This window comes from Nyctereutes procyonoides, unplaced genomic scaffold, assembly GCF_905146905.1.
Source record: "Nyctereutes procyonoides isolate TBG_1078 unplaced genomic scaffold, NYPRO_anot_genome, whole genome shotgun sequence".
Lineage (NCBI taxonomy): Eukaryota > Metazoa > Chordata > Mammalia > Carnivora > Canidae > Nyctereutes > Nyctereutes procyonoides.
Genome location: NW_026575049.1, coordinates 6,675,986 through 7,252,701, shown reverse-complemented (window position 1 = coordinate 7,252,701; position 576,716 = coordinate 6,675,986). Strand labels below are relative to the sequence as shown.

General features: G+C 40.3%; 7 protein-coding genes, 3 long non-coding RNA genes, 1 other non-coding gene and 1 pseudogene across 17 annotated transcripts in view; 3 read left to right on the top strand and 9 right to left on the bottom strand.

The window, feature by feature from the left end:
- Positions 1 to 34,563, bottom strand: part of TBK1 (TANK binding kinase 1) — a 40,421-nt gene extending 5,858 nt beyond the window's left edge. The window contains exons 1-13 of one of the 3 annotated variants that reach the window (XM_055328741.1): positions 34,458 to 34,563; positions 32,038 to 32,152; positions 26,791 to 26,931; positions 22,558 to 22,687; positions 19,378 to 19,559; positions 14,984 to 15,144; positions 11,820 to 11,930; positions 9,365 to 9,544; positions 5,723 to 5,919; positions 4,886 to 4,944; positions 4,358 to 4,449; positions 1,057 to 1,158; positions 196 to 274 (exon numbers count right to left, since the gene is read on the bottom strand). In XM_055328741.1, coding sequence (XP_055184716.1) covers positions 196 to 274; positions 1,057 to 1,158; positions 4,358 to 4,449; positions 4,886 to 4,944; positions 5,723 to 5,919; positions 9,365 to 9,544; positions 11,820 to 11,930; positions 14,984 to 15,144; positions 19,378 to 19,559; positions 22,558 to 22,687; positions 26,791 to 26,931; positions 32,038 to 32,124 — 1,521 coding nt within the window. In that variant the 5' untranslated portion in view covers positions 32,125 to 32,152; positions 34,458 to 34,563. Of the gene's footprint in view, positions 1 to 195; positions 275 to 1,056; positions 1,159 to 4,357; positions 4,450 to 4,885; positions 4,945 to 5,722; positions 5,920 to 9,364; positions 9,545 to 11,819; positions 11,931 to 14,983; positions 15,145 to 19,377; positions 19,560 to 20,388; positions 20,752 to 22,557; positions 22,688 to 26,790; positions 26,932 to 28,229; positions 28,385 to 32,037; positions 32,153 to 34,457 lie in introns of those variants that run through there. The other 2 variants (XM_055328742.1, XM_055328743.1) reach the window with 2 other exon arrangements.
- Positions 34,564 to 37,674: 3,111 nt separating this feature from the next.
- Positions 37,675 to 80,885, bottom strand: XPOT (exportin for tRNA). 3 transcript variants are annotated; one of them, XM_055327964.1, is made up of 25 exons: positions 80,516 to 80,885; positions 77,009 to 77,142; positions 71,979 to 72,061; positions 70,189 to 70,245; positions 68,841 to 68,910; positions 67,842 to 68,060; positions 65,383 to 65,567; positions 65,117 to 65,285; positions 63,489 to 63,725; positions 61,179 to 61,217; positions 60,986 to 61,048; positions 59,930 to 60,054; positions 58,913 to 59,057; positions 58,643 to 58,762; positions 57,970 to 58,064; positions 57,046 to 57,115; positions 53,823 to 54,061; positions 52,616 to 52,901; positions 50,903 to 51,092; positions 48,744 to 48,860; positions 48,451 to 48,566; positions 47,512 to 47,559; positions 43,404 to 43,475; positions 41,045 to 41,101; positions 37,675 to 38,283 (listed from the first exon to the last, which is right to left on the bottom strand). In XM_055327964.1, exons 2-25 carry the CDS (start codon positions 77,066 to 77,068, stop codon positions 38,257 to 38,259), a joined length of 2,889 nt encoding a protein of 962 aa, XP_055183939.1. In that variant the 5' UTR covers positions 77,069 to 77,142; positions 80,516 to 80,885; the 3' UTR covers positions 37,675 to 38,256. The 3 variants fall into 3 exon arrangements, with proteins under 3 accessions (XP_055183939.1, XP_055183940.1, XP_055183941.1); XM_055327965.1 differs by lacking the exon at positions 80,516 to 80,885 and adding an exon at positions 79,816 to 80,031; XM_055327966.1 differs by lacking the exon at positions 37,675 to 38,283 and adding an exon at positions 40,095 to 40,189.
- Positions 80,886 to 83,887: 3,002 nt separating this feature from the next.
- Positions 83,888 to 87,653, bottom strand: LOC129511608 (uncharacterized). Its single transcript, XR_008664870.1, has 2 exons — positions 87,431 to 87,653; positions 83,888 to 84,286 (listed from the first exon to the last, which is right to left on the bottom strand). It is a non-coding gene; the product is annotated as an uncharacterized LOC129511608 (long non-coding RNA).
- An 872-nt stretch (positions 87,654 to 88,525) lies between these two features.
- Positions 88,526 to 177,126, top strand: CUNH12orf56 (chromosome unknown C12orf56 homolog). The gene is made up of 13 exons (XM_055328439.1): positions 88,526 to 88,784; positions 118,409 to 118,571; positions 128,589 to 128,661; positions 143,507 to 143,915; positions 148,393 to 148,466; positions 155,402 to 155,546; positions 160,296 to 160,402; positions 161,106 to 161,195; positions 167,473 to 167,596; positions 169,232 to 169,306; positions 169,637 to 169,711; positions 173,892 to 174,070; positions 176,127 to 177,126. Exons 1-13 carry the CDS (start codon positions 88,533 to 88,535, stop codon positions 176,251 to 176,253), a joined length of 1,893 nt encoding a protein of 630 aa, XP_055184414.1. The 5' UTR covers positions 88,526 to 88,532; the 3' UTR covers positions 176,254 to 177,126.
- Positions 165,497 to 204,522, bottom strand: LOC129511606 (uncharacterized). 2 transcript variants are annotated; one of them, XR_008664868.1, is made up of 4 exons: positions 203,948 to 204,522; positions 185,540 to 185,690; positions 180,661 to 180,711; positions 165,497 to 171,380 (listed from the first exon to the last, which is right to left on the bottom strand). It is a non-coding gene; the product is annotated as an uncharacterized LOC129511606 (long non-coding RNA). The 2 variants fall into 2 exon arrangements; XR_008664869.1 differs by having other exon boundaries at positions 165,497 to 171,361.
- Positions 197,177 to 197,300, bottom strand: LOC129512233 (small nucleolar RNA SNORA42/SNORA80 family). Its single transcript, XR_008664976.1, has one exon. It is a non-coding gene; the product is annotated as a small nucleolar RNA SNORA42/SNORA80 family (small nucleolar RNA).
- Positions 204,523 to 204,594: 72 nt separating the features above from the next.
- On the top strand, positions 204,595 to 222,237 carry KICS2 (KICSTOR subunit 2). Its single transcript, XM_055328966.1, has 3 exons — positions 204,595 to 204,969; positions 210,982 to 211,267; positions 220,991 to 222,237. The coding sequence occupies exons 1-3, from the start codon at positions 204,735 to 204,737 to the stop codon at positions 221,805 to 221,807; spliced, it is 1,338 nt and encodes a 445-aa protein (XP_055184941.1). The 5' UTR covers positions 204,595 to 204,734; the 3' UTR covers positions 221,808 to 222,237.
- A 33,344-nt stretch (positions 222,238 to 255,581) lies between these two features.
- Positions 255,582 to 520,626, bottom strand: SRGAP1 (SLIT-ROBO Rho GTPase activating protein 1). Of its 2 annotated transcripts, none has more exons than XM_055328681.1 (22): positions 520,434 to 520,626; positions 390,433 to 390,628; positions 385,773 to 385,935; positions 361,721 to 361,783; positions 339,314 to 339,496; positions 338,684 to 338,812; positions 325,002 to 325,223; positions 322,884 to 322,985; positions 311,075 to 311,272; positions 310,105 to 310,189; positions 302,036 to 302,063; positions 298,034 to 298,136; positions 294,353 to 294,413; positions 293,973 to 294,050; positions 291,824 to 291,958; positions 281,581 to 281,686; positions 277,962 to 278,186; positions 275,509 to 275,588; positions 266,978 to 267,158; positions 265,544 to 265,678; positions 265,069 to 265,408; positions 255,582 to 260,997 (listed from the first exon to the last, which is right to left on the bottom strand). In XM_055328681.1, exons 1-22 carry the CDS (start codon positions 520,501 to 520,503, stop codon positions 260,620 to 260,622), a joined length of 3,261 nt encoding a protein of 1,086 aa, XP_055184656.1. In that variant the 5' UTR covers positions 520,504 to 520,626; the 3' UTR covers positions 255,582 to 260,619. The 2 variants fall into 2 exon arrangements, with proteins under 2 accessions (XP_055184656.1, XP_055184657.1); XM_055328682.1 differs by lacking the exon at positions 298,034 to 298,136 and adding an exon at positions 297,492 to 297,525.
- On the top strand, positions 272,675 to 273,109 carry LOC129511734 (60S ribosomal protein L26-like; annotated as a pseudogene).
- Positions 520,627 to 529,304: 8,678 nt separating the features above from the next.
- On the bottom strand, positions 529,305 to 533,737 carry LOC129511735 (uncharacterized). Its single transcript, XR_008664896.1, has 3 exons — positions 533,489 to 533,737; positions 531,639 to 531,738; positions 529,305 to 529,420 (listed from the first exon to the last, which is right to left on the bottom strand). It is a non-coding gene; the product is annotated as an uncharacterized LOC129511735 (long non-coding RNA).
- Positions 533,738 to 548,726: 14,989 nt separating this feature from the next.
- Positions 548,727 to 573,109, bottom strand: RXYLT1 (ribitol xylosyltransferase 1). The gene is made up of 7 exons (XM_055327826.1): positions 572,813 to 573,109; positions 571,885 to 572,040; positions 567,188 to 567,290; positions 555,928 to 556,242; positions 553,362 to 553,532; positions 549,115 to 549,528; positions 548,727 to 548,868 (listed from the first exon to the last, which is right to left on the bottom strand). Exons 1-7 carry the CDS (start codon positions 572,979 to 572,981, stop codon positions 548,805 to 548,807), a joined length of 1,392 nt encoding a protein of 463 aa, XP_055183801.1. The 5' UTR covers positions 572,982 to 573,109; the 3' UTR covers positions 548,727 to 548,804.
- Positions 559,126 to 559,444, bottom strand: LOC129511535 (protein S100-A11-like). The gene is given in 2 exon segments (XM_055328329.1): positions 559,126 to 559,305; positions 559,307 to 559,444. Coding segments are annotated over 2 exon segments (318 nt in total).
- Positions 573,110 to 576,716: the final 3,607 nt, after the last annotated feature.

Below are 576,716 nucleotides of genomic sequence, written 5' to 3'. Positions count from 1 at the left end.
AAGCAGGCTCCATGTAGGGAGCCCGACATGGGACTCGATCCCGGGTCTCCAGGATCACGCCATGGAATGAAGGTGGCGCTAATCGCTGAACCACCGGGGCTACCCAATACTTTATCTCATAGAATTGATGTGAAAGTCAAGTAGGAGAACCATTAGCATAGTTCCAATGACAGTCATAATTTTGTAAATACTTACTCTCAACAATTTGGTGTGTATGTCTGAAATTTCACCTAACTCTGCTGCTTCTAGGTTGATCTTCATCAACTTTTCATATCTGTATGCAAACAAGTACGAAAAAATTCAATGAGCATTATGAATATATAGATTTTAAAAGATGTTTTATAAATTATGTTATTATAATTATTTAGAATACTGAATGCAAAGACTACTAAAGTAACAGATCCCAAGAAAACCTGATGTCTCTATAAAGAAAGAATTTTATACACTTCTACTAATAAATTTTAATGTATGATAACATAAAAAAGACAATTATTAAGTCTTATGCCAGCAGAACAGTCAAAATACTAGATTGTGGAATGGCAGTCAATAGTACATACTAATTTCATTAATTGTATTTCCTCTACAGTATAAATAACACCGCCTAGGAACAGGGAAGTCTAAAATATTCTGTTTCAAAAAATAGTCTCAGGGATAATATTAATTAATAAATAATAGTAAACTAAAAGTAAACCCCAAATTCTATAAACACTACCAAAATACAGTTCTAGAATGTTTTCCTACTTCCTTCGTTGACTGCAGTTTTTATATTTTCCCTATTCAGAGTGTCTACCTTGCAAGGTTAAAAAATGAGATATTTCTATGTCAAGATTGCCTTTTCCTTTGCAAAGGGAAGGAGAAAATGCCACCAAATGTTCATTTCTTACTGAGACAACTAAGTATTTTTGTCTTTGTGAGGAATTAACTTAATCTAAGACTATATCTTAATACTACAAACACTTGCATGGCAACTATATTATGCCAAGGATAGCTAAATAAATGAAAGAGAAATGGGACAATATTTATCATTTTAACCACTTTATTAAGTAATCTACTTACACTTTCACAGTTTTTTCAATGTTTCTGATGCAGAAATCCAGTGTGATCACAACTTCTGTCTTTTTGTGAACAGTTTCATTATAATCATCTTTAACTAATTCTCTAAAAAATAATAATATTCTCATTAGATTATCTAAAGAATGATTTCCTTCCTTCCTTCCTTCCTTCCTTCCTTCCTTCCTTCCTTCCTTCCTTCCTTCCTTCCTTCCCCCTCCCTCCCTCCCTCCCTCCTTTCCTTCCTCTCTCTCTCTCTCTTTCATGAGAGACACAGAGAGAGGCAGAGACACAGGCAGAGGGAGAAGCAGGCTCCCTGTGGGGAGCCCGATGTGCAACTTGATCTCAGGACCCCGGGATCACGACCTGAGCCAAAGGCAGATGCTCAACCACTGAGCCGCCTAGGTGCCCCAGATTTGTTTGCTTTAAAGAATGATTTGTTTTCTCTTGTCTATCACTAATTACACTGTGTTACTACTGTTTAGACAAATTTATTAACAATCTTGTTATATTATGAAAGCTAATTCATTTTTTCCCCCTTGGGATTAATCTTGCCAATTCACTTTTTATTACTGAAAGCATCGCTCTGACCCCTATACTTATCTAGGGCACAGACCATTAATGATTACTTAGTAGGTTAACAGTTTGGAAATCTAAGGCATTAAAAAATTGAATTAAGGTAAAAAAAATTAAATTAAGGAATGAAATTAATCTATAATCACATGAATACCTAAATATAAATAGCATTTACACCAGGAGAGTTAATTTTTACTATTCATAGTAGATTATGACTCTGAAGAAGCAGGATAACATAGTATGTAATAAAACTGGAAGGCTTTTGGTCTACATTAAGGGCCAACAAACTAAATTTGTTCTTGTGAAGAATAATATTTATAATTTCAAAGGTTGTAAAAAAACAGAAGAAACCTTATGTGGCCCACAAAGTCTAAAATACTTATTAACTGAAAAAGCTTGCCAACAGTGATCTACATAAAAACTATTAAAAAAAAAAACCCTCAAAACAAAACAAAACAAAAAAAGCGAAAAACTATCTTCTCATGACTTATGAAATGAAAAGTTAGGACATAAAGGGAGTAAAAGCTTTTTGGAGTAGTGACTGTGGTAGATAGCAAGAGCAAGAGAACATGAGAGCTGTTAGTAACAATACCACAAAAGTAAGAGTTTACTTTTCCAGAAAGTGTTTAGTAAAAATGAGAGGCTCCTCAATGGACAGAGAAGAGCACAGGCTTACAAAGTGGATATGTGAACACAAGAAACTCCATCAACCTATGGACTAAACATAAAAATGAGAGGGGGGGAAAAGTGTCATCATTCTTTTTTCTTCTTAAAGAGCCAGAACGAGTATGATGAGATGCTTCATGCATGTTTGTGCAAGAAGGGAAGGGTAGGCATGAGGCAGATAAAAATAAGCTGTTATAAGCATTAAAGCCAAAGAACACTGTAAACCCAGAGAACATGAGGCCATTACTACGTGTACATAAAATTCAAAAGCCTCAAATGATGTATAGAAACTGGAGATGTGATGTTCAAGGGAGACCATTTATTCTCTGCTTCTATCAGATGAGAGAGAACATCTACAAATCGAGAGATCAAACAATCAAACAAAAAACCAAAAAGGGCAAGTCATATTTATCCACAAAACATTTCTTATGGTTGGTTACTTTCAGGGAAGAAACTTACTAGACTAGTAACTTAACTACTACTAGATGATTTTAACTGGATGATCAATATTCTGACTTAGAATAAGTTATTCAGTAAAAACACGCTTTTATTGCTTGTCAAAGTAAGTGTGTACTTCACTGTATAATTTCATTTCTATGAAAAGTCTAGAATAGGCAAATCTATATAGATATTTGTCATTGCCTGGGGCTAGGAGGTTACAGGGGAAATGGAAAGTGACTGCTAATGGATACAGGGTTTCTTTTTTTGTTGTTGTTTGTGGGTACAGGGTTTCTATTTGGGGTGACAAAAATACAATGAGTGGTGACAGCTGCACAACTCTGTGAATGTACTAGAAATCACTGAATTATACACCTAAGAATGGGTGAATTAAACAGTATGTGAATTATAGCTCAAAAATGCTGTTACAAAAATAAAGTTGAGTGTATACTTCGTTTGGGAAAAAGGCAAGAAACAGGAAGATTCTGAGGATATAAACTTTAGAACAAGTACAGATTGTACTGCATTATAACAACTCCAAAGTGGGGATGCCTGGGTGGCTCAGCTGGTTAAGTGTCTACTTTGGCTCAGGTCATGGTCCTGGGGTCCCAGGATTAAGTCCTGAGTTGGGCTCCCTGCCCAGCAGGGAGTTTGCTTCTCCCTCTCCCTCTCGCCTGTGCTCTCTCTTTCTTTCAGCTAAATAAATAAAATCTTAAAAGAAAAAAAAAAAAAAAGCCAGGGTGCCTGGGTGGCTCAGTGGGGAGCCTGCCTCTCTCTCTGCCTCTGCCATTCCTTCTGCTTGTGTGCACATGCTCTCTTTCAAATAAATAAATAAAATTTTAACAACAACAAAACCTAAAGCCTACCAAGATAGTGAAATGACAGCCAAGTATGGGCCCTGGAAAAAGATTTCATTTATGACATTGTAGAGTGTGGCATAAATTTTAAAATTCAGATAGTATTTGTCCTACCTGTCTCACAAGTTTATAGTAGGAATCAAATGAAAACATAGTTGCTAAATGTTTTATAAACTAAATGTGAAACAAATGTATTATAATAAAATCTAAGGGACACTTGGCTGGCTTTGCTGGTGGAACATGTGACTCTTGATCTCGGGGTTGTGAGTTCCAGCCCCATGTTGGGTGCGAAATTAGTTAAAACTAAAGTCCTTGGGGATCCCTGGGTGACCCGGGATTGAGTCCTACATCAGGCTCCCTGCATGGAGCCTGCTTCTCCCTCTGCCTGTGTCTCTGCCCCCCCGCCCTCTCTCTCTCTCTGAATGAATAAATAAATAAAATCTTTAAAAACAAAACAGAACAAAAACAAAAAGAAACAAAAAAACCCCAAGCACCTGACCTTACCTAAAGAATTGAAGTGTCAATGATAAGTTACCACTTATTTTCAAATTTCGTTTTTTTTTTTTTTTTTTAAAGATTTTATTTATTTATTCATGAGATACACAGAGAGAGGCAGAGACACAGGCAGAGGGAGAAGCAGGCTCCATGCAGGGAGCCTGATGTGGGGCTCGATCCCGGGACCCCAGGACCACACCCTGGGCCAAAGGCAGGCACTAAACTTCTGAGCCACCCAGGGATCCCCTATTTTCAAATTTCAATTTATTACTTACATCAACCATCGTATCCCCTTTCGCATTAATTCCTGATAAAGCTGCAAAGTACTGGCAATTTTACAGGCATAACACACAACTCCTGTTATTGCCTAATGAAGAAACACAAAATGTGAATATTTGGTGCTAATTGTGGTACAGGGTAAGAAAAGCTTCTACATAACAATTTTCAAGCTTATATATTTTTATCAGGTTATTTAAAAAACACAAACTACCAATTTCTAAAAGCTATAGACAGATACAATAAATATTTCATTATTAACATGATAATGTTAAACATGCACTGCCTCTAGAGAGAAAATTTTTTCTCTAGGAGAGAGATTCAAGATTTAGGAGTTCAAGATTTAGGAATTCAAAGAAGGACGAGAACACAAAATAATTTGCAATGGATAACCATTTAAATGAATAATTTCCTAAATTATATAGGCATATGTAGAGATAATACATTTTACTGTTTCTACTATTGATAATTTTAATTCAGATGTTTACACAGTAATTTTGTTCATAGTAATTTAATTAAATACTAACCTTAGCCATGCTAGCATCCCCATCTAAATCGTAACGTGGATGAACTTTAGGGAGGGAAACTGAAGTAATAAAATAAAATAATAAAATAATTAAAATCAGAAATAAAATATTTTGAATAAATTATTAGAGCCTCTATGTAGCAATTTTAAAAAAATTAAATATTAACCTCTAGATTACCTCTAAATTAAACATTAGTAGCAAAACTCTAACATTCTTCTCCAGGTTAAAAAAAAAATCACTTAAAAAAACATAAATAAATCACTTTAAACAATTAATGCCCATTCCTTAACAACAAAGTTCCCTGAAATATTTCTAAAGAAGTTCTGTTTTTTTCTTAAATATATTCCAACACAATAAGTTTAATGCTTCTCTTTAAATCAAATCCCAAAGATCCAAATAGAAAAGTAAAATCTGGGTAATCTTTTTTTCACCAGTAGGATTAATAATTTGATTCCAAATGTAGATCTAATTTTTCTTAGACTCCAAAGCCTGGCAAAGTATCCTATTCATACTGGATACAATAAATATTTGCTCATATTTATGATACAAAAGGTTGAGTGTGAATAAATACTAAAAGCAGAGAGCTACAGTAAAACATGCATGACAAACTATTTTTATCATTTTACCATTTTTTGAAACTATTCAAAGTCAAATTCTGTAGCCTATAAAGCTTTTCACTTTTATTACTAGTCTAATTCAACTAATTCACAAAATTTTAATGTTTATGAAAATTCTACATTACTATCATCAATAAACTTTATGAAAATGCCAATTATTTTTATAGGTCATCTTTTTTTTTTAATGACTAGCAAGATCGCCAGGAAAATCCCAACTTACTTTTTTCATATATCAATCCTATGGTACTCAGAGGTTCCTGACTTACTACAAAGATGGGATTTTCCTCAGTAGTTTTAGGGAAATGCTGTGCCAGTCTTCCAGGTTCTATGATTAAACGTCGCCCTTCATATATAAGTTCTTGGTTTGAAGAAATAATTTTGGTTTGCTTATACACCAGTTCATGAAATACAGTAGCACTGTGTGAGAAAAATTCAAAAGGACAACACAATTGAGATTAAACATAAAAAAATTTTTGGGCTGAGTACAACAACATTCATTTCTATGTGATACTTCAGATCATGGCCAGGCTATAGAAACACTGTTGATGTGGTACTAAAATGTCTATTAAACTGAAAATTCCACATAACCTGTCTAGACAGCAATCAATTCTAAAATACTCTTTTAAAAGTAATTAATTAAATTAATTAATTAATTAATTAACGATAGTCATACAGAGAGAGAGAGAGAGAGAGGTAGAGACACAGGCAGAGGGAGAAGCAGGCTCCATGCACCGGGAGCCCGACGTGGGACTCGATCCCGGGTCTCCAGGGTTGCGCCCTGGGCCAAAGGCAGGCGCCAAACTGCTGCGCCACCCAGGGATCCCCTAATTCTAAAATACTTTTATGTCTGAATACCCATGCTGGATATGTGTAAGACACAGAATTCTATTTTTTTTTTTTAAGATTTTATTTATCCATGAGAGACACACACAGAGAGAGAGGCAGAGACACAGAGGGAGAAGCAGGCTCCTCACAGGGAGCCCAACGTGGGACTCGATCCCCAAACTCTGGGATCACCACCTGGGCTGAAGGGAGACGCTCAACCACTGAGCCACTCAGGCGTCCCACGATAGAGGATTCTTAATGTTTAATAACAGGGAGTCAACATAGCAGAGCACTTCAAGCATGGACTCTGGATCAGACTACTTTGGTTCAAATTCCAGTTCTATTTACTTGCTGAGTTATCAAGCTACTTAACTCCTCTGTGCTAGTTTTCTCATCTATAAAATGCAAGCGGTATCACCCACCTCACAGAACCATGGTGAGGATTAAATGCCTTAAACAGCTGAGAACCGTCTCTGAGACATGACTGTAAAATATTTGTTAAATGAATAAAACAAGATTTTTTTCAAAATGATGTTTTGGGGAAAAAGGTAGGTTCTCCCCGAATAGACCTATGCAATCAAAGAGACATATCAGCAGCAATGCTGTGATTTGGCTCAGGCTTAGGTGGGCTTTTGATGTTCAGATGTACTCTTAAAATGAAATAGTGGCTAGTACCTAACTATGGTTCACTTTGTTTTTTTAAAAGATTTTATTTATTTGAGAGAGAGAGAGAGAGAGAGAGAGAGAGAGAGTGCATGAGTGGGAAGCGGAGTAGAGGAAAAGGGACAAGCAGACTCCCTGCTGAGCTCAGAGCCCAATGTGGGGTGGGGCTTGATCCCAGGACCCTGAGACCATGACCTGAGCCGAAATCATGAGTTGGTGACTGAGCCACCCAGGCATTCCCCTATGATACATATTTACTTAGGCTATTATATAACAAGACAAAGACAAAAAAATATATTTGATATGTCATATTAATATTATTTTATTATATTGCTATATATTTAAGTTTATAATACTAATAGTATATTATACATGGTACATATTACAATCTAAAATATTTTATCTAATTGATTTTATTCCTTAATTAATTGCCAGTAAAGGTCTCTTTTTGAGTTTTATGAGACATCAAAACTGCTATTTGAATCTTGTCAAAACAGACACTAAGGCTTATAGAATGGGTGTAATGTTTTTTCCTCTTCATTTTATTTTTTATTTATTTATTTATTTTTTAAATTTTCATTTATTTATGATAGTCACACACAGAGAGAGAGAGAGAGAGGCAGAGACATAGGCAGAGGGAGAAGCAGGCTTCATGCACCGGGATCCCGACGTGGGATTCGATCCCGGGTCTCCAGGATCGTGCCCTGGGCCAAAGGCAGGCGCTAAACTGCTGCGCCACCCAGGGATCCCTCCTCTTCATTTTAAAAAACACTGAGACCACTGTAGATTCGCATGCAGTTGAAAGAAATAATACAGAAACACTATATACCCTTTGTCCAGTTTTCCCCAATGGTAACATCTTGCATATAATATAGTATACTACAACCAGGATATTGATACTGATATAATACACCTATGATATTCAGATTTCCCTAGTTTTACATGTAGGTGTGTGATACTTAGTTCCGTTCACTTCTTTTTTTAATTTTTTTTAAGATTTTAATTTATTTATTCATGAGAGGCAGAGACAGAGCCCGAGACTCGGGCAGAGGGAGAAGCAGGCTCCCTGCAGGGAGCCCGACGCAAAACTTGATCCCAGGACCCCAGAATCACGACCCGATCCAAAGGCAGACGCTCAACCACTGAGCCACCCAGGCGTCCCAGTTACATGCAGTTCTAACACATAGGCAGATTAAACAAAAATAATATAGGTATAATGTGTTTTTGTTTAGTTAACACAAATGATTATTTCATTAGCACTTAATAAGGATTTTATGCCACGTATGCAAATAATAACCATACTAACTATATTTAAGACTTATGCTTTAGGGGCAGCCTGGGTGGCTCAGTGGTTTAGCGGTGCCTTCAGCGTAGGGCGTGACCCTGGAGACCCAGCATCAGGTCCCACGTCAGGCTTCCGGCATGGAGCCTGCTTCTCTCTCTGCCTGTGTCTCTGCCTATTTGTTTCTCGAATAAATAAATAAACTCTTAAAAAAAAAAAGACTTATGCTTTAAATTTTTTTAAGATTGAGGAGAGAGAGAGCATGCAAGAGCAGGGAGAAGGAACAAAGGGACAAGCAGACTCTCCACTGAGAAAGGAGCCTGATGTGGGGCTTGATCCCAGGACCCTGGGACCATGACCCGAGCTGAAGGCAGATATTCAACTAACTGAGACACGCAGGTGCCCTGTTTTATTATTTTTTAAATGACAGGGCAGTGCCAACAAAACAAAACAGGCAGCTTTCTTTTTTTAAAAAATAAGCTTTACAACAAAATGGGGTTTGAGCTGAGGACCCAGAGATTAAGAGTTGCATGCTGGGCAGCCCAGTGGCGCAGCGGTTTAGCGCCGCCTGCAGCCCAGGGTTTGATCCTGGGGACCCTGGATCGAGTCCCACATAGGGCTCCCTGTGTGGAGCCTGCTTCTCCCTCTGCCTGTGCCTCTGCCCCTCTCTCTCTCTGTGTCTCTATGAATAAATAAAAAAAAAAAAAAAAAAAAAGAGTTGCATGCTCTACTGACTGAGCCAGTCAGGCAACCCTGACAGGGCAGTACTCTTAATAAAACCCAGCCCATTTATTGGTAGATGTTATTTGTGGTTATGTGATTATGTAAGAGAGAAGGCATAGAAAAAAGAATTGTCTTGCAAAACTTGCAGTTTAAAGAACTAATTTACCCATAAATTTTATGTAGAAAATTAATCCTTTTACTCCAAAAATAAGAGAAAAAGAACTTATTAAGCACTGAAACGTAATTTCCTAAGTGGGAAGTGGGTGTCTTTGAAGAAGCTGAGACATCTTTTCCATTTCCTCTATTAATTTAGGAAGATAATTATAGAACACATTATGATATAGGATGAAAACATAAAGAGGTACTTACGTATTATAGCCATGAATATAAATCTTATGAGCTGTCATTTGTTGCAGTGAAAAAACATGAATTATCATTCGATGAAGTATATCACTAGTTTCTGCAAAAAACTGGTCAAAACCCCAACACTTTTCCTGATCTGCCTCCAGGATGTTTGCAAGAACAGGGGTAAGTAGAACTTGAAGACCCCTAAAATAGTATTGAAAAAGTTACTTGAAGAGTGAATGTTGTATTTTGTCTAGGTACAAGAATCATAATATTTACCAACAAATCAAAGGAACTGCTACAACTTAGATTGATCTAAAATTTTAAAATATCTGCCAACTTTTCAGAAATTCAGGTAACTTAGCTTAAGATCACTTCTCAATCAGGGGTTATGGTATTTTTATGTTACCTTATCTTTTACTGATTATTTCCTTTGATTTGCTCCTTCTCAAATTTTCTTACTTTTCCAAACACATTCTAATGTTATATATATCCATGGCCATCCAGGCAAGATCAATGGATTAGAACCAGGCAGTCACGATGATAAGATAATGGTTGAATTTCAGGATCTTTAATGTCCTTTTAATATAGCTCTCTAATATATAATTTTAATGTTGAATTTATATGCCTTTTGTAGTTTTCTTTACTTCTTTAGAAAGTAAAATTAATATAATTATCCAGCAATCAATTAGTGCCAACTCAACTAGAGATAATCTTTGACTAATAAGCTTAAATTTAAGGGGGAGTGGGTGGGGAGATAGGGTAACTGAGTGATGGATATTAAGGAGAGTATGTGATGTAATAAGCACTGGGTATGATATAAGACTGATGAATCATGGACCTCTACCTCTGAAACCAATTAATACATTATATGTTAATTAACTGAATTCAAATAAAATTTTTAGAAAAAGCTTAAATTTAAAAAAAATTTAAAAAAAGAATGGAAAGGCCTTTATTTTTTCTCATGCTTTCACTGAATTATATAATATACTCAGACTCTCAATTAGCAATTTCAAATAGTTAAAAAAAAGTATATATATATATATATTTAAATGTAGGCTCAATGCTTAGTGTAGAGCCCAACATGGGGCATGAACTCAAAATTCTGAGATCAAGACCTGAACTGAAATCAAGAGTCGGGCGCTTAACTGACTGAGCCACCCAGGTGTCCCTAAACTATATATTGACTATGGTAACAGACACTGGAACAATTCTTTGGTGTGGTTATCATCATTAGTTGGAGGTGGTAGCATGCAAGTCAGTTAAATGAGAATCAACCCAGAAATCTTTGCTACGGGTCTTAGACTGAGCTTTCAAAGCATTGAGAATGTAAGTCTGTGAATGGCAGCAGCTACCTTGTGGCTACCAGCAAAAAGCCTGACCCAGAGTAAAGACAAATCAGAGAAAAGCAGATCTAATGATCTGAAGAGACCAGGTCTTAACGCAACAGTCTGAGTCTAAGGATTCAGCTTGGCTTTGAGTCACATACACATGTGAACTTTCAATGAGAAGGGTCAATCTATATCCTTTTTCACCTACACACTAAGTTATTAGGTCTTTCTCACTTGTTACACAGTTTTGGCTAATACATATAATGATGGTTATCTTTTTTTTTTTTTGCAGTTGTTTTCATTGCTAATTTGTATTAAAGTATTTATAAAAATAAGTTTAAAATATCTTTTGAATTTATTTATAGAAAGAAATTTTGCATTGAAAAAGTACCCACAAATTATAATAGATGTTAAGCTAGTAAATCATAACCTATGTTACCTGTGGATTACACAACTGCCACACTCAGGAAAAATGGAAGTTAATTTAGTAATCAGAAATTCCAAATATTGCTAAGTGTCTTGGCTTTATTTCCAGAGTAAAATCTAAAATAATTTACTCTTTACTTTTAATTTCCTTCTCCTTAAATTTTTCTTTGAGGTAACAGAATTCATGTCTGATAATATAATTTTTTTGAGTTCTGGTTGCTAAGTTAAAGAAGACCCATCTGAACATTTGAGATGCTGAAAAAAGTAGTAGAAAATGATTAATTCTCCCCTTTTCAATAATATGAAGACTTTTTTAAAATGAGGATATTACTAAACTTATTGAGTGTTCTTTAGAACTCTAGTTATTCCCATCTGTACCACTATTTGTGGTCTGTCAATATGGATGGTCACTACAGAAGATGCCAAGGTCCTAAGCTGGATCTCTACTCAGGACAGAATTCTAAGACTAGTGATTAGCAATTTCAAAAATGTTTGTCCTCTGTCCTAATAGAGATCTGACAAAACTATTTATATAGATCAGAATCAATCTTTATAGTGCCACAAGGCCAAAGATGACAAATCAAAGCACATCTAAAACATAGTAACATCTTACAAACCCCCCCTGAAAACCCAAATCAAACTATACTTAAGTATTTGTGATTTTAGTCAATAAAGATTTCAAACACTGAAGTGTAGAACAGAACTGGATACACCATACTGACCGAGAAAGACTACAAGAAACAGGCATGTCTCTACTCCAGTCGATTGGCCCATTTTCTGCTTTCTGTACTCCAGATATTGCACCAGAAGGCTTTCCAGTAATTATTTTATACCTTGGGAGGAATAAATGCAGAATAAAATAAGCAGTTCATTATTGCATGGTGTATCAATGGGCTTTGCAAAAATATTTCCTCAGTTGCACCTACAATTATCTACTAGACGAAACTTTGTGATTGATGTTCACAGGATCCATAAAACAATCAAAATACTTTGAATCTGACTGACTGAAGTAGAATAGTGTGGTTGTACGATTATTTTATATATGCCATAATTAATTTTCATTGGGATCTCAGAGTGACATATAACAGCATCTTGATGTTGACAACAAAAATATTAATTTTCCATCTGAAAAAATCGAGCAAACACAAAAAAGTTATGTTACAGATGTTTCTAGGCCATAAAAATTCATTTTACCCATATTATCCAAAGGCAGTCAACTAGACTATGAAATTACTGCAGGATGAACAATAGCATTCTTTTTTTTTTTTAAGAAAACAACAGTATACATAGTACAGTATCAGAAAGATTTTTTGAAAATCAAAAAAATACACAGACATACAGGAATAGGGGGTGTGTACCAACATTAAAAGCCAAATTTAACTGGATCCTTGAGGTAGGTGATAAAAAAAAAAAAAGAGGTGGAGAAAGGGCTGGAGGGGAAAGCAAAGGAATACCATAAAGATGTAGCAAGTCAATGAGAGAGAGTCCATGAAACCTGGCAGGTTTCAACACTTTCCTAAACAAAACCTGAGAGCGGGAGAAAAATAAGGGTTCCATGCCTTCAGAAATACTTTCATCCAGATGAAAATGTAAAACATAATACAGCAGTCTTACATAAGTTTATAGATATTATTTCTGGCATGACTTTTTGTTCGTTTGTTTAATGTCTACAGAAATGTGCTCTGAGCAAATCAATATATTCTCTAAGAAGCAGAAGACACTAGTACCACTGATTTTGACCACCTGCTGCTTTCTCAGGAGAGGCAGCCAGGAGTTCGGTTTTAACATTTTTCACAGAAGAAGGAATTTAATGTGAAAAGTAAGTTGCATTCACATGGGAAAAGATCTGACTATGGAGAAGTAAGTAGAGATATGACATTAATGCAAGAAAGAAGTGGTGAACAGAATGAGTGGCACAATTCTTAAAATTTCTGGAAAAGCTTTACTCATTTTGATAAGATCCATATATAAATACACTGATGACATGAAATGAGATACCAAGGAACAACACTGCTATAACGTGATGAATGCATCCTTCAATAGTAAAACAGTCCATTACTATCTCAAGCACCTCTGAACATTATCAGTGTTCATGAAAAGCTGTGCATATAAAGAAATAAATTCTTCTAATGGGGTTTCTGTGCACATGAGGACAAAAATTATCATTTTGTCACGTTTCCTTTATTAGGGAACATCATGCTTTTATTTAAGCCATTTTTAGGGCAGCAAAAAATGCTGCAAAATCTTTAAAATATATGTATGACTATAAAAACATGATTAACTGTTAGGCACAATTTAGGTTTAAGGAGAAAAACACAAACTGACTCTCAGCCTTCATTAATGAAAAGATTTTTATAAAAGAGGCACTGCTGTAAAGCAGGCTCAAAATGACATTATACCAAGACCATTAGTACAGTAATGGATGAGTCTTCTTTGCATGAATATTCAGACTGTCCTTGCTGAAAACATTCAGATATACAGGTTTTAGCAAGAGTCACTGTATCAATTGGTTCTACCTCCTCAAATCAACAAACATATTGAAAAATATTCTCCTTCAATTTCCAGAAGTGAGATTAAAGACTATATTCTTATAGTTGTGACTATTTAAATCATGTCTGCTTACAAAAGGCAGGTAAAATGCAAAGGTCTGAGAGAAATATTAAGATCTAATGAATGATTGGACACACTGGGCTGCAGTGAGTTACTGTCCCAGAACATTCTCTAAACAGCATTTATAACCTTACAGCTTTTTTTTTTTTTAATTTTTTTTTATTTATGATAGGCACACAGTGAGAGAGAGAGAGAGGCAGAGACACAGGCAGAGGGAGAAGCAGGCTCCATGCACCAGGAGCCCAACGTGGGATTCGATCCCGGGTCTCCAGGATCGCGCCCTGGGCCAAAGGCAGGCGCTAAACCGCTGCGCCACCCAGGGATCCCAACCTTACAGCTTTATGTGTACACAGATTGGCCCTTTCTCATGAAGCAGGGTCATTCACTAATTTTTCTTACAATAAAAAGACATGTGGTCAGTGTAGAGATGTTTATAAAAAATTTCACATCTAGAATTCCATTTCTCTTTCCTCCTTTATTTGGTGTACCAACAGTGATTTTATACAAGGTAACTATTTCCCAATAATTATGGCAGTACCTAAAAGTATAATGTACTACTAAAGTACATTTTTAGCCTTTGGACTGAAACCACGACACTAGAAAAAAAATTATTAAATGTTATATATGTATATTAAATGTTATTTCTGAAATGGTAAAAGAAATCAGATCAGGGTAAAAATCTTTTTTTTTTAAACTTAGAAAAAAATTATTCATTCATTCGAGACACAGAGAGAGAGAGAGAGAGGCAGAGACACAGGCAGAGGGAAAAAACAGGTTCCATGCAGGGAGCCCGACATGGGACTTGATTTCGGTCTCTAGGATCACACCCCGGGCTGAAGGGGGTGCTAAACTGCTAAAGCCAACTGGGGACCCCCCCCCCCGCCTTTTTAAAAAATTTTATTTCTCTTAAATCTGGTAATGGTTCTAGTACCTCACAGAGTTATTCTTTTTTTTCAGTTATATAAAGGAAAAACATCCCGATTAGTACACATAGAGAAATAAACAGTGTGTTGAAATCGAATCCAGAAGTATATTTTTAATAATGGACCAAAGAATGATGCCATTTACACTTTGTATATAAAATACTTAAACACAATATGAAAAATTATGCCTTTATAAGGTTGCATTCTTATTCAAAACAAAATAGCATGAAATACCAGAAATGATGGCTAAAAGCAATTTTCATTAGTGTACATCCCTAATGCATGATGAAACAAAATAATACGGAAATACATTTTAAAAAGTATTTCTAATTTCAGATGGAGAAACCACTTACATCACTTCCTTATTTCTACGTGGCCCTTCAAATGGTCTAAATGGCAGTGATCCAGTAGCTGCATGGTAAAATGTTACCCCAATGCTCCAAAGATCAACTGTTGCTCCATATTTCTTCTGATGATCTTTTCTTAGTACTGCTCTCTCATACATATCAGGATGCTTAAAAAAAAGGATGAAGAAACTAACTTGTATTCCATGGTAATACATTACACACAAATGGATGTTCAAAAACACCTACAAATTCCGTCATATTTTCCAAATAATTTTACTTCCCCAATCTGAAAAGACTATTTCTTTTTCTTTCTTTCTTTCTTTTTTTTGATTTGTGAGAGAGAATGAGCACAAGCAGGTGGAATGGCAGCAGAGGGAGAAATAGACTTCCCCCTGAGCAAGGAGCCTGATGTGGGCCTTGATCCCAGGATTCTGGGATTATGACCTGAGCTGAAGGCAGATGTTTAACTGACTGAACCACCCAGGCATTCCTGAAAAGAGTATTCTACGTTTTTTTTTTTTTTCTTTTACTCAAACCTCCAATACCATCCTTCCTTTGATTCTCAATTTTGAAACCTCACTTCATACTTCAATGAGGAAATGGAAGCAATCAGAGATCAATTCTCCCTTATGCCTTTTATCAAATACCAACCTACCTGAATCCATGTCCGGACTCCAGGCCTACTTTCCAGTTATGATGGAACTGCTCCTATCAAGGGTTAACTTTTCCATCTGTGCTGTGGAACCTACCTTATCGTTTCAACAATTCCAGCAATTATCCCTTTTAATTTTTAAGTTTTATTTATTTATTTAAGGGAGTACACAAGCAGGGGGAGTGGCAGAGGGAGAGGGAGAAGCAAGCTTCCCACTGAGCAGGGAGCCCTGTGCAGGCCTTGATCCCAGGACCCTGGGACCATGACCCAAGCCAAAGGCAGATGCCCAACCATGTGAGCCACCCACGTGCCCTAACACTTTTAGGTTTCAATTTCCCCCACTGAATCATTTCTTTCAGTTTACATACATGCTTTAAGATCTCCCGTCTCCCTCCCTCCCTTCCTTTTTTAAAGAAGATGGGGCGGGAGGGGGAGTATAAGAGAGAATCTTAAGCAGGCTCCACACCCAGTGCAGAGACCAGGGCTCCATCTCGTGACTCTGATATCATGACCTGAGCCAAAATCAAGAGCTGGATGCTTAACTGACTGAGCCATCCAGGCATCCCTAAGATCTCCCATTTAAAAAAAAAACAAACCTAAATTGACTCCACAACCCTTTGAGTTATGACCCAATTCTCTGCTTCTCATCATAGCAAAACTTCTTAAAATAGCTGTTCACCTGATAACTGCCTCATTTCCTCATCTCCCATTTAGACCTACGGCATTAAATATTATCTATATACTTTAACTCCCAAAACTATTTCCTGCCCTGACCTCCAGATTCATATATTCTACTATTTTTTTAAAGGCTTTTATTTATTTATTCAGGCAGATGTGTGTGTGTGTGTATATGTGTGTGTATATATGTGTGTATATACATGTGCGTATATATATGTGTGTGTGTGAGTGTGTGTATATATATGTGTGTGTGTATGTATGTATGTATATATATAGGGGTGGGGGGAGACAGAGACACAGGCAGAGGGAGAAGCAGGCTCCATGCAGGGAGCCCGACGTGGGACTCGATCCCAGGTCTCCAGGATCAGGCCCTTGGGCTGAAGGCAGCGCTAAACTGCTGAGCCAACTGGGCTGCCCATACTATTTTCTTTAATGACTAAAAAGTAGCTCAAACTTCATCATATCTAAAAGAGACTTTTGGTCTTCATTCTCAGCTGGTTTCCTTCTAATCTTTATCCTCTAGGAAAGAAGTACCATCATTTATCTAGTTGCTTATACCCCAAACCTAACAGGCAGCCTTGATTCCTTTTTCTCATCCCTCACATGCAATCCATCAGAGCAAGTCATATGGACTCTGAGATAAAAATCAAATTTTTTAGAATTATTTCAGAGGGTTAACTGGGGATGTAGCAACAACCCAGCCAAATAGCTAATCTGATGTTAAACACATGACTTTAAGCCCTGGAGACACTATACTAGAGTTCTGGAGTACAGATACATCTCATAGGACATGGCGTAGGAGCTTAAAGGTCCAGACAGAGATTCTGATGGACATTTAGTTCTGCAGAATACAACCAGGAGTCATACATGCTTAGCCTCCTGACATATGCCTTTATAAAAGTTATGCATTAGAACTTTAAGATTCTTGAAAGATAAAGCTATAAGTGTGTACTCTGGACCAAAGTAGAATCATCATCCAAATCAAAACAAATGCCTTAAAAACAAAACAAAACAAAACAAAACAAAACAAAACAAAACAAAAGCCTTATGACACTGTGGTATGTGGCTGTGGCCCAAGGACTGGGAACCAATGCAGATAACACTACTACTAGGAGGGTGCTTCTAAATGATGCAATCCATGAATCTGACTCCCAAAGGGTCACAATCCCTGGAGACAGTGTGTGTGTGTGTATGTTTGTGTGTGTGTAATGGGGGGGGTAGGGAGGTGGAAGGGTAGGGGTGGGGGAAATTGGGAAATACATTGTAATGAGAAACCAAAAGACGTGATAAACATGAGGGGTTTGAAGTGACTGTCAAAACATACGCCTACCAGACATATGGGGTCTATGCAGTTTTGCTGGTTTTGTGGTATAGCACAGAAACTACTGTCCTTAGAAGTGCTGGTCAGACCTTTGACCAGTAGGTAGTACTTAGTGTAGAAATGGTGCTGTGAACAGAGTACCTGGATATGCCCGATATCCTCTAGCACACGAGGGTGGCACGCTGGGAAGAGGAGATACAATGATTCTAGAAAGAGATGAAGGGGGAATCTCCTCAAAAGGTGCAATAATACATTTCCTAACTGGTAGAATTCCCCACAGAGTGACTGACTGATGATCCTGGCTTAATACATGCTGGTTAGACATACCTGTGCTCACTGGCTCTCTCCTGAATGTGCTTCTTGTTTGTATAGAGCCTGGGTCTACACATATGGCATAGGAACATAAGGATAAAGCTACTGTAAAGCTCTCAGTGTATATTATTCAGATATCCATCATATTAAAAATGGTGAAGAAAGAATACTGAAGTTTTCTTTGGACTTCCACAAATAAAGGGAAGGAAGATTTGAGATCTGGTCTGGGAATTCCAAAATGAGAAAAATATTCACTTTAACATAAATACTTCTAGATTGCTGAGCTTCAGGTTATTAACTCTTTTTATAACTTTTGGTATACTGTATTTGAAAAGAGGACTGGGCATAGTCTGAAATAGGAAAGAGATTAGAGTAAAATTTCAACCTGTAGTACAGCATGAACTCTGGGGAGTTAATTTAATGTTCAGTTCTTTCCATTTTAAAAGTCTGTTAAGAGGCAAAAGCTAAACTCATACAACTCAATACCAAACCCCACAAATAATCTGATTAATAAATGGGCAGAGGACCTGAAAAGACATTTTTCTGAAGAAGACAAACAGATGGCCAACAGGAAAAGATGCTCAACGTGACTCATCATCAGGGAAATGTAAATCAAAACCATGAAATATCACCTCACACCAGTCAGAATGGCTAGTATAAAGAGACAAGAAATGACAAGTGTAGGCAAGGATGTGGAGAAAAGGGAATCCTCGGGCACCATTGTTGGGAATGTAAACTCGTGTAGCCACTGTGTTGAAATAGTACGGGGATTCTTTGAAAAATTAAATATACTCTTTAAAAAAAGATTTTACTTATTTATATTAAAGAGAGAGAGAGAGAGAGAACAAAAGAATATACGCAGGGGGAAGGGCTGAGGGAGAAGCAGACTCCGTTGAGCACAGAGACTGACACGGTGCTCGATCCCAGCACCCCGGGATCATGACCTGGGTCGAAGGCAGACCCTTAACCGAGTGAGCCACCCAGACACCCCAGCTTTTTCTTTTAATATAGATCTATAGCATTAGTAAAATTAACTTATGAGTGTTATCAAACAAGAATCTTTTTTTTTTTTTAAGATTTTATTTATTTATTCATAGGGACAAAGAGAGAGAGGCAGAGACACAGGCAGAGGAGAAGCAGGCATCATACAGAGAGAGCCTGATGTGGGACTCGATCCAGGGTCTCCAGGATCACGCCCTGGGCTGCAGGCGGCGCTAAACCGCTGCGCCATCAGGGCTGCCCCCAAACAAGAATCTTTTACCAGAAAAATAACAGCATCCTTAGATACCAATATCTAATTCCCTCATTACATACCATATAATAAGAATAAAAGTTTTATCTTTGTCATAAAAGTTACATTTTATAGTGAACTAGTTGAGCAGTTACCCATATTTACAGCATATTCAGCTTTAAATAAGTTAGTGATACATGACTTACCAAATATTCTTCTGTGCCATACAGAGAAACAAACTGTTCATCATCTTCTAATTCTCTAGCTGCGCCAAAATCTGTGAGCTTGTACACAGACTGTCCATCTTCCCCAATAACACGCATGATATTTCCTGGTTTGATGTCACGGTGTACTATGCCGTTTTCTCGGAGATGATTCATTCCACCCACTTAATAAAACAAAAGAAATCATAATGTAGGCATTTATGCATATATGTGTGAACATCAAATTCATTGATATCATTCACTCATATTCATTCAATATGTTTTTCCATAAGTTGGTCTAAAGTCATTTTTGCCAAAGAAGGAATAGATGGTATTTTACATTTTATATCTCATGTCTGAGTAAGAGTAAGGATCAATATGGTCTAAGGAAGAATCTAATCTCTCTTAATTAAATACTATTAGGAAAAAAGGAACAAAATGGTCTTAAGCATATGACTTCCTGAATTACTTTTGGTTATATATAGGAAGGTAATCTGCCTAAACTTAAGGATAATGGTTTCTGAGAAAGATATCAAATTTTCACCATAATTTCATATTTCTTTAGCTTGGGAAAAAATTCCGTTAAGAAAGTAAACTGGACTCAATACATAAAACAGTAAAAAATAGAGGCAGTGTCAGATTGGCTTCTGTAAGAATATACTTCTTGTAAGTTTAAAGCTGTTCTTCAAAGGCCATTTCCCCTTTTTTTAAGGATAAAGATGGCTATGTTAGTGAAATTCAGCTGTTTGGCTGACTGGCAGTGCCACTGAATGCTAGTTTGAAACATTTGACAGCTGACAGGTGAATGTCCAAATATAACATGAAAATCAGTTTAGGGGCATCACATTCAATTATGGAAACTCAGGGCTACTGGTATTCTTAGGAAGTCATAGATTATTTATAACTTCTACTTGGTTAAACAGGCTGTAGCATATATTGCTTCTCTCTCATCTTATCCTTGCCTAAAGGGTCTCCACACTGCTTCTAGTGTCAAGTTTAAGAATTCCCACTAACCTTATGCCTTCTTTATCACTGGACTTTTCCCATTCCTCAAATACTGATTCACTCCTCGTCAAGAAGATATTATTCCCTTTGGGTGCCATATTCTTTTTTTTTTTTTAAATAGCTTTGAGATAAAATTCACGCATCATAAAATTCAGCCTTTTAAAGTATACAATTGAGTAGTTTTTAGAAGAGTCAAAGTGTACAACCATCACCACTATTTTCAGAACATTTTCATTATGCCAAAAAGAAACCCCATACCCATTAGCAGTCACTCAAGTCTGCCATCCCCTCTAGCCCCTGGCAACCACTAATCTGCTCTCTGTTTCCATGGATTGGCCTATCCCAGGCATTTCTTTCTTTTTCTTTTTTCTTTCTTTCTTTTTTTTTTTTTTTTTAAGATTTTACTTATTCATGAAAGACACAGAGAGAGGCAGAGACCAAGAGGGAGAAGCAAGCTCTATGCCGGGAGCCCGATGAAGGACTCAATCCCTGGACCGGGATCACACCCTGAGCCGAAGGCAGATGCTCAACCACTGAGCTACCCAAGTGTCCCATCCTGGGCATTTCCTATAAATGAGATCATAAATACTGTGACCTTTTGTGTCTGGTTTCCTTCACTTAGCATAATTTTTCAAGGTGCATCCATGAGATAGCATGTATCAGTACTTTTTCTTTTTTTTTAAAGTAAGCTCTAGGCCCCATATGGGACTTGAACTCACGACCCAAAGACCAAGAGTGGTATGTTCTACTGACTGAGCCAGCCAGGCGCCCCATTTTTTTTTTTCATGAAAGAGTAATATGTCATTGCATGGATATTTTGCTTATTTACCAGTTGATGGACACTTGGGCTATTTCCATTTTTTGGGTATTATGCATACTGGTGTACAAGTTTTTGTGTGCATATGTTTTTAGTTCTTTTAGGTAAATACTTAGGAATAGAACTGCTAAGTCATATGGTAATTCTATGTTTAATCTTTTGAGGAACTACTAGACTGTTGTCCAAAGTGGCTGTACCTTTGTACAGTCCCACCAGCTATATGAGGGGTCCAACTTCTTCACATTCTTGCTAAACCTGTTTTTGTCTTTTTAAAATTTTATTTATTTGAGAGAGAAAGAGAGAGAGAGCGAGAGTGTGTATGTGTGTGCGTGAGCACAAGGAGGGGAAGAGGTGGACGGAGAGGATCTCAAGCAGGCTCCCTGCTAAGCACAGAGCCCAAAGCAGGGCTCAATCTCATGGCCCTGAGATCATGACGTAAGCCCAAACCAGAAGTCGGATATTCAACTGACTGGGCCACCCAGATGCCCGTTTTGTCTTTTTGATTTGGCCATGCTAGTACGTATGAAGTGCTATCATTTTGTGGTTTTGATTTGCATTTCCCTAATGACCAACAGCCCTGAGCATCTTTTTATGTGTTGTTGGCCATGTATGTGTATCTTCTTCTTTTTTTTTTAAAGATTTATTTATTTATTCAAGATAGACATAGAGAGAGAGAGAGAGAGGGGGGGGGGGCGCAGAGACACAGGAGGAGGGAGAAGCAGGCTCCAAGCCGGGAGCCCAACGTGGGACTCGATCCCGGGACTCCAGGATCGCGCCCTGGGCCAAAGGCAGGCGCTAAACCGCTGAGCCACCCAGGGATCCCCCTATGTCTATCTTCTTTAAAGAAATCATTATCAAATCTTTTGCCTACTTTATTTTTTCCTTTTGCCCATTTTTAAATTGGCTCATTTGTATTTTGACTGTTGTCAGGATAAAAATTCCTTATTAGATATATGATTTACAAATATTTTCTCTCACTCTATGGCCTGTCTTTTCACTTACTTGATATTATCCTCTGAAACATAAAGGTTTTTAATGTTGATGAAATCCAATTTACCTATTTTTTCTTTTTGTACCTATGCTCTTGATGTCATATCTAAGAAAGTATTGCAAAAAAGGTCTTTGGTTTTGAATATAAAAAGAATGTCTTATCTTTAAAAATTCTTATGTCATTAGGGGCACGTGGGTGGCTTAGTCAGTTAAGGGTCCGACTCTTAATTACAACTTGGGTCTTGATATCAGGGTAGTGAGTTTAAGCTCCGTGATGGGCTCCATGGTGGGTGTGAAGCCCATAAAAAATTTTTTTTAATGTCATTAAATTGTGTATGCATATATCTATAAAATCATATAAACAAACATACCCACATCTCGCAAAACAATTAAGAATTCAGACTCTGGCAGTCCATAGGCATTAGATGGCTCTTCTAAAACAGTATATAAACTTCCACATGGACAAAATTCCATAATAAGTACTTTATGTCTTGTTGTTGTCTGGAAAAAAAAATCACTAATTGGGACTCAATATAAAAAATAAGTTTTTATCATTTGCTAGTACTTACCTGATTTCACTTAAATGCAGAATCTACTACAATGATGAAGGCACTGTGAACTGCTTTACCTGGGATTTGTTAAATATTTACAATCAGTAAATATTTAACATGTAACAATTAACATCTTTTCCCCCCTCCTTTTTAACAATTAACATCTTCTAAATATACAACACATGTAACAATTAACATCTAAACTCCTATTGGATTTGTTTTTTTTTTTAAGATTTTATTCATTCATTCATTCATTCATTCATTCATTCATTCATGAGAGGCACAGAGAGAGGCAAAGACACAGGCAGAGGGAGAAGCAAGCTTCATACAAGGAGCCTGAAAAACAACAACAACAACAACAACAAAAAACCAAGGAGCCTGATGTGGGACTTGATCCCAGGACCCCGGGTGACACCCCGAGCCAAAGGCAGACTCTCATCCACTGAGCCTCCCAGGAACCCCTGGATTTGTTTTTGAAGACAATCAAACCACAATGAAAGTTGCCTAATCTGAATTAGAAAATCACTGTTACACTATTATAATGGTTGTTTAAAAATTATCTTAACCTTCAAATACATAATAATACATTTAGGACATTAATCTTCTAACAAATCTTTTAAAACACCTGAAATTCTTCTCATGACAAGTGCTTTTACTTCAGGGAATGCAGTGCTAGTCTTAGAAACAAATAGATGGCCGTTGTAGTCCCTAACAACGTTCTAGTCTATCCATCTGCATTTGAGCTACTGATTTGTTTTAAACCTTTTAATGTACCACTGACTATAAGATACACCATCAATTTAAGAACAGCTTTAGAGGGAAAAAGAAATAACCACCAAATTACATATATATACTGATTATAAGATATATGCCCATTTCAGGATCTTGAAAATGTGATTATGGAGTGTTAAAATCCTGCATTCATCTCCAATTTTTCATCCTTTCCTTTATAATTTTTTCTACATATCCCCAAAACAGTTTTATAAAATATTTTGTATTTCTCTACTATTAGTTATAAGAAGAGATAAATAACTTTAAAAGACTTTCTAAATAATCAAATAATATGTTGACTGTTGAAAATTTGGGAAATACTCATAATTCCATCACCCAGAGAGAATTATGCTAGTATTTTGGTGCATTTCCTTTCAGTCTTTTTCCTATATATCAAATCACATTATAGATACATAACACTATTTGTACATAATACCGTATTTTCCAGATCATACCGCGTATCTAGTCTTAATCCTGTTTTTCTCCCATAACATTACACACAAGCACGTTCCCAGGTGATTAAAACTTTGGTAAATCTCTCTTTTCATTACTGCTTAACTATTGTGTAACAAAGAATAAATTTTATCCTATAAGGTAAAGCATTTGTCTGTCCGCGGCTACTAAGAGGTGGTCACTAAGCATCTGAGTATCTTGTCTGCTAGAAGTCTTTCTTTCAATGAGGGCTTTGGCCATGTAACAGTTTAATGATGTGACTTTACAACAGGGGTTTTAGGATGTACGCGTCTATCTCAATTTCCAGAGGAAATTGAGACTAAAGGTATTGACCTGAACCTCTGGAAAGGGCTAAACACTAAAGGCAGGCAGTATGTGATTAAGTCCCAATAAAAACTCTGGACACCAAAGGCTCAAGTGAGTTTCTGAGGCTAGTGACTTTCAGTGCATACTGTCATGCATCATTATGTATCTACGAGGACAAGCAAGATTAATGTTTGGAATCCTCCTATATAGTGTCCTATGAATTTCTTCCTTTGGTTTTAATTTTTTAAAGATTTATCTATCTATCTATTTATTTATTTATGAATGATAGACACACACAGAGAGAGAGAGAGAGAGAGAGAGATAAAGTCAGAGACACAGGGGGAGGGAGAAGCAGGCTCCATGCTGGGAGCCTGACGTGGGACTCGATCCCGGGACTCCAGGATCGCGCCCTGGGCCAGAGGCAGGCGCTAAACCGCTAAGCCACCCAGGGATCCCCTTCCTTTGGTTTTAATTTGTATCTTTTGCTATATAATAAAACCGTAACTGTGAGCATAGTGCTTTCCTGAGTTCTAAGAGTCATACAACATTCTATTTTTAAGATTTTATTTATTTATTTGAGGGAGAGAGAGAGAGAGCGAACATGAGTGGGGGGAGGAGCAGAAGGAAGGGACAAGCAGACCCCCTGCTGAGCTTAGAGCCTGACATGGCTGGATCCCAAGGCCGTAGGATTATGATCTGAGCCTAAACCAAGAGTCGGATACTTAACTGACTGAGCCACCCAGGTGCCCTGAGTCATTCAACATTCTAACAAATTGTCAAATCTGGGAGTAGTCATGAGGAGCCCCCAATTTTTTTTTTTTAAAGATTTTATTTATTCATGAGAGACAGAGAGAGAGAGAGAGAGGCAGAGACACAGGCAGAGGGAGAAGCAGGCTCCATGCAGGGAGCCTGATGTGGGACTCAATCCCAGGACTCCAGGATCACGCCCTGGGCTGAAGGCGGCACTAAACCACTGGGCCACCAGGGCTGCTCTGTTTTTTTTTTTTTTTTTTTAAGATTGTATTTATTTATTCATGAGAGACATTGAGAGAGAGGCAGAGACAGGCAGAGGGAGAAGCAGGTTCCATGCAGGGAGCCCAAGGTGGGACTCGATCCCGGGACCCCAGGATCACGCCCTGGGCCAAAGGTAGGGGCCAAACCCTTGAGCCACCCAGGGATCCCTGAGGAGCTCCAAATTTGTAGCCAGCTGGTCTGAAGTGATGGTAGCCCTAGGAAACTCATTCAGCTAGTGTCTGAATGAGTGGAGTCCTGTGGGGACTGTTCTCTTTGACTATGTAGTATGGCGTCAAACTCTTCGGTCATTGGTGTCCGAAGTGTTGAACAGGGGATCCCTGGGTGGCTCAGCGGTTCAGCGCCTGCCTTTGGCCCAGGGTGTGATCCTGGAGTCCCGGGATCAAGTCCCACGTCAGGCTCCCGGCATGGAGCCTGCTTCTCCCTCTGCCTGTGTCTCTGCACCCCCCCCCCTCTCTATGTCTATCATAAATAAATAAATAAATAAATCTGAAAAAAAAGAAGTCTTGAACAAACTTGGCAGTCTGGAGGGCTACACTCTTAACCTTGAGCACAACAAACTGCATAACTATCCATCACATATTCTTTTTTTTTTTCCATCACATATTCTAACTTATTTTACCACTCTTTATTATAAATAGGGCAGTAATGAACATCTTTGTGCATAAAACTGTTATTTACATTTCTGATTAGTTCCTAAGAAGTACTCGCTAAAAATGAAATCAGTATAAGGAATACAAACTGCCAAACTATTATTCAAAATGTATGATTTTATTGATTACTCATATCTAAAGGGATTAAACTAAATTTCTATTTCCATTACTTCTAGAGAATTTTCCTAATGACATTCTTATTTTCACTGTTTCTCCCTAAAGTCAATTCTATCTTTTACATACTATATTAACATATATAGTATATACTTTATATACTGTATTGATTTCTGGATTCTTCTTTTATAAAGCCTTCTTTGTATTGTTTGATTTGCTCCTTTTATAATTATGTCAATTTAACTTCACCTAGTTTTTGGTTTTAGTAAAAATACTGATAACCATATTCTTTTCTTTTTTTTAAAAAAAAGATTTATTTATTTATTCAGAGAGAGAGAGAGAGAGAGAGAGAGGCAGAGACACACAGGCAGAGGGAGAAGCAGGCTCCATGCAAGGAGCCCGATGTGGGACTTGATCCCGGGTCTCCAGGATCACACCCCAGGCTGTAGGCGGCGCTAAACAGCTGCGCCACCGGGACTGCCCTGATAACCATATTCTTTACTCTTAGTTCTTATACTACTTTTTTGGATTCCATGATACTTCATTTCCATTGTTTTATCTCTTCAAGAACCTTTGATGACAGAGTGTTTGGTTATATGAGCTCTCATTTTCACCATTTAAAAAACTCATTGTTTATAAAACAATTTTTTATATTAGGTCATACCTCCTGGATTGCAATAACTACAACAAATAGGACAAGATTACCTAAAACTTGATTACTTACCTCCTCTTCAATAGCAAATAATTTGACAATATTTTTGTGATTGAGTTTTTTTAACACTTCAAATTCTCTCATTTGAACATCCACTGGACGAAGGAAGCTTATGTTATTAAACACTTTGATAGCAAATAAGTCACCAGTTTTCTAAAAAAAAAAAAAAAGAGAGAGAGAGAGAGAAAGGTCTTATTTATTTATAATATTATAATGAAGAATAAAAAAATACTACTAGAATTAGCTGTAACAATTTATCTGTCTTATAGAACACCCAAATATTTTTCAGCATAGGTAATTGTAGTAGGGCTCTTGATTTCCTTTTAAAGTTAAAAGCATGCAACTCTTGATCTCAGGGCCGTGAGTTCAAGTCCCACATTGGGCCTACAGCCTACTTAAAAATAAGTAAATAAAAGTTAAAAAAAAGAAAAGAAAAGAAAAGAAAAGCTTCCACTATGATACCTGAGGCAAAGACAGGCATTTATATATAAGAAGATAAGAACTCAAAAAAAAAAAAAAAAAGAACTCTAATAATACCAGATGTGAGAGTATATTTTATTTTTATTGTATTTTTTTTGAGAGTATATTTTAGATAAGAAAGTCAGATAAGAAACTCAGAAGGGTTTCTCCAGGGCCTAATAATTTAAAAACTAAACAAAACAGCAAAAGAGAGATTGAAAACAATATTCCATATATGAAATTTCACTAAGAAACTCAAGGTAATGAAATTAACTGTTAAGAAACACTCGAGAGCACCCGGGTGGTGCGGTTTCAGCTCACAATGTCATGGGTCCTGGAACTGAGCCCTGCATCAGGCTCTACGCCTGGTGGGGAATCTGCCTGAAAGATCTTCTCCCTCTGCCCTCCCCCCTGCATGAGTGTGCTTTCTCTCTTAAATAAATCGAAATCTTAAAAAAAAAAAGAGACTCCCTAGCAGCAATACTGTATGTGTAGATGTGTTATGTGGAAGTAGGAGCTGAATTCAAGTAGCCTATCCTCCTTGGATTGCATCACTGCTGCCTTGAAGATCTTTCTGACTTCATCTAGATGACTAGGGCAGATTGTTTCTTTTCCTTTTTTTTTTTTTTTGTTTTTTGTTTTAAGAATTTATTTATTACACAGAGAGAGAGGCAGAGACACAGGCAGAGGGAGAAGCAGGCTCCCTGCAAGGAGTCCAAATGTGGAACTCAATTCCAGGACCCCGGGATCATGATCTGAGCCAAAAGCAGATGCTCAACCACTGAGCCACCTGGGTGCCCCAGGTTGTTTCTTTATAGAGTTTTCTCTTAGAGAATCAAAGATATTTCCTTTTCTCTCTGGATGTAGCTACAGCACCCCACTCTTACTCTCTCATGGAATACTGAAATAGATTACACAGAAAATTACAATGCACAGCGGTAGCTGGGACTCTTAGAAGTAGAAATATATGCTGAATTTCAGGTAAACGTTACCTTCTTATGTTCTTCATATTAACTTTACTTTAAGGCTCTCTTCCAGACCCTCCCATCTCCTTCCAATCATTCTAATCCGCAAGCCTCTCCTTGGTGGTCAGTCCAGATTCTTTGAGTTTAATCTTACTTTTCCCACAATCCAAGGTTGAACTTCCCTGGAGCAAGTGGAAAGATCATTTCCTCTTTGACTTTGGGGATCAAGCACCACCTGCCTAAAGATATTTCATGGCTGCCTGTCAGGATCTCTGTGCTGTGCCTGCTTTGATGCCCCTTCCAAAGCTTTCCGTACAGATTCACCACTTATAGCCATGATTACCTCAGAAGCTCACAATCTTTTTCTCACTTCAGAAACCTCATGATCTTTTTTTTCTTAAAACCATTTAACTGCTTCACAACATCTTGTCAAGATCACTACTTGGAGACCACCACCTATGTGATGTGATCACACTTCCCTCACTCTTGCCCACCACCCATTTTTAGACAATATGAAAATAGAGTAACAACCGAACCACAGTTAAACTACATTGTTTTTCCATTTGTTTAACTGGTATAAGAACACTGCCAGATGTATACCACCAAGATTTTTCTTGAAGATACTTGTTTCCAACCTAGTCTAAAATTAGGAGATTCCTAACAGAGGAGAAACTGGAAAATAAGACAATGTTGCAAAGTGCCCAATGCCATCAAGGCTAGTATTTTGTAAACTTTTGAGTCTATATCATACCTTGAGATCACTGGCATATGTATGGGAATGTACTGTTCTCCCTTTTTCAACTGCACAGTCACTGTCCCTAAGTCAAAGCATAGATAAGTAATACTTAGAGGATCTATGTGCATATATATAGTCGACCCTTGAACAATGTGAGGGTTAGGGGTGCTGACCCTCCGTGCAGTCAAAAATCCACATTTAACTTAGACTTTCCAAAAACTTAACTACTAATAACCCATTGTTGACTAGAAGCCTTACTGGGAACATAAACAATCAATGTAAATTCTGTATGTTACATGCACTCCTACAATAAAGTAAGCCAGAAAATAAAATTTTATTTATTTATTTATTTATTTATTTATTTATTTATTTATTTATTTATTTATTTATTTATTTATTTATTTATTTATTCATTATTCATTCATTCATTCATTCATTCATAGAGCCAGAGACAGACAGAGAGAGAGGCAGAGACACAGGCAGAGGGAGAAGCAGGCACCACACAGAGAGCCTGACATGGGACTCGATCCCGGGTCTCCAGGATCACACCCTGGGCTGCAGGCAGCGAAAATAAAATGTTATTAAGAAACATTTGGGGGCAGCCCCTGTGGCTCAGCGGTTTAGTGCTGCCTTCAGCCCTGATCCTGGAGACCCGGGATTGAGTCCCATGTCAGGCTCCCTGCATGGAGCCTGCTTCTCCCTCTGCCTGTGTCTCTGCCTCTCTCTCTGTGTCTCTTGTGAATAAATAAATAAAATCTTTTTTTTTTTTTTTTTTTAAAAGAAAGAAACATTTGGGTAGCTCAGCTGGTTAAGTGAGCTCAGGTCATGATTCTAGGTTCCTGGGATTGAGTCCCGAATTGGGCCCCCTGTTCAGCAAGGAGTCTGCTTCTACTTCTCCCTCTCCCTCTGCCCCTGCTTCTCTTCTCTCACTTGTGCTCTCTCTCAGATAAATAAAATCTCAAAAAAAAAAAAAGTACTCATAAGGAAAATACATTTACAGTACTATACTGTATTTATTGAAAAAAAATCACATGTAAGTAGACCCGTACAGTTCAAACCCATGTTCTTCAAGAGCCCAATGTATAAATACAGGCAGATCAAATATCCTTCCTACAGTTCTCTTCCCTTTAACTTCACCATGGTCATCACACACATACACATTCATCAGATAAACTAGTAACTAAAAACAACTCAGTGAGAGACAGCTGAAGGAGATAAAATACTTTGAATAACCAGTAGTAAATTTGGAAATTGGGTCATTCTAGGCAATAATATAAAAATAATATAAAAAGGTTTAACTAATACCATGGTTAAAAATCCTTAGTTATTAAGGGCAAGTAAGATTTTTGTGGGTATAGTCCTAAACCTTTGAAACTGATGTTACCGAGAACAAACATGGTTTCTCAAAATACATCCCTGGGAAGAATATTAGGGCCTGAATACTAAACTGACTCTTCACAGTCTTTTAGTAAATTCCTATGACTCTCAAATCCCTATTTTAGGCTTTCTGACTATATTGAATAAAATACACTGTTTCCTTTGAAGAAGAACTTTAGCTTATCTTAGGGTAGTCCAATATGTCCTCATTCATTCATTCATTCATTCATTCCACAAACATCTACAGAATGCATACTATATATGGGAACTTAAATGAAGGACACCGAGTATCTAAGGAAAGAGGACCAGAATATATGGTCCACCCAATTTCTGTCACTGTTGACCACCTATCAAGCCATCAGTTTCCAACTTACATCCCTTCCAATGCCAACCTTGCTACTAAACCCAAAACTCTTTGTGGGAAGGAACTGCACATTCACTAAATCGATCACAGTGCCTGTCACATACCAAGTGATTATTAAAGTTAAGTTAATTTGGGTCACAGGAAGACAGTCAGATAGGGTCTCAATGTTAAATCCTGTGTCATCATCCATTTTTTTCTCTTCTTGGGATAGAGTACAAAACAAAAATTTCTAGGACAGGAATATCCAAAGTGACCACAATGGATTTGATAAAGGACCCAGAGACCATAACAAACTGAATCAAGGAACTAGAACCTGTGGACAATTCTGGAATCAGAGGGAAAAAGGCTAAAAGCCATATCACACTTCTGATTCATTCTCTATGAACCAGAGGCTGTTTACAGTCCTCATTTCTCTCCAGAGGAAACAGCCCCTCCCTTCTGAGTGCTTATCTTCTGGTTTCCGACAAAACTGATTGGTAATCACAAGGCTACCGGAAAACACACGAAGGAAAACATGAAGAAACTCCTCCTTACTAAAATATTTTAAACTCTTGTTTCTCAAAATAAGAATTTAAAAGGCTCTGAACATCATTAAGCTCAAAACAAATGCACAGTGTGAAAAATTAGTGGATTATTTGCATTATAAAAGAATGTTTTTAGTCCATTATTTTTCCAGCTTACTTTCCAGAATAGGAACTTTAATGACCTTAAATTTCATTTTAAATTATTTTAATTGTCTTTATTTTCATCCTCCAGTATAGAATCTGACAGAAAACCTTTTTGGTTCTTGAAGTGCCTGCGAGATTAGCCCTTTTATTCTATTCTCATGTCCATTAACAAGTTCTGTTTACCTCATACCGTTTAAGAGTGGGCTCCTTGCTGATAATCTCATTTTAGTGCAATCTACCCTGCAGGATGCTGTTTACTGGGACACGTAGCTGTAGTACCGTACCGCCTATCAGAATCCTGTGGCTTGACCTCAAACTGTACCTCTGCCTTCCCATACTTCTCCCTTGTGTGTAGCCCACCTCAGTGCACTGCCAGCTTCTCTGCTAGTGAGATCGCTCGCTACCATAGAAGGACCAGGTTGGGGAAAGAAATCAAAAGGTACAACACTAATTTTCCTAGTCTCTTTTTTAACCAATCCCCTTTTTTTCTCCACTCCCAACACATAATCTGTGTTACCACTGGGTAAGTATCACTATCTCTGACACAAGCTATACTTTAACCACAAAAACAGGAACTCTCTTTAAACAGTATAACCAGAAACATTCTGTCTCATGTTTTAGGACAAGTGTGCTTCTCAGAAGAGTACATATACAGTAATAAAAAGCCTTCACAGTTTTCTCTGAACCAACCTTATGCCTTCCACGAAAGACATTTGCAGTAGCTCCTTGGCCTAAAATATCAGATAAAAGCCACAGATGATTTGAAGTGCTCTGCATCTCGGCTTAGTCAGGAGATCTTGTTACGCTAAGAGAGAAGAAAAAATTTGCATGTTTTAAGGGAATAATACATTTAAGGAACAAACATGAGCTATTTTTAGTCTCCAGGAAGATCACCACTTATTGTTAAACTGAAGTGTACAGTCTCACATAAAAATCAGTTTCCAACAATCTTGAAGGCTAAAATGCTGTGTGGGCTCTGAAAAAAAACATTAACCAATGACATCTTATATATTTGCTTTAACTCACTTATCAGAGCTGCAGAAATGTTTATGTCCCTTCTAATTTTATCTCAGAGAGAGTGATACTGGCCACTTAACTCCTTCAAATGTTCTGGAAGATTAATCAATGATGAATTATTATTATTACTTTTTAATTTTATTTATTTGTTCATGAGAGACACAGAGAGAGGCAGAGACACAACACAGGCAGAGGGAGAAGCAGGCTCCATGCAGGGAGCCCGACGCAGGACTTGATCCCGGGTCTCCAGGATCATGCCCCCAGCCGAAGGCAGACGCTCAACAACTGAGCCACCCAGGCATCCCCTCAATGATGAATTATAAAGGTGTTTTAATGTAACCATGTAAAACGTAACAGAAATATAGAAAATACCTTGTTTCTTTAAGGGCAGGGCTACACTAATGAAAACAACTGTTGCCACTGCAGAACATTTCCAGGAGGTAAAATTTCACCAGCACATAGCCTCACAATCATAAAAGAAAAGTGAAACATTTTTTTGTTCCTTAAAGGTTACCAACTCTCCTGGAATTAATTTGAGGATAATGTTCCCAACTTCCAAGTCCATAAAAAATACACATATTAAGTGTTTATTACTGAGTCTTAAAAAACAAGGAAAGGAGGCTATGTAGTATTAAGTAAAATCTCTGTAACCTCTGTTTGATTTTGCTGTAAACCTAAAATTGCTCTAAGAAATAAAGTTGAGGGGATCCCTGGGTGGCTCAGCGGTTCGGGCGTGATCCTGGAGTCCCGGGACGGAGTCCTGCGTCAGGCTCTTGCCATGGGGCCTGCTTCTCCTTCTGCCTGTGTCTTTGCCTCTCTCTCTGTCTCTATCATGAAAAAATAAATAAAACCTTAAAAAAAAAAAAAAAAAAGCAATAAAGTTGATTTAAGGAAAAAAAAAAAGCATCACCCCTACCTAGCCTTCTCCTTTAACACAGAAAAGCTATTATGACTATCAGGATATTAAAAATACTTGAGCTCCACGTTGGAATAAAAATCAGCGTGAACTGTAGCCTCGCCACACCCCTTCAACTGCTGTAGTATCAGATGAGAACAGATCTTCATATTCCTTTGTAGTCAGTCCATCAGAGGAGAGTGGGGTGTTCAGTGATGAATTAATTGGTGACTACCCATATTCCAGGAAGGCTTAGGGACATCATGAATGGCCCATTTGCAACAGGGTCGCATATTAAGACATCTAATCTTACCGCCCGTCTAATTTAGATAAGGAAATGTCACACGCAGCAATGTGGTGGCAATAAGCAAGAAAAAGGAGATGCGCTGTTTCACAAGTAAGGCAGACACACATACGCTGGTGGAGGGAACCGGGGGGGGCGGAGGGGGACTTCCTCAACTGTATTCTCAGATATTTTTCAGGAACGAAAAAACCTGCCCCAAGTCCTGGCGCCGAGATAACTGTAAAATGCAAAAATGGTGTCATTCGTAGCCTTGTCCCGGGTCATGAGTGGCAGAGAGAGACACCTGTGTCGGCCAAGGTGCGTGCTGCCTGCAGGGGATGCGCGCGCAGTCTCGCGACGACCGGGAAGGCCCGCGGGAGCCGCGGCGGGGCGGTGACTCAGCGGGTCCGCGAGGGGTCGCGGCGGGGCGCCCACTGCCGCAGCTCGCACGGGCCGCAGGGCCGGGCCGCGGGGTCGGGGCCCGCGCTGGCGGCCGCTCCGCGCCAGGGCGGCAGCAGCCGGCCTCGGGTCAGGCAGCGGCCGGGTGAGTCGCGGCGCGGCGGGGCTGCCCCACACCCGGGCGCGGGCCCGCATCGCCGCGCGGCTTCAGCTTCCGGGCAGGCCCCCCGCCCGCCCCCCGGCCCGGCCCCGGGCCCCCCGTCCACGCTCGCAGGCGCGGGGGCAGAGCGGCCCGCCTCGAGGAGGCCGAGGCCCGTCCGTCGCCGCCGCGCGCCGACCCGGGGATGCGGACCCGCCAGGGTCCCGAGGCGCTCGGCCCCGCTCGCCGCCCCGCCCCGCCCCCGCCCTGACTCAGCATCCCGGTTCCCGGCCGGGGGCGGGGGCGCTCGGGCCCTGCCGCCCCCGCTGCCCCGGCCCCGCGCCGCTCGGCCCCTCCGCCCGCGCCGCCCCACTCACCGCGCCGGCCCGGACCGTCGCAGCACCTCCGACGGGCTCCCGCGGCCTCCCGGAGCCTCGGGGCACTTCCGGCTTCGCGAGCCCTGGCCGGGGGCCACGTGACCGACGGCCGGCGCGCGCCGCTGCGCCTGCGCACACCCGCCGGACCGGCCGCGGCCTCGGCGGCGCACACGAGGCGGGAGCGCTGGTGCGGCCGCTGCCTTCCCGGGGCTCGCGGCGGGCGGGGCGGGCGGGGCCACGGGGGGGCGGGGGAGGGGTGGAGGGGAGGGAGGCCGGGGGAGGGGGCTCCGGGAGGGCGGGGGGTCCCGGGGCAGGGGGCAAGGGTGCGAGGGGAGGGGGCGGGGGAGGGAGGCCGGGCGAGGGGGTGGGACGTGCTCGGGGATGGGGGCGGGGGCAGGGGCAGGCCGGCGGGGGGAGGCCGCGGGGGAGGCGCGGGGTGGGGCGGGGAGTGGAGGCCGAGGGGGTGGCGCCCGGAGTCCGACCCGGGCCTCACCGCTCAAAGGGTGAAGCGGGCAGCCGCGCAGTCAGCACTTTGCGACTCCAGACCTGATTCCCAGAACTGCGATCCCGCCGCGTCGCACAGGCCCCGCCCCCCCGCCCCGCCCGCGGACGCCCCGAGAGCCGCCCCGAGAGCCGCAGGTGCGCGGAGCGCTGGGGCGCGTCCCAGTCTGCAGGGAGGCCTCTGTGACTGTTGCAAGGACTGCGGCTTAGGATGATCCACACGTGAAATTCTTCATGTGAATAGGCTCAATTTATTTTTATGCACCCTTTTTTTTTTGGGGGGGGGCGTTGTGCGGTAGGCGAAGGCCTCAGAAGCGGATGTGGACTGCCTTCCCGGCTCTGCCGTCTGTTGGGCTGGGGCGATCCTGGAGACCTGGACTACTCAGGGTCCTGAAATCCTCGCGGCTGTTCCTTCGGGTGACGCCTCCTGCCCGCGGACTGCGCTGCGGCCTTTCTGCACAGATGGGGAGGTCAGAGACTCCTGCGGGTTCACGGCTACACTTCTGAGCTGGAAGAGGAGGAGTTCTCAGTAGAGGACGAGAACAGGAAACCATGGCAGACGGGTTAAGAACAGACCTGGGGGTGCAGTCCCAACTCTCCCCACCAAGTACCGACTCCAGGCGGCCTTCTTCCCCCCACGTCTGTTCCCCTCCTGTGCACAGTGGCGGTAACAAAAGCCCACAGTAGTAATGCGTTGGAACAAAAGGAAGTCACTTTATTAGACTTTTAAACAATGTTTAAGTACTGGAACCACTGTAACAACGAATCTATTTATACTGTTTACAATTCCAGTTTCAGTTTTCCTGTATGTAATGCCAAGAATGAGATCTGCCCAGGTTCCTTTACAACAGGAAGACCTACAGCTCAAAAGTTTTATGGGAGAAAATGTCATTAGCTGAGCCAAAGGCCTTGACTCACGTATTTACCACGTAAGAGATGCACACTGAAATACCACAGGTATTTTCTTAAAGGTAGAGCTGCTTGTGAATCAAGGAACAATCAAGACTTTAAATAAACTTAGGCACAGTAGACCAGGCATCATAAAACCCTTGTTGGTGTTCCATAGTCAAGTCACACAAATCCCCGTCTTTGACCTCCATGGCCGCAACTGTCAAGAGTCACTCTTGAGACAGTTATTCGGGTGCTTGTTGTTGGGAAACTAAATACAGTACAAATAAGGTTATTCATGATGAAGCAGGGGTTCCTAATTGCTATGGTCCTCCCTAAATAAAGCGCTCCGGGTAACTTCAGAGAAAGATGGGAATTATGCGTGACTACAGGGCATGGAAGTTTATTTACTACTGCAGACTCTTTAATTTCCGTGTCATTTTCTCTTGGCTCTGAACATACACGAATCTTTTGAAAGGCCTCAAAAAGCCAGGCAAAAAGGAGCTGTCACCTTTACATCTATGGAACTGTATTTTGTAGTGATCATAGCTACTATGAAGCCTTCGTGGGCAGGTACGGTAATAAGCTCTTCAGGCTTAAATTCTTAGTTGTGAGGTAGCTACCATTATTTCGCCCATATTACAGATGTGGAAACTGCCGCATGAAGAAGTCATTTAACTTGCTTAAGCTTCTTAAGACCAGTAACAGGCAGAAATGTTATTTGAACCCACTGAACCTGCAACCTGTTTTAGCTCTAAGCACTATGCTGTGACTTGTTAGTATACTCTGAAAAGTTAATGCGATTGCACGAGATGTAATGATCTTTCCCAATGAAACGTTTATGAAACACTCAAGCTTTCACATACCTATTTTTACTATTTTATTTATTTATTTAGAGTACTCACAAGTGAGCAGGGACGGGGGGGGGGGGTGAGGGAGAGAATCTTAAGCAGGCTCCACGCTCAGCATGAGCCCAATGTGGGACTTGATTCTGAGATCATGAACTGAGCTGGTATTAAAAGTAGGGACACTTGACTGAGCCCCCCGGGTGTCCCCCCTCCACATTTTTTTTTGAGTTAGAATTTATTCTTTTTAAAGTAAGCACTAGGGGCACCCAGGTGGCTCAGTGGTTAAGCAACTGCCTTCGCTCAGGGCATGATCCTGGAGACCCAGGATCAAGTCCCATGTCCCTGCATGGAGCCTGCTGCTCCCTCTGCCTGTGTCTCTGCCTCTCTGTCATGAATAAATAAAATCTTTAAAAAAAAATTAGAATAGTTTTAGGGAGTTTATAGACCACTGAAGCCCATTATGAAAACTTTAGGGGAACCATGTGGGCCAAGGGTTAAAAAAAAAAACCCTCCCCTAAAATCTTGAGCTTTTAGAATTTAAACTTAAATGACTGTAATAGTAATCCTGCTGCTCAGTTTATTCCTCCTCTTAATTTTCTAAAACTAGTTAGTGATACTATTATTTTTCTTCTTGTTTTCTTGCATTGTCATGAATAAAAATGGGGGGAAATACTTCTAGTAAACAAAAGCCCACCTACTTGTAAGCAACATCAACACATAGATACAGTGTCCTAAGTAACTCCAATAAAAGAGGGAAAAAATGGATTTTAAATTCTATGAATAGATTGAAACAGCCTTTCTTTCTTTTTTTTTTTTAACATTTTAAAAAGAATCTAAGAGAACTAAGTTGTATGTAACCTTTTGGGAGCATAAATCAATCATCTATAAGCTTATATGTGCAATTCTTTAAATGGGAAATCAGGAAGACATGAGAACAGAAGATTAAAGTATTTATAATAATAATTCCAAAAAAGACTTGATGGATTTCGCTACATAAAATTTATTTTTATTTTTTTATAAAAAGTGTATAACACTGGTACCTACTCTTAAATCAGTTAATTTATGAAACCATTCTCTTGTAGAACACACATTGGCATCGAAACAGTTTAAAGAAACGTAATGGCTATCTACAAAAAAATTATTTTGATTTGTTGTATTCCCCCCATATTTTAAGACTGCACACATAAAGGAAAATTAAAATTTTCAAACATTTTATATTTAGCAATTAAAAAAAAAGTACGCTGTTTTCCTGCTATGGTCTTTATAAAGGTTGTAATGTTTCAAGTAAAAAAGAAAAAAAAAGTACTAGGATGACCATGCTGTATCTTTTAACAGCATTTTTCTATAGAACAATTTGAACTGGCATGCAAGCAACTTCTCTTGTTGTCACATACCTGTATTCAGAGAAAATTACACCCATTTTACAGAAAAATCCCAATACATATACTGCGATAAGCTTAAAGCAATGTTAAAAAGACCAGTGTGAATGGCACACAAAAACTGCTTCTTTATAAATTAACTGGAATTCCTGATCAGAAAGTAGGCACAGGGAGATCCAGTCCTTAGGGCTTTGCTCTCTGGAAGAATACCTGTAAATAAAGTACAATCAGCACTGAGGTCAGAAGATATCACCTTTCCCCAGAAGCATGACTCCAAGTCAGTAAGTGCTAGTCACTCTTTTGTAAAATACAATCAATATTTAGAACATTTCACATATTTCATAAATCCACACCTGGCACAAGAACTTTCTTTTCTGGACAATTTGAGAAAGTCTAGAGATACGTTGACATTAGTTGGGCAACTAGTGAAAATACGGTATTAAGTCTAACGCGATGAGAATTCAAGTGGTCAGAGGAAAACACGCTCTTTACCTTTCGATGACTGACATGCTGTCAAAGCTAATACTGGGAAATTAAATATTGAGGAAGAAACAAATCAAAGCTAAAGATAGCAGCTGTTATCCCTTAAGGAATTTACTAATATTTTTATCATAAAAAAATACTTGCAATTCAACATTTGAGACTATGAATGAATAGGCTAGAGTTTATGCTGGTGACTGGCCCAGTGTTGCCCACTACCTTCCACAGTTAGGTACATGGTTTTGTTTTTGTTTTTTTTTTTTTTTTTTTGTGTGTGTGTGTGTGTGTGTGTGTGTGTGTGTGTGTGTTTTAATAAAGATTTTATTTGTAAGTAATCTCTGCACCCAGTGTGGGGCATGAACTCATATCCTGAGATGAAGCCAGCCAGGTGCCCCTGTAGTTAGGTGCGTGTTAAGAGAGCACTCAAAAGACTACTGGTAGGCAGTAACTCACTCGGGACCATATTCATCACTGTACCCTTAGTGCCTACGAGATCAGACGCTCAGTTAACAACCTATTGACTAAGTGAAGAGAAGAAAGATCACTGTGTGAGCAAAACGAAGCCTTACAAAGAGGCTCTGCTTGAGGTAAGCCTCAGAGTGGGTAGGATTCCTAAAGGAGGAAGGCTGCTAATAAAGCAGAATTTTGGAAGAACAGCAAGAATAGCAAAGACTGTTCCTGCAAGAGAAACCAGAAAGGCGGTCTGAGATCAGAATATGAAAAACAACAAAAATTCTGAATGAACCTATTTTTATTTGATGGTATAGGTTTATGAAGAGTATAAGGGGAATGAATTTCAGAGGACTGTTCAGGGTTTTCAAACAGCTCAGCCGGGCCCCAAGGGAAGGGGTATCAGTGTGAAAGGACACAAATCCACACCGGAGTAGCAGCAGTGGAGATAGAGAGGAGGCTGACAGTGACGAGGAGAGAATCTGCAAGATCTAGGGATCCACTCCACGTAAGGAGAGTAGGCACGAAAGAGGGAACCTCACTTCTCCCACCAAGAACAGTGCTCTCCTGGAGATAATGCTCACACTGAAAAGCTGGGATCCGGAGGAAGACTTATTTATAAATGCAACTGGATGAATTACTATGTTTGGAGCACAAGCCTGCTACACTGGATCTGCGGTTACAGACACCTTTAAGAGAGTTACAGTTTCTGTGAGTCCTTTCACCCAGTTTAGTCACAGTTATTTAACAGATGTTACCTCCGAAGGCGCTTTGCTTCTTATAGGGAAACGGGAGTGGGGAGGGTTCCTAATGATAAAGCATAATTCCCAATATTCTTCTCACAAACTCCTATTGGTTTAAGCTGACAAATGATTACTAGGGAAAAAACTGACAAGGGAAGATGTTATAGAACCAAAGTCAAAGGATGACACACATTTCCTCGGCAAAGGCCGAGACTTAGGAAATTACTGAATGCCTCGGACAAAAGGACCAGGCAGTCTTTCGTTAAGTCACCTGCTACCAATATATTTAGCATAGTGTTTTGTCCTCAAATTTGTTGAATGAAGGTAATAAAAACAAAGAGCAGTTGCTCATTTTGTCACACTGTAACTTTATTTTCAGATGGAGGTCTTTTGTAGGCAGGAAGAGTAACTCATATGGATATTTGCAGCAGTTAGTACAGTACCTGTTACATAAAAAGCCATCACAGATTAATGAATGACTGACTACCTGGGTGAGAGCAAGACAGCTGTACCTCATGGGTTGTAAATTGTAAATAAGAATACCAAATACACATCTGATGCTTCTTGCCAACTTGGAGAGTTTTTTAAAAAATTAAAAAATTCACCCAATTAGGGGGCGCCTGAGTAGCTTAGTCAGTTAAGTATCTGATTCTTGGTTTTGGCTCAGGTCTTAGGGTTGTGAGACAGCCCGCATCGGACTCCATACTTAGCGCAGAGTCGGCTGCAGATTCTTTGCCCTTTTTTCCTCTCCCTCTACTCCATCCCTGCGTGCCCTCTCTCAAAATCTTTAAAAGAAAAAATTCACTCAATTTATGAATGTAAAAAGAGCCCTGATTGCCGAATCTGAGCATTCTTTCTGTCCATTTTGTAATTCAAAAGTTTCAAAAATAGATATAGCCAAGTAACTTGTACTTCTCTTTTTATATTTTTAGTTTTCTTTCAAGTCAATATGGGCACATGTTCTTAAACATTATTTGTCTCAGTCCTGTAGTTCCTATTTAATTACACCACAAACTGTAAAAGGAAACTGACATTTTCATAATATGTTCAAGCATGCATAGTGTGCTTAGGTCACTTTTTATGATCTTTTCTAAGAACTCAGTTGAAAGTGACTTTATACAAGATTCTGAAGTCGAACTAAAACTATAGATTTTTAGAAGCAGGTTTTAGAAGACATTCCAAAATAAGTAATAATTGGTAAGATTACAGTATGACACAGGATCTACAATAAGTATCCTCTCTAGGCTCTAAAATATTACCCAACTGTAAGAAGATATATAAGGTTTCCAAATACCTACCTTTAAGTAATTTTTAAAAACTTTAGCATCAGGCTGCTGAAGCGCTTGACAAAACTCCTGGGGGGGGGGGGGGACAGGAGGAAAGAAGGAGAATGAATCAAAAGTATTAAATTCACGGTAATTCAAATCCAGTTTTCTTTCTAAAATTGTGATTTAAAAAAGATACATAACTATTTTAACCATCAGTTCTATATGTACAGTACATCAGCATTAACTATATGCATACTATTGTGCAACAGATCTCTAGAACTTTTTATCTTGTAAAGCTACCTCCCAAACCCTTGCCACCACCATTCTACTTCTGTTCCTAAGAGCTGGACTACTTTAGATACTTCATATAAGTGGAATTATGCAGTATTTATAGAATCTTTGTGACCGGGTTACTTAATTTAGCATAATGCCCTCAAGGTTCATTCATGTTGTATGTAGCATGTGACAGGATGTCCTTTAAGGCAGAATAATATTCCACTGTGTGTATATACCGCATTTTACTTCTCCTTCAACTGTCAAAAGGCATTTAAGTTGCTTCAAATCTACAGTAGTATGATAACTTATTAAAGTGAACCAGAACAGTTCCTCATCAAAAAAGGTTCTATGGCTTTTTCACATGTAACACTTGCCAGATATAGGCTTTTGACACTTTTGAGAACTTGGCTCTCCTAGACAAAGTTGACTCACGCCTGAGAAGGGGAGAGGGGTAAAAACTACCCTGCTCAGGCTGTATTCATCTTGGAAGAGTGGTAACTGAGCAGAGCCTGAGCCTGACCAAAAGAAAATGAGGTTAGTCTAATAGAATTCTGTAAACACTGTTGGCAGAGGCATATGAAAAAGGGAAAATTGGGGATGCTTATTTTTTATGATCAAATTATCAGCTAGAGATATAATTTTGTTTTACTTAGCAATCTGGTATATTTCTATTTTTGATGGGCATTAAGGTCATGTGAGTAATTAGTAATTTACCTTTTTTATTAAAACATTACCTTACTTACGTAACAAATTATAGCTGAGAAAATTAATACCTCTAAAGATAAAGATGCTGGGTCATGAAAAAAAGAGATCATAAAACTCATTAAAAATGACATCACTCTTATCCAAGATAAAGCCTGTTTTTCACTTGATTTTTTCAATGTCTTTCATAAAATAGCATCATAACAACTTTTTAAAAATACTGTTGGTGAAGAAACAAATCCTAGCAGCTACTGAAGAGGTTTGTAATAAAAATTTAGATACCTCAATTACATCTATGTGCTACTGGACAAGTCTGGATAACTCAACTCATGCCAAGAAAATCACTAAATGCCATTAAAAAAAATCACTTTGCAATTTTTAATATTTTTTTATTTAAAGATTTTATTTTATTTATTCATGAGAGACACAGAGAGAAGCAGAGACACAGGCAGAGGGAGAAGCAGGCTCCATGCAGGGAGCCACCCAGGTGTCCCTCACTGTGCAAATTTGATAAAAATTTAAGATCACTTTCCAGATACTTCACAATAGTTTCAGATTTAAAAAAATAAGCATTGATAAGCTTGGCATATGTAAAATGAATGATTAGCACAAATCTTCACAATAGGTTGGTGAGTTGTGGGGCCCTTTGGCAGTCTGGGAGAGCCTACTGGACTCTCTAGAATGTTTTTTTACAATTTATAATACATGGGATTACAAAGGAAACTAACTATAATGACTTATGGTTATCGGGACACCTGAGGTGGCTCAGCGGTTGAGCATCTGCCTTCGGCTCAGGGCGTGATCCTGGAGTCCCAGGATTGAGTCCCACATCGGGCTCCTTGCGGGAAGGGAAGCCTGCTTCTCCTTCTGCCTGTGTCTCTGCACCCCCTGCCCCATGTCTCTCATGAATAAATAAGTAAAATCTTCCCCCGAAAAATGACTTATGGTTATCAAAAACATGTGGTAGAGTAGTAAGATTTACTGACTCAGATAACAAGGTCCAGTGATATATCTTAATAATTCATAATTTCAATATTTTGAAATATAGTTTGTGAGACCCCTGGAACAACTAATAAAACACAAGAACACTTCTGATTTCCACTGGTGACAACGTCACAGGCAATGCGAATGCTACTATGTTTCGTGATTTATCACCTACACAATGGTAGGAAATTAAACTTTTGAAAAAAAAAGTAAAAAAATAAACTTTTGGTTAAAGGTTAGTGAAAATGAAAATACCATTTTCTCCCATTCAATTTCATATACCCCTGAAGTTTGAACTCCTGTTATCTTATATATAGTAAAACATCAAGTTGAATGCAGTTTTACTTTCTTGACTCAAAATTAAGATGAACTACAAGTCATATTTCTTTAACTAAAATTAAGAGAAATATCTACTCTGAGCTTTTACCTGAATTATTTCTGGAGCTACTTGTAAGGAAGGCAGGTATTCTTGTTGAAGATACTGAACACATTCTGGGCCCTGGAAATTAAAAGATAATTATAACTGAATCATTTTCTTAATATTAATAATGCATAAAAAGAGATTAGAATGACACACGTACACTTCAAACAGTATGGTATTGTGATTAAGAATATTGTTTGGAGCCAGACTGCTGTGGTTTAAGGCCTGACTTTGGCAAATTTCTGGTAACTTGAGCACGTTACTTAGCCTGAGCCTCGGTTTCCCCATCTGAAAAATGGGAGTTATTTTGAGGAGTGGATGAGTTAAGAAATATAAAACTTTTAGAATAGTGCGGAGCATGCACTACATGTTAACCTTATTAGCATTATATAGTGAAGATTAAACAAATGTTCTAAATCAAGGAAGTAACAATGCCAGAGTCTTCAAAGCACTGAAAGAAGACAGCAAACAGAGGTGCTCCTGTTCAATCTACCACCGGGTGGATTATATGGTTCTGTGGGTGCATGAGGGGAAACCTTTGGGCAAGGGTAGGGTTGTAACCATCCTGAGAAACTAAAATACAAGTGAGGATGAACAGAATGATATGTTAAGAGATAATAGCAATACAAGTACACCTCCCTTTTTCCTGTTCAGCCATCAGGGAACAGGAATTAAGCAGCCAAATGAGGAAATCAAGACAGAAAGATGAGGTGATTCGCCAGTCTGCTGTTGATTACATCTGTACTAAAAAGCAGGCCACCTGATTTCTAAAACCCAGGTTTTTCTCTGGGTTTTCTCTACCATCTTCCTAAAAATGACAATAGTGCTGTTTTTTTTTTTTTTTTTTTTTTTGGGTAAACTTAGTGGAGGGAAGGCGGAAGAATTCTACAAATGAATCCCAAACCCCTATCCCTTCACAGAAGCTACAAAGGAACTTAGGATACAATCTGAAAATGGTTTTCCTATAGCAACGTGTTTGAAAGGGTGACCTCTGCGCGCTCACACACACACAAGGTATTCTCACTTTCAAACCTCAATCTGATTTAAAGATTTTAATATGTTGATAACTCCAAACCTAGTCTAACTGGAAGTAATAGTTGTGAAATCACAAAAGAAAAAAACCCATCTCTCCTCAATGCACTTCTCCCCACCTTAACACTTGAATTTCCTGTTTAATATATATATTTTTAAAAAGATTTTATTTATTTATTTATTTATTTATTTATTTATTTATTTATTTATTTATTTATTAGAGACACAGAGAGAGAAGCGGAGACACAGGAAGAGGGAGAAGGCTCCCCATGGGGACCCCAAAGTGGGACTTGATCCCAGGACCCCAGGATCACAACCTGAGCCAAAGGCAAACGCTCAACTGCTGAGCCACCCAGGTGCTCCTGTTTAATATACTTCTGAATCAAAGAATTTTTTTATGTTTCTTTCTCTACACTGACTCCTAGTCCTCTAACTCACTGGACCTATGGCATAATTTAATGACCTTTCAAAGGAAAGCTATTCCTAATTCAGAGAAGCTAACAATGCTTTTTTTTTTTTTTTGTGAAAGTTTCTCAAGATTGCTTCTACATTCCTTTCTCACCTTTTTTTTTGCTGCATTTTGCTGCAAAATCCAAGTTATTTATTTATTTAAAGTATAACTTCTCACCTTTCCCTCTCTCTTTTTTTAAAAGATTTATCTATTTATTTATTTATTCATGATAGAGAGAGAGAGAGAGACAGAGAGAGGCAGAACACAGGCAGAGGGAGAAGCAGGCCCCATGCCAGGAGCCTGACGTGGGACTCGATCCCAGGATTCCAGGATCATGCCCTGGGCGCCAAACGGCTGAGCCACCCAGGGATCCCTCTCTCTCTCTTTTTTAAAGTAAGCCCAATGCCCAACATGGAGCTTAAACTGACGATCGCAAGATCAAGAGCCACATGCACTTACCAACTAAGCCAGCCAGGCACCCCTCTCTGTGACTTTCTAGCATTCTCTCTTTTGACTCTTCTCTTAGCATTCATACCTCTGGTTCTACTTCTAGCTTTTTCTTGACTCTTGCTTTAGCCAGATTTCTTTGTATCCTGGTCTTAGAAATTCTCATTCATTCCTACCACTTTACCTTGTGCACTCGAAAATCAGTATTTAGTTCTAACTGCTTCAGAGCCATATTCCAAAGCTCTCTGAACATGCTTCCAAGCTATCTCAAATTACAACCCTAGTGCCTATGGACTTCTCAACTTTTCATACATATATAACACAGGGCTACCTACCTAATCCTATTTTACTTTCTAGCTATTAATTTTATCTCCATACTTTAGCTAAACAGGTATTTCTATTATTTTCTATCAAATCCACAAGGCAATGTCTGCTCTGTCTTCATATACCTGCTTAACTTTGCCAGAATGACAGCTCCCCCTCTTGTCAGTCCAATCAATCTACATGTGTCCTGAGGCCTATCAAAAAAACAAAACAGGGCAGCCCCAGTGGCTCCACAGTTTAGCGCCACCTTCAGTCCAGGGCGTGATCCTGGAGACCCAGGATCGAGGCCCACGTCAGGCTCCCTGTATGGAGCCTGCTTCTCCCTCTGCCTGTGTCTCTGCCTCTTTCTTTGTCTCTCATTAATAAATAAATAAATAAAATCTTTAAAAAAACAAAACAAAACAAAAAAAATCTTTAAAAAAACAAAAACAAAACCACTTCTTTCCTATGGCTTTCTTTGATTACTGTGATAGGCAAAATTGCTTGTTCACCTTTAGTCTCACAATATTACACTTATATAGATGTATTAATTTATCCCTATTCAAGTACTTAACTGAGAGTTATTTATATATTTTCTTTCCTGATTCCAAGTCCTAAAAATATTGGGAGACTTTTAAACTTAATTCATGTTTATATAGCTCCTCTGTTGCCCCCGCAGTCTACACATACTCTTCATCCTAGCATAGTAGGCATAGAAAATGCTGCAGAAATGAAAATCCTTCAAACCTGTATTAGAAGAATCAAAAACTCAAGTTCAAATGAGGGAGTGGACTGAATGGAGACGGGTGAATATTTTTATGAGGGGTGGGGGGGCTGCTATGTGGGAATGTCCAGTCCTGTGATGGCATTCTAGCTTTGAGCGAAGTTGGAGATCGGAGTTTTTATTTTTACAAAAAGGACCTGATTTTTTATTTTTAAAATTCTATTATTAAGTAAGCTCCATGACCAAAGTGGGGCTCAAACTCACAATCCTGAAATCAAGAGTTGCATAATCCACTGATAGAGCTAGCCAGGTGGCCTAGTACCTGATTTTTAAATGCTGGCAATCAGGGGCACCCAGGTGGCTCAGTGGTTGAGCATCTGCCTTTGGCTCAGGTCATGACCCTGGGGTCCTGGGATCAAGCGCCACATCGGGTTCCCTGCACGGGGCCTGCTTCTCCCTCTGCCTATGTCTCTGCCTCTATGTATCTCATGGATAAATAAATAAAATCTTAAGAAAAAGTTAACAATCAGTTCATGTTATTAAAGAATACTGTACAAGGCAAACAACTCACCAGCTGGATTCAGCCCAGATTCACTTACAATTTTACAAATGATTAGATTGACAAGAAGAACAAAATATTCTAAAGTTGTGAAGCACTCTAACCATTTGCAATACTAAGACTGAGAAACCCAGCTGTGAAGAGCCAACTAAGTCATGAAATGTGGATCTTTTTATGATTTTTCACATTGTCAAACCAAAACAGACATACATTATGAACTTCCTATAATCCAAAACATAAAGGGCAATAATAGATACTACTATTTGCATTCAACTCCTTCCTCATTCAAAAAAAAAGGACTCAACTTTTTCAAAAGATATAGCAACAAGTCAAACACGATTAAAACCACTAACAAGGGATCCCTGGGTGGCACAGCGGTTTGGCGCCTGCCTTTGGCCCAGGGCGCGATCCTGGAGACACGGGATCGAATCCCACATCGGGCTCCCGGTGCATGGAGCCTGCATCTCCCTCTGCCTGTGTCTCTGCCTCTCTCTCTCTCTCTGTGTGTGACTATCATAAAAAAATTAAAAACAAAACAAAACCACTAACAAATCTACATGTAAGACTAAAGTGCAGGGGCATGGAGCGCAAAGCTTACCCGTTTGAGATGAATTGTTTTCAAAGTCACTGCACACTCAGATAAAGCCTATGGAAAAACAAGCGTGAGAATTTTAGTACACTTCATTTTTGGTTACTGATCCCACTCTTATTTCCGTGGCCACTGCTTATTAACAATTACTGCCAAACAAGGACAGAGGAAGGACAGTGACAGGTCTATACAAGGACAGAGGAAGGACAGTGACAGGTCTATGAAATAAGTGGGTTGGTAGAAAAAGGAAAAAATTTAAAAACGCTGTCTTACTGCAGAAATATGAAATTATAAGGCTTTTACTAGGCTTTGGGGAAATGAGTAGAGGGCAGTGCTTGACAGGAGTATTCTGAAAATGAGATCTAGGGAAACTATCATCCAAGCAAGAGAAAGTTACTCTTAATGGTTAGGAAAAAGCCATTAAGCACCAAAGTTTATAATGAAAATAGTAGAAAACTAGTAACTCAAATCAAGTTGTAAAGAGTGTTTGTATCATGTACCCTTTTCATGGTCCTAAAAAAGAGGAGTTGGAGGCTGTTAAAGGAGCTGGATTTTATAAATTTTAATATCAGGATTCAGTGAGAATCCACAAAAGGTCCAGAAGGTATCATCAATCTTTTAAAAATGAATCCCAATGTGAAATTAATTAAAAGAAAAATAGGGATCCCTGTGTGGCTCAAAGGTTGAGCATCTGCCTTCGGCTCAGGGCGTGACCCTGGGATCAAGTCCTGCATTGGGCTCCCTGCATGGAGCCTGCTTCTCCCTCTGCCTGTGTCTCTACCTCTCTCTCTGTCTGTCATGAATAAGTAAATAAAATCTTAAAAAAAAAAAAAGAAAAAAAGAAAAATAACGGCAATGAGACTAACATGGTCAATCTGGCCTTAAAGAAACTGTGAGTTAGAATACACACGATGTACACAAGATAAACAAAGATTCCTGGGTGCTTACCAACACTGTTTGTGCATCAGCCAGATCAAAGGTTTGTTTTAAAGGTGCTAGGAAACACGCGGGGACAATGTGCTTATAAACAAAATCAGCAAATCCCACTGGTCCATCTTTACCTCCTGTCAAGACAATTCAAATTTTCATCTTGTATATAAAAAAAGGCAATTAGTTATCATCAGGGGAAGTCAACTCCGAGCTCCTGTCTACGTTAGAGCTAGGGTTCCATTTTTCCTTTCTAAGGGTCTTAGGAAACAGGTTGGAATCAAGTTTTTTTTTATGTTTTTAAATCTTCTTACCCCACAGTTCTACCAACTTGGAAAGGATGATAAAACATGTTTTCTGTGCAATCGGATCTGGATATTCGACTGCTCCTTGGATAACAGTAACCAACACTCGTTCTACATTCTCTGCACCTGAAGAGAAATAACAATTTGAATTTAAAGATTTGAGAGAGTGCATGCGTGTGAGCACATGCGAGGGAGAGAGCATGTGAGGGAGAGAGCATGTGAGTGGGGGAAGGGGCAGAGGGAGAGAATCTTCCAGGAGACCCCTGCTGAGCCAGGAGCCCAATATGGATCTCACAATCCTGAGATCATGACCTGTGCCAAAACCAAGAGTCTGACAATCAGCTGCACCACCCAGGCACCCTGAATTTAAATTTAATAAGACCTAGAAAGGCAACCCAAAGGCAACTCATTTCATGATTTTTAATTTTTATTTTTGGATAATTTAATTAACCTGTATTTTTAAATTCTTTTATTACTATTTTTAATTTAGATTTTAGGTAGTTAACATACAGTGGAATGTTTCTGGAGTAGAATTCAGTGATTTATCACTTACATACAACACCCAGTGCTCATACCAACAAGTGCCCTCCTTAATACCCAACACTCATCTAGCGCATCCCCCACCCAACTCCCACCATCAACCATGTTTCTTCTCTATCATTGAGTCTCTTACAGCTTCTTTTTTTTCTTTTCCTGCTTCCCGTATGTTCATCTGTTTTCTTTCTTAAATTCCGCATGAGTGAGATCATATAGTATTTGTCTTTCTTCTTATTTAGTATATTTCACTTAGTATAACATATTGTAGCTCCATCCATGTTGTTGCAAACAGCAAGATTTCATTCTTTTTGATGGGTAACTAATCTTCTTTATCCATTCATCAGTTGATGTACATTTGGGCTCTTTCCATAGTTTGGCTACTGTTGTAATGCTGCTATAAATATCACGGTGCATGAATCCTTTTGGTAAATACCTGCTAGTGCAATTTCTGGATCATAGGGTAGTTCTGTTTTTGAATTTTTGAGGAACCTCCATACTGTTTTTTCTAGAGTGGCTGTGCCAGTCTGCATTCCACTAATAGTGCAAGAGGGTTCCCTTTTCTCCACATTCCTGCCAACACGTTTCTTGTGTTAATTTTAGCCATTCTGACAGGTGTGCAGGTGTGAGATGATATCTCAGCTAGTTTTGATTTGCATTTCCCTGATGATGAGTGATGTTGAGCATCTTTTCATGTGTCTGTTAGCCATCTGGATAGTCCTTTTTATTTATTTATTTTTTTTAAAAAAAGATTTTATTTATTTATTCATGAGAGACACACGGAGAGAGAGGCAGAGACACAGGCAGAGAGAGAAGCAGGCCCCGAGCAGGGAGCCTGATGCGGGACTCGATCCGGGGACTCCAGGATCATGACCTGAACCAAAGGCAGACGCCCAACCACAGAGCCACCTGGGCTTCCCATGGATAGTCCTTTTTAGAACTAGAAGTGTTTCTTCATGTCTTCTGCCTATTTCTTAATTTGGCTATTTGTTTTTTTGGGGGGTTGAGTTTGATAAGTTCTTGTAGATTTTGAATACTAATCCTTTATCACTTATGTCATTTGAAAATATCCTTCCGTTCCATAGGCTTTTAGTTTTGTTGTTTCCTTTGCTTTGCAGCTTTTTATCTTGATGAAGTCCCAAGAGTTCATTTTTGCTTTTGTTTCCCCTGCCTGTGGTGACAGATCTAGTTAAAGAAGTTGCTGCGCCAGAGGTCAAAGAGGTTGCTGTCTGTGTTCTCTGTGTCCTTTAACACTATTTGTTGAAGATACTCTTTTCCATTGGATATTCTTTCCCGCTTTATTGAAGATTAGTCAACCATAGAATCGAGGATCCATTTCTGGGTTCTCTATTTTGTTCTCAACTGTCAGGTCAATGCTGGTAAGCTGCCACCGTGCTATTTATACCACTAAAGAATCAATTAAAGAATACTGTCCTGGGAAAATGGGAACTAAATACAAATTAATTTTAAGACCCTCTACATGAAATGGATTCCCACCTTGATAATGATGAACTGCCAACCCAGGGAGAAATATACAACCACTTTAAAAGTATGATATTTACTTCAACTAGCTCTTGCTCATATTGACATACAACTGTGACAAGGCCTCAAGCAGATAATCTCAGCACCCCCACCTTGATTTGCTATGACTTCACTCATTCCACTGCCTGTGACTGTTTGCAGGAAAGCAAAGTAACTCCTTCGCAACATTTGCTTCTCTAAAGCAGCAGACTGGTCATTTTCTTCTGCTGGTCGGAGCAATACCTCAAAAATTGCATGAAGGAGAGGCATGAACATTTGTTGTAAAAATGGAGATACCTGTATCTGAAGATAAAAAACAAGTATTACTACTTCTGAAAGGTGAAGGATAATTATTAATATGAAACTAAGAAAAACATGCTTCACATAAAGCCTTTATCCAGAGTTTCTTATTTATTTATTTATTTATTTATTTATTTATTTATTTATTTATTTATTTATTTATTTATTTATTTATGATAGTCACAGAGAGATAGAGAGAGACAGAGACACAGGCAGAGGGAGGAGGGAGAAGCAGGCTCCATGCACCGGGAGCCCGACGTGGGACTCGATCCCGGGTCTCCAGGATCGCACCCTGGGCCAAAGGCAGGCGCAAACCGCTGCGTCACCCAGGGATCCCCTATCCAGAGTTTCTATTAAGGATATATATTTACATAATTCTGTTGGCAAATATCAATGTCAGGACAAAAATCTACATTAAGGATATACGGTATTGAAATCTTCAAAATTGTTAAGTTCAATTCATTTCCTATAGTTCAAGATTCAGGTTAAAATAACAGGGATTCTGGGGCACCTGGGTGGCTGAGTCGGTTAAGCATCAGCTCAGGTCATGATCTCAGATTCCTGGGATCAAGCCCAGCATTGGGATCCTGCTTCTCCCTCTCCCTTTATCCCTCCCCCCAGCTTGTGTTCTCTTTCTCAAATATATAAAATCTTAAAAAAAAAAAAAGGGATTCAGATATATTTCACAATTGAATATTACCATAAAATATTTTCTAATTTAAATTATCAAGAATTTGCTACATTATACTGCTAAATTATAAGTAGAATTTATATGATTGGGCTCTCAAGGCCTTACATGCCGTGAGGTAAATTGCTTAACTTCTCTGTCTCAATTTCTTTTTTTTAAATTTTATTTGAGAGGGAAAGAGTGAGCAAGAGCAGGGTGAGAGGCAGAGGGAGAAGTGGATTCCCCCCCGCCCTGAGCAGGGAGCCTGACGTGGGGATTGATCCTAGGACCCCGGGATCATGACCTGAGCCAAAAGCAGATGCTTAACCAACTGTGCCACCTAGACGCCCCTCAATTTCTTCATCTATAAAATAGAATAGTTATCTTTAGGAGGATCGAATGAATTAATATACAAAAGAAAGCTTAAGACAGATTTTGAACACAGAAAGCACTATGTGTTAACCATTTTTATTAGCCAGCTTATACTTGACTTAAATTTCCTTGTACAATAAAACTGACTTTAATACACTGAATTAATTTCAAACTCCTGCCTGGGCACTCAAAGTTACAAGTTCTTATTTACTGCTAGACATTTTAGTACTCAATGTTGTTTTCATTTGCTTCTCTAAATAGTAGATTGTTTTCTTCTGTACAGAGGTAAGGTTTTTATTAAAGCATCCATTAAATATGGCCTATGTGTCAGGCAGTGTGCTAGACACTGGAGAGGACTATGGTCCATGCCCTCAAGTGACTTACATTAAAAAAACAAACCAAGGGGCAAATGCCAAAATGTATCTGAAGATAAATATATCTAATTTAAAAGTCAGGAGAGTCTCTGGGCCCTGAATGTCTGAGGTACCTTAAATTTGGCTGTAATCTGGTTGATAAGAGGAATGAACTCCTGGAGGTCTTTTGCTTCACAATCTTTGAGCATGTGTTCAGAGGCAGATGGGATGAATGGAAGAACTTCTTCCTCTAGGCAAATAATCATGCGATGAAGGAAAGTACGAACTCCACTTCTGAGAATATCCTTTTGCAAGGGACAACTGAGGGCTGGCAAGAATGTCTGTAAACAGTCCAGATAAACTTCGGAACAGCCACACTGTTTCACAGTCTGCTTGTTGCTGAAAGCTTTGCTGGTTCGGCTATATAAGCAAAATCAGACAACTAGTTTTAACTTTATTCTTTAAAAGTTTTACAGAGTAATAAAAAATAACGCACAAAAAATTAAACAATTGACAAAACTAAGAAGCCAATTACTTATTTTCTATGTCATGACTACTTCCATCTTTAGCTAATATGGTTGTTATACTATTGCTTCCAGTTACCATTCCAGAAAGGGTTCAAATTAAATGAATGAGAGGTAATTAATACAATTCTAGTAAGAATCCACCTAAATGTTTTACTAAAATCCTACTGATAAAATATACAGAAAAGAAAAAAAATCCACTTACTATGACTGGGCTGTCTGTACTAGACAATCTGCAAACTACTGATTTAAATTTAGAAAACAATCTTTAGAATCAAGTTATTTATACAACCTAACATTAGCTTTTGCACTGAAGTATTCTAAAGAGCAACTTCTCTGTGTAGAATCAGCAGTCACTACAACTTTCATATTGTTATTGTTTGCCAATAAAATGTACGGGCAGGGAGAAAGAAAAGGCAGCTTAGGTGGTCTTCAGGACACAAGGCAAGAGCTAAAAAGAAGCCTCAAGATTTTGTCAGTGCCAAGACTGATCCAAAATGGCCCAATAAGTCACTGGTACATAAACTCTTCAGCTAATCCCCCTAAATACATGATCAATTTATATTAAAGAAGTCAGAAGAATTAAGGATTTAAATACTGGTCAAAACCAGAAATGCAGAATATTACGTGATCTATTCCCTTCTTCAGCTAAATCTTCTAATTCACTGAGTTTAGAGAAGAAAGGTTTAGATAATTCTCTGGACAATCCAGTTTTCAAAACATAGATGTGTTTCCCCAATTCTAAAAAGATCCAAGTAAATGGTTCTGTGTGTATACACTCACTTTACAATTTTAATTTAATTATAATCACACTCACCTGGCAAATCCAACAGCATGGTTGAGACAGTCTGCTAGTGATGCCTGTCTTTCTTCATCTTGTGCCAGCATCAATTTTTCTAATAGAATTTTAAACTTCTCCATTAGTGGAGTTAACAGATTTCTCATTAATGCTTGTTTCCGTTCAGCTGGATATTCACTATTAACAATCAGCACTCCGGCTGTCTCATAAATAAACAGTTGATCATCGCTGCTCAACAAAGACTGGTAACCATTCTCCTAGAAAGAAATTTAGTCCTATTGGTGTTTATCATTGTTTATTTATTTACTTTTAAAGATTATTTATTTATTCATGATAGAGAGGCAGAGACAGAGAGAGAGGCAGAGACACAGGCAGAAGGAGAAGCAGGCTCCATGCCGGGAGCCCGACACGGGACTTGATCCTGGGACTCCAGGATCGCGCCCTGGACCAAAGGCAGGGGCCAAAGGCAGGTGCCAAACCGCTGAGCCACCCAGGGATCCCCTTTATCATTGTTTAGTTCCTCTCATTTAAGCACAGTTAATGCAACAAGCACAGGAGATGTAATCTATCACATAAACGCATTATTAAAAAGCAGATCAAGTACTTAAAAAAAAATTTTCTCCCAGCACCATATAATGGAAAGAAAACTGAATTTGAGGTCTAAGGGTCACAGGTCTAATACCCCCCTTTTTAAAGATTTTATTTATTTACTTCTAGAGACAGAGAGAGAGAGAGAGTCAGAGACACAGGCTGAGAGAGAAGCAGGCCCCATGCAGGAAGCCCAACGTGGGACTCAATCCCGGGTTCCCGGAATCACGCCCTGGACTGAAGGTGGAGCTAAACCGCTGAGCCACCGGGCTGCCTAATCCTCCCCTTGATAAAACTTTGCGAATTGTCATAGAAGATAATTATTAGTTAGCCTTCTGACTTGTTCTCTTTTTGTAAAAATCTTATTTGTAAAAACTGTTACAAGGCTAAAAATGATATGTACAAAGGTGCACTGAACATTAGTATAAAGGCCATATAGGTTAATATTTTAAAGAGCTTAAGTACTGAGTAGCAATAAAAACCACACAATAATACATATACAGCAGTTGTTACTTTAAAACATTTGAAAATAAGACTGCAAATCAGAGAAATAGTTCTCATTCAAGCACAAGTAAATATCCCATATACTTAATTCTTGTTAATGAATTTTATTATATTTTACATTTATATATAATTTTTTTTAGAGAGAATCTTAAGCAGGCTCCACACTTAGCGTGGAACCCAACATGGGGCTTGATCTCAAGACTCTTGAGATCATGACCTAAGCTGAAATCAAGAGTTGGATGCTTAACTGACTGAGCCACCCAGGTGCCCCTATTTTTTACATTTATGCATCCAGAGAGGTCAAGAGGGTGAAAATATCAGGTGTGGCCTCTAGATACAATACTAAAGCTCCTTGTAAAAAATTACATAAAAATCTAGACTTAAAACATAAATTATGTGATTTTATAATAAAAGAATACCTCATCTTAGGGGCACCTAGGTGGCTCAGTCAGTTGAACATCAGACTCTTGATTTCAGCTCAGGTCATGATTTCAGGGTTGTGGGATTGGGCCCCACAGGAGGCTCTGCACTTGGCAAGGAGTCTGCTGGACATTCTCTCCCTCTTCCTCTGCCCCTCCCCCAACTCATATTCTAAAATAAATAAATCTTAAAGAAAAAAAAAACACCTCATCTATTAAAAGAAGCATGTCCCTATGTAAAAGTCGCTAAAGCATTTAAGTACCACTGGGACTAACCACTGCTGCAGGAGCTGAGAACTCAAAGATAAACTATATAAGGTACTTTAAAAATGGATATTCATTACCCTATTAAGCAGACAACATCAGGTAAAAGCAATTTGAACAAAGCCTTTTATATAGTAAAAAGGGATTACGGGTATAAGCCCCTGTTTATATTAATGGTACAAAAACATGAACTACTTAATATCTATAAGATAATATAACTTAATAGGATTTCTAAGTTGGCTCCATGCCCAGTGTAGAGCCCATTACGGGGCTTGAGCTCACAACCCTGAGATCAAGACCTGAGCTGAAAATCAAGAGTCAACTGCTTAACTGACTGAGCCACCCAGCTACCTCAGAACTTTCTGAATGCCTAACTCTCATTGGTCAGTGTGAACTGCTACAGAAAATTTGGCCTTAATTAGGTGAAGTTTAATACTGAGGTTTTTGTACTGTACAAAGATAATTTTACTACAGAAGTCATTAGTAATTCTTCATGCAGTAAAATTATATAACTACTATACTCTAAATACTGATATTTACTTCAAAGAATAAAAGTATTTTTATGTTTAACACTTTTTTTTTTTTTAAAGATTTTATTTATTTATTCAAGAGAGACACAGAGAGAGAGAGGCAGAGACACAGGCAGAGGGAGAAGCAGGTTCCATGCAGGCAGCCCAACATGGGTCTCCACGATCACACCCTGGGCTGCAGGTGGCACTAAACCGCTGCGCCACCGGGGCTGCCCTATGTTTAACACTTCTAAGTGGCTACTTCAGTAGTAACTTTTATCAAAATGAAAAAAATACGTAGAAGTTAAAACACACTTACAAAGCATCTCACTTAAATCTTTCTTACGAAATGAACACCAAAATAGCAATCAGCATTTAAACTTTTTTATCCAAAGCGTCAAATTATCCCCAAAAAGTCAATCTAATGGTCGCAGTCACTTAGAACAGCTAATATGATCATATACTAAACAGGAAATAATTTATAAATTGAATTTTTCTTTCTCCATAAAATACTTCAACATTTAAGAGAAAGCCGATCATATCCCACTCTGCCAAATTTATCATTTGATTATGATTCCTTTTCATTTTTATTAATATTTTTAAAAATTTACTTATTTGAGATTAGGGGGAGGAGCAGAGGGAGAGAGAAACTCTGCACTAAGTACAGAGCCTGACCCTGAGATCGAGCCCTGAGCCAAAACCGAGAGTTAGATGCTTAATCAACTGCACCACCTAGGTGCCCCTCTGTTTTTATTAATTCTATTGATATGTTTTGCTTACTAATCTCAACAGTATTTTGGTAACCAGAACTAACCCTTGTATATAAGCCCCCATCCCTGCCACTGCCAACCCCATTAGGAAAACTGTCCACGAGGCACAAGCCTTAAAGACTAAAGGCATGTGTGGCCATCAATGATACTTGGGTAAAATCTGTAATTTGGAAAGACAGATACTTACAGGTGGAGAAAGCTCTAGTAAATCTTGTATTCTATTCAGAATATCTTCAATGAAAGGATTCATTTGTTTACTGAATAAAGGCAAAAAAGGAGAAATCACAATTATGTAAACAACTGTGCTCAAAATACAAAATTCCTTTTTAAAAAGGGTAGGAACAAAAAAAATTCTATTCTAAGCTAATCAGATGTGATCATTAAGACAAGCTAGAATTTTTAAAAATTACAAACTTTTTTTTAAGGTCTTATTTATTTATTCATAAGTGACATACAGAGAGGCAGAGACATAGGAAGAGGGAGAAGCAGGCTTCCCATGGGGATCCCGATGCGGGACTTGATCCCGGGATCTGGGATCACACCCTAAGCTGGAGGCAAATGCTCAACTGCTGAGTAACCAACGCATTCCCCAAAATTACAAACTTATAAACCTAAGAAAAAGTAGTTTTCATACCAAGAAAATGGTACTAATAAGAAACAATACGAAACAGAAAGGTTAAAAATTTTCCTTTTTTTTTTTTTTTAGGTTAAAAAATTTTCCATGAAATATATTCTCTAGAATTTCAAAGAAGCCATACAGTAATCTATAACAATAAAACTGTTGGCTAAATACATAACTAATGTCATTGGTGATATGTGTTATATATAAAAATACATATAACTGCAAATAAATATATATACATACAAAAAATATATATAACTGCAAAAAGTATATGTCATGCAAACAAATCTCTTTGCAGTGATCAACCTGGCTACTGAATAGAAGAGGTCATAACATTATGATACTAAAAAAGAAAACCTGATTAAAAGAAATAAACCTAAAACAAATAGAATCAAATCTACCATAGGCTTTTAGAAAATTAACTTCTAGGTCTTATTTAGCAATCTTAAAAACAAAAAGTAAACATAACAGCTGATATTTAATACTTACTTCAGAGATTTGACAAATCTGGAAAACAGGTAAGCAGTTCTGCTCCGTACTTTTGCACTAGAATGTCGCAGACCTCTATGATCTAAGAAAGCCATCTAAAGAAAGAGACACCTTTACTATTTCTTTTTTTTTTTTTTAAATTTTATTTATTTATTTATTTATGATAGTCACAGAGGGAGAGAGAGAGAGGCGCAGAGACATAGGCAGAGGGAGAAGCAGGCTCCATGCACCGGGAGCCCGACGTGGGATTCGATCCTGGGTCTCTAGGATGGCACCCTGGGCCAAAGGCAGGCGCCAAACGGCTGCGCCACCCAGGGATCCCACCTTTACTATTTCTGCACTTATTTTAAGTTTTTGTTGCCATTGTCACAATACATTTTTGTTCCCATCAAATTTTACTTCTTAGCTCCTAGAAGGCAGGAACCAGGTATACATAGCAAGTAATCCTGGAGGGCACCAATAGGCCCTTGAGGACTTGTTTTAGGTGACTGATTAAGCCAGAAACTGTTCATTTTAAAGAAACAGAAGAGGGGACAGTTCCAGGATATTTAGAGTTTCTGAGAGCTTTTGGCTCTGGGAAAAGTTATAAAGAAGGAATACCATCTGCTCAATAGCTAAAGTACATGGGAACCCACCCCCCCCGCCCAGAAATTGAGAATAAATGAATACTTACTAGTACACATGGAATGTGCTGAGGTTCAACTGTGAAAAACTTTTCATATCTAACAACAGTTTCGAAGAACTCCAATGTCACAGATGTATGCTGATAGGAACTAACTCCTGATGTTACCAACTGGAGCAGGAAAAAGTTAAGAAATCTGTCCTTATTCATCGTAACATCAAAATGCCCCAGTGTTAACAGATGCTAACTTAAGGAACTCCCACTAGTTCACAGTGAAAACAGAAAATCATGTTCAAAATAAATTATCTGTAGTATACTTACAGTTCGCATCATATCCTGCAAAGCACTAGCTTTTGAAACATCACCTGAGAAGTGAGCACCATGAGATACTGGAAGAGCTTCTGCCAACATATACAGCAATCTTATTGCTACTTCAACTTCCATAAAACGTGTGGTCTGCCAATTCCTACCAAGACCGAGTACATACATGAGATCTGAATATAAACATTTTATGCAACACCAACAAAAGCCTCTTTAATTAGTATTTATTTTTTTTCATGAGAGACACAGAGAGACAGAGGCAGAGACACAGGCAGAGGGAGAGAAGCAGGCTCCCTGCAGGGAGCCCGATGCAGGACTCGATCCTGGACCCCGGGATCATGACCTGAGTCGAAGGATCTACAGCTGAGCCACTCAGGCGTCTCAAAAGCCTAATTATGAAGAAGTCATAGCAATTCCTTAATTTCAACAGAAGACAAAACTTACATCACAAAAGTAAAAAATAACTGGTGCAGTCCATTTCATTGTTTACATTTCAAAGAGCAGTGTTTCCCCACAAGGATAATGATAAACAGAGACGACAATGACATGGATGAAGTTATAGTGTATTATGCTAAGGGGGATAAGCCAGAGAACAAATACTCTATCACTTCACTCATATGTAGAATTTAAGAAACAAAACAGATGAACAAAGGGGAAAAAAGAGACAAACAAAAAGAATCTAAACAATAAAGAACAGAGGGTTACCATAGGGGAGGTAGATGTGGGGGATGAGTAGGGGATGGGTACTAAAGAATATACTTATCATGATGAGCAATAAATAATGTACAGACCTATTAAATCACTATAATGTGTACCTGAAACTAATGTAACACTGTATGTTAACTACACTGCAATTAAAAAAACAGGTAAATGGAGACAAGTGCATTGCTTCAGAGATACACATAAAATCTTAATAAGTAACAAAAATTAGTAAGTTATGTGAATAATTTATTGTAGATGATCATCAAGGAAAAAGGGAAAGGCGCAGACTTGTCACAAAAACAGTAATAAACTTACTGTAGTGTAGAGCTAAAAACTCTGCGAACAGAAGCCAGCAGTAACTCTGGTGAAACTTGAGCAAGCCTGTCCAACAATAACTTCAGTTGTTTTCTATATTCTACAAACATGGCTTCATCTTCACCCTAAGATATATTTAAAAATTTTTATTTTAAAACTTAAAAGCCTGAAAATTCACATAAATGGTTGGTTCTCATACAGTATTATGCATTTATAAATTTAGTATGTACCTTTTCTCTCCTCACAAATAAGCATTTCTGAACACAACCCTAGACCTCAAAAGCCTGGAGCCAAAAACAGTGTATGTAGGAGGTTAAATTAAGGACAAGAATCTGAAACCAAATGGGTTCATGCTGCGCTTAATGAGAACTTCACCACCTTATTTGTACTCCTTGTATCTTGTAATACCATATGAATGGAAATATCTGTAACAAGCCTGGCTCTTTGTAAGTATGTCATGTGTTATCATCACCATTATCTTTTCACAGTCCAAAGTTTTTGATGCCTCAGGTGGGGAATTGAACACTTAGCACATTGCAAAATAGTATAAGCCATGCTTGAGTTGATAGGAAGCACTTGATGATCGTTGTATTTGATGGTAAACTGACTCACTGGCAACCGTGGACAAGACTTGTAACTACAACAGGTCCAGAGAGTTAAATGACTCATTCCTACTCTCCCACAGATACTTATGATCTGAGGTCCACTGACCAGGCCTCAACTCATCACTCTTATTAAATGTAAACTGCAATATGATCACCAATGATATTGTCAATATTTTACAAGTTCAATGCCACAAAATGTTTTTTAAAAAAGTGACAAAATACCAAAAAGGTATTTTTTGAAGATATTATGAAGGATTATAAGGCTTCTATTAATTCACCTAAGGCTGAAGTCAATCGTAACCAAGAGTGACTGTTAAAATACTTCCTGTTTTAAAGGACTCTAACAATCAAAACTTAAAATGTTAATTTGAGGTAAGTAAATAACGAATTAAAACTGGTTTCCCCCCAGTGTAAAATTCTTTTTCTTTTTTTCCCACTGTAAAATTCTTACCTCATTTTCAAAGTTATATTCTTCATCATAAGTCAGTTTTTTCATAACAGCCAACATGATTGCCTAAAATTAAGAATAAAATGTTTTGTGTCAGTTTCCTTTAACTTGATATACTTTGAAATTAACTTGTATTTCAAGACAGACTGCAAATACATATTCTAGTATTGGTTTATAAGAAGCAAAAAAGAATTACCTCCACATTAGCTTTTTGCTGATCCGAGAGCACTGGAAGCTGTTAAAAAGTAAGAAATAATTTATTAGGTTTCCTAAAGTTATACTCCCTTATCACAATATTTTTTTAAAAAATTTATCTTAAATTTTATTTATTCATGAGAGACAGAGAGTCAGAGACACAGGCAGAGGGAGAAGCAGGCTCCCTGTAGGGAGCCCGCGGGACTCAATCTCAGGTGCCCCACCCCTCTGCCTTTTTAAAAATGATTTTATTTTGGGCCCCTGGATGGCTTAGTTGGTTGAGCGTCTGCCTTCGGCTCAGGTCGTGATCCTGAAGTCCTGGGATTGAGCCCTGAGTCTGAGCTCTGAGTCCTGCTTCCCCTCTCCCTCTGCTCCTCTCCCTGCTTGTGCTATCTCAAATAAATAGAATAAAATCTTTGAAAATACATAAATATTTTTAAAAATTTATTTGAGAGAGAGCATGAAGGGTGGGGGAGGGAGAGGGACAAGCAGACTTCCTACAGAGTAGGGAGCCTGACAAGGAGTTTCATCCTAAGACCCCAGGATCATGACCTGAGCCGACGATGGCAGACACAACTAAGTGAGCCACCCAGGTGCCCCTCAAAATATTTTTCTAATCAATTAAGATATTTTAAAACATGCACACAACTTTCGTGGAGGGCAGTTTGGCAGTACTTTTTTTTTTTTTTTTAATTTATGATAGTCACAGAGAGAGAGAGAGAGAGAGAGGCAGAGACACAGGCAGAGGGAGAAGCAGGTTCCATGCACCAGGAGCCCGATGTAGGATTCGATCCCTGGTCTCCAGGATCGCGCCCTGGGCCAAAGGCAGGCGCCAAACCGCTGCGCCACCCAGGGATCCCTTTTTTTTTTTTTTTAAAGATTTTTTTATTTATTCATTCATGAGAGAGACAGAGACAGAGAGAGAGAGAGAAAGCAGAGACATAGGCAGAGGGAGAAGCAGGCTCCATGCAGGGAGCCTGACGTAGGACTCGACCCTGGGTCTCCAGGATCACGCCCTGGGCCGAAGGCAGGGACTAAACCGCTGAGCCACCCAGGGATCCCTGACAGTACCTTTCTATATTTCAAATGCACCTAACCTAAGATCTAGCAATTCCATTTCTACTAAACAATCTGACATATAGATGAATTTCAACTTTAAGGATATTTATAATGAATTTAGCAAAGAAGTCTACAGGATAGTAAAGTATGGTCTTCCCTTGTTTTCAAATAAGGCAAAAAAGCTAGAAGTCTGTTAAGAGATACACAGCCTAATTACCAGGAGTCATTTTAACTTTCTTCATTATCTTTCCTATTAGCTAAAAAGTTCCTTAAGGTATGTATGCAGACATACATTACATTTATAACAATAATACAGGAAGTAATATTTTAAGCTTGACTTGATTTAACCAATCAAATGTAACTGAAATAGGAATTGTTTTCTCACCTAATGACATAATGAGAAATTACTAATTTTTAAAAGGCTATCAGCCATTATACGGAGACTATTATGGTCTACATTTTAAGTTCTTATTGGAAGCAACTGTCTAAGAGAAAACTTAATTGTAAAAAAGTGTTCATTAGAAATAATGCATATATAATTAAAATATGAATGATGTTTAACAAAATTACTGTATTTAAAAACAAACACAAAGGTGCTTGGTCAGTCCGTTAAGTGTCCAACTCTTGATCTCAGCTCAGGTCTTGATCTCAGGGTTGTGAGTTCAAGGCCTGCATTAGGCTCCACACCAAGCATGGAACCTACTTAATAACAAAAGAAAAAAAAAGGAAAGGAAAAAAAAAAAAAACAACAGATTTAAAATGAAAAAAATGGCCTAAACCTGTGGCAATAATTCAAAGCTTGTTAAAGTCTAGTGAATTGAAGTTGGAGGGGGTAGGAAGACAGAGATACATTAATATATAACAGTAAATATCATTAGCTAATAGAATTATGTGTATTTTCTTCTTTTCAAGTTCATGTATTTTCCACTTCTCTATGGCTTGTCCATATTATCTACTGGGCAAAAAAGATTAAAGCAAGGACTTACCTGTTTCTTTCTTTCTTTCTTTCTTTCTTTCTTTCTTTCTTTCTTTCTTTCTTTCTTTCTTTCTTTCTTTTTTTCTTTTTTTTTAAGATTTTATTTATTTATTCATAGACACACATGGGTAGGGGGTGGGGAGAGAGAGAGAGGCAGAGGGAGAAGCAGGCCCCATGCAGGGAGCCCGACGTGGGACTCGATCCCGGGTCTCCAGGATCACACCCCATGCTGCAGGGGGTGCTAAACCGCTGCGCCACCGGGGCTGCCCGACTTACCTGTTTCAGAATATGAAGATAATCATAACAAAATCCAATAATGTTAGAAGAGATGTCATCATCCTCATGAATTAGTAGCTGCAGCATCAGAGCCACTTTTGTTTCAATAGCTTGTAGTGCCTCTTGAGCATTCTTGATATCCCCATTCTTAATTAATTTAGTCCAACTAACTATCAATGACTGTCCCATTCCATTTACCAGTTTAGAAAATCTGGCTAGAAAGTCAACATCTTCTTCCTATTAAGCAATCAAAAGAGACCTCAATTTAGAAACACCCACATAAAAAAAAGAAAAAGAAAAAACGCCCACTTAAGAATAAGAAGAGAAAACTCTAAACTTTAGTATGAATCAAGAGCCAATTATAAGATTCAATTTTAAACTAACATCAGACATTTAACCATTCTACTGTCTTGACTAAACAATTTTTAGAATTTCAGTTCAATTATTATTAACCATTTGTACTCTTTCAACCAACTCTTTTTAATGGTTATAGGCCTATAGACACTGCCAATTTTATAAAAGCTTGAAGGGATTTGTGGTTTTAAAAATCTTCTATCTAAACTGCTCAAGTTAGTAAACATGCTGTAATGATGTCATATATTACAGTATGTGTAATAACTTCTAGCAGTCCTTTCTGAAACTATTTGAGTCCTAACTATGTTGCAAAGACATAGAGCTGCTATTATAACTACCTGCCTAAGGTCATACTAGTGAGACTGTTTATTAGTTACCCTTATGATACTCTCCTACAGACAGAGATGTTACCTTCATCATTTTAGGACTTTTACCATAGACTAAACAGGACAATTATCAGCAATGTGGGAAAATGCTACTGTTCTTCTGCATTACTGACGTATCACCAAAACAAATATTTCTTAAATTTTTTATCACTGTCACAGGTAAATAAAAATCTTCAAATTCTGTTTCTAAATTACTTACCACACTCAGAGCCTTCAGCTTATTGGAGCTAAACTCCCAACAGCTCAAATGAATAACAAAAGTATGGTGAAAATGTAACAATAACTAAGTCTAGTTTTGGTCAAAATGCACTGCCAGGTACACAGTATAGTATCTTGCTACTTAAAAGTATAGACCAGTAGTCTGTAATCAAATTCAAGTTTGTGAGAAATGCAGAACTGCAGGTATCATCCCAGATCTTTTTTTTTTTTTTGGCTTTGTTTTAAAGATTTATTTATTTATACATGAGAGACACAGAGAGAGAGAGGCAGACACACAGGCAGAGGGAGAAGCAGGCTCCATGCAGGGAGCCCGATGTGGGACTTGATCCCAGGATGCTGGGATCATGCCCTGAGCTCAACGCAGATGCTCAACTGCTGAGCCACCCAGGCGTCCCTCATCCCAGATCTTCAGGTCTAGAACTGGTATAATCTACTGTCCCAGGCAAATGCTACAGGTACATTATGGCTTTCTGGTTACAGTGTTTCTTTACGGTCTCAAGGAGAGTTTACACATAAAAAAAAAAAAAGAAGAAGAAAGGAAACAGATAGCATATTTAAATTAGTGCCTATCCTACTTTCTTCTAACAATTTTTATTTTATTTTATTTTATTTTATTTTATTTTATTTTCTTCTAACAATTTTTAAAACTTCATACATAAATTTACTGACCTGGTCAATGCTGAAAAATCCAGCAGACTGTAAGACTTGACACAAAGATTCTACTAATTTCATTTTATCAACAGGATCCATTCCTTTATTTACAATTTCAAATAAACAGTCACATGCTTCTTCCCGTAGAACTTCTATTGACATATGACCTAGCAGCATATTTATAAACCTGGCAATAGGAGAAAAAAATTGTTGTATTTCCAAACTCATGAGTTTTACATACTGTATTTTGTAGGTTTATATCTTTAAAATATAGGTATACTTACCTATCATTGGCTATAAGGGATAAGTCTATCCAAGAGACATAAGCCCCAACTACTTCAAGGCACTGACATGTCACTTCTGAATTAGTATACTGATAATTTTGTAAAATTTGGTACCATGATTCCACCAAGTTTGGAATGCACTGCTCCCTCATGGTATCTTTTATTAGAGTATTCCTACGAGCCTCCTAAAAAACAAAACAAAACACCTCACGCACAAAGTAGATTACTACACAAAATAATTTCTGACATCTGAATAGCTGCATACAGTAATTTCCTCACAATTAAACTTCCAGACTTAACACATTCCCTGCCACTATTTCCTAAACTTCCAGACTTGTAACACATTCCCTGCCACTATTTCCTACTTATCAATTCTAAAATCATATCCTATGATTCTTTTAATTTCCTTTTTCCATTATATTCCTCAAAGGCAGATTTAATTTCTTCTTAAACGGGGGATCCCTGGGTGGCGCAGCGGTTTGGCGCCTGCCTTTGGCCCAGGGCGCGATCCTGGAGACCAGGGATCGAATCCCACATCGGGCTCCTGGTGCATGGAGCCTGCTTCTCCCTCTGCCTGTGTCTCTGCCTCTCTCTCTCTCTCTCTGTGACTATCATAAATAAATAAAAATTAAAAAAAAATATAGGCAGAGGTGATTCCAGGGACTGCCAGTCGGATCCCAGTATGTTCCCCTGAACTGTCCACCTCTTTCCTTTAAAAAAAAAAATAAAAAAAAATAATTTCTTCTTAAACACAAACTACAAATAAGCATTTACTTAGAAATCTAAAGCATATGATAAAAGGGACTTCTCAATATTATGCAAACATAAACTACTTAAAGGAATGGAAATTTGTTTTTAATTAAATGAAATATATATATATATTAAGATTTTATTTATTTATGAGAGACAGATTGAGAGGTAGAGACACAGGCAGAGGTAGAAGCAGGCTTCCTGTCAGGAGCCTGATGTGGGACTCGATCCCAGGACCCTGGGATAATGCCCTGAGCCGAAGGCAGACGCTCAACCACTGAGCCACCCAGACATCCCTATTTTTTCGATTCTGAACAAAGATTTTAAGTAATCTCTATGCCCAATGTGGGGCTCAAACTCACAACCCCGAAATCAAGAGTCACATGTTCCACCGAGTGAGCCACCCAGGTGCCCCAAGAATGGTAATTATTATTATTATCGTTATTTTTAGAGAGAGTGGGAGGATGGGGAAGGACAGAAGAAAAGGGAAAAGGAGAGAATTTTTTTTTTTAAAGATTTTATTTATTTGAGAGAAAGGGAGCATGAGTGCATGTGCTTGTAGGGAGAGGGGCAAAGGGACAGGGAAAGGCAGGAGCCCACCATGAGGCTGATCCCTGGACCTGGGGATCATAACCTGAACTGAAGGCAGACACTTAACCGACTGAGCCCCACACAGGTGCCCCAGAAATGGCAATAATTTAAATGTATGATAAAAACCTTTCAAGTTATAAGTACGTCTGACATACAAAGACCTTAAATTATTATACACATCTGAATCAAGCAATTTCTTTTTTTATTTTCTCTCTCTTTTAAAAGATTTTAGTTATTTATTCATGAGAGACAGAGAGAGAGAGAAGCAGAGACCTAGGCAGAGGGAGAAGCAGGCTCCATGCAGGGAGCCCGATGTGGGACTCGATCCCAGGACCCCAGGATCACACCCCAAACCAAAGGCAGATGCTGAAACCGCTGAGCCACCAGGGCATCCCTCACTCTCTTTTTTGAATCAAGCAACTTCTGTTGTCTTCTTGAAGAATAAGGAAAAAGTTATATTGGATTATGCACAGAGAAAGACTAAGGTGACAGGTTTTATGACTGAGAATACAGAATAAACTAGCAGATTCATAAGCAATGATTCCTCCTCACTAACCATCTAGTAGTAAATACAGACAACATTTCTCCAGAAATTCATAAAACAACCAATTTGTGCATTTTATTGGAGAAAGTGCTTGCATAGTTAAAAAGAAAATCTAAAGTTATACTTTAATTTCAACATACACCCGGGGGGGGGGGGGAGACCCAGATCAAGTCCTCTGTAGACAAAATTCAAAATGTTGGGTGAATTTAGGGGTGCCTGGCTAGTTCAGTCGGTAGAACACATAACTTGATCTCAGAATCATGAGTTCAAGCCCCATGTTGGGTGTGGAGCCTGTTTGGGGAAAAAAAAAAGTTGGCGAATTTAGAATTAATTTGAAGGTGCCTGGGCTGGCTCAGTTGGAAGAGCATGTGACTCTTTTTTTTCTTTTTTTGAGCATGCGACTCTTGATCAAGGGGCTGTGAGTTTGAGCCCCATACTGGGTGGAAAGATAACTAAACGTAAAGTAAATAAATTTGTCTCTAAAAAAAGAAACTTCCTGCTTTTTTTTATTATGTGCTCATCCTCTCCTACAAAATCTACATTAAAAACTAATGATTATTGGGAAATTACTTGCCTCTGATGTATGCACCACATCACGATCCACCAACTCTGAATCAATAGCCATGAGGATTCGGAGGTACAAATCTACTCCCCTTGGATTTAGGTCTACTACTGAGAGAATGTCAAAAAAAAACTTGGGCCATCTAGTGAGATATTCTGTAACAAAAAGCAAGGCGAAGACTTGGGCTGCTTTATTTCGTATAAAGGTCTTCTCTGGTTGAGGATTCAGCATCTGACAAACAGAAAAATTGCCCATGAAATTAAATGTAAATTGCAAAGTCTCAAACAGATTGTTTTCCTACTTATTATCAATAAGCAAAAACTCACCAAACCTCGACAGTTTAGATTAGCTTTGCAACAAATATGCTTGAAAATTACCAAGGTATTTAAGTGACTACCCAGATGGAAAACAAAGGTGCTATGTTTACTTCTCATTCTTACACTTTTAAAGTTTCATGTGCAGAATTTTACTAGTTTTTGGTTCTACTAGTTAAATTGTGTTTTTTTTTTTTTTTTTTTTTTTTTAGCTGTTTGCTTTAGGAAAAATAACTCTAACTACATAACTGCTTTATATGTTAAGATTAGTTAAAATTAACAAAAAAGAACATAATGTGAATAAAGAACTCCAGTGGTTCCCTTGTAAAAGGCTCTTTGTGAAGAGGCTGTCCAGGAGAGCTCCCCTTTAGAAGCGAAAAAAAAAAATTTTTTTTTTCCTTGTTAAATAGTTACAATACCAAATCAAACCAAACCAAAAAAAACCCATTTTAAAACCAAAGTTTCAACAATGTGTCATGGAAAGCATGACAGTCTCAGTCATTAATATAATTTAAAATTATCACTAAGTTTTTATATACCCATAATCTTTGAAACCAGCACTTTCTAAAAAAAAGCTATGGGATCAAAGGGAGTATAAACGATCAACATTTCTGAGGGAAAGTTCTAAACTCTTGCAAAACTAAAAATTTAAATATCTAAAAATTTGAGGTACTGAACATAATTATTACTATTTTACCTGAGCTTGAAGCCAAGATATGAGCGTCTCCCTAATTAGTTGCTGTTGAACAGTAGTTAGTTCTGAATATCTGTTCAAAATAGAGAAGAAAAATAATAATGGCTATATTTGGTGTCTGTGATTTATTTTTTTTTTTTAATTTTTTTTTATTTATTTACGATAGTCATACAGAGAGAGAGAGAGAGGCAGAGACATAGGCAGAGGGAGAAGCAGGCTCCATGCACCGGGAGCCCGATGTGGGATTCGATCCCGGGTCTCCAGGATCGCGCCCTGGGCCAAAGGCAGGCGCCAAACCGCTGCGCCACCCAGGGATCCCGGTGTCTGTGATTTAAAAAGTAACAGCCTCACATATTTGAAAGGGAAAATTTGTGTAATACTCAATTATTTAAAACTTCCTAAAATAAACTGATAATGCTTCTCATCACAGCTTTATTTTATTTTAATCTTTATTTATTCATGAGAGACAGAGGCAGAGGCAGAAACACAGGCAGAGGGAGAAGCAGGCTCCATGCAGGGAGCCCGATGTGGGATTCGATCCCCAGACCCGGAATCACGCCCTGAGCTGAAGGCAGACACTCAACCACTGAGCCACCCAGGCGTCCCTCATCACGGCTTTAAAGAAAAGATAGGGGTCGGCCTGGTAGACAGTGTAACACGATCACTGATCTTACTTTGATTTGTGGTCCAGGTCATGTTAAAACAAAATGGCAGCTGTGGAATTTCTCAAATGGAAATATGTCTATATTTTGAGGATGTCGCTTACAGAGACAAGGAGGCAAACGGAGAGTCCTCTGAGCAGTGATTCACTATTTCCACTTCATTAAGGCAGGGGACTCGAATGGCCATGCTGCCACTAACCTTTAACAGTTGTCATGTAGAAACAGGTCTGGTGTTGCTAGATTTTCTTTTTCCAGAGAAGTACGAAATCTAATTTTTTCTGTGAAATGTCTGGATTTTTAATATGTAACCATTTAGCTCAGTAATTTTAAAACACTTTAGGATAAATCAGAAACATACTTATAAACTGGGTATGTTTTATATACACTTTTTCTTTTTTAAGATTTTATTTATTTATTCATGAGAGACACAGAGAGAGAGATTGGCAGAGACACAGGCAGAGGGAAAAGCAGGCTCCATGCAGGGAGCCCGATGTGGGACTTGATCATGGGACCCTGGGGTCCCGCCAAAAAAGGCAGTTGCTAAACCACCGAGCCACCCAGGGATCCCCAGTTTTACACACTTTCAATTTACAGTTTGTATTATGATTTTTCCCAAAGAGAGAAAAACTAATTTAAAAAATGACTTCTCCCCACAAATTTCAGAGTCAAAACAGTGAGAAAAGCCTTACTTGTATTTAACTTGATGTTCTAGTACTTGAAAGCAGAAAAACTTTATGTGATCATCACTGAAAAAGAAAAAAGGAAAATCAGATAAGCAGAATATAATTTAGAGAAAACAAAAGTAAAGTATGAGTACTAGTAAAATACAGTTGAAAAGTTTCTCAAATAAGACCTTTGGCTTACGTTCTATTCATCATCAGTCTCTAAATGTTTAGAACTTACATATTATACCATTCTCAATAGTTTCATTAAATCTGACAAGCAAAAAAAGAAAAAAAGAAAAAAAAAGAAAAAACTTAAGTGCACCTAAGGATACTGCTTTGAAAACCAGGAATTCCCCTAAATTGTAGATGTTCGGATTAACTGGAACAACTTCTACACTTTATGATAGAAAGGCGAGGTGTAAAATGACAAATGGTCACACAGCCAGAGACTGAGTCAAATCAGAGATGGTAAGTGAAGTCTTATCTAAAATTCAACCCTAGACAGATCCATTGCAGTCAAATCCAAAACAGGCAGGGTCACTTGGACTGGTAGTTCAGCCTTAAATCAGATCTCTCAATTATCTACTCTCAAGTCTCCCCAGGGGTGATGCAGAGTTGCAGTAAACCAGCTACAATCTCTGACAAAATCTCTTTAGTGAACAACAATCTGCTCATCTAAAATAGTCGGTTTGGGCCAGGCTTAGTCATGGAAGAATCTGTCACATATAAAACTAACTGGTCAATATAAGAATAGATAATATTTTAACTTAGACTATATGAATTAACTAAACAAAATAATTTCACACACAAGAAGATAAAACTTAATCTTTCAAAATTTTAAGTTTCTTAGCACCTCTTCTAAGACCTTAGGGTTTCTATTCTTATCATGGTTGACACTGAAACCTTAAATGAACTACACAAAACTCATGTTTTCCACTTAAATATAAACTTCAGGAATACTTCAATTAAAAGTCAGATCTAAAAAAATAAAAAGCTAGATCTTATTTTAATTCCTGTTAACCTACAGTGTTTTATATTAGTTCCAGGCATACAATATAATGATTCAGCACTTCCATACATCATCCTGTGCTCAACACGAGTGCCCTCCTTTATCCCCATCATGTATTTAACCCCTTCCCACCCACCTCCTCCCTGGTAACCATCAGTTTGTTCTCTATAATTAAGAGTCTGTTTCTTGATTTGTCTCTCTTATTTTTTCACTTTGCTCATGTTTTGAGTATATTAAAAAATTTTCAAAAAGGAAAAAACCTAGTGCATATTTGATATGGGCTAGATAACCTGAACACTTGTGAGAGGTGGGGAAAAATAACTAAAAATCGAGGAATCTGTGCTAATTGCTCCTCAATCCCTTAGAGACACAAAGTGGAAATTGTAGAGGATGGATTATGAGTGTGATTAATGTTAAGAAGGATGAAGTGAATGCAGGACTTTGGTCCAATATTAAAAAACTGGCAAATGAATGTTTTTATACTTTAAATTAAAATAAAAACTTAAGATTTGTACAGTTCATGATTTCCTCCTTTGCCAACTTTTTAGAAAACCAACTATCACTTGCCACCATAAGAAGATTCCACATGAGATCTGCTGTCAGGTACCCAACATAAGGCAGAGTATAGTTTTACTGAAAAATCAATCCCAGAATGGCCAAATTTCTAGTTTATATTTTTCCCATTTCTACCCTGAATGGTTTTCCAAAACACAAGCCATAAAATGGCTTTATGAAAACACTTTCCAAATACAGGTCTCACAGAAATTTAAATTCCTGTAAGCCATGTAAATTTTGTTTTAATTACCTGTATGTCCTCTGGGCTAGAGCTTCTGCACACACTTGCCAGGCATCTGGGGAAATCTTTAACTGCTCAAAATAGGCCAGGGCCTGTAAGATTGCAAAGCCAAAAATGCATTTGGAACAGTCAATCTCAATGCCCTACTGATATTAAAATGTTCTAGGAATAGCAAACCAATACTAATCAGTCAATCTGAAGAAAAATAGCTAAAACATTGAATTCTGGCTTCTGAGTAAGTGCAACTAGTGATCATTCCCAGAAAAAAGTTAAGTAAAAAACAAATTCTCTCAGTTAGATACTCAAACCTGTTTCCCTTACAGCAAAGGAGACAACACAAAAATGCCATGCAGACCTCAACGGGTTATTGTGAGAATGAAGACAAAAACTACTGAAGTATTTTGTCAAGTACTATGCTACTGAGGTATATGCAATTATAAAACGATACATAAACGGCACTTTTCCTATATAGTTGTAAATATGTTATGAAAGAGGAAGTTACAAAATTAGTGTCCATGGGGTGCCTGGCTATCTCAGTAGGTGGAGTGTGTTGACTCTTGATCTCAGGGATGTGAATTCAAACTCTATGATGGGTGTAGAGATTATTTAAAAATATAATCTTTAGGGACACCTGGCTGGCTCAGTCAGTGGAGCATGAGACTCTTGACCTCTGGGTTGTGAGTTCGAGCTCCATGCTGAGTGTAGAAATGACTTAAAAATTAAAAAAAAAATCTTTAAAAAAAAAACAGGGGTGCCTGGCTCAGTGAAGCATCCAACTCTTGATTTCAGCTTAGGTCTTGATCTCAGGGTTGTGAGTTCAAACCCCACATTGGGCTCTACATTGGGCGTGGAGCCTACCTTTTTTTTTTTTTAAGATTGTATTTATTCATGAGAGACAGAGAGAGGCAGAGACACAGGCAGAGCGAGAAGCAGGCTCCATGCGGGGAGCCCAGTGTGGGACTCGATCCCAGGACCCCAGGATCACAACCTAAGCCAAAGGCAGACACTCAACCACTGAGCCACCCAGGTGACCCTGAAGCCAACTTTAAAAAATTAATTAAGGGGCACCTGGGTGGCTCAGGCTATGATCCCAGGGTCCTGGGATAGAGACCCATGACTGGCTCTCTGCTCAGCAGAGGGTCTGCTTCTCCTTCTCCATCAGTCACCCCCCCATCGCCGCCCCCCCCCGCTCATGTGCACTCTCCAGCATGTCCTCTCTCTGATAAAGAAAATCTTTTAAAAATTTTTAATTAAAAGTAAATAAAACAAAACAAAAAATATAAAAATAAAATGTTAAGAAGTAAAAAACAAAAAATCAAAATTAGACTCCAAATGCATGATATGAATTTTGGAAAACCAGAAATAATTGAAAAGCTTTAGGAAATGTTTCTCATTTCTCTGTTCATGAATTCAGAGCTTTGTTATAAGAGTAAGTATAGTCTAGAAAGGATGCAGCATCAAGTCCATGTGCTCTTTATCAGAATGTTGGGGAAATGGGAATGACTTCTGTCACTCTTTTCCATTAGCATGTTGCAGCTGGCATCAATGACAATGGAAAAACGGTAACCCTAACAACCTGTGAAAAGTATCTCAGTCCAGAAAATTACACAAAGATAGTGCTAGATAATTTTAAAGTAACTGATGTATTGATCAAGGACTGAAATGATGTAGAAAAAACGTTAAGAAATAGAAGAACCTAATTTTTTTTTTTAAGGGTGGGTGGGAAGGGACAGAGGAAGGAATCCCAAGCGGGCTCCACTCCCAGCAGAGCCTGATGTGGGGCTCCGTCTCACAACCCTGAGATCACCTGAGCTGAAACAGAGTTGGACGCTTAACCGACTGAGCCACCCAGGTGTCCCTTAGAAAAACCTAATTTTAATTAATAAATATTTTTTAAAATTGCGGTTTGTGGGACACCTGGGTAGCTCAGTTGGTTAAGTGTCTGCCTTCAGCTCAGATCATGATCCCAGCGTTCTGGGATCAAGCCCTGCATCATGCTCCTTGCTCATCAGGGAGTCTGCTTCTCCCTTTCCCTCTCCTTCTGGCTTGTGCTCTCTTTCTAATAAATAAAATCTTAAAATAAAAAAAAAACCCAACAAAACAAAAACAACTATGGTTTGTACCCCTGTAGTGATGAAATCAATTGTATAGGTCTTTATCAGCAATCAAAAAATGACAAACAGGGAGGCCTGGGTGGCTCAGCGGTTTAGCGCTGCCTTCGGCCCAGGGCATGATCCTGCTTCTCCCTCTCCCTGTGTCTCTGCCTCTCTCTCTCTCTCTGTATGTCTCTCATGAATAAATAAATAAAATCTTAAAAAACAAAAACAAATGACAAACAGTATCAGAGTGCACTGTTCATAATAAAAATAACCATTTTGTATAAACTGTTTTCAAGTTGTATATATATACATATATAAAAAATACTTAGTTATACACGTCTATACACACACAATGAAATGTAAAATTTTTTCCTTTAGGTTGAAGATTTTAAAAGAAAAGGAAAAAAGCTCTATTATAGTTGTATGACTGAGGGAATGGGTTTTCCTATGTGGTCTCACTGGCTGCTCCCACTGATGGAGAACCAAGTAAATCAAGGTAAGCAGATGAAGACAACCAAATACTATCTTAAGTATAAATGGCTATCTTTCGAAATTAAGAACAGAAGAAACTAGGCTGCTGCAAAGAACCTAATTCAGTTGTCTAACAATACTCCATGAAACTTAGGGTTTCCTTTAGGAACATTTATGGTCTCATTTAAGGAGATGGTGGAAGTCAATCATGTATGTTGCATTACCATCTAATACCTCACTTGCCATAAAAGGGGGGAGGAAAAGACGGGGGCGGATGTGATTCAGTTGTTAGAATTATCACTGACATACCATTTTCTTTAAATAATAGCAAGTTTTAATCAAAGACAGTGATTCCATTAAAAAAGTGAAAATAACTTAAAAGTTTTCAGTTTTTAACTAAAGTCTTTACACTCTGAATGTGTGCATTAATAGTATTTTTTTTTTAAATTTATTTATTCATTCAGAGAGAGCAAAGAGAGAGGCAGATACACAAGCAGAGGGAGAAGCAGGTTCCACGCAGGAAGCCCGATGTGGGACTCGATCCCAGGTCTCCAGGATCACACCCTAGGCTGCTGGCGGCGCTAAACCGCTGCGCCACGGGGGCTGCCCAGTATTTTTTATTTTTAAAGATTCATTTATTTGAAAGAGAGAGAGAGTACATGAGCGAGTGCGGGGAGAAGGTAGGGAGCCGACGGAGAGAAGACAGAGAATCTCAAGCAGACTCTCAGCTGAGTGCAGAGCCCCAATATGGGGCTTGATCTCATGACAATGAGATCATGACCTGAACCAAAAGCAAGAGTCAGATGCTCAATCAAATGAGCCACCCAGACACCCCATTTACTAGCATTTTTAAGTGAAATTTTATGGCAATCAGGAAGAAGTCAAAGCTTTTATCGCCTTTTCTTCTCTTTCATACCTTTTGTCTAATGCTCTACTGCCTCTAAGTGGCAATAGTCACACTTCAGCTACTGTTCCTGTAAAAAAATAGGACTATAGCTGGACAACTGAGAATTGGGGTTGGCAGTTATCTTACAATCAAACTGGATTAGTGTTCCACTACTCTTGATTTCCAACATGAGAACTATCAGAATTCACTTTCCTTAAGATTCCTTCTTTTTTTATCCTAATTAATTCTGTTATTCAGGTTGGCTTAATGGGTATCAAATTAAGCCTGAATTTGGATGCTTAATATAGGTCTGTAATGGGTAGAACTCATTTTTACTGATAAAAAGCATAACTTTATAAAAAGACTTGTGACAATGCATTGTGTTTACTTTCCTGAAAATTACTGCACATTTAAAAAATTGTTGCATTTTAATCTGTTGTATTTAATAAAAAACAAATGATTTCCAAAAAGGATCATTAGTGGAAAAAACAAAACAAACAAAACAAAAAGGCTATCTAATAACCAAACAAACAGTAAAGGGCTTTTAGTTACAGACAAGTATTACCAAGGTAAAGATCTACCATAGATAGTTTGACTATATAATTAAGGCTTTGAAGGTAGGTAGCTTAAACTCCTACTTCTCTGTCTACACACAGAAAACATGGATTTTAAATGTCTTTTGATGTCCTAACTAGTTTGTTAGTTATCTGTAACTAGATTATTTAAATCTAAATTCCTGTTATTTCCCTTTATTATATAGATGACTGGTTACTTATTTAACAGCAGAGGCATGGAAGCATGTTAGAAACTACTTGAGATTTTTTTTACTTAATTCTCCTTAAAAGCACAACAAAAACGAACAATATTTAGTGAGACTGTTACCCTTATTCAGCTCATTTATAAAAATATCCTTTGCTATGAGAAGTAGAAAGAGAAAATGCCTCTCCTTCCACTTACCCTATACTTCGAAACACCCACGTCTTTAAAAAAAAAACTCAATTATAGGCTTATTCTTTAAATTCTTCTGTCATTCACCTGTAGTCACGATTACAGGTACAGCCTACATTATGTTTGTTTATATTTGCCCAAATATCCTAGCACCTCATAATGGATTCCTTGTCATCTAATCATTTTATGTAACCTAAAATATGGCATATCATATCTACTAATTTACATGTCTGCCTGGACTAAATAACAAGGACGCTAAATACCACTAACGTGAAGGCTAAATAACTTGTCCAGACCAAGCCAGGCCATGGAAAGATAAAGTATGCACGTCTGCCACCATGGAAAGTTCCTCAAGCAATCCTTCTCACTGTAACTTTTAAATAATTAGAAATAATGATTGATGTGACATAAAGAGCTGCCTTGAATTACATGAGATTTTAATACCTTTGTTGAGCCAACTAAAAAGACCATAAATCACAATACTTATAGTTTCTGTATTCAGAATATATTCAAGTACCTCAAATCTGTCTGTTCATTTCTACTCAAATGAAACCTTTATCATATGTACTTTGTAAAGTCCTCGAATGTAAATCTGTAATGATTTTTAAAGAAATGATTAAAATGACTTTACTTACCCTTTGTCTGAAGTCTGAATCAGCATTTGGATTTAGCCCTAAAAGAGCCTGTTCATCCATCCCTGCCACTAGTCTTGGAGTTTTCTGATTACAATAGGTGTGCCCTCTGATCCCACAGAAGAATCCACAAACATCTGCACACACACACACACACAAAAAAAAGGTGACAGAAAGCAATACTTGGTAAACAAAACTGATGCATATCCAGAATATCCTAGGTAGGTAACATTATGCAAGGAAGTTTAAATGTTGAAAGAACCTCTTTTGAAACTATCCAAAATTACAACTAAAGGAGCCTAAGTCTCAGAAGAATGGACCTACTAAATACTCCACAAATTTTATTCAAGATCATCAATATAGAAATTCTTTTCTACTTTAAACAGAAGCATCTAATTTATGCAGTGTAATTATCCCCAGTACTTAAAAGTGCAATCATGCAACTATACTAAAAAATGACAAATCTAGATCTTATTATACTAATTTACCTACTTCTATTTATCAATATCACAAACCTTTAGGAAAAAAAAAAAAAAACAACACCTTGGAATGGCTGACTAAACAGTGTTCAATATCCTTACTGGAGTGTCTAAAGTACAAGATAAGTCAAATCAAAGAGGAAGTAGAACAGTGAAAAACCAGTCATTTAACTTTTAAACAACAGACTCTCTGGACAATTTTAGAAATGTATTTCAAAAAATACTTTTCATAGTAGCTATAAAAACTGATAAATCACTAGTTAATATTGAATATTAGCTAGAGCTAATTTAAGAACATTCTTTTAGTCTTTGGAAGGAATGTACTTTTGCATGGTATAGGGTCTAACATTCTCAAAAAAGAACATGATTTAAGCCCCAAAAGGCAACTTGGTTTTTGACAGAATGTATAGATGAGGGAACAAGGAACAAATTCTAAATGATGTGAAAAATCAAATTCATCCTCCCAATACCAATGGGGTAGGGAGACCATCCTACTACTTCCATCAAAAAGCTGTAGGGCTTTTACCTGCCTTGGTGTTAATTATCATACAGCAAAGAGAAAATTAGAGCCTAAATCAGAGCCTAAAATCAGAGAAATCAGAGGGTGAGGGTGCACAGCCTTTTTGGAATGGTGAGGCCAGTATCTGATCCAGGTTAGAGTACCCCAGCTACAATATGCTTTTCTGTCTTCCCCTGGGCCTGCCTGAAACAAATGCTAAGTCAGGTTATGTGCTGAGAGCCCTTAGAGAGAAAAGCTCAACCCTTTCCCTTATGATTTCTATCATACTTGCAGACTACAGCAAGGCAGTGTACGTAGCTCCCCACTGCCCTCAGGATTAAGATCCAAACTCTTTTGAAGGACTCCTCACTCCTCGGCACCACAACCCAGCCAGGTCAGTGGTATTCTGACTTTCATCTTTGCACTCACTGCTCTTTTCTTGTTACTTGGTTAACTCCTGCCTGTCCTTCAAAATTCAGCTTAGGGGTCACCTCTTTCAAGAACACTTCTTTGACCCCTATTGTTCAAGTCTCCCAAACTGGATTAAACGCCCCTTGTTAAGTGCTGATATGTTGTCACTGCCTGCTTACAAGTTTCCTCTCAAAAATCTTAAAAGGAAAGGGATACCTTAAATATCTGTCATTATGCCCTTAGGACATAGAACATAGGCTTTGGGTTTGCACTCTAATTTAGTCGTTTTTAAACTGGGGCCACATGGACAAATAGGAAATGTGGGAGAGAGAGCCCTTTCTATGAACTGGAAAAGAGAATGTGTATCTCATAAAGTTGTAATTCAATGAGACAAGGTATATAAGGGATGTCTGGCACACAGTGGGTCCTTAATAGATCATAATTTAGAGCTAGTCTCGTCGGGGGTGGGACCTACTTGGAGCAGTCTAGATTTACCATCTAATACTATTAAATGGGCATTTGAACAGATGGGAAAACACACAAAAAAAGGCAGTGATCTTCCTCCTCTATCCCTGTCAAAAATCGACAAGAAGATCTAACGATTCCCTGGAAAAAATGTAAACACAAAAAAAGAAAATGTGAGTTTCTGTGAATCCCAGATTAAAAGGTCCTCTAAAAGATTCCCTGAAATGAAAGGAAAAAACTGCTTAAGTGTGGTCGAGTCCCTTTAATCAAGCAAAAAAACACAGCACTGGCCTTAAAAAAAAAAAAAAAAAAAAAAAAAAAAACAACCCGGCTAGTCAATAACCTAAGGAAACATAAACCTGTTAACAGTTGTCAGTACAGGGATCCCTGGGTGGCGCAGCGGTTTGGCGCCTGCCTTTGGCTCAGGGCGCGATCCTGGAGACCCGGGATCGAATCCCACATCGGGCTCCCGGTGCATGGAGCCTGCTTCTCCCTCTGCCTATGTCTCTGCCTCTCTCTCTCTCTCTCTGTGACTATCGTAAATAAATAAAAAATTAAAAAAAAAAAAAACAAACAGTTGTCAGCACATAAAGAATCCCCCATAGAGAGGGAACTTGCATAATGATCCATATGCAGGGGCGCCTAACCATAAAACGGTTAAGTACCCACATGTGTGCAAACAACTGGTGAGTGACAACCGGTGCAAAAAGGTGACCGGTCCCTGGTCCCCCGGTGAGAGGCCGCGCACCAATAGGTGAGGTGCTGGCGGGGCACAGAGGTGCAGGCTCAGACCTCTGTTACAATGCGATAAACCCTTCACCTATCCTGTTCCCGGGCAAGGGGAGCACCACCCTGAAAACAGCCCCAGCTTTGCTTTGATCGCCATCAAATTAAAAAAAAAAAAAAAAGAAAAGAAAAAAAAAAAAATGAAGCCATCTGGGGAAATCCCTCCACACCTACTAAAGACTGTTCAGAGACCGGGGCTGACTTTCCAGTCTTGTTAGCACCACGCTGACAAGTCGCTTTGGTAAAACGTAACTTCCCCCCGGTAACAACTAATTAGCACTTTTCAAAAAAAAAAAAAAAGTGCTCGTGTCTTCTGGTTCCAGGGAAACGTCACGCGTGTCGAATCCTGCAGAACGGCGAGGAAGGGAAGAGAAGAAATGGCGTGTCTGTGCTGGCAAATTACTGCCCAGAAATAACACTTTTCTCCCCCCCCTTCTTTTTTGTCCTGGGGCGGGGGGGTGGGGGGGGTGAGCGAGTTTGAGGTCCCTGCAGTGGGAGCCGGTGGGACGCGCCGCTCTCGTGCCAAACGCTGCGGGGCCACGCGCGAGGCCGACCCCACAGCCCTCGCCGCGTCCCTCCCCGAAAGGGAGCCTCGTGGCAGCTCGGGTGATGAAACACCGGGCAACGGCGGGCGCATCGGGGCGCGCTCCGCCGCCACCGCGTCCGCCCAGCGTCGGGGGCAGCGCCCCGAGGCCGCCGGCCCGCACCCCTCCCCCTCGGGCCCGCACCCCTCCCCGGCGGGGGCTCCCCGGCCCCGCACCCCCCCGTCCCTCACCCCCCCCCGTCCGCGGCCCGCGCCCCGCGCCCCCCCTCCACCCCCCGGGCCCGCGCGCCCGGCCAGCTCCCCGGCAGCCCCGGGCCCCGAGTCACCTTCCCTACGGCTCCATCCCGCCTCCCCGCCCGCACTCCCGAGCGCTGGCCAGCGGAGCGCGGAGAGCGGCCCTCGTCCCGGTCGCCGTCGTCCTCCGCCGCGGCCGGAGCCCGAGCTGCCGGGGCCGCGCGCCCCTCCGCGTCCGCCGGCGCCTTGTCTTGCGTGGCGCCCGGCCGGCAGGCGAGCCAGCAGGCGGGCGGGGTCGGCGCCCCAGGAAGGGAAAGAGCGCGAGGTCCCGGCTAACGCCGCCGCCGCCGCCGCCGCCTCCGCCGCCGCTGAGTCAGCGCGAAGCGCGCTCCCCGCGTCGGCGCCGCGCGGGCCAGCAGCCCCAGCAGCCTCATGGAGAGCGGGGACCGCGGCCCGCGGACCCCGGCCGGACGCCTACAACTCCCGGCGTGCAACGGGCGGCGGGGGCGCTTCCCGGCGCCCCGCGGGGCCTGCGGTGCATGCCGGGACGGGGCGCCGGGCGCCAGCCCCTCCCCCGCCGCCGGGTCTCGCGGGGGGCGTGGCCGCGGGGGGCCGCGAGAACGGCGCGGCCGGGGCCCGGCTGGGGCGCTGCGGGCCGCGCGGGGTCGGTGGCTCGTGGCTCCGCCGTGGGTCCGCGTGCCTAGCGCCCCGCAGGCTTCGCACGCGCCGTCCTGGGTGAAAAGGCGAGAGCGTCGCCAGGGCGTCCTGCTCGGGGGACTCCCTGCAGCCGCGACCTCGTGGCCCGCCCGCCGCCCGGGCTGCGGCCGCCCGCGTGTGCGCCCCGCGCCCGCCCACCTGCTGCACCAGCTGCCCCACTCGCCCGACGGGGCAACCGCGGGCCTGACCTCGGAGGGCTCCCGCGCGCGCTGCGCTGGGGACTCGCGTTTGCACGCAGGGAGCTCAGGATTTAGTTGCGTTGACTCCTCGCAGCTCACTGCGGATTAGGTTGCAGTCACGCAGGCCGCAGTGACAAACGGGTCTTGGCAGGGGGAGTCCGGAGGACAGGCAGGATCAAGTGAAGGTAACCACTGTGCAGCGACTTGCGCTCGGCGACCCCGTGCAAGGCGCTGCACCGCCCGCTTCACACGGTGTTTCCCATCACTTCTGCATCACGTCTGTGACTGAAATGCCAGGCGAGGGGCAGCCCCGGTGGCCCAGCGGTTGAGCGCCCGCCTTCAGCCCAGGGCATGACCCTGGAGACCCAGGATCGAGCCCCACGTAGGCCTCCCTGCATGGAGCCTGCTTCTCCCTCCGCCTGGGTCTCTGCCTCTCTCTCAAGTAAGCTCTACACCCAATGTGGGGCTTGAACTAATGACCCTGAGACCAAGAGTTGCATGCTCTACTGACCGGGTCAGCCAGGCACCTCAAGCATCAAACGTTTCTTGACCCCAAATAACATATTACCCCAAAGCGCATACTTTATTATAATTCTGAGCAAAAAATTGCAAATTTCTTAGCAGTACTTTACCAGCAGCACAATTTTCACAAATACTGTCAAGGGCCAGGGCCACACAGCCACTCTGGCCCACCACACTGTGCAGTAGCCCTGCACCCCAGAAGCCCTTACACATATGGTAGTTTGCTTCCTATTTACTGCTCAGCTGTACTCCACAAAATGACTTCACCTCTTCTCTTCAGTTAGTGACTGAACCTAGTGTAACCAGGGCAGCCAGGGTGGCTCAGCGGCTTAGCGCTGCCTTAAGCCCAGGGCCTGATCCTGGAGACCTGGGATCCAGTCCCACATCGGGCTCCCTGCATGGAGCCTGCTTCTCCCTCGCCCTGTCTCTGCCTCTCTCTTGCTCTGTGTCTCTCATGAATACGTAAATAAAATCTTAAAAAAAAAAAATCGAAATGCCAGGCAAGGATTCCTGTCCTATTTCAGTGTATCTCCGGAGTGTAGCACACAGGACAGTGCCAGCCTGTAGTTAATTACGACTCAATGAATAGATGATTGCCCGGATTGGTTCTTACATTACCTGTGTTGGTCAGCTATGAACTATGGAGACCCAATGTTAGTCCTAGTCTGAGTGGCTCCAAAATCTTCAATCTATGTATGTTCCATTTACCTTGTATCGACAGCCTATCTAGGAGCATTGGCCCTCTATGGTAGTTCAAATATCTAGGATTTCTAGAATCTTTCAATTTTGAAAACTCACATTATTCTTTTAAAAACATTTTATTTGGGGATCCCCGGGTGGCTTAACCGTTGAGCATCTGCCTTCGGCCCAGGGCGTGATCCTGGAGACCTGGGATCGAGTCTCACCTCAGGCTCCCTGCAGGGAGCCTGCTTCTCCCTCTGCCTGTGTGTGTCTCTGCCTCTCTCTCTCTGTCTCTCATGAATGAATAAATACATAAATAAAATATTAAAAAAATAAAAATTAAAAACATTATTTGAGACAGGGAGAGAACACAGAAGGAGAGTGAGACAGAGAAACAGACTCCCCACTGAGCAGGGAGCCTGATGTGGGACTTGAACCCAGGACCCTGAGCTCATGAAGGCAGACACTTAACCAACAGAGCCACCCAGACTCCTCAAAAGCTCATATTATTTTGAACAAGAGGCACTTGGTGGAATCCAACTAAAGAGGACCTGAAATTTGGCCACCTTATAGTCCGGCTTTCTCATCATAGACTAACATAAATGCCAGCTATCAAAATGTTGATAAATAACACTGTCATTATTTTAATTTAAAGCATATTTACTTGGACATGGCAATGTTTTTATGTATTTTTTTAATTTTTATTTATGATAGTCACAGAGAGAGAGAGAGAGGCAGAGACACAGGCAGAGGGAGAAGCAGGCTCCATGCACCGGGAGCCCGACGTGGGATTTGATCCCAGGTCTCCAGGATCGCGCCCTGGGCCAAAGGCAGGCACCAAACCGCTGCGCCACCCAGGGATCCCTGTTTTTATGTATTAATTACCAACATTTTGGAGCATTTATTACGTGCCAGAAACAGCTTTAAGTGTTCATATGTTAATCCTCACAATTCTATGAGGTAGGTACTATCATTATCCCTATTTTATAGATAAAGAAACTGAAGTACAAAGAAGATAGCAGAGCTGGGATTCAAACCCACTTCATATGTACTGGAAGGTTGTTATTTCTAGATAGTGAGATTACAGATGATTTTTTTTTTCTTCCTTGTACATTTTTGGACACTAAAAAAATCCTCCACAACGTGATGTGTTGAGCACTGGGTATTATATGCATCACTGGACTCTACCCCTGAAACTAATAATATACAATATGTTAACTAATGGAATTTAATTTTTAATTTTTAATTTTTATTTTTTAATTTTTAAAAGTAACAAATAAAAAGGCAAAAAAAAATCCTCCAGTGATCATGTAGTATTTTCATAATCAGAAAAACATTAAAAATAAAACTCAAAACTGACTCTAATAAAAGGAAAAAAATGGTTTTATTCACTCTTTGAGCATTTTTTTTTCTTTGAGCATGTATTGAATGCTATGTCCCTTATTCAACTAGGTTTATTTAATCATTTCTTTGATGTTGCTTTTTTTATTCAACCTCTTATGTCATGAATATATTTTAACGTGTTTTTGTTTTGTGTTAAATTTGTGTGGTTGTCTTACCCATGAGTCAACTCTTGAAGACTGGAAATAAATCTTATCTTGATTCTGTTTATAGGGTAGTGATTTCTCAGTGAGTACTTGAATCAAAAATAATGTAACTGAGCTGCTAACCACTGAGTTCTGTGTCAACTTCTCTTCTTCATCTGGATGTTTGTTAAGCCCAGTGCCACTGTCACCAAAAGCTCATTCACCCAAGATGGGTTTCCTGGCAGAGAAAGAAGTTGGAAAATAGGTCAGATAAGCTGTCTTTACTGGTCCTAGTCCAATCATTGGTTTCTTTTAGAGGAAGTGAATGTGAAGCAGGAAGCCTGAGGCAGAATAGAGCATTGAAGCATTATTTAGTAAAGGAAAAAGTTTTTTTTTTAAATTTTTAATCCAAAAGACTGTATATATAGTCCCTTAGGTTTCATTATAATGACATCTCTCCTTCATGTCAGCTGACTGCTAATGTTAATAGTTATTTAAATGGTCAGTATTCATTGATACTGAATAGAAATAAATACCAAAAGATTCCTAAATCAGACATCTTTTAAAAATTCAGGTTCTATTTACCTACTACAGATTTCAAGTTTCTTTCTATGCATACCGTCTTGAGTTTCAAACTGGGAGACAGGAACACTTGGGATCCTTAGATTGAAGTATATTTCTGGTTTGAAATCCTTACAGGGTTCTTATGACCCATGATCACTTATCCACCAAAAACGTAATTTAAAAAAATGCCATTTCTTTTGTCTGTGTGTATATATGTAGATTAGGTTTTTGTCTTGAGCTTTAATCTAAAATATAAAAAGGCTAGCATCCAACAGAGAAGAATTTGATATTACTTTTTTATATGCGGAACCTGGTGGAAATCACCAGGAAAATCACCAGGAAATCACACACTTACTCAATTTATTTTTAAAATACTTAGTGTTTACTCGGTTCCTGGTACCTGTCATAAAGTACTTCAGAAACATTGTTTTTTTTTTCCAGAAATAGTTTTTTTTTTCAGAAATATTGTTAATCCTCACAATAACTCTTTGTGGAGTTGGTACTTTTACCCCATTTCACATATGGAAAAATTAAATTAAGGCCCTAAGAAAGTAACTTGTCCAAGATCATTTAGCTACTGAATGTGAGAACTGAAATTTGAACCCAGGTCATCTGGCTTTATGGTCCTGTGCTGCCCTTTTATTTTTTATTTTATTTTTTTAAAGATTACGTATTTATTAATGAGAGACACACAGAGAGAGGCCAAGAGATAGGCGGGCAGAGGGAGAAGCAGGCTCCCTGCAGGGAGTCTGATATGGGACTCGATCCCAGGATCCTGGGATCAAACTTGGAGCCGAAGGCAGATGCTCAACCACTGAGCCACCCGGGTGCTGCTGTGCTGCCCTTTTAAACTAGCTGTATTGACTATCCCTCAACCTAAGGCTACTCTGTTCTGGTGAAAGTTCTGGTTAAGGAGAGTGACTTGGGGATTAGTTCTGGGTGCATAATGTTCCATTACTTTTGATAGTTTCAACAAGATACGTCTATTAGTGCTTGATTGCATAGGAACTGTACTAAGTGCTTCTTGATTTTAGATGGACTTTGACGTTAAAGAGTAATTGCCTATCTTGGAGGTATTTAATTATCCATATAAAGCTTATCAAAAGATAAGAAAATACAAATCATGAATACATGTCTATTCATAATTCATAATTCACTGCACATGATCATCATATCAACTTACTGGTTGGGCAGGCAAGTATCGGAAGTTTCATTTTATAGATGGTGAAACTGAAGTCCAAAAAGGTTAAGACACTTTCCAGAAAGCTCACAGATAGTGAGCAACAGGGTTTGCACTGTAATCCAGTTCTCCTGACTCCAAATCCCGTGATCTTTCCCCACTAATAATGTCCTTTCCTGAGATCTGAACTTTGTTATTACTGTGGCAACAATACAGAACATTAAGTGCCTAGAAACCATGACACTGCCTTTTCTGTGTGCCACAAACTTAAAAGTTAACTGAGGTCACCTTTACCATCAATCCTTTTGTCAAATTCCCTTCTTCATGTGCTTCATTTTAATGTTTATTAAGTCTAGTGCCCTTGTCACCAAAAGCTTACAAATGACGGGTTTCTTGGCAGATAGGTCAGGTATACTGTCTTTTCTACTCCCAGTGAAGTTATTTTAGTCCTGAGTATGAAGCAAAAGCCTGAAGGACACTAAACAGCAGCTTGGAGTGAGGCTTTTTGCCCTACCTGGGCTTCACATTTCATTTCCAATGTAGTCCCTTGCTTCTGAGCGGCTCTTGTGAAGCAGGTATTTGGCAAAGGTGAAAGGCCTTTACCCTTGGTTGGTTTGAGGCAACAAACTGTTTAGAGTAGTTTAGGTATGAAATAGTCTTTATTTTAGAGGAAACAGTCATGCCTCTGGGCTCCCTTCTTATCCACCTATGAAGTTATGAGGAGTCAGACAGATGTCTAATCAGATTCTAAGAAACTTGGAATGCTAGGTCATTTAAGATTTTGTCAGCAGGTGGCACTTATCTCCTTAGTCACTAAATACAATCTCTCCGATAAAAGAAATAATTTTCCTTTGCTGCTATTGAGTTCCTCAGATTTGTTTAGCCACCCAAACATTTCTCCCCAGCTTCTTTCTGCACTGACTTACTTTACAATATCTATTTATGTATTTTAACCTTTTATACTTTTTCCATGAAAGATTTGAAGTTATTTACACCATACAGTAAATAATAGCAAAATAAGGAGAATATGAACTGCAATAAAGAATATACAATTTGGGGATCCCTGGGTGGCGCAGTGGTTTAGTGCCTGCCTTTGGCCCAGGGCGCGATCCTGGAGACCTGGGATCGAATCCCACGTCAGGCTCCCGGTGCATGGAGCCTGCTTCTCCCTCTGCCTATGTCTCTGCCTCTCTCTCTCTCTCTCTCTGTGTGTGTGTGACTATCATAAATATATATATATATATATATATATATATATATATATATATACACACACACACACAATTTGGGGGCAGCCCAGGTAGCTCAGTTAGCCTGATCCTGGAGACCTGGGATCGAGTCCTACATCAGGCTCCCTGTAGGGAGCCTCTCTCTGTGTCTCTCATGAATAAATAAATAAAAATCTTAAAAAAATATATACAATTTGATTGAGTTTTGGGTAGCTGGACAAAATACAAACAGGTACCATTTCTTTGGGTGAATGGGTAGGGAGAGAGGATGACTTTTCTAGAATTTGAAATTATAATGAAAGTTGCTACCTATGGTTATTAGAGACAAGTTTCTGCTTTGTGTGCCCTTCTCATCAATTCAATCTCATTTATAATAAGTGATTCCCTATCTGTAAAAACGAAGCCATACTTGTACTGTCCTGCAGCTTCAAGGGTGACAATTAGCATTCCTCCACCGTTGGTCTTCAGCTTTTCAAGATGTGGGCCTCATCCCTTCGTGGATCCTACATAGACAGCGAACTGCCGGTCCACAGGACTTGGTCCTAAGCCTTGGGAACACACGCACACCCATTAAGTTTGGGCCTGCCAAATCAGTAAGATTTACTTAATAAGATTTCCGAGAGAGAGAGAGAGAGAGAGAGAGAGAGAGAGAGAGAGAGAGAGCGCTTTCAATTAGCTGGAGAGAAAAGACCTACGTTTACACTAATGACTAGAGGACTGTTACCAGGCAATGTAATACACTGTGTGATTGGTCTTCATAGGATTCTAGGGCTGTTCTACGCATGTAAGAATACACCAGTAACTTTCATCTCGTTTCTAACAGACAAGCAGCTTGCAATTGTGGATTCTGTACATGGCCTGGGTGGAGCGCCCCTGAATGTCCGCCTGGCAGCCCACGGCCGCTGGAGGATGATTTCCTCGAGGGACCAGCGTGCTGGCCCGTCCGCCGCCGTCTGAGGTTGGCACGGGTGGGGGCGGCGGCTCCAGGGACCCCTCCATCCCCCGACCCAGGAACCCCCCACCCACCCCCATCCTCCCCATCCCCCACCCATCTCCCATTGCCCCACTCCATCCCCCCACCCCCATCCTTCTATCCCTCCCATCTCCCCATCCCCCATCCCCCCATCTCCTCACCCCCATCCCTCCATCCCCCCACCTCCCCACTCCCCCAGTCCCTCCATCCTTCCACCCCCATCCCCCCTTTCCTCTATCTTTCCCATCTCTCCATCCCCCTACCTCCCCATCCCCCATCCCCCACCTTCCCATCCCCCCACCCCTCCATCCCCCCAGCTCCCCACCGCCCCAATCCCTCCATCCCCCCCGCCCTCCATTCCCCATCCCTCCATCCCCCACCTCGCCATCCCCCATCCCCCCAACCCTCCAACTTCCCCATCCCCCCATCCTCCATCTCCCCATCCCTCCCATCCCTCCCATCCCTCCCATCCCTCTATCCTCCCAATCTCTCCATCCCTCCATCCCCCCTCCCCGGGGTCCCCCGCCGCGCCCCGCTCATGGCCGGCCCCGCGAGGTCGGGCTTCCCCGCGCGCGCGCACAGCCGCCTGGACGCCTTCCTGCGGAGGCACCTGCCGCCCGAGGTCTACGACGCGGTCCGCGCCTGCGAGCGGTGCCTGGTGGGGTCGGACGCCGAGAGGCTCAGCCTCCAGTACGTGGTGCTCAGCGACCGGCTCATCTACCTGGCGGAGAGCCCGCCCCGGGGCCTCCGGCGAGCCGCGGCGCTGCGGGACGTCCTGGCCATCGAGCTGGTGAGGCGCGGGGGCGGGCTGGGGACGACGGCCTTCGGGGTCCCGGTTCCAGCCGTCCGCAGGCGGGAGGGGGAGGAGGAGCCGCCCTCCCCCCCTGCACCCCTCCCCGCCTGCCGCGCTTCCTTCACTTACCCGAGGTCCAGCAGCCCCGGGACAACTGTGGCCTCAGGATGCGCTCCGAGCATCAGGTGTACCGCTCACCCCTTGGCACCCCCCACCCCCCGGAGTGCTACAGGGTTGAGAACACAGCCCTCCATCAAGTGTATGCTTTAAAGGCATTTTTTCGTTCATTAAGCACCTAGCCTGTGGCAGCCACTTGTTCTAGACGCTGAGGATCAAAAGTAGGGGCCCCTTCCTAGAAGCTGCTGTGGGAGACACAAAAAGCCAAAACCAATGCAAATCAATGCAGTGTGCTAAGTACTATTATGCCTTCTTTACTCCTTAATCAGCAGCGCTTAGAGCAGGTTAGGGGCTCAATATGAATAAGTGAGTGAATGAACGAATGAATGAGACAAGCTCAGGAAGCCTGGCAATCTCAGGCAGGTCACTTGATCCAACCTAGACTTCAGAACTTCTTCAAGAAGATACAGTCTGGCACAGATACTCCTTGTCCCGGTTTTTAGTGTGCTGCTACTGTATCCTTGCCCTTCATAAATACATTTACCTTATAAACCAGCAACAGATTGGAAGCAGTCTCCTCTCTAATTACTATTTTTCCCCCTTGGCTCCCTTTGTCTGAGCAACTCTCCAGGTGTGCTCTTTTTTCCACTGGGGACAGGTGTCTAGCCTTGTACCCAACACCTCCTCCTCCCCCCCTCCAGTCTGCATCCCCCACGGGAGAAGTTGGCAAGACTCTGTAGGGCTGTTTTGCCAAGACCAGCATAGATTGTTTGCAACACATCTGCAAGAAAAGGATAAAATTTAGTGAAAACAATGCCTTTCTTTCCTTCTTAAAATACCTCTGTGGGCTAGTATCACTACGCAAAGTTTTTTTTTTTTAATTTTTTTTTTTATTTATTTATGATAGTCACAGAGAGATAGAGAGAGGCAGAGACACAGGCAGAGGGAGAAGCAGGCTCCATGCACCGGGAGCCCGACGTGGGATTCGATCCCGGGTCTCCAGGATCACGCCCTGGGCCAAAGGCAAGCGCCAAACCGCTGCGCCACCCAGGGATCCCAAAGTTGTTTGTTTTTGATTAAAAGTTGGAGGCAAGGGGCACCTGGGTGGCTCAGCGGTTGGGCACCTGCCTTTGGCTCAGGTCATGATCCCGGACCCGGGATCGAGTTCCGCATGGGGGGTCCCTGCATGGAGCCTGCTTCTCCCTCTGCCTGTGTCTCTGCCTCTCTCTCTCTCTTTCTCTCTGTGTCTCTAATGAATAAATAAATCTTTAAAGAAAAAAAGTTGGAAGCAAAACTGCCTTTTTCTCACTTCCACTATTTTCATTCTCTTGAACTAAAAAAAATTAATTTCCTTTATCAAATGCTTTTTAAAACATTAGATACTCAGCTTTTTCTGTCTGCAGTGTTAACATTTATCGTTTTGACAAAACGTAATGATTTTAGGATATTGCTACTCTCTCCAACAAGACACAGTATATGTATTCCAATAGTTGTTATATATCTTTCTTTTTGAGCTGTCAGAAACTGAAAAGTACAGTAAAGTTTCCTAGGCCTCCAAGCCAAGAATCCTCCCAAAAGGCGTACCAATTCATTTGGTCATCCTTTATGTACAACATTTACCTTTCAGGCATATAGGAGAATGTGCAAAGGTGCTGAACAAAACTAAGATTTCAGCATTGTTGATAGATTGAATGTCCACTGTGCACAATATATTTTAACTCTGGCTAAAGTTGTGGTAGGCAGAGTAATGGCCCCCAACAGATATCCCTGGAACCTATGAATATGTTACTTTACATGGCAAAGAGGAACTAAAGTTCCAGATGCAATTAAGTTCCAGCTAATCAACTGGCTTTAAAATAGGGAAATTAAAAAAAAAAAACAAGAACAAAACAAAACAAAAAAACCAAAGTGTCCAATAAACAAAGAAACCCCTGCCCCCCCCAAAAAAAGAAAGAAAAAAAAGAAAGAAATAAGCTAAAATAAATAAATAGATAAAATAGCACGATTATTTTGCATCATGGGGCGGGGGGGCAATGTAACCGCAAAATCCTCAAAAAGTGGAAAAGGGAGGCAGAGTGCTGCACACAAGAGACTACTGGTTCTGAAGGTGGAAAGGGCCCAGAAGCCAAGGGATGTAGGTAGGCAGCTTCTAGCAGCTGGAAAAGGCAAGAGCCTGCAGAAGGAATGCAGTCCTTCTGACAGCTTGATGTTAACCCAGTGAGGACCATGTGGACTTCTGACCTCCAGAAAGATGAGAGAATAAATTTGTGTCTAATGCCACAGATTATGTGGTAATAAGTTACAACAGCAAATAAATGCAGAAGCGTTTCCTATCAATTTTGTTTACTTATTTATTGAAAGGGAGAGAGTGGGTGTGGGGAGTAGGGGTGTAGGGGAGGGGGAGAGGGAGAGAGAAAGAATCTCAAGCAGAGGACACAGGGCTCAATCCCCGGGCATTAAGATCACAGCCTGAGCTGAAACCAAGAGTCTGAAGCTTAACCAACAGAGCCACCCAGGTGCTCCAATGATTACTCATTTTAAAAAACATTAATAGCATGGGATTGAACCTCGCATAGGGCTCCCCACTCAGCAGGGAGTCTGCTTGAGATTCTTTCCCTTTGCTCTACCCCCTCAAATAAAGAAATATTTTAGTGACTCCTGGGTGGCTCAATGGTTGAACATCTGCCTTCCTTCGGCTCAGGCCCTGATCTCAGGGTCCTGGGACTGAGTCCTCCATTGAGCTCCCCAAATGGAGCTTGCTTCTCTCTCTGCCTATGTCTCTGCCTCTCTCTGTGTGTCTCTCATTGAATAAATAAATAAATAAATATTTTTTTAAAAAAAGAAATCTTTTTAAAAAATTGGTAATCATTTTTAAAAAATAGTGTTTCAGTGAGAAATAAATATAATCATGCCAAGTACAAATGCCTTAGCCAATTCTTTTTCTAAGGTTCAAAAAAATTTTTTTAGGGTTATTTATTTATTTATTCATGAGAGACAGAGAGAGAATGGGGCAGAGACACAGGCAGAGGGAAAAGGAGGCTCCATGAAGGGAACCTGACGTGGGACTCAATCCTGGGTCTTCAGGATCACGCCCTGGGCCGAAGGCAGCACTAAACCACTAGGCCACCCAGGCTGCCCTTTTTCTAAGGTTTTATAAAATAACCCAGGGTTAGTGCAGTTCAGTGGTTTGTATAGCTGTACAGGGTATGTGAAATAGGGGTATCAGAATTGCTGGTAAGGTACTAGGTATAGTGCTAATTAATAACCACAGGTGTAGTTGACTAACCGTCCCTCTGTGAACATCAAGTCCTTACTTAATACCACAATGTGGAGAATTTTCTTGATTTCTGTGTTATATAAGTTGTTTTTTATCCATATCAACTTAGTCACTTCAATGACATGATTTCAGTGCCAGGCAGCTTTGTTTTTTAGAACCGGTTCCTCCTTCCTTTAAAGATAAACTGTTTACTCTCCATTTTTTTTTTCTTAAGGGTGCTGTCCTCTTTCTGAGGCTAACTCTTTAGACACCCTTTTCCATTCTCAAAGGTTTTCTCATTTCACTGCACACATTAGTCTCGTTATTTATCTTTCAGTTGGTTCAGGTTCCCATCCTGCCTTTGTTCTAGCTGTCACAGTAATAAAGCCCTTAAGCAAAACAGTCCTTCATACCTCTGGGCCCTAGCCCTCCTGGCTCCATGACACCTCTTGCAACTACACTTCAGAATATAATTTGCAAATATACAGATAAAATTCCATTCTCTCCCCTCAGGAAAAAAAAAAATTGAAGGTAACAGCAACAAAAAGTTAGACCAGAACTTGGATTGGATACAAATGAGATTTCCCTTCCAGCAAAAGTGAGCTTAAAGTGCACTGGGAGATCTCTATAGCTGTTTGATATGGTTCATCTCCTAAAAGGAGTTTCTAAGGTTGCTTGAGCAGAACTTTTATAAAAAGGCTGACATTTTCTTTAAAAGCTACTTTTTTTTTAAAGATTTATTTATGTATTTATTCATGAGAGACAGAGGCAGAGACACAGGCAGAGGGTGAAGCAGGCTCCATGCAGGGACTCGATCCTGAGTCTCCAGGATCATACTCTGTGCTGAAGGCAGGTGCTCAACCACTGAGCCACCCAGGGATCCCTAAAAGTTACTTTTGGAAGAATGCTCTCAAGTTCTGCTCTTGTTGTGGGCATCAAAACATTTCTTTAAACTCTTCTAAGATTAAATACATATTTTTTTAAGTGAGAAGCAACTATTCAAAAGTGAATTTTCTATGAATTCACTCTCCTTCACTGCCATCCCATCACCTATAGAGGAAAAAAAAATCCAGTAGCCTTCACTTCTAACTTCTTGCTTGTCTTTGTTCTTTTTACCACGCCTCCCAGCGAATATGGGCTCTCCAGCCATCCCAGCTCCATGTGGCTTCCTGAACAAGCAACAAATGCACCTTTTACAGCCTGGCCTGTTGCTTCGGGTGAACATTTCCTCCTCCTTCAAAGTTGTTCAAATCCTCATATTTCTAATTCTCTCTTCCTCTCCTCCTTCCCTTTCTCTCTCTTTTTAAAGATTTTATTTATTTTTGTTAAATTTGTTTCATGACAAACACACAGAGAGAGGCAGAGACATAGGCAGAGGGAGAAGCAGGCTCCCTGCAGGGAGCCCGATGTGGGACTCCATCCGGGTCTCCAGGGTCACACCCTGGGCTGAAGGCGGTGCTGAACCGCTGAGCCACCCAGGCTGCCCATCTTTTTCCTCTTAAAACATGTAAAAATAGGAGTCCCTGGCTGGCTCAGTCAGTACAACATGTCACTCTTGATCTTGGGGTTGTGAATTTGAGCCCCATGACAGGCAAAGGGTTTGCTTAAAAAAAATGTAAAAACAGGGACACCTGAGTGGCTTTAAAAAAAAATATAAAAACATCTTGGCTTGAACAGAAACACGTCATAAACTGTGTGCTGATGGGGTCATAATAGTTTGCCAACTGATCCCCGCTTTCCCCACTTCAGTTTTCAGAGCCAACATGTTTCCAGGCGAAGCCCGTCATTCTTTCTCAGAGTTGTTTTCCCTTGGCTAGACCATGAGGCAGGACCTTTGGTCTGCTTGTTCGTTGCTGTATCTCTGGTTCCTAGAACACTGATTGGCACAGATGAGATGGTCGATAAATATTTGTTAAATTTTCAACATAATCTCTTTCTAAATTTATTATCTGCTATATACACTGGGTATTTAATAATACACTTTTTAATAAGATATTTTTATTCAGCTTTTGCTTTCTACCTGTGTAGACTTCGTTTAATTATTTACCTTCTAGTCTGTGCCTTCATTTCTCATCTGTAAAATGGAGAGAATAGCACCTTCCTTAGAGTTTTTGGGAGGATTAAATTCATTAATAAATGTAACACACTTAAAACTACTTGGCACATGGTAAGAGCTACATACATGTTATTATTGATAGTTTTTATTCACATACATTAAGTCTACTAAGGCTCACTGTGAATTTGTAATATACTTATTACGTTCTCTTTTCATATTACGGCACTTGAATTTAGGATATTTAATAAATTTGTAAAGAAAATATAACTGTTTTTTGAGCACTGATAATAGCTGTTTTAAATACATTATTTCATTTATTCTTGAAAATCTGCTTAGTAGGTTTGTCAAGTTTAATATGTTAAAAAACAGAATTCCTGATCTCCACCTGCAAATCTGCTCCTTCCTTAGCTTTCCTTATTTTATTTTATTTTTTAAAATTTTTAATTTATTTATGATAGTCACAGAGAGAGAGAGAGAGGCAGAGACATAGGCAGAGGGAGAAGCAGGCTCCATGCACCGGGAGTCCGATGTGGGATTCGATCCTGGGTCTCCAGGATCGCGCCCTGGGCCAAAGGCAGGCGCCAAACCGCTGCGCCACCCAGGGATCCCAGCTTTCCTTATTTTAGGAAATAATATCATCTTCCATCAGCCTTAATTTTCTCACTTCTTACATCCAACAATCAGCATACCCCCTTGATTTGTGTAGAGGAGGAAAAAGTTTTCCTTGACCCTCTCAAGGTCCCTGGCTGGGTCTGAAAATTAAACTGACAAAGACAGATTAACAGGAGAAAAGCATACACATTTATTTAATATAAATTTTACATGACATGGAAGCCTTTATAAGGAAATGAAGACCTGAAGAAGCAGGTAAATCTGTGTGTGTTTAATATTAGGTTTGATGAAGAATAGAGTCATGGAAAAATGGGATAGTACAAAAAAGGGAGCATGACTAAGGATAATAAACTAGGAAAAACTAGCAAGGGCTATTTGGATTCCTCTCACTGTTCTTGTCTTGGGCACAGGGAAGGCACCTCTTCCATGGGGGTCTTATGACCTGTTTCAAGGGAGCAGGTGTGGTTAAAGGTCAGAGAGAGTTTCCTGCATCTGCTATTTCCTCAATTTTTTCAGCTTAAAATATTCAGTATACCAAGGTGCTATATTTTGGGGGAGGGTTCTGAACCTTGACACTTCTCATCCAAAATATATCCAGCCATGACCTTTCTTACTCCTTTTACTTATGTGCTTATCCAATCCCTTATCTAGACTATTGAAATTGCCTCTAAACTCATTCCTCTCCATCTAGCAGTTGGGATGATCTTTTTTTTTTTTTTTAATTTTTTGATTGATTGATTTATTCATGAGAGACACACACACAGAGAGAGAGAGAGACAGACAGAGAGAGGCAGAGACACAGGCAGAGGGAGAAACAGGCCCCATGCAGGGAGCCTGATGTGGGACTTGATCCCAGGACTTTGGGATCACACCTTGGGCTGAAGGCAGGGGCTAAACTGCTGAGCCACCCGGGCTGCCCTGGGATGACCTTTCTAAACATAAATTATAAATTTAGTTATGTCACTGTTCTGTTTCAAGATCTCCATTAGCTTCCAAACTCCTCAGTGTCTGTAAGAGCCTCCATGATAACCCCTTTATCTCTGACTTACCTTCCACTCTTTCCTGAGCTCTTTATGCTCTTCTTTCCTGCCTCAGGGCCTTTGGACTTGCCATTCTATCTGGAACACTCTTCCTCCAGATCTTCAGAGGGTTGATTCCTTCTTGTCAGTCACATTCCAAATTCAGAATCACATCTGCAGGGATGCCTCACATGACCACCCAGTCTAATGTACCATTCCTCTGTCACACTTGTCACATCTGTTAGTGTCAAAGCACTTATCACTATCAGCATATAAGATTAATCTGTTTAATGACTTTTTATTGTTTCTCTCCCATAGTAAATGTAAGCTCCATGAGAGCTTGTCTGTCTTATTCATCCCTGAGTCACTGTGCGTCATATTGCCTGACACAGAGGAGATGGTCAATAACTATTTGTCAATTGGAAGAATGAATACATGAATAAACGGATGCTCAGACACATCATGTAGTTCACTTCTTGGAGGGAGAGATCCTCTTTCCTTGTTCCAAGTGTTGAGGCTCCCTGGAGACTTGACAACTCATCATATAGGCAGTTAGCGGAGGAGCCAGAGTAAATTCTCACAGGTCTTTTGATGCTCAGGTTCAGTGTTTTTCATGCTTCCTTTGTGCTTGTGTGAGATGATCCCTGTGTTGTTTACTTGAGTCCTGCATTTTGGTGTTAAGAGTTATGTAAGATGAAACCATATTATGGATGCTGCTTTTCTTTTCTAGCATTTCTTTTTTCTATTTTGATTCATTTGTAGTCTTTCAAAACTCTCACTGTGGAAGGAAGAAAGGTGGTAATCTTTTGGTTTCTTAATGGTTTGCATAGAATAGTTTGGATATTGTATTCGAGTTTTGAGAAAGTCTGCAAGGGCCTGTGTTTTTGTCAGTTTGATTCACTGATGTACCCCCAGTGCCCAGAATGACAGTGTATTGGTCAAGATAGCCTAGGTCAAGCTGCACTAACAAACAACCCCAAAGTCTTAAGGCTTTAACACAACATAAAGTCTGTCCCATTCAAGTTACTTGTCGATTGTGGATTAGCAAGAGGCTCTGCTCATCTTAGTCACAAGATATGTGATAATTAGTCACACATCTTAGTATTAGGGACTGCATCTCAGCACATGCCTGCTTAATCAGCATGGCAGAAGGAAGTTAACCTGGCAAATTAGGTACTGATTTTTTTTTTTTAAAAGTGGGCTTCACGCCCAGCAGAGCCCAGCAGGGCTTAAAATCACAACCCTGAGATCAAGACCTGAACTAAGATCAAGAGTTGGACACTTAACTGACTGAGCCACCCAGGGACCCCAATTATGTACTGATTTTTAAGGTTCTATCCAGAAGTGACAATCACTTCTCACATTTCATTAGCCAGAGTCAGGCACATGGCCTATGCCTAAGTTAAAAGAGGGAGGAAAGGGGTGCCTAGGTAGCTCAGTCAGATAAGTGTCTGCCTTCAGCTCAGGTCACCATCCCAGAGTCTTGGGATTGAGCCTCAGGTCCCGCTCCCTGCTGATCAGGGAGCCTGCTTCTCCCTCTCCCTCTCCCCATACCCTCCCCTTGTTTGTTCTTGCTCTCCTGCACTCTCTCTCAAATGAACAAATAAGATCTTAAAAATAAAGGGGGGACAGCAAATATGATTTTACCATATATGCATCCCACATGTCTCCAAGAGATAAAAGGAATATTTGTGAACAGCTCTAATGTCTACTGCAAATTACTGAGTGCTTACTATATGCCACTCAGCCTCTGTTCTAAGTACTTAACTAGGGACAACTTCTTTATCCTTAAAACAACCCTAGATAATATTGTTAGCTCAGCTTTACAGATAAAGAATCTGAGAATAGATGTAATAAATAGATGTATGGAGAACTTAAGCAGCTTGTTATTGATTTATTGACTCTCTATTCTTCATCAAACCTAATATTAAACACAACTTGCGCAAGTCATCCTCTAAGTGGCCAGAACCAGAATTTGAACGCTAGTAGTCTGGCTTCAGAGTCAATACTTTGACTCTCTAGATATAGCTGCCTCAGTCACAGCAGGTCATTAAAAAAAAAAAAATCATTGACTGAATATCTGGAAGAGTCTAAGCTTTTTGAAAATAGAAACTTCATCTTACATTTTGCATGTCTCAATTTTGCATTTTGTTTTTTTGTTTGTTTGTTTTTTTAAAATATTTTATTTATTTACTAATGAGATACAGAAAGACAGAGAGAGAGAGAGAGGCAGAGACACAGGCAGAGGGAGAAGCAGGCTCCATGCAGGGAGCCCGACGCCGGGCCTCCAGGATCACGCTCCTGGCGTGAAGGTGGCGCTAAACTGCTGAGCCGCCCCAGCTACCCATCAATTTTGCATTTTGTAGAACTCAGAGAATCCATGATGTATTGAACTGGATAAATTAGAAACTAGATAATCCACTGCTAAAAGCTTAGGGTGTTTTTATTCCTGAAATTAAAGCCAATAGAAAAAATCTGAACCAAGACTAAAGGATAAGATAAATATAGAATTGTTCACAAAATACAGAAGACAAGGAGTAACTCAGTCAGTTCGGTATCTGACTCTTGATTTCAGTTCAGTTCATGGTCTCAGGGTCCTGAGAGAGAGTCCTGCATCAGACTCTGTGCTCAACAGGGAGACTCCTTGTTCTTCTCCCTATGCCCCTTCCCTTGCTCGTGCTCTCTGTCTCAAATAAATAAACTTAAAAAGATAGAAAACAAGAAATAAGGAGTGTCAATTATACTTCAATTAAAAAGTGAAAAATAAGTGATATCCCTTTATATTTAAAAGTAGTATTTTGGGGCAACCCAGGTGGCTCAGCAGTTTAGCGCCACCTTCACGCCAGGAGCGTGATCCTGGAGGCCCGGCGTCGGGCTCCCTGCATGGAGCCTGCTTCTCCCTCTGCCTGTGTCTCTGCCTCTCTCTGCCTCTCTCATGAATAAATAAATAAAATCTTTAAAAATAAAAGTATTTTGATAAAAGTAAGAAGTCAGTACCAGTTGCAAATACAAATATGTCAAAAATGTAGGCACATTCATGAGTGATATATTATTCATAGGAGTAGTCAAAGAACTTAGAGATATTTTCAGATAAAGCCTGATTCATTTGCGATAACAGAAAAGAACATTCTCTTCTCACCCAACATGCCCCTTGCTGCCACCATCAGAGACAAATACCATGCTGGGTAGGCCATGAATCTGGCTCAGTATTGCATTACTGAGGTTCTTATGAGAACCTTAATTCTTATGAGAGGCCATTAATTGTAATTGATATCTATTGGGGATGTACTATGTGCCAGCCTTGTGTCAAATACTTTGTCTCATTTAATCTTATTAACTCTCGAAGGAAGGGGAATGCTGTCTTTTTTTTTTTTAACATGACAAAACTGAGACAGCGAAGGGGAAATGCTTGCACAAGGTCATATTCAGAAAATATCAGAGCTGGAAAATAAACTCAGGGCTTTTGACCTTATAGCCAGCAATCTTTAACCACCATGCACATAGTAACAACTGATCTTCTACTAATTCCTGGTTTCCAAATTCCAAATTCCAAATTTCTTTATTAGTTTTTAGGTTTTTGCAATAGACAGGACATGGTTACCTCACAGTATGCAGATTACATGGTTTCCTGGGCGCTGGCTGTCAGGAAGGAAAGAGTGACATTATAACTAAAACACCTTTTTCACTCCCCATACCACTTCTCTGTACTCAAGATTGTTGCCCTTCAGCACTCAGACTGGTGTCATTGCTGTTTCTGATGATGTTCAAGGACAGGCTTGGTTTGGAAAAGCACAGAAGGGAGGTAGCATCCTTTTCACAGGGCCAAACCTTAAGAGCTTCTTTTCTCTTAGTTTTTCTTAGCTGTGGCTCTTGTCCCAGAGGCAATGAGGCAATGTCCCAGAGGTTATTTTTCAAGGCTAACGCTAAAATAGACTAGGGAGTCTCCAGTATTATGGGGGCAGTATTCAATTTTCCAAACTGGTAATTCTTTTTTGAATATGTAGGTGGATCATTCTTGCCAGCAATATTCACAGATTCCAAAAAGAAAGACCTCATCTACTCAGACTTCCTTAGGGATTGGTACACAAAGGCCAGGTAGAGTATAATGGGGGAAAAAAAAACACCTGGTGGAGGCCACAATGAGTTTTTTAATTATGACAGTGGAAGGATTTGCCAAATGCTAACTGTAAAAATAGCTTCTACTTAGGAATAAGCTTATGTACTGTGTGACATAGGTAACTGCTAATGTGGTTTAATTTGAGGGAAAGCCATTCAAGAAATCTCCATATATTAATTAGCTATCTCATCAGTAGCTTGAATCCTTTGGATTTACCACTGGTCCTCCTTCAGATTTGTTCTGAAATAGTCTTGGAACAGGTAATTCATTAAATCAAAATTTGAGTGAATTAATTTATTACTTGTTTTCCTCTCTTTGTTGGAGACAGGAGACTTAGAGCGTACTATCAGAGAGGAAGTTAAGTCCAGAAAGAACTGTGGAAGTCGAAAAATATTTCATGATTTAGCTCCTTGGGGGCCTTACTTCTACAACCTAATGTCCCACTAAGTAAAATGATCTCCAAACTGCGCACCAGTATGTGATGTCTGCCTTCAGTTTTTTCCCTTTTGATTTTTCCTGTGTTTTATGTTTTTTTTCTTTCTACACTGTACAGTTCTATTGAATGGATGTTAGGTTTTATATGGCACATTCTACCAATGTTTTGAATTATCAGGGACTACAAATATATAAGGGAATAAAAAGTGGTACCTGCTTTTGAGTAACTTCCTTGAGGAATGCAAGCAGATGGGAAAGAAGAAAAACAGTCATAAGCAGGTAAGTATAATGAAATGTGAGAATAGATGTAATAAATAGAATATTGTGGGAACCCAAAAGAGGAAGTGACATACTCTTTTTTTGGCAGGGGGAGGGGTGCCAGGGTGGCAGGAACAAACATGTAAAGGTTCACCAAAGAAGTAACCTGAGCTTGGCTTTGAAGGAAGAATAGAAGTTTCTGGGCATAATAGAGGGCAAGTGTATTCCAAAAGGAGAGAATAGCATGTGCTTGATCAGCTTTCTACAATATGTATAAACCCAAATCAGTGGAACTAAGTAGCGCCCTGTTTTAGTGAAAACCACATAGCTTTTCTGTTTCCAGCTGTCTTTCACAGGTAGTTTGTTCAAACTAGTATCCAGCCAAGAAGCATACGTTGAATTTGGTTGCCATCTCTCTTTTGTGAACTTCCTTAGGGAAAATTCCTTTTTTCTTTTTTTAAGATTTTAAGTAATCCCTGCACCCAAAGTGGAGCTTGAACCCACAACCCCAAGATCAACAGTCGCATGCTCTACCCACTGAGCCAGCTACGTGCCCCTCTAGTAAAATTTTTCTTGCATTGAGTCGTATTTTGTCTCACGGTACTATCATCCTTTCAGCTCTCTTTTGGTTACTGTTTGCATGAGATGTCTTTTCCATTCCTTTACTTTCAAACTATGTTTTTTAATCTAAAGTGAGTCTTGGGCACCTGGTGGCTCAGCGGTTGACCACCTGCCTTTGGCTCAGGTTGTGATCCCCGGGTCCTGGGTTTGAGTCCCACATCAGGCTCCCTGCGAGGAGCCTACTTCTCCCTCTGCCTGTGTCTTTGCCTCTCTCTCTGTATCTCTCATGAATAAATAAATAAAATCTTAAAAAAAAGTAGGTCTCTTGTAATAAAGTGAATCATTAGTTAAATCAAAAATCTTTCAATCCCTGACATTAATTAGAATGTTTAATCCATTTACAGTATTATAATTACTACTAAGGTAGAATTTACATCTGTCATATTGCTATTTATTTTCACATGCCTTTTTCCCCCTATTCCCCATTATTGCCTTCCTTTGTGTCAAATAGATACTTTCTAGTATGCACTTTGAATTCTCTTGTGATTTCTTTTACTATGTGTTTTGGAATTTTTAAATTATTGTTTGCTCTGGGGATTACAATTAACATCCTACTTTGTAACAATGTAGTTCAGATGATTACAAACCTAATTGCCATAGTATACTAAAAAGATAAGTCTACTCCCTCCCTGCTCCTTTGTGCTATTGTTATCATACACATTACAGTTTCTACATTATGTGCCCATCAACACAGATTTATAATTATAGCTTTATGCAAGTGTCTTTTAAACTGGGTAGGAGAAAAAAATGAATTACAGAAAAACATACATTTAACTGTCTTTTATTTTTACCTGTGTAGTTATCCTTATCAGTGTTCTGTTTCTCCGTGCAGGTGTTAAGTTACTGTCTGGTTTCCTTTTTTTCAGCTTGAAGAACTCCATTTAGTATTTCTTTCTTTCTTTTTAAGATTTTATTTATTTATTTGACAGAGAGAGAGAGAGAGAGAGCGAGCAAGAGAGCACAAGCAAGGAGGGGTGGCAGGCAGAGGGAGAAGGAGAAGTAGGCTTCCCAGTGAGCAGGGAGCTCCACCTGGGGCTCCATCCCAGGACCTGGGATCATGACCTGAGCCGAAGGCAGATGCTTAACTGCCACCCAGGTGCCCACTATATTTAGTATTTTTGGTACGCTGATAGTACTAGTGCCTTTTACAAAGTATAGGTTCTTTGGGATATAGATGCTGAATTCTTCATAAGGAATGTTCTTAACAAAACACATACATAATTACATATTTACATAAATACACTCTCCTCCAAAACAGGACTCTGCAGCTGCTCTTTGGCTGCATCTTTGCAAAGCAGCCCATCTGGTTTTTCCCGATCATGTAAATATATTTCCTGAAATACAGTTTTTGGCAAAGTTAAGTTTTACTTTTTTTTTTTTTTTTTTTTTTAGTAATCTATACCCAACGTGAGGCTCAAACTCAGGGCCCTGAGATTAAGAGTTCATGCTCTTCTAATTGAGGCAGCCAATATTAAGGTTTAATATTATAAAGTTATAATATAGTTTTGTATTAAAAATATATTTTATATAATTTTTTATATTTTATATACAAATATATAAAAATATTTTTATATAAATATAATTTTTATATAAATATATATAATATATTAAAATATATATACTGTTCAGGCTGAAAGAGACCTTAAACAGATTCCACATTTTACAAATGAGGAAATCGAAGCCAAAAGAGATTAAGTAACTTGGCCAAAATCATACTGCTAGTTAATAGGGAAAGCCCCATTCGAAATGAGATTTTCTGATTGTTAATTCATATTGTTTCTCCAACATTCCAAATTTCTGTCAGGATGCTAACTATGATTATCTAGTTTGGTCATGATATACTTAACAATTAGGGCACAAAATAATGAATTGGTCCGTAAGAATTTAATTAGAATAATTTATACTAAAAAAAAGAATAATTTATACTAATTAGATTGGTGTCTGCCTGATGGCTTTCCTTTAAGACATGTTAGTACCTTCCAGTCATAAATCTGGCTTTTAAGTGATTTTAATCCTGATCTTTGTACGCTATTTTACAATGAATTCTTTTTTTTTTTTTTTTTTTTTTTTGCTTTCTTAGTCTGAGATTCCCTTTCATGTTTTAATCCCTCTTTGATGTCAGGCTTTTGATAGGAACTCTGTAAGTGGACAATTCACCAGAATGCGTAAAAAATGAGAGCCACATGGGCAAAATGGGTCAATTCAGTAATTAGGAAATTTAGAATTTTTGAGGGTTGTGTGACATTTGTTATGACAGGAATCATGTTTGAGTAGTAGAAATCCTTCTTAAGTTTCATGGTGAGAATACAAAAATCCACCTCATGGTAATATTGTCTTATCTCACAATGGAAACAATTTTATTTTTTGACCCACAGTTTGGTTTCTTGATATATGCATGTTTCATACTTTGTGTGTCATTTTCTATAAGTTAAGAGCACAAGCATCATTTTGAATCTGGCCTGCCACCTATTAGCAGTAGGTACCTCTAGCAGGTCCCTTAATTCTCTGAGCCTTAAATTCCTTGAATTCCTTGTAAGCAGGAATACTTTTACCAACATTCGGGTTGTATGAGGATTCAGTGAGATAATATGTATAAAGCACTTAAAAGGACACATAGTAAGTGCTCAATAAATGTTACCTTTTATTTTTGTTCTATGTGATACTGTTTGAAGATTGAATCCTTCCTCTTCCCCATCCTAACTCTGGAGAGGATCTAGCCACAGGATCAGAATCCTTATGAACTTTTGAAAAAGAAGAATGGAAAGGTGGCTTGGCCCTCTCTGACTTAGCCTGGGGAAAAGGCAAAACTGCAGTGCTCAAAGGAGGCAAAACCAGTGGTCTAAGCAGCCAATGACCTTATGCCTGTGTCAGATTGTCCTATTGTGTAGGGGGTCCCCAAAACTACCCTCATGCTTGATGATTCACTAGAAGGACTCACAGGATCCAAATGGTTGATTATAAGGAGACAATACAGATTATATTCAACAAAAGGAAAAGATGCATGAGATAAAATCCAGGAGAACCTAAGTGCACACTTCCAGGTGTCCTCCCACAGTGGAGTGTCATGGATGTACTTATTTCCCCAGCAACGTGTTACAACATATGCAAAGTATTACCAAGTTCACCTGAGCCTTGGTGTCCAGAGTTTATATTGGAGACAGTCACGTATGCAAATAAAGCGTATATGAGCGATTTCAGCTACTCAGACTCCAGCCCTCCTTCCACCTCCTTACTCTCACCCCCAGAAAAACAGGTGTTTATCACACATTACATTGTCAGAATAAATATATCTGCTTAAATGGTACAGCATGGCCCCAGGTCTCAGAAAGACCCACTTGTATTAGGCTGTTGGAACATTACAAGGCTCATTGGTTATCTCCTTAGATCAGGCAAGGGCTACTCCTGAAGATAGGCCTTTCTTTGGTGGTACAAGGTATGGGCAACCCAGACCTGTTGAGGTAATCCTTTTTCTGCACACCTTACCTACCTTTTTAACTTCATAGATGGAGAAAAGGTACACCTAGCTGATGAGCCAGTATGATACTGTTTTTTTTTTTTTAAGATTTTCCCGCAGGCCCAAATTTTACAGTTGGTGTACCACACGGCTCCAAACTACCAATAATGGTGGTTATACAGTAGACACCTTTCTCAGAGGCAGAGAAAGTCAGGTCAGGCATTAGAAAGTGCTACAATTTATGAATGGTCTTATAATTTTTTATAATTTTGACTGGGTGGAAGAACTTAGGAGGCCATCTGCAAATAACTCTAACTTGCCAGCCTTAGTTTCTAATGAGAAAACATAAGCTAAAGGTATCACTTATATTAGTGGAGGTGTATAAGTATAGCACTGGATGCAACTGTATTTAAAAGAGGTGATTTATGGGGATCGCTGGGTGGCTCAGCGGTGTAGCGCCTGCCTTTGGCCCGGGGTGTGATCCTGTATGTTGTGCCCAAGATTGCGAATCCGAGAAACCACCAAGGAGCCGACACTGATGCAAGCATATGAGGGTTTATTAGAAAGCTCGAGCCTGGGTCCAAGTATACCCGACACAGCGACACAGCGGAGCAGGGACTTGGACCCCAAAGTGGGTTACAGCTGGGTTTTTTATAGGCTGGTCTAGGGGGTTTTCAGAAGGGGTGGAGGAATTTCTCAAGTTCTGTTTACATTCTGATATGGGGCTTAAGGGCATTGAGCTCTGTTCTCATTCTAATGTGGGACTTTCTACCACAGGTGTGGGCTCTGTTGTCTTTCTGATATGGGATTCTCTGCTGAGGGCAATTCTGAGCTCTGCTGTCCTTCTGATATGGGATTCTCTGCCAAGGACATTGAGGACATTCTGCAGTTTTTCCCGTAAAGTTCAGCTCTTATTCACAGGGGCCTAAGATGGCTGTACTTGTGTTAATGCTAAACTTTAGGTGGGATGGCCTTAATTTTTCTCGGCCTCCACACTGTAGTCCTGGGATTGAGTCCGGGCTCCCTGCAGGGAGCCTGCTTCTCCCTCTGCCTGTGTCTCTGCCAATCTCTCTCTCTGTGTGTGTGTCTCTCATGAATAAATAAATATAATCTTTAAAAAATGAAAGGTGGTTTATTAAATATATGTAAATAGTTTGATTTAATTGTTATATAAGACTTTGTTATGTCTGCAAGTCATAGAAAAAAGTTGTCCTGTGTCCTGATTTGGAGTTCTAAAGTTATTTTCACATACATATTCAGAAATTATTATCTGTGCTTCAAGGTATCTGGGTAAAAGCACTTCTTTCAACTTATGTCCTAAAAAGATAAATTCAATGCTATATGACACAACGAACAATCTTATTTCTAACCTGTATATTCATTTACAAAATAAAATTTAACTCATTATTCAGTTTATTTTAAGCTATTTAAAAATTTTAAGCTTATTTTAAGACATAAAGTTAGAACATTCTAATTTTCTTTTAAACTCTAGGGCAGCCCTGGTGGCTCAGCGGTTTAGCACCGCCTTCGGCCGGGGCGTGACCCTGGAGACCTGGGATCGAGTCCCGTGTCGGGTGTGGAGCCTGCTTCTCCCTCTGCCTGTGTCTCTGCCTCTCTCTCTCTCTCTCTCTCTCTGTGTCTCTGATGAATGAATGAATGAATGAATGAATGAATAATAAATAAATAAATAAAATCTTTAAAAAATAAAAAATAAACTCTACCCCTGGGGTGCCTGGGTGGCTCAGTCGGTTAAGTGTCTAACTCTTGATTTCAGCTCAGTTTGTGATCTTGGGGTCATGGGATCAACCTGTGTTGGGCTCCATGCTTAGCAGGGAGTCTGCTTAGGATTCTCTCTCTCCCTCTGCCCCTCCCCATCTCCGTAAAATAAAATAAATGAGTACATGTTTAAGAAAAAAAAAAGTAAATTCTACCCCCATCATGGGGTTTGAACTCACACACCCCGAGATCAAGAGTCACATGCTCTACCGACTGAGCCCACCAGGTACCTCTGGTTAGAAGATTTTAAACAAAGTAATTCTGACGGAGCATTACATCATCCGTCTTCCTTCTGTATGTCTGTCTATCTATCTATCTATCTATCTATCTATCTATCTATCTATCTATCTATCTATCTATCTATCTTCATGCTTTGGGGTAAATTGGAAACTCTGGCTTTTGAATTTCCTAATGATGTCTCTGGAGTAAATGCAAAAATGTTCTTTTCAGATAACACTATGCCTAAAATAAATTGCTAGCACAGGATTGAGTTCAGCTGTGTCCCATTTAACAACTTTTCTTCATTCAGGCACTGACAGCATATTGTTTGGACCAAATCTCTTTGCCTGACAGGGGAGAAGCTTCCCAGTCAGAAAACTTTTTTATCTCCCATGGATGTGTAAATTAGCTTTGCTTAGCTCCTGGGTGGTCCTCTCACGCTTCACAAACATGCTGTGGTCTTTACAAATGATTTTTATTATTATTTTTTTTAATTTTCAATGCAAAAAAGAGAATGAGAGTCTAACACCTTATAATTCAAGTCCAAGTTGAATTAAATGTTTTTGTAAGAGTTTGTTCTATCTACAATAGTCATAGTCTTTGCAACTAAGATTATGATCATTAGATGAACCAATAAGAGAATGCGGGAAGTGGAAAGTGATAGATCATTTTGACCCTACTGCTGTTCAGAGTTCCATTTATCCGACATCATCCACCCCTTTACAGACAACAGATGTGTCCCCTTGGCTGTGTGGCTGCCATCAGCAACAGAGGCCTCGTCACTATAGTAGTATGCATGGAAATGCCTTTTTAAAAGTCACTTTAAAAGTGGGCGCCGAGGTGGTTCAGACAGTTAAGTGTCTGACCCTTGAGCTCATCTCAAGGTGTTGATCTCAGGGTCATGAGTTTGAGCCCTGAGTTGGGCTTCATGGTGAGTGTGGTGCCTCCTTAAAAAAAAAAAAAAGGGGATCCCTGAGTGGCCCAGTGGTTTGGTGCCTGCCTTCGGCCCAGGGCGTGATCCTGGAGTCCTGGGATCGAGTCCCACGTCAGGCTCCCTACATGGAGCCTGCTTCTCCCTCTGCCTGTGTCTCTGCCTCTCTCTCTGTGTGTGTGTCTGTCATGAATAAATAAATAAAATCTTTAAAAAAAAAAACCATATTGCCGTAAACAGACTGTCTTCATGTGTCATACTAGATGTTGTCCTTATTGCTCACCCCCCTTTAGTTCTTTGGTGACAAATTTCCAGAGAAGAATGGACACATATGTGTTTTATGACTATGAGATGCTAGGGCTACCAGATGAAATATTTTTAAAAATCAGTAAAACAACTGTCTTTATCATAGCATGTAGATGATTCTTAGAATTAAAATGGATAAAAATAAAAATAAATTATGTACTTATAATCTGTTAAAAACAAGATTTAAAAACAAGCCCCAAATGGATACTTGACCTAATTACATTTTTGGCTCTTGCAGAATGGACTCTTAAACCAGTCAATCAGGAATCTCCTGGCTCCGTTGGTTAAGGGTCTGAGTCCTGATTTCAGCTCGGGTCGTAAAACCCAGCCCTGAGTTGGGCTCCATGCTCAGGGGGGAGTCTGTTTGACAGTCTCTCCCTCTGTCCTTCCTGCTTGCTTTCTCTAAATAAATAAATAAAATATTTAAAAAAAAAAAAAGGGAATCTCCTAATCAGCACTCGTTAGGTAATCTGCCTGGTAAACCCCTACAATCCCCTAAAGGAACTTTGCAATAACCTGCTTTTTTGCCAAGGGTAACTTCCTTGTTCCCTCCCTACTGCTTAAAAGTCTTTCATTTTGTACAGCTCCTTGGAGCTCCTTTCTATCTGCTAGATTGGATGCTGCCGGATTTGAATAGATTTGTGCCCAAATAGACTCTTAAAAATTTTAATATGCCTCGGTTTATCTTTGAACAAATCTCACCACCCAGAGATAACCACAGTTAACCACACGGTAAGAAAATTTGGTGTACGACATTCCAAATTGTGTTCTATGCATTAACACACATGGAACCATATTCCACATATTGTTCTATAATCTGTTATTTTTACTTTGCAGCATGTTATGGATACTTTCTGTGCCAATAAATACAGTAAAAGTTTATATGAATGCTTTACATGAATGAATGCCTCCACAGTGTATTTAAAGAAGGTATTATGTTCTTGAATGACAAAACTAACCAAATTCAGTGATTATAGTGACTAAAAAAAGAGGTCTGGCTCTACTTCAGTCTCAGATAAAGGAATTAGCATAATTCGCTGAAACACTGACATAATAATGAATCCAGCTGCTTGATTACTGTTTGGATTACAGCCCTGTTTTTTTTTTTTTTTAGTGTGTGTGGTTTTGGGTGTGTGTGCATGTTTTTTTGTTTTTTGTTTTTGTTTTTGTTTTTACTTTTTAAACTTTATTTTAAGTAGGCTCTATGCCCAGTGGGGCTCAAATTCATGACCCCAAGATCAAAAGTCATATGTCTACAGACTAAGCCAGCCAGGTGCAGCTCCAGCCCTGCTTTAGAAGAAAGACTTCTATTTCTCCCTGACAAAATTCCCACCTCTTACCACTAGTTAGGGCTGTGGTCTTAAATCTTAGTTGTTTTTATAAAATTGGCCTTGGAAACCAACTGCCTTGTCTTAGAGTTCTAGTTCCACCATTTATTAGTTTTGTAAACTTAACTCCTTCTGAGCCTTAGTTTTCTCATTGCAAAGTGGGGTTAAAAATAACCACCTTATAGATGTGTTACAAATATTATATATTTACCATGTTCCATAAACTGTGTAATTATTAGGCAAATTATTATAGGTACTTTGTCTCCTCCCCAAACTGCTTATAAGCAATTTGAGGCAGAAATATTTGCATACTTATTTATACTCATTCAGTCTCTACTTGAAGCATAATTTTTACCAGGTTAATATTAAGTACACTTGGAACCACAGCCAGTTAGACCAAAGTCTTAAGGGACACTCTAGAGACTCCAGAAGGACTGGAAAGCTCACTGTAAAAGAGGAAACCATAAAGGAAATATGAAACATAGGTGAATATTTACCCAATTTCAGGGTGTAGAGGATATTTCTAAGCATAAAGGGAAGAAATAGAAAGGACAAAAGTTGACAGATTTACCACTTAGAAATTTTAAGTTTCTTTTTGTTTTGAAAAGTGCACAAAAGAGTTTTCTATGAATTACAGCAGTATAATATAACCTCAAAGACAATGAAAGGCATAGATAACCTGCATGGGTTAGCTGAACTGAATACCTACTAATCTCCTTCCCCATTTCAAAGTCTCTCACAGTTTTCCTCTCCCATGTCACCATCATAATGATCTCAAAGAAAAGATCACTAAATCACAAAATAAAACTCTCTTTAGGTTGGCCTTGTTATTTACATAGGTGCAGCAAGAGTGTTAATTTACCAGATAGGCCTCCTTAAAATTCTTTGCAAAAACTTCTGTCTGAAAGTTTTCATGAATGTCAGGTTTGACTTTTATTTTATTTTTATTTTTTTCAGGTTTGACTTTTAAAAGCCTCTTTTGCTTTCCCTAGGCTAGGAAATCAGGCACAAGAAACTCTCTCCACCAGATTTCTCCTGTAGTACCTATCAATTTGAGTGAATTTTGAGGTCCTGAAAATTTCTTAATTGCCTTGCCTGCCAGGAAGTCATCTTCCTAATAATTGTAAGCCTGAGTCCCTGGGCTAGTTTTCCTGGGAGGGCTTTGTAAGCACTGGCTCCATAAATACACCAAACCTTTGGCCATACCTGGTTAAATGAATAGATTCTCTCTCTCTCTCTCTCTTCAAGATTTATTTACTTTGAGAGAAAGAGAGAGAGAGAGAGAGAGAGAGAGAGAGAGAGAGAGAGAGAGAAAGCATGCACAAGAGTGCAGGGGGAAGAGCAGAGGGAGAGGGGGAGAAAGAGTCCCAAGTAGACTCCCCAGTGAGCAGAGCCTGATGCTGGGCTCAATGCCATGACCCTGAGATCAGGACCTGAGCTGAAATCAAGAGTCAGATGCTTAATCAACTGAGCAACCCAGGTGCCCCAAATGAATATCCTTCTTAAAAATGACACTTCACATAAGGCCTTGGATATATAATTAATGTGTACGATTATATGCTGGTAAAAGGAAGTCAGATCTTTACTGAATCTAGTAAGAGTTTCTGAATTCTGGGGGAACCAGTGAAAATCAGATATTTAAACATTTTTGGTTTATGAGAGAAGAATCTACTAAATTGTTATGGGTTACACACTGGTTATAATTTAAGAAGGAAGATAAAAAGCTTCCTCCTATATCTAGAAAATAGAACATTAGAACATCAATAATATTCTAAGCAAAAAACCACAATAAAATTTATCTGGTTTCATTTAGTCCTATAAAGTTAAGTCTTACTCTGGTACATATTGGGTTAGGAGTCTCATGAAGCCAACTGCTTCTTGACTTAATGGAATCCTGGAAATCCTAACTCAGTCCACCGGTGTGGTCTGAGAGTTGTCTAAGTAATGTTAGCTCAGCTCTGAAGTGTTAATAGTTTGAAGAGCCTGTCTCAATCCTTTTTCCAGGTGGCTCTGCTCTGAGACTGTCCTTTGTTGAGGACACAAAGTCAGGACACAAACTCTGACTTTTAGCTTATAGCAGAAACTTCAAGCAAGCACCACAATAAAACAAAAACTATCTGTAGAAGACAGAGACTTCAAATGACTGATTTATTATTTAGAACTTTCAAATATGAAAATATGAAATATGAAAGGTCTGATGAAGTTTCATATTAAAACTAGGCAAATGACATATAAAACATGTCCTATAGCATGCAACACAAAGATAATAAAGCCATTACAAAAAATCAGACAAAATGTCTCTAAGGATAGTGACAAAGCCTATTTTTAAAGACATGAATAAAAGTTACATCTGATTTGTAAAAATAAATGAACATAATTTTTACATGGAGAAAGTCTTTAACATAATAATACTGAAATACAATATATATAGTCACTACATATGTATATATGTATAAACTATGCCAAGATTAAGACAACTTTAAAAAAATTATTTCCTTGACAGTAAGAGAGAGCATGAGCACACAGTGGGGATGGGCAGAGAGAGGGAGAGAAAGTCCTAAGCAGACTCCACACTGAGCGTGGAGCCTGACTCCAGGCTTGATCTCAGAACCCTGAGATTAGGACCTGAGCCAAAACCAAGAGTCGGATGCTTAACCAGCCATGCTACCCAGGCGCCCCAGATTATATAACAACTTTAAACACAGACTAGCCAGTAAAGAGATTCAGTAAGTCTGAAGTAGGGCCCAGATAATCTGTGTTTTTTACAAACTGCACAGATAAGATTAACATAATTCCTCACTAAAAATGTACTGATCTAGAAGATGATAAATTCAAATTAAAAGCAAGGCTGGGCTAAGTTAACATTCTGTATAGTATCTGAAATTATGACCAATAATACTAGATGGCTATTGTCTAATACAATCAGGCAAAACCACCACTAAGAATAGAATTAAAAAAAAAATCATGGATGGGGAGGGCATTGAGAAATCTCCAAAGACTTCTCATAAAAACACAGTTTCCTGAAATATTTATACTATTTTACTTTAAAAAAAAAAGGTAAGTAGACTAAATGTACCTAATTATTTCAGGCACTTCTCTTTTTGTAAGGGGAAAGAACAAGTCTTTATGATGTTTTTTTCAGAGGTCTTCTGAGAAACCTCAAAGATACATTAGGTATAAAAGATATTCCTGAAAGTTACCTATCTACTGATCAATCTATCTATCTAGGTATTTGTAGTAGGATCTAATTTGGGCAAAGCAAAAATCAAGAGGTTATTAGAGGAGATTTGGACACTTGGTTAAGAAAGGATCATGGGTAACAAAAACTTGGAAAACAAAACCTGGTTATCTAGTCAGAGTGATTATAAACCACTTAAAAAATAGATATAGAAAGCAATCTCTTTCTTAAAAAGAATCTCATGGGATACCTGGGTGGCTCAGCCGTTGAGCATCTGCCTTCGGTTCAGGGCATGATCCTGGAGTCCCAGGATTGAGTCCCAATCAGGCTCCATGCATGGAGCCTGCTTCTCCCTCTGCCTGTGCCTCTGCCTCTCTCTCATTGTGTCTCTCATGAATAAATAAATAAATAAAATAAAATCTTTGGAAAAAAAATCCTTTAAAAAAAAAAGAATCTCTTTCACTAACATGGCACCTTTGTAAAGGAGCACATTCATTAACATGATCAAAAGATACAGTCTTTCTATACAAAAAAGAAGTAAAAATATATATACTTAAAATTATGCTTGCATAGCCAATGTTTCAGTATTTCCTTACTTAAAAATTATATTGCTATCTAATGATTATCCATTGAATAATTCAATTTAGTATCTGTGCAAGGTTTTAAGTTACTTAAAGATCTTGGAAATTACCTTCAATCAATCTTCAATTAAAGTTTAAATAAAAACTTGTCAGAATGATTCCATTTCCTTAAGCATAAATTTACATTTTTAATGGTTTTTAACATTATGTAGGAGTAATGTTTTGCTTGTTTGATTAGCAAATCTATATACATTTAGGAAAATCAAATTCCAGTAGAATAAAATACAGTTTTTTAAAAAAGATTTATTTATTTATTTATTTATTCATTCATTCATTCATTCATTCATTCATTCATTCATTCAGAGAGAGAGAGAGAGAGGCAGAGACACAGGCAGAGGGAGAAGCAGGCCCCATGCAGGGAGCCCGTCCTGGGACTCGATCCCAGGTCTCCAGGATCACGCCCTGGGCTGAAGGCGGCGCTAAACCGCTGTGCCACCAGGGCTGACCTAAAATACAGTTTTTAATGTAATACTAATAAATCTAAGAAGATATAGCTGTTTTTATTAAATCAGAATTATTAAACGAGTCTTATTTGCCAAACACATACTTTAATACATAAACTTACAGTCTTGAGACTTTTGTCTGTTTTTGTAAGAATAATTTTCTTAGGTATAGCACATTTAAAGTATTAGATGTTGGGGCACCTGACTGGCTCGGCCAGTGGAGTGTGCAAGTCTTAATCTCAGGGTTGTCAGTCTGAGCCCCACGATGGGTATAGAAATTACTTAAAAACAAAATCTTGGTACGCCTGGGTGGCTCAGGGTGTGATCCTGGATCTGGGGATTGAGTCCCACATTGGGCTCCCTGCTGGGAGCCTGCTTCTCCCTCTGCCTGTGTCTCTGGCTCTCTGTGTCTCTCATGAATAAATAAGTAAAATCTTAAAAAAAAAGAAAAACTTAAAAAAGTACTAGATGTGAAATTTCCTTATTTTGGGGGAATTATAGAAACATTTTTTCTTATAAAAGTGTTTATCTTTACTAGTCCTCAAAACAGAGCTCCTTAGTCTTTATAATTAATTTATTAATACCTCTTAGAAATATGAAAATATCCACTAATATAAGAGATAAAGGCTTTTCTAAATTACAGAAATCTAGATGGAGAGCAGATAGCTTCAGAGCAGTAAACACAGAAATATACAATCTCACTGGGTCAGATATCCAACAATCGTTCTCGTTATCAAAGGGTGGTAATCGGTGGCCTTCCACTTGTGTTAGTATGAACTGGAATAATTTGCACCAGTTTTCTACAACTTACAGTGTTTTCTTTTGAAAGACGATAGGGCTCAAACTTACAACCCCAAGATCAAGAGTCACATGCTCTACCAACTGAGCCAGCCAGGGACCCCTACAACTTAAAGGGTTTTGAAGATTGATTGATTGATTGATCGATTTGAGAAAGAGAGAGAGACAGAGAGTGTGCTCAAGTGGGGAGAGAGGCAGAGGGACAGTATCTCAAGCAGACCCCTGGCTGAACACAGAGCCCCACGTGGGGTTCGAGCTCAGAACCCTGAGTTCTTGACTTGAGCAGAAATCAAGAGTTGGTCACTTAACTGACTGAGCTACCCAGGTGTCCCCATGTACAGTGTTTTAAAACAGTTCAAAGACAATAAATGATGGTGAATACCTAGATCAACTTTTTTTGCCCATTTCAAAGTCTTTCATAATTTTTCCTGACAAAGGCAAGGGTTAGTAGAGTTAGAGAAAACAAACAAAAACCTTAGCCATATGTGAAATAGGAGTCTAACTTACCAGCGTATCTTTGCAGGTATCAAATAGCTTAAGATGTTTCTGAAGAGTCTGTTCAGAATAGGATCTTTTACTAACTATGAATTTTTATTACTAACAAAAGCACGTCCTTTGAAGCCCTGTACTGAGCTATACTTCATTAGCTTGGCTTGAATTACTTAATATATTTGAAAATAATTTTAAAAATTACATTTGAGTAGATCCAGATATCTTTTCACTAATTTATCCCCTGAATCAGATTTTTAAATTATTATTATTATTTCTGAAAAGAGAAGGATGAAAGTAGATGATCATAGGAAATATTTTTATTCAAATTCTAAGTAACTTTGCAAAAAAGCTTATAGAGTTATTCCTCCTCATGCTTGGATTAAAGGTTTAAATATGCCTCTGGTGATTCTCTGGCTTTACTCTTGGCTGTTCAGTCAGATGCTACTGCTGCTGTCATGAGAAGGGAAGTAGACTGTTAAAGATCTCAAAACACTAAGGACTGGGGCGCCTAAGTCAGTTAAGCGTCTGACTCTTGGTCTCAGCTCAGGTCTTGATCTTGGGGTTGTGAGTTCAAGCCCCAGGTTGGGCTCCATGCTGGGTGTGGAGCCTACTTAAAAAAAAAAGAAATCCTAAGTATTTATTGAGACCCTTTTCCTTTCTAATCACAAATAGAAAACACAGCACTTTGGAGAGAAGAGATAGTTATTTAGGAACAGAAAACTTCTAATAATTCAAACCTAGATGTTTGTCTTCACAGAATCTTTGTATACTTTTCCCCCCCAAATGGATATTATCTATTGCAAAGAAAAATTATAATTAATTATAAATTTTTGAGATTTTTTTTAAAAATCCATTTTTAAAAATTTATTTTTAAATTTGTTTTTTTATTTTTTAAAACATATTTTAAATTCAATTTGCCAACATAGAGTATATCACCCAGTGCTCATCCCATCAAGTGCCCTCCTTTCCTTAGTGCCCGTCATCCAGTTACCCCACCCAACCACCCACCTCCCCATCTGCAACCCTTTGTTTTCCAGAGTTAGGGGTCTCTAATGGTTTGTCTTTCCTCTCTAATTTTCCCCACTCAGTTTCTTCTCCCTTCTCTTACGGTCCCTTTCACTATTTCTTATATTCCATTTATGAATGAAACCATGTAATTCTTGTCTTTCTGATTGATTTATTTCACTCAGCATAATACCCTCCAGTTCCATACGTCGAAGCAAATGGGGGGTATTTGTCGTTTCTAATGGCTGAGTAATATTCCATTGTATATATGGACTACATCTTTTTTATCCATTCATCTGTCGAAGGACATTGTGGCTCCTTCCACAGTTTGGCTATTGTGGACATTGCTCTGTGAACATTGGGATGCAGGTCCCAGCATTTCACTACATCAGTATCTTTGGGGTAAATACCCAGTAGTACAATTGCTGAGTCATAGGGTACCTCTATTTTTAACTTCTTGAGGAATCTCCACACTGTTTTCCAGAGTGGCTGCACCAGCTTGCATTCCCCCCAACAGTGCAAGAGGGCTCCCCTTTCTCCACATCCTCACTAACATCTGTTATTTCCTGTCTTGTTAATTTTAGCCATTCCCACTGGTGTAAAGTGGTATCTCATCGTGGTTTTGATTTGTATTTTCCTGATACGAGGTGATGTGGACCATTTTCTCATGTGCTTGTTGGCCATGTGTAGGTCTTCTTTGGAGAAATGTCTGTTCATCTTTTCTGTCCATTTCATGATTGGATTGTTTCTTTGCTGTTGAGTTTAATAAGTTCTTCATAGATCTTGGATACTAGCCCTTTCTCTGATATGTCATTTGCAAGTATCTTCTCCCATTCTGTAGGTTGCCTTTTAGTTTTGTTGACTGTTTCTTTTGCTGTCCAGAAGCTTTTTATCTTGATTAAGTCCCAATAGTTCATTTTTGTTTTTATTTCCCTCGCCTTCATAGATGTGTCTTGCAAGAAGTTGCTGTGGCCAAGTTCAAAAAGGGTGTTGCCTGTGTTCTCCTCTAGGATTTTGACAGATTCTTGTCTCACATTTAGATCTTTCAACCATTTTGAGTTTACCTTTGTGTATGGTGTAAGAGAATGGTCCAGTTTCACTCTTCTGCATGTAGCTGTCCAATTTTCCCAACACCATTTATTGAGGAGACTGTCTTTTTTCCATTGGATATTCTTGCTTTGTTGAAGGTGAGTTGATCATAGAATTAAGGGTCCATTTCTGGGTTCTCTATTCTGTTCCCATGATCCATGTGTCTGATTTTGTGCCAGTACCACACTGTCTTGATGATCACAGCTTTGTAACACAGCTTGAAGTTACGCATTGTGATGCCCTCAGCTTTGGTTTTCTTTTTCAACATTCCTCTGGCTATTTGGGGTCTTTCCTGGTTCCATACAAATTTTAGGATTATTTGTTCCAACTCTGTGAAGAAAGTCCATGGTATTTTAATAGGGATTGCACTGAATGTGTAAATTGCCCTGGGTAGCATAGACATTTTCACAATATTTATTCTTCCGATCCATGAACATGGAATGTTTTTTCCATCTCTTTGTGTCTTCCTCGATTTCTTTTATAAGTGTTCTGTGGTTTTTAGAATATAGATCCTTTACCCTCTTGCTTAGATTTATTCCTAGGTATCCTATGGTTTTGGGTGCAGTTGTAAATGGGATTGATTCCTTAATTTCTCTTTATTCAGTCTCATTGTTAGGATGTAGAAATGCCACTGATTTCTGTGCATTGATTTTGCATCCTGCCACATTGCTAAATTGCTATATGAGTTTTAACAATTTTGGGGTGAAGTCTTTTGGGTTTTCTATATACAGTATATCATCTGCAAAGAGGGAAAAATCCAATTTTTTAAAGATTTTATTTATTTGAGAAAGAGTGAGTGAGTGAGCGAGTGAGGGAGGAGAGAGGCAGAGGGAGAGGAAGAAACAGGGTCCCCACTGAGTGCAGAGCCCCTCTGTAGGGCTCAATCTGGGGACTCCAGGATCATGATCTCAGTCAAAAGCAGATGATTAATGGACTGACCCACCCACAGCCCCTAAAAAAATCTATTTTCAAAATGAAATGGGGAGGGATATATTTTAACAAAAACACTGTTACTATTTATTTAGCAATCCCATAGTGTAAATCGCTTCTTGGGTTCTGTTGCTAAGTGCATTTTTAGTAAAGACTAAAACAAATAGAGGAAGAACTGAGACACCTGACAAGAAGAGGAAAGATTTCCTAGGGAAAAAAAATAAAAAGAATGCAGTTTAGGGACACCTGGGTGGCTCTGCGATTGAGCATCTGTCTTCAGTTCTGGGAGTGATCCCTGGGTCCTGGGGATCGAGTCCTGCATTGGGCTCCCTGCATGGAGTCTGCTTCTCCCTCTGCCTGTGTCTCTGCTTCTCTCTCTCTCTGTGTCTCTCATGAATAAATAAATAAAATCTTTAAAAAAAAAAGAGAGAGAGAGAATGCAGTTTAAACTTGCCCTAAGCTTTACGGGATTTATTATCACAGGATAGATAAACAGTTGTATTTGTCCTCAATCAGCTCTATCATAATTTTTTTTTCCAGATTGATGATTACCCACAGTTTTTGAGTACACCAGATAGAGAAACCAACCAACATATTCGTATCATCCATTCTTCAACTGTTTTGAAAAAAGAGTGTGAAAAACCAAAAGGCATCAAGAAATTCTCATTTCCATTTCATCATGCCAGTTCTGACAACAAAAAAGGTATGTAATATATTTCTTAACATGACACAAGATGCATTTCTTTGAGACAAAAAAGAATGTTCTTTTTCTCTGCAGCTTTACTGAGATATGATTGACAAATAAAAATTATATATAAGGTGATATTTTGATCTATGTATATACTGTGAAATGATTACCACAATCAGGCTAATCATCTCACATAGTTATCATTCTGTGTGAGTGATGAGAACACTTAAAATCTATTTTCTTTGCAAGTTTCAAGTATACGTTCCATTATTGTTAACTATAGTCACCATGCTGTGCATTTTGGTCTCCAGACCTTATTTCACTTATACCTTAGACCTTAGACCTTATTCCTTCTCTTATACCTTAGACCTTATTTCTCTTATATACTCTCTTATTTCTCTTATTTCATCTACCTTTTGACCAACATTTACCTTTTTCCCCTAACCTCTAGCCTCGTAAACTACCATTTTACTATTTGTTACTACGAGTTTGCCTTTTTTGGTTTCCATGAACTGAGATTTTGTAGTATTTGTCTTTTGTATCTGCTTTATTTTACTTAGCATGATTGATGTCTTCCAGGTTCATCTAGATTGTCCCAAATGCAGGCTTTTGTATTTTTTAGATTTTACTATTTATATTTTAAAGTAATCCCTACACCCAGTGTGGGGCTCAAACTCATGACCCCAAGATCAAGAGTCAGATTTTCTACTGACTGAGCCAGCCAGGTATCACAGGATTTTATTTTCTTTTTCTTTTTTTCTTTTCTTTTTTTTCTTTCTTTCTTTTTCTTTCTTTCCTCTTTCTTTTCTTTCTTGTTTCTTTGTTCTTTCTTTCTTTTCTTTCTTTCTTTTTCTTTCATCGTTATTTATTTGAAAGAGAGAGAAAGAGTATGCGAGTGGTGGGTGGGGGGCGGGTAGAGACTGAGGGAGAGAGAATCCTCAACAGACTCCTCACTGAATGCAGAGCCAGACTTGGAGCTTGATCCCAGGACCCTGAGATCATGACCTGAGCCTAAATCAAGAGCTGGATGCTCATCTGACTGAACCACCCAGGCGTTTCAGATTTTCCTTTTTTTAAAGGCTAAATATGGGGCACCTGGGTGGCTCAGTTAAGCATCTGCCTTCAGCTTGGGTCATGATCTTGGGGTCCTGGAATTGAGCCCTGTCAGGCTCCCTGCTCGGTGGGGAGTCTGCTTCTCCCTCTGACCTTTCCCTTGCTCGTGCTCTCTCTCTCTCTCAAAAATAAATAAATAAAAATTTAAAAAATAAAATAAAGGCTAAATAATATTAGATTGTGTGTGCATGCATGTGTGTACACACATACACCGCCCCCCAACACATACACACATTTTATTTATCCATTCACGTATTGCTGGACACTTAGGTTACTGTAAATAATGCTATGAAGAGGGCAGTATGTAAGACATCTCAGGTATCTGAGATAGTGATTTTATTTCCTTCAGATATAAACCCAGAAATGGGAATGCTGGATCATATGGTAGTCCTATTTTAGTTTTTTGAGGAACCTCCGTACTGTTTTCCATGATAGCTTTACCAGTCTACATACCCACCAACAGTGCACAAGGAGGGGTTCCCTTTTCTCCACATCCTCACCAATATTTGCTATCTTTTGGCTTTTTGAGGATAGCCATCCTAAGAGTTGGGAGGTGGTATCTCATTCTGTGTATGTTTTTTTTAAGGTTTTATTTATTTATTCATGAGAGACACACAGAGGCAGAGGGAGAAGCAGGCTCTTCACAGGGAGCCCGATGCAGACTTGACCCCTGGGACCCCTGTATCGTGACCTGAGCCAAATGCAAATGCTCAACCACTGAGCCAGCCAGGCATCTCTCATTATGGTTTTGATTTGTAATTCCATGATTAGTGAGCTGATCCATCCATTATCAGCAGCATAGTGCCTGGGCGCAGTCTGCTATACATGAGGATATGTAGGAAAAAAAGGAAGGAAAGAAAAGAAAGGAAAGGAAGAAAGGGAGAGAAGAGGTAGAAGAAAGAAAAAGAGAGAAATGTGTTCACTAAATATTGGTTTAAAAATAAAGAACGAGTTAGAATCTGGATTCCATTTGGTCAGTTGTTTAATTTTAATACCCTTATTAACAACCACAAATTTTAATTAAAAACCTGATCAAGAAGTACAGGGGATAGGGATCCCTGGGTGGCGCAGTGGTTTGGCGCCTGCCTTTGGCCCAGGGCGCGATCCTGGAAACCCAGGATCGAATCCCACGTCGGGCTCCCGGTGCATGGAGCCTGCTTCTCCCTCTGCCTGTGTCTCTGCCTCTCTCTCTCTCTCTGTGTGACTATCATAAATAAATAAAAATTAAAAAAAAAAAAGAAGTACAGGGGATAACCAGGATGATTGTGAAGTTGGCTTTAGGAAAACTCCTGATAGTCATCTCTGTGAATCTTGGGCTCCCACAAGCAAGGGAAGCCACAAGGTTCTTCCCTGATAATTATGGTTTATTATGGCTATTAACAGTATTCACTCTTCATTCAAAAATATTTGTTGGGAACCTGTTCACCTAAGAACTATGATTCATACTTATATAAAAAGATGAAAAGCCATCTTTAATTTTGTTTTTAGGGAGCTCAGCATCTGATGCAGATGATTTTCCCATTGTGCACAAGGAGATCTAGAAAATCCACAGTGGGGTGGGGAAAAAGGGGGAGGATGAGGAATCAGGGCTCCTGGTACTTATCAGCTCAACCAGAGCTTCCTTGCTTTTATGGTTCACATTTTGGGCTTTACTTAAATGTTTCTAGTGAATAAGTTTTAAAAATTCAAGGACAAATTTTTAAAAATAGAATATATAGTTGAGCAGTACACTATTTCATGGTCTTATTTTATATATGTATATGAAATGTGTACATATCTAAAGGAGCCTTTTAAGGTATCAATCCCTATAACTGGGAGTTGGTAAAAAGCAGAGAAAAAGAGCATGGGCTATGGACTAGCTAAGCCCACATCTGAATCCTGGCTCCCACCTTTCCCAGCTGTGTGGCTGTCTACAAGTCACAGTCTCTGTGAGCCTCCATTTCTTTGACTCTATTGCCAGCTTCACAGAGTTGTTGTAGTACATGAAATAATGTGGGCAAGGCTGGACACATAGCAGGAAAGCATCAGCTGTTGAGATCGCATCCTTAGCATAGAAGAAGAGCAGAATAAGATCCAACAGGGCTCCTGGATAGGCCCTTACACTTCTGGCCTCTAGCCAGGGTAGCTAGACCAGCCCATTCCACTCAATTCACTAGACTTCACTCCAAGTCTGACTCAGAGCTCTTAGAGTATTGATCTCACAAAGTGTGAGAAAACTATCCAGTGTTTGTATGGACAAGCAACTCTCCACACTGACACTCTATGGCATGGCGACTGTTTGTAGAAGTTGTAATCAGACTTATGAAATCCCTGGTCGCTCACCAGGTCTCCTGTGACACTAATTAGGGTACCTAACTGGCGTTGGTTGCCTTAAATGCATATTTATCCTTGTCCACATGCATAATTAGTCTTGGCTTTTTTCCCCCCTCACCAAGTCTAAGAAGATAGAAACACACATTAAAGAAGCTAATTACGGGTAGAAGTTTTATGAAATTTAAATTCCTAGAAACTTTGCAAATGATGTTAAAAGCAGCGAAGATGCTTTAAAAAAAAAAACTTATCTTGTGTTCATGCACATGGCTATTCGTAGAATTATACCTCTCCTCCACTCCTCCTTCTTCACTTTCATCTCTGAAGGTTCCATGTGATATGTTTGTGCAGGGAGTTTTGAAAACACAAAACTGCCACTGTCACAAGGGATCATACACAGCACACAAAAGACAATAAAAAACGTCCCCCTTTCCAGCATGCCAATGGTAATGTGCTCTGATTCCTGTTCTCCACCAAGCTGCTTGTTCCCTGGGTGAGGTATTGCTGTATACCCAGGATCCCTGTGGTTCACCTCCCAGTCTGTAATATGTGGTCCCTAAGCAAGAGAAAGGTTCAAACCTGTCTGACCAACTACTTGACAACAGTCATTACTAGAGTCTTTAGTGTTAATAATGATGACATCATGCCTAGAGAAGTAGCACACATTAACTGCTCAGCATTTAAATAAAGATAATTATTAGAATTACTCCAAACCTCTTGGGTGAAAGCCTAGGGAATATTTGTGTCATGTGGCAAAGAAGCTCACACTCAAATCAACTGGATTATCCTAACAAAGGAAGCTCAAAAGTGCAAATCGTTTGTAGCAAAAATACTTAGTTTCATCGTCACGTTGTCAACAGGATTCCTAATTAGGCCTTACTTTTCTGGAGATATATAGAAAAAGAGGCTTTTCTCTACAGTATATACACGTGTCCTTCTATGGGTCAGAGGTAGAACTTCAGATTGTACTTTTTATATGTAGATGAAAGAGGACTGTATTAAACTCTAAAGGAACAATGCCAACAGGAGCAGAGGGACACTGGTGAACTGTGTTAGCTGCTAAAGCTCTAGAATGAATTGAGTTACTAGCTCCTTAGTTTCAGGTACATTCTTCAACAGCACTATCCAGTAGAACTTTCGCAATGAGGGAGCTGTTCTGTATGTCGTCTAAATATGTCTAATGCAGTAGCCAATAGCCATCTGTGACCACTGAACACTTGACTGTGACTAGTATTACTAACTGCATTTTAATTTAATAGTCACAGGTGTCTAGTAGCTAAAGAACTGGTCACTGCAGCTCTAGATGCATAGAAAAGACTAATGGCTTTAGTGGCATATTTTGAAACACTGGCATAACATGAAGTAGACTGATCCTCAAATCAGAATGAAACATAGTAATCTGATGACACATAAACTGAACTAGATTTCATATAAATGTAAATATATAAGATTTCATTTTATACCTAAATTCCACATCTTTTCTGAAATCATTGAGGCAGTAGAAAACTAAAACAAGGGGCAGCTGGGTGGCTCAGTGGTTGAGCATCTGCTGTCAGCTCAGGGCGTGATCCTGGGGTCCTGGGATGGAGTCCCACATCGGGCTCCCCATGGGGGGCCTGCTTCTCCCTCTGCCAGTATCTCTGCCTCTCTCTGTGTGTCTCTCATGAATAAATAAATAAAAATCTTTATTAAAAAAAAAGAAAAAAAAAGGAAAAAAAAAGAAAGAAAAAATTAAAAAAAAAGAAAACTAAAACAAGGGACTGATGAATCTCTCAGATTTAGTGGTTAATTTTTACCTAGGCTTGGCAGTCTTCCCCATAGGAATAGGATTTTGACAAATATAATCAGACCTCTTGCAGTTAAAGCACTGCATTTTTTTGGGTAGTGTCCTTTCTAAAAATGTTCCTGACCAGCACTACTGAACATGCCATCAGATATCCATCGCGCTAAATGGTGGAAGGATTTCATACCTAAGCTACTGAAGACTGTAAACTGCTGTGTGCACACTAGATAACATCGGCAGAAAACTCTATCATCTATTTGTATTCAGACTCTCTTGTCATTATGGCCCTAAACCTGCCAGGCCCTGGCTATTGGCATCTAGGAGGCCAGACCCTCCCACCCGATGTAGAAACAGAGATCAAGTTGTGCTTCATTTCTCAGTGGAGGTCATAGATGATCCTAAGATTCTCCATACCATTGTTACAAATGACATTTAAAGCTAACATAAAGAGGGGCAGGGGCATTGACAGTAGAGTTGTTTTCTGTCATAAACTTTTAATGGCTTCACACAAAAAAGAGAAACTTCAAGGCTGAGGGGCACTCAGGGTTAGGTGGCTCAGTCGGTTGAGCATCTGCCTTCAGCTCAAGTCATGATCTCAGAGTCCTGGGATGGAGCCCCCCATTGGGGTCCCTGCTCAGTGAGGAGTCTGCTTGTCTCCCTCTCCCTCTGCCTGCTGTTCCCCCTGCTTGTGCTCTCTCTCTCTCTGTCAAATAAATAAATAAAATCTTAAAAAAAAAAAGTTCATGGTTGGTTAGTGAACTTGGATGAAATCAGGTTTAAGAGACAACTTCGGTGGATTGTGTAGGCAATACCAGCTTCCCAAACAGAAAAGCCTCAGTGATTTCCTTCCCCCTTCCAGGATGCCTACAGTGCTGTGCTCCATTTCTTTCCAGCTCTCCTCTAAAATGCTTGTTCCCTGACGAAGTATTGCTGTATACCCTGGACCCCTGTGGTTCACCTCCCAAACAGTCTGTAATATGTGGTCCTGAAGCAAGAGGCTCAAGCCGTCCAACCTCTGTGCCACATGTGCTAATATGTTCTACTTAATTCCAGCAATGATCAAGGGCATTATTTGTATCACCATTAGTACCCACACTTGTGAAATGCCTACTATTAGAAGTGTCTATGATGACTGAGGTCTTAAGCTTATGTAACTAGTAGAGGTTTTTTGTTTTTTGTTTTTTTTACTTACAAGCAGAAAAAACTGACTCTGCCTACCTTAATGCCAAAGAGAATCTATTGAAAGATTTTGGAGTCTCTTAGGGAATCAAGAGGTGAACAGAAGAAACCCAAGAGTGTAAGACCAGAAACCCAGCGGCCTGTTCCTGGGCTTGAACAACCTGTGAGGGACCTTCTTCTCAGTGTAGCCAGTTTCAAAGACCCCTAGCTCTGCCTCTCATGTCCAAATGTCCTAAGTCTAGAAGGACATTGATCAGCCCAACTTGGATGACACAAAGCCCACTTCCAGGCCAGCCAGCTATGGCTAGGACAGGGGTGGATCCAGATTTTTTTGAGGACCAAAACTCATACAGTTTGCAGAGCCTTTTTTAAAAAAGAGTCAAGACACCTAATACAATTGATGTGGAAATGTTAGGGTTGGAGCAAATGGTCAAGAAAGAATTCTTGAGGGGGGAGGGAAAAAAAAAAGAATTCTTGAGACGCTTCGGTGCAAAAAGGTGTTTTTTTTTTTTTTTTTTTTTTTTTAAGCACAGGGACAGGACCCATGGGGCAGAAGAGCTGCCCTGGGGTTGTGATGGGTGACTGAATGTATACCTTCAAGTAGGGAGGGCATTAGGGATAGCAGGAGTCTCTAAGAAGACCCTTCAGATGTATATTGGTGGGTCCTATGCTTTGGGGATGATTGCCAACATATGTCTTGGGGGATGGAGATAAAGGAAGTTTCCAAAGGAATTTTTATATGTTAAAGGAGAATTACAGGATCCTGCGGGGGGGGGGGGTGTCAGGCTAAGATTGCCTTTTGCCCTTAAAAAAGTATTGACATCAAGTCCACTGAGTCCCTAGAGGACTTGTCAATGGGCTGTATGTAGGCAGTAAGGAAATTTAATTTTTTCTTTTGTCTTCATGTCCCACATCAAAAAGACTGCAGCACTTCCAAGAAATATGGGCAGAAGGAATCACAAACATAAAGTGCCTATGGATACTCCCAAGAGAGGAAGTGAGACAGAAAGAAAACTCAAGTGGGAAGGGCCTGTGGTCTTGAATGACTGTGGCTGAAATGTCTTCCTTCTACATATTTTATAAAAACATTTGACCATGTGCACATGTTGTTAAGGCCTCTCCTACGACTTTGGAAGGAATGCATATAAGTGAGGGGCACTGGAGCTGAATCATCATTATTTTTACTGGAAAGAGCAATCTTTTTTTTTTTTTTTTTTTAAAGATGGGGGACTCTAGGGGACACCTGGATGGCTCAGCCGTTGAGCGTCTGCCTTTGGCTCAGGTCATGATCCTGGGGTCCTGAGATCGAGTCCCGCATTGGGCTCTGCTTCTCCCTCTACCTATGTCTCTGCCTCTCTCTCTGTTTCTCTCATGAATGACTAAATAAAATCTTAAAAAAAAGTATGGGGCACCCATACTGTAGAAGATGCCAGCTCCTCATAGAAGGTAAGGCACTGGAAAGATAAAATGACAGTTATCTCCTGCAGTTGCAGTCTCCTACTTTTTTGTTTTTTGCTTTTAGATTTTATTTTTAAGTAAACTCTACACCCAACGTGGGGGTCAAACTCACACTCCCAAGATCAAACGCCAAAGAGAATCTATTGAAGGATCTTGGAGTCTCTTAGGGAATTAAGGTCCCTAGGTCTCTCACATGCTCTACGGACAGATCCAGTCAGGCACCTCTCAGTTTCCTACTTTTTATCAGGCTTTTTGCCTCAAGTCCCTAGGTGATCCCCAAATCTGATGAACTCTGCTGGACTTCAAGGGGGCTGTGTGGACTACTCCTTCAGTCTAGACCAGAGCAAGCCAGAATGGCCCTCAGCCTCCAGCCATCTTTTTTTTTTTTTTTTGCCATCTTTTTATTGACCCCCTCCAGGATCACCTTCAGCTCACTGAGGTGAGAGGATTCTTTCTTCTAAGCATGGAGGTGCCTTGGGCTCCTCTCAGACCCACAGGAGTGAAAGAGAATTACGCAGAGGAGTTCAAAAAGGAAAGGGGGGGAGGTCAAACTCTGTGAAAGCACACTTAAGATTTTTAATTCATTTTGTGTATATTTTACCTTAAAAGAAAAAAACTGGGATGCCTGGGTGGCTCAGCGGTTGAGCTTCTACCTTTGGCTCAGGGCGTGATCCTGGGGTCTGGGATAGAGTCCCGCATTGGGCTCCCCGCAGGGAGCCTGTTCTCCCTCTGCCTGTGTCTCTGCCTCTCTCTCTGTGTCTCTCATAAATAAAATCTTAGAAAAAAAAAAAAGGAAAAAGAAACTGGAAAAATCAAAAGGGAGGGAGGTGGAAAGGGAAGCAAGCAACCCAAGAAAGAAAGCAGCTGACAGAACCAGGGAAATCCCTACAAGGAATTATCTGTGGAAGCAGGGCTTTCTCTCTTTTCCTCCCTGGCTCTGGGTATTGCTTAGGCATCACTAAGCATGACTCCAACCCTTCTGCAGCGATGGGGAGGTGGTGCCACAGGGAACACTGAGCTTCCACTGGAGCTCAGAATGTGAGGATAATACTGACCTCTTGGAGTAGCTTATGGAAATGTAAGTTTGGTTCCTGCTCAGAATACTTATTAGATACTATTATTATTTGTCCCTCCAAATAAACAAAATACACTTACATAGTTGGAAGGACATGACAGTTTTCTTGATGTAAGTTATGATTGGCTCTTTGATTTTCATTTTTTTCTAGGATTTTATTTATTCATTTGATGAAGGGGGGGCAGGGGAAAGTACAAGCAGGAGGAGTGGGAGAGGAAGCAGATTCTCCACAGAGCAGGGAGCCCGATGTGAGGCTCCATCCCAGGACACTGGGATCATGACCTGATCCAAAGCCAGATGCTTAACTGACTGAGCCACCTAGGAGCCACTGATTTTTACTTTAAACTAATGTTTATTGCATAACTACTCTATCAGGTACCCATGAGTCCTTTTTATATACGTTACCTTATTTTCATTCACAGAATTACCATCTTCATTATTATAAATTAAAATACTAAGTCCAGAGTGATAAAACAACTGGTAAAACGCTTGTAAATTGTAAAGTAACTTTTTACAAGAGTCTGAAGTTACACACATGTTTTAACATCAAAGCCAAGGTTCGTTTTGTTCCGTCATGCTGCCCAGTTTATAATTTGGGACTTGCAAGTTTTATGTTTTGGGTTTTTTTTTTTTAGAGGGAAGTGGGGGAGGAGCAGAAGGAAAGGGCAAGAATCTTAGGCTTCAAACCCAGCGTGGATCCTGATGTGGGGCTCCATCTCACAACCCTGAGATAATGACCTGAGCCGAAATCAAGAATCAGACATGTAACCAACTGAGCCACCCAGGCGTCCCAGGACTTGCAAGTTTTTGTGAGGATTTATGAACAGCCATCAAATCACTACATGTAACTGTAACTTCTTCACAAACTCAATCAAATTATGTAATTAAGGGACGCCTCGGTGGCTCAGCGGTTGAGCATCTGCCTTTGGCTCAGGGCGTGATCCTGGAGGTCCAGGACTAAGTCCCACATCGGGCTCCCTGCATGGAGCCTGCTTCTCCCTCTGCCTGTGTCTCTGCCTCTCTCCCTGTGTCTCTCATGAAAAAATAAATAAAATCTTTTAAAAAAATTATGTAATTAATTATCAAATGACTTTTTTTCTTTTCCTTTTTTTAGTCAAAGAAGAGATTAATGGCCCTGTCTTTTGGAGTGGCAAAGAGCCCAGAAATTTGAATGAATCCTCTCTCAGGTGAGATTTTGTTCAGAGTATGTTTTTAACTTGCTGACCAAAACTTATTTTATACTTCACTTTGCTCGTTTTAATGCTTTTTCTCTACTGATGGCTTTGGACCGAGTTTTGTCTATTTCATATATACAATAATGAAGAAGATATTTTAGGAGAACTTTCTTCTAAATTCAAATCTAGTTAGTTTAAATAGTAAAATACAATATTTCTCAGGTCAATGGAATCTGTAGATTTCACAACATAAATAACTGATTAAAGTTAAATTAAAAAATATTTATTGAGGGGATCCCTAGGTGGCTTGGCGGTTTGGCGCCTGCCTTTGGCCCAAGGCGCGATCCTGGAGTCCCGGGATCGAGTCCCGCGTCGGGCTCCTGGCATGGAGCCTGCTTCTTCTCCCTCCTCCTGTGTCTCTGCCTCTCTTTCTCTCTATGTCTATCATAAATAAATAAATAAATAAATAAATAAATAAATAAATAAATAAATAAATAAATCTTTTAAAAAAATTATTGAGGTCTTGTTCTGTGTAGGGCACTGTACAAGGCACTGTAAAAAAACAGGAAAATGAGTAAGGCATAGTTCTGTCCTTGAGAAGCTGATGTATATTTACACAAACAGAGCTAATACAGAGTACATATGCTAAGTGTCATCAGTGAATTTGACCAAATTGTCAAAGAGATTTTTTAAAGAGGGGAAAGGTCATATTCAGTTTTGGGGGGAAATCAGGATACCAGAATGACAGCTGGTGAAAAAAACTGTGTATGGAGATGGAGATATTGCAGCTGGAAGGGATAATAAAAACTAAGATGGGGCGCCTGGGTGGCTCACTCGGTTAAGCATCTACCTTCAGCTCAGGTCATGATCCTGGGATCTTAGGATTGAGTCCCACATCAGGCTCCCTGCTCCATTACAGATTCTGTTTCTCCCTCCCCCTCTGACTCCCTCTCTCTAGCCCTTTCCCCTGCTTAGGCTCTTGCTTGCTTGATCTCTCTCTTTCAAATGAATACATTTAAAAAAATCTTTAAAAAACCCACAACCAAACCTAAGACAGAGGCAGGAAAAACTGCAATATGTATTAGAAAAGGTAAGCAGTCCATAGTGATTTAAAAATAGAACAGAGGGGCGGGCACTTGGCTTGTTCAGTCAGTAAATCATGCAACTCTTGATCTTGGGGTTTTGAGTTCAAGCCTCACTTTGGGCATTGAGCTTACATAAAAAAATAAAAAAAATAACTTAAGAAATAAAGAGAGAACAGGAATACCAGTTATATGGTTAGAAAGTAAAACTGGGCCCCTGCTTTAGAGACTCTTAAGAGTCCAGGTAAAGACTTTACACATCATTTTGTAGGTTATGGGGAAACTATTGACAAATAATCAGCTGTGCTTCAAATGGATTGAAGCAAGGAGAAACCAGAGATTGGTGGGAAATAATGAGAATCTCAATTGGGCAAATGTAAAGAAGAAGGGATGGATGGAAGAGATATTTCAGAGGCAAAATCTATAAGCCTGGCAACTGAACATGAGAGAAATGGGAGAGAAACCACTGTGCTTTCAAGCTGGGGTTACTGCAAGGTGATGCCTTTCAGGGAAATAAGGATGACCAGAAAAAAAAAAAAAAAAAAAAAAGGATGACCAGAGGGATTCAAACACAAGTCCTGGTTTAGACAGGGTAAGCTTGAGGAGCTTGAGGTCCTAGTAGGCCTCAGTTCGTGAGGTTCTCTAGCAGTTAAAATTTCAGTTTGGGGGGCACACAAGTGGCTCAGGGGTTGAGCATCTGCCTGTGGCTCAGGGCGTGATCCTGGGGTCCTGGGATTGAGTCCCACATCAGGCTCCCCGCAGGAAGCCTGCCTCTCTCTCTGCCTCTCTCATGAATAAATAAATAAAATCTTTAAAAAGAAATTCAGTCGGGAAGGCAGAAGTCTGGGTGTAAATTTAAAAAGGAGTTTCCTAGGGTGCCTGGGTGGCTCAGTTGGTTAAGCGGCTCTCTTCAGGTCATTATCTCAGGGTCCTGGGATTGAGTCCCATGTTGGACTCCCTCCCACCCAGGAGTCTGCTTCTCCCTCCATCCTTCCCCCTGTTCATTCTTTCTCTTTCTCTTCTCAAATAAGTAAGTAAAGACATTAAAAAATGAAATAAAATAAAAAGGAGTTTCCTGGGACGCCAGGCTGGCTCAGTCAGTAGAACATGCAACTCTTGATCTTGGGGTTTTGAATTCAAGCCCCACGTTGGGGATAGAGCTTACTTTAAAGGAAACAAAAATTATAGATAGATAGATAGATAGATAGATAGATAGATAGATAGATAGGAGTTTTCTAAGCTGCATAACCTGAGGTACGGTTCTATTATACACCTTAACTGTCTAGACATTAGAAGGAGGAGGGGAACACAGGATCCGAAGAGCTGCAAGTCAGGGGGAATACAGGCATGGGGAAAATGAATGTGAGTTGGAGACCTGAAAGATAGCTCATGGCATGGAGGGAATATCCAAGTTAGGAAAGCACTGCAAAATGCTATAAAGGAAAAGTGAACTCCTAATTGGGGAGCACCCACAAACCTGTGCTGTTCCACACAATGCATTAACTTAGGTTGTTGGGGGAGGGGTCCCACTGCACTTTTTCTCACTCTAACCTTCTCTCACTGAACAAGATGACCTACAAAATCTCTTCTGAATCTGCATTTCATTATTTTAACTTCCTTTCTCACACACAAACAAATGAATTTGGCTTAGGAAGATGATAGCTAGCTAGCTAGCTAGCTAGCTAGGAGACTTAATACTAAGAACACATCGTCATTATTTACTTTATAGAATTTTAACTTTACAACCAACTATTCTGGACAAGAATATTGGTGGAAACGTGGCTACAGTAATAGTACACTATTATTCTCTTAAAGGTACAGTAATAGTACACTATTATTCTCTTAAAGGTTTTGAAGTTTAAGGAGTAAACTTTTAAAAATGACCTCTGGGGAGCCTGGCTGGCTCAGCTGGAAGAGCATGCAGCTCTTGATCTCTGGGTTGTGAGTTCAAGCCCCACACTGGATGTAGAGATTGCTTAAAAAATAAAATTTTAAAAAAGATGATAATAAAAAAATTGAGGGGCGCCTGGGTGGTTCAGTCAGTTAGGCAGCTGACTTTGGCTCAGGTCACGATCTTAGGGTCCGGGGATCGAGCCCCAACCCCCATCCCTGCAGACTACCTTCTCTCCCTCTCCCCTCCCCATGCTTGCTCACTCTCTCTCAAATAAAATCTTTTAAAAATAGTTAAATAAAAAATGAAATTAAGAAAATAATCTCTGTGGTCCTGTCAGTGTTCTCAAGGCTTTGGAAATTTTGATTATATTTGAAGCTTGTAGCATCAGGAAAAGTTAACTGGCTAAGACAGGATGGAGCAATAAGTGTCCTGTTTTGCATTGCAAACCGCAGCTCTGAAAGCACTCTGAGACCCCTTTGTAGTGCTGGGAGTGGGGGAGGGACCAACAGCCAGTCCTGCTGAATTCCCTCCACCAGGGCTTCTCAGCGGGGTGCTACCGGCATTGGGGGGGGGGTGGAGGGACCACTTGTGGGACTGGAGAGTCCCTGGCTCTTTTCCACTAAATGCCTGTAACACTCCTCATTTATTGTGGGAATGAAAAAAGCCCACCAGCACACATTTCCACGGGAACCATCTCCACTAATTGCATTTGGCAACACAAGTTTGTTTGTATTTCCCCATCCCATGTTCTTTCTCCCCTCTCTCTGCAATCCTCTCTCTCATCTTTCCTCCTCTCCCTATGAAATTCTGTGCTTGGGTTTTTATTGACCCCACAGTGGGTTAAGGTAATAATAATAAAACAACTTTAAAATGGTTCCCGCTTTGGTGGGATTTCCATCCTAATCAGCATGGAAGCCAGAAGCTCAAGGAAAGAAGCTCTATTAGAATTTCATTTTACTGAGGTACAACTGACAACACAGTATACAGTTTGATACATTTTGTCCAATGTATACACCCAGGAAAGCATCACCATAATCATTATCTATTATTTCCTCTGTACTACCTATGGTTTGGAAACTTCTTCAAAGGCAGTAAGCTGGGGCAGGTGTTAGGTCTCACCTTGTTTGTTTCCCACCTCTCCGAGATGACTGTCTTATATTGTCCGATATCCAGTGTCTTAAAAGCGGTTTTTATTTTTTATTTTTTACCTTTTTCCAGTTTTTTTTTTTTTTTTTCAGGTGAGAGGGTGTATCTAGTCCCTATCACTCCATCCTGGCCTGAAACAGGAAAAGAAAAACAACTGGTAGAATTTTAATCTTTACACTAGTATATATGGAAGGGAATTTGGATTGGTTTCAAATCCTTCCTAGAGCCAGTGATAGTTCCAGAATTTTCACAAAAGAGATTCTATAAAAGAGGGCAGCAAAAGCGGGGGGGGGGGGGTCGTTAGGAAACTCTTTTTTCCTTTGGTTGGCACAAACTGTTTTATGTGGTATATGTATTTATTTTTGGTGGCTTACTGAGGGTGGGAAGCTATTGAAGATCTTAGGGAATGAGGGGCAGCAAAGCCCGCTCTCCCCTTAGCCTCTGGGAGTCTGCTGTTTTAGGCCAATGTGACTTACCAAACTCCAGTTCCAGACTATAATAATGAAGACCCCGTGAATCTCAGAAGGACCCAACTAGACCTATGCTCATGACTACAAGAAGATAAAAATACACACTTTTAGAAAAAAAAAAAAATCTCAACAAAGTGAAATATCCCAAACAAGATTAGAGAGTCCGTTCAGTAGCAGGGCTCATATCCCCAAGCACTCCCACTGTTGGAGGTCAGACTGGTTATGGGGCTTGAACCTGCTTGTCAGGAAGCCAGAATCTGGGACACTCATTGCTGCTTCCTATTGAGTGGTTACTGCCTTGAGATGAGTACAACCTCTTAAGGTACGTGCTGGCTAGACTGTGTGAGGAGATAGCCCAAAGCAGGGTTTGGGAATAGAGCTCACCTGGAATACAGAACATATCCATGTTTTTTTTCAAGTCTGGCCTCATGTTAGGATCTCTCAAGAGTTCATGGAAAGTTCAGACTTCTGGACTCCACCTCAGACTCCCTAAGCTGTAGGGCTAGGACTCAGAAGTCTGTTTTTGGTGGCTCCCTAGATGAGCTAGCTACCCATGTTCAGGAAATCTTGGGCTAAGCAGTCAATCGACTCCTGGATTATTGAGATTCCTGACTTCTACAACCATAATATATCTATAATCCATCAACTGTTCTCTGCTTTCACTGTCAGTCCTCTAGTGGTGAGCAACTGTCACCTCTCACCTGGGTTTGCAACACCTCTTAACTGCTCTCTCCATCTCTACTCTTGGTATCTGCTGTGGTAAGAATGTTTGTGTCCCTCCCAAATTCCCATGTTGAAATCCAAACCCCCAAAAGTGATGGTAATTCGGAGGTGAACCTTCAGGAGGTGCTTTAATCTTGGGGGTGGAGACAAATCTCATTTTTGAGATTAGTGCTCTTAGAAAAGAGACTCCAAAGAGCTCACTAGCCCATCCACCATGTAAAGGCATAATAGGAAGGAAGTGCCTAGGAGCCAGGGAGAGGGTCCATACCATACGGTGACCACACTAGCATCCTGATCTTGGACTTTCTAGCCTCGAAAACTGTGAGCAATACATTTTCTGGTTGTTGTTGTTGTTTTTAAGATTTTATTTATTTATTCATGAGAGACACGGGGGTGGGGGGAGAGGCAGAGACACAGGCAGAGGGAGAAGCAGGCTCCATGCAGGGAGCCCGACGTGGGACTCAATCCCCGGATTCTAGGATCACACCCTGGGCCAAAGGCAGGTGCTAAACCGCTGAGCAACCCAGGGATCCCCCCCATTTTTTTTTATAAGCCACCCAGTCTGTGGCCAGACTGCTTTGATAGCAGCCCAAACAAGCCAACACACTGCCTCTCCACCCCTATCTGAATCCATTTCTCACCTTGAAATGATCTTTTCCAAAGCATTTTTTTTTTTTGCTTAAAACATTTCAATAGTACCCCATTGCCTAGAAAATAAAACTTTTTACACATCTAGACGGCCCTGGAAGACCTGACCTCTGCTTATGTCTCCAGCTTCATCTCAAGTCATGTCACCCCTTGTTCACCACACTGGGTAGAACACCTCAAGCTTTTTCCACCTCAGGGCCTTTACACTTCCTTTCTCCCCTAACACTGCTTTTTACATGGCTCATCTTTCTTATCCTTCAGGTCTTAGCTTGAAATGTCCACATCTCAGACTGGTCTTGCCTGATCACCTGTCTGAAGTATCTGACCCTCCAAAAGACACACCTAGGTTGTCTCAGAGTTCTCTGTTTATGTCGTACTTTCATAAACAGTTATTACATCTCTATAGCTTATTGTCTGTGTTCCCACTAGAATGTAAGCCTCACAAGGGCAGGGACTGAGATACTCTTTGCACATGGATATATTTCTAGTGCTTGGCCTAGTGCCTGGCACAGGCTGCTTAATAGTTGTTGAATGATTAATCATGTTCTTTATAACCTAGCCTGGCTTGTATTATATAGGCTTGGGGAAGCATGATTTGACCTAAATCCATGCCATAAGAAAGCATGCTTTTACAGGGTTGATGCACTTCCAATGTTGCCCTTAAGTGCTGTGACTTATTAGTTCTGGGAGGAGGAGTCTCTGCTGTCGCAGGACACTAAGTGAAATTGCTAACACGGCCCTCATAACTAGAAGTGGTGAGGGAAAAGCAATACCACTAGTAGCCATCCACATGCTCTCAGACTCAATTTTCTTCATTTCACATTTGGGCGTATTAATGTCCACTAGACCACTCAGATATTCTCATTGTTTTCTTCCAATGTAGAAAAATAAAAGAGGTTTCTAAATAATGCTTGCAGTAGTTGTTTTAGGTTCCTGTGGAGGTCAGAACTTTGTTAGAAGTAAAAGAAGTCCAACGTAGGTTAAAAAGGGGAATGTATTGGAATAACTGGGCCCACTCATGTCATTCAACACTCATTCAACAGATATATACAGAAATAGACATAAATACAGACACAAATGTGGATCTACCTACCTACCTGTTTAATCTGGCACACTTTAATTGCTGGGCTCTGTATTCAGTTTTAGATATTCAACACTGAGTGAAATCAGCAAAAGATAGAAGCCCAACAGTAGAATGCAGGAATGGTAAGAATGAAGTTAAGATTGAGGCAGAGCTAGAAATGGGGATTTAAGTGGGCATAGGACTTTGTATCCTCTGATATTGATGGATCAGGCTCATTTTTTCTCACTGAATACCATATCTTTTCTTTTTTTAAAAAAGATTTTATTTATTTGATAGAGAGAAAAAGAGCACACGCATGAATGGGGGGAAGGGGCAGAAGGAGAGGGAGAAGCAGACCCTCATCCAGCAGGGAGCCCAACGTGGGGCTCGATCCCAGGACCCCAGGATCATAACCTGAGCTGAAGGTAGACGCTCAACGACTGAGCCACCCAGACACCCCAATACCATGGGGCAACAAACAAGGTTACCATCTGTCTTAAATTCACATTACAACTCCCACCCCCAGACAAAGGTTAATTCTCACACTTTCTTGCATTGAATTTAAAAATCCTGGGAAGGTCTCTGATGCCGTGGTTTGAATAAATCACTCACTGATGAAAAATATCCACCATAGCCAGAAAGTCAGAGTCTTTAAAAACACAGCAGCTTCTGTGTATTCCATGTGTGGAGGGAAGGAGTGGTTTCCAAAGAAAGGGGGTGAGGAGGGAATCAGGTCTACTATCCATCCCATAGTTTTCTAACACTATCCTCTCCTTAATTAAACACATGAGTCAAAAGCGTAAACAAAAGGCAGGCTAGGACAGAACACAGTAATTAGAGGACTAAAGAATGTTATCATGTGCAGAGCTTTGAAACACCTCTGAGGTGTAAAGTTTTAGGCCTAATTATGAGAAGCTGCAGGTCATGAGAAGGATGCGGTTATCTTGGGACATCAGACTTACATAAGTATGATTACTTTTCAGGGTAATAGTAAACAACAGGTCTTTTGACACCTAAGGGACAGAAAACCGACTAGTGATCTCTGATAATGAGATTCAGTATTTAGGTTTCTCTGTCCTTCGTGTAGCTCTTCATTAGGGTATAGTTCCAGGTTCTCATCTGCATTTTACAGGAGAAAACCCAAGTAGATATTTCAAGTAGAAATAGAGTATTGTGACCTACTTAAGAGTTTCCTAAACCGTCAGGGGGAAAAAAAAGGCTGCCTATTGCTTGAGAGTGTAAAGAAGCAGAGAAGAAGGCTGAGATCAATAGAACACTTTTACAGTGTTGGTACAGAGGAAGATTTATATAAATTTAATTGAGTTCACCTTGAATAATCCATGAGGAAAAGAAACAGTGATAATGTTCTGCCCTCAGTCCAGGTCTGCCAGGCTCGGTACCCACCAGGGTGGATTCTGATCTGACTTTACATTTATTTGTAGCCTCCACCGATATCTGGCTAGTAAAAATTTAAAAGTAGAATTTCTAACCACAACACATGGCAAGTAGGAGGATGAGCTTTTGTAGAGACTGAGCAGTTTAATAAATGGAAGTAGAGCTGACAATCCTAATGAAACGAGAATGTGCTGTGCTTAGCTGTCACCATTAGCAAAGTAGAAGGGAGGGGAAACCAAGAATGCGTACCTTATATTTTTCTCGAAAGAGGAGCACTTCTGGATAGAAAAGAGAAAAAGGGAGCTGTGCTATTTCTCTCCATGTAGCACATAAGCATGCAGGCTCTGTGGCCACACTGGCTGATTCTGCATCCTGATTCTGCCTTGGGCTCTTTAACCTTCCCAGGCTTCGCTCCCCAGGGGTAGGATGAAGCTCATGATAGCACCTTTCTCAGAGGGATGATATGTGAGGGCTCAATCATGCACATGTAAAGTGCTTAAACTCTGTGTGGCACTTAGTCCCTACTAAAACTTAGCTCTTTTGTTATTGTTGATTATCAGTAAGTCAGCCACTGAGCAATAATTTATTTGGCATCCTCAGAATCCCCGATGAAGACTTAGGACAGAATAACTTTCCTCTTTTTAACACTAATGACACTACTGTATTTAAAAAATACAAATGCTATTGTGCAATAACTTGGCATGAGGTAGCATCTAGATTTTCTTTTTTATTATTAATGTTCTTTTTAAAAAGATTTTATTTATTTATTCATGGAAGACAGAGAGAGGCAGAGACATAGGCAGAGGGAGAAGTAGGCTCCCTGCGGGGAGCCCGATGCAGGACTCGATCCCAGGGCCCTGGGACCATGACCTGAGCCCAAGACAGATGCTCAACCACTGAGTGACCCAGGCGCCACTTAATATTAATTTTCTAAGAATTTCTTGCAAAATAGGTTGTTACAGTTGTATTAGAGGACCAGTCCTGTGTTTATGTAAATATACTATATATGTAAGTACATGAGTCCAGAACATTTAGAAACTCAAGAGAGGGACGCCTGGGTGGCTCAGTAGGTGAAGCGTCTGCCTTTGGCTCAGGTCATGATCTCAGGGTCTGGGGATCAAGCCCTGTGTCAGGCTCTCTGCTCAGTGGGGAGTCTGCTTCACCCTCTCCCTTTGCCTCTCCCCCCAGCCCTGCTTGTGCGCTCTCTCTCTTAAATAAATAAATAACATCTTAAATAGATGCAGAAAAAAGACTCAAGAGAAAGGATTCAAGGCCTCTAAAAACTATTTTTTTTAAACTATCTTTATAAGTCTATGTCTTCATCATTCTCAAAACTGGCTCTGAAAACATTACATATATATACTCTTGTATACATAATTTGCTCATAGTTTATCATTATTAACATTTCCTGCTCAATTATACACTTATAAAAATATAAAAATACATTTATTGAGCATCGGGGTAGAATCAATATTCATTCTTCTCCTGCGTCACTCTCTTCGTCTTTCTTTTCCTTCCTCCTTTCTCCCTTCATGGACCTGTCTGAAAATTTCCCTGGGATCGATATTCAGTAGCTGAACTGCTTTGTTCATCCTATCTATGAATCTGCTTGTTGGTTTTAGATATTAAAAATATCTCCTTCCATTTTGTCAGCTATCGATTAGCTTTTACTGAAGAGAATTTTAAGTTTGATGTAATAAAATTAATTAAGGTTTTGATTCTGGTCAAGATGGAGTAAGTACACATCACCCCACCTCTCTCACTCTGAATGCAAGTAAAAATCTTTTTTTTTTCTGCAAGTAAAAATCTTGAAGAGAATGCATATAGCAGTTGACTGCCTGATTTTTTAAAAAAAATTCTCCATAGCACTTAAACAGGATTCAGAGTTAAAAACAGCCATAGGTTTTTCTGTAAAATATACTTTAGCTGAACACATGTATTTTGACATGTACTGTCATTTGGTTCTTAGTATCTCTTAGTTTCCTTTATTATTTTCAGCAGGTTGATTATGATGCATCTGGTGTGGAATTCTTTGAGTTTATCTTTTGGGGATTCACTGAGTTTCTTGAATCTGTAAGTTTTTCTTTTGCCAAATTTGGATAGTTTTTGGCCATTAGTCCTTCAAATATTTTTTTGCACTCCACTTTGCCTCCTTTCTTTCTGGGACTCTAAAGACATGAATATTAGACCTTTCATATTGTCAAACAGTCCCTTGAAATTCTGTTCATGTTTTTCTTCAATCTTTACTTTCTGTGTTGTTCAGATCGGATAACATCTGTTCATCTATCTTCAAATTCAATGACTTTTTCTTCTGTCATTTCCATACTGTTTACTGAGATCATTCAGTGAATTTTTAAATTTTTGGTTGTCGTAGTGTATTTTTCTTCCTAAAAGTTCCATGTGGTATTTTTTTATATCTTCTGAATTGGAATGTATTCTTTATTTTTCATTTTATTTCATTTTTAAGTATGCTCCACACCCAAAGTGGGGCCTGAACTCACAACTCTGAGATCAAGAGTCGCATGCCCAACTGCTGAGCCACCCAGGAGTCCCCATCTGTTTTTTTTTTTTTTTTAAAGATTTTATTTATTTGAGGGAGACAGAGATAGTGAGAGAGAGCATGAGTGGGGAGGAGAGGGAGAAGCAGCTTCCCCACCAAGCAGGGAGCCTGCTGCAGGGCTCAGTCCCAGGACCCTGGGATCATGACCTGAACCCAAGGCAGACACTCACCTACTGAGCTACCCAGGCGCCCCTGAACATCTATTTCAATGTGATAGGTTTCTAAGCTCTTTGTGAAAACTAAACTCTCCATTTCATATTCATTTAACTTCTTTCTTATCCTTTTTAAGAATTTCTTAAATACTAAGTTTTTCTAATTTACCACTTTTCTTCATTTCTTGTTAGAGTATCAATATGCTAGCATGCATGTACTTTTCATTCTTAGCTGAACTTGCACCTTACAGATTTTTGTGAAGCTGTTTCTTCCATTTTGCCTGTTGCTTTTTTGACTGTGACCTGAACATTTTTAGCCTCAAGGAGTTTATCTGTCTTTGATGCAGAGGGGGAAAAAAAAAGAAAAAGTGATTTGTACATACTTTTGATTTTGGAGTTCTCTTTCCTACTTCCCTCATCTCTTCCTCCAATGTGGCTGGGCTCTCCCTAGAGATACACAACTCATTTGAAAAACTCTTGACTTTTAGCAACTTAGTTCTGTAAATATGAAGTTGACATGTATGCAAATTTGAGTTTCTAGAACTCTTGCTTAGTAACAAACTACTCTTTAATCAGACTCTACTGATTACTCTACTCTTTAATAAAGATGGGTATTACTGAATTTCAAATAAAGAATACAGTTTAATTTTATGAGTTGCTTGCTGAACTGGTGAAGCTATGATTTCCATGGTATTTTCATTTATGCTGCCAAAAAGGCAATCCTTTTTAGAAATCCTTTTTATCTCTCCAAAATAATAGATTTTTCATATAATTGAATCAATAATAGTCACTTCAAGTGAGATTTTCTGTAACTACCTGAAACCATTTTGCTGAGCTTTTATATGAAACACAGATTGTGCCTAAAATGAACATTTTAATATAATTTTATAACATTATGTAGCCCAATCTACATACTGGTTATTTAACGCTCTTCAATTTCCATAGAAAAATATTTAAAATATGTGATTGGAAGGAATAAAGAAAAATCATCTCTTTAAAAAGAGGACTGGAGTATGTATCATCCATGTCTGAGCTGGACATATTCATTTACCTGAAAATACTTAGTGTGAGCATCTTACATTATTTTTTTTAAGATTTTATTTATTTATTCATGAGAGATAGGCAGAGGGAGACGCAGACACCCCACAGGAAGCCTGATGCGGCACTCAATCCCAGGATCCCGGGATCCCAGGATTATACCCTGAGCCAAAGGCAGATGTTCAACCACTGAGCCACCCAGGCATCCCAAGCATCTTATATTCTTAGACACTTGATAATACTATTACATAGTACTAGAATCCTATAAAAAAATAGGGTAAGATAATTACTGAGCAGCATACTGGGTTGTGAGTTACACAGTAATTTGTTAAGTTGTGTGTTTAAAATCTGGCCACACCATGTGTTAATCCACAGGGCAAGAAGGGTGCAGGAAGGAAGGGGTGCTCTTATGCTTTCCTTTCCAGATCAAATTTTGGGACCACGATGCCAGTGTGCATATCCTAAAGCCTGAGGGTTTGGCAAGGGGTGGCTGTTTAAGGGGGATGGAACCTGGATGAGCAAACTGGGGTAGCCACTTGATGTGTGTGTGTGTGCACACATGCACCTGCAACATTGAGGGGAGGGGGCTGAGGGTCAGAACTCAACTCAGTTCACACTACTGTAGATATACTGAGTGAATTTTATACTTGTTTAAAATTAATGTAAGGACTAATAAAAACAAAGTGGCTTTCTGCTTTCAAGAAGATTCTAATCTCATAAGGGAGATAACATATTTTCCTATAAAATAATAAACTAGCAATCCAAGGCATTATAGGATAATATTAAAAGGTAGCACCTGTTGAGTGTTTTCAGTGCTACATACACATTGCATGTGTTTTCTTATTTAATCCTCCAGAAACTTTTTGAGATTGATGCTATTATTGGTTCCTATTTTTAAAAAGATTTTATTTATTTATTTGAGAGAGAGGGAGAGAGGTCAAACTGGGGTAGGGGCAAAGGGAGACAGAGAAGCAGATTCCCCACTGGGCAGGGAGCCTGGACTCAGGGCTTGATCCCAGTATCCTGGGATCATCATCTGACACAAAGGCAGATGCTTAATTGACTGAGCCACCCAGGTGCCCACTGCCCGAGTGCCCCTTAACGCGGTTTCTTTCTTTCTTTCCTTTCTCTCTCTTTCTTTCTTTTCTTTTCTTTCTTTCTTTCTTTCTTTCTTTCTTTCTTTCTTTCTTCTCTCTTTCTTTCTTTTTTAAGATATTTATTTATTTATTTATTTATTTATTTATTTATTTATTTATTTTTGTTTTTAACAGCTTTATTTCTAATAGCCAAAAACTGAAATCTCAAATGTTTATTTAAATTATGGTATATCCGCTTAGTGGGCTACCATTTAGCAATTAACAAAGAAATCAGTGATACACGCAGGGATGAGTCTCCAAATAATTACGATGAGTGAAAGAAGACAAAAAAGTATTCACGTGGTAGGATTCCACTTTTAGGTAATTACAGAAAATTCAAACTAACCTACAGTGACAAAGCTGATCAGTGATGGCTGGGGCTGAGAAGAGTACAGAGGGATTCTAGAGAGCACCGGAAAGCTGGGGGGCGGGCCGAGAGGAGGGCGACTCGCCATCCTGATTAGAGCGCTTCAGGTCATTTAACCTTTGGGATTTTTATTTATTTATTCATGAGAGACACACACATAGAGAGGCAGAGACACAGGCAGAGGGAGAAGCAGGCTCCATGCAAAGAGCCCGATGTAGGACTCGATCCCGGATCTCCAGGATCATGCCCTGGTCTGAAGGCAAGTGCTAAACCGCTGAGCCACCCAGGCTGCCCCCCTTATTGGTTTCTATTTTAAAATTAGGAGATTGAAGCTTGGGTCAACCAAAGTCACATAACCACTGAGTGGCAGAGCCAAGATTGGAACTTGGCTCTCATCAGACCCTGTAACTTCTTAGCCTCTACCACTTGCAGCAGAGAGAAATGGTCAGGGTGAGGTGGAGAGCTGGGAAGGTGAGGGGAGAACACAGGACTGACTCTGAAAAGTGTGCTGATGCTATTGGAATGACACTAGAAAAATGAGAGGAGTGTTAGCAAGATGTGAACCAAAGAAAACACCATTAAAAAAAAACTCACTTCATATCTCCATATGAATAGTCTTTTCTTTACAAGGTCCATTTGAAAAATGCACAGTGAAAGAAGAGTCAGGTTTCAAATGCAGAATGAAAAGTTCTTTCATTAGAAATACTGGGGTTCTGTGGAGGACAAGCACAATACTTCGGATACAGAAAGTGCTTTAGATGACACTGGGTACAGTTTTCTTTCTTTTTTTTCTTTTTTAAAGATTTTATTTATTTATTCATGGGGGGGGGGCAGAAGGAGAACCAGGCTCCATGCAGGGAGGCCGATGTGGGACTCCATCCTGGGACTCCAGGATCACGCCTTGGGCTGAAGGCAGGCGCTTAACCGCTGGGCCACCTAAGCTGTCTACAGTTTTATTTCTGAAAGCAGGAAAGTATAAAGAGGAATTGTACTGTATGTCCACTAGGTCAGTGGGTAAGCAAGTGAGATTAAATCACTCCCTTCTCTTACTAAGCATTCCTTTTATGTGAAGACATGTATTTACTTTCAGAGTCTTAAACTGCTGCAGTTGGGTCACTGGATTCTCTTTGTTCCTTTCTTTAAAGTCTGAATATTATGTTTAATGCTAAATTCTACCTGACAGATGCCACCAGGCGAGCAGCACACCATCCAAGGACTCAACCTTCTGTGCCCCTTCAGACCTCGGGAAGCTGTCTCTTCATGGCCCAAGTGCCTTCCGACCCTTACCTACCCCCTCCAGGAGGAGCTGTCCATCCACAGCAGCCCCTGGAAGGGCTGTCAGCTTGCCATCTTGCACAACCAACACAAAAGAACCCAAGGGACTTCCAGATCACAGAGGTTCTCTGAGTGAAATCCCTTTCAAGTGCAATGAGAACGGAAATGAGTTTTACTTAGGAAATTCCTCGCTGGCCTCCCCTTTACAGAACAAGCCGAACCTAGAGCAGAAGGCTTCAGAACTTCATTTGTATGTTATTTCCACAACCTCATCAATATTTCTGCACTTAAAAAGTTCATGGAACAATTATATTATAGTAAGTGCACTCATAAATTAACTTTGGCTGCAGTGATTTTATTTTTTCAGATTTATTTATTTATTTTAGAGAAAGAGAGTGAGAGCATTTTGAGGGTGGGGGGTGCGTTGGGGAGGGAAGGAAGGGCAGAGGGAGAAAGAGAATCCTGAAGCTGGCCAGGAGCCAGGAGCCAGAGGATTGACCTGAGCCCAAACCAAGAGTTGGCTGCTTAGCCAGCTGCGCCCTCCCTATGCCCCTGGCTGGAGTATTCTTTTTTAAAGCAAACATGTCTTTTCTGCTTTCCAAAATTTCCATTTTGAAAATTTAGCCTTGAAATGTAATAATATGAAAGACAAGTAAGGATTTGATTTTATTCAGGCTATTGCAAGAAGGAAAATGCTCATTATTAAGGAGTGTCTTAAAGAAAAGGAGATGGACCAGGGTTTTTCTAGAGATGGGTAAATAAGGAAGCCTCCTGGGAATTATGGAAAAGAATGGAGATATTATCTTGGAATATTTGTGAGGAGGGTGGTCTTTTTCAGTTGGCTGGCGTGATTTCTCAACCATTCCTGCTTTCAGAGAGCAAGGAGCTCAGATAAAGTTCAACATTGTCAATATGTCTCTATTTCTTTTTTTTTTTATGTCTCTATTTCTTAGCTGCACTATTGAAAGTAGGTTAATGGGAATCATTGCTATAGGAGCAGATAATTTTATAGAGATTACCTAGTCTAAGTACCTTATTCTATAAATGAAGAAACTGAATATGTTAGGTGATTTACTCAAGATTATATAGTGGGTTTAAGGGCAGAGTCAGAACTCTCATTTAGGGATCTTTTTATTATACCAGGATGAGTTTCAAAGTAAGTAACTTATTACCTGAATAACATGATCCTTTTCAATTATCTTCAATGATGTATAATTTTTATCACTGATCTATCACTAACATTATTATGTTAATAATGTTAAGAAATATGAAAGGCTCTTTCACTCAGAAGAAGCTCAGGAAGCAGGAGGTTTCATATATGTCTAAAAATTGACAGATTTCAAGACAACTCTTTTTTTTTCTCATGGCACAGTTCAAAATGATTAATATTTAAATGTCAAATGTTCAAAATTCCTCCTTAAATTTTTATTTTTATTTTTTTTTAAGATTTTAGGTAATCTCTACACCCAGTGTGGGGCTTGAATTTGCAACCCCAAGATCAAGAGTCATATGCTCTACCAACTGAGCCAGCTAGGTGCTCCTAAATTTTTAAACTGCTTTTTCCAAATTAAGAATGTAAACAAATCATAGAGGGGAAACCCTGGTCCATTAAAAGGAGGCCACATATGTTCTAATAGAAAAATCAAAAACTTAATCTATTTAAATATTTCAAAATGACTTTATATGTTTCCCTGACTTGACTAACTCCTGGTTTTAGTACTACTTTTATTTTTTATTCTTTTTTAATATGGTGGTTAAGGGTTATTGGTGTAATGATAGTGAATGAAAAAGATGAATTGCAACATGTTTATTTTCATTTATTTTAAACAATTATTATTTTTTTAATTTAAATTTTAAGTTGTTAATGTACAGTGCAATGTTGGGTTTCTGGAATAGTAGAATTCAGTGATTTGTTGCCAGTGCTTATCATATAAGTGTAGTGATACTCTTTAATTCTGCAGGAGAGGCATGGTTGGGGTAAGTCAGATAGGCAAAATCATAGCCCTTCTGATAATAAAAGCAATAACAATAACTGACATGTATTAACAGTTAGGATCTGTTTTGATGGTTTCCGTATATTAACTCACTTAATCTGCACAACAACCCCAGGAGGTAGGACTGTTACTCTCATTTCATAGATGAGGAAATTAAGGCACCAAGAAATTAGATATATGCAAGATTGCACAACTAGAATGGAGCTGAGGTTTGAATCTAGATAGTCTGATTTTTTTCCACTGAAATAAACCTGGGTGGATGGGAGTTATCTTTGAATTGGTAGATACTATCATTAAAAAATGCTGTTCTGGGGGGCACCTGGGTGGCTCAGTTGGTTGAGCATCTGCCTTTGGCTCAGGTCATGATCCCAGGGTCCTGGGATGGAGCTTAGCGAGGAGTCTCTTTTCCCTCTCTAACTGCCCCTCCCTGTCCTTCTGTCTCACAAACAAGTAAATAAATAAAATCTTTAAAAAAATTAACATTCTGGGGTGCCTTGGTGGCTCAGTTCATTAAGCATCCAACTCTTGATTTTGGCTCAGGTCCTGATCTCAGGTTGTGAGACTGAGCCCCCCTGTTGGGCTCTGGGCTAGGCATGAAGCCTGCTTAAGATTCTCTCTCTTTTCCTCTCCCCTCCTCCACCTTAAAAAATAATAATGTTCTATCCCTTGAATGATGGAAAATGGATAAGCAGATATTTCATACATAAATGATGAATCAGGTTTGCATTTGAAATTCTCATAAAAATAAGATATTATTCAATAAAAACATTTTAGAATTTGTGACTTTTTTGTGACACTAATTCTATCATCATGTTGATCACTTTGGCCATTCTTGCTGATGCCTTCGTAAGTTTTAGGAAATTAAAAAAAAATCATCTCCTGAAGGTAGGTCAGATTTATCTTGGCTGACTGATCTCTTGTACTTTGAGATCCAGAATGATCATTCACATTGAAGTAAGGAAATGTTACTGGGAAAAAGGAATGGGCATCTTAACTCTCTCTATATTTTCAGGTAAACCTAAACCAACCAGTGAGAGATTAGCACTCACTTTGATTTTAAGGGTTTCCAAAGAGCCAAGTCTCCTTCAGAACTCATTTTATCTCTAACTTTTATCAACAGTAATTAAATCTGAATTCTTTAGTATCTCAAATTCTACAAAACTAATATGTGGCAATTTTTTGCCCTTCACATATTGTGAAGATAGGTACTAGAAAGCTAAATAACCAAGGAGTACCCCCAAATTAAAATTCTAGATTTAAAGTAAACATAAACATTTTTTTTTAAGTAGGTTCACATGAGGCTGAGGGGGCACCTGGGTGGCTCAGTGATTGAGCATCTGCCTTTGGCTCAGGTCATGATGCTGGGGTCCTGGGTTTGAGTCCCACACTGGGCTCACCATGAGGAGCCTGCTTCTCTCTCTGCTTATGTCTCTGCCTGTCTCTGTGTGCCTCTCATGAATAAATAAATAAAAGTCCTAAAAAAAAAAGACTTGAGCTGAGAGCAAGAGTTGGATGCTTAACTGACTGAGCCACCCAGGACCCCAGTAAATATAAATATTTAGAGAGGGGGGAAAAAGACAGCTTTTTTAAAACTAAAAGCAATGACAAAAGCAGTCAGAACAAGGACGTCTGGCTGGCTCAGTTGGTAAAGCAGGCAACTCTTGATCTCGGGGTCATGAATTCAAGCCCCGTGCTGAGTATAGAGCTTACTTTAAAAAGCAAAAATAGGGGTGCCTGTGTGGCTCAGCCGGTTAACCTTACAACTCTTGATATCAGCTTAGGTCTTGATCTCAGGGTTGTGAGTTCAAGCCCCATGATGAGCTCCAGCAATGAGCCTACTTAAAGAAACAGATTGTAAAAAACAAAAATAGTGAGGAAAAGCACATACTTTCCCCCTGCCCACCCACCCACCATCCTGCTCTGATATTAAGGAATAAGACAGAGCTAAGTTTGTTTGGAGTTGTAAATCAGCAACATTTCAGAAATTCTTTCTGACCTCTTAGGCCACAACATAAAAAAAAAAGATTATTTAGGGAACTTGCTGAACACTATCAACTCATTATTTTGGGGACCTAGAATGAATGAAAAAAGGAAACACTAAAGATCTAAGGAAAAAATAACCTTATTAATAGGAGAATAGTTAACAAAACTTTTGTATAATCTCTATTACGGAATACTAGGTAATCATTAAAAAGATAAAAGTAAACCTATATACAGAGACATGGAAACTGCCCGTCTATCATATATTAAGTAAGGAAAAAAATTCCAGATTCATATATGTGATGTAATTTAGGTAGTATTAAATATGTATTATAAAACATGTCACCTAATATGTATATATATTATAGATGTATGTTATAATTAATATGGTTTTATATGCCTAAAAGGATATAAACTGAGCTGATAATAATATAGTAAGGTACTTTGTTGTTATTGTTATTTTTAATTCCAGTATAAGTAATATACAGTATCATATTAGTTTCGGGTGTATAAGTGAGGTACTTTGACTAGTGGGATGGAGGGGAAGGGAGAGACAGAGAACTTTTATCTTTTAGTTTAGGCATTTTTGTACTGTTTGATTTTGATAGATGATTTTATTTTATAATGAGCGAATGTCATGTTTAACACTTTTTAAAAACTATATAAGGAAAAGAAATGCCCTGTGGTATTATTTACATAAACAAATCGCATATATAGAAGGGATTAAAGAATGGATACATGGTATTCACTAAAAACAGGAGAAATTGATTTTCAGTAAACAAAAACTTTAACTTATTCCTGCTTTCCCTCCCTCTTTTAGAAAGCTACTCTTTTACAAGATCCCCTATACGTTAGTGAGCTCGGTTCTGCACCTGGAAGTCAGAAGCCATATAGGTAAGGAGCGATGACATGCCAGAGCCACATGGGGGCTGTTCTCTCCTCTTGTCTCTCATAACTCCATGTGTTGCTGCCCATCACATTTATACCTCTGCTGCAACTCTCTGCCCTGAATTTTAGGTCTGCAAACATAACTACCCACTGGACATCACCTCTTATAGGTCTTACAAGAACCTTCAAGTCAGCATATTCAAAACAGAACTCAGCATCTTCCTTCTGTGACCTGACCTTCCTCTTGTGTTTCCTAACACGGGGCCTGCTGTCCTTGTCCCCACGTCACCTAAGCCAGAGTCCTGGATGTCATCTTTACCTCCTCTCTTGCTTCATAACCTCCCCTGCTCCCTCTCCCCCCACATCCAGTCAATCACTGTGGGATTCATTTTTCTTCTCTAATGTATCTGGATAACATCTACTTCTTTCCACTGTCACATGCTCAGTCCAATTACCTTTGTTCTGAGCTCCTGTAGGATTTTCCTAGCTGGCCTCTGCCTCCACTCTTGACCCTGTCTAAACCATTCTCTATAACAACAAAGAAATCTTTTGGAAGCACAAATCTGATCATGTAACTCCCTGCTTTAAAGCCTCTGAATGGCTCCCCATTGCCCTCAGGAGGTCTAAACTCTACAACAGCTATAAAGATACTCCTGATGTCTATTTTCTTTTCTTTAAAAATTTTTATTTATTTATGATAGTCACACACACACACACACACACACACAGAGAGAGAGAGAGAGAGAGAGAGGCAGAGACACAGGTGAAAGGAGAAGCAGGCTCCATGCACTGGGAGCCCGACGTGGGATTCGATCCTGGGTCTCCAGGATCGCGCCCTGGGCCAAAGGCAGGCGCTAAACCGCTGCGCCACCCAGGGATCCCCTGATGTCTATTTTCATTTCTCCATCTTCAACTGTTGTGTCCCCTCATCTCCTGCCCTATGCTCCTGATCCAAATGATCTTGCAGTTCTCAGAAAGTGCACTTTTTGTTTTGTTTTTTTCCTCTATTCTGAAGCCTATTCTCTACTCTTCTTCTTCATGAATGACTTCAGCTTGTCAAGTCTTAGCTTACTATCCCTTTCCCTAAAAATTGTTCTCAAAACTGCATTAAGAGGGGCCCCCTCTGGGTCGCCTGGGTGGCTCAATGGTTGAGCATCTGCCTTTGGCTCAGGGTGTGATGCCAGAGTTCCAGGATCGAGTCCCATGTCGGGCTCCCTGTGGGAGCCTGCTTCTTTCTCTCTCTCTCTCTCTCTCTCTCTCTCTCTCTCTCTCTCTCTCTCCCTCTCATTAATAAATAAATAGAATCTTAAAAAAAAAAAAAGAGGGCCCCTTCACAACATCCTGTGCTTACCATCTTGTAGCTTTTAACAGTCTGTCTTGGGCAGCCCCGGTGGCGCAGCGGTTTAGCGCCGCCTGCAGCCCGGGGTGTGATCCTGGAGACCCGGGATCGAGTCCCACATCGGGCTCCCTGCATGGAGCCTGCTTCTCCCTCTGCCTGTGTCTCTGCCTCTCTCTCTCTCTCTGTGTGTGTGTCTCTATGAATAAATAAAAAATAAAAAAAAAGTTTAAATAAAAAACAGTCTGTCTTATGATTGCTTGTTTGATTATGTGCTGCCCTATTATACACTATGCTCCTTAAGGGCCGGGACTGTACCTTGGTCACTGGCACATAGTAGGCTGCCTTTATAGAATGAATGAATAAATTATTAAAACAATTAAACTTGAATCTGACTTAAAAGTGTGGGTATGTTAGCCTTGAAAATGAAGTCATGTCTTGTGTGACAACATGGATGAACCTTAAAGAAATTATGCCAAGTGAAATAAGCCAGACATAAAAGGACAAATATTGTATAATTCCACTTATAAGAGGTACTGAGAATAGGCAAATTCATAGAAACAGAAAATAAAGCAGAGGTTACTAGAGGCTGAGAGGAGAGGGGAATGGGGACCTACTGTTAATCAGATACAGTTTCTGTTTGGGAAGAAGAAAAAGTTCTGGAAATGGATAGTAGTGATGGTTGCACAACATTGTGAATGAACTTAATACCACTGAGTTGTATACCTAAAAATGGTTACAATGGTAAATTTTATATTATGTATATTTTCTTTCGATTTTAAAACAGGAGTGTGTGTGTGTGTGTGTGTGTGTGTGTAAGTAAGGGAATAGATAACACAAGACTGGCAAAATGTTAAAGATTTTTGGATGTAGGTGGTATATACATGAGATTTATTTTCAATTTTTTCCATTTTTGTGTATGTTTAAAAAATTCCTTAATAAAAAATTTTAAAGACTTAAGAGACATAATAAGCAAATATAATAAGTATCTTATTTATATTTTGTTTTTGTTTCTAGATTTCATTTATTTATTTGACAGAGAGAGAAAGAGAGAGAGAGCACGCATGAGCAGGGGAAGGGGCAGAGGGAGAGGGAGAAGCAGGCTCTCTGCTGAGCAGGGAGGCCAACGCAGGGCTTAAGTCCAGGATCCCAAGACCATGAGCTGAGTGGGAAGGCAGATGCTTAACTGGCTAAGCCACCCAGGCACCCTAATCTTGACTTTAAAAGACAAAAGTAAAAAAGACATTTAAAATTTTTTTTTATTTTATTTATGATAGTCACAGAGAGACAGAGAGAGAGAGAGAGAGAGAGAGAGAGAGAGAGAGAGAGAGGCAGAGACATAGGCAGAGGGAGAAGCAGGCTCCATGCACCGGGAGCCCGACGTGGGATTCGATCCCGGTCTCCAGGATCGCGCCCTGGGCCAAAGGCAGGCGCCAAACCGCCGCGCCACCCAGGGATCCCAAAAAAGACATTTTTAAGACAATAGAGGATATTTAAGTATGGATGGGATATTAGCCAATACCAGAGAAGTATTGATAATTTTATTGGATGTAATAATGATCATTTTATAAGAAAATGTTTGAGATATGTTCTGAGGTATGTAGGGGTTAAATAACAATGTGATTTCTTTTTTCTTAAAGATGGTAATATAAATAGCTTAGAATTTCTACATATATTAAAGAAATACTTTCTATATGTTTTCATGTTTACTCTAAAAAGTTTCAGTTTTAACTTTAGTGCTTATTTAAAGTGATTTTTAAACTAACTGGATAATAAAATAGGCTTTAACTTTGTATATGTGTGTGACTTGAAATTTATCCTTAGAGGTCAGAAAGGAGAGTTCTACTCAGGGAACTAGCTTGACTCAAGTTCAACTAGCTTCTACTCAAGTTCTACTAGCTTGACTCAGGGAAAGCATATTTCTTGCATAGTTAATTCCTGAAGGCAACATATTTAAGATGCAGTGATTTAAAATGCACTGCAAGGAATGCAGTAATATGTACAAGATATACAAGACAAGTCTGTGCCCGCAAGGGACCTTCAGTTTGTTTGTTTGTTTATTTACTTATTTATTTTCTTTTGGGGGGGACCTTCAGTTTAAAAGGAGTAAATACTCTTTGGGTTTTCAAATTAGAAGTCTGTCACCAATGTGAGTTCTGTAACCTCACATGCATGGATAGGGACCACTGTGATCATATACACAATGCTTCTGAGATAACATATGATAAGCCTTTTCCAGCTGTAAAGCATTATATGAATGTATTATTTATATAAAATACCCAGAAAAATGAAAAATACTGGAAAAATAGAGCTTATCATTAGATCCAGAATCCTTCTTTCCACACTATTTGGGTGAATTTATGTTTCCTAGCTGATGAGAATATAAAATATCCATTAAAAATAACGTAAAACTTCCCCTTATTCCGAAATCGAATTATAAATGGAGTCTTCTGGCACTATATTTTTTATTATTTAAATTAGCCAAATAAAGTTTATCATCTATGTAAAAATATTCTCTGAATAGTCAAAGAAACTGCAACTGTATATGACTTCCGTATAGAAATAAAGACTTTTTAAAAAAGATTTTATTTATTTATTCATGAGAGACACAGAGAGAGGCAGAGACACAGGCAGAGGGAGAAGCAGGCTCCATGCAGGGATCCTGATGTAGGACTCGATCCCGGATCTCCAGGATCACGCCCTGGTTAGAAGACAGGCGCTAAACCACTGAGCCACTGATCCTGAAATATAGACTCTTGAATCTAACTTGTATTTTTGATGTATGTGAGACCTCAACTTATGTGTGAATTGATTTTTATTTTTTTAGAGGATTCATTTATTTGAAAGAGAGAAAGAGAGAGAGAGGGAGAACACAAAGGGAGAGGGAGAAGCAGACTCTCCCCACTGAGCAGAGAGCCCAATACAAGGCTCTGTCCCAGTACCCCAAGACTATTCCCCGAGCCAAAGGCAGATGCTCAACTGACTAAGCCACCCAGGAGCCCCTAAATTGATTTTTAGTATAAAGAGATTAGTGTATTTTTTTCTTATGAAATTTTTTAAAAATTTATTTTAAAATTTTATTTTTAGGTTTTTTTTTAAAGTATTTATTTATTTATTCATGAGAGACACAGAGGCAGAGATACAGGCAAAGGGAGAAGCAGGCTTCCTGCAGGGAGCCTGATGCAAGACTCAGTCCCAGGACCCCAGAATCACGACCTGAGCCCAAGGTAGATGCTCAAGCATGGAGTCACCTAGGTGCTCCTTTAATTTATTTTTAATTTAAAAAAAAAAGATTTTATTTGAGAGAGAGAGCGAGCAGATGCAAGAGCAGAGGGAAGGGCAGAGGAAGGGCCAGAGCCCAGGCTCTTGCTGAGCTTGGAGCTTACCTCTGGGCTCCATCCCAGGACCCTGAGACCATGATCCAGGCCAAAGTCAGATGCTTAACTGCCTGAGCCACCCAGGTACTTGTTTTAGTCTTCTTGAAAGAAAAGTTTGGTATTATAGTCTATTATCACAGGTGCCAAGAGATAAAAAATTGTTTCTATATGGATTGCAGCAAATTGCTGATTAATAGGAAAAATAGGAAAGTCAGTTTGAAGGTAAATCTGCTGGTATTCTTTCTCAGCTTGTGCTTTCCTAAGCTCATCAGTTTCTGAAAACTACATTTCTGCTATTTTTGGAGTTCTCAGAGAATAGAGGAATTTTATAGTTATTGTTTAAGTGAAATGGGAATGTAATTAGAAGTGGATGTATAGGGATGTGGGATCTCAAAGCTCATTCCTATTTTATTTAGAAGCTATTTATTAAATACTGTGCGCTACACACATACTAAAGTATCAAAACAACGGATTAGGTACTATCATCCTCTCCATTTTACAGCTGAGGAAATTGAGGCACAGATAGACTAGGTAACTTGCCCATGGTAATTACTCAGCTGAATAGAGGCAGATCTAGAACTCTATAGCCTGTCTGATCCCCATGTTTAATAATCATGTTTCTCTGCCTCTGTGACTGTATCATTGAATTCTTAATGATCATTTCTCTTCCAGGGTCTCCAGTAGAAAAGAGACTCTTTTTCAGGAAGTCTTAATGTTTTTGTTAATAAGAGAGGCTCATTGATTGGATAGAGGAGAACATCTTAGATTTTTTTAGATTAAGGGGGAGGTAGTGGGCAAGAGCCAAGATTCCAGATACTAGTATTGGGATAAATGGTCAGTATCAAGGTTTATGGAGTACGTAGCAAGAATATTTTTAATTCAAGTTGGAAATTCTAGGAAGTTTCCATCAACCTACACAAAACATGAAATATCTCTCCTATCATTACTTCACACCCTTCTTTTCTTTCTATTTTTTTAACGTAGGCTCCATGCCTAATGTGGGGCTTGAACTCATGACTCTGAGATCAAGAATCACACACTCTATCAACTGAGACAGCCAGGCGCCCCTGCACCCTGCTTACAGGTTACTTAACATTTCTAATATCCTATAAATGCAACAGTAATTCCCAGCTCTGCCCCCTTAGAAGGACTGAATGAGCCAGTCCATGAAAAGTATGCAGGACAAACACACAAATCACGACAATGGGGCAAAAGAGGATTAGCGTGATATATAAGAAGTGTGGAAAAAGTGCTACAGTAGAGGTTCCCCATTCATGGAGGAATTAGGGAAAGCTTTAAGGGGAAAGTATTTCTCTTTTCAGCAAAGCTAGCTTTTCCTGAATTGTGGAACACACACGGGTCAGTGAGAAGGGATGAATACATTTGGTACTCTAACATGGCAGGAAATAACTTTGAATTCCATAGTGGAAAAGTAATTCCTTTTCCAACTAGTCCAATCTCATTAGGGAGAACCTCTCAGCTTGGTGCCAAAAGTGGCAGGTCTCTAACACACGCTCAGCTGCCTTTTTGTCAAAGAGAGAGCAGGCCTCAGGCTTAGAATGTGGTGCAACTCAGAATTGTGTTGCTTCCATGCCATTTTTATAGTTATCTGCTATTTATGGCACATGATACTGGTTCCCGGGGCACCTGGGTGGCTCAGTTGGTTAAGTGTCTGACTCTTGGTTTCAGCTCAGGTCACATGATCTCAGGGTCCCCTGGGATCACTGGTCAGCTCCAGTTGACTTGAGACTCTCTCCCTCTCCATTTGCCTCTCCTCACTGCTTGTGTGTATGCTTGCTCTCTCTCTCTTAAGTAAAATCTTAGATAAATAAACTACTCTATGCACACACAAAAAGTGAGTTAAAGAAAAAATATTAAGCAAATAGTATTACATATGGTCCCTGCAGTATGGTAAATGGTATGTGAACAAACTCTGAGCTAGGCTATGAAAGAGGGACAAGTTTCCTAGAGACACTGGGAGAATTCCTGATATGGTGGATACAGCTTGAGTAAAGGGGCATGAGGGAAAATATGTCTGGAGAGTAATAAACAGTTCAATCTGGGGAAAGCAAGGTTCATTACTAATGAGTAGTAAAGCTAGAAGCACAAAACTATATTAAAATTCCATTAGTAACAAAGTTTTACGAACTTGTCAAAATCATTGATATTTCTCAACTGCTATTTCTTATCATTTTTTTACATGGAAGTTTTTTCTTGTGTTTCTGTAGATCTGAGGAGAAAATTAAGCACTTCAGTCAACTTAAATCTGAACTTTTTCTTAAAGACAATACTTTGCAGAAGATACTTTGTTTAATTATGGAACTCAAAGTAGCAGCCCAGAAAAACTTCATTCTAAAACGACTGTTCTGGAAAGTAGGTGGTCTGTTTTATTTTTAATCTTTGAAACTTGTTCCACCTGTTTACCAAATGCAGCATAATCAGGCATAAAGTAAAATACAAATAAATGTCTTGTATTCAGAGGCTGTATTTTATTTTAGAGAGAGAGGGCATGAGTAGAGTGGGAGTGTGCAGAGGGAGAGGGAGAGAATCCATTAGCAGATTCCATGCTGAGCGTGAAGCCAGAAGTCAAAATCAAAAGTCAGACTCTCAAAACAAAACAAAACAAAACAAAACAAAAAAAAGTCAGACTCAAAAGACTGAGCCACCAAGGCACCCTGACGGAAGATATATTTTAAAATGTTGACTAAATTTAATGCAATCATGACTCAGTACTTGAAATGTTGTGATGTAATCAATAACGTGTATGTGTGTGTTGGAGGGGAGGTGAGCAAAGAGGAGAATGGTAGCAAAAAGATAGTACCTTACATGAGTTGGGTTTCAAGTCAGAGAGAGATGATTGGAGGGGAAGCTTCTGGCATACAAGATGTATAAGTACAGTGAGATGAAAAAATAGATTTCAAGAAGATTTAGCTTCAGGTATCCCTACAATAAAAATAAAATGGAAAAAAATATTTTTGAGTGTAGGACTGTTATTTTTAAAAAGGTGATTCTTGGGGAGTCAAAGCAACCTAGCTCTCTTACTCAGCAAGTTACAGACTTACTCTGTAAGACTATGTAGTTTCAGGTGAAGGTGAAGGTATTCAGAAGCCCCAGTGAGTACTGGTGTGGAGCTTCGGGGGAGCTCATGATGATGGCTATGCATTGTATCCTAATTCTGGCCAGTGGTCTCACGGATGGCAACATTTTATTGAGCAGCTGTAAAGTGCACAGGTTCCTCAAACATACAAGACAGTCCTGGCCACTTCTTAGGATTCTAAGTGCTTCACATGTAGGATGACCAACTATCTGGGTTTGCCCAGACTTGGGTGGCCAACTGTCCCAGTTTCACTAGGACTAAGGAAATTTGCAGGATATGGGACTATCAGTAGAAAAACTAGGACCATCCCAAGTAAACTGGGATGGTGGAGCACCCTAATTAGACGGCATATTAGCTACATAGAATAGTATATTAAATGTCCCATAACACTGAGACAGGTAACGATGATGTTGTGCTACATAGCCTAAAAATGGAAATGGAGTTCATGTGGAAAGACTAAGGAAATTGGTATTATACCCCACCCACATATTCTTCTCCGGTCCATCCCACACTTGGTATCAGTTTAATCTGTAACTGATTGTGTGACCTTGCTGGCTTTCCCTACTAAGTACAAACTCTTTGGGTTTAGCATTTAAGGCTCTCCACCAATGACCTCTGTCACAGATTCCAAATCTGGACTGGCATAGCCTTTATTTTAGCAAGGTGGTTTTTCAGGAAGGGGCCAACATCTACATAGGGCAGGCACAGGATGAACTAATCCAGCTGTAGATGCTTCCAGGGAAGGCACCGTCCTCAAGGCTGAGAGTGATCCCTACATCGTATACAAAATGAAAGATCAGGGCATTCTAGCATGTGGGTGGATTTCACCCAATTGTCTGCACAAACCTTTGGTACCAGGAAGATCTGATTGTTTAGTTTGGCAATAGGGCCTTCATGGAATGTGGGGTTGAGAAGGTGACCAGGATATAAAGGTTGTCAAGAGTAAATCCAGTAGCAGAGAGAAGATTGGCAAGGGACTTAGCACAGGGCCCAGAGAAGTCTACTTAGACAAATGGGACACAATCAGGGGGATGGATTTAAAACAGGTGGTGAGGTAGGAGCACTGAGATACCTCCTACAGGTTAGACTAGGAAGAAGGGTGTTAGTGTTGAATACCAGAGTGTTGGTCTGGAGGCCATTTAAGCGTCTCCAATCTTAAAACGGGCCTGGTGCAAGTAGCCTTGGCTGTGGAGCAAAAGAAAGATGTAGAGAAAGAGAATGAAGCTAGACCTAACCACTCAACCCCACACACTTCATCGTTTTCACCTCTTTCCTCAAGAAGCTCCAGCCACGTGGATGACTCGAACACCGTGTCCTTTCCAGCCCCTCATTGTTTTCCACTGCTGTTCCCTATCTCTAGGCTATTCCTTCTTCCATTTTCTCCTGTTAAAATCCTACCCATTCATCATGGCTCACCTAAAATACTGTTCATTTTTTAAAAATTAAGATTGTATTTATTTTTTTGAGAGAGGCAGAGAGAGCAATAGAGATAGCAAGAAAGAGCATGAGCAGGGAGGAAAGGGAGAAGCAGACTCCCCGCTGAGCAGGGAGCCCGATGCAGGACTCGATCCCAGGACCCTGAATCATGACCTGAGCCAAAGGTAGATGCTCAACCACTGAGCCACCCAGGCTTCCCTATCTTAACCATTTTTAAATATATGGTCCAATGGTATTAAGACGGTACATTATATTGTTGTGCACCCATCTCCAGAACTCTTTTCATCTTGCAAAACTGAAACTATACTCATTAAATAATAACTCCCCATTCACCTCTTCCCCCAGCCCCTGGCAATACCATTCTTCTTTCTTTTTTTTTTTTTTAAATTTTTTTATTTTTATTTTATTTATTTATGATAGGCACACAGTGAGAGAGAGAGAGAGGCAGAGACACAGGCAGAGGGAGAAGCAGGCTCCATGCACCGGGAGCCTGATGTGGGACTCGATCCCGGGTCTCCAGGATCGCGCCCTGGGCCAAAGGCAGGTGTTAAACCGCTGCGCCACCCAGGGATCCCCCCATTCTTCTTTCTGCTTCTATGAGTTTAACTTCTCTAAATATCTCATGTAAGTGGGATCACCCAGTGATTTTTATTACTGGCTTATTTCACTTAGCATGTCTTCCAGATTCATCAATGTTGTAGCATGTGCCAAAATTTGCTTTCTTTTTAAGGCTGAATAATATTCCATTGTATGTATATACCACATTTTGCTTATCCCATTCTCCACTGATGGATACTTGCATTGCTTCCACATTTAAGCTATTGTGGATATTACCATTATGAATATGGGTGTGTAAATATGAGACCTTGCTTTCAGTTCTTTTGGCAGTGTACCCAGAAGTGGGATTGCTGAATCATATGGTAATTTTCCTATTTTTTGAGGAACCACTATGCTGTTTTCCACAGTGGCCGTACCATCGTACATCCCCACCAACAGTGCATACAGGTTCTAGTTTTCTCACATCCTGTCAACACTTGTTTTCTCATTTTTTGTAGTTTTGACTTGCCTTTCCCTAATGATTAGTGATGTTGAGTATTTTGTCATGTGCTTATTGGCATATGTACATCTTCTTTGGAGAAATTACTGGGATATAACTTACATATAATAAAATGTACTCACTTTTAGGGTTCGGTTTAAAGAGTTCTGGCAAACATATATACCTATAGAACCATCACCCCCATCAAGATTTAGAATCCTTCTATCACCCTAAAGAGCTACCTCAGACTCTTTGGCAGGCCGTTTCCTCCCATCCCTGGCCCCAGGCAATTTTTGTGCTTTCTGTCACTGTAGATTAGTTTTACCCGTCCTAGAATTCCACTTACCCAGAACTGTACACCATGTACTCTTTTGTGTTGGCTTCTTTTGGCATAATAGTTTCGAGATTTCTCCATGTTGTTGCAGTTTGGTGGAAGATATTTTACGAGTGGGAGATCACCATAGTAACTAATAAATTTATTAAGCACTTATGATGAGCTGAGCATCATTCAGGCTTTACAAATGCTATCTTATTTAACCCCATCAGGTGACATTAACTCCATTTTAGACATAAATTGAGTCACAGAGCATGTAAGTAATTTGCCAGATATCATATAGCTAATGAGTGGAGAGCTTGGATGTGAACTCAAAGAGCCTGGCACCAGGGTTAGTGTATAAAGCCACCACACTGTGCTTATTTACCAGGAGCCTGGATAAACGGCAGCTCTTCTGAGAGGGCCTGAATATCCTGCTCCTTCTCCTCTCTCCACTTGCCATCCTTACCCTCTTCTCCAGCCATATCACTTATGTAAAGGTACACAGAATACCTCTCTAAACAAAGAGTTTAATTTGTGACTAGTAAACAAAAGTCCTGGGGAAAAAATGAATAAGAGAGGAAAAGAAAAAAGGCGCAATTACATATTTCTCATTAGTACCAACTTGCCTGATTTCATGGGCCAGTGCTTATTTCATGCTCGATTTATCTCATGAGACTGCACAGAAACACGGAAAAAATGCTTCCTGCACTCTTAAGTTAGTGTTTAGTTTGTCATCAGAGATGGCAATCTACATTACCACTGTATTAAGAGAATTATTAGTATCATTCTTCACCATCTTCATTAGGCCATACCAGTACTGTGCATTTGCTTTTAGGTTAGCAAACATTTTAAAAAGTGTTTTTCTAGCCATTATTCATTGTATCCTCACAAAGGCCAAGCAAGGTACTTTGGAAAGCCAGGAGTTATAGTAGACTCCATTTAACATAGGATTCCCAGGTAACTGAATGACAATGCCTTGACAGTAGAACCTGCCCTATAAGGTATCTCTCTGCCTCACCCACCCTGGCTTTAGCTCTCGCTCTGTTCACCAGGACAGTGGTCTCCTGGATGTAAGTAAAAGTGTTTTCAATTTGGGTTATGCTAATAGTAATGAGAGATACTATAATTCAGTTTATCCCCAGACAATAAATAATTTATTCATATTTTTATTACGTAAAGATAGAGTTTTACCAACTGATACCTAATTACCATCTTCTTTCCTGCTTGCTTTCACAGACCAGTGATCTTTTCTATTTCCTAGTGAATAAACTTCATGAATACTTGCCAGAGTCCAAGGATAAGAGCACACTTCAAAATAAGAGCCAAAGGGCTGATGAGCTGGTGTAAGTACTAACTGGATAATCATAGATTTTTCTTCCCCTAGGGTGTTAAAGATAAATGGAAGGCAGTGGACAAAATATATATTGTATTAATGATTAATGGTGCTGCAAGTTTTGCTTCACATAGATTTTTAAAAATAGCATTCATTTTGTTCTACTTTTGGGGGGAAGGGAAAGGGAGAGCTGAAATCTGGAGTCAGATACTTAATCGACTGAGCCACCCAGGCACCCCTGTTCTACTTTTTAAAGAAAGGCTATGTAAGAAACTAGTAATATTCGTTGTTCCGAAAGGGAACAAAAATGGGTGTCTGAAGGAAAGACACCTTTCACTGTATTCCCTTTTTTATCTTTGAAATTTTGAGCCAAATATTACCTACTTGAAAAAGATAAAGTTATTAAAAATAATTTTAAAATAGTGTCTGATTATCAAAAAAATTAAGGACAAAAAACAATATGAAAATGACTTCTAATCCTGACATTCAGCTATTAACTAATTCATTCAACAAATATTGTTGAGTGTTTACTACGTAGCTATCACAGTGTAGGCAGGCACTCGACGTTGACAATTTAATATACAGAATTTCCTTCCCATATATTTTTGTATATAGGTATCTGAGAACAATTCTATCAAGGATTACTAATTTTGTGAGATTCTGAACTTGTAATGCAATCATGCCACTTCCATGCTTTTTTCTTTGTTTTCTAGAGCATGCATTGAAATTATACAGACTCTGGGACTGATGTTCAGAGAAACAGAAACTGAGTCATCGCGCCTGAACACATTGGCAGCTAAGAAGTAAGGTCTTCTAGAAGAAGACATTGGGACCTTGTAGTTGCAACCCAAGACTACTCTATTGAGTGTCTTCCAAAACTCATAGCTCTCTTACTTCTCTGTTCAATCCCCTTGGAGATATCTTAAACTCTTTCTCTCCACTTCTTTCTGGATGAGCAGATTGATTGGCACATAGGGAGTTCTGTCTCTCTGGATTTTTAAGGGCACAAAGATCTTCTTAGCATGTTATCTTCTGTCATTGGTGAACTTGAAAAGCACCAAATGCCCCGTTAAGACATTGAAAGCCAGGGTTCTCTACTAGAATTTTACAGAGTACCCTTATACCCACATAACAGAAAGTTTACATTGCAAAGGCAGGAATTATAGTAGTTTCATTTAATATATAATTGTGTGACTTTGAAGTGAATGCTAGTGGGGGGTTTATCAACATATAAAGTAAGCTGCTATAATAAAGATATGCTAAAATATATGGCCTACAGAAGATAGAAATTTACATCTTTTTTACATATTTGTCCAGAGTAGATAGCCACGCTTTCTTCCACAAAATCAGCCAGAGACTGGGATCCCTGGGTGGCGCAGCGGTTTAGTGCCTGCCTTTGGCCCAGGGCGCGATCCTGGAGACCCAGGATCAAATCCCACGTCGGGCTCCCAGTGCATGGAGCCTGCTTCTCCCTCTGCCTGTGTCTCTGCCTCTCTCTCTCTCTCTCTGTGACTATCATAAATACATAAAAAAAATTTAAAAAAAAAATCAGCCAGAGACCTAGGTTCCTTCCCTTTTGTTGCTCTGACATCTTTTACTATGCTATCCCTTCCCCATGGTTGAAGCAGACTGACCTTTGTGACTTCATTAAATCCTGTGGGATGCAGGAAGAGAAGGAGAAGGAAGCAAATTTCCTTTTTAAGAGAGGCATATAAGACTTTTCTGCTCATATTCCTTTGATGAGAACTTTAGGCATATGCCCATATATAGCTGCAAGAGAAGTTAAATGTGTCTGTAGTTGCATGGTTCTATACCTAGCTAAACTTTGGATGGTGATAGGAACACCTGTTACTAAAAGGAAGAATGAAAGAATGTATAGTAGGAGGACAATAGCATTCTTTGCCACAGGAAGTATGTGTTTGCATATTTTACATGACCTTTTTATATGATTTATGGACTATGAATTACATCCTGGGCCAGTGTTCTGACTATAATCTTAATCCCCACCCCCCCACCAACTGTTTATCTAAATTTTCTGTATTAGGGGCACCTGGCTGGCTCAATTAAGCAGCTGCCTTCAGGTCATGTCACGATCCCAGGATTCTGGGACTAAGCCCCGTGTTGGGCTCCCTGCTCACAGGAGAGCCCGCTTCTCTCTTTCTCTCTGTTGCTCCCCCTACTTGTGCTCTCTCTCTTTCTGTCAAATAAATAAATAAAATCTTTAAAAAAAGAAAATAAATTTTCTGCATTAAAGGTGGAAGGAAAATGAAGGCCATAGGCTCTAAAACATTTGAGCTAGGGAGAAGAATAAGAACTTTTAGTAATGTTTGTCCTGGCTTTTTATTAGATAACTTTACAAGTGAATTTCAATGATAATTGCTATGTGCCAGGGACTATGGGCATACTATGCTATATACCAGGAGGGTCAGACATTTCTATAAAGGGCCACAAACATTTTTGACTTTTCAGGCCATATAGTCTCTGTTGCAGCTACTCAACTTTGCCACTGCAGCATAAAAACAGTCACAGACAATTTATAAATCAATGGGAACAGCTCTGTTCCAACAAAGATTTATTTATAAAAAAGGACTCTGGGCTATTTGGCCTACAGGCCATAGTTTGTTGACCTCTGCTTTACAGCAAACAAGGAAGATACGCTCTATTATTTTCTCTGAATACTTTTTTCTTTTTTAAATATTTTATTTTTTTAAAGTAATCTCAACACTCAGAGTGGGGTTTGAACTTATAACCCTGCAATCAAGAGTTGCATGCTCTACCGACTGAGCCAATCAGATGCCTCCTCTGCATACTTCTTTATGCTATTTCCTCAATCTCCACAACAGAAATTCAAGATTACTTCTTATATTTCTATCTTACTATACTGAATTAATGCTGAATCATATTACCCTTTTTGTCTACCATTAAGTCCCTACCTCTCTCTATCTGAGCTGAGAAACCACCATTCTTACTAAACTCTGCTGTTTTAATTATTCTGTCTTAACTTGGTTTGGCCACAACAGCTCTACGATAGCCTCTTTCCTTCCTGATATGACTAGCTCTTTTCATATATTTCAATGCATATGTTATATTGCTGTAACAGAGTCTGGGTGTAATATATTCAGCCAATTTTGATATGCATAGTGTCCAGTCATGTTACCCGTAGCCTTAACTAGCACAGTTAATGTCTAATATAACTGCATTAGTCTTCTATTACCCTGTAACAAATTACTACAAACTCAGGGGCTTAAAACAATACAAATTGTTTATCCCACAGTTTCTGTGGATCAGGCAATCTGGGCATAGCTCAGCTGGATCATCTTGCTCTGGTTTTCACAAATGGTGGTCAAGGTGTCGACTGGGTTTGCGTCTCATCTGAGGCTTGAGGGTCATCTTCCAAGCTCATTTGGGTTTTTTTTGGCAGAATTAATTTCTTCATAGCTATAAACTCATGATAGCCTGCTTTTTGGCAGGAGACTATCTCTGAGCTCAGAAAAGGCCTAAGCATTCTTTGAAGAGCTCAATTGGATAATCAGGCTCACCCAGGATAATCTCCCTTTGATTAACTCAAAAGTCAACAAATTAGGAACGTTAATTATATATGCAACATCTCCTTACCTTTCTCATCTAACATAACATGATCACGAAAGTAATAGCCTCATATATTCACAGGTCCTGCTCATACTTAAAGGAAAGGGATTATATAGGGTATATATACCAGGGGGCAAAAATCTTGGGGCCATATTAGAATTCTGCATATCAAAATAACAAAGACCAAGTTATGAGACCATGAGTTTGCCTTTCAAAGTCTCTATATATTAGAAAATATTTTGCAATGCATTCAAAATTCTCCCATTGGAAATGACAATCTAAACAATGAAAGTATCAAAACTGTTGACACTATTTTTTAAGGCTGTGATGTCAATCCTATAGTAAGTCTTTTATTTTGGGGATGAAACTACCATTTTGATTAAAATTTCTTCTATCTGTTATTGACCCAGTGGATTTTAAATAGTGTTGGCAGAAGGAGTAGATTTAAAATTAAATTCCATGTGAGCAAATAAAAAAGCATTTAATCACTTCAGCATTTCCCTCTTTTTTCATAAGTAGAGATTTTATTAGCTCAGCTCAGTTCATTGTGTTCTTCCTGAAATGTGCCATAAACCCATTCATATTTTAATACTCATATGGTTGAATTCATGTATCATCACAGCAAGTGTCCCAGAATTTGAGAGTTCCTTCCCTTAACTCTGGATTATATGATAACTCTGCAAAGAAGCTGTTGCTGAAAATAAAGGACCTTAATTAAATAGAACAGTAGTAAAAATGCAATGTCATTTCAAACTTAGTATCAGGAAAAGCTTCTTAATGGAATGTTTTTGTTGATTTTGGAAGGGTCTTTTAAAGTGAGATTGGCTATTTTAAAGTAGCCTGAATAAAACATTAACAAATATCCTGTAGGACATATCCTGCTTTTTTGAGAAGTGTGATGACATGATTCTTCTTTTGCAGATATGAGAACTGACTTGCTTTTTCAGTTGGAGAAAGGAAGGGATTTTATTTTTTATTTATTTATTTATTTATTTTTATATAAATTTTTTTAAATTTTTATTTATTTATGATAGTCACAGAGAGAGAGAGAGAGGCGCAGAGACATAGGCAGAGGGAGAAGCAGGCTCCATGCACCGGGAGCCCGATGTGGGATTTGATCCTGGGTCTCCAGGATCGCGCCCTGGGCCAAAGGCAGGCGCCAAACCGCTGCGCCACCCAGGGATCCCTATTTATTTTTTTTTAATTTTTTTAAATTTTTATTTATTTATGATAGTCACATAGAATGAGAGAGAGGGGCAGAGACACAGGCAGAGGGAGAAGCAGGCTCCATGCACCGGGAGTCCAACGTGGGACTCGATCCCGGGTCGCCAGGATCGCGCCCTGGGCCAAAGGCAGGCACTAAACCACTGCGCCACCCAGGGATCCCAGGGATTTTATTTTTATTAAAATTTTGGTTAATCATGAGCTTTAAAAAAATTTTATTTATTTATTTATTTATTTATTTAATCATGAACTTCTAATCATGGTAATGATTTAAGTGATTGTAAAAAGATTAGGAAGTCTCAATTATTACTAAATAGGGATTGTTTGTAGTTTCTTTTATTCCATTATGAAGAGAATGCTAATGGTTATAGAGGATTTATATATAGTCCTATCTATAAATTCTTTTACTATTCCCATCTGTCAAAGCTACTCTGATACTATCTTTGGTTAGGCAACGGATTTTCCTAGTGGTCCGCCTTCAGCTCCTTTACAACTATACATAGATTGCATGACAAATATGAAGATGGTGTTGCCAAACCCTATTCCTCAGGATCCTTAATTTGGAGTGTGATTTTTTTCTCTTTATTTTCAAGTAAATAGGGTATATTATTCAAACATATAGTAACAATTTATTTTTTTATAGTAACAATTTAAATGAGTTATTAGTGTAGGTTAATGGGTAGTACACTGGTTTTGAAAGCAAAAGACTTAAAGTAATATTAGTTTTATTAACTAATAGCTAGTAGTCTTCAGTGGAACAGAAAACCTCTCAAATGCTTTGTTAAAAAAAGAGTTCCATTCTCTTTTTTTTTTTCTTTTTTGCACTGCTGTTGAGAATATAAATTGGTGCGACCACTCTGGAAAACAGTATGGAGGTTCTTCAAAAAACTAAAAATATAAGTACCATATCCAGTAATTCTATTTCTGGATAGTCATCCAAAGAAAATAAAAACACTAATCTAAAAAATTATATGCAGTCCTATGTTTACTGCAACATTATTTACAATAGCCAAGATATGGAAGCCACCTAAATATCCACTGATAGATGAATGGATAAAAAAGATATTGTGTATATGCACAATAGAATATTACTTAGCTATAACATAGAATAAAATCTTGCTATTTGTGACAATATGGATGGGCTTAGAGGGTATTATCCTAAGAGAAGTAAGTCAAAGACAAATACCATATGATTTCACTTATATGTGGAATCTAAAAAACAAAGCAAAAAAATAACAACAAAAGGAGAAACTGACTCATAAATACGGAGAACAAACAAGTGATTGCCCAATGGCAGGGGGATGAGGGGATGGGAAAAAAAGGTAAAAGGGGATTAAGAGGTACAAATTTCCATATAAAATAAGAAAGTCATGGGGATGAAAAGTATGGGATAGGGAATATAGTTAATCATGTAATAGCTTTCTATGGTGACAGATGGTAACTATACTTACCATGGTAAGCATTTGATAATGCATATAATTGTTGAATCACTATCTTATACACCTGAAACTAGTATGTCAACTATATTTCAATTAAAAAATTTTAAAAAGCATTTTAGGAAATGCTTCATACAAAAGTTTCTTTGTCCTGGAGATATACAGTGCATGCGAGCATATTAAAGCTTCTGAGAAGTCTAATAGTATAGATATCTCATGAATTTGGTTTAACTAAGTATTTCCTGTTTCTCTTTCAATCACAATCTATTTTGACTATAATACTGCCTGGAATTAGTAGCCCATAAAAAGCCCTTTGGGGGAAAAAAGAGCCCTTTGGAAAATACAGCTATAATTGAAATCACCCAAATTTCCCTGAAGTCCAGACTTACCAAGCTTTCTAAGCTATGTGAACTTGTAGAGGTATACTTGCTTTGAGGGGTGCCTGGTTGGCTCAGTCTGTTAAATGACTGACTCTTGATTTTGGCTCATGATTTCAGGGTCATGAGATTGAGCCCCTTGTCAGGCTATGTGCTGGGTGTGGGGCTTGCTTAAGATTCTTTCTGTCCCTCTGCCCCTCCCACTCCTGCTCTCACGCTTTCACACACTTTCTTAAAAAAAACAAAAAACTTGCTTTGAGTCAGAAGATCAAGAAATCGTATTTTTCACTTAAATGTCTTATCACTACTTAGTTAATTGCATGTCCAGGAATTCAAAAGTTCAGTCAAGAATAGTTTGCAGTGGTTTATACTTGTAAGTATTATTCAATGTCTGCAAACTTGGCTTTATTGTTTTCAAACTTTATTCATTAATTGCCTTTTATTTATTTTTTTAGGGGAATATTGTTTAATCTTCTGGTAATTTTAATTAGTGAACCTCAGATTCCAAAATCTTATCCTGTGTTTGATATCCAGTTGGTGGCTGATTCAACTTTAGTTGAGATGTCTTTTGATGCTGAGGTGAGATGAGAATTTTGCGGTAGACTAAATACAACATATAAGGGTACCCTGGCTTCCTGTTTTCTAATGTGGACCATGACATTGTAGAATACAGAAATATAATTAAATCAAAGAGGAAATTTTGCCATTAACCTCAAAACTTAGATACCCATTATCAATATTAATACATCCATTTTAGGTACACCTGGGTGGCTCAGTGGTTGAGTGTCTCCCGGACTCTTGGGATCAATTCCTGCATTGGGCTCCTTGTGTGGAGCCTGCTTCTCCCTCTGCCCATGTCTCTGCCTCTCTCTCTCTCTGTCTCTCATGAATAAATAAAATCTTTAATACTAATAATATATCCATTTTATATGTTTTAAACTATGAATACTAAGGAAAATGATTAGTATTCAGTATGCATTAAATAAATCTGTTTATGTCTCTATACAAAATATTTATGTGTATGTAATTCTACATTAGGAGTCTAATAGTAAAAAACACTGTCTTTAAGAGATTTTAGGGTTAACTCTCTTGCTTTAGTTTACCATCCCTTTTATGTATCTAAGTAGTGCAAACTCAGTGAGAATTATTTTTTTTCCTAAGGTTTTACTAATACATTAGAAATATCAGACTACCAAAAAAGCACATATTCTGAGAATAAATCAGCTTATTAGTTTATTTTGAGCAGAACAACACAGAATTCTTTTAAAGGATAGGATATGATTAAATAGTTCTTTTTTAAAATTTTTTGATTAAATACTTCTTAAACATACAATTAGCATTATGTTTTAGAAAACTCTTAAATTTATGCATTCATTTAATAATATTTATTGTAACTCTATTATGAGCTAAACAGTATGGTAGGCAGTGGGGTCCAAACAAGAAGCAAAACAGACACAACCTCTGCCCTCATCGGTTTATAGTTTGGTTAGAGAGACAGGTCTTAATTAAACATAAAATGAAGATGAGAATATAATAGAATATTATAGATATTCACAAATATAATATTCATACATATGAATATTAGAGAAATATAGAAAAATTCATATTCATTCTGGTTGAGATGTTAATTAAACATAACACAAATATTCATATGTATGAATGGGCTAGAAGACATTGAGACCAGAAGACAGCCTCACTAACTGGAGTTCTTGAGAGAGACAGAGAGACAGAGAGAAAGAGAGAAAGAGAGAGAGAGAGAAGAAAATCTCTAAGCCCTATATTTACCCATGTTACAGAGGCAGTTGTAGTTCACGTTAGGCATAAGGCTAAATTAAATTTCCCAGAGAATTGCCCACCTTAAATTCTAGGGAGCATATTTCAATACTCTTGAAAGGATGTACATTTCTTGATCTGAATGATTTTGTAAATCAGTTTTTTTGTGCTTTTTTTGTGCAAATCAGTATTCTATGAGCCATTGTATCTTTTTTCCCTGACCCACTTTCTTAGACATTATTCAATGTGTAGTCTTTTTATGAAAGCCGTTTTTGGGTTTTTTTTTTTTAGAACGATTGAATCAAATAGAACAGGAAAACTGACCACACTCATTATATTTTCAGTTAACCAAAAATTCTTTTATAAGTACCTAAAGGTAAACAGAAGAAATGACTATTTTTTTTGGCCCTAACAATGATATCTTATTATTTAAAATTCTAGTTACAGAAGCTTATTGTGGAATATACAGATACAGCTACGGCACTTTTATATGAGATACTTCTTGTCTTTCAGCAGGTATAATATATATTTTATTATACATATTATACTGTGTGATTTTTTTATATATAACATGACTATTACATATCTATGATAATATATATGATTAATAATATACATTTACTATACTTGTATTAGAGATGATCTCCAAAATTGGCTGACTTAAATGATACTACATTTGCTCTTAAGTACTCGTCCAGTTTTCCTAAATACTGAATTACTTTTAATTTTTTCTAAATACTGATGATAAAGATTTCATTAATTAAGATAAATTGTATTTGAGAATGAATATCCTTTCATGCACAACTTGAACTTCATGAACATAACTTATTTCCTTGAGTCTTTTAGGGAAATCTTGGATTGGGATCAACAAAGTTTGCTATTAGCTGGATGATGTCCTTCCTACAAAGTCATCCTTCCATAGTAAGTACCAAGAAGCAAAAACAAAACCACCACTCACAGCTAAATAAACAGGTGCTCTTCTGCTTAATAAAACACAAATTTTCTCTATAAGGAGTCACATTTATAAAACAGAAGCAAAAGGTAAATCTGATCATTTTATTATTTAGTTTAAAAAAAGCATTTTGATATTTGGGGCCTGAGTGCTTAAGGTACTGAAATGAAAATTAAAAAAAATTTACTTATCTATATATCTACCTATCATCTATCTATCTATGTATCTGCCTATCATCTATTTATTTTGAGAGAGAGAAGAGCATTAGCAGGGGAAGGGGGGAGAGAGAGGGAGAGACAGAGAGAGAAAGAGAGAGAGAGAGAGAGAGAGAGAATCTTAGGGAAGCTCCATACTTAGTACAGAGCCTGACGCAGTGCTCAGTCTCATGTCCCTAAGATCACCACATAAGTTGAAATCAAGAGTCAGATGCTTAACCTACTGAGCCACCCAGGTACCCCCTGAAATGATATCTTAAATGTGATCCTTATTTCATGAAAAACCCTAAAATACATTCTGTAGGAAACAGAATATATTAAAATATTGGCTGTATAAGTAAGTGAAAAAATGAACATTTGTCTTTTTTTAAAAAAAAAGATTTATTTATTTATTTATTTATTTATTTATTTATTTATTTGAGAGGAAGAGAGAATGCAAGAGAATGAGTGAGAATGAGCAGGGGGCAGGGGCAGAGGAGAGGAAGAGATTCCTCAAGCAGAGTCCCCACTAAGCAGGGAGCCCTGAAGATGTGGGGTTGAATCACAGGATCCTGAGATCATGACCTGAGCTGAAATCAACTGCAGGCTGCTTAACCGACTGAGCGACCCAGGCGCCCCCTGAACATTTATCTTAAACAGGGAGTATGGATTGGGGAGTATGAATTAACACTTGGGATCATCGGAGCTCTCTGTCCTGGCAACTGCCATCCTAGTCCATAGTACCACTGTCTCCCTTCTTGACATTACAATCACGTCTACATGGTCTGTCCCTATCTTGCCACCAGACCAAAGGGCTTAAAAAAAATCTGATTATGTCATGCCTTGCTTTAAATCTCTCATAAAAAAGAGATGGCCTACATGGCTCATCTAGTCCCTCACTTTCCCAGCTATGTAACCCAACACCTCCAACTCCATTGCGGACTTTTACCAGTCCTTCTGTCTGTCTGAAATGCTTTTCCCTCCTTTTTCTACATTAACTCCTACTAATCCTAATCTTCAGTGCCCCTTCCTGAGACAGGGTAGGGGGATGATATTCTCACCTCTGACTAGATCACATTCCCCATTATTGGCACACATAGTCATAGCTTAGTGTCTTCCTCCTTCCCTCCATAGGACTTGTTACTGTTGCATTTTGCATTTGTTGGTGTTACTATTCAGTTCTTTTCTGTGGCAGCCATTAGTGCCATATATATTCTGGTTCTCCCTCGTTCCAGGCACATGGTAGGATTGTACTTCACTCCTCACTTGAAATTAGGTCTCTGTTCTTGCTTTCATCAACAGAATGTGAGCATAAGCAGCCTGTGTCACTTCTTGCCAGAAGGTTTTAGAGCAAGTGCATGCTTCTCTGCATCCTCTTGTCCTCCTGGTAGGGTAAGTGACAGCATTTCATACAGTCCTGAGTGACTACAATGAAGAGAACACCCTGTCAACCCATAAAGGACAAACAATGTGAGCAAGTAGTAAACCTTTGTTGTGTTAAGCAAAGCATCAACATTTTGTGAAGTTTGTTACCACAGTAATAACCTAGTCAGTCAAGACTGACACAGTATTGGGATGCCTGGGTGGCTCAGTGGTTAAGTGCCTGCCATCAACTCAGGGCGTGATCCTGGAGTCCCAGGATCGAGTCCCATGTCGGGCTCCCTGCATGGAGCCTGCTTCTCCCTCTGCCTATGTCTCTGCCTCTCTCTATCTGTGTCTCTTAGGAATAAATAAATAAAATCTTAAAAAAAGAAAAAAAGATCGACACAATTATCATTCTCCCCCAACGGATTCTAAGTGCCATGAATGTGGAAGCTATGCCTGTTATGGTAGGCAGATACTCAATAAAATATCTGCTGAATTAATTCCCTAAAAGTTTTATTCCTTAATGTCTTCTCATCTCCCCAAACTTAATTTTCCTTTATTCATTCATGTATTCATGCATTTGATCAAAATACATTTAATTGGAGATCTCTTCAAAAAGTAGTAAACCAAATTAAATTTTCATTGCTAATGGAGGATTTGATATAATATGTTCTCTTTCCATATACAAACATGCCTCTGTTGACCATCAGTGGTTACCTACTTTGGGGTATTTTCTATAGTTATACTAAATATGGCAGGTCCTTGTGACATATGTTTACAAAAATCTGGCTAGGGCCAGAGGGTACACAGTCAGCTGCCATATACAGAGACTGAGCCCATGGATGTGGCTTCTTTAGCAGCACGCAGAGGTTAACTAGTCTCTGGCCCGCTTCAAGGAGTATCATAAAGTTCTAGACATTCATAGCAACAGAAGCTTGTATGTGCAAGATGCAAGGCCCTTACTTTTTTCTGTGCAGTGGTTGCAGACCCTATCATCTGAAGTCTGGGGGTACTAAGGACTCCAAGCCACAGGGAAGTTTCTTTATCAACTTATAGGGTTGGTTCACCAAAGGAATTGAGTTGAGTATGAAGCCAGTCTGTGACCATAAAGTACACTAGGATGAAAAAAAGGTGGCAAAAGGACCACTAGTGTTGTGGAAAGCTTCAGTATTAACTCAGTTCTAGAGTATGGGTAGAAACAGGCCATTTGAGAGAAATATGCAAGCAAGAAAACTGTTGTGATCATTGAATCCACCTGCATGTTAGTCTGCTCTGGCTGATTCTTCTTTTACTTGGTTAGAACAAGATGCAGAAGAAGTTAAAATTTAATTCCCAAATGGTCATTGCTTTGTTCTACTGCTCCAGACTCTCCAACCTCAATCAGTGTTTGCCTGACACAGTATTTAGTCAGTATGTGTAAACAGATCTGGATTGGGGAAAATCCACTCCAAACCACCTGTCCTACTTAGGAAGGGCCAGTAGCAACATCAACAGAGAAGGCAACACATTTATTAATACTAATTTAATGGGCATGCAAAGGGACCTTCTGGTTAGAGCTTGAAAGGACACTAGAGCTCCCTTCTGGTTCTTTTTTTTTTTTTTTTTTTTTTTTTTTTAGGTTAAAACACCAAATTCCCTTCTGTTTTTATGGTAGCCTACATTTATGGATAGTTTGAAAATGTGCCCCCCCTTAAAAAAAAAAAAAGACTGGTGGAATCCATTGTTCTTAGTTTTTGTTATTTGGTTCTGTTTTTTGTGTTTTCTAAAGTAATCTCTACACTCAGTGTGGGGTTTTGAACTCACAACCCCAAGATCAAGAGTCACATGCGCTACCAACTGAGCCAGCCAGAAACCCCTTGGTTCTTTTGTTAATGACTTTTGTGTGTGAGAAGCAGCAACTCAGTAACATCACATTATTGCTACTGTTTCCATTTTAATTTCCTCCTCAGAAATGATAGCAGACATACTCTTGATGAAAACCCCAGTTAACAGTGGTATCAACATCACTTGCTTGTGTCAAGCCTGGTTTTCTTTGCTTTCTCACGTACTGTCTCTCAAGGTGATGTCTGAGGAACAAAGCCATTAGAATTGTTCATGGTAAATATGGAGGTGGGCTCAGGATTCCGCATGTTTATTGAGCTGCCCAGGTGATCTTTATGCATACTCAATTTTGAGAGCCACCGCCTTGGAGGAACCCTCTTGGAAAGTCACAGGATGTTTATCTCTGTGGGTCATTTGTTCTTTGCAGTAGAAGAGAAAAGAAATCATCTTCCCTCCTGGAGGAGGCCATAGACCTTTCCAAGCTCCCCTTCTATCCCCCACTCCTGCTTCCCATGTTCTCCATTTACAATGGAATCAAATCTCCTTGACAGTCAGAATTCGTGCTGATTCTGCTTAGAGGGGGGTGAATGGTAAACCCAATCGGCCTATGGTCTGGTGCTCTCTGAGTACCATTTCAGTGAGAAATAGTGCAAGAGTATTGGTTTAAGGATGGGGAGGACTTCAGCCTAGATTTAGTGAAGCCCCAGCTGAAATAGGTGCGTTATGGGTGGCATGTGGCCTACATATAACTGCTTTTTTTCCTGTGTAGATCACTTTCGTGGACAGTATTGTGAAACAAATGGTAAAAGGGCTTTCAGCTTCATTTCAGTTGCTAAGTCCCAGCCAAGCAGTTCTGTTGTATCAGCAATTTTACATCCTCAAGAGCTGCCTGCAGTACAGCAAGACTTTAGCTGAGTATATTAGGAATGAGTACAGAGAAGAATTCAGGTAAGAGACGTCTGAATCTAATCAGCAGCAAAAGCCACTCATTTCTGATTCTCATGCAGAACTGCAGCGTGGCCCAGTATTTAGAAGATGAAGTGAAGACGGGCGATTCTGTTTTTGTTTTTAATAATATTTCACTTTGATCCGCGGTAAGGTAGGGTTTGGGCGAGTTCTAAGAACCACTGCCATTTGAAGTGTATTCCCAGGCTAGAAAAGACTAATGAAACATCAAACTTCCTTTGAAGAACTGTTTCTCACTGTCTTTGTTGCAGCCAGCACCTCACAGAGGCTAGTAATGATTTTAACATGCTGTGAGTAATCAAGAGTTACAAACCCTACCGAAGGGGATGATGAATTAGGGATTGTGAATTTAACTGAAGCACTGGGGAAAAAAGAAAAAGAAAAGCAATTGATAAAAGGAGAAACAATTAATGAATGTGGTTATTATTTTTTGTTTCCTTCACCCCCTCTCTTACTCTGGAACAAAACAGTAAGGAAGAGCAGTAACAAGCACTGGTTTCATCAGCCAGCTTGTTCTGCACCTCAGGGGTTCCTGCTTCTATTTATAGGCTGGCGGCGGCTCAGCTCCGCATTAGCACCTATCAAGGAAAAAAACCCAGCTTGCGTCTGACTTAAGATGAAAAGGGTACAGCAGGCATTGCTTTGCCACCAGTTTGGGCACAGACATAAAAGAATGTGGAGGCATACATTATGGCCTTAGACTGGCTCTTTAAAAAATTTCAGCCCAATTTGTGGACTCTGTCTTTCCTCCATGTGGTTGGTTTTACACCATCGGTTCCACTCTGGCTTCTATAAAAGGGTTTTGTTTGGCCTGCTCTGAATTGGTCCACACAACCTAATTTTTTCCTCAGTTTTTTTTTTAACGTAAAATTCATATAGCACGAAATTCACTATTTTAAAGTGTGCAGTTCTGTCACTTGTAATCCATTTCACAATGTTGTGCAACCACTACCACCATCTAATTGCAGAACATTTTCATCACCCCCAAAGAAACCTGGTACCCATTAAGCAGTCACATGCCATGCTCCCCTCCCCCCAGCCCCTGGCAACCACTAATCCACTTCTCTCTCTGTGGATTTGCCTATTCTGGACATTTCACATTAATGGAATCATACAATACATGGCCTTCTGTGTCTGGCTCCTTTCACTTAGCATCACGTTTTCAAGGTGCGTGCATGTTGTGGCATGTATCACATGAACCAATTTTTAAATATTAGTTATGCACATTTAAAAATCAGAACAACTGCCAAAATGGTGTCAGAGTCCTGCATGACGATAGTTGGCAGGAGCTCACTAGCAGCTGCCTCTATGTACTCAGTGTGCCACAGCCTCCTCCCTATTCATACCTGACCTTCTTCCTAGTGGATTACCTGTGGGCATTTAGGTTTGTGATCCTTGTTTTAAAATCCCGATTTTCAGTCTGCGTGCATTAGAATCACTGGAGTAACTATGAAAAAAAAAATACTGATACCCAGGTCTCACCTGGAGCACCTTTGTTCAGTTCATCGGTGGTGGGGCCTGGGTACTGAGGTTTAAAATACTCACCAGGTGATTCTAATGTGAGAGCCTATCTCCTAAGCTGTCGGGGGAGGGCTTAAGGTTTTCTCATTTTTGTTTCTTCCCCTGGCCTTTCCCAAATTTTTACTAAGGCCATGGGGATGAGCCCTACCCTTCACAACTTGACTCTTTCATTTCAACTTCCTGTGTATTACCCAAGCAAACAAGAATCAGGAGCCTCAGCCCATGCGGTGGTGGGGACAGTCCTGGCTTCCCTATTAATGTCTTGATAACGGATACATTATTAATGAAATTCACTTCCTTTGCTGTAGGAAAGTGTCTCAAAGAGCTGAAAGGCTCACATAACAGAGATCTCCTAGGTCACCCAACCTAGAGATCAGATGACTGAAAATACTAGCTGTATCCTGTGGCTTAGATCCCCATATCCAACAGCCCTATGCCAGTGAGTGTCTATAAACTGATGTGACCAATGTTAAATTCTTGTTTTTAAAGCTATTTTGTTTCTTTTTATGATTTGCAGGTACTTTATTCACATGCCAGCCTTGGAAAAAAGGCTCCCATTGTGGTACCCTCTTACCCAACCTACCATTCAACTTTTTCATGAAGTTCTGAAATTAGTTGAACAGAAACAATGTGTGAAATATTAGTCTAAAATGTTAACCAGGAGTCAACCTAGTATTTATGAGTCAACTTGTTTCATTTGTTTAATATCTAGCTATCTAGCTATCCCTGTGTCTTATAAACAGACTTTATTTGAATGTTCTAACAATATCTGTAAGAGAAGTCCTTAAAGTTTTTTTATCCATGAAAAAGAAACTTTACATACACTGACATATGTAAAGTGGTGCTAAAAATGAGCATTTCTCTAAAAATAAGTTTCGAAAAAAAAAAAAAACTACAAAGGGAACAGAAGCCCATGGAAAGCAAATGTATAAAGTGTAACCTGATGAGTTTTGCTGGTGTAACAATGGTAAGTGGTATGAGGCCACTGTAATGTCCAAAGATAAACTGTAGGGAGTAGAATTTTTTTTTTTTAAAGATTCTATTTCTTCATGAGAGAGGCAGACACAGGCAGAGGGAGAAGCAGGCTCTCCGTGGGAGCCTGATGCGTGACCAGGATCCCAGGACCCCAGGACTACAACTTGAGTGGAAGGCAGATGCTCAACCACTGCCACCCTGGCATCCCAGGGATAGAAATTACAGAGTGATCACTAGAGAAATGCTGAGCAAGAAGTAGTTGCCCTTTTTTTCCACCTGTCAAAATTATAGTGAAATAAGTATTCATAGGAGAATGAGCAGAACACAGGCATAGGTATAAGAAAGGTCAGATCTTCATTTATTATGAGGAAGGAAGCTTGGACTTTCTTCAACACAATTAAGTACATTCTAGTGCTCAGTTTCAGGCACCTGTGGACTGGTGCAAGCAGTCTCAGTGATAGAGAAATTGTAAGCAGTTATGGCTCTCCCAACAATCAAAAAAAAAAAGTCTTCACTCTATTTTATGGCAATAAACTAATCCAACAAAAACTTCACTTTGGTGTCACTGTGAGCTATTGAATTTGGGCTAAGAACTTAGAAAGTGGGTCCTCTATTTGATTAGCATGACTTGAAGGAGGAGGAGAGAAAAACCCAAAGAAAGAGCTCCCAAACCAGATGCACTCATACTGGAGAGAGGATTAAATTCACTTATGACATTTTATTACTGGTTGTGGCTGAGCCATTAACCAGCTACTGGACCTCAAACAGCCTACTCTGCTCTGTGGAAGGGTGGGACGAGATGTTCTGCAAGCTCTTGTCCAGCTCTAACATGCTCTACCTGTGACCAGACACTTCTTAATGCTCTGTGGTGGGGGAGTGCATTCCTCTGCTATCCTGGCTCAGTGGGTGATTTCACATGGATTCCAAATAATCCTGCTTTCTTCAGACCAAACATTTCTGTTTCAGCTCTCACCCCAAAAAGTGTCCAAGCCTTCTCCACTATCACCCATCAAGGACTACAAGTCTTCTAGTAGTTTCCAATGTGGGGGAGAGATGGGGGGAGTAGAATGGTGTTTATGAATGTCCTGGGCTGTCAGATGAGGGACTGCTCCCAGGAGATGGTCAATCAGAAGCATATGAAAAGAATCTTGGGATAAAGGCAACAATACTTCAAACTGCACTAATGATGGACAGTGGGGTGACCACTGATGAATGGTGGAACCTACGGAATGACAAGAGGGTCAAGTCTCTGCCTCAGCTTCTAAACAGTGCCCTGGCTCTGGGCTAGTAGCAGTGCCAGCTCCAGAGAGGGCATGGGCTTCCTCTCACATGCCTTAGGTGCGTGATGCCTCTTCTCTCCCACTGTTTTCTTTTCTCTGAGACCATACTTTATCTAATCTGTGGGAGCAAAAGCTCTGTCAGAATGCATCTGAATCTTTCCACGCAGGGTTACATTACTGGCATTCTTGAAAGCTAATGCTTGAAGATTTGTCATCTTGATTTTTTTTTAAAGATTTTATTTATTTATTCATGAGAGATGCACAAACAAGCAGAAACACAGGAGAGGAAAAAGCAGGCTCCATGCAGGGAGGCTGATGCAGGACTTAATCCCAGGACTCTAGGATCACGCCCTGAGCAGATGCTTAACCACTGAGCCACCCAGGCGTCCCCATCTTGATTTTCTTATGGCATTTGTCTATTTGTTTGCAGTGTGGGAGGGGAACCCTAAAATTAACACTTTAAAGGGTTATCCTGCTACAGTTCTTTCCTACTCTTTTTTACAGCGTTGCCAAACCCAAGAAAATCACTAAATAACCCGTCTCTCTTAGTGATCAGACACAACTGATTTTTTTTAAAGATTTTATTTATTCACGATAGACACACAAACACACACACACACACACACACACAGAGAGAGAGAGAGAGAGAGAGAGAGAGAGAGAGAGAGAGAGAGAGGCAGAGACACAGGCAGAGGGAGAAGCAGGCTCCATGAAGGGAGCCCGACGTGGGACTCGATCCCAGGACTCCAGCATCACGCCCTGAGCCAAAGGCAGCACTAAACTGCTGAGCCACCCAGGGATCCCTGACACATCTGATTGACTAAGTATTGACTTCAACTACAAAATAGTTACTTTTAGGAAATTTAACTGTGGAAAAATTTTGAATATGAAAATTACATATACTTTTTTTATAAGAACAAAGTATCACCAAAATAGGAAGCACATATAGCTAGTTTTCAGGATGGGCTGAAGATTCCAGACTCCTTGACCATTTTTATAATATATAAGCATTGCCATTTACCATCTGCACTAAAAGTAAACTCATGGTAATAAGCTCTACCAAGATATATATATATATATATATATATATATATATATATATATATACATACATATATATAATATATACATATCTCTTCCAATTATAGCTGTCCAAACCTCCAGCACCTACTGCAACAGTGACCCCTTGACCCCTACAGTCCTTTCTCTGGGGTGAGAGTGATCTTTTGAACAAGAAAATCAATATATTTATAATTTAAAACATTCCCATTACCCTGGATGAGATCCAAAGTCCTTACCATGGCTTTCAGGGCCCTTCATGACCTAGCCTCTATTTCCATGACCTAAGCCAATCATTCTCCTCACTTACTACACCCCAAACACAATGGCCTTTGTGGCGTTCCTTTGAATCCCCAAATTCCTGGAAACTTGCACTAGCAAATGCCTTCCCGAAGATCTTCAAGTGTCACTTCAAAGAGGGCTTCTTTGATCATTCCAAAGCAGCCTCCCACCCACGGACATCACATTATAGTGCATTTGTTTACCTGGTTATTCTTTGCAATGTAAGAACTTAAGAATGTAAGCTCCATGAGGGTCTGGCCTTGGTTTGTCTTTTCAATACTGAAACTAACACCAGGCGTACTGCCTGGCACAGTGTTGCTTGTGCCCTGAGTGAAGGAAGGGACTCAGGGAATGGTAGGAGTCCAGAGGGAGGAGCACCAGCTCCAGTTGTCACTTCACAGCAAACTCATGAGAGACCTGAGTAAGGCCTATATAAGAACCACTTGGCAAATCCACAGAATTGTGAGATATAATAAAGGACTGGGTTTCTCCACACTTTTTAGGTATAACTGACAGTACTCTAAGTTATTTATAAGTGTACCATGTGACGATGTCATCTGCCTATACATTACAAAAAGATTTCCCCCCATCCATCTGCTACTATATTCACCTTTTGGTGAATATTAAAAAAAATTTATTTATTTAATCATGAGAGCTCCAGAGAGAGACTAAGAGACACAGGCAGAGGAGAAGCAGGCTCCGTGCAGGGAGCCCGACGTGGGACTTGATCCCAGGTCTCTAGGATCACACCCTGGGCTGAAGGCAGCGCTAAACCCCTGAGCCATCCGGGCTGCCTGAAATTTTTGTTTGTTTGTTTGCTTTGTGAGAACATTTAAGTTCTACTTTCCTAGCAAGTTTCAATTACATAATAGGGTATTATCAACTATAGTCACCATGTTTTACATTAGATTTTCAAACCTTCTTCATTTTAAAACTGAAAGCTGTACCCTTGAAAGTACAGAGGTAGCAACCTCTCCCTATTTCCCCTGCACCCTAGCCACTGGTAACTACTTTTTACTCTGTTTCTATGAGCTCAACTTTTTTTTGTGTTGTTTTTAAATAAAAGGTTGTTTCAAGTTTCTACGTTTTAGATTTTTTAAATTTATTTTTTCAAACCCAAAGTATTTTATTCTTGTATTTATTTGAGAGAGAGAGCATGCATAAGCAGGAGGAACAGCAGAGGCCTAGGGAGAATCAGGCTCCTCACGGAGCAGGGAGCCCGGTGAGGGCTTGGATCATGACCCGAACCGAAGGTAGCTGCTTAACCAAATGAGCCACCCACACGCTCCCAGAAACATTATTTTCAAATGGGATACATGATGCAGAGAAAAATTTAAATATAAATATTTAGGTGGTATTAGGTACCCTACCCAATCTCACAAATCTTCAGTTGTTATGAATTAATCTAACCCTTGCCATTTTACCAAAGTTCAACAGAAAAATAATGAAGCTTACCTTCACAGGAAAGACTCTATTTATCTTTCCAATATTTCCTGTTTTCTTTTCCTACAAGAATGATAGAGAAAAAAAAATTCATATCACAGTGTGATGCTGTTGGTGTGTATAAAAAAAACCCTCGATAGCACTTTTTTTCCTGGCCAGCTTCTAAGTTTCTCCTGCTCTCCAGGGTGATTTATTAAATTGCAGTAGATACAGGTGCCTGGCTGGCTCAGGTGGCTCAGTCAGTGTCTGCCTTCGGCTCAAGTCTCTGGAGTGCAGGGATTGAAGCCCTTGTCAGGCTTCCAGCTCAGCGGGGAGACTGCTTTTCCCTCTCCCTCTGACTGCCACTCCCCCTCTTGTGCTTTCTCTCTGGGTCAGATAAATAAAATCTTAAAAAAAAAAAAAGAAAAGCAATAGATAAATGAAACAATCAAAAATATTTTCATTTATTTTAAATAAAATTATACATTTGCAATGTCAGGGTAATTCCAAATTAATTAATTCGCCACCGTCAGGACTCAGCTGAAGTGTTTCACTTGTCTGTATGTTCTTGCTATTTTTCCTACTTAGTTAAAATCATATAAATTTCCCCTTTTGTCACTATAAATGGATTCAATAATACTCCAAAGAGTTCTTCTAATCCCTTTAAAAGAGGATTACTATCTGTCCAGACACAGCAGAGTCCACTTCGCCACTGTCCCTTACCAGGGAGGGGCCCTCGGATTCTCACGTAAGTGCTGATGGTATGATATGTACCAGGTAGATCCAGACTATGTCTTCCCTCCACCCTTCCTCTTCCAGCCAGCGCCTAGAAGGGCCTGGTGAGGAAAGGTTTTCAAGCATGGAGGAGACAAGGTGTTTGAAGGTTTATTGGTTAGATACCAGAGATTTCTGGGTTTGGGGAAACCTTGAGTCAAAGAAATTCCTTTTCTTTCCATTTTGTTCTAGTCTGCTTTTCCCTTCTTGTTGCCTTCTACTTGGAAGGTGACTCTGACCCTGAGGAAGTAAGAGGGGCTCTGGGTAAAAGAAGGCAAAAGGCAAAAAGGCAAAAGAAAAGGAAGCAGGATTATATGCCCCAAGATTCTTGAAAGAGGCAAAGAGGACCTCTAAGTGTCCTTCTAGGTGGCCCACTCCTCTGAAGGCTCCAGGAGGGGTGTGGGGTTTCAGAGTGGAAGTTATGCCCATAAGCAAAGACGTTGGAATTGACCAAAGTATTAAATCACTTCAGTCCTCTTTTGACTCCTGAAAATGATGGGGACAGGGTAATGGTGGCATTGGCAGTGACTGAGGATATGGTGATCTGTTTGGTCAGTGAGGAAGGCAGTGGAGGACGGAGGAGATTGTAGATCAAGTGACACAGGGCCACTGTGGGTTTCTGTGGGATATCCTGCAAGAACCGCCATTGTGTATTACATTGTTTCTACAGGGAAATTATTCTGTCTGCTGTACAGCTGACCTACAAGCCAATGTGAAAGGGACACATTTATAAAGGTAGTATTTTACTTCTGTTAGCAACTATAACCACCAGAGGGCATAATAGGGTTAGGAAGACAAAGAAAGAAAAAAAAAAAAAAAGAAAGAAAAGCAAAACTTTGCACTTAGCAGGAGAATTGACTCAAACTTTTAAAATTCCCGTGGACCTTCAAAATTAAATTTTTTTTGTTGTCACACTTCTTTAATATGTACTAACGTAAACCTAGCTGTAAGAAAACTTCTTATGCTTATTAACGCAAATTTATGATTGAAAATTTTATAAAATTAAATACAAATTACTATCATTAATGTAACATATGCTGTTTTGCTGAACCTCCATCTCCTCTTGCAAAATGCATACGGTAAAATGTACAACATAGCCTCTTGAGTTCTGTATCCTTTTTTTTTTTTTTTGAGATTTTATTTATTTATTGATGAGAGACACAGAGGGAGGTAGAGACATAGGAAGAGAGAGAAGCAGGCTCCATGCAGGGAGCCTGATGTGGGACTCAATCCCAGGACCCCGGGAACACAACCTGAGCCAAAGGCAGACGCTCAACCAACTGAGCCCCCCAGGTACCCCAAGTTCAGTATCCTATCATGTTTCACTCTTCTCTTTCAGAATTACTACAGGTCATTCTTTACAGGCCATGCTATCCTTTACTTGGCTTGGCTTGAACATTTCCCTACCTGTAAGTGAAGCCTGCTTCTGTTCTCTTTTTTGGCCAGGGACAATGAGAGTTTTTCCACTTAGGGGACAAACAATGGATCAGTATAAACAATGCAAACACAGGCATCTCACTAAAATGAAAACAAAATGTTAAATTCTCTAAGAAACCCTAAAGACTTTCCAGTGGAAAATTAGTCTCCAATGTGAAAGGGTCTCCTGTAGAGGTTAAGCAACTGTTTCAAGTATAGTGACTTAACATCATGGTTTCCCTGGGTGATTTATGCCTTTTTCTTCCCAGTACCCCCTATTTCATTTATAAAAGTGTCCTGGTTATAAGCTAGTCCTGGCAAGGAGTTTTAAAATCAGCAAAGACCTGTGCCTTCGTAGGAATTAGGAAACAAAGATGTTAAAGCCATATATAGAAGCTTCAAAGGTTTCCCCCAGAGGCTCATCTAGTCCAGTATTGGGGGTTAAACCAAACTTCAGACATATTTTATCTCCTTTTATGACTCAGAGGCCTTAGGGGTCCCCACTGCTCCCCACTCTTCCAAAATACCACCTCAAAAAGCAGGCAATAAGAAAGGGAATAAAGTGAAAGATTTTATCACAATTAGGTTCCTCTGATATCTGAGAGCATATAAGGTCATTTGAGGGTAGAAGGAGCGAAACTTCTGAAAGAGTCACTTTTGCTCAGAAACGTTGGAGGATAGGACAGGAGTTTTGAAACTCTATGACATAATTTGGCTAACATCGTGCATTGGGTTTTACAAAGTGATTCCTCATTGCCAAGTCTCAAGACTAAATTCAGTTGCCAATGTGACTTCAGATGGTTTAGTGTTAACAATAATGAAAAGATGCCACAAAATAGTGAATTTTAAGGAGACCAAGAAATATTTCTCTAAAACATAAAGTATGCTGAGCCTAAGAGACAGTGTGTGTGTAGTGGACCAGATCCAAGAACTAAAGTGATCCACAAACTGAAATTTGTTGAGATTGGTCTGTTGAAGTGATGCTGATGAGAACATCCTGGCAAGCTGGAGTCCTCATTCCTTCAGAACGGGACTATCACTAGCATTATTTCATACTTCATCAAGCCCCAACTGGGGCAACGTCTCATAATGGACAGGAAAAGGAGAGGGGGAAAAAGCACCATCTGTCCCTAGCACATGTGCCAGGGACAATCAATGTGGGCAAAATCTCGAGTGGTCTGTGAAAGGTTTAGGAGGTTCCACATAATTTTCAAGGATCTCATCCCAGAGAGAAATCAATTCAATTCAATAAGCATCTTTTCTGAGTTAGTTTGGTACAATAATAAATAAAATTGGGTCCCTGTTCTAACAAGCTAACTTTTCTAAGCTAAATGGTTTGAGTACAATCTTCAAAATTTTTGCTATATCATCTGTATTTTTATCTACTAGTTTTCTAACATTATTATTTACTGAATAATTTTCTACTATATCTACCTGCTTTAGCCATGTCCTGAAGGACATTTGGGAAACCATGCAGTTGATGTTCTAGATATAGATTTTTAAATTCTTGTGTGTACATATATTTCTAATGTACACTTTTAAATATACAGTTTTTAAATTTTTATGTCTTTTTCTTAGAATACCTAAAATAACCTTTGCGCCCCACTATGAGAACGCCAATAGTAAGGAATACTCAAAATATTTCACAAGGGCAGAATAGGTCAGGTGACAGGGACACAAAAAAATTGTTATAGGAAATCATAGGAAGAAGAACTTAATTTTGATGAGGTGCATCAAAGAGGCCTATTTAGAAGATTTTGCATTTGAGGAGGTTTTAAAGATATCTAACTCTGTAATAATTTTTAACAGTACAGAACATGGAAAATGGTAAGATCTGACAAAGCTCGGTGGTTGATGAGTGCAGATACTCCTATATTATTCTCTTTACTTCTCTGTAGGCTTGAAACATCTCACAATAACAGTAATAAAGTGTATCTAGAATTTGGAGAAGAGAAAAGCATTCCACATAGAAGAGAAAGTATAAATGAAAGCACAGAATTCCGGGGGCACCTGGGTGGCTCAGCTGGATAAGAGTCAGACTTTTGGTCTCAGTTCAGGTCTTGATCTCAGGGTCATGAGTTCAAGCCCCATGTTGGTCTACACTGGGCATGGAGAGGGAGGAAGGGAGGAAGGAAGGAACAGAGGGAGGGAGGAAGGGAGCGAGGGAGGAATCCTGAAATTCGGGCTGGGTGATCTAGTTCTATCAAAGCTGAGTGTTGGGATACTCAAGTGGCTCAGTTGGTTGAGCCTCCGACTCTCGGTTTTGGCTCAGGTCATGATCTTGGGGTCATGAGGAGACCGGAGTTGGGCTCCTAGCTTGGCAGGCAGTCTGCTTGTCTTCTCCCCCTGCCCCTTCCCTGGTCATGCATACTTGTGCTTTCTCTCTCAAATAAATAAATAAATCTTAAAAAAAAGAAAAAGAAAGAAAGAAAGAAAAGAAAGGAGAAAGAAAGAAAGAGAGAGAGAGAGAGAGAGAGAGAGAGAGAGAAAGAAAGAAAGAAAGAAAGAAAGAAAGAAAGAAAGAAAGAAAGAGTGAGTGCTATAAGATGCTGTCATATCATGGTCCTAAGAGAGTTTGTGGGTGTGGGAGACTCTCAGACGATTCTGATAAACAGTATAATATCAGAGCAGCAGATCAGGAATAGAATTCTGGGAGAAATTTGTAAGATGGGGAGAGCCCAGATTTTGAAAGATCTTATAATAATGATTCAGGGGACAATACCTGATTTGTTTCCTCTCATTTTGCCAGCTTGCATTCTATTTTTACTAAGGAAAAAAAAATCCAGGGCTCCTGGCTGATTCAATCAGTAGAGCATGTGACTCTTGATCTCAGGTTGTGAGCTTCTGAACCCAATACTGGGTGGGGAGCCTACCTGAAAGAGAGAGAGAGAAAATTCATTCCCACTGGGCATATTTCCTCCTTCCTACCCCAGAGCCTCTGGTCTCATCCAACTATACTGAAGACCAGGGGTTGGTAAACTCTCCCTGTAAATGGTCAGATAGTAAATATTTTAGGCTTTGCAGGCCGTACAGCCACTGTTGTAATGACTTAATTCCATTGTAGTGAGAAAAGCAGCCATAGACAATACATAATGAGATATGGACAACACAATTTTATTGATAGAGACTGAAATTTAAATTTTAGATTATTTATAGATACTGTAATTTAAATTTCAGATAATTTTCAGGTATTATGAAATATTTTTCTCAACATTTAAAATCCATTTTTAGTTTTTAGACTATATAAAAAATTGGCATCAGATTAGAGAAATGCAAAACAAAACCACAATGAGATACCTTTTCTCACCCCCTAGATGACTTTATAAAAAAGGTAACAGCAATTCTTGGCAAAATTGGAACCCTCACACTTTACTGGTGAGAATACAAAATGTCACAGTAGCTGTGGAAAACAGCCTGGCAGTTCCTTAAGAGGTTAAACATAGAGTTATCCTATGATCCAGCAATTCCACCCCTAGCTGTATACACAAGGGAAATGAAAACATATATTCACACAAAATATCATAACAAACGTTTATGGTAGCATTACTCATAACCAAAATGTGAAAACGGCCATATAATGAATTATTTGGCAATAAAAAGAAACGAGGTATCAATGTGCTACAACATGGCTAAGTCCTGAAAACATGCTAAGTAAAAGAAATCAGTCGTAGAAGACCACACTTTTCTTTGCACATATTTTTTTAATTTCTGCTTTCATCCATATGCAATTAAAATCTGTAAACAAATTCTTCAATCCATTATAAAGCATATCTTTTCCAATCATTCCTATATCACATGTTGCTACTCGAGTGGCTTGTCCATTGTCTGAAGATGATTGTTCCTCATTACATCACTGACCATAGCCTGGGGAAATAGGTCCTGCAAATATGATGCTCAGGCAGTAATAAATGGACATACGGTGGCATATGCTGACACCTCAGCATCAGGAAGGCTGCTGTGATGATAGCCAGCCTCTGGATCCTGGAGTTGGAAGGCCTTTGAACAAACACTTGGTTCAATTCCTTCTTTTTCAGTGAGGAAGCCCAGGGAGAGGAACTGACCTCACACATGGTATGATTTCATTTACAAGAAATGTCAGAATGGGCAAATCTATACGGAAAAAACTAGATTAGTGATTAATTACATTTGGAGGAGTGATTGCTCATGGGTGTTAGATTTTCTGGTGTGATAAAAATGTCACAAAATTAACTGGTGATGGTAGCACAACTCAGTAAATAGACTAAAAACTAATGAAATGTATACTTTAAAAGGGGGAATTGTATGATATGTGACTGATATCTCAATAAAGCTGTTAAAGAATAAATAGTAACAGGCTACAGGCTAGTTGGTCCTTGCCAGCCTCTACTGTAGATACCAGATAAACTGGTTCCTCTCAGAAGTTTACTAGTGGATTCAGCTATGTAAACTTGGAAAATTCAATTGAAAAGAGCTGGAAGAGGACTGTGGTCAGATGGGCCTTTGTTGTTGGGACTTGCTGGTGAGGAGGTCTAGATGTCATACAGATGTGTGATGTAAGCAACGATAAACTCCCGTTGACCTGGTGGTTTGTAATTAAAGCCAGGAACTCAGCCCATATGCTCAGATACACCCAGATCCATGTTTCCAGTAGTGGGTTCCTGCATGGACACCAGGCTGTGAAGATCTTCATCAGTCCCAGCCAAGTTCCCTAGGGAAGCAATCATTTTGTCTCTCTTCTTTTAGACCAGCTGGCTAGTTAGCTGAAATTCCTCAATCTAAATTTTTCTTCTTACTTAAAAGAATTTTTTTTTTTTTTAAATAAGAGGGGAACTTGGCTGGCTCAGTCGGTGGAGCATGTGACTTTTGATGGTGGGGTTGTGAGTACAAGCCCCACGTTGGGTGCAGAGATTACTTAAAAATAACATCTTTAAAAAAATTTAAAAATATATAAAATGAAACAAAAACTGGGGAAAGCTTGATTGGAGGAGCACTTATTGTAGGAATGACGCTTTTAAGAGCCTAGGAAAGTTGTAATCCAGGAAAGTACCTATGCACTGGTCAGAATAAAGACTGTCCCAAATTTTGTGAAGGACAATCTTCTACACTTCTTTGTATCTTTTGTCTTAAATTCTTAGAATCTCCCAAATCTTCTTCAGGAAGGCTAAAAATTTTAGGAAATAAAGCACATAGCAGAGTTTCTGCTTTCAAGAGGGAAGTATCTCAAATGACTTCCAGACTCAATTTTGGGATAATCTGTGCTCCATTTCCTCTCTCTTTATGCCTTGCAGGTGGTGATAGATAATTTAAAAAAAGAATTGGAAGAGAATCTTTGGTTTTATCATTATGTGTCAAGAAGAGGTCATCTGTAGAAAGAAGCATTTAATATTATGCAGAAAGCACAGCCCCAAGAGTCTTTATGAAGACCTTTGTCTCATACCCAAATGGATGAATAAATGGAACTGACACCTTTCAATAATGTAGACAAGGAAGGAAGGAATGATCAGTGAAGAATTTAATGGTGTATACATACTTAAGGAAAAATACTCAGAAGATTAGGAAATTTAATGATGCTAATGATGTCACTAAAAGAACCAAACAAGGTCCATGATCATTTAAAACACAAAAGCTTCAAATCAAATGCTTCAATCTCCTAAGAATTAACTAGAAAGGATATGTTGACAAAGATACATTTCCTTTTTTTTTTTTTTAAGATTTTATTTACTTATTCATGAGAGACACAGAGTAAGGCAGAGAGAGAGGCAGAGACAGGAGGAGCAGGCTCCATGCAAGGAGCCCGATATTAGACTCGATCCCGGGACTCCAGGATCACGCCCTGAGCTGCAGGCAGATGCTCAACCACTGAGCCACCCAGCGTCCCGACAAAGATACATTTTCAATCTAGTTCTGGAGCTCAAATAATGTTAATATATGAGAATGACATTTTTATTTTATTCAGAAAAATGATAAAAAATGTTTGCTGGAGTTCATAGTACAGCATTAGTAAAACTGATTAAATTATTTCAGCAATTTGTTCTTGAGTATCAACTATGTGCTAATCACTGTAAAGAATAAGACCCAGTGCCCATCTTCAAGAAGCTTACTATATAGCAAGAGGAATCAGTTCACCACAGAAATAAATACAACAAAAGGTGGTTGATAATAAATGACCAGGAGATTCAAAGATTTGTGAATTACAGGGAGAAAAGGCTTTTCTCTTTTTGAAGTAATTGGTAAAATTTTCATGAAGTGGCATTTGAGATGAGAAACAGCAACATTTTCATAGTCTAGGATATGAGAGAAGAGCATTCTAGGCAGTAGTACGGCAACCACAAACGTACAGAAGTGGGAAAGCAGGAGAGGTTTCTGGAAAATGGAACAGCTGTTTTACCAGAGTGTAAACTACTATATATATATATATATACACACATTATATACACACTATATACATATATATATGAAATATAATTGGAAAAGCAGGTAGGAGTCACACTATGAAGAGGTTTTCATTCATTCACTCATTCATTCATTCATTCAACTTTCACTGAGCACCTGTGCCTAGCACTGCGCTAAACACACTGGCAAAAAAATCGAGAGGAGACTTAAATGCTATAACTACATCAGTTGTGTATTCGTTGACTTTCAAACTAGGGCCCTAACCATTCCTTTAATAAAATGAAGTCCCATTATTTGTCTGCTCCCCAAATTTCATACGGAGTTAGTCCAGTTTATCAACAGTGGTGATCTGAATCTATGTAAATAAACAGAAACGCCTTTTTCCGTCTCACAGGGGTTCAAGAGTAATGTGAGGAAAAATGAAACACATTTGCAACCAATTATACTTTCAAGTTACACTCTAGTTTCAAGGACTGAGGTAAAATTCCTTAGCAGTTTTAGAAGGATTTAACCTGTTTCTCTCTGGGAATAGTGAAAAGCTGCAGCTGTTCCAGAGGAGGCTGGTCCTGCTCAGTCTGTCCCAGAGAGGGCAATGGCATTATGGTTACCACGCCTCTGTGGCTGACCCACCAAACTCGTCAAATGTGGGCTTTATCAACAGAAAGCTACTGCTAAAGAATTCCAGAGACAAATTCTTGCAGCTGATTTCTGTCTTGAACATGATTAGAATATCAATCAGTAAACTGAAGGCGGCACACTTTGAAGATCTGTTGAAACTGTAGGAACTCAGATTTTATTTTTTAAAATGATTTTATTTATTTGAAAGAGAGTGAGAGAGAGAAATCTTGAGTGGGAGAAGGGCAGAAGGAGCAGCAGACCACCGCCTCCACCAGCAGGGATCCCGATGCAGGGATTGATCCCCTGGGATCATGACCTGAGCTGAGGGCAGATGCTTAACCAACTGAGCCCCCAGGTGTCCCAGAACTCATATTTTAAAGTAGCAAACATGGGTTTGCTATTAAAATAAAGAGGGTGTGTCTATAGTTACAAATTTTTAAAAGAAAACGTGAAATAAAAAAACATTAAGAGTAAAAATGGAACTGAAATGGAGAGCAATTATACAGATGACAATTGAAATGTAGGAATGTATTAGAGAAAAGGCTATAGTAAAAGATTATCATTAATTCAAGGGACCATAATGAGGAGACTTCCCAGGCTGCATGTGAATTGGCTATAAGGTGAGGTTAGGGGCTTAAAAGCCTTCTTGGTTTGAAGCCAGAATCGGTGGAGCTCCTTGTCCTCAGGGTAGTCACCCAGGTCTAATATTAAACACTGCAGGAACTGCTGCCAAAGTTGTGTTTGTACCAGGAAACAGTGCTGCATGCAAGTCCTACACGAAGCTCCCAGACTTGAATGCCCTCAACGCTTCTACCCACACTCCCATGTTAGCCTTCCAATACTACAGTATCTGAGAATACCTAATCACCGTCCTTTCATCCTCTCCACCTGAAATCTATGTTGGGCCAGCGAAATCAAGAGAATGGCCTAATTTTGATCCCCCAGACAAATGCAGGAGCCATTGTAAAATCAAATTTCTGCCAGTCGACACTCTCTATAGATTGGAAAGGAAGACATAGGAGAGACACTCATTTAATTCAGCCAATCAGTGTATATGTTTGAGTGCCTAATATATTCCTAGCATTGTACTTGATGCTATTAGGGAGAGAAGTGTCAGAGGCTAATAGTCAGGAATACAGGACCAGCACAATTAAATAAGAAGGTACAAGGCAGAACACGATTAGCAGTTCTCTCTCCCCTTTTTATGTACTTTGCTAAGAAGGCGCCCTTGTCGAACTGTCTTGCTACCATGGTGACAGTTACTAAGAAATGCACAGATCCACTTATGAATGGGTTACAAAGTTCTATTTGTTGTTATTATTGTTTTAAAAATGGAGTTTCTCCAGTCAGATGAATGGTTCTTAACGGTGGTCTCCAATTTTCTCTATGGATTCTCTATATTCAGGTCTTTCAAGTCTATAGTCATTTCTTGAAGAAAACTGAACCGAAAGCAAGTGGACCCATCTGTGCTGACCCTGCACAGTTCAAGAGTTTTCCCCTGCTTTGGATCAGGCTTTAAGCTTTCATGCATTGTTTGGAATGACCTCAAGTGTCCCAGGCTTCTAAGTTCATCCAATCTTTTCATCTATAGGTATATTCCCCAAGGAATATATTCCTTTTGATCACGTCTTACTGGTCGTTCCTGTCTTCTCTGTGTCCCATTTCATCCTACCTGTGACCACTGCCCCCTCCTCATTTATTCTCCAAGCACCATTATATACAAGTGGTTGTTTATGACAGACTTTTCAAGAAAGCCTGTGAATAACAGAGGACATAATACAGCATAGGACAGGAAACAGAATTATCTAAAAGTTGTTTGGCCGTTTTCAACAAAGGGAATTTCTCATTGTGGTTTTCTTCTCAGGGCCTGCTTGCTGCCATTTTGTTCAGACTTCCTTCTTCATCTCTTTCCTTCAGGAGCTCTTCAGGTCCAATCTCTGAAATTCTATTATTCGAAGCAGTGTAATTCTCATTGTCGAACCTCCTCCCATATGAACTGACCACCTCCCAAAAGGCCAACATTTTCTTTTTTTGCTTCTCAAACAAAAGCTCCATTTGCCGAAGAGGTGAATTTTGCCATTCCCCTAAAATGTAAAATAGCAGCTAAAAATAACTATTCTAAAAGTTATTTACTATCGGGGCACCTGGGTGGCTCAGTAGTTGAGCATGTGCCTTTGGCTCAGGTCATAGGAGTAGACGCTTAGGCAGTGACCACAACTTTGCTTTAAAGGTAAGAATCTTATCTCTGACCACAGAAAAGTTTCCAAAAGTGCTGAGTACGGCTATCTCTCTCTCTCTCTCTTTTTTTTTTTTTTGAATACGGCTATCTCTGAGGCAGCCCTAAGTTACATTCGAATGTCACCTCCAAAGGAAGGTAACATCCAACAATAAGTACAGCTTCTTGTGAAGATGGATATTTCCCCTTGGACAGATTTCAATTAACATTATCTCCATATACACTTCCATGAGGCTGTTATGTTCTAGGCTGAGCACTGGACTAAGTACCGGGAAGATGTGAGAAAACAATAAAACAAAATCAAGATGCTACAGAAACTTCAGAATTCAGGGTAAGAAAAGTTTTACTACACAGAATAATTATGGAATGAAAAACAAAGTAGAATTGGTTCAGAGTTCTGGAATTTTAGAACTAGAAGTATTTTTAAAATCATTCACTGATTTGCAGAAATGAAAACTGGAGCTCAGAAGCGTTAGTAGTTTGCCTGAAGTCACACAGTGAATCAGTGGGAGAGCCCACAGACATGGAGAGGTTTGTCTACCTTACCACAGGTAACAATTATTAAGCATCAATTCTATGCAAGGAAATATATTGTTTAAGACAACACATGTAAAATGCCTCGCACAGAGGTGCCTGGGTGGCTCAGTCGGTTGAGTGTCCAAATCCTGATTTCAGCTCAGGTCATGATCTCCAGGTTGTGGTACTGAGCCTTGTGTTGAGTTCCAAGCTCAGTGGGATGTCTGCTTGAGATTCTTTCCCTTTGCTCCTCCCTTGACTCACACTTGCTCGCTCTAAAAATAAATAAATAAAAATTTAAACTGCCTGGCACAATGCCTAGAACCATCAGCTGTCACTGTTATCACAACCATCATCACCACCATCATCATCATCATGGCTAAGAGTACAGACTTTCATATTTGCCAGACCCTGAGGGGAGTCCCAGCTCTGCCACTTGGTCTAACTGTAGATAACCTACTTACCTTGCCTAAGCCTCAGTTTCTTCCTCTATAAAATGGGAATAAAAATAGTGTCTCCCAAATAGGACAGTTGTGAGGATTATACATACACTCACTTGAGTGTATATACTTAAATACGTATGATGAAACTGTAAAAAGCATTAGCGGTTCCATGTATTTACCAATCTATATAAGTATAGAGTCAAATAAGAATACACATGGGACACTTGGGTGGCTCAGTGGTTGAGCATCTGCCTTTGGCTCAGGGTGTGATCCCAGGGTCCTGGGATGGAGTCCCGCATCTGGCTCCCTGCATGGAGCCTGCTTCTCCTTCTGCCTATGTCTCTGCCTCTCTCTCCATGTCTCTCATGAATAAATAAATAAAATCTTTAAAAAAAATAAGAATACACACAAATACAGCATTGGTGGAATTTCTCTTTGCTTAGCCTAAATGAAAGCCAGAAAGTTAACGTTTACTGAGCTTTTACTATATACAGATACTAGCACACAAGAATATGGAACAATAAAAACAGAAGAGATACTATTTGAGGTGTTACAGTATAGTAACCATCACTCTCAACAAATACACACCAATTACACAATAACGAATAAGACTGAGTTTGGACTTTCAAGGAGCTTGCAATCTACTGGAGAAAGAAACCAGGATCTTATGGTATGGAGCGGTACACACATGGCAGAGCTAGAGCTTAGAGCTATGGGAGCTCACAAAAGGGCATCCTATCTAGTGCTAGTGGAGGGAACGAAGGGAGTGTCAGAGAAGGTTCCTCAATAATAGAATAAGGAGTTGGCCAAGGATAAGAAGTGTTGGAAAGAGCCTACAGCTACAAACCAGCTGGGGTGGGTGCTCTGAACTGGCTCTCAGCATCCACTCCAGACCTCTAGTGTGTTTTCTTTTTATAGAGAAATTTATTTATTTATTTATTCAAGGACACACACACACAAAGGCAGAGGCACAGGCAGAGGGAGAAGCAGGCTCCATGCAGGGAGCCAGATGTTGGACTCGATCCCGGGTCTCCAAGATCACACCCTGGGCTGAAGGCAGTGCTAAACCGCTGAGACACTGGGGCTGCCCTCTAGTGTGTTTTCTGACCCTGCAGGGGCTAAAGAAGGAAAAACTACATTTCCCCACCTCTCTGCAGCTAGAGTTCTGCTTTTGCCAATTAGAAGCACTTGAAAGGTGAATGCAAAGCTGGAGTCACCTATTTTATTTCTGATGCAAACTCACTGTAGACCCATCCGGCTTTTCTGCAGCATTATTTCAGTGTCTAGGTACTAACTTCATGGATGTTGAGAGGTAGTCACAGTGGTGGCAGTGCTTTCTAGTCCTTGGCTCACAGCTACAGTGGCATGTCTTTGAATTCCGCAGTACCAATGGAGTCCACTGATGGGCACCTTTCTGATTATTGCAGAGGTAGCAGCTCCTCCAGTAGGCCGCAACAGCAGTCCTAGGAATCATTTCTGGAGATGCCCTGAAGGACCCAATAACCCTTTCCAATGATTTGCTCAGCTCCTCATTCCCTGTATTAAATCCCCCTTTGCTTAAAATGATGTGAGTGGTTCCTACTTCTTGCACCTAACACAGCAACAAAATATAAAAATGCAAAATGGGCCATGAATAATATAATTTATGGGGGTTAGTAATGTCTTCTGTAATGGACCAAGACAGTATTTTAAGCATAGTGGGTCACTAACGATCTTCACCTCTCCTTCCTCCCCCCTCCTCAGTGCTAAATATATTCATTGCTATGCAGCAATCTTCGGAACATTTTCATTTTGAAAAACTGAAACTCTACACTTCTTAAATAGTAATTCCCCATTCCCTCTCCACTTCCCCTCCTCTCCTGGCCCCTGGCAACCTGTTTGTAAATTTGACTACTCTAGACACCTCACGTAAGTGGAATCATATGGTGGCTTTTTTTTTTTTTTTTTTGTGATTTTGCTAGCTCATTTCACCTAGCATAATGTCCTCAAAATCCATGTTGTAGCATGTGACAGGATTTCCTTCCTTCCTTTGTAAAGCGGAATAATATCCCATTGTATGGATATGACACGTTTTGTTTATCCATTCCTCTGTTTATGAACATTTGGGTTGCTCCCCCCTCCTGGCTATTATGAATAGTGCTGTTACAAACATGGGCATATAAGTATCTCTTCAAGATCTTGTTTTCAATTCTTTTGGATATACACTCAGGAATGGGATTGCTGGGTCATACGGTAATGCTAATTTTTAACTTTTTTAGGAACCACACTGTTTTCCAAAACAGCTGTTCCTACCAATGGTGCAAAAGGGTTCCAATTTGTCCACATCCTTGTTAACACTTGTTATTTTCTGGTTCTTTTGATAGTAGCTATCCTAATGAGTATGAGGTGACCTTTCACTGTGGTTTTGATTTGTACTTCCCTAATGATTAGTGACATCATTTCATATGAGCATCATTTCATATGCTTGTTGGCAATTTGTATATCTTCTTTGTCCATTTTGAAATTGGGATATAAAGGGCACCAGGCTAGCTCAGTTGGTAAAGTATGTGACTCGAGGGATCCCTGGGTGGCGCAGGGGTTTGGCGCCTGCCTTTGGCCCAGGGCGCGATCCTGGAGACCCGGGATCGAATCCCACGTCGGGCTCCCGGTGTATGGAGCCTGCTTCTCCCTCTGTCTGTGTCTCTGCCTCTCTCTCTCTCTCTCTCTCTCTGTGTGACTATCATAAATAATAAATAAAACTTAAAAAAAATATTTATAAAAAAAAAAAAAGTATGTGACTCGATCTCAAAGGTCATGAATTCAAGCCCCACGTTGGGTGTGGAACAATACCTAAAATTTAAAAAAAAAATAAAAAAGAAAAAAATAAAATTGAGATATATATTTTCTGTTGCTGTGCTGTAGGACTTTTTAATATAATGTTGATATTATACCCTTATCAGATATATGACTTCCTTAAGATTTTTTTTTTTTTTCACTCTGTTGCTTACGCCAGTTCAGTTTTAGTCTGCACATGAAGGGCAGTATAGTCTGGAGCAACTTGCAAGCAGTCTGGGCGGACTTGAAGCTATCTTCCACCCCAAAAGACACTACTGGAAATGAGCCAGAACATCTTTAACTTGCAACACTTCAGGTCCTAGATACACTGATTCACTACAATGTCAAAAAGCATCCTCATGCCTTTACTTTGAACCAGAATGAGCCAAGCTAAGGTTTCTGGGGCTGCAGAATGAGAAACAGCCTCAAGACTGCATGAGTAAGTGGGAGTCATGGAAATAGACTCACCAGATTCAGGTTTTGCATTGTCAAGTGCCTGCCACTAGAAAGCTGAAATCAAACACAATCTCAGTATCTATTTTGCATTTAACAGTGCTCTTTTTACTCCAAATGATAGTTCAGTTCAGCTTCTTTGATTCTCCAGGCTTATTCTGAGAAGATAAAATATCCTAATTCTAGAGATATTAATGATTTCCAAATATATGGAGTTAATTTATGACAGCCTAAAATGTACCCCAGTTCACACAATACTTGCTCCAAAAAACCTTGCTGATTCTGTATTAATGGACGTGAACACCATGGCAGAGTGCATTTGCTGAAATATCCTATTTGAAGAGATAAGTTTCTGATGTATAAAAAGTCTATTTTCTCTTCCAACTACTGTTGTGTTTTGGAAACATTTAGGAAGCCTAATGTATGTTATTTTTCTGGTCCCCACAAGGAAAAAAAGTGGGAAGGTTAAGAACGGAGCCGCATATAGTCAAGAAGAAGAAATGTTGTAAATGCAGGGTCGTAATTCTCTTCCTCCCTGATTTTTATGTTGTTTTTGTTCAAGTATTTACCCACAATGTTCATTACTGCATTACCTCTAATCATGCATGTCAGGAACAATGACATTTATAAATGATTTTAGCTGTAAATAACAGAAAATCCAAATACAAGGAGGTTAAAAAAAGTTATTTCTCATCATAACAAGAAATCCAGAGATAGGTCATTGCTGGCTTTGGTGTTTAAATGTTGAATTTTCTCAAGGTCAAAGGCCCTGAATTTTCTTGATTTTTCCTTCTGGATGCAAGATGGCTACTACAGCTCTAGACATCTCACTGCTCACAAAGCAGAAAGGATAGGCAAGAAAATGTTACCAGTTTTGGCTGTCCTACCTTATTTATTTATTTTTTTCCACTGTGCGACCCGCTTCAGTGCCTGCAGCCTATGGCACAGAGGCTGGGGAATGGTTCGGGGCCATGGTTTCCTCTGGCATGGGACACTATGAGAGGCCCAGGGGGACGAGCCTGTGTCCCACCTTATTTGGAAGGTGGCAATACAGTATGTCTCCTTTCCTGCAACATCCCCCTCAACCTCAGTAATCTTCAGCTTATTTCCTTTCCTGATGGTTGGGATGCTACAAGTCCTAGGTCTAAGTAAGATGAGGAAGACAAAATATATAGGAATATTTGGTTTCCCTAACCTATAGCAGGCAAGCAGGAGGAAAATTGGAAATGGGTGTTGGCCTGCTGAGTTCTAGGGTCTGCCACAGTGAAAATCAGGAAACAACAAAATGTCTGAGAATAACGGAGTATGATATGCCATATGAATTCCAAGTGGCTGTTAAAAAAAATTGTGGTACACAGGGGCACCTGGCAGGCTCAGTTGGAAGAGCTTGTGATTCCTGATCTTGGGGTCCTGTTCGAGCCCCATGTTGTATTGGATCTAAATAAAACTCAAAAAAAATGGTGGGGTATCCCTGGGTGGTGCAGCGGTTTAGCGCCTGCCTTTGGCCCAGGGCGCGATCCTGGAGACCCAGGATCGAATCCCACGTTGGGCTCCCGGTGCATGGAGCCTGCTTCTCCCTCTGCCTGTGTCTCTGCCTCTCTCTCTCTCTCTGTGTGCCTATCATAAAAAAAAAAAAAATGGTGGTACAGAAGAATACTTAGGTGCATGCAAAGTTATTCATAAAATGTTATCAACCAAAAAATTAACATGTAAAACAATAGATAAGAAAACATCAAATTTGTTGAGGTAAAAAAGTTTGGAAAGATTTTTAAAATTCAGACATATGCAAAAAATTAAAAAACTGGAACTCATATTCTGACAATGTTGACTTAGGCTGGGTTTTCTAGGAAACAGACTGCGAGGCAGTGATTTGCATGCAGGTGGTTTACTCAACAGTGTTCTCAGGAACAGCACCTATGAGGGAGGCAGGATTAGGCAGGGGAAGGTAAACTGCAGGGCACTTGCCACAGAGGCTTTAACTGGTCCTATGGGGATTTCTAAAGTTGAATGTCCCAGATTGTTACGATTGATGAACTGTGCCTTGTATCTCCACAACTACCATTGGATTTGAGCTGCCCCAAGGGAGTGAATATAACCTAGCATGAGGCAGTTTCCTTCACAGAAGGCAGTTTTGGAGAGAAATCCAACTGTGAGTCATCAGCAGCCAACACTCCTGGAAGCTGTATCTTGGAATCTGGGCAGCACACTACAGTATCCACTAGAAATGTCAACAACAATTATCTTTGGGTTTGGGGATTAAGGTTGGTTTTCTCTCTCTTTTTTATATTTTCCAGATTTTCTACAACTAACACAGAATTGTCTTAAGGATTAAATGAGTTAATTCACATGAAACACTTAGCACAATTCTTGAAACATATTAAATATTCAATAAATTTATAATTTATTTAGAAACACACATAAAACATTAGAAAGAGAAAGCATAAATATGAATATTGTCAAGAAGAAAATATGAAATAGGATTAAAATAATAATAGACCTTGCCACTCATTTTGGCTTATTTTGTTTTATCCATGAGATTCTTATGATATTGCTTCTTTCCAGCATTGTCTCATTGAACTTTTTATAATGATGAAAACTTTGGTATAGTGCCATCCAGTATGGTAGCCACTAGCCATGGGTGGCTACTGAGCAATTGAAATGTGGCTAATGCAAATGAAGAAGCAAATTCCAAATTTTATTTGGTTTCAATTCATTTAAACGTAAATAGCCACATATCGCTAGTGGTTACCAAATACTGGACAATGCACCTCTATGCCAATACTAATACTAATCAATGGTTAATTAGAGAACAGATCTAAAATATTCTTTCTTTCTTTAAGCTTAGTTTCTCAACTCATCATCCTGTATAATCTCCTAATCTTGATTTTCAAAATCATATATTTAGATGTGTAGAAAGACAAAATGGGAAGAGTTAAGTATAACAAAAAGTGGCATGTATTTTTTTACGTGTCAACTGGGGCTTTTTTGGTCAGATTTTTATTTTTTAAGACATCATTTTTTAAAGTAATCTCTCCACCCAATGTGGGGCTTGAACTCACAACCCTGAGATCAAGTGTTGCATGCTCTTCCAACTGAGATAGCCAGGTGCCTCTGGCCAGATTTTTATTTACATATAACACGGAAGGTGGTTTAGTTGAAAGTTAGGTGCTAAACAGCTGTATAATGTATCACTAATTGTCCGGTATGTTTTAGTAAATAATCTGAAAAGAAAATGAAGGAGATTGTTTCCTATCAAATATCTGGTTCCTCTTGGTAAACTAAAAAAGACTTCTCACTGAAATCATACCTTTCAACCGTACTGTCAATATAGTGATGGAGATACCTACAGCAACAACTTGAAAATGCCTAAATAACAATGTGGAAGTCTCTTACCTCTCAGGTGGGAGGGATATGGATGGGGAGGAGTCACTAATAGCAGCTATGATCGAGGAAGGAAAGAGACACAGATCTTGGTTTGCATCCCAGCCCTGTCAGTTACTGTGTGTACTTTGGACACATTACTTAATTATTCCACAATCAGAGGGTGATAACTACACCTTTCAAGGTTTGTTGGAAGATTAGCGATATGTAAAGCACCTGGCACATAAGTGCTAAATCAATGAGTTTTATTATTATGCCAATATTTTGTCAAGAAAATAGAACAGTACAAGGGAAGTGAGACCAAATAATATAAAACCTGGGTAATAATTAACTGACATAATCATTAAGTTGTAAGGTTATTTCTGGTATATGTTACTGTTATGTCTATTGACCACATAAAATTTAGTCCACTGTATATCAAATAAATGACAAGAATAGATGAATGAATGATCACCTTGCCCTGTTCTCAATGTTCCTTTGCCCCCAAAATGGGTTGTTATCACTAAAATGGTGGGTTTTTTTAAACAAGATTTTATTTATTTGATAGACAGGGCGAGCACAAGCAGGGGGGAGCAGCAGGCAGAGGGAGAAGCAGGCTCCCCACCGAGCAGGGAGCCGGCTACAGGGCTCAGTCCCAGGACTCTGGGATCATGACCTGAGCCGAGTGGGCACTTAACCGACTGAGTCCCCCAGGCACCCCACTACAATGGTTTTGTCACTGGTACCATCACTAGGGAAATTTTCAAAGAAGCTGTAAAGAGCAGTATCAAATCAATAGTCTTAGAATTGTTTCTCAAGACTTAATAGGAGAGATCATGGCTGAAATTAAAATACAATTTTTTTTAAAGATTTTATTTATCTATTCATGAGAGACAGAGAGAAAGAGAGAGAGAGAGAGAGAAAGAGAGAGAGAGAGAGAGAGAGAGAGAGAGAGAGGCAGAGACATAGGCAGAGGGAAAAGCAGGCTCCATGCAGGGAGCTCGATGTGGGACTTGATCCCGGGTCTCCAGGATCAGACCCTGGGCTGAAAGGCAGTGCTAAACTGCTGAGTCACCCGGGCTGCCCTACAATTCTTTAATAAGATTTTATTTTTAAGTAAGTTCTACACCTGATGGGGGCCTCCAATTTAGAACTGAGATCAAGAGTCACAGTGCTTTTCTGACTGAGCCAGCCAGGCTCCCCAAGAAACAACTTCTTGAGCAATATTATAAAGGAACATGTAAAGGCTTCTATCCTTAGACATTTTTAAGACAGACAATTCTCCAGCTGAAAATGTCATCTTCGTCTGTGGTAGCCAGCCTCCAGGACAGGCTCTACTGATCCTTACTTTCTAGCACATGGCCTTCATTACTCTCCTGCCCAAATTCAATCAAGGCTGGCTCTGAATATGGCTGAGGTGATGTGTGAGTTCTAAGGCTGTGTCATAAAAGGCACTGCAGCTTCTGCTTTGGTCTTTCAGATTGATCACTTGCTCCAGAATAAGCCAGTTGCCATGCTGTGCGAACACTCAAGCTGTCCTGTGGGAAAGCCCATGTGGCCAACAGGCTAAGCCAACCTGCCAGACTTGTGAGAGAACCAAACACCTTGGAAGTGGATTCTCCAGCTCCAAGTAAGTCTTCAGATGACCACAGTCCTAGCCTACATCTGACTGCACCCTTAGGAGACTGAAACAGAAAAGCCCAGTTGAACCCCTCCTGAATTCCTAACTCAGAAACTATGAGAGATAATACATGACTTTTATTGATTTAAGCCACTAAGTTTGTTTTTATAATTTTTTTTTTAAGTAACCTCTATGCCCAACATTGGGGCTCAAACTCAAGACACTGAGATGAAGAGTCACAGGTTCCACCAATTGAGCCAGCCAGGTGTCCCAAATACTTTTTTTTAAACGATCTTCTTTATTTATTTGAGGGGGAGGGGCAGAAGAGAAACTGATCCCCCCCCCCCCCCCCCCCCCGCCCGCTCCCTGCTGAGCACGGAGCCAGCCACAAGGCTCCATCCCAGGACCCTGAGATCATGATGTGAGCTGAAGGCTGATGCTTAATCAACCGAGCCACCCAGGTGTCCCCCAAATAAGTTTTTTTTAAAGTAAACTCTACCCCTACATGGGGCTTGAACTCACCACCCCAAGATCAAAAGTTGCATGCTCTACCAACTGAGCCAGCCTAGTGCCCTTGGTGTGTGTTGTGAGGTTATTTGATATGCAGCAAAAGATAGCTAACTATCAATAACAAACATTTATTACTACGTACAAGGTATCCTACTTATAGAGTTAATGACGTCAACCTGCTATAACATTAAAGTTATAAAGGACAAGTTTCTGTGAACTATCATATGGTTCTGTCTATATCTTTTCCTATAAAATGCTTATGAGACAAGAAGAATTATCCAATCAAATATTTAACGAACATCCACTAAGTTCAAAATACTATTCTAGTTGCTCTGTTGATTAAAAGGTATGGTGATGTTAGTGATAATAACAATAGTAAAAATAATGAGACACTATTAATACTTATTAAGCATGTACTTGTCTTAGTGTTCTAGACACTGTACACATACCCTCATACATTGCCAAACGTTTTCCAGAAAGGTCATACAGTTACACTCCCATCTGCAATGTTTAAGAACAAACTCACCGCACATTTATCAGCACTTAAGAAAAAGTTTTCGGGGATCCCTGGGTGGCGCAGTGGTTTAGCGCCTGCCTTTGGCCCAGGGCGCGATCCTGGAGACCAGAGATCGAATCCCACATCGGGCTCCCGGTGCATGGAGCCTGCTTCTCCCTCTGCCTATGTCTCTGCCTCTGTGTGTGTGTGTGACTATCATAAATAAATAAAAATTAAAAAAAAATAGTTTTCGGGATCCCTTGGTGACTCAGCGGTTTAGCACCACCTTCAGCCCAGGGTGTGATCCTGGAGTCCCAGGATTGGGTCCCACATCAGGCTCCCTGCATGGAGCCTGCTTCTCCCTCTGCCTGTGTCTCTACCTCTGTGTGTGTGTGTCTCTAATGAATAAATAAATAAAATCTTTAAAAAAAAAGTTTTCAAAAACACCTGATAGGTGAAAAATACAAGTTTAATCTACATTTCTATGATTACTAGATCTTAAAATGTTAAACACATTAAAGTTCTAACCTACGTTACAATGTTGACTTCATGTTTTCTTGACATTTTTACAGTCAAGTCAACCTCTTCCTTTGTAATTTCTTCTCTTTTATAATTAAAAAGCCCTTTCCTATCCCTAGATCAATTAAATTTTCACTTGCATTTGTTTTCCAGTTTGCTGATGGTTCCGTTTTTTACATAGGTAGTTACTTTTTGTGGCAGGACATGGAAGTTGTTTTTCTCCCATAGTCATGTCTCCTTCATTATCAATAAAGTTTTTCTCCCCCCCCCCCCCCGACTTAAGATGCCACCTTCATTACCTCAGTAAACCTTGTGTTAATTACTTGGGTATGTTTTTGAGCTTCATAACTCTTTCAGTTGGTTTTGGTGTTAGTACTATACTTTTTTTTTTTTAAAGATTTATTTGTGAGAGAGAGAGCTGGGGGGGGCAGAAGGAGACGGAAAAGGGGGGAGGGGGAGGGAGAAAGGGAGAAGGGGAGGTGGAGGTGGGGAGAGAGAGAATCTACAGCAGACTCCATGCTGAGCATGGAGTCCAAAGTGAGACTCGATCTCAAGACCCTGAGATCATAACCTGAGCCAAAAATGAAGAACTGGATGCTTAGTCAACTGAGCCACCCAGGTGCTCCTGTACACTCTTAAAAATTACTGACTTCTACTTATTCATTAAAAACCGTCACATTCTCCTCCTGGAGGCCTCCCTGCCTCTTCCAAAAAGATATGAATGCTGACTCCTTTTTCACCTTCCTAACGCCTAAAATCCTGCCTTGTATCACAGTTAATAGGGTCGAGCTTATCCAATTATATTCTTGAAAACAGGGAACACGTGTACTATATAGGCATTAAAATCAAATGACTGGATTTGCATTAAAAGGCAGCGATGGCAAAACAGATATAGTTTGACCAAAAAAAAAGAAAAAAAAAGAAAAGTAAAGGAGAATGGACAGTCCCCTCATTTCAACAAATATCGACGCGCTATCCATTAGGAGGAGGTCATCAAGGTGAGCGAGGCCTAGACCCCGCCGCAGGGAGTTGGTTCACCCCTCGGGGCCACGGGGCGTGTGAAGAAGACACGTGATGAAATGGTGCCAGTGGCGCCAGAGACTCAAGCACGAGGCAGGAGGAAGGAAACACCTGCGCAGGTGATGGGCGGGGTTTCAGAGCAGGGGACGTACCTGGGAGCTGCGTTTGGGGCGGTTCTTAGACGTCAGAGGCGTCCAAAGGATCTGGCCCGCACAGTGCATCGACTCCGAAGCTGTGACACAGGCTGGCGTCGCTCATCCTCCCGCGGGGTTCGGGAGGCCGCCCCCGAAGCTCTGGGTAGCACGCGCCAGCTGGAGAGCTCGGCCCGGACGCTGTCTCCGCAGCGGAGCCTGAGACACCCGGCCCGGGAGGCAGGTGCGAGCTGACGCCAGGTGCGTCACCGGGTGAAGACCTGACACGGGAGAGGAGGTTCAAACCTTCACCGGGCGCAGGTGCTTCGCGCCGTCAGCCGTCGGTTCAGGAGCTCCGAGGACCGACAGTTCCGCTCCCCAGAGGCCCAGAGCACGCCCAGGCCGGAGGTCAGCGCACGGCCGCTGGCGTCATGCAGGCGTGACGTCACCAGCACTGACGCAGCCTCACGGGGCGGGGCCTCCCGGGTCACCTCGGGACGCCGTGGGGCCCGCGGAGCGGCGAGTCGTCCTTCCTGGGTGCTGCCCCGAGGGTCGGACTAGTGGGCGCGGCGGGAACTGAGGCGACGCGGGCCGGGCCGCGGCGTCCCGCCTTCCTCGGCGCTCACGGCGTGGGGGGGGAGGGGGAGGGGGAGGGGAGGGGCCTCCTCGCTCAGGCCCGGCCGCGCGCCCCCGAGCCCGGCGCTCGCCCGGCCGCGCGCACGCACGCACGCCGGCGCGCACGTTCCCCGGGAACCCGGAAGTGCGAGGCAGCGGAGAGCCACGTGGGTGGAGCGGGGTCGCAGCTCGCATGGGGGAGTCTATCCCGCTGGCCGCCCCGGTCCCGGTGGAACAGGCGGTGCTGGAGACGTTCTTCTCTCACCTGGGCATCTTCTCTTACGACAAGGCCAAGGACAATGTGGACAAGGAGCGAGAGGCCAACAAGAGCGCGGGGGGCAGCTGGCTGTCGCTGCTGGCGGCCCTGGCCCACCTGGCCGCGGCCGAGAAGGTCTATCACAGCCTCACCTACCTGGGGCAGAAACTAGGTACCTCCGCCCCGCCCCCCGTGCCCTTTGAGGAGGAAGGAAAGGGGGTTGGCTCCCTGCCTCGCCGCGGCCTCCCGCTCCTCTCGGCGCTCCCGGCTCACCTCCCGGCGACCCCTTCCCTCCCCCGGCTCCCGCAGGCCCCGCCCACCGGCCTCCGCTGCCGCCGGGGCTGCGGCTCCCACCGAGGGGTGTCTCGGTGCGTGCCCATTGCACGGATTGGTGCCCTCAGTGAGAAGTTAAGCAGCCTGCCCGCTGACACTGTGGCCAGAGGAGCAGACCTGGGCAATGCGACCTAGTTAGAACCAATGAACACCTTTGCAGCCCGGCCTCCTAAAGCCGAGGCCCCTGAGAGTTACGGATGGCGTCCTTACTTACCCCTCCTTCTTAGGCTGTCAATAAATAATTTAAAGCATGAGGAAATAAGCGAGTACCGGACAGGAAAGGCAAGAAACGTGCCTGACACTAGCAAGAGGGCACTTGGGGGAAGATGGTAAACACTCTTATCATTGCATCATCATGAATCTTGGCCCCTGGAAGTGAGATGAAAGAGCGGATTCAGCCGATTTTCACTAGCTGAAACGGTATGAGTAGATCAGAAGGAAATAAAATAATGAGGAAGCCAAGGGCTGTGCATATAAAATATCACTACTTATCATGGCCACCAGTGCCTATTACAGATCCTGGAGCTTTCAAAGGGGTGTTAGTATTTTGGCCTGTTTTTAGACGTTTCAGTTATCAGAAGCACAGGGGCTGGTATGAATGGAGGACACATCTATGAAATAGGAATAGAAAGATAAAAGTTGAGTGCAGATTCCATTTTGATTTTAACCCCCAGTTTCCTTCTATTGCCTGAAGGTGGCCACGTCCCTATGGCCAGGGGATGATGATCAGTAATCCCACGGGGGGGGGGGGGGGGGGGGGGAGGGGTGCAGGGCTTTCTGAGGTCTTAACCTGTGCCTTGGCTGTTCAGATAATACCTTGTTGTGTAGTATGTTGACTTACTGGCAAAAGTGCTCAGTTAGATTCACCCTGTGCATTTTTTCCCCACCCCCTTTTTGCAGTGGCACTTCTCACAAATTTGCAATTGCTGTTGCAGTGTCATTGTTACCCTTTCTGTAGATCGGCAAATTGTCTACGCGCACCTGTGTGGGTAGGTGACAGATCTCAAACCAGAATACCTGCCTTTGAACTGTCAGATTGTGTTTTTATCCATATGATTTGTAAAAAGTTGTTGTCCGTATTATGATTTAAGCATATACTTTGTGTATACAGTTGGCCCTTGAATAAGAGGGGTGTGAACTGCATTGGTCCACTAATACACGGATTTTTTTTTTCGATAAATACAGTGCAGTAAATATTTTTCTCATCCTTTATGATTTTCCTAACATTTTCTTTTTCTCTAGCTTACCTTATTATAAGAATACAACATAGAATACATATAACCTATGAAATACGTGTTAACCTACTACTGTTTATGTTATCAGTAAGGCCTCTAGTCAACCATAAGCTATTAGTAATTAAATTTTTGGGAAGTCAAAAGTTAATACCCAGATTTTTGGCTATGTGTGTGTGTGGGGGGATCAGCTCCCCAGCAACCCCTCTCCTACCCCTGACGCTGTTCAGGGGTCAACTGTATTTGGAAGTGGGGAAGATTCTGGCCATAAAATTGAAGGTGGGTAATTTTCTGGCAGTTTTAGTTGTTTTTAGATTCTCTCACCTCATGAAGAATGGTGACTGACCCCTCAGGGCCATGATTCTTAATTTGTTTAAGCTCATCTGTGAGATTTTGATGAAGCCCATGCACTTACATGGAATATATATGTGTAATACAATTTTGCATATAATCTGAGAGGTTTCCATTCAGTCGGATTTCCTAAAGCCTAGTCATGGACCCCAGTTTAAAAATCTGCTATTCTAGTTTCAGTTGTATGTGTCTGGTTTTAGGTAAACAGCACTGGCTGCCCTGTGTGTTAAGAGCAGGTGTAAAATTATCAGGGTCTTAGCCTTGGGTTCTGTGAAATGGCCCTTGTCACGTAAAGTGATTAGTTCTGTCTGCATGGACCCCCTGCTTGCATGGATGAGCCTGAAGGCTGCACCGTGAAATTCAACCGGGAGCAGTTGACACTCTGAAACATGCCCAGGCATGGTTCAGGCTCCCAGTGATCTGTCACTTCTGAGTGAATGTTCTGAGAATGGCACGTTTAACTTTAACGCCTCATTAACTTCTTCAATGTATAGTAAACGTAGGTTCCAAATTTTAAATTTTTAAATTTGCAGCTATCTTACAGTGTTTTGATACTGGAATGTTTGTGATATCAGCAGGCTTACCATATGATTCTGTGATTATTAGGTCGGCTCTATTTTCTTAATTAAACCCTTGGGGAAAAAGTTTTGTGTTGACACTGAAGACATTCCCATGTTCTTCACATCCTTTGGTAATTAGAATGTATGATATTTTTTTTAAAAACAAAACAAAATGTTTTATGTGTATCTTTAAACATTTAAAAAAACATGATCCAAACACGTGAGTCTTTCTGACCTCACTCTTGTGACTGATGTTTATCAGAGACCTTGGCAGTGAATCCTGATTATAGATGCATGTGTGGGCAAACACTTTAGGCAAAGGATGGACCTGACAGGGAGCCTTCTGTTCCTGTACTGGCTCAGTTCTGAACAACTCTGGGTGGAGCCCTTACCTTGGAGCTTTCTCTTTGCTTTGAGAAGAGACTATACCTGTTTGGGGAAGGATCACGGATAAAAATATGCCATCTCAATGCCTTTGGAGGACTTTAGGCCATACATCTCTCCCTTTTGTTTCGTTACTGGAGAGTTTCCTCAACCTCTGGTTGCTAGAATTTAGCACGGTAGGAAATGACTTTAACTTGAGAACCAACATTTACAAACTATCATTAACAAAACATTGTGGAATAAAATACTCAATTAGACGTTTCACATACTCCTTTAATACACTTGTTACTTGAAATTTTATCCTGTGGGGTGGACTGTTGAAATCTTGAAAAATAGTGAAGATACAATACAAAGAGCCTTCTGGAAATAGTTCAACATAATCCTATTTTGTGAGTTCAAAAAATTGAAAAGAGGAAGATGTCTGGTGTCCCTGCTTCCTTGTTTCCCAGTAATGAAGGAAGACCAGTCCCCTCTGGATATTCCTAACCAGGGTAGTCAATATGTAGGATTGTGCTCCTGAGAGCTCTGAGAAAAGAGACCAGTTTAAAAGAAATGCGTTGGTGGTCTCTCCCTTCCTTATAGTGTCCCTTGACATGGTTTCACATACTGGTGACTGATGATTATTGATAAGCTTTTCAGGATACTCTTTGCATCCGTGTGGTGTTTCCACTCCCTCAGAGAGGGTAATCTGATGAAGGAAGTTCTTTTTCACTCAGAGTTAAAACTCACTAAGGCCACCCTGTTAAGGGGTAAGTACGCAGTTGAGAGTCACCTCACTAGCTTTCAAATAGGTAGCTATTCTTGTTTACATTATATGAAGCTCCCAATTTACTATAGAGTTTTAGAAGCCCAATTAGGTAGTATTCAGGGTCTTCTTATGTCCATTACAAATGGAAGGGGACTAGTGTTATGCAACATGCACTTTGCTCCAGGCACATTATATACCAGATGTGATTTCATGTTGTCTTCTTGGCTCTATTACTTGTTTCGTGTTAAAAACCACAGCTAAGGTTCAAAGTAGCCAAGTCATTGGCATATCACACAGAGTATACATTCGGAAGCTGGAATTGGGGCTAAGTCTGTCAGACTTCCAGAGCTTTTAGTTTTTTTTTTGTTTTGTTTTGTTAAGATTTTATTGTTAAGTAATCTGTACACCCAATGTGAGGCCTGAACTCACAACCCTGAGATCAAGAGTTGCACACTCCCCTGACTGAGCCATCTAGGCACCCCATAGATTTTGCATGGTACTCTTGTTACCTACTTAACCTAAGAAATTTTTTCTCCTAAACTTGGTCACAGAGGTCTATTTATTCCATACTGTCCCTTCACAAAATCTGCAGGATTAGACTAATATAGGCAGGGAAGGAGGGCAAACCCTTCAGGGTACAGTCGTGTGCGGGATGTTAGTGCTGGGGTCAATCCAACTGTACCACATGGTTTTTGCTATTAGGAGAGGAAATGATTTGAATGTTACTTTGTCTAGGCAGTATACTGAAGAAAACATTCCACAAACTATTAATTTGATTACTTTTACAACTATTAACTACAACTACAAACCTAGAAGGTTGGTCACTTAATAACGTATTCCACAAACTATTAATGCTTAAAAATAAGTTATAAGTGACCAACCTTCTAGGTTTGCCCAGGGTCAGGGGGCTTCCCAGGGCGTGGGACTAAGGGCTTTCTGAGAAGCCAGACTTTAAGAACCAACTGTGAAAATCGTGGATAACCTTGGACACGCTGGTCACAGTAGTAGGAAAGGATGTAAGATTCATTTCTTGAAATATAAACTGGGTAGTGAAGTAGAAACAACATTGTGAAATGTTTCATTTGTCAAAGGGATGTTTTACAAAATGCCTCGATAAATAATTTTCACTCTTAATTGACATGTATAAAAGTAGTAAGTTTATTCATTAAAGCATTCTGTGTATAGCAATAGAAAATGTAAACTGTCATCCATCTCTGAGGTTTTTATATATTTCTAAGAATTACTGTTTTAAAGCTGCACTGTTTCTTTTCATTCTCTTAATATCTTGCCTGTGACCCTTTCTCTAGTGCAGAATTGGTTAAGAAAACATCTACAAAGCTGGCTCTATAATTATTAGAACTAGAGTTGATCATGTGTTAATACCGAGTAAGGAAATGATCTATGCCACTTGATCCCTATTAACTGCTGAAAGGGATGTATTTTGTCTTTTTTTTTTAAATTAAGTAGCTCCATGCCTAGTGTAGGGGTTGAACTCAAGACCCTGAGATAAGAGTCACACGCTCTACCAGCTGAGCCAGCCAGGCACCCCTGGTCTTTTTTTTTTTTTTTTCCCCGATTTGGAACTCCTGAGTTACAGCAATAGTTATTTATAATTACTTCCTGCACTTAATCACTCACAATGTGGTGCTTATTTTGTTATAATCTATTGTATAAACCTTATCAAGAGTTCCAAAGATTTCTGGGTGCCTGACTGGCTCAGTTGGAGGAGCATGTAACTCTTGATCTCAGGGTCATGAGTTCAAGCCCCGCATTGGGTGTAGAACTTACTTAAAAAAAAAAAAAAAGTACTAAAGATTTCCTTTTTTTCCCTTGCGATCCCCAGATTCTGTGTTCTTGTGTAAGGGAGATACATGTATTTTCCATTTTCTGGTATAGCTTAAAAGATTCAAAGGAAAATTCAGCCCTGATGCAGAAATAAAATTTTCTGATTTATCAGGAATAACAGTGTTTTCCAGTTGGGTATTCTCTTTTGTTTTAAATACGTGTATGTGGAAGGAGGGCTATTTGGATTCAGGTTGATGTCACCTGCTAGGTTAATTCTCCTCTGAAATAAATGTGAATCCTCATTGAATTGGTTTGGGGGAGAATTGGTATATGGGTAAAGAAATCATACATCTGTTACTACACTGAGGAGGTGCACCAGGCATTCATTTCTTATTCTTCAATGAAATTATGAATCACAAAATATTTAAATTCCAATCATAGGAGTCAGAGAATATGGTAGGTGATAACTCACTGAGCTCAGCAGACTCCTTTCCTTTTGGTTTTTCTTTTTTTAAAAGATTTTATGCATTTACTTATTTGAGAGAGAGGGAGCAAGAGAGAGAGAAAGAGAGAGAACAAGCCAGGGGAGAGGGAGAAGCAGACTCCTCGCTGAACAGGGAGCCCAGACAGGGGGCTGGATCCCAGACTCTGGGATCATGACCTGAGCCAAAGGCAGGTGCTTAACTCACTGAGCCACCCAGGCGCCCTTCCTTTCCTTTTGGGTGCTGGGAGGTGTTCTCTCCTAGTTTCTCTTCCTTACTTGTCATTTGCTAATGTCATTTGCCTCCCAGGGGGCCAGTCCTTCTTCAGCAGGAAAGATTCTATCCGTACCATCTATACTTCCCTGCACAATGAGCTGAAGAAGGTGGTGACTGGCCGCGGTGCCCTCGGGGGGAACGCCCCCCACGTGGAAGAACTACTTTCCCACCTGTCGGAGCAGCTGTGCTTCTTCGTGCAAGCCCGGATGGAGATCGCAGACTTCTATGAGAAGATGTACACCCTCAGCCCACAGAAGTTCATCAATGCTGAGGAGCTCGTTGGCCTTTTGGACACCATCCTCAAGAAATACAGCTCCAGGTGAGTGTAGGTGAGGAGGTGAGGAGGGAAGGAGGGAAAGAGGGAGGGATGGCCAGAGCAGCCTCTCACTCCCACACACACTAGCTCCTTCCCCACATTCTTTTTTTTTTTTTTTTTTTAAGATTTTATTTATTTCTTCCTAAGAAACACAGAGAGAGGCAGAGAAGCAGGCTCCCTGCAGGGAACCTGATGCAGGACTCGATCCCAGGACCCCAGGATCATGACCTGAGCCAAAGGCAGATGCTCAACCACTGAGCCACCAGGGTGCCCCACTTCCCCACACTCTTATGAGGAAAATCTATGATGAAATAACTGAAATAGAGAAATAGCTATTTTACATCTTATACATATTAACGAATGGGTATACATTAGGTACCTCCTTTGAGGTTCATTAACACCACGCTGGGTGGATACTTCCCTAAGCAATAACCAAGGGCCAAGAATGAAGTAATCCTTAAAAGATGTATTATAACTGATTTTGCTGCTTCAAAAAGAGTTCACACAGCGAGAACTGTATATAAACTAATGTGATTTTTTTTTTTACAAACTATTATTCAAATAAATGTCCCTTACAAAGTAATCACCTTGATGAGTTATCCACTTATTCCTCTGATGTAACTAACCATTACTTAACATGTGTTGGAAACTCCTTTATAATTGCTTTCTATGCTATTCTATGCCTGTGGCATAGTTTTGGTTTTGTTTTAAACTTTCTTAGGGGACACAGGCATCTGTGATTTTGAGGAGGGCATACTTAAATTTTTTTTGATAGTCAAAAAGCTATTTGTAGCCAATTTAATTTTTTTTTTTTAAAAAAAGATGATCAGCTGGAAAACTTCTATTTGAAGGAAATTGCTACTTTCATTTATGAGCCTGCCTGTAATGTATTGCTCACTTCCTGAGCCAAAAAACAATACCAAAGGATTTTGAGAAGCATTAGGTGTTATTGTTCGGCTGTAGAAAGGAATGAGGTATTGATATATGCCCACAGTCTCCATGAACCTTGAATAATTATGCTACATGAAAGAAACCAGTCAGAAAAGATCACATGTTGTATCCTTCCAGTTATAGGAAATGTCCAGAATAGGCAAAGTCATAAACACAGAATGTAGATTACAGATGACGGACACAGAAAATGGTTGGGGTGAAGGTGAGAATGGGGAGTGACTTCTAATGGGTACAGGATTCCTTTTGGGGGGGGGTCATGAGACTGTTCTAAAATTAGTGGTGATGGTTGCACAACTCTACTAAAACTACTGAATTCTATACCTTTTATAAAAGAGTATACATTATGTATGTGAATTACCTAGTAAAGCTATTATTAAAAAAGAAATAAACAGGGACTCCTGGGTGGCTCGGTTAAGCAATTGCCTTTAGCTCAGGTCATGATCCCAGGGTCCTGGGCTCGAGTCCTGTGTCTTGAGCCCTCCATTGGGATCCCTGCCCAGCCAGAAGCCTGCTTTTCCCTCTCCCTCTGCCACTCCACTTGCTTATGCTCTCTTGCTCTGTCAAATATATAAATAAAATCTTTTTTAAAAAAGAAAAAGATTTTAAAAAGAAATAAAGCTGTGCAGTGAACATGCAAACATCCTTCCCTTTGACTCATATTGTTAAAATGTTGCCATGTTTGCTTTATCTCTCTGTTTAGATAATTTTATTACCCCTCCCACATTGTTTGGAAGTCATATGGGAACATCATAACACTTCACCCCCAAATACTCAGATTGTATCTTCTAAGAACTATACAAAACTGTAACATAGTTTTCTCACTTAGGAAATTTAGCACTGATTTTTTTCTATCATCAGCAGTAAGTAGTCCATATTCAGATTTCCCCAGTTGTATCCAAAATGTCCTCTTACTATTTTTTATTGTCCTGTATTTTTTGTTTTTATGATATATTCTAAATTTTTGTTTCATCTATTTTTAGTAGGTAATACATTAATACAGCTCAAAATTTATAAAGCACAAAAGAATACATAGTGAAAAGTGCCCCTGTTCTTTATCTACTTAATTCCCTTCCTAAGAGACAATGAATGTTGTTAGCGAGTTCTTCCTATCATTCTTGAGAGACAGTCTCTGCATATAAATATACACATTTTCATTTTATAAACAAATTTTACATGGTAACAGATTTTCTATGTTTGGAACTTTTATTTCTTCCTCAAACCTCAGTTGGATTTTTTTTTAATAACATAATTTTTTGAAATCCAAAAACAAAAGTACAGTTTGAGATCTAATTCTCAAAGGGAAGAGATCTCACGTGGTGATTCCCAAATGTTAATGTGAAAGTGGTTTGCTGAACCATTTGCAAAGCTTAAGAAAAGGAACCATACCTGCCCCCTGCCCTTGCCCTGCCCTTCTTCCTCAAGAGGGTAAGTAAGATTTAGTGATTCTCAGTTGGGTGCCCAGAAACTTCTATGTTTTAAAAGTTTCCTGTGATATTGAAAATAGTCTACATGAAAAAATTGTTTGGATAAATGAAAGAGAGGTGCCAACAGTGGAATATACTAGGTACTGAACCTTAACTGTGTGTGTGTATGTGTGTTTCATATGAATGATTATTACTATTTAGCTATTTTTATTTGATTAGATTTGTGATCTATCATCTTTTACCTTCTTTGGAACATCCTATTTCCCAGATCTTTGAGAATTCCTTCCATTTCCCTCAAAAGCCCAGCTTTCATTCTTGAAGCTCTTTAGGACAGAGTGGTTACTCTTGGAATCTGATAGAGACAGGATACCGGGCGGGGTATCACCTAGGTCAAGGTGTTTTCATCTTTCTCCATCTTTCACTAGTGCTGCCTTTATCTAATTAATTACTGATTACACATCCAAGCCTGAAAATTATCTCAATTGGAAACTTGAGGTTAACTTAAACAACATAAATTCCTTAGTTAACAAGTTCTGAAAAGTTGAAATTCTGTACAATATGTTGATTTTGGAGGGGGAAGTGGAATTATGTTAGGTGAAAATTAACATACTTTGCCTTTTGCCAGGATAATATTCTTTTTTTTCTGTAGACCTTTTTTTTTCTCTTCTTCTTTTTTTCTTTTCTGTAGACCTTTTGATTTGGTATCTGTGCTATATACCAAACGTTTCTTTCATGGTTCCAGTGTTCTAGAGAAGTAATTAATATTTTGGTATTCTATTGTATTGAGAGAGTTAACCCTTCTCGCAAAGGACCCAAGTTTATCTTTCAGGAAATGTTTATTTGCCCCAATATATCTGATCCATGTCAGAGCACTTCTAAAATAGCATGTGAATCTTTTATCTTTCAAATGATGAAATGCTTTTGTATTAAAAAAATTAACATGCATGATGTATAACATGGAGTCTAACTTGTGGACATGATTTGAGATGCAGATTCTGTGTGAGTTATTGCAAGGTCCAGTCTGCTTTCAGAGAAGAAGGGGAAGCACGTTTTGTTTTTTTTCTTTGGAAGCCAGTTGTGGTTAGAGTAGAGTAGTGTTGGGACTCCTGGGTGGCTCAGCGTTTGGGCGTCTGCCTTCGGCCCAGAGTGTGGTCCTGGAGTTCCGGGATCGAGTTCCGCACCGGGCTTCCTGCATGGAGCCTGCTTCTCCCTCTGCCCATGTCTCTGCCTCTCTGTGTCTCTCATGAATAAATAAATAAAATCTTTAAAGAAAAGAAAAAGAGTAGAATAGTGCTAAAGGTTTCCCTTTCTGGCAAACTTATTACCTTATTAAACAAATGTAAATTATTGCTTAAGAACCACAGTCATTGTGGTGCTGCATTTCAAATTGAATAATTAACATTAATCATATTAGTTTTTATTGTGTACCCTGAGGAGAAAAAATATGAGTTTAGCTCATACAGGAATAGGATGTCTACTATTCCTTGAATACTTTTGAGGAGAGGAGGAACTTGGGTTTTTTTTATCTCCCCCTCCCCCCCAGGGAAGCATCTTTGGAACATTTTTTGGTTCTGTAAAATTCATTCTGAATTTACTTACCCAACTCTTATACAGTGGGCATAAAAGAAGATTCTGGTTAATTTTTCTGTTTCATAGTTAAACAAACCTGGAAGATGGATTATAAATGCAAAAATTTACTCTCCTAAGTCAAGAGTATAATTTTAAGAAATAATTATTTTAAGGAAGTAAGAAATTATGCATTCTAGACAGTTTTTAAAAATCCCACTGGTGGGGGCACATTGGTGGCATAGTCGGTTAAACGTCTGACTCTTGGTTTTGACTATAACAATCCTGTTGTGGGATCAAGCCCCGAGTCAGGTTCCGTGCTCAGCATGAGTCTGCTTAAGACTCTCTTTCTCTTTCTCCCTCTGCCCCTCCTCCCTGTGTGCACCACTCTCTCCGATAAATAAGTTAATCTTAAAAAAAATCCTTGATATGACAGTAATATATCATTAAGTGACATATCCTTTAACCATGATTTTACAGCTAGATTTTAAAGAATTTTTTTTTTTTAAGATTTTACTTTTAAGTAATCTGTACACCAAAGTAAGGCTCATACTTACAGTCCTGAGACCAAGAGTCGCATTCTCCACTGACTGAGCCAGCCAGGCGCCCCAAAGAACATTTTTAAAAATTGAGTCACATAAAGTTCCTGTTGGCATTTTAGGGAGCACAGTTTTTTGATCTGAATGCTTCAGAAGACAGGATTCTCACCAAGGGCAGAACTGTGATTTCTTTAGGCCTCATGTCCCTTTCCCTTCAGAAAAAGATTTGTGATGATAAGTGAAATTAACAGGTAGTTGTGTCTGTATCATTCAACAAGGTGAATTTTCACCCATGGAAAATTTCATAAGTAAAACCGACAATAGTGCCATTTCTGTCGGACACCTTCTGCTCTAGGCATTCAGCATGTCTAGATCTTAACAGTAAGGGCTGAAGGCCTTCTGTTATCTTGCCCCAGCTTATCTTTCCAAATTCATCTAAGGCCCATCAAATGCCTTAAATTGCACCCAAACTCTTAGTAGAAGAGAAGCTTTGAAGAGAAATCTTTAAGGATTTTAAGCAGAAGCCAAAAAATCCATAATCTAATGTGTTCCCCATAACTATTTGCCATTTCCTACCTTGGCTCATTATTTGTTTTGCCTAGAATGTCCTTGAATTCGGAGAGAAGGAAAAAGATGTTTTTCTTCTATACTTCTACATTCTCAGCAGAGGGCCCTTTAACAAGAGACAAATTAACAAGAGAATAACATACCAGTGTATTTAATGTAAGTTTTGTGTGTCAGGGGAGCCTTCATAAAATAATGAAGACCCAAAGAAGCTGTTAAACCTGTGTTTTCGTGGTAGGTTTTGTTAAAAAACAAAACTGAGCCGAGTACATTTGAAGAGTTGTGGGAAAATGTGCTAGGATGAAAAAGGGTATGAGCTAAGGGGGAAGCCGCAAGGCCTGTTCTTTCAGATTCCTCTCTGTGTCCCATTCCTTTGGAGATAAGGATGCTCCTTTCCTTAGAGTAGAGGGAAGGCACCTCTCGCTTGAGGGTTTTATGACCTGCTTTAGGAGAGGGTTAGGAAATCTTTGCTGCACATGTTTCTTAAATGTATTCATAAATTAGTCAGTATACCAAGATGCCATATTTTGGGGTAGTATGTTCTGAAGCCTATCATATTGTCATATCATCTATCAGTTGCTCTTGCCACAATCATTCTGTATAACAGACCACCCTAAAATTCACACGCATAGACTTGCAGGTCTCCTGGAAGCCGACCTGACAGGCTTGGCTTAGCTGGATAGCTCTGCTTACCACTGTTCTCACTGGGCTTGGCTTATTACTATGAGCTTTGGGTTTGGTCTGCTCCACACGTATGTGTTCATTCTGAGCCCAAAGTGAGTGGGGAGCCAGCTACGCAGTGGCTATTACCCAAGTGCAAAAGAATAAGCCCAACCAAGCTCATTTTAAGCATCAGATCTGCTAACATCCCTTTGACCAGAGCAAGTCATATGACTCAGTCCATAGTCCAGGGACGAGAAAGTATACTCTACCTCTGGTGGGAAGACCTGCAGAGTCACCTGGTAGAGGGTGTGGATTCAGAGGTGATTAAGAATGGGGCCAGAAATGTAAGCCCTCACCAAGTTTCATGGCTCAATTCAAATTCAGTCTCCCTTAAGGGCTGCATAATCGTTCAACCAAAAGAAGTTGCTCCTTTTTCTAAAATCTTACTAAAATGAGAAGTATTTTGTACTTCTCATAAGAGATGTGTTACTTCTTACTTGTATCCATTATAAATACCTCTTTCTACCATGGGAAATCTCTATAAGGCAAACCTTTGGCTAATGCATCTATCTTCAGTGTATTTATATTTAAAAATTAGTGAAAACTTTAAGATTTTTTTTTATTGTGTTAAAATATACATAACATAAAATTTACCATTTTTAAGTGTATAGTTTATGGCATTTAGTACATTCACATTGTGCTAGAGATTTATTTTTCATTGTTTTTATCTGACTTCTCACATACTTGGGACCTGGATACTTCTTTTGGAAGGAACTCCTTGATGTGGATTTGTGAAGGAGAGAATTGTCTCTCTCTCTCTCTCTCTGCCCCCCCCCCCCGCACTCCTCTCTTTTTTGATTTCTTTTAGAGCAGATGTTCTCTGTAAATTGTTGTCAACTTATTCCATATTTGGACTCTCATGCTTTTCAAGCCATAGTTGAGGTGTGTATTTTTGGATTACAACCAATTTAACAGATCCCCCTATAGTGTGAGTTGTAAGTGGGTATGAGGCACAGAGCAGAATGGAAATGGGAAAATGATACATCATAATGCTAATCTCAAACTCTTGGCAGAATAACATTAACATGATTTTTTAGTTCTTAAGGATGAAAAATAGCTTCAGCATTCACATTCACCCTAATAAATGTTGAACATTTAAACACTTTTAAGATATGTTTATGAAGAGCCTGTTCAGAATTCTTTCTGAAGATCTGTACAGAGAATTCATGTTCTTTCAAGGAGAATGTTAGATATAAATGATGATTTCCAGTGAAGCAGGAAAAATAACTTAGAGTATTATTATTTGTGGTAGAATTTTCTTCAATCTCATAACGTTTTCCTGTAATTAAGTCTTACTGTGTTCAAATTCCTTGGGAAATTTTATTGATACCCATCATTATAGAATCTTGTGGCCCTTTATGGCCATTAAGCGTTAAAGGGCTTAAAGGCTAAGGAGGTAGCATTTTGTACAATTCAAAGATTTTTGAGATGTGGTGAAGTTGTGTGTGTACATGTGTATTAGATTTCTTAATGCCTAATTCAAAGCATGCAATGTTTGAAGAGTCCAAATTAATTAAGCACATAAGCTAGAGGATTTGAAATCTAGTTTATTGTTCTGATTCTTTTTTTTTTTTAAGACTTATTTATTTATTTTAGAGAGACGGAGAGCTCTGGAGACAATGAGTAGGGAGAGACATAGAGGGAGAGAATCTTCACGCAGACTCCTTGTTGGGCTTGGAATCTTTTATGGGGCTCCATCCCACAACCCATAAGATCATGACCTGAGCCAAAATCAAGAGTCAGATGCTTATTGACTGAGCCACCCAGGCACCCCTATCTTTCGATTCTTTGAATGTATTATTAGGCTGAGACCCTCCACCTATGTTTTAGCTTCCCTCTCTCGAAGCTAATTGAAGGTAAAATGCTGGTAATAGGAAAAAATTTGTCATGTGAGTAACTATATCCTTATCACATGATAATGAGTTTCTATCTTATAATATCCAGCTTAGTATGGGCTCTTTAATGTTTAATAATCCCTCTAATTCATGTTTAAGTGAATTTTTAAACTCTGGCTATACTTGTGATGATCTTTTTTCTTAACCTTTTCATTGATAACCAGCATTTTCCTCTTCGGCTGGGGCTGAAACAGCTGTATGAGAAGCTTCTGTCTTGTTGACAGTGAAGCAATTAACTTGGGTCCAGGCCTGTAAATCATCTCCCATGGTTCCTGAGGCATAAGATATGATCGGTAAATGCTAGATCTTGCCCACATATTTAAAATGGTCACTTGCAGATGCTTTGGGCCTTTGGGAAGAGTATAAGGGCTTGTTGTTGGCTCCTTGAGAAGGAAGGTGCACTAGGCCAGGCAGATACTGAAACACTCCCCCACCCCCACCCCTGGAGAATTTCTCAGAAGAACCCTGAGCAAGAAAGCTCTAAGAGGTCCATACAGGGAGGACTCTCCTTAACCATTGTTACAGAATTTGATCTAGATCACAAACAACAGAATCAAGGAGGCAGAGAGTAGGATTCAAGTCTTAACCTAGTTGGTTACCATGTATACCGAACCTCTCCTGAATCTCTAGTATGTGCCATATGTTCTAGAGATAAAGGAGTGAAGGAAGTAGGCAACTCTCACTTCTCAGGGAGGAGCTCAGGGCAAAGGTGACCATAGGTCCCAGTTTGTCTGACAAATTATGTGATGAAGCTACTCAAGTGGGAGACAGGTATTAAGAAACTAGAGGATGTAATTGGGGTCACCTGACCTAGTCTGGAGATGAACAGAGGAGATGTTTTTAAGGAAATGAGTCTGAAGAGGAGATCTGAAGCATCAGAAGATGTTCTCACTTGACTCAGGGTCTTTGCATGTGGCCTTTCCCCTCTTCTCCCTGGAAGGAGGTATTCCCACATCCTCTCCCCCCCTACTACCCAATATTACTGTTACCGGTGAATTAGAAAAAATGTTTTACAAATAGCAGGTTAACAATCCATGAGTCATAAAGTTAATTTAGTGAGTAGTAATCCAATTTAAAACATAAATGTTGAAATGTTAGGTATTTGTTATTTAGATACCATTTTGTTTTTAACTGTGATGAAATATGAAGGAAATTTGGGAACTAGGATTGAATATGGCTTATCTTATGGAGTTACCATAATACCTTATGGAGTTCCTATGAATATTAAGTTTACATGTATTATATACGTGTTTTAGTGACTTTTTTTTTTTAAACTCTAGCTCTTTAGGACCACATTCTGAAAAAAAGGATGCTGTGTTTTGATTATGTTAGTTATACAATTCCCAGAATAAATAAAATAGGCCAGGAAAAAAAGGACAGCTAATTTAATTTCTTTGTATTTGTTTTTTTTATTTGTTTTTTATTATTTTTTAATTTTTTTAAATTTCTTTGTATTTGAAAGGAAGGCAGCCACTACTCTCATCTTTTGTTTAAATATCAGGCTATGTGGGGCACCCGGGTGGCTCAGTGGTTGAGTGTCTGCCTTTAGCTCAGGTCATGATCCTGGGGTCCTGGGATCGAGTCTCGCATGGGGCTCCCCACATGGAGCCTGCTTTTCCCTCTGCCTATGTCTCTGCCTCTCTGTGTGTGTCTCGTGAATAAATGTATAAAATTTTAAAAATCAGGCTATTTCCACAGGAGAATATGCTGACATCATTCTGAGATGGTGAAGTTATGTCAGGATAACTTTTGATTGATTTATTTTTGTTATTTATTTACTTATTTTTTAAGCGGGCTCCACATCCACAGCATGGAGCTGAATGTGGGACTTGAGCTCACAACCCTGAAATCGAGACCTGAACTGAGATCAAGATTTGGATGCTGTTCAGGTGTCCAAGAACAATTTTTTAAAAGAATCAACATGGAGCTCTTCAGTTTTTCCTCCTACTGCCCCCAAATGGAGTAAGATTTGCCTGGCCACCATGGTGTGCTGTTTTGAGGATGGAAAATGTCACTTTGGAGTAACACTTCTACTTATTTCTCTTCATTCCCCTTCCCTTCTAGATTTCACCACCCCATCCTCAGTCCTTTGGAAGGCAGTTTCCAGCTGGAGGTGGACGTCCTGAGCCATCTCCTGAAGGCCCAGGCCCAGGTCTCCGAGTGGAAGTTCCTCCCGTCTCTGGTGAACTTGCACAGTGCTCACACCAAGCTGCAGACTTGGGGCCAGATCTTTGAAAAGCAGCGGGAGACCAAGAAACATCTGTTCGGAGGGCAGTCTCAGAAGGCCGTTCAGCCCCCACACCTTTTCCTCTGGCTGATGAAACTCAAAAACATGCTTCTTGCCAAGTTTAGCTTTTACTTTCACGAGGCGCTGAGCCGACAAACGACTGCTTCAGAAATGAAAACGTTGACTGCCAAAGCCAACCCAGACTTTTTTGGGAAGATTTCTAGCTTCATCCGCAAGTATGATGCTGCCAATGTGTCCTTAATCTTTGACAACCGAGGTTCCGAGAGCTTTCAGGGTCATGGCTATCACCACCCCCATTCCTACAGAGAGGCCCCTAAGGGTGTGGACCAGTATCCAGCCGTGGTGTCCCTACCCAGCGACAGGCCCGTCATGCACTGGCCCAATGTCATTATGATCATGACAGACCGCATGTCCGAACTGAACAGCTTGGAGAAGGTGGTCCACTTCTATGATGACAAAGTTCAGAGCACCTACTTCCTAACCCGCCCAGAACCTCACTTTACCATTGTCGTCATTTTTGAATCAAAGAAATCTGAAAGAGACTCCCACTTTATTTCCTTCCTCAATGAGCTCTCACTTGCCCTTAAGAACCCCAAAGTTTTTGCAAGTCTGAAGCCTGGCTCCAAAGGCTAGCAGGTGATTTGTGTGAAAGGTTTTCAAGACTGGAAAGTGTGTTCCTAATTGCTCTAATGATCTACTGTGGTCTGTGATTAGAGTTTCCATCCATTCATGCTTCTTTCAGAGCTAAATTAAAGACAAATCTTCCCTAATTGTGTCGCACACTTTATAAGCAATTAAGGCCAATTGAATCAAGTATCCAAAGAGTAATCTAGGAAGTGATCATGGCTACTGTGTATCTCCATGGTACAGCAGAGTTCTTTCAGTATTTTCTCCCATTTTCCTTTATTTCCTATAGACAGAATATTGATTGGCCTTTGGTTTGTCTTTCCACATGTTTTATATTGTTCTAAACTTTGTTTTAATGCAGTTCCACATGCCTTCTCCTCTCCCCTTCCAGGACCAGTAACTGAGATAAGAGATTAAATGGCCTTTTCAGAATCAAGGACTGTATGTTTTCTATCTCATAAATTAGCAAATTAACATGAAAGGAGTTTTAGGATTCTCATCAACAAATTAGTATTTTGGATGCCAAAATCAGTCTTGGTGAGAAATTTCTGTCAGTTATTAAAATCAAGGGTGAATCAGAGTGGTCATGTAACATCAGTTTTAACAGTTTAGAAAACTCCCGTGAATACTTTAGTAGTCATGGGTTCTTCTGGGGTGATCTACACACCTAACTACGTTTGTTTTTACCCTTATGAAGGTGAATTTTTCACTCTGTTTGAAAATTAGTATAAGCTCTTATGTGGGGTTTCTTCACTCCTCGGCATAGTATCTACTTGGCTTTCTGTTTATCACCTTTCTGCTGAAATGTATGTTCATGTTTGGCTCCACTCCCCGCTTATTCTTAGGCCAAAAAAGCATGTAGCCTTCGTTTTTCGGCCACTTTTCAACATTCATGCGACTTAGCCTGCGTTTATAACCTCAAAAGGTTGGTCTCGATACCTTGTACTTGCTAAAAATCAGTTGTGCATTCAGAAGACCTCTTCGTAGCTGAGTAATCAAATCAGTACTTAATTTAAGCACATCTGAATTTGGGTTTCATGCCTGTCTCTTCCAAATTACTTTTAGAAGCAGTGATACATCTTAACACCTGCTGCCTTAACACCCTCCTTCAGTCGTGTTCACGGGGAAGTAGATGGACCTGTGAAGGCCTAATGGGCTGTGGAGAACGTCACTCCTTGGTTATTGACTCAGAATGAAAATGAGCCACAAAGAGTCATTGAGTTTTGTTACTATTTGATAGTTCCTTCAATGCTTGTATCTGACGTAATGATCAGATCGGTCCAGTTTGGTCCAGTTTCTCATGATTGCATGGAGCCATGGTTTTCCTGGGCCACAGCCGGCAAGCTGACAGTGGGCAGAGCCGTTCCCAGCCTGTGCCAGGAGGCCTGCCTGCTTCAGGCGGGACCACCTGCTGGAAAGGACCTACTGGTCTTTTTTCTATTTCTTTCTTTCTTCCCCTCCCCCCTTTTTAAAAAATAAAAGTCCTATAAGTAAAAAGCCAGTTTGCTTAAAATAGGTAGTGATTTACTTCTACATTTTATTCACTCAGGTTCTATACAAATCTGAATATTGAACTTACATAAAAAATTGAAAACAACTAGAACTAGAAAGTCCACAATCATTTTTCTTCCCTTTTGTGTTTTACCCAAGAAGCCGAAAAAATATCCCTTGGTGTTTATGTATTTTTCCTAGATAAAACCACCATTAGCCTTAATGTTTGGTCTCCCATGTACCGAAAAGAAATTTGCTTCAGTGGAACAGGGAGAAGAGTGTAAATAAAACTTACATATAATATTTATGTAATCAGTCCTTGTCTACATATTTAAAAAGGTATATTTATTTTTAAGCATATTTTGGTTCAAGCCAAGAAACGAAGTGATTCTACTCTAAGATTTGTCCTCTAAAGTAATTGATGAAATGGATCTGTAAAGTCTGTCTTGCTAACTGGAAGATTAAATTTGCATATTTTCTGTAGACTGTTTACTTTGAAATTGTTTCTAAACCACAACTTGGTCAGTTTTTCTGTGTAGCTAGGGGCGTGGTCAACACTCACTGAGTTTGCTGCCAACAAGGCCATCAAGGAGTGTCCACTTTAGGATGCTGTTTGGACACAGGCTGGACGTTCACAACTTTGCCCTCAGGGGTCCAACCTTGTATGTGATGACATCATGTCAAGAAGTGTGTGAAAATACAGTCGTTCCCCCCTTACCTGCCATTGTGCTTACCTGGGTTATCCACGGGCACTGCAGTGTGGAAGCTGGAAGCCGGGGCTTCTCCTACGAATCATCAGGGGGTCAGTCGTAGTGTGTTGCTACATCCCAATGCCTGCATCATTCACATTACTTTATCTCGCTGCACCAGCATTGTGTCATCTCACGTCATCCCAAGAAGGGTGAGTATGGCTCAATAAGCTATTTTGAGAGAGAGAGAAAGACCACATTCATATAACTTGGATTACAGAACATTGTTGTAATTGTTCTATTTTATTATTAGTTACTATTAATTTCTTACTGTGCCTAATTTATAAATTAAACTTTGTCATCAAAGTATGTATGTATAGGAAAAACCATAGTATATACGGAGAGCTGGGTACTATGTGCAGTTTCAGGCACCTGTTTGGTGTTTTAAACACTCGAGGGTAAGAGGGGCCTACTGTATAGCTTAATTCTTAACTGGCCAATAACCTTTATGTTATTTCTTTGTGCATTTGGACATATTGTAGGAAATTTACTTACAGGAAAGAAAATAGCTGGTAACTCATTGCACTCCTACAGAGTCATTCACAGGGTCTTTAAAAATATGTGTCTACTCTTTGATCCAGCACCAAACTTGTTTTTTTTTTTTTTTTTTGGCTCGTCAGCCTCTGAGCTTGACTTTCTTATCTGTGAAATGGGGATAAGGAAATATGGCCTGCTTTTTATCAGAGGATATGTAAGAATGGAATGACATCATGCATGTAAGAAAGGCTTTGAAAGCTTATTTGGGCTTGAAAACTGTATAAATAAAAGATAGATGATTCTTTCCTTAAACTCAGCACTTCTCTTGTTCTCGTCTTTCTCTTCAGATCTGTGGCATAAACGTGTGCTTAGTCACTCTGAACAGTATAGTTGAGAAGAGGAGGCAGATAAATTCCTAATCAACTCACCCTCCCTTCCCTCTCTCCTTATTTTAGAATCCTCATGGTTCTTTATTCCTAAATTTTTGTGGTTGGTTGATAGCATCACTTTAGTCTATATTCTTACAGACCCATAGACATTTTAAATTTTTCTTTCTTGCTTATCAGCCAGATTATCACTATGCAGTTTCCTGCTTTATCTCCATTACTACTACTCCTTGCTTCAAAGTGCATTTTGCCTGGTATTTTTGTGATCCAGTCTGCTTATGCTTACTGTTCACATGGTACATCTTTGCCTATCCTCTCACTATTTGTATCTTTAAAGTGTCTATGGTTAAGAATTAAAGAGAGAAGACTGATTAAAAAGCAATAACCACCTCTGTGTGCTGCAATCTGACCATCTCTGCCTTGGGATTGAAGTGTTTAGTTTGTCACATTTCATACCTGTGAAGTTTTTACAATCAGGACTTTACTGATAGTATCTTTAAGCCATCACTGAATATGCTTTTCTATCTTTTTTTCCTTTTATATTAGAAGTTAGATGAAGAGGTTTGATCAGATTTCTCCCCCCACCCTTTTTTTTTTTTTTTTTTTGTAGTGACTTGTGTATTTTATTGGGAGGCAGCTAATATCTGGCATTACCTAGGTCAGTTACGGTACTGAAGGTTACAGAATAGTGATGGTCTAATATGTCATTCCTTTTTCATTTATTAGATGGGATGTTTTTATGGGGAGAAACTTTATTTGGCTACCTTAAAAGTTCATATAGGAATGGCTGGATAAATGCTTGATGCTTTTTCCAGTTTTCTTTTTTTTTTAACATTTTATTTTTAAGTAATCTCTACACCCAACATAGGGCCTGACCTCAAACCCCAAAATCAAGAGTTGCATAGTCCACCGACTGAACCAACCAGGTGCCCCTGTTTTTATTTATTTTTTTTTAAGTAAGCTCTATGCTCAATGGGGGCTCAAACTCATAACCCTGAGATCAAGAGTCACATGTTCTATCCACTGAGCCAGCGAGGCATCCCTCTTACCAGTTTTTAAAACAATGAGTTAGGGGGCTCCTGCCTGGCTCAATCAGTGGAGCATGCAACTCAATCTCCGGGTTATGAGTTTAAGCCCCACACTGGGTGTAGAGATTACTTAAAAATAATATTTTTAAAAAAATAATAAAATAATGAATTAGAATGAGCTTTTATATACATGAGAAATGTATATGAGTATTTCTGCCTTCTGCTTCTTAGGTTTAACCCCAAATTTGAAACAAGGCAGCCATTTTTCCCCTTACTACAAGACACTTTTATGTAAATGTTATGATCTTCCTTTATTTCTTTCTCATGGTTACTTTTCTTCTCTCTTAATTACTACTGATTATTTTCCTCTGCTTTTCTCCTTCCTTCCTTCATTCCCCACCCCACTCCCACCCCCCTTTCTAGTTTCTAGTATCTTCCTCATCAATTCTACTGAGTCACCTTCCCCCCCTACCTCAGGGAGCCACCACATACTCCAGTGGGCTCTGACCCAGCTTTGGAAAGCCATACTCGAAAGTATTCATTTTGGTTATTTTTTACAACTCATTAGTCTTTTTCAGGCAGTGACAAAGGAAGATGTAGATGGGAAATATTCAGTATTGACACTGATGGGTGACCCCTGTTAGGCCCAGCCACTTCATGAGCACACAAGACTTAGCCAACTACAGCCAAGGAGTGCTATGTGTATCTAGTAGGTTATTTGGGATTATTTTTTGATGTGACAATTATATGTCAGTACAGGACACCCCTTGACCCCAAGGCTATCCTGGTCTCAGTCACACCAGGGTAGGTCAGTGTTAGAGCAGTCCCTAAGGAAGAAACAGAGGATATGAATGGCTGCTTTCTAGTTTCCAACATTAGTTCCTGTAACAATTATTAAGCACCAACCATGCTAAGGATGGTGATACAGCAGTTGGCCGTGACAAACACGGGCCTTGGCTTGTGCGGGTAGTGAGGTGAGCTGGCTCCTGCCTCCCCGACAGGTGGTCCCCAGGAGCTGGAGAGATTAAATGGGAAGGCCATGAATAGTCTTCAAAACTGTTTTTCTTGCATACCTTCTTCCCAGTTTTGAAAAGCCATGATACCTTGATTTTTTTTTTAATCTGAAGTCATCATCATCATATGTAAATAGTCTCAAAAGATTTATCTTACCATATATTGTAGATATTGACATTTAAAATGAAAATGCTGGGCAGCCTGGTGGCTCAGCGGTTTAGCGGCACCTTCAGCCCAGGGCATGATCCTGGAGACCCTGGATCGAGTCCCACTTCAGGCTCCCTGCATGGAGCTGCTCCTCCCTCTGCCTGTATCTCTCCCTCCCTCTCCCTCCCTCCCTCCCTCTCTCTCTCTCTCTCTCTGTGTGTCTCTCATGAATAAATAAAATCTTTTAAAAAAATAAAATGAAAATGCCAATTGTTTTCAATGTGTCCAGTGAAATCTGGATACCATAGAGACTTCATCACAACCATTTTCCCTATTCAAAGATATCTTAACAAGCTTTGTAATATTATACTGTTCTTTTCTTTAAACTCCATTCTATGTCTCCCATAGAATTTTACCTAAATATGAATTTTATTTTCTCAAAAGTATTACTGGTCACCCTATTAAATACTATCTCAGCATATTACATGTATAAATATTCTTTCTGTTACCATGGAGCTCTAAGAGTTTAATGAGCAAATGACATATATATTAGAAACTTTATTTGGACCATCTCTTTCAGTGAAATGAGTATGTGTTTATGATGACCTGGCTGAAGAAACGGATTATCTAGACGTTCCTTTGTTAGGTGGGCAGAGATTTTCACAGCCTATAGTTATACCCCATGTTGAGAAATGTTCAAGGTCTGAGGATTTTACAAGTTAGCCCGCCACAGTTTCATGGATGCTGGCAGAAGATGGGAGATAATTACTCACAGCAGTAGCAAGAGCCAGAATATGACCACTTCTGCATGTTCCCCGAGCCCCAGTTTCCTCAGGGTCAGTGTTGGATGGGCCCAGATGGATGCCGGCTCATGCCATAGACTGCATTTCAGGAGAAGAATTCTGATCCCAGGAAACCCAAATCTTACAACGGTCAGTAAGCGTGCCTTTCATTTGCTCGAGTGAAACATTATTATTCTGGATGGTGTATTAGTTTCCTAGGGCTGCTATAATAAAGTGCCACTAGTTGGGTGGCATAAAACAACAGAAACTCATCATCTCTAAGTTCTGAAGTCTAATAAAAGTGTGAAATCGAGGTGTTGGCAGAGGGATCTTCCCTCTGAAACCTGTAGGGGAATCTCCTGCCTTCCTAGCTTCTAGTGATCCCTGGCCATTTTGGTGTTCCTTGGTTTACAACTGCACATCTCCAGCCTCTGTTTTGTTGTCACATGGCGTACCCTCCCTCTCTGTCTTCACATGGCTGTCTTCTTATAAGGACACCAGTCATATTGGACTAGGGGCCACCCTACTCCAGCATGACCTTATCTTAACTAATGCAATGACAATATTTCCAAAGTCCCATCCTGAGGTCCTGAGAGTTAGGACATCAGCATCTTTTGGTGAAGAGGAGACATAATTCAACAGTAACCATGTGTGCACTTTGCTCTCAAAGGGAGACACTGTGTCCCAAGGATGCTCACAAGGACACAAACATCCCTGAAAGTCTGAATTAAAGACAGTGCCTCACTCTCAAGACCTGCAGAAACATGAAACACACACAGAAAACTGACTCCTAATGTAAACTTATGGGGGAGAAGGGCAGTTATTAAAGAAGACAGAAGTAGGTCAGCCCAGGTGGCTCAGCGGTTTAGGGCCACCTTCAGCCCAGGGTGTGATCCTGGAGACCTGGGATCAAGTCCCATGTCAGGCTCCCTGCATGGAGCCTGCTCCTCCCTCTGCCTGTGTCTCTGTCTCTCTCTGTCTCTCTATCGCTCATGAATAAATAAATAGAATCTTTAAAGAAATAGAGAAGTAGCTTAATTCCACTAAAGGCTCCTTCAGAGACTCATTTTGGGAAAGAGTTCATAGGGAAGTTGAGGAGCTGAAATTGATTTCCTAATGATGATCTCTATTGCATATCTTGAGAAATAATCACTACTACACCCTGGGTAGTAGACTCCTAGTCCAAAGATCACTATTATAAAAGATTTGGAAGAGTGCTTGGGTGGTAGTGGCTCAGTCAGTAAAACGTTGACTCTTGATTTGGGGTCAGGTCGTGACGTCAGGTCTGTGGGATCAAGCCCTGTATTAGGTTCTGTGGCGCAGCAGGGAGTCTGCTCGAGATTCTCTCCCTCACCCTACTTGCATGTGTGCTCTCTGTCTCCAAAATAAATATATCTTTTTAAAAAAGAGATTTGGAGGTGTGTCTGGGTTGCCAGATCCAGTACAGCCTGAAGTATTTTTTTTCCCAACTTGAAGTATTCTTGGTGTTACAATATCCCTTCCATTTTCTTAAACTGTCAGAGAAGGCTTTCCTAAAGGTTGCAGTTAGGCTGAGAAGTGTCATCAGAATTAAAAGAAGGGTCTCTACCTTTGCTTGAGTAGAGGCAGAAGAGGAGTAGGCAATAGTAGCTGGAGGGAGACCGCGTCCGGGAATGGCAGGAGGTGGTTTGCAGCAGAGCGATGGACAGCCTGTGCATAGAGAGCATGGACTGGTGAGGAGACAGACACCTGGGGTGGCATCCCGACTTTCAGAAATTGTGAGGAGAGGGATTGCCAAGATCCTGGGATTTCAGCAGTTAAGCATGATGAGGAGTTAAACTTTTCTTAAAATGGGAATTAATAAATACGTGTGACCTCAGTTTACACACTCCCATTGTCAAAGTCTGGACACACCAGTTAAACTTTGTGATCAAACTGTATATGACTAAGTTGATGTGGAATCATACAATTCTACAGTAAATCATTAATGCAGACCGAGTGTCTTATTTCCATATTTTTAACAACTGCTTTCAATAACAAGGCCACTTTCTGAGACTCGTATTTGTACCCATCTGGCTTAGCAAGCACAGTTGTCCTTGGACAGCTGGAGAAGGTGATTCTTTATGTATTTTTTAATGTTATTTTTCGTTTTAAACCAGCACGAATCTCCAGGAGCAATATCATTTCATCAAAGCTGAGCCTCTGTAATTCTGTGTATGTTTTAGAAGGATGATGATATTGAGGAAAAGAAGAGAACTTTCTTGTCTGTCCTCAAGGAATTAACTCCAATGACGTTAACTCTACAGCAGCTAAAGAATATCTAGTTTCAACAAATTGTATAGATTTGTCAAACTTTACCCACAAGTGAGAATTGTAACAATATTGGAAAATTGTCGACCACTTAGATGCTGATAAAATTCTTCTTGGGGGAAAGTATAAATGATTGGTAGAAATGCTTTGAGAAGGTGCCTGGTGTAGAATTGGTCTGGCTACCTCCAGGATTTTCCTTTCACTTCCCTGGAGGAAGAATTGGGGGGTGGGGAGTGGGGGAGGAAGGCTGGCGGGGTAAAATGGAGAAAGGAGCCCGGAGGCGCTCCCCGGCCCATGGAATTAGACCCTTGGATGGACCACTGCAGAGCTGGCCAAAAACGCCTGAGAGGAGGGCTTTCAGGGGGCTGGTGGAGAGGCTGCAGGGTAAACGTCTCCCTTCTTCCCTATGAAATCTTTAGCAACTTTTGTAGATTTTTTTTTTTGAGGGGTGGGGAAGGACTTCAAAGGAGGGAAAAGGAGAGTGGACATCTAAGTTACATGTTAGCAAGGGCGATATTTTCTTTCATGCCCCTTCTGTCCCTGAAGTTATAGTAAGAAAGGAACAGTGAGGGGGCGCCTGGGGGGCGCAGGGAGTTAAGTGACTTGATTTCGGCTCAGGTCATGATCTCTGGGTGGTAAGACAGAGCCCCTGGTTGGGCTCCACGCTCAGTGTGGAGTCCGCTTGGGATTCCCTCTCCCTGCTCTTTCTCTCTCTCAAATACATAAACAAATCTTAAAAAAAAAAGAAAAAGAAAAAAGAAACAGTGACTAGTCCTTTCATTATCAACAAAGATCTCTTGAATCGTAAATCTGATCAGGGCTTGCCGCCTCATCAGATGGTGGGTAACTTACATTTATCATGCATATATCGATTATATTGGAAGGTATTAATGGAAATGCAAAATATAATCAGTCTTCTATTATTTTCCAGCTCTACTGAGGTAGATTTGGCAAATATACATGTATTAAGCTTACTTGGAAACCACTTTCCACATACTACCCAACAAAGGGAATTAGTCTTAATGGGAAAAAAAAACAGCTATTTTCAAGGCTTTTCTTTCCTTATTCCAATCTGTAGGCATACCTGTTAAATTTCCTAATATCTTGGCCTCTTCTGTTTATTTATTATCACTTATTATAATATATCACATTGAAAGTATTGTTTGTCTTAATTATCTGGAATTAATGAATATTTAGCAAGTGGCGGGCAGCCCAGGGGCTCAGCGGTTTGGCGCCACCTTCAGCCCAGGGCCTGATCCTGGAGACCCAGGATCGGGTCCCACATCAGGCTCCCTGCAGGGAGCCTGCTCCTCCCTCTGCCTGTGTCTCTGCCTCTCTCTCTCTCTCTCTCTGTCTCTCATGAATAAATAAAATCTTAAAAAAGAAAAAGCAAGTGGCAAAAACACACTATTAGAGCCATTATGCAACAACATGAATGGAGCTAGAGAGTATTATCCTAATGGAAATAAGTCCGAGAAAGACAAATACCCTGTGATTTCACTCATATGTGGAATTTAAACAACGAAATAGGTGAACATAGGGGAGGAAAAGGGAGAGGCAAACCATAAAGCCAACTCTTAACTATAGAGAACAAACTGAAGGGTGCTGGAGGGGAGAGGGTGGGTGATGAGCTAAGTGGGCAATGGGCATTAAGGAACACACTTGTGATGAGCACTGGGTGTTGCATGGAAGTGATGAATCTCTAAATTCTGCTCCTAAGACTAAAAACCAACCAACCAACCAACCAACCAAAACAAAATAACAACTTTCTTTCAACTTAAAAAAAAAAAGCACTCTTAGAAAATGTCGTAGTTTCCCAACAATGTTATTGACATTTTGATCTTGCTTTATTTTGGTTTTGGAGCTGGGAGATGTGTCTTAAAATTTTTTGGACCCCTTTGGGGCCTGACCTCTCTAAGACGCTTTATGAGAAGTGGCATAATTGCGAAATCTTCCACCTGGCCTGGCGAAGCTCGAGAGGGAAGTATCTGGAACCGGCCAGTAGAGGGTAGTAGGGAAGCAACAGGGGCCTCCTGAACTGTGGCTTCCTTTCCCTGAGGGCACAGTTAGTGCAGTTTGGCTTCTTGGGACAGCCAGGAGCTGAGCAGTGGGGGAGTTGCTGTAAAAATGACCATGTTTAGTATTAAAAGTTGGGGTATTCATGACTGTCCTTGTAGAGACAGGTATGCAGACAAGATTTGGTTCCAGAGATGAGTCTCTACTGTCATGTCCATTGAATTTTAACCAAGAAATTCCAAACTCTGTCCTCATCCGATGACTGTGCGGTGAGCTTCTACTGACTCAGAACCATTCACGAGTCACTGGGCTCTCACTGCTGCTTCGTTAGAGACTTTTTTGGTTTGTTCTGAGACTCGTGCCTCCTCCCAAAATGATCAGACAAGAGGGCTTACCGTGCTTAGAGTGTTTAGGATGGTGAACAGAGAGCGCACTTAACAATTTTGGAGGGGAAAGAGGGTCACATGCCCTTTGAATTTGTACAGAAAATACTTCCTCCCACAGAAATGCCCGTGACTACAAGCAAAAGTCACTTCCATCATTTCAAGGGTTCACGGAGACCCCCGTGTGTCCACATACCCCAGGATAAAAATCTCTGTTTGGGAAAAGCTCTTGCTGAAATCCAAATGAGCTATTCAGGAGTTGCAATGAAGTCTTGGAGGTTAGGGCCATGCCAGAAATTAGTACTGAGTGTCTTCACCTAGACATCCCGCAGGCTACTCAGTACTTGCTTTGCCCAAACTTGCTCACCCCTGGCACCTCTGATTCTTTTCTTGGTATGATTCTTATTCCGGTGACCCTCAGAACTTCAAAGTCACCTCTGATTCCTCTCTCTCCTGCTCATTGTCAGTCTTATTGAACTCCTTTATGTTTTCATTCTCAAACCTCTTCACTGCTTCTATTAATCAAGCCAGGATTAGAAATTTCATCTCTCACCTTCTGTTTCTTTGTATTCTGGTCCATCCTTCTGACTTTTGCTCGGCTATTATTTTATTTTCAACGATTTTATTTATTTGAGAGAGGAGGTGGAGGGGCAGAGAGAATTTTTTTTAAGATTTTATTTATTTATTCATGAGAGACACAGAGAAAGAGGCAGAGACACAGGCAGAGGGAGAAGCAGGCTCCCTTCAGGGAGCCCAATGGGGGACTTAATCCCAGGACCCCCGGGATCACACCCTGAGCCAAAGCAGACGCTCAACCGCGGAGCCATCCAGGCATCCCTATTTTGATTTTAAAAGTTCTGACAAAGTAGATCACATCCTGGGCTCTCCAGCAAAATTTCAGAAAGACCTCCATTGGCCCATGGTAATGACATAGTATATGGCCTCATCTAGGTCACGGTAAAAATAAGAATGTTGTTTAAGTCAGTGCTGCGGGGGTGGGTCTGATTTTCTGCAAAGGCTTCAGTGTACTTTCTGGAGGGACCATTAAAGACAGGGTGAACCCACTGGGGCCTTTACTACAGTTCTCTATACCTGGTCAAACCACATAAAATCAAATCAGCCTAAGAGGAGACGCAGAGTTGGTTAAGTGTTGAGTTGCAGGATTCAGATTTCACCCCCGGACTGTTTAATTTTTCACATGGTCTCTCCTTTTCTTCCCCTTTTCCTCCTCCTCAACCTTCCTCTGTTCCTCTTCCCTTCCTTTCTCTTCCCCGTTTTAAACCAATGACTAGGATAGTGATCACGTAGGTGGGAGGTTGATCTACAGGGGCTTGTACAGTTCCTCCCAAATGGAAAAGTCAGATTCTATGAAACAGATGCCCAAAAGGCATTCCCCCTTACAAGGAAGAAACTGTGTTTGTGTATTGTTGGTTCCTATGCTTCAAATCTCATTTGTTTGGCATCGACTCTGCCTTTGTGAAGAAGAATCCTGTTTTAAGAACTCAGCCCAGGGGTGCTGTGTCTACCTGGCCGTGCTTGTGGGAATTAGGAAAGCTTACTCTCTCACAGTCAAGTAATAGATATAAAGGGAAGATAGTACTTATTAATAGCAATTTGATAAATATTTACATGTAGTACTTTTTAGTTCTAAATGGCTTTGAGAGGGACGTCTGGGTGGCTCAGTGGTTGAGCGGCTGCCTTTGGCTCAGGGCATGATCCTGGGGTCCTGGGATCGAGTCCCACGTCAGGCTCCCCACAGGGAGCCTGCTTCTCCCTCTGCCTCTCTGTGTCTCTCATGAATAAATATATAAAATCTTTTAAAAAATGGCTTTGAGAAGACCGAATGCAGCCTGTTAACAAAGTCATTTTGCCTGTATTATTCTTTATCTTGGGTCAGAGGGTATCCCTTGGATAGTCAACTCTGTTCTTGCCAGGTTGAAGGGCTCATTTCAGGAATTACTGATTTTTTTTCCCCCTTCGAGGCACAGTCTTAAACACTTTACTCATCGTTTGTGGGTTACATCTGTCCTCTTGGTGCTAGCTCTACATCAATTTCTATTCTCATGTATATGTTTAAAATGAATTATCCTCCTATTGTGGCCACACAGGAAAGTACTATTACTAAATTCTTTCCTAGGAGGGAGAAACTAAAGTGTTCTGAAAGGCTTAAAACAGATCTGAGAGTCAATCCCTGATCCTCAGGGTGGCAGGATGCCTGGTAATCAGCAGCTCCCGACCCTTGCTTTGCTGAGAAGGAGCACTACGATGGTAGCTAGGCTTCTTGAGTGTTGGTTACGTATCATGCAAAGTGCTTCAGAGGCTTTATCTAACCTACCAATCGTCATATGTGATAGCAAATGAAGGAATCCCATTTTTCAGGTGAGGAAACTGAGGCATGGTGTAGTTAATTAACTTGCCTAAAGTTACACAGCTCGTATGGAAAAAAAGCAGGGGCTGGAATCTGCCTTTATCTGATCCTTCTCACTTTATTTCATTTTAAGTAAGCTCTACACCCTATGTAGGGCTTGAACTCACAACCCCGCATCAAGAGTCACATGCTCTACTGACCGAGCCAGGCAGGTGCTCCCAGAACAGTAGTCCAGCTCACAGACATGGGGCAGGGAGGTAATCTGGCCTTGGGGAGGTTTACCATTTGAAGTCCTCAGCTCAGCGAGGTACAGATGTTCAGTTGGAGGTGGCCCTGTGTAGGCACCTCTCTTTGGTCACTTTTTTTTAAGATTGATTGATTATAGATATATATATATATATATATAGAGAGAGAGAGAGAGGGGGGCAAAGACACAGGAGGAGGGAGAAGCAGGCTCCATGCCAGGAGCCCGACGTGGGACTCCATCCCGGGACTCCAGGATCACGCCCTGGGCCAAAGGCAGGTGCTAAACTGCTGAGCCACCCAGGGATCCCCTCTTTGGTCATTTTCTGAATATTCTAGATGAATTTGTAGAATGCTGCATGTATGACTAGACTGTAAGGATCGAGTGGCCAGGCCTCACAGCTCTTTTTGCCTCGTGCCAGGCACAGAGACAAGGCTCGAGAACCGTTTGTTGAGCTGAAATCCTCTTTTTTCCCTAATCCCCAACCAAACCAAATTCCCTTTATTGTAATCCCTGACCCAAACCAGAAGAATTGTTTTCCATGCATAGATTAAAGTAAAATTCTATTAATTAGGAGTGTAGTCTTATTCAGTACTTGGTTTACTGATCTAAGGATTTATTTTTTAATACATTTATTTTAATTTACCTCCTGTAGTTTGAGTCTTGTCAGGGGTGTGCCCCACCCCGTGCCCCCTGCCCCACTTGCATCTCATGCAGCTCTTCCCTGGGACACCTCAGCTGTTTCCTGCATCTCGATGGCCCTTCCTTACCCCACACTGTCTGTCACCCCCCTGTACCTTCATCCTCACCATCAGCACTTCCTCTGGAAGCTTTAGCCCCTTTTCTGCCCGGCCTTGCTCAGTCTCCTTTGGCTGTGGGCTCTTCGATTCTCATCCTACTGTGCCCTGATTTCTCTTATAAGTGACGGCCATCCATCTCCTTCTCTGTTCTTTCAACTTCCCGAGGCCAGAGGCCAAGGTTCGTTTATACCCAGTGGCTGGGGTATAACATGCACCATGGCGGTGCCTGGGAACGCTGGAGGTTGGGCCCCTCCCACCATAATTTCCATCATCCCACACAAAAGAATTCTGTGTTTGGATGCAGACACTTGCCATTTCCCAGCCTTAGGGAAAATGTGAATGTAAGCTCCACAAGGGCAGGGCTCGTTGCCTTCTCACTTAGGCATCTCAAGCACCTGGAAGAGCATCTGCCAGCTGGCAGGGGCTCTAAAATATCTGTCGAGTTAATAGAGGCATCTTAAGAAACCTGTATTTTCATTGCTCTGGGATGTTCAGTTGTGCATGCTCTGCAAACCCAGTTAGGAGACAAGTCCCCTCCCTCCCTTCCCCAACACCTTTGCTCTTTCGAGCCCTCACCTTTGGAAGCTTTGGTGCTGCCCACGCGTGGGTCTCAATATATCTCTTATGAGACTCCAGGGCTGGAAAACGTCAAGGACGTTTCCTGTCAGTACACATGTGGGAACAGCACGGTCCACCTGCCCAGAGAAGGTAAGGCTGGGAGTGGAACGGATTTCCCAAGGCAACTCTGCTTCCAGGAGCGTGCCAGGAATGGTTTATGAATACATAAGCAGTCTGCTTCGAGCAACTACCAAGCAAGACTATCACCTGGAAAATGTTTTTCTTTCCAAAGCTCCACAGACTTTTTGAAAGGACAGCATTAAAAAAAAAAAAAAAAAAAAAAAAAAAAAAAACACACACACACAAAAAAAACCAAACCACAACCTATCTTTTCATTGAGAATCCCAGTTCAGACGGGATCCCTGGGTGGCACAGTGGTTTAGCGCCTGCCTTTGGCCTAGGGCGCGATCCTGGAGATCCGGGATCGAATCCCACGTCGGGCTCCCGGTGCATGGAGCCTGCTTCTCCCTCTGCCTGTGTCTCTGTTTCTCTCTCTGTGTGTGTGACTGTCATAAATAAATGAAAAAATTAAAAAAAAAAAAAAAGAGAATCCCAGTTCAGAGACTCCTGGGTGGTTCAGTGGTGGAGTGTCTGCCTTTGGCTTAGGTCATGACCCTGGGATCCCTGCAGGGAGCCTGCTTCTCCCTCTGCCTGTGTCTCTGCCTCTCTCTGTGTCTCTCTCATGAATCAATAAATAAAACCTTAGAAAAAAGTGAGAGAGAGAGAGAGAGAGAGAATCCTAGTTCAGGTAGGTATATAAATGAGAGCATTGACACATGCACAGATCTGTTCCTCCCTCTGTCACTCCACAGGAGGGCCACTCCTCACCCTCAGCATTTCCTCCCAGGTCAGCTCGTCAGGGGCCTCCTCAGAGAAGGCAGCTTGTTGTCATCAGTGGCCAACATCTGGTGGTAGACGTGGCTAGCGTGCCTTGTGATTGTAACACAGAGGGGATGTCATAATTAAAGTGCAAGGCATGGTGAAGGGTGTGGCTGTGAGTTATTACCACAGTTCTGGAAAATTAGAAAATAAATGGCCTCCAATTTATCACTGACATGTGGGAGGATAATGGTTATATGCTTCTTGAAATCGTTGGGCTCCAAAAACAATATTTGGTTTAGGGAGACAGTGCGGAAGGCGAGAAATAGGTCACTGTGATCCCAGAGTGGCCTGTCAGCCTTGTTGTGCAGCTCCTCATGGCCTCCGTTGGTCACCCAATCAGAGAGCTTGTCTTTAGACTAATGCTATTCAACTGGTTGCTATGGCAATGATGGAGTACTGGTTGTCATGGTGATGAAATGGAAATTTGGGGGACCAATTTCTTTAGAGGAGGTGGATTCATTAAGCCCTGTCTTTCCCTTCTTTCCTTAAAACTTGACCATACTGCAGAGCACTTTTAAAGGGGGTACAACTTCAAACTCTGCATACATTTCGGGATTTATATTATCTTTTCTTATTCTTAGATCACACAGCTTAAATCTTTTCAACTCTGTGATGAGAATAGACACTCTTCCCACCCCCACCCCTAGGTCTTTTATGGCTCATGTTAAAGAATGACATTGCAGAAGCTACGTTTCTTTTTATCACTCTAAGAGGGTTTCTGCCAAACTCCATTGAATTCCTCCAAAGTTATTCTGAAATAACTATGAAATTGTATGAAATGGTATGAAATGGTATAAGGTCAGAATAAATTTAATGGATTGTAAACGATAAAGGATACTTTTTCCCCCCTAGCCTCACTGAGGTATAATTGACATAAAAAATGTATGTATTTAAGGCGAACAGTGTGATGATTTGTTATGTCTCTCCATTGTGAAATGATTACCACAATCAAGCTAATTAACACATCCATCACCTCACATAGTTATTTTTGGTCTGTGTGTGGTGAGAACACTTAAGATCTACTCTCTTAGCAAATTTCAAAAAAATGTAATACATTATTAGTAACTATAATCATCATTCTGTACATTAAGACACCCAGAACTTACTCATAATTGAAAAATGTACACCCTTGGACCAACCTCTCCCCATTCCCCCACTCCCCGGCAACTACCATTGTAACCTCTGTTTCTGACTCTGACCTTTGTAGGTTGCGTAAAATATGAAGGAGACTTACCAATTCAAGCCAATCGCCTACTCCTCATTGACGTGGTTATTAGAATCACACTTTGGATCCTTTGGAGAGGCAGCCGAAAGCCTGGCTCTTTTTTCTCTCCTGGTGCTGACAGAGTTTCAGTCCTCTTTGCTTGAGTCCACTGTGTGGGATCATCAATGGGAAATAGATGTTGTTCTTATGTTACATAGATGTGATTGACCTTTTTCTTGAAAGCTCCCAAGGAACCAATTTAGATGCTTATTTTGGATTTCTGGAAAAGAAAGGGTAGTAATTTTAATGATTTGGCCTCGATTGGGGCTCATTAGAGAATTTAGAGAAAAATATATTGGAACACATCTGAACTCACGGACCTTTTCCATTCTTCTGAGATTACTTTGGAGTATGAACATGAACTCTGTGGAAAGGCTTTTTGGTGCATCTTTGGGGGGGAGGGTCTATTTTTATTTGAGTTTGCTACTATAAAAGTTTTGCATATTATTCATGACAGTGATTCTTAAACTCTGTTGTGCAGGAAAATCCCTGGGCAAGTGTGTAAAATGCAGGTTGCTGGACCCTATTCCCATTGACATACAACAACATCAGTTTCAGATGTAGAACATAATAATTCAATATTTGTATATGTTGCAAAATGATAATGCTTACCACAATAAGTCTTCCAGACCTATTGATTCAGATTTTTTTGGGTGGACCGTAGAAATTTGTATTTCCACAGTTATCCAATCTTCAGGCAGTCTGTGGCCTAAATGACCATCAACTAGCTGCAGTGGGAAGAAAACTCCTCTCGGGTGAAGAATGTGGAGGGAACCATCCTTCCCTTGTTGTTGCCCCCGTCCACCCAGGAAGGTGAGAGAACCGGTTAATCCAGCCTGCGGAGAGCACTTGAGCTTTCATGAACACCCACAGGACTCCTTCCTCCAGATAATGGACTAAAGTGGTGCCTTTATGTCTTCCTGTAGTGGACATTGCTGGTGATACTTTTTTCCCCTGCTAGATTTGTTACTTATAGGTTGATTGGAAGCCCTAAACACACCAAGGCTGCCCAACAAAGATGAGTGGTTTTCACCTTATTAATTGTCTCTTACTTCCTGCTGGAGCCTTCCAGCATGGTGTCATACAGCCACCATTGGCTTCACTTCTGTTGTCCAAAGCCATCTGCCATAGATTTTGAAGGCAAAGGAGGCTATTTTGATAAAACCCGAGGAGATTATTTAGGTCACAGATTCATCTTCTATAACAGAGGCCAAAATAATAGTACTCTAGTCAGATAGGATCTTCCTACCTTGTTTCTCTGTTATCCTCAATACATGGCTTCCATATTATGATCTAAGATCCATCTTCCTTCCTTCCTTCCTTCCTTCCTTCCTTCCTTCCTTCCTTCCTTCCTCCCTCCCTCCCTCCCTCCCTCCCTCCCTTTCCCCCTCCCTCCCTCCCTCCCTTTCCCTTCCTCCCCCTTTCCTTCTTTCCTTTTCTCTTCTTGCAAGTGGCAGTTTGGGGAAGGGGTCATAAGTATGGTCTGTGAGGTCTGGGCTCAGGGACAGGAGTGAGGCAAGTGTCCTCACCTAGCCACTGTGGCATTACCCTCAGTGGATTCATAGCTAGATGGCCATCAGGCCTAATTCTCTGGACCTCTGGAGGTTCTCCAAGTTAACAATTTAGTCTTTAAAATAATTTCACTTTTGGGATGCCTGGGTGGCTCAGTGGTTGAGCGTCTGCCTTTGGCTCAGGTCATGATCCTGGGGCCCACAGATTGAGTCCTGCATTGGGCTCCCCGCAGGGAGCCTGCTTCTACCTCTGCCTGTGTCTGTCATGAATAAACAAATAAAATCTTTAAAAAAGAAAAGAAAAAATTCCACTTTTGCTTAGGTTACCAGGGCGATTTTCTTTTCTTGTGATCATGAACTGTGGTACTCTTTGCGCTCTGCACAGACATACTGATCATGGAAGAACCTTAAAGCGGGCGGGGGGGGGGGTGTCAAGGCCCAAAGTGACAGCCAAATTTCAAGGGAGATCCAGAACCCATTTTGGCAGCCCCAGAGGAGTCAGTCCCAAGATTCATTCCATCCCTCCCCTTGGTAATAGCATCACTTCCTCAACTGAGGAGCCAGAATTTTTCCTTCAGGTGAACTCCCTCCAGCACCAAATGAAGCCCATTTCCTTTGGATCTTTAGAAATGGAATATGCTCACCATGTTTAAGGTAACTTTAATGGAGTTTCCAGCTATCAGCATCCAAAATCTTATTCATAGCATCTTTTTCTTTTTTTACATTCCTTTATTTTTTAAAATATTTTATTTATTTATTCATGAGAGACACAGAAAGAGGCAGAGACACAGGCAGAGGGAGAAGCAGGCTCCATGCAGGGAACTCGACATGGGACTCGATCCCGGGACTCCAGGATCATGCCCTGGGCTGAAGGCAGACGAGGCATCCCTCCTTTTTCTGTACATAAGTATGAAAGTGTTTACTGGAGGGATGACGCCTGGGTGGCTCAGTGGTTAAGCGTCTGCCTCCCACTCAGGGCATGACCCTGGGGTTCTGGGATTGAGTCTTGCATCAGGCTCCCCATGGAGGAGGAACCTGCTTCTGCCTCTGCCTGTGTCTCTCATAAATAAATAAATAAAATCTTTTTTGGACAAGCGTTTACTGGAAGAGAAAAGAATTTCTCATGTTCTATTCTTTTCTCTTGCAAAGAAAAATACAGCATCAACATTAGCTTTAATTAGAGTACCATTATGGCCCATATAGAATAGAGGTCCTCCTGAAAATCACAGGCTTGGCAGAGACTTTCAGAAATCATTAATGTCATTTCTCTATTCCTGGATTTTTGGATTTGGATTATGTAGGAGTGCCTGGGTGGCTCTGTCAGTTAAAGTGGCTGCTTTTGGCTCAGGTCATGATCCCAGCATCAGGCTCCCTGCTCAGCAGGGACCTACTGTTTATGCTCTTTCTCTCTCAAATAAATAAATAAAATCTTAAAAAATAAAGTAGATTATGTAAGTAACAAGAAGGAGGGGGGTACAAGAGAAACCTAGAAGCAAATTAGGAATTGGAGACTGCCAAGAAGGGTCCAAAGCCTTTTGTTAGATTGATCAAACATCTGTTGGTTCTTTTTTTTTTTTTTTTACATCTGTTGGTTCTCTAACCTCAATGGCATCCTATCTCTTCCCTCCATATATTAAAATAATACTTTAATTCTTTTAATGTAAAATTAGTAAATTTGTTGTCACTACTAAAAACAAAACAATCACCTATAATCTCACTACTGAAGATAATGATTGTTTTGGGTTTTTTGAATTTTTTATTTATTTTTATTTTATTAAGATAATCACTGTTAATAATTTGGTGTCTGGAGTGCCTGGGTGGCTCAGCTGGTTGAGCATCTGCCTTCAGTGTAGGCTGTGACCCTGGGGTCCTGGGATCAGGCTCCCTGCTCAGCGAGGAGTCTGCTTCTCCCTCTGCCCCTCATCCTGCTCATGCTCTCTCTCTCTCTCTCTCTCTAATGAATAAATAAATCTTTAAAAAATTAATTTAGTGTCTCTATTAATCCAAAATCTTGCTAGTGACAGAAACCCAGTGCAAACTGCCTTGAGTTTTAAAAAAAGGAAACATATTGGCTTACAAAGCTGGTAAATCCAACACTGTATTTCATTTTAGGCTCACCTGCATTCAAGGGCTCACACAATGTCAGCAAAATTTGGTTCCTCCGTCACTTTTTATTTCTCTCCTGATGTCTGTTTTCTCTGTGTTGACATCATTCTCAGGCAGGCAGGATGGCGGTGATGGCTGCTCACAGTTCCAGGCCTACATCCTATTGACTTAGCCTCCTCAGGGAAAAGAGAAAAATGATTTTCCAAAAGTCAAACAGTAGTCCCAGGACTGATCCTCTTTTGGCCCAGTTTTGGCCATATACCTACCCTCGAGTCATTTAATCTTGTGAGAGGGGCAGGATTAGGTACTGCACCATTTTCACTTTCAGCTTGTTACACAGACCCCCTCGCACCCCTTCCTCGAATCTTCCATCCCCCTTAGAAGGACATCCAGACTCCTCAGTGTGTTCTGAGGGCTCTCCATCAGCTTTGGCTTGCTTTCCTGCTTCAGGTTCTACCCTCTTTTCTTTCTCACCCTGCTACTCAAGCTGGCTTCCTGCTGGTTCCCCATTTCATTTGTACGTCTGCAAATCTCCCTCTTTCAGCCTCATCTCACAGAAGTACGAAGTACAATCAACCTCTGAGCCTTTGAGATGTTTCTTTAGTGCATATGAGTTTCCCAGCTTAGGAGTCAACTGTCCCCAGATGCTAGATGAGATGCTTTTTATCTTCTATCTTCCAAAACTGTGTTACTGTGTTACCTCCCTTACTCTCTTTAACCCTTGACTATGTCTTTTTGTGTGTGTGTGTGTGTGTGTGTGTGTGAATTTCAGGTTTTTTTTTTTTTTAAGATTTTATTTATTTGACAGAGAGAACATGAGTGGGGGCAGAGGGAGAGGGAGGGGGAGAAGCAGGCTCCCTGTTGAGCATGGAACTCGATGTGGGGCTCCATCCCAGGACCTGAGATCATGACCTGAGCTGAAGGCAGATGCTTAACCCACTGAGCCACCCGGGTGCCTGTGTCCTTTTTAATTTCTTAATAAAAATGCCCTGGGGCACCTGGCTGGCTCAGTCAGTAAAGCGTGCCACTCTTGATCTCAGGGTCATGAGTTTGAACCCCACCTTGGGTGTGGAGCCTACTTAAAAAAAAATGTCCTTTATTAGAGAGGTCTTAGGAGGCAGCAGAGGTAAATGTCTGTGTTCAAATCACCATCTTCAAACAGAGGCTTCTCCTTGAGGCTCTTAAATTCCCTTCTGCTTAAATTAGCCAGAGTTGGCTTCTATTGCTTGCATTTACACGTATTCAGAAAGAACAGTCTTCCTAATAAAGGTAAAAAGAATTGTTCTTGAGGGTAAACAGAACCATGAATGGTGTTTTCTTAAATTCATTTATTTGTAATCTCAAGGCCTAACGTGGGGCTCAAACTCACAACCCTGAGATCAAGAGTCACATGCTCCAACGACTGAGCCAGCCAGGTGCCCAAAACCCCGAATGTTAAGGAGGTGAGTAATAGTCTAGACCAAATTACTATTAAAGATAATTTCCCAGGGAGAATTTCCCAAATTCTTCAGACCACAACCGTTGCAAAATGGCACCTAGTGACACCAAAGGGATGTGAACATCACATTTGCCACCTCAAGAGAAGATGGCTTAGAAGAGACCCAGCCAGATCTTTGGGATCTAAATAGTGGGAGAAAGTGTCTCGTTTTCTTCTTGGAGGGATTTTAGTTTTTCTTATTTTAACAGCAACATTTAAGGAAAAAGAAAATCAAGATGCTCAGAAAGAAGGAAAACTTGCTTACCGTGGTGTGAAAACACACAAGCACAAATTCTGACTGAATACACCAAAACAAGTAAAATTACCATTCATAACAGTTCATAAATTTGCACTTAGAAAAAAGAAAGGTTCTTCTGTAGCTTGTTTAGAATGGGAGTTTGTTAATGGAGAAAAAGCAGTGAGCTTTATGGCCAGGGAACCAAGTGTCCCAGGGATGAAGGTGAGCGAGAGCGGGTTCGGATGTATCTGCTTATGAAAAATATCACACGGGCTCTGGGAATAATTTATACTAAGTAGAGAAAAATTTCAAAATAGGAATTCAAATGTAGGCCAAGTGCTGGTCATGAGTTTAAGAAGCCAACCGGAGTTGAGAAATAGATGTAGAATGAAGCTATGGGGGGAGCAGGGAGGTTCCTGGCAAGGCGGGACGAGGGGGAAACCTCCCCTAAGACAAGACCCGGGAACTTCAGGACACGGAAATATTGACCATGGTAGAGAGAGAAGCGGGGCTCTGATGAAGCCCCCCGCCCCCGCATGGTGGGGTTCACCCCCTTATTCAGTCTTCCAGTTTGACTGCCTGGGTCCCAACCCCCAACCACCAGGTGCAGCAGAATCTGCAGAAGTTCATCTATTCCCTCTCAGGTGCTCCCTCCTGCGGCTGCATGGAATTCCCCCTGGCTCCCCGTACTCAGGGGATGCAGAAGTCGTCGGGCCCCCCCAGCCTCGACACCCCCAGGCCCCGGCTGCTGGGTCATCGCTGGCCCCCAAGGCCCCGCGCAGGCAAAGTCCTGCGAGCAGAGCGGTGGGTGCTGGGGCCGCAGTGGCCACATCTGGAGGGGACAGTGCCACGGCAAGCAAACCAGGTCTGTGCTGGCAGGTGACAAAGAGGTCCCAACGGTGGCCCCGAGCGAGGAAACAAGCACTTCAGTAAAAACAGATGCGAGGGCAGCCTGGGTGGCTCAGCGGTTTAGAGCCTGCCTTTGGGTGTGATCCTGGAGACCCGGGTTCGAGTCTTGTGTCGGGCTCCCTGCATGGGGCCTGCTTCTCCCTCTGCCTAGGTCTCTGCCCACCCCTCTCTCGTGGATAAATAAATAAAATCTTTATTTAAAAAAAAAAAAAAAACAGATGCTGAAGGCAAGGAACACGGTGCAGTACATACCCCATAGGTGCAGCTGGGCCTGGTGGGCGTAGGAAGGGCCTTTCCCCTCGGCATTCGTGGGCTGGCGATTCTCTGCCAACCTGTCCACCGGCAGGACAGAAGAAATTACTGTCTCTTTTCTCTCTTTTCCAGCTTCTAAGGAAAGGCCTAGAGTGGACTTGAAACCGCAGGTTACTGTAAACCGTGCAAACTGTTAATGTGTGACTCTCTCGTTTGTCCCCTTGTCATCACAGCACCGGTATGGGAAACTAGCGGAAGAGCGGGGGCTGCTCAGGTCAAGGAGAAGTTCCACGAGCTGGAGAGCCCCTGTCGGCTTCCGGAGTTGAGGAATCCAGTCCCAGGGAATGAGTAACACAAACGGTGACGTCAGGTGTCCACACGCTCATCCTGGTTCTAGGCCTCCCTGATTGACAGGCATCCTCCCCCCCCTTTTTTTTAAGATTTTATTCATTTATTCATGAAAGACACACACACACAGAGGCAGAGACACAGGCAGAGGGAGAAGCAGGCTCCATGCAAGGAGCCCGACGTGGGACTCGATCCGGTGACTCCAGGATCAGGCCCTGGGCTGAAGGCGGGTGCCAAGCCGCTGAGCCCCCCGGGCTGCCCGCACCCTCTCCCTTTTGTGGCCTTCAGGCTCACACAGGGCGCATCTGTAGGGCGACTTAGGTCTCCAGGCCTCACCGAAGCTGGCTTGTCTTTAATGAATTCCCTGCGTATTGACAGTTTTCCCAGATGTTTGCTGCAAAAAGGCTTTTAGGGTGGATGTTTACATTGCACTTAAGAATTCAGTCAGCTCAGGATCCCTGGGTGGCGCAGTGGTTTGGCGCCTGCCTTTGGCCCAGGGCGCGATCCTGGAGACCCGGGATCGAATCCCACGTCGGGCTCCTGGTGCATGGAGCCTGCTTCTCCCTCTGCCTGTGTCTCTGCCTCTCTCTCTCTCTGTGACTATCATAAATAAATAATAAAAAAATTTTAAAAAAAAAAAAGAATTCGGTCGGCTCTGATAAACAAGACACACCGTTAGGGACTTTTTTTTTTTGAAAAAAAAAAAAAAGTGCAGGCAGTAATCTAAAATGGACACACCTCGCGTCACCTCTGCACTCCAGCCCCTCTGAGGACTCGCCATCCCCATGCCACTCGGGATAAAATCCAAACTTCCAGCCTGCGTCCACGCGGCCCGGTTCCTGCTTCGCCTGCCAACCTGCCTGGTGGCCCAGAGCAAGTTTTGCCGCCCCCTTGCCAGGCTCAGCTCCTGTCGCCTCCAACCTGGACCCGGATTGCTCCTTTCTGCGATTCGGGTCGCTGCTCACAGGCGAGCTCTGCCGAGAAGCAGCCCCAACAACCTGCGGATTTAAAGACCCTGGTTCCAGGCCCGAGGGAACAGACCCGAGTGACAGACACGCATTCCCCTCACCCAGGGCAGCCACCCCCGGAGGTCAGCCTGCGGGTTCAGGCCCGCCTGGGAAGTGGCCAAAGCGTAGAGTCCTCCGTTGCCAGGTTATTGGGAACAACAACAGCCTGCAGACTCCCTACATTGTCCTCGAGGACCATCCATAAAGTAATGAACATTAAATAAATTTAAATAAATTATAAATAAATAAATTGTAGAACATTCACAGATTGGGCTACTTTCTTAACTTTGCAGCTGTAAAGGTGAAGGAGGAAGATCTCCAAGTCCTGAGAGGGGAAACTCTCCAAGATATGCAATCAGGTAAAAAAAAAAAAAAAAAAAAAAAAAGCAAAGTGCAAAACAGCACGGGTGGCATGCGACCATTTGTGTAAGGAGCAGCTAAAATAAGAATACTTCAGGCTTGTATGTGCCTGTTTATATTAAAAAAAAAAAAAAAAAAAAGAACGGCCGAAAAAAAAAAAAACACACAAAAGTGTTTAGACAGGTTACCTAGGCTGGTGACCGGGGAGACACAGGGCAGGGATGGGAAGGAGCCATTCGCTGAATACCTTCTAACACGTTCTCGTGTCTGATTCATGTTGCTGTCTTGCCTTTTCTTTCTTTTTTTTTTTAAAGATTTTAAAATATTATTTATTTATTCAGGAGACACACACACACACGGGGTGGGGGGAGGGAGAGGGAGAGGGAGGGAGAGGGAGAGGGAGAGGGAGAGGGAGAGAGAGAGAGAGAGAGAGAGAGAGAGAGAGAGAGAGAGGCAGAGACACAGGCAGAGGGAGAAGCAGGCTCCATGCAGGGATCCCGATGTGGGACTCGATCCCGGAACTCCAGGATCACTCCTTGGGCTGAGGGCAGATGCTCAACCACTGAGCCCCCCGGGCTGCCCTGTCTTGCCTTTTCTAAATTAAGTACATCTTAAATGTTTATATTTTGCGATAAAGTGAAACAGCACTTCCCCGGCCCCCTTTCTTCTATTATCTTGCTGTATTTTCTTCACACGGCGTTTACTACCACGTAACGGGGTATAAAACATGTAACATAGGAGACCAAATCAAAGGATTTCATTAAAAGCTTTAAATGCCTCACTTTCCTCTAGTGGCATATAGACTCTGGATATTAGGAGAATGATTTATGAGGAGGCTTTTAGGGAAGAGTGTGGGTGTGCTGGGAGGACCCCTCGAAGGAGAAGATTGGGGGTGCCTGGTGCTCACTTCCACCTTAGTGAGAAGGGCATCGATGGGCATCCCACCCCCAACTTTGACATACATCCCCTGCAGTGGAGGGACACAGGTGTGTGGGTGGGTGTGTGTGGAGTCTGACTTCCCTCGTGAGACCTCCAGGTAAGGTGCGGATGGAGGAGGGGACGGAGAAGGGGCCATCTGCTCTTCCCGGGTCTGCAGGGCAGGGGGTGCGTGCAGTGGGCCAAGCTGAGTCAGGGTCACCTTAGGCCTTGGTTGGTCCAAGGATCGCCTGGAGGTGAGAACGGGACCCAGAGGGCCTGAGCTGGATTCCTGCCTGCCGAGGAAGCAGTAAGCAAACTGCGATGGGCTGGGAGGCTCCGGGTGCTCACCACAGTACCCCCGGGGAGAGAGTCCGTGTGCAGCCCTGGCTTAAGCACAGAGCCGGTGGAGGCAGGTGGTGCTGCTCTGGTAAGAACCTTCCTGCCCCCTTTCCTCGCCCTTCTGGCTCTTTCCCTTCTAGGTCTTGGCCTCCCCTCGGCCGCAGACCCAGCTGGGAGTGGGGAGAATGTTCATTCAAAGTAACTGTGAAGTTTACCTGGTTCACATGGGAGCAAACACTAGCCATGACCGAACTAAGGCTGGGTCTATAACCTAGAGGGGTCCTAAGGACTTTCAGCGCCTGGTAAGGGCCAGAGTGAGAAGCATGCCAGAGACAGAGCGGGGCAGGGGGCAGGGGCCTCTCCTCGTCGGGGGCATCATGAGAAGAGGTGACCCCAGTGAGGTGAGAAGACAAAGCACCCAGACATCTCAGCAAGTCCTACGAGCTTCTGGGCCCGATGACTTTCCTTCAGGTAGTGCCACAGCCTCCCAGGCCCCCTCCTCGGCTCACCGCACTCCACCGAAGCTCTGCAGGTTGGGGTGCTCCAGGGCCTGACTCTGGGCTCTCGTCCTTCCTCTGTTGCTAGATCTCCTCCAGGCTCAGACCTTTAAATACCAAACTAACTCATCTGCCCTGAGTCAGGCCCGATTACCTCCCAGATGTCTCCACTTGGAAGCCCCACTGCCCTCTTAAGTCAGCCCAAAGCCGAATTCTTGGCTGCACGCCTCTTGTTGACCTCTTCCTCCCCACCCACCAGCCCCCCAACCCTGGTTTGTCCTACGTAAATGCCAGTACTGTCCAGCCAGTTGCTTGAAAACCAAAACCCGGGAGTCATTCTTGCTTCTTTCCTTTTCTCTATCCCCATATCCAATTTATCTGTAAATTCTGTTGCTTTAACTCTAAAATTAACTCCCAATCCATCCCTTCTCTACGAGTCTGGTCCAAGCCACCCTCATCTCTCACTGTTGCTTTTTTTTTAAGATTTTATTTATTTATTCACAAGAGACACACAGAGAGAGGCAGAGACACAGGTAGAGGGAGAAACAGGTGCCCTGCAGGGAGCCCGATGCGGAACTCGATCCCGGGACCCCAGGGTCATGCCCTGGGCCGAAGGCAGATGCCCAACCACTGAGCCCCCCAGGTGCCCTCACTGTTGCTTCTGAACAGTGGTCTCCTACCTCACTCTTGCCATTCCCTCCCTGCATCCCCACAGCCAAGTGCTCCTTGGAGCATCTAGAGTGGTCTTTTCTTCTTATTGTAAAAAACACGTAACATAAAATTCACCGCCATGCCATTTTTGCACGTACACAGGGGTAGCATGAAGCATCTGCACGTTGTCATGCAACAGGTCTCTACCTAGTTTTGCATCTTGCAAAACCGAAGCCCTCTCCCCACTGAGCGTCTCCCCAGCAGACCCCCCACCACTCTACTTTCTAAGTCTGACTACGCTACACACCTCACATAGGTGGCCTTGTGCAGTATTTGTCTTTTTGTAACTGGCTTATTTCACTTAGCAGGACGTCCTCAAGATCCACGTTGTAGCTTGTAACAGGACTTCCCCCCCCTTGCTCTGTGAGGCTGAACGTATGTGCCGCATCATCTTTATCCGTCTGCTTGCTGATTGACATTTCGACTGCTTTCGTGGCTGTTGTGCATAATACTGCGATACCAGGAGTACACGAACAGCTCTTCACAATGCTGTTATCAATTCTTTTGGATACATACCCAAAAGTGGGATTGCTGGATCATATAGTTCTTTATTTATTTTTAAGATTTTATTTACTTATTTGAAAAAGAGAGAGAGCACAAGGAGGGGGAGCGGCAGAGGGAGAGGGAGAAGCTGAGCAGGGAGCCTGACGTGGGGCTCGATCTCACCACTCTGAGATGGTGACCTGAACCGAAGGCAGAAGCTGAGCCAACTGAGCCACCTGGGTGCCCCTGGATCATACAGTTTCATTTTTATTTTTATTTTTAAAAAAGATTCTATTTATTTATTCATGGGAGACACACAGAGAGAGGCAGAGACACAGGCAGAGGGAGAAGCAGGCTCTATGCAGGGAGCCTGATGCGGGACTTGATCCCGGGATTCCAGGATCATGAACTGAGCCAAAGGCGGACGCTCAACCACTGAGCCACCCAGGTGCCCCAGTAGTTTTATTTTTAGTTTTCTGAGGCCCTTCCAGACGGTTTTCCACAGCGGCTGTATCATTTTATTCCTTCCAACAGTTCCCTCCCCCCCCTTTCTTTCCTCGGCCGTCCTAACGGGTGTGCGGTGATCCCGCCTTGGGGTTTGGTGGAGCGATCTTTTAAAAGCAGGAGTGATGTTGCGCTCCAGCTTAGGTCCTTCCAATGGCTCTCCTCGACCTTCAAGTGCCATCTAACTACCCTTCTTACTTTGGCCTCCATGGTCCTCCAAACTCTGGCCTCTGTCCACACTCAACCCCCTAACTGCCCTGAGCGTGGCCGACGTGCAGGGCATTTGCACGAACAGGTCCTCCCGCCTGCCAAATGCTTCTCTCTTTTCACGTGGCTGCTTTCTTCCCTAAGTTCAGAACTTTGCTCGGGTTCACCACCTTCGTGGTGACTTCCAAGCTGTCCCCTCCCAGGCCCTCTAAGTCCTACTGGCCTTTTCTGTTTCACCTTGGCTCTCTGGAGCAGGTGTTAGTACCAGAAGTTACTTTGCTGAAATAGTTGTGGGCCTGTTTGTGCAGTGCTTGTTATCTCACCGGCAAGCCTACACGTCTTGTCCACGGTCCTTCCCTGAGGAGAGGGCCTGATGGGAGGCAAGTGAAGCCCACGGGAAGCCTGGAGGAGAAAGCAAGGCAGGCCCACCCAGAGGTTTGGGGTACGCTTCATGGACGACCTAACCTTTTCACTGGGTTTTCAAGGATAAATGTTACTTGGAAGGCAGATATCCGAGTAACATAGGGGACACCTGAGGCTGACAAATGGCCTGGCGGGTTCAGGGAAAGGTGACCGGCTTGGGCTGAAAGCAAAGGTTCCTGAGACGGGGTGGCGGGCAGGAGGGCTGAGATGGCAGGTAATGAATCCATTTCAGTTTCACTGATTTGCTATTTAGTTAGCAACGTGTTAGGTGAGAAGGTACAAAGATGGAGAAGACAAAATTCCAGGCCTGCAGTGGGGAGGCACGTATGGCTTTTGAGCAACAGCAGGACCAGGCCAGAATGCAGCAGGGCCACAGGCCCCAGGGCCAGGCAGGTTGGAATGAAATCCTGGCCCCACCGGTGGAGAGCTCTGTGACACAGCAAGTTCTTTCTTTTTTTTTTTTATTAAGGATTTTATTTAGTTATTTTTGTATTTAGAGAGAGTATGAGTGGTGGGGAGGGGCAGAGAAGGTGAGAGAGACTCTCAAAAAAACTCTACACTGAGTCTAGAGCCCAATGCAGGGCTCGATCTCACGACCCCAAGCTCATGACCAGAGCCAAAACCGAGAGTCCCATGCTTAACCAGCTGAGCCACCCAGGTGCCCCCAGCAAGATCTTAACCCCTCTTGGCTTAATTTTCTTTCCTGTAAGGATGATAACCCCTATAGCCCTTTCTCTTGGCTCTCTCGTGGGGATTAATTTAGTATCTGTAGGATGGTGTCTGGTACTCAATACGTGTTAGTTACTATTAACACGTTTAAGGGCAGCCCTTAACCGTGGGTTAGCGGTTGAGCATCTGCCTTCAGCCCAGGGCATGACCCTGGAGACCGGGGATCGAGTCCCACGTCGGGCTCCCTGCATGGAGCCTGCTTCTCCCTCTGCCTGTGTCTCTGCCTCTCTCTCTCTGGGTCTCTTGTGAATAAATAAATAAAAAATCTTAAACACGTTTAAGACAATGTTGAGGGGTGCCTGGCTGGCTCAGTCAGTAGAGCATGCGACTCTTGATCTTGGGGTCATGAGTTTGAGCCTCATGTTGGGGGCAGATTATACTTAAAATTAAAAAAATATATATTAAAAAAGAAAACAATGCCTGGTACCTAGTAAAGTTTTGTTTGACGATTGTCAGTTTTATGTTTCGTTTTTTTTTTAAATTTTTTTATTTTTATTTTTATTTTATGATAGTCACAGAGAGAGAGAGAGAGGCAGAGACACAGGCAGAGGGAGAAGCAGGCTCCATGCACTGGGAGCCCGACATGGGATTCAATCCCGGGTCTCCAGGATCGCGCCCTGGGCCAAAGGCAGGCGCCAAACCGCTGCGCCACCCAAGGACCCCTGTTTCGTTTTGTTTTGAAGGAAGCTGATTAATTAGCATGAGTGTAGAGCATTGGTGCAAAGGGGAGACAAGGGACCCAAGAAACGTGCGCAGGAGGCTACTGCATAGTTGAAGCAGAAAGGAGAGGAGCAAAGAATGAGGTTAAAGCAGAGGCAGGGGTGCAGAATATGTTTTGGAATTAAAGAGAGTGGTTTTAGTTTTTAAGGTCTGTTGAATGTAACGTGCCTAAGAAAAGTCTGTCTGCTGATGTTCAGCTGAAACCACAGTGCGACATCTGACACTTAGGACAAAGACGTGAGAAACACAGGGAGATTTCCTCTCTGGAAGTGTGGGTGTGCCTGTAACTAAGACTGCCGAGAATTTCAATTGAACCTATCATTTACCCATTACATTGGCAAAGGGAAAAAAATGACAAGATTTTACACTTGTATTGTGTATCCTTTCACAGTAGTATAAATGTGGGCAATCTTTCTGGCAGTATTTATCATGAGCCTTAGAGATGCTTATACCCCCTGAATCAGTTCCTTCGCCTCTTGGAGTCAATGCTAAATTAATGATCCAAAATGCAATAATTGTGCATGGCGCTACTCACTACATCATATTCAACCGAAGAAATGAAACCTGCAAATAGGCTCACTCAATGATAAGAAAATGATTAAATAAATTACGATATGTTCATATACTAGAATATTATGTAGCCATTGAGAAAAATCACATTCATTGACACTTCTAATGGGAACTGGTGTGGGGGAGAAAACCAACCAGGATACACAATTATATATAGAATATGAATTTAACTGTGCTAAAAATAAGCATAGTTTAAGATTAGAATATACGAAAATGTCACTGTGGATTATTTGTTTGGGAAACTGAGGTACGGCTGATGATTTGATGAAACTGAGTTTGAATTAGGACCAGATGATCGATTTTGTCTTATTTAAAATTTCCTTCCCTCTTCAAATGCATCTGCTAATATTCAGTTACTTATGCAATAATAATCTTTGGCTCGCAGATAGTACCTTCTATGACAAATTCTGATCATACTGCTTTTTATGGGTGCAGCCCATCAAAGGCCTAGAACCCCAAATCTCATTTTCAAGTTAGTTAACATCGCACCGTTGTATGATCATCCACTCTCATTTAGATGGACATGATTTTTACACAAGAAATTTCCCTGGTATGTCAAAGACAAAAGATTAACACAATGCATCGTTGTTGGGAGGGTAATTCATCAATAGTCCTCACTTTAGCCGCACACCCAAGCAGCAAAAAGAAAGCCATTCCCCCCCAGGAGCATACCTGGTAGAGAGCTGATGAATATGAAGAACGGACCCACCAGAATTGGGCTGCAAATATCCTAGAGCTGGAGATGTCTTGGATCACATCATAACTTTCTTCAAGATAATGCTGAACAAAGCATGTTGTTACCGGACTCCAGGAGGAGTGCTCACTTGAGCACTTTCTCGCTCTTTCTCTTTCTCTCACACACATTTTGATATCTAGCCCAGTCCCAGCTCTCCAGCTTCTTTTGCTGATCTTGATAAAATGACTGTTTTGCTTTTAATTACAAAAGGCAGGTTTTCTATCCACTATGTAGAAACAAATAAAAGGCTACTGAAGAATAAGGAACCTCACTAGGATCATTTCAATGGTATATTGACTATTTTCCAAAACTGAAATGGAGGCATGTGGCCAGTCGAATGGAATCTGCCAATGGAATTTGCCATTGTTTTTGGCTTTCCAGGACCTTTTTGGGTCCTTTCCGGGAACAATCCTATGGTCTGACTTGCTCATTCATTCCTGTGGGGCAGCCTCTAAATCCAACTCTAGTCCTAAAATGGGTCTACCTGTTTTCAGGTACGCCTATTGGTCAATAGTTTGGTTCAACATCATTCCATCGTGGTTTGGGAAAATATTTCCTTTAACAGGTGGGCTTTCTTCCCATTCATTTGTCCACATTTAAAGATCTCTGCATACAATCCCCAAAGTTTAATCAGGAAATAGAAAACAAACACCAAGCATATTCATATAACAAAATTCTATACACCAGTCAAAATGGAAGAAACTAGTTACGTGTAACACATGGGTGACTCTCACAAACACAAATTTCAATAGAAGGAGCCAGACACAAAATCTACATGGTAGAAGGTCCTTCAAAGAAAGTTCGAACTACAGGCAAAGCCAAACCATGGTGTTATTCATGAGGATATGAACTTTGGAGAGGCACAAGCCTAGCCTCTGGGATGTGGATACCGGCTGTCTCTTGATCTGGGTGGTGAATACATTACAGTATTACTTTGTGAAAACTTTTTTTTTTAATTTTTTTTTTTATTTATGATAGTCACACAGTGAGAGAGAGAGAGGCAGAGACACAGGCAGAGGGAGAAGCAGGCTCCATGCACCGGGAGCCCGACGTGGGATTCGATCCCGGGTCTCCAGGATCGCGCCCTGGGCCAAAGGCAAGCACCAAACCGCTGCGCCACTCAGGGATCCCTGTGAAAACTCTTAAACTAATAATTTGTGCACTTTCCTGTTTGTATTTTATACTCCAATAAACAGTTTTTTCCCTTGATTTATGTGTCATTAAAAAAAATCCATATCTCTTATCAATATTCAATCCAGCACATTGCTGGTAGACTTACAAAACTATTTATTAGGTATTGATAGACCTCAAGAGTTGGGTTTTTTTTTTTTAATGTTTGAAGAAAAAAATATCAATACATGGGGAACTCTAAACTTGGTCTTGTACTAAGGACTGCATTTCAGTGTCTTCAAATGGATCCAAAGATCAGCTTGAGAGGGTTTACTTTGCTAAAGAAGCCTTTTCAAAGACTTCACTCCGGGGGGAGTTTAGGAGGCTTGCTTGCCCTGTCCCAATCAATCCCCTTTCCTTCCTACACAGGGGGTTTCCAGATCATCCTCTGAAAAACTCTGGCTTCATGATCAAGGCCCCGGGCCTGAGGTCTCATTTTCGAGGTCACAAATAAAAATGCAAGTGAGAGAAAAACATGAAGGGGGGGAAAAAGTATTTTCCCACCATCTAATGCAGCTCAGCTTCCCGGGGGGTGGCATGGGGAGGAGGGGGTTAGCAGTGATCAGGAAAAGAAAGGGCAGGGGATGAAAATCGTCCCCAGAGAGTCACAGGGAATCGAAGACAAAGGCAGCCAGAACTATCTTATTTATTATAAAGATACACGGTGAAGAACAGACCCGACTGTATACCGAAGCCCGGAATGGTACATGCCAAATGTACAGTACTATACATAAAAGTGCATTGTCACAACAGGTTAACAAAAACGTTTTTCTTCCAGAACTGTAAAAGCCTCCCCCCCTTATCTCTGCCCCCGGCGGCCCAGGGCCCACCTGTTCCCAGAGGCAGCACCGAGCACAGGCGCCGAGGGCCGGAGCCAGGGAGGGGCGACGCGGGGACACTGCGGGTGGGAAAGGCACGGTCACGGCTACCAGCGAGACGACACAGTCTGAGGACCCACGGGGACGCAGGGCGGACGCTACGGAGCACCGAGGCTTGGGGAGGCAGGGAGCACCTGGAGGACGCTTCCACCCCGGAGGGGGGCAGGTGCAGGGGCAGGTGTGGGGGCGGGGGCAGGTGCGGGTGCAAGGGCAGGTGCGGGTGCAGGGGGAGGTGCAGGGGCAGGTGCGGGGGCAGGGGCAGGGACAGCTTCAGGTGCGGGGGCAGGTGCGGGGGGAAGTGTAGGGGTAGGTGCAGGGGCAGGTGCGCGGGCAGGACGAGGCGACAGGGCAAAGCAAGGCTAAAACTCCTCTAAAATAGAAAGGCACTTTCACATGTACATACTACAGATGTACATCGACACGATTAGGTGACAGTCACAAGCAGGAAGCTACCAGCACTGTGAGCAAACCGACAGAAAAAGGACAATACTGATTTATCACGTGGGCAGGAGTCCCCCTCGAGTCCGTAGGTAATAGCAGTCTCTCCTGTTACACAGCCACTTACTATACTTGGAACACCTAACACAACCATCACACTACACACTGGACTTGGATGAACGCTCTACCGGGGGCATTCACAGACGCACGGCTTCTAGATCTCCTTGCACTAAACAGTTTCTAAGGTAAGCATTATGGAACCCAGTACAATTATTTAAACATACAAAAGTCCCTATGTAATTCAAGATACAGGTACCCATCTCGATCATACCACATGGACTATTGGTGGTGGTGGTTGTAGTTTTTCTTTTTTCTTTCTTTCTTTTTTTGTTTTTAAAGAAAGTACACTAGGGGAAGTGAAAGCTCGATTTCCAGTTTGTCTTACTGATCCGAACGGAGGAGGGGTGCCAGTCACCCTGCACCACGCCTGACGCCCCGGCCCAGCTTGGAGGTTGGGTTTGCAGCTCAGGGGACAGTCTGGGGTGGAAGCTCCACTGTGCACCCGGCTGAGCCTTTACATCTAAGTTCTTTCGCCAGCTCCACCGTCAGTGGCGGGGTAACTCAGGGCAGGACTCGGTCCCCAGTGCTCTTCCTGCATCCGTGGTCTCTCACTACTGTGGTCGGGAATAGAATGAACAGGATCCCAAATCTGACGTCTTCTCTAAATCCTCAACAGACTTCTGGGCTCTTTATTTAAATTCCAGTTAGGTAACACACAGTGTGGGCTCTTTAAGTTTAAATTTTAGAGGCTGTAACGATGATATTAAAGTTTCTTCATTTTGTAGACCCCGTGTCGCTCCCAAAGCCGAGGAGACCACTACCCTTCCCACTTGTATCTTTTCCTTAATTAAATTATAAACCCATTTTTGGGAATGGCAAAAAGTACAAAGAAAACTCTTGACCGATACCATGTGATTTACTCTCTGGTGGCTCTTCACGCTCACTGCAGTAGATTAAGCGGGACTCTGCTGTAAATTATTCCATGGATGGCTCAATGAGCACCAAAGTCAGATGACATTGTGTGAAAAAGTGCAAAACTGTTGAACGAAAGCGTTGACCCTGAACATGGATCCAGAACTCTGCAAAGGGCCATTTGACTGGTTCAAATAATCTACAGAACACTCGTCAGAAATTCAGCATCTTTCTCTCCCTCCTAACGATCCTCTCCCAACACCCCTGACCCAAACCAAAAGGCCAACGCGGTAAGCCTACTTCCGTGAGCTCTGTGGAATGGACCCGAGCAGTTCTAGCAGCTGTGAGCCTATATTCTGGTGGAAGTGGAATCTGGTAATCTCCGTAGAGCCATCCTTTGCCCACCATCAAAATGACCCCCTTCCCAAACTGTGCATGAAAAACAGTATGATCCTTGAAACTAGGGGCAGAGCATCTCAGGATTCTTTCCTTTCCCCCCATCCCTTTGTACCTTTCCTCCCCCCACGGTGTGCTGCACCTGTGGCCGTAGAGAAGGGCATGTGGCCACGTATGGGGTGAGGCCTCTCAGCTTCAGAAGCTTTTAATGAGCTTACAGGGTGTTACTCTGGACCCTTTGTGAAGCAGCCACCTCGTCTTATCCCTGGAATCTGAAGACTCTTACTAAAACAAATTAAGAATAGGTGAGCCTTATTCAGTATGAGGTCACACCCTTCCTTGGGGATTGGGGGGAAAAAAAAAGAGAGAAAAAAAAAAAAAAAGAAAGGCAGTTCTCAGGGTGTCAACAGGGGCATAGGGAGAAAACAGAGAGACATGTAAGGGAGTGATGCGAGAACATTAGAAGTTTCCTGCTAGAAGGCACAGCCTCTGAGGCTCTGAGGCTCTGGAGCAGCATGTCCTCTGCTACCTAAGGGAGCAGAGTCCTAATTTGGTGGTTGGAAAGGCAACCCTCATGTCATCAGAAGTGTAAACACTGAAGAGAGGAGGCACTGGGCAGGATCACCAGGGAGAAGTCTGAAGACAGGAACTTGCAGGAGTAAGATCGGAGTGAAAGCTTGTGAAAGACACCTCCTCTCCCCATACTAAATTCAACATGCCTCGCCCTTTGGATGCCCTCTGTTCACATCTCACTCTTCTATCAAAGATGGAAAATAGTTTTAGAGAAATCCTTTTTATTTCAGTTTCTAAAAGATTTAAGGTCTCCCCTCCCTCCTCCTCCACTGATTTCCACTTTCATTCCCTGCTTCTGTGTCCCCATATAGCAATAGAGTTCTTCTGGAAAGAACTGAGAGGTTGTTTAGGAAGGTTTCAATTTCCTAGGAATCTGGGAAGATTGTTTAAAAGGCTTAGTGCTACTCAGAGCTCAATCCTGGCTGAGTCTCCCTGGTGTCTCAAGTTGCTGGAGGACCACTAAAGCTCAAGAGAAATGGTGAGGGGCTGGACAAGATGCTGAGCCGGGCATTGTTTTCAAAATGGGCAAAGAGGATATTGAAGAAAAATCAAAGATTTAAAAGCTTACCATACCTGGAAATACTTTGGGAGAAACCCCTCCACCCCGCCCCAAAACACAACTCTCCATTCAGTCCATTTGTGAAATTAGTGGCTGGCTAGCAACCACAAGTGTGACTTTGAAAGGTAACTCTATCTCATTAATTTAATCTCTGTCTGCATTAGAATGATTAGACTGGCAAATTGAGGGAGAGATCACAGTAATGATCTTGATTTTTAGGACAGATCCTCCTTTCCTGCAGGAGGCATTCACCAGTGGGTTAACAGGTTCAAGTCCATACTATGTCGCTCTTAGGTGGGCAGGCAAACGGCTGCCACTTGGAATCCAAACCTAGAAGGGAATCAATGGTGGTCGAGAGGGGTTAGTCGGGGTCATCCATTTCTTCTTTAAAAAAAAAAAAGTTTCTTCATCAGTAGGTTCAGTGAGAGAGTAGACAGGATGACATCAGCTGCTGCTGGTAGGAGAGGTGATTTGTACCTAAGTAAAAACAACTGAATTCGGAGCAACCTTTTTAAGACAGAGGGGAAACAGAAAATTGTCTTTGTGCCAGGAGGCTGGAGAAAGAGGGTCCCTCATGGGGCTCACCGAACTATCTGAGCTATGTAGAGACCATGTGAAAAAAAAAAAAAAAGAAAAAGAAAAAAGAAATCTGGGTTCCAGGGTGCCATATCGGAAGGAAATCACCCTGGAACCATGAGGTGACCCTCCCACTTCGGCCAGCGTGGCTCATACTCCAGTACCATAGCCAGGTCTGGGTTGGCTCAGAGAGACCTACGGAGAGCACAGCTGGGGCTTCAACTTAGGTTCCGCAGGCCTCTGTAGGGTGGTAAAAGGGACCAAAGTCATTTAGCCAGAAGGGAAGGTTGAGTGAACCAAGGCTTGTGTGCCGCTTGCATTCCCCATTTCCAGGGGGGCGATCACAGAGGTTTAGGGGAGCTCGAAGTATTTTCTAGGCAGTTAGGAACAGCAGATCGCTGAAGGAGTCTGTGGAGCAGCAGGGTAACCAGGAAGTCTTTAAAATTAGACTGTTCTAGTCCTTCGTGAATGCAGGGGATGGGCTTGGAAATCTTCCAGGGCCTGGTCAGGCTTGTGAAAGGAGTCACACCAATGGCTCTGGAGGATTCTCTCTCTCTCTCTCTCTCTCTCTCCTTACCTAGGTTCAGTTCAGGCAGTAACTGTTGAGGTTCTGACCTCTTCCTCTGAGCTTTTAGTCCGGACCCAGGGAAACGACTCTTAGGAAAGAGGCAACCATCCAACTCATTCAGGCGGTGGGCCGCAAGTCCCACTGGGAACGTCCCACTGTGACAACTGCAAGTCTTAGGGTGAGCGGGACCTGGGCAGGGGTGCTCACTGTCAGCCACCACACAACGCCGACAGCACCTTTCAGCCATTACCCCCACGTGGCACAGACCAACACTGGTTCTACTCCAAGGCCTGGAACTCCAGATTCTTGTGCCTTCGGATCCAGACATTTCGGACTCACCCAGGCTACACTAAGCCTGAAACGCCATACAACGCAGAGAGCAGAGCGGTGTTGCCTTCATTACGAATGGTGCAGCATTGGATTTTCAAGTAAATCTAAGTGTTTCTATTGTCTTTAAAATGACATATGTCCAGTTATTAAAAAAAAAAGAAAAAAAATTACAAAATACAAATGCCCGTGTTAATTTAGCTAGTCTCAGACATTACATTCGAGAACATAGAAAAGCCGAAAATCTCCAGTTATAAGCACAAAACTAAGGAAAGTTATGGATCACTGACTTTTGTCACTAATCCATATATATATATATATATATATATCTTTTTTTTTTTCAAATCACCTCCCCATATGACCTGGCCCGGTTGGTCTTTACATTGTGCAAGACTTGTCTGTTGGACCTTGGGAAGGTGGGGCAGGTCCCACGGTAGGGTTTGTTTTTGGGAGAACGGCCGGTTTGGGCCGCAGCGCTGGGGGTTTCAGCTGCACACCCATTCGGGGCGCCACCAGAGGCTTGAAAGTACTCATTGTGTCACTGGAGGAGCTCGTGCTACGTCGAATCTGAGGCTCCGAGCTCCTGAGGGCAACGTTGTGCAAGGGGCTGAGAGATTCTGTGGAGGTGGCGGGGGTGGGCGCGTTCTTCACTTGTTCTAGGGTATCCAGCACCACGTCGGGGGCGTGCTTGGCTGTGCTCTGTCTCTCCAGTTCTCGGAGTTCATTCAAAGCAGTGTTCATCGTCTCCTCAATATCCTGTTGAAAAACAACCGGAGGGGGAGACCCAAGAGGCCCAGGGTTAGGACTGAGGCATAGAAACCCATGCACTTGGTTTCAAAGCAGACAGGCCAGCACAGGCACCACCGTTCCCACCTCACGCTCTGTGGAGTTATCAGCACGGCGCCACCTCACACAATTTACTTCGACTCTGGATGCTGAGGAGACCAAGACCCAGCGTGCGTGGAGTCGTACCTCAAACGTCTGCCATGCTAAGGGTGCCAGGCAGGCTTCTCGTGATTTCTACCTTACATGCTGACTTACCGTCCAGGAATCTCTTTCAACTTAACGGTAAAAGGTAGCTTCACTTTAGACACTGCAATGATTTCTCAAGAAATACATGGAGCTGGGAACGAAGAGCAGGCTTCTTTCACTCATTTAACAAATAATTTTGAGCACTTGCTATGTACCTGACTGACTCCCAGCAGTTCTTCAAAATTCAGTTTTAGCCTTTCTTTCCCTGAGGCCCCTGTCCAGGGGATCTTGGTGGAAGTGGTGCTGCCTCATAGAGGGCATTTTGGTAATATGCTGTGTATTTTTTTTTAAAAGTGTATTTATTGGGGATCCCTGGGTGGTTCAGCGGTTTAGCGCCTGCCTTTGGCCCAGGGTCGGGTTCCCGGCATGGAGCCTGCTTCTCCCTCCTCCTGTGTCTCTGCCTCTTCTCTCTTTCTATGTCTATCATAAACAAATAAGTAAATGAATCTTTAAAAAAAAAAGAAAAAAAAGTGTATTTATTTATTTGAGAGAGACGCGAGTGTGCCAACCTGAGTTGGGGGAGGAGGAGAGGGAGAGGATTCTCAAGCAGATTCCCCACAAAGCGCAAGCAATGCTGGGCTTGATCTCATCACCCATGAGATCATGACCTGAGCTGAAATCAAGTGGGTCACTCAACCAACCGAGCCACCCAGGCGCCCTATGTGTATTTTTAAACACCACAACAATGGGGTGGCATTATTGGCATTTGGTGAGCAGGGGTCACACATACTTGATATGTTTCAGTATCCTGGATAGTTTACCTGCAATGACTTGTCCCGCATCTTGTTCAACTTCTGAAATGTCCTTCAGACACTTACGTAGGTGAAAATCCTGTTTATAATAACCTGAGTCCAGACCCTAACTCTGTCTTATATCAATATGCATTTTTAATTGTTGTATTTATGATAATCATATATGTAGGTGAAAGTGTCTTACTAGTTTGTCTTCTGGTGTACTCAAGCATTAACCAAAGTACATTTGTTTTAATATTTATTTCTTTGCAATTTTTTATATTTATATGCTTTATATGTCTTTTCAAATTAGGTATATCATCTACCAATTTATTTCACACAGTGAAGGGGGATTACAAAATATATATTTTAAAAAGGTAGTGTGTGCTCCATTGATGGATAGATAAGCAAAATGTGGTATATACACCAATGGGTTATTATTCAGCCTTGAAGAGGAAGGAAATCTTGCCACGTGCTACAATATGGATAAACCTTGAGGACACTAAATGAAATAAGGGGCCAGATATGGAAAGACATGGAAAGACAAATACCATATGATTCCGTTTATGTGAGGAAGTCACACTCACAGAACAGAGAGTAGAATGGGGGTGGCCAGGGGCTCGGGCTAGGGGACGGGAGAAAGAGGAGTTGTTCTTCAGAGGGCATAGGGTTTTAGTTTTGCAATTTGAAAAAGTGCTGGTTTCAGTTTTGCAATTTGAAAAACTGTTTGACAAAGTGTGAATATACTTTACTGAACCGTACAATGAAAAACGGTTAAGATGGTAAATTTTACCTTCTGTGTTTTTACCATACGCACAAACACCAAAAGTGGAGTATTGTGTGAGACAGGCGGAGTGAAGAACCACTGCCCTGGTCTGACTGACTTGCCTCTTGTCTACACTCCCAGGGCTTCTTTCGCTCACCTGGAGCATAAGCCTCATGGCACTGCATAATGTACCCGATTTCCATATCTGCCTCCCTCACAAGATTATAAGCACCTTCAGAAAGCAGCTGGCTATTGATTTAACTTTGCTTCTATGAAGCCTGGCATAGGACCTGGTGCCAGGAAGCACTCAATAAAGGTTTGCTAAATAAGTAAACCAAGATACAATGGTCACATATGGATACTGTCCATTTTTTTTTTAAACAACCCATCAGGGACTCCACTGATTTGTTTAATAAGAGAATGTGCGTGTTTTTTGTATGAACACCATGATGGCAGGCTTACTTGTCCTCATGGGAAAATCTGAAGATGAGAGATGGAAAGATAAATAAAGGACGCAGCTGGAAGCTGTTTTGTGAGGATGACATCACTTTTCAAGTGATTATTTTCGCATGTGATTTCTATTTGATGCTAAACATACGGATTTTTTTTTTTTTTTAAATTTTAACAAGTATTTGCCCCAGAGACATTGAGCAGAGCCTGGTTTATCTGTTGAGTTTTTGTTTTTATGATATACAATTAAAAGATTTCCTGGGGCGCCTGGGTGGTTCAGCTGGTTGAGCATCTGACTCTTGATCTCAGCTCAGGTCTTGATCTCAGGGTCGTGAATTCAAGCCCAGCATGGAGCCTACTTCAAAAAAAAAAAAAAAAAAAAAAAAAGGATTTCCTGGTTCTAGAAGCAAAAGGGTTAAACAGACCTTGTTATGCCTTCCTTCCTACTCCCAAGCTCCTAATTCCCTATCTTTCTAACCTAAATCCTGTTTCACCTGCTCATTATAAGCAGTGATGTTACAGATTTCTCAAATTGTTAAATTCAGCTGTAATCAAATATCACTGGTTCTATATAGGTCTCCAAGGACCCTGTATAGTACATCAAATAGTGAAAACCATAAGGTCAAGTCTTCGTGATTTTTGCTGAGAAACTGCTGTACATTTAAAATTGGTTTAATTTTTTAAAAAACACATGGAGCCCCTCACAATCTAATTTACATCCAAAATTTTCTTTAGTTAGGACACTGGTAATAGCTTGGAAATTTGTCACATCAGTGCAGGTCTCCTTGGGCACTCTTTATTAAACATAATCCATCCTTAGTAGTTCCTCATGTTTGTTCCATTTATTTCTCATTCTCGTTTTTGATTGACTTAGTTCGTTTTTAAGCTTCAGGTGCTGGAAGATGCTTTAGACTAAAATGGCAAACCCCGAATCCAGTCACCTCTTTTGTCATTGGTGATACCCTTATTTTCTGATGGCCTATGCTAGGGGGAAAAACACTAGGGGAAAACTGGCAGAGTGATGGAAAAATCCATTAATCAATCTTGTTTTACCTTTATTTTGTCAATTTTAATCATTAGGAAAAACTATAAAGTCCTCTGCACTATGTGTTGGGAAGTAAAGAGCGACATCGGACTCAGACCTGCCGTACTTCCAAGGGCTAGCCATGATCTATGTCTCCTACTATTCACGAACTAATCCAGCATTTCTCCTAAGCTGAAAGGGTCATGTTTCACATACACTAACATTTATCTGCTTTGGGCTCCCTATTCTTTGTATTAATTTGTCTAGTTTATTATCTTTAGCATGCTTTCAGGACCTGATAGGGCCAGTCCTCCCTCATTATTATTCTTTTTCAGATTTTTCCTGGCTATTTAGCAGTGATGTGTTTGAATGCCCTGGGTCCTACATTTCTGGCATGTCTCTGTTTAAATCAACACAAACCTTATCACTTGGGTCCTTCCAGTAACAAATGGTTCTTCTTTTTCTTTCCTTTTTTTTTTTTTTAAATTTATTCATGAGAGACACACACACACACACAGAGGCAGAGACACAGGCAGAAGGAGAAGCAGGCTCCCTGCAGGGAGCCTGATGCCAGACTCGATCCCAGGACCCCGGGATCACACCCTGAGCTGAAGGCAGATGCTCAACCATTGAGCCACCCAGGTGGCCCACAAATGGTTCATCTAAAGAGATCCTTAGTCAGGCCTTAAAGAATGAGGTAATTTCTTTTCTGTTTTCTTTAGTTGCTTCTCTACAAAAACCATGACTACGAACAGTAAGTCTGCATACCTCCTTCATCACACCCCAGGTACGTAGCACGTGCCATCCCATGACATGCATCCTACCTGAGCGATTGTCTCTGGGTCCAATGGCTTATGGTCATTGAAGCCTGTGTATTGGCCTGACGATGTGGACCTTCTAATAGGAGGACTGTCGATCTTCTTGAGGGAGTCATGCCGGCTGATATTGGTCAGGCTACCATGGCCTGGCCGGCGCCTCCTCTCAGGACTATCATTGTTGAGGCCACGGTTCTGCAGCAGGCCCCGGGGGTGACTGCTCAGGCTTGGGGACCCCAGGTCAACTGAGGAGTTGGAAAGAGCATGCGGGGGGTGCAAGGGGCAATGGCCATCACTGGTCCTGCCAGGACGCCTTACTGGAGGGGGCGGCTCTCCTCTTTTTCTTTGTCTAGACATACACAAAAAGAGAGAGAAAACGGGATTTTATCATCCTGGGTAATACGACAAAGCTGCGGGTTCTGTGGCTCCTAAAAGCCCTGGGAAAAGTGGGGGTTCAGGGATCTGATTATCAGACTCCACCTACCTGGCTAAATAGCCGTCAGAGTGACGGTCTGTTGGGGAATTCATGTCCTTGGATGAAGACTTGTCCTCAGTGACTGGCCCACTGCTGGCCTCACTGTCAGCTTTTTGGCTCAGAGTATCTGAAAATGTATCATCCCTGAAACACAGGGGATCAAGAGTGAGGGTCTTTTGCTAGATGAATGGGAACAAAATAAGTGATGGCATTTACAAATAGAAGTCTTTCCCTTATCAATGACTTTTTCCGTAAGAAAAGTAATACAATTTCATTGCAGGTCAAGTGGAAGATTCAGATATACTAAAAAGGGCAAATTCACAATCACTCAATATGACATAACAACCAGACACAACCGCTGCTGGAATTTTAGAAAATATCCCTCACAACTTTTTATCTATGCCTGGGTAAATGTGTAGGATGTCTGCATGTATGGGTATGGTATTTATACTATAGCTACCTATATGTTTATGTAGTTGAGATATATGTGACTGTATGTTTGTATAAACACACATAATATTTCTTGGATTCTGAGATATACATTTTAACATTCTTTTTTCTTTTTCTAAAATTTTGGCTGAATCATTTCATTGCTGTATACAGTTTATATAGTATATTTCTCTTTTCCTTGAAAAATTGCTCTGAAATTCGTGCTGCACTGTGAAATATTATATTCATAACATAGGGATTATGCTGTGCATATTATTTTCTTTCATTTAATATATATTATGACCATCTTCTCATCTCTTTAAATTTTTTTTTATTTGTTTAAAACAGATTTTATTTATTTATTCATGAGAGACAGAGAGAGACAGGCAGAGACACAGGCAGAGGGAGAAGCAGGCTTCCTGTGGGGAGCCTGATGTGGGACTCGATCCCGGGATCACCACCTGAGCCAAAGGTAGATGCTCAACCACAGAGCCACCCAGGTGCCCCAGATATTTTTAAATTACAGCAATATTAAAAAAAAAAAAAGAATCCTGAAGATGATTCTCTTTAGATATTAAGTCAGTATCCTTCCTCTGGGGAATCTGGAATTGAAATGGTAGTCAGACAGCAAGAGATGAGCATCACTGGTTTTAGGACTAGCAGCACTACTATAGCTCTTAGAGCTAATCTCCACATGGGTTACTTTTCTAAGACTTGTCCTCAGTGACTGGCCCACTGCTGGCCTCACTGTCAGCAGCTTCAAAGGGCATTTCTCACTAGCTCTTGCTCTACATCTCCTGGTGGAGTTCGGGAAATGAAAGCCTGCTGGCCTCGAAGTACCCTATTAGCAAAGACCCAATAGCAAGGTGAAGGACTGGGCCTGGCCCAGCCCAGCCCAGCGGTTTTGGCCCTGCAATCCCTTCCACTCTTCTGGAAAGACCAAGGTCCATTTAAGCCTAGTGGCTGGAGTCTTCTGGTGGGAGCTCTCTGGCGATGGGAGCGGGCACTACTCACATATCCTGCACCACTATGTACTGGTGTGGCACGAGCCCATCGATGCCATTGTGCCTGCCTTCCCACCAGTCCTCAGACGCGCGGTGATAGAGCAGCAGGGAGGCACCCTTCTTGAAGGACAGTTCTCTGGCAGATCGCCCGACGTAGTCAAACTTGGCTATCGCTTCTATCGGCTCACATTCTACAAAGAACACACCAGAAGACGGTGAGGGAGAGAGTTGTGACGTAAGCACGAAACACTATGACAAAGTTCTCTAGGAGGCCTCAGAAATAGACAATAGACAAGGCCATTTCTATATCCAGAGCGAACAAGGTAGTAAGCAAATCATCAATGCAGGACAAGATCAGGCTTTGTTAAAAGAGATACAGAAAAACATTCTCTTGCTGTCATCAGTTTTTCAGGCCAAGAAAAATGGAACACTGGATCTTAATTTCCACAGCCTCTTACCAGAGATAGAATGACAGTCTAATAAAAAATATTTAAACTTTGCAACATGATATATGAGATCTTTCCTTAGGTTGTAATATCCTTCATAATAACTCCAATATTATTTTGACAATGATTGATGTTCCCTTGTAACATATTAATAACCATGGATAACATGGAAAAAAATCACTATCCCTGAACACTAGGAAGTTTATGCTTTATCTGCTTAAAGAAAAATCAAGGTTACAAAACCCAGTATATTAAATACTGTTTGAGTACATTTAATTTCTTCATGTACTTTTCTGGCACTATCAAATCTTCCAACTACCACCAACAGTCAAGATAATTTTGTTTTCTCCAGTATCAGTAGTAAATTCTAGTTACCTATGAAACAAGCCTAACTTAGACTGCCCTGTACTCAAAAGACCAGATTCAAATGCTATATTATCCAGAGATCAAAAGATATTCAAGGGGATGTGGTGAGTGAAAAAAACCAATCTCAAAAGGCTATAAAATCATGCCATTTATATAGCATGCTTGAAATGACACAATAGTCAAGATGGAGAACAGATTAGTAGTTGCCAGAGGTTGGGAAGAAATGGCCATGGCTACAAAGGAGGAGTACGAGGGACCCTGGTGATACAACTGTATGTGTCTGCACACACAGAAGAGTGCATGTAAAACTGGTGAAATGTGAATATGGCGGATGGGTTGTGTCCATGTCAATTTCCTGACCGTGATGCAGTTAAATAAGATTTTACCATGGAGGGTCGCTGGGATCTCTCTGGAGTATTTCTTACAACTGCATGGGAACCCAAGATGATTGCAAAATAAAAATAACAATAATAAAAAAGATATTAAACTGTGGGCCTAAAATTGGAATTTCAGCCCTGATCTAATTCTGATCACAAAGGTTGAGGGCAAACAAGAGGACAAACTATACAAAACAACTACAAGGGATACTTTTTGTGATTCAGCTTATTGCAAAAAGTCCTTCAGTTTTGGGCCTTAGGATCTTTCCTTCCGTCTCCCCCCGTCCCCCCCATCTTCACCCCTGCTATCTACAACGGAGGAGTAAACGTCTAATCAGTAACAAATAAAAAGGGCCAATACAAGTGCTAAATGTTCAGAGAAATGTATCTATGCAATGAGCAATACCTCATTTGCTAGAAACTGAGCATGCATTAGTTTCTGAATACTCTAGCATATATACACACCTAAGAGATTAAAACCTGTCTGCCAAATATTTTCTCATGAAATTGTCTTCTATTTTGCCTGATAATGAAGCACCACATTTAAAATAGTTTATTTTCCCCCAAAGATTCCTGAGATATGTTTAACATCTTATATGGAATAATGGCATAAGAAACCACTGGATAACCAGCTAAGTTTTCTTTCTCACTTGATAAAGCTTAGGGATTACCTTATATGAAGGGCCTGGGTGAATTTCAGCTATACATTTAAAATAAAGACAAAAAAGCTGCCCTATCTTTTTGCTAGTGGATAATGATTTTTTTAAAAGATTTATTTACTTATTTATTAGAGAGAGAGAGAGAGAGAGAGAGAGAGAGGCAGAGAAACAGGCAGAGGGAGAAGCAGCCTCCATGCAGGGAGCCCAACATGGGACTCGATCCCGGGACTCTGGGATCATGCCCTGGGCCGAAGGCAGGTGCTCAATCACTGAGCCACCCGGGTGTCCTGTGGATAATGTTTAAGGGGAATAATTATTTCATATGACAAAATCACAATACTATAATCTACATGTAGTATACTTCTTAGCAAAGTAGGTGTAAAAATAAATTTTAAAACAATAGTTTAAGTCCTTTAACAATTGACTATAGCTTTCAGATCATATGTTAGCACTCTAGTATTCCCCCTAAAATTGTATATTTAATTTTAAAAGATTTATTTGACAGAGAGAAAGACCATGTGGGGGAGGGGGAAGAGAATCTCAAGCAGACACTGCACTGAGGGTGGAGCCCATGCGGGGCTTGATTCCATGACCCTGACATCATGACCTGAGCTGAAACCAAGAGTTGGCACTTAACTGACTGTGCCATCCAGGTGCCCCTAAAATAATATTTTTTATTAAAACAATATGAATAGCAGCTTTATTAAATATGTATAAATATGCTTCATAGAGGAGGGACTATAACTTTATATTCAAAGAGCTGACTTTATAGCTTGTTTTAAAATTGCAGATAAAAATAAAGTCCTGGTTGATCAGAGATGACAGATGCCAATTTTTTATAACCCTAGTTCTCCTTGGGGAAAGAAATAAACATGTTCCTGGTACAGGGGACATGAATAAACATATCCATCGGAAGGAAAGAAGACATGCCCATTTGTTAAAAAGACATGTAATTTGCAAATTCCTATGTGAACATGCCCATGTAATTTGAATTTCATTTTACTGAAAAAAAAAATGGAAAGATACCAGCTCATAACATAATGGGTAGTCTATGTACTCGTCAAAGGGAAATGAAGAAAGAACCATTACTATTCTTTAGACATTAATAATTAGACATTCAGTCATACATTGTCAATGCTGGCCAAGGGCTATTTAAGACTATTTAACAGATACACATGTATTTTATCATAATTTCATAATCATGCACTCTATGCTTGTTATCTCTGTTTATCTGTTGAAACAACTAGCAACAGGAATATCAGACTCTGCTTATTTAATTCAAATGTGGGGAGATTACGAAAGAATGACCCGAAGAATAAGAGTACATTTTTATTGGTAATTCTATATCAACTAGTAAGTCTGAGCAATTTCATTATTTTGACTCTTTCTATTCCTATGGGAGTCATTTCGCAGTCAAGTATCAATCAATAAGCTACTTATACACATCTTAGTCTCCTATTGCAGAGCAAGTCAATCTTTGGGCACTGTGACGCACCATATCCTTTCCTATAGTTATATGGTCTTTTAAGGTCATGCAGAGTCTCTGTAGAATGTCGCTGCCATCAATAACAGTAAGAATGAACATGATAATTTCATTTTCCTGCATGGCTATTATAACTCTGTGCAAAGGGGAAAAAGAATTCAATACAGCTGATTTTCTGACTGTCCAGTGCTAGCAAGTCTTGCATTTCCATGTCTTGTCATCTCATATAAAATGCTAGTCTATCGCATTTTCTCTTTGGGACCTTGCCGTTCCTGACACTTCCCCTCCTAGATCTGTTACCCACTGCCCTTGCAGATGATGGTTTTGTTCTATGAGCCTCTCTTTCAGAAACAAAAGCTACCCTTGTCTAGTGATAGTATGTCAGAGAAAGGAAAATACAATACCTGGATATCACAAGGATAATCAATAATCTTGTTAATTTAGCTACAGAATTTTAGAGGTTGGCTGTGCGCAAGGGTATCTGTCCTTTGTAGGCAATGCTTTTCTTTCCAGCAAAATCAGGTGAACATGGTTAAAATGTTATCGAGAACACACAGAGCCCTTCAGTGAAACTTCTCTTTTGTAGTCAAGAGGTAAGAACAACAAACAGATGGCAGACTGATGTTTGGGAGAGAGATGGCTGGGGCTTTGTCTTAGCTTTCCCGACCACTTGGGAAAGCAAGGAAACAGACATGACATCAGTGAGAAAGGAATAAATCATATGGAGAAACGACTCGAGACAAAAGGGATCGTGGCAAGGGTAGGGCCCAAAGACTTTCAAAAGCAACATCACAGAAGTAGAAGCTCTCACTGTAAAGAGTTTCTTCTAAATGAAGTTCTGAAAATATCAATTCATCTTACTTTTGAAAACATAAAGAAACTTTTTTGGGGGGGTCAGATGTAACTTTTCAATATATAATCAAATAAGGAAGTTAAAATGCAATGCATGCTGAAGTGAAACAATTAATTTTTTTTTTTTTTTAGAGCCGAGGGTGGGCATTAGACATTCTGATTACCGCCTCACTGAAATCAATAAAATATCCTGGATTTAAAAATATCTTTGTAATTACATTAATAAGCTACCATGACAGTAAGGAATATTAAAGACAAAAAACTCAATGAAAGTGGGAACCCAGTGAGGTAAAGAGAATACTAGAAAATGTGAGTCAGAGTTTTCCCTTGAGGGCATTTTCCCTGCCTGGTTAACTTAAGCTTTTATTCTGGACAAAAAAAACTAAGGGTCTGCTCAGTGTAGAGAATGTAAGCCCCCCATAAAGGATCACACTCTCAGTGTCACAGTGAGCTTCTAGTTCTAGAAATCTTCCTCCCTCCTAGCCCTCTATACTTCTCCATACATCACCCCTGCTCCCTTCTGGATTTAAAAATAGAACCTATCTCAAACCTTGGAACAAATCATCTCCAAGAATCCCAACCACATTCCAGTCCTCAGGTAGGTTTTGCAGTTTAAAATCACACTGCCTGGGTGGCCTGGAAGACCGCAAGCTAAAAATTCAGTATGGTCCCAAGTTGGTTGGTTGTGCCCCAGGCAGAAGTAGATGAAAAGCCTTTCTGGAGGAACTTGCCTTCAACTGAGTCTACAGGAATTCCACACAGTTCTAAGGAATATATAAATAGTTTATAAAACACGCTGGAAGATAAGACTCAATGATCAAGAACCCACCCTCCAAAAAAAAAAAAAAAATCCAGGAAGACTGTAGATATTAGAATGATCAGAATCACACTTCGAAAAAATGGAAAGGATCAGTCTGAGTTAAAAGCAAAAGACTGGGGCAGCCCGGATGGCTCAGCGGTTTAGCGCCTGCCTTCGGCCCAGGGTGTGATCCTGGAGACCCGGGATCGAGTCCTGCATCAGGCTCTGCCTCTGTCTCTGCCTCTCTCTGCTCTCTCTCTCTCTCTCTCTCTCTCTCTCTGTGTCTGACATGAATAAATAAAATCTTAAAAAAAAAAAAGCAAAAGACTGTAAAAAATGATTAAGCAGCTGAAATTGTCGAAAAAAATTATAAATATAAAACTCACTGGATGGGTTTAAAACAGATTAGTCATAGCTAAAGAGAGAATAAAAGGATCAAGTATACAGCTAAAGAGGTATTAAGAAAAATTGGCAGCTTTATATGTTCATATATTAAAAAAGTGTTGGGGCGCCTGGCACAGTTGGTTGGGAGTCCAACTCTTGCTTTCGGCTCAAGTGTGATCTCAGGGTCGTGAGATCAAGACCCGCGTGGCATTCTGTGCTTAGTGCGGAGTCTGCTTAAGACTCCCTCTACCCACCCCCAGGTTGCTCACTCTCTCAAATAAATGAATCTTAAAAAAAAAAAAAAGTGTCAAACGGCTATCACTGAAGTGCCACTGGCTAAAATGAAGTTTAATCCTTTTGTGAGTTCTGACTGGGGCAAGAACCATAAAAGGCATTTCAATGCACCCTCTCAGATTCACAGGAAGATTATGTCATCCCGTTTCCAAAGAGCTGAGACTGAAGCGCAACGTTTGATCCATGCACATCCAAAAGGATGATGACGTACAAGTTGTATGAGGATACTACAAAGGTCAGCAAACTGGCAAAGTAGTCCAGGTTACAAGAAGAAAAATATCATCTTCTTTGAATGAGTACAAGCAAGAGAGGGAAATGGCACAACTCTCCACGTGGGCATTGACCCTGGCAAAATGGTTGTTACAAGACAAAAATTGGACAAAGGCTGCAAAAAGATCCTTGAACGTAAAGTCAAATCTTGCCAAGTAGGAAAGGAAAGGAGCAAACAGAAGGAAGCAACAACTGAGAAGATGCAGGAATAAAGTAATCTTACATATGACTTCAAACAAAAACTGTCAAAAAGAAAAAAAAAGTGATGAAAAGTAATGTTAAAGATTAAACTTGTTAAAAAAAAGATTAAACTTGTTAGAAAAAGAAAAAAGATCTCTAGAGAGAAAAGTATAAAAGTTTATTGAGAGACATTAAATTTCTAAAATATGTCTGTGGACTGGAGGACTAAATATCATAAAAACATCAATTCTCTCCATGTTAATATATGTCAATTAGTGCAACTGCAATCACAACCCCAACAGGTGTTTAGTTTTTTTGTTTTAAGAACTTGAAAAACAGTCTAAAATTCATGTGAAGTTGCAAAAGATCAAGACTTCTTAAGGAGAGCAAAGTCAGAGATCTTGATCTACCAAATATTAAGATTTATTAAAAGGTATCAAAATTAAGACAGGAGGGATAGACAAGTAGACCAGTGGAAAAGCAGAGAGCCCAAAAAGAGACTTGTGCAAAGAGGACGAGTCGTTTATGCAGAGCTTTGGAGAAAGGACAGTTAATGCCGGGACAACTGTGCATCCATATGGAGAAAAAGGAATGGATTCCCAACCTCATGCCACACCTCCAAAGAATTTCCTGGTACAATAAAGACCTACGTGTGAAACAGAAAACCCGAACGCATTTAAAATAGAATATGGGGGAATTATCTTCATATCTTCATTCAGCACAGAAGGATTTCTTAAAGGAGACACAAAGTGAAACAACCATGAGGGAAAAGATTGAGTAACTTCAACTCCTTTAAACGCTCCTTGTTCAGCAAAAGACATATTAAACACATGAAAGACAAATTACAGGGCACAAGATATTTGCAAAACACACACACAATAAAAGACCTGCTCTAGACCCACCAAGAACTCTTATAAATACAAAAAAAAAAAAAAAAAGCCAAATAGCCAAATCAAACTAAACCAAGCAAAAAAAGCGCAGAGAAATGAATAGTGGATGAATGGGCCCTAACAGAAATTTCACACACACACACACACACACACACACACAAAGAAGAAATCGAAGCACATAAAAGTTAGTGTATCCATATGAACTATATATATATATTATTTTGGAACCATATTTTTTATTTTCTGTATTCTGACATCTGGGGCCTTGCTGCTGCCAGAGGGACTGGCCCTCCCAAGGTTCACCAAATCCTACTGAGAATGTAAACAACTCTGTTTGTGTGTTTCAAATACAAACCAACCAATTTAGAGCCTACACTGCAACCATCTCCTCTGGGTTACTAGCCACCTGCTCTAATCACCTGAGCCAGGTAGCAGACAACCAGAGGCAGCCCCTCTGTCCCAGAGCCTGCTGAAATTATTCAAACTAGCCAACCTGAAACCTGCTTACCCTGCCTTGCCTGTTCCTTCCAGCAGAAACCACAGCAAAGACTCCTGCCCCATTGCTCCTTCCACCTCTGCCTCCTGACCCACCTTGGTGCTTTCTGTTTGGCTACCTCTCGCGTGATGTACCCTTTTCTCTTGGGTACTGTTTGTTACAAAGTATTTTTTTACTGGCAATCATCTCCTGATCTGTTGTCCTTACTACACACCAAATTTTCTATTAATACTCTATATTGTAAAATAACATCATCAGTAACCAGAGGAATGCAAATTGAAATCACAAGATACCAGGATGCATGGTAATATTAGCAAAGACGACAGTATCTTATAAAATTAAGTGTCGATGAATACGTCCGACTGGATGGCTGATACACTGCTGGTGGGGCTGGGTATCATCACAACTATTTTCAAAAATAGTCTGGCTCTATCTAGTGAAGTTGAAAACAGGCTTACTCCTTGGTGCGTATATCCTAGAGAAACTCCTGTACACTCGCAGGACTGCAGAAGCATACATGTTGAAAATATTCATTACAACTCTGTTTTTAATGGCAAAAAAATAGAAAATACCTCACATATTCATCAATAATAAAATAAGTACACCCAGGAAAAAATAAAATAAATACAATGGAATATTATACAGTGGTAAAGTAAGTGATTATAATTGCGTGCAAAAATGTGGGTGAATCTCGGGAACATAATATTGAGTAGAAAAAAATCATGAGAAGTATATACAGTATGATTCCATTTACAGAAAGTTCAAGAAAATAAAAAATGAAACAATAAACCATTTAAAAAACACAAACATATCGCCGTTACCCCTCAGGGAGCAGGGAAGGCAATGGTAACAGGGAAGGCAAAGGTAGCGATGTTCTTTTTCTTCAACGTGGTAGTGGTTTGTGGTATTCATTGTAATAGTATTCTTCATACTTTACCCATATTTTCTAAATATTCTTTTGTATCCTACTGTATCCTTAATATAAATAATTCTAAAAAATGGATATTAAGGTTAGTTTTATAATGATATGGGCACAAGGGCATACCATCTTCGCTGGTGTGGGGCTCTGTACCAGCGTCCTGATCCACTTCCTCCAATGTACCGTGCTCACTGTACGGGCTGTCACTGCGAAATGGAAAGAGAAATTCTTATAAAGTCAAAGGAAGAACTTAAAAAATGAACAACTGCTACTGCAAGTGAAAAGTAAGACTTCGGAATGGCAAAAAGTGGCTGGAAAGCCTTTCCATGAAATGCCGGAGGCTCCGAGGATTATCTGGTCCTGTGGGAAGGCAGGTCCCTTCATCTTTGACACAGATAATTCGTACCCACAGGAATTAAAATTGGTTGAATTTTAGGGGAATACGACTATTGCCCTATGGATACACCAGTTTCTGCAAATTCATTTCAACACACCTTACTGCATATGAATTGATGGCTCTTGGATTTCTGCTTTGAATTGGCTGCAGCATCTTTCTCTTTTCTTGACACATGTTCATTGTAGATTTGAGAGAGTCATGATTTTATTCTTTCTAAAAACTTACCTTTTAATACAATCACACTCCTCAAACATATGCCGGTAAATGGCGTGCATCTGTCACAAATACAAACCTGACATTGCTGTAAAGCCCATTTATATTGCTGGTGTTGGGGAGAAGGGTAACTACTTTATCACGGACTTTCTGTTTAAAATGAACGATGCCAAAAAAATAAAAAATAAAATAAATAAAATAAAATGACCGATGCCCGTAGAGGATGCTATGCATGGGTGAAGGACGTAATCAAGCACATGTTACAGACTCCAAGACTCTCTATTATGGGGTCTGTCTGTAAAAAAGTAGTGACCACAAAAGTCTTAGGATCCAATGTATCAGACAATATTGACCAGACCTCCACATGTTGCTCTTTGATAAAAGGAACAAGACAACAGAACTTACTGATACAGCCCTGAATATTGGCCTTGCAATCAATACAACGATGAAAATAAAATTATGCATCTCAGCAGCGCTGAGTTTTATTCACTTCTCTTCCTAGAGCCAAGCTCACTCAGTACCTTGCACACACTAAGTGCTCGAGTAGATACTTCTGAATTCAGGTGTCAAATTTCTGGATGCACCATAGAACTGGGATCTATCATGCTTTGTTGTTTACATTTAGAAAGGAGTGCTTCTGGAAATAGTCAACTTCAGTTTGTAGTAGGGGCTCCAGGAAGCAAAGCTACTTTTATTGCAGGTGGCTTCTTAGAAGCAGGAATTCAGAGATCACATAGTGAGCACAAACATGTTAGGGTTCCCTGCCTTTGGGATTATTCAAATGACTGTACCACCCCCATATTCACACTTCATCGGGGACTACACGGCCATATTAAACACTTTTTAATCCAATGGCATAATTAATAATAAATTAGTTAAAATAAAAATATATATTTTAAGGATTTATTTATTCATGAGAGACAGAGAGAGAGGCAGAGACACAGGTAGAGGGAGAAGCAGGATCCTCACAGGGAGCCTGATGTGGGACATGATCCCAGGACCTCGGGATCACACCATGAGCCAAAAGTAGGTGTTCAACCGCTGAGCCACCCAGGTGTCCCAAATTAAATAAAATAAATTTGCTTAAGATGACCAGCACTACTATCATTGGTTAGGATAATACTAATTAGTAAGAATGGATATTATTAAGAATGAAAACATATTTGGTTAACAGGGCTCCTTTATAATGATAAATCTGGAGTATTTTTATTTTTTAGAAAAGAGTTTATTTATTTATTTTAGAGAGAGAGAGAGAGAGACAGAGATAGCGACTGAGAGAGCACAAGTGGGGAGGACAGGGAGAAGCAGGCTCCACACAGAGCAGGGACCCCAGGATCATGACCTGAGCTGAAGCCAGATGCTTAAGTGACTGAGCCCCTCGGGTGCCCCTGAAATTCTTTATATAGAGCCCAAACTATTTCAGAATGAAAAATGCAATCTGTCAGTTCAATCAGTTATCTTTGCCTGATAAAACAGTAAAATTAATGCAGCTCCATATAATACGTTTTGAAACCGTTATTCTCTACAGATGATACAGTAGGGTGGATCCATTTAAAAAGGTATCATTCAGGATCCCTGGGTGGCGCAGCGGTTTGGCGCCTGCCTTTGGCCCAAGGCGCGATCCTGGAGACCCGGGATCGAATCCCATGTCGGGCTCCTGGTGCATGGAGCCTGCTTCTCCCTCTGCCTGTGTCTCTGCCTCTCTCTCTCTCTCTCTGTGACTATCATACAAAAAAAAAAAAAGGTATCATTCTCAGGGAAAAGGGAGGGATGAATAGAAATTTCCACAATAAGAGGCCAGTGCTGTCATGCATCTTAGTATTGTAATTTATCTCAAGTGTTCCTGCTTCTTCTTTTTAAAAATTGGAATCTTTGGCAACTTCCAGTCAATTCTTTTTCTTAATTAAATCGATATCTGTTCTTTCATAATTTTCCCAGGGGTGTGAAAAACTAAAATTCCCGGACTTACCAATAATCGTCTCCAGCCATACATTTCTCATAAATAGGGCCATCCAGCTCTTTAGCATCTGGGAAAATAGTTTCATGGTGGATGATTATGGTTTTGACAATTTCATTCACATGAGCCTGGCAAGACACTTGATCCTGTATTTCTGGGACGGGCATCAACGTGGGACCAAAACAAATGGCCAGGTTATAAGGGTCCATCATGTTCTCATCACTGTACTGTGAAAGGCTACGAAGGAAAAGAAAAGGGTTACAAAAGAACAGGAGAGAAAAAAAGAAAATTGATGTTTTAGATAAGAAACTTTATATTCTGAAAATAGGGATCCAAAGCATTTTGTTTGGTTTTTATCATCAGAATAAGATAATGTTCAATCTCTTTTAAGTTGCCTCAGCAAATTACAAAGAAAATAAAGCAACTTCTAACTTTTCAGCTAGGAAGAACTAAAAGGGGAATATAAATCCTCCTTGCTTAATTAAGTGGCATTTTTCAAAGCCAGAACAGAGCTTAAGATAATTTTGATTACAACGGAGACCAGGATCAAGTAAATGAGTTTTGTTCACAAACACTATGGTGAGGCTCTAAATGCCATTCCAGTAGATGCGGGAAGGGCAGTAGTGAGCTCCATAAAGCCTTGTGGATATCTTTAAAGTGTCCTCCCACCTACTCAAAAACATCTCAGATTTCAGTTCTCCCTTATAAATCTTGAGGAAAGCCTAGAGGAAAACAAAGCACCTTTTCTTTGTGACCCCTGAAAGCAAGCAAACAACTCTGGGCTTTATAATCTGCTTTGGGGGAAGACTACCAGAACTACCCAACAGTCAATGTCAAAAAAGATGTCGTGGCAACGACAAAACTCCCATTCCTCGTAGAGCTGGCAGGCTACAGACTTGGGGGGAAATTTCTGGTTGTCTAGTCCTAATTTGTAAATTCAGGCCAGCAGATATTTGTGAGATATTTTCTACAAGTGACTCAAAATAAGGCAGCTCTTTATTGCTCTGCCTGGAACATGTGCAAAAGGTGCTGTTCTAGGGAGAAGCCAGAGACATGATCTTTCCAAGAATCAAATGTCAATTGTGGAAGGAAATGTGAAATCCAGGTGAACAGATGACAAATGGAAGAAGAAGAAAAAAAAAAGACTCAGTGACATTTGTGGGATGGTGACAGACACAAAGAAAAGGAAATACCACATGACCTGATCCTTTACCCATTTTGGGAAATAAGATAGCCTAGAAAGCAGAAAACACAAAAGGGTAATTTCCTCAGCTAACATATGTCTTTTCCTTCTGCCATTTCTCAAGCATACGCTCTTTAAAGAGGTTCAGAGTAAAGGCAACGATCATGTTACAGATCATCTGGAAAATGGATGCACGGAGGAGAAGTGAGACTCAGAATAAGAACGGCCTAATTTTCAAAAGACACATGTGAGCTCAGTGGGGAGAGTCACAGTTAATCTTTCTGGATCTTAAATTTAGTGCTGGCTTGAAGAGCAAAATCTTGTTATAAAAATGTTATATAACCATGTTTCGATTTTACAATTAAGGGACAGGAGGCTTTCTCTGTTCTAATTCCTGTCCCAAGCATCCCACCCTAGAGGTTGGGGCTGGTTTCTGCACGAAGGCAGGTGCAGCGAGCCCCAGGGGGCATCTCTGGGCAGAAATGCTGGAAGCAATGCCAGCCGGCTGACTGGTGGCATGTCGTTTGCTCTTTTGTTGAGATACGTGGCAAGTTAGATTCAGGTTGTGAGAACTTTCTTGATGCCCAGTCTGCCTTCCTAGGCTATTGTGGTTTATTGGTTCGAAGTGGGTTTTGCTCAGGTGTGCCAGGAAAATTTGGTGAGGACAGCATGTAGAGGGCCCGGGGGGAACTTGAGGCACTCCACACTGGGGAAGGGGGGCACGTGCAAGGAAAGGTGAAGATGGCAAGTCTCTGGATTTTTTTTTTTTCATTTGAGGATTTAATCCTAATGAGGGAATAAGATCAAAACAACAACAACAACAACAACAACAATAACAAAACTCAACCCAAGTCACTAACTAGGGAGGGATCATGAGCACCTGTGCTCCAAGAACTTCATCTTCAGCGAGGCAGGTCAAATGCAACAGAGAAATTCAGATTCCAGGCTACTTTTCCCTATTTCCAGCCCCATTATGGCAAGAGGGGTGTGCACATGAGCCGAGTGCCTTGCCTGGGATTTGCCATGAACTCTGCAGCTCAGGCCCCCAGCCCACAGTCCCAATGGCTCTGGTTCATGGGGCTCTCTCGAATTTCTGTCTTATGGGTCTTCCAGAATTTGGAACTGATGGCAGCTTGGTCAGAAGTGATCCCACCTTGCTTTTTGGTTTCTGAGCTGTCAAGAACCCCTCTGGCTGGCTGAAATCCATGTCTGCTGATGCAACAGATACAACAGACATAAGGATCCCCTTCATGTTCGCCAGCAAGGGGCAGAGCTCCTCAGGGGACACCTCTGGATAGAGCTGGCCCCACAGCAACTCCTCTGTGATGTGTGGCTGCCCGAGCTCAGGCCACTGCTCAGCAGCTCGCTGGAGCTTCGGAGCCCTCCCGCTCGCCGCCCAGGTCAGCAAGCCTGCATGTTTTTAAAACCCCTTGGTCAATGAGGCTCCATCTCTCTAGATCCTGTTTCTAGTGGTGATTTCTATACAAACGGGTTCCTACTGTCATTCGTGCATATTTTAGGTCTCTGCAAGCATCTCCCCATTGGATGATACCTGGTTTCTGGGGTCAGCCTCGGTGGGTATGATTTCAGTAAAAGTCAGCAGGACTGTAGTAAGTCCCCAAGGCTTGTGAGAACTCTAAACCTCCAAAAAGAAAAAAAAATAGAGAAGAGAAAAATATCCTAATTTGGGGAAGGGAGAACCCAAACCATGTCAGAAGGAAAAGGCACTGTCCCCGAGCTTACTCTTCCTAGATTCTTTTATTTCCAAGGACTTAGCTAGATCCTTAAATTAGCAAGGGGACCCTTAGCTAGGACTTGGGGAAGGTGTTCGTATAGTGGGGCCCATTTTTATTACAAGGAAGTCAAACAAATGAAAAGTCAAGGTGCTTAAATTAAAAGTTTCCTTGAAAATAATGCAGTGATTTTTTTAAGGTTTCTGTTACATCGATGCTGAGCCTTTTATAAATATCTTCTTCTCGACAACGTCTCATTATATTGAGTTTGCAGAAGTTCTTTTTTGGATCCGCATATAATTCGCATCTATAGTTCCCCTCCTTCCTTGATTTCCACATGAAGAATCACAGAAATTTTCTGCAGTGAGCAGGCGGTTTACATCATTTTGACAAAAATGTTCATGACATTAGCTTTGGGTGGAAGTTGGAAAAACACATATTTCACTGTCAAATGTTCTTTTTGGTGATATTTGTATATTTTTGCATGTATGGCCACAGTTTCTGCATCTTTCAGCTATCACACAAGGACCTTGATCTGCTGGAAGAAAAACACAGCTCCAGTCTATATTCAATCATCTTCTCCTCGACTCTGCTGACAAATGGGACCCAATGGCCATTTTGTAGAATCCAAGAACAAAGACAGAATTCAGAGCAGTGCAAATGGAAGTGCGGGACAGGCATTTGGGCAGAGTATTAGAGTATTAGGGGTACTTACTGATTGAGGAAGGCAAAGAGGTACCTCATCACTATCAGGACGGACCTGGGCAAGGTCAGGAGGAGTTTGCGGATGTGAAGCGCCCTCTCATAGAGATTATCTATTCCTGCGGACAGAAGAGAACATGGTCAGGACTGTTTCACTTGCCACATTTAAAGCAGAACACTGGGTGTTGGTTATGATCTCAGCTCGGGTCTTGATCTCAGGGGTCGTGAGTTCAGGCTCCGCGTTGGGCTCCGTGCTGGGCATGGAGCCTAGAGAACACTGGGGACCAAATTTCATATCTGACCATAAGCAAGCCCCTGGTGAGATGCAGTTGTAACCAAAAACAGTGAATAAAAAAACCCAAAACCAAAACAAAGCAGTGAATAAGTGATCAGCTTGGCTATAATACCACTTCTGAGAGCATCTTCTCTGACCCATCACTTTTCTCTGACTGCCATGGTCTTGAGCAACTTAGCGTCTTCTAGGTTTAGAAATCATTTTTTTCACTTGCTGCTCTTCCTGGATTTTGCATCTGACATGGTTTCAACTCGTTTCAAAAGCTGCATGTCACCCAAAGTAGTTTTGGGGCACATCTCCCCTATGATTCATTGATTCCTCCTCTATTTATTTGTGTGTTCCTATGATTCAGGCCACATACCAGGTTTTGAACCTCTCCATCCTCAAAACTATCATAGTGTTTTATTGATATGACTTTTTACTTTGTATTATGTTATTTCATCAAATTTTAAACACACATTTTAGGAGAGCCTACTAGGTTTCAAGTACTGAGTTAGGCATTAGAAATACGTTTGCGACTTGGTTCCTGCTCTCACAGAACTCATACCCTGGTGTTTACAGTTATTTACTTCCTTCTCCTGTCTTCCCTGTCGGAGAGTGAGCTCGCTGAAGACAGGGGTACCTGGGACTTCCCAGTATTATTTTATACCTCTTTCCTAGCAATACAAATTGTCCAAAGCTTCTAAACACAAAAGTGCCTGTGAACAGCAGCCAAAAAAGTTAGTACTAATACTCCATTATTTGCACAGTGGTCTGTATTTTACAATACATTTTCCTATTTGCTGTCCAATTTAACGCAGATAACAATACTGTGGGGTAGGCAGGGCATGCAATGTCATCGCCATTTAATGGATTAGGAAGACGAGAATGGTAAGCAGCTTACCCCGTTACTTGGCTGGATGGGTAGAGCTAGGACTAAGATCTATTCTGTTTAAGCTGGTTGTCTTTCTTGGATTTCAAAGTACTTTATCAAGTAAAATAGATTTTTTAAAAAAGATTTTATTTTTAAGCAATCTCTATGCCCATGGTGGAGCTTGAACCCATAAACCCAAGATCAAAACCTGCATGCTCCAACTGAGCCAGCCAGGCACCCCCTTTATAAAGCACAACTTTGAAGATGTCCAGTAAGGATACGTTTGGGAAAAATATTTCTTTTTCAATTTATTTATTATTTTTCTTTAATTAAGTAGGTTCCATGCCTAACACGGGGCTAGAACTCATGACCTCAAGATCAAGTGTTGCATGCTCTGAGTGAGCCAGTCAGGCACTCCTGGGAAAAAATTTTCAAAGAATATTTCAGAAACATTTCTGAAGCTTAATCTAATTTCATATTACTACATTTGCTCTTAATTGCTCTTGAGATATTCAAATATCCTACTTGAAAATCTCAGGCTGCCTGCTACCCCCCACCCCCCAGGACTTCATTTCTGACACAACAGCCAACTGATTCTCTTTCTACTTCTCAGTTTTCTGACCCTTTCTGACCTATAAATGTAGTCAGCCTTCAAGGATCTCTGCTTGTTCTCTTCAATGGCAAGCACATCTGGTCTCAAGCTTAGGACCATCCCTTCTAGGAAGGTGGTATTTTCGCTTCATTTTTCATTTTTGCGTAGAACAGAAGTTCTGTTGCTTCTACCCCTGGATATCTCGCTGCTAATTTTGTAATCGAAGTCTATTATTTTTAACTTGGACCACGATAATACTTTCCTAATTCAGTTTCCCATTCCAATTCCTCTTAAACCAGTGGTTCTCAGCCTTGACTTGAAATGACTTATGACTCATTCTTAAAAGTAAATATTGAGATTTACTAGCATCTATTCTCTGGTCCTTAAAAAACTATGTGCATAAATGACTTTCTATTTATGCCTCACACCAAACAGTTGCAAGGTTTAATATATTTATGCAAATTATAAATTGCAGTGACGAACTGTTCCATTAATGGTCTCCTGACTGGCAATAACTTCTACTCTTTTCTAGCCACAAATAGATCCATATAAGGGTTAGGATTAAAAACAAAATAACAATAAAGCTTCTGTCATTGTTTACTGAGGACGTGGACTGTTTCAGAAGTGAAGTCTACTGATTCTCCAGGCTAATCCTCAGTATAAGGTTAAGGTCAACTGTCAGGGAGAAGGCTTTAGCAACTTCAGCCTAATCTGGGGGTCTTAGAGAAAAAAAGGAAAGAATATGAAAGGAACTACTCTTCATATATTACTGATCTTTAATCTTTGTCAAATCCCAGAGTGGACAAGCCATTTTCAGGCTAGAAGAAGACACAGGCATTACACCCAAGAGGTTTAATTTAAGATCCTCTTGTTTCTATCTCTCAGTTCTAAAGTGAGTTCCCCCTACCCCTTAAAAGTAGTTTCAGACTTTCATTTAAACATAATTGGTGGTGGGGGGTGGTGGGGAGGCACCTGGGTGGCTCAGTGGTTGAGCATCTGCCTTCGGCTCAGGTCGTGATCCTGGGGTCCTGGGATCGAGTCCCACATCGGACTCCCTGCAGGGTGCCTGCTTCTCCCTCTGCCTGTGTCTCTCATGAATAAATTTTAAAAAATCTTAAAAAAAAACCCAACAAAACCCTGGGGGAGCAGGTATTTATTTATTTGTTTGGAGGTTACTTTTCTTTTAACTAATTGATTTTTTAAAAGTTTTTTATTTAAATTCCAGTTGGTTGACATACAGTGTAGTTTTAGTTCCAGGTGTACAATACCGTGATTCAACACTTCCACAGAACAGGTATCGATATACCAATTTCACAGCAGCATTATTTGTGACAGCCAAGAGGCAGAAATAACCCAAACAATCACTGATGGATGAGTGGATAAACAAATGAGGTGTATATATATATATATATATATACACCCACCCCCCAAGGAACCTTATTCAGCCTTAAAAAAGAAATGAAATTCTCATACAATCTGGATGAATCTTGAAGACAACCTAAGTAAAATAAGCAAGCCACAAGAAGACAAATACTGTTTGATTCCAATTACACAAGGTATCTAGAGTAGTCAAGGTCATAGAGGCAGAAAGCAGCACAGTGGTTGTCAGGGGTTAGGGGGAGTTGCTTTCTGGGCGTAGAGCTTCAGTTTGGGAGGATGAAAAAGTTGTAGAGATGGGCGGTGGTGGTGATTACACAACAGTGTGAATGTATTTAATGCCACTGAACTGTACACTTAAAAATGGATAGGATGATAAGCTTTATGTTCTATAAATTTTACCACAATTTAAAAAGAATTGGGAGAGGAAGGCATCATGAGACGTAAATGAAAGATTTCAGGAGAGAAAGGCAACAAGAATGTACAAAAAATGACACCAAAAGGACTAGATGAAATTATGGGAGGCTGGTATACAGTCTCTGCAACCACCGTAAACATAAATCAAAGCAAAACAGAACTGCTGGCTTTCCTGAACTAGTAGCAAATCCATCTGTCCCGAAGGCCTCAGAGCATGGTGGCTGTGGGCAGGACTCAGGTATTACCTGGCTGCTTGCTCAACAGGCCTGCAGCGTACATCCTACAGGAGCCCTGCTCTGGTACTAATGACTCATGTACTCTCCGGAGTCCAGTTAGCAGGTGGAAATTTATGGTTGCTCCATAGGCTCTGATTAATGTGCCTTCCCAGCTGCCTCTGAGTGTGGCAATTCATAGTCTTTCAAATTTTATGCCACGTGAAAAGATGCATCTTTTCTTCCTCGCAGAAAAGTTGTCAGTAAGGAAAAATCAGTATTTCATCTGAATTTCTTTTAAGCTGGCCCTTGTTTCCACATTCCAGGATCTCATGTAATTAGGGAAAAGTGAAATTCATCCAATCTTGGTCACATGCTCCAAGCTCCCTAGGCTTGTTCATGTTTTTTTTTCCCAGCCCTGCCAGGTTCCCAGGTCAGCATCCCAACTTCACAGCACGGGGCTCTGATGGCTCCGTGTGAACGTGTGTGAAATATTCACTGCATAAACACAAGTTACTTCAGAAAATGGCAAAAAACACAAATGGCCATTACACTCTGGAAATGCCAGTTCCTCTATTTGGCACTATTTGCAAAAGTATTTGTCAGAAAACAAATAATAAATCACCGGATGCAAATTCATCCTCAAGTATGACAGCAGGGAAGGAAATGAATGGCCACATTTAGAGATGGTTTATTTAAGGGCAGCCACACAATATTTCTGAGCTGCAAAGCTGAATGGGCAGCGTTCAAGGTGAGTTTGCTAGTCCCAGGTCATTTTTAGGTTCACTGTTAGGTTCTAACAACGTCAAGGTCTTAATCAGTTGTGTGCATCAATAGCATATGTGTGTGAATGAAAAGGGAAAGAGAAAAACCAAGAGATGTCCTAGTACATTTAGAAGAATCTTGGCTTAGCCTCGATATGAGAATTACCAGCTGCTCATCTAAGTAGGAAATGAAATGCTTGCAAATCTTTCTAATAATCATTAATAGATTGAGTTCTGTGAATTTAGGAATTATTGTTATTTTTTAAGGTATAACAATGACATCATGGCTATGTTGTATAAAAAAAAAAAGAATCCTTATCTTCCAGAGATTTGTATATGCAGAGGAAGTGTTAGAATGTCAGGGAGATGATGGAAGGGATAGAAATGGGATAATTTTGTCCAAGAAATGAAAATTGTTAAAGTTAGGTGATTGTTTATACTGGGGTTCTTTACAATTTTTTGTATCTTTTTTACAGATGTTTGAAATTATGTATAATAAAAGAGTCAAACAGAAGGTTGATTATGAACAGAATGGACAGTACAGTTCTACTTTGGTTGTTAAAAAAAATTGTGTGTGCGCATGAACATAAAAAGAGCAGAAGGACATGCAACAAAATGTCTATACACCACTGATTCTCTTTGAGGATGGGGGATCGTATTTTGTTCTACGTGCATCTGTGTATTTTTCAAGTATTCTCCAAGACCACATGTTGGTACTGTGATAGGTAAAAGGCCCTCCTAAAAAAAAGTTTCCTTGTGCTCAAGTAGTCATCTAGATAGTAACACAAAATGTAAAATGAAGTGCAAATGTGTCATCTGGGCTCAGCCCTGAGGCAGCCAGGAAAGATCACGAATTGCTTGATTAGCTCATCTAGGGCAAGTCTTTTGGACTTCCGCCCCAGGGAATCTCAAAGCCATGGCATATGTATATTCTAGAAGCTGCCTAGAATACGTGGGCTTAGTCTGGAGCAGTTACAAAACTATTCACAAAGTGGATGGTTTACAAACAAACAAACAAAAACAAACAAAAAACCCAACCAAACACAAACAATTTTCGGGTGAGAAACTACCAAGTTTGTCACTTCAAATTTATATTGCACTGGAGTCATCCAGGTCTTTATCCAGATAAGTTTTGTTTTTGAGAGAGAGTGAGCGAGAGCGTGCTAATACCCATTTTCTTTTACTACATATATTTGCAAGCTTCCAGAGACTATAGTATTTTGGGACATAAATAAAATGTCCCACATTAATAACTTATCACTTAAAAAAAAATCTTTCCCAAATGCTCCAAAAATAAGTAAGCAAAAAGTAGTGGTAACCAGAGACCTATGTAAACTTTTTTACATAAAAAAAAGATTTTAGAGAGAGGGAGAGGAGTCCCATAGAGCCCACTGGGGAGGGGGGCTCGATATCACGACCTGAGATCATGACCTGAGCCCAAATCAAGAGTTGGATGTTTGGCCTTTGCCAACTGAGCCCCTCAGGAACTTCAGAGACCTACATAAACTCTTAAAAAAGATGCAAAGGGAAGATTTTTCTATACAAAGTAAATATCACATGATATTTGCTTAATAGGAAAAATCAATCCAATTATGACAATGCTAAGAGAAGATGACATGGATAAAAACAATCAACTCATGTGAGATCTCTCTCTCTCCTAGAGTTTCTAAATCTTTGTGCTTCTATTACATACTAACTTAGACTGCATTTATTTGTAAATATCTGCACTCCCTTATTCTTTTTTAAACCTTCTGAATGCAAAAATCAAGTCTTTGAATCCCTAGAAAGTTTTGCAGATCGTAGGCAATTAACCAATGGTTCAAATGATCAAAAATCCTAACATCGATGAGAAGACATAAGGATGAATAACATATTATACCATTCTCAAAGAATTTAATGAAAATCCAGAAAAAACATGGTACATCCAGGTCACACTGGTATGAGAAAATGCTTAGAGATCAATACTCAATAATGGCTAGAAATCCCCTCCTTTTTAAGAGATTAGATGTTGGAAGAAAAGGCGTCATTAGATACAGTGTCACTCTTTATGTGTTATTGAAAAACATCCTATTCTGCAAAACTATGCACTAAAATATAACAGGACTTATGGGGAAAAGTAGGGTTGGGGTAGACAGCTCAACACTATGCAACTCTGTATCTACAGCACTAACCAAAACAGGGACAATACTACTTAACTTACCAGCACAGGTAAATGTCTGATTAGCATCCTTAGCAGGCTTAAGCCCTGGACACCTGCTTCTCTGAGATGCAGGTCTTGGGATAGAGACTATTTTCATAAAAATTAATCCGAGGATTATTTTTTTTTAATTTTTAAAAAATATTTTATTTACTTGAGAGAGAGAGAGACAGAGACAGAGACAGCGACAGAGGAGCTCAAGCACAGAGGAGAGGGAGAAGTAGGCTCCCCACCGACCAGGGAGCCTGATGCAGGGCTTGATTCCTGGACCCCGGGATCATAACCTGAGCCGAAGGCAGATGCTTAACCAACTGAGCCCCCCAGGCGCCCCTAACCTGAAGATGATTAATCCATTGTTTTTCATCAATCTACTGTTTTATTCATTCATTCATTCATTCATTCATTCATTCATTCTCTAATCAATCTACTGTTTTAATACAGTGGGGATGTCTTTGCAACTTCTTCACTTGCACACGTAAGACACTGCATGAAAAGAAAGATATTTCCATAGATTTTCCATTTTCTTCCCCAACGATCCTTATATTTCGCTAAGCCTGACTCTTCCACTGTGAGACAGCTTGACTTCAATTGTTACGAAACACTTTATGGGCTGGGAAAAATCATGCTGGAACCACCACAACGATGCTTCTGGGTTATACTAGCATCATTTCTAAATGCATGCGAGGTAATTATGTCAAGGATCAGACAGACTGGTAAGTGGCTAACCGAGGTGCTGGCATAGATGACCTCAGATCATAGTGGGGGTAGTCATAACAGTTGCCATGATGATAGCTAGCAACATTTATTGGGGTTTACCGTGTGCCAGGCACAATGCTGCACTTTATATGAATCATCTCGTTTATTCTTCACACAGACTTTATGAAATAGGTAAAACAACAGATAATTCAGTAAGATTAAGTATCAATCTCTGCCCAAGGTTACCAAGTTACCAAGTGGTGAAGCTAGCATTTGAACCCTGATCTTTCCGACTCTATGGTTCAGATATTAACAACCACAAGGAAATAATATTTCTTGGTCAGTGAAAGTATGAAGTCCTTCTACAATACAGACAAGGCAGTCCAAGGTGCTTTATCCTACTGGTACATGTGAGCAGAAACGCTGATAGGATGTATGTACCTAGAAAACCACTAAGTACCGTACAGTGCCTTATTATTTTTCCAGATTAAAGCTTTCTGGCTAGGAGGTAAGGAAAATCTCTTGGACAAGGCCAAAGGAGAATTCCAGAAGCATGACACCTCCTTTTCTGTTCTTTCCAGCTGGGTCACAGGCCTGCTGTGATGACTCAGGCTGTGTAAGGGCCTTGGAATGGACACCACAGGCACACTTCTGAATCCAACACAAAACATCAGGCTGTGTGGGATGGGGGTAGGGGGAATAACGACCGGGGAACTCAGTCCAGCGAGAGCCAGGATTTTAGGCATGAATTCCACCAAAGGAATTTTGGTGAAGACAATTGACAACAATGAATTTGGTACTTAGCACGTACCTGGAATTCACCCTGCGGAGTATTAAGGGCTGCAAAATTGAATAATCTATTAAGACCTCACAGGCCTTGGAGTTCACTGGAGGCATTTCATGGAATATACTCTTTGCCAGGCACTCTTCTTGGCCCTTTACAGGTATTAATACTCATTAAATGCTCACAGCCCTGTGATATATACGGTCTGCTATGCTCCCTACCTGACAGCTGATGGAACTACATGCAGAGAGGGTAAGAAACCTGCCGAAGGTCATAGAGCTGGGGAGCAATCTGGAGAAACCTGCCGAAGGTCATAGAGCTGGGGAGCAATCTGGACCTAGGCTATTGGAGCCCAAAGCCTGCATTTGGAGCCTCTTTCCTGAATTCTCTCCCTAGCAGAGGGGGAAGGGGTTAAACACCGTCAATGTGGGACATTAAGAAAAATGATGGACCTACGCACACAGTGGAATGTCAGTAGAGGAGAGAGTGGCTGGCTCTGCTGGGGTGGCGGGGAGGATGGCAGGCTAGGAGGAGTGCCAGGTCAGGAAAGCCTTCCCAGCAGATGCCAAACAGCTACCAGAGACAGCGGACCAAAGAGAGTGGGCAAAGGCACACAGGTAGGCGATGGCCTGGCATGCCTGCTGTTTGCTACTGCTGATATATAAACAGGGAAAGGGTGGCAGGAGAGGCGTGCACGCGAGTAGGAAGAGATCAGATAGAGGAAGAATTCGATTCTATGAGCTGGTCATACCCAGGTTGTGCCTTCAGGTGGGAAATCCTGCAATAGGTCTTAAAAAGGGGGGGTGGGTGGGAGTGACGTAACCCAATCTGCCCTGTCGGATCCAGGGGCAGGGTGAAGGATGGAATGGTCCGGAGGACGGGTGGTGGCAAAAGATGACACAACCCAGAAGCAGGGACGGAGTCCACCGAGGAGACAGTTAGCAGCAGCCCCAGGGAGGAGCCGCAGCGCTGGTGATGGCAATGGGCAAGGAAGCGCAAGCTGGAAGGATTTTTGAGGTCAGTAGGACTTGGGGATTAGAGGGTAAACTGGTTGGGAAGTGGGGGGTGGGTGAGGTTTCTTCCTCAGAGGCACTTGGTCCTTCTTTCTTTCTTTCTTTCTTTCTTTTTTTTAAACATTTATTTATTTATTCATGAGAGACACAGAGAGGCAGAGACACAGGCAGAGGGAGAAGCAGGCTCCTTGCGGGGAGCCTGACACGGGACTCGATCTCAGGACCCCGGGGTCACGCCCTGAGCCAAAGACAGACAGACGCTCAACCGCTGAGCCACCCAGGTGCCCTCGATCCGTATTCTTACTGTCCTTGCTATGTGATCTGAGTCAGCTCTAGGCTCCTGCCTGGGAACTGAGACTAAGAAGGGCATGGCATTTTGGGAGGAATGGAACTCCATGTGGTTAATACCTAATTCCCGGGATTATTACTTTCACCTTCTGTCCTATAGTGTCAGAAGCCTCCCTGAATAAACCAGCATGCTCTATCTGCTGCTGCTCATCATCATCAGTGTCATGGGATGTCCTGCATTAGTCTCAGAGCAGCTCTGCCTATTGGCTGCGGATGCCCGTGGACAGGTAATTACCACCTGGCATCCCTGCACCGTACTAATGACCATTTATGTCATTTTACCTTAGTTCTGGACATAACCAGATGGAAAAATTACTCCAGTCCAAAGACTGGCAAAGAAAGAGAAGAGCCAAAAGCCAAAAAAGAAGTCACATTCCATGCTTACAACTTCCTCTTCTCCCTTAGCAGGTTGGCACCTGCCTTTCTGCTCTATTCCAACCACTAAGTGGGAAGCTCTTGGGCTCTATGGAGCTTGTGATGTTCAGGAGTGAAACCCACTCAGTTGAGGGAGAGGCCACAGCTGGGAGGATGACTCATGTTGGATCCAGAAAGAAAACAAATGGTCTCAAAAATTTGGTGGTAATGGGGTAATGGTTAGGGGGAGGTTATGTGAAGAGGGGTCACTGCCTTTTCCAGGAAATTGGTTAGTGAAACAGTTTTGGTGGGGAAAGACTTAAAAAAAAAAAAAAAAGAAAGAAATCCACTTACTGATACAAGAAATCAGATCATTAAATCTTTCCTTAGGAAAGAGGGGGTTTTCCAGCCCACGGAAATAGAGCTTCAGAACGCCAGCAACTGAGTTAATATCATGGTTACTCTGGTCATCAGCCAAGGGGTTTTCACCTACAAAAAAAAAAAAATTAGTTACGTGCACAGTGCTTTCTCTTTTTTTCTCTGAACAAAAATATGTTTCTATACTCACACCCATTTCTATATATACATGTATCTTTTAATTATACTTTATGAAAGATTATATGGTACTAAAATTAAAATAATTGGTTTAGATATCCCAACCCATGATTAACCTAAAAATAGTTTGCTGAAATAAAGCTTTTTAAATATCTTATGTTACCAAAGAATCCCTTATGAGTTACTCAAATCTTAAAATAAAATATTGTGGGACTTAAAGTTAAAATCTAATCTTAGCTTGATATGAATTCAAATACTACATTCTGTATTTTATCCTACTGGGAAAAATATAAAATATAGTTACAATATCAGAAATATTATAGGATGCATCTAATGATGAATACCTACAATTGAACAAATGTTTCCCGCAATGACACAATGGTGTTCATGGCACATATGAAAGCTGCATTCAGCAGTGTAAGATTTGGGAATCAGACAGAGGAATTTGAAAATGTACCCTTAATAGTACCAGGGATTTGTTTTTTTTTTTTTTTAAAGATTTTATTTATTTACTCATGATAGAGAGAGAGAGAGAGAGGCAGAGACACAGGCAGAGGGAGAAGCAGGCTCCATGCAGGGAGCCCGACGTGGGATTCAATCCTGGATCTCTAGGATCGTGCCCTGGGCCAAAGGCAGGCACTAAACTGCTGGGCCACCCAGGGATCCCCAGTACCAGGGATTTGTATAAAAGGTAGAAATTTAAAAAATATATCACAGAGATGAAATTATATTATTCTTTATGGTAAGCAGTTTTAAAATGTACATAATTGGCATGGCTATTCCACTCCCCTCAGAATTAAATTGAGATTAAAATTCTTTTTTTTGAGATTAAAATTAAGAAGTTAAAAAACATTTCTTAAGCTCAACATAATATGCAGCCTTAATGAAATCAAACTCCAATTTTTAATCACAGGTCTGTTCCAAGGTTCATAAAAAACTGTACATTTCAAACTATTTTTTTTGGCCTCTTAGGCAGCTTATTTTCAGGGACTTGTGATTCCTTTTTCTCCACTTTCTTTGGCAGATCACTGAACACAAATTCACCAAAATATCCCCCCCCCCCCCCCACTGGGAGAATGCCTCACCCAAAGAGATCAGAAACAAATAACAAATACTAGGGGAGTTTCCAAGGAAAAATAATGAAGCAGTTTGCTTGCGGGGACTGGCACAGGAAACCGATGCTTTATATATTTCAAATTATGCTGAATATGGTTCCTATAAGAGACGTGGACCGCTTAGCTGCTGAGAGGGCAGGCTACTCTGCTCTACACATCATTTTCAGTCAGAGAACTTGGAACAGGAAAACAATCTGGCTCCAAGTTTACCACTTCTACCAAGGTTTCAAACTTTCAAGGGCTCCCTGCCAAGGGAAAAGGGGCAGAGAGAGAGAAGCTTGCCTTGCCTCCATGCCATGATGCCCCTCACTCTGCATGCTTGGCTTGACTTCCAAGCCGAGGAAGGAAGGTGCAGACGTAGCCAGAAGTGGACATGACAGAAATCATTACAATCGAGGTGCATTAATTAAGCCATCCCCACAGAGTCAGGCATTTTCACTGATTATACCTAATCCTTACACCAATCCTGGAATTCCACAGATGATGAAACTGAAGCCCAAACAGAAGAGGAGCAACTTGACTGAAATCAAATGATCAGTAACTGGAAGAGTGATCTGATTCTGGGTCTGCCTAACACTAAAGTGTTTTGCTAGTTATAATGTGCGAAGTAACAGTGCAGTAGGATTTATTTGATAGCCAATTACAAAGAGAGTAAGGCACCAACTAAGGTCAGGGGGAAGGAGTCTGGGGGTGGTATTAAGAGGAAGGAAAACATTCCTGACGTGCAGCTGGGATGAGTCACTTCCAATATATGGAATGAGTATGCCACTTTAATGTAGAGCAGATGATGCCTTTTTGACATGGTTTGCTTATGGGTACGGACATGCAGTTACCTCTCTCAAATGAATTTTTAATATCATTGACTTCCACCTGGGAACCAGACACTCTGAAAATCCCCTGATGCTGAAGACCTAAAGAGAACAGAAGATGGAGAGGTTGAGAAATCCCATCACAACCTCTAGGTCCCCCTTTTCCCAATAACCAAACGTTAAATGAAAAGACACATTTACTGAAGTGACCCTAAGGATTTTTTTTTTTTTAAGTAAGAATTTCAGGGGCACCTGGCTGGCTCAGTCAGTGGAGCATGTGACTCTGGATCTCAGCGTTGTGAGTTCAAGCCCCACGTTGGGTGTAGCAATTACATAAATCAATCAATCAATCCTTTTAAAAAACCCCCAAAAAAAAAAGAAGAATTCCATAGTTTATGCCTTACCATAGAGATTGATGAACCGAATACAGCTTTCCACAATGAGAGGGATAATCTGTCCCGAGTCCTGGGTAAAGAGATGGAAACCAGTCAACCACAAAAGAGAGGCATAAATCACACATAATAATAAAGTTCACAGTTTAACCCTAATTGAAGAGTACTTTTTTACTCTTTTAGATGATCATTTCCAAATACTTCCCCCTCTAAAATGTTCCACTAAGGCCAAAAATAAAAATTATATTTAACCAAAGGTATATTTCAGTTCTGGAGCAAACCAAATTAAATACGATTAAGGCAATTCTGTTTCAGTCTCCTCTGTTATGTCTAAAGATGTCAAAGCTAATTCATCTCTTTTACTTATTTTTAGGCTCATGTATCAAAGTGAACACATGAATCACTCCTTTTATTAAGGGTTATTTATACAAGTAATTAATGTAATGGACCTATAGAGAACTCTGTGTATTCCAACCACAGCACCTTAGGGCTGACTGGCTGTACTGGTCACTAAACCCAACCTTTCAGACATCTCGGGATCCTCTCTGTGACATCCCTGAGAGCACGCCATCTGGATGATAACTGTTATAAAACAAACTTACATGCTTCCAGATGCATGATATGAAGACTGCTTTATAGATGATTATAATGTGTTATATATCCATTTGGTTTGCATCAGAACTTACTCATCCTTATAGATTTTTCATCATTTTTAGGCTTATGAAAAAACTGCACAAATGCACATCCCATTAGATCTTGTTTCCTGAGGAAGGGGCAGTTTTTTGGCCTCTTTCCCCACATCTTGTAATATAGTCAGTGCACTCTACTGAACAAATGTGAATTCTGGAAATGTTTTAAAACATGTATAGGATGACAGATGAGATGAAGGAGCTGCTGAAGTCACAGTTAAATATGTATCAATGCCATGCACTCCATGTAGTTAAAGAAGGTTACTGACTATGGAGTTATTGTTCATGTACTTTTAGAGACTCTGCTCTTTCAGGAATTAGATCTTTACAGGAAACATGGAGGTTCAAAATGAATTAGCAGACATCAGGTACTAATTCATGAGGAATTTTATTCTGAAACACAAGAAGAATTTGGTTGCTTTAATATATTAGAACAATTCAGAATCCACTAACCTTTCCACTTAAGTAACAGGGGAAGGACTGGGAATAATGCAGCTGAGCCATTAAAACTCTTTACTATTCCTAGAATGGCTAATACACTTGTGAGGAATAGTTTTATTTTAGGTTTTAAGACCATCTAATCAGTGTGTAAACCAGTTAATGCTTCAATCACTTCTGGAGACTGTATTAAGCTTCTCTAATTAGCTAATTTGTTTTAGGGATGTACATTTTATTAATTTCTTAGAGAAGGTCCTTAAGAATAAAAACTCTTTAGTGTGGACTAGTTAGCTCAAGAAGAGCAATGTAATTACATCGACACTTACTGAGTATGTGAGGGGATTTTTCTTTAAGATACAAGTGTGTTTTAGGGGAAGTAACTCTTACACGAACAATTCACTTAACACTGTAATCTAAAAGAGCAACAAATATTTAAATGTAAGTGATAAAAGGAGAATATTAGTTCGCACTTCTGCTAAGAACTTAGTATTAAAACAAAAAGAAAGAATAAAATGTTATTAAAAGAAAAATGTTTGCACTAAGAGAGTTCTAAATAAAAATGTCTTAAGTTTGGACATTATTTAAACAAATCTTTTCGTATTTACATTTACTCAGGTAATTGCCAATCGTTTGCTTACCATCAGTATTTTATTCAGATACAATGAATTTTGTGGTCAAAAAAGGAATAAGTGTGTGTGTGTGTGTGTGTGTGTGTGTGTGTGTGTGTGTTCTGATTTCATTTCATGGATGCCAGATGCTGTGGTGGAAAATATTTTATCAGAAGTGAAACAATGGGCTGTGCTCCACGTACCATTCAAATCTATCCCTTTGTGCCTCAGTTTCCCCACAGGAAAAAGGAAAGCTGATTTGCTCTTGCTGTCTCACAGTGATTTGTGGGGACCTCAACTGATGGAGCACTTTTCAGAAGCACAGGGATCTCGAGATCCACTGTTTCACTGCTATAACCCAAGATTCTCTAATATGCCATCTGGGACGTGCAAGAGCTTACCTAAGTGAATTGCCCATGATAACTGGTTTACTCCTTCTTTAGCACCTAAATTTGGTTTCCATTAACTGTTCTTAATGAAAAAATATTTTAAAAATGTGAGCTATCCTAGCATCTTAAGCAGTCACCCTCGTACCGTGTTATCAAATATAACAGAATCATACACTTGTTTCTTTGAGCTTTTCTATATCCTTTCTCTGCCAGGCCATCAGCTGCACATCTCTGCTCTCATCTTATCTTTATCTTCCCTTCTCTCCATCTAATTTGCCCCTGCTTATAAGCCTTGGGCTGGGAAACTAATCAAATTTGACAATAATTTTATATTAAATTAGAGCCAATAAGACTCTTTGGAGGCTTACAGCAGTGGGTTTGTGATTGCAATTTAGACTGTCCGGTGGCTTTCAATCTCTGTGTGTGTGCAAGCATATGTGTATCTATCTATCTGTCCTTGCCACATGCGCGCACACACATTTTTACCCATTAGTGCACATATTTGACAAGATCTCCCTTTAAAGACATGAAGACATCTGTAGCATATTAAGGGAGGTTGCTAATGATGTGGTTTCCTACATAAATTTACTCTTCAGAAACACTGGAGTCCGTGACATAAAATGTTAGCCACGAAAGAGAAAGCTCTTCTCTTTTTTGTATAATTTATACGAGGGTCCATAATCTGGTACTAACGTGCATTTGGTATTGAATATCGACTTGCCTTAACAAAAGCCTTCGACTCAAACTTGGTACAACTGCCAAATACGTAAGGCAAAAACTAAGTGTTTATCCACTTTTACTAGAAATGACAATTCCTCTTAAGTCAGTGTTTGATTTCTATAATTCCTTTCTATACTGAGAGAGGAATCTATAAATAGTAAAACCTATTTTTAAACCTAATTTCCAACTGCAAACATTTTTCTTTCAAAGACCTCAAAACATCTAATTAAAGCCAAGCATGATTATGATTTGAAAATGATACCAGGAGCAAAAGAGGCTGTGCCCTTGCCTCCCTGTAGCACTATACCTGATGTCTCGCGTGTGAGTTCCTTCGTCCTCGGCTAGAAGCATTATCAGAAATACAGGATGAAAAAGAAGACAGAGTAAACACAGCAGAGATACAAGATACAGACCACAGGGTCTTACAATTTATCCAATATAATGAATTCCTAAAGTCATGGGAAATCCAAACTCTTGCTGTGCTTCAGAGCTACCCTAACAATATACTTTAACAATTTTGTGCCATCTAATTTGCATGAGTAAAAACAGAGTATTTTATCAGGTAGCTCTTTTCCTTTTTGCACAAATTATGGCCCCACCCATTTTTTAAGAAAGGAAGAGGGCCTTCTCTTTTGCCAGCATAATACCCACATTTATTTTCTCTACTGAAGGCGCTCAAACCAAATATTCTTTCCTCTCTGACTTCAGGAAATATTATATTGATTTTCTGGGAAAGCAAAGAGCCCCAGGACAGACTTGGACATAATGACCTGCCTCCTTTTATGAGAGGCTGAGACCATTATAGTAAGAAGCATGGAGATCAGCCACTCAGATGGCTGGTGCCAGTACCTTGACGAATGTTTCCAAATCCCCATTAAACAACTTAGCATTATACTGTGAGCGGGGTCTGGACTTCCTGTGTTTCTGGGGCTTAGGGGGAACATTTGGAGGCCTAAGGGAAGGGAATATAATTACTGAGCACGGCAGAAATCAAACAATAAATTAAACACCCATAGGTCACATCAAAATCAAACAAACAGGAATTCTTGTGTTCCCTCTCCACCCCCACCCATGGGGGAAAATAGTCCTTCCCCCCTTTCCCATTTATTTACTTTCACCTATGTAATCAAAAACTATACAAACCATGCATTCAGACTACCCTTTTCTTGCATGCTGTATATGACATTTGTTTGCTAGTTTGTTTAAAAATGGGATATCTGGCCAAGTGTTACAAACTCGACTTGCTTATGAGTCACACAGAAAACCCAATGAGTCATAAAAATCAGGGCTCTTGATAAATCCCAATATGAGAAATTAAATATAACATTTTTAGTTACAACATAATTCTTCACTGCAAATAACATCTCATCCGTTCAATATTCCTCAGATACGACTGGGGCTTTAGTTTATGCAAAAGTGACTACTGGTGGGGTCACAAGCGAAATATGAGTTTGGGGTTTCGGTGTTTTCTTGGGGAGGGGGTGGATACAGGCTCATTTGAATTATTATTTCTTTATAACAAACTATCTCATCGCTTAAATATTTAGAGCATTAGGAGGCACCCCTTTATTCTGTTCTGGATTCTCCATCTCCAGTCTGCTTGCTTCGAGGCCTAAGCTAGTCTCTCTAACGGATGTGTATCAGGTGCACCTCACACTCTATTGAGACCCTGCATCATCTTGCTCTGTCATGGAGAGAGGGAGCCTTTCTGGCCTCTTTCTTTAGAGCACAGAAGGCCAGAAGCACCTGACTCAGCTTCTACAACTGTGCTGACTAGAACACGTGGAAGAGTCCCAGGACTGCTCTCCAGACAGTCATATTTTAACTTCTTAATTGGAAGGCTTATATGAGGGTATACCTCACACCTGGAAATTAGGCAAAGCCCTTCATTACGCTGCAGACTGTCTAGGAAGAATTACCTTTCCAGTTCACTGAAGCTTACGGAGGCTAGGTGAGCAACAAAATCCCAAGAGTATGAGGAAGCCGGACTAGATTCATAAGATACTATCAATATATTCTTAGGCTATCAAGGGAGGCAGAGGAGCAAACCTGCTCGCCTTCCACCGGTAAATTCTAAGACTCAACTAGCTGGTGGGCTTACAGGGCTAACAGGGTGTGCAGCAAGTGGTACCTGAAGCCCCACGTGCTTGAGAGGTTAAGAGGAGTTTTCTCAAGTGTCTAGACGTGAATATGGAAACTTCTACCGGGGGCATGTCATGTCCGGCCACTGCTGAAGTTTCTGAAATCTCTTCTAGACCCTGGATTCTGTGCTATTCACAGAGGAAAGGATCTTGTGGGCATAAGAACCAAGACAGTCACCCACCAAAGGGTTTAACTGCACTTGCTTGATTTCAGCCACTCTTTTCATTATTTTATAAGTGATTTTTAAAGATTTTAAAATTTAATTTATTTATGGGGGGAGGGAAGAGAGGGCCGAGGGAGAGGCAAAGAGAGCCTCAAGCAGACTCCGCCCTCAGCGCAGAGCCCAACGATGGTCTCAATCTCGTGACCTTGAGCTGAAACCAAGCATCAATGCCCAACTGAATGCACTACCCAGGTGCCCTTTGTTATTTTACAAGTGTTTTAAAATGTAGACTTTATTTTTATTCAGGTATGGTGAGGCCAACAGATCAGAAGCAACTGCCATTGCAGTTTGTTACCCACACCTCCAAGGGGAGGGGGCATGGAACTACATGGGGGAGGGGTACACCCGAGGTCAGTTGGGGAGGCAGAGGGAGTGCAGGCAATGCTGTGTTTTCCACTGGAAGGAATGAACAAGGGAGGGTAAGCAGGTTTAGGATTGGCTAAATTGAATTGGTGGGCTCTGGGAATAGGGACTGATTCTAGTTGTCTGGTACTGGGCTTTGTGGTGATCAGGGAAGGGGGAGAGTGACCTTGAATGTGAAAGCCTAAAGGGTGTGGTTGGGGGGGGTAGGGTCTGGATTGGATGGTTCACACACAAAAAGGCATACTTGAGCACTGGACCTTCACTATTTCAATGAATTGACTAACCTTGGGAGTGACAGTCCCCTCCAAGATCAGCAAAGCCCCAAGATCTCAAAGCATCCAACACAGAAATTAGAAAAAAAAAAAAAGTTATGACAAGGCCCAGCAGAGCTGCACACTTGCTGACACCTGGAGCCGTTGGCAAAGCTAAGGGGTAAGAACACAGACTCTGCTCATTTGGTCACCGATTCATGGGACAAGGAAATCCTGTAGTGGAGCCAAAGCCCCCTAGGAGGGCTAGATCATTGTTCCTGTGTGACTCAGACGAGCAGAATACCCCCGGTTGGGGCAACGGAAGATATATCTCTTGAGTTGTCTACCATAGGCCTGCAAGTTGCCTCTCCTGACTATTCTAAAGTAGGAGGCAGATGTGAAGACGGTCGTTGGGAAAGAAACCTGACATGAAAACAAACTGCCGAGTGCTTATCAAAGTACTTTCTGCGGCAGAGGTGGCTTATCAGGTGCCTGATGGCTCTGGCTTTACCATGTACACATCCAGTGAACAGAACCGGGGCCATGCCATTCAACACTTGGGTTGTGTGACACGTTCTGGTTTGGTGTCTCCCATAGGACTTCTGGATAATCTGGCCTCCTGTGTAGGACCCCATGTGGAGGAGAGGAAGCACGAGTCGGGTCAACATGAGTATCTAGTCTTTTAGCAATGACAGTTCTTACTGCAGATTAATATATTTGTATTCCTCCCTTTTTAACACAAATCCTTTTTTGAAGTGCCTGACATTATAATACACAGACAACAGGTTAACCACTCGATAGCACAAAGAGATAATATGTATGAAAAAAAAGCTTCATAAACTGCATATTATGCAGAATATTCCTCTTTGTCATGCACATGAGGTAGGAAAAAAAAAACACCTCAGTATTTTTGTAACATTTAGACAAGTCACCAGGTGTATCTTTCTAGTTGATTCACCAAGAAGAGAGGCTTCCTTTTGTATAAACTGCCCAGCAGAAACATTATAGAGCCTTGAAAATCAACTTGCCAATTATTACAACACACACACACACACACACGCACACACACACCAGTGTTCTACATGCCTCTCACCTCAAAGAGAACTCTGCTTCATGAGTGTAAAGTCTAGCTAGGTTAATTAGAATAATTTCTGGCTGTTACAGAAATGCTGGCACAAAAAAAAAAAAAAGAAGAAAAAAAAAGAAATGCTGGCACAGAAAAATAAAAGTTGCAAACTTTTTTCCAACTTAAATCAGAATCTAATCTGCTTCCAAAAAGGCTTTTCTTTCTCAGCAGTAAGTAGCTTCAAAATCCCTTTATGAATGGAAAAAGGAAAAAAAAAAAAAAAAAAAGAAAGAAAGAAAGAAAGAAAAAATTGCAAGATGGCTGTAATATTAAAAGTTAAATCTTTAATGTAAACCCAAATGGGGTAAGAAGCTAAAATCCTGAGGGTTCGATATATTTCTATGTTTTATGGAAAAGTAGGAGCAGAAAGTTACTGATCATGCTTTCTATTTGCTAACATAGCAGATGTGCACATAATGTTGCTTCTTAATTAAATTATCAAATCAGACTATTCCTAGGAACTGAAAGTGTTTTGGATCAGATAAACCAAGCCCATTCAATTTAGGTCTTCCTTAAGCAGTCTACTCATTAAAGAGCTTTATAATTACACTGGGAAATGCTCAGATCTCCCAGAGCAAATCTGGTTTGGTGAGAACCCCAAACATTTCACGTTACTATGTTTTGTCGAGTCAAAATGATCTTCCGTGTTAACAAAACACGTTCATTCTCACAGCACTGAACAGATGCTTGTCATTAAAGAAAAAAAAAAGAGAGACACAATGAATTACAATAAAATATTTTCCTACCTTGTAGTCATATATTCAGCTCTATGACCTGTGGGGGAAAAAAGATTAAAATAAGTAAAAGGAATGGAATCAGTGGGATGTGTATTTGGTAATTTTTTTGTATCACCCATCCCTTATTTTAAGATGCTGAGTTTATAATAACTTACAAATTGTATGGTGGAAAGCATGAGGATAGCATAAGATGACAGACAAATAATTCAAAGTAAACATTTCATAAAATCTATGCCTAAAGTTCAATAAATCCTATAGATAGGAGAAACATGTTTCACTTGGCAATTTGAGGCGGGATATTTATTTGTTACTCAGAACACATGAAATAGTTGCTTAATCTTAACTGTTAGGTTAACAAGGAAATACAGATAAAACACATCTGAAGTTTGAACGTTAGTTATTTCCTGTCTTGATTGATACCCGGGGAGGAGAAGGTGGTCAAATAGGGTTGGGAAAACTCTATTTCCAGAGTTTGAAATAGAGTTTGAAATAGAGTTGGAAAACTCTACTTCCTTTATATTAAGTTCGTGTTCTTTCTATAATATATGGTCAGGTGAGAAGTTGCATTTTATAATCAGAATGATGCGGGATCCCTGGGTGGCGCAGCGGTTTGGCGCCTGCCTTTGGCCCAGGGCGCGATCCTGGAGACCCGGGATCGCATCCCACGTCAGGCTCCCGGTTCATGGAGCCTGCTTCTCCCTCTGCCTGTGTCTCTGCCTCTCTCTCTCTCTCTATGTGTGTGACTATAATAAATAAATAAATAAAATAAAAAAAATTTATAATCAGAATGATGCTGGCAGAAATTAAGTACAAGGACATTAAAGTATGCTACATTCTACAGCCTGTAAGCTAATAGCCTTCCAGAGTTCCCTGTCACTTAAAACATGAGTTTTTTGATTTATATATATATAAATATATAAACCCAAGTTTTATGGGTTTATATATTTATATATTTGTTATATATTTATATTTTATACATAATAAATATTATGTTATATATATTTATATTTTATATTTAATAAATAGTATATATACTATATAACATATATAGTGTATATACATATACATATTATATACTATATACGTAATATATAACATATATGTAATATATATGTAATATATGTAATGTACTATATTATATATATTATTGTATATATTATATATAAAATATAAATATATATAACATATAAAATATATATAAATATATATAAATATATAAATTTTTTGGGCTTCTTGACTTGTTTTATTTTTTCATTTTTTTATTATCATTTTTTTTCTTGACTTGTTTTAAACATCGGCTCTGTATTTTCATAGTGCACCTACAATCTGTGCTAATTCCAAGTGTGAATGTGTCTGTAGTTGCTGTTTGCTCTTTCTCACACTTAGGGTGGAGCTGTGGAAGGGGTGCAGAAGAGTGAACCATTCCACCAGTTTGTTTGCAAAATGATGATCGTGGTCCTGAAACAGCCTGAAGTTCAGTGGCAGAGAAGGGTCCCAGTGCAGTACCAACAGGTCCGCCCAGCCCATCCTATCATAATGCAGTGATTCAGATTCCTGGGGTGAGGCCAGTGTAACAACTGTGGAGAAAACTGGCTTATTGGACATGGTGAATGAACACTCCCAGGCAACAGAGTCTTTTACTCTATTATTTGCTTTTGAAGAACAAAGGATTTGACTAATATTCTGTTTATTGAATGGGGGATGATAGTTAATATTAAAGAATACCTTCCTCAACCCAGACTCAGGCCACTAGAATCAGTTCTGGGCCATGACTTGGAGAGGGGGTGGGAAGAAAGGAGAGGAATCTGTTTCCCCATGGCCCCCACCCCCTGCTACCCAGTTCTATCTGTCATTTAACTCTAGCTCCCTTCCTTCTGCTGGCCTTTTGCTATTTTGGGGGATGAGAAAAAGGAGAAGGTGGACAGAGAACTCCAGAATAATCTGTAGCTATTCATAAGCGGGAGAGACGATCTACTATAAAGTGGCATCTTCTGGGATACCCTTCAGCAGGAAGCTGGCTGTACAGGGTAGACAGGGCTGGAGATTAAGATTTGAGAGTTACCACCATCTGGGTTGTTCTGGGGCACAAGACCTAGCTGAGATTACACAGGGTAAGTTGGGAGAATAAGCAAAAGGTTGACTTTAGTATCATAGAAAAGTGACGCAAAATGTATTACTAACAACAATAAAAATAGCAATGATGTCCAATACTTATTAAGACACCGTTCTAAGTACTTTCTATACATCAGCTCATAATTTTCACAAAACCTTATGAAGCAGGTACTGTTATTTTTGTTTTATGGAAGAGAATGAGCATATAGGAAGCAAGTGATTTACTCAAGGTCATGCTGTTAGTATATGTGTCTGGCCCTAGGGTCAAGGTTTACTTTTTCCCCCCATACATATCTGAATCTTTAAAATTTTTTTTTAATTTAAATTCAGGTTAGTTAACATATGGTGCAAATATTGGTTTCAGGAGTAAAATTTAGTGACTAATCATTTACAACTAACACCTAGTGCTCATCCCAACAAGTGCCCTCCTTGATGTCCATCACCCATTTAGCCCATTCCTGCCCACCTCCCATCCAGCAACCCTCAGTTTGTTCTCTATAGTTAAGAGTCTCTTATGGTTTGTCTCCCTCTGTTTTTATCTTATTTTTCCTTCCCTTGCCCTGTATTTATCTGTTTCTTCAATTCCACATATAAGTGAAATTATATGGTATTTGTCTTATTTTGCTTAGCATAATACCTTCTAGGTCCATCCACATTGTTGCAAGTGGCAGGTTTTCATTCTTTTTTGGTGGCTGAGTAATATTTCATTGCATATATATATATACCACATCTTTTTTTACTCATTCATTAGTTGGTGGACATACGGGCTCCTTCCATAATTTGGCTATTGCTGATAATGCTGCCATAAACACTGGGGTGCATGTGCCTCTTTGAATCAACATTTTTGTATCCTTTGGGTAAATCCAGTAGTTCAATTGCTGGGTCATTGGGCAGTTCTATATTTTTAACTTTTTGAGGAACCTCTACACTGTTTTCCAGAGTGGCTGCACCAGTTTGTATTCCCACCAATAGTGCAGAAGGGTTCCCCTTTCTCTGCATCCTGGCCATTCTGACTGGTGTGAGGTGGTATCTCATTGGGGTTCTGATTTGTATTTCCCCAATGATGGGTGATGTTGAGCATTTTTTTTCCTTGTGTCTATTAGCCATTTATATGTCTTCTTTGGAGAAATGTCTGTTCATGTCTTCTGCCCATTTCTTAACTGGATTATTTATTTTTGGGATTTTTTTTCTAATTTATTTATTCATGAGAGACACACACAGGAAGGCAGAGACACAGGCAGAGGGAGAAGCAGGCTCCGTGCAGGGAGCCTGATGTAGGACTCAGTCCCAGGACCTTGGGATCATGACCTGAGCTGAGGCAGGTCCAAGTGTCCCTGGGGTGTTGATTTTGATGAGTTCTTTATGGGTTCTGGATACTAGCCCTTTATCTGATATGTCATTTGCAAATATCTTCTCCCAATCCATGGGGTTGCCTTTTAGTTTTGTTGATTACTTCCTTCAGTGTACCGAAGCTTTTTATCTTGATGAAGTCCCAATAGTTCATTTTTACTTTTGTTTCCCTTGCTTCTGGAGATGTGTCCAGCAAGAAGCTGCTGTGGCCAGGGTCAAAGAGGTTGCAGCCTGCATTGTCCTCTGGGATTTTCATTGTTTCCTGTCTTACATTTAGGTCTTTCATGCATTTTGAATTTATTTTTGTGTATGGTGTAAGAAAGTGGTCCAGTTTCATTCTTCTGCATGTGGCTGTCCAATTTAATAACTCCTTACAAATGAAATGTTTTATATAACCTTGAAATTCAGCTACTTTTGTTAAAATATCCCAAGCAAAGAGCCTCTAGATTTAGAAAAAGATCATATACTAAATGGCTTAAAATCATTTTGCTCCATCCATCCATGGTTAATAGTATGGAATAAAAAATTAAAAACCTATAAAAGATACATTTTGATTAATGAACCAAGAGCAAGCTTCACAAGAACAATCATTCATAGTGTAACTGCCACCAGCACATCCATTGTTTTGTTCAGCTAATAGTACTGAGTGCGCCTCAACTGATGAATGAGGTTTTATTTTTTAATCAGTATCATCATTAATAGATCAATAACACACAAGCTTAGAAGATTCTGCTTCCCAGAGAAATGTGAAAGCTTCCAGTGGTTTGAGGATTAGATTTCAATCACTTTCTTTGGAAGGCTATTTAATTATTAAAGACAACAATTTCTTCCTTTACTGCCACCCCCCCCCCAACACACACACACAATATAAGCCATTTGGAGGCAAAAAATGACCCATGACCCAGGATTATCTTGTTCTTGCTACAAACACCTACTTTGACTACTCCGATCATTTCACCTGAGAATTCAGAAGTGGATTATTTTTCACACTCAAATGTATTTTATCACCACAGACTAAAAGGGAAAACCAAAACAGTTTGGTGGCAATTTGAGATTTAAAAAATCCCAACTAGATGAAATATTTAAAATGTGCACAGCTCAAACCGAACGGAGGCACCCAGAATTGGATCCCTTGTGAATGTCCGATAAGGACTCCTGGCATTCCTTTACGGTCCTTTTTCTTCCTTAAGAATACACTGCTTTTCTAAAAAACATAATTATTCACAATCAGCTTCTCTTTTCCAAGTATGTTTGTACTTCTACTCAAAGGCAGACAATGGATTGAATGAGGATAATCCATTTAATTCCTTTGTCAGAAACCTTATGCCCAGGTCTAGAAACAATCTAACATGGGACTCGGCTTCTAGTGTCAGATTTTCTGTATTTAGCGAAAATGGCACTGATATTTACACACCCCCTCTTAACTCCAACATTGCACACAAAGGGGCCAGTGTGAACACGAGAGCTCATTATTAAAAGAAAAAGAAACAATTTCAGTGCCTCAGGTTTACGGATGTATATCTCATGTACTGGGTTGATGTAACGTCTCCAAATTGAAAACAAATGACATCACAAAAGGATTTAATGGCGTTGCTGAAGGATGATGAAGAAGGTGGTGACTTTGGTCTTAACAGCCCATTATGTGTTTCTTTGTATTTCAACAGTTTTCAAAGATTTGGAATTCTGAATTTTGACAGTGCACCTTTAAGAGTCCAATAGTTGCTTCACAATGTTGTAAATCAAAGGACTTACTGGGCCTCTGGTAGGCTGCCAAAAGCAGGCAGTAAGGCAGGCCAAACACATGTCTGTAGTTACAGTTTCAGCTGTGTACGATCAACTGCTAAATCCCTGGGTTAGGCTCTATTTGTTTTACTACAAAGGCAGTTTTTGCAGCAGTGAGTCTAGTCTATTTCAGAGATATGATTTCTGTATGAAAAGCCAGGACTGTCCCCAAACACACCATCTAATCCTCTGCTACTAACCTGATTTCCCCAAACCCAAACTTGGATTCCTTCATCAGGACTCGCCATTGGATCATCTCACTGTGGGACAGGCACCATTAACTCTCCTCGTCTCCATTGGTAAAAACCTATTACCTCGAACAGGGCTTGCATGGAAAGCTAGGGGCTCACATGGTGGAGCTGAAAGGTGGGGCAAGCTCAGCCTTTCTCTGGGCAAAGCTGCCAGGATTAAGCCTGGGCAGTGACCAACATGCAGTGTGCTGCCAAGCCCATGTGTGGGGTGGGGCCAAGGGGCACAGAGGCCTGCAACAAGAGGGCGAAGGCTAGGGTGTCTGATGCCATCGGATGAGGACCACCAAGTTCCTGAGTCAATCCAATCTGGTGAAGGCCTGGTGCACCTGAACACAGCTTGTGTCACTAAGATACTGGAACCCATTGAGAGAAACTCCAAGTTAAAGAAATCTGGGCTCAGAGTTCACAAGGTACGATACAGCTTTGCACAGCACAGGGGCTAACGATGGGGTCTGGCAAAAGGATTCAGTAAGTTGGCTAAAATACAGCCCTATCCAATAATGGCATGAAAAATAATAGGAACTGCTGGGGCTTTCTCTCCAGGAGGCATTAGGGAATCTATGTAGAATGAGCATCATAAAAGTTTCAGATTGTGACCCCAAGCGAATTAACACATGTGTCTACACACATGCCAAGAATGAATTCACCCACTACTTCATTCCCTCCAGCTCACGATTTCTAAAGTGGGATGCCGTCCTGCAGGGAAGATGCCTGTAAGCATCCATCCACACTTAGTGATAATTTATGCTTTGGGACCGGCCACTGACCTTGGGGGCATCGCTGAAATATCAGGCCTTTTGTGGCAGGTGGAAAAAACGATCTTATATGATACTATGGAGGAAAAAAGAAAAAAATTGGGACAGGATTGCTACGATAAGACAACTATTCAAAGAAGAAAAAAGAAAAAAATAAGGAAAAGAGCTTCTTAAAAAAAGTTGCAACCTCCGTTATAGAAGAGCTGAGAGCCTTGTACAGGGTACATTCATGTACCCTTCACTGAGATTTCCTAACTGTTAACATTTTGCCACATTGGCCTTATTTCCTTCTCCCCCCCTCCCGCCCCCACCGCTTCTGTATCTTTTCTCCTGAATCATTTGAAAGTAACTGGCAGAGGTTATGATACTGAGCAAATATTTCTTACGAATTAAAAAAAAAAGATTAAGAATCTTCTCCTTCATAATCATAACACCACTGTCATGTCTTAGAAAATTAACATTAATTCAATAACGTCACTTAATATACAGTCTGTCTACATTTGAATTTCCCTAATTGTCCTTAAAATGTCTTTTGTAACTTTTGTGTTTTTGAATCAGCAAGTTTGCTAATTCGAATTTTTTTGAATTTGCTTTTTTTGCAAATTCAAAGCTTAATGAAAGTTCACATGTTTTGTTTGGTTATTTTATTTTTGAAGACAACTTTCTAGTAGTTTAAATATTAATTTTTTTCTAAGTGAAATCAGCCTTTTATCTTAGAATCTGGCATCCTAACTGAAATACATGGAGCCTTAGGTCATGATGACCTTTCTCCAAGTGCTCATTCCCTGAGGATAGTGTGTCCTTTGGAGGAAACCAGGAGATAAGGGGATGAAAAAACCATCTTCTCAGTAGGAAGGTTCTAGAATGGTAGGGGGCAAGAGTTTAGGTCAAAGAGCAGCAATCTCTTTTTGGCCTGAGTTACACACCTCAGTCTTCTCATTTCCCACTCCCAGCCATATTCTCTTTCACTTTCTATAACTTCTGGCAAGATCTAGTGTGAATAAAGGATGAAGTTACAGCCTATGAGGCCCTTAAAAAAGGGACTTTGCTTGTATTTATTTTTTCCTTTTAAATTTCAAGAAGATGAAAGGAGAAACAGTAATATTGACACAGTCCCTTTTGCCTATAAGCCTTTTTTTCTCCATTAGTTTTCTCATTTGTAAAAATGGGGAAGGTGATAGCCCAGTTCAATAAATAGTTCAGAATGATGCCTAGTCCAGAGAAAGCCCTATAGAAGTGGCAGCTATTCTTGTTTTTGTTATTATTATTATTATTAGCTATAATAGTTTACTTCATTAGATTATTTCTCAAGTAAAATCAGTGTGTAAGTAAGGGGAAAAAAAAAAAAATCTCCCCAACTGGTCTAACTGGTTTCTAGGAGTCCAGGAAGGCATCAGATGAGAGAGCAAACAGTGGCCCCTGCTAAAACAAATGGGGCGGAGCTGGAAGGGTGGACGAGTCCCAGAGGGTAAGGACGAAGAGGCTGGGTGGTCAGCAGGTGGGAGCAGGTGCAGCTCTGCCCAGTTTTCTACCATCAGAGGCACCAGGTGTTAGGAGCACTGGGCTGGGCAGAGCGTTCCGCAGGAGCGCTGTGTTGGCTTTGCAGCCCTCCTTAGATTTCACTATCCCTCAAGGTTAGCACCAAGCTTACAAAGAAAACAATTATAGGGAAAACTGGATTATTACGGTGACAGCAAAAGCCCAGTCTAAACAGGCAGTGCCCTCTGCTTCTTAAAACACAAATCCACAACGCGCATTCTTTGCAGAATTAGCTACATGACACAACACGTAACCCATGTCACCTCCCCGTCTAGTTCCAGCAACTGACCTTCTCCAAGGGTCCTCTGCAATAAGTCATGTTTGGCTTGGAGTTTTGTGATGAGATTACTGCCTTCCAAATATTCTCTGAGTTTCTGCAAAAGGAAAGATTCATTCTTATTTTAAAGATTTTATTTATTTATTCACAAGAGACGCAGAGAGAGAGGCAGAGGCACAGGCAGAGGGAGAAGCAGGCTCCCTGTGGGGAGCCCGATGTGGGACTCGATCCCGGGACCCCAGGATCATGACTTGAGCTGAAGGCAGATGCTCAACCACTGAGCCACCCAGGGGCCCCAAGATTCACTCCTAAGTTAAAAAATATATATATTTCATGTCAAGGCACTTCCCACGGGATATCTAAACTCCAGCCAATTTTCTCTGCTGGAGCCTAGGATCCTGCTCCTTTGAGTGCAGTCTGATGCCATCACCTGGGAGCCCAGCGGGGATGCAGACTCGCAGGTGCCTCCTTCCCCAGACCTATGGAAATCAGAACCTGCATGTTAACAAGCTCTCCTGGTGATGTGTATGTGTGTTAACATTTAAAAGTAGTTTCAGAGCAGTCTTCTTTAAATCTGTGTAATCGGCATCATCTGAGGAATTTTTTAAAAAAGTACTAACTCCTAAATCCTATCCAGAGCAACAGAATTGGGAACTCCAAGGGCAGATAGGAGTTCATACTCTGTAATTTTTTAAAAAATGATTTTACTTATTTATTCATGAGAGACACAGAGGTGGGGGGGCAGAGACACAGGCAGAGGGAGAAGCAGGCTCCATGCAGGGACCCCGACATGGGACTCGATCCCAGGACCCCGGGGCCATGACTTGAATCGAAGGCAGATGCTCAACCACTGAGCCTTCCAGGGGTCCCAGGAGTCCACATTTTAATAAAGAACCCCAGTTGATTCCAATCCAACTCTAGCAGCTGTGTTTGGGGAGCCCAGAACCGAGCCCCAAGAGTGCATGGGAAGCAGTACACTCACCATGAAGTAGAACTGCTCTGTCTCCTGCTGGTTTGCTCTCCTCTTGGCGATGCTGGGCTTACTCAGGTAGGTCTCCGAGACAGTGGATTTCACAGACTCTGTGGACCGGCTGTGCTGGAAGCATTCAGAGACATCGTAGTCCTCGATGGTGACCATATCCTGTATGGTCTGCAAGGTGGCTTCGGTCGTTTTCTTAACCTGGGGACAGGAACACATTTCTCATGTTACTACCTAATTTCATGAATCCCACACTTGGTGAGAATCTACTCAGTCAGGCAGAGATGAAGACACAGGCCCTGCCCCAGGAGAGGAGAGAGGGACGGGTACACAACACTGTGACTGCCAATGTACAGAGGCTCTCTTCAAAATCATCCTGTGTATTTGAATCCTTACAAATCTCATGTATCACCGGGTGCTCTCTCAATGACATCTTTTAAAGTAATCTTTTAAAATCAAGAGTGAATAAAATAAAAAAAATAAAATCAAGAGTGAAACCACACACACAAAATACACACGCCACACACCATAAACGCATTGCTTCTTGATCACACTGAACACACTTATGTGACCACCACTCAGATCAACAAAAATAGCGCATTACGAATATCCTCCTGCTTCTCCCAATGACCACACCTCTTCCTCCTGCCCAAAGGTAGCCCTTATCCTGATTTCTAACGTCATACATCAGTTCTAGCCTTTTTTGTACGTCATATACATGGAATCCTAGAGCGTGTATGATTTTTGTCTTGCTTCTGTTGTTTGACTTTATGTAGTAAGATTTATTCATTTCTTGGGAGTATAGGATTTCATTGCTGAATGCTGAATATTCATTATAGGAACACATCGTAATTCATCCCCTTTTCTGTTGATAGATGACTTACTTCTAGTTTTGGGCCACTATGACTGCTATGACTCCACGTCTAGCATACCAGAGCAGAATTGCTTATACGGTTCACCCAACTGTTTTCCAGAATTATTGTTCTGATTTGTATTTGCACCAGCGCAATAAGAAGAGATCCTGTTACTCCACATCAAGAGTTGGCATTATCAGTTTTTAAAAATGTAAACCATTGTGTTGGGTGTATAGTGGTATCTTATTGTGGTTTTATTTATTTATTTATTTATTTATTTATTTATTTATTTATTTATTTATTTATTTTTTAAAATATTATTTATTTATTCATGATAGAGAGAGAGAGAGGCAGAGACACAGGCAGAGGGAGAAGCAGGCCCCATGCTGGGAGCCTGACACAGGACCTGATCCTGGGACCCCAGGACCACACCCTGGGCCAAAGGCAGGCACTAAACCGCTGAGCCACCCAGGGATACCCCCTTATTGTGGTTTTATTTTTTATTTATTTATTTATTTTATTGTGGTTTTATTTTTTATTTATTTATTTTATTGTGGTTTTAATATGCATTTCTTTGATGCCTGAGATTGAGCTTATTATAATATGTTTAAGATAATTTGGATTTCCTTTCTTGCAAATGCTTTGTTCAAATCTCTTGCTCAATTTTCTACTGGTTTATAAGTATTCTTCTTACTTATTTGTAGATACAGTTAGGAATTTTCTGTTAGTTTTATGTGTTGCAAGTATCTTTTCCCATTCTGCTCCAGCTTGTCACTTTAGTATCTAGATGAACTGTCTCTAATTTTAATGTAATCAATTTACCGATCCCTTCCTTTATGATTAGTACTTTTTGTGTCCTACTTAAGAAATATTTTCCTATCTCAGAGCCATAAAGATATTCTTCTATTATCTTCTAGGAACTTTTTAATTTATCGTCTACATTTATCTTGCACAATTAGGCCACATACTACCTTTGCTTATCAAAGTCTAGTGTAAATCGATAGCTTTATCCTTTTCCCGAGGTACAGAATTTAGAGCATCTTAACTTCATTCACTTCTCCTTATTTATATGCTGTTTTTATAATGTATTATAACAGAATACATATGTAAGTATTAACATATTTAAATACACCAGTTATTATAGTCAATATTCATTCAGCTTTATCCATATATTACGTTATTTGACCTCCTTTCCTTATATTGTTAAGACTAATTCTCTGCCTTTAGAAATTCCTTTTAGCATGAGTCTGCTGGTGGTGAACTCTGCTTTTTATTGACTTGAAAATGTCTTTTATTTCACTTTCATTTATGAAAGTTATTTCTTCCTGGTTGGCAGTTTATTTTCTTTCAATACACTGAACACTATTTTCTTGCTTCTGTGTTCCTGTTGAATCAGAAGTTTTCTATGAGTCTATTGCTACTTTGCTTCCTTCTCCAGCTGCTTTCTACATTTTTAAAAAATTTTACTTATTTGAGAGAGAGAGACCGCACAAGCAGGGAGAAGGGACTGAGGGTGAGGGAGAAGCAGACTCCCTGCTGAGCAGGAAGCCTGATGCAGGCTGATCCCGGGACCTCAGGATCATGACCTGAGTTGATGGCAGATGCTCAATCAGGTGCCCCTAAAGTTTTCTGCAGTTTTACATGATGTGTGTATGTAAGGATTTTAAAAATATATTTTACCTGGATGTTTTTGGACTTCTTGAATTGTGTGATATTTTTCATAAACTCTGGTAAATTCTTAGCTTTTATCTCTGCAAATATTGTCTCCTTTTCTATTGCTTTCCTTTCTGGGAATTTAATTACTATGCTACACATCACTGTGTTCTCCATATCTCCTACCCTTCTATTTGTCTTTTCTTTGTTTTTGTTTTATTTTTAAGACTTCAATTTATTTATTTGAAAGATAGAGAGGGGCGCCAGAGCATCTCAGATGGTGAAGCATCTGCCTTCAGCTCAGGTCATGATCTGCGGGTCCTGGGATCAAGCCTCAAGTTGGGCTCCCTGCTCAGCTAGAAGTCTGCTTCTCCTTCTGCCTCTGCCCCTCCCCTGCTTGTGCTCTCTCTCAAATAAATAAATACATAGAATATATTTTTTTTTAAAGAGAGAGAGTGTGCATGCATGAATATGAGCATGAGTTGGAGGGGAAGAGCAGAGGGAGAGGGACAAACAGACTCCCCGCTGAGCGGGGAGCCCAACTTGAGGCTTGATCCCAGGACACTGAGATCATGATGTGAGTCGAAGTCAGACACTTCACTGACTGAGCCACCCAAACACCCCCCTCTGCATTTTCTATCCTTTTGTTTTTCCACACTGCATTTTGATGATTTTCTTCTGATTTGTCCTCCACTTTGATAATTCACTCTTCAGCTGTGTCGAATCGGATATTAAAACCGTCCACCAATTTATTAACTTGGGGCACTGTAGTTCTCACTTTTAGGATCCCTTTGTGGTACATTTTCAAACCTGTTACTTCATTGTTTATGAAATACAAGCTTGGCTTTTATCTCCTCGAACACTGTTAAGTAGTTCTTTTATAGTTCATTTCTGACAATCTCAATATTTGGAACTCCTGTGGGTATTTCTCTGTGATCTGATGTCTGTTTGCTGGATGTTTTGGTAGAGTTATTTGAAGTCTAGAGTGAGACTACTGTCCTCTATAAAGAATGTCTCTTTATTTTTCCAAGCTAATCAGGGCACTAATGGTTCAGAATCACTGGATTTACTTTTGTTCAAAATATTTGATGCTCTTCCTTTTGGGAACATATGGTTCTGTGCCATGGACTTCAGGCTTGGCCAGACACCTTGTTCAGGACAGTGAAATGTGAAATAATCAGCTGAGTGACTCAGTCCACTATTATAAGAAGTAGAAATAAAATCAATTACTCTTTTCTTTTAATTAACAAAATACTATTTAGGGAAGAAGTAATGGCAATCAATGTTAGTTCCCATGCTTAAGGAGATCACATGATAAAGTAAAACAAAAACACAAAGAAATTCAACAGACTTAGTCATTATTGCTGGGGATATCTGCACAATGCATATGGAAAAAAGCATGTTAAAGGTTATTTTAAAATAAACAATACTCTAAGTGGTTACTTTAAGGTAGTCATGATTACATAATTTATAGACTGAATGAAAAGACTCATCACCCCAGAGGTGACATCAGCAAGACAGCAAAATAGGAGGCTCCCCTTCATATTCCTGCCCCATTGCAACAATAATCTGGTGGCCATCCAGGGGCGAAAGTGTATTTGTGGGAGCTCTGGGATCCAGGTAAGAACTGATAAAACCTTGGTAAAGCCCAGGACTGAGGAGGACCAATTTGAGAAAGTAGGTCTGGGCCCAGGTGGGAGGCTTGCCAATGGTGGTCCTGGCTACTGTCCCAGAAACAGCCGTGTCCCCCTGGGGACTGTTACTGTCCTTGTTTGGCTTTGGTCCTATCACCAGAACTACCTGCCAATGGCCCCAGAAGGAGGGACGTGTACTTGAGCCTCCTAGCTGTGCACTGTGTAGCAGCCTGTGATGTAGTTCCAGACCCTCTCAGCCCTAGTCATGGAGCAGCCCTACCAGCCCAGTGGCTTGCTAGAAGGCATGTTTCTCAGAAGCCAGGCCTGCTGACCTCAGTTTATCACCTGACTCTAGTTGGGAGACCCATCTGTCTGTGCTCCTGCAGGCAGGCCTGCATGCCTTGGTTCTGGCTATGCATCCCAAAGTGGACCTGGGTCTTGGTGCCAGCTGCTCCGGCTGGGGTACAGAGCCAGTCCTACCGGTTAGGAACCCCTTTAGGACACTGGTGGGTGTCACACCCATTCAGGCACCTCATAACAGACACACTACCTGTGGACCAACTGCGGGCCCTGAGGTGGACCATCCTCCCAGCACCAGACTTCCTGTTGTAGGTTTTGGAGGCAGTACCATTTGCCCAGGGACCAGAGAGGATCCACACCCAGCAGGTCCCCTGGTAACAGGCCCACTGACCGTGGACCGAGCAGGAGCCGTGTGGTTCCTGTCATTGTCAATGACACTGTTTTTTTCCTCCTTTACTCCACTTTCTTCTCGGAAGCAAGAGCGTCATGGTTAAATCTGGAATTGTCAGGAAGAATAAAGGATGTGACAGGAAACACCAGACACGGTGGCTGGGACTACATATCACCCCATGGGATGTTCTCGACGAAGAATAACACCAGCTTCCGACACACAAGTCATGTTAATAAGCCACAAGGAGGGAATATAATGAGGCAAATACGAAGCAGCTAATAGGAGGCCTGTAATGACGCCCCATTAGCAGCAGGAAAACACAGTTAGCTTCGGTAGGAGAGGCTGAACGGGTGACAAGGAATTATGGAAAACCCAAAGAATGTACCGCCCTGGAGGGGTGTGCAGGTGGCCTGGCCTCTGAGATGAGAATCAAAGTGAATGACACAGAGGAGGTGACTTTCACGGGCTCCCAGAGACTGGCTCTTCTGCCTTTTAACTCAAAGGACGTTACAATCGTTGTTGTGTCTTCTCTAAACACCTGCAGTAGATTCCCAGAGCTGCCAGAACAAAGTACCACACGCTGGGTGTTCGTGTGCCACCAGTTATTGTCCTATAGGTCTGGCTGCTGCAGGTCTGGGAGCAAGGTGTGGGCAGGGTCGGTCCCCTCCTAGGGCCACGAGGGAAGACCTGTTCTAGGCCTGCCTCCTTAGCTTGCAGATGATCAGCTTCTGGGGCTCTTCACGCGGCCTTCTCTGCTTCTGTGTGCAAATTTTCTCTTTTTACAAGGACACTGATGACACTGGATTAAGGCCCACCCTGATGGCCTCGCTTTAATTACCTGCAGTGAAGACTCTTGTCTTTAGATAAAGTCATATGCTGAAGTACTGGGGGTTGGTACTTCAACACAGAAGTTTTGGAGGAACACAATCCGACGTCTAACATACACGCTATTTTATGACACTATGCCTTGCACATGACACAGGCCTCATCATCCTTTAAGACTCATCAATCCAGGGACGCCTGGGTGGTTCAGCGGTTAAGCGTCTGCCTTTGGCTCAGGGTGTGATTCCGGAGTCCCGGGATCGAGTCCCATGTCAGGTTCCTTGCATGGAGCCTGTTTCTCCCTCTGCCTATGTCTCTGACTCTCTCTCTGTGTCTCTCATGAATAAATAAAATCTTAAAAAAAAAAAAAAAAGACTCATCAATCCATCTGTGAAGATGACCCCCAGCTCCACCTTCCCTCCACCACCTATCTACTTACTTCCTGCCACGACTGACCTTGGATGCGTTTCAATGACAGCACTGTATTGTTTCAGATGTGTTAAAAATTACCAGAAAGAAAGCAGACACACATGCACGCACGCACACACACACACGGAGACTGGATTAATGCCACAGAAATTTACTGCTGGCAGAGGAAGGCAGGAACAGAGGCAGAGCATCTTGCCATGGCCCGTCGTTCCTGGTGCAGATGCCAGTGACCTTGGCTGTGCTGGGGAATGAGGAGAATGAAGCCAGATCCGTTTCTCACAGCACCTACCACACTGTTGGGAGGGCTCTGCTGTCCACGTACGGGGGAGCAACTTGAGGTTGGAGATCGCTTATTAAGCTTTGTAGCTCTAGTTAAATTAGCACAGTGCCTGGGCCACAGTGGCTTATCCAAAAGGTTCAATGAATGAATGGTAGAGGTTGAAGTCCTCCTCCTTTCAAATCCACAGATGTCAAGGAAACATTCAGCACACAGCAACAGCGGGAGCCTTCACAGCTGACAGCCACCCTACCCTGACTTTGCCATTCCACCCAGGGTGCCTTATCCCGTGGCTCACTTTTAAATCCTTTCTAGAAACTCTCCTCGCTCTGCTTGGGATTCTTCTGGATCATGTTTCTTCTTTCGGGGAGTTAAAGTTTATTTGAAACTACACACACACACACACACACACACACACACCACATACATGGCTTCTAAAAATAAGTGTTTAAAAAAAAAAGTGTGTTTTCGTGAGAGACATTTGATCCTTGTTTTCAAGGATCATGGCCAAGATAGTGCTATCATTTGACGGATAAATGGCATCTATCTTTTACTTAGGCTTCTACTGTTAACCTCATCAATAGAAGCTTGGAGGCAATAAGAAATACCTAAATAAGAAAGAAAACAACTTAGATAAGCAAAAATAAAGTTAAAGCTACAGAGAAGATTAAAAATAGTAATTATGATTAGGTAATTACCAAGCTCCACATCTTATACCAAGTCTTAGAAGAATCTGACAATAGCCCCAAAGGGTTTGATCATGGATTTTCATGACTTGGCACTGTGCTGCAGTCAGTGGTTTTATGGGACGTTTTGGGGGGATATGGGACTGTTCCACCCTAGGTAGGCAGTATAACCAAAATCTCTCTTATTTTCCTCAATCACCCAGGCCATGAAAATTGTTTCAAATGTTTACATAAAATCTTGTTCATTATGGTTGAAAATACCCTGGGTAAGGAATCTATTTTTGGAATAGTCTTTGAGTTACTCCCTAGTAAACTGTCGGTGAAAGATTTTAAGTAAAGTGAGGAAAATTTATATGGGGCTGTCAGTTCATTAAGCAGTGTTGCAAATTAACTGAGGAATCACAGGCTTCTCTCTTTTCCATTCCCTTTGGGGGGATAAATCTATAACTTAAGAGAAACTCACTTTATAAATGACACATAAGTCATGGCTCAGAAGTGACTCGCTTATGGAAACTCTATTTTCTGGCCCAAACATTGGGACAGATGGTCTGAAAATGGGGGCAAACTTCTTAAAATGAAGGCTGTACTAAAAATATGAAAAGCATAATGACTCTACTCATACAATTCCTTCTCCTTCTCTTGAGCCGTGTCTAGATGAAAGGGCGGAAAGAGGAACTCTAAGAAAAGGGAACTGCAGACTATGGGGAATCAATCCAGAGCTAGCTTGGAAAGAAAGAAGCAAAGGGAATGACTCCCAAGCTAAAATCTGTAGCTTTAGCCTGTAACAAAGGTTAAAAGTGAACTTGAAGAAATAAAGGTTAAAAGTCAACTTGAAGAATGTGTGCAAAACCGTGTGACATTAGATTGAAAGACGTCTAGAGACTATTTACAGTGAGAAAGGTATAAATGATTATTTAGATGTAGGTTGCTTTGAAAGTGTGGTCTTTAAGTACTAATTTTTTTGTTTTGTTTTTTAAAGTACTAATGTTTTGAATAAAAAAGTTACACTTCTAAGGAAAAAGAAAACAAAGAAATAGCAATAGAGCTGTGTGGGCAGGAGGCTCTGCTCTATTCTATGTGTACAACCCAGAGGGGGCACTAATAAATATTTGTTGGCTGGACAACAGGGGGTTGAAATCATTACACTGAGGTACCGTACCAGTGATAGCGCGCAGCGTAATGACATGGAAAGCTCATTTTAAAAGGCCTAATAGGCAAAGGTAAAGTTGTGAGGAGACAACAATCCATTATTAATCTGTATCCACCCCGAATTCAATGACGCCCTTCTCAAAGCTCCACTCCGCTTTTGCTATGTGTGAGTATTCTGAGGCCACTTCACAAACGCTTACTGCTCTCTTTGTTCTTTTTTTTTTTAAATTTTTATTTATTTTATGATAGTCACACAGAGAGAGAGAAAGAGGCAGAGACATAGGCAGAGGGAGAAGCAGGCTCCATGCACCGGGAGCCCGACGTGGGATTCGATCCGGGGTCTCCAGAATCGCGCCCTGGGCCAAAGGCAGGCGCCAAACCACTGTGCCACCCAGGGATCCCTGCTCTCTTTGTTCTAAGGCCAGGCCTGAAAACTTAAATATCTTTGAGGGCCAAGGAAGTAATGAAAATGAGGCGAGTGGGCTGAGTGGGGAGCATGGCAAACGGGAAGCACATGCTCTGAGTCTAAGGGGAGCATCGCAGCTCAAGCTAGTTATCGTCCTGCAGAAACGCAGGCCTAGTATGGATCAGACTTTGTAGCTGTTTAGAAACCGGGCACAGGTATTTTTAATCAAGGCTTCTAATTGTTAAATGCCAGCAACTAATTTTTAAAAATCAAGTGCTGTAGAGCAAACAGAATTTGTCCACAGCCTGTAAGCTCTTAGCATGGAAATTCCCTTCTAAAAAGGCTTCCTACAGTTTTAAACAGCATCCATTATTTGTAGTTAAGAACTGGTGAAAAGGTTCATGTTCTATTTAGCTGCACTGTCCGTGTTTTTGTAAACGTGGATGAAATTCTCTTCCAACTTTTATCTTTTCACTGGGCAGTCATAATTATTATTAGTTAACTGAACTCGTTCCAGTGAATTTTGGACCCTGTGTGTATCTGTTTGTGCAGAGGCAGGGAATTATACTTGTTTCTTGACTTGTGTGTTCTGGCTTGAGAGCAATGTGTCAATTTTTGGACCTCTGTCAGTGGAGGATGGGGAGGCAAATTCCCTATTTATCATAGAGAAAACGCTATAAATGACTCCAAATCAGCAATGATTGCTATTTTGTTCCCAAGTTATGGCTCTTATTTTCTACATTATATAAATGACTTGTTACAGCCTGGCTCTCGTGCAACCCAGATGCTAACTGTGACATTCATCTCTGTACTCCCCACACCTGACAAAATATGTGGAACGTAGAAGTTGATGAACAAATATTTATTGTACTGAAATGAACTGACTCATAGTGTCAAAACCCCTTAAACGGGCTCTCAAAGTCTTTTGTCATCTGACTTTAGCTCCACCTTTGGCTTATCCTCAAGGAGAACCTGGATGATGACCAAATTGCTCTGGGAAACCAAGGTTTTTCCAGGGCATTTTGAAATGCATTGAAACATCTTTTCCTCCTTCTTTATCAGTGGAAATCTACCGAGTGTCAAAAATCCAATTTAAATCTTCCTTTCATTGGGAATCCCATTCTGGGATAGTGAGTATGTTCCATTTCCAATAGATGATAAACCACTAGTCAGGCTCATTGGAAATATCAGGACAGTCTAACTCATTTGTTTCTTTTTTTCTTTTTTCATTTGTTTCTATGATAAATGCTCTTAACCCTCAGAAAGCATTACTTACCATTATTAGTTTATAAGGACCCCGTGCTTCTCTACATCATGCCCAAATAAGCGTACTCAGAGGCCCGCAGGGGCCAGACAGGCAACAGAAATGGTATAGTCCAATGTAAAAAAATTGGGAGCCGAAGGACTATGGCAAAGTGGAATTCAGATGCCCCAGCTCTTCCCTTCATGAGGCAATGCAGGGTCACAGTCGTCAGACTCACTCGTTTTTAATAGGCCAAAAGTGTGGGAGCCAAACAAAACAGGTCTGTGGGCTGCCAGTTTTGACCTTGTGTATAACACATTATTTTCCTAGAGTTTAGAGCCTGTTTCCAAGTAAAACAGCAGGAGGATACACATGCACAAAAAAATTGGAAGTCACTAGACGTACAAACTGTAGATCTATTAGGATCCAGTAAACTGCATTAGGCAAGTGTTTTGTGATGCCTTGCCAAAACCATAAGCTCTAAAACACCTCAAGAAGAGCAATAGCTTTCCTTTGGAAAGGCTCATTTGTGGGACTTGACACAGCAACTGAAGCCTGAATCACACGGTTGCATCTTAAATACGCACGTGTGAATAAGGGGTGGTTTGGTTCTGCTAGAAAGAATGGAAGCCAGAAAGCTGCAGTGGATTTTGACCAGACTCTACTGGTCTAGAAACACACCACTGTTTCTTAGTAGAACCAAATACGTGGGTACATAGTTCATAACATCTCAGTGGGATTAATATGGGAGCTGTCAGTCAAAGGGGCCTATGCATGAGCACAACATCTAAGCTAATCAGTGCAAGAATCCCATTTCTTGCACATAACGGCTGGTCTGGAAATATGCATGGTTTAAGTCAGGCCAATAAAGGATCCTAGTTCAGGGATAAGGACACTGAGATGGGGTGAGATGGCAAGCTATAGGGACCACATAGTTTGGGATATCCCGATAGGAGGGAAAACAACCACCAACACACATGAAGATACAGCTTCAAAGTGACGGAGAGTCTTCTCATAGTATCATCGGAATACAGACCCCAACATGCCGAGGCTATGCAAACACTGACCAGTAAGTAAACCTCCTAACCTAACTTTGATTTGGGTTCCTGTAAATGCTAACCGAGAGCCTTAGAAATATCTGTGGTTCGGGATCCCTGGGTGGCGGAGTGGTTTAGCGCCTGCCTTTGGCCCAGGGCGCGATCCTGGAGACCCGGGATCGAATCCCACGTCGGGTTCCCAGTGCATGGAGCCTGCTTATCCCTCTGCCTGTGTCTCTGCCTCTCTCTCTCTCTCTATGTGACTATCATAAATAAAAAAAATTAAAAAAAAAAGAAATATCTGTGGTTCATATTTAAGGAGAACATGGATCCAATTAAATTAATTTCAGAAACAGGCTGCTAAACTGTGTGACTGCTTTCTGGCCTAACATATATTTATAGTTCACCTTTTATGTTCTATCCACCTAAAGCTGCTAATATCAGCAAATAAACAATTTCCTATTCTCATTCAAGTACTATTTTAAAATATGATTTCTGTACTAACTGTATTAGTAATGCCATGCTTAGTACCAGAACTCTAAAGGATACAAAAAAGCAAAGAAAAGTACTAATTGCAAAAGTCAGGATTAAATGAACATGTTGGTCAAGTTTTACTTCCACACTGCTGTATATTCTTGGACGCATACGTTGCCCTTGATCATTTAGGGGAAACGGTTTCAGTAAGAATTACAAATTTAGAAATTAAAACGTGTGTCTACATGTGTATGCAGTGAATCCCTGGTAGAGGACTCCTCTCTGGCCGACTACAGAATCTTTGCATTTACCTCTTACCAGGAGTATTTTAGGAACCATGATTGAGCTGAAAATGCATGATGGAGAGATTGCATTTGGAATGTTAAACACGCCTAGGTCATGCGAAAACGTCTTCCAGCGCACATGAGATTTCTTGTGGGGCAGAAAGCAAGCTCACCTCCTCATTCTCAATTTTGAGCGTGGCCAGCCGGGACTGCAGCTGCTGGTACCTGAGCATGAGCTCCGCCTGGACTGGCTGCTGAGCGCTGACCTGACACACCTGGTGGGGAAACAGAAATCGCAGTCACGCCACGGCCCTCCAGCCATCTCCAGGGTCATGGCTCTCCCACTTAACTGCTGCCTGAGTCACGCTGATCACCCTCCACATCCCAATTCCATATTTATTTTTAATAGCCGCCTCAAAACTTCAGGTTTCAATCCGGACTTGCTCCCTAAGTGGCAAGAGGAGAGGGTGCAGCTGCGTGGCCCGGATACGACGACGGGGAAGGCAGCAGCTGCAGGCAGCTTGGCTCTAAGGACGGGGCAGTGGCTGCATAGGGAGCTTGGATGCTGACCTCTCGCTTGTGGAATTCTGTATGACCATGGGGCAGGGGACAGAGTGCAAAGGATGACCCCAGGGAAGCACGCAGGCAGAAGCAGGGTGGGCAGCAGAGCCCACTGGCCGCAGTCGGACGAGCGACCCTGGTAGGTCACTAACCATCCACTTCCCTATCTGTAGAGCGGGGACACTAAGAGTTCCTATGCCATGGGGTCATTGTGGGAATGAAATAAGTTAATGTACATAAAGCATTTAGCATACTGCCTGGCACAAAGTAAAGATTCTGAAAATGTGACTATTAGCGTCTTTTAACCATTGCTTGCTTCACTAATATCAGCCAGGTCACATCCTTCACCATGAATGTGAAGAGGCCATGCCTTGTAATCTGCAGCAGAAACTCATTTTGGCTATTATGATCTCACTCATTGGTTAAGGTCAAAATTAGAGCCTTTGAATTATATTCTATTTAGGTCCACTGAAATTGCACCAGAAAAAAACAAAGTTTCTTTTCATTTTCCTTCTCAAGAGATGCTCTTGGCAGATGGGCGTTTCAACTCTTATGGAGTCTCCAAAACATCAGAGATGACTGCCCTCCCGCAGAACTGGTTGTAAGAAAAGGGCAAGCGACTCATTTTTTTAAAAAAATAATAATAGTTCCAAAAAAAGAAAAAAAGCAAAACTACAAACCCAGTTGAAGTCACTTATCTGTGATATTTTATCATTCTATGTTTGACATATCCATAACTGAAAAATTATAACAGTAATCATTTGGTTTTGGAAACATGACTCTGGGTGGGATAAGCCACTCGCCTGTCAAATTCATGTGCCATTGGCATAAAAACTGCTTACCATTTCTAATTGAGTAATTTACTCTATCAGATGAAGCAAACATAAAATTGGGTTAGAAATGCACAGGCACACACGTATTTTATAAATCCTAACACTAGGTGTCTCAGAAAAAAAATACATTAAAGGAATCTGTCATCGCTATTATATCTATTTTTAAAAACATGCTGTCACCACAATAAGCTAAACTTGAGTTTTTAATCTATGAGTGTTGTTTTGCACAGCTGGAACACCAAGTGCTATACTACAGCATGCTCATTAATTGGTTATTCTTGTTTTCCCAGCCAGAGACAATAAAATATACCACTGCAACTCATACACAGCTCAGATGGACTTTTTTCCTTGGGTAAAACAGGATACAAAGCTAAATTTCTAAGATACATCATTTCTAATGCTCATTTTACCAGTCTGAAAACAACTTGAGTCTTAAAAAAATGTGTTGCATTTCCCGACCTCCCCGCCCCATTCTCCTGTCATTTACAATTATTTTTCTTTATGGGGATCTTTAAAGGAAGATTACAAGAAGCCTTCAGATAGATTCTATTGGGCCAGCAGAGGGTCTCTCTTTGAATTTAAATCTGAATGTCTAGAGGTGGAGTAAGAACTATCCTGAGACAGTGTAGTGCTTACAACCGAGTTTGTGCAAAGGTTTGGCCTTTGCAGGCATTTGAGTACTGGACCCTTGGCTTTAAGAGGCAGTTATGGCTTGGGGGCAGTGGATGGGGCAGGGGAAGGCGGTAGTGGGGCTGATCCTAGGATATAACTAGCAAAGATCTCATACAAAGGCAGGAGAGAAAACACAACTGGGAGTTCTGACAACTTTTAGTTCTGGAGAGTAACTAATGTAAGTGAAAAGACAACTCGTTAGTTTTAAAACAAAGAATTACTGACCTCATCACCCATGTGAGACTGAAACTCAAACTTCATTGGTGGACAGAATGCAGCAGGGTACATCTCCATAAATCTCTGTTTATCACTCCTGGGCTCCAAGTTATCAACTGCATTCTCAATAATGTCTAAGCCTTCATGTCTGGAAGTTTCAAGATTATACTCTGCAGAGAGATATGTTCTCAGGGCTCTGTTCAGACTTGCATGGTAGCCAAGATCACAGCACTTAAAAAAAAAAAGAGTACCATACATAAAAATTAATTCAAAATGGATCAAAGACCTACATGTGACAGTTACAACTATAAAATTCTTAGAAGAAGAAAACACAGGAGTAAACCTTCATGACCTTGCATTAGCCATTGGTTTCTTGGGTATGGCATCAAAAGCACAAGCAACAAAAGAAAAAATAAACTGGATTTCGTCAAATTTGAAGGCTTTTGTGCTTCTAGGGTACGATTAAGTAAAGTAAAAAAGATAACCCACAGAACAGGAAATTTTTTTTTACAAATCACATATCTTATTTTAAAAATTTGTACCTAGAATACATAAAGAAATCTTACAACTCAATAATGAAAAGACAAATAGGCCAACTAAGAAATGAGCAATGGGACAGGACATTCCTCAAAAAACATATCAAATGGTCAGTAAGTACAGAAAAAGATGCTCAACATCATTAGTCATCAGGGAAATGCAAATTAAAACAGTGAGATACCACTTCACACCCATTAGTATGGTTATAATAAAAAAGATAACAGGCATTAGGGAGGACGTAGAGAAATTGGAATCTTTCATATACTGCTGATGGGAATATAAAATATTGTAGTCTCTGGAAAAATCTGGTAGTTCAAAAAAGAGTAAAACACAGAGTTAATATATGACTTGGCAGTTCCATTCCTAATAATATACACAAGAAAAGTAAAAAATGTTCACCAAAAAACCTTGTACGTGAATGTTTATACCAGCACTATTAATAATAGCTGAAAAGTGGAAACAATCTAAATGTCCAACTAATAAATAAACAAAATGAAATATTACCCAATCCTAACAAAGAAGTACTGATACATGTGCTACAACATGTAGGATCAACCTTGAAACATTAAGTGAAAGAAATCAGCCATAAGAAACCACACCTTGTAGGATTCCATTTATATGAAATGTCTAGAATAGGCAAATCTATAGAGATAGAAGGTAGATTAGTGGCTGCGCCAGGGGATGGAGGAACTAGGGAGTGGTGCCGAAGGGGTGCAGAATTTCTTTCTGGAGTAATGAAAATAATCTGTAATGGACTGTGGTGATGGCTACATAACTTTGACTATACTAAAAGACAACTGTAGATTTTTAATGAATGAACAATTGGTGTATGAGTAATATCTCAAAAAAGATGTTAAAAAATAAAAGCAGAAAAACCAAAAAAATAGGCTTTAAATTTGTTCATGCTTACTGGTACTATGATTTTTTAAAATCCTTGTAGGATGCAAACATACTAACTGTAGTATTTTGGATTTGTATAATTTACTGATGACTCAATAATTATCCGTACTCTTTTAGAGGTGAGAAGAACTGGTTTGAATCTGCCAAAAAAAAGTTCAGGAATGTCTTCTTTCTTATCTCTAGAATAAAATTCATAAATAAGAAATGACTGCCAAAGTTCTTTTACTGGAGATAGAATTTTGGGATTCTTAAATCTTCATTACCTTTAATTTGTATGTGCATCTATTTTATTTCATGTTGCATTTTAAGAGAATATAATTGAAAAATATAACTATGGATATTGGTCAGTTATAAATTACTGAAAGAATTTTAAATTTGTACTTGGAAGCAATATAGATCTCTTAAAGAAGAAGTGGTTTGTAAAGGTACAAAACCAGGTCATCCCTATATTGTTCTACTGCAATTCAATCAATTCAATTTAATTCAATTCAACCCACTAATTGGCCATCTATTAGGTGCCTGGAAATTTGCTAGGCTCCAGGAATATGAAGACTGGAATGTAGTAAACCATAATTTCCATTCTCAAGGAATTTAAATATAAGTTGTTTATTATTGTGCTACTAAGAGAGTAGAAGAGAGGCACAAAGGAAGTGACCTCTGTACAAAGGATGCATCCATCAGGATATGAACCATCAGATCGACCTTTATGAAGGCACAGATTCAATCACTGACCTAGCCTTAGAAATGTCAACATATTTAATTCTATTCTTACCCTCCAATTTCAGAATTATTAAATTTGGGATTTTTCTATAGGGATAATCTAAAATCTTGCTACTCAAAGTGTGGTTGGTCTGTAGACTATCCGTATTACCTAGAGCTTGCTAGAAATGCAGTATCTTGGGCCCCAGCCCTGACGAATTGAATATGAAGTTTTAAAAAAAAATCCACGGGTGATTTATATGCACATTAAAGCTTGAGAAGCACCACACTAAACCATTGATTACAAAAAGGTTCTATAACCCCCTGTCCACTGGGAGTGCTATTTCTCCAAGTGGGCAAGAGAATCAACCTCAGTAAATATTATTTGATTTTAAAAAAGCAGGAAGAAGCGGCCATATCACAATTACAAATACAAGCAAAATACAATTGTGAAATATGGCAGGCTCATCTTTGGTACATTTTCAGTGGAATCAGCTGCACTCAAATATAGAGAATAATTTTCAGTTAATTAAAAAATTCTAGTCTCAGATGCGCAAAGTCCTCTTTTATTTATTATTTTTAATTTTTTTTGCAAAGTCCTCTTTTATTTCTTTTGCTGCTCAAAATCCTTAACTGTCCTGTGTAGCCATTTTACACATCAGAGGGACCGAAAAATTATCCTTTCAGTAATACCTCATTTCGTGCAAACATGAATTGGTAAAGGAAATGGCCTAATTTCTTTGAAATGTATTTGTGCTTCAAAACACCCCACTATTCTGAAAGAAGACAGATTCAGCTTGATTATAATGAAGCAGATCACATAAGCTGCTTTATTTTATGAGTACTGATCCCAATGGGAGTTAATAGAAAATTGATACTGAGGAAAGAAACAATCTAGAGAAAAGCCCCCCGCCCCCAACTGAGTCTCTTTTCAGCTTACAAAGGAAGAAAGAGAAGAACAACAAAAGAAAAAGAGGAAGGGAAAAAAAAAAAAAAGACACTCAGCCCCAACTACCTAATTGAAGTAGAATTCTGAAAATACATACCAAGTTTTTTTTTTTTTTTTTTTTTTATTCCCAGACTGAAACAGTTTGCTCCTCAAATTTCAAAGAGTTGCTTCTTTGGGGAGTAAATGTCAAAATTACAAAAGTACTGTGCACGCTTTCACACCCAGGGCACCCAGGTGGATTTGGTGGGCATGGAGCTAGTGAGATAGCCCTGCTTTCACTGGTGGTTTCCTAATAGGCTGGGGAGAAATATGCATGTGGCTTTGTACCCAATCCAGAGGCCCCCCCAGGTGTCTTCTGGTCTTCGAATGCTATACCTCACTTGGAGGTCTCTGTGATGAGCCTGATGGACAATTTCCTTCTCTGATCCCTACAGAGCTTATCAGTCTGTAGAGTCACTTAATTAGCATGATTCTCTTACTTCTGATATGCAATGTTTTCTACGCTCTAGGTTTTTCAAGCATCCTGGACTTTAAAAGAAACAAGAATAAAATTTTTATTCAAGGTCTCCTGAGGCAGCAAGGCCAGTCACACAATCATCTTTTTTTTCCTAAACTGGATGCTAAAATGACACTGAGTATGTTAAAATTCACGGTACTTGGTTAAAAGGCCTAAAGTAATTCTATGGAGTTTATGAATTATTAATGACAATATGAAAAACCAGCTTCTGCACAAAGAGTTGAGTTATAACCCAAGTGCCTTTAATGATGAAAATACATTTAAAAAAATCAGTAAGATATTTTATGAAAACAAAACAGTGCTATTCTGATGGCTAAAAAACTGCATGGATCCATAAAATTATGGATTAAAACTGGGGAAGGAAAAAGTGTTGGAAGTAGAAGAGTATTTTTTGATTTTGCTTTGTTTTTAAATATTCTAATAGCTGCCAAGATATATATCCCACTAGGTATTATTAGTCTAAATCACCACAGTAAGGGTTACAAATAGTATCAAAAATAAAGATGAAATTCAGGTTTTGAGGACTGTAACAAGTACTTCATCTTGTTCCAAAGGCTGAAAGGTGGGCTGAAATATCCTTGGTGGTTATACGATCACGTATAATTGGATCACGGCTACGCAGGAAGAGAATTTTTTGTTTATATGTTTGCAAAATGACATAAGAAGCCCTATTAGGTACAAATCTGGTCCTAGGGGGGAGTAAAGGTAATGGAATTCCAATGGAAGCAAGTCCCACATACATGTTTTCAGAACTGTTTTAGCCAATGTCACTTCAGGGCAGCCCTGGAAGTGGCAGGAGGGCAGCCCCAAGCTCCTATGTGACTGCAGAATTAAGCAGTTGTCATGAGAATGCAGAGGGAAGGAACTCTTCTGCGTAAGTATTCCATCTTAACGTCGTCATTCCTGCCTCCATCTGAGAGGTTTCACGATCTATTGTCCTGGCTTCTACCACTGGCTTTTAATTAATAAGCTTTTGGCTCTGACCATTCCAGAGTCACGGATATCACGTAAAGACTTGGTCTACCCCTTACTTTAAGTCTTTCTACAATAGTGCAACCCAAGCAAACCATTGCAAAGCCCCTTTCACATAACCATGGGTAGGCTTTCCAAGCACCAGAAGTAGTAAGTTCTCAGCTTTTACATTAGATGTCAATGAAGAAAGCTGACTTCTTCTGAATAAACTGTCTTTGTCCCTTACTATTTTCCTCTCTAGCTATTCAGTACTTCACCTCAGAAACCACAAACTTGTTTTGTGCAAGATGGGCATCTCATGGGACTGAACTGGATGCTTAAAATTCTACAGGCAACGTTTACACACCTGCTCTCATGTCTGAGTTCCTGATGGTCCGTAAAGAGCTGACAATTTAATTCTCACTGCTGCTTTAATAACCACAGCCAAACATTTAGCAAAACTTGTTTTGAGTTTCTTTTGTGTAACAAAAAGGTCAAAATGGTACATCAGAATGGATACAAAATAGGCAACAGGAGGAGAACGGAGGTTGCATATGCCTGAGCCAAAGAGTAGGACCAATAATCATTTGGGGCCTAACCCAGCTTCCACTCCCATGGGCAATCATTTCTCTCAGAGGAGCTGCCACCAGATGCATTTTTCCCCAGGCCAAATCTCTGTAACTACCCTGAATCCAATCACAAAGGAGGAAGGCGAACAAAGCAAGCCCAAACAAACACGTCTGGCTGGTAATACTATGGCGAAGATAGAAAAATAGGCAGTGCTGAGGTTGGGGGGTGGGGGGGAGGAGAAGGGTCTTGCTCTTTTACATAGGGCAGCTGAGTGCAACATGAATGAAAATGAGTCTGTCTTGGAAAACTCTGGAAGAGGGCTCTAGACAAAAAGAAAGGGCCCAGGCAAGAGAAAGCTTACTGGGTCTGGGGAACAGAAAGGCCGATGTACCCAAAGCATGGTAACTAAGGAGGAAGCTGAAGATGTCGATGCTGAGTGGCAGGTGGGCACCAGTTCACAAAGGTCTTGGTGAAGAGTTTAGATTTTATCCTAAAGACGATGGGAGGCCACTAGAGAGTTTTAAATAGGGATCGACAGGTCTACTTTATCTTTTTTAATACACTGGCTTCTTGGGAAGAGAATGGATTACTGAGTAGAAGGTCCTAGTGAAAGTTGAGTGACATCTTAGAAAGCTAAGTGTAGGCAGGAGATGAAGAGCTTGTGTAGGAGCCAGTGCAAGCAGCAAGGAACAGCCAGGCTTGGGATATTTAGGAGGTGCAGGTGACAGATCCACTGATGCATTTATATGTGGGAAATCAGAGAATTGGATTTTTGGTTTGCACAATGGGGTGGAAAGGTGTGCCACTTACTGAGGTGTAAAAAACGGCTAAGGAAAAGCTACATGTGTGGAGAATGAGGATGATGATATGGGCAAATGGGTATAAAGAGTTGAGTGTATGACATGTTTAAGATGCCCATTAGACATCTGGTTGGAGATGTCCAGTGCGGAGTTGCATACGAATCTGAAGTCCTGGAAAATGATCAAGGCTGGTGATAAAAATCTAGGAACCATCATATGGTATTTAAGGCAAGGGACCTGGAGGTAGAAAGCCATGGATCATGCCTTAGGTAACTTTCAATATTCAGAGGTCCAGCCAAGATGGAACAACGAGTGCTGGAGACTTAGGGCAGCCTATGCTGCAGGTAGAAAATGGATATGTGCAGTTTCTTTTAACAAAAGATGCCCATGGCATCTCCACTGGAAGGAACATTTATTTGTTTGTTTATTTATTATTTTTTAAAAAAGATTCTATTTTATTAGAGAGCAGAGAAGTGGAGAGAGGCAGAGGTAGAGGGAGAAGTAGACTCCCTGCTGAGCAAAGAGCTGGACACGGGGCTCTATCCCAGGACCCTGAGATCATGACCTGAGGCAAAGGCAGACACTTAACCAAATGAGCCACCCAGGTGCTCCTGGAAGGAACTTTTAAAACCATGTACTTCAGTCACTCAACTCATTTCGGCTTTTAAATACCCCTTCAATCACAAAGGGATAAAAACACACATAAATCAGTTTACATGATAACTACACTATTCTAACCCATTTACCATGATCTCTCTATCATTTTCCTAATAAGAGTTCAGGCCTAATGGGGGCTGCAGTATTACAATTTGGCAGGTTTTCATGAATAAATCTAAATACCATTATGTATGGGGATAAGTCAAACTAATTAAGAAAAATCTGAACTCTGAATAAGTTGCTTTTTAATTAAACACGTGTGTCTAGAGACAAAAGGATAAGGCTAAAAGCTTTAGGACAGCTGATTACTTAGACATGATAAAGTCAACACAGCATGCAGTATATGATGTAATCTAATTTCAATTTCATTCTGTATAAATGGCTAATAAAATACATGACAGATATCTTTACCAAGAAAATTAGCTGCAGTAAGGGATTATTTTGTTGCAGCATTCCACAACAGTTACAAAGATTTATCCTTCAAACTCCAAAGTGTCCTGCAAACTCTTACAGGAAGTAACAGGAAACTGTGAAACTCTACTAAAAGAATTACAAATACTTTATTATCACCAGATAGATGCTCTGGGACAAAGCACCCATGGAATTCTGCTGTGGAGGACTTTGTTTCTCTGCCTTTTGAGGTGGGTAGGTGTGGAACTGGACTGAGAGAGGCTACATTATCAGTTGTTTGAAGAATTCCAGATATACAGAATGCTGAATTTGATTGCAGATCTAGGATTATGGGAAATAAGACCTGTACTGTCCTCTTAGCAAATCATAATCACTTGAAAATCTCAGCATTCAACTACAAATATTTGTTGCCTGCATGATCTTTCTTCTGGGTTGTAATGTTTGTAATGCATCCTGATTCTAAAGAAAATTACAGTATTTTATTTATTTTAAATATTTTATTTATTTATGAGAGAGAGAGAGAGAGAGAGAGAGAGAGAGAGAGAAGGGGGGGGCAGAGACACAGGCAGAGGGAGAAGCAGGTTCCACGTAGGGAGCCCGACATGGGACTCGATCCCGGGTCTCCAGGATCAGGCCCTGAGCTGAAGGCGGCGCTAAACCACTGAGTCACCCTGGCTGCCCTAGTTACAGTCTTTAAAAGATGCCCCTGTTGAAGGAGATACTAATGATTACAAATGCGAAACCTATTATTTATAAAACTACAATCTGTTTTCCTTTATAATCATACCTTTATTTTCCCAAACCAATGAAATTTCCTTTGGCCAATATCTACAATGTATTTCTTATATTTGTATTTATTCTTTTTTTTTAAAAAAGATTTATTTATTTGAGAGAGCGAGAGAACAAGAGTGTGTATGAGTAGGGGGAGGGGCAGAGGGAGAGGGGGAGAGAGAATCTCAAGCAGACTCTCCTGTGAGTGTGGAACTGACTTGGGGCTGGGTCCCACAACCTGGAGACCACGACTAAGCTGACCAAGCTGAAATCAAGACTCTCGACACAACTGATGGAGTCACCCAGGCGCCCTAAATTTGTATTTATTCTTCAAGTGACAAAATAAACATCTGTTTTTGGTGTGAAATTAACTTTTCCTTCCACTTCCCACCTGATTTCGAACTATGAGGTTGTTACTCTACAAACTAAAATTTATCTAGGACTTTCTTTTACATTATTAATTTGTACTCTGAAAAAGCATTTTGCTGACTGAAGTAAATTATAGCTCAGACTTGATTCAAAATTAGTATATTTCCAATTTAATAGGATCTAAATTCAACAAGTTTCAGCATGTCCTTAGTTTATTGCTAGGGGCAAAAACTTAACTCTATGATGGAGTCATCAGGGTCACATCACCCCAAGCCAGTGATCAATTTTAGCATCTCTAGTGGTGGGTTAAATAGATGTTGTTACAGGGGATCCCTGGGTGGCGCAGCGGTTTGGCGCCTGCCTTTGGCCCAGGGCGCGATCCTGGAGACCCGGGATCGAATCCCACGTCGGGCTCCCGGTGCATGGAGCCTGCTTCTCCCTCTGCCTGTGTCTCTAACTCTCTCTTTCTCTCTCTGTGACTATCATAAATAAATAAAAATTTAAAAAAAAAATAGATGTTGTTACATATCTACATAAGACACAGCAATATCACCTATGGTGTAATCTGTTGCAAAGTACTTAATTTGAAGTCATCAAGCCTTTATATAAGTTTCACTTTGTAGGAATTATAGGGAACAGATAAACAGGCTAACTGACACCATAAAGAATAGAGACAAATCCAAAAGCTGAGATGTTCTGAGGAACGACTGTCCACGTCTCCTCAACAAGAGGCTTTGTTAGATTTAAAAAGAAGAAAGAAAGAAAGAAAGAAAGAAAGAAAGAAAGAAAGAAAGAAAGAAAGAAAGGAAAGAAGGAAGGAAGGAAGGAAGGAAGGAAGGAAGAAAGAAAGAAAGAAAGAAAGAAAGAAAGAAAGAAAGAAAGAAAGAAAGAAAGAAAGAAAGAAGACTAATGGAACACATCACCTAGATGCAATGTGTGATCCTAAATTTGGTCTAGTCTAGACACACCAGTGGTGAAATGTTTCTTTGGGGTCATAAACAGGAATATGACGTGGCTATTAGAAGAGTTAAAATTTTTCTGAAATAGAAAGATGGGGATCAATGATTGAAAAAAGTAGGTTAAGAATCTGTATATAATATGGTTTCATACTCTGCTAGCATATATATACACAAATATATCTATATATCTACCTAGACACAAAAAATGTCTACATGATGGTAAGAATGTGATTGTTTATTTTTGCTTATAATTCTTTTTCTAATTTTCTACAACCTACGTGTACTCATACTGTAATAATAAAAGACCAGTTTTAAAATACAGATGCTAGGGGCACTTGAGTGGTTCAATCAGTTAAGCATCTGCCCTGGGCTCAGGTCATGATCATTTTCTACGGAAAATTTGTATGACTGTTTTATTTATACCAACAGACTCATTCATCATGGTCCATCACAGGAAATGTAGGAGATAGATTATTGATCCAAGAAGAAACGAAGGCAAACTGGATGTGTATTAAAGAAGGTCTCAATTTGAATTCTTATTTATGTTGCTTTGACTCAGTCAAGATACATTTAGTATCTTCCATGTCATTTCACAAATAAAATGTTAAGCATTAAAAATGTTGTCTTGGGATGCTTTCGTGGCTTAGCAGTTAAGCGCCTGCCTTCCGCCCAGGGCATGATCCTGGGATCTCAGGATCGAATCCCACATCAGGCTCCCTGCATGGAGCCTGCTTCTCTCTCTGCCTGTGTCTCTGCCTCTCTCTCTGTCTCTCATGAATAAATAAACAAAATTTAAAAAAAAAAAAACATTGTCTTGACTTTTTCTCATTAGAGATATAACAACTCTTCCAATAATTATTAGATAGCTCACTATTAAAGCAATTCTGCTAAATAAGCTCACAGAGCATAAAGGATTCTAGATACCTTTGCATGATAATCAGTGTTTCTTTTTCACCAGGTAGGGTCAAGCTTAATGGTTTTTAGGATCACCACTATATATGCAAATTGCATTCCTACAAAATAAGCAGCCATTTTAGAAGGTACACATCCACCCTCTGACTCCCTTAACAGTTAAGTCAATGAAAGCATAATTTTCACAAAGAAAGGATTCAATTTCAATTGGATATGACAACTCCCTTCTTTTAAAATTAATAATGAGGGATCCCTGGGTGGCGCAGTGGTTTGGCGCCTGCCTTTGGCCCAGGGCGCGATCCTGGAGACCCGGGATCGAATCCCACATCGGGCTCCCGGTGCATGGAGCTTGCTTCTCCCTCTGCCTGTGTCTCTGCCTCTCTCTCTCTCTCTCTCTCTCTCTCTCTCTCTCTGACTATCATAAATAAAAAAAATAATAAATTAAAAAAAATAAAATTAATAATGAAGTTGTATTCTTTGAGAATTACTCAACATTTTAAATTTAAGGCTGATCTTTTAAAAGTCCATCCTTTCTTAAAATTCAAAGTTACTTAATGTATTTAACCATGACGTATCTACATCAGACTTAGATTTGGAGGTCAAAAAGTCTGAGTATGAAGCCTACCAACTTCCCTAGCTGTGTGACCTTTGACAAGCTATTTAACTTAAAATAAGCCTCGGTTCTTTAATCTATAAAGCACAGAAAATAGTATTTACCTCACATGGTTTGTGATTATTTGATGAGGTTATGCTTAGAAACGTGCCCATCACATAGTAAGAGCTCAATAAATACCCATGACAATGATGATGACTCTCTTGAAAGGTTAATCCCGTCCTATAAGTGCCAATAGTATTGAGAATGTTATTGTCCTCTCCACACAGTCTACCTGAGTGTAACAGAACTTACCGCTCCCTGCCCTTTGACACATGTCTCCCTACGGTCCCCATCTCAGTTAAAGGCACCAGTGCTAACCCAGTTACTCAGGACCTGAATTGAGGCGTCTCTTTATCCTTCTTTTCACTTTACAATCATGTTAAATTCCTTCAATATATTTTGAATCCAACCAACCACTTCTCACAGGTCTATTGCAACCACCCCAGTCCAAGCCAGCACTATCTCTAGCCTGGAAAATTGCAAAAGACTGCAGATACAGCTCACTGTTTTCATTCTCATCCCCTCCTTCAGTCTGTTTCCACTCAGATGCCAGAAGGAGTCTTGAAAGGGTAAACATGTGATGTCACTTCCCTGAGTAAAACCCTCCAGCGGCTTTCCACCACACTTAGAACACAATCTAACCCCTTTCCCTGTCCAAAAAGACCCTAAGTAATTGGGCTTCTGCCCACATTCTCTTCCAGAACCTTCCTCTTCACTTACTCTGCTCTGGCCACACTGGCCTCCTCTTTGCTATTTCCTGAGCATCTTGAGCCAAACATGCCACCGCCTCTGTCTTGCCAGTCCTTCTGTATGAGGGATTCCTTCCCCACTATGCCATGTGGCGCCCAGCTCATTTCTCTGCTCAAATATCAGACTTTTCCTGAATACCATCAAAAGAAGCACTCCGATAGTGGTTTTATTTTTATTTATAGCATTCTCACTGTGTGTGTGTATACGTAAATATGTTTATGAGCTGACGTCCCAATTAGTACATAAACTCTCTAAGACAGGAACTTTGTTTTGTGCATTGCTGGATCCCCATGGTTAAGAATAGTGCTTAGTACCTTGCAGGTGTTACAAAAAAATACTTCTCACTACATGGAAACTTCCTTGTGTTAAATTGGCTTGGTAGTCTAGCCAAGTACTCCAAAAATAAGCCCCAAACCAAAAAATAAACATGTAGAGTAGTTACAAAGAATTAGTTCCATATTCCATAAACTTCACAGAATCTCTATAAATTTGAAGTTTGAAGACAGGGGTCATAAAATTGTTCCTTTTTATTCAGAAAATCTAGCAGTCTAGCAGAAAAAGTTCCCTTCCATTTCATCAGAGTGCTAAAAGAAAATTAACTACTTCATTAAAATACTTATAAAAAAGGAAGAGAAAAAAGTTTTCCCTGGTTTTATTTTTAAGGGTTCTGTGTAAAGAAATTATGATAGTATGGAATAAAACTGTTTTTAGACTCCAAGAAAAGGCACATCAGAGTGTTAATAAACTAAAAAATCACGTCCTTACTTAACAGTTCTTTTGCAAAAGTCCCAAACTATGTCTCTAAAACAGTTAAATCCATGAGACTTTAATTCAGCATAAAATAAAGTTGCTTTAATGTACTGCATACCTAAATTACGATACTATGAGCCACAGGCAAAAAAAATTTATTGTATCTGTAAACTGCTGAATTTAATCAATACAGGGCAGCACATGAATAAATTTCCAGCAGATAATTCTCTGAACCTCTATCACTTCATCTGTGTTTTTCTTACAAGACATTGCTTTTTTTTTTAATTTGCAGCAATGAATGTTTTTGGACTGGGATTTCTGCTGTCTTTGTCACCTATGTAGTCTCCTACAATTGGAGGTTTTCTAAATGAAAGAACAATGAAAGGGTTAAAGCTGGGAAGTCATAGCAGGGATATACTTGAAGAGATCTTTTTTTTTTTTAAAAAAGATTTTTATATATTTGAGAGCAAGTGAGTATTGCACAAGCAGGGGGGTAGGGTGGGAGCAGGATGGGGATGTGGGGTGAGGCAAAGGGAGAGGAAGAGGCAGGCTGAGCAGGGAGCCTGATGCAGGGCTTGATCCCAGGGCCCTGAGAACATGACCTGAGCTGAAGGCAGATGCTTAACTGACTGAGCCACCCAAGTGCCCCTATACTTAGAAAGTTCAAAATGAGCCAAATTACTGCTTTTGATAGCATATCCTCAGACAGAAAAGTACAGCATTAGATAAATTTATGAATGTGGTTTAAGTCCACTCTACTTCGCTTATATTATTTACCACAACTAGGAGCAAAGCTATCATGTGTGTAGTCATCTGCTTACCATCTGTCTTTTCCACTTTACATTCCTGAAGGTAAGATCTGTATATACTTGGGGGTGGGGGGATAGGTGAAATAGATGATGGGGATTAAGGAGGGCACTTGTGATGAGCACAGGGTGATGTACAGAACTGCTGGATCACTATATTATTCTCGTGAAACTCATATAACACTGTTATGTTAACTAATTGGAATTAAAATAAAAACTTAAAAAAATTGCATATGCTTCTCACAGCCTCAGCACCTCACAATAGTTTTTGAATCAGTTAGGCCTGTGCCGTAGCATAATTTAAAAATGACTGGTTGCCCTTCCTAGCTAGTTTACCAGGCCTTCATAGCTTTGCAGAACCTAATAATTTGCTTTTCACTGGTTTTAGGATGCACTTTTTCACGTGCATCTTACAATCAATATTGTCTTAGAATCATGTATAGTTTAATTGACAGTATTTTTTCCTTCTAAGTATTACAAAAAATAACATTGGTTTGAGAAATGATGGTGTTTTAGAATCAATGAAATATAGTTACTGCTATTTATATCTTACTATGGAAAAATTTATGGGTGCCTGGATGGCTCAGTTGGAAGAGTGAGTGACTCTTGATCTCCGGGTCTTTAGTTCAAGCCCTGAGCTGGGTGTAGAGATCACTAAAAACAAAAGTAAGTATAGTTAAATAAAACATAAAAACTATATGGAAAATATAAAAATTTCAAGTACTTACGTCAATTAAATCTGAAAGATCATGAATATAATACTTGAAAACTGAGGCATTGGTTGCTTCGAGGGTTAGGAGATATTCATTCCGTGCCTTAATCGATTTTAGCTTATTTTCTGAATACTTTGCTTGTCTCTGGAAATGAAGATGACCCAGGTATTGGGAAAGACAACAAAGCCATTTAGTCAGAGAAATATATGAGACTTTCTACTCATCCAGACAATGTATTCCACATATGCCCATGACCTTGCAAGTCCTCTGAGAAAAGTACATTTTGAATCTAATTTAAATAACTCAAAGTGCTCAACAATGTATTTGGGCTTCAGGCCCAACTGCAAGGAAACCTCTTTGTTAATATTCAAGATTTTCACATGGTATATTGATAGTACTTGGCATTCAGCACTCAAAGATGTCCAGCTGTTAGTACATGGTTTTTATGTTTCTTTTTAAATTTATTTTATTTTTTCATTTTTATTTTTTTGGTTTTTATGTTTCTTAAGCATTTTTCATTCCCATGGGAGGAAATGTGGCATTTTACAATAATTTACAATGTGTTTCTATCAGTTATTACATCGGGGTTCTTAATATTGTCACCTCAAGTGAGGGCAGAAAGGCTCTGTGATGTTTTTTACTTACTTTTTCTTTCATTTTTTCAATTTTCTTTACAGAGCTGCGCCGCTGATGTCTCTCCTCCAGTCTTATATGAAAGACTGGATCACCAGATCTTCCAATTTGCTTTTCTTCTTGTTTCTCAGCCTCTTTCAGCTTGCTCTCGGCACTGATGCTCTCTGCATGATACATATGGTATGTTTTCATCACCTGTAAAAATGTGACCCAAATTGTTACAAGGTGCCTGTCTGTAACTCCGAGAGTGAATGGAAGCCATTATGTGAGGAATATGTTAAAAATATCACCTTCCAACTGGCAGGGAGGGAGCCAGATTGTTAGTCAAATAGATGAATTATGGACTATTGCTTCTACGTACAGCAAAGAGAAGTATGCAAATTTACCTGCCAGGAAGAGGCACTTAGGGGACAGGCTTTGATGAAAAAATGATTTACGGAGTCTTATGCATGCTTTCAGTGCACTTGAAAAGTTCCCTTAAGCTTAAAAGTGTTCTCTGAAATCTCTGCATTATTAATCTGCAGAATAAACCATTACTCATGGATAAATTCTACCCCAGTTTTAGAATTCTAAAAAACTCCAAATTAGTACAGATCTTACTAATAAAGACTTTTTTTTTTTTTGCATAAAGTCTACTGGTCAAAATACAAATGTAAATATTAAGGTTCATATACAGAGCTTCAGTTTAAAAAAAATTGTTTTGACTACAAAGTAATACTTTATGTTCAATGTAGAAAACATATGATTTAAAAAGGAAAAAAAATTTGGTACAGCCATTTGGTCTTTTTCCTGTGAAACACACACACACACACTCTTCATTTGAAAATGACACATATTTCTCCTTTTAAAAAATTTGTACCATACTGTATTAAATCTCCTATATCCTTTTTATATATATATTGGAACACTTTTCTATATCACTAAATATTCTTCTAAAATATAATTTTAAGAGCTGTATAATATTTCTTTATATGACTGGGACACGACTGATTTCCTATTGTTGAACATCTTAGGATAGTTCAGCTTTTAGCTTTATAAAAGAAGCTGTGCTGAAACCCTTAATACATATATCCTACCTTATTTCTTCTCTTAGAAATGATACACATTTGAGCTGCATTTTAATATATTTAGGAATATGTAGAAATAAAATTTTGTAATGTATCCTTTCCATGTATGCTGTAAACTTATATAAAGAATTATCAATTTAAAAATTAAAAAAAATTTAAATCCTTAAACACTTTGATTCTTTGTCACAAATATTTATGCACAAAATTATCATATTTCATATGGTACATTTTCAGACTGCAGAGTTAGATAATCTGCACATTTTTGAGGTTTTTGACACATATTGCCAATTTAACACTCTGCAATTTTGAAAAAAAAAACTTGATCTATACGATTTCCCAAGCATTTAAAAAACATAGATGTTATTTTAATAAATATTTTTCAAATAATAAATAAGTGTATTTACTCATATTTATCATATCTATATATAATCCCCATATTTTTATATACAGAGTAATAGTCACAGATTTTAAAAGATTTTCCCTGAAAATCACAGTTTTCCAACATAATTTCAATCTGCTTTTATAAGCAGTCAGACACCTGGGCCAATTCTAAAACTTGCTTATTTTAAGCACAATTATACTGCTTAAAAGAGACAACACAGGAAAGGTATGACTCAAAATGCATATCAGGGAATTTACTGGAACTTAGCACCCAATCGTCAGTGGTGGCACTTTCTCATAAGTCATGTCAAATTTGGGCAGCCTGGGTGGCTCAGTGGTTTAGTGCTGCCTTCAGCCCAGGGCCTGATTCTGGAGACTAGGGATCGAGTCCCACTTCAGGTTCCCTGCATGGAGCCTACTTCTCCCTCTGTCTCTGTTGCTCTCTCTTTCTGTCGCTCATGAATAAATAAATAAAGTAAAAAAAAAATATGTCAAATTCTCATCCACATAAAAATTTATTTCATTTGTAAATAACCCATAAATTATTAAGAGCCAGTTTTAGGACTAAAATGTAGTTGTTAAGAGATTTAATGTAACAGTTTGAAGTAAGGACCTTGATTTTTTTCCATTTCAAAAGATGAGTTTGAAAATAGTTTGGGAACTGGAAGCATCACTGAAATATATTTACTTAGGTTGAAGCATAGAAAATTGTTTTGGTAAGTTACGTAAAAGGTAGAAAGTCAGCACTTTCTTGAGAATGGTTCAACACATTTTCAAGGTGACTATCTGCAGGGTAAAACATGGAGTTAATGAAGAGCCTTTACTTATTTTCACAAAATCTGATGATGTCTTTCCTTAAAAATGTAAGCTAGCACATCACATTAAAGGCACTGCTGAACAAGAACAAAGTAAGGGCAAAACTGCAAAGTCGTGGCAGCTTTTTCTGGGCTGTGTGTAATTGCAAAGTTATCTGTTTTTAGTAATTATCAAACCTGACCAGGGGAAGTTTGGTTGGCTACTGCAGTTTAAAAGAAAAATAAAATAGCAGTAAGAAGCAGCTGGGCAGCTGGGGAATGAAAGGGGAGTCACCCTACAGCTGGGCAAACAGGAGGTCAATGAATCTACTACACACCTTGCATTTTTAGGCTTGGCTCTGTTTGTACACTCTGCCTGAAGCAAACCCACATACCATTTGGGTCTTGGTTCCAGTTACATCTTTAAAGAGAAAGTGGAAAAAAAAAAAAAAAACAAAGAAAACAACCCAAAACCACAACCCAATAAATCTCTCTCTCTCAGCTGTATTCTTCTTGCTAAAAGCCAGTAAAGAAGAAATGAGAAAATGTGACTCCCACCACAGAAAGATGAAAAGGCATCCCAGATAGCCCTGAGTATCTGAGAATTCTTTTCTTTTAAATACATCCTAAAGAAAAGACTTGAACTCTTGCTTTATTTAGATGCTGAGGGCCTGTGTAAGCAAGCAATTTGCACAATCTAAGCCTTATGTACTGAGGATACTGAGCTGGCTGCCAGCATGGTATTTCTTATGGACTAGCCTGGGTTAAAAAGAAAACATTCTTGACCTCATACTAGCAAGAAAAGAGTGTGAATATCCCATCATAATGTGGTTCAGCACAAAAGCTGAGGTTTTTCTACCCAGTTCAATGGTAATTTCCAGAAGGAAATTTCTTTGTTCAGTTTTCCAATGCGACTTAGGGTTTCCACTATTTTCTAAAACGTTAACAATGACAATGAATGAATTTTAAAAGTTGAGGAGAAAAACACTAAAAGCTTTTTGAGAATTCTAATTGCAGATAATGAATGCAAGTACAAACTACATTATTTAAAATGTAAGCTGTTGACAGAAGTTAAATGTGTTTTGTATTTAAAATAAAATAACAGACAGTTTTCTCTTTTTCAAGGAAGTAGAAGAACATTTTTATTTTTTAAAGGTGCATTTTGAATACATACTACAAAGAAAATAACAGCTTCTCCATCAGCCTAATGCAAACACAAGCATTTGCATACCAAATGACAGGATAGGCATATATCCATTTAAATATGCTCCAATAACATATTTTCCTATTTGAATTCTTCTCTACTAAAACCTCATGCATAATTCCCCATTGAACACACTCAATTTATCTTTCCCACTCCATCTTTTCTTAACTGCAGGATATAGTCAAATAGATTTCTCTGCAATTGTGAAATCCAGTGCAAAACTTCTGCACAGAAACTGTTAATATTTTTTCCTTACTAACAGACTCATCTAATGTATCTGATACTACTCTTGTATTTTAAATCAAGATAATTAAAATATCTATAGTAAATTTTAATATTTAGTATCATAAAACCATTATGTATCTGAAAACTGTCACGTTTGGAAATGAGTATATTAATCAGTGTACTGATTTTACTTTCTGACTACTGGCACAGAAGTTAGAAGGTGTGGTTCTAAGAATGGATCTACCAGTTACCAGGTGTGGGGAATTTATTTTACACTTTTGCTCACCTTATAAGGTCACTGTGGTCACTCAATTGTGCATCTCTAGGTGTGTGATGTGTGTGCACGTAATAAACTTCACTGAGTACTTGCAATGTGTATTGTGTGTGTATATATGTATATAATGTACATCATTAATATAATTTAAGCTGATTATGTATATGTATAATATGTATATAATCAGCTTTAAAAGCATTACATAATGCTTGCTATAATGCCAGACACCATTCGAAGTACTTTACAAATAATAGCTTATTTAGTCCTTCTAAAAACTCTTCTAAGGTACATACCTTTATTCTTTCTATTGTACAGATTAGACAAGAAAGGCCTAGAGAGGTTAACAAACTTGCCTAAGGTCACACAGTGCTAACTGCAGGATAATGGTTGGAGCCCTGGCAGTATGGTTCCACACTGGGTGTTCTAGACTGCTAGGCTATAACCTTTGGAACCTCTAAAGCACTATTAACCTGGGGGATATAGCTATTCCTGGTTATATTTAGAGGAAAAGAAGGGCTGAAAGATAATTTTTTATTCACTCACCATTTGCCTGATGTCTACCAACCATAAGGCAATGATAGGTGTAAAACTAAAGACTTGGTTTCCTACTTCTAAGAGTTTAAATTGTTGAAGATTAAAAAATGAGCCTTGGAAATTCTAATGGATACAGATAAGGGAGAGCACACTCAAGCTGGAAGAACAGTACCAGCAAAGGTATGTGGGTAAGGGGAACATACAGGGATGGCGGGCATGTGTAGACTACAACTTTGAGAAGGGGCTCTAGGGCAGGGCTTGGAAAGTGGATCGTTGGGTAATTGAGCAGCAGGATAAGACTGCAGACATTGTCATGGCCCAGATCAGGGGAGCCCTGAAATATCAACCAAAAAAAATTTTTTACAATGTATCCTATAGGGATTCATGAATCCATAGAGGTGTGAATGGTATGGTCAAAGCAGCATCTTAGCAGTAATCTGGTGAAGATATGCAGGAGGGTCTGGGGTATAAAGCAACCTGATGTAGCATAAAACAAGAGGGTATGGAAAGAAAGAGAATCCAGGGTGATCGTCACAGGGCCTTTCTTCTGTTCTTACTCTGACCTTTCCATTGACTTAACGTCTCCCTCCACCTTGGGGTGCAACACCCTCCCAGTCTGGTCCTAACATGGGCCCAAATAGCACTTTGTGCACTCTTCTAGACCAATCACTTAACACTACCTCCTCAGAATACGTGCTTTCCTGCCTCTGTGGTCCTCGCCCAAGCCAGTCCTGCTGCCTGTGATTCCTCTCCCAGCATTGTGTCCTAACATTTTGACATCCTCCAAGGTGAGCTCAGATTTCATCTCCTGCTAAATGTTCCCTGGTTCTCCAACCAGAGCTATCTTGATCTTCCAACTGCCAAGACCTTCTCATTGACAGCACTTCTGACTCCCTGCCATGTGTCATAGATATCTGCGTATGATCCGGTATCATGGATTGTCCTTAAATTCAGCTAGGGCACCAACAGAGTCTTGCACACCTTTGGATTCTTGATATTGCTTTTATTTTATTTTATTTTATTTTAATTTAATTTAATTTTATTTTATTTTACTTTACTTTACTTATTCATGAGAGATACACGGAGAGGGGCAGAGACACAGGCAGAGGGAGAAGCAGGCTCCCTGTGGGGAGTCCGATGTGGGACTCGATCCCGGGACCCCAGGATCACGCCCTGAGCTAAAGGCAGACACTCAACTGCTGAGCCACCCAGGTGTCCCTTGATATTGCCTTTTTAGGGTGGGAGTAAAATGGGCATTTGGTGAGCAACAAATGAAGGGCAGGAAGGCATTTTACAGTCAGGTTGTCCATTCGTATATTTATTTAACAATTATTTACTAAATACCTAGTATGCACCTGACATTATTCTTCTCCGTCCCCATCATTCGAAATGGCATTGTCAATTAAATACCTGGGGGTGGACGTATGAGATGATAAATAGCTCTAAATCATCGTGAGATATAGAGTTGGAGTTCATGGCCCCTGAGAAAAGAAAGGTGTGGTGGTGAGGCTGAGAGGAAATGAAAAGCAGTAATGTTGGTGACAATATTTCCTAATTCCATACAGAGCCTGCTGGGTTAGTGACTCCATTAATCACTGAAAGCTCTTCTGAGAAACCACATTTTAGGGGTTTCCTTAATTGTCCACATCCTAAGATAAGGGTTGCTTTTCTACAATCAGGACATGAGAAGGCTCTAATTGTAACTGAGTTTCTGCAACTGCCAGACTAGGAAAACCACCAAGTCAGGGCTAAGGCCTTGGGAGCCCATTCCTGTTGTTTCCCAGCAAGTTCTTGAGTTCCCCAGGAAAGCAGGACCCTTGGGCCACCATATGCTAAGCCCCAGGAGCTGTGCTGCAAGGAACCTGGCCCTTCCCGGGGCTGGTCAGCCTCAGGTTATGGAATCTGCTTGGCCAAGCTGTGTCTCTGGGGCACAGCTTGTTTTAGATAGGGGCAGTGGCAGGAAGTACCCTCCAAAGAACACTCATTAACACTCCAGGCCAAGATCCTCCCATCTGCAACCTTGAGCCTTCTTGATCTTTAGAATACTGAGCTAACCCTGGTGATGAAGTTTCTAGAGCTTTGAGTTTCTATGCTACCGCTTACTAGCCAGCAAGCTTCTTAACCTTTCTGGGCCCTATCTCCTCTGAGGTAAAATTCACATTTGATGACAGAATGCATGGAAACACATAATGGAATATTACTCAACCATCGGAAAGGACAAATTTGCTACCATTTACTTTGACATGGATGGAACTGGAGGGTATTATGCTGAGTGAAGTAAGTCCAATGGAGAAGGACAATCATCATATGGTTTCATTCATTTGGGGAATATAAGAAATAGTAAGAGGGACTATAAGGGAAAAGAGGGAAACTGAGGAAAAATTAGAGAGGGAGACAAGCCATGAGAGACTCCTAACTCTGGGAAACAAAGGGTTGCAGAAGGGGAAGTGGGCCGGGGATGGGGTAACTGGGTGACGGGCACTAAGGGGGGCACCTGATGGGATGAGCACTGGCTGTTATACTATATGTTGGCAAATCGAATTTAAGTAAAAAATTAAAAAAAAAAAAAAGAAGCACATAACAGAGTGGATAGTTTTGATTCTTGACAGTTTTTAAGATCTGACATAGAAGTAAGCGTGTGGGCTCCGGGGCCAGATTACTTGGCTTCATATTGAGGCTCCAAGCTAAGAGGTATAGGCCATTGTCTCTGAAAGGCCAGGCAGACCACGTGGAGGCCTTCCCTGCTCTTTCATGTTGAGACCTAGGCTAGCCAAAACCTCTTAAAAACGAATATATCAGGAAGGAATGCCCAGGTGGTCTGTGTACACACTTACATATTCATAAAACACACAGTGTGAATTCATACTTTGAAAACAGGCCTCTAGCGTGTCTGTAACATACGCTCCACAATTAGCACCCTTTTCAAGGGTGCTGACAGTTACTGTGAAATTGAGTGGGCATTAGCCCAGGTTTCATGAAGCAATGTATATTGATCTGCATTTATTAATCCTCTGAAGAGCTACTGAGTATCATAAGCCAGGCACTGTGCTAGGCTTTCAGATCAGAGATGACAGACACAATCCCTACTCAGTGGGAAGACAAAAGCAAGCCTACTCTTACAGTAAGACAAACCCGAGGTGGGGAGGGCAAAGTTGTGACTTCAGGGTAGGCTGAATGGATAGTAGTGGGAGAAAGATTCCTTCTTTTTAATCAGTTTACATTTAAGTCTGGGAGCTCACTTAAGGAGAAAAGTGGAGGGGGTGGGTACGTATTTTATTTATATCAACAATGTAAAAATGGGGGGACCTGGCTGGCTCAGTTGGTAGAGCATGCTACTTGACCTTGGAGTTGTGAGTTTGAGCTCCATATTGGGCATACAGTTTACTTAAAAAAGAAAAAAAGGGGGGGGCAGCCCGGGTGGCTCAGCGATTTAGCCCTGTCTTCGACCCAGGGGGTGATCCTGGAGACCCGGGATCGAGTCCCATGTCAGACTCCCTGCATGGAGCCTGCTTCTCCCTCTGCCTGTGTCTCTGCCTCTCTCTCTCTCTCTCTCTGTGTGTGTCTCTCATGAATAAATAAATAATATCTTAAAAAAAAAAAAGAATGTAAAGAATGTAACAACAAAAGAGAAGCCAATCCTCTACATTACTACTACTAGTCAATGCCTACAATGGATCCATCTGTTTCCACCCCAACCTCTACCTCCCACTTAAGGCCTATGAGTGACACTTGTCACTGTTGTTTATTATCATTTGAGGCATTAGGGCTGGAAGTACTGAGTGGTCTGTAGGACAGACATAGTGATGAACTCTCATAAGTCCATCTTCTCTTCCTAGGCTGATATGGCTCTCTGTAGGTCAATGAAAGCAGAATTTACATAATTCCATTATATTTGAAAAATAACATAAGAAGAACTCACTTTGAGAGAGAGTATAATGGCGGTTGAGCTTAGATTCACAGGGTAGACTGCTTGGGTTCAAATCCTATTTCTGGACTTAACTCACTGATCTTGGGGAAGCAACTTAACCTTTCTGTGCCTCAATTTCCTCACTATAAAACCAGCATAGCATTCCTAGTCACTGCATGCCAGCGTAGTTGGAAGGATTAAAGTTGTCCACACATGTAACGGACACAAAAAGTCTGACATAATAAGTATACAGTAAATGTCAGTTATTGATGTTTGAAAAAAAGGTTAAAGAACATTTTTTAAAGATTTATTTTATGGAGAGTAAGAGAGAGAGAGAGAAAACACATGTGCTACAAGGGGGTGGGGTAGAGGAAGAGGGAGAAAGAGAGACTCTCAAGCAGACTCCCCACTGAGCATGGAGCCTGACATGGGGCTCTGTCCCAGGACCCTGAGATCATGACCTGAATAGAAACCAAAAGTCAGACGTTTAACCGACTGAACCACCCAGACACCCCATATTACAACACGTTTTAAAAATAGGTAATGATTTCTCTATGACTGGAAAGATTATCATCTTTTTTTTTTAATTATTTATTGGGGTGCCTGGGGGGCTCAGTCACTTAAGCACTGCCTTTGGCTCAGGTAAAAAAAATAAACATTTTTATTCATTTGAGAGAGAGAGTGAGAGAGAGTGAGAGAGCGCGCACAAGCAGGGACAGAGGGAAAGAGAAGCCGACCCCCGGCTGAGCAAGAAGCCAGAAGTGGGGCTCAATCCCAGGACCCTGGGGTCATGACCTGAGCTGAAGGCAGATGCTTAACCCGCTGAGTCATGCAGGTGCCCTTTAAGATTTTATTTCTTAAAATCTTACACCCAACATGGGGCTTAAATTTCTTAATCTCTACACCCAACATGGGGCTTAAATTTACAACCCCAAGATCAAGAGTCTCATGCTCTACCAAATGAGCCCGCCAGGCAGCCCAAGATTATCACGTCTAATAGAGGTAAAGGGAAGGAAATTGGCAATATATTTCTTTTTTTTTGGAAATTGGCAATATTGCCATTTATATGTATGTTGAGAATTTTAGCAAAGCTCTTTAGAATGAGCAAATCAATCAAGGTGAACAATTAAATAGCACGAGATGCTGTCTTTATAGCTAGTTTATCAAGGGAAACTTGAGGTATGTTGTGGCTCCACTGAAATGAAATCAGTACAACAGTCTGAATTTATCATCAAATTATATTTATAATTCAAACAAATGCTTTGAACAAAAGGCATTGTCTGGGACTCTGGACTCTGCTGACTAAGGGACTGCCAACCAACCAAAAGACAGGGAAACAGAAATGCAGAGAGAGAATAAACACAAAGGAAAATAGAGAGGACATACATGCAAAGGGAGGAAATACGGCTAAAGAAAATTTCAAAATAATTGTATTTATAAAGTGTACCGTTAAAGATTTTGTTTCAGGAGTAATTATAAAGAGCACTATTTCAATGGAAAGAGCTTAGGTCTATGAAATCCAATAAACCTGGATTTTGATCTTCACTCTGCTGCAAAACAACTCTGTAACCTCAGCTTTTCTGACCCTGGGTGCAAGTCTTATCTATTAGAGATGACAACATGAGGTCTCCCGACATAACCAAAATTAGGGGAACAATCAAACTGTGCCTCTCAAACACCTTGAAAATTGCGGAATGAAAGAAAATGTGCGAACTAGAGGCCAAATCATAGAAGGAAAAAATTGATCATGTAACTAGAAGTCTTCTTTCTAAAAGGATTTTAATATACCCCGCTAAAAGGAAAATAGTTGATGAAGCTCAGAGGAAATAATACAGGATGGCATTTAGCAGTCTATAGGAAAATAAAATACAAGCCATTGTTAATATTTAGTATTTTTGTTTTCTGTTGAAAATGGACTGTTTTCTTCTTCAGCTTCAAGAGCCAGTTTTAGGGGAAGGCGGGTTCATGTCTTAGATATCCAAGGGTGTGAGCCTTTAATCATCGCGCCCCATCCAGGTGACCTGGTGGCAAAACTACTCATATGCCTGCTAGCCCACAGCTTTCTCACCTGTAAAGGGGGCGGCTGGACCACACGATCCCTCAGGTTTTCTCCAACTTTAAAATTCTGTGGGTTCATGATTTCAGATACTCATCTCGCAACCACTAAATACCGTAAGAATTCATGATTTGAGGTGTGTGTGCATGTAAAATACTTCTCGGTGGCTAAAGGGATTGATTTTTTTTTTCAGTGTCAGAGTAAATGGCAGATACATTTTAACCACAAGGAAAAGCCAGTATAACAACAAATTGTACTAATTATCGCCTTTTGCTTCTGTTGACTTGAGGCAGCAAGTAGTACAGCGTGCTACACTGAGAATAGAAGATTCCTCCTCCAATCCTCCATGGGCTCTGAGGCCATAACTCATCTACCTCGTTGCACAGAAAATACCTAGAAATGAACGATGCCCAGATAGTCCAACATACTGTTATACTGATGAACCTTATTCCAGGATATCTATCACTCTAGTGACTTTAATTAGCTCCCAAGCTGATTAGTGATCAATCATCAAGTGCTCATCAAGGAGGAGAACCCCAGAACTCTTTGGTGGGTGTGGGGGTGATATACAGATTTGCCACATGCTTTTTTTTCTTTAATTGTAATATTTAGGTTAAAGCCTGGCATTAGTCATCGTTTTCAAAATGCTAAACTTAATAATTTTAAAGTGGTAATATAAATTACAATTAGTTTCCCAAGATTTTGCTACTTTAATAAAATTTTTTCATAAAAAATGACTAATTTATCCTAAAGAAGATAAATTATTTTATACCTCATTAAAAAGAGAGTGTTTCTATTTGTAGTTAGAGTGACCTGTACTTACTAATCTTAATCTGTCCCAGCTCTATTTGCAACAGTCACTAGAGGCAGTTTCTAATTTAAGTCTTAGAGTCATAGGGATTGTTGGTTTTGTTTATGAACTCTTGATGAACATTCACATTCAGCAAACATTTCTGGAGCCCCCTACTATGTACCACAGATAGGCCTTGTCCTACGTGATTCCATTACATTCTGTTACTAGAAATCCAATTACATTTTATTTTTTATTGATTGATACCAGTTCATTAGTGCCTAAGAGTGATTTTTCATCAGAGCAATTAATGCGGCATAAAATCTGCCCGCTTCACAATTATCAGAGATTTCTAATATGAAATAAATGCCACTTTATCCAAGAAATTCTGATTTTGTGAAGGATATTTTCCTTCCTTGTCTCTCAAGTACTTCATGTGTAGTGGGGGTAAAGAGAGGGTGTAAGGGCAGAGGATTTTTTTTAAAAGTCCAACGTACTACTCCCTTTATTTTTATATCAATGATTCGCTGATACTCTGGCAATTCAAGCACACGGAGTTCCCTGCACAGGCAATGTGGTTTCACACATCTGTGCTTTCCCTCAGGTACTGTTTTTTGGAATACCCTTTCTACCCTCTCTTTATCACTAAAATCAGGCCTCACGATCTCCAGGAGGCTCCCAGGTGACTCTGGGCTCTGCACAGAGCTGTGGACACCTGTCTCTATCTAGTCCAGCATCTAACACCATGTATGGAAGTATCTCACTAGACTAGATCATTGGTGATAGGATATGCCTGTCATCGATGCATTTCCAGGACCCGTATATTTGATGAAAGGCCCTTACCAGCCACTCTGTGTGTAGTACTTGGATGCAATAGAGATGATGCTGTCACAACTCTACAGCAGAGGCAACAAGGCTTTTAGTGCTTTCCATTAACTGACTTAGAGACAGGGACTAGACCGAGATTTGGGACAAATGCCGAATAACTAAATTCCATAAATCCTAGAACATTACAGATCATAGGCCTCCTCCACTTACTTGCTGGGCAACCATTCTCTCTGAGGAAGGAGAACACAGTCTCAAAGGACAGCCGGTTCCATTTCTCACCGGCTCTAATGGTTCAACTCAGGCACCAGACAACCTGGGTTTAAATCTATGTTTTGCCTTTTAGAAGGTTTCCCCATCTCTAATTGGAAGTAAGAACAGTACCTGTAGGCTGTTGTGGAGAGAGAATGAATGAACGAATACATGTCAAGCCCTTGCAGTTGGAACCAACACACATTGAGTGCTTAATGGATGCCGTTACAACACACAAAACACCCTTCTATCACACCCTTTAAGCCCACAAAGGCCTCAGCCCCACCGATGCTGACTTGTCTATTTTCACACCTGAGAGGCTGAGAGCAGAGGGATGGTCTCTGTTTTATGCATCTAAGGAACAGAGCTGCAGAGAGACTTAATCCTTGCGCAACAAGTCAACAGAGAAAGTCAGTGTAGAGAAGGTCATTCAGCAAGCCCTTGTTTCAAAAGGCATTTTCAGACAGTCCTCAGAGCACTGAAATACAAGTTTAATCTACTAAAAAACAATACCCAAAGGCTGGAACCTGGCATACTTACTAACCAGGGCCACCCTGATCACAGTGGCAGCAGCGGCAAAGGGAAAGTTCAGAGTAGTTGGCAATATGGAGGGGGAAGGCATATGTAAAATGGAAAAGCCAAAGAATTTACTAGACTTTCAAGGTCTCCCACAATATTAAACACTTAATTCTTTTCGGGAGACTGTTTCACATGTCTTCAACCTCGAAAGAGGACACTGGCTGCCTCCATTTTGACCTCAGACTTGCTACCTGGGTTCTTTCCAGCTAGCCTCTTGCCTCACCTGGAAGACCCTGAGGGCAGAGCACTCCCTGGTGGGAAGCAATAATCCCTTCAAGAGAGAAGGGCTGTCCAGAACCAGCCAGACCCCACCTGTTGACAGACTCCAAGACAGTGATGGATTGGACCTTCACCGCCCACCCGCACCTACCCACCTATACCTTTGCCCCACATTTTCCTTGTATAAACCTGGAAGTCTTTTTGCCACTTCAGAGAAGCTACTGACTGTGTTCCTGGCGCTGGGGACTCACTGACATAAATCCCTTTCTTGTTTTACCACCACTCATTTCTCTGCCTTTGGATTGTGTCAACAGCAGGTGGCTGACCTGGGTCTGCTTGGGAACCCTGGAACCAGGTGCTCTTGCACTCCTGTGTGCCAGCTACGGCATTACATGTGTGTATTAGATATTTAAGTTATAAGGTTTAGTACATGAAATATTTAAACTGAGGACACAGGCTACTTGGAATCATAAAATGAAGGCCCTAGCACGCTTAGAATTGCAGCACCAACTAAAATGGAAAGACCAGTTGAGGATCCTTCTTTCAATGAAAATGGTTTGGAATTTGACACCATACCCTGTGCTTCAAATCTAGTCTTTCTCATTTCATTTATTTAACAAAAAAGGGGGAGGGGGTTGGAGGAGGAACAAAGAAGGGAGGTGAAAGGCCTTAATCTGTGCAAAGAAGCCTTTGAGTTTTCAACTGCTTTTGATGAGATGTCTAACCATTTTTTGCTGCCCTATGTTGATGATGATTTCATTTTGGTATTCTCTCGAAATCCTTCAACTCCTGACTTGTCCTTTCTCTCTAGATATGGGTCCAGAAGGAAATTCTATGAATATGCCTCATGTTCTTCCTAATTGTGTGTAGTTGCTCACATAGCTCCTCTGCCTCCAAAACCTTCCAGGCCCCCTCTTCACCTCTCTCATTACTGAAACACTGTCCATTTTTATACCTTTTCCTCTGAATTTTTCTCAGTCCTCAATGTGTCTCAAATCCTCTTTGGGTCTCCAAATGCTCTGCCTAAACTTCTGCTGGTACATAATGGTCTACACCTTAGGTTATAATCAGCAATAAAAAAGAAATTACGGTGTGTGCCTCGTCTGAGACTTCCTAGTTGTGTGACCCTTGGCAAGGTATCCAGCTCTCTGTCCCTCACTACCGCATGAGGCTGGTGGGGCAAGTTAAAGAGCTAATGATGTCAAGTGCTTAGAATAGGACCTAACAAGAGTCAGCTGCTGATAGGTTCTGGAAGAGCTTTAATCTTCTAGACTGGAAGCCTGACCGGAAACTCTCATTTGAAACTGCCAGCATAGGAAACTATTTACTAACCTGAATTAAAATAAAACTCGGGTTTCAGTTCCAACCTGGGACTTTTAGTTAATCACTTAATCTAGTCTCTGTAATAGTTTCCTTAAATGAGGAGGTTAGTTTGATTATTTTTAAGGCCCGTTCAGTGCTTAAAATTCTACAGTCTACAATTCTACAGTCAGCCAAGAGTAGGGTGAAATTCAGATAATCACAGGAGTTAGAAAATCATGTGTTAAGATATGTTGAAAAGGATACAACTAATTTAGAGCTTGATTTCTGTCACATGATTTTTACATTTTTTACTCGTGAACATTTCTGGTCCATTTGGAGAAAAGAAATCCAAGCAAAATGCTCCTAATTTATTTTATGTATATGTATGTTGTCTCTATATATTTGGGCTTGGTAATAATGATAAACAAAATTAAATACTTTAATAACCCAATAAAAACAAAACATTCTGATTAAGATGCTAGTTATTAAAACACTGTAATTGCTTAAATGTCATAATACTGTATTTCAGAATGTAACAGAATAAAATACTCTTTGAGAAGGATTCTTTGTATGACACCTTCTTTAGAAATTTTTTGTTTTTCCTGAACTATACTTTACAACATTTTCTTTTTCATTTCTAAGCCAGATATTTTTTTCCAGTTCATATTGCTCACTTCTTTTAAGACATAGTCTTCTTTGTAGTTCATAAGCACCAACCATAACTAAATCTCAAGTCACAGAGAGAAAATGAAAACCCCCAGCAGGCACTTGGGATCATTTGGCTTCATTAATTAGCAAGGTGTCCTAAAAGGAATCTATGTATAAAGTTCTTATCAAACAGCTGTCCTCAGAGATTCATGCAATGGAAAAATTTTATTAATTCTAAACATTTTGGGAGGAAAATGAAGCCAGGCTAAATTAGGTAACTTAGTCTCCAAAGTCAGTCTGTGTCAACCCCAAGATTAGAATTCAGAAGTTGGCAGAGTCATCTGATCCCAACACCTCTCTCTCTTTCCATCGAAGTGTCTAGTAATAATGCCAGAAGGATATATGTGAACATTTTGTCAGCCCAAGATCTCTAAATAGATTGCTTTTTAAAAAAGTTTTCCAGGTGGCATCATGGAGAATGTGGTATTCCCAAGAGGCTTTCAATTTTAGAGCTTTTTACATATCTTTTCTATCTTATTTCTCTTTGTCCATGTTTTGTTTTGAGACCCAGACCTTTTTGTAGTCCATCTCAAAGGAATGAATTTTCATTTTCACTACAAAGATATATATTTCAAATACTTAAAATGCCCTTGAGCTAAAATAAATAGCCAAAAAAAATAAATAGGTAAAAATCCTCTTTGAGGCTCAGAGAAAAATCTTCTGATATGTGGTGGCAAGTATCTTGGGCTCTTTTGGAATGACTTTTCAACCTTGCCTTGGGCATGTTTCTTTGTTATAGAAGAATGAATTAGCTCCTGGTTCGTGGGAGGCTCACAAGCAAGCCAAGAAAGCTTTCCTCAGCAGTCCTCTGAGGTGTTGTTTTCAAGGAAGGGCTTGAAATAATAAACAGTGTCTTCCCTCTCATCCCTTCTCAAAAATAATTAGCTTTTTATTTTAACATTTTAAAGAGATAAGTGGCTCAATGATATGTAAAGGCCCGGGTGGATATCTGTGAGCATTCAGCAGCCCCATTTTCCAAATCCTATACAAGATGCTTAGAAGCCCCTGGGTTTGTACTAGGACAACTTCCATTCTCTATTTATATTTGTTAGGCAAATCAGAACTACAGGTTCCGCAGGAGGAAACAAAGGTGAGTGGAGTTTCCAGTAATAGATCCTTAGCAGTAATCACTGGATATGGATACACAGCTGAACAGGTGGTGTTGACACACACAACGTTAAAGATTAATGAAAGATTTTATCTTAAAGAGGCAGCCCAAATGCACAGACCCCAACATTAAAGCTTGGGGTGCGAAGTCATTTGAGCTTCCTATTCTGTAACCCACGTAGACAGTCTGGAAAGCTCAAATGAGTTTTTACAAGTGTCCGGGAGAGCATGCAGTGTGTGTTTTACCTATGAGCTTTATCTATTAGATCACGTTCCACCCTTCCTTCCCTCACCTGCCCTACACATCCTCCCGAAAGGCAGCTGTCAGATGGACAACTGATGGGCCTTCAGAACGAAGCTGGGTTTAGATTTTGGAGCATTCATTAACTGTGTGATCCTGAGCTCATCATTCTGAGCCCCAGTTCCCATTTGTTTCACTGGGATTAGGAATACCTGCCTCACAGGGCTGCTGCAAGAAATGAATGGGATAATGTGCTTGCTTCATGATAAGGGTTGGATAAATCTTCATTTTCTCAGTTCATTCCTCATAATGCTAATTGGAAACTGAGGATGGATTACCTCTTGAGTCTGGTTAGCCATGTGTGTCACTGATGTATAGGGGGTGTGATAATCAATTACACATAATTAAAAATCAATTTCATGTGGATTTATCATGACCGTCTGTGTTAATCTTTGTTAGAATTTGCTTACTGAGGATGGCAAGCTCTTTGTTTTTGAAAATGCTGAGTATAATGCTGCAAAGCAAAGAGATATTAATATATGACAGATCATGGTTTTTCTACTAAAATGCAGCATAATCTTTAGAGATTTTGGTATTAGGGGAGAATCTTAATGCTTGAAACTACTGTTTGCCAGACTGATAAAGGCAAACTTTGTTTTGAATGCCCCCCTCTGACTTTCTGTGTCACCTGTGTTCTGTTTTTGCATTTCTACCTCCCCATTAACCCGATGGCAGCCCTGTTCCTATCTACTATTGATTTGGTTTTCTTAGGGGAAGTTATTTTCCTTTTTCTTTTTTGTACAAAATACGTATCCACTATAAGGAAAAACCATTTGTATGTGTATGTACCTACATATCACAAAAACCATCTGTAATTACTGTTGATATCATCCTTGATCTCCACGGACAAGGCGCTGTTAGCATCCCCACTCCACTGATGACGAAGAGGATGACACGACCAGGATGACACTAACACCTAACACTTATTAAGCATTTACTGTGTGCCAAGCACTGTTCTGAATGCCTTATCTATATTAACTCAGCTTTATTTTTTCCTCTTAGCACTTAACGCCTGCCATCCTATACATTTATGTATTTACTGTTGGTGTCTCCCCATCAGAATATAAATACCTGGAGAAGAAGTATGTGGCTTGTTTTTATTCACACCTACATCCCCAATATATCCCAAAGTGCCTGGTACTGTAATAGGCGTTTAAAAAAATGTTTGTTGAATAAATAAATTAAGTCTTCGTAATGATGGGGGTGAACTTCATCCCACCTGGTGAAGGCTGTAATACAAAACACAAGGGCGGAGTAAGAGAATTTGCTCTCTCTGCTCTACTGTCTTCAAGGTGAGATGTGGTCATCTTCTTTGGACTTGAGCTTGGGCTAGAACTTAGAACCTCATTGGCTTTCCTGGATCTCAGGCTTTCAGACTCGGACTGAACCCACATCCTGGCTCTGCAGCTTGCTGCAGACTGTGGGACTTCTGGCCTCAGTACCACAGGAGTCAACTCCTTATCATCAATCTTTAGATCTCTCTCTCCCTCTCTAAATTCTCTTGGTTCTGTTTCTCTGAAGAATCCATGCTAACACAGGTGCTCAGATTGGCTAAGTGAGCTGGGATTCAACTATGTGTTTGCTGACTGCCAGGCCATTCCACTTTTTTTTTTTTTTTTGTACTAAGCACTCTTCCTGCTTTCATAACCTACTTAAGTTCTCTTTCAAACGTGAGATGCAAAAGGAAGTTCATTAGTGGATTACTCAGGGAGTCTGAGGATATTGGTTCACCCTTTTACTTTTTGGCCTGGTGAGTCCATCTGTTAGATCATTTAAATTAATATTACTAAGAAGGAAAGGTTGCCATTGAGGCACATGCTCAATTTTTTACCTGTTTTTATTAAAGCAACACCAATGTACAGACTCTAACAGTAAAAATGAACAAGTAATAAAGTGCTTAAGTGCTCCATGTTGTTAGGGAGGCATTAACATTTAGAGATCTCTGTTAGACAATGGTTTCCCCGAAGCTATAGCAATGGAGATAAAATGACAGTATAGGACATGGGTTCTAGGAGCCAGACCTGGACCTGACATTCCCCTCTACTACTCATTGTGCAACCTGGGCCACCTCTCGGAGCCTCAGTTCCCTTATCTGTAAATGGAGGAAAAGACAGTAACTACCTTAGGCAGATGCTGGGAGGATCACATGATTTAATGCAAGTGATGTGCTATGCACAAAAACTAGCACATACATAATGAGCATGCAATAAATGTTAGCTACTTTGGTAGACATGGCTAGTTACCTACAAATATCTCCTTCTCTCTCAAATTAAAAGAATCCCCAATCTGTAACTGGTTAGCAACGAGCTGGCCACCTCTAAGACTATAACTCCCTGACTTCGCTACAGCCTGCTGGAATCCTGTCCTAAGTTCTGGCCAATGAGACATATGTGAAAGTTTCACATGGGACTTTCATTAAGTCCCCTTAAGAGACAGGAGGCCTGCCCTTCCCTCCCTCCCTTCTCCATTCTGTTGGGATCTCCCTTCTCCATTTCAGGAATGAAAAGGTCATGGCTGGGGTCTAGCAACTACTGTAAATATAAGGGCAAAGGTTACAATGAGCTTTCTCTGAACAGTGGGATAGGAGGAGCCTGATTCATGAATGACTTTATGTAACCTCCACACCAGCACTGGGCCACCAACCACTGGACTTTTTTATGTGAGACAGATTATAAACTTCTATCCTGTTTACACCATGATTTTGAGTGTCTCTGTCCCTCAAAGCGGAAGGAATCCTAACTGTCTTGCTGGCCCTTGTGATGGTATAAGAATCTAAATGGAGGCTTAAAACCATTTTGAGGGCCCTGTTTCTGCAAATAAAGGCAAGGATGGGGAAAAAATTAGAAGAGAAAATGCATGTTTTCAAAGTCTTTCCTCTCTTCCTCTGCTCAGAAATCCAGGCCTTTATGTCTGATGTACCCAACCTGTACTCAAAGGATGATAAAACACGGTTCACTCTAAGGTATAAACGATCCTAAGGCATTTCTTTCTACTTTTCCTGGGTGTTTGCATTTTATTTAAGACAAAACCTTCTGATAGAATATTTAGGCCTCTGGGAGAAATATCTTTGGGTGAGGAAGTCCACACATAGGCTGCTGCTCACTACTAAGGTTGACTGTAATTTAAAATAAAGTACTCCGGGCACCTGGGTGGCTCAGTGGCTGAGCGTCTGCCTTTGGCTCAGATAATGATCCCGGGGTCCTGGGATCGAGTCCCACATTGGGCTCCATGCATGGAGCCTGCTTCCCCTTTTGCCTGTGTCTCTGCCTCTCTCTCGAGTCTCTCATAAATAAAAAAATAAAATATTTAAAAATAAAATAAAGTACTCCAACTCTGCTGGTATAAGGAAGTTATGTATTTCTCAAAATGTTTTTGACTCCCAAGGAGTATCAAGGGATGAAAAAAAGGGGGGGGGGAGTGAGCATTTGTCTGAAAAGGTAATTAAATAGCTTCCTCAATTCTTTAAGGTTACATATTTTGTACTTGTTGCTTCGGCAATCATTATAACATCATCAGCTGTACAGAACTCCTACATATGAGGCAACTCAGTCATTTGTACATGACCAGTCAGTGGTGGCACAAGGAACCTCAATCACATTCCCCCAACTCCTGGTCCCCTGTTCAAATACTGCTCACCTTTTCTTTCCAAATGTAAGCAGAAAATGTATAGTGAATAGATTTCATTTTAACAAGACAGAATTTGTGTATTTGAAACATCATCTTTTATAGTAAGCAGTGTGTGTAACATGAAGGTCTTTCCCAATGGATCATGACCTCTGACCTTGTATGAGTATGCTCTCTGGTTAAGATATTTTTTTTTTTTTTTTTTTACACATAGGCTCCACAGCCACTACTTGCGGAGTCTAATGTGGGGCTTGAACTCATGACCCTGAGATCAAAATATGTGCTGAAATCAAGAGTTGGATGCTTAACTGACTGAGCCACCCAGGTGCCCCAAGTTAAATTTTTTCCCCAAGAGTATACAGTGATCTACAGACTACCTAATTGAAATGCCATTGCTTATCTCCACTATCCTTTAGTTCCTCAATGGATTCTGAGAAGTTAAAGGACCCTGGCAGGGTCATTAAAACTCTAGTGGCCTCTCCTAGAACCTGGTTCCTTTACTCTTTCAGAATGATAATGATGAGAGTTTTGAGGTGTCAGCTTACTTGATTCATCTACATAGAGTCTGATAACAGTGTCTAAGTCCATTTGATAGGCCAAATCCAGGAAAAATCTCACTATACACATCCCTCGAGATAAAATTTTCACATTTTACTGATTTTCCTCATATTCAACAATTACATTTACATTGCCATTGTTGCTTTGACTAGGACTACTAGCTTCAGACTACAGTAAACGTGCTCTTGTCTGTGATGTCATGGCAATCAGCAGATCTATTTTTTAAAGTATCAGAGACTGATTTATATTTCTAGGTAAAACAATGTCCAAGCAAAGGGATCCACAAAGCTCTCATCTTAAAACAGTTCAATGGAAGATGATACAGAATTTCTTTTTTGGATGTCTCAGAGGCATGATGCTTAATTAACTTTTAAATTCTATATTTAAATTCTAAATCTAGAAGTGGTTGCCAACTAAGATTATCAGAAATTAACAAATCACATAAAACATGGCCTAAGAAATGGGTTTTATCGTAAAAAACTCAATTTCATTAGCAGGGCAACTGATTAGCACAGTTGGTTAAGTAAGTGACTCCTGGTTTTGGCTCAGGTCATGATCTCAGGATCATGAGATCAAGCCCCATATGGGGCTCCATACTCAGCTCAGTGTGGAGTGTGCTTAAGACTTTGTCTTCCTTTCCTTTGCCTCTCCCCACTCACTTGCACTCTTTTTCAAATAAATAAATCTTTAAAAAAGTACAAATTTATCACAAATACAAAAAAATTGGAAAGTGAGTTTTATGAGCATATCATTCATTTTATAAATAAAAAGCTTAAAACTACAGTGTCTTTTAATCAGCAAGTATCAATGGAGCATTAAAAACAATTTACAAAATTGAATTTTACACACATGGCTTTTTAAGAACAAATGGAATTTGTAAATCAAGAAACATATGTTAATATTTCAGGTTTAATTTGCCTATAAATAAGAACTCAGATAATCTTGTACAATGAAAATATGCAAATATCTATAGCTATAATGAATTAATATTACTCATTTCTCATTATGTTTTTCTCTCTTATAAAATAAAAACTCATCAAATTCCTTCAGAAGGAATTTGCATTTAATATTATGATCATGAAGTATAAAAAAATTTATATGAACATATGACTAATTCCAATCTGCAACCTCACTGTTTTTTTAAAAAGCTTTAAATTATTTAATTTATTATGATTATATGCAGTAACCTAAATAAAATTTAAATTTAAAAAAGCAGATTATTCCCCAGGAGAAAAATATATACCTTCCCCAAAGTAATTTTATCGTATTAAGTCATTAACCAAACAGTTTAACTGAAATAGGAAAAAAGATTAAATAGAGTAACAGAATAAAGCAACTCTAAATTGCTCAAATCCTGGAATGGCTAATTTAAGAATGGTAACAATGTAAGACAAAATATTGAGGAATTAAATATATGTACAGATCACCTATAATCCAACCAGTTAAAAACATGTCTTCCTGGGACACCTATCCTCTAGTTCCTTAAAAGTTTGCTAACTGCATATATATATTTACTCGAATACAGTCTCCTCAAATTGAGAGGATGGCAAAAGAATATAGCCATGTGCATCTAGCCACTTAGTTCCACACTTCAACCAGAGAAAGATTCACCAACATCGTAGCTTGGAATAAAGTCTAATAAGAGCTCTGTTTCTGCAAACCAAAATTCTAAACCAAAGATTACTGCAAAAGAAGAAAGATGACATGCTTACCGTGTAGAGTTCATTAAGAACCTTCATCAAATCCTCATGAAGTTGGAATGCAATCTCTTTGCTCTGTAAGTAAGAAGAAATTAAGTATATTTTAAAATGTAATAGAAACTTGTTTCTAAATTACTTATATTAAAAAGTCCAGTGACTGAAAATAGGAGAATGTATATAATACAATGAAGGCCAGCATGTTCCTAATATAATACACATCTTTGACCAAACTGCTCTGTTTTTCATTAAAGTATAGCCGACACACAGTGTTACATTAGTTTTAGATGTACAACAAAGCAATTCAACATCTCTAGATGTTATGCTGTGCTCACCACAAGGGTAGCTACCATCTGTCACCATACAACCCTATTACAGTATCATTGATTATCTCCCCTATGCTGTTCCTTTATTCCCATGACTTATTCATCCCATGGATGTAGGCTGTATCTCCTACATCCTTTCATCCATCTCACCCCCCCCCCCACTCCCCTTCCCTCTGGCAACCATCAGTTTGTTGTCTGTACGTGTGGGTCTGTTTCTGCTTTTTGTTTGTTTTGCTCTTTAGGTTCCAGATGTAAATGAAATCATATTTATCTTTCTTATTTCACTTAGCATAATACTCTCTTGGTCCATCCATGTTGTCACAAAAGGCAAGGTCTGATTCATTTTTATGTCACAGTAATATTCCATACCACCTCTTTATCCATTCATCTATCAATGGACACTTGGGTTGTTTCTGTATCTTGGCTATTATAAATAAACACAGGGGAGCATATGTCTTTCTTTTCAAATGAGTGTTTTCATTACCTTTGGGAAAATAACCTGTAGTGGAATTATTGTCTCATATGATAGCTGTATTTTGAATTTTTAAAAAGATTTTTAAGTAATCTGTACATCCCATGTGGGCTTGAGCTCAAGACCCTGAGATCAAGAGTTGCATGCTCCACCAACTGAGCCAGCCAGGTGCCCCTCTATTTTTAATATTTTGATTTCCACAGTGGGTGAACCAATTAACATTTCTACCAACAGTGCACAAGGGTCCTCTTTCCTCTACATCTCTGCAACAGTATTTCTTGTCTTTTTGATTCTAGTTAAATGACCCTTTAAAAACACTAGATGTGTGCACCAATTGTCACCAGAGGCCAAATAGAGGCAAATAAGTCGAGTCTGAAAGGCTCTCCCATCATCTGAATCAGACTTTATCATGAAGAAAGAAAAAGTAAGCAGGGTGAAGCATCGTGCCTACTCAGAAGTTGAGTTGCCAAACTAAAGTCACTAAAAAGGGTGCCTGGGTGGCTCAGTTAGTTGAGCATCTGACCCATAATTTCAGCTCAGGTCTTGATCTCAGGGTCATGAGTGCAAGCCCACGATGGGCTCCACACTGGGGGTGGAGCCTACCTTAAAAAAAAATAAAAAGATGAATTGTGGCATCCCATCTTAGTACTGTCACAAAGAAATTTTGTGATTCCCAAAAAGCTAAGTTAGAAACCAAAATAGAAATTAAACTCTCCCTTGTCAAAATATCTATAATTTTAAGAAAGCATTTTCTTTTTTTTTTAAATATCTTCATTTTTTTTTGTTTTATTTATTTATGATAGGCACACAGTGAGAGAGAGAGGCAGAGACATAGGCAGAGGGAGAAGCAGGCTCCATACACGGGGAGCCCGACGTGGGATTCGATCCCGGGTCTCCAGGATCGCGCCCTGGGCCAAAGGCAGGCGCTAAACCACTGCGCCACCCAGGGATCCCAAGAAAGCATTTTCAAAGCAGTGAGACGGTGAGGCCACTTATCACCCATATACTTTTGCTTCTGTATTTATTATGTTCTTTTTTTTCAAGTTTGTATTTGAATTCCAGTTAACATACAGTGTAATACAGTTTCAGGTGTATAATCTAGTGATTCATCACTTCCATGCAACACCTGGTGCTCATCTGCATTTATTATTTTCATTAAGATGAAAAAGAGTTCTACTCTTCTGCACAGTTGGTAAGTAACCAGCATTCAAAACAGTCTCCCCCAAGCTAACTGTGTGAGTCTGATATATGAGTATTAAAGTATTTTTTTCCAGCAAAATCTATAAGGTATTTTAAAGGAAATCATACATCCAAATTACTTTTTTCCTTCTTGTTTCGAGTTCATTATGCAGTCAGGTGTAGAGAATGGAGAAAATGTAGTGTGGCTTCATCTACAGTTTGTTTTTGTTTTTGTTTTTTTAAAGATTTTATTTATTCATGAGAGGCAGAGGGAGAAGCAGGCTCCATGCTGGGAGCCCAATGCGGGACTCGAGCCTGGGTCTCCAGGATCACACCCTGGGCTGAAGGCGGCGCTAAACCACTGAGCCACCCGGGCTGCCCTTCATCTTCAGTTTGAATCAAGAACATCCACTGGATCATTTATGTGTCTCCCACTGGACTGTCTGCATCGGTGGTAAGGGCTATATCTTTACCAGCTCTGTGACTCTTGTGTCCTGCACAGTGCTGCTTGGGAACCAAGCCTGGACCAGGAGAAGGCAGGTGAGGAACCAACGGTAGCATTCCCTCCCCTGCTAGACCAGGTCCTGCTGGCTCACATGGGAAACTTCTAATAAACACTTGCTAAATGAATCCATAAACAAGCTGAAATACTGTGTCTGTGTAATAGCTGCAGTTGTTACTACATCTGCTGAAGGCTGGACATTGGTGAGACAGAAGAAAGGAAAGGCCTACAGGCCACTTAGGAAAATATAAGGTGGGGGGGATGCCTGGGTGGCACAGAAAGTTAGGTGCCTGGCTCCTGCTTTTAGCTCAGGTCATGGTCTTGGGATGGAGCCCCACATCGGGCTCTATACTCAGCACAGAGTCCACCTTGGATTCTCTCTCCCTCTGCCCCTTCTACTTGTATTTTTTCTCTCTTTCTGTCAAATAAATAAATCTTAGAGAGAGAGAGAATATTAGGAGCTAGTTGAAACACAGTCAGTCCATCTGTAAACACAGTCACTGGGTTAGGCCTCCCTCAAAAAAGGCCAAATGTGATGAAACAAAAACTCCTGGAAGATAAAACAGTGCGGGATGATGACATCAGAGTAGTACCTGAACTCTGTGGAATTCAAATTCATTAGCAGTACTTGTCACTGGGTCTTCCGGACGTGATAAAGAGTACTGCTATTTACTGAGCTCTGCTAGCTTCTAAAATCCTTAAATTGGAGTTAGAGACTGTATGTTTTGCTGTGTCCCTGATTGTGAAGAGGTGGGTTAAGAATCACTCAAGAGTGAAAGGAAAGTCACAAGTGAGCAAATGAAGCCAACTTAAACTCATTTTATTCTCCCCAAGTCTTGGTTACTCTGACCGTATACATTACACTGCAATCTCCGAAGACTTCAGTTTCGTGTTATTTTAATATCAAATTTCATTGAAGGATCTGGGTCACCAATTCAGAACTCTCTAATGGGATCAAAGGCCACCAAGTGACTCTGCTCAGCTGTCCATATTTCAGGTAGAAACTCCAAAAATAAAGTATTTCTTGGCAAAGACTTAGGATAACAACAACAACAAAAATCCCTTAGGTCCAATTAGCACTGAACAAGAATATTTAAAATCAGATTGAAGACTTAGGTTTGGGGTGGTAAGAGTCCTGCCAAGCCATCTTAGGTCAAAAATCTTAGAACAAGCAAGAAGATTCTTTGTACATTTTACATTTTACATGATTCCAGGTAATGGGCGAGGCAGAAAAAATCTGGCATCACAAACTACACTCTACCAAACATACTCTTACATTTTTCTTTCACCTTTTCCCAGAGGCCCTGAAATTAAAAAAAAAAAAAAAATTTGTCTGAGAGGCAGTATTGTATAACGCTTAAAAGCAAGGACTCTGGAGTCAGAACAACCCAGCATTAAGTTTCAAAGACTTTGGATTCCCATGGGCCTCAGTTTCCAGATCTGTAGAGTGAATCTAGTCATTGTACCTATCTCACAGGGTTGATGAGAACATTAATCAGATGACACATCCATAGCATTTAGAACAATACCTAATACACAGTGAACATCCCATAATTTTATAATTATTTCTTTCCCAGACATTATTTGTAATGGCAACATTACAAATGTTGAGCAAAAAGGACACATCATATTTTTCTTTCTCTTGGCCTGTAAAGACACTTGCTTCATTGACTTTCAAGTAGAAAGTGCTTGGCAGATGGTGGTTGATTTCATTTTGATGTCCCTTCCCATTGCCCGGGTCATTAGATAACCTCCAGGTGATACCTGATTTGGAAGGACCCAAGTATTGTGCTCTAACCCTTAAATGTTCACTAAACTTACCTTTCTGCATTCCATTCTCATGGGAGTCCTACTCCTAGTGGTACTCATGAGCGTCTGCCTTCCGCCCAGGTTGTGATCCTGGGGTCCTGGGATTGAGTCTCACATTGGGCTCCCTGCGTGGAGCCTGCTTCTCCCTTTGCCTGTGTTTCTGCCTCTCTCTCTGTGTGTCTCTCATGAATAAATAAATAAAATCTTTAAAAAAAAATTCTAAAAACAGTGAAGCAGACCCTTGATCCTTTTTTTTTAAATATTTTTTTAATTTTTTTATTTATGATAGTCACACACAGAAAGAGAGAGAGAGAGGCAGAGACACAGGCAGAGGGAGAAGCAGGCTCCATGCACTGGGGGCCTGACATGGGATTCGATCCGGGGTCTCCAGGATCGCGCCCTAGGCCAAAGGCAGGCGCTAAACCACTACGCCACCCAGGGATCCCTAGACCCTTGATCCTTGAGTAAGTACTGCTAAGTAAGAAAAATGATACCTCTACCTGCTGCCCAGGCTTCCCCCCCCCAAAAAAAAAAAAGAAAAAAAAAGAAAAATGATACCTCAGTATCAAGAAAAGCAATCAAGGTTTCCTTATAAGAGAAAAGAATAGCTTTATTAAATGATAATAAATACCTGATTTTTTGAAATCAGGTATTTTCTATGTTATTTGAGACTGGTAGATTAAAATTACTTTTGCAAAGGGTAGGACGAGTCCCCTCAACTGCTTCAGGTATGGAGTTGGAAACGGGAAAAATTGGGTTTCTGCCCCTATTAAGATGAGCCTATGTAAGTTCCAGTGGTGGTAAAACCTCTAATATATTACAATAAAACTCTGAAATTCTGACCCAAGGGGAAGGAAAACGGTTAGAGTTTCAATTCAGTTGTCATTTAATGTCTCCAATGTGTAAGCTGAGAGTTGAAAACCAAGCCTATTTCTAATTGTTTATTACTTATTGTCACTTTGATGTTTCAGACACCTCAAACATGAAGTTCAAAATTTTTTTTTTTTTTTTTTTTAAATTTATTTATGATAGTCACACACAGAGAGAGAGAGAGAGAGGCAGAGACACAGGCAGAGGGAGAAGCAGGCTCCATGCATCGGGAGCCCGACGTGGGATTCGATCCCGGGTCTCCAGGATCGCGCCCTGGGCCAAAGGCAGGCGCCAAACCGCTGCGCCACCCAGGGATCCCCATGAAGTTCAAAATTAACAGTCCCCAAGTGTTTAGCCTTTTTGCATTATAAAAATGAATTAAGGACACCGAAGAATATTAGAAACATAAAGGGACACAGCACTACCATTACAATTTGATGTATTTCCTTCAAGTCTGTTTATCTAAACATAGGTCTGCCTTGTAATCGTTCTATAATAATGAAGTATCTTTTTCTACTTTGCTTTTTTCCCCAGTTACAATGCACTTCTCCATGTACTTGCATAAATTTCAGAACTGTCATTAGTGGATTCATAACCACCCAGTGAACCACCATTCTTCTATTATGGTTACTAATATTTCAACTACAATTTTCCGTTAATCATTCAATCATTTAGACACTTATTCATTCAATTTTACCCATCTGTTTTAAGCGCTCTGAACTATGATCACAACTGCTGGTCTAAGGTCACATCTTGTATTTTATGTTGTTCCTTAAGCTCAGTTCCCAGAAATGAAATTAGTATGATGGAAGTACTGACATTTCTAAGACCCTTGATACATAGAAGATTATTTTCTAAAGGGGTTCTAATGAATTTGTATTGCTTCTAGGACAACAGCGTCACTCAAATCAGAATCTGGGATTCATCTAAGAGTCACTTCTCCCTATAGAAGAAGTGACCAATCCTATCTATCTGGGCTGATCCATTCTGCACACCATCAGAAAGGTGTTTTTTTTTTTTTTTAATAGAGATCTAATTATGTCCTTTCTCTGATTAAAGCCCTCCAAAGGCTTGCTGTATTTTTTCAGGATAGAGTTCAAAATGCTTAAATCACCCATAACGTCACCTGCCTAACTAGTCTACTTCATGGTCTTAAAACGCCACCTCACCTGTCCTGCTTTCACATCCCTGTATTTTCCCAGGGCTGGTCCCCGTCGACCAGGCCTCTCCTTCCTTCACTTCCCTGGTACAATCCTACCTGCTACTCTGAAAACTTTCTCGTAATTTCACCTGGTCTCCCAAAGAAAGAAATGACATCTTCCCTTCTCTGTGATTTTATAATATATTCATTTTTCACCACTCCTTAGGCTGTATAATTTAGTGGTTAAGAGTTCATACTCTAAAATCAGAACTGCCTATTTCCAAACCTGTTATATAGTCTGTGCCTAAGTTATATAATTTTGTGAGACTTCATTTTTTTTTTCAATGGCAAAATGGAGACATCAGTAGTTTCCATGTCAGAGTCTTCTCGGGATGGTCCTCACGAATATTTACCACAGGATGTGGCGTACAGTGAGTGTTAAGCTGATGCTACTCGTTAATAGTACACTTACCACATTTCTTTCCTCATAAACAGTTTCTTTGAGAGTAGGCACTATGTCTCTGGGCTTGCTTGGGTACCCGGCATACTACGGATTCTAGACACACATTTGTTGAGCGGATGGACCCAGACCTGACTAAATACAGCATGGCTAATGCCCTCCACAGCTTAAACTCTCATGGAAGAGCCAGACATGCCCAAATAGCTTTCTGGACAGAGAGGGCACTGTAAGAAGCTCCACGCTGTGCGGGCCCTGGCCAGGATCTCTATTCCTGGAGGCCTACAGTCTTGCTCCCTGGAAACTCCCAGAAATAAGAGAGAGAAAGGCAGAAGACAGAGCATAATTAATACAACCACACGTGAGTACACTGAGCAATCAATAGTGATCTATGTGGTTGGATTAAATGACCAATCCAGAGGGCTTCTGACTTCTCACAGAGGTATTTTTAAAGTAAATCCACTGTGATGACCAGAATCCTGACCTTATGCTGAGTCAGAGGAGAATAAGAAAGAGGAAAACCAGATTAAATATTTAATGAGAAGATTTTAAATGACTTTAATGTCTCATGCTCAGTGAGTTTTGGATGTAAATCTTGGTTAAAAGGGTCAGACCCTACTTCTATAGTGTGTGTACTTTTAAGTTTCCAAGGCTCATGTTCATGTGTCTTTATAATAATAGATTCTCTCTCTCTTTTTTAAAAGATTTTATTTATTTATTCATGAGAGACACAGAGAGAGAGGCAGAGACATAGGCTGAGGGAGAAGCAGGCTCCCTGCGGGAATGTGGGACTCGATCCCAGGACCCTGGGATCACGCCCTGAGCCAAAGGCAGACCCTCAACCAGTGAGCCACCCAGGTGCCCCAATAATTTTTTTTTTAAGATTTTATTTATTGATTCATGATAGACACAGAGAGAGAGAATAGATTCTCTTAAATCATGTAAACTTGGGCAGCCCGGGTGGCTCAGCGGTTTAGCGCCACCTTCAGCCCAGGGTGTGATCCTGGAGACCTGGGTTCCAATACCACATCGGGCTCCCGTATGGAGCCTGCTTCTCTCTCTTTCTCTCTCTCTGTCTCTCATGAACAAATAAATAAAAATCTTTAAAAAATAAAAACAAAAAAAAAAGTAAACTCTGAAGACAGAGGAACAGCATCCTCCAAAACATCTAATGGAGAAAGCTGGGATGGTCTTAATGGCCTGAACCAAGCTTCTGGGTAACATCTAATAGTGTTTCCATACATTTCCCTTCTATCTGTCAAGGAACATGGCTTTGTATTTATTACAACACACAACCAAGTATTGTCCATGGAATTAGCCTCACAATCTACTTCATCCCTGAGAAGAAAACCAGTCAATATTCTCTTAGACAAAACTCCATGCCCCAAGAAAATGTGGGAAAATCAGAATCGCAGATGCATGGGAAACAGAACTTCATTTTGAAACAAGACAAAAATTAACCTTAAAGGAAGTATCTGGAACATCTCCTAGGATATTTACTAACAAACTGCTAGGCAAATGTGGCTTTTGGCAGCCAGGTGAAAAAGGTCTGCTGTCGGCCTGAAAGCCAACAATTTGAAAGGCACAACGTCATGTATCCAAAGTCACTCCTAACCTCCCAGGTATAAACAGCACCAGAGCAGACAGATTAAGTAACTCAAGACTCACATTTAAAATCCTACAGGGAATGAAGGAGATGAGACAACAATTTTCATTTTCAGCTTGCATTTCTTCATCTCTTCAAGAATCAACAATTTTTCATGCTAGGATTATTTTTCTACTCAAAATGGTGACAAATTAGAAATATCTTCTCAGTGTCACTAAATGAATAATCACTTAGGCATAACTTCACAGTAGCTGATATAAACAAACTCATCCAATTAAAATCAGAATGTGTTATAAAATTCTGGTTCAGACTGTAGTATAATTGACTAAGAATGTAAGAAATGTGTATTTCCAGAGCATTTTTCAATATGCTGAACTTTGCAAAAATTTATCAATTCAAACTTTAGTGATGCTTATTATTAGCATAATATATTTATTAGCATGAAAAGGTATAATATATTCTCTATAGTACATGAACCTGAGTCTACAAAATTATCACTTTCTCTCCTGTGGCAGGCCTGATGTGCAGGGATCCTTAGCCACACATTTCTTCTCAGAGTGACCAAAAGCTTATGTCAATGGCACAGTTGGCTAGAGTTATGAGTATGGTCTGTGGTGAAGCAAACTAGACCACATTATGTAGGGAACCACATTGTGGAAGATCTCAGTCTTAATAGCACTGTGGTAAGAAAAAACCATGGACTATTTACAGAAATAAATCAATTAAGTAGATTTGCTCATTTATAAGCCATCCATTGAATTAGCAAAGGCAGAGATTCTTTGAGATCCTAATAAAAGTTCATTCATTCATCTACTCACTCATGCATTCACTCATTCATTCTATCGTTTTGGTTTTTTTTTTAAGATTTTATTTATTTATTCATGATAGACATAGAGAGAGAGAGAGAAGCAGAGACACAGGAGGAGGGAGAAGCAGGCTCCATGCTGGGAGCCCGACATGGGACTCAATCCCGGGACTCCAGGATCACACCCTGGACCAAAGGCAGGTGCTAAACCACTGAGCCACCCAGGGATCCCCCATTCTACCGGTTTTTAGGAGTATCTTCTATGTGCCAAGGTTAGAAAAGTAACCTCACAGCCTAGTGAAAGAGATGAATACAATGATTTCAATCTAGCCTAATTTGTGCTTATTTTTTTAAAGATTTTATTTATTCATTATAGACACAGAGAAAGAGAGAGAGAGGCAGAGACACAGGCAGAGGGAGAAGCAGACTCCATGCCGGGAGCCTGACACGGGACTCAATCCCAGGTCTCCAGGATCATGCCCTGGGCTGAAGGCAGGCGCTGAACCGCTAAGCTACCCAGGGATCTCCTGATCTGTGCTTACTGAAACAATCTAAACCAAGTAAAATCTCTACAAACAACTTTTGGACTAAACTCATTTAATAAACTAATCAATCTTCAAGAATTTAACCAAGGGGTACGTTGGTGGCTCAGCTGGCTAGGCTCAGGTCCTGGTCTCAGGGTCCTAGGATCCAGTCCTGCATCCAGCTCCTTGCTCAGCAGGGAGTCTGCTTCTCCCTCTCCCTCTGCTCCTCCCCCCAGCTCGTGCTCACAGTTTCTCTCTCAAATAAATTAATAAAATCTTAAAAAAAAAACAAACCCACAGGATTGAACCTAAATCAGAATCTTCCTTTATAGGTATTTATTTACCCTAATACTAACAGTACTATCTCAGAACTACAACTGATTAGTTGGTCTATAGAATTAACCATGCATTTTAGCAAAGTTGGGTTAAGGATGGAAAAAAAAGAAACAAATTCCCATGCGTAAGTGCCCTTTCATCAAACACTTGGCTCCCTGAATGCAACCAGAGAAATTTAGAAAACATCTGTGGCGAGTAGACAAATGTACATGGGATACCTGCCCACTTGAAGGGGGGGGGAGGGGAAGCCTATTGAAGGTTTCTTCAATATGGTCTAGAGTCAGACTAAAATATCTTTTACTTCTCTGAGCTGTTTCCTTATCTGTAAAATAGTATTACAAAATCTAGTTGTCCCTTAAACAACAGGGATTTGACTACAAGGGGTCCACTTACACGTGGGTTTTTTCCCAGTACAGTACTGTAAGTGTGTTTTCTCTCCCTTATGACTTTCTTAATAACATTTTTTTCTCAAAGCTTACCTTATTGTAAGAATACAGTAAATAATACATATAACATACAAAATATGCATTAATTGGCTCTTTATGCTATCGGTAAGGCTTCCAGTCAACAATAGGCTAGAAGTAGTTAAGTTTTAGGAGAGTCAAAAGTTATATGCAGATTTTCAACTGTACAGGGGGTTAGCACCTCTGACCCTCATGTTGTTCAAGAGTCAAGTATATACTCCTTAGGGTTCTTATAAGATATCCATTGTTTGTGTTTAAAAGAGTATCTGACACATATGAAGAACTCCATAAATGTGGTTTCTGTCATTATGATGCTATTATCAACTCAGTGTCATATCCTCATTTCTGCTCATGAAGTCACCCTCCATTTTTCTAAGTGTTGATGCAACAGTATGTTCATACTGACTTTCAACTTGGTATGTCTCAGGCGGTTACTTCAGTCTAAGTCAAGACTTACTTTCTAGACTACTTAAATTTTGTTTGAGGTACTGTAGCAAGGAGGAAAAAGTCCTTTCCAAAGCTACAACAAAGCAAAACTCTATTGAGCTCCTCCTGGTGACATCTGACCACGTTAGCTGTTAGAATGTCTTCCTTGGGCTACGGAGCTTGTCTCCATTCATGTTCTATCAACTGGTCTTAATTTCTGTCAACTTACAGAGCTAGTTAATGTAAGCTATTTTCTATATGACAGGTCTTCAAATATGTGAAGACAGCTACTGTGTCCTAGCGAAGGTGCAGTACTTTCTTCATACTAAACATTCCCTAGTGTCTTTACTCTTTATATGACACAATTTAAAGAAATCAGAGAGCATTTTCCTTGCACCCCCCCGCGCCCCCCCCCGATTATTACTGTCTTGCAGCTAGTGGTATGAAAGGTACTTTCTTTCTACTTCAAGGGGTGGAGGTTAAAATTTTGAAAGGATGATTAGGAAACCACACACAAAAGTGACTTGTAGTCACTTGCAATCACCCTGTTTTGTGGAAAGAGTCCAAACCCATGTCTGCGTGGTTTTCTATAAGCCCAAGAATCTTGAAATCAGTGTTAGATTCTTCTTCTTTTCCAATAGGGTAAAGAGCCATCAGATAAAAGAGTAGAAGACTTAAGAAAATCTGATTGGGACAGACCTTTTATAAAACAACAACAATAACAAAGTATCTCAATCTATGCAGACACATACTTTTTGAAGACAGTATCATTACAAGTATGGAACTCCTCTCTGGCCTTAATTCATGATACAGCAAAAATTATCAGCCACATTACTAATGAGATAGCTTTCCCCAAGACCAGTTTCTTCCCATTCCAATTTACTCTTCACAATGCTTTCAAAACCAAAGCTGATTATGTTGTATCCCTGAGAAAAACTCTTCGCTTCCTTGGTTGCTTAGATCACAACCTACCAATTCCTCAAACTAAGGAAATTCTTGCACCTCCCCTCACTGCACCCCCACCAAATATGCCTTTCTAATTCTCAGATAGCGGTTATCCCACTATGTACGCTTCACCATCCTACGTTCCTAACCTCAGCCAGCTGTGGAACGGATGTGAGCTTTAGGTTGAGCCAAAAAGGAGGTGGCCTAATAATATATCTTCACGACTCACTACTGTTAAGAGTTAGGTAGATGGGACCACCAAGAGCCCCATCTACCACCATCTTCCCCTACCACCATTTCCTAGACATGTGCTAGGCTTGATTAGAACCCAAGACCTTATTCTTTGCTGTTGTCTCTGTATAAAATAATGCACTTCTCCTAATTCCCCTGTAAAACCTCATTAACTTTAAGATGATAATCAAATGCCACTCTCTCTGTGCAACCTTTCTGCATTTTCCTAGGCATTATGCCTTACAATCCCCTCTGTGCTCTTGTGGTCTTAAGTCTTTTCTCTGTAAGAGCAGTTACTGATTTATAATGTAATTTTTATTTGTGTACTTCCTTTCCTTATTAGATTATGAGCTCCTCTGGTGTGCTGAGGATTCGTGCCTTACTCACTTTTGTAACCTCAGAACCCATCATTGTGTCTGTTGCACAATGATAATACATGTTTGTTGAGTGAGTAATAAAATAAAATGTCTATTTTGTTTTGAAAAAGAAAGCTGATTTCAGTAAAGTTTCAGAAAAAAATGAGAAGAGAAAGAAAAGTAGAAATTACAGATTTGTCATGACTGTTCAGTGAATTTGAAGACCTTGCCAAATAATAAAATATTGTTTTAGTAGACCCCTGCAATCTCCATCTTAAGAGCTAAAGAGATGAAGTTTTTATGGGCATGTTTATTCAAGCCAGTGTACTAAGCCAATTGTGAGTCTGTGGCCACTTAAAAGTATCAAAGCTTAAAAAAATAAAATGGTGCATGTATTTATTTACCATAAATTACTGAAAATTACTGTTTTTTTCTCAATCTAAATAGTTCATATATTCAGTGTCAAAATTTTTTTATTTTCATAACTTCCTACGTTCACATGACAATGTATTTAATTGGCAAAATTTCTACTTGTCTCTACTTAATTATTTCTCTAACAATGAGTTATTTTTCCCCCTTGAAATCAATCTGACAGTCAAACTGACAGCCATAGTCAGTGCTGTTTGTAAATGCATATTTTTGGGTTGCTATAATTCAAGGTATCACCAATGTTTCTTAATTCAAATATTTACTCTATGTGCAATATCCTCCAATATGGCATTTCTTACAGCTGCTAGATATTTTCTAGAATCCTACCATGTGAAATTAAACATAGTCTTCAAATGGTAAGAAACCTTGGCTCGCGACCAGAATAACTGCTTTCAGGTTGCTTTAGACTTTTGTTGATCTCAAAGCAGACACCTCGACATATGGTAGGAATGTTCTCTCCTCATCAGTTCTTTACTTAAGGATGCAATTTCCTTCTGGGATGAGGAGAATGGTAAGGATTCAGAGCCAGTGGATTCTTTGAAAAGGAATTTTATTAAGTGTTGATCTGTTATAAGTAACTGAATGATATTTTTTACCCCTCTTTCTGGGAGGTGAGAGCCTGGGTACCTTTTGACTTACTCCATGTTCATTAATTTAATCTAGAATTGTAAACCTTGTAATTAAAAAATCAAATTAGAACATTTCTTTTAAAAAAATGTGCTTGGGAGAATGGAGGACTCAATAAGAATCCACTGTTCTCAACGTGGGCCAACTCCTCCTGACCAGGGGCGTTTGGTAATATCTGAACACATTTTGGGTTGTCACAACTGGTAAGGTGCTACTGGCATTTAGTGTGTAGAGAAATCCAGCCTTCCAATTCTTGTTCTCCCATAAGGAAGGTTTCATTTTTCCTCTGGCTGCTTCCAATATTTTTTTCTTTAGTTCTCAGTTTGATTATAATGTATCTGGGTATTGACTTTTAAAGATTCATCCAGTTTGGATTTTGCTGAACTTCTTGAATGTGGAGGCTTATTTGCCATATTTGGAAAGTTTTCTTAAAATTATTTTGTCAAATATTTTCTGGGCAAAAACTCTTTTTTCCTTTCCTTTAGGGACTTGGCTGTTGGCTGATACAAATGTCAGAATTTTGGTATTGTCCCAAAGGTCCATGTAGCACTGATCATTTTTTTTTTCAAATTTTTTGTTGTTCAGATTGGACTTCTATTAATTTGTTTTCACGATTAAGAGAAATTAATCTGACTCTTCCCTTTGTTACCTCCATTCTGCTCCTGAACCCATTTAGTGAGGGGTTTTAAATTTTGGTGGCTTTCTATCTTTCTCTTCACTTCAAGAATGTTTGCCCTTACTTCTTGGAACATTTTTATCATGATTGCTTTAAAAGTCTTTGGTAGAAAATTCCAGCATTTGCATCAATTCAGAGTAGTCTGTTGATTATCTTTCCCCATGTGAATTGAAGTTTTCCCGGTTCTTTACATGCTGAGTAATTTTGGATTGTAGTCTAGATATTTTGGATATTATGTTATGAGATTTGGAGTCTTATTTAAACCATATGTAAAATGCTGGTATTTTTGTTTTATCAAGAGATCAACCTGGTTGGATTCAGAATGCAAATTCTGACCGGCCTTCTATATGTTGTGGTTTCAAAGTCAGTTCTCTTTTCTAACATCTTTGTAACACTATTGGATCTGTCATATATGCTCCATCCAGGGTTCAGTCTGGAATCCAGGCAGTGGTGTATCCCTTAGTTCAGTTCTCAAAGTCCTTGGTAAGTATACTGCCTAAAACCAGACCCAAGCACATCCAGCTCAGGAGTAAGCTAAGGAGTTCATAAAGAATTTTATGGGGGACGCCTGGCTGGCTCTGTCAGTGGTGTGTGACTCTGGATCTTGGGGTTGTGAGTTAGGGCTCTCCACACTGGGTGTAGAGATTGCTTAAAAATAAAACCTTAAAAAAGAAAACAACTTTATGGGATTTAAAAAAAATCTTCATTGTCTCGCTAATCTGCCTGGTACTTTTGGTTCCTGGGGACACTCCTCTGACTAGAGAGCTTGTACTTCATTTTTTCCAGTCTGCCACAAACTAACCATGTGATTTTCCTGGTTTCTTTTTTTTTTTTAATTTTTATTTATTTATGATAGTCACACACACAGAGAGAGAGAGAGAGAGAGAGAGAGAGAGAGAGAGAGAGAGGCAGAGACATAGGCAGAGGGAGAAGCAGGCTCCAGGCACCGGGAGCCCGACGTGGGATTCGATCCAGGGTGTCCAGGATCGCGCCCTGGGCCAAAGGCAAGCGCTAAACCGCTGCGCCACCCAGGGATCCCCATTTTCCTGGTTTCTTGCTCTTGGGAAGTAGACTGCACACAACAGTGCTGCTTAAATCTAGCTGTCAATACTGGATCTGGTTGAAATGCCTTGAAATTTCTGTTATGTAGGTGACACTCATCTCTGGTTTCTAATACAAATGCAAACATTCATTATTATTTATTCAATAAATATTAACTGAGCATTTACTATGTGCGAGTCAGTGCTTCAGTGAATGATTCGAGGACCCTTCTCTCAGGGACTTACATTTAAAATGAGGGGAAACGGGGGATCCCTGGGTGGCTCAGCAGTTTGGCACCTGCCTTTGGCCCAGGACGTGATCCTGGGGTCCCAGGATCAAGTCCTGTGTTGGGATCCCTGCATGGAGCCTGCTTCTCCCTCTGCCTGTGTCTCTGCCTCTCTCTCTCTGGGTCTATCGTAAATAAATACTCTAAAGAATGGTTAAGATGGTAAATTTTCAGAAAAATTAAAATGAGGGGAAATGAAGTGAATAAATATTAAGTAAATATATGATATGTCAGAAAGAGATAAGTGCTAGAGAGAGATAGAGTGAGCGGGGGTGCAGACTCTCACTCAAAGTAAAGTAGGAGCCAAGACAGTGAGGAAAGGAGTAATGAGACCTGCCTGAAGTTAAAAGGATTGTTCCAATATTTCCTATTGTATATTTTCATCTCAAAGAAAATTCGGGAGGTAAGACAGTTGGAAGTCCATATGCAACCTGCCATCTTGCTCAGAAGTTCCCTGATACCAAGTCTCTTCTTTTTAATCTTCTGAATTCTATATGCTCAAAGCACAGTTTTCAAGGATACCTGGAGAACACGCCACTTCTCTATTAACAAACAGCATTAGGAGTAGAATTAGTTACTATTTATAGCTCCCTACCTTTTTTTTTTTTAACAGCAAACATTGACTCGTGTACTCTGGGCCAAGTTTAAGGTTTTAGCTTACAATAATTCTTTTCTTGTGTGTCTTATAATAGGCTCATTGAACAAAAATCAGAAATCACAGATAAGCAAACAGAAGGAAGAAAGGTAACTGAGAAATATCCATTTAAAAATAATTTTGGGGGCACCTGGGTGGCTCAGTCAGTTAAGTGTCTGCCTTTGGCTCAGGTCATGATCCCAGGGTCCTGGGATCAAGTTCCACATCCCAGGGGTGCCTGGTGCCTGGGGAGCCTGCTTCTCCCTCTCTCTCTGCCCACCGCTCCCCCTATGTGTGTTCTATGTCAAATAAATAAAACCTTAAAAAAATAATTTTGTTTTATATGCTCCCAGGTTTTGTTTTTTTTTAACCACAAGTAAGTTTCAAGGGCTTTTCAACAATTGGTCTCAAGGTAATTATGGGCTCAGCCACTAACACGAGAGCATCAGTACCATGCTGCATGACAAAATGTCCAACTTCACTATGTCAGGTTTTTAATTCTACCACTTGTCAAGGAGACACATATATCACCTGTTTAGTGTCCTCTAAAAATCTCTAGTAAAGCTTCTGAACTGATGGTGAATGCTATTCTCTAGTAAATCACCTGCTAAATTTATAGCCAGGTCAATCCACGTGTCCTTTTGTCATTAATAAAGACAATGATGTCAATGCTCGAGCAGGAGCATGGACAACTGCTAATTTTTAAGTACTCTGTTCTAGCCACACTGATAAGCAACTTATAAATACAAATTAAAAATATCTTCTAGAATATTTCAGAAAATTATATCACTATAAGTTATCAGAGTTTAGTTTTGACTTATTTTCAGAAAAATGAGCTAGCCATTGAGTCAATAAGACTCAAGAGAAGCAGATAGTCATGTCTGCTTGAACTATTCTCACTTATTTATCCAGGTCTCATCAGTAATTAAGCTGTCCCCCAATGCCACCAGCATAGCATTTAATTCTTCTGCTACACCGCACTGAAATACTCTGAAAAAAGTTCCTCTTGTTATATTATTTATTACTGTTGCATCAGCGTCCTAAATTACATGTGCTAGCTCTTTGCTAAGAAAATAGGCAATTTTTCAGGGAATGGATTACTCTTTGGTAAATCACAGCCATTACCACCTTTCTCCAAAAAGGCAAAAGATAAAAATTTTATCCAAAGCATGACATTCCAATACCACTCTTTGACCTAATAATTCTACTTCAAGAAATACAGCATAAGAAAAAAAAAAAAACCCACAGATCAGTGAAACAACAGGAAAGTGAGCAAAAACAGCAAAAGAACATAGCCATGCAGATAGTGAAACACTATGTAGACATGAAGCATCCCAGTTTAAAAGATTATTTCCAGACATGGGAAATGCTAACAGATTTTGTATGAAAAGGACAAGTTCCCAAGCAACGAGACCTCAATTTTGTAAAATACATAAATATGTATGTTTGTTTACTACACAAATGTGTTTATATATACCAATACTGAAAAGATATAGCCCAAGGTACTAACCACAGGTCATATTAATATGGAGAATTATTTCCACTTTTAATGTTTTCTACATTTCTACAACGAATATATATTTTTATATTAAAAAAGAGACTCATATACAGATTGCCAGTTTTCAGGTTTTTTTTTTTTTAACTCATGCAAGTTTTATTTAAAACAAAGTTAGAGTGTTAGAGATCTGTTGTAGACTGGTATCTTTTATCAACTTACATTAAAGACTCTGAATGTTTTCTTTCTATTTTTTTAAATTTTTATTTATTTACGATAGTCAGAGAGAGAGAGAGAGAGAGAGAGAGAGAGAGAGGCAGAGACACAGGCAGATGGAGAAGCAGGCTCCATGCACCGGGAGCCCGACGTGGGATTCGATCCCAGGTCTCCAGGATCGCACCCTGGGCCAAAGGCAGGTGCTAAACCGCTGCGCCACCCAGGGATCCCTCTGAATGTTTTCAATGATCTAATTGAAACAACATTTTTCCTCCTAGGGAATGTTTTGGTTTTCTTTCTTTTCATACTGGGGTATTTAAGTAGAATATGATTGGCCTTGATCAAAATAAAAAATGACTGCAAATTTCCAAATTTTATTAATAATCTCTCCTTCCTTTCAGATTGGGCCACACAACACAATCAGCAATACCCAAAGTAGGTTAATTTAACTTCTGTGAGTCTGAATCTGATAACCTATAGTATCTGTGCCAAAGTGGAGTCATTTTTTTTTCTTTTAAAGATTTTACTTATTTATTCATGATAGAGACAGAGAGAGGCAGAGACACAGGCAGAGGGAGAAGCAGCAGGCTCCATGCCGGGAGCCTGATGCAAGACTCGATCCTGGGACTCCAGGATCATGCCATGGGCCAAAGGCAGGCACTAAACTGCTGAGCCACCTGGGGATCCCCAAGTGTAGTCATTCTTAGTGGCCTGTGACAGGTCTCTGCTGCTTTGAATACCTGCCTATAACTGGATGATGGACAGATTTGGCTGCCTCACCCAAAACTGTCATTCTTCAGGATCTTCATAAGAAATAAATAGGGCCAAGACCATAGTGTCCCAATTCTAAGAAGTGTTTTACCTATGCATGGAATAACATCTCCTGTTACCATGGAAAAATACCAACGAAGTCACAGTAACTGTGAACTAAGACATATGGGTAAAGACAAAATATATACCCACTAGCTTGTCTCTACAACTTTTATCTTTGAATCTTTAATTTCCTCCTCTCTGAAATGTAGGTGATAAAACCTGTTTATGGGCAGCACACATAAGTGAATGTGTGAAAAACGCAGAGCACAGTGCTTGGTGCACAGTTGTTAAAATTCAGTAAGTGGTAGTGTAGAGATGTCATTATGATTGGGGAAGAAATAAACTTGTACGCATATTTATGCAAACCAAGGAAGACAAAAACATTAATACTTTGAAACAATCTATGGGGGAAGTGATAGACTTGAAGATAATTTAAACCACACAAAGAGAATTTAGCATATTCAACAGCTACCATTTTACTGTGTTCCCTCTAAACTACATATTCCTATTAGTCTCAAAATTGGGAAATAAGATCATATGATAAGGTACTTAAATAAAGTGATTACTGCAAGCTGGTTGTGTTCTTTCCTGCAATTATGACTGCTGACATTAATTACGTTTTTATGTGTAGCATATGATCTGCACATTTTCTGGCTGTAGCACCAAACCAGATGCAGGGCACTCTTTTTCAGCATGAGTAATGGAAAGAAGACCACAAAATCTCATCACTTTGGGAGGCAGGGCTGGAGAACAGGGCAAGAAACACCTCACCACCTCTTGTTCTTTGGGAAAGAAACAAGGGCTGATAATGAAACAAACCCAAGTATAGAAGGAGGCTCCAATTCCTGACCTTCTTATAAAAAGGCAAAGCAGAAGTTAAGAGAGTAAAAACAGAGTCCTGCCCTGTCCATATCTAACAGAGGGTCTGGAATTGAGTAACTCTCGTTGAATGAATGAAGAAATCAGTGAAGCCTCAAAATTAAGACTCTGTATGTGAAATAGCTGTGGGTTGACTTCAGAGGCCCAGGGTGGGGTGGAGGGTGTGTTGACCAACATGGATATTCATTGGGTTATTACCTGATTTCCCACTAAGTGATGAAATGTGAGAACCAAAATTTTAATTGGGCTACAAGCAAGGGACATTTCTCAGAGTGTGCTTACAAATATGGTTTGAAACAACTTCATAGTAAGTGATAGACCAACGCTAAGTAATGATCCGGCTGTGGTTATCACAGCTGCAGCATATATTCTCCTTAGAATGAGGGCACATTTAGTATAATAACCTGAGGAAACATTTAGTGTAATGCTACAGAGTAAGGGTTTAGAATACAGACGATAATAAAGATAATAGCTAAAAATTACCTAGGACTTCTCAAGTCCAGACACTGGGCTAAATGGCTTTTCATGGATGACTCATGAATCCTCCATACAATTATCGGAAGTAGGTTACTGTATCTACTTTATAGATACTAAAGAAACTAAGGCCTAAGAGATTTACAAATACTCCCAAATCCATATAGATAGTAATAGTGAAAAGGCCAAGATTCGTAACGTAAAATATCTGATTTCAGAGCTTAAAAGATGAAGCACTATGTTATTCTGACCAACAGGATTCATTTACAGTTCTAAAGGCCTAAATCTGAAATAATCAGTATTTGAATTATTGGGTATTGCTGTCTTCTAAAACACTTTTTACTTTTTCTACCTGATGAAAACTCTAGTTCTGATGTGATTAAAATTTAAGCTTTAAGGCTGTTCCCTATACCTATGTGTGGAATTAGGTATTTTTATGTGTCTTTCCAATTATTATGTCTATTTGGGCACAAACACATTCCTAGAATTATCTGCTTCAAACTCTTTATGTGAAAGAACAGTTTGGGTCGTTTTTTAAAAAAAAGATTTTATTTTTTTATTCACGAGAGACACAGAGAGGGGCAGAAACATGGGCAGAGGGAGAAGCAGGCTCCCTGCAGGGAGCCCGATGTGGGACTTGATCCCAGGATCCCGTGGATTCTGAGCCAAAGGCAGATGCTCAACCACTGAGCCACCCAGGCATCCTGGGTAAAAGGATTTTCTATTGCTGGCTAAATGGAATACAATACAGCTGTGTACAAGGCTGAAACTGTCAAACCCCCAGCATCTACCTGGATCTCCATACAGACATGGGGATATTTCTGAAAAATGAGGAAGTCTCAAAATCCTTTCCCAAGAAAGACAGGCATTGTGCTAAGGACCCCATAATAGTTTTAAGGTCACTTCACACTAGCTCTGATGATTTCCTTTCATTCTGATGGAAAATGCACTTCTGGAATCACAATAATGGAAGAAGAGCTGGACCGAAGAGAAACATTTGGTAATCAAAAAAGCCAAAAAAAAAAAAGGGGGGGGGTGGTGGTGGCAGAAAAGACTAGTCTTGCTTTTTAATCTAAAGAGACCTAAAGTTCTCTGGACTTGATAGGTATGGGTTTAGCTTCCTGTTCTTTTAGATGACAAATGTGTCCTAGTGAGCTGATCTGGCTTCTCAATAAGCTTTAATCTCTCCCTTTTGCCCTCTGCCTCTTGTCCTTTCTTTTTCCAGCAAGACTATACACAGAAATTGGGATGTGGAGTGTGCTGTGTTTGCTTCAGAAATGTAGTATTCGACACCCAGAACTGTAATGACTGTTAACCTCCCAGCTGGTCACTAATGGTTAGAAGACTGTTCACCCCACTAAATGCCAAAGCAGCCAGGGGTCCCCTATAAACAGCATTCCAAGAATCATAATTCTTGTGAGTCCCAGGAAATCTGGAAAGAAAAGAATTTCTAGGTAGCAGGCGTGGGGTATGTGTGTGTGAGTGCCTGTAACACACGTTTGTGTGTTTACTGCACATCCTCCAGATTCTCTTCAAGAGCCAAGATCTTATTCCCCTAACAACCGGGAATATTGGTTGCTGGCTGCTGATGCACCTGATGCCTCTCTGAGAACTACTCTTGAGAATTACCCTCCACCAAGAGGAGCTGCTTCACCCTAGGATTACCGAGCCCCTCCCCCAGGGCAGCTCAAATCCAATGACTACAAAACAGAGGCGAGGCCTGTTTGCCTGGATATGACACAACTCCAAAGGACCACCCTAGCTCCAGAGCCACCAGAGGTTCAGCTTCTCCCCCTCTGCCCCATCCTGCCTCACCCACTCCTTTCAACAGTGGAGAGCACTCTCTTGAATCATCTCCCAAGACTGCAAAGCAAGTAAGCAGAAGAGTTCCACTCAAATCCAAACTCTCAGCCCCAGGTTTCTATCAACTTTATCAAGCCCTGGACTTTGACTCACAAAATATAAATCCTTACATCTTACTTAGCAAGACATACAGGGCCCCTTTCTATAGCCACCATCCTTTCTAGCCTCACATCTCTTCACTCAACTCCCACATGACCCTGGCCCAGTGACAGCAAACTCTTTCCTGAACATGTTGTATTACTGCTTTCCCTGGAACAGTGTCTTTGTCTGCTTGATGACCACCTCCTTCTCCTGCAAGTCTCACTCCAAGGATTCCCTCTTCTGTGAAGAATTTCCTGACCCTTCCTCCCCCCAGGAAGGTTACGATCTTCAGCTTTGAGTTCCCACAGCGGGCTGTGTGTCCCTTTAGCATGATAACTGTTAATTACTATAATGAGCTCCATGCAGGCAGGGACGTGTCTTTTAACTCTGCTTCCTCAGGCATTTTAAAGATGTTCTGTTGAACAGATAAAAAAAAATGGATTTGACAAGGTGCTGGCTCCAGATGCCCTGGCTGAACAGATGCCAGCCTTTGCACAACTAGAAGCATCATCCAGTGCCATCCAAATTTGGAATGTGACCTTCTTGAGCACAAGGACTGGTTTTTCTTCCTCTATGTAGACTTTCCAAGACCTGACACCATCTCCTGCTCATAGAAGATGCTCAAAAAACCCCAGTGAACTAAATGAGGCCTTGGCTGAACGGGCTGACATCTGAGAAAATCACTTTCATGGTTCCATCTAAACTGTTTTTCAAATTTCTATTTCCTAAGATACATTGGGCAATTCTCTACCTGTACTCTTCTTAATATGTTCTTCCAAATTTAAGGGCCTCCTTTGTTTGGAACATTTGTTATTACTTTTTTCCTATTTCACAGAGCAAAGGAGGACCTGGAGTTTGCTAAATTCCAGTTCTGGGTCAGAAACAGAACCTAGTGAACAGCCCTGGTGGCTCAGCGGTTTAGCGCCACCTTCAGCCCAGGGCGGGATCCTGGAGACCCAGGATCGAGTCCCACCTCGGGCTCCCTGCATGGAGCTTGCTTCTCCCTCTGCCTGTGTCTCTGCCTCTCTCTCTGTGTCTCTCATGAATAAATAAATAAAAATCTTAAAAAAGAAAGAAAGAAAGAAAGAAAGAAAGAAAGAAAGAAAGAAAGAAAAGAAAAGAGAAAAGAAAGAAATGGAGCCTAGTGTGGACACATCAAACATAGCTAAGAGGTTTTCCAGCTGGCCCGCTGAACACTACATCTTTGTTTTCAAGGGCCCCTTTGAAACATAAATATGTCATTTACCTACAAGGTGGGGGTTTTCCCCCCCTACTTTCTGAAACTAATGCTTACTTACTGAATAGAGTACAGATACTGGTATAGACACCCCACACCACTAAGCACAAAACTGAGGAGCGGTGGGGAGAGCCCTTGTCCCATAAACATAAAAAGTGAAAGCGAGTCTTATTGGGCAAGTACCTCCATTCCCTACCCAGGATATGGTCCGATTCTGTTCCCGTTCTTAACAAAAATAAAATTACTGAGAGCTGGCTGAGAGTGCTTAACAATGATAAGAAGGCTTAAAAGCCCAGCCCCTACTTTTTAAAGTGGATTTGGAAAGGAGGAAGCTCTCTGGCATGTAAGAGACTGAATTTTCTATGCACTGTGGGATTTTCTTCATGTCATCCTCTCACCACCTCCACTGCTAGTCTGGTGAGAACAAAGGAAAAAAAAAATGAACCATGCTAACATTTTCCCCAGAGAGCAGCACATCCGGTTGCCTTGTCCTTCACAAGTGTCTGATCATGTGTGAGCCCAAAACACAGAACTTAAAGGCTTTTCCTCTCCTGTTTGATTTTCTTCCTAAGTGTAGGTAACACATTCCTAAGGACAGGGGTGCAATCTGCAGGTCCATCTCATTTCACAATTTTGCTTGCATTGTCTTCAGGTCACAGATTCAGCGATTTACAACTCTGTAGGCATGCCCGCTCAGGGCTGACCTTATCGTTTTGTGTCTTGAGTTTTCAAAAGAATTTTCCTTCTCTTTAGTCAAAACCTACAGAGTACAAATAAGTAGTGAAGGCGCTGGCCCCTTCTCCATCACGCAGTGTCTTCCCGAGAAGACACACTGCACCAGGATTGGGGGGGGGGGCAGGGATGTACCTTTTTAAACATCCGAGTAGAATCCTCACTTATCTGCATGAACCGCATGATCACATTGTTCAGATAGATGTCACTCAAAGTTGCGTGGTCTTTGCTTTCTCTTCTCACTTGGTTCAGAAGCAAATACCAGCAGTTTACTGGAGACAACAAGTTCTGGTCTTTCCTGAGAAGGGAAGAAAAACAGAATTACCATCAATTTCAAAGCTGCCCCAAGCAGCTGAGGGAAGCCACCAAGGCAAACGAGGAGCCACAACAGATGGGTATTGTTGCTGGTCTTGCTCATAGCGGGCTACTCCCCAGCCAGGAGGATGGCCTTCCAGGCTGTGATGGCCGAAAGCCAGCAATTCCCTAAACTTGGGGGGAGAAACTTGGACCATGGACACCAGTCAAAACCCCCCACTCCTGACAAGGGCCATGGGACCCTAATATACACAGTAATCAGTCAGGCTTTCAGCTTTAATCACCCCACTGAAGAAAGTAGTTTCTATTTACACAAAAACCTATTGACTACTGTCTCTCAGACAGACTGTGGTTGCCACTGCACACAATGTCTGCTTTGAATGTCCAGTATGCTGCTGGAAAAGAGATTTGGCTTAGGTGTGCTTTCCATGGAATGTACATTTGAGGATTATTTATTAATCCCCTGATACATAAACCCCAGCATCCCAAAAAGTGTTCCTGAGAATCACAACTCTTCAACACTGTCTGAAGGCTCATGAATAGAACCAAGGAGTGTAGTGGCTCGTGACTTGTCATTAAACACTTTCATGTTTGTAACTATCCTTTGTTTTACTCTGATATTTTGATTTTATTTTATTTTTTAAAGTAGGCTCCACACCCAACGTGGAGCTCAAACTCATGACTCCAAGATCACGAGTCTCATGCTCCCTCAAATGAGCCAGCCAGGTGCTCCTACCTTGTTTTATTACAGGTAATAAAGCTAAAAGTGAATATAAGCCACACAAGGGGACTCATAAAAAATCTTCAAACCTCAAAAACAGCAAGTTAACTGGGATGCTACTGCTTAAAAAAAAAAAAAAAAGAAAGAAAAAAAGTACAATGCTTTTTTGTTTTTAAAAGCCTAACTGAAAAATGACAAAAAGGCACAAGAATGCTTATCCTAACTCAGGACACTAGAGCCATTTGTATCAGACATGGTATCTTACTATTCACGATCATCTATGACTCTGAATATTAATTAAATCAGGGAAGAAATCATTCAGTCAGCTCTTTCTGCCTGTAAGTTCCTCAGATTCAGGATCTGACACTGAGTTAAGTCAAAACCCTCTGTAGAAGAAAGAGGAAGTAGAGGATGGAAGCAGAAGCAGGAACAAGTGCAGGGGCACAGTCCTCTGTTCTCGGGTCTCGCGCTGACACACACTAGAAAAGCCCCCAGGATTACACCCCCAACCTAGAGAACCTAATTTTTTTTCCCTCAGAGCCATCAAGCAAGGGGCACTGGTTCCCTGGCAGCCCTTCCACTGACATTCTCTATCTGGTCAGCCCAAGAGATCCGTGTCACCTTATCATATTAACTTCTATGTCTATCCTTTACACGGAAGTAACCCATACATTCTTGGACAACCTTTCCTACTTTAACAACATTTCCTACGTCTTTGTATCCTGAGTGCCCTGCCCATGGTAAACATTAAATAAATGTGATGTCACTCCCTGAATAAACACATATTATTGCCTTAGTAAGTGATAAGAATACCAACAACAACAATAATAGCAGCAGCTATCAGGTACTGAGCACCTACTGTAAGAAATACTACACAAGAGCACAGAATATGGAGCTATACTGTGCAAGTCCAAATCCCAGAACTATACTTGCTAGCTGTGTGACCTTGGCCCAATTATCCAAACTTCTCTCTGCCTCTGTAACTTCATTTGGAGAATGGGTAAAATAACAGTACTTATAAGATTATGATGATTATTTCCGTTGATATATATTTCCTACCGCTTTCTATAATGCCTTAGATCCACAGGAAGTGCTCTACAAAGTTAGCTATTTTTATCTAGCGGCTGGTCTGAAGACTTTACACACAGCAATTCTACATAATCCGACCACTACAATTTAAGGCAGAAATTCTTTGTATCCCCTTTATCAGTGAGAGAAGCTTAGCGAGGCATGCTGATTTGCTATTAAGACCAAAGCTAGTATCAGAGTCTTTGAGTCCAGGAAGGCTGATCTAAGCTTCCGTCTTCTGTCAGTGGCAACCCTAAGCTGAGGACTGTTCTACATAAAGAGCATCTCAAAGCTGAGTACTGTGCCCAAGATTTAACCTTTGTTTGGTGGAGAGAAGAAACAATGAATGCATGACCCATGCCAGCTATCAATCACATCAAGGGCTTCATGGTGTTTCTCATTTAATGGTCACAAAATGTCATTTTATAAGTTAGGAGACCAAGTTTCAGAAAGGCCAAGCAACTTGGCTGAAACCAAGCAGCAAAGCCCGGATTCAAACCAGGTCTGGCTCTTTCATAAAGCGTGTCTTTGACTTGCTTCTTACTCTTGGTTTGTCCTTTCTGTAGAAAAAACATATTACCATATTACCTTCATTTCCATATTTGATAAACTTACCCAAATCAAAGAAAATTCTGAACAGTTTACCTCTGGACAAAACACGTCAACAAAGCAGGAAAAAGAAAAGGGCAGCTGAATCCCTAAGGGATCAGACTAGTGCATGGGCCCATACCAGTTTTCAGTTCACAGTGGATTTCCAAGTGCACAGAAAACATTAGAAAAGTATTTACCGAATGGATGAATGGGCTGTCTTCTTACTTGTAATCACTTTTTAAAAGGCACAGTTACTATAATACAGTACTGGCTCCAATCTCCTTTCCAGCTCTAGTCTCTGTCAAGTACATTTGACATGTATCCACCTTGGGAACCACTGCCAAGATTTATTTTTGGGCTGGACCAACACAAGAGGTGAGGCATTGAAAGAAAAAGTATTCCCTATCTAGAGCTGTTCTGCATTTGCTTCTGCAAAAGTACCCGAGGGGTACTGCTCATCCTACTTTTTTACACAGGATCCAAGGCCATAGAGGGGTATAAAACAAAACAGCAAAGCCAACGGTGAAGACAAAGATGGGCTTCTGTGCAGCCCCTCTCCAGCCTGCAGTTCAGCCTGAGTAGACAGGACTCCTTATTGTTGCAAGGGGGTTGGCAGTTTTCTGTTTCACCAACACAGAGATAGTAGTTGTTCTGGTTTCAATTTTAGGGTGGGATGTAGTGTGATAGGGTTGGTGGTAGGAAGCCTTTAGGCCCACCTCTCCACCTTGCACAGGCCTCATCATCTGCCTCATATGGGACTAAAGGGTGGATATGAATGTCCACTTGAGTTTTCAGTTCCCTCTTTCTTTTTCTTTTTTGGCCCCTGGAAATTTCCCTTACTTTCCTATGAGTTCAGTTACACATTTAAAATGATGTCTATTATATTTTAATCGGCATTTCTGAGAGTTTTATAGCAGAAATACTTTTCAGATTACCTAGTCTAGTTTATTTCCAGAAAAGAAAGACTGCATTGTCTTCTAAATATCTCCTAGACAAGTCTCTTTCTGGCTGCAGTGGTGCTGGTTCACGCCATTACTGTGAGAGCCCCCTACATGGTCTCCCTCCCTCCACTACAGCTTCTTCCAGTCCACAATCCTATCGATGGTCGTCATCATCGTTCTAAGTTGAAGGTCTGAGCTGGTCACTTCTAATTAAAACTCTCCAAAGGCTTCTCATGACCTCAGGACAAAGTCTAGAGGTAGCCACCCAGATGACCCCCTTCACTACTCGCTCCCATCCAACTACTTCTGTTCTGCAAAACTGCCCTACACCTCTTCCCTTCTACCCCCTAATGCAGGATGTTCCCCTTGTCTGGAACATCCTGCTCTGATCCCCTCAACTTGTCAACTAGTCCTTCTTGTCTTCGCTTACATTATCACTTCTTCCTTTCCCCATCTCCATTATAAAATGGATTTCCATCGGGTCTGTCTATGGCATCCTGCACTCACTCTGTCACAGTACTTGTATACTTTCCTCTATGAAAGTTGTCTGCCTACTTGTCTCTGTCTCTAGGATCTAAATTACAAAGTAAATTTCATTGTCAGAAAATTTGTATTTTTTGAACAAATGAAGTACAATTAAATTTTTTTTTTATTCAAGGTTTAACTACAATTGGTCAGAAGCATTTTACTAAAGATCCTCGTTTTAAGTCAATCTCAACTGCAGTGACCACAGCTAAACTTGGGGGGTGGGGGCTAAACATAAGCAACCCTTATTGCTTATTTTCATCCAAAATCACTACAGAAATCCTGAGGTCTCTGCTTGAAGAAGCAGCCATTTTAAATGTGCCCACTGATGTATCTATCTGGTGGTAGAGACCAACTCCCACTTTTCTGTAATTAGGGATTTTAAAACACATACCTTTTCTACTTATATATAAAGCTATCCACAAATATATATTTATGGAAAGGAAAAATGTTGAGAATACTTTTAAAATGTGATACACTGATGCTCATAAATTATAAATGCAGACAGCTGCTTTTACCTATGGGGATATGCCGATCATAGCTTCTCAAAGATGGAAAATTCTAAAACCAAGAAGGGTAGTTAGAAGGTAGGCTATCACCTTGGAAACATGAATTTGAGTCAAGTGTCTCTTACTTGTACTGTTGATGATCCTTAGTGCTTCTTGTTTTTGCCATGAACCTTTCTGCTAACTTCTCTAGGTTCCGAGAGTATTCCGTCTCAATTTCAGCTTTTTTCCGGAAGAAATCCTGCAGGTCCTGGAGAAGCTGAACTCTCATCTCTGTTTGCTGTTCCAGGCATTTTTGCTGTTCTACTAGCTGAGCTCGAATTTCTAAGGAAAGAAGAGAATCCATTTGATGATTTTGTGAAAATTACTGAGGTGTGCAGGATGTGCAAGATAAAAAGTAATAATTAGCTCTGTATTGGACCTTTATGAGACTCCTAGGTCCAGATCCGTTTACATAATCTGCTGACCCTTTAAAAGAATGAGACAAATCCCAGGAAGGAATGTTATAAATTGGAATAGAAACATGGGTTACATTTGCAATGCCACAAACATGCATGGAGTGACAAGGGCAAAGCCTTTAAGATAATTTACATAACATGTGACATCTTTGGGGAGCTGCACACATTGTAATTTTTTTCAATAGCACTTTACCTCAACTGTACCTTTTGAGTTTAAATGGCAAAGATGAGAGCATCATTTCTTCCAAACTTCTAAACCACAGCATATTTGCTAGTTGGCAAACACAGACACTGACATCTGGTAATTTTTATTTAGTGCATAAATTTCTAGTTTGTAAAACACGTAGCTTCTGGGTTTATAGGGATGCCGAGCCTAAAAATAACTTATTTCTATAACCAAATAATTCATTCATAAGTGGAATCCTCAGATTCTACTTTATTATTCTATTCACAACATCAAAGGCTCTTCACTGGCCTTCACTTTTTACACATCGTTCAAACTAACAGCTCTATTGACACACATAATCCTGCAAAGAATCCTTTGATGATTTTAATACATTAGGAAGGTGAAGGTTAGTCTTTTACTGATTTGGAAAAGAACACAAAAGCAGAGTGGTGTCACGCAAAACTATCTGTAAATGACTATAACAATGAAACCTGTGTGTTTTGGAAAATGAGATACAGCAACAATTACTGACTTGTTTTTGTCTGAGACCCAGGGCTAACCTCCAGACAAGCACAGCACACTCATCCTGGAAAACTTTATTTCATCTTTCCCAGAGTCAGTGCACAGGCCCTAAAAATGAGGGCTGAATCTAATTGAGTAGAGTTAATAAAAATCAATGTGCAGGAGCGCCTCGCTGGCTCAGTCAGTGGAGCGTGCAACTCTTGATCTCAGGGTTGTGAGTTTGAGCCCCATGCTGGGTGTAGAGATTACTTAAAACTAAAAATCTTTTTTTTTTAATATTTTATTTATTTATTCATGAGAGACCCAGAGAGAGAGGGAGACAGAGACATAGGCAGAAGGAGAAGCAGACTCCCCAAGGGAGCCTGATGTGGGACTCGATCCTAGGACCCTGGGATCATGCCCTAAGCCAAAGGCAGATGTTCAACCACTGAGCTACCCAGGTGTCTCCAAAATAAAAATCTTAAAAAAAAAAAGAGAAATCAATGTCCAAATAACATCCCCTCAATTCCTATTATTCTTGTTCAGCAGAGAAAGACCAAGCTCACGATACGTAGGCATACATTTGGCCATGTTTAATCAAGCTCGTTAAGAGCAGGGTGGTCACGTTCTGAATGGGGAGTCAGGAAACTTGCTCAATTTAATCATGGCTAACAGTAATCAAACACTATTCTACACCCTATTGAGGCAGGTACAAGTAGCATCCACATTTTACAAATAAAGAACTCAGGCTTAAGGAGATTAAATACTTTATCGTGGCAAAAAAGACACAATAACTATGACATGAGGCCCTCGATAAGGTCATGTTCCAGGCAACACTGCTTTGGGAAACCCTGGAAAGGGCAGTAAGCGTTTCTCAAGTGTCCTCTCTTGGTTTCTCCATCTCTAGACTGAGGGACTCTATTATTAATCTCATAGAAATGTGGTGATCACCAAAGTGAAAACATTATTACAGGCTTTTAACTACCACGAACAGCATCTGGTTTTTAGTCAAAGTAAGTGTTTTTCAATACAGTATTATAATCACCGTGTCTGCCAAACTCTTTCCCTCAAAAATACAGAACTATTTTTGTTTTGTGAAGAGAAAAGAAATCTGGGGTGTGGGTATTCTCATTCAGAAATCTCAGTCTTTTAAGATTTAGTAATTTTAGCACATCTTGCTGTGCTAAGAGAAAATAAATCAATGATCTTAGGCTGTCAACTAAGGGTTCCCCCCCCCTTCTTTTAAGTGGCTTTAGTGCCAAATAAGAAATAAAAGTGGCCGAGAGTACAGACCTCAATAGAATTACACAAAAATTCTGTAGGCTTCCTTCTTCAGTCTCATTTGATTTCTGCTTGCTCACTCTCTTCAGTGTTTAAAATCAAGAGCTAGGGAATTTTAAAGACCATATTTAAACAGTTAAAAGTCTCATCATTTTGCAGGGAGTAACTGTTCCTTCATATTATCTGTAATTTTCCCATCAAAATAGGACAGCAGCATTTTCAAGAAGGAAAATATGAAGGGACAGAATGTAGGGTATTATGGTGAGAAAATAAAACATGTTCCAAAAACTGAAGAATTCATTTGATTCCCTCTTTAATTTAGACAAGCTGGGGACAAATGAGGAAAAGATCACACACACAAAAAAAAAGATCATAAAGAAAAAAAATCAATATAAAAGTACTATACTATCATAAGGCATGTTTTATTAGGAAGAGAAAACCTTTGGGTTCCTTATACTACATCAGAGCTACAAGGCAGCACAATGTTAGGGGAGCTCACTTCCCCACTCATGGTATAGCTTTGTCAATATGACCTCACTAGATGTGATCTAACCTTATGCAGCACTGGGAAACTTTTAAGATATTTTTAAATAAATGAGTGAAATAAATAGTCATATAAATTTTGGTCCACTGCTCAGAACAGGTCAAAGAAGCCTGTGATGCACTGTGCCCCACACCATATCCATCCTTGCAATGGGACCACAGGGGGTTATAGGACACAGCACCACTGTCATCCCAGGTTCCAAAGAATCCGTTAGGGCTGGAACTGATGAAAGCATCACATTAAGGAGTGATTTCTAGAAAAAGTATCAGTCTTATTTCTGTAAAAGGGATTACAGCTTCCCACACACCTTCTTTAAAGACATCCTTTCAGGACTCTTTCTATTAGCTTTCATGTATTAGTATTGATCTGGATCATTTTTTGGAGACTCAAGCTTCATTTTAATTTGATTAACCAAGCCTTATTGAGCTCCTATTTTGTGTCAGGCAGGAGTTATGAAGATTTACGGTACACAAGTCCTTCTGGTAGGAAATACAAATCCTAAATTGATAGTATCAATACATTATTGTTCAGTGCTATAATGAAGAAAGGTACCAGGAAGCTATGGAAAGAGGAGCTGATAGTGGAAGAGCTTGGAAGACATAATGTCCTGAAGGATAAGTACGTTACAAGATATACAGCTATAACCACCAAGAAAGTGGAAAGACAACCCACAGAATGGGAGAAATATTTGCAAATTATGTACCAAATGAGGAACTTGTATCTAGAATATATAAAGAACTCTTGCGACTTGGTAATAAAAACACAATCTGATCTTTAAAATGGGGAATCTAGGGGACCCCTGGGTGGCTCAGCAGTTTAGCGCCTGCCTTTGGCCCAGGGCATGATCCTGGAGTCCTGGGATCAAGTCCCACATCAGGCTTCCTGCATGGAGCCTGCTTCTCCTCAGTCTGTGTCTCTGCCTCTCTCTCCCTCTCTCTGTCTCTCATGAATAAATAAAATCTTAAAAAAATAAAATGGGGAATCTAAATAGACACTTTTTTCCAAAAAAGATCTGCAAATGGCCAACAGCAGATGAAAAGTAGCTCAACATCATCAGCCTTCAGAAAGAGGCAAATCAAAAGAAATGAGACACCCCTTCACACCTGTTTCGATGGTTACAATAAAAAAGACAAATAATAACAAGTACTGTCAAGGATGTGGAGAAACTGGAACCCTCGTTTGCTGCTGGTGGGAATGCAAAATGGTGCAGCTACTTTGGAAGGCAATCTAGGAGTTCCTCAAAAGGTTAAACGTAGAGTTAACATAGACTTAGCAAGTCCACTCCTACCCAGGTACATACCCAAGAAAAATGAGAACACAACAATTTCTATACAGATGTTTATAGTAGCATTATTTGTGAAGGTTGAAAAGTGGAACAATCTATGTGTCGTCCATCAATGTTGAACAAATAAACAAGATGTGGTCTAGCCATAGAAGGTTAGTCATAAAAAGGAATGAAGTACTGAATCATGCTACCACACAGATGAACCTTGTAAATACAACCTTATAGTGAATGATACTAGTCACAAAGGGAAACTGATTACATTACGAGATGCCTGGAAGAGACTCATCCATGGAAAGCAGATGAGTTGTTACTAGGGCTGCTGGAGGAGTTGGGGGAAATGGGAGGGAATCGCTACGGGGTGCCGGGTTTCTTTATGGGATGATGAAAATGTTCTAGAAGCGGCTGTGGTGATGGTTACAAAACTGTGAACACCCTAAAAAACAGTGAACTGTATATGCTTTCAGTGAGTGAGTTAAATGATCTGTGACTTACAGCTGTTATATAAAGGAAGATATACTGCTGGATCATAATTCCACGAAATTCTGGTTGTGGAGACATTTCCAAGAATGATCATAATCGTAATAACAAAATAGGTCTTCATATTTCCATGCCTACTACTTTTTAGTAGTTAATCAAATTTGACAACGTAAGGGCAAGCACTTTAAAATGATGTCTTCATGATGGTTCTTGCTTCAGTGTTTTTACTTCATCCTGAATTTGTTTATAAGCCAGAGATTAGTAAATTTACTAACTGGTGAGCATCATTAATGTGTTACAATCTCTAATGGTATGGAAAAGATTTACCTAACCGAACATTAGGAGGGGCTCATTACCATGACTCCCAAACAACTGCATAAAACAGCACAATATCTTTTAGGCAGAAAAATGCCATCTCTGGAGCGGCTCTAAGCAGTCATTATCTAAATCAAGGTCAGGACCTACTAAATAATAATAATGACCATTTTAACAGGGCTAAAATTTGCTTTTTAAAAACTGATTTTTTAAAAAAAATAACAAAAAAACTGACTTAACTATTTCATCTCTGTTCTACCAGAGTGACACCACAGAAGGAATCAACACGAACAATCCAACAATAATATGCAAGAAGTGTGCTTTCAAACTAATCAATTATTTTATTAAACAAAACTGAAACAGTTCCTCTAAGCTATAGAAATCTGCTGACTAATACTAAATAAAGCAGAATTGCCTAGGAAAGGAGGAAACGGAGTCGTTTCTTCCTATTGCTTTGATAAAGGGAAGTCCTAATTCTTGAAATAAATTTGTGGGAGACCACCGACTGATGATGCATATTTCAGGGAAAGATTTAAGTTCATGAGACTGGGTTGCTTCTCTAATATGTTGCTAAATAACTAGGACTAGTACATAAAACTGATAGATTGAGTGTGACACTCATGATCATCCAGCAAGTAGAAATGCAACAACATTTCTAACTCATCCCAAATCATCTCAATTATTTCATAGTCTTGTTTGGTCAGATTGTTCCTTATGATAATAAAAAAGGTATACATTCTGTTAGAATTTATCAGTACCTTTAACCAATGGATATAAAGTGTTTTCCCAAATGACAGGTGAGAGCCAATGGAAGGTCTCAGAGAAGAACCCAATGATCCTCTAACTGGTTCCATCACAACCTTGCAGCTGCTGATTACCTATCGGGTGCAAACTTTGGTGAAATATGTTTTTTTAGGTTAGAAATTTGGAGCAAAAAAGAAAAATCCACAAAAGTAAACAAAGACCGTTTCTCCTTTTCATGAGAAATCCAAATCCAAGATCTATGCTTCTCTTACACTCAGAAATTAGATGACATCAATATGGATCTAGACTGGAATTACGGTGTCATGGGAGGGGCGCTGTGTGGCTCAGTCAGTTAAGTGTCCCACTCGATTTTGGCTCCAGTCATGATCCTGGCTCCTGGTCCTGGGATTGAAGCCCCGGGTCGGGCTCCATGTCAGTGAGGAATCAGTGAGGAATCAGCTTGAGATTCTCTCTCTCCTTTGGCCCCTCTGCCCCTCCCCGCACTCACACATGCACACTCCCTCTCTCTCTCAAATAAATAGATCTTAAAAAAAAAAAAATCATCCTACATGGGGCAAGTCACTTAACCTCTCAAATATCACCTTGTGAAAATAATAGTCCCACCTCACTGGACCAATGAGGATTAAATGAGTAGAAATGAAAAGCATGTGGCAATCTGTAAACCACCAGGAGAAGATGCTGTTATTACTAGCATCTGCAGGCTCTCATTACAAAGCTATTCACTATCTCCTTGTGGCAGGCTCCTTACTCGGGGCTATAAATAATAGGCTGAAAGCCATGAGCCTCATGCTCAGTGAGAAGACAGGCAATGCAGTGAGAGCCAGTGACCTGCAGGACCTTAAGGTATGAATGTCAAAGAGCAATGGAAGTGCGCAGAGGAAGTTCCCATGGTTGGGCAAAGGGGTGAGTACTGAAGAGGTGATCCTGAGGTTGACCTGGCAGTGTGCTGATATATACAGGTGGTGGGAGGGTGGGGGTGGAGGGCGGGGAAGGTCACTCTGGGCTGAAAGAACAGCATATGCACATGCAGGAGGAGGGAGAGAACAAGGAGAGTTATACCAAGGCCTTCTCTGCTGCTAAAACCCAACCCTGGATGGCTACAGGGTCTAGTTATGGGCCTAGGGCAGCCCCATGTTAAAACACTAAGGAAAAAAAAAAATAAAACACTAAGGAGTAAGATTTTATATCTGAGATCAGTTTCCCAAACTGGTTTGATGATAAAAACCACTTGGGATGCTTATTAAAAATACCCGTGTCCAGTCTCTTCGGTTGGCTATTTTTATCTTGTTAGTCTGGCAGGACCTGGAACGGAGGATTTTAATTAAGTACCTAGGTGACTCTTCACTGGGCAACTTCAGGAAACCCGAGTGAAGAACTGAACAATTCCAAATAAAGAAGATATACCATCAGACTTGCATTCCAGAAAAATCATACAAATAACTAATTAAATAAATGAAATGCTAAACATCCTACACCTCAAGAAATAAGAGTTTCTTTTTGTATGGTTCCCTGTTTGAATTATGATTTACGAGGCAAAACAAACCAATAATAAAAGGCTCACAAGAATGAATGGTATCCATGTTCTCCCCTGCCTAGGCCTATTATTTTAATTAGTTATGAATCACTCATTTCTGTCATCTGGTATGGAACTAATGAGTATTTCCATTTAATCTGTTATCAGAAAGCAGAAGCTGGTTTTCAACCACATTGTGGAGAAGGCTTTAGAGCTGTGCTGCCCAATATGTAGCCATTAGACACACTCAGTGCTTCCAATGTGGCTAGACCCAACTGTGATGTGCTGTCAGTGTAAAGCACACACAAGATTTCAAAATTGCAGCAAGAAAAAGAAAGGATGTGAAATGTCTCACTGATAATCATTAATGTTGAAATATAAAAATTTAGACTGGTATAAAACTTTAGACATTGGATTATAGAAAGACATTATTAAAATTAACCTCACCTCTTCATCTGTTTCTGTTCACTTTTTAAAGTAATTATTAAGAAAATCTAAAATTAGAAATGTATTTCATCTATATGACAAAGCTCCTCTAGAATATGGGTAAATTAGCAACCAAGTTTCTCCTAGGTGGAATCTAAAATGTCAAGTTCTCATCAGAAAAGGTTTTTGAAGAATTAGCAGGCTTGATCAGAAGACCAGACTCCAGCATAATGCAAATATGGGATGGAATACAGAGTAGCAAGATACTAGTTGCAGTTAGAAGTGTGACCTTGGAAAAGTAACTATCTCTTTGGAATCCTCAACTGCAAAATGGTTACTAATTATAGATGCCATATTCCCCCTTGCAAAGACAATGAAAGGTTTTACGGAAAAATGAAAAGACCTTCTCAGCTTGTACAGCACTGTACTGGTAAATTATCATAAAATGTGTAATGAAAAAAGAAGATGTTCTAGATTTGATAATATTGACTAAAAAGGCTAAAGGACTTTCAGAGAAGAAATCGGATCATGGGCCAACTAGGGTTATCTTCAGGGACAGCGTTAGAGGGCAGTGGTCCTGCACTGCCTTTAAAGGATGTGCAGGATTTGGAAGGTTGTGCAAATTTGGGGAATGGAAATGTAGTTTCTTTTCTTTCCTTTTTTTTTTTTTTAAGATTTTATTTATTTATTTATTTATGAGAGAGAGAGAGGCAGAGGGAGAAGCAGGCTCCACGCAGGGAGCCCGACATGGGACTCTATCCCAGGACTCGAGGATCACACCCTGGGCCGAAGGCAGGTGCCAAACCGCTGAGCCACCTGGGAATCCCCAGAAATGTAGTTTCTTAAACTAAAAATGGTATTTTTGACACTGTGGCCCAGAAAAGTTAGGTTCTGGGGAAGGATGCTTAGGTGGCTGGACCAAATGTACCCTTCCAGGTTACTGCCTCATGGAAAATGTAACTCCCTAGTCTTTCTGCATTTAAATTATGAGATTACCAACAATTTAAGCAAACTAAGTAGCACAGACATGTATGAAATTAGGTTGCTTCCATTCTAAGCTGAAAATCACCGTCTCATCCTAGAATTCTAGGAGGGGAGTAGAATTATGATAAAATCTTTTGGAATAAAACAAGTTAACTGTCCTCTCAGTACAGTTAATCCTCATTGTTTTGGATGTAAAAGTAAAGTCATTTTTACAACATTTTGGACACTAAAGAGAGGCTGTATCCACTTTTCTAAGTTTCCACTACAACATCTTCATCTGAAAGGACATTATCCTCAGCATTATTTTAGAATAAAAGCTTAGTACGAAACCATCAGTTTTCATAGCTTTTGAAAGCCAAACATATTTTGGACTAGATAGCATTTTCAGGTGAAGTATGGAAAACAAATTTGCACCTTTTTTTGTTGTTGTTGTTGTTTTCAGATGAAAGCTAGCCAGGATAAAATGCAATAAATTAAGGTGATCAATTATTGCAGCTTAATACACTGCAGGAAAGGCCCGTTTAAGGAAGTACAGATCTGAACGATTCACTATCATGCCTATATTGGGGATGCACAAGAGGTAAGAGTTCATTAACTTCCCTATAATTAAGCAAGGGCATTTCAGACTATTAGTAGATTGATTTTTACGACCAGAAAAAGACCATGTGTGGAAATCACTGACCTGTAGGGAGTACAAAGATTTACATTTTGGGATGGCTGGATTGCTGACCTTTCAGAGGTTCAAGGCATTCTCTAAACGTTGACTTTCTTTACTGATATAATGCAACATGAAGTCTCATGGAGTAAACAGAAAAGCTTGCCTATTTTTTAAAGGAAATTTTAAGAATGAAAAATTTTGGGGGTGCCTGGGTGGCTCAGTTGGTTAAGTGTCTGCCTTTGGCTCAGGTCATAATCCAGGGGTTCTGGGATCAAGCACTGAGTTGGGCTCCCTGCTCAGCTGGGAGTCTGCTTCTTCCTCTCCCCCACCCTGCCCCCAGCTCATGCTTGTGGGCTCTTTCTCTCTAAAATAAATAAATCTTAAAAAAGAAAAAAAAAGAATCTTAAAAAAGAAAAACTTTTAAAGTAGTTTAAATTGTTTTGTACTGAATTACTTACACATTGAGAGGTTTTTTTGGTGTTCTTTTTTTTTTTTTTAAGATTTTTACGTAATTTCTACATCCAATGTCAAGCTCAACCTCACAACCCCAAGATTCAAGCATCACATGCTTTACTGATTGAGCCAGTCAGATGCCCCAGATTGAGCCTTTTTCAAATTAAGGCTCTTCTCCTTACTGCAGTAATTACAATTTTAGAGTGTACAGTTTAACCTCCCAAGGAATTTACCATTTACATAGTAAATGCCAGGAGAATATTTATTGAGTTCCTACTACGTTCCCAATTCTGTGATAGGTGCTTGATATAGCTTAGCTCATTTAATTGTTACAGCAATCATATTATGTAGTACCTTCATTAAACTGATGAGGATATCAAAGGAGAGGGAGGTTATTTTGTCCAAAGTCATATGATTACTAGGTATGAAAGCCTGGATTCCCATTCAAGTTTGTCTGATTCCAAAGTTCATGATACAAAATTATCATGTTCAACAATTACACACAGTGTATAATTATACAAAGCAAGCCCAGTGATCCAGGCTGGCCTTCTAGATAATTTGTTAGAAAATACATAGGTGCTGTATATAACTTAATGTATCAAACAAAATTTAACTGCCAAGTATCTAGTTAGCATCAATTTATTTTTTATTTTTTTTTAATTTTTATTTATTTATGATAGTCACAGAGAGAGAGAGAGAGAGAGAGAGGCAGAGACACAGGCAGAGGGAGAAGCAGGCTCCATGCACCGGGAGCCCGATGTGGGATTTGATCCCGGGTCTCCAGGATCGCGCCCTGGGCCAAAGGCAAGCGCCAAACCGCTGTGCCACCCAGGGATCCCTAGTTAGCATCAATTTAAATAATAATGATTACATTTCTATTATTTACTTTAATTAAGAAAGCCAAAAGAATCTCCTCTTTCTCTCCAAAATTCAAATATTTTATAAAAACCAGTTAAGTGACTAATACTAATTCTCTAGTATTTTCTGAATGTTGTGGCTTTATGGGAAATCGTGTATTTAGGTCAAATGCTGCTGCTTTTATATTGTGTATTAAGTTGATGCTTTAAATTGTAAATTGTTATAAATTGTTAATACGTTAAAATTACTGTAAAGCTTTGAACTACAGATTATAAATCCCTGAATACAAATATCATGTCTTTAAATTTCCATAGAGCACATAATAGATACCTAATAACTATCTATGATGAATGTTTGTTTCAGTAAGAGGAGTTATCAGAAGGCTTAGTTATGTACATACGGACTCAGGACCCAAATTTTGCTAATTTATAAAACGGTTTTCCATTCCCTTCTCCCCACAGTCCACTGCCTCATGACTAACTTCTTTTTTTGCTCCATGTGGCACTTCTGGCATCCAGCCCTACAAGGTTTCCCCCATTAACCATGCCCTATTTGGTCAACAGTAGGAAAAGACTCCAGTTAAATCCTGTTTTACACATCTCTCAATTAAAGGTATTTTATATGTCTACTTCTACCATAGACAAAACCTTCATCTAGAAAAATGACAAAGGAAACACTAATCATTTCACTTAATTTTCTTTAGATTCTACTACAGACTTCAATTGGATTGCTACTGGCAACTTTATATGTTACTTTAATTCATTTTTAAAAAAATTTAAAAAGAAATTTTTACTTTGATTTAACTACAATTCAACACATAAGAGCTCCAATAATCTCTGGCTCCAAGTGAACTGGAACTGAGTCAGGAAGTGACACAAGGAAATCAGAAAGTGGTCCAGTACTTGTGCTTCCTCAATATTCATTTTATATTTACTGACAGTCACAGTTCTGGATCATAAAATAAATGCCTCTCAAGCTTTGGGTTACATAATCCTTAAAAGAAATGCTATTAAAATACACGCACACTTGTTTATTTACTTATATATTATATATATCAATATGTATATCTTTCAAGATTTTTCAGGCTTAAGAAAGTACCGGACATCAACTAGTTAAAATGTCAGAAATGGGGGTGCCTGGGTGGCTCAGTCAGTTGAGCATTTGACTCTTAATTTTGGCTCCGGTCATGATCTCAGGGTTGTGACACTGAGCCCCTCCCTGAGCTGTGCACTCAGCAGGGAATCTGCTTGAGGTTCTCTCTCCCTCTCCCTCTGCCCCTCCCACTGTGCTCACTCTCTCTCAAGTAAAAAATAAATAAATCTTTAAAAATGTCAAAAAACATTAATTCTCATTATTTTATCTCTTCAAAGTATCAAGTAAAATGTCCAATTTGAGCTACAACCTATGTATGGAAAATTACATTCTTTTATTTTATCCTCAGATATGAGCCATACTCTATGATAAAATAGTATTTCTAGTCCTGCACAAACATCCAACTTTTACCCACATAAACTGCAAAATTGAATTCAACAATGTTCACTCAACAATGTCCACTTAAACAAGTGAACAGGTGAGAAAGAGATGCTTATGCTACTCATCCGACAAACATCTACAGAGCACCATCCAGATGCTGACTGAGCTCTAGGGAAACAAAGATAAACCAACCTTTGCCTTATGGCCTCTCAGACTAGCTCCTTGTCTACAGACCTGAAAGCAGGTAATTTATTTTTATAATGATCATCATTTACAGTGCAATATGGTAAGTCCTTTAATGGAAGCAGAAAGAAAGTGCTAGGACACACAGGAAGGAGTGACAAACTGCCCAGGTAAACCAGGGTTAGCAGGTAAGTAGGAAATTGCCAAGTCGGGGGCAGGTATGGGAACGGCATTATTAGCAAAAGGACTGGCCTGTGCAAAGGTCCAGGCATAGGACTATCTGGAGACTTCAGGGCATTGCACATGGCAGTCTCTTCCATATTGCACAGTGATAAGCAGGAGTTGGGCCAATTATCAGGGGGTTTAAAAGTAAATAAGGGCACCTGGGTGGCTCAGTCAAGTAAAGTGTCCAACCCTTGATCTTGGGGTTGTGGGATCGAGCCCTGAGTCGGGCTTCACACTCAGTGGAGACTGCTGGAGATTTTCTCTCCCTTTGCTCCTTCCCCCCGTGCTTATTCTTTCTCTAAAATAAGTAAAGCTTAAAAGAAAAACCAAAACAAAATAAAAGTAAATAGTCTAAAATGGTAAGGGATGCTATTTTTATTCAGTTTCTCATTCACTATTATTGGGAATATTTCACAATTTATTGTTTTAGGAAGTTAAAAACAAATGCATATTATTCACATCTAGAAAAGATAGCTGTAGAACTATGTTCTAACTGATGAAATTGCCAGAAAATGACAGTTCCTGCCAAGTCCTTAACAGATTTTTTAAAATTATTTTATGCTAATTTAGACAAGGGAGTTCAGTGTCAACTATATTCAGTAGAATACTGAGGATATGGAGTGGAAGGATTTATAAGTACCATACATGGTCAGAATTGCTTTTTTTTTTAAAGGATTTTTAAAAAAGATTTTATTTATTTATTCAGGAGAGATACACACACAGAGAGAGAGAGGCAGAGACACAGGCAGAGGGAGAAGCAGGCTCCATGCAGGGAGCCTGATGCAGGACTCGATCCCAGGACCCTGAGATCACAACCTGAGCCAAGGCAGACACTCAACCAATGAGCCACCCAGAAGTCCCTAGAATTGCCTTCTATTTCATTTCCATTTCACTAATTAAATCTGAACTTGGATTTAAGTTTTGAATTAAAGTAGCTTAAAGTGACAAATTATTTAAAATGCCTATCTTCTCTCTTTCTCACCCTCTTTCACCCTCATCCATCATCTTATGACTGACTTTGAAAAGGCATACTTCTTAAAAGATATTGTATCATTTAATCTTCACAACAAAAAGCATTTCAGAAATGCTAAGGTAGGGCAGCCCTGGTGGCTTAGAAGTTTAGCACCGCCTTCAGCCCAGGTTGTGATCCTGGAGACCTGGGATCGAGTCCCACGTCGAGCTCCCTGCATGGGGCCTGCTTCTCCCTCTGCCTGTGTGTGTGTGTGTGTGTGTGTGTGTGTGTGTGTGTGTGTCTCATGAATAAATAAATAAAATCTTTAAAAAAAATGCTAAGGTAAAAATGCTAGCATTTTCCAACCTTATGCCTCTTTATAAGCTCTTTATAAGATCTCAGGTACAATATTAACTTTACAGCCTCTGTCATGTCCATGCTTTCATACAGCTGCTCTCATCTGGAAGAGAGTCATTTTTAAATAGGATCAGCTGTGCAAAGAGCCCGGCGTGTTGCTGTGAAACACTGCCATTCCCTCAAATCCCCAGGACCAGGGTGCTTCTCTCCACCTCGCCCTCCAACTTAAGATACAGCCTTTCACTTGAGCCTTTCCTCCCCAGGTCTCTGCCCACACTGTGTACTTCCTCTGCTGAATTTCACTCCGGGAGACAGCACTCCATACAGTGGGAATGCTGGCAAACATGACTCCATCTTTGGCCCTCCATCTTGCTCATGGTTGCTGGATGGCCTTCTCTGGAGCTCACTAAACATACTCTAGAAATGCCCACCAAGGCCAGGATGGGAGAGGCATGTTTCGGCCTCCCATGAATCTGTTAGAGATGACAGTCTTTCCCCTTCCTGATGATGCACTGGTGGTGCCACAAGATCTAATTACAGGTGAGCTGTCAATTAGGTGCATGCAAACCCTTCAAGGTGCATGAAAACGAGCCCTTCGGCATCACTACAGTGCCCCTCCACAGGAGCTCTTGCTTGCTCTAGAGAAGCTGTGGACTGAGGTCTGGACTTTGCAGAAAATGTGCAGCTGGATGGTTGCCTGCCCAATCCCCCATCAATAAGTTACCCTGAACACAACTCTGCGTCAACTGTGTGGGGGTGGCCTGCTTCGTTTTCTGATCTCTAAGTGCCTTCTCAGACTAGGGGATACTCCACTGTCCCTCCTCCACTTTCTAACACCTGTGTCTTATGGAAGAGGTGGAAGTCACAAAACTATGAAAATAAAAGACAACGAACTGATGACAGACTGGGGGAAACGAGGGAGAAGAAAAGATAAAGGGAAACAGTTTAAGGAGAAAGAGTTGAGGAGAGGGAGAGAAGTAAGAGAGGAAAAATGAGGGGTGTATGAGGAAAGGGGGCAGGTAAAGTGAAATAAATGTAAAGTGACGAAGGTCTTGAGGAAGTCACTTCATCAGTCTTGGGCATGGGAGGGGCTGAGAGTGCTTTAGTGTACTCAGGCCTGTCCTAGGCTCCTAGACTTTTCCAGAGTATTCTGCTGTTCCCAAATCCCAGATATCAGGCTGTAGTCTTAGGTCAGCATGAGCATAAGATTTCCAGGTCAAGCCTAATTTCTTTCTCTTATTAGAACCAAAGCATAGGTCATTCAGAATCATAAGATCTTCCCCTTCTAGGCCTTTAGAAACCTGGGTGAAATCAAAATTGGTCATGAATGTGTAATTTCATGTTTAATGGAACTTCGAGTTCAATCAGTGAGCATGGGACTCATCCGGGCTCGTCTTTCACAGGAACCCTAATTCTAATGTAGCTCTCAGACCAAACAGCAGAAATTCTTTGTATTCATCCTATTTTCATGATTAATTTTTGCAGCTCCCGGAGCATTTTTAATTATCTGGGCACCTCAAGGGTAGAGCAGAAAGGCCATTAAAAATAAGTAGAACCTTTCAGAATTCTTGCACCATCTTCCTCCTACGTAAAAATGAGACTAGTTCAGTAAAGCCCAAAGCTTTCCACACTGACCTACAGCATGATGTTTTTCTCCCCCTTTTAAGTTTAGATGTTTCTGGTGAGAACCCACACTACGCACAGGCACAGCTGATGCTCCCTTGGCTGCGGCATTCGGAAAGTGGTCTGAATGGATGGCACTGAGCCTCCTGCCACTGCCCTGGATCCTTCCCCAGCGCAGGTGCCAAGTCACCCTGAGTTAGGCAAGCGACAGTCCACAGGGCACTTCAGTCCCTGCCTTCTAGACTAGCTCTCCTGAATGCTGGCAGCAGAGCATGGGATGGATACATCTTTTTCTTCTTCCCTCTGGTTATAGGGTTAGCTGGCTGGGATCACCCCAAAGGCACAACACTGTGTCCAAATCCAATCAAATACCTTACATTGTCTAGCAGTCCCCTCCGGAGGCTGAAATAAATAATAGCTACTTCTAGCCTTAAGATCTGCAGGTGAGCATTACATACACAGCAAGGGTCAAAGACTCAAATGCCCTCAGAATCCAGATAAGTACCCTAAGTGAGTGAAGTGGACAGGGTATAAGATAACAAGAGAAAGGAATGGCCATGCTTAGTGGGAGCATGCACCTCATCCAGCCACCGAGCTCCAGACAGCAGTTGCTGCACAGGAAGCCTGACGCAGTTAAGCCCAATATGATTTTGTTTTTTGAGAGAAGCCTGAAATTTCGATTTTGGGGCAAAATTTCCAAACTCTTCAAGATCAGCAACTAATTATATTAAAGCAAAAACAGTGTATGGGCCAAACAAAACCCATCTCTGTGCCAGATTTTGCCTCTGGACTACCGTTTTGTGCTCCCTGACAGAAAGTCTAAGCTTCCTGGACAAAATCACACCTTCAATTGTCACAAATATAACAAGAGAAACAAAACTGAGATAAATGATAATTTGATGGGACCTCAGAAATGAGGCAGCAATGTAAATGGTGTATGGAAAACCAATCAAAACAAGATGATATTTAGTGAGTAGTATAATTTCCCAGCTTTTAAGTCAATTTATATTTGTAACCTGGATGACAATGGCTTGACTTACTCTAAAACTCACACTAGTTTTCTTGAAATTGAAAATACTAGAACAGTTTCTCCTTTTCACCATTCTCTCCTGGGGCTTACCCTAAATCTGGAAGATGATCTGAAGTCCAATCTTATTGGAACTCTTTCTCAAGAACTGTTCGTGCTGACTCAAGAAATCTGAGAAAAGCACTTCTCCCAGTGCTGGTACAAATCCCATTAACCATCACTGCTATCAAAGGCTTTACTGAATAATGTGTTCCAATTTACTTTTTGTATCTCTCTTCTTTGGACACATGTTAGAGAAACAGAACAATCACAGAATCTCAAATTCACAATAACCCTTAGAAATCACTTGGCCCTATCTGCTGCTGTCTGGTGATCAAATTCTCCCAAGTCCATGCCTGCCCAGAATTCATTATGTCCCAAGAGCAGCCTGTGCTACCATCTGGCAACTCCAACCCTTAGAGAAGTCTTCTTGAACTAAAACAAGAACTCATCCATTGGTTTGACAAAAACCTATCAAAATGCCAATGATATGACTCCTACTAGTGGCTTCGATATAAAGATGAATAAGCTGAGACATTCCTCCCCCTCTGCAAAGAATTCACAGAAATATTTTTATAATTAAATTTCAAATTTCCAAAAGGGTATTTTGCATGAGTAAGTGCACTCAAGAGACAAAACAAAGCCAACCAATCAAAAAGTCTAAGATGTAAGGCAATTCATGAGAAGTGAATACAGAAATACTTGAAAGAAACGATTTAATAGTTAATAGGGAAATAGGTATGAATACTCAGATATAAAACTTCCTTCGACTAACCTAACATCTTTTCCTGATCACTCTGGGAACCAAAGGCTAAAAGCAAGACAGGTACCAAGTTCATCACCTACACTAGGAGGAGGTTTACTCACCCAGGACCTCTCATACTTGGAGCGGTCACAAACCAGGTTTCACTTGTGTTCATTTAACAAACCTCTTCCCTCATTGATACCTGTATCCTTCTTCTGCTATGCTGTCCCTCAAGCCTAACTCAAGAAAAATAAAATTCAGTTCATTCCATCACCATTCCCCCTCCACCTACAAGTTGCCCAATTAAGAGAAATTTGAGAAAAAGAATTCACTATATGGTAGTTTAAGGTCTGCATGACAGTAATAGCTGAGAAGACTTGGTCCAAACAAAACTTGGTCATATATTCTGTGTAAAACTTTGTTTCCCCAACTAAGCAAAAGTGAAAATTTCCTCTGTGAATATAGTCAAGATTTTTTTTTTCCCTTGAAATTCTGAGTCCTGACCTTGGATAATTTATAGAAATTTAAACCTCAACTGAAACCAATCTCATTTAATTGTTACGAGGAATAAATTAGATAAAGCTTATAAAGAATTCAAATAGAGCCTCACATAGAAAATTCTCAACAAATGCTACCTATTGTTATTAATATCATGTTCATATCTATTGGTTCTAAAACATTTAAACATATTTTTCAAGAATCCACATTTTTGTGAGTTCTAATGCTCTGCAGATTCTATTTGAAGGTGGTGATTATGCCTATTAAAAATGTACTTTGATTTCTTCCCTTATTCTTATGAACAGATTCATTTTAGAAGGTTAGAAAAGTAGAAGGAAGGGGGGAAAATCACCCATCTTGGGAACATGCCGTTAATACGGGACAATTACTTTTTGCGTGTGTTTTTTTTTTAAACATTTCTTGTTACAAAAGCAGACACATCTATTATAAAATGTTAGTGACCATAACTTAAAAAACCCACTTGATTTTCTATCATGGGGAGAGTAATTTTGATGATATTTTGCTTATGTTCTAAATATTTTTCTAATATGGAAAGCTCTAGGTTCTATCCATTTTGACTTTCCAATGGTTTATTGATTTATAATGGTTTATTCGAAGCCATTTCTGGTGTAGAAGCTATGACTCTACCTGCCTCTACACAGGTAGAAATGCCAGAGCCATCAGTAACCACCATCATTGGTTCCTTCCTCAGGGCCATGCTCGTTGGTAATTACCTCTAGGCCTTACAACAGTCCTACAAAATACATTCCAATATCCCTGTTTTGCAGATAAGAAAAATAAGACTCAAAGATTAGGTGACTAGTCAAGACCTCAAAACACTACACGACAGAGCTAGGTTTCAATCCATCTTTGTCAGACGCCAGAGCCTGTATATGTATATCCTCCCCAAGCAGCAGCCTCACGTTAAGCTCTTAAGATACAGATTCTCTATCTGAAAACACTTAAATGAACACAAACAATCCAGATCCTGATTTGGAGAGTAAAGTCATATGATTCTCATTTTATAAAAGAACAAAAGTGACTCAAAATTACACAGTGAAGACGGATAGAGCTGGGCTTTAAACGTAAGTTAGATGAGGACACCATCATTTTAATACAAGATAACTCTCTGCTATGTGATGTTTAAATTTAGAGTTGGCTGGGATTTTACATAAAATAAACACACTCTCAAGCCACCCACAAGTACTCACTGGTGAGCTGTTTCTGGGGTATAATTCAAAGAGGGAAAGCCCAAAATATAATTAGGGAGTTACATAGTCTTAATGTATACCACAGTGAAACTGAGGTTTAAAAGTCCTGCTTATCAGACTACTGGGAGGGGCAAACTGGGAATTTAGAGACCTGGATGAGAAACAGCTATAATAAATAGTCTCCCTCCCGTTCCCCCAACCCTCAGACTCACACTGTTGTCAGAGGGTAAAGGTTATGAATGACAAAGGGATTAGAGAATTGAATTTTCCATTTATCCGTAAGGTACTTAATAAAAGTAATGGCAACTATACTAAGAACGTATTACTACAGCTGCAGGTGACTCAATGCAAATCATGTCTGGCACTGTTCTGTTTTAGATGAATCAATCCATTTAATTTTCATGTTATTATTACCTCAAGTTTACAGATGAGTAAACTGGGGCAAAAACTGGTTAAGAACTTGCCCGTGGTCACTTGGCCAGTGGGTGAAGCTAGGTTCTGAATCTCCAGGCAGTCTGACTCCAGTCCATGCTTTTAAATGCATGAAAAGGAGGTTCCTAAAGTCCCTTACTTCCTCTCTCCTACCTACAATAGCCTTTGCACCACCCCTACTAGGGGAAAATAATACCGAAATATACTGTTCGAGCAACTTTTGCAATTTCTAATCACACGATTTTCTTTGTTAAACCAATTTAAAAAGAAAACTTTGAAGCTATTCTGACAAACCTGTTGATTAGGGTGAAAAAAAAGCAATGATTTTATCTCTTTCAGCAATGTTATCTTGAAGTATATCAGGTAATTCCCTAAGAAAAAATTTTAAGGGTGCACAATTCTAAGACGGTTCTCATTAAAAAATTTTCCCCAATGATCCTGAAAAATTACACTTTGTTCTGAAAGGGATGACACTCACTATCTTAAATGTTCAGTTCTGGGGGGAAAAGAAACCTAAAAAGGAGAAAATTATGCAATGGAGATAAAATTTTAAAGTATACAATAGTCCTATTTAAAAAGAAAAAAATCTCCTCAGTAATCTACTGCACAGCACACCATCTATTCATTCTTCCCTCTTCACTAGTGGTTCCTGTGGAGTTAAATATTATACAAGATAGACACAAGTCAGTGACTGCTGGTGAATATATTCCTTCCCCCACATTACACACTCAAATGATATACCCAAAGTGTAGACACGAAACCTCAGAAAGTTAGCAGGTAGAAACAGAATATGAACCACAAATGTAGATTCCATATAAAATTTTAAATTTTCTAGTAGCTAAAGACACAGATGAAATTAATTTATAATGTTTTATTTAGGCCAACGTACCAAAATATTGTAATTTCAACATATAATCAATATAAAAACGTTAATGAGATGTTTTTGTGATTTCTTGTAGTAAGTCTTCAAAATCTGGTGTGTATTTACCCCTACAGCACATTGGCAACTTGGACTAGCCACTCTTCAAATGCTGAATCACCGCAGGTGGCTAGTGGCTACCATATTGGGCCACACAATTTTATAGGGTGGTTTAAAAGTATGATGGGTATTAGAGAATCAACCAGTTTCTTACCCCAAACAGCAAAGCATGGGTTCAGGAGAAAAGCTACAATACGATGGTAATTCTGCACTGTTCCAGAGATACACAGTGTTTTATGGTAAAGGATTTCTCCAAGTAGACCTTAAATAACACCTCAGATTGTAAACTTGTGTCTGCGCATCCAGAGACACACGATTTTCAATATCTAACTAGTGATCAGTAAAAAATACAATCTTGGCCGGTGTGGACACCCACTGTGACCATACAAAGGGAAGCAGTGTGAGGCAATGTGGAAAGTGCACCTGGGGTTCTGAATTAGAACTGAACCCCCTATCAATTAATTTCCTCTTTTTCTTGCTTCTCCTCTCCCTTGTGTCAAATTTATTGAGGTTTGTCCTCACACGTCACTGTTCCTGAAAGGTTTTATCCAAGAATATAAAATATACCTATCAGCTCCCAACACCCACCGAGTGCTCCCAATACTATAGTTATTTTTCTTCATGTAACTTATAGAGTATGCTCTAATTTATTGGCTGTTTCTTCCCCTAGAATGGAAGCTTCATGAAGACGGGAAAGTTGTTTAATTCACTGTGAAATCCCAGTACTCACACAAAACAGGGCATTAGTTTTCAACAAATTTGTTTATTCAATAATGCCATGCATCCACCATCAGCTCTGACAGGTGCAAAGAGGACACCCTTAGACTCGGGCAGATGGCGCCTGTGTTAGTAAGAAGTCCTGGGCGCAAGGGCATGTCTTCACACATAGAATATATTCTATATTCCCTACCTACGCAGCCTGAGCCTGCTGCGAGGGCCTGCTCAATCTCTGCTCCAGACCTACCCAAAGCCCTTTGTAGTGACGGACAGAATTGGGGGTGAGAATAGAAGGAGTCAATTCTAGGTACACAGCCACAGTTTTTCTGTCCCAAGCAGGACTGCCCAACAGGACATGCTACAATTATAAAAATGTTCTAGATCTACACTGTCCAATATGGAAGCCATTGGCCACATTTGGCTGTTGAGTACTTGAAATGTGGTGTGACTAAGGAACTGAAATGTTTGTTTTTTGTATTTAGTTTTAAAGTTAAATTTAAACAGCTACCATATTAGAAAGTACAAGTCTAGCAGAAAAGTCAGTGATTACAGGACCAGTCTGCACAAGCTTCCTATTGCTACTGTAACAAATTGTCACAAACCCAATGGCTTAAAACAACACAAGTTTATCCTGTTGAAGTTCAGAAGGAGGTCAGACGTCCAGAAAACATTTTAGGGGCTAATATCACAGTGTCAAGAAGACTAGTTCCTTTTTGGAGGGTCTCGGGGAAAATCCATTCCTTGCCTCCTCTAGCTTCTATGGCCTGCCTACATTCCTTGGCCCTGGACTGCAAGCACACTCCGGTCTCTGCTAATACTGTCACATGACCACCTTTCTCTCTTGTTCTCCCTCCTGCTTCCCTTTTAGAAGGGCCCTTGTGATTGCATGGAGCCCATCTGGATAATCGAGGATAACCTTTCCATTTTAAGACCCTTAACTTAATCATATCTGCAGATTCCTTTTTCCTCAAATGGGATAACATTCTTGAAATAAGGTTATCTTTGATGGATTATTCAGCCTACCATAGGCTACTGAGTCCTCTAGGAGACAAGGAGAGTAAAACAGAGAGCCAGAGGAGGACTTTCATCAGGAAAGTGACGTGAAAACATCACTCAGGTTGCAGAGTAACTGGAGGGAAGTCAGAGTGGGGGCAGGGAGACCGATGAAGTTACTCCATGGAAGGCAAGAGTAGAGGTGAGGTGAGAAGATGCCTAAAACTAGTCAGTGGAGGTGGGTAAAGAGAAGAAAGTACGAGGCTGAGAGGTAGTAAGGATACAGAACCCACAGAACCTTCCAGAAGGGAACTTTGGCCTGATGGGGATGCTGGCGGGAAGGACATGAGAGAATTTTAATGTTTAATCTCTCATTAGTCCAGCTGGTGATTTAGAGTATTTGTATTACTGTCCTATCAGTGATTCTACTCATGGGCCAAAACACAAGAGTCTTTTTCACAATATGAGGTGTTCTAAAAAGTTGATCCATCATGCAGGCGCTCTGTAGGATTTTCAACAGCTATTCACAGATGCAGATGCATAATATTGTACAAAAGGGCAAGAGGGTCAGTCTGGCCTCCAGATGTTTTGTTTTGTTTTGGGGGTTGTTTCTGGTCATTTCAGCATAATGCCAAGGCATGTGGATCGGGGCTCAGGAGTTTTGTTTTAGTTTGTTTTTTTTTAAAGGTATAGTGTGAGGAGTTTCCAAGTTTCAAAACCAAAAGATCAATCTGGTGGATTCATCTGAACGTAGTATGGGGATCAAAGCCTGTATGTCAGGGCTTCGATATCTCAAAGATCTGGATTCAATACCACCACTGCCATAATACTAGCTTTGTGACCTTTGAGGAACTTACTTAGCTCTCTGAACACCAGTTTTCAGCATCTTTAAAGAAGACATGATGATGCATATTATTCTGTTGCTACAAGGGTTCAATGATATCCTATTCACGTCCCGTACAGGGTAGGTCGTCAATAAAGGTAGTTATTATTAACTGAAAGCCTTGTTCGGAAGAACCATAATCAGAAACACATATTGTTTATTATTAATAAATCTAATAAGGCTCTCCAAACGGATTTTAAAAACCCACACAAGTAGGAATTTCAAATGCGGAAAGAAACACATCAGCAAAACCTCACAGAGTAACTGTGGATAATCTCATGACATGGATTTAAGTCTTCAGGATAAATGCCAGCTGAACTGAATTTCCTTAGTTTCTATCCCAGCTTTAAAGGATCCATCAGGCGTCACTACTGCTTTAAGGAACCTAGTAAAATACTCCAAGCTTAATTAGCTATCCTGGCATCAGGACTGAATTGGGGGGGGGAACCCCTGAATATACAGGTGTCCTCAATTTATGGAAAAGCTATGTCCCTGAAGGACTCTGTATGTTGCAAATTAGATTCTGGTAATCAGAACTTTTTTCCCCCAGTGATAATTTCGGAAACTTGTTTTGCTGGAAAAATTCAGTAACTTCTTTTTTTTTTTGGAACTGGCCATAGGATTAGGATGGACGGTATTTGGCATTCTGGCACAGATAAAATTAAACAGATTCTCCACATTAAATTTTGGATCTTGCTAGGGTCATGTTTTGACTGAAGTGGCAAAGCAATCCCCCATCGTCTGGTAATGAAAAATACATCCCATCCTGCAAACGACAAAGTGGAAGATGGACTATATAAAGTACAGTACATATGTTTGTATTACCTTCCTGGGGCAAGAGATTTCATATACAGTCAAGAAAGCAATTACCCACCTTCAATAAATATTTTTAGATAAATGGGACAGCTTCATGAATAGACACACCATTAATCTGACGCACAGAGAAAAAGAAGTCTGACGAGGGGAAATTGGACCTTGAATCCAAGAAATGACTAAAAATTAGCATTCTCTTGATATGGTCTGTAGTAAGGTGTGGTGTATGATTTTTTATTTTTAGGACAGGATTTAAATTCATATTTTTTTTGAGGGAACATTGCAGGAAGCAGGTAAGCAGCTTAAGATACAGACTGCCGAAGTACCACTATTTGTCCAGCCACCCTCCTCTCTGCAAACTCTAATTACCAAAGGACAGCAAATTAAATGCTCATCTTCGCTGTCCACAAACAATATTTTTAAAATGGTATCCTCTGGACTCTACTTCACCTTATTAAACACTCGGTGGAGTTGCTCGTAAAAGTCGTTCAACACGGACAATCAATCGTAGTTAATAGTCACTATAAGAGCTGGCCTGTGACGCTTAATAGACAATTTTGTAATTAGGAGTAAGTGGGAGCCGTGAGCTTTCCTGGGAGGGAGCTCTAATTCCTAAGTCTTTTGGGGAGTGCTGAGGATTAGGCCAAGGCATGACTTCAAACAGCTGAGTCTCTGCATGCGTGGAAGGGGTAGCAAGGGTGACCCTTCAAGCATAGCTTTCTGGGGCTCCTCAAAGTCTCTGAGAAGGAATCCAAGGGCCAGAAGAACACCACTGAGAGCTGTTTTACCTGCCTCTCGCCTTATCTCCCAAGCATGTTCTGAACCAATTTGGTGACCTTTGGGGAAAACTCACTGCCTATGTTGTCCTGGTATAAATCTGGAGCCAGAAAATAAGCCAGACTCAAAAGACTTCAAATAGGTACTTGGAGACTGCTCTCTGTTCCTCTGGAAGCATTCCCTTTGTCCACCTGGGGGCTCACACTGGCCACCAGCATTTATTAATTATCCCCATCGAAGGGCCCACTGAGTCAATGTAGACTGAGATGCAATTCCAACCAATGAACCATTTCTGGAGATTTTTTACATCATGGCTCACTCAAGATTAAATCATGTATAGGCCAAAAGAAAAAAAAAAAAGAAAAAAGAAAAAAAGGCAAGTCTTCCAAGAAGAAAATTGATGAGAGGGAGAACACATTAAGAAGCCAACAAAGACAAGCAGACGGGTACTGCAGCCCTGTCTCCATCCGCCCGTATGTTTTTCCTCACACCCATATGCTCACTCTCAGTTCCCATATGGTTTCTCTTTCTCATTATGAAATTGGAGGTGGGGTGGGGGCAGGAGTGAGCACACAACTACTTTGTATGAAAGTTAACCGCAGACACCACGTATCCGAGATCATCGCAGATGGTTGAGTTGAGTTAGAGGCCCCTCCCAGGGCCAGGCTGCAGCAGGCCCTGACTGTGGTCCCTCCTCTCCATCTTTGCTCCAAGGTCAGGTACTTCTGGACCTTCTGTCCCTGGCACAAGTACTGGCTCTCTGGTCCAGCTGTGGGCACTTTTTCTGGTTCATGGTGGTCTCCTACCTGAGGCCTAAACCTGAGCAGCAGACTGACAAACTGAGTTTGCCAAGGAGTGCGATGCCTAAGAAGGTCACCAGTGCCAACCTGCTTGATGACCCACTCCTCCTGGCCCACTTGGACCAGTTAGGGTAATGGTGAGGACTCATGGCCTCTAGGTCCAGCAAAGTCCGGCCCTACTGGTCCATAAGCCTTAGAGATGACCTGGCAAAAAACTGTGCCTTCAAATGTTCACAGCAGCATTTTTCATAATTACTATAAAGGGAAAACCACCCCAATCTCCACCGACTGATGAATGAATGAGTAAAATGTTGTGTATCCAACACGGAGTATTATTCAGAAGCAAAAAGGAATGGAGTAGTGGTACCTACTACAATAGGGATGAATTGTGAAAAATTCATGCTAAATGAGAGAAGACAGTTAGAAAAGACCAATATTAAGGCTGTTACCAAAGAAATGTCCCTTATTGATCCTTAAGAGACAAACTTCTATTTTATGAATGAAGGGAGTATGCCCATAACCTTGGGTCAGATGGTAGCAGCTCCCTTTTATATTTTTGTTGTATCAGGAAGTAATTTTTCAAATACTCTAGTTTTTTAGAGCAGTTTTATATTCACAGCAAAAATGAGAAGGGACAGAAATTTCCCATATCCTCCTACCCTCAAACATGTATAGCTTCCCTCATTGTCAACATCCCTTACCGGAATGATACAGTTGTTATTTATAATCAATGAACCTACAGTGACATAATTGTCCAAAATCCATAGTTTATAACTGTGTTGATTCCTAGTGCTGTACATTCTGTGGGTCTGGACAAATGAATGATATCATATCCACCATCACAGAATCATACAGAGTATTTTAATTTCCCTGAAAATCTTGTGCTCAGCCTGTTCATTCGTCCCCCAACTCAAGCCCTGGCAAACACCAATCTTTCTACTATTTCCATGATTTGCCTTCTCCAGAATCTCATATTGTTGGAATCCTACAGAAGGTAGCCTTTTCATATTAGCTTCTTCACTTAGATATATGAATTTAAGGTTCCTTCATGGAGCTTGATGGAACTCATCTCTTTTTAGTGCTGAATAATGTTCCATTCTTTGGAAGTACCATAGTTTATCCAGTCAGCTACTGAAGGACGTCTTTGCTTCCAAGTTTTGGGCAATTATGAATAGAGCTACCATAAACACCCATGTTTTAATTATTTGTAATTTTCCTACTTCTCTTTCAGTATATGCTTCTACTATCAAGCGCCTGATGATCTTGAGCTATCACTTTTTTTCTTTCTAAATGAGTTCATGACAGTGAGAATTGGGTTTTCATCGCCTTGGTTTTGACTGACACTGATGACTCCTTGAACAATTTGTGCACCTGTATCTTTAAGAATCTGATGGAAGTTCTATTTTACATAACAGAACAAATTTTTAAGGACAAATTTATATTGTGAAAAATGTCTTAATGTTTTGGTCCATGAAAACCTACAAATGTCACACTATAGTATTTATTTGTCATCTGAGATCTTGTCAATTAGAATACTATCTCTGACACTCCCATTAACCTTCATTTAGATCTCTATGAGGGCCCCTAGTGAAGCCACGGTGGGTTGAAATTAATATGCATGTGTCTCTTCTCCTACATTCTGATCTCCACAGACAGAAACTACATCTCAATCATCTGTATAACTTCCATATAGAGCACAGTGCTTGACACTGAGTGAAAATTCAGCAAATGCTTTTTAAATTGACAGAGCTGTGCCACTGCTGTTCACCAAGGAGGTACATCCTGCTTACGAAAATAATGTATGCTTTTAAAAATAAGCTCTTTTAATCCACAAATTGTGGAATCTTGACTAAACCTAATAAACACAGATCTTCAATTTCATTTTATTTTTTTCTTGCACTTATAGAAAGAATGAAAAACTGGGGTAAAGTTTATTTTTTTTAAAAAAAACCTTCCAGGCACTCTTGCAGTCAGACTCAATTCTTATATCTTCTCCTGATGCCACATCCATGACTATCTCCAGGGCTAATATAAAAACTAGAGGGCAGCCCCGTGGCCCAGTGTTTTAGAGCACAGCCTTCAGCCTGGAGTATGATCTTGGAGACCCGGGATCGAGTCCCAAGTCAGGCTCCCTGCACGGAGCCTGCTTCTCCCTCTGCCGGCCTGTCTGTCTGTCTGTCTGTCTCTCTCTCTCTGTCATGAATAAATAAAAAATAAAATCTTTAAAAAAAAAACTAGAAAAAAAAGATGCTTAATGAAAACTGGGTTTCAGATGATCATCACAAGACACTGTAATTAAAAACAAAAAAAAATCGATAGGTCATAACCTATCCTGAAAGACACCTCACTAAAAAAAAAAAAAAAAAAAAAAAAAATTGACTGTTTCTACTATAATTGCATTTTGTAAAGCAGTACAGTATCCCCTCTCCAGTCCTTGCTTCATAGAATCCACTTTAAACACAAAGCCAGGGGCACAGGGGTGGCTCAGTAGGTTAGGCTCACTCAGGTCATCATCCCAGGGTCCCGGAATGGTTTTAATTCCTCCCCCCTGCTTGTGCTCTGTCTCTCTCAAATAAATAAAAAAAATATTTTTAAAAAGCCAAAATTCATTTCATCTCATAGAAATGAAAAGTGATTGTTTCAAACAGAAAATACAATCATGTCCCTCCTCTACTCAAAATCTATACCATGCAGGGTAAAAGCCTACACCTGTCTCGTCCACTGTCCTCACACACCATACTGCACGGGTTCTTTCTCTACAACTCTCCGTCTTCTGTCCTTATTCCAGCATGCCGGCATACTCTGACCTCAGGGCCTCTGTATCAGCTGTTCCTTCAACTAGAAGGCTCCTCCCCCAGATGTCCCAAAAGCTTGCCTCCTCACCTTCTTGACATCTCAGCCCAATGTTTACCTTCTAAGTGAGTTCTTTACTGGTTTTAACTAAAAATGTACCAAGGCCCCTGCTTCATTTTTCTCTCTAGCACCTACCACCATCTGACACACCATATAATTTACATACTTATGTATTTATTGTTTGTCTTCCTCCTTCTGGAGCCCTGTGAAGGCAGGATTATGTGTCTTTCTTTTAAGATTCAAAAAAAATTTTTTAAGTAATCGCTATCCCTAATATGGGGCTTGAACTCACAGCCCCAATATCAAGAATCCCATGCTCTTCTGACTGAGCCAGCCAGGTGCCCAAAATTTTTTTTCCAGTTAAAATTTTATTTTTAAGTCATTTCTATACCTAATGTGGGGCTCAAACTTACGAGCCTGAGATTGGGGTGAGGGTGTCCCATGCTCTATGGACTGAGCCAGCCAGGTACCTGGTTATGTGCCTATTTTGTTCACTATTCTCTCTTCAGCTAAGAACACTGCCTGCCACCCAGTAGGTACTCAAATATTTGCTGATTAGTTGAATGCTACATTTTCTAAAGAATTTCAACAACTGAAGTTTTCTGGTAATTCAGAGAGATTTCTGGTGAACGTCCTGGTCTATAATTAAACACTATTATCAAAATTTTCAAACTGCATTATATGTTTGCGAAATATCATACCATTTTCAGTGGTTCCTATTTCTCACAAACTTAGGTTGCCTAAGAGTATGAATCATTTCTATGTCATGCAAATGAAGCTAATAGGCATCAGTAACATGTCCAAGTCACATTGCACAATCAGTGGCTGGGTCATAACAAACCCCGAAGCACATGTTCAGTTCTGGATGGCATCTTTTAAAAGAGGCCCACCATTTTAGCTCATCCTCTGTCTGTCTTCTTTAAGAAGAAAATAAAAAGTTCTTTTACAGCAGTGATTTATAATCAGAACTGTACATCTTCAAATGATTTTAAATAAAAGCATCCAAGCATCCATTTATTTAATAGTCACCAAAAGAAATGCATTTGCAAGTATTCTGAGCTTTTTTTTTTTTCTTACCCCCAACTCAGATGTCCACAAGCAGTTCATTATTTACTTCAAAGACAATTCAATTTCAGGAACCACTTCAAAAAAAAAAAAAAAAAAAAAAACAACTGGCAGGACACTGCCTTTTCTATGAGCTGTTCTTATTTTATATCTTAATGGGGTTTCTCTAAAAGTTACAGTTTAACTGACTCAAGTTACTAGATACTTATTTAGCCCCTTACACAGAGCTGGATATGGGATATTAAGTCTAGCTAAACTAAGTATTTAGAAAGAAGGGAAAGAGGAAGGAGGAAAAAAATACTAATATTTATTGGCATGACAAATATCACAAAAGTAGTTACCCTAACAATTTTATGGATGCTCTAAGAAGGTATAAAATACTCAGTGCCCCACAAACTAAGTAGCAGCAGAGCTGAGGTTTGAACCTGTGGGGCTTGAATCTGTGGGGCTTGAAAATCTTTCCATCATACCAAATTGCCTCTACTAATGCGGTGTACTGCTTTTTTCCTTTTTAATGGAAAATGGAGCGGGGAGGCGGGTGAAAAATCTCCACTCAAAAGAGCAAAGTAGAAAAGAAAATCAGTCTAAAAACTGCTAGACCAAGAAAAGCTTTTCAGGAAAAGCAATTAAGTAAACAAAATGCTAAAATGTTAAATATCCTGTGACACTAATATATTGACCCTTTAAGACATCTTCCTGCTAGTATATAGAACTACCTTCTTTTTTTTTTTTTTTGAGGTAGAGGGAAACCACTTAAATGGTGCAACTCTCAAACCACAGCCTGCTGAAAAAAGACAGGGGAAAATGCTTTTGCAAAATTTTATAGAACATTCAAACCAATGTATGTGAGGGCCTGTGCTAGCAAGAGAATATGCAGGCAAACTATTAAAAAGAATTAGTGATGGGCACCTGGCTGGCTCAGTCGGTAGAGCATGTGATTCTTAATCTCAGGGTTGTAAGTTCTAGCCCCATGTTGGGTGTAGAAATTACTTAAAATTAAAAAACATAAAATAAAAAGAATGAAATGTCTTTTAAAACAAAAATTCTTAAGACAATGCTGGGGCAGCCTGGTGGTTCAGCGGTTTAGTGCTGCCTTCGGCCCAGGGCATGATCTTGGGGTCCTGGGATCGAGTCCCATGTTGGGCTCCCTGCCTGGAGCCTGCTTCTCCCTCTGCCTGTGTCTCTGCCTCTCTCTCTCTGTGTGTGTGTGTCTCTCCTAAGTAAATAAAACCTTTAAAAAAATCTTAGACAATGCAAAAATATCATTTTATTCCATATTCATACACAAGGAGGATTGGTCAGCGATTGTCCAGGGCTCAGAAATAAGCCAATGGCAGAGTCCCCAGATGCATTCACACCGTTTACTGCAGTACCACTGCTGGAAGTGCTGACGTAAGCCAAGTTGATATTATTTTTAATAAATGCTGGGATGGCAGCTATGAGGATGGAAGTCTGGGAGGAACAGTTGCCTTTAACTTTATAGTTCATCTTCTCCCGGATGAAGGGCATACACTAACTCAAACTTAAATGAAGACCTGCGTAAGAATAAGGCAAAGGCTTCACAAAGTGGTAAGGCACCTCTCCCTCTCTCTACAAAGACAGAGACACTGACATTTAAAGAGAAAGTGTATGATGTCAAGTCTCTCCAAAAGAGACCTTCAGTCTCCCTCAGCTCTGTAGCAGACATCACTAATCGACAGGGGCATCCTTCATCTCCACTTCCTGAGATGCTGTGACCACACTATCAACAGTCACTTACCATGAACGTTAGGCCATCAAAGGTAATGGAAGGGGTACCGATTTGCAGCCACAGAGACTGAGGTTTGTACTAATTAGTTGTCTGACTTATCCTCTTGGTGTCTGGGTTTTTCTTCTGTAAAATGGGAACAGCACCTGCCATCAAGGTGGCTATAAAGATTAAATGGGATGATATATGCAAATTGTTTAAAAAATGATAGCACCTTCATTCTCCTTTTCCTGCCCTCCATCCTTCTCTCACATTGAATACTTAATTTAAGCTTTCCTGAATGCTCTCATATCCCATGCTGGGGCTCTTTGTAAAGGCTTCATAGATGCATTTTTTGCATCCCTAAAGTCAAATAACACAAATTGTCATCCCCTAAGTTGATCACGTTGGGGCTAACTTCCATTTGGTGTTCCAAATGCATTGTTTCTTTTTCTCATCCAGAAATCAGAAGGCAGGCTCAGTAGTATGGGTTTTATTTTTCCATCTTGATTTACCAATTTCGGTTTACAAAGGCAACAGGAAGCATCCTCGCGTGTGTGTGTGTAAGAGACAGGAGAAAGTATGTTTAAAGTCGAGAGGATGCAAATCCTAAAGTTGTCACATGTCCTAGATGATAAAGATGTAAAACATCTAGGCCAACAAGTCATCTTCAGCACAAGTTACGGGTTAGCAGCTGCCCCTCTCCACATTCCCAGTTACAAATAGAAATGTTGGCTAAATCACACAGAGCTTACAAAACAAAAATGCTGGATCCACTAAGTAAAGATATATTCTCTGAGAGATTAAAAAGTTAGTAATTCCTATAAAAGGCTACATAAGCTTATTAGTTACTAAGTCCAAAAAACAAATCCTCCTTTCCCCAACAGCAAGAATCTTTATTTAGTTTTTAAAAAGATTTTATTTATTTGACACACAGAGAGAGCGCTCACAAGAGGGGAAACAGCAGGCAGAGGGAGAGGGAGAAGCAGGGAGCCCCACGTGGGGCTCAACCCCAGGACCCTGGGATCATGACCTGAGCCAAAGGCAGACACCCAACCAGCTGAGCCGCCCAAATGCCCCAGTAAGAACCTTTAAATGAGAAAAAAAGGAGCGTGCCTCAGGAACCAAAGTGTCTGTAAAGTTAAGAAAATTCATTTTCATACTGTCAATGTAAACATTCTGAAAGTCAGGCTAAAAAATACATCAAAATTCTGATGAAATGAAGAGCAATGGTGAAAGAAGCTTTCAAGTTTAATCTGCTTTTATAAACTCAGATGTACAACACTCTTAAAAATATCTGCCAAAACTGGGTCAAGAATACCATACTGATTTAATAAACAGAATTCTGTTTTCCACATCAGGTTTACTGCTGTGGCTGCTGGAACATATATATTTTTAATTTTTGAAAAAATATTTTATTTTTAAGTCACCTCTACACCCAATGAGGGGCTAGAACTCACAGGTCCAAGACCAAGAGTCGCACAATCCACCAACTGAGCCAGCCAGGCACCCCTGCTGGAACATAATTTTAACACAACAGACAAGTGAGGGCGATGGTTAAACTAGTTCTAAAAGGCATGAACTAGTCCATTCAGAAACATGAATTAAACACCCACCATGTGTCAGGTACTCAGATAAGACACCTGAGATTAAAAAAAGAAGAAGGATCTCAATGTGTTCCTCTCCGACCTCTAGAAGCTCACCTAATTAAAAAAACACCAGACAACTGTCACATAGACAGAGTAAGTGCCATGACAGCAAGAAGCAGGGAAGGGCAAGAAAACCCAGATGCAGGGCATCTAATGCAGAGTAGGGGTATGGGGGGTGCGGGGTAGGCAAGTAAGTCATTCTAGAGGAGATAACACTGTGTGAGAGAACAGTCAAGAACGGCTCACTGTTTGAAAAGATAAATCCCAGGCAGGGCTTCCAACACATCGCAAATGTTTCTGCTACATTCATAGAATGTCAAAAATTCTATAGAATGTGAAGGTCTGCACAGCTTTCATCACCCCCTCACTTCAAAGCTCACTTTGGTCAAGATGGCTCTGGGGTGAAGGGAGGGCACAGAGGGATTCAGAAAGGAGTAAACCTTTTTTGAGACTAACAGGCTGCTGTCCCAAAGCAGCACTGTGGGAGAGAGCCTCATGCGTGTCATGAGCTGATGACATGGGGCCACCTAAGGAAGCATACAGCGTACATGAAAGTCATTATCCTGCAAGGAAACAGAGATGGAACCTAATAAAAGGCAAAGAGAAACAGCTGAGCTCCACTGAGCACAAAGGCTTGTGGTATTTGCACAATTCCTTAACGAGGGATAAGTTAGATGAAAACTATACTCTTGATACAGGGACTTCATAAAGAATAAACCTCCAGGATGAGGATTACAAGGAAGCAGTAACTGTCTAGTTCTTTTCTGAGTTTTTGAGAATCTAAAAACATCTCTAAGACCTGAAGATGCTTTCAAAAAAGGTAAGTAGAGGCTGGGACAGGCAGACAGAAAGGAGAAAGGTTAGTAGGTTGAGGGCTTTATTCCTCTCCTCTTGTGAGAAGATATGTCTCTTTCAGTAGGAAGTTTATTCACATTCTAGCCAGCTGCAAAACAGCGCTGAGAGCCAAGTTCCTATTGCCAAAGTTCACTCTTCAAACCGGCAGCCTGAGGTCTGATAACCAGTTAAAATGCTCAACACAATCACTGCCTTTTGGTGGAAAAACAGAGGCTCCATTGTTTAGAGATACATTTTCAAGTTTAACTCTTCTAGAATTATGAAATTCAAAACATGAGCCATTAGGTTCAATCAGTATCAGAGTGAAGGGAATTTGTGTGTGTGTGTGTGTGTGTGTGTGTTCGTTTGGGTTCCTTTCTTCTTTTTCCCCCACAAGAATAATTGGATTACTCTGGTAATGGTCAGAAAAATAAATTGTAACTATAAGTACTTTGCAAACTGCTTCAAAGTCATAAAATTCCACATATGCGATCCAACACATTTCTAAAATACATTATATCCTTTCAAATGAAAACATCTGATCCAAGACTCCACATTTCCTAAAAACCAATGGAGAATTCAAAGTGCTCACTCAGAAGCTATCGTAGTTAAAGAGCACTTACAGAAGTGGAGGCATTATATCAGGGAGGCACTTACTGGTATGCAAAAATAAACACAATGTACCTTGAATCCTCAGCAGCCTATCATCTCAGGGGAAATATAAAATATAAACAGATATAGAGAAAAATAAAACAGACAAATAAAACAGATAAGTGTCCTCAGTATAAGAACACAGCCATGATGTAGATAGACCGGATCAAGAAGAAGGGCAGGCATGGGCTATCCCTAGAAAGAGATGGATTGTGGAGACACTCACCTCCCTACCAAGCAGATGAATCTTATCCTATAAGGGTAACGAGGGGCCAGTGCTGGTTTTTGTTATGAGGACAACTAACATCATGACCAGAAGTGTTCTTTAGGAAAAATTTTCTTAGACCAAGACAGAAAAATAAAATCTCTCTCTCCTTAGAAAGGGAGAGAGACAGGTGGGAAGAACAGTTAGGAAGTAGTCTACTCGTGCAAATTAGAGGTAATTCAGGCCAAAATTAGGATGGTGACAATGGTAACTAAAGGTGGAAATGGAACCTACGTCTTCTCCATTGTGTTAGTTTTTATTGGTTTTACCTCATGGAGACCTCTGTTTCATTATTAAGTTTAGGGCGAAAGAAACCAGGTGGTATTTTCAGTTGAAATGATTCCTTATACTCACTGCTAAAGTGATGTCTGTAGAATAAGGTAGAAAAAAAACCCATAAATCATCTTAATAGATGCAGAAGAGAAATCATCTGACAACATTCAAATGCAGTCATGATTTAAAAAACTCACAGCAAACGAGGAACGGAAGGAAATTTCTTCATCCTGATGAAGAGCATCTATGAATAATTTATAGCTAATACTATACTTAACAGTAAAAGGCTGCATGTTTATACCCTATAATTAGGACCTTTTGCCATTCTCCCTGCTTCTGTTTGACACAGAACTAGAGGTTCTAGTTGGTGCAATAAGCTCATTCTAAAACTGATGGGAACATGTAAAGGACCTAGAATAGCCAAAACACTTCTGGAAAAAATAAGTCGAAGTTCTCATACTAGGTAATTTTAAGACTTCTTCTAAAGTTACAATAATTTGATGTGTGGTATCGGCAGAAAGACATATAGGTCAGGAGAAAAACAGAAGAGAGTCCAGAAACAGAGCCACACATATATATAGTCAGCTGATTTGCTGTAAAGGTTCAATAGGTAAAGGAAAATCTTTTCCACAAACTGTTCAAGAACAATAGGTATCCACGTATAAAAAAATGGAAACCCTTACCGAACACCATAAACCAAATTAAGTTAAAATGGGCCATTGACCTAAATGTAGGAGCTAAAAATACACAACTTTTAAAAGAAAAAATAAGAGAACAATCTTAGTGAACTTCAGGCTAAGGAAATTTAAAATAAACCCACACTGAGATATCGGTACACACTACCAGACTGATGGAAACCTAGAAAGACTCACAATACCAAGTGTTGGTGATGGTGTAACTCTCTAATGACTAGTGAGGTCATAAAATAGTACTAACACTTTGGGGAATGGTTTGGTAGTTTATCAAGTTAAACACAGACCCACCGTGTGATCCAGTTAAGTACCCCAGAGGGTAAAAGTGGATGTGTCTACATAATGACTTGTACACGAATGTTCATGGCACCTTTATTTGTAGTCAGCAATGGGAACAATTCAAACGTCCATCAACTGGGTCAATGGAAAAACAACTTATGATGTATCCATCTACCCAATGGAACACTACTCAACAATAGAGGGAAACTACTGGTAGACAAAGTAACTCAGCTGTATCTCAAAATAATTACGCCAAGTGCCTCAAAAAAAAAAAAAGGACCTTATTATTCCATTTATATAAAACTCTAGAAAATACGAACTAGAGACAGAAAGAAGATCTGGAGCGGTGGGGCTGGAAGGGACTCAAGGAACAAAAATAAAGGGGTACGAGAAAATTTAGGGGGAGATGGTGGTAGAAACTTTCGCTATTTAATGACTTCATGGGCATATGCATATGTCAGAACTCATCAAACTGTACATTTTAAATAGGTGCAGTTTAGTGTACATCAATTGTATGGCAATAAAACTGTAAATAATCTTTTTTTAAAAGATGAGAGGAAAAAAGAAGTCATTCCATGAATCCAAATAGAGGTAAGTAAGGCCAACATCAGGATGGTGACAATGGGCATGTAGAGGAGAACACGGAAACGACATCTTCCCCATCATTATGTTGGCTTATTCCTATTGTTCATTACAAAGATTCCAGTTATGATGCAGTTTAGGGCAAATGTAGGTAGGAGGTATTTTTAGTTGAAGAGGCTCCTTATGTTGCCAACATGATTTGTGCCAAAGGGACGTCAGAGCCTGAAGAGATCAGGGTGCAGTGACTGGACAGAAACACTGTTGCAGAGGATGCTGGGATCCTGCCCAAATGTCTGCTCTGAAGCTGAAGCTCTCACTCCCGCCAGGAGAGTTGGCTGGGGATGGCTCACAGCTCAGCTCTTCCCCACTCACTGTTTTGGCAAAAGGGAGCCGCCTCACCCAAGATTCCACCCCCATCCCCGGGGTCATCCCAACTCCAGAGCTCCCTGTGGGATGAGCACAACCTTCAGGAGAGGGGCTAATCCCCAAGCACTACCCAATAAACAGCGTGCACTCAAATCTCCATCTGTCTCCCAGGGGGCAGGACCTAAGACACCGCCTCAAAGCAGAAGAGAGAAAGCTGAAATACGAGCGAGGGCTCATGGAAGCGATCTGGACTAAAGGAAGAATTTTTGAAAGTTGGCCAAGATAAAGGAACAGCATTTCAGAAAGCACCATTTTCGAGAGAGAAAATAAATGATCACTCTAACGGACAGCCAACAACAAAGGCCCAAAACGCACGTGTGTGCATCCTACACGGTGACAACGTCCTGTAACGTCCAGACCTCTGTAGAGTAACAACGATGAAAAGACTTTGAAGGTGTGGGGTCTATAAGGTGACTCAGCTGAGATGTAGAGTGGTACAGGAAGTGAGGAGGAGATGGCTATTAGGACCTTGGCTGGACACCAGCCGTGATCAAAAGGGGAAGGGGGGAGAGGGAGGGAGAAAGACAGAGATGATCAGAGAAGATCAGAGAAGCTCTTCTCCCCCAAGAAGGACCACCCAATAATACTGATGTCAATAAAGAGTTAAGAGTAAAAGTGCTGAATCCCAATTTCTGCTCTTTCTTGGTGGGGGGGGGGGTGAGCAGAAAGAGGATGTCAAAACAGGGGAATAGGAAGAGTTCTGTTTGTTTTGTTTCCTGGGGCTGAGGTGGGGGGGCTTCCTGAGGCCTCTGCCTGAAAGTCATCGTTCCTGCCTGAATAACTGAGGAGTGGACTGGTGACCTGGCCATGGCACTGCACAGTTGGGGGGGGGGTGGGTCGAGGGGCCGGCTAGGGGCAACTGACCTATGGTGCTGGTTGCCTGGGGTAGGAGGGCAGCAGCTGGGGGACAGGTGACGGAGCTGGGGGTACTCTGCTGCTCACTCAACCAGCATGCCCCTGGCTTCCGGCCCTGCTCCAAACCAGATCTTCCATCACTGCAGCTGTTCTGGGGCTCCTGTAGGCAAGTGACAGCAGGCGGGAGCACTCCCTCGTCCCCAGCAGCTTTTTCAGGTTGGGTTACTTCTTCCAAGCCCTGTCAAAGGCAACTACGAACCTTCCCTGGGTGTCTGGCTGCACGACGGGGAGGAGAGCCACATCTACTTCCCTGGCAAGGCTCTCACCCCCGCTGCTATTTCTACTCCCGACCCTGTGTAGCAGGGACAGAAGCACAGGGCAGTCACACAGCTCTGGCCTGAAACTACCACTCGTGAGTGTGCAAACCTTAGCACATTACTTACTTTTCTAGGCCTCAGTGTCCTCAAGTGTAAGAGATAAGAGCACCTTCCCGGACAGAGCTGTGAGACCTGACCTACCCTAGGCCCTAGCACATGCTCGGCTACTACCAAAAGCTTCTGGCCCATTCTACCTTGTTAGCTGAGTTCAATTCTAGCACCTAGCCTGCATAAATACTTTCAGTTGCCAGAAGGTTAAACGTCCTTATCAACATTACATGAATTCTCTATGGTGTCATCTTTCCTGACCTAGCATTTAATGTATGTTCCTGGACCTTTTTCCCAAGAGTCGATTTAAAAAATGTATTCACCTCATTGATTTCATAGACTTTCTCCCTATGGTTTTATACATCAACCATGTGCCGTGGACACCTAAAAGTCACCTAAGTGTCGGCTCACATCTCTCTGCCCAACTGCAGACCTGTACGTCCCACAGCCTAATGGACATCTCTATCTTGAATACTTCCAGGCAACTCAAAACCAACCTATTCCAAACCAATCATCTTTGCCCACCTCCTGTCCCCATAAACCCATTCTTTGTCCTTTTCTCCTACCCCTAGAGAAGCAATACAGGATAGTTGTTAAAAGGCAGGGTGTAGGAGCCAGGCAGCCTTGCTTGGTTCAAACCCTGGCTCTTACCACTTAAGGCTACTGAGTCTTTGACAAATTATTTAACCTCACTTTGCCTCAGTTTCTGCAACTATAAAATGGAGAAATGGTACAAATGTCCTAAGAATTAACAGACTAATACATTAATGCACTTAGATAGGGGCCTGAAACACGCTAAGAGTTCAATGAATGCTAACTATTACTATTAACTCAATGGAACAAATAAGGCTTTTCTCTGATGGTAGAGACTATGTATTTCTTGTTCACTTTTGTAGGGAGAGTTCTTGGCACAGAGCGTTGTGCATATTAGATGACCAGTACATTTTTTTTAACTGAGAAAATTTTTTTCTGCAGCTTATCATAAAATTCCATGACACTATCAATTGTTTTATTGAATGAACAACCACATATACAGCAATGAGTGCTAAGAAAAAAAAAAAAAACGCTTCTCCTTGTGCACTGGCATGCTTCCTTCCACCAGACAATGAGTGATGCACAACTCATTGTGCTTCCTTTTATGAAACCTTCCAGAGACACAGAGTTAAACTTGGGAACTCATTTGTAGTAACTAGACTTAGCCTAGATTTTCTTATACCTATAACTCCTTCCCAGTTACTTTGAAGGGCTCCCTTTCTTGTTTCTAATTTTAATGCTTTTACTGGAAGCTAGCTCAAATAATTTTTGGATGTATCCATTCATTAAAAATATCTGTCTATCTAATGAGCACTTTTATATGCCAGGCATTGTGTTAAAAACAATGACCAATGATGAACAATGGAATGAGCGCATGCTGGGAGATGGCATGGGGAGAAGAGACAGATGGAAGGCGGTGTGGAGCAGTGCAGAGGGCAGGAGAGAGGAGAAGCTCAGACTAGAAGAAACAAGTAACAGCCATGTGCACTATAGTGCTCAGTGGCAAGTTTCAGGGATGGCAACAATGGTTCATTAAGATGTTCACTGAAGCAGCTAGTGAGGAACTATGACATGCAATGCAAAGTGGGTAAAAGGCTTCTGAAAATCCAGGCCACTTGGGCCGACCAGCAAAATCACCATGGCCTCACTTGGGCTGGAAAAGAACAACAGCATCTGACGAGGATGCAGAAGAAGTGAACAAGAAAAAGAGACTGCCACGTACCCAACACACAGTTGCCAAATCTTCTACATACTTTGAGATGGCTTAGAATAAAAGGCAATACAATTTTAATTCATAATTATATGCTTTATTTAGATATCTTATTAACTTAATTGCTTGGAAAATCTATATAATTCATATTGTGTATGGTTACTCTCAAGTATGTTCTTTCTATTTAATCAAAGAACCAACAGAGGGTGTTTTCCTGGGGCGCCTGGGTGGCTTAGTTGGTTATAAAGGTCCGACTCAAGATTTTGGCTCAGGTCATGATCTCAGGGTCGTGAGATAGAGTCCCATGTCAGGCTCCATGTCTAAGAGAGATTCTCTGTGTGTCCCTACACCCTCAGCCCTGCTCACATTCATTCACATGTGCGCTCTCTATCTAATTAGAAAAAAAGGGGGGGGGTGCTTTCCTTATGGTATAAATGACAGTCTCAAAGACTGCTAGAATTGTCTGTTCATCACTTTGATGCTCATAAAGAATCTCTGCAACAAGACTACCTTCAATTATTTCTTACTTGAGTGTAAGTAAAGGGAGCTGGGGTAGGGGGCTGATTTGTAGAATTGATGGCATGGTTATAAATGCACAGGATTCAGAGGAGTTCCCCTCAGGTTATTATTAACATGCACTTACTCTTACTTTATAGAGAATTCTAATACGCTTGGAGATCTGATTGACAAACCTGTAATGGAGGCAGTAGGTTGAATGTGGGAAAGAGTCAAGCAGTGCCAACAAGGAAAGATAATACAATAATACATTTCCCTAGAAAAGCTCAGAAATCACAGCCCAGGTGGGGTCATTCCATTCAATGGAATCCAGGCTCACTGGCATCACTACACTAGAGAATAGCATTAAATAATTCTCAGCAAAATGTAAGATGTTAGGCAAGAGGAAGGCTAATATGCTAGAAAGGGCTTTCCACTCAGAGGAGTGAATTCCTTTGCTTTTTTTGGTGTATTGGGAAAAGGGGCTGCACATCCTTCTCTTGGAAAACACCATACAACACTTAAGGTAGAGCAAAGAATATTCACACAATTTACTATTAAAGGCCAGATTTGATGAAATCTAGGTAAAATTCTGAAATAAAGCCCCAACTATGATTTGAGGGAACACCACGAGCTTCCCTCCTCCTTCGTGTATGTAGCTTATCGTATTGACTACAGAACAGCACATTCTCAAGATAAGTCACTTGGTTGAGCTGACAGCCAAATCCAACGGACCCAACTGGTATCTTTTTTAACTTTGAAAGCCCTATCACCCAGGTCTCCTGTTTAAAAAAAAAAAAAAAAAAAGTAATTACTTCATCTTTTGGCACGGTGACAATCATTTTTTTTTTTAAACTCAAACAGAAGGACGAGGGATTACAGTTTGTCTCGGCAGAGGTACCAAACTGCAAAAGTGCCAGAAGTAGGAGAAAAGACATTTGACGGAAAGAAAGCCTTGTAATGTAATATATATTTATCAGGCATTAATTAACCCTGCCTCAACTACCTTACTTACCACAATAAACTTCTCTTTCATAGACCCGCAACCCTAAATGATACAAAAGCAGCACTGCCATCCAGAAGCCATTAGGCTCTGATGGTCTCTGGGGAACACGAGGAGGAAAGACTCACAGCCCCCACCTAGAGGAAAGCCGCCCCCCCCACCTGGTCTTGGGAAGGTAAAGCCCAGCTATCTCGCTGACAGTGGGTCCAGGGCTTCCTTAGGCAGTGCCCACTCTCCAGATGTCAACTGGGCACAATTCCCAGAGGATGTGCCCCACGCTGACTAAAGCTCATGCCCTTGTGGGCCTTCATGGTGACACTCGGAGGCATGTGGCCTCCAACCATGAAAACACTGGAATGTTAGAAATAAGCGGAGGCCCAAACAATTTCCCTAAACACTGTTTTTAAGCTGATACTGTAGTTAGTGGTCTGCTGAACACAGAAGAATACAATTAAGAACAATTAGCCATTCACTGGCACCACCAGAGACAGTTCTCCCAGTGGCCTATATTTTAAACAAAAAGCCAGGCTTCCAAGTGGAATAGTCAACCATCCTGCAAGTGAAGGAAGTATAAAAACTGCTTCCTGGCCGACCTCCATTCCAGACAGTGTTTCCCATCCCAGGGACACACCACCCGCCCCCTTCCTCCCTGGACACCGCAGAACATTCCAGGGTCACAGACCTTTTTGCTCAGCACTTTTTTTTTTTTTTTAAAGCAGGGCAACTAGATAAGCAGCTGTCTGAGAAAGACATGGGGCTGGACAACTACCAGGGTGGGCGAGAGCAAGGAGAGTTGGGGGGGTGGGGAAGAGTGTCCATGTTCAGTAAGAGGAAACAGGAGAGAGGAATAAAAGAGAAGGTTTCGCTTTCTAGAAGAAAACCCAGTTTGTGCTGAAGAGAGCACATCCCTGGACTTGAGAGTTGCAGGGACCCCAAAGGTCTTTTAGTTCAATCTGTTCATTTTATGGAAAGGAAGAAAAAGTTAGAGCCATTAAGCTACCTTCCCAGGGTCATAATGTCAGGCGGTTAACATAATTACAGCTTCTCTAACTATAAGCACCCTTGGGAGAAAATGCGATCTTAACACGATGAATAATTACTCTTATCCCAAGAAAAAAACATGTTTTTCACTTCATGGCTGCTGTGAGGTGTTTAACAGACCAGGCTTCCCTCTTCAGGGGAGGAAACAAACCTTCCTGGGAGGCCTGGGGCGGGCCAGTTAACTGAGAGGCCCCAGGTAGTGCTGGGGCACATTTCTTAACTCATCTCTACTTTCCTTTTATGCCTTATTTTTTTTCTCCTTTCTTCCAGGTCTTCCATTTAATATATTTTTAATATATTCATATATAATATATATTTAATATATTAAATATGAATATATTATTTTAATCTTGCATTTTACAAGTCCCTGCAAACTCCCTGTAACCTCTTCTGGAACAACAAGAAAATATATTACAGATACCTTCTATATATAGCACTTGCCCTTCCAAAAATTTTGGTGCGCTTCCCCCAAGCAGAGATCAAGCATTACTGTTTTCCTTGACATGGTCACAGCAAGAGCCTGGGATTGGAATTCATGCTTCTTCCTGTAGAACACACTTCCGCCTGAGCAAGAACTATTGGTATACGAATTAAAACTCAGTTCAGACCTTTATATAGAAGAAATAAAAATACCATCTTTTGCCCAGATTAAATTGAGACGTGCATTAGCAAACCTTAAGCCTTTAAGGCACCTTTTCATTAAAGACACTTTGGACTAAGAACAAAATTAAATACATTTCTACAGGAATTTCACAAACGCAGCCAGAAAGTGCCAATATGGTGAAAATCATTGTTTCGCTCTATTTCCATACATTTACAAACAGCATCATAATTTATAGCAACTTCCAGCTGTTCAAGTGCCCAAGGCTTCATTTTTATTTGGACAATATTACATAGAAAGGACCATGAAAAGAGGAACAGAAAACGCAATCAACTATTCTTCCCTATCCTGTTTCCCAGGGTAAGGTTCTTTCTCCAGCCTCAGGACACGAGCAAGCAGAAAGAAGGAGTACACTCTGGCTCAGCAGTCACAGGTGACAGGTGGGCACATCAGACACCTTTTCAGGCCCAGAAGGTTCTACCTCAAACTAGGGTGGCACCTGCTATTCTCCTCCCCACCTTCCCCCCGCCATCTGCAAGGGTTCTTAAAGGTCCCTACGTAATTTATGTGGCTCAGAGAAAAGTGAAATGTGAATTGACTACAATGTAAGCATTTAAATTTAGAAACAGAGAAGGCACCCAGCCAGCTTAGGCATGCAGACACTTGTCACACTCCAGGTCTTCCTGAGGCCCTGTGCCTCCCACCTCTAATCTCCTAGGCATCTCCCCACTGTTCTGGTTCCTCGAAGAAGGCCTTCTCGGGAAGTGTGGCCTGCTTCCCGTCCTCCTGGTGCTCTCATCTCAGTAGCAAGCACTCAGCATCCCTTTCTGGAGCTATTACACATCCCTTGGCCCACACGTGTGGTGTACTAATGTGCAAAACACTCAGCTTACTTTTTGGCTGACCTGTTAATCCAGGGCTGCCACGGCTGTGTGGGGAAAATCACTGGAGACTCCGGGCTAAGCATACCAAGGGGTGCTTCTAGATCACTGTGCTGTTCCCACACACTGCAAGGGGGGTGGAGTTAATACTGGGGGAAAATAAAGGCTGCAGAACGTGGGTGAACGGAGAAAAGAAAAAGAGTGCACTCATTTTATTAGTTATTAGGGAGGGAGATCAGTTTTAGGCAAGCTCCCGTTGTCAATATAACACACTACACGTCTCATTAAGAAGCTACAAAAGGCTCTTTATTGTTCTCATGCTAAAGATCCCTGTACACAGAGAAATCAAAATGTCAGGATTTTCCTGTCTTAGTCCTAAGGGACACCAGTCTTTGAAGAGAATATCAAACTATCCAAATTCAGCATCTCTGCTTTAATTAATCAACCATATGGGGCCCAGATGTCATAGACAAGTTTGATTTGAACTAAATAATGCATAAAATAATAATAGATTTTTTTGAGGTATGGATAATGTTAAATTATCCACATCTAAAAAGAAATGTTCTTGATGGTTTTTGGATCTCCTTTATTTCAAGTTTTATGGTAGATTATATATATAATTATATGTAACAATTTAGCAATTGTTTAAAGATGAAAGGCCTTTTAAATTTCTTCTTTTTTTGTTCTGTATAATTCTGGGACATTTTCGTCAACATCACAGCTTTTCCTGCTATATAGAGAATTATCAAAAAGAACAGAATTCTACTCCAACCAAATTATCGTGGTAATTAATAATTAACATAATGTTTTACAGTAGTTTAAAAAAGGCACATCACACGGATAAAGATAAAATCCTTCTTGTCCACTGCATCCAATCACAGAACTGCCTCTCTAAAACAAAAAGGATTAATCACTTCCATCATTACGATGTATATGCTTTTTAGGTTATTTTTCTATATAAATAAAGCAGAAACAAATTTTAGAAAATCATTTACTCTTTAGCCTTGAATTCTTAGGTCCCCATAATCTAGTCTCAACTTAACTTTCTGATCTGGTAATCACTAACCACCAACAGGCAACGTCCACGAAAGCCAATAGAAGACTCTGTCAGCCAAATACTGAACACATTCTCACATTTACTGGTTGTCTTTTCTTGCCCCTCTTCCACTTTGGATTCTGGCTTCTAGAACACTGCTTGGCATAAGAGCAGACATTCAGTTCGGAACTGATGGAGCATAACCACTGCATCTCTTCATTCGCAGGAAGATTTAAAATTAGCAAACTTGGATTTGAACCCTTAGGCAAGTTGTAGCTTTTTAGTTTCATCATCAATAAATGGGAAGAATTATGGTCAGTTTTATGTGTCAATTTGGCTGCACCATGGTCAAATAGTATTCTGGATTTTTTTTTTTAAAGATTTTATTTATTCATGAGAGACACAGAGAGAGAGGGGGGCAGAGACATAGGCAGAGGGAGAAGCAGGCTCCATGCGGGGAACCCGACGTGGGATTCGATCCCGGGACTCCAGAATCACTCCCTGGGCCGAAGGCAGGCGCTTAACTGCTGAGCTACCCTGGGATCCCCGTATTCTGGATTTTTTTTTTGTGTGTGTGTGAAGGTTTTTTTGGATGAGATTAGCAGTTGTATCAGTAGACTCTGAGTAACGCTTGGTGTGGGTGGGCCTCATCCAATCAGCTGAAGGCCCTTTTAAAAGAACAAAGGCTGACACCTTCTCACCACCACCCCCAACCTCTGTACCTCCTTCCCCAACGAGCCTGAAGGAATTCCACCTCACAGGTTCCCTTTGGATACAACCTGAAACTTTCCTGAGCCAGCCAGCCCTCCCCATCACATCTTGGACTCACATGGCCTCCACAATCCTGTGAGCCAGTTCCTTAAAAAAATCAATCTCTTTTGCTATATGTAACAATGCATGCATGTGCACGTGTATACGTACACATACACACACACACACACACACATCCTGTAAGTTTTCGTAATACTTTGTCTTATGCACCGATTTGTTGTTTAAACTCATTATTGGATATGAACAGGTTAGCACGTTGTAGAATTGTTGTTCTTGAGAACACTTTCAGCCCAATCCAAATAGCTCTAAGCAATAAGGAAATTAGTTAAATTATAAGCCTACAAGTAGAGAAAAAGAAACTAGTTTGCCCAAAGCACAGTGGCTAAGTAATGGTGTTCATGACCCTGGTTCCTTTGACGTCTACATTTCACTGTCCTGAGTCTGGTTCTTTTTATGGCGGCAAGAGGTTCCTCTTACGCAGCAGCTCCAGGTGTGATAGCAGACCAGATAAAGTCCACAGGCAATAAAGGATCATCTCCTTCAATGTCCCAAGAAACATTCTCAAAAGCACCTGAGCACACTTCCCTTCATCATCTCCTTGGCTAAGACTGGGTCACATGTCCAACCTTAAACCAAACAATTCCCCAACAACTGAAAACAAAACTGAGACTCTTTCAACAAAGAAAGGGAGAATGTTTACTGAGGAGGCAACTGGTCTGGTACAAAAGTGTCACATAAGTTCAAGATACCATGGTTACTGTGGTACTACGTACTCTTTTAAGACCCAGCACAGGCCCCAATTCTTCTGTGTATCCTCACAACACAAGCTCAAGTGAGTTCAAGCTCCCTTGGGTTATTCTAGCCCTTTCTATTCATACCTCTCACTGCATACTCACTGCACAGTGTTAAGTAGTTTGAGATAGCTTTCAAAAATTATACCAGCAATATATGTTCATGGAAGAAAATTCAGAAGCATACAAGTAAAAATCATTCCGAGTCTCATCAAGAGAGAGAAATAACCATTACTAATAATTCAGAACACTCCCTTCCACCTATTTTCCTTTTTTCTATTTATGTGTGTCCATGTACGAGAGTAATCTTTGTTTGGTATAAATGTTCCTGGTTTTCCCAACTAAAATTCAAACTCACTGAGGGCTGGGGTCCCCTCTGTCTTTCCATCCTCTGTACAGTTACAGGATCTTTAAAAAAAAATGCATGCTGATTCAAAATCTTTAGATCACACAAAGAAAGTTTAAATAAGCTATTCTTTTTCTTTGGGGGATTAAGAAGGAAGATTTAATAAGACAACATTCTAAAACATGTCCACTAATTTTTCAGATGCTCTTTCTCACCAAGACTTTTCAGAGAACTTATTAAACGTTCTGGCAATAAGATATGCTTTCTGTGAGTCAGTGTTGTTTTCAGACAAGAAAGTATTGTGTAATTTCCCTCATGTTTAGCAATTCCCTTTATATTTATAATTAAGCTAGTCCTCCATTTAAAAATATGACGCCAAACTAGGTAGGAGAAATATAAATTTAGAAAGCATGATTCTTAGATAATTCCCTTCATAAGAGAAAAGTCCACGAATACTTTTGTGTAAAGCAATGTTTTTATACACTTAAATTACGTTTTCAAAGAACAGAAGCAGCTATTTGAAAGAAGTATGGCATAAATATTATTATAAAAACTAATCTAATAACTTCTCTGGTTTTTGGTCTCTGATTTTACCAACAGGGTTTTCTTAAATTAAGGCACAATTCTGTGTGGCATGAAACCCAAATGACAAACCCGCCATCACTCAAACCCTCCTGGGCTTGTTTTTAACAAGTTTTTATTTGAGTATCTACCATGTGCCAGGCCCTGTGCAAGCCATGATGACAGAACAAAGGCATACTCTGCCTTCTTGGTGCTCAGAGGAGAGGGGAGGACCCAAAGACACTGCTGAGAGGGCTTACAGGGAACTGAAGACATTGTCCCAGTGAGAATTCCCAATGACAAAGCATCTGGTCTCCTCATCTTCTTTTTGACTTTCTAGTCTCCATATTTCATCATTCGACAAGAAAAAACAAGTATGCAATGAAACAAAAGAATTCAGATTAAAACACTTGTTGGGAAAAAGAGAGGATGAAGTGCTTAAGTTAAAAATACTGGGGTACATGGGAGGACCTCAAGACATGCATGAAAATATACAGAACGTGGAAGTCCAGGAGGAAAGGGACACGCTGTGGCTGAGATGACCCCTCAAATTCCCTTCTTCCCTTGTTAGTTAACTTACCACAGTCAGTATCTTCAAGGCATCAAGGCAACTGGTCAGCCTACAGATACTTACTGAGCACACGGAGGGACCTGTGCTCCGATCTTGGAAGAATCACAGATTATAGAGCATTAAAGGGCAACATAAACTTGAAATAATAATGCATAGGAATAGGGGCACCTGGGAGGCTCATTGCTTGAGCATCTGCCTTTGGCTCAGGTCATGATCCCAGGGTCCTGGGATCAAGTTCTGCATCAGGCTTCCCCAAAGGGAGCCTGCTTCTCCCTCTGCCTATGTCTCCTGCTCTATGTGTGTGTCTCATGAATAAATAAAATCTTTAAAAAATGCATAGGAATAGCAAAATTTAAGAATTACTGGAAGGTGGGTAATGAACATTGCAAAAAATACAACAGTGAAGAGTTCTAGGAGTTCAGAGGTAGGAAGGACTCAGTAGGCCAGTGCATATCCCAATGACTTAATGAAAGTGGTGGCTTAGCTTCTGGGCCTCTTAGGATGGGAAGGAATGGAGGCAGGAACAGAGATGGGGAAGCCACTTGTGGCAGGCGGAATGTCCCTGGGAGGCCAACACAATGGTATAGTTTCAAAAGCAGCTGGTAATATGGGAGTTGAGCTCAGTCAAGACATCAGGCCAGAGTTACTGACTCAAGGGTCATAAACAGGGGACACATAAAGCAGCACAATGGATGGGCTCTCTGAGAATTTCATGCCTTGCCCAGTGGAGGGCTTTCATGTGGGCAATAATTAACTGACTTCAGTAGGAAGAGTCTCTTCTGTTTTTCAGGTTAAAATTTCTATCCTTCTCCACCTTAAGCTTTGCTTTTGCATAAAGGTTATTTCAAGTGGCAATGCTGGTTTTTCCTTGGGTGTGTTCCCACATATGCCAGAACTACTTACATCGACAGTAGATAGCTTGTCCTTTTTGTTAACATTGCGGTGACATTCTTCATTTCCATTTTATCCTACATAACACTAAGAACTTCTATGGATTATCATTAGTTCACTTAAAATTGCAAGACTGCTCATGAAACCTGGGGCTACTTATTCAAGTTTTATAAGCTCTCTAAGTTTCTTCACATTAGAGTCAAGCTCTGAACTATTCATGCTTTTTGTTCTAAATAGTTGACTATTAGTATATTTGCACATCCTTTTAAAGAAGGCATGAAAGAAAATGATGGCTTTTTTCACAGAGCCTCTTCTGCAGTCCCTAGGTAATGTCTTCTTTTCTACATCTTTTTTTTTTTTTTTTTTTTTAAGTAAGCTCTACCCCATTGTGGGGCTCAAGCTCACAACCTCAAGATCAAGGGTTCCTTGTTCCACTGACTGAGCCAGCAGGTGCCCTTTTTCTACATCTCTTAAATAGAACTGACTGGACGGGATATTCTCAGTGCTAGTTAACCAGGTTTGTGTTTTTGCATGTTCTAATCCTAGTTAGGGATCGAGATCATAGACACTGCTACATCTCAATTTACTGAATGGAAAATAGTTTCCTTTTCCCCATCCCTTTCCCTTCTCTAACATTTATAACCTAGGTCTGAACCTGTATGACCCCTCTACTTCCAAAATACAGTCTCCCAAAAATAGAAAAACTACTGTCCTCAAGTAAGGATGCTTTCTGGCAGTCACATAGGTACACGGTTGGCTGCTAGGTGATTATCTACTTCAGCTGGGCTCAGATCAGAATGGAGGAGAAAATGCAAAAGAACACAGGGAAGTGGAGAGGAGCAAAGAATGCAGGCTCTTCTCCCTCATAAACCCAAGAAAGCATAGGGCAGGTACAATCTTAACCACCAATGATAAAATCAAATTACTGGGTCTTCTGCTAACTAGCACACTACTAAAATTCATGAGAGTGTTAGGTCCCTAGCAGTATATTCTAGGACTCTGGAATACAATCCAAAAGATTCACTAAAAGAATTTTGCTACTTATTAAAAGAATTCATGATAAATATTTCTTGTAGGACCACCATTCGTACCAGCAAAAGACTGAAACTTAATTTCAATTTAAGGTCTGCCAGAAAATAGTCATCTGCATATGTTATTCTTTGCATGGGCTTTTTGCAAATCTAAAATAAGTATAGAGCCTCTAAAGGCAAGTCTCCAAACTATATATGGTAAGAATAAATTGTATATCTTATGTGACATAGTCAACTGTTTCCAAACTGACGACCTAAGAATTTTTCTTTACATCTCATTAGCACCTGTCCCAGTGTCTTCAGTTAAATCTCACAAAGACAGGTAGACATTTAACCAAACTCTCTGGGCTGACAACATTCAAGGTATTTGATAGTCTGGCCTTCTCTTATTTTCAGACCTCACCCTACATGGTTCTGTGTATACTCTAAGCCCTAAACTAGACCTCGTGATCAGGGCCTGACTCTCCAGCCCTCATTCGTTTTTTTCTGCTCTTCCTTCCTTCTAGAATGCACTTTCCATTATACCGGCAAAAATCTAACCTATCTTATTTTAAGGCATCACTCAAATGTCTTCTACTTTGTAAAACATTCCTTGATCTTGAGCCTTCCCTAATAAAGTATGATGTTCAATTTCTGAACACTCTAGCATTTTTGCCTTATTCATCTTGGGAAGACCCACAGTACCTGGCATCATGTCTTATGTATGGTAGGAACAGTAACATACATTGTATAAATTATTAATTCTGATGATCCTTAAACAAGAGAATAGTCAACAGTAAATTGAAGAAGAAAAAAAGGAAAGTGACTGGTTTCATCAACTGATCAATGGTATTCTGTATTTGTGGTATTACCTTTTTTTTGTTCAAAATGAAAACCATTTTAGGGGTGAGTGGGTGGCTCAGTTGGTGAAGTGTCTATTTTCGGTTCAGGTCATGATCTCAGGGTCCTGGGATCAAGCCCCACGTTGGGCTCCCTGGCTCAGCAGAGAGTCTGCGTCTCCTTCTCCCTTTGCCTCCCTACCCCCACTTATGCTCTCTCTCTCTCTTGAATAAATAAAATCTTTTTTAAAAAATGAAAACCATTTTAAATATGTAGAAACCAACATCAGAATTGTTCTGAAATGAAAAAAGCATGGAAAGGCCACTGGTTTCATTTCAAGTATACTATGCTACTGCATTAATTACCTCTTGCCCATTAATGGTGGATTCTTTCAGTCAACACACAGAACAAATGTGAATCATCTGCCCAAGTCTACAAAAATAAAACTACCAACATTACTTCATTATTGATGCAGAAACACACTGCAATAATTAGAAAGATTTCCTCTACATGACTCGGTTATTTCTCACTTAAAAACAAATGATGGTGGGAGGGTGAAGATAACACTAACTATACAAATACACAGGGATTAAGTTAGAAACATAAACCAGCCAGTAGCTACTAATTAACAGTAAGAGGCACATGAATATAAACAAAAACATTTTATCAACTCTTTATTTAGAAAACATTTATGCAAAAAGTCATCTGGCTATATTCATCTTCAAATGTAAAAATAGCATTACATAATACTCCAAAGTGTGTCTGTGAGTCTAGGGCCATATGTGGCTTTTTCATTGATGACACTCTTGACACTCTGTGAATGTTTTCCTTCTTATCTCAGTGAATATAATCATCTTTTCCATTAATGCAATTGCAAAAAATTCACTCAGTCACTTCCAACAAAAGCGAGGTACTTTGATGTCCTTCTGAGAGACTAAAAAGTCAATGTAACCTATTTCCTCATATTAATCAGAGACTCTTGTTCTTGCAGCACTGCCTGCATTCACAACTAAAAAGAGAGGAGAGTAACACCTAACATTTAGAGAGCTCTGAAGAGAAAGGCCTCACAATTTGCATTTCGGGTGTTTTCAAGTTTCTATGCTTTATCCTCTCAACTTTGAGGAGTGCTTTTTTTCCCCCCTAGAGCATTTTAGGTATGCAATATTTCATTCTGAAAAAGAAAAAAATGATTTGAATAAGAAGTAGTAGTCTTGTTTGATGTTAAGATTTTCTGTTATTTCTCCACGTAAATATAACAAAGTGAACACCAAATTTTTATGGAAGCTCAGTGTGAAGTTGATCTTCTTTGCTTTCTCTGGAAAGATCTTCCAGGGCTACTGGAAATGGAGAAAATAAAGTCTACTCTGTTATACAGCACCAGAATTACTGGAAATTGAGAATGTTGCAATACCATAAAGCAGGGGATCCCTGGGTGGCGCAGCGGTTTAGCGCCTGCCTTTGGCCCAGGGCGCGATCCTGGAGACCCGGGATGGAATCCCACGTCAGGCTCCCGGTGCATGGAGCCTGCTTCTCCCTCTGCCTGTGTCTCTGCCTCTCTCTCTCTGTGTGCCTATCATAAATAAATAAAAATTAAAAAAAAAAAGAGTCACTGAATAAAGCCAATTACACCTTCACAAAAAAAAAATACCATAAAGCATTACTCATCAAAATATAGTTTAAAAAAACTAATATTTTTCAACTTTAGCTACATATTAGATTCATGCGGGGAGCTTAAAAACAAAAAAATCCCTGCAATGCCCACACTCCACCCCAGACCAATTATATCAGAATGGAACCTAGGTATTGTGAGTTTTAGCACCTTCCCCAGGTATTGTTATTTTTAGAACTTTCCCCAGGTGATTCTCACATGCAGCCAGGGATAAGAATCTGGGAGTATTGTCATGAAGGTCAGAGTGTTTTATTTTAAAATTTTATTTTAACAAGAACTTAAAAACCACTAACAATCTAACTCATTGTTAGATCTAATTTCAATCTAACGCACAAGACTGAAAGTAGTAGGTATTCATTTCACTTCATAAAGTCAAATTATTTTTTAAAGTGGATGCACCATTTTACACTCCCATCAGCAATGCATATCCCAGAGTGCCTTTTAGGGGAAAGCATGCCGCTATCTTCATAGTGAAAAGCATCCAGAAGGAGAAGCACCAGAGAATGTGGATTCACTATTTGACAAAAAATAAATAGAAAAGAAAGGGAAAATACAACCCAAACACCACCACCACAGGTATTGGTCCTACAGCAGCATACCAAGAGTAAAATACTGGTGTTGCCAGACATTAAGGCAAGCAAAAGAAAAAAGCCACCACATATGCCCTTCACTTGAAGATTCACAATGCATTTCAGCATATTAAATGCACATGGGCTCTGAAAAACTCAATAATAAGGAAACAGTAAGGAAATCAGTCAACTGGTGAGTCATGTATAACCAGCTGATCTCACAGGTCCCCATCCCCGGTTCTCTGAGAAAAGAAATCCAAGGCAGATTACGGTGTTCCCGATGTTATAAGGTTCGCGAGACTGAGATGAGAGCAATGACTTCTGTCTGAGGAGCCTGAGCATGAGTTCATGAAGAAGATAATATTTGGCTTTTGTTGGACAGTAAAGTCTTAGACTTGTTGAAACAAATGGTGACAGCAGAAATGCTCTCATTCCAGACTTTAGAGTATTAAGGAAATAACAAAATGGGAAGTGTGAAGGGCATAAATTAACATTTTGCCAAAAGGATTCAGTCACTGTGAGTTAAGGAAAAGTGGGGTCAGGTGTGGGGAATCTTCAGTTTCCCTTGTAAATATGAGGATGCGATCTCAAATATGTTGGCTGGCTTGTCTGCTAGTCAGCATCAGTGTAAGGGTAGCAATCCAGTCAGTCAACAAATTTTTACCAAGTACATAATATGGGCCAGCCAGGGACCACACTAGGTAGCAGGATACAGTGATACCTGTCTTTGGGGATCTTGCAGTGTGGTAGGGGTGTGCACAGGCTGCCTGAAAGAGCAAGTTCTAGAACTCCAGAATTGGAATGGATGATCACCCAACGTCCCCTGAGCCAAAAGAGCAGAATCTATTCGAGAGTTCCAAGAGAAAATAATAACAGAGACATAAAAATGAAATATATATGTATTTAGTCATTGAACCCTCATTATTATACAATATATTTGGGGGCAGGTAAAGTGGAGTGTGTAGAGATGAGGAATGTGAGGTATTAGAAAAATATCCAGGTAGAGATGCTTGGCAAACACAATGAAACGTTAGATGAGAGGTCTGGGCTCATTACGAGGCAATATAACAAATGGAATAATTTCAGTATGACTGGCAACTCATATTTAAATCCTATGAAAACCCTGATGATGTTAGATCTATAAACAAAAAGAGATGTAAGCCTTACCCAGAAAGAAGGCAGCGCTCAAACTCAGGACGGGGGACAAAGTTGATCTGAATCCCAGCTTTCCACTTGCAACCTGGATGACCTTGGCCAAGGAACTTAACCTCTTTGAGCCTCATTTTCCTCATGTATAGAACTGGTATGATAACTGTATTCGCATCCACCCTATGGATATTGTGCAGATTGAAGGACACTGAACAGCAAAGTGACTAACACGCAGTCCCAGCTCAGTAACTCATAGCTATTATTATTAGTTATATTTAGAAAAAAACACACCTGTTTGCTGTTAAGATATTAAGTTAGAAAGGTAATTCTGGAGCATTCACATAGTCCATAGAGTTGATGTATGGTGTGAAGGAGAGACAATCATGTACCTTAAGCCACTAGTATAATATCAAAGTGCTGTAAATATACCTCATGCAATGATTTTTAGCACGTGAAATAAAATTAAATTTGGAGGAAAAGACTGTAAGAGAAACCCATTGAAACTTCAGCCAAACTGTAGTCCTCCTTGTTCCAAACTGATTTTCCACTTGCCTCACAGGACCATCTTATTAATGCATCCAGTATTTCACACACACAAAATACTCCTTTCTTCCCTCTCTTTACTTTCCTCCATTCTCATTTCTTCCTTGCTGGATTTTCTACCACCCCCCCCCCTTTTTTTAAAGATTTATTTATTTATTTGAGGGAAAGTGCACACGCAGGCAGAAGGGTAGAGGGAGAGAGAGAGAATCTCCAAGCAGACTCCCTGCTGAGCATGGACCCCCCCCCCCACAACTGCCATCCCCCACCCGACACGACACAAGGCTCCATCCCAGGACCCTGAGATCATGACTTGAGCTGAAATCATGATTTGGCTGCTTAACCAACTGAACCATCCCAGACCCCCTGGATTTTCTACTTCTGATACTATGTTCGTGACTGTGAAAATTAGGTAACATAAATTCTCAGTAAGTGTTAGCACTTTTTCTTTGCTGTAACACTTCCCCTGAAAATTTGAATTCTAGGTCACTGAGAATGGTATCAGGTCACTTATGAATTTTAATTTCCACACTGCAGGTATACCTTAGGTGGCATAATTTTAATAATGAAGCTTTTTAATGTATGCAAATATTAGCAATTTTTTTCTTCTTCTAATTTAACTCATCAAAATGAAGATGCTGTATATCCATTTATTTTTCCAAATGCCCAAGCAATAAAAAAGTGAAGGCCTAGCATTTAACTGCCTTGAAGAGGGACTAAGTTGTGGAGGTGGGAAGCAAACAGCCCATAAGAAGAAAGTGAGTAATGTCCGCCATAGATGCACCTTGAATCTATGAATGCTGGTATGATACGTATCTAAAGCCGCCCATCTTTGAGTCTAGGCTGGAGAAGGCTGGCCACTTAATCTGAAGGAGCTTTTGCTGCTAAATCAAGATCCAGGCAACAAATCACACCTACTTTAAATCATCTGTTCTTTCAAGCATTATGGACACACAGGGTAACATCAAGTACAGTGACAGTCACCCCTCCTGTACCATGGCATAATGATACCACTCTAAGTGCTATAAATAGCCTTCAACCAGATGGGATGGCTGGGCTCAAGCTGTGATCTCATTTTTTTGAAAAACAAAAGTTTAAAAATAATTAATTCTTCATTTCCATCATTCGCTTGGCAAATATTTATTGCCTTGGTACTATGTGCCAGGCACTACAAAGACAGAGCCTAAAGGTTGGAAGTTTCTTAGAGGCCTTCACACATTTTACAAGTTTCACATCCCAAAAAAGTGGCTCTCAAGAACCAAGCTGCAAAGCAACCAAACCCCCAAGAGGACGATCCCTCTTTGAGTTCCCCAAACTGCTCCCTAATCAGTCCTCAGTAACAGGTGGCACAGACCCAGAGAATAAAGTCAAGGAAGCCACTATTCATTTAAGCAGCAAAGTTCATTAGAGTATTTTTTTTTTTTTGCTCAGTCATATACTCTTTAGTTATCAGAATGATTACAAATATATATTTTTTGAAATCGTAAAATAAATCAGCTATTGGCATTTTTAAAAGTTCCGATGCTTCTCCAGAAAATCATGCCTAAATTAGAAGATCTACTAAAATAGTCAGGGAACACATGAAAAATTAATAGAGAATTTGTGACCCACTTACCTCCTGATCACATGTAGCAGCAGGTTGGGGTGGGGAATGCCTAATAGAAGCCCCGCTCAACCTCAAAAACTCAACTTAAAAGACAGATGATACTGACTTTCTCTGAGGCTTAATCAGAAGACTATAATAAACTGAGGCACCTCTGAGGAAGTAAAATTAGCACGGTAACACAAATCTGAAGACAAAGGAGCTCACTGTTTTTTTTTGTCACATATCAAATTGTGTGAGTGTCTTACAGGGTTAGAGTGTTCAAGTTACCAATTAATTAGTTTGGTTGCTTCAGAGCCAATGGTACAAAACTAGAGCCTTTTCTTGTGACTTTCCCTGAAATTAACTTCTGACAGCCATCTTGTGTACTTCTTATATAAAACTAAGAAACTCAAAGGAGACTGTTATCAAAGTGTCTTACTTAGTCTAATAAGGGAGGAAATTATCTTGATTATATTATGCAATGAATTTAAAAATGGGCATTTGGAGGTACATAATTTTGATTAGAGAGACAGAATGAGGCTAGCTATTAAATACCATCATAATTACGTACCCGAGAAGCTATAATCTCAAATTTTTCTCTTTTTTATGTGAAATCATGAGAAATTTCTTTGATATGACTGGTAAAAAATATTGAGAACTACTTCCTTATCCTCATACCCAAAAAGTGGCACAGTGTGATCCCATTTTAGGAAAATTATATAGGCATAGATAAAAGACTAATAAGGTACTACAGAGTATTAACAGTGTTACTTCTGAGTGATAGAATTAACATTTTTAGTTTATGGACTGGCCAATATAAGGATTTCACACTTAAGTAGGCGAGTCCTCATGAATTATAGTAGCAAACAGTACAGATATCCCACAGCAGATACCATCAAACGTTCTATTAATTATCTGGTTACCCTGGTTATTGGCTTTTTTTTTTCCATCATGGTAAGTGTACTCTCTAATCCTCATCTCCTATTTCATGCATTCCCCCAGCCACCTCCCCAATGGTAACAACAATCAGTTTGTTCTCTGTAGTTAAGAGTTTTGATTTTTTTACTTTGCTCATTTGTTTATTAAATTTTACATACAGGTGACAGCATATGGAATTTGTCTTTATCTGATTTATTTCACTCGGCATTATATTCTCTAGCTCTATTCACATCATTGCAAATGGCAAATTTTCATTCTTTTTATGGCTGAATAATATTCCTTTGTGTGTGTGTGTGTGTGTGTGTATATACATATATATATATATATATATATATATATGTATATATATATACACACCACATCTTCTTTATCCATTTTTCTATCCATGGAGACTTGGGCTGCTTCCATAGTCTGACTATTGTAAATAATACTGCTGTAAACACAGGGGTGGTATTCCTTTGAATTAGTGTTTTTGTATTTTGGGAGTAAATACCCAGAAATGCAATTACTGAATCATAGGGTAGTTCTATGTTCAATTTTTTGAGGAACCTCCATACTGTTTTCCAGGGTGGCTGCATTCCCCTCAACAGTGCGAGAGGGTTCCTTTTACTCCACATCTTTCCCAATACTAGTTATTTCTTGCATTTTTTATTTTAGCCAATCTGACACATCTGAGGTGATATCTCATGATTTTGATTTGCATTTCCCTGATGATGGGTGATGTTGATGTCTTTTCATGTGTCTGTTGGCCATCTGTATGTGTTCTTTGGAAAAATATCTGTTCAGGATGCCTGGGTGGCTCAGTGGTTGAGCATCCGCCTTTGGCTCAGGGCATGATCCCAGTCTGGGGATTGAGTCCTACATGGGACTCCCTGCGAGGAGCCTGCTTCTCTCTCTATGTCTCTGCTTCTCTCTGTGTCTCTCAGGAATAAATAAATAAAATCTTTTTTAAAGAATGTTCATGTCTTCTGCCCATTTTTTAATTGGATTATTTGTTTTTTAGGTTTTGAGTTGTATCAATTCTTTATATATTTAGGATACTAACCCTTTATCAGATACCTCATCTGCAAATATCTCCTCCCATTCAGTAGGTTGTCTTTTGGTTTTGTTAACTGTTTCCTTTACTGTGCAGAAACTTCATTTTAATTTAGCCCTAAGAGTTTATTTTTGCTTTTATTTCCCTTGCCTTAGGAGACACATCTAGAAAAATGTTGCTACAGCCAGTGTCAGAGAAATTACTGCCTATTCTCTCTTTAAGGATCTTTATGGTTTCAGGTGTCACATTTAGCTCTTTAATCCATTTCGAGTTTATTTTTGTGTATGCTGTAAGAAAGTGGCTTTGTTTCATTCTTTTTGCATGTGATTGTCCAGTCTTCCCAAAATCATTTGTTGAAGAGATTTTTCCCCATTGTATATTCATTCCTCCTTTGTCGAAGATGATCTGGCCATCTTATTGTGGACTTATTTCTGGGTTTTCTATTTTATCTGCTTTCTAAACAGGAACTCACTGCAGTCCCACAACCCAAAGCAAAGGTTACCCCCAATGACACAAATGATAGGATTAGATACAGACAGAATAGAGAGGAAGTTCTTGATTATCAAATAAGTCTTCGGTGAAGTATTGGTCAAGTAACAAGTCTTAAGGTGTGTGCCCCCTTTTATAAATCAAACAGACCTATGCCTATGGTTGACTGTAAGTTTGTTCATTCACTCATCAAGCATTCACTGAGTTCCAACTCTATAGCAGGCTCTGTACTACTGGAGCTGACTATAAAAAATGACATCGTGTTTTCCCTCAAAGAGCTCACAGTCCATTTGGAGAGACAAATAAACTGATGTGCACCCTGCCCCGAGTATCACAGAAGCACAGAGATGGGGCGCTTGATCTAACTTGGGGCAACAGCAAACAGTTTGGTGCTGCTGGAATGTGAAGGATAACCCAAGAAGTGTTGAGACCTGATGCCAGAAAAGTAGGTTGGGGCAAAATGATGGAGACCTAGTCTATTTTTATAAAGAACTAAGATTTTAATTGTGTAGATAATGGAGACTATTTGGAAGATTTAACTGATGAAGTTACATGCTGCGTAAAGAAAAACTTCATTCATTCCAGGGCATCTGAAATTTTGTATTTGTAATACAAAAATATTTTGTAACCTGTAAATGCTATTGAAATATTTATTATTGGGGTGTCTGGGTGGCTCAGTGGGTTAAGTGTCTGTCTTTAGCTCAGGTCACCATCCCAGGGTTCCTGGGATTGAGTCCCTGTCAGGCTGCCAGCTATGCAGGGAGTCTACTGCTCCCTCTGCCCCTCCCTCCACTTGTTCTCTCTCTCTCAAATAAATAAATAAGTAAAATCTTTTAAAAATGATATTAAAAAAAGAAATACTTATTATTTTCAGCCACCCTCCTTTATATCTGGCTATTTGCTCTGGAATGATGAACAGAATATTCTCAATTGAGTTAAAATTTGTGCCCAGAAATTTCTTAGAGTAGGTTAGGTTAGAAATAAATTTCTTAGGTTAGAAATAATTGATTCTTGATTTCATCTACAGCAAACAATGAATGTAAAATTGTGACTGATAAGGACGTCTAAAACAGAACTAGGCTATTTCAAGCAAGTTTGAAAGACTTTACCACAATCAATAAAGCATCTCTCTTAGAAAGACCTATAATATTGATTCAGGCTTCTTCCTCCTCTTTCACTGATTTACTCGACAAATGTTCATTACGTAGTTTCTATGTACCAGGCACTGTGCTCAACCCTGAAAATATAATGGTGTACAAAATAGAGTCTTATGGACCTTCCAGAGTTTACATCCTAAGGAAAGATATTAATAGCTATGCAAATATATGTACTGTGTAAGTGCTAAGAAGGAAAACTTTGAAATTATACCTGTTAAGAACAGGTAACAGGAAAACCTGAGCTAGTTGGCAAGAGAATGGTGCACATGGCTTTTTCAAGGACGTAACAGCTGAGCTAAAATCTAAAGGATCATTATGACATAGGGTGACAGGAGGTAGTATTCTAGGAACAGTCTGTGCAAAGGCCCAGGAAATGAAAGGGACTGGTGCTTTCCAGGAACTCAGAGATGCCCAGAGAGGGTGGAAAACCTAGAGATGAGACTACAGATATGAGCAAAGTCTGCTTATCCATGGGTTTTGGTCATATTAGATTTATGCTAAAAGCAATCTAAAAAAAAAGCCTTTCAAAAGTTTTCAACTGGGGGTTTCAAATGAGCTGGTTGCAAAGAGGACAGTGGATCGAAAGACCAGAAAAAATTCAGTTAGGAAGGCTACAGCAGCAGCTTGGGGGTGAGAACTGATGCTGGCCGAAACTAGGGGTGGCCGCAGCAGAAATGGGGAGGACTGAACAGATTTCAGAAATATCTCAGAGGGAAAACTGGCATGCTGTGGAGATGGAGTGGTAATGCTGATAAGCCAGATGGAGGTGTCAGAAATGACTCCCAAATTTATGGCTTGTCCAACCAGATGGATGGGCTGCCACTCATGGAGACGGAAGGCGTTCAGGTGTGGGATGACAGGACTTGTCCAGTTTTGCCCATGTTTAATTGGAGGGACTTCTAAGACATCAGGAGATGACTTGGTGAGTAGGTATCTATTGGTGAGTAGGTATCTATGGATATAACATACAGTCTCTACAGTAAAAAAAATCTTTTTATTTTCTCCTCAGGGCTGTCATTCTCCCCAGTCTTTCCCATTTCAGTTAATGAGTCTACACCCACTGCTATTCACTCGCAAACCAAGAGATCATCCTTAATTCTTCTCTTCCTCACCCCTGCATCCAAACCATCAACAGGTTTCACCAGCCTCACCCCTCAGCATATGCCCTGAACCCAACTTCTCACCACCTTCTCCACCAGCATTTTGGTTGAAGCTAGATTCATCTCTTACTGTAACTTCTGCATGTGTCCAACTCCTCTCTAGGGTCCTGTTCTCCTCACCTCCTAGAGTTTATTCACATAGAAGCCAAAAGGATCTTTTATATTTTTTAAAGATATGATTTATTTATTTGAGAGAGACAGCAAGAGCACAAGCAGGGGAAGAAACAGAGGGAGGGCAGAGGGAGAGAATCTCAGCCAATTCTGCACTGAGCATGGTGCCCGACACAGGGCTGGATCTCGCAACCCTGAGATCACGACCTGAGCGGAAATCAAGAGTTGGATGCTTAACTAACTGAGCCACCCAGGCGCCCCCAAAGGATCTTTTAAAAGCGTCAATCAAGAGACGCCTGCGTGGCTCAGCGGTTGAGCATCTGCCTTTGGCTCATGTCGTAATCTAGGGTCCTGGGATCAAGTCCCTATCAGGCTCCTTGCAGGGAACCTACTTCTCCCTCTAACCTGCTTCTCCCTCTACCTATGTCTCTGCATCTCTTTCTGTGTCTTTCATGAATAAGTAAAATCTTAAAAAAAAAAAAGCATCAATCAAACCATGTTCCTCCCCATCTAAAGAGCCCTCCCATTTCTTCCCATAACTCTTAAAATAAAGCCTAAAACACAGTGTTGACCATGGGCTCCCAGGTCCCAGGAGACCTAGTGCCTGCTTTCCTTCCCTCATCTCATCTCCCCTGGTTCACTTCTCTCTCTTCACAACTATCTCTTGCTGCTCCTTGGCTTGTCTCTACCTCTGAAATGCTGCCTTGGAATGTTCTATTTCCACAGTATTGCATGGCTTGGTCCTTCATTTCGTTCAGGTTTTCCTCAAAAATCATTTTCTCAGAGACTCAATCTCATTAGTTATTGGGGAAACGACAATGAAGACGCCATGTAACATTGTCTTATTCCCACTAGACTGGCAAAAATGAAGATGTCTCCTCGTCCCAAGTGGATCAACTGGAACTCTTAATTACTTCTAGGTGGGAATATAGACTGGTACCACCCCTTTAGAAAACAATTCGGTATTATCATGTAAATTCCACTTGCAGGAATCTCATGGAGAAACTCCCATGTATGTGCCGCAAGACGTGCACAAAAGAATGTTCAGCAGCACTGTTCAAAGAGTAAGAGTCTGGAAACGATCCAAATATCCATCAACGAGGCAACGAATCGATAGGTTTTGCAAATTCACCCAACAGACCATAACTCAGCTGTTAAAATGAATGAACTACAGCCACATGGCAACAATGTGGAAAAAGGATACTGTTTTTATAAGACAAAATAGGCAAAATAAAACAGTATAGTGCTATGGATATTTCCAGTAAGTGATTAACACTACTTCTATAAAAGGCAAGAGAAAAATTTAACGAAAAATTTAAGAAGTGGTTACTCTAAAGAATAGACAGGTAGATGGGCTGAGACAGAGTAGGGGGGATGAAACAGAACTGAGATTAGGGGGTAGGTTCCCAAGTATACTGTTAGGCTTCATAACTTACAAACACAGTAGCATGTGTGTTAAATTCAGGTAACATAAATTAAAATACAAAGTAATGGCTAAAACAAGATGAAGGAGAAAGTTGCTGTTTTATGTAACCTTTTAGTTACTTTCTCCCTAGCTATATAAAATAGTTGCTGCCCCCCTTCTCTGGACTTTATTTTTCTTCATGGGACACATGTCTGCTCAAGGCACATATGTATATATACATACATAACACACACATTCATTTTCTTAAGTTTCTCCCGCTGGAACATAAACTCTGTAACTATGGTGTCTTTGACATTCTTGTCCACTTCAGTATCACCAAGGCCTAGAAGAGTACCTGACGTATACAGTAAATATTTGTGGAATAAATGAATGAATGCATGAACGAATGGCCTAGATAGCACAAGCAAGGCAGTAGAGCACTAAGGATTTAATGCTGGGACTCTGGAATCAGACACCTTTGGGTTCAAATCCAGGCTCTAGTCAGTCTTCTTAGACTGAGTGATTATGAGTGAGTTACTTAACTTCACTGTGTCTGAGTATCCTCATCTATAAAACAGGGTAATGGAGTGGTTGTGATCACTGAAGAAGGAAGGAATTTACTTAATTATAGAGATAGAGGGTTGATGGAGGTGGGTGGGGAATGGGCTAGATGGGTGATGGGTATTAAGGAGGGCACTTGTAGTGATGAGCACTGGGTGTTATGTGTAAGTGATGAATCACTAAATTCTATTCCTGAAACTAATATTACACTATACATGAACTACCTAGAATTTAAATAAAAACTTGAGACATTATGAAGGAAGGAAAGAAGGAAGGACGAATTAAGCACTTTTCCTGGCACGATATTATTATTACACAATAACATAATTTTCCCCCATGAAAGATGTCTGTCTCAGTGGCTGTAAGCAACTGGAATTCTTCAGGCAGTTTTTCTATGACCAACTTCCTCCACGTCCAATTTTAAAACATGGACCAATTTGGGATCCTATTCCTATAGTTATTTCTGTAGTCTGGTCAAACTAAAGATGTGCTAGGAAAATCCTATAACCACCAAACTTCCAGTGAGGACAGAACAATTTAATCTTGCATCTGCCCTAGACACCAACCTAGGAGATCATCCAGATGAACAGAGTAAAATAGCACCTGCCATCTTTTGAGGGCTTTTTTCTAAGCTAAACAACTTAGACACATTATCTCACTAATTCCTCACAACTAGCTTGGGAAGTCAGTGTATGCAAGAATTCCAGAAGCAGGCTTACTAAACTGTTTCAAACTTTGGGCCTGAGCAGGTTCTGCTCTGGAGATGATATTCAAAAAGTAATTAGCAATTCTTGAGAGTAGGTTTGCACTACCAGTTGTAACACGTTCTTTTAAAACAAAACAAAAACAAAAAAGCAAGGGCTGCCTGCGTGGTTCAGTTGGTTGAGCAACTAACTCTTCACTTTAGTTCAGGTCATGATCTCAGGGTTGCAAGACTGAGCCCCGCAGTGGGCTCCACGCTGAGCATGGAGCCTGCCTGAGATATCTTTCTCCGTCTTCCTCTGCCCCTCCACCCCTCCTCCTTCCTTCTCAAATAAATAAATAAATAAATAAATAAATAAATAATTTTTAAAACCCCACAAAAAGCAAAATCCGTGTTTCACATGTTAAATACCTTATTTTATAGTTGAAAAAAAGAAAGAAAGAAAAGAAAAGAAAAGAAAAGAAAAGAAAAGAAAAGAAAGAAAGAAAGAAAGAAAGAAAGAAAGAAAGAAAGAAAGAAAGAAAGAAAAAGAAACCCGGGGCCTTTATTGGTGTGGAACCCATGTGGTCCCTTCTAAAAATTTCTATAGCAACACCTCTACCCAAAAGGATCAAACTCTGCAGTGCTGCTGGCTCACGGTGTTTCCAGCACACCCACCATAAAGAAGAAACTTTCACTGGATTAATCCATGTTTTCCATCTGAGCTATAGCCAAGGACCCAGGGCACCCCTCCCTCCAGAGGGACCACAGCCTCTTGGAGACCTCTCAGTGCTTCTGAGAGATCCGTTCCAGCTCTGTTCAGGCCATGGATCCAGAGGACACTCCAGGTGCTCCAATGACTTGGAAGATTCCCAGATTAATAATAATACTGACTCATAACAATGATCCTTTCTACAGTTCTTACTATATATTAGGCAGTATTTGAGTGTTTTACACATATTTGCTCATGTAATCTGCATAACTACTCCATGGGGTAGATAGAAGGCTTGCAATTTGACTAAATCCTGTAAGTGAGATTCATGAAAGTTGACATGTGATAACTATATGCAAACTGACCTTGCAGAACAAGGTTAAGATCAGGGCAGAAATCCCCAAAGGTCATCTAGTAATAAAGTCAGCAGCTCCCAGCGGTCCAGCCTCTTGAGTTTGACCAAGTAGGACACCACCTTTCCTAATAGAAAATGCTATTTCTCCAGAATTCATAAATAAGAGGAGCACGTAGGTGTCCTTAACTGAGGTCACATCCTACACCCTGACTACTTCCCCTCGAGCTTCCTGGCCTGGGTGCAATTCCCAGACCTACCTTCTATCCCACCACATAACCTCACCCAGGGCACCTTATCCTCCCCTTCTGGGCTTTCAAGACACAGCCAAAGCTTCCTCTTGGAATTGCATCCTGATTCCAATGTCTCCCCATCATCTCCCTCTAGTCTCTGTACGTTTATAACGTCCTGTGTGTGCTTCCTATCCCATGCAATTACTGGTTTCATTTTTTATTTAGTCCCTCTCCTCTTTAAACTTTTAGCATCTGGAGGCCCCAGGCAACATTTGCTTTCCCAGTGTCTGATAAAGAGCTGGCTGGGCTGCTGCAGACAAGCAATGATGTTAACTGGCTGAGTGAACTAAGGAAACCATTGCTCCCAGTGCACAACACATCGTTTCTCACCATCCACCTCAACAATGCCCTTGCAGAGCCAGTGGGATGGAAGGATTGGAAAAGGGTGGGGTCCCTAAGCCAGCCAGAGTTGCCTGCTTAGTAATGAAGAACTTACAAGAGAACCCTTTCTGGGAGCTTTGCTTCCAGCCCCTAGAATTCAAACTTGCATCCTTTTCACTGAAACAATAACCATCACTAGCACCTATGACCAAGACTTCCATTGAATCCCTGGGCCTTCTCACTTCATTAATATCCAAGTTTCTGAATAGCTTTTGAAGTGCAGTGAAAGGCTGCGCACAATGTTTTAAGCAGAGTGTCTGTTCTGAGAGTTACTTTTTCTCTTCTGAGTAAATCACATTTAGTTTTCCTTTATCCTTCTAATAAATGCTGTTTAAAAGGCTGGAGGCATTGAAGGTGAAGCGAAAAAGCTACATCTAGAAGCTGTTAATCAATACGGAATTTCTCTGGGCGCCTGTGTGACCTCAGCGTTTTTCACATTTCCATGGGTCTCCTTGGAGACGGTTGCTATGATCACTCAGTGTCCCTGGCTAAAAATCTTCAAAATGTGGACCGCTGCTTTTATTCTCTCATCTCCTCTTTATTAGTGGTTTTGTCCTCACCCAGAGTTTATTCCTCTATGAATGCAATCTGCTCGCAGTTTTTTTTTTATCCCATAGTATTCCAAACAGAGTATCCCTGGTTCTTTTGGTTCCCCCAGAAATGCTTTTATTTGGATTATAACATTTGGCAGCTCGCTTGGAATATCATTTATACTTTTATGCTTCCTGATTGCCTGGAAGTAAATTATTCAGAGGGCAGTCCACCCTGCCTACCTCCTCTTTTTTCAAAAATACTAATTTGCCCTGGAAGAAACTAAGCAATGACAATGAAAACACTCGATCTGTTGATTCTTATTATGTTGCTTATTTAACAAGCCTGGCTTGAAATATTTGAAGATTAATTTTACAACATATGTGTCTTTGACCAAAGTTAATGGAAGTATACTTTTATTCGGTTCTGCATGCATTAGTCCCATTTCAAATACCTCACTTATTTCCTGATGACTATTTCTTACAAATAGGTGAGAAGAAAAAGAACTCAAAGAGCCGAATACACTATAACAAAATCTAAGTCCTGACTGCTCAGTAAATGGGGAAAGCTAAAATGCAGTATCTGAAAACAATCTTAGCACTCTCCAAGCAAGGTCAGCTACGTTATTGAAATCTAGAATTCAAATGTAAATTACAAGAGGATCGTTCAAAGGGTTTCCAAAATCCTAACTAGGTAAATCTGCAGGATAGAAAACACTAGAAGAAAAATATATGGTAAATGGATCATAGACAGACGCAGGGCTTCCTGTAGCTACCATTATTTTTGAAAAGAGGAACAACTCAGAGACAAAAACTAAAGCTCAAGTCTTCAAAGGAGGGAATGCCAGTGCAGCAGGGTTACAATCTCATGAACCAGTGGCAGCAGGATACAAAGGCATTTTATCAGTACAGGTAATAAATAAAAGAATGCAAATGCTTTGCTCATATGAAAAAAACTGTGCTACCTCTAATTAGCCTAGTGATTTTTACAGTGAAAAATTTAATATAAATTTTTAATTTATATTAAAATGCAGGTTTTATAAAGAGTTAAGCATTAGAAATTAATTCTTCTGGGCCCGTTTTAAACATTTCATTAGCATAGAGGGTTAAATCATAAGCAATCTATGGATTGCTCCCTGTGGGTTAGGGAGGTCACTAACAAGGAGAAATAAGTAGCTGGAATTCACTCACCTGTTCACTCAATCAACATCAATTACCGAACATTCACAAGGACTATGGTTGGCACTTGGGATTAAGAATTTAGTGGAAAAGACGGAACCATAAAAGTGTAACAACTGAGGCACAAAACAGTATAATTCAGTCTTTAAAAAGGGACAAGTATCTGCTGTGAAAAACCGTTTTATGAGAGTTACAGTTTCTCTGTTCTGGATATGAAATTCATTACTGTTGACACCAAAATACTGTCCATACAAGGTCAACTTTGCTCTGAAGGTGCTTCCAGTCCCGCAGAGAGGATAGATAAGAAAAAATGACAACTAGTACTTCTCAAATTATCATGGTGAAGGGCCAGTTTCTTTGAATCTTTCACAGTCTGATACTTAAAAAAAAAAAAAAAAAAGAAACCTAGAAAAATGAAATAAAAGTTCTACATGCTTATCTTCAATTTCTGTAACAAGAAGAGTAACACAGCTCAGTTCATGGACAAGCACTGTAAGAAGGTATTACGTGCTAAAATAAAAGTATGTAAAGCTGGTGTCACATGGAAGGAAGTAATCAGTTTATGAGGAGAGGCAGAGAGTTAATCTTAAAAAAAAAAAAAGCTTTATGGAAGATGTGATCTTTGAACTGTCTTTAAAAAAAAAAAAAAAAAAGGAGGATTCCCCAGAAAAATACAGTGAGGAGCATTCCAGGCAGAAGGAGTAACACATAGAGGCAGGAAAAGCAAGAATTTCTATAGAATTGAGTCATGAGGGAAAGGGCAGGCCAATCGAGGAGGGGGTTATAAGCTGAATATGAGCTTTATAAGCTGAATGGCCCCCATCTGGTGAAATTTCATAAAGACTGGGAAAAAAAAAAGAGCAAGCAGGTGATTCCTTTGCTGGGTATTTAAAATTCTGTTACAAAACAACTCTGGTGACAGTCACAAGGGAATCTAAGCCCTCTGGGTGGGGTTCCTTAAATGCCTACCACCTTATAATTAGGTGACTTCCTCTTTCTTTAGAGTTAACACTGCAGATAATGAACCTTCATCATAGCTTTAAAATGATGGAGAAAAATTTCCATCATGCCACATTCAGATGTGGAGGAGCAAGGTTTATACTCCGTGTCCTGCTTTTGGTTTTGATTTTGACTTTGCCATCTTTCCTCGCAGTCGGTCAAAGCCGCAAAGATCGTGGGCTCTGTGTACGCTCCCTCCTACCTGCTCTGTGACCTTGGACATCTACCCTTTCCAGTCTCCTCAGCTCCAAAAGAGGGAGGGTGATGGTCCTACACCCCCCCCCCAGGTTTATCGTACTGTGAGGATTAAATTAATGTGGGTAAAGCGCTCCAAAGAGTAACTGAAAAATTGTGGGTGATCAGTGTCAAGTGAGTTAATATCACTAAAAATAAAAAAAGAAGTGGACGGATAATATCCCTTTTCTCCCCACTCCAAAGCCCACAATGTCATTTGTATCAGTATCCAAAAGTAGGACCAAGTGGGCTCCCTAAATTCTAACCTTGTACATCATCCACTGTTTCTTCAACATCACTGTAAACCTAAACACGTATTACAGGTGGAGAAAATAGAGCTAATTATAGGCTTCGGAGTAAAATGACTAAGGCAAATCAATAGAGAGGAGCTTATTTTCCATCCTGATCCTACCTTGGTTATCCCTAAAATTAGAAGCCAGTAGTTTGGGGTTATTGAAAGACACTTCCTCTGAGAGAGGAAACCGGAATGAGACAAGACTGTTTAGGCAGGCTTTATTTAAAACATTTAGCACCTCTTAGAAATGTAAAGTAATCAAGGCGATGCTTAAATATTTTAAAGTCTGAGACGGTTGCCCAGAGTTTGACAACAACTGGGGACTACAGAATAAGCAATGCAGTGCCACTTCACACAGAGGCTTAGCAAGGGGATGGAGTAATTTTGGGTCAGGAATGTAAGGGTTTATCTTAATTTAGCAGCTGTAGAGCCAGCAGCAGCCAAATCGAGTGAAGCCTTTTCAGGGAGATCAGCATAGGGCACAGCCGTCTAGACACAACACCACCACTGCATGGATGGGCACAGGGGCTCCCAGGATCGGCACAAATTCCAGAGATAGAGCCAAGGCTACTTCAGATGTTGCTGGCACATTAGCAGAAACTTGACGAATTCTGAGGCCAGGGAATTCTATGGGCCACCTTATGGGTGCTAAAGGCACTTCACACATGCTTTTAGGAGGCTTTCAGTATCCTGGGTTATATTAAGCTTTTTATTTTCCTTACACTTCAAATTTATTGGCAATTGTATTGTTTCTGAACCCTATTCCTTTTTCCTTTGTTCTCCAGACACTTCCACATCTTCACCCTGAAGCTGTCAGGACAATGGAAGAGTCTTGAACCACAGGTGTGGTCTTTTAAGACCAGGGTAGGCTGGACTCTGCTCTCACCTGCCAAAGAGCTGACCTATAGGAAATAAGTTCAAGCACTGTCCCCAGAAGGCAAAAATTATATTGGGTTTACCATCACCTGCAGAGAGAATATAAACGCACAAAATAAAATGTTATGACGTGTAGAACCGTGATCAACAACCTCCCCACCGCATATCTGCTTTCGTTATATTTTTAACCTAATTCTGCTTTGTTACCATGTCTCATAGATATTACTAAAACATTACTGTAAGGCCCCATGTATTTTTTTTTCCTTAACCATGTGCCATGACCTCAACGTGTTTCAAAAGACTCAGTATTATTGTGCGTGGAGAGAGAGGCATTTCAATGCTTACACAATCAAAATGGGGTCAAAGATGGTAGGGAAGAAATCAGGCTATGCTGTGTCAGTCTGGAATGATAAATTTAATAATCATGTAGAGTTCAAAGGATAGTCAACTGGGGTGCTTGGGTGGCTCAACTGGTTAAGCATCTGACTCTTGATTTCAGTTCAGGTCATGATCTCAAGGTCCTAAAATAGAGCCCCACTGGGGCTACAAGCTTCGAGCTTCGGGAGAGCCTGCTTATCTTCCTCACCCCAACCCCTCCCCTTACATGCATGCACTCCCTTTCCCAAATAAATAAATCTTAAAAAAAAAAAAAAAGATAGGGCAGCCCCAGTGGCCCAGCGGTTTAGTGCTGCCTTCAGCCTGGGGTGTGATCCTGGAGACCCAGGATCGAGTCCCACATCAGGCTCCCTGCATGGAACCTGCTTCTGTCTCTGTCTCTGTCTCTCTCTCTGTGTGCGTGTCTGTCATGAATAAATAAATAAAATATTTTTTTTAAAAAAAGATAGTCAACTAAAGAAAATAAAACAGTGGTTTACATGCCAGTGACCTTGAGGTGGAAATAAACCCAGAACAGAAGGCATAGACCTATTTAGTTAAAATGAATAGGTTGCCAGAGATTGAGGAAAACAATTTCCTGTTAATATTTGACACTATAGAACACCTGCTAAGCAGCAATAATCTTGCCAAAATTACAACTCTCAAGTCTTCCAGTTAGATTTTGAACTTAACCCTGTTCAATCAGCAAGCATTTATAAAACATCTATTAATTACATAACACTGCTTGACTTCCTATAGTAAATAAAAGATAAATAGAGATGCCAACCCCTCTCCACAGAAATTTGTACTCTGATGGTTAGTTTCGTGTCAACTTGGATAGGATATAGTACCCAATAAGCAAACACTAATCTAGATGTTGCTGTAAAGATATTCTGTAGGTATTTAAAACATCTACAAACAGCTGACACTAAGTAAAGGAGAGTAGCCTCCATAATGTGTGTGGGTCTCAATGATTTGAAAAGCCATAAGGGCAAAATCTAAGGTTTCCCAGAGAGAAGAAGGACTTCTGCCTCAAGGCTGCAACATCAATTCCTGCCTGAGTTTCTAGGCTGCTGGCATCCCCTACGGATTCTGAACTTGCTGAAATCCATACCGCTTAATCTGTTTTTCTGGAGAACCTTGACCGATATACACTCTTATTAGCAATTATAATCAAACAGGATGAATTGCTACAAAGATGCCTTATAAAGGTATGTTCAAGAGTGTACACTCAAAGAATTCCGGTATAGTAGTATGATTTCTATAATGGAACCAAGTACAAAAGACAGTAGGAACACAGGAGTGCCTATATTTGCCTGGGGCAGACACGGATGGTGAAAAAAGACCTATGATTTGAAAGGATACAAAGAAGATTTGTTGAAAAGAGATGCTAGAATGCAGACTCTACGTATAGAAACATAAAGAGAATGGAGGTCAAAGGATGAAGCAAATGATATGATAGGAGATAAATTAGGTTGCACACAAGAGGCCATGTCTGCATGTGAGGAAGATAAGATCATGGAAGACAAGGCTTAAAGCCTATTAGGCCCTAATGAATTTCATAGCTGTTCAATGGTTGATTTTATAAATGCATAAATGAATGCTATTGGATTATACTAAATTGTTACTGTGAAGATATATTTAAAACGAGAAGGAGAACAAGTTCAGAAATGTGATAGGATATAAGATCAGTATGTGAGAATCAGTTCTATGTCTATACGCTAACAATGAACAATCTGAAAACAAAATTAAGAAAATCCCATGTACAATATTATGCAGCAAAAAGAATCTCTAGGAAAATCTTTAATGAGTGAAACACTTATATGCCAAAAACTACAAAACATTGTTGAAAGCTATTAAAGATCCAAATAAATGGGAGACAGTGCTTGTTCATGGATCTTAAGACTTATGGTCGATTGTTAACATGGGAACATTCTCCAGATTGATCTGAAAATTCAACAAAATCCCTATCAAAATCTCAGCCAGTTTGAATTTTGCAAAAACTGGTAAGTTGGTCTTAAAATTCATATGGAAGCAATGCAGGATAGCAGGGGGAAAACTAATAAAAAAGAACAACCTTTAAAAGAAAAAGTTGGAAGCCTTATACTTCAAAACTTACTACAAAGCTACAATAATCAAGACAGTGTGGTTCTGGCATAAGGACATACATAATACATCAATGAAACAGAATTGACAGTCCAAATATACATCCTCACATTGATGGGTGATTTTCAACAGCAATTACAAGACAACTGAATGGGGAATGAATAGTCTCTTCAACAAATGGTGCTAGATAACTGGATAACCATATGTAAAAAAAAAAAAAAAAAAAAAGAATCTGGACCTCTACCTCATACCTTACACAAAAATTAACACAATATGGATCATAGGTCTAAATGTAAGAGTAAAACTATAAAACTCCTGGAAGAAAATATATAATATTTATGAACCCTAGTTTAGGCAATGGTTTCTTGGATATGGAACGAAACCACAAGTGACAAAAGAACAGGTAAAGTGAAGTTCATAAATATTTAAACTTTTTATGTCTCACAGGACACCATCAAGAAAATGAAAACAATTCACTGGAAAGGGAAAAAATATCTGTAAGTCATGTATCTTACACAAGGGATCTGTATTTAGGATATATATAAAGAATTCTTACAATTCAACAACAAAGAAATAATTCAATCTTAAATTAGGTAAATAATTTGAATAGACATTTCTCAAAAAAACATATACAAATGTCCATTAAGCACATAAAATGAAGCTCAATACCATTAGCCATCAGAGAGATGCAAATCAAAACTACGATGAGATACCACTTCACAGTCATTAGGATGGCTAAAATCACTAAGTCAGGGGATCCCTGGGTGGCTCAGCGGTTTAGCGCCTGCCTTTAACCCGGGGCGCGATCCTGGAGTCCCAGGATCAAGTCCCACGTTGGGTTCCTAGCATGGAGCCTACTTCTCCCTCCTCCTGTGTCTCTGCCTCTCTCTCTCTCTATGTCTATCATAAATAAATAAATAAATAAATAAATAAATAAATAAATAAATAAATAAATAAATCTTAAAAAATAATAATAAAATCACTAAGTCAGATAATAGCAAGTGTTGATGATGGTGTGAAGAAAATTAGCACCCTCATATATTGCTGGTGGAACATAAAATGGTATAGCCAATGCAAAAAAACAATTTGGTGATTCCTCAAAATGCCAAACACAGAGTAACCACGTGACTCAGCAATTCCACTCCCAAGAATATGCCCAAGAGAATGGAAAATTTATGTCCATAAAAAACCGTGTACACAAATGTTCACAGCAGCATCATTCATAATAGTAAAAGAAAACAACCCAAATATCCATGAACTGATGAACGGATAAACACTATGTGATATTTCCTTACAATGGAATGTTATTTGGTCATAAAAAAGGAATGAAGTAGGGTGCCTACTGAGATGGCTCAGTTGGTTAAGCATCTGCCTTTGGCTTGGGTCATGATCTCAGGGTCCAGGAATCCAGCCCCACGTCAGACTCTCTGATCAGTAGGGAGTCTGTTTCTCCTCTCTCTGCCCACTCATGCTCTCTCTCTCTCTCTCAATAAATAAAATCTTAGAAAAGAAAAAAAAAAAAGGATTGAAGTACTGATACGTGCGATGACACAGATGAACCCTGAAAACACATGCTCTGTGAATGAAGCCAGACACAAAGATCAAAATATTTGTAGGATTCCATCGATAGGAAATGTACAGAGTAGATTAATCCACAGGAACAGATAGTAGCTTAGTGATTGCTTGGGGCTGGGCTGGGGTTAGGGTAGGGCATAAAGGAGAAAAAACCTGGGGTGACTGCTAATGAGTAAAGAGTTTCTTTTTAGGGTGTGGAAAATGTTCTGAGTTTGTATTGTGGCAATAGCTGTACAACTCTGAGCATACTAAAAGCCATTAAACCACCTTAAATGTGTGAATTTCAAGGAATGTGAAGTATATCTCAATAAAGCTGTAAATATAGGGAGATATGATGTCGTTGGATCATCAAACTGGATTAAGGAGAAAACCTTTTCAAAATAGAGCAGATGTGTGAAAAGGAAGGTGCTACCAGAAAAGGAGAGAAGTACAGTGTGGAAGCTTGATGTTGCCTCACAGTGGGTCTCTAGCAAGCACTCTCCATGCTCAACTCCTCAGGGAAAAACAGGGGAGCCCAACCCCCCAGGAATCTGATTTTCAATAGTCACCAAGGACTAAAGGCATTTGGAGTTGAGTTACTTGAACGTTAGTGCCTTAGAGACACTGTCCTTGGATTCTTTCAACTTTGTTCAACTCTGTCTCCCAGAATTAGAATTCTATATTTTGAATAAATTTCTCCTTCCTTGCTTAGGTTACCCCAAGTCAGTGTCTTCTGAGAAAAGAGGGAAAATAAAGGTTATTTTTGGATATTCAGGGAAGGCAGTTGAATGCATACAAGTATCATGAGATTTACTGAGACAAAGTACATAAACTAATTTCCCCTGAAGAATATCTGCTACAGAAGATTCCTTTAGGAATTCACCTGGTGATACTGATGTGTTACTATAACCAACTGTTGTTCTAACTTCACTAGGCAGAGACCAAGGATTCTTTCCAGTGAGGCAGTATTCACTATGCTGTTAAGCAATCCAGATAAAAATAAATATAAATATTATGTCTCATTTAAAAATATATATATGTGTGTGTGTGTGTGTGTATATATATATATATATATATACACACACACACATATATAATTTATTTATTTATTCATGAGAGACACACAGAAAGAGGCAGAGAGAGAATCAGGCTCCCTGCAGGAAGCCTGATGCAGGACTCGATCCTAGGACCCTGGGATGACGACCTGAGCCAAAGGCAGATGCTCAACCACTGAACCACTCAGGCGGCCCTACATCTAACACTTTTAAAAGGAGGTAAATCCGGGGATCCCTGGGTGGCTCAGTGGTTTAGCGCCTGCCTTTGGCCCAGGGCGCGATCCTGGAGTCCTGGGATCGAGTCCCGCGTCGGGCTCCCGACATGGAGCCTATTTCTCCCTCTGTCTGTGTCTCTGCCTCTCTCTCTCTCTCTCTATGTCTACCATAAATAAATAAATAAATAAATAAATAAATAAATAAATAAATAAATAAATAAATAAATAAATAAATTTAAAAATAAATTTAAAAATAAATACATAAATAGATAAATAAATAAAAGGAGGTAAATCCAAGCACGAGGATACGGCTGACAAATCTTATACACCTGGACAATGTCTCTCAAATTTGAATAATGGGTAAACTTTTTAAATACGAGGGAGTCCTGGAAAAATTGAAAAACCTCAAGCTGAGAAACCCTAGATCATAATTTTAGCTTTATAATAGTTACCTTTTTAAAAAGATTTTATTTTTAACCAATCTCTACATCCAACGTTGGGCTTGAACTCACAATAGCAAAATCGAGAGTCACGTGCTCTACTGATGGAGTCCGCCAGGCACCCCCATGATGGTTATTAATACCCATTTGATTATGAAAGCAAAAGTCAAAGTGATTGGTAACAATTCAATGTCCATCAACAGGAGAATGGATAAACAAAATGTGAGATCCATACAGTGGAATCCTGATCGGCAGTGAAATGAAATGAACTACTGACCCACTACAACCTGATAAACATCAAAAACATGCTAAAAGACAACAGAAAAGATCACAGATTGTCAGATTCCATTTCTGTGAAATGTCCAGGAAAGGCAACTTCATACACACAGACAGCAGATTGGTGGGTGCCCAGGACAGCAAGCTAGATCAGGGGTTAATAACATAAAAACAGGAGGGATTCATTTTCGGGGTAACGGGCATGTCTTCAATCTAGACTCAAACTCCAAGTTAGCCTGAGAATAGCCAAACAACAAACCCGAGACTGCAGTGATGGCTGCACGAAAATTTATAAATTTACTGAAATTTATATTTCTGTAAAATTTACTGAAATCACTGAAATGTACACTTACAACAGGTGAATTATATGGTATGTAGATTACAGCTGAATAAAGCTTTTGGGGGAGAAAAATAAATGCGAGGCAACAATAGGTCAAGAGGTCATAATCCAAAATATATTCCCTGTAAGATCACAGAGAAGACTTTTAAAGTACTTAAATAAAAATTTCTAGAGAATTCGGGGACCTCTGAGAATGCCTTCAAACATCTCTATATAGTTCAGAAAAATTGCCCCAAGGGTGTAAGATAGTCTCAACAAACTTTTCTGAGGACCTAAATATATTTTCCCTCCTGTATGGATGCAAAAAGATGAAACAACAAATCAGCAATGTTTTATACTCATTTTAATGACAATCTTTCTAGTGTGCCTTAAACAAAGTCCTATGCCTTTACCGTTATATTTCATTTATTCTCACATGCATTTATTTTTAAAAACAAGACTGTAAGGGTGCCTGGGTGGCTCAGTCGGCTAAGCACCCAACCTTTGGTCTTAGCTCGGGTCTTGATCTCGGGGTTGTGATTTCAAGGCCCACACTGGACCTCACACTGGGCCCACGTGGAGACTACTTAACTAAACAATTACATAAACCAAAAAAACCCCTCAAAACTGTAAAAATACGTTTTTAAAAATAACGTACAGTTCTACATCTTTGTAAATTTTTTTTTCTTCTTTTAACATATCAACTGCAGGAACTCCCCTCTCATGCTGATAGCATGACCTGAGTCGAAATCCGAGCCACTTAACTGGCTGAGCCACTCTTGCACCCCTCACCCTTTGCTTATTATAAACACCAAAACCTATTTTCCCAGTTTGTTTTTTTCCTTGCTTTATTTCCGTTTCTTTTTTTCTGTGTTGTAGAAACTACTAATTGTAACACCGTTGGATCTCTTGGTGTTCTTTCTAGGTTGTTTATCTTGAGTTTCAAGGCTAGAGGTTATCATTTGTCCATGGGTCCGATTATAATCTTTTAAAACACAATGCACTGAGCCCACTATCTTGAGGACTCAAGCTCATCTCCAAAAACACACTAAATGTGGCATTTTGCTGTGTTACAGGCCAAGAGAGCAAGAGAGCTTTGCTGGGGTATGTGGGAGTGTGTGTCACCCACTAAATGTCCCTCGGCTACCCAGGCTCAAACCCTTCCTCTGTTGTCATCCTGTCTGCTGTTACTTCTGCTTCTGTCTGCAGGCCTGTTTATAGCTAGCACCCGTTTCTGGTTTCCGATGCATGGATTCCATTGTTCTATGTTTGGAAGCAGACTTCTTAAACTTGCTGGTTTAGCACTGGATATAAATCAAAGCTGGGGTGTGGGTTTTGAGTAGACTTTTTAACCTCCCCAGTATGTCAACTGTATGAGCTCTGGTACATTCATTTGGGTTTTTCATACCAAGTGACCGAGATAGTTGGACCACCCCATACATACTCCTATGCATTTGTTTTTAAAAACAAGACTGTGCTGTGTCCCCTCTGCTCAGCTCTGACCGACTCAGCTCTTGAGGAACTCAAAAATAATGACAGCTTAGTTGTCAGTTAACTTGGACACTTAACCTCCGCCTCTGCTCAGATTTTGACAAATGACAACATTTTCTTTTGTAATTGCACATAGCGTGGTTCAGAATTCTTTTTCTGACAACTCTTTAGTAAGGAACTAATAAAAGACAGATGGGGTGCCTGGGTGGCTCAGTCCATTGAGAGGCCAGCTCTGGATTTCAGCTCAGGTCGTGATCGCACGGGGTGTGGGATCAAGCCCCATGGGGGGCTCCCCCGCTCAGTGGGGAGTCTGCTTGAGATGCTCTCCCTCTCCTTCTGCTCCCCTCCCAGTCATACACACATGCCTGCAATCTCTCTTCCAAATCATAAACCTTAAAAAAACAAAAACAAAACAATACAGAATTATCACTTAAGGTAAAACCCAGAACCACAGCCAAAAAACAAAAACAAAACTAACAATACATAATTATCACTTAAGGTAAAACCCAGAACCAAAGACAAAAGCAGAATCACAGTCATTTCTTGATTGGGAACTGTGGCTATTTTCTAATTTTTATAATTTAGTTAATTACATTTAAAATACATAATGTGCCACATAAATTTCCCTGGAAGGATATAAAAGAAATTGGTGCCACTATTTCCTTTGTGTGGAAGGTCACAGGCAGGAGGGAAATGGGGAACTTTCCACCCTAACTACCTTCTGGATATTGAACATGTGACTGTATTACTTTGACAAAAATAAGTGAAATCCTTTTAAAAACTGTATAAGAGAAGCAGAACTTACCAGGGTATATTAGAAGCCAACTGATTAGGAAAGGGCCATGCATGGCCCACTGTGAGCCAAGGAAAACAAACTCTACTTCTTAAATCTTTGCGCTTTATCCTCAACACTTCTGTCTCATGGTCTCTGAAACACTGCTTTGGTTCCTGCCATCATGTCCACATTCCAACCAACAGAAAAAGAGCACAGCCCTTCTAAGGACACTACAAAGAAGTTGCACATATAATTTCCATTCACATCACAGTGGTCTGAACTTAGTCACATGGCTACAGGTTACTACAGGGGAACATAGGAAACGGTCTTTAGAAGGCAAATGTCCAGCTAAAACTTGGGAAGTTTCATTGCTAAAGGAGAAAGGTGGTGGTATACAAATAATCATGGCAATGCCAGCCACAAATAATACAAAACTTAGGGTAAGAGTTATCTCTGGTGGGAGACAACTGGACACATTCCAGGGGCTTCCGGTACGTAATAACATTTATTTCTCAAGCCAGGTGATTACAGCATGGGGTTTAATTTTTCATTGTTATTCCCTTAAGAGTGTATGTATGTATAATATTCAGAGTATATTTCACAATTTAAAAACATATCAGAGGGATCCCTGGGTGGCTCAGCCGTTTAGCGCCTGCCTTTGGCCCAGGGCGTGATCCTGGAGTCCCAGGATCGATTCCCGCATCAGGCTCCCTGCCTTGAGCCTGCTTCTCCTCCCTCTGCCTGTGCCTCTGCCTCTATGTGTCTCTCATGAATGAATAAACAAAATCTTAAAAATAAATAAATAAATAAATAAAATAAAATAACATAACATAAAATAAAATAAAATCATATCAGAATTGTTTAAGCTGGGTATGGCTAGGTACCTGGGGATTTTTTTATACTAGTCCCTCCACTTTGAGTATGCTTGCAAACTTCTAGAACAGAAATTTTACACACGCACACTTAATAGATATCCTTTCATCTTAATACCCTCTCAGACACGTAATACTTATTAAAACCCTAGTAAAAATAATGTCCTAAACGTTGTTACAAACATACATACGTGGATAGGCCATATGGACACGAGAAACAAAAGGACGATTCTTCCCTTAAAAACGCTTACAGTCTAATTGGGAGATCAAGATGCAAATTAGACAGTATATGATGAAGTGACCAAATGAGAAATACAACCAGAATTCAGATAAAAGAGAGGTCAGTTTGGTTTAGGGAAAATGAGGTTGCTAAGACCCTTGGAAATGAGCAAATGTGACGAAAATAGTAAGTAGGTAATAAAATAATAAACACGCACACTAATTTTAAGCAAATAGATTTGCGCAGGCTTCTTCGGGCAGCTGTCATTTTGTTTCAAAGAATCAAGTCACATGCAATCTAGGGAAATGGCAAGAAAATAAACTGCGCTTCTACTTCCACACATTAAAACCCACTCTGAAAAATAAAAAAATAAAAAATAAATAAAAAATAAAACCCACTCTGTTACTTTATAACCAAGGCTGTCAATCATTTTAGGGGAGACCTGTGAAAAGGGGGCCTCAATCCCTGGGAAGGTGGAAATAAAGCATGATGAGCACAGGTCTCTGCAGGGCACTAGCTCCTGTTTGGATCTCCAGTCCACCATCTGCAAGCTGTGCGATGGCACTACTAGATGCTTAACCATTTTGTGCCTCAGTTTCCTTGTCTATAAAATTAGGATAATGATAGTATCTACTCACAAGAGATTCTGGGAACAGAGCCTGGCCCATAGTAAACATTCAATATGTGGTTGAGGCTGTTGTTCTCTGCCTTTTCCATGGCTCTTTGAAAATGAGCTCATTGAGGTTCCCCTACAGTTCACCAGGGTGGGGGAGGTTGTTTCAGACAAACTAGAGATCCGAATTTTTGTAAAATGTCCTGACTGTCCAAATACCATGAAGGCCAAACAAGGCAGCTGTGCAGCTAACTCTAGTGAGCCACTAAAGCTCAATTTAAGTGTTTATGGAGAACCATGTTAGGCAACTTATTGCATTGAGAGGATATTCAAACAAAATGTTGGCAAGTTACGGGGCTCAAATAATTCTAATTCACAGGCTTAACTTAGAGTTGATTATTCCTCATATGGGTTACATTCTTTGATGATAATCTGATTAATTTTTAATCTCAGGCTCTCCGGTGCCCTCCCATGCTCTAGTCTAGCCTTCTTCCCAAAGCAGGTGGGAATCCAAGCTGTAGTTAGAAAGAGCTCCGAGCAAAGCTCAATCAAGTTGGGGAGGTGGGACTTAAAACATACTGTACACACCAGTATCTGATAAAGTGCTAAACTGTGGATGCCAAATATTGATTGTCCAGGACTATGGGGAGCTCAGAACAACCAGGAAAAAAAATGGCACTGTATGTGGATAAAGTAAAATTCTGCTCTACCTTAAAGCTTAAGTACAAGTTGCATAGTCAGGGAGTGGAAAGGAACAAGCTACAGTGAAGACACAACAACATGGGTGAGCTCAGGGTGGGCCATAATGAGACCAGACAAGACAACAAAGCAAGAAGAGTCTTCACTTTGAAGAACTGTAGAAAATAAACTTGCACAGCTACACACGGGCCAGACTATGAATGGGTTTTTTCTTCAATAATTAACACACTTTGGAATTATTTGTTCTTCATCTTTCAGTATAGATGAGACAAAAAAAAAAAAAAAAAAAAAACCCATAGTAGGAAGAGTGCTGGGAGCTCAACACAGGGCTTCAAGTCATGACCCTATGATTGAGTCCTGAGCAGAGATGGAAGAGTCGGGCACTTAACTGAACGACCCAGGCACCCCAGGAATAGCATTTTTGAAGAATAACTATGAAATTTCTCCAAGAGAAGGGTCTTAATTGTATTCATTTATAAATTCTTAGCACTCCTAGGACAGTAAGGGGCACATAGTAAGTGTTCTAAAAATGTCTGACAAATGTTTGAACAACAGCCACATAGCAGTAGACCAAATGCAGGCCGTGACTGACTCCAACAAAAAAAAGGTGCCTAAGTTTGATTGACAGTTCACATTCCATAAACACCAAACAGATGTATTTCATTACATCTACAACTTCCTCCTGTTATTTATAAGCCTCCTCCTTTAGGATGATTTTTTTTAAAACATGATTTCTTTTTTAAGCTCAATAACACAAAATTCTTTTTTTTTAAATATGTATATTTCTTTTTTTTAATTTTTTATTTATTTATGATAGGCACACAGTGAGAGAGAGAGAGAGGCAGAGACACAGGCAGAGGGAGAAGCAGGCTCCATACACCAGGAGCCCGATGTAGGATTCGATCCTGGATCTCCAGGATCACACCCTGGGCCAAAGGCAGGCACTAAACCACTGCGCCACCCAGGGATCCCAATAACACAAAATTCTAAACAGTAATTTCTTCCTTGTAATTGAGCTTATCTTTAATTAGAAAAAACAAAAGGCAAATGGAGATATGAGACATTGCTTAGTTTACAGCTACAGACATAGAGCTATTCTCATCACCATCATCTATTTATTTACCAAACAAGAGAAAGAAGGGTCTACTGGAGGTAATGGGGAGTCCTTTGGTATATCTGGTATATCACCTTAAACCATTATTTATTACCTATCTTTTTTCTCAAGCTGCCTCCAACACCTAAAAAAAAAAAACAATAAACGAGCTCTGTTAAGAGCTTCTACAGAGATTCTAGAAAGTCTTGACACTCATACCCCGTTGGCATCGAGTCCAGTGGTTCATGTTTATAATCAGTTATTTCTAAAGTCTGACATATGGGAACAGAGATAGTTTAAAATAGAGACTCTTCAAAGCTACTTAGAGTCTCACGAACATACAAAATACAGAGATTAATAAAAATCATGTGTACACACCAATAAATATAAAACTTGCAATAGTCCTGTTATGTAGCAAACCTAGTTCTATTTTTTGAGAAAGTAAACTTGATTCTTGAAGAATTTTTAAAGTATAGCATATTATACTATAGTAATTTTAATGTCATCCCAGTAAGTCAGCTGGATCTAAATAAGATAGCAAAAACCACAGTAAAACTTAACTAATGACATGTGGCCAATAAGAAAAATACGTAGATTCAAGACTCTTCCAACTAAACTGGTCCAATCTGAAGCAAAAAAAGTCAAGCAGGTTTGCCTTCTTAGGCATTATTTTCCAAAAGGTATACCTGAATTCAATCTTACTTATATGTTTTCCTCTTAAAAAAATTTTTTTAAGGGACACCTGGGTGGCCCAGTGGTTGAGCATCTGCCTTTGGCTCAGGTCGTGATCCTGGGGTCTTGGAATCAAGTCCCGCATCGGGCTCCCTGCATGGAGCCTGCTTCTCCCTTGTGTCTCTGCCTCTCTCTGTCTCTCATGAATAAAAAATAAAATCTTTAAAAATAAATAAATAAAAATAAAAAAATTTTTAAAAGATTTTATTTATTTGACACAGAGAGACAGAGTGAGCACAATCAGGGGAGCAACAGGCAGAGGAAGAGGGAGGCGCAGGCTCCCTGCAGAGCAAAGAGCAAAGGACCTTGGGATCATGACCTGAGCTGAAGGCAGATGCTTAATCAACTGAGCCACACAGGTGCCCTGAAAAAAAAAGTTTTAAAGCAATATCTAACAATGGCAAATATGAAGATTCCACAAACATGAACTAAAATGCCAATATGCATTTATTAGCTTGTAACTGCTGCTCTGAGTCTTGATTTATACTATTATCACAAATGATTCTGACTGAACATTTTCTGGTGTCTATTTCGGTTCTATAACATTTATGTAATGTAAATCTTTTGAAAGTCTTCATACATCCAGTTGAAAACTCTGCAATAATTTAAATTTTAACTTGAGGAAACTGCCCATATTGGAATAGAGGCTAACGTGCCCAAGAAGAAGTGTCCATTTATCTGGCAGCATTACATTTTAAAATTATCAGAAGGGAACACATGAGATATTCAAGGAAAATGTTCCCAATCAAGGTAACACGAGTATTCGGAATGAATACAGAATGCATAATTTTCTTATAAATTAGACATGGGACGTACTGAGCTGACTGTATTAGGTTAGATGCCGCAACTGCAAAACCAAGCTCTTAACTGCCATATTGGTCTCCACATTTCTGAATGAATTAAAAGGCTTCCAACAAGCTTCCTTTCCAGCACAGGAAATCCTGTTGGAGTCCCCCCTGCCAGTATGCGTCATGCTCACAGCTTTTCATTTTGCAACCCTTTAAAGGCCAACATTAGCTGCATTTCACAGGAAGTTCTCCCTTTAGTCCTCCAACAGTTCATAGGATAAACTTTGGTTGGACACAAGGTCAGCATAAATTGAGCTCTGCTTTCTTATCACACTGTAGCAGCTGTGCAGAGGATGAGACACCACCATCCCATGTCACTAAACCTTTCTCTTTCTCAATCTTTGGAATACATTTAGCTGCAGGTGGGTGGGCTTTCTGTGCCTTCTTGTTCTCTGATTTCTGTATTAATATCTAGAAATACCTTTGGAAATCATCAAGGGGAAAAAAAAATCAATCTCCCTTTCCCAAATCCAAATGCTAACCAAAATGAAATATCCAGAAAGATTTGTATTAGTTAACTGTGTTCCCAAATTGAATTTGAGGCTCAGAATAAAGACACACGAAAATGCAATTAAATGAAATCTAATGCAGAAACATTTTACTAAGTGGAGAACACCATCATTTCAATAGGACTGTGGGAAATCACGCTATTTTAAGACACATCTGAAATAGCAGGCAAGGTAAATTGAGGTTGTTACCCAAGGAATTCTTGAGAGCATGTTCAAGAGTTACTGCCTAAATCAAATGCTTACTAATTCCTTTTGGAGGAATTTTTCACCTCCTCCCTAGACTGTGCACAGATTTCATTGACGAGAGTGAAAATATTCATTTGCCCTAAATAACCAAGCCACTAAAACAATGTAGTGGTAGTAAATTTGAGACCATAACTGGCATGCCCACACATTATTATATAATGCCACACATTATTCTCCTAAGTACAACTCTAGTGGCCTTGGTTCTCACACTATTATCTCCCCCAAATTTGGCTGCGCATATTGTTATGGAGCACATTAGCCTAATTCCTCAAGCAAAAGTAATTTCAATATTTATTCCTCCATAAACTACCTCAAAAAAAAAAAAAAAAAGCCAGGCTTTACTCTGAGCAAATCTTTTATTTAAAAACAGAAAATCTGACCCTGTCGAAAAATGGACAATTCAAGGGTTTTATTTACATTACAAAAGAGTTAGTAACTTATAATGATCTCTTCCATGTTAATTAGCATTCAAGGGACACCTGTTGTACAAAAAGAGATCCAGCAGATCAATTCACTCCTACCACCATCCTCCAGAATACTGCCAACCACACTGCGTGGTGACAAGGAGAGCTACATACATGTCCTCTGGGAGCAGGGTCCTCTGACCAAGAAAGTTCAACACATCAAATCCAGTATGAAATCTAAACATATCTAGGGTCACAGAATCAAGGTTCCCCAAAGTTGATTGACTACAGAACCTTTTTTAAAAATAATTCCAAATCAACAACTCGGAGTCCGCATTCTCTGAAAGATACTGAGAAATGTTGTCTTTTAAAAAAGATTAGCATTCCTACCCACGTAGTCTCTAGAGTACACACAGAGCTTTAAACAAAATGGGTCAGTACTGGAAATCTGACGATTTCACACAACATCCAGATTTACTACCACTCAAGTCCCTGCAGAATCATGACTAGCTGAAGGGTAGCAGTGGGGTTTGACCACTTTGACAAGCTTGGTGCAGTCCTCTGATTCTCGAAGCTTCTCACCCATGATTCCCCGCAGCATGCATGGATGCTCCCCACCTGCTTCTCCTGGGCATTTATTTGCCCATGAGACTGCAGAGGAAAGAAGAACATGGGAGAAGAAGAGTCAGAAACCTGTTCTGCTGAGCTGATCAATTATAGGTCTAGTGAGAAAGCCCGCATGTCATAAATCTCCAAACTTTTCCATGTTATCATCTCTCCTTCAGTGTTCGTGATCAATACTTAGACTCTGAAGGCTTACTCTAACCTTAATTCAACTAGAATATTCCCCCATGTGTTTTCTATACTAAATTTTCACAATGTCATCATCATCCTCGTATCAACGTGAACCATCTACTGAACATTCACTAAATTCTGTGCTCTAGGCAAAGTGCATGAGTACTATATCATTTAACTCCCACAGCAAGTCTATGGCATATGTCCGTTTAGGATCCTCTCATTTATTGATGAGAAAACAGGGTCAGACTTGTCAAAGTCACACAGTGAGTATGAGGTGGAGTGGGCCAATTGTCTTCACTGTTACACTACCCTGAGCCTTATTTGAAGGCTGCACTGGTGAAGAACAGACCTGAGCAAGAAGGCTGGTGGAAGGCATACCCTATGATCTACCAAAGGATAAAGGCATGCAGGCCCCTGTGTTGCAGGGTCAGAATTCATCCACAGGACAGATGAATCTGAGATGCCGTCCCATCCTTGAACTCCACAGGAAGCAAGCAGAAAGGTAAAGATCTTTACGGGCAAGTATTTCTCAGTAGTAACCAACAAGCCCAACTTCTACCTTGAGCATTTGAGGGGTGACATGAAGCATTTCACAGACATTGTAAGACACGTAACCTCATTTTACACAAAAGGAGACCAAAGCTCCGTTTAGACTCAAGGACTCAAGACCTTCCAGTTTACGTAACAGTGGCCACGGTAAATGCAGAATTCAAATTCCAGGTCCTGGGATCCCAAGTCTACTTTCAGTCACTCTCCCATCCGAAAGAACCTGTATGAGAAAGTTCTAAATCTGTGTTGTCCAATACATAGCCTGATGTGATTGTGTGACTGAGAAACTGAATTTTTAAGTATTATTTATTTTTAAATAATTTTTATTTAAATTTAAACAGTCAACTGTCCAGAGGTAGCATGAGACCCCACAGGTTTAAGGATTCAGTCCTACAAAACGACTCCCACTTCAGATGCCAACTACAAATCCAGGTTGTCACCTGGGCTTTATGACCAACCTGCTGTAAACATGAGGGTCCCATAAGCCCTCACACAATTTAATTTAAATAGTGGCAAGTTGCTACCTGTGATACTGTGATTTATAAAGAGAAATATTATGCTGGTTTCTGTGCATGGTTCCCAAAACAGAGTTCCTGAAACCTTTGGCATTTCCCAAGTGACAAGAGCAATAAATGGGAAAAGGAATATCTTTTATTATTTATAAGCCTCTTGCAACCACATCTGAGTTTACGTACGAGGCGACTTCTGGAAGGCCCCTGTGGTTGGCACTGGTTGCCAGGGGAACCAACCACAAGATTGGGGGGTTGGAACTTTCAACCCCATCCTACTCTCCCCACCTCTAGGGAGGGGAAAGGAATGGAGGTTGAATGGATAGACGGCCATTGATTTAATAAATCATGCCTGTATAATGAAGCCTCCATAAAAACCTCAAAGGAAGGAATCTGGAGAGCTTCCAGGTTGGTGAGCGTATGGAGGTGCTGGGAGAATGATGTACCGGGAGAGGGTGTGGTACAGAAGTGTGGAGCTTCCATACCCCTTCCCCCCATACCTGGCCCTATGCATCTCTTCCAGTTGGCTGTTTATGAGTTGTATCCTTTGATAATTGAGCAGTAATCTAGTAAATCAATGGTTTTCTGAGTTCTGTGAGCCATTCTAGCTGACAATTGAACCTGAGGGGGCGACAGGAAGGAGTCCATGGAACTTCCAGTTTGTAGCTGCTTGGTCAGAAGCCCAGGTGACAACCTGGACTTGGAACTAACATCTCAAGTGGGGGGGGTGGGGCAGCCTTGTAGGGCTGAGCCCCTAACCCGGGGGATCTGATGGTATCTCCAGGTAGACTGTGTCAGAACTAAATCACAGGGCACAACTGAGTTAAATTGTAGGACACCTAGCTGCTTAAGAATTGCTTGGTGTGGAGAAAAAAACACCACACGTTTGGTAGACAGAAGTATAGAGAGTTGAGTGTAGAGGAAAGAAAAAGAAAAGAATTTTCTGTTGTACGACTACATCTATAAACCTTTTCAACCGCACGTCCTATGCGTGTACACATTTTCTACAGAGGCTTGACAAGCTCCTCACGGGATAAGCAGATGATCAGAGGAGCCAGAGAAAGGCTGTGGTCTGGGTTTGAACACTAACTTTTATATTCAGCTAACGGGCTGTATCTTAAGAAGCAACCAGAGTGCCTCCAACACAGTAAACGCTCAACGTCTCCTCCAGTGAACAGGTGAAGGCCTTTGTGTCCTAATGCAGGAAGAAGCTCTATAATAACCTCACATGTAACTATAGTAACAGAAATTCTCACCAATATTAAAATATGTGTAAGTGTTGAGAGCAAATACAAGTACAACGTAGCAGACGTACTATGTGGGGATTTGTCCAACGTCACTTAGACAAGTCCCTTGGCCTCTCCAGTTTGTTTTCTCTTCTGCAAAATGAAGAGTGGCCTGAGGATTCCTAGTCATTGTCAACTGTCAAAATTTAGCTGTCATGGGTACTCAGGAAACCTTTTCTACTTAATAACTGTAGCTGAGTACAGTTTAAACATGATAAAATCAGATCTAGAACCTTATTTTATTCTTCTCACTGAAACCCTCTGCCACTTTGCGGAGTTATTAATACAGAGAAGTACATTTTGATCTCTTCTTGGCCAGAGATGCCCCCCTGCTGCCTACCCCACGTGTAAGGACGTCTAAGCCCTACATCTGCAAAGCCTGGCTTTCTCGAATAATGGACCCAGCACTGTTCTCAGATCTTCAATCTCCGTATTCTTTCACTTTGGCCTAAAATTAAATCCTCCTCCATTTAAGCCCCCAAATGACACCGTTTTTAGGTGACACATACAACATGTATTTTCCAATAAACTAAATAATGTCTGACTGGGGAATGGGCAGGGAGAGCAGCTTAATCACAAAGTAACTGTAGTGGCACAAGACTGGGTTCAGTGAGCCATAGCTTGAGTACGTAGCACAGAGTCCCAAAGATCCTAATTTTGTACTTGGGTTTACTATGTCGCTCTTCTTCTAAATGCCTACATAACTGAGCAGCCCAGCTCAATCTCAGATGGCATGCAATCAAGGAAAATAATGGGCCATAGCAAATAACTTCAAAGGCTTGGCACCTCTTAGGTTAATAATACATAATTGCTACAATTTCTTTTAGCACAGTACTTTAATTAAATGCACTAAAAGTCTCTACCTGCCAACTTATTTTCAACCACAGGCAGCCATTTTGCACTCTAAAATGAGGCATCTAGAGTGCTTCATGTCCCCCCCATAAAAGCATGCCTCTCCTCAGAAACCTTTCCTGTTACACTGACTTAGAGTTAGAGACACAGCCTCTTTCTAAGCCCACCTTCAGAGATAAGATTCAAAGACAAAATAAGCTCTAGCTTTAAAGAGCTACACAAATGCTTATCATGGTTTTGTAAATGAGGTGCTGCAAACTTTCCATACTGTATCCTCTTGCAATGAAAAAACACAAATGGCCTCCAGAGGCAAAAGAACAAGAAAAAGAGTTGGGGAAAACCATCTGTTTTATGCTATTAAAATATACAAAATCAATATACAAAATATATCCAGAAATATATTTTTAAAATTCCATTCCTAACACTTTAAAAAGAGAAAGTGGGAGGTGAATATTTTGGACTCTGTATCATCATGACCTAAAGGCATTTGTCTAGATTATTTTTTGATAATTTTCATAATGAAATTGGTAATAATTCAGTGTTACGTATCATATGACTTCACTATTTTAGGAGCTATTTTTCACTAGCCCTATTTGAGATTAAACTATAGAATTTAGAAATATGGCAGTAACCACCAGGGAAACTAAAAACCAAACATTTGAAAATGGTTGACCCTGTAGTTTAAGATGGGGGATGGGATGGGAATGGTTGCTTTTCACTATAAGCTTGTTTTGTCTATTATGTTTTAATTAGGTACATGTACAACTTAGGTAATAATTTGTTGGGTTTTTGTTTTTAAAGTTACAAGACTAAATTCTGAAAAACAATCTCTATAACAGGGCGTCTGGGTGGCTCAGTGGTTGAGTGTCTGTCTTTGGCTCAGGGTGTGGCTCTGGGGGTCCTGGAATCGAGTTCCGCATCCAGCTCCCTACAAGGAGCCTACTTCTCCCTCTGCCTGTGTCTCTGCCTCTCTCTGTATCTCTCATAAATAAATAAATAAAATCTAAAAAAAAAAAAGAAAGAAAGAATCTCTACAACAGAATTTCAATCATAATTTCCCAACACACAATTTTCATCGCTACACCCTACTTTTCTTGAGGGTGAGGAAGGCACAGGTTTACCTCCTTTGCCAGTTTCTTTTCTGGATATACTAATATGCTCCAAATGTTAGCCCAGGGGTTCAGTGGCAGGAGTGATCTGCTGTGATGGGGTCAAAACTCACCTCCAGAGAAGCAGGTGGGCTAAAGAGCATGTGGTGTAGGGATTATGGAAAGAACGGAGAGGGGTCACGTGACTGGGTAGGCCCATCTCCTACAGAACAGGTATGTGGGAGCAGACAAGCAAGAAAACTGGGGACTGCAAGAGCAGTTATTTGTCATCAGAAAAGTTTCCTCCGGTAACAACTCAGGTGTGGAGGTGAAGGCCTCTGATGTGGGCCACGAGGATGCTAAGAGGGAGGTACTAAAGACCTCCATCAGTGTTGTGGAGTGACCCAGAACCCAGTCCCTGAGTAGCACAAGGAACAAGAGAGGGTGGGGTCCAGCAGGTGGCCTGACCCCACGGAAGAGGGCCTTTGGTAAAAGAATGAAAAGATGTCTGGGATCAATGCAATGAGGAGCTAGCAGGGTGCAGAGCTTCCTCTAGGAAAGGCCACCAAGGATGTGCTCTCCTTGGAGATGAAAGGAGGAGGTGGAAACAGAAAGCTGGGGAGGACCAGCCTATGAAGAGGGGCAAAAGGCCGGGCCATTTACTTACAATGGACGCAGTTTTGTCCAGGGCCCAGTAGAGGAGGATGGGAAAGGGACAGAGCAGAGGGCCTGGCGGGGAGGCCGCCATCCTATCTCCTGGCTCAGGATGAAGCTGGGCAGCCGTGTGGACCTGCTGCAGGCCAGGTGAAGAGCTTCTTAGTCTCTTAAGTTCTTGGTTCAAGTCCCGTTAGTTAACATACAGCATAGTATTAGTTTCAGGTGAACAATATCATGATTCAGCCCTTCTACACATCCAGGTGAGCAGCTTTAATTCTGCAGCTACAGGTGCCTGGGTGGGCCTGGCCTGAGGAGCTCAGGTGGCTACCACCCAGGCTTGGTGAGCCCTCCCTCCCCATCCTCGAGGCAGCTGGGCTTTGTAGGGGTGAACCGGGAGTGAGGGGGTGTGGGGGCAGAGGCCAACCCCCAGCGTGACCATATACTGTTCACACCACAGGAACTAAACAGCTCTGATTCCAACTTCTCATAATCAGAAAACACAGCCTTTTGCATTAACTTGGTATTTTTTCTACCATGAAATGAAATCACCAACTTTGTTTTTTTTTTTTTTTTATTTTTTTTTTTATTTTTTTTTTTTATGATAGTCACAGAGAGAGAGAGAGAGGCAGAGACACAGGCAGAGTGAGAAGCAGGCTCCATGCACTGGGAGCCCGATATGGGATTCGATCCCGGGTCTCCAGGATCGCGCCCTGGGCCAAAGGCAGGCGCCAAACCGCTGCGCCACCCAGGGATCCCGAAATCACCAACTTTGGCCAGGAGCCGCTGCAGCCAGCAGTGTGGAGGAGGAAAAACACACCCCTGTCCGCTCATCTACGTCCTCCCAGCCTACTCTCCCCTGCCCCTTGGACTCTCTGTCAACATTTGTCTCTAAAGTGTAAGCATGGCTCTCAAAAAACAAACCATTCCACTCTTTTCTGGTAAAAACAGCACTGATGGGGTGCCTGGGTGGCTCAGTCGGTCAAGCGACCGCCTTCAGCTCAGGTCATGATCTCAGGGCCCTGGGATCGAGTCCCGCATCGGGCTCCCCACTCACTGGGGAGTCTGCTTCTCCTTCTCCCTCTGCTTCTGCCCCCACTCATGCTCGCTGCCTCTCTCTCTCTCAATAAATAAAATCTTAAAAAAAAAAAAAACCCACCCACCAGCTTCTTGAGGATGGGTAGGAGAGGGGTGAGCTAAGATTAATGCCTCCTCCGGGGCAGGTACAGAGCCTGGAGCACTCCACAAGTACCTGTGAGGTCGAGAAACGTAATCAAGGTAAACCTGCAGCCACTTGTAAAAGCAACAGAGAGGAGGGAAGCTACAGGTCAGTTAGGGAGAGATGTCATGTCATGGAAAAACTATGTGGAACAAAGGAAACATTCGCCTGTGGCAAACAAACAGTAACCATCAGACATTCTTGTACTTTTATTTCAACTACACGTAACTAAGAAGTGCTTAGAACTTACCATATTTGTTCACTCAACAAATACATAGCAGGTACCTGCCACGTGCCTGGCCTAGATGCTTGGACTAAGATGTAACTATCTGGGGGACCAAAAAAAAAAAAAAAAAAGACCTAATGATTTGGCATGACACACACCAGGTCTCAGGATCTCTAGAGGGAAAAGCCAGTCCAGTTGTTAGCTGAGCCCTTCCTTCACTCCGCCCCCCTTGCCCCCAAATAACAAAGATCTTAAAAAGAAAGGAAAAAAGGGGGGGAGGGGATGCCTGGGTGGCTCAGCGGTTGAGCACCTGCCTTTGGCCCTGGGTGTGATCCTGGAGACCTGGGATCGATTTCCAGTGGTTGAGCACCTGCCTTTGGTCCAGGGTGTGATCCTGGAGACCCAGGATCGAGTCCCACGTCAGGCTCCCTGCATGGAGCCTGCCTCTCCCTCTGCCTGTGTCTCTCTCTATGTCTCTCATGTACAAATAAATAAAATCTTTAAAAAAATTTTTTTAAAAGAAAAAAAGCAGCTCTCTGAGGCCATTATTATTTTCTTTCGAGGACAAGCTCTACTGCATCGCATTCCGCTGTTTTTACAGATCAAAGCTCTCAGAAGCCGTGGGGTGACATTATAATTTGAACAGGAGCAGTAGCGTTGGCTACTTGACCAGGCAATTCACACATGATACGCTGCCTTAAAAGCTCCTTGAGTGGAGGGCCGGGGAGGGCATGGGGAGCCCAGGCCAGGAGGGCCACCACCTCCCAGGTGAGAGTTCTCAAAGGAGTTTCAAGCTCTCCTACGATCTGCTGATCAGCTGGGCACCATGTGCAAACCTGAGGGGGTGGCCGTGCCCCTTTGTCCCTCGCTCGCTCCTTCCTCCCACAAACACGTGTTGGAGCACTCAGCATCCTCTGTGCACCTGGCTCTGCCCTGGGCGCTGTGGTCCCGGGGCTGCGGGTTACAGGATGGATGTTACCCCCACACACGGGGAAAGGTGTGGCTTTAAAGGCACAAGCCACCTGTGCAGGGGATGGCCCTTGAGGGCCTCGGGGAGCACAGTTAAGAAAAGAAGGAACCATGGGCAGAGTTCAGGTGTTTTTCTTGGCCAGGTCTGCAGCCCCACTGACCCTCTCCAGCCCAGGTGCCAGGTGCAAGCTCGCATGGTTCAAAAGAACCATGCCCAGCGTGCGGCAGGGTATGCTGTGACCTAGCTGGCCAGGGCGGCTGCAGAAGGTTCTATGGCAGCTGGGAATACCCTGAAGAGGCTTCATCCTGCCATGAGCTGGCCTTCTGAGCAAAATGGGAGACAACTGCACTGTTGTGTGGCAAAAGTACCTAACGATGTAAGACCACTCTCATCCTCACTTGGTAAAAATGGAAGACAGTGACATGTCCCCGGACAGTTGGTAAGTTACTAGTTTCTCTTACTTTTAACAGAATTTTCAGTCACTTAAAAAAAAGCTTTTCTATACAGAGAGACAAGAAATGTAACATTTAACAGCTCTACACAGTTCTAGAAAAATGTCAAGCTCCTGTCAAGTTCTATCCTGTGGTGGACGAAGATGAAGACCCACAACACCCAAAGCCTTGGACACGTGAATCCTCTAATTTAGTCCATCTTGTGCTTTACAGCAAACCAACTTGGAAAAGAGAAATCTCCATGTTCTGAACAAGATGGGCCAATGTCTGATAGTGCAAGAAAGAATATCTCTACAGAAGCTAAATCCACAGACACAGAGGAAAAGCTACAATAAACTCAACACTACTCAGGGCAACAGATAAAAACCTCTGGATTCCATATAGAGCTCTAGAGTCTCTGTGGAAAATCAAATCAGGACCAGAGGAATGTGACAGACACACACAGAAGAATGACACTGGACCACTTTCTTATACCATGCACACAAATTAACAAATCCAAATGGATTAAAGACCTAAATGTGACACTTGAAACCATAAAAATCCTTGAAGAGACTACAGGCAGTAATCCATCTGACGTTGACTTGTGGCAACTTTTTTTCTGCAGTACATGTCCTGAGGCAAGGAAAACAGCAAAAATCAACTATTGGGACTGCATCAAAATAAAAAGCTTCTGCACAGAAAAGGAAACAATTAACAAAACTAAAAGCAACCTTTTAGTTGAATAGGAGAAGATATTTGCAAATGGCATATCCAATAAAGGGCTAGTATCCAAATATATAAAGAACTGAGGCAACTCAATATCCCTGAAATGAATAATCCAATTAAAAAATGGGCAGAAGACATGAATAGACATTTCTCCAAAGAAGACATCCAAATGGCCAACAGACACAGGAAAAGATGCTCGACATCACTCACCATCAGGGAAATCAAAACCACAACAAGATATCACTTCAGACATGTCAGAATGGCCAAAATCAGAAACACAAGAAACTCCTAGTGTTAAGGGAGGGTGTGGAGAAAGGGAAACCCTCTAGCACTGTTGGTGGGAATGTCAAATGGTGCGGCTACTGTGGAAACCAGTTTAGGGGTTCCTTAAAAAATTAAAAATACAATCCAATAATCGTACTACTGGGCATTTACCCCCAAAATATAAAAACACTAATTCAAGGGGATACACGCACTCCTATTTTGTTTATCACATTATTCACAACAGCTACACCCTGGAAGCAATCCAAGTGTCCATCAATAGATAACTGGATAAAGAAGAGGTGGTATATATACATTATTCATAAAAAAGAATGAAATCTTGCCATTTGCAGAAACATGGATGGATCTAAAAAAAGATGATGTTAAGTGAAATAAGTCAGGAAAAGACAAGCATCATATGATCTCATTCATACGTGGAATTTAAGAAACAAATGAGCAAAGGAAAAAAAGAAAGACAAACCAAGAAACAGACTTTTAACTACAAAGAACAAACTGGTGGTTCCCAGAGGGGAGGTGGGTGAGATAGGGGATGGGGATCAAAAAGTACACTGATCATGATGAAAAAAATTAAATTTAAAACAACAACAACAAAAAGACTAGAGGGATGGGTGTGAAAGGTCAAAGACCTGGCAGCTGCCCTTGGAGAAGCAAGACAGGTGATAACATGGACTCAGGAGACAGAAACCATGCTAATGACCAGGTAAGAGGAGCCAGGAGGAAAGTGATGGATGTTGCAAAGTGTGCATTTCAATACCCAGAAGAGAGAAAAAAAATAAATTCTATACCAATACTTCTAAAAGACAGAACACAGCATGGACCCAACAAATCATCCTAAAAGTTGTCAGACTGTGACAGCCTAAACCCAAAGGGCAGTTTGCAAGCTTCGGGAGAGAGGAAATAAAATGACCACCCTTTGTCAAGAAGAAATGGAGCTTCTTGGACAGATCATGACGTGGAGCAAGAGGAGGAAAGTTCTGGGGCAGATGACAGGATGAGCTGTAAGGACAAAGAGCTAGAAACCTTAGGAAGCCACTCAAAAACCTTAAAGAAAAGTGAGAAAGTACCATTTCTTTTTTTTTTTTTTAAGATTTTACTTTATTTATTTATTTATTTATTTTTAGATTTTACTTTTTTTAAAGTAATCTTTACACCCAATGTGGGGCTTATACTTACAACCCTGAGATCAAGAGTTGCATGCTCTACCGACTGAGTCAGACAGGCGCCCCTATTTCTTCTTTTCAAAACAGACTCTGTTCCTTGAACTGAAAGCTCGTGGTCATTGGATAAGAGCATGGGAAGCTGAAAGAAACCTTCTCAAGAGATGGCTGCAGACCTGAGACAGCTCAACAGCATTACACTCCACTTCTGAAGTGGATGCTCACACGTCTGATGAGCCAAACCTTTCCTTCCTCCTCTATTGATAATCCAGTGTTTCCAATGGATCCAAATGGTGTGTTTATGGCAAGAGAATTTCCTCTCCTCCCCTTTCTCCAGAAAGCACGAATACCCTCACCACCCGCCCCCAGCTGGGTTTCCACCCAGGCCTTCTTTTTCTTATTTTCCCTCCTGTGCTAGGTTTTCCCTGGAGATTCCTGTGCAGAAAATAGAAGTGAGCTACCTTCTGGGGGTTGCTGAGCCTCTATATGACTCCACTGATCAAAATCCTGACACAGAGAGGGCCTTAAGTCATTCTGCATCTGACTTTTTATTATGAAGTATTTTTTGAGTTATTTATATTTAATTAGAAAACTTTACATACATGTCTTTAACTTTTGCTCAAACTGCAACTCAATATAAATTTTAGAAAGGTCTGTAGCGAAAAAAGAGAGCTCAAATTATTCCCATTATATCATATATTCTAGAAAATATAAGCAGCAAGTTTGAATCTGATGAGCCAGACCACTGTTTCCTCAACAATGTATTACCCACCAGCAGTTCAGCTATTAGGGATGTTTGAAGTAGCAAAATGCTTTTCTTCCTGCCAGTGGCTCTCCACGGCACAGTAGTAGGAAAGAGAGGGAAAGCTTCCTATTGGGCTCCCTAAACTTGAGTCAATTTTAAAAATCTACTCCAATAATGTGGGAATCAAAACTAATGATAATATCCAACTGTTACATGTAAAAATCTCGGTGACTAATGCTCTTACTGTATGCATTCAAAAGGATTTCCCTTTCCAGGAAATGTCAAAATAAAGGTATGTCTTGAACAATGAACAAGCCCTGGGCAGGGCTGTCAGCATGAAGACATATTCCGGTAGTAGAGGCATTTTTACAAGTTCAACAATTTTATATATGCAAAATGTCATCTGCTTTCAGTCAGAATGTGTGTGTGTGTGTGTGTGTGTGTGTGTGTGTGTGTGTATTTAAAATTTTCAATGTAGGAGGATGTCTGGCCATAAGAGCAAGAGCATCTGCAATGAGAGATGTGTCAGGACCTACCGCCTGGAGTACGTCAAAAAAAAAAAAAAGGAAAAAAAAAAGGTTTCCTTCTAACTTCAGGTGAAAAGACTTACCTTGGTAAATTACCTTTGCTACTAGAAAAATGTGTTGTGTTTCAAGAGAAGCTTTGGGGATAGCCTGAGACAGACAAAGGGCAGACCCATCTGTCACCAAGAAACAGTCCTACAATTTCATAAACTGGGGTGTGTTCAATCATCCCACCATTTGCCTGGCTGAGTCTTTCATTCTCCTTTGAAAACCTCATGGAAATGAAGACATTGAGGGCTAAATGAGAAAGGTGCCTGCTGGCCCAACCCTAAATGAGAATAATGGCCTTGGCAAGTAGGCCTGCGTGCCCTGCTAGGCAGATGTCAGCTTGGCATACGGTCCCCTGGACTGTGAGGCATAGCTCTGCAGTTGCATGATGAACCAAATCTGCACTTTCCCCGGGTTCTAACTGCATACCCCCCCACACACACACTTCAGGAACCAGTGATAACCTCTGGGCAGCCCCTTTAAGGGTCACAGAGGTCTCTGCTGCTGACTTTTCCTTGGCCTTGACAAATTACCTTTTAAAATATCTACAAAACATAACTAAGAACTGTCTGGGTCCTGGGTACCAAAATATAAAACCAAGAGACCCTGTTTGTTCTTAGCTATATAGGAAGTTGATTTACAAAACAGACCTGATTTTTAACAAACACTTTGTAAATAAATTCAATAAATTTGCTAGCTATAATAAAAGACTTAGGTACAATATGATTTTTTAATATTTATCATTTTGAGCAATTAAATAGCAGACATTCTGTCTCTTAAACTTTTAAATTATAGAGGCGCCTGGGTGGCTCAATTGGTTAGGTGTCTGACTTTGGCTCAGGTCATGTGGGGTCCTGGGATGGAGCCCCATGGGGCTCCTGATTCAGCAGGGAGTCTGCTTCTCTGCCTCTGCTCCCCCCACCCACCCCACCCACTCACGCTTGTTCTCATGCGTTCTCTAATAAAAAAAATAAACTTTTAGATTATGAAAAACTTGGGGCACCTGGGTGGTACAGTTGGTTAAGTGTCTGACTCTTGGTTTTGGCTTAGGTCCTGATCTCAGGGTCATGAGATTGAGCCCCAGGTCAGGCTCCAGGCTCAGCATGGAGTCTATTTGGGATTCTTTCTCCCTTTTCCTCTGCCCCTCCTGCTCATGCTCTTTCTCTAAAAATAAATAAATAAATAAATTGTAAAAAAAATAAATTATAAAAACTTAATAACACAATATTATAAACACTGGAAAGTAGAGAAAAGTTATTCTTAATCTCAACACTACAGTAGTACTTTTATTCAGCTCAAAATGCATATTTCACTTAATTATATTCATGCCATATAAACTTTATATGATTTTTCATTTATTTTCTACATTGCTAGTTTTCATACTATTTCCTAATATTGTAGTCTATTGAATTAGAACTTTGTTTAATATGGTTCGCTTATTTTTGTTAGGGTTTTCATAATTTATTTTAGTTAAATAATCTCTGTACCCAACATGAGGCTCAAACTCACAACCCTGAGGATCAAGAGTCACAAGCTCTTAACACACTATAAATCATCTATCAAGTGTTAAAAAGTTTAAAGTAGAAAACCAAAGTAGCTCCAACCAAATAGAAAAACTGAACGGATGAAAAAGTACTCATACTAAAACTCACTCTAAAAATCATTCTAAAATTTAATTAAGATTAAATTATAGAGAAGCCATCAGAAAAAAAGAATATATTTATCAGGTCTATGGGGAAATGATCATTCGGTTTATAAGCAAAAGAAGATAGGGCAAAAGGAAAGACCTACAATCTGAAATAGATAAAAATTTCAAACTTATAAAGAATTCAACTACCAATAAAATGTAAGCGAACAGGAAAAATACATTTAAAAAATGTTTAAAGTAACTTTTATTTCAAGAAGGAGTCCAGAAGAATAAATCAATGTACATAAAATAGTTAAAAAGGGCAGAAATATGTTAAAATAGTGCTCTGCACATAAAATTAATTTTCAAATACAACTGCTATGGGTATTCTAAAGCCTGTTGTTTCTTGTCAAAAGTGTTACTGCTACGCCAACAAATAATCTGTACACAGTAAGTGGTAATAGTGAGTGCTAAAGAAATATTGGCACACTAAGTGATTTACATGAATTATCACATTAATCTTCACGATAGTGTATGCCTCCATACTATTATTACCTGCATTTTACAGATAAGAAAGCAAGACTCAAAGAGGTTAACTAATTTGAATGAGGTCATGGAGCTGGGATGGGAAACCAAACATCCTGATCCAAAGCCAGCATACAGTCAACATACTATAAACTTTACTGGTCCTCCAAACAAAATATAACTGCCAAAAAAACTAATCTATCACTATAGGGTATAACTTATTTTTGGTAAATTGTTTCTCCTTCAAGTGATTATTACCATGCAAATAAAATTCTGATAGCCTTCTCTATTCTCATCATAGGGTGATGTTATTCCACATATGTATCATAAAATACCCATAAATGGTTTACTGTAATGCATCAATGATCCGTAATATCCCACGCAAGTACTTTGATATATTCCAGCCCAGTCATATGTTCACACACCATTGTGTCTACTCCAGAAAATTACTGTCTAATCTCAAGAGCTCAGTGCCATTGGATTTCAACTAAGGTAAGGTGTGACCCTGACAGTTTCCAGAAAGTCAACGTGACAGCTTTGAAAGTGGCAGCACCACTGTTGGCTGCTTTCCTATAATGCTATTACACAATCGGCACCAAAAAAAAAATGAAGGATGAGGAAAACAGCTGACTTCCCAAAATACACAGTGCATGTTCTTTTCGGTTATGGGTATTGAAAAAGTGTTGACAGTAACGTGTTGTTCTGGAGTGACCTCCTCATCTCCCCTCCCCTCTCCCAATCTGGTTACATTTTTGAGAGAGACCCTAGCAAAGTGAAGAGCATGCAGATAAAGGACGTCAGGCTGGTGAGAGGCATGGGCAGCATCACACATTCATTCACACATCAATACATTTTCAAGGTGCACCCAGGATGTGCTAGCAGCCAGAGCCAAAAAAAGAATGAAAGAGTCCCTATCCTCATAAAACCTGCAGTTCTGTGGGGCAGAAGTCAGAGAAAATAATGGCTAAATAGCATAAAGTGTAGTTTAAGAGAGGTTATGGGGGGTACTTTTGGATGGCCGAAGATGGAGGACAAATGGAGACCTTGAGATACCACATTCTATGAGTTCTGGGCTCGCAGGGTCAGTCCTGGAGCCACAGGCCAGACAGTCTGTGGATGGGGATGCTCCAAATGAGGGTCATCTTGGTCTGGAGCAACACCAAGGCTTATTCCCCTAGGAGCATCTCCAGTTACCTCACACCAAATCATCTTCCATTGATGGGTTCAACATGGATTTGGGTCAGTAAATAGCTTTCACTTGCAGTTGGTGAGTACTTTTTAAGAAGAAACAAATCACTATTTAGTAACTACTTCTATTCAAGAGTGACTGATAAGGGTTTGTTTGTTTTTTCCAAAATTACCCATCTTATTTTAGAAGAATTCCCATGAACTTGCTCCTCCCCAATCCAGTGCTCCTAAAAGTGTGGCTGTGGATCAGAACTACCAGGCTGCCAGTTATTTACTACCATTCCCCAAAGAAATAGAGAAATGAGAGTAAGCATTTTGAAATTTTATGTGTTTAATGGATATCATTAAAAAAAAAAAGTTTAAAAAAAAAAACCCGAGGTGGGACTTTGTATATATCTGTCTGCCTTTATCACATTTTTGTAATAATTCATCTTACTATATATATTTTTAAATATTTAATTTATTTATTCATGAGAGACAGAAAGAGAGAGAAGCAGAGACACAGAGGGAGAAGCAGGCTCCCTGCGGGGAACTCAACATGGGATTCGATCCCAGGACTCCAGGATCATGCCCTGAGCTGAAGGCAGATGCTCAACCACTGAACCACCCAGGCTGCCCATCTTAGTATATTTTATAAAAACATAGATTCATGACAGATTAGAACAAAACAGTTTTTCACCACAGATAGCTTGAGAGGCACAGTTCCAAATAATTTTGAGTGTATAATTACACAGAAGTGTATTTCCCTCCACCCCTGAAAAAAAAGAACACAGAGGGTGCCTGGCGGGGCCCAGTTGGTTAAGCCACCGACTATTGGTTTCAGCTCAGGCCATGATCTCAGGGTAGCGAGATGGAGCCTCATGTCAGGTTTCAAGCTGAGATTCTGCTTGAAGTTCTCTCTCCCTATACATCTGCCCTTCCCACTCATTCTTTCCTCTCTAAAATAAGTAAGGAAATCTTAAAAAACAAAAACAAAAAAAAAAAACATAGAATAAGTTAAAAAAAAAAAAAGCATGTAACCTTCAGGATAAGAGTCTCATCTTAGTTTTTAAGAACTACCATTTATTGGGCAGCCTGGGTGGCTCCAGGGCGTGATCCTGGGAGCCCAGGATCGAGTCCCATGTCGGGCTCCCTGCGTGGAGCCTGCTTCTCCCTCTGCCTGTGTCTCTGCCTCTCTCTCAATCTGTGTCTCACATGAATAAATAAATAAAATCTTTTAAAAAAAAAAAAAGAACTACCATTTATTTGGTTTATCTTTTTAAGGCATTGAGCCTTGCATTCCATGCACATGGCTTCATTGGATCCTCAATCCAACAAAGTAAATATTATCACTGTTTTATCTATAAGAAAACTGAGCCCCAAGAAAGCCACATCACAAGGCAATGGCTTGCAGCTCGGAAAGGGGCAGAGTCACGAGATGAGACTCCTGAACTGCAGAGCCAGAACTCGATACTGCCTAATATAACTCAAAATCTACTCAATTATGAATCAACAGGTGTAATGTCCAACCTCTCAGGTAACCCAGGCATTCCCCATTCCTCTCCTCCTGTTCCTAGAGATGCGAGGGACCTAACTAAAAAGTCAATTGTCGTATCAACTACAGCTTGGAGGACAAGAATTTATCTCTAATTAAAAAAAAAAAAAAAAAAAACTCTCAATTCTTTGTAACGGTAGTTGGCAAACTGCAGTCCACGGGCAAAATCCAGCTTACCTCCTGTTTTTCTAAATATGCTTTCCTAGAAGACAGCCATGCCCATTAATCTACACATTATAAATTATGGCTGGTCTAGGATACAAATGATGGAGTAGAGTAGTTGTGACAGTGACTATGAGGCCTACAATGCTAAAAATGTTCACTTCCTGGCTTTTAACAGAAAAAATTGTCAACTCCTCTTTGTATCAGTAAGGCAGGCAACAGCACAGATTATGAAAGGATAAAGTAAGCCCCAATCTCATTTTAGGCAGTAGGATTCAGTGTCTGATGTATCAAAACTTCTGAAACATTGGTTTTAAGCAGAGATGACTTGCATTCTGGATATTTTTTTCCCTTGTGAAGTTTTTAATAAGAAAGTATACTAACTAGCTAATTTTCCCAAATGAATGTGGCAGAAAGATGAAGGGTTTTAAATAACCCACAACATAAAGACGCTCTAGCATCAAACTGTGTAAAACATGTGTAAGAACCATCATGGACTCCAGGCACACATTTTTAGCACTTTCCACGTATTTGTGAGGATTTCAGGCAATCCTCCTAATAACCCCTGAAAGGTAGGTCCACCAGGCTCCTTGAGATTCAGTAAACTGATTAGAATGATGGTGATAAGCTAAGTGAGTGCTGGATCTAGAATCTGGTCCCAACACTCTCACTCTGAAGCTCACCCTGTCACTTCTCTCTAGTGTTGAGAAAGGACAGCAACGTGCAAAAGATTCTAAATTAATCTCAAAATGTAAAGACCTGATATACCTCAGTTTTTAAAAATGAGACTTTGTTAATATTTTAGACAACCAAAACGAAGTTGCCAGGTATCTGTAACATTAATAACCTTTTAAACAAATGTTTCACCTGACAATTTTATTTATTTAAATGAGCCCATGTTTCTGTCTTAACAAAAGACAGGAAAAAAAAATGTGACTGAGACACATCTTAATGATAGGCATTTTTTTGTTCTGATAGAACTGTATTTTCCTATTAGATTATACTTTCCAGAAGAACAATGCCATTTAAATCCTTCTGAAAGGGAAAATACCTTTTAGAGGGTTTATGTTTGCAAAGAAGTAAAAAAGCATCGGCAGTCACGTTTTTCTCAAAGTACATATAATATGCTAAATAAGTACAGATTAGAAAACTAAAAAAGCATTCCCAGCCATTATTTTCATTTTCAACGTTACTCGTACTTGAGGAGCTGTTCAATTTCTAAACCTGGTTCATAGGTCCATTAATAATTTCTGAACAGATAAGGATGCAGTCAATCAAAATGATACACACTACAGTGAGAAAATAAAATTCATCTGATCCCCAAAAGTTAAAATACTCCAATTGATCATCAATTTTCATTAAAAAATAAATTCACTGAAGCATGTTTGTCTTCAAAATTGATTTTGACATACATCGTTCTGCCTATCACAGTATTTTAGACAGAAATACTTGTCCCCACAGTATCCAGACTACTGCTAAATGGTAGAAATATCCTGAATTGTGTACTTTTTAGATTTAATTCTTCACCAAAGGGTTATATGCTTTTTGGAATCTGAGTTCCACAAACACTGTAATTTCATTGTTAAACATATTTACAGGGTCATAAATATTCAAATTATGTAACAAAGATAGTACAAGTGGCTGATAAAATGTGATTAACATTCATTTACAGTAGTTTTGCTGGCTTTGCCAAATGCTACTTCCCATAACAGGCTATGAGGTTCTGATTGCATTAAGCTTCCTGATTATTCTTTTCTATGCTATGGTATTTTAACACTAGTTCTGAGATTCCAAAAATCATCATCAAGTGAGTTTCAAGGTCTTTTGGAGTTCACAAGGTCTCTGGTTCATGATATTAAAATTCTTCCCAAGTGCCTATGTTTTCCAAGTTCACATTTCTGAATTTCTTAGATTTTTATAAACAATGGTTACTTTCCAATTTTGTGATCTTTGCCATTTAAACTCTACAAAACTGAGACCTCTGATGAAAGGTTTTTCAAACTTTTTACGTTGGTTTCATATAAATAAATTCACATTTTTGAAAAAGCACATTACTCTCAATTTCCTCTGGTGCATCTCAGATACATTCTGTCTCAGAGATACAATAAACATGATTATTATGTTTTAAACAATAAACACTGTTGTCAGCACATTACTTTCATTAAGTGAATTGTATCATTTGGTTTCATAAACAGCAGCTGGTTATTCTTGCTGAGTTTCATTACTTCCTCATACTGGTCAGCAAACCTTGGGAAGTCACTATTTACAATTAAGAAACTTTGTATATTACAGACCTTTAAACTTGTGATCAACTACAGATTCAAATTTTGTCCTTTTACAGAATTATGGATCTTTGTAACCAAACACATTCCCACTGTCCCACTAAAAAAACCTTCTAGGCCATTAAAAATGTGCCTACGGGATGCCCGGGTGGCTCAACGGTTGAGCATCAGCTCAGGGCGTGACACTGGGGTCCTGGGATCGAGTCCTACATTGGGCTCCCTGCGAGGAGCCTGCTTCTCCCTCTGCCTCTCTCTGTGTGTCTCATGAATAAAATCTTTTTTAAAAATGTGCCTATTTCTTTCTTAAGCATGAAACCTAGGACCAATCAAAAAGGACGTCTGAAGTAGTAGCTTTGTCACAATCTGTTTTGAGTCCTTAATGTTCTAAAATTTGAAAACTGTAACTTTAGAAAAATATTTAAAGAAATATTTAAAGGTATCTCAGGGCCAATTTGTACATAAAATACGCCAATAAATATATTTCTGGTGGAACATATTTATTAGCACAGGGCTATTTCCTCATTTACATACATTTAGACACTCATAAAAACATAATTCTCAATTGGGAATAGCTAACATTCTAACAGCTTTCTCACTGGAGACCTTCCTACTAGGAAACTGAAATAAAATATTAGAAATCTGATCTTTGAAGAGTCCAAACAATTATCGAGCACCCACTCTATACTAGGTAAGTGCTGGAGGCAGCATTTATATGACAGATAATGGGCCACAGTCTATGGAAAACAGATGATAAATAAGGAGTTATAAAAATAATTACAATTAGAGAGGGCTTAAAAATATTTTTCCTATTATAAAAGTAAATATCACAACAGTAAAAGCATATTGGAAAGCTCACTAAGAGGCCAGGCATTATTTTAGTGGTTTATGTGTACTCACTCATTTAATCATCAATGTAATACATATTTGTTATAGACAATTTGGATAATACAAGAACACGCAAAGAAAATTTTTAAAAGTTGCCCATCCCATTTACTCAGAAATTATTGTGATGTTCTGATGCACCTGATATTTTATTTACCAAAGATTTTTTTTCCCCACTTAATGGTATATCTTAAATGGTTTCTCTTCAAAGTTATTTTTTTTGGTGGTTCCATAATATTCCATTCTCTATACATACCCTAATTGATTATTTCCTGACTCTTGGAGATTTATATGGCTTTGAATTATCATTTGCTTTTTAAAGAAAACAATGGTGAGCATTCTTGAGCACTTTTCTTCATCCACATCTCTGATTATTCCCTTTGGACAGACTTCCAAAAGTAAGATTACAAGGTCCAATTACACTCCAGAAAAAGTGTATCAGTTTATACTTCATGAGGAATTATGTTTATCATGCCACACCCTTAAATGAATCAAATATTATCATAAGAAAGTACATTTTCCAACCTGGAAAGTATAATCACATGTCACTGTGTGTGGTCAACCTGTGATGCAAACATTCCTTAACTATGGCTATATGCATCATATTTTTTAAAGACAACTTAATTACATTAAGTAACATTAATATTTAGAAAACCTCAAGTGGCAAACATTACATATATATTTTTTTTAGACCTTAAGGAAAAGTCAGTTCCCTAAAGCAAATACTTTCTGCCCAAAGTCAGGACAGTAGAATTTTTTCTCAGATTAAATTCATGTTGAGGCAAAAATGCCAAAACAGTGGAAGAAAATGGAAAGAACTGTGATTCAGCATACAGAACATAGTGATTTAGAAATAATGACTAAAATGAAATAAAATGAAGAGTGAAACATTTACTACAGAGAACTGACCATAACAAAAATCAGAAACACAAGCAACTCCACTATGGACAAAAGAAATACACAGAATGCATAATGCATCATTCCTCAATGAGTCATTACAATTTTTGGAAAAAAGTCAAAGTTGTAACTGGAGATACCCTCACCCACAGTGTCTGGCCTTGAATTCTTTTCTGCTTATTATCCCTCAAGAGCCCTGGAAGTTGCTGGAAAATGGATACAACAGACTCCCTGCATAGCTAGACTTATTGGGTGAAAACATTCAAGACAGGAGATGGGCAAAGATTTCACCTTTGCAGAAATGTGTTATTGGATGAAATCCGAAGGGGACATATAAAAAGACCTTAAGAATAAAGAACCAGAGGTGTTCACTGTTGGCTGAAAGTAGTGATGGCAGGAATTCTGGACAAGTTTATCTGCTATGTACCCTGGACCAGGTAATTTCAGTTAGGGCCTAGGGCACCATCCACATCACCAAAGTGCTAGGGGACAGGAAAATGTGTTCCTCAAGAGAAAAAATTCCAAGGAAGTCCAAAGAAAAATTACCATCAATAACAAAGCATTTCCCACCTTTCTACAGTCTCTATGTAAAGACATTCAATATAATTCTGTATATTTGTGGAGAAAAAAAATCTTTTTTCTGCATTTATATATTTGACCTTAAGTCTATGTTTCTGCAGTAAAAGATAAAGCAGCACACTCCCAAGATGTATTAATAAATCTGCATTCACTAAATTTTGACAGACTTAATAATAAATAACATTTCCAGTTGGTCAGCAAAACAACTCATCAGTCATTATATGTTTTTAGGCACTGTGCTATGTGCCATTCAGAGTGAAAAATTCTCACTGGATCCCAGACCTCAGAAAGCTCACAGTCTGGCAGGCTAAAAATACACTTAAACACGAGCTAGCAGTTGTCAAAGGGCTTTCACATCTATCAAGAGTTGAAACCCCTGAAAGGGACAGATTTCTCAGAATGAAGAAAAATCGTATTTTTTTCCCTCCACACAGAACATGAAAATGGGATGAAAGAAAGTCCAGTGGAACTAACTGATCCTTTTTTCTCAACATTTACTTCCAAAGGTATACATATGCATGCATTTATTGCATGACTCCATGATGGAAAATTTTCAAATTAAAAAGAAAACCTACCCTCATTCCTTCTCATTTAGTCCCATATGGCTACAAGGCAGTAAAGCGATCCATCTGATGTCATATACAATTAAATGTTTCTAAAAGAGTCAATGCAGGTTTAAGGGCTTTTTTATTTTTTTCTCAAAATGGAAAGAGCTGAAATTTCTATCTCATAATGCATCTTTCTATGACTTTTGAAATAATCAAATAAACTTTTCCAAAATCAAGATAATAATCATCATGGGGTAACTAAACAAATGATAGGATTAAGTTCCAAAGTAATTTCCATTAGTTCCTCAAAAAAAAAAAAAAAAAGAAAGAAAAAAGAATTATTACATGATCCAGCAATTCCACTTACGGGTATACATCTGAAAGAAACAAAAACACTATCTCAAAGAGGTATCTGCACCCCTATCTTCACTGCAACATTACTTATGATAGCCACGATAGGGAAACAACCTAAGTGTCCACTGATGGATAAATGGATCCAAAGAAAATATCACACACACACACACACACACACATACACACAGGAATATCATTTAGCAAAAAAAGAAAGAAATTTTGTCGTTTGCGACAACGTGGCTGGACCCTGAGGGCATCATGCCAAATAAAATAAATCAGAGAAAGACAAATACCATATGATCTCATATGGGGAATAAAAAAAAAGCTAAACTCATAGAAATAGAGAATAGAATGGTGGTTGCCAAGGGCTGAGGGGCGGGGGGGAGGGGGGTGGGAATGGAAAGATACTAGTCAAAGAGCACAAACTTCCATACATAAGATGAGTAAGTTCTGGAGATCTAATATACAGTAGAATGATTATAAGCATATTGTATTATACACTTGATAGTCACTAAGAGTAAATCTTGAATGTTCTCACCACAGACAAAAAAATTATAACTATGTGAAGTGACGGATGTACTTTATTGTAGTAATCATTTTGCATATATAGTTATCAAATCATTATGATATAACATCATTAATGTATAGAATGTTATGTCAATTATATCTCAATAAAGCTGGAAGAGGGTGGAGAAACAGAGTAACTTCTATTAGCTGATATAATGGAACTAAGCCCCTAATACAAAATTGGACAAAAATAAACATCATGCTATACACAGATTTTTAAAAATGTATTTGAAAGGAGACAGGCAAAGCACGTACACTCATCTGCAACAACGGCTGCACATCTAACTCTTAGCCACACTTTTACAATGGCTTTACAAGAGTTCTTTGATTTAATGGTCCCAGCAGGGCTCTGAGATGGAGAGCTTTATCCCATTTTATTTTTTTTATATCCCCATTTTATAAGCAAGGAAGCTGAAAGGCAACATAACTTGCCCAAGCTCTTGTTCCTAAATAGTGGTAGAACCAGAAATGAAATTTGGATCAGAGGGCTCCTCGTACTTCAATGTTTCCTATACAGAATATACAAATCAGGCATGACAAACACTTGTAGGGAAAATAACTAGGATGCTTTTCGATGGGACTCAACTGCCTCATGGTCCGCACAGAGGGGTGGTGAGCATCAAATATGACTTGCATGTATGCGTGCCTGGTGAACCTTAAGGCACCATGTATGGTGTTAGTGGCTCTGTAATGATTTTAAGGGAAGGGAAAGAACCACTGAGTAGAACTGCATACAGGGAAGCAAACTACACCTTATACAAGGAAAGACTTTCTACCAATAACCCTCCTTGTATAGGACTGCATGCCTACCTCTCAACAAGGCAAGAGCCCAATGGCTGCCTTTCTGAGATTATGGATGGGTAGGAAGATGTTAGATGAGATGACCTTAATGCCCGGTCCACTTCTAACATTTTCCAATGACGAGAACAGCTTAGAAGAGAATCAGTCCCATAGGAAAGGAATACCTTTACTATCGTCAACCCAACTCTAAAGATGTTTTGGATTATTCTGAAAGCAAAAGACAAATGGCTCACAAAGAAAACTTGAAGTAATCATCTACAGAAATGAAAGTACAGCTAGTCATCTTTCCAGTTCACCTATTCAATCTTTCTTGTCCCAGTGGATGCGGACCCATCTTTTGGATACACTAGAATCCTAGCCTCCACACTTGTTTGATGGTACACCACAGAAGGAAAAAGTGAGTATTCCCAATGTGTTTCCAATTCTATACATACAAACTATATATGTCCTACTGTGCTAATATGTGTTGATATTATACACAGAAAAAACACAAGGTTTGAAATGAGACAAATAATACGTGACACTGTTTTCCACCAGATTGCCATGCATCTTGTTCTCCCCTCTGTAAACCCGATCGTTGACTTCTTTCTCTTGTGGGTCATTCAAGTCCTCTAGATTCCACTTCTCAGATCTCCTTATCTCTCAACGTTTCCACCCTCAAGGTCAAGGATAGAAATGAAGCCTTCAATATGCCACTGGAGAGTACAAGACTTCTAAACTGGCCTCTCTCTACCTAAGCTCTTCTAGCCTACCCAGCACCCTAGAATCTTCTCACTGTCCATAAAAGTCTAAACTGCTTAAATGCCTATAAAAACATAAAGCATAATAGTTGTCATCTCACTAGGTCATCTCTGGCAAAATAAACTTTCCTCAACTTTCTCATCTGGAAAATCGAATGAGCAGCATCTACCTCATGTGTTTCTTGTGAGACTCAAACAAAATGATGCATGCAAAATGCAGTTATACTGTCAGACACATGATACACACCCAATACACACCTTTCTATTCTTATCTCTTTACTCTGCTCAAAGTATTTAAAACACTAATCTAACACCTCCTAAAAAGGAACAACACAGAATCACTCCTTGGAAGAGATTCTCCTTTACCTGGAATGCCCTGCCTTTCCTGGAGAACTCCTACTCATCCATCAAGGCTAGCTCAAATGTCTCTCCCATGAGGGTATATTGTTCTCTCCCAGGCAGATCTAATTTCTTCCTGCACAATGCTCCCATAAAATCGAAACACCTCTAACATACCAGTTGGCAAATATCTTCACTTACTTCTCTATCTCTAAATGTAGAGCACAATAGACAAAAAGACACAAGCTGTGTTTCATTAGCTATAAATTCAATAAACACTAATTGAGCAAATACAATAAGGTAGAGCAGGTGCCCTGAGTAAAAAATTAAAAAAAAAAAATCTGTACTTGGAGAGTCTACAGTGTGGTAAAGACGGTGTTCAATAGTTGTTTGTTGAATGAATGAATGATATTTAATTCTAGCATGACAGTCAAAGAATTTAAACCAATGACCTGAATCAAAAGCTTAAACTATCTTAACAATATAGTGGAGTCCCACTATAAGCACATTTCATTTATTGGTATTTAAGTATACGTCCCTATTTAATTGCAAGGGACCTGGGGAGGAAGGAAAATCTTTTTCCCTCAACATCCATTTGCTCTTTCAACTAGACCTTGGCCACACGCAAGTGGGAAGCCATAGTCTATAAGTAAAAACAAACAAACATGGGTGCCTGGCTGGTTCATTCAGAAGAGCATGGGACTCTTAATCTTGGGGTCATGAGTTTGAGCCCCACACTGGGTGCAGAGATTACTTAAAATACACACACACACGTGTTAGTTTACTGGCTTCTGAGCTTTAATAGATGCAATTCTTGGTAATGTGATAACTTTGGGATTCTCAAGAGTAGTTTTGCTTAAGTTTTCTACTTGTTTGACTTCAGAGCCTCTTACATGTTATAATTCTTATATAACTATTGCTATAACAATTTCATAAGTTATCAGTGGATCCAAGATGTTTTTAAAAATCAAATAAAAGCTCTCATGAAACATAATAACATTTCCTGTTTACAGAAAAACTCCACCCTTACACTAGCCTGAATTAACCAGAACCCAGAGTAAAAGGTGCACTTCAGTAGCTCCAGTTAGGCATTAGGTCCCAAGAGTTGGTAGTCAAGATAGGAAATGGAAATGTGCTACAGGAGATCCTAAAAAGGTTGCTTTGCCTTGTGTTCTTTCCTTAGTTCAAAAGCACATGCAGATTTGCAAGGAAATTGAAGCTTTATTCCTTAAGGGCTCATCATGTTCCCACTTTAGTTTTCAATTTACCCAGATGTGATGTGAAAGGTTTTTTATAATTTGAGAAACCAACGAATTAGTAAGATTGGGAGGGGGAGGGTGGGAAGCAAAGCAAGAAGCAGAGGGTTCCATTTTCTATATTCTTAGTTTAAATTGCCATGATTTGATGTCCATTTATAGGAATCGAGAGCAATTGTAAGAAAGGTAAAGATCTTAGGGAAATAGGGAATAAAATTAGCATCTAAATTGGCTAACTTAAGGAAGTTACAAAACTGCTTTGATTTTTACAGCAACAGTTCCCATAGTGTGGTCTCTGACCTAGAGCATCAGCATCACCTGGGAACTTGTTAGAAATGCAAATTCTAGAGCAAGGGGTGGGGCCAGCAAACTGTTAAAAAAGCCCTCTAGGTGAGTTTGACCTGTACTGAATGGGTCTACCAGAAGTCTCAACACTCGCTCAAAGAGGAACAATAAGAAGTGAAGTCTTTGGTAAACCTAAGGAGCTAACTAACAGGACACAACTTCTTTCCCAGGAAAAATCAAGACAGGCCAGGGCCTCTTCACTGGGGAACCTGCAATGCCTTTTGGTGGGAGTAACAGGAGAGCTGAGGCAGAGATTCCTATCCCTAGGAACAGAGCGCTAAATTTAGCAAGAGTATTTGGTTTAGGTTTTTAAATATTTCTTCCCCAAAATGCCTTTTCTGTTACATACTAAGAGGCAACCCCACAATGAGATTCCTCATCAAGTAATCCATTGAGATAAGACAACAATTTCATATTAGTACATATTGTTGCACAACAAAGACTTTTATCTGAATTGATATACTGTTCATTAAGACAAAAATGGCAATCATTCTTCCTAGCTTCCTGCAAATTTAAAGAAAGTGAGTGACATAAAATCTAAGCATTTAACTTTTCATAACGCTGCATTGTTACGAAGCTCTATGGAACTGGCTTGAACTGTGGTGACTCCATCATCTAGTAGCTGTGTGATCTTGGGAAAACTAAGTTTTCTAAGTTTTGAGTTTCATTTTCCCCACTTGTAAGGTGACATCAATAAGACCTTCTTTCAAAGAAACACCCTCCTCAATGTTAGCTGCTGGTATTGTGAGCAGTGACAGTGATAACTGCAGGTGACCTTTATATTGTAACCAGGCATTCTGCATCAGGTCACAAGCGAAAGTGTGGACCCAAGCTTTCTCCTGATTCATTATTAAGGGAGACTAGATCTTAGCTCAAGATAGTCAAATGATAAAGACTTTAAAGGAACCGTGAACACCTGTAGGTAACACAGGAGAAATCAGAGTTTAGTTATGGAAGACCTGTAAACTTCTGTCTATTCCAGGTGCTCTTCAGGATGCTTGCTGCCATGCTCGAAGGGAGGAAAGAAACACACTATACAGATATATTCTATCTGGAAGCAGAGGAGAGGATTATGCCTTTGACAACAGCTGGAATAACCATGGTTCTCTTCATCTGTTTGGCAAATGATTTATTCTTGGTGACCTTTGATGAACAACTAACTGGTGCAGGTTAATGGTAGAGCCAACCTACATCTGTAGCTGCAATGAGACACACAGAAAACAGAACTCATGAACCCTCAAGGTTCTCTAACAATGATGATGCAAAGAATTATAACAAAGTATTTCTTGTCAAAAGAAGTTTACTGATACAATTCTTTTAAAATTGGGCCCAGTCTAGCTTCTGGTCTAGGGACCAACTCTGAGTAGCACTGCTCTAGGTGATACACTGCTGAGCAACGTTAACGATTCTGCAAATGACCACATTTGGTAAATAAGTACATAGAGAGATTATATATTACATTTAGTCCTCTTGTCTCCCTCATCTCCACTTGGCCACTAAGGCTTCCATAACCTGAAGTTTATTATTATCGCTTCCTGAGCCAGAGTTCATAAAGTGGTAATAGACTAACATTTTTTGAGCACGGACTGGGTGCCAGTTTGTTCAACACTCTACTTGTCTTAACAATGCCTTGAGGTAAGCGTAGAGGCCACGTTTAGGCAGTAGGCTTGGGCAATGATGCAAACTTGAGTAAGGCCAAAGGGCCCACGGAGATCACGGGGCTGAACACGAACAGGTGCATGTAGCAACCCTTGTCAGAAGAGCCTTAGGCCCTAAGTGACCAATAGGTTACTTACAACCAGGCATAGTTCCTAAGGTGACCAAAAAAGGGGAACTTCCATATGTCCCCATACTCTCTCAAAGAGGCCTACAACTGTGGCCCTCATCACCACCTGGTGGCAGACAGTCTCTCCTCTGCTGCTCTGCACGCTGCTCCTGTGCAGTATATTCAGTAACTGCTATCTCCTTTGTTCTGTCGTGGGTGAATTTTTTCACTGCCCTCAACACCAGCCCCCATCCAGTGACTATTATTGTCTCCATGTTATAGGCAAGAATGCAGGGCAGGATGGGAGTAAATAACTAGCCCACAGTTAAAAGAGCTGGGGAGTGGGCGGGCCAGGATTCAGATCCCCGACAGTCTGATTCCCAAGGCCATAAACTATAAATTCCTATGCCACACAAAACATACAAAACATATCGATCTAGGCTAGCATGCATTATTTCAGAGCACCATGTGGTATCTGAAAATGGGATACGGTAGTATGAGAATGTCAGAAACATCCAAAAGATGAATTACCACGAAGGCAATAAAAGTAACTTTTATTGTATTTCACAGTGCACAGAGCTTTCTGTACATTATTTCACAATTTAATTCCAAGACCACTGAGCAACTGCAATGTCTGACAAAAAAAAAAAAAAAAGAGAGAGAGAGACTATAGGGGCACTTGGGTGACTTAGTGGGTTGAATATCTGACTCGTTTTTGGCTCAGGTCATGATTTCAGGGTTTTGAGATCAAGCCCCAAGTTAGGGTCTTTGCTCAGCAGGGAGTCTGCCTAAGAGTCTCTTTCTGTCTCCCTCTTTCCTCCCTCCATTCTCTCTCTCAAATAAATAAATCTTAAAAAAAGAAAAAAAAAGAGAGAGGGACTACAATGTTAACTGCAGGAAGGAGATATACCAGCTTCAAACAACAGATATCTATTTGTATGTTAGGTATTTGGAGAATGCAGGAAAATGGGTATAATTTAAACTCTAGAAAAACAGTCTGGCAATCTCTCAAACATAAACTTTTGGGGACACGTGAGAGTCATTGTTACTTCAACTGCAACAGAAGTTCAACTTAAACATGGTGTGGCCATTTGAAGAAGCATTCATCAGCTCTTTCTCTTTTTTATAGTAGCGTACCCAGAAAACTCTTTTAAGTGCCACAAAATCTAACAAATTCCCTCTCCTAAAGGGAGCCAGCTTTCTGTGTCACGTTATCAGTAAGGAATCCATCAGTCATCTGCAATGATGAAGAGAAAAAGGAAAAGTGGGCACATAGAAGAAATAAGAGCCAATGACTAGAGCCCAAAGGCCCACCAGAGAACAGCACATTCTGAAACATGTGCCTCCTTTGACCTACCTCTCCTCACTTTCCTCTCCTCCAAGGACGGGCAGCCAGTAGCACTCTGTCCTATAATGGTCACACTTTTGGCTTGGAATTCCAGACTTTCTCCTAATGCTTAGAAATTATAATTTGACTGGACTGTGCTCGAACTGTCGGAGGCACAAGGAAAAGCCATCCCTAATCCTCATGGGAGAACTTTGGTGAACTCCACCGACGAGACATCAACACATGCCACCCAACCATGACCTATGTCAAACAGGATGAGCAGATTGGCTTCTTCCTACTTGTTCTCCTTTGTAAATGTCTGGGGGCTTAATTCCATTTTTCAAACATGCTAGTTCCACAGCCAGACTAAAATCTGGACTTCCTCAGAAGTGAAAATTGTCTGACTTAAGATAAACAGACACCTATTGTTCTATCTTAATTGCAAGGGGTCTGAGGGAGGGAGCTGTTTTTGTAAGCCACACCTTCAAAATAAAAGAGCAAAGGGCAAAAGTCCAGAGGTCTTCCATAGACCAACTGAGAAGGGAGTTAATAAGGAGAGCCCAGAAACTGGAACATGAAGCACTCTGAGAATTATTGTTGGAACCTTTGTAAATGCTCTTGTCAGCTATTCTGCTGTGATGCCAAGAAGGCTGGAGGGTGCTACCTCTTCCAGGGGACCCTGAATTATTAAAGGTCTCTGCAGTCAGCTTTGGAGTAGAACTCCAGTGAAAGAAAATGGTAGACGTAGATCCACAAGAAGAGAGAAACTGTAACCTGCAAATTGCAAGAATCAAAGAGCAGAGTCTGCATGATTAGCAATAACAAAACCCCAGAGATTTTCCAATAGTATCTCAGATTATTTACAAAACGTGGATGTTTTCATACTCTGCCCATTACTGGAGTCTTCACTACACATTTCCATCCCTAGAATCCATATATCCTGGATTTTCCCAGGTGCAGAGGCAAACCTATATGTGAAGAATTTCAAACTGTTAGTGTATGTATATCTTACTCAGTGTATTGATCTTGGATTATGAACATTATTTTACATAGTAAGGACCAGACCCTACAATATTCTTTAAGATATAACACAAGACTAATACCTTCTCACAGTAACTTGAACTATATATTGTATAGGGTTGTTGTGTTAACAACATAGAAACCGATACTGGAAAATTTTAAAATAATTGTCTGAAAAGGGCTAAGGAGAGTAGATATTAAAAGTTCTTATCACAGGGCACCTGGCTGGCTCAGTTGGAAGAGCATGCAACTTTTGATCTTTGAGTTGTGAGTTTAAGTCCCACATTGGGGATAAATTTTACTTAAAAAAAAAAAAAAAAGTTCTCATCACAAGAAAACAAATTCTATGTGTGATGATAGATGTTAATTAGATTTATAGTGGTGATCATTTTGCAATATTTACATCATTATATTGTATACCTGAAACCAATGTTATATGTCAATTAAATCTCATTAATAAAAATCATATATTGATAGCCTCAGAAAATGAGTATTAGAATTCTATTTCCCACAGTATATTAAAGTTAGATACTCCAGTTTGACCTTTTTGGTTAAAACTAAAATGCAGGATAAAGTGTTCTTGAAATATGATTTAATCACATCACTTTCACATAAGCAAGGAATTTTAAAAGCTCCAAACCAAGATAAAGTCAGTATAAAATAGATTAATGATAAGTGCTATGGAGAGACATAAAGCAGGGAAGGGTGGTAGAAAGAGCCAAGAGAGGATATAGCTTACAACCTTCAATAGTATACAAGATTTATACCAAGAAAATCAATGCAATTAGGTTAGAAATCAGTAACAAAATGATAACTGAAATAACTATATTTGAAAAATTTTAAACACATTTTTCAAGACATCATGAGTTACAGGCAAAAGTCATAATGGAAATTAGAAAATGCACAAAACTGAATGATGGCCAAAACACTATATATAAAACTTTGTTGAATGCAGGTATAGCAGTGCTTAGAGGAAATGTTATTAGCTTACATATTTACATTAGAAAAGAATGAAAGTAAAAACTTGGAAAATAAGAACTTTAAAAAAACTGGCAAAACAATGCTCACAAAAAAAGTAAAAGGAAGAGAATAACAGGGAGAATCAAATAGTGAAATAGAAAATATACAATATAGCAAATCAAGGAAGCAAAAAACTTGTTCTTTAAAAAAAATAAACTAAACATATCTCTGGCAAAGTCAATCAAGGAAAAAAGGGGAAAAGGCACACCGACAATTGTTATTAATAAAAAAGAGGCATTACTGCAGGTTAAAAAGATTTAAGAATATTATAAACAATGTTATGCTAGTCAATCAGAAAATGTGTAAATGCGGAAGCAATGACAAATGTTTTTTCTTGATGAAAGCACTGTACCTAAATAACTTTACTGATGAGTCCTACTAAACATTTAAGAGTCAGATAATTTCAATCTTACATGAAATCCTCCAGAGAATAGTAAAAGAGGAAAAAAATCCCCAACTAATTTCAAACACTATTACTCTCAGATCACAATGTAATTATATATTTTTTAAAAGATAAATTAAATATCCCCACTTTTGTTTTAATTTAAAAGCATATTCCTATATGCCTCATGGATCAAAGAAGAAACCATTATGAAACATTAAAAATACTGAGAACATAATTCTAATAAACTTTGTATATGTAATCTTGTGAGATGCAGCTCAGGTGATACTTGAAGGAGAATATTATCATATATATTTATTAGAAACAAAGAATAAACACCTTTGTTAGGAATACTAATGTTTATATTAGAAATGACATTATTAGAAAAGAAATGTATTATTTTAAATGCTTACAGTACTAAAAAACAAGTAGAAATAGACAAACCTCTTTTAAGATTCAGCAAGAAAGAGATAAAAGAAATGTTTTAATAGTATTTTAAATTCAATACAGATCAGCCACTTAAAAAATAAGAGAATGCTATCATTAACATATCGATATATTTCAAAACATAAAATGAACATATTTCTGGAAAAATATAGCACACTCAAACTGATGCCAGAAGAAATAGAAAAAATAAATAATCCTATAACTAATAAAGAAATGACTGACTGCTGACGAGTTAAAAAGTTCTTCCCACAAAGTAAATATCTAGACTCAAATAATTCTACCAAACTTTCAAGGAAAGGAATATTCCAAAATCTCAAACTCTTCCACAAAATAGAAAAAGAAGCAATACTCTCCAACACATCCTATGAGGCTAGTCTAAGAGCTATGAACCCAAACAAGGACATATCAAGAAAACCACAGGCCTGTTTCACTCAGGAATTGAGAGGCAAAAAACCCTAAATATTGGCAAACTGAATCCAACTTTTTTTTTTAATCTATTTTTTTTTAAGTAGGCTCCATGTGGGACTTGAACTCATGGCCCTGAGATTACAACCTGAGCTGAGATCAAGTCACATGCTTAACTGACTGAACCATCCAGGTGCCCCCAACTATTTTTATATACATAAAATACAATGATGAAGACAGGTGAGTTTTGTTTTTATTTTTAAAGTAGGCTCCATGCCCAGGGTGGGGCATGAATATGGGGCTTGAACTTATAACTCAGACCAAGGCCTGAACTGAAATCAAGAATGGGATGCTCAACCGACTGAGCCACTCAGGCACCCCAAGAGACGTTTAATTCTGGAATACAAAGATGGTTTATTAGGAGACCTATAAGTATTGTTCAGCACATTAACACATTAAAGGAAATAGTATTACTAGAAGAAAAAAAAAAGATAACATTCAACCACCTATTAATGATTAAAATCCTCAAGTAGACAAGAAATTTTACTTAACTTGATGAAGAGTATATATAATAAATCAAAAACAATCATCATCCTTTAAGGAGGAGGAGCTTAAAACCATTCCTTTAAATCCAGAACAAAAAAAGAATGCCAAAGTCACCACTTTTATTAACTTTGTAGTCAATATTCTGCCTAGGGCAAAAATACAAGAAAAGTGAATTAAAGCCTTAGAGTTCAGAAAGGGGGAAATAAAACTGTCTTGATTTGCAAGTACTTTTTACCAGAAAACGAATAGACATAATAAGAGACCAGCAAAGTGCTTGAAAACTGCATTTCTGTATAACAGAAAACATTTAGAACACAATTTTAGAAGAGATCTTATGAATATTAGTAATAAGAATTATATTATGAAATAAATCTAACAAAACAGAAAATATAAACCTTTACAGTAAGGCATTTTATTTCAAAGATTTTATTTGCGAGAGAGCATGGAAGCATGGGGGCAGGTAGAGCAAGAGGGAGAGAGAATCTAAAGCAGACTCCACGCTGAGTGTGGAACACAATTCGGGGCTCCATCTAACGACCCTGAGATCATGCCCTGAGCAAAAGTCAAGATTTGGGCACTTAATCAACCGACCCATCCAGGTGCCCCTACAGTAAGATCTTTTAAGAAGAACTAAGCAAATAGAGGATATTCATATTCATGGGTAGGAAGAATTAATACTACATAGATGTTAACTCTCTTCTAGTTGATTTATAATGTCACACAGTTTCAATCAATATGCCAGTGGGTTTCCCAGGGAAGGAAAAACTGATTCTAAAATGTATTTGGAGGGCAGCCCCAGTGGCTCAGCGGTTTAGCACCACCTTCGGCTCAGGGCGTGGTCCTGGAGACCCGGAATCAAGTCCCGCGTCAGGCTCCCTGCATGGAGCCTGCTTCTCCCTCTGCTTGTCTCTGCCTCTCTCTGTGGGTCTCTCATGAATAAATAAATAAAATCTTAAAAAAATTTTTTTAGATGTATTTGGAGGGACACCTGGGTGGCTCAGTCCATTCAGCATCCAACTCTTGCCCTCAGCTCAGGTGATCTCAGAGTCGGGGGATCCAGCCCAGCATCGGGTGCCATGCTCAGCAGGGAATCTGCTTGAGGAATCTCTCTTTCTCCCTCTGCTCTTTCCCTTGTGTGCACAGTCTCTCTCTCTCTCTCTTTCTCTCTCTCTCTCTCTCTCTCAAATAAATACATAAATAAATCTCTGAAATGTATTTGGAAAAGAAAAGACCAAGATCATTCTGAAAAAATAAGGAAGGAGGATTTGTCCCACTAGATAAAAAGACTTATTATAAAGCTATAGTAATTAAGAGAATGTAATACTGGTACAAGAACATATAAATTAACCAATGAAACACAATAATATTCAGAGATAAACTCATGCACATATGAAACTGTGATCAAGACAGAAGGAGATGATAGATCGATCACTTTTTAGAAGAAGGGGCTGGGAAGCACATGGCTGGCTCAGTCAGTAAAGCATGCAACTCTTGATCTCTCAGAACCATAAGATCAAGCCACACAGTAGCCCTAGAGCTTACTTTAAAAAATAAAATAAATCAAAAAAAAATAAAATAAAAAATAAGGAACTATTTAGCAAATAAAGCTAAAAAAATTGGTCATCCACCATATGAAAAGAACTAAAAATATATCCTAGCTCATGGTATGAAAAATAAACTTCAGATGAATTAAAACCCTATGCATCAAAAGGAAACTTTTTAAAACATTTACAGAAAGATATAGACAGATAACCTTCTGACGTCAGAGTAGGGAAAGACTGCATAAATACCAAACATAAGTTAATAATTGATACATCTAAAAAAGGTAAACAACCTGTTTATCAAAAGGTATATCTTTTATAATTGTGTAAGTACAAGGTACTAACAACGAACGGATAAATGGGCAAAAATATAAGTATTTTAGTGACCAAAACACACTGCCAATAAACATGTGAAAAGATGCACTATCTTCTTAGCAATCAAAGACATACAAATTAAAACAAAATACAGTTTCACCCCAATAGAGTTACCCTCAAAAAAAAAAAATCCAGGGGCAGCCCAGGTGGCTCAGTGGTTTGGTGCCACCTTCAGCCTGGGACCTGATCCTGGAGACCCGGGATGGAGTCCTGAGTCTGGCTCCTTGCATTGAGCCTGCTTCTTCCTCTGCCTGTGTCTGCCTCTTTCTCTCTCTGTGTGTCTCGAATGAATGAATGAATAAATGAATAAATATATATATATATATATATATATATATATATATATATATATATTTTTTTTTTTTAGGAAAAAAAAATCCAAAAACCACCCTGTCTTTATGCTAACTGCCAGTTATCCACCAAAATCTTCCTCTCCTTTTGCTGTGGTCATAGAGTTGTAGCAGAAACCTGAACTGTTTAGGAAGACGATGTTTGCCAGACTCCCTTGCAGCAGCAGATGTGGCTGTGTGGCTAAATTCTCACCAGTAAATGAATGAAAATTGTCTAGCATATGTCTGGCCTGGGTTTTAAAACACTGAGGCAGATGCTCCTCAAGACTCATTTTCCTTCCCATAAGCTAAAACGTGGATATACTTAAGACCCAGTTTCACTCAGGCAGACAAGTTCAGTTCCCCAGATGATGGCAGAAAAACCAGAGGGGGAAAACCCAAATAATTTAGTGAGGTAAAACAATTCTGGTGGCAAAACAATTCTGCACACCTTCAGAATGTTATATGAGAGGAAAAAGGAAAGAAAGGGTGGGAAAAGGGGAAAAAAGGGAAGGAAACAGAAAAGGAGAAATCTCTATTTTTACATTATTATTTTCTAGGCTTCTCTTTAGTATAACAGTTTAGCATTTACCTTAAATACATTAGTCCATAGTGCTTCAGGACGCAGAACTCCAATCCACTGCTGGCAAGAGTGTAAATACCCAGCATTTTCAGAAAAGTCTGATATGACCTAGTAAAGTTGAACACATTAATTCCCTATGACACAGGGAATACTTCAAAAAACAGTACACTATGGGACACCTATAGCATCTTATACTATTATTATTATTATTGATAACAAAAAACTATAAATAACCCAAATGTCATACTGAATCGACTATTTTCATGCACTGGAATAAATATACCAATGAAAAGAAATTAACTACAGCTACATACATCCATGTGCATTCATCTTTTTTTTTTCCCAGTAGGCTCCACACCCAGCCTGGAACCCAGCATAGGGCTTGAACTCATGACCATGAAATCAAGACCTGAGCCAAGATCAAGAGTCTGATGCCTAACTGACTGAGCCACCCTGATACCCCTCATGTGGATTAATCTTAATATCATAATATTGAGTGAAAAATGGAAGTCATAAGAGCACTTACTTTTAAAATTTTTTATCATGAAAAATTTTCAGCATACACGAAAGAAGAATAACATAATGAACCCCATGTACTCAACAATTATCAGTTCATGGCCAATTTTATTGTATTCCTACCTACTTCATCTTCCCCCAGATTATTTTGAAGTAAATCCTAGACACTCTAATTTCACCCATAAATATCTGAACATGTATATTCAAAGGACACAGATTTTTATACGTGCCAAAAAACTATTATTTCAATTTTTAAAAATTAACATCAATTTCTCAATATCATGAAAAAAATCTGGCACACAAACAGCTCTGTATTTTTTTTTTTTTACATAATCTCTACACCCAACATGGGGGCTCAAACTCCTGATCCCAAAATCAAGTCATATGCTCTACTGACTGATCCAGCCAGGCACCCCTAAAGAGCTTTGTGGTTTTGTTTCTTTTGTTCTTTTTTTAATTTTTTTAATTTATTTATGATAGTCACAGAGAGAGAGAGAGAGAGAGAGAGAGAGAGAGAGGCAGAGACATAGGCAGAGGGAGAAGCAGGCTCCATGCACCGGGAGCCCGACGTGGGATTCGATCCCGGGTCTCCAGGATCGCACCCTGGGCCAAAGGCAGGGGCCAAAGGCAAGCGCCAAACCGCGCGCCACCCAGGGATCCCAGCTTTGTGGTTTTGATGTATGAATACAATGTACATCAAAACTAAAAAGGAAACTATCAAATGTTCATAAAACTTTAAAACAAAAGGATGACTTTAACAATTCAGAATTGCTGGGGTGGGGGATCCTGGGTGGCTCAGCTGTTTGGCGTCTGCCTTTGGCCCAGGGTGTATCCTGGAGTCTCAGGATCGTGTCCTACTTCGGGCTCCTGGTGCATGGAGCCTGCTTCTCCCTCTGCCTGTGTCTCTGCCTCTCTCTTCTCTCTCTCTCTCTCTCTCTCTCTCTCTCTCTCTCTCTCCACCTCCATGTCTCATTAATAAATAAATAAAATCTTAAAAAAAAAAAAGAATTGCTCAGGTGGCAGAGGCTATGTGATGAAAGATTTGTCACGAAAAGGGCAACATGAGGTCTAATGTTGTAATTCTTAGCCCTGGTGGCTAGCAGTCGAGATATTATTTGTATTATTTTTTTAATGGGAAATCATTCTCTATATCATTTGTATGTGTAGTATACCAAAAAAGAGAAGTTGCTGTCCATAGCGTGCGCGCGCACACGCACACACACACACACACACACACACACACACTAGCTAAACTCAAAGCAAAGGAAAACCCAAGTCTATCACCAAGTTGCAAGCAAATAAGAAGTTTGAAATTGTCCTGTGATTAGCAGAGGTTCAATCCAAGACCAAATTTTGCTTGGATTTTCTTTACCCCTGCCCCATCCCCATCCTCAAAGAGAGGGGAGCTCAAAGTGAGATTCCTGCATTAAACCAGGAAACCTACCAAGGTTTCCTTCTGGTCCAAAGACACAGAAATACAACATGTACCAAGAAGTGAGAATAACCAGCAATTCCTCCCACCATGCATCACAGCCTGCTATGGACAGGTAAGGCCCAGTCTCCTCTGTGAAGCCACCACAACAGTGACCGACACACCATGGTCACTCATTAACTCTGATTACTTTTCGTTATTATTCCAACACCCTTTTATAGTCTTTTTCCCCCCAATTATTATAAAATATTTCTCCATACCAAAACGGTCTTCAAAAACTACTGGTAATAACTGCGTGACATTCCACAGATACACGTTAGATAACCACCCCCGGTGGAATTTAGTTGACCATTACCCACTGTAACCACTCCCCACTGTTGAGACTGGTTTTAATTTTATGGCATTCTGAAGAAGGCACGCACCATTTGAATTCTATTTAATTTTGTTGGAAACACTTTACTGGCCACCCCACAAAATTTTGAATGATCACCATATTCTTACACTGTAAAGGAATGACAATCCAAATGAGCACTCTACTCATTCAATAAACGTTATTAATAAGGCTCTGTACTAAAAGGTTTGAAAGATATATGAACAATAAATTTTATTATCAAAGTACTTATGGGATGCCTGTGTGGCTCAGTCTTGGTTTCAGCTGGGGTTGTGATCTCGGGGTAATGGGATTGAGCCCTGTGTGGGGTTCCACAGGATAGATGTGGAGCCTGCTTAGAATTCTCTCTCTCTCTCTTCCTTTTCTCCTCTCCTTGCTCGAGCTCTCTCTCTCAAATAATCTTTTTTTAAAGTACTGTTATATGTCAATTATACTCAATAAAGCTGGGGAAAAAAATCAAAGTATTGTCTCATGAAGCAGAACCAAATTCACCGTTTTAAGTGAATTCTTCATTTCCACACTGACTTTAAAATATATGTATTTTTCTCAAGATCATGAAATTAAATCAGGGACTGATTCTTAAACCTGATATCCTAAAAATCCTTTTTACCACAGGTAAATAAAATCCACTGAACTGGACTAATTTTTGTTTTCCATACCAACATCACCGAACCAAGGTAAAGAAAATTCAAAGCAAAGATTGTAAGCAAACACATGGCGGCCGAGGCCCAGGAAATAGGCTTTCAGGCTCTGTTGCGTGTATTTGGATAAAAAATAATAACCATATAAAATCCACTTATAAGGAGCTGGCAATCTCCCTGGTTTGCCTATCACATTTCCCTTTTAATTTCCATCATGAAACTTGCTCCACTTCCACTCCATCCCCAAAGTACATGGGACTCTATCAGGATGATTAAAGATTCACCCACTTTGGGATCTAGTCAGATAGCAGACTGGTGATTATGTATTTGAATTTCAAAAAGCTTATCTAAGTCAGAATGTAGTAAGCAGCAGTTGATATGGAAAGAAAACTAAAATTAAACAGATAACAAGGACTGATTTTTACTATTTATTACGTGCCAGGCCTGTGATAAAGCTTTCCACAAAGCACCTCACTGAAGCCTTACAAAGACAAGAAAGTACTAGTATTATCCTCATTTTACAGATGAAGAAATTCACTCTCAGAGACCACACATGTGATCAGTGGCAGGGCTGGATGGCTACACCAAAATCTCTACTCTTAACCATATGTTCTATTTCCTCCCATCCAGAAATGTCAACAGGAGTGCACATATACATGCTGCCAAAGACTAGAAAATAACTCAGAGGGAGCCTCAGTCTGGTTGAGCATCTGCCTTCGGTTCAGGTCATGATCCCGGGGTCCTGAGATCGAGCCCCGCATCAGGCTCCCTGCTCAGTGGGGACCCCGCTTCTCCTTCCCGCTGTGCTCTCTCTCACTCTCCTCCTCTCTCGTTTTCAAATAAATAAGTAAAATCTTGAAAGAAAGAAAGAAAGAAAGAAAGAAAGAAAGAAGAAAGAAAGAAAAGAAAGAAAGAAAAGAAAGAAAGAAAAGAAAAGAAAAGAAAAAAAGAAAGAAACGAAACGAAACTTGGGACCAACAGATAAATATACTTTTAAATAACTAAAAACGTCTTCAAATAACTGTCCCTAATCCCACCTTCTACCTTCAAAAAATTAAACAAAAAATAGAGTGATGAAACATATAGCTTATTGCCTTTTCTTTACCTCAGCTCTTAACTGTTTAAATTGAAGAGAAAATGGGTAGCATGAATGAAATAGGAAGTCTGGCCAGGACATCTGGGTGGCTCAGCAGTTAAAGTGCCTGCCTTCGGCTCAGGGCATGAACCTGGAGACCCAGGATCGAGTCCCACATCGGGCTCCCTGCATGGAGCCTGCTTCTCCCTCTGCCTGTGTCTCTGCCTCTCTCTCTCTCTCTCTCTCTCCGTTCTCTCATGAATAAATAAAATATTTTAAACAATAACAAAAAAAGAAGTCTGGCCAAGCTATAAGTCAAGACTCTCAAATGAGAATCAGAGGTGAAAATCTGTGGCTCCTAAATTGGTCAACACTTTACAAGAGTAAGCAAACCCATACAGACTGTTAAAGCTGAGATTTATCATCCTGTAGTACATGCCAACCTTCACTATATTTCAGAGGGATGCATTTTGCTCAAAAATGTCTCCCAAACTATTCCTTAATACATTTTGAGGTTCATGAAACTAATCAGGGTTTCTGGGCAAAATCAGAGGGTTTATTGCATTAGCTGCAATTACTCTGACCAAAATTCCAAGCAAGTTATATTTGCACATATTCACCATTTTTTTTTCTTGATCCTAAGGCAAGGATGTGAAGCTGCTGCCTGCACATTGTGGTTCCCTGAAATGATCTTGGTGAAAAAAAAAAAAAAAAAAACTTAGTTACAGTTAATCAATTTAACTAACTCCTCCTGTTAACAGACCAGAGGCACTGCTGTTCTCTTCGAGGTCCAATTACAGTTCCTTCAATGAATGTAAAGTCTGAACAGTGAGGACCCCTGGGTGGCTCAGCCGGTTGAGCATCTGCCTTCAGCTCAGGTCATGATCCCAGGGTCCTGGGATGGAGCACCACCTGGAGTTCCCTGCTCAGCAGGGAGTCTGCTTGTCTCCCTCTCCTTCTACCTCTCCTGCTTGTGTGAGTGTGTAAATAAATAAAATCTTTTTTTAAAAAAAGTCTCAACAGTGTTCTATCTCCTGCTCTACTTGTGAGGAATCTAAAAGCAAATCATTGTTCATGAAAACAAATGACCTGGGTTCTAGCCCCAGGTATGTTACAGTTAATCGTGTAACTCTGTCATTATGCTGGCCTGGGTTGGGTAAATGAATGGGTTGGACAGGAAATGTTCCAAGTCCCTCCCAGCTATAAAGTTTTAATTCATAATTTAAATTGTTGCTGTTTTCTATTACAGGTTGGATGAAAGACCATCAGATATGGATACAGGTTCCATATTAGTGACAGCAGCACTTTTTCCTATTGAAATCCACTGCATGACATGGGCTTGTATCAAATGGAATTGGCATTTCCTCACGTTCCATCTGCTACCAAAACGTACTATTTGTAGTTCAGGCAGCAGAGTGGTTGAAGAACAACAGATTTTCTTGGCACTTCCTGTACATATGGCATGTAGATGAGTATGAGATTATCCCTGGGAAAATATTGCAAATAATAGCTGTCAATTCTTAGCAACGAACAACACGCATTATTAAAAACAAACACAACCTCTCGGTCCATAAATTCCACCTCACAAAATGTGTCTTTTGATTCTTTCAGTTCCCATATGAGAACCAGTATTTTTTATATGTGTGCCACAATACTTTGCTGCAGAATTTTAAAAATTGCATAAAATACTAAAATCCAGATAATCTCCAAACCTTCTGCTAGCCAGTTGTTACGATTTATTCTACTGCTAAGCTTTTTTTTTTTTTTTCCCAGAGATGCTAACAAGTAACATAGTCAACTGGTTTGTGTTTCCTACACTTCTTCAGATGAGCTTGCTTTTTAAGAGCCCCTGCAGACAGGAGATTAACTTCACTGGATTCTAAATCTTTCGGAAGTTGACTAAGTGCATGAAAGTCTTTCTTCTCCTAGCTGACACACTCCTTTTAAATTACTAATTGAAGTCCTTTGTCCCTGATTTAAACCTCTCTCTTCTTTGACAACTTGTATGATTTGTAATTCTATTCCCTCTTACAATTGTGTGCTATACTTTCCTGAACATGGTTTTATTATTTTTCTGTATCTCCCACTGCATTACATTTTAATTTTCTGAGAACTCAAATGATCATAGTGTTTGTGAATTCATTAAAAAAAGTGAAAGCAAAGATGATTTGCCCCAACACCAGGCAACTGAAAGAAAATGCAAAAAGCCTGAAAATATTACTGAGTGGTTAATGTGAACTGACACATCTTTAATCAGACTCAAAGATCCTTAGAACTGAGGGAATCCAAACTCCTCATCTTATAGGTAAGAAAACCAAAAGCCAGAGAGAAGCTAAGTGACTTACTCCACATGATGTACCCAACTAGATGCAATTATGGTCTTACATAGTCAACTATGATGGTTCTTTTCACAGTTGAGAATAGCTCCCTGAAGTCTGTTCCCAAAACATGTGCAGGCAGCCACAATGACAAAATCCCATACCTGGAGTCATTCCTTTAGATGAAACCATTATCTGAGAAATTCTGAGATTCGTGCAACTGGTATTAGGGAAATGAGAGAGAAAAAGAATACTCCAGAGATTTAAGTTCTAAATCAGAAGGTTAAAAAAAAAAATCAGACATAATAAAAAATGACTATTTGAGAGAGGGAGAGAGAGAGCATGAGCAGAGGGAGGGGAAGCGGGAGAGGGAGAAGCAGACTCCCCACTGAGCAAGGAGCCCTCCTCGGGGCTCCTCCCAGGACCCTGAGATCATGACCTGAGCTGAAGGCAGATGCTTAACGGCCTGAGTCACCCAGGCGCCCCCCAAAATGACTCTTGAAGTCACCCATGCCCTGAAGTAACCAGAGACTCCAATATGAGTGGCTTTATTCACTGGGAGCAGACCTATGTCTTCTCTTATTTGTCCAGCACAGCCGGGTTGTCCTTCAGCAATTGAACAGGCCACCTTTCCTTTGTTTATCATCAGGTGAAATAGTTGCTGCAATTAAAAGAGGTGGTTGTTCCAAAACCACATACCTTCAAACAGTGGACTAGCAGTGTGCCAGGGTAAGGCGCTCACCCTTACAAGGGGACTCAGGACATAGGGCTGTTAGAAAACCAGAGTCCTGCATTTCCACAACCTTACTAAGGAACCTACTCTCACTGCACGGGACAGCTTGGCCCCATGCACTAGGTCACTGTCATTATTTCTTTTTTTTCTACTCATTTCTTAATTTTTCTTAGAAGTACAGACAAACCAATGCCATTAAAGCTTCGTATGATCCGACTCAACTGTACTATCCTATTCCCGTAACTGCATGTGGATATAATGATCTGGGTTAGAAACAGGATGTGTGGAAATAAAGTCTGGACACAGGTCCTGATGAGAAGGGCAGGGCAGGTGTAGAAAAGAGTCCTGAAGCAGCTTGAAGACTGTCGGTATGAGGAAGGTTGAAGAGAATGGAGATCACTTTCTCCGGGACAGAATTTGTCCATAATTTTCCTTGGATTGGATTTGATAGATGCATCCTAAACACTGTAATGTGTCCAATTTTATTGATTTTTTTTGAACATAGAGGGCCTTTATCTCAAGCATATCAGTAATCACGTAACAATAGAATGCACACGCTGGTAGAAATTAATCCTGAGACTATTTTTCATATAAGGACTGGATCATGAACAAATGACCTTGGAGCAGAAATAACTAAGCCAATACTTGAATATGCATTCTGTGGGTCAGTGCTCCAGGCGGCCAGAAAGCCCCACTGCCGTCCCTCGAAGATCTACCACAAAGGGCTAGGGGGAAAACCGGCACGAGGAGTGGCGACCCGGAGTTCTGCCTTAGAATGAAAGGTTTTAGGCTGTGTTGCACTCAGCAAGAAAGATTCCGCTTTATATTAAAAAGTTTACCTGTCACTAAGGATTTAATTGCTTCTCTGCTAATAGAACTTCCAGGCCAGTGTAACCAGCTCCTCTACGAATAAATTACATTAATTACAAGCAGTTAAAAATTATTTCCTGAACACTGTTTAGCCTAAATCCAATAGGTCGGTGGCTGGGATGAGATGGTCCAAATTCACCCTCGGGTGATGGAGGGTCCCCCCTCCAGGTCCTGTCACAGGACTCCAGGCATTTTCACAACTTGGCCACACAAAAGAACACCCAGGCTGCTCCTGCCTTTCCCAAGGCAAGTAAGGGAATTCCTCTCTCAGCAGCCCTTTTGTAAGGCTGGATCTGAAACAACACAGGTGTCTACATAGCAATTGCTATGAACTTTGCATTGAGGAGTCCAAGTAACAGCAGCTATCTCAACACTTCACCCATTGTCTCCATAGGGAAAACCACCCAGGAGAGACCACAGAAGAGGAAAAAAAGAAAAAAAAGAAAAAAACCAACAACAACCCACAAACACAACAGAGATACACGTTCATTAAACACTTGGACAGCCACACAAAATACCTGTGATAAAGAAAGAGGGCATATATATATATATATATATATATATATAATTTTTTTTTTTTTCCAAACCACAAGGCACACTAAGTAAAAAGGCTTAATCAACCTTAATGAGCTTGCTTCCTTAGTTGACAATGTCAATGGACTGAAAGGAGTAAATATTCAAAGCGCTTCACAGGCGAGAAGCTTCCTGCAAATGATAAAGCAATATCCCCGTGTGAGGGTAAAGATGGCCCAGAATCCTGGCCCATTATAAAGGAGGAGTCAGATTCCACTAGTCCCTGCTCGGTTCCAGGGCCAGGCTTCCAGGGAGCTGTTTTCTTTCTTTTTCTTTTTTCTTTCTTTTTTTATTATTATTTTTTATTTTAGGGAGCTGTTTTCTAAAAGGCAGGGCTCACCGCACTAAATTCAGAGTGAGCGGTGTCAGCGTCTAAGAACCCTGTGCACTCCGCGAAGCTCTAGACCACTTGGGTGTCCAGACTTCGGAAAGAAAAAAAAAAAAAAGAGAGACTCCCCAAACAACAACAACAAAACAGAAAACAAAAACCAAAAAACAAATTAACGTTGTGACAAAGATAGTTAAAAGGCACACGGAGGGGAGGAGGGGGACACCGGGGCGGGGACGCAGCTGCGCCCGGGGCGGGAGGCTAAGTTAGGGGCGCGGGGGCGCGGGGGCCGGGCCGGGGCGGCAGCTGCGGGTCTGGGCGCGGGGGCACCGGCCGGCGGCGGGGACGGGCTCCGGGGGCACGAGCCCGCGGGCGGGGCGGGGGCGGGGACCGGCTCCCGCCGCCCCCGCCGCCCTCCTCCGAGCGGCCCCCAAGTTGGAGGCGCAACTCCGCGAGCACAGGGACAAGGAGGCGCACAAAAGGAGCGGGGCGGCCGCTCCCATCCTTACCTTTGACTTGACTTTCGTACTCGGCGATGATCTCTTTGTCCTTCTTGAATCTGCTGGGAGCGGACATCATCCAGCTGTGCGGGGTCCGCTTCAGGCCGGCGGGCTCCGTCCGGCTGCGCGCAGACCGGGTCCTCGGAGGCGCAGCTGGGGGCGCACACGCCGGGAACCCGGGGGCAGCACCCGCGGGAGGCGGAGGAGGAGAAGGAGGGGGGAGGGGAGGGGGAGGGGGGAGGAGGGGGAGGAGGAGGCGGAAACCAGAGGGAGCCGCGGACTAGACCAGCCCGGGCGCCGGCACCATGCTCTCCGCCCCAGCGGCCGTCGGGGGCGCGGCGGGGACGGGTCGGGGCCGGGCCGGGGCCGGGGCCGGGGCCGGGGGCGGGGCGGGCAGGCCGGGCGCACGGGGCGGGCCGCCGCCTCTAGGGCCGCCGGGCGGACGCAGGCTCCGCGCCCGAGCTCCGCACCATTGTTGGGGACCCGCGCCCGGCGCTCAGGGCAGGGCGGGGCGGGCGCCGCGACCTTCTCCTGCTGCAGCCGCCGGCGGCTCGGAGCGCTCGGGGCGCTCGGGGTCCCGCAGCTCCCCGACCCAGCGGCGTCCCGGGCGCGGCGGCAGCGGCGGCGGCGCAGGTCCCGACAGCCGGCGCCGCGAGGGGCCTCGGTCCGCCCGTCCGGCCCCGGGGCGCCCGCGCTCCCCTCCGCGTCCCGCTCGGCGCTACTGCCCCCAGGAGGCCGCCGCGGCCCTGCGCACCCGCACCCGCACGCGCACCCGCACGCGCACCCGCACCCGCACCCGCACGCGCGCCGCCTGCAGCCGCGCCCCCGCCCCGCCGCCCGCGCGCACGCGGCCCGCCCCCCGCCCCGCCTCGCCCCGCCCCGCCCCGCCCCGGGGGGAGCCGCCGGGGGGAGCCGCCGGGGCCCACGGGGGGCGCGCTTCCGGACCCGCCTGCTCCAGACCCACGGGAGGGATCGCGAGGCGGAGCTCCCCCCGCCGGGAAGGGCCGGGCCCCCAGGTGTTGCACCCCGCAGGAGAACGCGGGGCCCACGGGGCGTGAGCGACTCGGCTGCTCCGAGGCCGGGAGGGCGAAGCTCTCCGGGCAACGTGGAGAGGACTGCGCGGCTCGGCCACAGTGGGCTCCCCGCCCGGGAAGCCGCCCGGGGCTGGGGCGCGGGGAGGGCGCGGCCCCCCGCCCGCGGACCGCCCGGCCCCCCCCGCCCCCGCCGTCTGTCTGCTCTCCCGTCACTTTTCCACCGTGTGGCCTCGTTTATCAAAGCAGTTGCTGAGGGGTGTGTCCGGCCCCCCGAGATGCTTTCCCCGGGGATCTGACCCGGGTAGGGACCTGGAGACTTTGATCCCGCGCCCCTGTATCCGGCGGTAACCCTGGGCCTGACCGTGGGCCCAGACCCCGGGCTAAGAGCTGGGGACTCCGACGTCAGGTGCCTGGGCCCTGCCTTAAGGCATCTCAGGCTTGACTGAAGACAGAATAAAGCTCAATAATGCCGTAAGGCAAGAGAAATACTCGCGGCTTTGGAAGTCCTGAAAGGAAAAAAGTGGGCCGCAAGAGGTTTGGGGAGACGTGGTATTTAAACAGGGCTGGAAGGATGAATAGTAAGCTGTTTGCCCCCTCACAGAGGGAAGGGGTTCGGTTCCAGGGGGGAAAAAGAGAACGACACACTTTGGGGCAATCGAAGTATAGTTACAAGATGTTCTCCACTAACACACCCGACCTCTCATAGGAGGTGAAAAACATTTTGAAGATTTCCATACATATTTGTGTTTCAGCTGATGGTGTGTGCACATTGTTTTAAATTGCACGGTTTTTAAGTTTTAATTAAAAGATTTTTTTTTTTTTTTTTTTTTTTTTTTTTTTTTTTACAGGGCACCTGGCTGGCTCACTCCGTGGATCGTGCAACTCTTGATCTTGGGGGGTGTAGGTTCAACCCTAGGTTGGGTGTAGAGATTACTTAAAAAAAAAATCTTTAAAAAAATTATTTTTTTTCCATCTTGCCAAACAAGAGGTTAACTATGGAACTCCTGACTGTCCTAATTTCATGTGGAACTGTCTTATGTAAGAGCGTTGGGTAAAGAGCCAGAATATCTAAAGCAGAGAGGCTGGGAAGGAGGGTCAGGGCCAACTGGGAGAGGCCTCCTGCGCTGAGCTCTTGGACCCCGTTCTGCAGACAACAGGGAACCTTTTAAGTAAATAAGTGTCATGATCACATATATGTTTTATAAAGATAACTTGGCAGGGTGGAAGGACAGATTGGGCATGGGGAGAGAGAGAGAGACCACAGATAAGCAGCTTTCTCTGGTGATGGTTGCAGTCAAACATAAATGTGATTCACATCATCCATTCATGGTGCCACTGAGATTTATTTTGTATTTGCACTTGGGAAGCACAACTTAGCAGTGGAAAGTACAGCCCCTGGAAACAAATTGTTGGCTGAAGCTAGACCTGAACCACAGTGGTAGGCACACACCCCAAAGACAGAGCCTCCAGAAGTAAATCCTAGCTCTGCAGTTTCCTGAGTGAGCTGATAAAAAGTACAGCACCTCTCCAGGCCTCGGTTCCCTCATCTGTAAAATGGGTTAATGCCTAGCTCCTGGGGATGTGATAAGCACTTACCGAGATAGTCCCTTAACGTGCTGATAGCAACATCAGCCATTGTACATACCCAGAGGATGTTAGTAATCTTTGTGATTATTATCTCAGTTTTAATCTTCTTTGAAAGAAAGCTATTTAAAAAATCAGAAGCTGCGTGGGGTGCCTGGCTGGCTCAGTCAGAAGAACCTCTAACTCTTGATCTCAGAGTGGTGAGTTCAAGCCCCATGTTGGGTGTACAGATTACATAAATGAAACTTAAAAAAAAGAGATTAAAAAGATAAAAATCAAAGACTGTATCTCAAATATCTTTGACTTCAACATGTCCGATAAACCACCAATAAATGTTTTTGAATGTCTTAATATTAGTAAATCACCATCTTACCGTTGTTGGAAATTGGGTCCCACCCACTAAACAAAGCATTTTGCGTACATTCTTACAAGAGTCCTACAAAGGTGAATACCACTGCCCTCATTTTACAGTTGAGAAACTAGAAAGCCCAGTAAATGTGTAAAGACCTGTCTGGGCCAGCATTCCAGCTCCTATCAGCTTGCTTCCAAAGTGGGTTTTCTCAATTTTCTACTCTGCCTCCTGTGCATTATGGTTCTTTAAGCAGCTTCACATACGGTGAAGTGTGTTGACTGATTCATGATTTTGCCTCCGTGGATCTCCCCCCCCCCCCCATGGACCTCTTCTTATCCAGCCATGCAGTGTGACTGACCAGTCAATTGTTCTTTTCATAGTTTTCTCTTTTTCAGGTTCTCCTTATTCTTTCCATATTTAGGAGTCCACTTGGTTTCACAAAGCTGGATATGAAGATGCCTGTGACTTAAAATCCAGAAGCTGGGGTGAGCCAAGTTTGGGAGACAGGCCACTGTGATTCTAATTTCGTGACTTTGCTCCACCTTGTGGTAGCTGTTTTCTTAGCTGTACAACAGGGATAGTCCGCTCAAGCTCACCCTTCCCCTGCCACACTCCTACTCGATGGGGCACATGATGAGAAATTTAGAGCACCTGATGTAGTAGGATCCCTACTACATATTAATCCACCCTATTATCTAGTGTTTGCCTTTCAGAACCACTCCAGATTTCCAGAAGTACTAGTCAACATACCATGTGGCCATATATCATGGGAGTATTTAAGAATATACACAGGGGTCCTTGCAGCCACAAAATAAACCGCACGCCTTACTATAGTACCACTCTGGCCCAATTCTAAATAACTGAAATAAATTTTAAAAGTTAAATACAAACACATTAAGGAGTCAATGCCAAAGTCACACAACTCTTTTCGATATAGTTTCAGTATCTAAAAGTAGTTTCATGTCGGGGCACCTGGGTGGCTCAGGTGGTTGGGCGTCTGCCTTTAGCTTGGGTCATGATCCCAGTGTCCTGGGAACAAGCCCCACATGGGACTCCCTGCTCAGCGGGGAGCCTGCTTCTTCCTCTCCTCCCGACTCGTGCAATCTTTCACTGTCTCTGTCTCTCTCAAATAAATAAATAAAATCTAAAAAAAAAAAATAGTTTCATGTCTAAAGTAGGCCATTCTGATACTCCCCTTCCTGTAACGGATACCTTCTCCTCTGTCAGTTGGGATGGCAAAGTAGGGGAAGCCCTACCAATATCCTCGGTTTTATTATTGGATCTAGGCAGAACCTCACAACAGCAACTGTTGTGCATGCATAACTTATGTTGTCTTGACTCTGTGACCCCGTGGCTTCTCAAATTGCTTGCAGTAGTGCTTTCAGTGAATTACATTTTGGTATCATGTCCCGGGGCAGTGCTTTATAAAGTATGATCTAACCAGCGATCACCTTCATCAGAATCACCTTGGGAGTCTATTTAGAATTCAAACATTCTGCACTTAAAGCCACTTTTCTCAACTTTAATATGCATATAAATCACCTGAGAATCTTGTTAAACTAAGGTCCTGATGCCTTCAGGAGTGAGGCTTGAGATCATGCATTTCTAATAGGCTCCTCAACCAGGCCGATAATGTGGTCATAAAGACCACACTGAGGAACAAAGACTCAGAGGGTCCACATTTTGGATGAGGGGCAAGTCCCCAGGTGATTCTCATGCATGAGAATCTTTGGCGAGGGATACTAAAAGAATGTCCTTAGCAAAAGAAACAGTCAACAAAACTAAAAGACAACCTGCAGAATGGGAGAAGATATTTTCAAATGATGTATTAGATTAAGGGCTAGTTTCCAAGATCTATAAAGAACTTATTGAACTCAACAGCAGAGAAACAAACAATCCAATCATGAAATGGGCAAAAGACATGAAGAGTAATCTCACGGAGGAAGACATAGACATGGCCAACATGCACATAGAGAAAATGCTCCGCGTCACTTGCCATCAGGGAAATACAAATCAAAACCACAATGAGATCCCACCTCACACCAGTGAGAATGGGGAAAATTAACAAGGCAGGAAACCACAAATGTTGGAGAGGATGCGGAGAAAAGGGAACCCTCTTACACTGTTGGTGGGAATGGGAACTGGTGCAGCCACTCTGGAAAACTGTGCGGAGGTTCCTCAAAGAGTTAAAAATAGACCTGCCCTACGACCCCGCAATTGCACTGCTGGGGATTTACCCCAAAGATACAGATGCAGTGACACGCTGGGACACCTGCCCCCCGATGTTTCTAGCAGCCATGTCCACAATAGCCAAACTGTGGAAGGAGCCTCGGTGTCCATCGACAGATGAATGGATAAAGAAGATGTGGTCTATGTATACAATGGAATATTCCTCAGCCATTAGAAACGACAAATACCCACCATTTGCTTCGATGTGGATGGAACTGGAGGGGATTATGCTCAGTGAAATAAGTCAATCGGAGAAGGACAAACATTATATGGTCTCATTCATTTGGGGAATATAAAAAAATAGTGAAAGGGAATAAAGGGGAAAGGAGAAAAAATGAGTGGGAAATATCAGAAAGAGAGACAGACCATGAGAGACTCCTCACTCTGGGAAACGAACAAGGGGTGGTGGATGGGGAGGTGGGCAGGGTGACTGGGTGACGGGCACTGAGGGGGGCAATTGATGGGATGAGCACTGGGTGTTATGCTTTATATGTTGGCAAATTGAACTCCAATTTTAAAAAAATGTAAAAAAATAAATAAAATAAAAATTAAAAAATAAATAAAAATAGAAGAATGTCCTTACAAAACTCTAGCTACATTTGCTTGAGCAGTGTTGACGACATGGTCGAGAATGTTTTTCAATTTAGTGGATCTCCAAGAAACTAGACTGTTTTCTCCTCCGAGATAATAAACCTTTTAACTTTTCCATCTGTAAGATGGGGATAATAATGATCTTCATAGGTTGTGGTAGGCAGTAAATATAAAGTGTGTATAAAGCAGCATCAACCCGGACACAGAAGTCATAAATAAATGTTGGTTGTTCTGGTCATCATCATCACGATTCTTTGGTACCAAAAGCTAACTTCTAAGTTTATATCAAGAGCATTGCAGTTATGGAGACCTTTCAGTGTGTTTACGTGTGTGTACGTACCTTGTTTAAACCTCCTGCTTAATTGAGAATTTCTTTGGTTTTGATAGGATTGTCTTGTTAGTTTACTGTGTGTCTCCATTTCGTATCCGGCACCTCAAATCCTTTATAGAATGATCTCCATAGTCTCTTCAATTCTAATCAACAAATATGTATTGGGTATCTGTTAAGTTGCACAACATAACACTGCTAATACCTGACCATTTTTGACAAAAATATGGCAGTTATATGATGCAATGTATTACTATGAGCCCTGTGCTCTGCAATTGGCATAAACATAATTCAACATTAAAAACCTACTTCCAAATACCCAAGTGAAAGCTCAACTGAACCCTGCCCAAATCTAGGGAAATCTCATTCATTCGTAGGTTGGATGAGTCCAGTACAGTCTGCCAGGTAGTCTATCAAGAAATATTAATCATTGTTTTAAAGGAAACTTGGCCCACAATTTAACAGCAGCTTGTGGAAATGGACCGTATAAATAGCCATTTTTCCCTTTTCTGGCAACACAGTAGTAAAGACAAGCTGTCAAAAGATCCTGCCAATTTCATTCTGATGCACTTTCCCTGAGAGGGAAGAGAGTAGAATGTAACAATGAAGGTGAGTTTGGATGAGGCCCTGGAAGGGTCAATGCAAGATACTACAAAGAGACAGCAGGAGAGGAAGGATGGAAGAGAAAGAGATGAAGAAACTAAAGGTCACAGGGAGAGAAAAAGCAAAAGAGAGCAATAAAAGGCACGATTCTTCTAAAATGTTCAGTTGCATAATTTAGCTCCTCTCCGCCAAAAACACTCATCTCTGATTTTCAAGAAAACTCTTTAGAGCTAAAATAAATGAGGGCTTTTAAATACCTTTAATTTTCTCTGAATAAAATGGCTTTATAAAGATTTTAACCATCTGCTCAAAATCACCTGTTTCCATTTTGCATAGATCATTATTAAAATAGAATTTGCTTTGTGTAATCTCATATTTATAACTCCCCAGCACCCACACGTAACAGTCTTCTCATTGGAGTGACTATCGTCTGCTTTGAAATTCCACTACAACTTCCCATGTGGCTGCTGCACAATATAAGTGGAATATGAATATTCAATGAGCCCATCCTGATGAAAGTATTAAATCCCATCACTTATACAAAAAAAAAAATGGTATTATCGCTCAGAGGAAAACAGCCAAAGTTAGACAAGAAATGGCAGCTGCAATTCAGTTATCAGAATCAGAGATGGATTAGTATGTAGAGCAAACCCTAACAAAAAGATTTATTATACCAAGAAGTGTATGTGGCTCTAATGCTTGTATTTTAGGAAATGAATAACATTCTTGCCATTATACTTTGGCAGCAGACATTTTAAGACTGCCTAATTTTGTTACCTCTTTTACAGAGAAACCAGTCTACATAAATACTCTTCAGGAGTGAACCAGACAAGCCAAAGGTTGGTAAATAGAATCTTATTTAAACATGATGGATGGGCGCCTGGGTGGCCCAGTCTGTTAAGTGTCTGCTTTCAGCTCAGGTCATGATTCTAGCAAAGGGCTACATGCTCAGCAGGAAGCCTGTTTCTCCCTCTCCCTCGGATCTTCCCCTGCTTGTGCTCTCTCCGTGTCTCTCCCTCTCTCTCGAATAAATAAATAAAATACTTTTTAAGATGATTTTTAAAAAAGATTCTATTTATTTATTCATGAGAGACACAGAAAGAGAGGCAGAGACATAGGCAGACAGAGGAGCAGGCTCCCTGTGGGGAGCTCACTGCGGGTTTTGTTTTTTTTTTTTTGAAAAAACAACAACAATAATAATAACGGGTAGAGGATGTGCCTGGCTGGCTCAGTTGGTGGGGGACTTGATCCCAGGACCTCGGGATCACTACCTGAGCCAAAGGCAGATGCTCAACCACTGAGCCACCCAGGTGCCCCTAAAAAGATGATTTTGGAAAAAGGATTACCATCTGGGACTATGAGGCCCCCAGGCAGTCAGGCATGGAGGGTTATATGCCATCTAGAGCTGAGGAGAAGAAGGTGGGGGTCTGGGACCTGAAAGGGGGGAAAAAAAAAGACAATTCACAGGAAGATTTATTTTTTTTTAATTTTTTTTTTCCACAGGAAGATTTAAAAAAAAAAACAAAACACAGAGTATCCGCAGGAATTTAGCAGTGTCTACAACACTTACTTCATTTTATAGTGTAGTTATCTATAGTGATAACTCCCTTCCTGGAGCAGGTCTTCAATCTCAATTCTTTTAGGCAGTTAGGGGGAAGAACAAAGGTTCTTCCTGAGTCTTCTGTTTCTTAAAAGTAATCAACCTAAAATAATCCTTAAGCCAAAGAGACATATTTTGGGGTAACAAATTTTGCCTCTCTACCCCCCTACTCATAGCACCCTAGCACCTTGTGCTTCTTGGGCCATAGCATTCGCTATACTGTTTTCATTTGTTCATTTGTCTGATCCCACCTCTTTCCTGTGAGTCCCCAGAGCATACCTGAACACTGTTCCTGATGTAAAGTAGATGCTCAATAAATGTCTGTTGAAAAACGTGAATGACTGACGACGTCCTTCGACAAATTGCACAATTTGGAAATTGTATCACCTTTCAGAGGGAACTCCTTATATTTGAGAATCTTGCCTAATTAATTTTGATTAGGTTCGAGGTTAAATTTTTGAGGTTAAATTATCAAAATAAGAATGATGAATGAAAGTAAAAGACAAAGAGCTCTGACACTTAGAATAAAAAGATCACCTTTTCGCTGAGGTCTCAGAGAGTCAGATCTGTTCAGTTTGAAGCAGCTGAGGTGTATTTGAAGGAGCCCAGGGTTTACAGGAGAAATCTAGGCTTGGCTTCCAGCTCTCTTTACCTCTTTGCCTGTTGTTTTCCTGCCTAGGAAATGGGGAAAGAACATGTGACTTCATAACTGTTGGGAGAGATGAGAATGCATTTGAAATGGCGTCATACACTTCAGAGCTCTGTACATAGTGTGAAGGGTCAGGGCAGCCTGACGACAGGGACCCCAGCCTGTCCGGGCAGTGGGAGCGTCTCCTGTGAAGGTACGGGATGGGGCACCAGGCCCTTCGGCTGTCCACCCGAGCTCAGCATACACTCACCAAATGTAAACTGGAATTGCTGGTTTCCTGAAAGTTCCAGTCAAGTTGCACAAACCCAGGGCAGGCTATCTAAAGGCTATCTAGCTGGAAATGGGGTTTCCAGAACCATCTGTTTACCTATTATGGGCACAGCCTTAAGCTGTGGAGTAGTGCCAGAGATCACAGTGGGGTACAAGGAGGCAGAGCAAGTAACTGCCCAAGTGGTGTGATTGGAGGGCCCCCTGAGAAGCTCTTTGGCCAAAAAGCCTCCTTTATTGGCCTTTCCTTGGTTCTTGGGATTCCTACATTACTCAATCTCTTTGACAGGGCCTGACATCCAGTTTGGAATAAGAAAACCATGACTACTGTCTGTTTGTTATTCTTAACTAAGTCTCCACAAGGATCTGTGGGGTTTTTTCCCCCCAGAACAACAACAATCATAATAATGGGTGGAGGGTGTGCCTGGCTGGCTTAGTCAGTGGAATGCTTGGCTCTTGATCTCACAAAGGGATCAACGGGGGTCTCTCAAACCCCACATTTAGTGTAGAGGTTACTTAAGAATATCTTTAAATAACAACAACAACAAGGAACACTCATTTAGACGTGCATGGGTGCAGCTCCAAGCACTGTAGTGCATTAGCTAATTTAATCCTCATCACAGCCCTGTGAGTTTGGTGCTGTCATTATCATCCCTGTTTTATAGTGAGAATATTAAGACATAGAGGGTGACGATTCTTTCTCAAGGATGTATAGCCAAAAAGTAGCAAAGCTGGAATCAGAACCAAGGCAGTCCAGCTCCAGAGTCTAATACTTAACCACCATGCTGTTGACCATGTATTTGTGGCAGTGGAATAGCATATGCAATACTTTGCCAATTCCCTACTAACAATTGTTCCCCATCCCCCCTTTTTTATTTGAGAACTTGTCTTGGGGCAGCCAGCTGGCTCAGTCAGAAGACCATGCAACTCGATCTTGGGGTCGTGAGTTTGAGTTCAAGGTTGGGTATAAAGATTACTTAAATAAGCTTTAAAATAAAAAAAAACAGATATTTTTAATGCCACTATTATAGAATATGGGGAAATAACCCCATATTCTAGTGCTCTCAGTGCTCCCTGTGAGATGAGGGAATCGTTATAGATACCACCATTCAGCCCACAGTCTCTGAAGAAAGCAGAGAAGAGGCCAGGACATCTCCTAGCCCCTTCCCACATCAAAAACACTTTGGCTTCTTTTGAGTGACCTCCCGCTTGTGCATATAGTGGCTCAGGGGCAGATGAGGAGAGCCCCTCTCTCCTCTGTCCCCAGAGACCATGGGAACAGAGCCAGTTCTGAACCCTAGACCACACGGATCCCTGCCAGCAGAGAGCAGGAGAGCAGGTTATACCCAGGGTTCTTGGTGCTCTTATTTCAAGAAATAAAGAGACGGTGAAACCTTCTGGCTAGTATCTGCCTTTTTGTGTCCCTTAATTCCTATCTAATTATAATTTTAAAAAAATCAAAATAAAGTCTGGATCTGGGTGGGAAAGCACACCTAAATCTGGCAGATTCTGAAATACTTGGTCCTTGTCTTAGGGTTCTCCAGAGACACAGAAGCAATAGGGCATAAACACAGACAAAGATTGGGGCATCTGGGGGGCTCAGTCAGTGGTTAAGCGGCTGCCTTTGGCTCGGGTCATGATCCCAGAGTCCTGGGATGGAGTCCCACACTGGGCTCCCTGCTCAGAGGGAAGCCTGCTTCTCCCTCTCCCGCCATCCCTCCCCCCACTCATGCTGGCTCTCTCGAATAAATAAATAAAAACTTTTTTTCAAAAAAAAAAGAAAAAGATCCATTATGAGGGAAAGGCGCATGCAGTTATGGTGGCTACAAGTCCTACAACTTGCTATCTGCAAGGTGGGGACCCAGGACAGCCAAGGGGAAGTTCCGGTCCAAACCCAAAGGCTTGAGAACCAGGACCACTGATGTCTGAGGACAGGAGAAGATGGATGTCCCAGTTCAAGCAAGAGAGCAAACTTACCCTTCCAGGCCAGGCCAGATCTGGGGTGCAGCCCTTGGCCTGTGAGAGAAGCTGTGGATAGACTTGGTGGGTGCTGGGTGGTGACAGCAGGACCAGAGCCCTGTGGAAAGAGATGCTCTCAGTACCAGGGCAGGCTGCTGCCAGCTTCTCTTCCCCCCCTCCCTTTTTTTTTAAAGATTTTATTTATTCATGAGCGACCCAGAGAGAGAGAGACAGAGACATAGGCAGAGAGAGAAGCAGCCTCCATGCAGGGAGCCTGATGTGGGACTCAATCCTGGGTCTCCGGAATCACGCCCTGGGCTAAAGGTGGCACTAAACCGCTGAGCCACCAGGGCTGCCTGCCAGCTTCTCTTCCTGCAAGGACTTACCAGGGCCTGCCTAGAAGTCATCTGTCTAATATTAATCAAATTAAATGAGATAATAAACATGAAACTCTTTGTAGAGTTGTCATTGTTATCATCAACACTAAATTCGTCTTCGAATATACAGAATCACAACAACATAAAGGGGAGGTTCAGGGATAAGTATAAATACAATTGGAAATTAGATTTAGACAGACTTAGAATTGTGTTCTTTCACTCTCACAAATGATTTTTTTTTTTATGTGGGCTTAGCGGCATATCTGGCTGGCTCAGTCAGTAGAGACCATGACTCTTGATCTCAGGTTGTGGGTTCAAACCCCATGTTGGGTATAGAGATTACTTAAAAAGAAAACCTTTTAAAAATAATTAAGTAAAATGCGGGCTTAGAATGACAGTGCACACTTAAGAAACTTGTATTACAGATGGGGAAGTATTGTCTCGTACCTGAGGATTTGATGACTTTATCTTAACTATTGAAGGGGAGGGAAAAAAAATCTTTTTTCCACCCCTTTTTGATTCCTGGCTAGAGCTCTGTACAAAAAGACAGATTATTAAGAGAAAAGCCTACAAATCTGCTTAAAGTAAGCTTCATGTGACATGGAAGCCTTCATAAGGAAAATAAGACCTGGGCATTTTTTTAAAAAGGTATATTTATTTGTTTTAAAGAGAGAGAGAGAGCAGGGGGAGGAGCAGAGGGAGAGAGAGAATCTCAAGCAGACTCTCCATTGAGTGCAGAGCCCAATGTGGGCTTGACATGGGGTTTGAGCTCACAACCCTGAGATCATGACATGAGCTGAGATCAAGAATCAGCCTTTAACTGATTGAACCACCCAGGGATCCCAAGATCTGGGCATTTTTATGTTAGGTTTGATAAAGATTGCAAAGCAGTGGGGGAAATGGGATAGGCAGAAGGATATGAGCTAAATGTAATAAACTGGGGGGGGGCACTTTGTGAGGCCTGTTCCTTCAGATTTCTCTCAATCTTTGGGTGTAAGGATCTTGTTACAGGGAGGGCATCTCTCCTATGAAAGTCTAATGGTCTTCTTTAGGGCAAGATCAGAGAATCTGTCCAGCACCTGCCATTTCTCAACTTCCCTTAGCTTAATATATTTAGTATGCCAAGATGCCTTATTTTGGGTATCACATCTTGAACTCCATCACTATTAATTGCATGTGCAATCCCTGACATTCCAAGTTTGCCTGTAAACTTGGAGCTGGAGATTGGGGGGAAAATCAAAGAGAAATGTTCTTGTTTCATTTGCAAAATTACCAAATTTATCCATCTTCTTAGAATTGAAGATAGTACAGAAGGAGCTAAAAAAAAAAAAAAAGAATAATGAAGAGACTTTAAAGAGCAGGGAGGGGAGAAAAGGAATTTAAAAAGGAGGAGGAAAAAAATAAAAAGGAGGAAGCATGGTAATATGAAGAGGGTTTTAGAATTCTTTTTAGCGGGTCAAAATGGAAATGAAGCATAAAGACCTGAATAACCTTTTTATTCGTGGAAACACCTGCCACATCCTGCTCAAAGCCACCAATGACTGGATTAGGGATGATGTCTGCTTCAGTCTGAAAAAAATTCGTTCATTTGTTTATTTAGTAGATATTTATGGAGATTTTGCTATGTATCAGGAGCTATACTAAATGATAGGGCATAGGTAGGTGAATAAAACAGATACAGTTCTTGCCTTCAAGGGGCTTACAATCCAGTGGAAGAGATAGATAACATATGAGCAAAGAAGCAAATATATCATTCCTAACTCGTATAAACTCTACAGGGTTCTGTGGTGGAGAATTAGGAAACTTTAGGGAGCATGGTTGTGGAAAGACTTTCCGAAGAAATTACATTTAAGATCAGACCAGAAGCATAGGTAATAGACTGGTGGCAGGTGGATGGAGAGGGCATCCAGGGGAGGGAACGGTGTAAACCAAAGCTAGGGGGTTGCAAAAACACTTGGTGAATACATGAAGGTCAAAATTGATGAAGCTCTTGCCTTTGGCATTAACCAAGGAGCAGAGCTCCATGAATAGTGAAGAGTTGGCAAAAAGAAATGTTTTCCTACTCCTGGGAAATTCAGCTAACTCATTAGCAAATTCAAGTGACCTATTAGCAAAGAAAATGGATTTCTGGAGAGAGTGTAAATTGGTACAATCATCCTGTGAAATAACTTGACTTTATCCCATAAAGATTAATACCTTCAATACATTAAGATCCAGCAATTCCACCCTAGAGTAGCTGTCTTGAGAATTTTTTTGCTTCTGTGCCCCCTAAAGTAATCTCGTAAAACTCTCTACTCCTCTGAACATTTTTGGATTGATATCTAGAATGTTTTACCCTATTTGTAAACAGTTCAAAGGATAAATTGGATCATATTTTAAGTATTGGTATATTAACATTAACTGTCATTTCCTATTTTAAAATATACCCAATGGGTTGAATCTCCACGTTGTACACCTGAAACTAATACAACATTGTATGTCAACTCTACTCTGAAAAAAATAAAATGTATCCAATGGAATCTAACTACCATAGTGATTTGGTAACTCACCTTTATAAAAAAAATCCTTGGATTAGCTCTTTTCAACAGACAGGAATTTTACACTATTCTTTTAGCTCTTCGAATCCATCTTTCCATTCTACTTTCCCCATAGAATTTTATCTTAACAGATTATATTTTATATTTGGAAATGTTTGCTTGTCTTGAGCCTTTTTTTGTCATAAATCCACGTGATAAAAATATATGTAAAATAAGTTTTAATTCATTAAAATTTCTTTTCTTTCTTTTGACTACAGGACTCTGCAGTGTTAAAAAAATATTGTCTTGAGTTATTATTAAAATCATTAGTATTACACAATCAATGAAACAATATGTTACAAATCTCACAAAATAATTATTAAACATAAAAGGTAAAATTTTATTGGAGAAGCATCTTTTAGGGAAATGGATGGAGCTTTAATTTCCTAATTAGTTCATATTTCTTTGGATGGTTTTTACTTCTAAAATAAGACAGGAGGTTGAATGAATTCTCTTTCCATTTTTCTTTTGTTTATGATAAATGGAAAGGCTGAGAAAACTGTTTCACAAAAACAGGTGTAAGGGAATGAAATGGGGTTTTCTTTGAATTCTTTAGGAATTGTAAGATAATTTTATGATCAGTAGCACGTTTTAGAATGTGTCAGCTGCTCCCCAGTCATTAGAATCATCTACTTCCTCAGCTGGGGCACCTGTGCTTCCAGTGGCCCCATTTGGCCAGAGGTTTTTGCATGGTGACCAGTGCCCTAGTGATGCACCAGATTCTGGAATGAGAGCAGTGCACCTTTGGCTGGAGGGTCTTGATCTCAGGGTGGTAAGTTCGATCCCTGTGTTAGAGCCTACTTAAAAAAAAAAAAAAAAGGAACAAAATGATAAATAAAATTTCCACAGTATTAGTCAGTTTGCATGAGTATTCCACTGAGACAGTGTCATGGGGATGCATGTAAGCATTCTATTTTTATTTCATTTCTTTTTTTTTTTTTAAGTAATCTCTATACCTAACATGGGGCTTGAACTCACAACTCTGAGAGATAAGAGTCAAATGCTCTACTGAATGATAGATAGATAGAATGGTAGGTGCCCCCAGAATCATTTTATCTTAAATGATGAACTCTTCCCAGTATACAGAAAGCATAGAGAATAAGCAAAATCAACACAGGAAACAGATTTTCCCATTCAGCCTTCAGAAAGGAACCCAGCCCTCCTGACACCTTGATTTTAGACTAATGAGTCCCATTTCAGACTTCTCATCTCCAGAAATGTAAGATAATATATTTGTGTTATTTTAAGCTATTCGATCTTTAGCAATTTTTTATATCAGTCACGGAAGACAAATATAAGATTGACATATAGGCTTTTTATTTTTTTTGACATATAGGCTTAAGTCATTCATTTTAACTGCCGTGTGCAATTGCACTGCGTGTGTTGAGTATTGCCACTCAAAATTATATTTGGGAGATTCAATTATGTTTCTGCATGCATCTGTACTTTGCAGTTTCTTTTTTTTTTTTTTTTTTTTTTGAGAGAGAGAGTGCAAGTGGGGTGGGGAGGTGGGTACAGGGAGAGAGAGAGGGGAGAATCTTAAGCAGGCTCTATGTTCAGGGCAGAGCCCGACTCAGGGCTCCATCTCCTGACTCAGATCGTGACCTGAGCTGAAATCGAGTTAGATGCTTATCAGACTCAGCCACCCAGGCTCTCCCCATCCCGTAGTTTCTTTAGTTTTCTACTGAATGATTTTACCATGTATTTTATTTCACTATTCATCTGTTTGATGAACATTCATGTTGTTTCCAATTTTTGGCTGCAATAAATAGGGTTGCTGTGAACATTTTTGAATTTGTTTCCTTGTGCACACGTGCAAGAGTTTCTCATAGGGTGGTGGGCTGATAACCCACTGGGATAATGAGTCAAATGTGCAGCCAGGTTTTCAACTTAAGGGGAGTGAAACCGGCCGATTGCAGGGTATATGCATCATTAACTTTAGTATATGTGTTAAACTGCTCTCCAGTGTGGCTATAGCAATTTAAGCAGTGCATGAAGTGTCTCCAGCAGTGCATGAAGGTGTCCATTTTCCTCCATATTCAAATGTGACTTTTAAATTTTCGCCAATATGATGAGCCTACAATGGTATCTCCTTTTTATTTCAGTTTGCATTTCCCTAGCAAGGATGAATATGTTTACATATGTTTATTGGCCGTTTGTCTTTCCTCTTCCTTGAATTGTCTGGATCACATGAAACAAGTTAGGAGACTGACTCCACTTCCCATGTGAAAATATAATTGAGCCCCTCTAGGCCTTGATGGTTATTTAAGTGGGGTTTATTTATTCAAGTAACTTCAAGTGAAGTGTACATGAGGAACTTCTCACTGTATTACATTTAATAAAATATAAGTAATCACATTTGTCTTTTTACAATAAAAAGAATGAAAAACTATCAAAATTCTGGAAACTTGAACACTGTTCTTTTCACAGAAATTTCCTGCTTCCCTATTTCTGATTGCGTAAACGTCAATAATGTAAACCCATTTTTCATTAAACAGTGAACACATTATGTATTCTAACCAGTTTGTGTGAAAAGAATGAAAACTAACGGTAAGCATGTCATCTTGATTCCCAGGTTGTAAAGGACAGGAACCTGACAGAGAATGTCATGCCCGGGTGCTCTGAGATCCCAGAGCGGCAGCGCAGGAGACACAGGCTTACCTATCCAGACGCTGACAGCTCCCCTGCCCCAAACCCGGACTTCCCTCTAGTTGCTCAGCCTGGAAAGATCAGGAGCAAAAAGTTAGACAAACCATGATGCAATTTATAGTTTCACATCTCCCTCTTCTGGACAAAGCCTGAACTTGCACTGGGAAAGTCGGCTTGCCACTGCATATTGCGATGACAAATTTTTCTGTATTTCTACTTTGTAACCAAGGCTTACCAAAATATATGTAATATGTAAAGATTCAAAATAAATGTATTTTACTTATCCATCATCTATCTATGTATCTATCATCTAATGTATGTGTCGCTGGTGGATATAGACCAGTAGGTGACAGCTTGCCTTGCTTTTCTTCTTCCTTTTCTCCTAAGTTATTGTGATACGGAAAACCCCTCAATAAAGTATTTAAAAATGTTACCAATTGATAATTTGCCCTTGACTTGATGTCTTTCTTCATGTTCTGTTATGTACCTTTTGATCCAGATATTTATCTAGCTCTTTAGTGTGACTTCTGGCCTCTGCACCTGTCTGCCTGCCTTGAAAGTGAAGTTGACTAAGCACAAATCACAAATTTTATTATACCTGCCCATGTTCCTTTCCTTTCCTATCTATCCTCCTTTCTTCCCCTACCCCTTTTTCGATCTTTTGTTAACTGTTTGAATGAATTTTACTATAATGTAAGAAATATTGGGGAACTAAATATGGGGAAGATGATAGTCATACAGAATATATTCAGTGGGTTTCTCTATTACCTTGGTTACTCATTAAATTGAGCCAAGGTTTTGCTAGATTTACTTTTTGTTTGTTTGTATGGAAATACACGCATGTGGTGTAAAATTCATGTAGTACCAAAATGTATATAGTGGAAATCTCTTTTAATCAAACAGCTTCCCTCCTGGGAGCAATCTCTAGAGTCAGTTCCTTAACACATGTGTTTTATTTTTAATTTTTCTAAATTTTCTTTTATTTAAATTCAATTAATTAACAGAGTGCATTATTAGTTTCAGAGGTAGAGTTCAGTGATTCATCATTGCATGTATCACCCAGTGCTCATTCCATCACGTGCCCTCCTTAATGCCCATCACCCAGTTACCCCCCTGCCCCTCCAGGGACCCTCAGTTTGTTTCCTAGAGTTAAGAGTCTCTTATGGTTTGTCTCCCTCTGTGATTTCATCTTGTTCTATTTTTCCCTCTCTCCCCCTGTGATCCTGTTTTGTTTCTTAAATTCCACATATGAGTGAGATTGTATAGACTTATTTCTCTGAGCATAACATATGTATTTCATTTTATTATTATTTTTAAAGATTTTATTTATTCATGCGAGACACAGAGAGAGGCAGAGACATAGGCAGAGGGAGAGGCAGGCTCTCTGCAGCAGATCCCAATGCGAAACTCTATCCCAGGACCCCAGGATCATGCCCTGAGCTGAAGGTAGATGCTCAACCACTGAGCCACCCTAGACCAGAAGTATTTTAAAAGCTAAATCCTGTGTGTGTGACTAACAAAATGCAGAGGAATTTCAGTGGTGAGAGATGTTCCTCATTTAATGGAGAGAAAAAAGCATATGCTCTCAAATACTCTTCTGGCATTTTCACTAATCCTTTTTACTCATACTTTGAGTTGTTCTCCAAGTGGGTAGGTTCCCAAGATTAGCATCTCCTGGAAACCTACTAGAAATGCACATTATCAGCCCTGCCTCAGATTTACTGAATCAGGAACTCTGGGAGTGGGCCCAACAGTCTGTGGTTTCACAAGCTCTTCAAGTGATTCTCACGTTTGCTAGAGTTTGAGGGCCATGCTAAGTGAACAGAATCTCAAAGGTGAGATTTAAACTACCTTTAAAAAGCTCGTTTAAAAAGTTTAAAAAGTTCGTTAGGCCAACCTCACGGGCAGCTAGCCTCAAGAACCCGGGGTGGCCTAACTGAAATACATCTCTAATCCCACCCCATCTCAAGCTTTTCTCATTCTGTGCCTTTTCATGCTGGGTGCCCAGTCTTTACTCCCATTTTACAGATAAGAAAGCTGAGATTCAAAGAGATTGAGTTACTTGTTCCAGAAAAGTAACTGGATATTGGCAGAGCTAGGTCTCAAAGCCAATGTCCTTGGAAACCCTCATCAGTGCATTTTCTGTTTTGCCATGCTGCCACTCCCTGCTACTACCATTTATTTCTTTTGCCCATTTTCTATTAGTTTGTTTTTTAATCAGTTATTCATATGCTCTGAATTCTAATATTTTGTGTTACATAAGATATATTTGTTGAGGATTTATTTATCTATCTACATACTTGTTCTTTTTTTACATACTTGTTCTTATATTATTTATATTTTATTTTATTTTAAAGATTTTCTTTATTTATTCATGAGATACACAGAGAGAGGGAGAGTGAGACAGAGACACAGGCAGAGGGAGAAGCAGGCTCCATGCAGGGATCCTGACTTGGGACTCGATCCTGGGTCTCCAGGATCACGCCCTGGGCCAAAGGCAGGCACTAAACTGCTGAGCCACCCAGGGATCCCTCTTATATTATTTTTTAAAATAATTCCAGTATAGTTAACATACAGTATTATGTTGACGATCTTTCCCCCTCTCCTTATGGTATCTTTTGATACTGTTAAGTTTGTCAACTTTCCCTTGTGGTTTCTGCTCACTGTACCTTTTATAAGAAATCCTTCCTTAGGGGCACCTGGGTGGCTCAGTTGCTTAAGCATCTGCCTTCAGCTCAGGTCATGATCCTGGGGTCCTGGGATTGAGCTCCATCTTGGGATCCCCACTCAGTGAGAAGTCGATTTCCCTCTCTCCCTCTGCCCCTTCTCCTGCCTCTCTCTCTCTTTCTCTCTCTCATTCTCTCGCGCCAGTGCTCTCTTGCTCATGCTCTCTTTCTTGCTCACTCTCTCTCAAAAAAATAAAATAAAATCTTAAAAACAATCCTTCCCTATCTCAAAGTTATAAAGTTATTTTTCATATATATATTTTTAAAGAGTTTGTAGTTTATAATTTTACTTTTTGTATTTTTTTTTTGAGATTTTATTTTTAAGTAATCTCTACACCCTACATGGGGTCAAGTTTACAACTCTTGAGTTCAAGAGTTGCATGTTCCACTGACTGAGCCATCCAGGCGCCCCACTTTCATACTTTTATATTTAATCCACCTGGAATTTATTTTTAGGTATGCTGTGAGGCATGGTTTAATTTAATTTTTCCCATGTGGATAGTCATCCCAGAACCACTGACTGAAAAGTACATTGTTTCTAATGAACCTGTGTCATATAACTTTCCATACCTTTTATCTCTCTCTTTTTTTAAGATTTTATTTATTTATTCATGAGAGATGGAGACAGACAGAGAGAGAGAGAGAAAGACAGAGAGAGAGAGACAGAGATGCATGCAGAGACAGAAGCAGGCTCCATGCAGGGAGCCCAATGCGGGACTTGATCCCAGGACCCAGGATCACGCTCTGGGCCAAAGGGAGGTGCTCTACCGCTGAGCCACCCAGGCGTACCACCATACCTTTTACTTCTTGACTCATTTTGTCTTCTTGGCTACTCCTGACTCTTTGCTATTTTATTTTATTTATTTATTTTTAGTTCATAGGAAATAAAGGAAGAGAAATCCCCAAGCAGACTCCCAGCTGAATGTGAGCCCTACACGGGCTCCATCCTAGGACCCTGAGATCATGACCTGAGCTGAAGTCAGACACTTAACCACTGAGCCACCCAGGCACCCTGACCCTTTGCTATTTTATAGAATGTCCTTCAATTTGGTCCTTTCTATATTTCTTCAGGGTTACATTCAGGGTGTGCATTTTTACCAGCAATGCCTCAGAAGTGACATGTCCTTCCTTCATGAGGCATCGTTTCAGGAGGCTTATGATACTTACTGATCCCATTTCCCAGAATGAAAAAAAAACTCTTATCATTTGGTTAAGTTGGTGTCTACCAGCTTTCTCACTGTGAACTTACTATTCTTTCTTCTGTAATTCCTAAGTATTTTATGAGGAGATATTTTGAGGCTATGTAAATCTCTTTTTTCTTACCAGACTTTCACCTGCCAGTTTTAGAACCTATCAGGGAAGAATGGTTATTTTTGTTTGTTTGTTTCCCAGAAATGCATATGCCAAACTGTAGGAAGAGGAACCATCCCTAGAAGTGGAATGTACTGGTCAGGTAGGCTATGGTTCTGCTGCCACCACAAAGAACCCTCAAATCCCAGTGGCTTACCTTAACAAAAGTTTATCCATATCATTCTCCATGTTCACAGTGGATTGTTAGGGGGTCTGTTCGCTCAGGACACAGGTTGACTGAAGTCCATTCTGACCTAGGCTTTCCTCACTAACGAGGCACAAAGAGGGAGTGAGGTTGTCACTTAAAGCTTCTGCCTGGAAGCGTTAACATCACTTCACTATGCTCCACATAGCTACACCTATCCTTTCTTTCTTTTAAGATGATGATGATGATGATGATTTAGGGATGCCTGGGTGGCTCAGTGGTTGAGTGTCTGTCTTTAGCTCAGAGCCTGATCCTGGCACCAGGGATCAAGTCCCGTGTCTGGCTCTCTGCGGGGAGCCTGCTTCTCCCTCTGCCTATGTCTCTGTCTCTGTCTCTCTCTCTGTGTGTCTCATGAATAAATAAATAAATCTCTAAAAAAAAGATTTTATTTTTAAGTAATCTCTACATCCAACGTGGGGCTTGAACTTACAACCCCAAGATCAAGAGTCACATGCTCTACTGAGCCAGCCAGTCACCCCCAAATAGCTCTGCTTATATTTAAATGAGACCAATCCTAGTGTGCTCATGAGAGGAGAACTGAAATGGTTATAAATAGGTCCAAGGACACCTACCTCATGTATCCCAGAGTTCAGGTTTTTGCCCAAGAGAGTATGGTAAATTGGACTGTTCTCAATATTTTCTTTTTTTCAGAAGACAGAGTATCCACTCTACCCCTTTTTGAATTCAGGCTTGGCCCTGTAACTGTTTTGACCAATGGAACATGAGAAGAGTGATAGGATGCCAGTTCTGGGTGGAAGCTTTAAGATAATTCATCACAGTGCATATCAGTAATTTTCCCTTTGCTATGAAGTGAATGTTTGTGTCCCTGCAAAATATTAAAGACCTAACCCTCAATGTTATGATATTTAGAGGTGAGGCCTTCGAGAGGTAATTAGGTTTAGATGAAGTCAGGAGGGTGGAGCCCCCATGATGGGATTAGTATCCTTATAAGAAGTGGAAGAGACTGGAGCTTCTTCTCTTTCTGCCATGATGGACATGATGGCTATTTCTCTCCGCATGGTGGCCATCTGCAAGCCAGGAAGAGAGCTCTCACCAGAACCTGACCATTCTGGCAACCTGATATCAGACATTCGGCCTCCAGAACTGTGAGAAATACATTTCTGATGTTTAAGCCACTCAGTCTGCAGCATTTCGTTATGGCAGCCTGAACTAAGATACCCTTCCTCTTCTCCTACTATCATGAGAATAGAACATCACACAGCGAGGCTACTCCTTCACCAACGTTCTGGGAAGAGAAGACATATGCAGCTAAGTTGAGCAGAGCCCAGCGGAGCCCACCAGAGTCGCAGTTGACCTATAACTCCAATGAAATGAGAACATGAAATAAACATTTTTTTCTTATAAGCCATTAAAATATTGAGGTTGGTTGTTAAGAGGGCCAGGACTAGGGGGATGGAAGCAAGGTACTCTCCTTGGGTGCAAAATTCACAGGGGTTTTCAAAAACTCAATAATCAAGATGAATGATGCTTTCATGCAGTGTTTGTTTTAAAATGTCAAAATGCAGAAGAATCCACAATGAACAAAATATCAAAAATTTGAATACAGACAACATGAGCAGTATAACTGAGCAAAAGCTCACTAAAGAACTAAAGAAGTTTTTTGTTTGTTTTGTTTTGCTTTTAAGAAGGGTTTTTAGGCAAATAAAACAAATCCCAGCTGGAGTTTGGCAACAGGAAAGGAAGCAAAAGCTGCTAGGACATAATGAATAAAACGTCAACATCAGTTAGAAAACTGATTCTGAGTTAATGATCCATTTCTTGCTTTGTTTTTAGTGAGTTTTAAAAAACTTTAAATAAAACAAATTATCTCAAACAACAGACTGGAAAAGAAGAACAGACCAAAAAAAGAAACTATCAACAAGAGGCATTTTAGAAATTGATCCAAATGGTACCTTCCTGGAAGGATTAGGGGATAATTTGGACAGGATGGCTGCTCTAAGGGGGCCCCTTCCAGCCTAGGTTATGTGGTTTACAAAAACAAGACTTCTGGGCACCTGGGTGGCTCAGTCAGTTGAGCGTCCAACTCCTGGTTTCAGCTCAGGTCATGATATCAGGGTCCTGGGATTGAGCCCTGCGTTGGGCTCTGTGCTCCTTGTGGTGTCTGCTTGAGATTGTCTCTCCCTCTGTCCTTTCTCCGTGCTCTCTCTCTTCCTAAAATAAATACATAGATAGATAGAGAACATTACATTAAAAAAACACGACAAAACAAAACAAGGCTTCATTTTAGGTATATCCAGGAAGGAAAGCTGCAACAACTGTTTTCTATTTTCATTTCAGAAAAATAAATTAAATATTTAAAACAAGTCAAATGTATTTTAAGCAAGACAGACCATAGCAATCATGCCTGAACCTGAGATAAGTTTAAGTGGCAGGATGATTTAGCCACCCCAATAATCTGACTGACTGACAAACTGTAGCTGTCTGCTCAACTCTTTTCAGTAAACAGGCTGAGCCTCTATCATCTGCACTGGGTTTGATAGAATAAAACTTATAATCACTGTTATTATTATGAAAGAGACAAGGGTGAACTCTAGGAAACAAAAGACAAAGGCAGCAGCTCCTGAAAATATTTCTCAGTGCTTAATTTGTGGCTTTATCTTTTTAGCATTATAGACTTCATAAAATGTAAAGGCTGTTGGAGATGACTTCACAGATTCCGTGGTCCACTGCTTCGCAACACAGGAGGCATTCAGCAGTTCTGGGAGTGTTTTGGTTTTGCCACATTCAGTCACATATCAGACTGTAAAAGATAATTTGCTCCTTTTTGAAACCCTTATTTTAACTGTAAAAGAGGACACATAAGAATCATTGCAATAAGATGATTTCAAAAGAAGTGCACCCTGACAGTTGAAAAGCCCAGACCATAATTTCGCCTGTGGCAGCAGCTTGGCTTCTAGTATGAATGTAGGACTCCTAGGGACTGAGATTACAAATTAAAAAAAAAAAAAAAAGAACACAGTTTGCTGTCTACTGGTAACTGCAAAAGAAATAAAATCTGTATTTCTGCTACAGAAAAACCCAATTAGAGTGTATAAAACTTGAAGATACACTTTTGTCAAATCAGCTTAATTAAATAACTGTGGTTCTTAATATAGTATTTTAACTACTGTATTCCTATTAGCTGCTGTATTCCTACTGTGTTTCTTAGAAACAAATATAACTAATGACTAAATACCAATAACTGGTGATGTTTGTACAAACGAATTCTCATTAGACATTTAAATAGCTCCATATTTATGGAGGACTTATACATTATTATTATTTTAACTGAGGTAAAATTGACATACAACATGATTCAATATTTGTATATATTAGGAAATGATTACCATAATAAGTCAACATCCATCCCCATGCAGAGTTGTAAAAAATTTTTTATGATGAGGTCTGTATTAAAAATTATTGAGACCATGTTAAACTTTACATCTCAGAAGTTCCACTTGCCAGAAATAGCTTTCATTCAAATTATTTTATTGATCAAATAATGTATTTCACATGTAAGGTTTTCTACATTTCCTAAATTTGGAATTAATCTCAGTTACAGGGGATCCCTGAGTGGCTCAGCAGCTTAGTGCCTGCCTTTGGTGCAGGGCGTGATCCTGGAGTCCCAGGATCCAGTCCCATGTCGGGCTCCCTGCATGGAGCCTGCTTCTCTCTGCCTGTGTCTCCGTCTCTGTCTATCATGAATAAATAAAAATTAAAAAAAAAACCTCAGTCACATATCATTTCTGCAGCAGCAATTCGCTACCTGAAAAAAAGATTATTTTATTAAAAAAATGTGGCCTAAGCCAAATATAACTTTGAAGAGCAGTAAAAGTACAGGACTCGCAAAAAAAAAAAGTACAGGACTCGGTAATTTGTTGGAAGGATAGTGAGGAATAAATAGGAATTTATAGATTCTAGCTTGAGAACAGCAGGTTAGTGACACCATTTACTGAGGTTATGGTTTGAGAGAAAAGAGGTGTGTGTGTGTGTGTGTGTGTGTGTGTGTGTGTGTGTGTGTGTGTTTTGGAAGAGGAGGACAATGAGGACATTTTTAGTTGTGTAGTTTAAGATGCATGAAAGACATCTGAAGGGAACTAAAAAAGTTGCTTTAGGACCAGTGACTCATGGAAGACAGAATGTAATAAGCCAGACAACTTGCAGCAAGTGGGACTGCAATTCCTTCCGAGAACTACCATCCCAGCGAGCCAGTTTCCAGTGGTCCCCTCTGTGATGAATCCACCTGATGGATGGAGAGGACTGAAGCCCTTTGCCTGCACTGCTGGGTGGTTCCATAGACCTAGCAACCTAGCGACCTAGCGACCTAGTGACCCAGCGACCTAGTGGCAGTTCACTTGAGTAGCTTACTACCATCCCAGGAGCCTCTCTCCTCCTCAGCCAATGCACCAGGAATGTCTCAGTCCTGGTCTTAGAATATAAATGCTGCCCCAATGTCCCTGTGCTGGCACTGAAGGATGCCACCAAATCTATTTATCCTTAATTTTTTAAAAAAAGATTTTATTTATTTGAGAGACAGAGAAAGTATGAGAGCACAATAAGGGGAGGGGGCAGAGGGAGAGGGAGAAGCAGGCTCCCCGCTGAGCAGGGAGCCCAATGCAGGGTTGATCCCAGGACCCCGGGATCAAGAGCTTAGCCAAAGGCAGATGCTTAACTGACTGAGCCACCCAGGTGCCCCTCTATTTATCCTTCAAATTCCACTTAAGACAAGTTTGGATGCTTTACCCCTGGACAGAGAGGTCCTTCTCTGAATTCCCATAGCTCTTTGTAAATATGTCTCCTAGAATTCTTAGCATGAATAGTCTGTAATATCTATGTAATTCTCTCTTCTGTCATTAGGCTGTGAGCTCTTGAGGACAGAACTTTTTTTTTTTTTTTAATTCCTAACATTTAAGTCAGTTTCTATAGGGTATGTTACAAAATAGGTTTTTTTTTGTTTTGTTTTGTTTTTTACAAAATAGTTAATGTACGAATGTATTCTGGTGCCTGGCTACTTCCTGAGGTAGAAAATTCTCTGGTATTGACAGAAAAGCAATCTGAAATAGTGGAACTCTTTTCCAGCATTGGCCTGTATTTCTGCTTTAGTGAGACTTTGCTTTCAGATCTTGGTAGGTTCTGGAGCTTCAAGCTTTATGGACTCCAATTTTATAATGCAAGCCACCAGAACCATGTAAGCAGATTTCCAACTAATTCTAGAGGCAACTGATAGCTTGGAGTTACCTCTTAAAAGGTAACCTACAAATGCCATATAGTAAAGGAAGAATGTTGGAAGACACTGGAATTTTTTTTTTAAGATTTTATTGATTTATTTGAGAGAGAGAGAGAGAGAGAGAGAGAACAGAGGGGAGGAGCAGAGGGAGAGGGAGAGGGAGATGGGGAGAATCTCCAGTAGACTCCATGCTAAACACAGAGCCTGACGTGGGGCTTGATCCCATGACCCTGAGACCCTGACCTGAGCCAAAACAAAGAGTCAGACGCTTGAACCAATTGAGCCATTTAAGTGCCCCTGGAAAATTTCTTTTGATATGATTCATTTGTCTGTTGCCCCATGGTCTTGACATTCCAAAGGCTTTGCTGGCAACAAATATATCAACGCAGAAAGCATTCTTTGCAAGGATTATGGGCAGCACTAAGTACCACATAGAGAAAGATGGTACCATCTTGTTGGTAGAACAGAGTACAAAGACTTCTTTAAACTAGTCAAAGGATGGGGATCCCTGGGTGGCGCAGCGGTTTGGCGCCTGCCTTTGGCCCAGGGCGCGATCCTGGAGACCCGGGATCGAGTCCCACGTTGGGCTCCCGGTACATGGAGCCTGCTTCTCCCTCTGCCTGTGTCTCTGCCTCTCTCTCTCTCCCTCTGTGACTAACATAAATAAATAAAAAATAAAAAAAATTAAAAAAAATAAAATAAACTAGTCAAAGGAGAATGGTGTTATAACCTTGGCTCTGTCATCTACTCCTGTTCAAGAGAGAGGCAAATGAGGGCTCTGAAAGATGAAACAGATGGTCATTGTTTTGGGTAGGCTCTTTTGGTTTGGAAGTCAGCTCAAGTGACCAGGGACAAGGAGAGGTGAAAGCTGAAGAAAGGAGGTAATTCTGAGGATACACAATGATGAAGTAAAAAAGCAATCTCAAAATTCATGGGAGAGGGAGCTGGAAACCCATCAAGAACCACAATGCTCTGGGGTCGGATTTCTCTCTCTTTGAACTTGTCCTGAGCATTTCTTTGCTGCCCCGGTACTAGCTTATAGCTCCCATTCCAACACAGCCTTTTGGCGGTTTCTGCTCCTGCTATTGACTCTCAGGCTCTCAGTGTCTCCTAGTTCAACAAGTCCTTGAACTAGCTATTTGCTTTAGTTATTGCTGCTATTATCATTGCTGTTATTATTACTTTGTGGTACTAATCTCCAGGATTATCAGGAAGCCTATCAACAGAGTGCCCTTGAATAATGCGCCCTTAGCTATCACCTGAAGTATGGAACAAGAGGATAAAAAAGATTTTATTTATTTATTTGAAAGAGAGAGACAGACAGACAGACAGAACAAGCAGAGGGAGCAGTAGACAGAGGGAGAGAGAGAAGTAGACTCCCTGCTCAGCAGGGAGCCCAATATGGGGCTCGATCCCAGGCCTCTGGGATCATGACCTGAGCTGAAGGCAGACACTTAACCAACTGAGCCACCTAGGTGCCTGTGTGCAGTGCTTTTAGCAGGGGTTGTAGGTGGAGCAGTTTCCTAAGAACTGGATAGGGTTGTGGTGGGCACCAGGATGCTCCACTGGGATGCAAAAATGAGGCCCTTTATATCCATGCTGCCAGACCTGACGGCGTGGACACCTTTATGGGAATTCCAGGTCTAAGAAAGTAGGGAAATTTAGACTTGATGAATACCTAGGGCCGTTATATACGACCAGATCGTACATCCAGGCACCGACTCCAGTATAATTCAACGAAACTTGAGTGATCTAAAGGTCTAATTCTGTAAGATTTATCCATATACATTCTTGACACAGTATATGATTATTCTCAGATTATGTAAATGAGCATGTCTTAAAACATTTAAATTGAATCCTATTATTAACTTGTAAGGAGTGAAAAATGAGTTAGAAATTATTATTTACTTAGCATTTACTACATATATTGGATGCTCTAAATGTTATTTCATTTCATATTTAAAACTTAACCTAGGAGGTACCGTTATTTTCATTTTATATTGAAAGGAACCAAGACTCAGGACGCTTAGATGGCTTCCTCAAAGTCCCAGACAGTAGATGCAGAGGCAAGGTTTTAACCCAGGTTCTGACTCCAAGGCTGTCTTTCCACCACACAATGCTGCTTCCCTAGAGTGAATCTGAATGGATGAGAAGAATTGATAAACGTTAAACCATCTGACTTTGTAAAAGTGAGTTTGAGCAACATTTTAACTTCATTTGAAGGAGTGGCCCAATAAGGGAGCACTTACTTAGTCAACATTATATACGTAATTGAGGATCTACAAGAGTACCTCAAAGAACATTTACACACACACACACACACAGAGTATTAGAAATTATTTTAAAAAATTAGATCTTAGCTCAAGAAGATAATTAACAGTTACCCTTTATTATTCATTAAAAATGAACTTTCTAAAATATTAGTAAATCGCATTTTTAGCTCTGTTTTGAAATGTTGATACCAGTGAAGTAACATTTTTCTTCTTTGAATCTTTTCTTGTAAAATTAGAGTTTTCTCTTTTTCTAAAACAGCAGGAAGTTCATTCCAGTTCTTAATAAAGATAAAGGGAGCGTCCATGGACTTGAGTAACTGCAGAGGAGCATTACGGTAAACAGATGTATTTCCACAGTTGCCAGTTGTCATTATATCTTCTACAACGGGAACAGAGCCATAGGAGCAAGCCTCATATATTCTATAACATTCTGTGTTTACTCCTACTGGGCACAATGTGAGATCACTCTGGAGCAAAGCATCTTGATAATTCTTAAGGCTTTCATTTGTTTCCTGAGGCTGCCACCTAAAAAAATCAGGAAAACAACTTAGTTTTAACTTTACTAAGCATGTCTTTCATGAAAGAAAATGCCAGCTACGGGGAATGGCAAACACATTACAGAGATGACAGGCAAGAGAGATAAATAAAATCCTGCCCAAATAGATTTCTTGAAAATATTTAAGAATTTGAAGAGTATACAGTGACACGTTTGAATCTAATAATCATAAAATTTCTGAATGAATATGAATCCAGCCAATATTTTTTAAAATTTTAAGTAATCTCTACACCCAGTGTGGGGCTTGAACTCACAACCCAGAGATCAAGAGTCTCACTCTTGGGGCACCTGGGTGGCTCAGGTTGTGATCCTGGGGTCCTGGGACTGAGTTCTATACCGGACTCCCTGTGGGAATCCTGCTTCTTCCTCTGCCTGTGTCTCTGCCTCTCTCTCTGAGTCTCTTCTCATGAATAAATACATAAAATCTTAAAAAAAAAAAAGTTTCACACTCTATCAACTGAGTCAGCCAGGGACCCCCAGCCAGTATTTTCTGAGTGCTGGTTCTTCTTTCTCTACCCCACCCTCCAAGATCTGGCCCTTATCAAGCTTATATTCTAGTTCTGGTGATAGAGATGGATAATAATCAAGTCAGGTCAGTATATTATTAGGTGTTAAGTACTATTAAGAAAAATAAAGCAGAGTAGTGAGGAAGGAGTTTCTTAGCCAGCAGTATTGCAGTTTTAAATAGGTTACCTGGGAACGTCTCATTGCAGGGGCATCTGAGCACAGAGCTAGAGGTGAGGCAGCAAACCACACAGACATTTGAGGGGACAACCGAGGGCAGCGCAGGTATAAAAGCCATGAGAGGGGATCCCTGGGTGGCTCAGTGGTTTAGAACCTGTTTTCGGCCCAGGGCGTGATCCTGGAGTCCCGGGATCGAGTCCCACATCGGGCTCCCTGCATGGAGCCTGCTTCTCCCTCTGCCTGGGTCTCTGCCTCTCCCTCTGTGTGTCTCTTGTGAATAAATAAAATCTTAAAAAAAAAACCCAAAAGCCATGAGACAGTGTGTGCCTGGCAAGTTCAAGGAACAGCAAGGCCAGAGGGTCTGAAGCAGAGTAACCGAGGGGAGAGGTATAGGAGATGAAGTCAGAGCATCCCATCATGGGGGCTTGTGATCTGAGGCATGACTGACATGACCTCTAATTCTAATTTTATCAGAATTAATCTGGCCCCCGTGTTGAGAATAGACTGTACAGGGCCAAGGGCAACAGGTAAGAGGCCAGACATTCTCTCCTGACTGTTCCTAATTTCTCAGTGAAATGGGCAATAGGGTCAAAATGTAATGAAGAGAGAAGAAGGTATAAAACAGTCTTGTAGGAGAGTGGGGGAGTACATGGACAACGGAAACATGATTGCTGACACTCTGGGCACTTGAGAATCAAGGCCATGTATTTTTTTTTAAGATTTTATTTATTTATTTATTTATTTATTTATTTATTTATTTATTTATTTTATTTACTCATTCATTCATTCATTATTATTATTCATTCAGAGAGAGAGAGAGAGAAAGAGATACAGAGACACATGCAGAGGGAGAAGCAGGCTCCACGCAGGGAGCCCGTGGGACTTGATTCTGGGTCCCCAGGATCACACCTGGGCTGCAGGCGGCGCTAAACTGCTGCACCACCAGGGCTGCCCAAGGTCATGTATTTTTTTAAGAGATTTTATTTATCTATTTATGAGAGAGAGAGAAAAAGAGAGAGAGAGAAAGAGAGAATGAGTGGGGGGAGAGGGAGAAGCAGACTCCCCACTGAGCAGGGAGCCTTATGTGGGGCTTGATCCCAGGACCCCAACACCATGACCTGAGCAGAAGGCAAACGCTTAACTGACTGAGCCACCAGGTGCCATGAGGTCATGTATTTAAAGCCAGGTCTCTTGGCACAATTCTCTCTCTGTGTGTGTTTGGCTGCGTGGTGCAGGTACGGAGCAGGTAAGAGAACTAGATTTAGCCGGAGTTAGGGTTCGCTACACTAGGGAACTAGGGAGTTGGATGTATATCGGTCATAGTTGACCAGGACATTTAAGTGGGGAAAGGAAGGAAGTAAAGATGAGGTGAGTAAAGGACAGTGAAAAGGTGGTAGGAACAATGAATTATAAATCCCAGCTGAACTGTTGTAGTTAGATAGATACAGGGAGTAAGCTGGAATGATAGAAAAATCGTGGTTACAGAGTGAGATGCTGGAACTTGAGACCACAGAGAAGATGAGACGTGTGTGATAAGGTCTATGAAATGATGAAATGAGCGTGACACTGAATGGCCGAGGCCAGGTGGAAAACCAGACGGAAGACTGGGGGTAAAGGAACTGTAAGATAGAGGTGATGGAAGGACCATCTATGTAGATTCGGAATCACCAAGAATTAGGTTGGAGTAACATGGGAGAGAGTGAGAATCTGCCAGAACTAAACTCTCCGCAGAATGAAGGAGGTAAACCCCAGGGTCAGTAAATGACTTCAAAGAGGAAGAGCAATGAACGGTTTTGTCTGCTGACATGATACTCACAATGGGAGGTTTTAGGGAGGGAAAAGGGAGAATGGTCTGGAAGCAGCAATGAGAAGCAAGGAGGACACCTACTCCACCTCCTGGCTCAATGTTGTTAGAGGAATTACAAGAATAAGTCTATTCCTGTGATCAACTTTGATATTTTACACTGGCTTCATTCATTCCTTTCCTGGGACACTGTCCCTGGTGGCGTTTTACATTTGCTTTCCCTCTGCCCAGACTACTCTCCTCTTAAATAGACACAGGGCTCAGGCCTGCACCTTCTTCAGGCCTGGACTTTTTATACTCGAGCTTTCTGTGGCCATTCTACCACAGCAGATGCTCCACTCCTGGTCCCTAGTCCTCTCTACATCCCTCCCCTGCTGAACTGTTTTTCCATGGCATCTATCATCTTCTGACAATGATATTTTCCTGGTTTGTCTCCTCCAACAAACATTTAAGTTCTAAGAAGGCGTGGACTTTTGCCTGATTTGTTCACTGCTGTATTCTTCATGGCTAAGATAGTTTCTGGCATATAGCAGTTGCCTGAAAAATCGATGTTGACTGAATGGCTATAGCATGGTAACACTAACTCGGTTGTTAGAGTTGGGAGTTATGCTTTCAAAAAGAGAGTATCTGCTACAATGAATATATTTGTAGATCTGGAAGGGCCTTTCTTCTCTGATGACTCTACACATGAAAACGCATTTGTTTATTTAAAATCAAAAGGCATAATTTCAAAATTTCTTCCTTTACTCCATGAATACCTATTTCATGAAAACCATGCAAAAGATGGAGGAACGTTGACCCTATTAAATCCATTCATCCATCCATCCATCTATCCATCCATCCGCTCCCCATTTATCCTAGGCCTGTTTTGTGCAAGGGCCTATGTTAGATCTGGGGATTCAAAGAATACTGTGTCCTGTTCTCCTGTCCTCAGGGTGGTGTCAGTTTCCTCAAGGTGTGAGGACTAATTCATGCCACTCTTGGAACTCTGAAAACCCGGTCCACTGAACATCTCAGGGGTGAACCGAAGACCTTATTGCCAACTGAGGCATCTTGAACAATTGACATTTGCATAGGACGGTTCCTAGCATTCCTCTTCAGGGTGGACCATAGCTATAGGAGATTCTCCCCACTTTAAATGCATACAATCCAGTTTCTACACAGCCTTAAATACTGAAGTTATAGAAGTATCTTCTGGAAAAAGACTGGTACTAATGAAGTTAACAATGTCTTTTTAGAAACCTGTGCTGCTACAAAAAGCAATTCTCGGACTGGAGAACAAAACAGGTGAATCAAGTAAACATAAGAACTTACTGTTCTCTTACTGAAACCCAACAGAGCTTATCGTTCCCATCTTGTTTCAAAATGTTCATTAGTGCTTGTCTGGATGAATTTTCATAAACCGTTCCTAAGAAATTACATAAGTAGGGCCTTTCATTATGCAGCATTGACCAACTCGCCTCCACCACAGGAAAATTCCTGTATCTACAAAAATAAGTACATATGAGTTAACAATATATGACAACAAGATTGGCAGATTATCATATAACCTAACATCATAGGTAGCATGATGATACAGAGAGAAGAGATCTCAAGTATGATTTTTTAAACCCCAAACTGTAATTTTCCATGCTTACTTTGGAAAAGTCCCTGAATCTACTGACTGGAAAAAAAAAAAAAAAACCTTAAATTGACATCTTTTACAAATTGCTGTAGAGACTAAGTGCCTGAAACACTTTGTTTTTTTATACACCTCAACTTCCATACACTTGTAGTCAAGGAAGGTTGACTTCAAGATCTTCAAAGTATAAATAATCCACATTTATAAAGATCATAATTTAATGAATGTTTTAGCCAGGTGATGGAAAGATTATAGAATACACATTGCTATAGGAAAGAGCTCCAATTTTCTTTCTTTATATCTAATTCATTCATTCATTCATTTATTCATTCATTCGAGACACAGAGAGAGAGAGGCAGAGACACAGGCAGAGGGAGAAGCAGGCTCCATGCAGGGAGCCCGATGTGGGACTCGATTCCGGGTCTCCAGGATCATGCCCTGGGCTGAAGGTGTCGCTAAACTGCTGAGCCACCCGGGCTGCCCAAAAACTAGCTTTAAAAAAATAATAAAACATAAAAAAAAAAAAAACCCTTGCATACCAACAGGAGAGGCCTGTCGCAACTGACCTATTCTTATGTGCATCTGGAAACAATCAGACACCAAACTGGGTGCCTGACATACAAGCTTCCCATAAGGGAGAAGCTTTATGTAATATTCTATAACTGGTTTTTTCAACCTTGGCATTACTGCCATCTTGGGCCAGTTCATTTTTTGTTGTGGAGCCTGTTTTCTACCTTGTAGGATATTTAGCAGCATCCTTGGCCAGCCTCTACCTACCAGGTGCCACTGTCGCCTCCACCTTCCACTTGTAACAATCAAAAATCCAGACACTGTCAAATGTCTCCTGGAGGACAAAACAACTTCTGGTTGAAAACCACTGATTTATTAAAAAAAAAAAATATTGGCCTAGTCCAACAAACACAGAATTACAAAGAATTTCCATTCAATGTATGGAAATTGTATGAACAGACTATATAGTGTTACTGTGAAAGAGTAATTTACAATGAAATTGTAAAATGAAATTGTGAAAGAGCATTTTACAATGAGCTCTACTCAAGGGAGAGAATTTTCAAAGGGTCTTATATCTGGCTATACTTAATATAAACCTTTTTGTCTGATGCTACCACAAACCTACTAAGTTGGAATACCACAGGGTAGGCCAGGAAATATGTCTGTTAATATGCTTCTCTGGTGATGCTGGGTAGCCAATTAAGCAGCAATTTAAGGCCATATCTGGTAACAAGTGATGAGAATGAATAATGAATATCTGATTCAAAAAGCATGTTAGCGAGATTTTTTGTAATTCATCCATTTGACAAGTTTTCATTGTCTACTCTGTGCAGGCTTGGTTTTAGACTCTGTCGACACAGAGAACACGAGACAAAACGCCTGGCCTTGGGAAGTTTATGTACTAGTGCTGGCTCTAAGTTTAACTTACCTTAAAGTCAACTAAATTAAAAACTCTCTATTAACAGAAAGATAAAAAATGAGCTTTCCATTTTATAGAAAGACTTTATAGACATATTTAGAAGCCTTAGTTAATACTTAATTAACTCCTACTATTATAGAAGAGATCTGTGCAAGTTCAATCAGTCTCAGTGGCGGATCTGAGCATATTATGATCCTCTCAAATCCAAAGGTATGCTATGCTCCTGATTTAACATGCTTTACCAGTAAGATTTTTGTTTGTTTTTACTATAAATTATATAGACTCTGTAGTTGTTTTAAGATCTGTCTGCCATTTTCTATTAAACATCTCTTTAGGGCACTACTGATAAACCTGAACATTCATCCTATGCCTTGGAATTTTTAACTTAATCTGCTTTCCTTATCAAATGCTAAAATATGCTAGGGGTGCCTGGGTGGCTCAGTCAGTTCAGTGTCCAACTCTTGATTTTGGCTCAGGTCATGATCTCAGGGTTGGGAGATCCAGCTCCAAGTTGGGGTCTGTGCTGGACATGAAGCCTGCTTAAGATTCTCTCTCTCATTTCCCTCTGCCCCTCTTCCCCACTCACTCTCTCTCTTTCTCTCAAAAAACAAAAACAAAAAGCAACCCCTCTCCCCAAACTAAAGTACTTTAAAAACATCATTATTACTACTGAAGCATGAGGCCAAATCATATTTTTTCCATGGAAAAGACTGTACCGGGCTTCCCAGATGGTCCCAGATCTACATTTTTTACAAATTTAAAGTACAATCTTCCTGATTCAGAAATTCAGGTCTTAGGTCTAGAAATACGTAATAATATTTTGTACTTACGTTGCCACTCCTAAAGGCCACTGAAAGATATCTACGTCATTAATCCAGGGGCTATCATATATTATGAAAAGCACCTCCACAAAGCCTCCATTTCTTTTGAGGAACTGGTTTATCCATTCATTATTACAATGTTCGTTTCCAAGCAACACAACAGCAAGATGATGGAGTTTTTGGGTTTGCACTAAATTTTGTACATAAAGTAACCACTGGGTGGCATAAAAGATCTTAGCTTTTTCTCTTCCGTTTAGAACGAGTACCACATTATTCACATCGATGGGAAAGTACCCGGGGACTACAGCTGGGCCAGTGATGAAGCTGTTAAAAACAAAACAACAAAACAAGAACAAGAGATAAACAGAAACAGAACAAAGGTAATTGAGATCAGAAGTTTTTAATCATTTTATATAAAATCTACAATGAGATTTAATCTGTATTCTTTCTAGAGACATATTTCTATAACACAAGTTTTTTTGAACAAGTTTGAAGGATACATCATGGCTGTGGGTTAATGGGAAGCTTTGGTGGTAGGAAGGTAAATTGCACATGGCAATCAGAAATGTGGTAGCTTTGTTGTTACTTTTAACCACATTCAAAATAAGTGGTGGCTAGAATTTAAGCTAGTAAACTATTCACAGTTGAGTGTGAAATTCTATATGTATAGTTCCTCCTGGAAAGGTATTTAAATCAGTAGTTCTCATCTCTTTTATGGTGTGAGTGACTGTTATGCTCTTTATCTGAATGAAGTGTAAGTGATGAATTGAGAAACTGGAGGATGGCATTCTACACATCCGTGGAGGTTACCAGGAAGAAGGGAAAAGGAACTGGGGAATAGTACAAAGAAAGCTTCCTTTTTACAGGGAATATTTAATTCTTTTAAGAGGAAAGTTAAGTATCTGAAGCAAATATGACAGAGAGCTAGAATTTGTTCTGTGTGATGGGTAAATGAGAATATATTTTTCTCTGTTCCTTACTGTATTGGAAAAAAGTCGTAAGAGGAATAGACATGTTTCATAACTCACATTTTTATATTCTGTGTGCTTAGAACAACCAATACCACTGAATTATTTTAAATTAATACGTATTAAATATAAAAAAGTTTTAGACTATGTTAAAATTAGCCATAATGGTCCTGAATTCTCTACAACCTGCTCAACCATTTCTTTATAACTGTCTGGGGTCTTTTTAATTTAATTTTATGTTTTACAAGATTTTAAGTATCTCTACAATGTGGAGCTCGAACTCAGAGCCCTGAGATCAAGAATTGCATGCTCTCCTGCCTGAGCCAGCCAGGTGTCCCATAACCCAGAGTCTTTAGTTAAAAGATGTTGAAATTCTGCTTTTATTGCTTATTATTGTAGGAGAAAAAACATGACAGATAGGCATTCTGCATAGGTTGTCATTTATCTTCCAACAGCTCGGCAGAGCACGTTAGTCCTCACCCTGCTTTTGGGAAATCAGGCTGAAGTTGCATAACCTAGTGAGGCATCGCTGAATTGTGAATCGGGACATGTCTACTTCAGAGGTTAAGTTGTTTCCATGACACTATGCTTAACAAATATACTAGAGTTAGTAGATATTATTAAAAACCCCAAACCTAAATATATATTTTGTTTGTATGTATGGGTACTGTGTGGATTCTATGACCTTATTGTACAATGAGAGTAACCTACCGGGATGAGAACTGTGTTTTGTATTTGCCTGGGACGGGACCTGGCATTGGAGGTGGCCAATGGTTTAATGTTTTTTTAGCAATTTAAGAGAATCTGAGGGGCTAGAGAATACTTTAGGGATCGTGATGATAGGAGAGGTTTAAAGTATTTATTATTGGTAGTATATGAACTACCATATAAATCTAAAGGTGAAATTAGATTTAGATTTATAGGCAGGCATAATTCCTAGAGTACAAGAAATCTTCCAGCCCTCCTTTCCCACCCTAGGTCAACTTTATGAAGGAAGAAGAGGAAATTTTGAGAGAGGTTACATGACTTACATAAAGCTAGTAGACACTAGAGAGGCAATTGTAGAGACAGGCTTCAAACTTAGTTATTTACATTTAAGTGCATATATCTCATATTCTCAAACTATTTTAAAGAGTGCCACACCGAAGCTTGTGTTACTTTTTTAAAAACATGAAACATTTTACTAGATCAGATAATATTGACAGTTATCTAATAATATCCCATTTTAACTTCTAACTAGATAAGAACGTTTTTATCAGGATAATTTATAATCCTGATAAAAAACAATACCATGAGTCTTTTTGTCCTGAGACATATATTTTTATCTATCATTGTTCATCCTTGATATAATTGTGTTAAAGCATTATTTATAGGGTATGGCTTTGAGGTGTAAAGCATCTTTCAATTGATATATCTATTTATTGCTTTATATAGGTGTATAATAGATAATAAACACCTGTACAGTGTTTTACAGTTTAGTAAACACTAACATGAAAATATATATTAAATGCTATATTAAGTGATACAGAATAAAATTGCTAAAGTAGGTTAAATGAAAGGGACATGAGTAGAGGAAGGTAAAAGTTGAAAGGTATTCCAGGAAATATAAGTAATATGAACAAGGGCAGAGAGGCAGATAAGCTTGTGATTTAAGGGTATATAAGGAGAATGAGATTACACATGGGCAGGATAACTAGTTTAGTTGGAGAAAAACAGTGGACTGTGAGGATAAAAAGGTGGTAATACTGAATACAATATTTGCCATGGAGCTCAGTACATGTTATTAATCTGTGAGAAACAACAAAACAATATTGTATCTGTACATTTTTAATTACATAATACTATACATAGAAAAAAGACTGGAAGTAGACATGATGAAATGTGGTCTAATCCTGTTTTTGGAATTATGGACACGGTGGATTTATGAGTGATGGAAACATCTTCTGAATTTTCCAAGTTATTGTAACAACCACTTGTTCTTTTTATTACAAACCTATCAAAAAAAAGATGTAATTAAAAAAACAAATGAACTTGGAAAATCTGAGAACTGAATTTTTAAAAACTTTGTTTATTAATTGTGTTTTACACAACACTTTATTAAATACCAGCAGGACTGGATGCAAAGGGCGGTGGACACTCTGGGCCAGGGCCCATGTAGGATGTGAGGAGGAAATGATTGGGAGGCTGCTTTGCAGGAAGGGGGGTGATCTGGAGGCCAGGCCCAAGAAGCTCCTTAGATTTACTCCTGGAAATGGGTAGTCCTTAAAAAGGAGTCATGGCAAGCCATGGCCACGCCACCAAGAAGATTAAGAAATGCTTGGAAATCTAGTTGCCCGTCAGAGTTGAGATCTAGCTTTTTCATCATGTGGTCAAGGACACCAAAGTCCTTCTAGTTCTTTGTAAAGGCAGCCAGTCCTGTATTCTGTATTCAAGAAGGTAAGGAACTCTGCCTTGGAGAGCATGCAGTTGTTACTCTCCTTTTCAGCAAACTTCTGGAAAACAACAATCAGAGACTCGATGTACTGCTCAGTCTCAGTAGGGCTGGACATTTTTGCCATGTGTGCATGGAGTGGGCGGGCAAGAAGGCTGTGGCCCCATGGGTGGCAGCCCTACCAGGAGTTTATTTATTTATTTTAAGTAATCTTTACACCTAATCTAGTACTTGAACTCATGACCCCCAAATCAAGAGTTGCATGCTCTTTTAAGCCAGCCAGGTGCACCTGGGTACTAGGTATTTTAAATACACTTAGAATCTTAACCCAATCAGAAACAGGTTAAAATGGAAGAAGACATTTTACAATTTAGTCAGAAGAGTTAAACTATATCTTATAAGAATTTCAAAAATTTAGAATGTTTTGGGCCTTTTTATCACAAAGACCTCTAATGACTAGAAATTTGCTATATTTGCACAGGAAGAAAGCAAAAAATAATTTTTTATGGTATTAACTTTGTTGGACATGGCAAAACTTCTGTTCAAATGCCATTAATTTGGGAGTTTACAATAGGTGTTTTAACACGTGGCTTTAGTCGTAAAATAGTAAAAGCTATACTCAAGTCTCACTTTCACATGAAAGGAATACTTCTAATTTTATTGACTCACATAAGTGAACAAAATGAAGTATGATTCATTTATGGCTCATCTGACTCATCCTGGAATCTCCACTGCTCTCTGTGGAGTGCTCTTGCATTCCAGCAGCAGGAACACTGGCCCTTGTGCTCTAATTGGCTTTCTGGACCTCGAGGTCATTTTTAGGTAACGGTGTAAGCCACAGGGTCAGAGATGAGGAGATGGAAATTCAAGGTTCCTAAACTTTCTTTGTTCCCAGCACCTTCAGGGTTTTAGTGATTTTTTTCAAGGTCTCTTAAGCCAAAGAAATGAGTAATGGTTCAGTAATTTTAAATTGTTAAGCCCAAACAACTAAATAAGTATTTACGTCTTAACTGCTTGGAAGTCACTTAAAAAATATTCACATACCAAATGAAAAAAATTCCTAATTCATTCTCAACTAACCACAGATAATAATGAGATGGATGTGTGCACCTGTTGAGCACTACACAACTTCTCAAACCCTGGAGTCAGAAAGGATTCTGCCACTATCACTGCCTGTCCCATGTTGATCTTTGCACAGTACCTGAATTTCAGCACAACAACCATGGAAAACCCAGCTCCACAAAGATGTGGCATCACTGAAATAAATGTAGGGTGATCTAGTGTTGGAACTGCGAACTACCTCGAGCTGGTGGTTTGCATGGTGTCTGACAAATGTGAAGTAATACAGTGTTTCCTGCAAAGATTTAAAAAATTTTGTGCTTGGGCACTCAGTTGGTTCAATCGGTGGAGCATGTGATTCTTGAGGTTGTGAGTTCAAACCCCATGGTGGATGCAGACATTACTTAGAAATAAAGTCTTAAGAAAATATTTGTGTGCCCCAGGGTACCTCAGTACACAGTCTGGGAAGCACAGATCTGGGTAAAGAAATTTTGGAGGTAAAAGAAAAATCCCGTAGGATTCAAATAGTTATGTGTGTATTGTAGTGTGTGTGTATTCAAATAGTTCTGTGTGTATTGTTAGTTGAACTGCCATGTGTTGAGAGTAAATGAGAAGGAACTGGGGACAGTGAATGCAGATACTCTTGAAGGTCTGGATGAGAAGGTGGGAAAGCAATAGTGAGTAAAAGATTAAAGATGAAGGAGAGCAAGGAAGTAATTGAGGAAGGAAGGTGTTGGAAGAGGCAGAGGGGAAGCACAGGTGGAGGGAATTAACCCTGAGCCAGGGCAATCTCACTGAGAGCTAAGGTTAGGTGAGACAGAGATCATGTAGGTAAACGTTAGGGGAGCTAGTTAAGGGAGATAATCACGGATACACTCCATTTTCTTGAGGAAATAGGGGGCAAGGTTGCCTGCTGAGAAAGAGGGGGTCAGGCAGGTGCTGCTGGGTAGAGAAGGGTGGACAAACCAGCTCCCATCCCTGTATTTGTTATTTTGATCTTACACAAGCTATCCTGCTGCACAAGCTAGAAACTGGGGAGTTGTCAGATTCGTTTCTTGCTCTCATCCTTGTATCCAATAATCTAAGTTCTGCAAGTTTGGCCCAAAAATATTTCTCGAACTTGTCTCTGGTTCTAACCCTACCACCATTTCCTTACCTCATCACTTAGTTATTTATCTTTTGGATACTTACAGTCTCCTAGCTGGTCTGCTTGCATCCAAATCATTTTTCCACTTGGCTACTGGAGAAATCTACCCCAAAAACATATATGGCAATGCCACTATCTTGCCTAATCATCTTCAATTGCTTTTCACTGCCCAAGAATGAAGTCCAAGAGTCTTAACGTGGCACACGTAAGGTCCACCATGATATGGTCCTTGCCCTATACTCCCAGTCTCAGCTACCTACCCTGTCTCATGCCCTAGGGATTCTGAATGGTTTGCAATTCCACGCACAAGACAGCTCTTTATCAGTTTTTAGTTTCTGATGTCGCCTTTGTGGGAATATAATTTCCTCTCACCACTTTGTTGACTCCTACTAATTTTTGAAGGGCTCAGCTCAGCCATCATCACCTTTCTTGATAGGCCTCATACCCCTAACTCTACAACTCTGCTCAGATCGGGTTAGTGGCCTTCTCCATTTCCCTGCCAACTAACATGATAGACTACTCACATACTTATCATTACGCTTTATATGGAGTATGAAAATTATTTATGTGTTTGTTTCAAACACTAGTCTGTGAACTCCCTGAGGTCAGAGAAAAGTATTTTATCCACTTTGAAATCCCAAGAGCCTAGAATGAACAACTAGTATGGGCTTCAGGAAATGCTGAATGAACAAGCAGTAATTCTCTCTCAGGGAGTTATTTGCCCTACCAATTTATTTAAGTTCTCTCACTGCATTTAAAGTATGAATCAAGTTACAAAAATTCAATTTAGCCATAACTTTCTAGCTATACATTATATAAAGAAGGTCTTATGTATGAGATATTACAGTATATTTATGCATGATGAAAGGTATATTTTAATTTCCTAAGGGTATTAGTCAAGCATCAATCATAAAATTTCATTAACTGAAGAATAAACATTTAAAGAGCTCATATACAGAATTTTAAAACAGTGATTTACTCTTCAAGGTTTCTTAGCATACATTAATAGTCAAAACTTCTAATTTTCAATATTTTTTCTTTTCTCCTTGGTTCAGTTAAATATTTCTTCCTAGGAAGTACTTTCAATATATATAAAGTCCAGAGAAATCATTCAGATTTTGAGTTTTAAGCTGAGTGTGAGCAGAATATATTTTTTAGAATCCAATATAATTATTATTTCATTTTTTTTCTAAACTCAACAAGTACTACTGAACAAACACTACATATACACCATTGTTATATTAAGTGAGTTATATAGATAAGATTACTAATTTGCCAGCTATGAGTCTGGAAAATACCTTGATTAGGAATAAGTGCACAAGATGGGGTTCCTGGCTGGCTCAGCTGATGGAGCATGCAATGCTTGATCTACTGGTTGTAATTTTAAGCCCCATGTTGGGTGCACACATTACTTAAAAAAAAAAAAAAAAAAAGAATACGTGTACAAGCAAACTGTCCATGTGGTTCTTAGCCACTAGATTCTTTTTTTTTTTTTAAAGATTTTATTTCTTTACTCATGAGAGACAGAGAGAGAGAGAGAGAGAGAGAGGCAGAGACACAGGCAGAGGGAGATCTTAGCCACTAGATTCTATATCAATTTTGGTTAATTAGCAGTTTTTAAAAATTTGGTTTTACAAAATAGGTATACCAAACTTATGAACAGCCTTTACATTTGAATAGCTGCTGAAATTTATCCCACTTTTGTGGTTGGCATTACGGTCAGGATTCCATACTTTTCTAATTCAATGTTGTTGTTGTTGTTGTTTTTAATTTTGTTTGTTTGAAGATTTTAGAAAGATTTTTAAATTTTGTTTTTTTAAAGATTCGTTTATTCATAAGAGACACAGAGAGAGAGGCAGAGACACAGGCAGAGGGAGGAGCAGGCTCCATGCCGGGAGCCCGACATGGGACTTGATCCTGGGACTCCACGATCACGCCCTGGGCCAAAGGCAGAGGCTTAACCACTGAGCCACCCAGGGATCCCTCTAATTCAATGCTAATGAAGGAATATTCCCACTCTTGTGCTATCATGGCTGGAGTGGGAAAATGGGCTTTATGAAAAATTAACTACATTGTTTTTGTTTACCAGTAAAAATTTTTATCTGAAACCTGCACTGATCTATGGTCCAGAATTTGACTTACAGGTAGTCCCAATCCTGAGATCAAGAATCACACACATGCTCTACTGACTGAGCCAACCAAGTACCCCTAAAGATTTTATTTTTAAGTAATCACTACACCCAATACGGGGCTTGAACCACAACTCCAATATCAACAGCTGCATGTTCCACTGACTGAGACAGCAGGTACCCCAGAAAAACCCCAGGTTTTTAAATCATTAGTAATGATTATTTTTCCTTTCATCTCCAGGCTTCTTTTTTAAAAGATTGTATTTATTTATTCATAAGAGACGCAGAGAGAGAGGCAGAGACATAGGCAGAGGGAGAAGCAGGCTCCCTGTGGAGAGTCTGATGCGGGACTCGATCTCAGGACCCCCAGGATCACGACCTGAGCCAAAGGCAGACACTCAACCACTGAGCCACCCTGGCATCCCTATCTCCTGGCTTCTATTTTTCTAATCCCATTCAAGAGTTTATACATATTCCTAAGCTTAAGATAACTGGATTTGGGTGTTTGAAAGTAAATGAGTATTGTCCATATAAATATCATATTCTGGGGATCCCTGGGTGGCTCAGCGGTTTAGCGCCTGCCTTTAGCCCAGGGCATGATCCTGTAGTCCCCAGATCGAGTCCCATGTCGGGCTCCCTGCAGGGAGCCTGCTTCTCCCTCTGCCTGTGTCTCGGCCTCTCTCTCTGTGTCCCTCATGAATAAATAAATAAAGTCTTTAAAAAATAAAATAAATCTCATATTCTGGTATTTGAAATGAAAATATGCATTATGGGGAGAAGTCTAAGATTTTTGTCAGAAAAATTCATAAAAATTCATAGAGAAGTTTACCTTTCCTTCTGAAATTTTTACTGAGACTTCATATTATGATCATATAGCAATAGTGTTTTTTCCAAAAATTAAGAGAACTTTGTATTCAAGAAGTTCACTCTCATGACAGATTTTTTTAAAAACAGCTTATTAAAGTTTTAGATTCATGCAAGTAGTATATATAATTTATTTTTCCAAAATTAATAAATTCTTATGGGCTTGCAACTTTTTAGTTGACACAGGCTACTAACCTAAATATTTCAAAACATTCATCCTTATTTTTTGTCCCTCCTTCTTTTCCTTTTAAAGTTTCCATTGATATATTTGAGAGAGAAAGTGAGAGAGAGATAGAGAGAACACAAGCAATGGGGAGAGATAGAGGGAGAAGCAGACTCCCTGCAGGATCATGACCTGAGCCAAAGGCAGATGCTCAACTGACTGAGCCACGCAGGTGCCCATGTTCATCCTTATTTACCAAAACTGAATTAGAAGGTATGGGTCACCTTGAAGATACTGGGAAGAGTTTCTAAGTACTATCAGGGTACTTGGTGTAAAAAAGTATGAATCCATTTTGTTACAATAAAACTTTATGTTTACAAAGAGCTCGTATCAACATATAGGTCCAAAGCATGTAATCCAGAACACCAATAAATAACTCAGAATGGTCAATCCACATGCTTATATTGACTTGACCAGCACATTCTTTCCATATAGACAGACTGCAAGTAATACCCAATTATATGAGGGCTGTTTGATTAAATATGGAAACAGGATATGGGATTTAACTATATGTAGTACTTCAAATCTACGTTTCAGAAGGGAAGAAATGACTCTGTGTTTACCATGAATCAGTAACATATGTAGTCTGTGCTCAGGATGTGAGTCCATGAACACCTGGGTAGCAGACTGAACTTTTGAGCCGGCCTGATGAAGTGCTGTCACCTCTGAGCAGTAGAGCAGTTAAGAGCACATACTGCAGCCAAAGTATCTAAATTCAAATTCCAGCTGTACCTCTTATTAGGTGTCTAAACTTGGGCAAATTTCTTAACCTCTCTCTGCCTGGATTTCCCTAAATTTCAAATATGGCAAATAATAGTTTCTAATTCACAGGATTATTTTTAAAAACTTTTTAAAAAGATTTTATTTTTAAGTAATCTCTACACCCAACATGGGGCTCAAACTTACAACCCCCGGATCAAAAGTCACATGCTCTCCTGACTGAGCCAGCCAGGCACCCCTCACAGGATTATTTTGAAGATTAAACGAATTAACAGATGTATAGGCTTAGAATTGTATCTGGCACATAGTAATCACTACAGAAGTCTTGCTGTTGTTATTGGTTTTATTATTTTTACTATTACTTGAATAGGTACTGCAACATCTCCCTACCTTCCATTCTCCTTTCTCTCTATCTCCAGTACTGAATATTATCTCTCTTTCATTTACCTTCACAAAAACCTTATTGATACATTCTTTATATTATGTTCAATTAGGTTACAAGTGAGCCTGGGACTCATTCTTTCTCTTGAAAGAACTTTGTCTATCTCTATGTGTATCTACTGTATATTGATTTACAGTTCAATTTCATAGGCACCTTCATTTTTAATTTCTTAGGAGGAATCAGCATATGCTACTTATGAAAAAGTTGGGGGAAAAAAAGAAAAAGTTGAACTTCTTTCTAAAGATCATGTTTTAATTTACATTTCATAAAATTCACCCGTTTTCGGGCACTTGGCTGGCTCATCTGGAGAAGTGTGTGACTCTTGATCTTGGGGTCATGATGGGTATAGAGGTTACTTAAAAATAAATGAATAAAATCTTTAAAAATAAATAAAATCTTTAAAAACTATAAAAATCTGTTTACTTCTCAAGAATGATTACTTTGAAAAGATACATGAAATGAAATTGCTTTGTAAGTGTGTATAAAGCAAACAAAGAATTAAAGGAGCAGAGAAAATTCAGATGAAATTGAGATTAACCACACAGCTTTCTACCTATTTAAATAACTTTAGAAATAAGAGATCATCGATAAAAGTTTTATAAAGATAAAAACTCAAAAAGCCTTAACGATACATTGGTTTCACTGAATCTAAAAACAGATTCCTGAGTAATTGCAATAAAGTTGTAACCTATACCATCAAATCATGAAAGAACTCATATATATTTTTATAAAATTTTCACAACTCATAAGAATAGCTTTGATACCACTTGAGTATTATAAAATAGGTGAATGTGACTAGAAGACCAAAATGAAAGTACTTTTAAGTTTATATATTATTCCTTCAAAATGTGGAATATTAAATGCTTATCAACAACCAAATGTTACAAAATTTGGAGCATGAACTTCCCCATATAATCATAAATGTTTTGATAAAAATGAAACAGACAAAATTTAAAAAAGGAAGTATTTTGTAATATGTTCCAGTGAACTTTAACTACAATAGATTTTCATGAGATTTACTTTTCTATTTTTACTATTTTTACTATTTTACTATTTTTACTATTTTCATGAGAAAATCTATTTTCATGAGATTTACTTTTCTATTTTACTATTTTACTATTTACTATTTTACTATTTTTACTATTATTTACTTTTCTATTTTCTATTCTTCACAAATTAAAGTAGAAATGCTGTCTCTAAATGTGTTTTCCTCTTATTTTTCTTCTAGTATTTATATAAAACATTATATAGAAACACAGCAAATGTTAATGTTGCACAATTAATACCTGTAATGTGTTCTTCCTACAACTGAATTTCCTTCTCTCCACTGAGCAGTCACATCAGTGGGATCAAGTGAACCTTCGAAAATATGCTCCCAGAGATACAAACCTGGTAAAGAAAAACAAACAAAAAAACCCATTTACTGTCTGGTTTATTCTCATGTGTGAGATGAGATGTTCTGCCCATGTATATAATTTGATCAGGAAAGGAGACTGTATTCCTTTTCTGTCCCTTGGCAGGCAGTTCTGCCAAGAAATAGCTCAAAAGTATCAATATGGCAATTAATGTAAGAGAGAATTCAGAGGTTGTCAGTGTGAAATGTGGCAAAATGTGGGTTATATTAAAGACAATAACTTCTCTTACTCTAAGTTTGAGAAACCCCTAATTATCCCTGGACTTTTACTATCTACTTTAACCTGAAATCTGTTATAATGTAAGTTACTATATGATTAGAATGGTTTCTGTATTATAGCAACCTAGGGGAATTCATGACTTTGTGCCAAACACAGCCAGAGGAGCTCACATATATATGTACACAGTCAATATATCAAGGAGATAGTAACTCCTCCTGATGTGAACACACATGCCTCATTGCATGATGCCCTCTGCAGACAAATGCCATTGCATCTTCCTCCTCAGGGCAGCCCTTGATATTTTCCTGTGAATTCACCTGAATGTAATCTCTGAGAGTAGAGGAAAGCAGAATGAAGTAATCTGGGGGCCCTGTTTTACTTACATTGACAGATATGCTTTGTACCATTCTCATTATGCCCTGGTACTAAAGGATACAAAATAACCGTGTTTAGACACCTGGCCAATCAGATAAAGCTTTCCACATGTGGTGGCCCAATAATGCTTCCCTGTCCAGCCAAGATGCCCAAAGATGTAATCTCTAGAATCTATGAAAACATTATCTTACATAGCAAAATAAATTTTCTGTATGTGATTAAGGATGCTGAGGTGGGGAGGTTATCCTAGATTATCTGGATGGGCCCTATATAATCATAAGAGTCCTCACCAAGAGGGAGAAAGGAGTGTCAGAGTAAGGAAGGAGGCATGAGGATGGAAGCAGAAGTCAGAATGATGCTGGGCTGTGAGTCAAGGAATGTGGGTAGCCTCAAGAAGCTGCAAAAGTCAAGGCAACGGATCCTCCTCTTAGAGCCTCCAAAAAGAATACAGCCAGGTGGACACATTTGAAATTTCTACCTTCAGAAATTTAAGATTGTAAGTTTATGGTGACTATAGTTAATAATACTGTTTTATATATGACAATTGCTAAAAGGATAGATTTTTTTTTATTAAAGATTTTATTTATTCATTCACAAAAGACAGAGAGAGAGAGAGAGAAAGAAAGAGGCAGAGAGACACAGGCAGAGGGAGAAGCAGACTCCATGCAGGGAGACTGACATGGGGCTCGATCCCGGGCCTCCAGGATCAGGCCCTGGATCGAAGGCAAGCACTAAACTGCTGAGCTACCCAGGCTGCCCAAGAGGATAGATCTTAAAAGTTCTCATCACATGAAAACAATGTGTAAGTGTGTGTGATGATAGATACTAACTAGAATTATCATGTTGATCACTTCATAAAATATAATATCTCAAACCCCTATGTTGTATACCTGAAACTAATATAATGTCATATGTCAATTACATCTTGATTAAAAAAAAAGATAATAAATTTACGTTGTTTTAATTCACTTAAATTTTTGGTAACTAGATATGGCAGCTATAGGAGACTATTCATTCTGGAGCCTGGAAATGAGATACTGCTTTAACAAAGGCTTAAAAATCTGGAAGTGGCTTTGGAATTGGGTAATGGGAAGAGGCTGGAAGAACTTTGAGGAGCATGATTTAAAAATCCTAGATTAGGGGATCCCTGGGTGGCGCAGCGGTTTGGCGCCTGCCTTTGGCCCAGGGCGCGATCCTGGAGACCCGGGATCGAATCCCACATCAGGCTTCCGGTGCATGAAGCCTGCTTCTCCCTCTGCCTGTGTCTCTGCCTCTCTCTCTCTCTGTGACTATCATAAATAAAATAAAAAATTAAAAAAAAAAATAAATTCTAAAAAAAAAAAAAAAAAAAAATCCTAGATTAGATTGCCTTGGCTGGGTTATAGATAGAACTATGGGTGTTAGTGACTTAGCTAGTGAGAACTCAGAAGAAAAAAGCACAATAGAAATAAAGCCTATATTGTTTTTATAAACATCTAGTAGACTGTCAGGATTAATATGAATGTTCAAAGTGCTGCTGGTGAGGACTCAGAAGGAAATGAGGAATATGTTATTAGAAATTGGAGAGAAGGGGATTCTGGTTATAATAGCACCAGAAAGCTTAGCTGAACTGTGTCCAGAAGTTATATGGAAAGTGGAACCTGTAAATGATAAGCTTGGATATTTAGGTGAAGAGATTTCCAAATAGTGTTGAAGCTATGCCTTGGTTTCTTCTTGATGATTATAGTAAATATAAGAAGAAAGAGTGAGGGAGGCGCTGTTAAACAAGAAGGAGCCAAGACTTGGTGATTTGGGAAATTCTTGGTCTGTTCAATTGCAAAAGGGTGGAAAATTAGAGAAGATTCACTGTCAGGAAAGCATGTTCCTGAAAGAAGGTGATGGATGTAACTGAGTATCTTTTTGCTAGTGCCTTAAAAGAATAAAAAGGTCAAGATATTCAGTCACATAGAGGGTTCTTTGAGGACAGTAGGTGTGTAATTTATGGGTTTCCTCAGCCATCTCAGCAAGAAGCCAGAAACAGAGGCAAGATTATCTAGGAAAGACGTGGAGGGGCTCTTGTCTAATGGAGTGAATCCATGTAACATACATAGGAGACCCACAAGGCTCTTGATTGAAAAGGTTGTATCAGTAGAATCACTGCTGGCTTAGACTAAATGGGATAGAGAGATGTTGAAATGAAAGAAGGGTATTGGATTCCCAAAATCCTATCAGCAGGATACCGGCTGATAAAACTACTGAGCTGCAAGCACATGCTACCATTTATGACAAAGGAAGGATTACTGCAAACGTAGAGCTGCAAGACCAGAAGCAAATTTTGAGCTACAGCTTATTCTCAGGCCTTGAAACCTAACAACTGCCTGGTTTGGATCAATGACTTCATTTTCCTTCCCTTTTTTTTTTTAATTTTTTTAAATTTTTTTTTATTTTTTATTTATGATAGTCACAGAGACAGAGAGAGAGAGAGAGGCAGAGACACAGGCAGAGGGAGAAGCAGGCTCCATGCACCTGGAGCCCGATGTGGGATTTGATCCCGGGTCTCCAGGATCGCGCCCTGGGCCAAAGGCAGGCGCCAAACCTCTGCGCCACCCAGGGATCCCCCTTCCCTTTTTTAATTTAAAGACTTTATTTATTGATTTGAGAGTAAGAATGAGAGAGAGAGAGAGAGAGAGAGAGAGAGAGAGAGAAACACAAGCAATGGGGAGAGATAGAGGGAGAAGCAGACTCCCTGCGGGATCATGACCTGAAGTGGGGGAGAGGGGCAGAAGGAGAGGGAGAAAGAGAATCCTAAGCCAACTCTGCACTGAGCACAGACTGGACATGGTGCTCAATCTCAGGACCCTGAGATCATGACCTGAACAAAATCAAGAGTCTGACACATAACTGAGTCACCCATGCACCCCCCCCTTCTTCTTCCTTTTTGAATAAGAATAGAATTGGAATCCTATATGCCTGGGAAATAGATTGAGGAAAAGCAGTGTTTGATAAAACTCATCTAGTCATTTTGTGCTTACTGAATTGCAAAAAGAAAAGTCTGGAGACATGAAAACTTGTTAAGATGTAGATTTAATGAAAAACTAGAATGGGGAAGTGAGAATTTAAAGGATGAGATGAATATCAGAGATCTTATAAAGAAGAAAGTTGCCAGAACTTGATGACTGGAGCCTCAGTCTAGGTACTGGAAATTTGGAGGTCAGCCAAATTCTTCAAGGATGTATATTTGCATGCAAGTGTGAAGGACTTTATGAAACACTAAGGGCAAAGCATCATTCTCTGATTACTTTCTTCTCATCTGGTCCTTTCTATCCATATCCCTCACTGTGGATAAATCCAACTCATGTTTAAAGGCCCAACAAAGCCCCTTTCAATTCATTAAATTCTGTCTGACTCTTGTAGCCCTCATTGAGGGTCCCATTCTCTGAGCATAGTATATAACTTGGAACACAAGAATCTCATGGTACTCAGAGCAAAAATGCTTTTGTGGGTATTCAAGTTTAATCGACTATATATTGTATCTCTTTTTTACACATTTATAATGAACACTGGCACGTTAAAGGCTCTGAGAATGGCCTGCAATAAAGAACCTTGTTTAACTTTGTTCAGTTCAATGTTTCCCAAATTTTTTTGGCAAGTCAGGGGCCACCTCTTATACTTACTTGTGTCTCAAGTGTCCAATTAATACATACATAATGAAAATTCAGTTGACATAGCCATTTCTATATAAGGATGCTTACATTCTACTTTGTATCTACAAATAAAGCTGTACTCTGCAAAAGACCAGCAATAGAATATTCGTGTTTGTGTATTTACATAGATATTGTCTAACTGAAAGGAGAAATGAAATATTAAGCAAAAAAATAAATCACAATGCTTAACAATGAAATAAACTAAATGTATTAAAATGAATTGAATTTAATGTTAATAAAGTACATTTGAGGAATTCTTTTTACATGCCTTAGTTCTATACATTAACTTACCAATGGCAGCTTTGCCCCAGATTTGTACATGGAAGTCTGTTTTCCCTTTCGTGGATTTATTTAATATTTGAAGACTAGTTTTAAATCTGTGTTGTTGCTCATTTTTTTCATCTCCTTCCCAAGGATTCCATTCTTCACTTCCCAAAGTAGATTGTTCTGTGTTTTAAAAAGAGTAACAGTGTTTATCAGTAAGGTGGACCTGCAGTTGTAGATGAATTCATGCCATTTAAATTAGATACGAGGGTGATAATTTCAGTTTTCCTAGAGGCAAAGCAACTGCATTTGGACTGGTCAAACACGTACAATTAAAGGAAATCAGAATTTAATCTTTATTAAATCTTTATTCTGAACGATCTTAGAATGTTAACAGGAGACCCGAAATTCTCTCTCCCAGACGAAACCTTCCAAAAATCACTGGATAAGTTTCAATTTTACATTGACTGTATCTCTGAACACTTGACTGCGGAACGTAAGTTTTAGGTACTATTGTGCAAAAGTCCGAAAAGAGGGCGAGAGGACTCGGAGTCTGATTCTGACACTATTTCAGACACTATTTATTGTGCAAAACTCCGAAAAGAGGGAGAGAGGAGTCTGATTCTTTCTTTCTTTCTTTTTCTTTTCTTTTCTTTTTTTTTTTTTTTAGATTTTGTGTATTTATTCCTGAGAGACACACAGAGAGAGGGGCAGGAACACAGGCCGAGGGAGAAGCAGGCTCCATGCAGGGAGCCTGACTCGATCCCGGGACCCCGGGGTCATGCCCTGGGTCCGGGGAGGGCGGGCGAGCTCCGGGGACGGGGGGCCGACACGGCCGCACACGCTCCCGGGCCCGGCCCGGCCCGCCGCCCTCAGCCGCAAGAGGTACGCGCCCCCGGGGCCCCGGGGCCCTCCCGGACCCGCCCCTGGGGCCCGCGGCCGCCCGGCGTCCTACCTCGGCCGCGCCTCTCCCGCGCGGGGGCCGCCCCCTTCCTGAGGCCCCGCGTAGACGCGGCCGGCGCCCGGCGGCGGCGCCCCAGGAAGACGTGGAAGGCGGCGTACAGGGAGAAGAGGCAGTACAGGGCGAGGAGAAACGAGCAGAGCCGCTTCCGCGTCAGCCGCATCCCACTGCGGCTCTCCGTCGGCCACCGCCACCCCGGGCCCGGCCGGGGAAGACGCCGGCGCTCCGCCGCGGCCCTGCGGGCTCCGGGGGCAGGTGCAGGCCCCGGCCGCGGGGAAGGGAGTCGGCAGAATCGGCCCGCCCCCGCGCAGGCCCCGCCCCCCACGCAGGCCCCGCCCAGACCCCGCCCCCGTGCAGGCCTGCCCCCACGCGGGCCCTGCTCCTGCCCAGACCCCGCCCCCGCGCAGGCCCCGCCCCGCCCCAGGCCCCGCCCCCGCGCAGGCCCCGCCCCCGCCCCAGGCCCCGCCCCCACGCAGGCCCGCCCCCGCCCCCACGCGGGCCCTGCTCCTGCCCAGACCCCGCCCCCGCGCAGGCCCCGCCCCCGCGTAGGCCCCGCCCAGACCCCGCCCCCGCCCTCAGCTCCTCCCAAGCCTCCCGCCCTCTGCAGGCCTTTTTCTCTCGCTTTGTTTTTTCCTTTTTTTTTTTTTTTTTAAAGATTTTATTTATTTGAGAGAGAGAGAGACAGAGAGAGCGACTGAGAGAGCACAAGCGTGGGGGAGAGGGAGAGGCAGGCTCTGCAGTGAGCGGGGAGCCTGATGTGGGGCTCGATCCCAGGACCCTGGGATCATGACCTGGGCACTACCGACTGAGCCCCTCAAGCGCCCCCGTCTCTGGCTTTCCTACCGTGTGGGCATCCGTCTTTGGAACTGGGCATTGGGAGCCCACGCGCTGCTGCTCGACCTCCGCAGAGTGCCCACAGCCCCTTTCAACCCTGTCTTCCTCCCCACGTGCACACAAACTTACCTGTTATCTGACCGTAAAGAAAAAACACCAAACAGACCAAAAATCCAAAACAGCGCCCACCGTGATCCATGAAGGCAGGGTCCATGCTTTTGCTTTTGTTCCCAGCGCTTAGCACAGGGCCTGCAACATTACAGAGGAATGAATATACATGTCCATTAAAAAATGCTAAGTGGTAGAGGCCTGGCTGGCTCAGTCGGTGGTGTATGGGCTCTCCGTCTCCAGGTTGTGAATTTGAGCACCAGGTTGGGTGTACAGATTACTAAAAAATTTTAAAAAAATTAAAAGATTTTATTTATTCATGAGAGACACAGAGAGAGGTAGAGACACAGGCAGAGGGAGAAGCAGGCTCCCTGCTGGGAGCCCCATGTGGGACTCGAACCTGGGACCCCAGAATCATGACCTGAACCAAAGGCAGATGCTCAACCGCCTGAGCCACCCAGGTGCCCTAAAAAAGAAAATCTTGGAAAAAAAAAAAAAGTTAAGTGGTAGTCGTGGCACAACATCACGAATGTAACTAATGCCTGTCAGTGATACACTTAGAGATGGTTTGAATAGCAAACTTCATTATGTATACCTTACAGCAATAAAAATATTTGAGAAAATTAAGTTTTATTACTGTGATATGACTTGAGTGCACACAAGCATATATAGTCTTTTGACAAACAGAGGCTGTCAAATTGAATTGTGTCAATCAACTTTCTTTGTCAAACCCTTGTGAAGTTGGGTTATAATTTTTTGTCAGTTGCATTTAGTATTTTCTTGAAGTAATATCTATGCCCAGCATGGAGCTTAAACTCATGACCTTGAGATCAAGAGGTCATTGCTCTACTGACTGAGCCAGCCAGGCACCCTGCGTCTAGCACTGTTGTTCAACTTGTTCGGCAGTCTTGGTAGCCAGAGAGCTTGTAGGACACAAGCCCCGAGTAGGTCATCTGTGTCTTCACTTGCTATGTCCTGGCTGATTCAACTCTCTAACCTGATGCAGTCTCCTTAACTTTTCTGGAAAAAGTTTCCATCTCCTCTGTTAGCAAAAAACTTACCTTTCCAGAATTTTTTGTTCTTGGGGTCAGGCCTCTGTCTTCCATAGTGACATCTAGATAATTTGATAAAGAAAATTTTATGGCTGGAAGAAAATCTAGGTCCAGAGGGGTGAGGTGACTTGATGAAAGGTCATACTTTCTTGGTATCTGAGCTAGACTAAAATTCCTGCATCTGTTTTCAGTTTTGTATTCTTGACATCATCTTAGCTATGTCCTGGGCCTTCATCTCATCTCATCTCATCTTTTTTTTTTTTTTTAAAGATTTATTTATTTATTTATTTATTTATTTATTTATTTATTTATTCATGAGAGACACACAGAGAGAGGCAGAGACACAGGCAGAGGGAGAAGCTGACTCCATGCAGGGAGCCCAATGTGGGACTTGATCCCAGGATCCCAGGATCACGACCTGAGCCAAAGGCAGATGCTCAACTGCTGAGCCATCCAGGCGTCCCTACTTTGTTTTACTTAACAATATCAGATCCTAGAGACAGACTACTTGAGTTGAATCTTAGATCTTAATGATCCAATTTCCAATTTGTCTCTGAACAATGTTTGATTGTTCCTCCAAATTAAGTCCATTATCAAAGGATGCCATGGTTGAGGTTATAAAACACAGGAGTACAAACTTTGAAGGCAGTTCCAAAGAAGTTCCCAAAGTACTTTGAGCACAATCAGTGGAATAATTGTGTATTTCCAACCACGATATGTTCTTATTCAAAACTGCCACTAAATGAAGGGGTGAAAATGCCTTTACTTACAGATTCTCATTTTCGGTCTTTTCTCCTAGAAAAACATGATGTGTTCTTTGTTTTATTTCAGATTTGGCTTTTGTTGTTGTCATTAAGAGTCTTTAGAGTAATATTTTAAAAAAGAAAACCAAGCATTTTTAAATGGAAATAAACTCATAATGATTTGAATTTGAAATTATCATTGTTTAGAAGCAGTTAAGGCACAGTACTGAGGAAGTATCAGCTTTGAGTCCTAGGAATCAACGAAAACTTCATAATTTTCTAGCTAAAAGGATGGTGCTACTATTTTTTTTTTTTTTTAAGTAGGTTCCACATCCTATGTGGGGCAAGTTCAAGAGTCCCATGCTCTACCAACTGAGCCAGCCAGGTTGCCCCTGTGTTACTTCTGATATAGAAGGAAAACATCAGACAGAGAGCCATTTTTTCAGATGTGAATGATTTGCCTAAATTTTAAAGGAAACTCAGCAATTTAGATGAAAATGTTTATTATCAGAATTAGATGAGACTAGGGCAGGAAGAGTACATTGTCTTCAGTCACTAATCTGTACTGTATGACCTTAAGGCTAATAGCTGCTTAGTATGTGTTTGTAGACGGTAATGCATCGCCAGCCTTGGGTCACTCCACAAATTTACTTTTCATAGTGTCTCTGGTGCCTACAACAGGGTCTGGCATATTTTAGGTGGTTAGTACATATTTGCTGGTTGAATTCTTATCAGTATTAAAAAATGAATTTATGTTACGGCTGATATATTTCTTAGCGAGGTAGATCTGGGAATTGAGGCCACCCATAACCACATAACTTAAGTATCAGGACTGGCAACTCAGGCCATCTACACTAACATGACTTTTCTCTTGTTTTAGTAAATTCTTGCTCAAGATGATAAGGTTGTAAATAACTAACATTGTTTATTTCAGGAAATTCCTGCAAACCGGTTAATCTGAATAAACAGCTCACTCCTCTTGGCGAATATTGTCTAGCTGAAATAGGAGGTTTATTTGAGCAAATAGTTCACTTACAGAACTTATGAAATACTTTACATATGAAAAAAAACTTAGTTATGAGGACTTGCTTCAAAATCATTGTAGTGGTGTGTGTGCACACCAGTTAGGGTGTCCACCTGTCTGGGTTTGCTCAGGACTAC

What these genes read in the sequence shown, in the direction of transcription:
- SRGAP1 (XM_055328681.1), bottom strand. Translation starts at nt 520,503, where the DNA reads ATGATGTCCGCTCCCAGCAGATTCAAGAAGGACAAAGAGATCATCGCC. An exon ending in GCAGAGGACCCTTGGAGAAG is followed by an intron (nt 302,064 to 310,104) that starts GTCAGTTGCTGG and finishes TTTCCCCCACAG; the next exon opens with GTCATAGAGCTGAATATATG. An exon ending in GCCCCACACCAGCGAAGATG is followed by an intron (nt 267,159 to 275,508) that starts GTATGCCCTTGT and finishes TGTTCTTTGTAG; the next exon opens with AATGTGAGCCGATAGAAGCG.
- RXYLT1 (XM_055327826.1), bottom strand. Translation starts at nt 572,981, where the DNA reads ATGCGGCTGACGCGGAAGCGGCTCTGCTCGTTTCTCCTCGCCCTGTAC. An exon ending in TGGCCTTTAGGAGTGGCAAC is followed by an intron (nt 553,533 to 555,927) that starts GTAAGTACAAAA and finishes TTATTTTTGTAG; the next exon opens with ATACAGGAATTTTCCTGTGG. An exon ending in TTTTTAATGAATAATAAAGG is followed by an intron (nt 548,869 to 549,114) that starts GTAACTGTTAAT and finishes TCATCCATTCAG; the next exon opens with ATTCACTCTAGGGAAGCAGC.
- CUNH12orf56 (XM_055328439.1), top strand. Translation starts at nt 88,533, where the DNA reads ATGGCCGGCCCCGCGAGGTCGGGCTTCCCCGCGCGCGCGCACAGCCGC. An exon ending in AGATGTCTTTTGATGCTGAG is followed by an intron (nt 167,597 to 169,231) that starts GTGAGATGAGAA and finishes TTAAAATTCTAG; the next exon opens with TTACAGAAGCTTATTGTGGA. An exon ending in TACAAAGTCATCCTTCCATA is followed by an intron (nt 169,712 to 173,891) that starts GTAAGTACCAAG and finishes TTTCCTGTGTAG; the next exon opens with ATCACTTTCGTGGACAGTAT.
- KICS2 (XM_055328966.1), top strand. Translation starts at nt 204,735, where the DNA reads ATGGGGGAGTCTATCCCGCTGGCCGCCCCGGTCCCGGTGGAACAGGCG. An exon ending in CTACCTGGGGCAGAAACTAG is followed by an intron (nt 204,970 to 210,981) that starts GTACCTCCGCCC and finishes TTTGCCTCCCAG; the next exon opens with GGGGCCAGTCCTTCTTCAGC. An exon ending in CTCAAGAAATACAGCTCCAG is followed by an intron (nt 211,268 to 220,990) that starts GTGAGTGTAGGT and finishes CTTCCCTTCTAG; the next exon opens with ATTTCACCACCCCATCCTCA.
- XPOT (XM_055327964.1), bottom strand. Translation starts at nt 77,068, where the DNA reads ATGGATGAACAGGCTCTTTTAGGGCTAAATCCAAATGCTGATTCAGAC. An exon ending in TCCCTTATAGCCAATGATAG is followed by an intron (nt 65,286 to 65,382) that starts GTAAGTATACCT and finishes TCCTATTGCCAG; the next exon opens with GTTTATAAATATGCTGCTAG. An exon ending in AGATTTGTCAAATCTCTGAA is followed by an intron (nt 57,116 to 57,969) that starts GTAAGTATTAAA and finishes GCCTTTATTCAG; the next exon opens with TAAACAAATGAATCCTTTCA.